The sequence below is a fragment of the Neovison vison genome, chromosome 8 (assembly GCF_020171115.1).
Source record: "Neovison vison isolate M4711 chromosome 8, ASM_NN_V1, whole genome shotgun sequence".
NCBI classification, from domain to species: domain Eukaryota; kingdom Metazoa; phylum Chordata; class Mammalia; order Carnivora; family Mustelidae; genus Neogale; species Neogale vison.
In genome coordinates, this window is record NC_058098.1 from 94,621,507 (window position 1) to 95,182,959 (window position 561,453).

The following is a 561,453-nucleotide window of genomic DNA, read 5'->3' on the forward strand; positions in this document are numbered from 1 at the left end:
AGGAATGGCTAAAATAGGTGAAGGGGATTAAGAGTACACTTACCTTGATGAGCCCTGAGTGATGCATAAAATTGCTGCATCACTACACTGTACACTTGAAACTCATTTAACACTATATATGTTCATTGGAATTTAAAAAGCCAGGGGCATCTCGATGGCTCAGTTGGTTGCATGTCCTACTCTTGGTTTTGGCTCAGTGTATGATCTCAGTCATGAGATTGAGCCCTGCCTCGGGATCTGTGTGCAGGGGGATGCCTGCCTGAGATTCTCTTCCTCTGCCCTTTCCCCCTACTAATGTGCTCTAAAAATAAACCCAGCCACCCTGGGCGGCTCTGTCGGTTAAGCATCTGCCTTTGGCTCAGGTCATGATCTCTGGGTCCTGGGATCAAGCCCCGCATGGAGCTCCCTGCTCAGCAGGGGGTCTGTGTGTCCCTCTGCCTCTCCCCCACCTCGTGATCTCACTACTCTCTCTCCCTCTCAAATAAATAATATATTTTTTAAAAAATAAAAATAAACAAGTCCTTAAAAAATAAAATAAAGCAAAATAAACTAAAAATGAGATAAATACAGATGTTCCCAAGAGTGGCAGTCTTAGTCTTCCCTATGGCCTATAGGCTTTCCTTCCAAGGCCTCATATAGCCTCCTGGCCTCAGCTATTACCCCAATATGATGATTTCCAAAATCATGTCTAGGTCTGACCTCCCTCATGAGTTCAGGCTACTGAATAGCTGTTTTGCAGGGTCAAAGCCTTAACACACCAAAAACTGACCTCTCAACTCCCTACCATATTTTCCTTTGGCTTTTGATGGCCCCATTGTTCTGCTGGTCATATCCTGACCCTTACCAAGTCTGGATTTTACCCCTTCAGTATCCTCAATCCTGCTCCTCCTTGCCAATATTATTAGGAGCTCACACCTTGCAGTTGCACAGGGTGGGTACGGCACAAGTCTGGGCAGGGTGGGGAATAAGCACCCTTCATATGGACTGCCATGTGGGCCTTGATCATTGGCACAGAGTCCTCCCACCATGGGCAAGGGGCTGCTGGAAGAGGACCACAGCAGGCACTTCTAAAGCTGGTGGCCCACAGTAGCGGCCTCTCTCATAACTTGGTCTAAAACTGAGAACTTTCAGATGATTGACTCATGTAAGACCATCCAGCTAGGAACCCAGACTCAAACCCAGGTGTGTCTGACACAAAAGCCTGTGCCTGTCCAACTATATACCCCCTGCTTCTTCTGCACCTTGGGAGTTGTGTACTGAAAGGATACCCATTGCTCTCACTGGCAGGAACCTACTCCTAAGCAGAGCTTAAGGCACGGCGGGCAGCCCAGGGGTCTGGGAACACAAGAGGCACAGGCTGCAACAAGGGGGTTCTGCAGGAAGACATGCTCTGGCACTTTTTCAACAAGTGTCAGTAGTTGAAAGCCTGCTGTCCAGCCTCTATTTGATCTCTCTGCCCAACCCACCAAAATCAATATTCCCCAGATAATACTCATAAAAAGCAAATCTGATGACATGATTTCCCTGTAACATCTTCACTGCTCAGCATTTGGTATAGCTCTCAGCATGAGGTGCACCAGGTTCCTGGCTTTGTCATGGAGCCCTGCAGGACCCCGCCAAGCTTGCTTCTGCAGTACCACCGCCGGCCAGGCGGGGTCTTCTTGTCATCGGATTATCGCCTCGGAGCCTCCCCTTCCTGGTGGCTTCTCAAATACCAAGGGGCTTTCAGGTTAATGGCACTGCAAGTAATACCACCCAGAATTCATTCCCTAATTTAGAATCTATTTAAAATATTTACAAACTGAGGGTTTTGGAGGGGAGGGGAGTGAGGGTTTGGGTGAGCTTGGTGGTGGGTATGTATTGCATGGAGCACTGGGTGTGTTGCATAAACAATGAATTGTGGAATGCTGAAAAGAAATAAAATAAAATGAAAAAAAATTTTAAAAATAAAATATCAGAGCGCCTGAGTGGCTCAGTGGGTTGAGCCTCTGCCTTCTGCTCAGGTCATGATCCCAGGGTGCTAGGATCGAGCCCCACATCAGGCTCTCTGCTCCACAGGGAGCTTGCCTTCCCCTCTCTCTCTGCCTCCCTCTCTGCCTACTTGTGATCTCTGTCAAATAAATAAATAAATCTTTAAAAAAAATAACATTTATATCAACTATAAAACTACTCCAAATAATTTGTCAATATGAAAAGATCAACAAGATTTTACTCAGAGAAGTCTGAATCAATAGGAAGACAAGTTATGTGAAACCAAAAAAACAAAAATAAACAAAAAACAAAAAAACCTTTTACTGCACAAAGAACAAACATTAGGAATTCAATGACAACACAGAGTAGCTTGCAAGCAAGACACAAGGTTAGACAGCGACTGTAATCTATTTTCAAAAAGATTAAGTAAAAGGAATGTCTTACCTACTCAACAAAATTAACATTACTAGAGAACGGACCAACCAACAAGTGTCTGAGCTGAAACCATAACCGAGGCTCAGAGAACAGAATAAGCAAAGCAGACGAGCAAACAGCTACTGAATGAGAAGGAATATACAGGACGAGCCCCGAGGCCATAAGAGACCAGGAGAACAGGGGTGCCTGGGTGGTGCAGTGGGTTAAAGCCTCTGCCTTCGGCTCAGATCATGATCTCAGGGTCCTGAGATGGAGCCCCACATCAGGCTCTCTGCTTGGCGGGGAGCCTGCTTCCCCCTCTCTCTCTCTGCCTGCCTCTCTGCCTATTTGTGATCTCTGTCAAATAAATAAATAAACTCTTTTTTCAAAAAGTCTCCATTAAAAAAAAAAAAAAGACCACGAGAACAGAGTTGCTGAAGGGCTTCCTGAGAATATGGAGAGTCCCCATAAAGGAAGCAAGATAAATGGTCTGAATTAGTAATCCAAGGTCAGTGGGAACAGCAATACTCTGAGTGAGGTCAGATGGGAACGGGCACCACCAAGGCCCCACAGGCTGCGGCTCATGTCACGGACAGGTGAGAGTCCTGGAAATTAGCTTCCTCCTGATCACCTGATGACGCATTTCTGCAAAGACATTTTGACTCTTCAGCATGTTTGCATTGGGAACCTGGGGCAAAACTGCTGCCCCACGTGCCAGACCCCCTCACTCCATAGCTGGCATGGAGCCCCCTGCCCTTAGCAGCTGCTGGGCTGGGTGCTCGGCACATGGGGCCAGGCCCAACAACCATGCAGTTACATATGTATTTTAATATGAATGTGTACTGCATTTTTAACATCTAGTTACCACTAGTTGACAGCTAGTGTTGTACCCTCGCTGCTCTTCTGTTTCAGGAGTTTCCCAGCTGTCCTTCCATGTTTATCTTTCTGTCTGAACTTTGGAATGAACCTGCCTACTGCCAGGAAAAAAAAAACTTTTTGACATATATATATATATATATACACACACACACACACACACACATAATAATATTATTATAAATATATTATTTGACTCACATTAAATTTATAAGTTACTTAGAACTGACTTTTTATGTGGTTGGGTCCTTCTATATAAGAACAAGGTTGTGGTGCCTTGGTGCTCAGTGGGTTAAAGCCTCTGCCTTCGGCTCAGGTCATGGTCCCAGGGTCCTGGGATCAAGCCTCACATTGGGCTCTCTGCTCTGCGGGGAGCCTGCTTCCCTCTCTCTGTCTGCCTCTCTGCCTACTTGTGATCTCTCTCTCTCTCTCTGTGTCAAATAAATAAATAAAATCTTAAAAAAATAAAAAAAGAACAAGGTCGCATTTTCCACTTGTCCAAGTCTACTTCCTGGTTACTTACAAAAGAATGTACACAGAGTGCAGGGCAGGTGTGTAGGTGAGGAGGGATGGGGGGTTGGAGGTTGGAGGAGACCCAGGAGGCAGCGGCTGCATGACATGTGACAAGGGGATGGGATGGTGGGTGGCCAGGGAGGGACCCTTAAAGGAACTATGCCCCCCGGGAAGCACCCCTTTGCATCCCTGCACCTGGCCTGGGGCACGGAGGGACCAGTTTGACTCAGAAAACCACACACAGTGGGGAATTTCTATTCTTGAGAAATACATGGACTCAGTTACGCAGAGCCACTCGGGACCTTTTGAAGAAATACCAACCTAAACAGAAGTCAAAGGAGGAAGAGTACAGACACACATTCTGGAAAGCTTTTCCTTCCAGCCTGTGAGCTGAAGCAGCCTGCACTGACCCACGAGTACCTGACGTCACAGTGACTGTAGAGCACACGGGCTATGGCCTCCTCCTGCGCAGGAGTGGAAATCACACTTTCATGACGCACGGACGACAGATGCTTACCGGAAGCAACTTAAATCAAGTCAAAGATGATTTGGGCAAGATTGCAAAAAGACTGGCAGAGCTCAGCAGTGTTTTGAGAAAATGATGCTGACAGGAATGTTTTAAAAAGTGGATGGTGAAAAGGCACACCACCAAGCTCGAAAGCGTTGCCAGGGACAGAGGACAGCAAACAGAATCAATTCCCCCAAGAAATGCTACCATGAGCTGTGCGAATATTACCCTCATTGTTCCAACATCTTGCAGAAAATACAAAGGGTGGAGGCCAGGAGGAGAGTGAGAACAAGAGAGTCAATGAAGATGTGCAGACATTAATCACCAGGAGATAGCAATCAATGAGAAGTTCTCAAAGAGAACAGGAAAGGCAGCTGGATCGGTGATGGGGAAAATGCCACAGCTGGTCACAAAGTGTCAGGTCAGAGTTGGAGCCTCAAAGAGATGTCCAAGGAGGACACTCAGCCAAAGAGGTGTATTGGGTCTGAGAACAGTTTTTCTAATTCCGGAGAAGGCAAACCAGAGGTGAAATCCATGAGCAAACCCAGAAAGCAGTTATGGCTGTTCATAAGAATAAGTCTCCCGAACAGAAAAAGGAACTCACTGCTCTAGTGAATTCACGATCTTCAAACCCCAAATTCCCTGCTTCAGAAGCCTAAAGTGCAAGGGCTATGATGCTAGAGGATTTTAGTAATCTTCCACCTCAACAAAGAAGGAAGAAACCATAAAAGATAGTTAATGAATCAAATAAGGAAATCCAGATGGAGAGGGATCAAAGAGATGGCATCATAAAGATGAAGGAGGGTTCTCCAGAGAATTCTCAAATAGGAGACCCAGCCAGTTTGGGTCCCAGGATAATATGTTACCCCAAAATATAGAAAAATTGTGACGAAGTCTGGCTGGCTGAGGTGGAAAGCAGGCTCCCAGCATCAAGCATGTAGACCTAACAACAGAGGAAAATGTACAAAACCCCCAAGGCCCAAATAATGGTGCTCAAGCTGCAGGGTGGGGGGGGGAGGAGGGAGGGCACAGAGGAGCCTAGTTGGGAGAGTGAGGTGTGGGCTCTGGGTAGAGATTTTAACAGTGAGTTTGATGACCAGGAACCCCTTCCCACCATAGGAACATGTAAAGCTCTGTGCACCTGTGAAGGGCAGAAGGAAGGAGGCATCGTGGCCGCTGGAACAGAACCACCAATGGCACAGAGAAAATGGGAGGGGAGTCTGCCTGGGAGAAATGAAGTGAGCAGGGTTACTATGGTCCTGCTTTCTTTGTCAGAGTCTTTTTGGACAAAAAGGCCAAAGGTGCCCAGATGTGGATTTCATCTCTCTTTTAAAACTTAAGGAAAAAAAAAAGGGGGGGGGACTGGGAATGTTTCTCCCCACCCCTGTGATTGTCATAGGCAGTTCTCCAAAACACAGGATGGATGGACGGATAGCCCAACAGTGTATGTTTTTACAGACTCCCACGTAGGCTTTTAGGCATCATATCCGAGTTTACCTCAGGCACTTTTTTCGCCTAGCTAGACAATGATTTTATTGCTGGAATACATAGACACATTGATGCCACCTGGACAGAGGCTGTGGATGACTTGAATTTGGGGGGAGGTGGGGCAGGGAGTAGGAGGGGGAACTTGTTCCGTCTCAATATTGGGTCATCCAGTGATGATGGCTCTTGATCAGAGTACAGTCCGAATTCAGCATCCTTATCCTTTCCGTTCCTCTCAACATGCTTGCATAGAGCAACAGCTTTCTTAGTCACATGGTAAGAGATCCTTAGGGGCACCAGGAGCAAGTCCTTTGGCCTTAAGAATTCTCAGGGATCATACTGCCGGTCACAAAAGGAACTTGTGCAGCACCGTGGGAACCTCTCCAGATCACACCGATTTCCTGGCAGCGTGCGCACGAGCCCTGACTGCAGCGCTCCCCCAGCGGGAAAGAGCCCAGCTACTCGGGACTCTAATCCAGTCTCTCCGGCTAAGAGGAAGCTTTACACTGAAAGCTGCCATTGGTGCTATCCAAAATCTGATAAATCCTTTTTTCTTTCGCCAGCATCCATATACAACAAAAAAGTTGGATTCTACCTTCTAACCGTCATTTTGTAACCACAAAGGAGAGCATCATGGGGGAGCAGAAGACTTCAGCTCTCTTATTTATATACAGTGCCTGCCGTAAATTAGACGACATGAGAATGTTACATTTTGTAACTCAATAAATTGACCTAAGCTAGTGTGTTAAAATTTCCCCATCATTTACTTAGGGGAAGTCATGAACAAGATAAATTCTCCCCCTTTTAGAATCAAGAAGTAAATGAGAAAATACTTACACTGGTAATAAACCTTTGTATTTTTCCTTGGCTCATCGTGACTATGCTAGCATGTCTCTATGCTAATACACAACCAGTTGAAGTCCAGAAAACTTTGGACAGCTAACCTGTTGATTTTTACACATGACATCAGTTGACCTCTCTCCACAGAACACATTAGATCAGATGTTCTCATGCCCTATAGACATGTTTATAGGTCAACAGTGCTTATCTACTTCTCACCCCCCTCGGTTCTGTTTCAGCAAGTTTTGTGGCAAGAGGAACTGTATCTGGCTCATGCTTCCCGAGACTGACCTAAAACTAGAATACGGTGTGGCAGTCACTATTGTCACACAGGGACTCTCAGCTTAGTGTTTCTCAAAGGGCAGATTTTTAAAATCATTGGTATCCTTCAAACTTCACTTTCAAGTTGACTGGGATTTTTCTTTTTTTAGATTTTATTTATTTATTTGACAGAGATCACAAGTAAGCAGAGAGGCAGGCAGAGTGAGAGGGAATTGGGCTCCCTGCTGAGCAGAAAGCCTGATATGGGGCTTAATCCTAGGACCCTGAGATCATGACCTGAGCCGAAAGCAGAGGCTTTAACCCACTGAGCCCCCTAGGCGTCCCTGGGATTTAAAAAAAAAAAAAAAACTTTATTTATTTATTTGACACAGAGAGAGAGATTGCACTAGTGAGGGGAGAGGCAGGCAGAGGGAGAAGGAGATGCAGACTTCCCACTGAGCAGGGAGCCCAATGCAGGACTTGATCCCAGGACCCCGGGATTATGACCTGAGCTGAAGGCAGATGCTTAACTAACTGACCCACCCAGGTGCCCCTTGACCGGGATTTTTAAAAAGCAATAAATATAAAGGCTCACTTTAGAAAATAATATGATTACTTTTAGCCAGAATAAAATAAAAATATCTCACGAACTTTAAAAACCTGCCCACGTAGGATTTGCATTCTTAAATTGGCACTGAAGCAGGAGGATGGAGAGTGAAACTAGTCACATGCAGAGACAGCTACTAAGCCCAGGGTTTCATCATGCTCAGTAATGAGATCTACCCAGAGATCACAGAGAACCAGCTATTACGTTAAATGGGTCAGAAGAAAGGTGTCAGGTTGAGATGTTCTTCTTTTTATTTCTTTGAGAAATATTTATTCATGTCCTTCCTCCTTTTACACAGGAAAACTAGCTTCTTGTTTCTATATTATGGGCTCATTTCATAAGCTCAAATCAGAGGATCAGAAAGTGGCAGGAAGGGAGCTATGCTTGCTGCTCTGACTGGCTCCTGTTTCAAGGTCCCAGCAGTGAGTTAGCTTACATTTTATAAGGGCCGCCAAAGTGAAATGTTGTGGCCTTAACTTAATGGCAGCCTGACTTACAACTATACGGTTTTCTAAATTTTGTAATTAACAGCTCTGTTGCATTATGCCTTTACTGACATGATATTGATTAACACCGCTCATCTTGACCCAGACCTCCTCAGGGGGGGCCAGGTCTCTGGCATTGTAGCAAGAAAAACCAGCTGATCTTCAAACCATGAGGATTTGGTTTAATGAGCTGGAAATGCTTCTCACTGCAGCCCGAGTAGATTCCTAGCTTCAGACATTTAGCCAAACAAAGGGGAGAACGAAGACGTAAAAAATCGGACCTTCCCATACCAGATGAACTCATTTCCAAACTGTGAGCTACCCGAGAAGGCAAAATAAACACTGAAAAAGCCTAAAACAGGGCAAGTCAACACAAGCCTCTAAAAAGCCTGCCTTTTTGAAAAACATCCTGTTCTTTGAACTTTTTTTTCTTTAAAATTGTGCAAATTTGATTCAGAAAATAGCTCCGTTGGTTTGAACAGGGCGGGGCAGGCGACTGTGTGCATAAATGTGTGAGTGTTAGTTGACGCTGCAAGCCTCAGCTCCCAGGACAGAGGAAGATGTGGGGCAGGGCTGGAGCAGTTTAAGGTCTTTTGTACTTTCAGTTCCGCTAGTCGATGCCTGAGGTATTAGAAAAAGTACAATTTCTAAGGCATCAGAACTTTCTACGTCCACACAAAGTATTCTTTTTCTTCCAACAGTTCTCTGTTAAATAAAAGAAGGACAATCTCAGCTTGTTTAGAAAGTTTTCTTCCTTTGTCTCACAGGTTACTAATTACATGCTTACAGGTTAATGATGTGTGTGGAGAAGCCTGTCCTACCTAACCTTGTTTACAGATCCAGCAAAAACTCACCCAAGACAATGTCCCCCTTTAAACCCGACCTGCCTGGGTGAAGCTGCTACTTTCGGATGCCTCTAACTCAGGGGACTCATTTTATTTTTAATAATGCCAGTGCACTTTTTTTGGTGTGGTGTCTATGATGTAACTATTTTGTGTTCACTGAAATGTCTAGGATAGAGTAACTTTCGATTGGCCAACTGAATGGTGACTTCTTTTGTAGTTTTGTCTTTGTTATAAACAGTGCTTTCTGTAGCAAAAACTGGTAATAGATATGCAAACAATTAAGAGAAAGGAATCCAAGTATCACTAAAGAAAGCCAGCAAACTGTAAGAGAGCAAGAGAAGAAAGGAACACAGAAGAACTACAAAAACAACCATAAAGCAAGCAACAAAATGGCAATACATCCCTATCAATAATTACTCTGAATGTAAATGGAATAAACACTCCAATCAAAAGACAAAAAGTGACAGAATCTATAAAAAAGCAAGACCCATCTGTAGGCTGCCTACCAGAGACTTATTTCAGACCTGAAGACACCTGTAAACTCAAAGTGAAGTGATGGAAAAGCATTTATCATGCAAATGGAAATGAAAAGAAAACCTGGATAGAAATACTTATTTGGACAAAACAAACAGTACAACAAAGACTGTAACAAGGAACAATGAAGGACATTACATAATCCTAACCCAACAAGAAGATAGAGCAATCATAAATATTTATGTACCCAACATGGGATCACTCAATAAATAAAGCAGTTAAAAACAAATATAAAAGAAGTATTGATATTAATACTTTATTAATAATTTAATAGTAGGGGATTTTAACACCCCACTACATCAATGGACAGATTTGTCCAAACAGAAAACCAACAGGAAATATTGTCTTTGAATGACACACTGGACCAGATGGCTCTAATAGATATTCAAAACATTCTATCCTAAAACAGTAGATTACACATTCTTTTCAAGTGCACATAGAACATTCTCCAGAACAGATCACATGTTAGGACACAAAAAAAATCTCAACAAATTCAAAAAGACTGAAGTTATACTATCTTTTCTGACCACAATGCTATGAAACTGAAGTCAACCACAAGAAAAAATATGTAAAGAGCACAAATACACAAAGGTTAAATAACGTACCACTAAATAATGAAAGGGTTAACCAAGAGATCAAAGATGAAATTAAAAAGAATACATGGAGGGGTGCCTGGGTGGCTCAGTGGGTTAAGCTTCTGCCTTTGGCTCAGGTCATGATCTCAGGGTTCTGGGATCGAGTCCTGTGTTAGGCTTTCTGCTCAGCAGGGAGCCTGCTTCCCCTCCTCTCTCTGCCTGCCTCTCTGCCTACTTGTGATGTCTCTCTGTGTATCAAATAAATAAATAAAATCTTTTAAAAATAAAAAATAAATTAAAAAATTTTAAAAAGAATACATGGAGGTGAAGATGAAAACACAATGGTCCAAAAACCTTGGAATGCAGCAAAAGCTGTTCTAAGAGGAAAATTAATAGCAATACATGCCTACCTCAAGAAGCAAGTAAAAGCTCAAATAAACAACCTAAACTTATACCTACAGGAGCTAGAAAAAGAAGAATAAACAAAACCCAAAACCAGTAGAAGGAAGGAAATAATGAAGATTGGGACAGAAATAAACAAAATAGAAACTAAAAAACAATAGAACAGATCAATGAAACCAGGAACTGGTTCTTTGAAAAGATCAACAAAATTGATAAACCTTTAACCAGTCTTGTTAAGAGAGAGAAAGAGAGAGGGAAAGAGAAAGAGAGAGAGAGAGAGAACTCAAACAAAATCAGAGGGAAAGAGGAGAAATAATCAATACAATAGAAATATAAAGAATTATAAAGAATATCATGAAAAATTATATGACAACAAACTAGACAATCTAAAAGAAATGGATAAATTCCTAGAAACATAAATCTTCCAAACTGAACCCGGAAGAAATAGAAAAACTTAACAGATCAATTACTCATACAAAATTGGATTGGTAATCAAAGAACCACCAAAAAATAAAAGTCAAGGACCAGATGGCTTGGCCATCTGGTAAATTCTACCAAACATTTTTTAAAAGATTTTATTTATTTTATTTGACAGATAGAGATCACAAATAGGCAGAGAGGCAGGCAGAGAGAGAGGGAGGAAGAAGCAGGCTCCTTGCTGAGCAGAGAGCCCGATGCGGGGCTCGATTCCAGGACCCTGAGATCATGACCTGAGCCGAAAGGCAGAGGCTTTAACCCACTGAGCCACCCAGGCACCCCTCTACCAAACATTTTTAAAAGACTTTTATTTTTAAGTAATCTCTACACCTAATGTGGGGCTCAAACTTACACCTATGAGATCAAGAGTTGCACTCCACCAACTGAGTCAGCCAGGCACCTCCTCTACTGAACATTTAAAGAAGAGTTAATACCTATACTTCTCAAACTATTTCAAAAAAACATAAAGGGAAAGAAAGCTTCCAGATTCATACTCTGAGGCCAGCATTACCTTGATACCAAAACCAGAGAAGACACTACAAAAGAAAGATTGACAGGCCAATATCTCTGGTGAACAGACACACAAAATCCTCGACAAAATATTAGCAAACTGAATCTAACAATACATTTTTAAAAAATTGTCTACCACAATCAATGGGATTTACTCTTGGGATGCAAAGGTGGATCAATATATACAAATCAATCAACATAAGGGGCGCCTGGGTGGCTCAGTGGGTTAAGCCTCTGCCTTCAGCTCAGGTCATGGTCTCAGGGTCCTGGGATCAAGGCCCACATCGGGCTCTCTGCTCAGCAGGTAGCCTGCTTCCCCCTCTCTGTGCCTGCCTCTCTGCCTACTTGTAATCTCTCTGTCAGAAAAATAAATAAAATCTTTGAAAAAAAATCAACATGATACATCACATCAACAAGAGAAAGGATAAAAGCCATATGATCATTTCAATTGATGAAGAAAAAGCATTTGACAGTGTACAACACCCATTCATGACCAAAGGAAAAAAAAAAAAAAACCTCTACAGGGGCACCTGGGTGGCTCAGTCAGTTAAGTGCCTTCAGCTCAGGTCATGATCCCAGGATCCTGGTACAGAGTTCCATGTTGAGCATGCCTGCTTCTCCCTCTCCCTCTGCCACTCCCCCTGCTTGTGCTCTTTCTTGATCTCTTGCTCTCTTGCTTGCTCTCTCTCAAATAAATACAATATCAAAAAAAAAAAACCACACACCCTCTGCAGAGTAGGTTTAGAGGGAACAGACCTCAACATAATAAAAGCCATATATGAAAACTCACAGCTAATATCATACTCAATGATGAAAAACTGAGAGCTTTTCTCCTAAGACCAGGAATAAGACAAGGATGTCCCCTCCCACCACTTTTATTCAACATAGTACTGGAAGTCCGAGCCACAGCAATCAGACAAGAAAAAGGAATAAAAACACCCAGTTTTGGCAAGGAAGAAGTCAAACTTTCACTATTTGTAGATGACATGATTCCAAATACAGATAACCTGAAAGACTTCACCAAAAAGCCACTACAACTGAAAAATGAATTCGGTAAGGTTGCAGGATACAAAATAAATTTATAGAAATCTGATGCATCTCCAAACAGTACAATGAAGTAGGAGAAAGAGAAATTTTTTTAAAAAAATCCCATTTACAAACCAAATATAGTAAAATACCTAGGAATAAACTCAACCAAGGAGGAAAAAGACCTATACTTTGAAAACTGTAAAACATTAATGAAAGAAATTAAAGAGGATGCAAAGAAATGGAAAGACATTCTATGTTCATCAATTGGGAGAATAAATATTGTTAGAATGAAAATACTAGCCAAAGCAATCTATAGATTTAATGCAATCCCTATCAAAATACCAACAGCATCTTCCACAGAACTAGAATTTGTATGGAAGCACAAAAGACCCCAAGTAGCCAAAGCAATTCTGAAAAAGAGCACAACTGGAGGACTCACAATCCAGATTTTAAGATATGCTACAAAGGTATAAAGATCAAAACAATACGGTACTGGCACAAAAACAAGACACATTAAATTAAAAAACAGAATTACCATATGATGCAATAATTCCACTTACTGGGTATTTACCCAAAGAAGAGGTAAATACTAATTTGAAAATATATAAGCACCCCTATGTTTATTGCAACATTATTTACAGTAGCCAAATTATGTAAGCAATCCAGGTGTTCACGGATAGATGAATGGCTAAAGAAGGTGTGTATACATGCACAAGTGCATACATACACACACACACACACACACACACACACACTCTCACAGAGGAATATTACTCAACCATGAAAACGAATGAAATCTTGCCATTTGCAACAATGTTGCTGACTCTAGGGAATATATTCCTAAGTGAAATAAGTTAGAGAAAGACAAATACTATATTATTTCATTCCTATGTGAAATTTAAGAAATAAGACTCATGAACAGAGTGAGAAAAAGACAAATCAAAAAACAGACCGTTAACTATAGAGAACTAATGGTTACAAGGGGTGGGATGGGGAGGGAGGATCACAAAATGGGTGACAGGTATTAAAGAGTACACTTAAGATGAGCACTGAGTAATGTAGAGAATAATTGAATCACTACATTATGCACCTGAACCAATATAACGCTAAATTATTTATACTGGAATTTTTTTTTTTTAATGATCAAATGAAATCAGGGATGTGAGAATATTATGCAAAAAGTGCTTTAAGCTTAAAAAACTAAGCAATTATTTAGGCTCAACTCCAAACATTTTCCCTAGAAGAGGAAACACACTGTAAATCTGAAATCCCTAAACACTGAGGTGTTTACTAATATGGCTGTAGTTCCAGGGTGCCCTCAAAGAAAATGTTTCCTGTGACCTTATGTGGTTGAGGAATATGTTGTTGGCATCTAAGGCACAGTTCTTTTTTTTTTTTTTTAAGATTTTATTTATTTATTTGACAGAGAGAGAGAGAGATCACAAGCAGTCAGAGAGGCAGGCAGAGAGAAAGGGGGTGCAGGCCCCCTGCTGAGCAGAGAGCCCAATGGAGGGCTCGATCCCAGGACCCCAAGATCATGACCTGAGCCAAAGGCAGAAGCTTAACCCACTCAGCCACCCAAGTGCCCCTAAGTCACAGTTCTTGAATATAAAATAAGCTCAGACTTTTTAAAAATTTAAGTAACTCTACACCCAACATGGGGCTTGAACTCACGACCCAGGGATCAAGAGTCATATGTTCCTCCAACTGAACCAGCTAGGTTCCCCAAGCAGGAGCTTGTCTTTAATGACAAAAAAATAAAAATAATAATAAATTGCTTCCTGTTCAAACACGCCCATTGTTTCTCCCACAGAATATATTGGTATGCACTGCTATTTAAAAACTTAAAGGTAGTTGAATGCGAGGAAATTCTGAGAAACTGTTGGGGGCCAAGAAGAGACAAAGGCGATGCGACAAGGACATGTAATGTGGAGTTGCGGAGGGGACACCGGGTCCAAGATATTAAGGGAAAGCTACGGAAATCCGAATAAACTATGGGCCTTAATTTGGAATACTGTATCAGTATCGGTTCATTAATGGTAACGAATGTGCCATACTGATCTGGGCTGTTAAGAGAAGAAAAACGCTACGGGATGCACAAGCTCTCTGTACTGTCTTCCCCATTTTTCTGTAAATCTAAAATAGTTCTAAACGCGGTTATGTAACTGTCCTAAAAACCGTTTACTTAAAAAAAAAAAAAAAAGCTAACATTATTACTTGAACTTGAGTTGATCTCACTTTTTATTCTTTCATCCAATTGTTCAGCCGGCTGTTCTGCTCTCTGAGGACCTCTGTGTTTCCACGACCGCCGGGGAGGCGGCTGCTGGCCGCGGCCGCGACCGGGGGCCGGCACCGACCCCGGGGCTCTGAACCAGCGTGTTTGAATGAAGGTCAACGTGACGGCATCTTTTATCTGCCTCCTTAATCAGCATTGTATTTTTCTCAAACAAAACAAAATTCAAGTGTTCTTTGACATTCACAGTGTCAAGGTAACTTAACCACGACCTAAGCAAGGAGCAGTTGCCGGAGAGGCGGCGTCTAACGACGGCCTCCCGCGTCCCGGGCGCTAGCGCAGCAAACGCGAGGAGAGAGGTCAGGAGTCGGGCTCGCTCGCCCAGGGGAGAACTGTAAGACGCCGAGGGCGCGACCCAAGGCTCTCTAGGTGGCAAGTAAGAAACAACTCTGCGGACTCAAGCCTAGGGTTTCTGACACGCACGGGGGCGCCTGTGGGGACGTCCTACCTTGTGGCCTGGAGGGAGCGCAGGGTAGCGACGCCCGCGCGCGGGGCTGCTCCGGGAAACTCAGGAAATTCCCAGCTGGCAGCCGCTCCTTTTAACTCCACCGGCCGGATTCCGCCCGGGGCAGGTGGGGGCCCAGGGCCCGACCCCAGCTCAGGTGGTATGGGTGCTCTCCCACTGTTAACCCCGTGGAGTTAGGGGTGGGGGCCTTCCCCCCGCCCCCGCCAGGTGAGTAGGGGTGGAGGGGAGCTGGCGAACTGACGCAGGCGCAGCAGCTTCCTGGGAGCAAAGCGGGGCCAGAGGTAGGGGTCCGTCCTGACTCGGCGTGCCGGGCGGTTCGCGTCTGCCTTTAACTGCCTGGTCTCTGCCTCGTGGACCTCGGAACGCCCCAGGTGTATTTTCAGACGCCCCAGGTGGTTCTCATTTGCAGCAGGATTGAGAACCACTGCCTTTATTCCCCAGAGTGGGCTTCCGCTCAGCTCAGATTTGCCAGTGCCCCGCCTGGCCTCTCCCAGGCCATCTTTCTAACTTCGATTTCTCCTGGATGGAATCTCTGAGTATTTCCCGATTTGAGTGCCCTTGTTTGCCTCCAGCTTTCCACAAGCCATGCGCTGTCCTTGGTCCTTGGGTCATTCACTCTTTACAGTTTGAATTCCCAAGGAGAATTTTTTTTTCGTTCTTTGCCACTGCCAGGATATGCATGGGGCTTCGTGGCCGTGGGGTTTTGTGGCTTCAGGTCCCCTTGCAGGCTGGCTCCCTGGCTGCTGGTTGGGTGGCCTACTCAGGGGAGAGAGGGTCACTACCAAACGGTCCTGGGGGGATGCACAGGCCAGTGTCCCTTAGATTGATTTCTCTCGGCAGTAAGCACTTACCTCAAGGTGCTTTGGATTTTCCACTGGAAAACTGTTTTCAAAAAGACACTTGACTCAGAAGTTGCACCATCTCCACTCCGCAGTTTCCACAAGTAGCACTTAATCAGAAAGCTAAGAGTTGGCTGTGTCAGATGCAGTGTTATACTCTGGCCACACAAATTAAACAAATTTCTTCTTATTTAATCAACTGAAAAGAAACTGATTCCTCCAACTTTCCTTTTAATCTTGGAGGGAGATCAGCTGCAGAGCGGGGAGGGGAGTCCCTTGAAAAAGTTCTTGTTGCCAGATTTGGGAACAGATATGTGGCAGTGGTAGGGCTGACACACATTTCTCTCTGCCTGAAGAGTCGCCTGGGGTGGGGAGTTGGGGTCAAGCCAAGGAGGAGTCAGAGTGTCCCTGGTGTCCCTGGACCCCTAGCAGGTCTGCAAGGCCTCATCACTTTTCCCTCCGGTCAAGAATACCTGTTGTTTGTCCCCAGCCTCTGTGGAACAGAACCCCCCACTTTTTGAGGCAGTTGCTCTTCCCTCCTCTCTGACGTGGAGTTGGGAGAGAGGCTGCTGGGTCACGTGACTCCTGGGTGGCTCCTGATTCCAGGTGGGCCCGTCGGAGATCTTCCTTGGCATTCTATGGACTGAAACTTGGAAGGAAAGTCTGCCCTTCTTGTGGCTTGGACATTAAGTATAAAAATAGAAAGCTCTGGGCAGGACATTGAGTCCTACCCTGGGAGTAGACGGTGAAGGCCAATCCAGGACAAATAGATCTATAATAAAGCTGATCTGCAAAGAGAAGCAGACAGGAGCTGCAGAAACCCAAGGGTGTTGTGGGCTCCTGACGGTTAGCCGTCCCCCATCTTTTCTGCAGTTTGGCCCTTCCACCTCCCCTTCAGTATGTGAGATGCCCCAGTGTCCTGCCCTTACTACACATGTGGACCACTGTACACAGCTATCTACTTCTCTGGAACATACCCTGAAACTCAGTGACTTCAAACAACAAATATTTCTTTTCTCCCCGTCTCTGTTGGGCAAGAATTAGGAGTAGCTTAGCAGACTGGTTCTGGCAAGCTGCAGTCAGGATGTCAGCTGGGGCGACAGTTGTCTGAAGGCTTCACAGTGACTGTGACTTGGGAGGACCCACTTCCAAGATGGCGTACCCAAATTGCTCTTGTTTGGGCAGGTTTGGTTCCCTGCTGACTATTGGCAGGCCCGTGCTGTTGGCTGTTGGTATGAGGCCTCGGTTCCCCACATGGACCTCTCCACGGGCTGCTTGAGTGCCCTCACAACATGGCAGCTACCATCCCCCCAGAGTGAGCAACCCGAGACAGAGCAAGGAAGAGGCCTCAGTGCCTTTTATGACGTGGTCTCTGAAGCGGCCCTTTGTCCTTTCTACTGGATTCTGTTCTTTAGAAGCAGATGAATATGTCCAGCCCACTCTCGGGACAAGTAGGCTCTACAAGAATAACCAACATGTGTCTAATTCTGTGATCTCTCTGTCCTTGCTGACTGCTACCTTCTTTTGGCCCCTGGGACTCCATTCTTCAGTGTTTCCTCACTACACCACCTAAAAGCTGTCCTCTGGGGCGCTCTCTCGGTGGTGTCTCTGATCCTCTGTTCTGTTTTATCCTGGCTTCTCTGCTCTTACACAACTTGGTGAATCTGTTCCATGTGAAATGCAGCTCCGCCTTGGCAGGCCACCAATCCCACCCCCATGCTATGGAGATGGAGAGTATTTTTAAACCCCAAAATGGGGGCATGGTGTATGAACAGCACATTTAAAATTTGTGCTGCTCTGAAACCCAGGCCCAAAGTTGTTTTGACCACATACTTTCATGACTTAGGGAGGAGAGCAGCTGGAGAGCAGCTCCACAAAAGACAAAGAAGACATCTGAGGAAGGAGCAGATGGTCAACCTGTCATCACCACGGTGACTGGGGTACTGAGGACTGAGAGTGGCTGTGGACACGGCCTCAGAAAGCAGTCCAAGAGGGAAGTAGATGTTGGGGGGCAAGAGCCCCACTGTGAGGGGCAGGTGAACCCCTCAGGGCTCCTCAGTTGCAAGCAACAGACACTGACCAGACTGACGTGAACAATAAAGAATTTAGTGAAAGCACATGGAACAATCACATAATTTCTGGGAAGATTGGTGAACCAGCTTCTGAAATTGGGCAGGAACAGGAAGGCTCTGTCACCAGAGCCCCCAGATCATGCCACAGACCCACACACTGCGACCACCACCACGGACTGCAGAGACAGCAGCCTGTGACACTGACTCCGTCATTGTCAGTAGCCAGAACGCTGGACCTGCAAGCCATGGAGGCTCCCTTGTGGCTTGCTTGATCCACATTCAAAGTCCATATCCGTCTGATGGGCGAGTCTAGACCACCGACCTGCGCCCATAGGCAAGGGAGCTGGGAAAGCAGACCTTTCTTGCTTCTGCTGTGGGAGATAGGCTGCACCTCCCTCCGAGATGCGGAGGGTGGGGGATCTTCACACAGGAGAAAGACCTTGATCCTGACATCCCAGACTCCTCAGGGCCCACTTCAGGGAGTGGAAATTGAAGGTCTAAGATCATTCTTTAAGAAGTCTGGAGGGGGAGGAAAAGACAGGCTTTCAACCAAGGGAACAGCCAAACCCAAGGATATTTTTTTTTTCTCTTCTTTTTTTCTTTTCTTTTGGGCAAGATTAAGGGGCCTAATAGCAGTTTCCTAGAGAAGAACCAAGAAAATGCCTTGACATGACAAAAGGAGCTAGCACTCCTGTCCACAGGTACGGTAGCAGGACACGACTCTCCGAGGACGAGAGACCTCCGGACAAAGGACAATGCCTCTGAAACAGACAAGCAAGATGCATCACCAATGACTCTTCAAAGGTTTCAGTTGTCTGTTGCCTTTAATTAAACTCTAAATAGAGAACATATTCTTCTATGATTATAAAACGGAAATGTCTATGAACAAAATAGATAACTTTTTGGCAAATGCCTAGGAAAGGATGGTGTCAGCCAAGTTCATCCAAGGCATTGAGCAGCAGCATCTATGAGGCCAGGGCATGGTCAGTGTTTGGGGACGGAGGTAAATATCCGCAATCCGTGCATCCCTTTGATTTCTTCTTTCAGCGCCTAAGCAAGGAGGAGAGCATCACTGTTTTGCACTTGACACTGAGCAGTCTCTATGAGTATCTGTATACAGCTGTCTCCATGGGAGGCCCTGCCTGTGCTTTGTCTAGGCAGTTTTGCCATTTTTTTTTTTTTTAGAAAACAGTTTATTTTTTTAAATTAATGTCTAAGGAGGCTCAAAAATCTAAAGTTATAGAAAGGCATGCAGTGAGGTTTCCCCCGACACCTGCCCTCCACCACCCTCCATTCCCACCTCTGTCCCCAAATGAGAGAAGTGGTGTCCGTTTCTTGTCTTTGCAATGATTACAAAATGCATGTTTAAGCTAATATGAATACATATCCACCCCACTACTTTTTAATAACACACATGGCAGCATGTCAGACACGTTGGTCTATACTTCCCCTTCTCCACTAGCCACCGGAGATCTTAACTGTGTACTGCTGGTGGGCCTACCAATTTGCCAGGGATATGGGTAGCCATTTGTCTCTGGCCCAACCTGATTGGTCCAGGGGTGACACATGACCCAAACTGGGCCAATCAGAACCTCTGCTGGGATTTTTTCCGTGTGGAGCCTTGTCTGTTGGGTCACTATCCTTGAACAATGCTGGGGGCCGTGTTCTCCAGCAAACAGAGAAAGCCCATCTCCAGTAGGAGAAAATAAGGCCAACACTCAGAAGCCAAAAGCTCAGAGTGGGGGGAGAGAGAACATGAAAAAGAACAAGCAAAAGAACTTGCTTAAGACCCTGAATCTAGATATGCCACAAAACTAGCTAATTTAATTACATGGGCCAGCTAATTCCCTTTGTTTGCTTTTGCTACCTTACAACAAAAACAAAAATTCCTAACATATGCAGATAGGTTTATAGGGCGAAGGATCCTTAGAGACAGACACTCCAGTCCTATCCCTTTCTTTGATTAAAAAAAAAAAAAAAAAAGAAACAGAATCTACCCCCCAGGAGCTACCGTGTGCTGGGCACCAGAGAACTGCCCGACCCTCTCCCTATTCACCTGCAACCCCCTCAACTCTGCAGACAACAGAAATGCCCTGGGAAAGAAGCCTCATGTCGTGGGGGTGGGGGGACGGGGAAAGGAACACAGCTCCCCGGGCCACAAGCTCTCTGCTTTCTGCAGGCACAGAATGTCCCCTAAAGGCTGTCCCCATGCCTGTGTTTGGGCTGTTGCCAGGGCCACAATCCTTAAAGCCTCCTTTGCTAGGCGTGGGCCCAGCTAGCCTTTACAAGGAAGGCCTTGATCCCCTCATGCCCTGTATACTTAGCCCTCCCAGTGCCTTCTTCCAGTTCTCCTGCAGGCTTCCAAGGTCACCCAGGTCACAGTATCTCCCAGCTACAGAGGGCCTTAAAGGTCACGTGGGTCACTTCACAGTTGAGGTCCTGGTAGGGAAGTGACTTAGCCACAGGCCCACAATTTATAAGATGCCATTTGGGTAAACATTTCTCAGCGCCTGCTATTGTGCTGGGGTCACAGGTGCAAAAGGCATGGGAAAAGGATTAAACAGATAAAGGGAAATAATACAAAGGCACAGAAAATGGACATGGTGGACAGTGACAGGTGCTGCTGGACCCTGAGGCCACGAGCGCTGCTGTGGGTGTTCATGGGAGGGGGTCAGCCTGCCTTGGCTGTTCGTGGAGCGGGGCAGCTGGGAGTGGGATGGGCAGAGAGGCCAAGCACCAAGCCCGGGTGGGAAGGCTGGGAACCTGTCACAATTCATGGGGAGGAGGCCTGGCTGTGAGTCAGGAGCAGGCAGTGAGAGACGGAGGCAGGAGGAGAGGAGAGTGGGTCTGGACTCCCTGGGCCATCAGGGCACCACTGCAGGACACTGGGGTGGGCGGGAGGCACTGGCGGAGGCACCCTCCAGTAGCAGGCGAAGAGGCAACAGACAGCAAAGAGGCCAGAGCAGGGAAGAGGACTGGTACTGCCTGAATGCCTTCCATATACATCACGAGGCTGGGAACGTGTGGCCAACACCTCCTGCGATCTTTGCACACTGAGGCTTCAGTCCTGCTGTGAAGCAGACAGCCAGGAAGGAGCCAGCTTCCTCCAACACAAAAGGGAACTCAGTGCTCACTTCCCTCCCTGTGGCTGTTCCCCAGCGTGGGAATAGGATGGATGGCAACCCTGGGGCCTGGCCCAAAGTCAAAACCAGTGACTATTCCAAAAGAGAAGGCTGATGAACCCCGGGAGCTGAAAGAGGCCAGGCTACGTGTCCGCAGGGTCCCTGAGGAGCGGCACGTTCCTGCTGAGGGTGGAGCAGGTGTGAGTCGTGACAGCGGGGATGCCCTGTCCCTGGGGAATCAGGCAGCAACTGTCTGACAGTAGTGGATTCCAGTAACAGATGGACCAGGTGGCCTTTTCAGGGCCTTTGGGGCCTGAAAGTCTCGTTCTATTAGGGTGACTAAGCAAGATCAATGAGGAAAGCTTCACCCCAGCCCAGGGCCACCAGGACCCCGCCCAACAGCCTGGGCATCCAGAGCGACCAACCATCATCCTCCCAAAGCTGCTGACTCGGCACCCACGGAGCAGAAGCTGGGCTGTGGAGTATGCTCCCCTCTCCTTCACTCCATTGCTAGGCCGGCCTCCTCCTCCATGACAGCCCCTGGGAACCGTGATTCCCAACACCTCAAACAGGCGGGCAGCAAACTCTGGGTCCAGCTCAGCCCCGCTGCAGGCCAAATGACTTGCTCTTAAAGATTTTGCCTTCTGTTGTTCCCACGGACTCCCCCATGGCCAACACCTGCAAATGCAACCCTTGGAAAAGGCCCAGGAGTGCACAAGTCCCTTGAGGCATGTGTACCGGAGCCCTAGCAGCTTGCTGTGGCTAATGAGGGCCCCCACCCAGGGTCAGGCTCCGGCTCAGCGGGCACCTGGCTGTGGATCCACATGGCCTGCCCGTGGGGCTCACAATGGCGACCGGCAGCACTTGGGGGTGCCAAGCGTGGCTGCTGGGGTGCTCCGGGTGACAAGCGCACTAGGGCCAGCAGGGGCGTTCTCTGAAATGGGAGCGTGTGCAGCCACCAAACATTTCTGTTGTCTATAAGCCAATAACCACACCAGGCCAGCTCTCCTTACTGTCTGCAAACGCTCCACAAAGACCAGTTGAGCTTCTTTAGAGGCCAGCGGCCAGGTGTGGGGACACAGAGTGGACAGAACAGACCTAGGGCTGGCCCACGTGAGCTCGGCTTCCTAGGGCCCCGCCAGTCAGCATGCAGGGCTCTTCCGCTCCGAGGGTGCCGGGGAAGTCCGAGTGCTGCAGGGGTCCAGAGGAAGCCCTGAGCCCACAACGATGAGGGGACATTGCCCCCAACCCCGAGAATGGCTGCCTTCCCCCTGACATGGCGCAGACTCTGCACAACGCTGTGGACAAGGATGACAATGGTGACGGCCGCTGACTTTTACGAAGGGCTACGAGCTGTCAGTGTTTGCAGTGACACATGTGTGCTCTACCACTAATCGGCAAAACAGCCTTTTGAGGCAAGTACTATTTCTCTCCATGGTGACAGATTAGGAAACTAAGGCACAGGGTGGTTTAGTAAGCTCAAGGTCCCAAAGCTAAAAAGCAGCACAGCCCAAATGTGTAGTGCAGGCAGACAGACTCCAGAACCTGCATCTGTAACCTCCTGCAACGGCAGCCCCAGCCCAGGGGATGGGCTCAAATTCACAGCGCCCCTAGCGGCCCAGGCACACCAGGCAGCCAGGGGAGTTCTGAGGACAAAACCCAAAGTCCTCCTGGTTGGGGATGATTTGGGCCCGTCAGGGCCTCCCTGTCTTGCCTCCGCTCCCGCCCCTGAGATCACACGGGACTAGAAGCACTTGCAGGGAGCAGAGTAGCCCTCCTACCCCAGACGCCCCAGCTGGTCCGCAGCACACCATATGGCCGTAGGTGCCCACGTGCACGTGAAAGTCTGGGCTCTGTGAGGAAGTCAAAGATGGATCCAAGGGGCGCCTGGGTGGCTCAGTGGGTTAAGCCTCTGCCTTCGGTTCAGGTCATGGTCTCAGCGTCCTGGGATCAGCCCTACATCAGGCTTTCTGCTCAGCGGGGAGCCTGCTTCCTCCTTTCTCTCTGTCTGCCTCTCTGCCTGCTCGTGATCTCTCCCTCTCTGTGTCAACTAAATAAATAAAATCTTAAAAAAAAAAAAAAAAGAAAAGAAAAAAAAAAAAGATGGATCCAAAAGGGAACAGCCCACAGAGGGATGATGGGGCCAAGGGACAGTTAGCAGGGACATAAGTATCTAGGATGAGAGGCAGAGAATGCTGGAGGAGGGTGGGGACATCCATTCCCTGCCAGGCAGGTGACGGGGGCAGCATTTTGAGCTGGGTGCTGGAGAGGAAGGCACCCAGGCAGGAGGGCTGATCTGGGCAAAGGTCCAGAGCCACAGACAGAACAACGGGCAGGGGCCAAGGGAGGCTTTGTTCGGAGAAGGGTGGGGAAAGGCCTGGAACAGCAGTCTGGGACATCTGAACTAGAGACCCAAGGGGCCACGGAGGGATTCTCATGACCAGAACTGTGCTGGACAAAAATGAAACTAGCTAGCTCCCAATGTGCAAGACCTTCCAGAATAATGTCAGACACACCTGCTGTGGGGGGTGACTTTGCAGATACAGGCCAGGGGCCCAGCCTGGTATAAATTCCAAGTAAAATAAGCACAGATCATTGAATAAACTGGACCTTAGTCTGGTTAAATCTGATGTTCCAGACCCCCAATATCCTGTCCCTGGGTCTGGGGCAGGTGGAGCAACTCTCAATCATGCCGTGCCTCAATTTACACATCTATAAAGGAGTCCAAAGGGACGCTAAAAAAAAAAAAAAAACAAAAAAAAACTTTAAATCTACAAAAACATCTCTTTTTTAGTACCTGTATGTTTACAAATATATACGGTAGACATTGGTAGCATTATACAAAGAAATAAAGAAGGAAATGTAAAATAACTATTGGGTGGCTTGTTTTCAATTCTGAATAAAATTCCTATTTGCCCACAGTCTGATTCCAGATAAGTTCCACATTGTATTTTTCTCAGGTCTTGAATGTTGCCTGCATGAGCCTTATTCTTTCCTCGGGCTGACAGTTAAATATCATCCCTGCTCGTCAGGCTCTTTCAGGACACAGGGTACCAATGGCAACAGAGCTGTGTTGCTTCTACTGACCTGATTTACCATCTGGTGCTGCTGGACAGTTCTCTTCTCCTTAAATTCTTCTGACTCGATCCGGATTTCATACATCGCCCCACAGCCTCCTGAAATAAACATGACTCAAAGTGTTTCAATTATTAGCTTACGGCAGCCACCGTCCCATATGTCCTCAAAGTACGGTATGATCCAAAGAAGGTCTGAATATTCTTATTCAGCACAAAGTTGCTAACACGGTGAGAAAAACCTCACGGCTGTCGACTGGACCACATGCTCCCCGCCAGGCCGCCTTGGTCCAAAATGTGCTCTTCCTTTTGCAAGCCAGATGCACTCACCCAGGATTATGCCTGCGGGGCACGGAAGAGACAGCACAGAGCATGGAAGGCCTAGGAAATGTCAGTTTGCCTTGTGTTTTTGTTGACAGGCCAAGAAACCCCATGGAAGAGGGATGGGAGAGGCCGAATTTCCTTGTTCAGCCTTCCAAAGGAGCGGCAATCAGTCTTTTTTTTTTTTTTTTTTTTTTAAGATTTTTAAGTTTATTTATTTGACAGAGATCACAAGTAGGCAGAGAGGCAGGCAGAGAGGCAGGCAGAGAGGAGGAGGAAGCAGGCTCCCTGCCGAGCAGAGAGCCCGATTCAGAGCTCGATCCCAGGACCACCGGGATCATGACCCAAGCCAAAGGCAGAGGCTTTAGCCCACTGAGTGACCTAGGCGCCCTGGCAATCAGTCTTTTTAAAAATGCAAAAACACACTAACATTTATTTTGGAAAAAAAAAAAACCTGTATAATACTAACGCAAAGAAAAGACAGGAATGGAAGCAGGAGAAAGGGACACAGCAGGACAGTGGAGGTCACAGACATGGTGGCCATGGCGCTGCATGGGACTCTCGCTCTCTTTTTAAAGATTTACTTATTTGACAGAAAGAGAGAGAGCACAAGCAGGGGAAGCAGCAGAGGGAGAGGAAGAAGCAGGCTCCCTGCTGAGCTGGGAGCCCGACATGGGGCTCAGTCCCAGGATCCTAAGGTCAGGACCTGAGCCAAAGGCAGATGCTTCACCAACTGCACCACCCAGGCACCCCTGCACGGGGCTCTCTTTAGGCCCTCCTGGTCTGTAAGCAGCCTCAAGGGTCTTATCTTGGGCTTCCATGGGGCAGGAATAGCTTTCTGGTAGAGCTGTCAAGGCAGACCCTGTGGTGGACACATCCACCTGCACCCACATGGCTGGGGAGCTCATGACAATGACCGATGAAGTGTGCTGTTCTAGCATGAACCAATGTGGGCAAGAGACAACGCGTCCCCTGTGCTCGGAGCACCCAGCCAGTTTGTGAGAAGTGCAAGTTACTCATCAGGCCTTATGCATACCAGGAATATGAGCTTTGCTTAACCAAGCTTCCTGGCCTTGATTCCCTTTCCACACTCCATCCAGGGTGAGGCAGACCCAGACCAAAGGTCAAGTTCCAGCTCTGTCTGACCCAGGCCTGGGGCAGGTATAGGACTAGGAAGGTCAAGGCCTCAGAGCTGAGACATCATAGAGGGGGCTCTCCTGACCTCCCCTAACAACGGGTCTTGGATTGATGAATTTGTCTGTAGTTTCCCATAAAAACTACTTTCTAAACTTTCTCCCAATGCTTGCAGATGTTAGGTTCTCAGAGAAGCAGTGAGCCCTCATGGCAATGCAGGATGCCAAAGATACATGTGGGCGTGTACCTGCATGCCCACCTAACTGTCCCCGCTGAGCTGTTCCACACGTGTGACTGGACAAAGGTCCTGTCCTCCTGGCCTGTGGGTGCAGAACTCACCTCCCCAGCACAGGGACTGAGGACAGAGTCTGCCTGTGTCCCCCTGTGTCCTGGTGCTGGTTCCAGTTCTGCCACCTCCTCCCTGGGAGGGCCTGGGCAGGTTCTCTGGCCTTTCTGGGATCGGCTCCTCATGAGGAAAGTAAGGAAGTTATTTTCAAAAGGATAAAATCCTTCTGAGGTCTGCTCCACCTCACCTTCCAGAAAAATGTGGAGAAAGTAAAGTAATGTTCATCTTTAAATCAAATTAAAGACTGTGGACCTGAGCCCCAGGGTGACTGAGAGGGACCTCATCCGACCCAGGCCAGGCTAACAGCCACAAGTCCTCCCAGCCAGGCCTTATCCCCACACACAGTTTCCCTCTGACGCTTTCACGTCCCCACCTCCACGCCATCAGCTGGTAGAGGCTGAATTCCATCTGTCCAAAAGTCACACGTATTGAGAAGCCGCTGATGGTGAGTGTGCTCTGCCCAGCCCCCTTCCCCTTGCCGAGGGCAAAATCCCTGTGGAAAAATGACAGAAAAACCTTACCTGAAATGTCAGTGACTTTGATAGCTGTAGCTCCAGGAAACTTTTCTTTGAGTATTTGGGTCACTTTGAGCTCCCCCTCAGTTTGCGAGGCAAACATCCGCCGGGCACAGTGAAGAGGAAGCTGCGAGAGAACAGAGAAGAGTCATCGCCCAGCAAGACGATGGCACCCCCCAGGCCAGGCCAGGGTGCAGGCCTACCCGCCACTGCCCTGCCAGCCAGGGCCCAGGCCCCCCAGCAGCTTGGCTATGGGCTCCATCCCAGGCACTGTGTGGCATCGCATGCCCACTGATGCTCCCTAAGACCCAGAATAAGCTTTTTGGGGAGTTTGTGGAGGTAGGGAGTGGAACTGTAAATTATACTTTGACTCCAGACACAAGGCAACTCAACCCTCATGACACTGTGAGAGAGACACCATCATGATGTCAGTTTTGGAGGAGAAGAAATGGGGGGACTAAAGCAAGGGCTAAGGTTAGGTTCACTGGTGAGATGGGGAGCCAGAGCCTGGGCAACCCGCCTCAGATGTGCCTCCCAGGCCATCGTGTCACCGACAACACACTGCTGAAACCAGACACCACCTGTGCTTTAGGTCTGATTCACATTCCACACCCTCCAGCGGGATGTGGCCTTGTGACCTACTGCTCAGTAAGCCAGCTACACTCTGTGACATGTACCAATTCTTACTGGGGAGAAGTAGCAGAATTCTACTAAATTACCTGAAGGAGACATATTTTTAGATTATTTACCATTGGTAACAACACTCCCCCTGCCCCCAGTGGAGACCATAGGGAGCCAGTGCTTCTGAGGGGGATGTCTCCAACCTTATGGAATGAGGAACAAAAAACCAGATCTGCAGCCCTTTGACTGGGCTAAGCACATGCTGAAAAGGGAGACTGACAAGAGAGCTTGGCAGGCCTTGAATGTCCAGCTAAAGATTTTGGAGTTTACTAGGCCTCTTGGTGCCAAAGTCACCTGCACAAAACAGTGCCTTTTGAAGCTTGCCCAGATGAGAGGTATTATTATAAACGGAGTAGACTGGGACGGGGACTGGAGGGGGATGGCAGGTGGGACGCAGGAGTGCTGTTCATCTGTGCTGGTGCTGAACGTACCATCCCTTCAGCCTTTAGTCCCACCTGTCCTCAGGCGGTTCCTGAAGGCCTAGAGCAGGGTCCTGTGGTAGAGACTGTCAAAGCACCTTCTTCTTTTTTAAGTAGGCTCCACACCCAGTGTGGAGCCCAACGCAGGGCTTGAACTCACCACCCTGAGTTCAAGAAATGAGCTGATACAAAGAGTTGGACACCTGACCAAGCCACCTGAAGCACCTTCTATAAAATGATCTGTGCACTGGCTCTTTCACCAGCTGGTTTCAAAGGCCAAGACTGACTCTACCGTGTTACTGCAGCCTTCCAAAGCTGGGTCGGGAGAGGCCCTCCGGGAGACTTGGGTGATGGATGGCTGAACGAATGAACAAATGAACAAGCAGAACGAGCACAGCACGCAGGGCATGACTGCTCGCACCTGCAAAGAAGTCGCCGTTCCAGCAGGCAGCTGAAAGGCAGGTCAGAAAAATGGTCTTGAGTGAGACGGTGGGACAGAAACTTGATGTTGTGGGCCTAAGACTGGGCTGGAGGAGGGGGTAAGATGGAGCCTCTTCTGAGGACAGAGCCTTGGAGGAGCAAGGGCAGAGGGTAACCAGGTGGCAGGCAGAAGCAATAATCGCTAAGGGCTGAGGGTACTTGACATTACTGATTCCTTGGGAGGTCTTTCCTCCGTTTTAGCTGATCTGCAGGCAGCGGCCTTTACACGAGCAATCTACTGACAAAATCCCTAGAACCCCGACTGTCCGCGCGGAGAGTCACCCCCTCTTCATACTTCGCGGAGGCAGGGAGGAGAGAAAGTTCGGAGAGCGCGTGGCGAGTGCCCTCTGCTGGGCTTTTAGTCAGGGCGTGTGGGGCTTGGAGAGGGTTAAGGTCCCAAGGCTGGGAGGACTTGCCCAAAGCCCAGACCCTCGCACTCTCCGGCAGGCACGCCAGGACTGCGAGCTGGGGCTGCCGGGTCTCCGGCTCGGTGCGTCCACACCGCTCTCTCCGCGCCCGCCGGATCACAACGGTTTCCGTGTCTGTTCCCCTCGCCCCCCACCTCCACCGGCTCAGGGAGCTCCGCCAGCGCGCGCCGGGGCCTGACACTTCTCGGAGCCCCGCCGCCCGGGCCCACGGAAGGACCCAACCCTCGAGGAATGAATGAGAGAAGGGAAGGGGAGGGCGCCAGGCCCGGCGCCGCGCTCTCCGCGAGCCCGTCCTCCAGCCTCGACCGGCCCCGCGGCCCCTCCGCAGCTCCCGCCCGGGAACCACAGCCCGGCCCCGCCCGCGCTCACCCCGCGTATCCCGCGGAGCAGCGGCGCCACCACGGCCGGGCTCCACGCCGCCATGCCCGGCCGACGCGGCCCGGCTCCCGAGGTCGCCGCGTCCCCTGAGAGGCTCGGAGCCGGGGGCCGGAAGCCGTCGCCGCCGCGGGCGAGACCGCCCCCTGCCGCCCGGAGGTCGCGAGCCACCCGGCTCCAGCTCCCGCCCGGTCCTCGCCCCGGGGGGCGCCTTCTCGGAACTTGCTGCTCCGCCAGCTCGCGCGTCTGCCCGGCCCGCTCCGCGCCGAGCTCCGCCAGCCTCCAGGGGTCGTTCCACCGGCGGGCTCTTCTTGCTCAGCCGGGGGACGCCCGGGGTTCTCGGCCCTCCGATCTGAGTTGCCCAGACGCCAATGCCCCTCTCGCCCTGGGAAGGACATCTCCCTTCCCATCCCCACCGCCGGCAACCTGGCTTCCAAACTGGGGAGTGTGGGTTTCTCCCTCCAGAACAGGGGGGCCGTGGAGGGACTTAAAGCAGGGGTGTCGTTTTCAGATTTGCGTTTTAGAAAGATCGTGCGAAGAGGAGGGACTGTAGGGGGCCTGACACTGGAGATGAGGACAGAAGTTCTGGCGCTGCCGCGATGGTCCGGGTGAGATGTGAGGTCTCAGCGACAGCTGGAACAGCAGGGATGGAGGAGTGGCTCTGGATACTTGGGAGGGGAAGGGAACGGAATGACTGGACTGGGCGGCGAGGCTGAGAAAGGTGTCTGGTGTGGACAGTGCGATGGGTGGAGGAGGGTGAGGTTTGTCGTGAAAGGGGCCAACAAACTCGGTTTGGGTTTTGCCTGAGTTTAAGGTGCCTGCAGAGAAGCAGAGCCTCAGACCGTGGAGTCCTGAGAATGTAGTGGAAGCTGCGGGCTCGAGGACAGGTACCATTATCCAGCAAGCCTGCCCCACCTCTGGACTGATTCACACACACCTCAAGGCCTCATGCCCTTTCTCTCTCAGGCTGTATATTTTGGCAGTCTGGTAAACCCTACAGACTTCCCCAGTTCTTGCTATTGCATTCCGGCCTGTGCAGTCACCATGTTCAGTATGTTCGTCCACACGTGGGACAGGCCTACAGTTGCCCTTATAGTGATCACCTAGATATATGCTTATTCGTTCCAGTACTGAGTGACTTCTTTTTGGGTCTCATAATTTCTCCTTTGGATTACTCTAGTAACCTCTCTCACATTTTTTTGCTTCGTTCCTTAAAACATCATGGCCAGTGGGATTAGGGATAATTTGCTAACTTTCCATTTTTCTTCTCAGGAGTAATTAAAACTACCAAAAATATTTTACCCATTGTGTAGTAGTGAACCACCTTTGGCTCCTCATACCACCAAGGTTCAGAGGAGGTTGACCTCTCCTCCCCTGAGAGTGGTCACATGACCCAAGTCATGGCCCAGCAGGCACCGATTGGTTTGGGTTGGTCAATGATCTGAGATGGCCCAGTGAAAGTTGCTCTAGAGACTCGTCTGGCATTAAGGAAGAGAAATGGCCCTTTGCCACCGGCTGCCATCTTTGTAATCATGTGCGCAGCACCCGTTTAGAAATGAAGTAGATCCAGAAGTTGTTGGGAGACAGATGCTGGACACTGTAGGGTGCCAGAAATAAGCACTGAAGTCATTTTAGTTGGTTAGTGGGTTCGTTACTTGTAAGACACCCGCATTAAACTCACTGATTTGTATTGGACGAATTCCTCTTTTGGTGAAAATCGGTACTTTTGCTTATCTTCAACCTTTCTCTTCTTCCTAATTTCACGATGGTTTACATTATTATTGTTATTTTGGACCGACAGTCTGCCCTAGTATCCTCCCCTTCCCATCTCCACACTGCTGTCAGAGCCATCTGAAGTGAAAACCTGTCCATTATTTGCTTATCGAAAATCCTTCTAACCCTTCATCACCTACTGGCAAAAACCCAAGTTCTTTCATATGATTTAACCCCTACCTACCTGTCCAGCTGACATCCATCCTTCAGTAATATTGGACGGCTGGTGCCTCCTTGTGCCATCTATGTTACAAGCTTGCTTATATGGTTACCCATCTTCTAAGCCAACTCAAGCCTTGTCTTCTCCAGGCAGCCACGTCTGATTGCCCCACAATATACTTAGGGGCCCACAACTTGTGCAGAACTTTGATTGCACATATGGCAATCGGAGAACTCTACCGATTTATGTGGGTGTGTTTTTCCCAGAGATCCCTGACCTCCATCCCAGGCTCTAGATTTAGTTGCCAGCTGTCCAGCCTGGAATAGAACAAAAAGTGCACATACTAGGATTACTGCACAGAGCTGAAAAGTGATTTAGCCATTCTAGTTCCAGAGTGTGAATTTGAACCTTTTTAGGAAAGGATTTACAGAACAATCTCAGCAATTCTGGGCTTCCAAATTAGCTTCAACTTAACATTTCAAGTGTAGCTTTTTATGATAGAAGCAAATAAAAGGCCAGTTTTGTTATGATTGAAAAGTATAGTAGCTTTAGTCCCAGGAAATGGGTCTATCCCTTCTGCATTTTACCTTTTTTTGCTCTGAAATTGAGATTCTCTTATCTTCGCTTATATTGGTCCATGGTCACTCATTTACATCTGAGCTAATTGCAAAAAAACTCCTTCAGGATGATCTCTTTGGATACGTTTTTTTACCCCATAGGTATAAATTGCAGTCATTTTGTTTTATAGAGCCTCCTGGCACTCGTCAGCACACAGAATTTTCCAGATGCATCCCAGAGAAAAACACTGGTCTATGAACTAGCTATCTGAAGTCAGAGCATCTGTGCCACCTTCTGAGAAACATTGGAAAATTCTTAACATACCTCTGTTACTGCCCCCTTCACAGGTGGCTGCAAGGATTAAATAAGACAACCCGCTGAAGGACTCCCCTGAACAGGCAGGTCCCCTAAAGAAGTGGTATTCAAAGCACACATCAAAGAACCTGCGTATTCAAGGAACCTGACCAGAATCGGAATCAATAACTGACTTTTCACTTAGCAAATACACTACAAAAAAATGTCAGTTGAACAGTGTGCCCAGAAACTTACATTCTAGTGCCAACTCCCTTATCTTTTTGCAGAGCGAGAACCAAAAGTGCAAGGAAGGAGCCAGTCCAAGTTTTTCGAATATCCAGCATGAATTTTGCTGTGAATCCTAAACCTCCATGTAAAATCCAGCAAGTTGCCCAGCCTCTGTAGCAGCCAGGACAGGGGTATGTGACCTAGGATCTACCAAATCTGAGGTGCCCATGTTTTTGTTTTATTTTTCTTTATTTTTGTCACCCATGTACATTTTTTTTTAAAGATTTTATTTATTTGACAGAGAGAAATCACAAGTAGATGGAGAGGCAGGCAGAGAGAGAGAGAGAGGGAAGCAGGCTCCCTGAGGAAGACACAGGAAAGGAAGAGTTTTAGGTAAAATTCTTTATTCTGGTCAGGGCTGAAGCAGCTGGCTTTTGGGAGGTGCTGACCCAAAAAACTGACATCTAGTGGCCAAACAATAATGGTGCAGGCCATAGTGTCCATTCCAAGCCCTTCAGCAATGAGTTATTGGCTAGAGGGCCAGAGACAGGGTTCAGACTGTTCTGGCTGTGTAGATTTGAAGCCTGACTCTGGCCCTCCCAAAGATTATTTGGGTTATTCTACTACTCATTTACAAAGTTTAAAAGAGCTTTCAAACTTAGACATTAGACATCCTTATATTTTTGTGAGCAATTTTAATCCTATTATTGAAATGTAACAAAAAGAAATCCAAAACTAAGAGTGTATTTATATCTTATACAAAATAGGAGTATTAACTCATATTATTTAGCTATATTAACTTCTAGGGGCGCCTTGGTGGCTCAGTCGTTAAGCGTCTGCCTTCAGCTCAGGTCATGATCCTGGGGTCCTGGGATCAAGCCCCGCATCAGGCCCCCTGCTGTGGGGGGCCTGCTTCTCCCTCTCCCTTTCCCCCTGCCTGAGTTCCCTCTCTCGCTGTGTCTCTGTCAAATAAATAAAATCTTTAAAAAAAAAAAAAAAAAAGCTCAAAACAATTCTATCATTGTTATTTTGCATTAAAATAAGATACCTGTAATTCAGACCTCCAAAAATAACTCTTTCTCCTACAGGAACAAAAACTGGCCATTTGGGGTGGACGGTGTTTTATAGAAATGATGAGCACTCAGTTCAAGGTCAGAAAATCAGGAGTCCATTCTCTCCTCTTCCCTTTTCTCAGTACACAACCAGGAATATGCAGAAAGAGATCAGGTTGGTTAATGTAGAGACTACTTATTTTGTCTGGGATGGGTTTTAGCCACTATAATCATAGGCCTAGTTTCTTTCTTGGGGGTGGGGCCCTGGAATATTTATTTCAGGACTTCCCTTTCCTCTCAAAGTTAAGGAAACATTTTAGCTACTAAATGATGACCAAAGACAACCTTCTATAGAAGCAAAAACTTTAAGTTTTACATTTAAATAGAAGTAAGTGTGAGGGGCGCCTGGGTGCCTCAGCCGGTTTTGTGTGTGATTTGATTTGGGCTCAGGGTCATGAGATTCAGCCAGTGTGGAGTCCACTTGCCTCCCTCCCGCCCCCGCTGTCTGTCCCCCCTCGCTCAGGGGAATATGCATGTACACTCTTCCCTCTCTCTCAAATAAAATCTTTAAAAGAAAGTGTTGAGGCACATACTTTAACCAGTCATTTCTTTTAATATATTTTATTCTGATGAAGTTACAAAAGTAGATACAAAATACTTTCTTTAAAAGTACAATTAACTGACTTAGAAAAATAGATAAAGCCCCTAAAGGTTTAAAAATACAACATAAATTTTCATGTAAAGAACATTTAAAAATATTTTAGATGGTAACCAAGACTAACTTATGCAAACTACTGTTGATGTAGATCAAACATAGAATGTTCTATTTAAAAACCTATAGCACACTGGTAATCCATTTGGATTTACAGAATACTTGTCTGGAACAGAATTTCAGAATAAGAGAAACCCAAGTGAATTTCAACGCAGTTGCTTCAGTAAAGTCACCGCTATCACATGCAGTGTCATCCCCCCGAGCCTTGTATAGTCGGAAATATCAAAATCTAATGCGGAACACACAGGAAGACAGAGGGACCACTACTTTCCCTCTTTGCCAGAATTCTACAATAGTAAAAATCAAATCCACTTACTGAACTGACCTCAGGAAGAAGTCCGTCCCTGTCGAAGGGGCTGTGTCTGGGGTCTCGGCCAGCATCTGTCAGGCCAGAGTTCTCAGACAGGAGGCAGCCTCCCGTACCAGGCGGGCACCACCAGCACCGGAACTGCTGCTGCTCAGAAACACATTTCTAAGAGTGGGACCCTCTGGGGCTGATCTGTTTATTGCTGGTGACGTAATGATGTTATGTCTAGAAGCTCCACTTCCAGTATAACCTCACTTCTCCGAGAGAAAGCCAACAGTATGATCAGAAAACTTCCAAAAATGTTTGGAGAAGTTAAAATCACCAGTGGTTGGCTCCTCTTGGCTCTGCGCTACTAGGGAAGCCTGCCTTTTGTTATCAAAGTCACGATGACTGCAGGTTTGCATTTCGCAAGCAGGCAGCAGCTTACAGAAGCCAGGGCCCTACAAGTCCAAGAAGAGAGGAAACTGGCTAGCGGGTAGCCCTCGACAAATCGCTTTATTCACAGTCTGGAGAATAATGGAGACATTTGGCTATCACAACAAAAAACCCGCACATCATTGTCTAAAAGTATTTTTTAAAGGCCTGGAAATTAAGCACCATAGGACTACCTACATAATTTAGCAAGCACTCTCTACCCCATGACTGTACTCAGGGTGAGGAGCAGCAATCGGACCCTGGGCCCAGGAAGGTAATTCACAAGGGAGAAGAGTCCAAGACAGACTGATTTGTTCTGACTTTTCTCAAAGGCTGGCCCTCTAGCCCAGTCAGGAGGGCCTCACCCTCCCTGCTTCCTCCAGTTCTCCTGCTCTCTACCCCGGCTTTAGATGTGAACAAGTAGTGCTAACTTAATGGGTAGGTGCACTATTGGTAAAGCCCGGTTAACCTGGGAACCTGGTAATATGTTTATCATTTTAAGAAAGGACATTCTGAGTCTCCAATTACCAACAAATTTTTTATTTATGTCTAGCATGTGACCATCTTTGGTTTATTTTGGGATGGAGTCATGAAGAGAGAGAGGATTTCTATCACTGAAAATAAATGGAGAAAAGTGAGAACTGCTTTAGGAATCATGTGAAATATGAGAAATGATGGAAACTACAATCCTAGTTGAGAAACAGAATTTCATTCCATGAAAATGTAATTAAAGCCAAAGTCGAGAGGCAATTAACATTCTGGGTGGCATCTAGAAACCTGCTTTCTTGTTTATAAATGATCAACACAAACACACAGAACTCCACACAGGGACCTTTGGATAAGCTTAAAACATGGATTGTGGAATGTTTCAGAGGGCTTCTCTCTCTCTCTCTTTTTTTTTTTTTAAAAATAAGGGATTATCCCACTTTTTAATTCCTGAAGCGATGTATGGTTTCAGCCTAAATAAAAAAAGCGAAAGGTTTTGTTTCCTTTAAAATTCTGTATATTTGGATATAAAATTCAGTTATGATAAAAATGGAGTTCCTAAGCTATTTTTTTCCTTACTTCAGTGGAATAATAAAAATAAATAACAAAAAAAACCCTAACCAAACTAACCTTTTATCAAAGCCATCAAGGGAGTTAGTGAGCACTCTGCAAAAATCCCAGCTCTGAACTCACACCGAATGCTGACCAACTTCAAGCAATGCCAGGTGGGCAAGTCCTCAATAGACTTGTGCCCAGTACATTCTTGACAGGTGGATGGAGTTTACTAAATCCTAGAAACCTAATGAAAATTAGACCTTTATTTCACTAAAAGGGAAGATTTTTTTCATCCCAATAGAAATAGACGAATTTCAAGTTTTGATTCAAAAACAATTAAAACAGGATTAAACCCCTATTAGGGCTCAAGCCATCCTTTGACTACTAACAGAATGAAGTAAAGATCTTTTACTTATTCCTCCCATTTTGTTTACACACACACACACACACACACACACACACACACCAGGCAGCACACCAAAACTTTAAGCTGTGTTATAAAATGTGTACACCACCAAGGTTTTTTATTATGGGCTTCCTTAAATTTTATCCTCGTTGGGAGAAAGGCTGAACATTTCTACACTACTCTTAATGAAGTCTCAAGTCACAATAAAAACACATAGCAGTAATTCTTGTTTTTGTTTTAAAGGACACTCAAAAGAAAATAACCAAGTACTCTGAGTACTTCCATTCTCCTCTCCAGGATCTCAGGGGCTCTGAAAAAAAACAACATGAATGAAAATAGTGGTTCTGAGACCTGAATTGGTCATAATTTTTTGGAGTTTTCTTTCTTAGCCAAAAGCTACCTATTAAAATTAACCTGAATGAAGCATTTCAAAATAAAAATGTACAAGACTATCCTTACATGCCTTAAGAAAATTATTTCTGATATACAAACTCCTAAAACTTTAGATAGGTTTATGTGAATAAAATACCAAATAAAGATTAAAAAATAACATCATTTTAGAAATAACTCTGGTTACTCCCATACTACATAAGTCATATGAGAATTTAAACTGCAATCAGGGATTCTGAAAAAATAAACATATAATATAGAGTCTTACCTATAAAAACACCAGCATACTGACTTCAAACTAAAAGGTTACCCAAAGTAACACACAAATGTTCTAAATCTTAAGGAAACTTAAAAATACCTCTTCTATTTGTAAATAAAAACAGGATAAAATGGATCTGATTGCATTATTAGGTAATTTGTTCTGGAAACTTGTTAATAAAGTACTGGTGGAAATTCCCAATCGCTATTATGCTATAACCCGAAGCACTCATTTTCTTCAGTAAAAGAAAAGAAAATGAACAAACTACATTTTATCATCACATATTACAAGTAAGTCCAACTCTGACAGTAACAGGAGTGGTCAAACAGTGCCTCAGAGTCGGCTGCCTCTTGAATTTCTCACTGAAGGACTGGGCCAATCTACCTGTGGGACAATTTTGTCAGTAGACACGAACACAGGTGTCTTTTTATCCTGTTTTCTTAAAAGTCTGTATCACTAGTCTATAACAGATAGCAATGAGATAGCTCTAGCAAATGAAGCAAGAAGGTAACTGTGTTCTAGAAGAAACATTTTATCTGTCTTTCGATCCAAGCTTCTCAATTAATTCCTGAAGAGGTGCCAATTCACGCCTATCAATCAGATTAAACTCCTAAAAAGAGAAGAAAAGTAAAATTAAAAAATAAGCCTAAAATTAAAACTCCATAAATATCATTCCCAGGCCTGGTTTTCTGAAATACAAAAAAATAATGAAATGTTCTCTGTGAACATTTTAAAATGGGATTATTTTACTCATTTTTTTAAAATATAAGGGACTTACCGAAGAAGCAACTGTAGGTATTAGCATGATCCTCACTGTGTAAAACATTAAAATCAAAACTGTCTATGTTTGCCTTTCCATGGAAATGATCTTAAAGCTATACAATGATCATGGCCACCTACTGGGCAGTGGCCCTTTGTCTTTCATAGATCTATACTAACCTTCCATCTACATATGTCTGTGTCTATACTATAGCTACACTACCTCTCTATACTATATCTGTATGTACCCCGTATCTGTATCTATACACCTGTTTCAGAACCTACACTCTATCGAGATCCATGCCACGCCAACAATCTCAGAAGGAAGACAGAGAGGAGCACAGTACATTCTCCTTTGTGCAGCACATTTAACTGAAATACACAATATATACTCTAAGACTGCTGGCTTTTCTACCAAAAAACAGTTATCTAGACAGACCTATGTACATTTTGCATAGAGAATTATCTATCTCTAACGTTGCCAAAAGAGTCCCAATTCTTTAATATCTTTTTCACAATGTGAATTATTTTGATTTTTAAAAAGTTCCAGTTCCAGGGTGCCTGGGTGGCTCAGTGGGTTAAGCCTCTGCCTTTGGCTCGGGTCATGGTCTCAGGGTCCTGGGATTGAGCCCTGCATCGGGTTCTCTGCTCAGCGAAGCCTGCTTCTCCCTCCCCCTCTGCCTACCTCTCTGCCTACTTGTGATTGCTCGCGCGCGCACTGTTAAATACATAAATAAATAAATAAATAAATAGAATCTTTAAAAAGAAAAGAAAAAAGTTCCAGTTCCAAGTTAGGGCCCATTAGATAATAGGCTACATCTTTGAAGGGGGCGGTCCTTTTTGAAGTTTCTAGCTGCTGTCTTCATAAGATTTGGCCTGAAATGGGACTTCTGGGAGCTTAAACCAAGAGAACAACTAATAAGGTTTTTTTTTAATTTTTTTTTTTAAGATTTTATTTGTTTATTTAAAAGACAGAGATCACAAGTAGACAGAAAGGCAGGCAGAGAGAGAGAGAGGGAAGCAGGCTCCCTGCTGAGCAGAGAGCCTGATGCGGGACTTGATCCCAGGACCCTGGGATCATGATCTGAGTCGAAGGCAGCGGCTTAACCCACTGAGCCACCCAGGCGCCCCTAATAAGTTTTTCTCAAAGTTTCTCTCCTAGGCACAGACATCTCATGAACAATCCAACTGCAGATGTTTTTCCAGAGCATCCCTTCTACTCAGCAGTGGTGATGAAACAGGAGGGTGTGGACAAGCTGTCTTGGAGTTTCAGTGCTCCCTGTCCTTTCCTAACCAGAGACCCAGCTGCGGCAGCCAAAGGCAGAAGGCCCAAAACAGGGGTGATGCTTTCTATATTGCCACTATGCTAACCAACAAAATAAACAGCAAGGAAAAGAGAAAAGAGAGGAATCGGCTTATACTTCACTCTCTGTCTGTAAAATAGCTCTCTCAATTACTCTTTATTAAAATTAACAAACGAGTCCAAGTCAAAGGACAAAGAAGTCAACGTGGTTCAACTTACCTGAACAAAGAAGATAAAGTGCTTAAAGGAGGTGTTGAGGTGGGCCTCTTCCTGCAGCTGCATCACAGAGTCAAAGTGCTGGTGATAAATGTGGGCATAAACCCGGAACAGACGCTTCAGAATGGTCTTTGCCACAGACATAAAGTTTTTGGGAAATGGGACACCTGTAATCAAATATACATATATATCAATTGTCTTTTATCCAACTGAACAGAGGAAAGTTTAGAAGCTGCCATAAGCAACTCCAACACACAAACACACACATTCACAAATATAAGCCTGTTTTCCACATACATACTTTTTTAAAAAAAAGACAAAGAAAAAAAAACCCCAAACATAAATATACGGGGTATCCTCACACAGCACTTTTTCTGACTGCCTTAGAAGAAAAGGCACAGGCACCAAGTTTATAAGGAGCTAACATGAATATGATTTCAGCTGTTCTGGAGAGTTTCTTCCTAAGATTAAATGCAACAAGTATTTTGATATAAATAAAACAATTTCTATTTCTGTAATTCTAACTCTAAAAAATTTTCTTACAAACACGCACTCAACCACGAATGAAAACTAAGCAAGACAAAAAGGCATTATAATCTACTGTCTATAAATAAAATGTATTTTATCTGCATTACTCTGAAAAACCAGTTTTCTGGTTTTAGGAGTCCCCAACTTTTTATCTTTTCTCTAAAGTGCTATTTTCATTTTCCTATAATACAAGATAGGGACAAACTTCCTGGAAAAGGGAGGCAGAGCACCTATTTTGCAAAGAAAATAAACACTTCCTTAGAAAAGAATGGGGAGAGGTTTTGGTAACCTCTGGTCACGTTCCTGAGAATTCCGGTTGACAAGATCAAAGTCTTAGGAAATAGAGACAGGAGCAAGACAATTTAAGTGGCACTGAGTACAGTATATAAACACATTAAGAAGGCATCAGCTTCCAAAATAACCTAGATTAGACAGCCTTAAAGGCTATTCCACAACACTACTCAAGAAACATTTCCTTTTCTTCAATCTTTCAGGAAAAAAAAATGGTTAAAACACTTTCTCCTTGCCTGCATTTTAATTTATTTCTTAACCAGCCCTTAAAAGCCTAAAATTTAGTCTATTTTGCTCTTGCAAGCAAATTTTTTCTGATCCCCCCATCCCATCTTGGCTAACAACTGGCATGTGTTTGTTTTTTTTTTTAAACTTTATTTAAGTTAAATTCTACACCCAACGTGCGGCTTGAACGCAAGACCTCCAGAGATCAAGAGTTGCATGCCCTACTGAATGAGTCAGCCAGGTGTCCCTAACAACCTGCATTTTCTAACTTTATTCTGGAGCTTGTGGGCATGTTTTTCTGGACTGGTCTCTTGTACTCATATACTGAAAAGCTGGATTTTTAAGTCAAACTCCTTCTCTTAGAATTTATAAATATATGCCTCCAGCTAATAAAAGTGAGTTAACAATTCTATCTAGTAAGAATAAATAACTGGCAGAAGATGTAAATAATAGCCTAATTGAGGGGGAAAAGGCTTCTGAAACATTAGGATGGATTACTAATGAATGAAAAGCTGAGAAAAGGGAACAAAGTTTTAAGTATTCTTTATTTTCCATAATTGGAAGACTTTAATCATTAAAGAAATAGAAGTAATTTGTCTTAAACCAAGCACTTTCCAAGCTGAGCTGAACAGAAACATCCAAGCACAGTCAATACACAATAAAGAATCTGTGAGAAAGGAAACGGTTTAATAATAAAAAACCTGACCAATAGCAAATAGGGTGTTAGCATGATACAAGCTTTTCTCCCAAAAGAGCCACTGATTAGACCACAAAAAGGAACCTGCTATGGTCTGAATTATTTGTTACCCCTCAAAATTCCTATGTTGAAAACCTAACGTGGGGACGTGGGGCTCTGGGAGGTGATTCAGTCACAAGGACAGAGCCCTCCTGCATGGGATCAATGCCCTTAAAAAAGAGGCCCCAGAGAACTTCTGCGGGCTCCTTCCACCATGTGAAGACTGAGAAGTCAGAAGTCTGCAACCCAAAAGTGGGCTCTTACAGGGACCCAACTATGCTGGCCCCTTGATCTTGGACTTCCAGTCCTAAAAGCTGAGAAATAAATTTCTGTTGTCATAAACCATCCAATCTCTGGTAGTTTTGTAATTAGCAGCCCGAACAGATAAGACAGAATCCAACATGATGTTCCTAAGACACTCTTAAACTGAAAATGAAAAGACTGATCTCATCTCATCTATAAATACCGATGCCAAAATCTTGATCAAAATATTAGCAAATAAAAAATACTCTTCCAGGAAAACACTAAATAAAAAAGATACTGGAGAAAACCTTGTGGTAACAACAGACACTGGGAAAATATTGTAAAACTCAACAATCATACCTGATTTTTAAAAATTTACACACTTCCCAAAAGCAAGATTCCTGCTTAATGCTGAGGTACTAGAAGCACTTGCATAAAAGTAAGGCAACAAGAAAAGAGGTCTGCCACATCATCACCATTACTCAGCACTACTCTGGGGCAATGAGATAAGAGTTACACAAGAAGCATCTGTATCAGAAAGGAAGAGGAAAAATTAATATTATCTGAATATGATGTGATTCTGTACCTGAAAAATTCAAGGAAACCAATCCAGAACAACTGAAACAATCAGAATCTGACGGTCAACTTATACAAAATTTTATATAAAAATCAACAGCTTTCCTATGTATTAAACAATAACCATTTGTAAGCCAGACATCAATTCATTTTTTATTTTTTATTTTTTATTTTATTTTATTTTTTTAAAGATTTTATTTTATTTATTTGAGTGAGAGAGACAGTGAGAGAGAATGAGCGAGGAGAAGGTCAGAGAGCGAAGCAGACTCCCCATGGAGCTGGGAGCCTGATGTGGGACTCGATCCCGGGACTCCAGGATCACGCCCTGAGCCGGAGGCAGTCGTCCAACCAACTGAGCCACCCAGGCGTCCCAGCCAGACATCAATTTAAAAACACCATAAAATGTCTAGGAATAAACTTAAACTTGAAGGATTAACATAAAGTGCACTACAGAATTTTACAAGAGGAAATGAGAAAGAAAAGATGAAGAAATGAAAAAAATGTACCTAATTCTTGGGCAGACCCAGTATTGTCAAGAGAAGGAGACTGTCTATGTTAATCTACAACTTGAATGAAATAATCTCAAAATCTCACAAATACTTTTATTTTACCTTGCCAAAATGATTCTAAGTTCTCTGGAAGAATAAATATCCCAGAAGAGCTATGAATATTCTGAAAAAGAAGAGCAAGAAAGAGAGACTAGCCCTACAAGATGCTCAAAGATATATGGCCATGGTAATTAAAACAGTGTGGAATTCCTACAGGAACAGATAAAGAGACTGAAAGACTCCAAATTACATGGCAATCTGGTGTACACATACAATAACCCAGGGAGAAGAGACATGTGCATTCGATAAGTGGTACTGTACAAAACTGATTCACATTTATAACTAGAAAAAAAATGAAGGGAGCCTTAAGAAAACAATTTCTGGCAAGAACAAAGATTTAAATGTAAAAACAAAACCCACAAAAGTACTAAATGAAAAAAAGGGCAAATATTTCTATTATCTTGAAGTAGGGAAAACCTTTCTAATCATTATATTAAAATCCACACAACAAAGGAAAAAATTAATAGAAAGTTACATATGGCAAGAATACCTCATGAACAAAATAAGACAAGAGGCAAGTTAGGGAAAGATACATATGACATATATGTCAAAGAGCTAGTATCCTTACCAAAGAAATAGACAAAGGATAGGAACAGAAAACACACAATGATCAATAAACCAAAAAAATCTCAATGCCATCAGCATTTTTGTAATGTACATTCAAACAAACTTATTTACCCAAATTGAAAAGATTAAAAAATAAGTAGCCAACCAGTATTACCAGTGAAGAAATACAGACAGACACAAACATGGCTGGAGGGAGTATGCATTTACAATCTTTTTGGAGAGGAATTTGTCAGCCATCATTACTTTTTTTTTAAGTAACAAAGTATTAAAAATAATACAACATATTTATCAGTTAAAAAGGAAAATATTCAACATTAACTCACCAATCTTAGATGGAAAAAGAGTTTCATCATCAAGCTGATCCTGAACCCAAGTCATCAAATAGTCAATGTATTTTGGTGCAGAACATTTGATGGGCTTTTTAATATTAGTGCCATCTGCCCAGTGATATTCGTATCTAGAGAGAAAAAGGTTTTACTGAAGCCGTAACAAATGTACAATTTGTAATCAAAGTAGGTCTACATTTTATCAATAGAAGTTAAGTATAATTTAGTAAATGACTTCAAGTTCTACTGGAGGTTACTCAGAGTTCCCTATAGCATTATCCTGAAATAGGATAGTTATAATTGGAAGAGAAAAGGAGGATAATGCGGCAGCTGACAGTGCCAGAACGGATGTTTAAAGATAAGGGAACTGTATCTTCATGGTAGAGGGAGCTAAGGACTGGGTCAGAGACAAATGGATCCCCCACATCCTTCAACAGCTGACCATCAAGGTACCAACAACAGAGTCTACATAATAAGACTCTTTCCTGGGCACACCGGGTTGGCTCAGTCGGTTAAGCACCTGTCTTCGGCTCAGGTCATGATCCCAGGGTCCAGGATCCAGCCCTGCACTGGGCTCTGTGCCTCAGGCTCCCTGCTCAGTGGGGTGCCTGCTTCTCCCTCTCCCTCTGTCCCTCCACCTCCTTCTGCTTGTGTGCTCACACACTCTCTCTCTCAAATAAATGAAATCTTTAAAAAGTAAATAATAAAAAAATAAATTCAACTGGAAAAAAAAATACAAAATCTTAACAAAGAAAAAAAAAGAGAGAGAGAGAGAGAGAGGAAGAGAGACTATTTCCTGCAGAGAGTACTAAAGAAATACCTTTAGGCATGCCTTTCTTCTCCCTCCCTTTGCTGAGCTAGAATGTATATTAAGACTTCTACAAAACTTCACTGTTTGAAGCATTTAAGTCACAGATAAGTTTTCTTACTTATTTTAAAGAAGTTTGAGGAATAAAACACAAAATAAAAACATCCCTCCAAAATACTGTGATTAAAAATAGAACTACAAACTCATTGGAGATGTTTTTTTTTCCTTTATACCTATAGCAAATCCAGGAAAGACAATTTTTTCCCAAGGCATAAACATTTTGATACCATTATAGTCACATAAAATTAGTCACTTATTATTAGAAAAAAAGACTGGAAAGAAACACTAAAACATTAATCCCATCACATCTTGACTTAACATTACAGGTGATAAAAGAGTTCCATGGTTCTTAGTATTTCTTAATATTTTTTATACTCAAAATTTCTTATTAATTTGAGAGAAATAGAGGGCAAATGTGCATGTGCAAGCAGGGGGATGGATAGAAGGAGAGAGAATCTCAGGCAGACTCCCTGCCGACTGCAGCGCCTGATTTGGGGCTCAATCCCATGACACCGGAGTTCAAGACCTGAGCAGAAATCAAGAGTCGGCCAAACCAGCTGAGCCACCCAGGTGCCCCTATAGTCAAATTTTTTTAGTCTTAACATCTTTAAGCCAGAAAATTAAAGCGGCACAATTTGGACATAACACTAAGCACAAGAAAAAAAAATGAACATTCATTATTCAGTATAATACAATTAAATACTAAGTACCCCAGACCAAAGTATTTAAAAATAACTAAAAGCTTATAAGGAAGCATTCAAGAACTGGTAAGATTGAACTGCTCTTATGTAAACAGATAAAAACAAAAAGGCCTTATTGTTTCATTTCTATCAAGGAGTGATGATCAGCTTTCTTTAGTACTTCGAATACCTATCTAATAGTCAGTATATGTACCTGGGGCCTGCAGACATGACTGGACAGCTTGCTTCAGTGCAGAATTCTGTAATAGTTCCATACAGCATGTTGATCTGGTTGAAGAAATCCACAGCTGGAAACATAATAGCAAAATTATGTTAAAATGTTTGTGCAAACACAATAAAATGCAGACCTCTCAGCTGAAGGAAAAATGGACAATGCCTTCAAGTTCTTGAATAAATCTGTAAGAGATTCAATGATCCAGGTATACTGCAAATTCCCTTCTCTTATTAAGCTGTCACACCTAAATTAACTTTTAATCTATATTTGCTTTATTTTTTTTTAAAAGATTTTATTTATTTGTCACAGAGAGAGAAACGAGAGTGAGCACAGGCAGACAGAGAGGTAGGCAGAGGCAGAGGGAGAAGCAGGCTCCCTGCCAAGCAAGGAGCCCGATGTGGGACTCGATCCCAGGACGCCAGGATCATGACCTGAGCTGAAGGCAGCCGCTTAACCAACTGAGCCACCCAGGCGTCCCTATATTTGCTTTAATATAGTAAGTTTTTAGCCAGCACAGAACAGCAAGAAAATAAAATCTTAGCAATACTTCTAACTTAATGGTGATTATTATATCAGTAGAATATATAATTTGATTATATCCAAGGGAATGAAAAAATCCATTGCTTCCTATCAATCTGGACCAGACAATACCATTTGTGTTGGGAAAAAGCAAAATGAAGCGGAGAACATCCTGTAAGGGGCAAGGTCTATCAGCTGTATCAACAGGCATTTAAAACATCTTATCATAAAAATAATAAAAAACATGAGGCCTAATGCATACTGAGGACACAGAAAGGACATGGTGGGATAATGTCCCTTGTCCTGGAGACTCCAGCTATCCAAAGGGAAAAAATTGAGAGGAATATAAGAGTTAAGAGAAAAGGCAGCGTCTCGAGGGGCTGAGCTAGTCAGTGAGCACTTCCAAGAGGAGCTTCTGCTAAATATGGAAGAAATGGAAGAGGAAGGGAGTAAGTAGTGAATCTATCAGAGTCAAATGTTCCTCTGCAGAGACATCCACATAAGCCTTGGAAAGTTTTAAAAACTGTTTTAGTTCCCTATCTAAAGGAGTCCCTAAAAACCACCTGGGGCTTTTCCGCCTTTCTTAAAAAACAAATAGATTTTAAAAAAGCTCCATCTCATCAAAAGGAATTTTACATAAAACTCCCTCACTTATAAACCTTCTTAGTGAGTCACGTTGGAGAACAGCCTATCCAAAGCAAAAAGTCTCCAAGAAAAATTGAAGGCTGAAGAAGGCCAACAGATGCCTTCGGAATAACAGATGACAGACATATTGGTAATTGTGCTATAAGATAAAGTAATCATTAGGTCCTTATTTAAAGATTTAAAAGTATTTAAAATTTCTCAGTTTTAATTTCTAACACAGTAAGTATCACTAGATAACACCTACATAATTGACAGCTCTTTGGGTTTCTTGATAATTTTTTAGAGAATACAGGGATCCTGAAGCTAAAAAGTTGGGAGAACAGTCTAAGACAGAAAGTCTCAAAGGAAAACTGATGGCTCAGGAAGGCCAACAGATGCTTTCAGAATAACAGATGATAATTTGAGTTAAGGTTAAAAAAAAAACAGGGGAAGGTCTTTTCTGAAAATATAATGCTTCACATGGTTCACAAAGATCTATAAAAACATACAGTGATAAATCTTAATCCCAACCACCCCAGCTTCCCCCTATGGATAACCACTACATTATTTTTTTGGTCTCCTGCCCCCAAGCACCTGTATCCTATCTTACACAAAAGATTTTAACATATCCCGTAGTTATGCACCTTGTTTCTCTTAGTAATACAAATAATGACTTTTTAACATGCTGAAAAAAACCCCAAAATTTTTCTTATTATGGCTACTAGAAATTTTTAAATAACATTTGTAGCTATGTCACATTATATTTCTATCGGACAGTGCTGATCAAAGAATGATTATCAACAACTGAATAATACCACATAAAAAGACAGCTGGATAGTATGGAGGACATTCTGGACACTTTTGGAAGTATATGTCACCACATATAAAGCAGCTTTCCAAACAAACAAAATTAAACCCGAATTTGAGCAAAGTTCCAAATCTGTGCTAACGTGGGAGCCACTAGCCACAAATGGCTACTTAGTTAAAAATAAATTTAAAATTCAGTTCCAGCCACACAAGCCACATTTCAAAAGCTAAATGGCCACAGTACAGATACAGAACATTTGCACCATGGCAGGAAGTTCTACTGGCCAGTGCTGTCTAACACTGTGAACTAACATTCACAGGAAGTAAAGGAAGAACAGAACGTGGTAATGCAAGCTTTGGGGATACAATCAACATGATTCACACTGTGGGAAATAAATGAACTGGTTTCTTCAACAACAAAAATAGCAAGGAACAAAGACTGCAACGAGGAGCCTGCGCATTAAGAGATTCAAGAAACATTACACAGAAGCCTTATTAATCTGATTTAAACCAAATATAATTTTTTTTTTAAAAAAGAAACAATTAGGGGTGCTTGGGTGGCTCAGTTGCTAAGCATCTGCCTTCGGCTTGGGTCATGATCCCAGGGTCCTGGGATCGAGCCCCCCATTGGGCTCCCTGCTCCGCGGGAAGCCTACTTCTCCCACTCCCCCTGCTTGTGTTCCCTCTCTGTGTCTCTATCAAATAAATAAATAAAATCTTTTAAACAAGAACAACATTTAGAAGACAATCAGGGATATTGCTAACATAAAGTAATGGCAGTATTGTCATTACCTTTAAAGGGGAGTGCCAGGGTGCCAGTGCCAGAGTTCAGTGGGTTAAGGCCTCTGCCTTTGGCTCCCGTCATGATCCCAGCATCCTGGGATCGAGCCCCGCATCGGGCTCTCTGCTCAGCCGAGAGCCTGCTTCCCTTCCTCTCTCTCTCTGCCTGCCTCTCTGCCTACTTGTGATCTCTGTCTGTCAAATAAACAAATAAAATCTTTAAAAAAAAAAAAAAAAAAAGGGAGGGGGAGTGCCTGTCTTTTAGAGATATGGAATATTTATAGATGAAATAATATGTTTGGGGCACCTGGGTGGCTCAGTCGTTTGAGCATTTGCCTTCAGCTCAGATGGTGGTCCTGGGGTCCCAGGATTGAGTCCCACATCGGGCTCCCTGCTCAGTGGGGAGTCAGCTGCTCCCCCTCTCTCTGTCCATCCTGCTTCTTGTGCCCTCTCTCTCTCAAATAAATAAAATCTTAAAAAAAAAAAAGAAAGAAAGAATGTATTTGGGATTCACCTCAAAACAATCAGGGTGAGGTGGGCTGGCCATGTCTCACTGCCAGCATGGAAGAAACTAGGGGAGAGATAGGAAGAGTGGGGAAGAGGTGGAGAGGGGAGGGAAAAATCAAAACACGAAAGGAAAAAAAAATTAATCAGAGCGAGATATAGAAGCATGAATTGGCCATGACTGTTAAAACTGGACAATGGATGCCTGGGAATTCACTGTATTAGTTTCTCTATTTTTCTACGTTTGAAATTTTTCATTAAGAAGTTTAAAAATTCCTGGAACATCTGAAGTCCCTAACAGATTTAAATCTTGTCAGCTGGTACTGATCTCACCTCAGAAATGACAGGCTCAAGAATTCAAATCTCTAGCCTCAGTATGTTTAACTTTCCACGTCATGCCCTCATTTTCTTGAACTCGAGCGGCATTCAGCTCATGGGTCCCTCGCATTTTCTCCCAATCTATTTCCTCCGATTACTCCAAAGTCATAACAATCACGTGACTGCCCATATGCACTGCAACTGATGTCTGTGTATACGCAGGCAGGTGAGAGCTGCTGGGAGTTGGAGGTGTGACTGGGGAGGCAGGCTCCCTACAAAGTCATGGTCCACCATCGGTAGAATTTTGTATTCCAGTGTTTTATCTGACCTTACCCAATAATTCCTACCATTCTATTCTCAGAAATCACCCCAAAGCACTCAACATTTCCCCTCAGGTGTCTCTACCCAGCCACATAAGCTACATAACCAAGTACTCTGAAGAGAACAAAACAGTTCTGGATATATTTGCACCTATAAGCTTCTTTCTTTCTTTTTTTTTTTTAAAGATTTTATTTATTTGTCAGAAAGAGAGAGAGAGTACAGGCAGGCAGAATGGCAGGTAGAGGCAGAGGGAGAAGCAGCCTCCCTGTGGAGCAAGGAGCCCGATGTGGGACTCGATCCCAGGACGCTGGGATCATGACCTGAGCCGAAGGTAGCCCGCTTAACCGACTGAGCCACCCAGGCGTCCCTATGAGTTTCTTTATAGGTAACTCATACTACAACGGTTATACCTGAAAAAGAAATTTGATTAACAAAAAGATTTTAGCAAAACGTTCCTATAAATCAACAAAGCTGAATGTTCTTAAAAACTTACTGTTGACAGCAATCCATTCATTGAGGTCTTCTCCCTCTGGCAACATAACAGCTTGTCTCAGATTCCCGCTTCCTAGAGTTGCTTCTGCATGTTTTAAGAGTTCATACTGATGAGAGCCCTCGGGAATATTCTTCTTTGGTTTGAATGTTTTAGAAGAGCGGCTGCTGCTATTAGGTTGAAAGTAAAAGTATAGCAATCTTTATTTTACGAATGAAAGCAGAATGGCATAATTTTAGGCATACAAATTGTTCTGAAAATTAAAAAATACTCCCCGAAAAGTGCCAGGGAGAGGGTGACAATCACAAATAAAGAATGCTTTAAATGTTTTTCCTCACAGAGATTCAGGATTAGCAACACAATTTCATACAGAACGCAATTTTACTATGCCTCATGAAGTAGTATGGTGCACCAGGATTCTAGTCCTTGATCTGCCACTAATTCTGTGACTGTCTGAGAAAACAAACTTCCTTTTGGCTTCAATTTCTACCTACAGACAATGGTGGGGAAGAGAGACAGCCCTAAGTTTTGAAGAGCTAAAAAAAAAAAATCCATTTTTTTAATCAAAAGATTTGTGATGCCATCAAAGCAAACCACAGTAGAAGTGACATTAACATTCTGAAGTTATTAGCAGGGAAAATAAATGAGACAACTGGTTACTGAGAAAAATGATTTTTCTCTAAGGAAGCTAACAGGATATGAAACCTAGAAAAAAATGGAGGGATTTCTAACCATAAAAATTAAATTTCCAAAAAGAACAAAGAGGAACCTGGAAACAATCCCAAAACTTATTAGAAGAGGAATAAATAAATTTGATATATCCATAATGTGGAATAGTACATAGTTAAGAAGAACAAGTTAGAGCTACATGTATTCACATGCCAAGATATCAAGTCATAAACATAATGAAGAACCAAATGTCCAGCAGAAGCCCATCTTCTAAATGCAGAAAAAGTTTCAGAAAGGGGGCACCTGGCTGGCTCAGTCAGTAGAACACGCAACTCTTCATCTTGGGGTTGAGTTCAAGCCCCACAATGGGAGTACAAATTACTTAAAAATAAAACCTTAAAAGAAAGAGAAAGAAACTAACATGAAATAACGTCTCAAGAGTCAATATGATCTTCACCTATAGTAATACTTCCAGGGTGCCTGGATGGCTCAGTTGGTCAAACATCTGCCTTAGGCTCAGTCAGGATCTCAAGATCCTGGGATCAAGTCTGGCTCCAGGCTTAGCAGGAGTTTCCCCCAAACAAGCCTGTTTCTCCCTCTTCCTCTCTCCCCAACATGTGCTTTCTCTCTCATTCTCTCTCTCTCTCAGATAAATAAAATCTTTAAAAATCTATATATTTTTGAATTCTTACAACTCAAAAAAAAAAAAAAAAAACTACCCAATTTAAAGATGATCACAGGATCTGAACAGGCATTACTCCAGAGAAGATATACAAATGGCCAACAGCATACAAAAAGATGCTGACCATTGTTAGTCATTAGGAAAATGGTAAGTAAAATCACAATAACACTTCATATCCATTCAGGATGTCTATAATCAAAAAGACAATTAACAAGTGCTACCTATGGTGTGGGTAGATTGAAACTCTCAAAGAGTGCTGGTGGGAATGCAAAATGCTGTCATACTTTGAAAAAGTTTGGCAGTTCCTCAAAAGATTAAACATAGTTAGCATATAACTCAGCAATTCCACTTCTTGGTATTTACCCAAAAGAAATGAACCTATGCATCCAATACAAAAATCTGAACACAAAAGTTCACAGCCGCATCATTCGTAACAGCCAAGAAGTGAAAACGCAAATGCCTGTCAACTAGAACAAAAAACAGCCTCACATTTCGATCCAAAAAGTAACTAAGCAACTGGGCATCCACAAACAAACCACTAACTAAACATTAACTCATAGGAAAAAGACTTTGGGAGTGGAGGGAAAGATTGTTCCAGTAATACAGAGATTTACAATTACAATCTAAATCAGAAAAACTTTCGGACATGGTAATCATTCTGTGTAGCCCATACTTCTAAAAAACAACTGAGGGCGCCTGGGTGGCTCAGTGGGTTAAGCCGCTGCCTTCGGCTCAGGTCGTGATCTCAGGGTCCTGGGATAGAGTCCCGCATCGGGCTCTCTGCTCAGCAGGGAGCCTGCTTCCCTCTCTCTCTCTCTGCCTGCCTCTCTGCCTACTTGTGATTTCTCTCTGTCAAATAAATAAATAAAATCTTAAAAAAAAAAAATTTTAAAAAAAAAATTAAAAAACAACTGAAAGGTGGGAAAAAACGACTTGAACAAGGATATTCTCAGTAGTGCTATAACAGCAAAATACTACACAGAATCCAAATTTCTCTGCTGTGTATGGGTTTGGTAAGATTTCAAATCCACTTGTTTAAGACAAGTGAAATTTGTTTTAACCCACTTGTTTATGACAAAGACAAAAAGAAAAGTTGTTTTCATGTAAGAATGAAGAAAACTGTGTCAGGATGTCATCATCTCATCTGTTCGCACCTGTAAGAACTCAGTAGTTCAGCTGCTGAGGGGCCCCCCTGGGGCTTATCAGTGAAAACTTATGAAGAAGCAACTACGGCAAGGAGACATTTTTGACTATAAATACCAAGAATTTGTGCGGAATACTTTAGAGTGTTCGGTCTGGGCAAGATGACACTGCTATCTGAACAGCTCTCTGTAGGAGCGCCTGGGTGGCTCAGTGAGTTAAAGCCTCTGCCTTCAGCTCGGGTCATGATCTCAGGGTCCTGGGATGGAGTCCAGCATCCGGCTCTCTGCTCAGCGGGGAACCTGCTCCCCTCTCCCCCTTTCTGCCTGCCTCTCTGCCTACTTGTGATCTCTGTCTGTCAAATAAATAACTAAAAATCTTAAAAAAAAAAAAACTAAGAAACAGCTCTCTGAAAACCTTGGGGCAACTGGCCCTTCCAGTCAAATGCCCAGCCCAGAAGGGAAATTCACTTGCAGGTCAACACCAGCACCATCGCTCCCTGGCAACAAGGACCTTCACTTGCTGGACCTCAGCTCTGGGTTGGCTAAGCCCAACACCTCTCCTCAGCACCAAGACCTATAAAGGTACATCTCAACTAAATCTAGGCCTTCTTTCTTTCATCTTTCCTTGTCTGGAACAATAGTGTATTTAATCCATCACTGGCTTGAAGTATTTTATTAGTTTAATAAGAAACACTAGCTGCTACGCTACTGGCGTATGAAATTCCCACAGCAAACCTGTGTTAAATACATTGCCAGCAAAGACAAACCCAGTCTCTGAGCATCATGTGCCTCCCAAAGCAAAACATTCTCACAATAAGGAAATGGATAAATTCTGGTTAAGGAACACTACGAACTTGAACAAAATTTAATGAAAATGTCAAATATGTGGGTGATGTCCTCAATCACACAACACAAAAATTTAAGTGATGTACCAGGTAGAGAGAGCCACCTGAAAATAATAAGGTGCTGGAGCAACGCTTCCCAAACCTTAACGCGCTTAAGAATCATCAGAGAATTTACAAAAGTTTCCACTTAAGCCTCATTTGGGCCCCAGGCCTTATCTCTAAAACAGGATTCTACCCAGGAAAAGTTAATTACACAAAGTCACAGTGGTGCCCGGCTAGGCTCAGTCAGTACAGCCTGCTAGTCCTGATCTCGGGGTTGTAAGTTTGAGCCCCATGATGGGTGTAGAGGGTACAAACTAACTAAAATCTACACAAAGTCACAAAGCGAGCTGAATCCGAACTGGAGAGAAGTCTGCATGCAAGGCCGCAGCTTAACTTCGAGCTTCTCAAACCACGTCTTCCTGGGGTAGCCTTTTTCCTCGGGGGTAGTTTTAATACAGAAGATAATAAAACTTGGCATACGATGGAGTAAAAAGCTAAGTCAGCACGGATCGGTACTAGAAGGCTCCAGACTTGCGAGGACTCGGGAGCCCCAGCGGCCGGGCTCGGGGCTCCGCCCCCGGGTCGTCCCTCCACCCTCAGGGGCGCTGAGGCGGAAAAGTTTGCAGGCACTGCCGGCTTCGGGCCTCTTCACTCCGCAACTCTCTCTCTCTCTCTGCTTCCTTTGCCTCGACTTTCATCTCCGTCTGCCCGGGCCCACCTCTCTCACTCTCTCTCTCTCTCTCTCTCTCTCTCTGCTTCCTTTGCCTCGACTTTCATCTCCGTCTGCCCGGGCCCACCTCCGGGCCTCTCCCATGGCCCTCGGGAGAAGGGGGCGGGAGACGAGCAAAGCAAACGTCGGCCATTCCGACCCCGACCCCGGGGCCCCGTTCTGGCCTCAGAAGCCTGCTCGCCCCCTTCCCCGCCCTCGCCCTCGGCCTTCAGCCCTCCGGGCCCTCCGCCCCGCCACACTCACAAGAGGAAGCTCATCTTCTATCCTCGGAGGGGAGGGGCCACTGGCCCCCGCCGCGCCCTGGATTCGGAGCCCGCGCGGGAACCACGAGGAAGCGGACAATCCTCAGCTCGCGGCCAGCGAAAGCACCCGGCGCCGCTGCTTTGAACAGAGGATCGAGCCGGTGCCAGTTGCTGCGCTCGCCTCCCCCACCTTGCCGACCCGAAATGCGGAACCACCAAAATCTCGCGAGCGAAGGCTTCGGCCCGCCCCGCTCCTGCGAGAGAGACTAGACGCACCCCTCTTAGCCCCTCCCCCTCCTAAAGCTCAGCCAGTCAGCGGCCTCTAAGCCGGGACTTCCTCCTCCTGGAGGCGTGGTCAGTTCATGGTCCCTGGCCTGGGGGAGTGGCTCACCTTGTGCTTGGTCTGGGGTGTTGCTGGGTTTGCCGGCATCCTCTTTATAAGGCAAGGGGCCTCCAAGAGCGCTGCAATTTTGAAGAATTTATTTTGATTTTTAAGTTGAGATATAATTCACATGGCATGAAATTTACCCTTTAAAAATTTGCACTCCAGTGGTATTTTTCCTTTATTCAGAGTTATGCAACAATCACCTCTAATTCTAGAACATTTTCATCACCCGGAAAAGAAACCCCTTAGCAGTCATTCCCCTTCCTCCCTCCTGGCAAACCCTGGCAACAACTAGTTTATATGCACTTGCCTCACCTGGACATTTCACATAAATGGTATTACACAATATATGGTCTTTTGACTGGCTTCTTTCACTTAGTATATAATGTTTTCAAGTTTCAATAACATTGTAGCATGTAACAGTACTTCATTCTTTTTTATGGCTGAAGAATATTCCATTGTATTAGTATACCTATTTTGTCTGTCCATTCATCAGGTTGATGGGCATTGAGTTGTTTCTACTTTTTGGCTATTATAATTAGTGCTGCTACAAACATTCCTGTAGTAGTTTTTCTATGGACAAATGTGTTCATTTCTCTCAGGTATTATACCTAGCACTGTCTGGGTCATGTGGTAACTATACATTCAACTTTTTGAGGAACTCCCAAACTGTTTTCTGAATTGGCAGCACCACTTTACATTCACACTGGCACATGTCTGGAGCTTCTAATATTTCCATATTCTTGATGACATTTTCTATCTTTTTTTTTAAGTGTTTTCAGGTGCATTTACCTTTTTTTTTTTTAAGATTCATTTATTTATTTTACACACAGAGAGAGTGAGTATGCAAGCAGTTGGAGGGGGAGACAGAGAAAAATCTCAAGCAGACTCCCCATGGAGGATGCAGCCCAAGGAGGGGCTCTAGATGGGGCTTGGTGTGGGGTTTGATCCCATGACCCCAAAATCATGACCTGAGCTGAAATCAAGAGTCCCCACTCAACTGCCACCCAGCTGCCTGACTGTTGTCTTTTTTTATTGTAGCTATCTTAGTGGATGTGAAGTGATAATCTCATTGTGACTTTGATTTGAATGTCCCTGTTGGCAGCTGTTGAGGGTCTTTTCATCTGCTTACTGACCATGTGAAAGGAATTTATTTTTATCTTCCTTTAAAGTTATCTCAAACCCTCAAAGGATGATACAACAACCTAAAAGGGGTTCCAGTTCAATAACATAGTTCACTGTCTCCATGACATCACCATCTCTTTGTTCCTCAACCCTCATTAGTCCAGAGTCTGCACTCCACTTGACCTCCTGAAAAAATTTGTCTCATCAAGCTCTCCAGTGTCTTAGCTTCTAAATTCCATGGGTATTTTTCAGTCCTTATCTTACTTGCCACTTGGTTCTATCTGACCCATCCTACCAGACTTCTCATTTGATCACAGTGATTTCATTTTTCAAAAACCTCTTTCTGGGGCACCTGGGTGGCTCAGTGGTTTAGGCCTCTGCCTTCGGCTCAGGTCATGATCTCAGGGTCCTGGGATTGAGCCCCGCATCAGGCTCTCTGCTCAGCGGGGAGCCTGCTTCCCCCTCTCTCTCTGCCTGCCTTCTGCCTACTTGTGATCTCTATCAAATTAATTAATTAATTAAAAACAAACAAACAAAAAGCCTCTTTCTTAAAAAACAAAAAACCTCTCTCTTATTCCCTGTGATCTGGTTTCTATAAGGCAAGAGTGGGGGCACAGAAGGGTGAAGACCATGGCCAGAATGTTGAAACAGTTTATTTTAGTCACACTTTTTTGGTAGCAAGTGACAGAAATCCACACTGTTTGTGCTTCCATCTGAGCTGTCTTATATTTTCTTTCCCACTAGACTGTGAGATTGTTTAAAAAGAAAATCTTTTTAAAAATAATAAAGTAAAGCAAAATAGAAAAGAGTGACTAAAAAGCTCATATGACTATTTGTGTTTGAAACGTGCCAGTGCTGCTTAATAATATAACATTTTAAGTATTTTATAAACCTTTGCCTCGGTTTTTTCATCTGTAAAATGGGGAACAACCTCATAGGGTTGTGTTCAGCTATATGTGTTCAGGTACAGAACTCATTTTAGACTATTCTTGGAACATATACTGGATTAACTTTTGCTATTTAAAACAGAAGAAATTTTGACACGTCTTATTGAGACAGAGAAACTGAAGGGACCCCGTGGTGGGGGGAAAAGCTGGTTTGGGGTTTTTTTTTTCCCCCTCTTTGCTTCTCTTCTGGTTTCTGCCTTGCTAGGACCTGCACCCCTACCTCAGTCTATATACACCTTGTAATGCGATAGCATATGTCCACCTTGTAAGGGACAAAAAGATAATGATGTCTCTGGAGTCTTCCAGTACCATAGATAACATCTAAGGAGTGACTGCATGAGGTCCTTGTAAAGGTTCTCTAACACCACTGACTCCAAATACCTTGATGCCTACACCCCTGGCTTCAGGGAATGAGGGACTTATGGACACCTGTATCCTGTCCTTGTTCTGATCAGTTCCTGGATGCCTGAGAGGACACGTTCTCTATACCAGACCACAGTCGCTAATAAAACCCCAGGCCCCAAGTAAAGATAAGACTTATACTCCTCTCCCTTCCAAATCTCTTGGATGCTCTCTGCCTTTATCTCTCGCACTCCACACTCTCTCTGCATATATATCTTCAATAAACTCTGGTCTCACCTACTGCTGGCTCAGGTTTGATTTCTATCCTGCATGAAGCCCAGGACCCTCTTCATTAGTCCTGCAGGAACCCCTCTGGGTCCTTGGACCAGGCCTACCCACGTCATTATCCCCTCTATTGGATCGCCAGCTTCCTGACAGCAAATCCCTGATTTATTTACCTTTGTGTTTTACCCATGTCTACTGTGGGGCCTTGTGTCAGTGTAGATACTCAGAAAATACATGCTACGTGAGTGCAATTGGATAGCTGGCTATATATTATCTTTATTTATTATTTTTAAAAGATTTATCTATTTATTTTAGAGAGTTGAGGCAGGGAGGAAGGGCAGAGGAAGAGGGAAAGAGACTCTCAAGCGGATTCCGTGCTAAGCACAGAACTGGACTTGGAGCCCAATCCCACGACCCGGAGACCATGACCTGAACCAATATCGAGCCAGATACCCAACCAACTGAGCCACCCAGGCACCACTATATATAATTTTAGACTAGTTCCTTAACTGATGTGGCCCCTGAATTTCAGCAGTTTTGTGTAGCCTGGGAAATGGTTATATCTGTTTGCCCAGAAAGTACATGATCACCTTTTTTTGTTTGTTTGTTTTGTTTTGTTTTTTTATCTACCATGGGTTTCCCTAATGGGGAACAATTTTTGATCAAATGGCTGTAAAATGACCATATATGACAGTACATATGTTCTGGGAGGGATGGAAGTGCCTTCCCCAGACACTTTTACAAGGAAGTCATGTGGGGAAACCACAGAACTATATCACTAGGATACTGGAGGGAAAGTCAAGGGAAGTCCTAGGCTGGTTCTGTACCCTTGGCTTCTGAGAAAGAACACAGCCAGTAAATGCTAGAGCAGTGGTAAACTGGAAACTAACTCTATGTGTTTTGGATACCCACGTGTTTTCCATGAGAATTTTTTGTATTTTCAGCTTGTTGTACACATATTCTCTCTCTCACACACACACAATTATTCTAGACCATGTAGTCTCATAGAATTACAATGTGAGCCCCTTGTATAATTTGAAAACTTCTAGGAATATATATAATTTTTTAAGGTTTTATTTATCTGAAAGAGAGAGAAAGAGCATGAGCTGGGGCCATGGACAAAGGGAGAGGGAGAAGCACACTCCTCACTGCCCCTGTGATGCCGGGGCTCGATGATCCCATGACCCTGGGATCATGACCTGAGCCGAAGGCAGACGCTTAACATACTGAGCTACCCAGGTGCTCCTCTAGGATATATATTTTAAAAAGCAAAAATAAACACAAGCCAAAAACCCAGGTGGAATTAATTTTATTTAACCCAGTATACTCCAAATAATGTGATTTTAACATGAAATTGATTTTTAAAATATTGAATGAGCCACACTGCTTTTATTCATTCTAAGTCATCAAAATATGATATGAGTGTGTTTTACATACACGCAACTTAATTCAGACTATCCATATTTCAAGGGCTCCGTAGCCACATATGGCTAGCGGCTGCCATATGGGACAGTATAGTTCTAGACCAACTGTATGACCCTCTGATGATACAACTTCAGTACCGTGGGTCCATTTGTGCTTGCTCTATTCAGCACCAAAGTGCCAAGTTGTCATGATCGAATGAAACATTAACAGAAGCAAATGATACGAAAACAATGCATTAGCCCGAAGTGACAGCTACATGATGCCATGTTGGGATGAAGAAACCAAGGAAAAGGAAAATGATGGGAGAACAGAGTCATGGCTTAGTAGATGGTGGTGCAGAATGCTCGGCGCAGAACTTGCCCCGTACCTGTCACTACCGTATTCATGTCGCAGGTGACTTCATTTCACCCAAGTATAACCCGTCACATTAAGTGATGCTGGTAATTTGATTTTACTAACTTCAGTAGTTTTGTTGGTGTTTAATTTATAACATTGTTTTCTGATAGCTGTAAAAAGCTATAAACACAAAAACACATATGGATTTATAGTTTTATAATAACTTATATTATTTAAACAATGTAATTACCAGGAAAATGTTTCCCAACAGCATGGGGAGAAAGGAATGCATGAAAATTCTTCCCTCTTTTAATAGGACTGTTCAAGTTGGGCATCTCCCCTGAGGGTATGAAAGGCCACTCAGTTATCTAAAAAAACCTTTCAGGATAGCTAGATTTGGGAGTGGGGGAAGTGAGGAATCACAGGGATTTGGGGAAAAACCTAGGTCAATATTTGATCAGGATATCAACATATTTCACTTAGGAATCAAAGATTAGATTTCTGAGTTGGGAGAGGGAGATCCCGAGCTAATTGCCAATTGCTGCAGGGCAATCGCTCCCTTCCTGGGCCAGCACACAGCCTATAGTTTACAAAGACTGGGGAGGTGTACTCCCTCCTTGGCTCAGTTGTCTAAAGAGATCATTACCCACCATCTGTTCACAGCAGATGCTGAAAGCAGAAGCTAAGCGGTAAATTATAAAGTAGCCAGTACTGCCTTTTCTGAACTTCTCCCAGCCCCCCAACCGCCACCCCCAGTCATCACACAGTTCCCCTTTCCAGCTCTCTCAGACAGAATTTGCAACCTTGCATTTTCATTCTGTGTCAGAGTCCTAGACAGGACACTGACATCATTCGCCGAACTCCCGCTTTGCCACACCAACCTCACCCACAGGCAGGGCCTCTTCCCACGTGGCTCATGGCAAGATGCCGCCTCACCCGGGCTAGCAAGGTCTCTCAGCAGCAGCTTCTGTTTCAGCTCCTGCCACAAGTGAGTGAAAAAAGACAAGCAGTAAAGTTGCTAAGCCGTCCCTGCCCATTCTCGTAGGGCTCAGGTGTTAGATTGTGAAAGAGAAATCCCAATGTATCAGACACCGAAAAAAAAAAAAAAAAGCCAAGAAGCCCAATGAAAGTTGCCGCTCTGAACATATCTGAAGTCTGGGGTGCCAGGATGGTTCAATTGGTTAAGTGTCTGCCTTCGGCTCAGGTCATAATCCCCAGGGTCCTGGGATCCAGCCCCACATGGGTCTCCTTACTGGGCAAGGAGTCTGCTTCTCCCTCTCTGCCTGCCGCTCACCCTGCTTGCGCCCCACCCAAATAAATAAATAAATAAAATTTTGAAAAAGAAAATATCTTGAGTCTAAGGTCAGCCCTCTGCCAGTCACCTGGACAACACATAGTCCTTGCCCTCCTGGAGCTTATATTCAGTTGGAGAAGCTAGATATTAATCAAATAATCACACAGCTTCTCTTAGGAGGAAGAGCACAGAATGCGTGAAGAGCATTCCGAGAGCATCATGAGAGACATAAGAGAGAGCAGGGAGTCTTAGGAGATGCCACGGAAGCCAAGCCCCCGGAAGATGAGTGAGCCAAGTGAAAAGAGAGGGGGAGAGGGTCCACTCAGAGTCAATAGCATTCATAGAGGCTTTGAAGCAGGTAAGTGTTGCCTTGATCCAGGCACCAAAAGAAGTCCTCGAATGTGGCAGGCAAGGGAAAAAGTGAAGAGAGCTGAAGGCAGTCAGTAAGAATCTTGGATCTGATGTAAGTCAAGGTGGCCAGTCAGCGAGGGGTTTCCGGAGAAGGACGATGCCAGCTACACTGTAAAGCACGGAGGCAGTTAAGGCGCTATTGCTGTTGTCCTGGCGAGAGGTGGAGTTGACCTGGACTGGAGCAGTGGAGATGGGTAGATGGAGCTGAAAGCTATTCTGGAGAAAGAATACGCCTGTCTCAGTGCAGAGCTGGATGGGGTCAAGGCTGGGCCCATGTTTGTGGCACAAACAACTAACTGGTAGCTGGTTTGTCCCAGTTACTAAGATAGAAAAGACTGGAGGAGGCACGTGGGTGGCTCAGTCAGTAAAGCGTCTGCCTTCCGCTCAGCTCATGATCTCAGAGTCCTGGGATCGAGCCCCACATCAGGCTTCTTGCTCAGCAGGGAGCCTGCTTCTTCCTCTCCGTCTGCCTGCCTCTCTGCCTGCTTATGCTCACGCACTCTCTCTCTCTCTACTCTCTCTCTCTCTCAAAGAAATAAAATCTTTTTAAAAATGCAAGGAAAAGCAGCTTTGGGCATAGATCAGGAGTTCTGTTCTGAATGAACTAACTCTGAAATGTCGACAATACAGATACACTCAGAGGTGGAGCTAGGGAGAGAGACCAGGTTAGAGCTGAACTGGGGAGTTAGCAGCCACATCTGGCTGGCTCAGTGGGTTAAGCGTCTGCCTTTGGCTCAGGTCATGATCTCAGGGTCCTGGGATTGAGCCCCGCGTCTAGCTCCCTGCTCATTGGGGAGCCTGCTTCTCCCTCTCTCTCTCTCTTCCCCTCCCCCTGCTGGTGCCCTCAATTGCTTGCTCTCTCTCTCTCTCTCAAATAAATAAAACCTTCCAAAACAAAACAAAAAAACTTGGGAGTTAGCAGCACATAGATATTTACAGCGATGGCGGGCTAAAATAGCCAAGCGGAGGGCAGAGAGCACCAGGATAGAAGCTGGTATTTAAAGGCCACATAGAGGAGAATTTGAGAGAAGCAGCCAGAGAAGTAGAAAAGAAAGTAGGAGGGAATCTTAATGAAAGCAAGAGAAGAGTCTTGAAGGATTAGAGAGAGCGTCAACCCTGCTGAATGATCTCGAAGTTTCGGTAAGATGAGGACTAAAGGAAAGTCTGTGAAAGCAGTGACTGTGCGAAATCTGACAGCTTTCTCATCTGCAGGCTCCACCTCAGTGATTCAGGACAGAAGCCTTGTAACCACCATCCCTGTGGGGGAGGGACCTGGGCAGGAACCAGATGTGCTGATGAAAACCTCTGTCACCCAGGCATGGCTGCTCTACTCACTCAAGAGTAGCTTTCTCTGAGAGCTGCTCTTTCTTGAGTGAGAAATGGTGAAGAAAATTCGGGTCAAGTTGCCTTCTGCCATGGACACCCTAGTGACCCCAAAGTTGTAAATGCCTCTTCTCTCATATTTTTCCACCATTTTACTTTGCTCTATTAACTTTGCCACTTACCAGCTGGGCACCGTGGGCAAGTTATTTCACCTCTTTGTGTCTTCCTTTCCCCATCGGTAAAATAAGGATAATACCACAACAGGTATGAAGATTAGATAATACATGGAAAACACTTAAAACTCTGCTTCCTATATGTTGGTCATTATTAGTCTCAAAAACAGAGTTTGGGGCGATGACTTCTTTTCTTTTCTCTTAATGTTCAAAAGCAAATTTTCTTGTGTCTTGAAAAAGGAAAGTGGGGGGTTGCCTGGGTGACTCAGTTGGTTGAGCATCCTACTCTTGGTTTCGGCCCAGGTCATCATCTCAGGGTCCTGAGATCAAGCCCCCCACAGTGTGCTCTCTGCTCAGTGGGAGGTCTGCTTGGGAATTCTCTCTCTCCTTCTGGCCCAGCTTTCTCTAATAATTAAATACATAAATCTTTAAAAAAAAGGAAAGGAAATGAATTTGAAAATTGGATCTGCTATTTATTAACCATGTGATTTTGGGGGAAGTTACTAACCTCTCTGTGCCTTGGTTTCTTGATCTATAAACTAGGAATATTGTAGTATACTACTTTATAGGGTTATTGTGAAGACTAAATGAGTTACTAAGCATAAAGCATTTAGAACATAAAGCCTGGCACATAGTAAGTGCTACTTGTTACTTATGTTGTTCTCTGCAGCAAACCATTCCCCTCAATATTATTACCACCTTTAATCTTAAATGGAATAAAGTCAGGACAAATAGAAAGTGTGTAGGATTATTTTCATGATCAAACACATGTTGTAATTGATTTATAATTAATTATAAGGAGATAATAAGTAAGAACATCCCAGGTTGGCATCCAAGTACTGATGTATGGGGGACAAGCAGTATTTTCCATAACAATTCCTGGTGCTGCTCTCAGAACTATGTATTTTTTTTTTTAAGATTTTATTTATTTGTCAGAGAGAGAGAGAGAGAGAGAGCGAGCACAGGCAGACAGAATGGCAGGCAGAGGCAGAGGGAGAAGCCGGCTCCCTGCCAAGCAAGGAGCCCAACGTGGGACTCAATCCCAGGACGCCGGGATCATGACCTGAGCCGGAGGCAGCTGCCTAACCAACTGAGCCACCCAGGTATCCCTCAGAACTATGTATTTTTAACCACTCCGATAAAGCATCATCTCTATCTCTCTCTATTTTTTTTAAAAAAGATTTTATTTGACAGAGAGATGCAGAAAGAACACAAGGAGACAAAGCAGCAAGCAGAGGGAGAGGGAGAAGCAGGCTCTCTACTGAGCTGGGCGCCCGATGTGGGACTCAATCCCAGGACCCTGGGATCATGACCTGAACTGAAGACAGCTACTTAACTGACTGAGCCTCCAAGGTGCCCCATATCTCTATTTTTTAAAAATATTTTACTTATTTATTTGGGAGAGAGAGAGCAAGTGCACAAGCAGGCAGGGGGCAGAGGGAGAAACATATTCATTGCTGAGCAGGGACCCCGAAGTGGGGCTCAATCATGACCTGAGCCAAAGGCAGACGCTCAACCCACTGTTACCCAGGAGATCCTATCATCTCTATTTAAAAACAAAAAAAAAATCATACAACATTTTTGCAAATGGTAAAAGTTTAATCAGTTCTTTTTAGATGGCCAAACCAAAAAAAAAAAAAAAAAAAAAAAAAGAAGAAGAAGAGGAAGAAAAGAAAAAAGAAAAAAAAAAGAAGAAGACAAAGAAGAAAGGGAAACAAACGAAGGATTGTTAGAGTATAAGCTTCTGGGAGAATCATGTCCTTAAATGTTCTGTTGCCTTGTCAGGATTCCTTGTTCTACATTCTGGCCACTACAGTCTGCCAGATGCCCTGTCTTCCGTCTGACTTAACACAACAGCGATAGACATTAGAAGAGCATTGGTCCTAGATGAAGATATACCTATGTTTAATCCTGGCACTGCCATTACAAGCTGGTGATCCTGGGCAAATTACTTTAAATTTGTGAATTTGTCTGTTCTGTAAGAGAATAACAGAATTATGTCACAGGAATGATTTATGTGAGCATATGTAGGGGAAGGATCTAGCACAGTTACTGGCATGTGACTAATAGTCTATGAACATAGTACCCTTCTTCCCCAACCTCTCACTTCCTGTCCCCTTTCCTTTCCTGCCAAATACATCAGGTTTACTTACTTCTTAAAATTCTAGGGGTGCCTACGTGACTCAGATGGTTAAACATCTGCCTTTGGCTCAGGTCACCCATGGTCTCTGGTTCCTGGGCTTGGAGCCCTCTCCCTTTGCCTCTCCCCTCAGCTCATGCTCTCTCTCAAATGAATAAATAAAATCTTCGAAAAAATAAGGAAATTAGAATAAAACTGAATTGCATCACTTCTGGGTACCACACTGACTCCCCCAGATAGAGAGGAACCCCTTACACTGAAGGACCCTCAGTTCAAAAGAAAAGAAAGAACCTTGGAAATTCTGGAAAATCTTGGAAATTCTGAGGCTAGTATTCTCCAAACACAAGATTCTTTTTTTTAAATTTTAAAAATTTGTATTTATTAATTATTTTTTAAAAGCTTTTATTTATTTTACAGACAGAGATCACAAGTAGGCAGAGGCAGGAAGAGAGAGAAGGGGAAGCAGTCTCCCCACCAAGCACAGAGCCCGATGTGTGGCTCGATCCCAGGACCCTGGGACCATGACCCAAGCCAAAGGCAGAGGCCCAACCCACTGAGCCACCCAGGCGCCCTTTTAAAAATTTTTTTATTTATTTATTTTTGAGAAAGAGAGAGAGAGCAAGCATGAGTAGGGGGAGGGGCAGAGGGAGAGAGCCTCTCACACAGACTCTCTGCTGAGTGTCGAGCCCCACTCTGGGCTTGATCCCACTACTCATGAGATCACAACCTGAGCTGAAACCGAGTCAGATGCTTAACCGACTGAGCCACCCAGGTGCCCCCTTCCCAGCTTTCTATGAGCAAGAATGTACTGCCCGTGAACCTCCAGGGCTCCTTTTCCCTGTTGAAGGCCCTGCCAGGAAGGCTGGACATATTCCTCGGCTTCTTTCTCCCCACCCACACTTTCACTGCAGCCATAGAGGCAATTCTGGTAGGAATTTGCCATGAGTTAGGGCCCTCCGCTAAGCTCCCGGGGCCCTCTCAGCATACCTCTATCACTTATCCATTCAACTAACAAGATTTGTCTTCCATCCCACTGGGCTAGAAATCCTGTCAGTCGGAGTTTGCATTTTACTTGATGTTTTTATATCCTTCCACGATACCATTTATTCACATCTGATATCTTGAAGGTTCTCAGTACCACATTTTTTTTTCTTACTTTCTTGTTCACCGTATGCCACCTAATCCCCAAGCACCATGAGGGTAGAACTCTTATTGGTCTTTTTCTTTTCTCACTTGTTTTTTTTTTTTTTTAAGATTTATTTATTTATTGGGAGGGGAGGAGTGTGAGCAAGTGCGAGGAGGGGCAGAGGGAGAATCCTGAAGCCAACTCCCCACTGAGCACAGAGTCAGACCCTGAGATCATGACCTGAGCCAAAACTGAGTCGGCTGCTTCACTGACTAAGCCACCCAGGTGCCTCACTGGTCTTTTTCTTTTTAAATTTTGAAATAATTTCAGACCCATAGGAAGGCTACAGGATAAATTCACAGAAAGTTGGAATGCTCTTTACCCAGTTCCTAGTTGTTGATATGTTATATTTGCATATGGTCTATCAGTTTCTCTTTATGTAAATCCATTGTTATGGACTGCATTGTGCCTTTCCCCAAATTAATTTTTTGAATCCCAATACCTTAGAATGTGACTGTATTTGGAAATAGAGCCTTTAAAAACATAATGAAGTTAAAATGAGGTGGTTAGGGCAGCTCCATATCCAGTCTGACTGGTGTCCTCATAAGAAGAGGCAATTAAGTTATCCAGAGAGAGACAACAGAGGTGTACTGCCATAGCGAAAAGGCCATGTGAGGCCAGTGAGAAGGCAGGCAATGCAAGGCAAGGAGAGAGGCCTCAAAAGAGGAAAAGCCCTGACAACACTTTGATCATGGACTTACCGCTTCTAGAACTGGGACAAAATAAGTTTCTGTTGTTTAAGCTACCCCGGCTGTGATATTCTGTTATGTTATATGTTAACAAACTGATATTTATACAGGTTACCCTTGATCCACATGGATTTGAATTGCTTGGGTATACCATGTAGAATTTTTTCAATAAAAACACAGTACAGTACTAGAAATGTATTTTTCTCTTCCTTGATTTTCTTGATAACATTTTCTTTTCTCAAGCTTACCTTTTTTTTTTTAAAAGATTTTATTCATTTATTTGTTAGAGAGAGAGAGAGAGAGAGAGAAAGAGCATAAGCAGGCAGAGTGGCAGGCAGAGGCAGAGGGAGAAGCAGGCTCCCCATGAGCAAGGAGCCTGATGTGGGGCTCAATCCCAGGACCCTGGGAACATGACCTGAGCCAAAGGCAGATGCTAACCAACTGAGTCATCCAGGTGTCCCTTACTTTCTTTTCTTTTCTTTCTCTCTCTCTTTCTTTCTTTCTCTTTTTCTTTCTCCTCCTCCTCCTCCTCTTCCTTTTTCTTTTTAAAGATTTTATCCACTTATTTGAGAGAGAGCACATGAGTGGGTTGAGGAGCAGAGGGAGGAGCTGACTTTCTGCTGAGCAGGGAGCCCAGTTTAGGCTCCATCCCAGGACCCTGGGATCCTGACCTGAGCCGAAGTCAGATGCTTACCTGACTGAGCCACCCAGGCATCCCTCTGTAGCTTACTTTATTGTAAAAAAAACTATATGGATATAATACATACAGCATAAAATATATGTTAATTGAGTGTTTATATTATCAGTAAGGCTTTTGGTCAACAGTAGGGTATTATTAGTGAAGTTTCTGGGGAGTCAAAAGCGATATGAGGATTTTTTACTATGTGGAGGTGTGCACTCCTAACCCCCCTGTTATTCAAAGGTCAACTGTATTATATTATGCTATGCTTTAATATATATGGATTTTTTTTCTGAACCATTTGAATACATGATGTCTCTTTATTTCTAAAGGCAAGTACATTCTTTTATGTAACCACAATATGGCTAGGTAAAGCAAGAAATTAACACTGATACCATGCTATTAGCTGATCTAAAGACTTTACTAATATTTTGCCAATTGCCCTGTAATATCCTTTACAGCAAAGAGAAAGGAAAAAGAAAAATGAAATAAAGAGAAAGAAAGATAAATATTTTTGGTTCCAAATCACGCATTACATTTGTCATGTTGAGACTTCTCTAAATCTAGAACAGTTCCTCATGCTTTGTTTTTCATGACTTTGACATTTTTCAAAGAGTACAGGCTGCTTTTCTTGTAAAATAATTCTGTTTAGGCTTGTCTGATATTTCCTTGTGATTAGATTAAGATCCACTAGTATCTTCCAATATTTCAGGACTATAGTTTTTTCCTAGGCCGTTTTAATATTCCAGGTCTGTGTTCTCTCTTCTCAGTGTGTAAGTGAAAAATATTTAATAGTTTTTAGGGAACTTAATGGTTTAGGAAAAAATTACCTTTTTCAATTTTCAGACTTGTGAAGAGTTATGAAGTGATGTGTCCTCTTCATGATAATGCGTGTTTTTTCCATTACTGGTGGTGTTAACTTTGATCACTCATTTAAGGTCATGACTTTCAGGCTTCCCTATTGTAAATTTACAATTTCCCTCCCTTTACTATTAATAAGTATTTTGTGGGAGAGATACTTTGACACTAGGCAAAAAGAGTAGCCAGATAAAATACAGTTTAATTTTAATCACAGATGACCATCGAATACTACCCATACAAGTATGACGCCTCCTCCTAAATTATTTCTCTAAAATTCAAATTTAATTGAGTGTCTTGTATTTTTACTTGCAAGATCTGGCAACCCGCAAGTACACATACCCTGTTCCTCATCCAGTTGTTTTGACATCCACGGTGATCCGTTTTTCCTATGATTTTGCCAAATGGTTTCTCTCTAACTCCATCATTCTTCTATCTGCTTGTCTTTTTATCCACTTTTTACGCTGCCTGGCACACAGTAGGCGCGTTCAAGCAATGAATGAACCAACTCTCACTCGGGCCCGCCAGGCTTCGGTGACAGCGTGGCGTCCCGGAGGGGCTTGCCTTCTTCCGCCAATCTCTACAGGCTACAGCGGCTTCCGAGCCTTCCGGGGCCTGCCGCTGGCTCTTCTTGCTCCAATCACAAGCAGGGCTTTCCTAGGAAGGGGCCAATGGGTGCGGGCGGGAGGCGGGGCCTGCCACGCGGCCGCAGTATAACTGCGCGACCCGCGCGCGCGATTCTCTCCTGGCGCGGGACTCGGCGCGGGTCATGGCTGCTGTTTCCGTCGTGTCCACGTTGGCCACCCGGCTGCTCCGGCCCGCGCAGAGCTGCCGTCTCCATCATCGCCCCTTCCACCTCTCGGTAGTTCGGTAAGGGGGTCCGGGAGCTGGGTCAGCGCTGAAAGCCGAGGGGAAGAGAGGGTGGGGTGCCGCCCGGGCTTCGGAGGGGCGCCGAGGGACGTTCTGCTGAGCATCTCTGTCCCGGGCGGTGACGGGGCGACGTGGCAGCCAAGCGTGGCCGCAGTCTGCGACCTGAGCGCTCGCTCCATGGAGCGAGCTGATGCCCGGAGCCCGCCTTTCGGAGGGAGCCGGTCTCCGCAGCCCCGGGGCGTCGCCCTCTCTCGGGGCCAGTCCGTGGGCGGGACGGGGCCCACAGTGCGGTGCAAAGGCGCAGGCGGGCTCTGGCGCTCCCGGATTTACTACGTGGGACAGTGCGGAGGTTACCGGCCAGAACCTGCGGGCCGTCCTTGGCGGTGTTGCCGAGCCGCTTGGCCAAGCAGAGGATACGCTTTGGGGCGCGTGGTGAAGGGCTCTGAATGAGCAGCGTTCCGTGCGCATCGGGATCCTAGCGGCGGACGGGGTTGGTGCAGTCTGATGAAATCCCAGAGCCGGCTTGCTCGCCGGGTACCCGCTCTTCCCTCCTCCTTTGGGAGGTGGATGTGGCTCCTGCAGTTCTTCAAGCTGCCCCTTACCCTCCCAGGATAATAAATGTGCTGCGGTCACCAGGGCTTTGATGCGGTCCACCCGGAACTACTCATTGCCAGGCTGAGTAAGGGAAAATTCCGGAGAGGAGGAGAGAAAGAGCTCTCTGCTTGCATTTTCTTAGGGAGGTGATAGGTTTTTCTTGATCTTTTTAGACCTCAAACTTCAATTCTTAAACCTAGGTTGAAGAGTCTTCTGGGGGCCCGTGATTTGTCTCCCTAAATCTGCGCGCTCTCTCGCCCATCTTTAGAGTTTTTGCATTGCCAACGAGCTAAGCCTTGTAACAGCAGCCCCTTCTTTCATCCAGGCACTGCCCTAGGCTGTGTGAATTCAGAAATGATCGTAAGTCTTCTTTCCTAGTGGAACTCACCTGTCAAGGGGCAGAACCCGTGTGTACTTTCTACTCATTGTAAAAAAAAAGTTAGAAACATTGCCAAGGTGCTGTCATAGCACAGAATGCGGATTAATGCGTTCTTGAAGACTCGGGACCTTCAGGGCTTTCCTTGTTCTGACCCTGACCTGCCTTTCAGTCCCATCCCTCATTACTACTGTCTGTTCTCCCCCTTGCTCCCTTCCTGAGTTCTGGCCTCGTGTGCCTGTGGCTTTCATGATTGAAGACATGTGTAAAGATCTTCTAACTCATCATCTAGAAAACTGGACCAGTTCGCTCACTCTCCAGTAATAGATGCCCTCCTTTCACTAACGTTTCTGAATGAACGAGTAGGCTTCCACATCTCTGAAGGCAATACTGTAGTATTTATGGTTCCCTTTTATTGCTTTGATCACTGCTGCCTAGTAATTGTAAAACAGTAATATCTTTTATGAGTATGCATGTATTCCTTTTGAGGGAGGAGGGTTTCAGGAACATAAACTCATGGTTGGAGAGAGTACTATAGTAGACTAGGGTATAGGGAAAAATGGACTTTGGAGGCTGGAGGCAGAGGTTTGTGTTTGAATCTTGTTTCTACTGTCCTCACTTTCTCCTCTGTATATGAATTATTATAATAATCCCAAGGTAAATGAGAGTAATGCATGTAAAACTCTTAGCAAAATACCTAATGTTTAATAGATGTTAGTTCCATCCTTTTTTGTGTGTAATTAATTAGTAGATAACCGAACTCTTTTCCAGAAAACTTGATCATGAATTGTAAAATGGACCTGATAATTGTTTTTATGGAAAATTACAGTGCTCTAAGCTATTGAATTAGGAAGGCAAAAATGCTACTGAGTTGGATTTTAATTCTGATTTTTACTTGAACAGTCCTTGTGACTTTTTTCTGGTCTGTTCACTCATTTTATTCTCATTTGTCATCTTAATGAATTATTAAGATGTGAAATTATTAGATGTGAAAAGCATCTAATTCCTACATAAGTGTTAGCTAATATAGTTAATACATTTTGGATTCCCTGTGGGACTGAGCTGAGCTTCTGTTTCTTTTGGGGTAGCAGTTACTTTATCTGCCCTTTGGCAGAAGAGATGATGGGAAATTAGGTAATGACTCTCTGGCAGGACTGTGTTTCAGATTTTGCAGAGTTGTATGTGCAGAGGAGGGCTAAAACAGCTGATATTACAGAAGATACTCATTGTGTTGTTGCTTTATTTTTGGTTCTTGTTGCTCTTTGACTTTTTTTTTTAAACCTAATTGGCATAACATCCAGAACCTGCCTTTGGGACTTGGAACACTGGGTTCTTCCAGAGCCCTGTGTTCTTAACTGTAGTAGATCATTCTGAACCCAAATGTGCTTCTACCATTTTGTCTAAGTTCATTGCTTTCAGTTAAAAAAAAAAAAAAATTATTTGAGAGAAGGAGGGAGAAGTGGGGGAGGAGCAGAGGGAGAGAGACAAGGGTGGAGCCTGACAGGGCCCTAGCACACAATCCTGAGATCACGACCTGAGCTGAAGGCTGATGCTTAACTGACTGAGGCACCCAGGTGCCCCTTCGAAAGGAACTTTTTAAGGAAATGCAATTTAAGACTTTATTGAATATTTATATATGTGTATATGTTTATGCACATATCCTTATGAGTAAGTAAATATATATATTATATATTAAGAATATGTGTTGTGTGTGTAAACCTAGCCAAAGGAAGAGAGTAAGAAATTAATTTTTATTGAATATATATGTCTTGCACTTTATATATGTTATTTTATTGAATATAAATCACTGTCGTAAGCTCTTTTAAAGTAATCTTTCATTTGGCAGCATTCCAGGTTGGGAATATGTTTCTGGACTGGGACTATTCCCCAGGAGTGTTGCCAGAGGTGTGTGTGTCCAAAGCCCTTTGAATGAAGTCTTCAACTCTAGTTCTAAAATAGATTTGCGAATGTTAACATGTTTTCAGTTCCTTAATATACCATGGGTATATGTGAAATGCTAGTATATATTTTATGCTATGCTGCTTTCATTACACAAAATTTGGGTAAATGTACTGTTTGCTATAAAATTTTATCTTTTTAATATCCCCAAGAAACAAATACAAATTAATATAAAGTTTAGATATAAAATTACTGCTTTATATCCAAGACATTTCAATCTGGTTCAAAGTAGGTATTTAATCTTAATGGAGAGGAAGCATGGAAGGTTTAAATGCTGCTGAAGCTTTAAAATTCCATTTTAATTAACAGTGGTCTTAAGAATGAATCATACCTGGGGCACCTGGCCGGCTCAGTAGGAGGAGCATACAGCTGCTGATCACGGGGTTGTAAGTTCAAGCCCCATGTTGAGCGTAGAGATTACTTGAAAATAAAATCTTAAAAAAAAAAAAAAAAAAGAATGAATCATATCTGACCGTACAAGATAACCAGTATCTTGGTGTTATCCCTAAGAATTAAATATGTTCTATAAGGGAAATTTTTTCAATATTTCATATAATTTTGTGTCTCCTTGGTCTTGAGGTTGAAGCATTCTTCAACCTCAAGAAAGAGGGGGACAGAAAGAAAACGAAAGGGAAAGACATTTCCACTGAGACTTTTATGCTTAAGGAACAGATGCTCATCCTACATTAAGTACTGGGAACTTTATTATAAGGACATACCATATGGAAATAAGAAAACCAGGAATGTTCTACATTAGAACCCAGGAAGAGCTGCATAAACAATCCTTATGGAGAAGAAGAGGTCTTTCAGAGATCAGAACATGGTTTTGGGAACTGGAGGTTCTTCTAGACCCTGAGTTTTCTCGTTGCCCCATCAGTAGCAGTTTCCTCATCTCTTGCTCTGTCCTACTTTGGGTGTCACTGCTCTGTCTCTACTTTTTTCTGAGAAAGACTCTTATCTGAGTCTTTCTTCCGCTCCTCCCACCAGCAGGTCCTCTATGGTTCTAGTGTGTGAATATGTTTCAGGGCGAAGCTCTTCCCAGTCTGGTTAGCTACCACTGCCCCTGTGGCACTGAACTTATACATCAGCTGGACCGCTGGCCAGCCTAGAAATTGTCCTAGTGGCAGATACTCACTCCTGGTCTGTCAGATGTGGGTGGGTCACTGGGGTCCTGGGGTAGAGCAGGGGGATAGAACCTCCTTCTTCTTACTGGGAATGTCTTCTCCAGGAGGGCTATGGGGAGCAATGGTAATTTTGAGGTCTGACCTGTCCAGAACATAGTCTGTTGGTTTAATTGCACAACATAATTTATATATTTAGAAGCATCACAGAAATTAAAAGCCAATTGATATAACTGGGAAATGGTTCAAAATATATGGCTGGATGCTAATAACACAGGCAAAATGCAAACTACAAAATTGTATATAAGCACATAGGAAACACTAACCTCATGGTGGTGACAAGTCAAATAAAACAATGCAAATTAAAACAATGGAAAACCTTTTTTGGGGGGTCCTATCAATGTGTCAGTGATCAGGGGGCAGGATGGTATAGTGGTGAGAGCCTGGATTCTGCAGTCAGACAGCTGGATGGGAGAGCCTGCTTTGCCAAGTACTAGCTGGCACTCACCCTCTGTTTCAGTCAACTTTATCTTCCTAAACATGCAGCTGGACACAGATTAACCACTTTGAAACTGCCCTTCAGATTTCCATTGACAGTCAGTTTAGGCACCATGCATTTTAATCTACTCTTTAAGTTTGGGGTATTTAATAACTTTTTTTTTTTTTTTTTGGTAGTTCAATCTTTACTTTTCACAAAAATGTAAGCTTTTTGGTGTTGTGACTGTGGTTGCCTTTTGCAGAAATGAAGCTGTCGTCATCTCTGGAAGGAAACTTGCCCAGCAGATCAAGCAGGAAGTGCGGCAGGAGGTGGAAGAATGGGTGGCGTCGGGCAACAAGCGGCCGCACCTGAGCGTGGTGCTGGTGGGCGAGAATCCTGCAAGTCATTCCTACGTCCTCAACAAGACCCGGGCAGCTGCAGAAGTGGGTATGTGTCACTCGCAGACCCGACTGCTGTCAGATTGCAGCTTATCTGAGACAAACTCCATTGGCAGTCGTGATTCTTTTCTTCTAATCAGAAGGCTCAAGCACAGGAGGCTAATGGCATTGAACTGTATGCAGAATGTGGTCATAAAGAAATCAGGCCTGGGGCACCTGGGTGGCTCAGTGGGTTAAGTATCTGCCTTTGGCTTGGGTCATGATCTCGGGGTCCTGGAATTGAGCCCCATATCGGGTTCTCTGCTCAGCAGGGAGCCTGCTTTCCTCCTCTCTCTCTGCCTGCCTCTCTGCCTACTTGTGATCTTTGTCTGCCAAATAAATAAATAAAATCTTAAAAAAAAAAAAAGAAATCAGGCCTAACTCCTGGGGAGGCTTATAGTCTAGAATGGGAGTGGTTGGTACACGTGGTGTCTTCTGGAATATAAGCTAAATTCTGTCTTTAGTCTTAACATTGGATAAGTCACCTTGAACATGGTTTACATTTGCTTTCCTTGAGTAGTAATGAGAGTCTGGCTGAGATGTTTGAGATTTGGTGAAGAGACCTCAGTGATATGGCCTAGAACACCTAGGTTTGAAGGAAATGACTCTGACTTCTAGGAAATAGCTTTCGGCTTCTTTACCAACGGGGTCCAAAGCCAATTAAATCGTGCAGAGGTGGGCAACTAAGTGGCTCAGTTGGTTAAGCGGCTGACTCTTGATTTCAGCTCAGGGCATGGTCTTAGGGTCCTGGGATTGAGCCCCACATCAGGCTCTACACTCAGCAGGGAGTTGACTTGAGGATTTTCTCTCTCTCTCTCTTTCTCTCTCTCCCCCTCTGCCCCTCCCCCTGCTTGCATGCTCTGTCTTTAAAATAAATAAAAATACATCTTAAAAAAAATCATGCAGTGGTTAGAGTTTGGAATGCAGAAACTGAGGTTCTAGGTGATGGAAGGTTCGTGTTCGAGGTCTTGCTACACCACAGACTCTATGATGGTAGACCTGGGGTAGGTGGGCTTGGCTCTGCCTCTTCCTGCTCCTCTGTGGGTTGGTGGTATGAGTCTTAGATGCCCTTCCCTTCAGAAAGGCTGTGAAACCACTGGGGTGACTGGGCCATTGACCAGACCATGAGTCCTTGGTATCACTGAGGATTGAGGCCTCCTGCCCTTTGAAAAAGCTTTAGAACCTTTGAAAATGGCAAGCTGTGGCTTTTTAAGGCACTGGGAGGAAGCACAGTGCAGTGGAAAGAACATGGACTCCAGAACTGGAAGGACCGCCTTCATCACTATGTGGCTTGTGTTTCAATTTTGCTGAGCCTCAGTCTCCTTGTCTAAATTGAGGTTCATGAGGATAGTGTAGAATAATGTAGCTAATTGTCAAGCCAACGTTCTCTAGTGTGTATATTTGTGAAGTTACTTTTCTAGGTGCTTTGAGAACTGATCCAGGCTCTTTAGCTACCAGCGTTGGGTGTGATAACCTCTGTGTTACAGTACCATGGCAGGCAGCATAGCATTGCTCATTAAATGCTCAGATTTCTTTTCTTTTCTTTTTAGATTTTTATTATTTATTTATTTGACAGACAGAGATCACAAGTAGGCAGAGAGAGCTCGGGGGTGGTAAGCAGGCTCCCTGCTGAGCAGAGAACCCGATGCGGGGCTTGATCCCAAGACCCTGGGATCATGACCTGAGCCGAAGGCAGAGGCTTAACCCACTTAGCCACCCAGGCGCCCCGAGATTTCTTTTTTAACCTTGGAATTTTCTCATAGGAATCAACAGTGAGACAATTGTGAAACCAGCTTCAGTTTCAGAGGAAGAACTGTTGAATTTAATCAATAAACTAAATAACGATGATGATGTAGATGGCCTCCTTGTTCAGCTGCCTCTTCCAGGTGAGTTTTGAACTCTATCACTTAGAATGATTTCTGAGGAGTAGAGGATACTTAGCTACTTTATACACCCGGCCTCTTATGGGTTTGTCTTAAAGGGGAGGTAAACTCAGGAGAGTGAATATTATTAGGTATGCACAGACCTACACAGAATACCAATTCCTTCTTGACACGGGGTTGAGATCTTGATACAAAATGGCAGCAGAGGGAAGCAGCTGTAGAAGAGGATACTGCCTTTGATATTGGCATTTGGCTTTGCTGGGTATGTATTCCTTCTGTGCAGATGAAGAAGTCAATCATGGAGGCAAGTCATGGAAGAGGAACAGGTTTGCGTGATAAACCAGCTAAGCTGGTGTAAACTTAAACTATGTGAGGGTGACTTCAGGCTGCTCTCTGTTTCAGAGCACATCGACGAGCGGAAAATCTGCAACGCTGTTTCCCCAGACAAGGATGTGGATGGCTTTCACGTAATTAACGTAGGGAGAATGTGTCTGGACCAGTACTCCATGTTACCAGCTACGCCATGGGGTGTCTGGGAAATAATTAAGCGAACTGGTAGGTATATCCCATAGTTGTATGTCTGTGTTAGTATCATGAAACCAGTACTCGCCACCGGTAGCGGTGCCTACAGTCGCAGAGTGGACACTTGGGCCACCCGTCCTCCAGTCCTGCCCCTGAAGCCCGCCTCTCCCTGCAGTTGCCTGTTTTGACTGTTTTCCTGTGTTGACTTTGTTGCTATTTAATCCAGAAGCCTCTGTAAAGAAAACATAAGGTTTTCTTTGCGTTGATAGTGCACACTCATGTAATATTTTGTAGCTTCCAGGGTCCTTTTCCTCATGTTCTTTTAGCTTTTAGGATGTGTGGCAAGTGATGGGACCTCCTTGACTGATGAGGCTTAGTAACTCCCTTGCTTATCATGGTCAGATTTATGTCCTAGGCCCTCTGTCTGCCTTCTTTGGTGCTCCTTCTAACATAGTCTAGCACTCTTCATGTAAATATATATATTTCTTCAAAAAAAATATATATATATATATATATTTCTTCATAGGCATTCCAACCCTAGGGAAGAATGTGGTTGTGGCTGGGAGGTCAAAAAATGTTGGAATGCCCATTGCAATGCTGCTGCACACAGATGGGGCACACGAACGCCCTGGAGGTAAGGAAATGGCCTTCAGAAGAGTGTTCCCTGCTCGCTTATATGGGAACCTTCAGAAGGTGTCCTGTGGTTGTTAAGCTTTGTATTTGCTGTAATTTTATTAGCAGATATTTGGGGAGTAATCTTTGTAGGAGAAGCTGAACTCCTGTCACCTGAAACTTTATTTGTATTTATTTATTAGGAACTAGTACGGAAATGGACATGCCTCAAATATATTTGAGTTTTGAATGTAAGCAGGGTTGTAGGCAATTAGACATTTTCAGTTATGGCTTTGATAGTTGGAACTAAGAAACAGTTCATAGTAGCCCATCCTGTATCATTTGATAGAAAAGTATCTTAGACCATTACAAAGGATTGACTTGATAAGACTATAAAATGTTATTATCTCAGGTTCTGATGATTTGTCTGAGAAAAAAGCTCAGAAATCAGTTATCACATGTGATTATCATGACCTTACATGATTATTTCAGAAATAATGGCAAAACTATGTATTTTTAGATACTTTTCAGTACACTTATTTTTTTAAACCTTCAATTCTAGTGCTATTTTGCTTAGGAAAGATAAAATTTATGAAAGACTGTTGAATAGGATAAGGAATAAATAAATTTAATTTTAAATGATCCCAAAGGGTGGAGTTAGGATGAAGGGATAAAAGTTATAAGAAATTGGGTATTTACCCAAAGGTTACAAACATAGTGATCTGAAGGGGCACTTGCACCCCAATGTCCACAATAGCCAAACTATGGAAAGAGCCCAGATGTCCATTGACAGATGAATGGGTAAAGAAGAGGTGACATATATATAATGAACTATTATTCAGCCATCAAAAAAAAAAAGAGATCTTACTGTTTGTAACCATGTGGATGGAACTAGAAGGTATTATGCTAAGTGAAATAAGTCAGAGAAAGACATTTATCATAAGATTTCAGTCATGTGGAATTTAAGAGACGAAACAGGATCCTAGGGGATGGGAGGAAAAATAAAATAAGATGAAATCAGAGAGGCACACAAACCATGAAAGACTTCTTGACTATAGAGAACAAACGGAAGGTTGTTGGAAAGGAGGTGGGCGGAGGGCGGGGGGGGGATGGGGGGGTAATTGGATGATGGCCACTTGTAATGAGCACTGGGTGTAATATGTAAGTGATAAATCACTGAACTCTACTTCTGAAACTAATAATACACTCTATGTTAAGGGATGGTGAATTTCTAAAATGGGTTGCCTGGTTCTAATCCAGTTTCAGTTTTGATTCAGAAATCAAGACATGTATTTTTTAATCCCTAGGTGATGCCACTGTTACAATATCTCATCGACACACTCCCAAAGAGCAACTGAAGAAACATACAGTTCTTGCCGACATCGTGATTTCTGCTGCAGGTAAGAACCCCAGGGAGGCGGGGGAGGCCTCACCTCAGACGGGTAAAGAGTGACTGCTTGGAATTTGCCTGCCTTCCTGCCACCCCATTCACCATTCTTCTAGCCGTGGTACTCTACACGGCCCATAAAGATGAGGCGAGAACCGTGTGTGTGGCGTTGGTTTCTGGCTTTCCAATCTTGATTTGATGGGCGAATGTTACTTCAGAAGCCTCTGAATATGTCTGTTTACTGTATGAAGTTTCAATGGTTCCTTGGCTAATGGTTTTTACAGGTTTTCATCAAACAAGCTAATTAGTTCTTCCAGGTCTTTTAAAACTGAAATCAGATAAGCCTCTGATAAGTAGAATCTTCCTTTCAGGACTAGTGATCATTCCTCTCATTCCTTTCATTCCTCTCTGGTTTGCAGGCATTCCAAATCTGATCACAGCAGATATGATCAAGGAGGGAGCTGCAGTCATCGATGTGGGAATAAATAGAGTTCAAGATCCCATCACTGCTAAACCCAAGTTAGTTGGAGATGTGGATTTTGAAGGTAAATGATATAATTTTCTTAAAATATAACATCAGTAAATAGTACCTTTAATGGACATTTAGGACAAATCATTTACTTTTAACTTACATTACTCTTGGGGCACCTGGGTGGCTCAGTTGGTGGAGCATGTGTCTCTTGATCCCAGGGCTGTGAGTTTGAGCCCCATATTGGGGATAGAAATTACTTAAAAGAGAAAAAAAAAAAACAATTACTGTGGTAATTCAAAATGTAACCCACGTGAATTAAGAGAAACTTAATTTACAATCACTAGGACCACTTTAGTTGTTTAAATCATTAAATTATGGGGACCAGGTATAAACTTTTAAGGGAGGTGTTTGCTCTTTCCTTAAGGTTACTTCATAATTCAAGTGACTTCATCACTTTCAACAAGTCTGAAAATTTAATGAATTGACTTTCTGAAACCACTGAGTCTCCTAGAAGATGTTACAGATTTATCGTTTTCACATTGAGGGGAGAGATCACAGACCTGGCATGTTAAAAATGATCCAGGAAAGAGCCAGGTTCCTGGATTTTGAAATATACTAGTAGGTTTCTCCTTTCAGTTCTTAAGCTATCATGTTTATCTCAATTTTAGGTGGGTAAACCTATTTCTAGTTTTCTATTTCTAATAAAGCAACCAGACACAAGCCTAAGTATCTAAGTATTTTTCCTTTCAGATTAGGTTAGAAAAGATCTTACTTCTCACTTTCCAGAAAATTACTTTGCTTTGGTGCTTGGGCAAACAGTACAGTTAAATAAATATAGTCAAATAATAGCAAATAAGAGAGTAAAAGTAAGAAAATGATGTAGGTAGGTATTAATTGGTAATATGTTAATATTAATAATATAATAATTATAGTTATATCTCACATATAGTTAACTCCTTGAGGTTTTTCTTTCTAAACTGATTTAATTTATTTGGCAGAGATCACAAGTAGGCAGAGAGGCAGGCAGAGAGAGTGAGAGGGAAGAAGGCTCCCTGCTGAGCAGAGAGCCCGATGCGGGGCTCCGTCCCAGGACCCTGAGATCATGACCTGAGCCGAAGGCAGAGGCTTTAACCCACTGAGCCACCCAGACGCCCCCTAAACTGATTTAATATGAAGGAAAAGTTTGGATGGTAAATTATAGGTCATTTAGATGTATAAATATTCATTGAACAACTCTTATTACATGAATGTTCTTTTTTTAGTATATTCGAAAGCCTTTTCTCCTAAGTGATATAGATATGACTTATTTTTTAATGAGTTTGAGGCTTACGAAGGTGCTTATGTATATTCTTGGTTTTTCTTTGGATGCTTCTTCCATGGTACGTTAAGATGCATACATTTCCTTTACCAGAATTAAGGCAGAGCATACCCATCTTGTTTCTATGTAGGAGTCAGAAAGAAAGCTGGTTACATCACTCCAGTCCCGGGGGGTGTTGGTCCCATGACTGTGGCAATGCTGATGAAGAATACCATTATTGCTGCAAAGAAGGTGCTGAGGCTTGAAGATCAGGAAGTATTGAAGCCCAAGGAGCGTGGAGTAGCAACTAGTTAACTGTTGCATCTTCTGTCACAAACATCACTCCAAGCCAGTCCAAGAGGCAAAACAGGCCAATAGAAATGCAATATTTTTTATTTATTTTACTGAAATGGTTTAAAATGATGCTTTGTATTTATTGAAAGCTGAACTGGGTGGGCGTCTGTGTGTGTGGCTCTGCCGTACCTCACCACAGAGCAAGCCGGCCTCCGGCTAGGTCGTCAGAGCCGGCCAAGAGAAGCACTTCACCTGGTGACAAACGGGGAGGACATCGCCCCATTAAGATTGGGTGCTTAACTTTGTCAGGCCACTTCAGTTAAAATTTGCCTTTTCTAGGATTGCATTTCCCAAGTGCTATTCCAATAAAAGTTGATACTCACTTTAGGTTCCAAACCTTTTGAGTTCAACTAGTCAAACCAAAGGAAAAATGTTGCTAGAGAAAATTAGGGAAAAAGTTAAAAGGAAGAAATGATAATTGAATAGAAAAAAAATTACTGTAATTTACATACCTATAGTATGTAAAACTACATGTGAATGGTGTCCTGAGTTGTCATTCCGTGGCTTAGTCATTGGGAAAATATTTAGGGGTAGTTCCATGTGCTGTCAGTCCTCATCCTATGTGTGTTTATTCATGAGGCTTTCCCATGTTCCTCTAAGGTTTAAAGACTTATTTTATAGATTATTTGTGTATTGTCGTATTTGGCTTTTCCTCTATCCTTAAAATTCACTGTTACATCTTTGTACTCTTGGGGATGTCTGTATTGGTTTCCTCGGGATATCTTGAAACCTATTTTTGAAAAACAAAACTTGGGCTTGATAATCATTAGGATTAGGGCAGCCTGTTTAAGTATGCAACTTACTTTTCCACCAAAGACTTTTTAGCAGCTGCCTGCTTTTTCTCTGATGTACCTGTTGGCTTTCCCCAATGGGTTTTTGAGAACTTGAGTTCATATTGAATTTAATCAGACTTTCTGATTAAAAGGGGTTTTTGTTTGTTTTGCTTTTTTTTTTTTTTTTTTTTTTAAATAAAACACTTCTGACTGGTGTGGAATGAGTTCTGCAAAATACTGTATCTTCCCGCCTCTGTTCTAGTTTTGACCTAATCATAGTTAATCTTTCTGGTTGGATATAACAGATGTCAGTATTCCTATATTTGGTAACCCCTAATCCTATGCCTTAAACAAAATGCTGTGGAGAAACCAGTCTAGTCCTTTCAGTCTGATGTCCCACCAGGTTGTGACAAGCTGGGAGCTTAATCTGCAAGATTCATTTAAGTGGTTAGGCTTATTCCGGGTGTTTTCTAAACCATGAAGTTGAATTTACACATTGTTGGATTTACAGAGGACTTCTTGACGTGCCTGCTCCCTGCTTTCTATACAATTATTTTTTCTTTTTCAATGTGTGTTTGATTTGACAGATTGGAAGGTATTTGCCGGGCACAGTTTGAGGCTGGGATAGGTCCCTGTGTATTCTCTCTTCTCTACCAGGGTTGAGTATTTTGGGGAGGTGGGATGAGAAGGCAGGGATGTAATTTGGGTAGACAGATCCTCCTACTCCAGGCAGCTTGAGGTGTAAAGAAAAGAACAATGGGGAGCTGACTTCTTCCTTGTTCTTCTGCCAGCTGATTTACTCTTTTGATAGTTTCCCGGGTATGAAAGAGGATAGTTTGCTGGAGATGTTTTTGTAAGCGAGATTCAGCTCATGTCCATATCCCATGTTTTCTGACTAAATTATTAAACATGGAGCAAGATGAGCAGACAAGATTAAGTTTTATTGAATTATAATTACAAGTGGAAAGAAGTTCTGACCTACAACATGGAGAAGTAACAATATGTCAACCTGTTAAGAACTGTCAAAATTAAAATGTTCATGTATATACAAAATATAAATGACATATAAGGTGAAAATTACAGTGATCAATTTACAACAACAACAAAATTAACATTGTAGTTTCCAACTTGTTTGATTAATCAAGCACATTTATTCTTAATCCATAACATTTCTACAGTTTAATTTGGACAAAGTACTATTGGAAATCTACCATCTTTTAAAACTGTAATGTTAAGGGTCAATTGTTAGATCTTCCAGGATTGGTGCAGCTGAAGATACAGAATTTATCCTTAAATTCAAGTGATGGTTCTGGGTTAGAGAGCAGCTAAGTTATTTTGCTGCGGTCAGTACAAGCAGGAGAGGTGTAGGGCTTTATCTCTTGACAGTATCCCTTAGAAGGGAGCTCTGAGATTTAACTTAACACAGTTTTCTAGGGACCAGGCACTGTATGAAGCTCTGAGGATTGCAGGCGTAATTGGCTGTCCTCATACCCAAAGTGTTAATCATCTAGTATCGTTTGTCTTTAAAAAACAAAAGAGTGAAGAAGAAAAGCACCTGCTTTGGTCACCGTGAGTAAATGTAGTAACTAACCAAAGTGATATCCTCAAGATTGAAATCCATAGTAGTTTTGGAGAAAGTAAATGTCAGCTGCACTGTGGCTGTCAGGCACATAGTGGGTGTTAAATAAACAAGGTTGGTGTTAAGTGGGGATTAAAGATAGACCGATAAGTTTTGTGAGGACAAGGTTCGCTTCCTTATTAAAGACTTATTAATCTATCCAACTTCCAATCATTCCTTTAAAGTACTAATCTTTTTTTTTTTTTTAAGATTTTATTTATTTATTTGACAGACAGAGATTACAAGTAGGCAGAGAGGCAGGCAGAGAGAGAGGAGGAAGCAGGCTCTCCGCGGAGCAGAGAGCCCAATGCGGGGCTCGATCCCAGGACCCTGGGATCATGACCTGAGCTGAAGGCAGAGGCTTTAACCCACTGAGCCACCCAGGTGCCCTTAAAGTACTAATCTAATACTGCAAAGTTATAATCTAATATTTTACATTAGCACTGCCTAACATGCAGGGGTCCTGTGGATGGGAGTTTGACTTTGGGAGCAAGGTCATTGGAAACTTGGAGGAAGGACAAACCCGAGAGTAGAAAGAAGTCTTATTCTGGTTGTGAAAAACCAGTGATACTTTAAAGGATAAAACCAGTGATAATTTAAAGGATCATTTTGTGGACATAATGTGGTTGGGAGTTTCATTTTAACAAGAACAATTTTATTTTGAAAACATTTGCCCGCTCTCATGCATTGGTTTTCCATTAGTAGACTTTGGGCACTGGCTTTTCAGTCTGGGGAAGCTCCAGTCACACTTCCGTCCTGGCCCTAGGCCTAGAGCGCATGCAGGTGGCGCAGACTTGCCAGAGGAGCTTTAAAAAGCTGCATGAGATGGGAAGATGAGATAGGGCATTTTATGTATTTCTTATATGTCAAGTTGCAGAACAAATTTTCCAACTTTGGTCTGTTGAAGTATGAGCATTTTAATGGTTTTTTCCAAGACCTTCTAAATACTTTAAAAATCTAAGCTTAAAAAAAAATCTAACTGGTATTTGTTTCAATAAAAATTTACTATTGCTCCCTTTATCTTAGCTATATTTTGGGAGGCAAGAATCGTTTTCATTTCAAGAAATGTTATAATTTCTATCCTGGACTGCATTTTAAAATAAGGTATTATGTTTATATTGGTTGGTTTTTTTTTTATGACTACAGAAAGAAGGAGACAGCTTTGCACGTAAGTAGTAGTTTTCACCCATATATCCGTTTCCTAGCAAGTGGAATGACTCCGTCTGCTCAGCAAATAGGGAAACCGGCTCAGAGAAGTTCAGGGGCCTAACCCAGGCCTCACAGGGAAGATGCAACCGTGTCCTCCCACAGTGAAGATGAAGCCCTGTCCAGGGGCAGCTGCATCCTAGAGGGTGGTCTCGCCGTCAGTCTCTCTTCCGTATTTGTCCACGTCTGTGAGGTCACAGTCGGACTCCATCTCTATCTTCACCTGTGGCACCATGAACACTGGGCTCTGTGAATAGTTGAAAGCAGGCGAAGCTGGACAGGAAATTCTGAAGTGCAACGTGATACTGAATGAGAAAAAGAGGGAAGGGAGAGTGATTGAAACAGCACTCAGTGTTTTCCATGCTATCCTCCAGAGCCGGGCTCTAAAGCAAGTCGTTTTGTCCTTGCTGATGAGCTCTTAATGTCATGGCAACGAGCCGCAGCCTCTGCTTGGCCTTCACTGTGCTTTGCTGAGGTAGTCTCGCCAGGAGTCTCTGCCCGGTCTTCACATGACCACCAAGGTGAACTTTTGGGATTAACCGTGTAAGAGAGAGAATTCCAGCTCCTTAGTTTGGCCAGTCGGGGCCTTTTATGTTTGCCCTCCTGGTTACTTCTAGTCTGACTGCCCGTCCAGCCCAGCAGTCCTCGCCATGTGTCTATTTTCAAAAGGTATTTCAGGCATGTGCCCACTGCCTGAAATGCCCTTCTTTTGTCACTTTTCTTCTTTATTCTGTGTACCTGGCAGTCTGCTATTTATCGTTCTTGGTCTTTCCAGATAAGGCAGATCCCTCCCTTAGACGCTGCTTTCTCTTACGTGTACTCCCTTGTTCTCGGCACATGGAGCTGTATGTCTTTGTTCGTAGGCCTGTCTCTAGGCTCCCAGGGATTAAGCATCATGCCTGGTAGACCTCAGATGCTTAATCTTCTTTCAACTAGATCATGTTGCTGAGCCTTTTCCTTCCTGAAATGGAATCCTGTTCAGTGCTCTCTGGTCCCACCTACTTATACAGAGCTGGTAAAACACCAGTGTAGCTGTACCAAGTTTGTACTGGAAATGCCCCACCCTGGTCCACGTTTTCTTTCCATGGACTGAAATTGGGGCAGTTAGAGGTTCAATTTGGTGTAGGCTACTTAAAACTAAGAAATTGGGACAGACTGCTTTTCTCCCAACACCTTTATATCTAAAACTCAGTGGCATTCATGTAATGGTGTAGGGACCCTGACTGGGGAGATGGGATGAGAAGGCAGGCAGGGATGTAACTTAGCCCTGTGACACTCCTGGGCTAGAGTGGCCTTGGGTTCGCTACTTAGTGGGGTTCATTACGGGGTTTCTCTTCTCATCTTGGCAATGTGGTAACAGCTTTGACTTCTAACTCAGATGATCTCATGCATGTTTTCTAAAATCTCTTGGATGAGTACATCTAAATCTGGAGGTTTATCTCCCTATAGGCTTGGGATAGACTATGCCTTGCTCATGTGTGATGTAGTACAGTGATGCCCATCCAGGTTAGTCACCACGTAGGAGCACCCTACTGTCTTCCCCAGTAACAGCTGAGGCTGACTTTCTTGCCCCTGGATTTCTCTTCCGTTTTTGAGCCTTCCTTGTTTTCAGTCATCAAGTTGTCCACTCTTCCTGGCTTCTCATTAAGAGCACTAAGGTATCACAGTTGGCACAGGGAGCCCTGGAAACGGCCGGGATTTTTTTTTTTTTTTTTTTTTTAAGGAATCTCTATACCCAACCTGGGGGTTGAACTCACAGCTCTGAGATCAGGAGTCACACACTCCACTTAATCTTTGATATTTAATTAGGCTTCTGACCTTTGCTAATTAACCATGCTGTTACTTTATTCCACATAGTCCTGGAGAACCTGGTGGTGTGATCTTTGGGCTCATTTATCCTGGCATTCAGTAATACATGCTTAAGTCATGTGTAGTTTTTCTCTGTTGTTTTTTCCCCAGTTTTTTTAATTGTACATAGTATTCTGTGATTCCTTTTCTAAAGTAGAACACCTTTGTGTACTGTAATCATGTTATGTCAGTAAGAGGACAGATTTGTTACTTGGCGCCAATAATCAGGTCCAACCCCCTCTGTCTCCCAAGGTGGACAAGCAAAGGCCTTTTCCGGAGACACTGGCTAACCTGGGAAATTAGCCCCTCCGCCTTCCTGGCCACTGCTTAGTATCTTCTCTAATACCCAAGGAGCCTACTTCATGGCCATTACCTTCGGTCGAGTTCTGAGTCACTGAAGGACGAATCAGAATGAGTAACTCCAACTGGAAGATCTTTTTCCTGGCAGGAAAATTAAAACATCAGTTGTGGAGCCTGTTTGAGAATGATACTGGAGAAGACCTTTCTCCAGTGCTTCCCTCTTGTCTTCCTCTTCTCCAATCCCCACAGCCAACGCTATGCAAGAGGAAATCGGGGCCTCATGGGTGGCTTCTGGCTCAGTTACTCCTTCCCCAGAGGGCTCTCAGCCAGGATAGGTGGGTGTGGGGCAGAGAGAGGGCAGAGTGAGAAAGGGTGATGAAAGTATACAAATGGGAAGGAGAGTTAGCAATTAAAAAAGAAGAGGTTAAAAAAAAAAAAAAGAAGAGGTACCAATGATGGAGAGAGTGATGGGAAGCCCCTCAAGGAATCCCCTGGTAGAATCTTAATCTGGGCCTTTTAGGAAAGTGGCAAGCCCTATGCTAGGAACACCAAGGTTGGGACTCAAGTGGGAGCTTCCTGATTACTCCGGGGATAGGCTATGGTCTTGATAACAGGACTGTCCTCTGGTAGGGAACCAAAGCTGTGAGGGCGTAAAGGCAGCTACAGAACCCCACAGGATCTTTGTAAGCAATGCTTACAGGCAGCCTCCCTTTCAGCAGGAGGAAGGTGCTCGTTGTTCATACTGAATCACAGCCCAACCACTACGATCTTCCCTGCTAATTTATGATCCAGATGCGATGCTACCTGTTTCTCTAAAGGGAACAACTCAGCTTGGATTTGAACCCTCAATCATTTTCAACAACCACTGGAAAACATGGGAGGCTAAATGGGTCGTGTGGATTGATGTGGTCTGAAACAATTCAAGGGAGGGCCTGGTGGCGCCACAGGCCTCTGGAGGGACCAGGGGAAAGGAAGGAATGAGAGGCTTTGCCTAAATGGAAGTGAAGCTTGATCTCAGGCACCTGCAGGGTTTGACTTGGGGATTCCATTGGTTGAAGTCCGAATCCTTGGGGCCCAGTTCTCACTGAACTCTGCCTACCACAGGAGTCCTCTAGCATCTAAGACCATTAGGTCCCCCTAAGTGAAAGATGGAAATTCCTTGGAGGAAGAGGTGAAGAATTAGTAGTAAGTAGGAAGGGAGAGACACCATGTGTTTACTTACTGGCAATGCAGTGGATACCATTTTGGGGATCTGATTGGACACTTTCCATGGGAATCTTTATAACTGAGGGAGAAGGGAACTGGGGCTGGAGAGAAATAGTGGGAAAAGCTGATAAACACCACTAATACAACAGCTTTCACTTTCTTGCCAAGATGGAAAATACACGCATCCACAATGTGCCAACCACCATCCTCTCTACATCCAGTCTAAACGGGGTGCTGCAAACACTCTGGGGCTCACTGAGGGGGTGATCATAGCCTTTTGTCCTAAACAGGACAGAACTGTTCCAGGAACATTGACCAGAAGAGTGTCAACTATCATAGTAAGCGGTCTCTCAGGAGTGCATCTCACACAATAGCTGGTGTTGCTGTAAAGGCGTGTAAAATGAATTTGTGCAAATTGAGTCCCATTTTTCCATTGAATGTATCACGCTTCTCCCCAACCCTGGATTAGTTCCTGGCATGTGGTAGCCACTCAAATATTTATTGAATGAATCAATGAAAGAGTAAGTATTTGTCTTTAAAAGGTACTTAGACTCTCAGTTTCTTTGTTCTCAATGCCTGTCCTTGAAAACCATCTAAATCATCAATGAAAAACATGAATGAATGATGGGCCTCTTCCTACCTGGAAGAGGAAAGCAGTTAAGGACCAGGGGAGTTTGGGTCTATCACTACCATCAGAAGATGGTCTGACTGCCACCAGTCAGCAAGAATTTGCCTATGAACTTGGATCTACAAAAAGCAAAATTCACTAGAAGAGTTCCAGGTGGATGCAGGGATGTGGGTTCCAGTCAGACCCAGAAGAACGGGAGCCAGGTGTGTTGCTAGATGACATGGGCAGCTTAGCATGTTGGAAGTGATCAAAGTCAGGACAAAGGGCGCCTAGGGGGCTCACTTGGTTAAGCATCTGCCTTCAGCTCAGGTCATGATCTCCGGGTCCTGGGATCAAGCCCCACATGGGGCTCCCTGCTCAGTGGGGAGTCTGCTTCTCCCTCTAATTCTGCCCCTCTCCCTGCTCTTGCTCTCTTTCTCAAGTGAAAAAAAATTTTTTTTTTAAGATTTTGTTTATTTATTTGACAGAGTAGGCAGAGAGAGAGAGAGAGAGAGGGCAAAGCAGGCTCCCTGCTGAGCAGAGAGCCCGATGCGGGCCTCGATCCCAGGACCCCGGGATCATGACCTAAGCCGAAGGCAGAGGCTTTAACCCACTGAGCCACCCAGGCGCCCAAAAAAATTTTTTTTAAATAATAATTTTTTTTTTTTAAGTCAGGAACTATCTTCTTAATTCCCTTTTAGACATTTAGCCACATGTCCATCTCAGGTGAACCACTTCCATTTTGGAGGATTGTTTCATCGTCTCTAATGAGCACTTGAACTAGGTGATCTTTCTGCTTCACATTTTGTGACTTACTCTTAGTTCTGGACTGGCTTCCTGTCTGTTGACTCCGAGTGCTTTAGGGGTGGGATGGGGAGGAAGCATGAGAGGAGAAGATGGGGCAACCAGGTGGTCCCCAGAATCTGGGGAATGTAGCCATTCTCCTTTCAGTGAGGACATTTGCCTCTTTCCCTACCTTCTTCCCTAATACCCCAGGGGCAGGCCAAATAAACCTTGTTCCTAGTCCTTCCACCTGTCTAGGAGTCCAATCTACTAACTGGTGTCCATCAGACTCTTCCCCTGAGACCGTTCCATTCTTTGGAGGTTAGTCCTCATAACCTCCCCCATGATGGAGCCAGGTCTTCTGCCCTGTCCCATCAAGAACCTGAACTGCTGTTGGTAACAGCCCTGGGAGCTCACAGAATTGGGAGTGAATGGATGTGACAACCAGCCTTTCCCTGGGTTGGGGGAGGGGTTCATTCTGAGGCTATTCCCACAAGCAGACAAGCTCTCAGCACCCCACACCAACACAGGCAGAAGACTCAGCTCATCCCGACTAGGACCAGGTGATCACAGCTGGCCACCTGAGAGCCCACCCTCTTCCTGGCCTGGGCAAAAATGGAGGGAGGGTCTCTTCATCGCTTCCCTCAGCCCTGGGCTCACATCCTCCCCACCTCCTCGTCACTGTCCTCATGGGCCCCTTTCCTTCTCTTCTTTTTATCTGTCTCCTTCTTCTCCTTTTCTGGAAGGATGTTGTCAATCCAGGCCAGATCATGCTGGGAGAAGATGAGGTCCAGAAGTCTTCGAACGATGATTAGGCCCAGGATCTGTGGTGAGAGTTAAGAGAAAACTCTGAGATCAAGGCCCCAAACTCAGACATTGTTTTCTCTCCCTCAGTCAGCTATGTTTAGGGACTTGCCCTGGTATCTTTGGAGCCATCTCAGAGCTCCGACAAACCATCATTTACCACCTGCCCATCTTGGTTCCTCTCAACTGGCCTTTTCCTCAGTTGAGTGGCAAAGCCTACCATTGAGCTAGGGCATAGAGTCTGTGACAGCTGAAGGGGGGAGCCAGGCCGAGACCGAGGGCTACAGAACTACTACAATTATTCTTTAAATCAGTGATCCTCAAACTTGAGCTTCCATCAAAACACCCGAAGGGCTTGTTAATCCATACACTGCTGGGGGACCCCCCCACCCAGAGGTCCTGAGTCAGCGGGTCTGGGGCCTGAGAATCTGTATCTCTAACAAGTATCCAAGGAGATGTTGGTACTTCTGGGTCAGAGATCATGCTTTGAGGCCCACTGTCCCTCTGTCCCTATTTCTGAGGGCTGCCAATCTCTGTTAACAAGTATAAAGTATGGGGTGCCTGGGTGGCTCAGTGGGTTAGGGCCTCTGCCTTCAGCTCAGGTCATGATCACAGGGTCCTGGGATCGAGCCCCGCATTGGGCTCTCTGCTTGGCAGGGAGCCTACTTCCTCCTCTCTGCCTGCTTCTCTGTGATCTCTGTCTGTCAAATAAATAAAATCTTAAAAAAAAAAACCCAAAAAACAAGTATAAAGTACACTGAATAACATGTTCTGGAATATTGGGAATTTTTACAGTAAAGTCTAGAAAGTTTGGTTCTGCTCAGCATACACAAAAAGGGGAAAAATGTGTGCTTTAGGGAAGGATTAAATATTGGCCTTTTAATAATTAATTCCATGGGCCCAGGGTAACTAGTTATAAATATTGTCCCTTCACTACCAAGAACAGGCCACTAAATGAAGTCAGGAATAAAACGAGCCAGCTGGATTTAACTCTGGTTCCTCACTGACCTGCTTCTTGGGAGCCAGCAGAGCTCGAGAGCTGGACAGACCTGAGTCTTAAAAATCCTGGCTCTGAAAACAAATTAGTGGTTGCTAGGGAGGGGCAGGGGTAGGAAGAGGCACGGTCTGCATAGAAATGGCCTGGCAGGCGTGCCTGGGTGGCTCTGTGGGTTAAGTGTCTAACTCTTGATTTCAGCCCAGGTCGTGAGATTGAGCCCCTGGTCAGGCTCCATGCCAGGCATGGAGCCTGCTTAAGATTCTCTCTCTGCCCCTCTCCCACTTGCTCCTGCGGTCACACATGCGCTCTTTCTCTCTCTCTCTCAAAAAAAAAAAAAATGGCATGAAGGAATTTTAGGTATGATGGAACTGTTCTGTATCATGACTGTGGTTGTGGAACCACTAATCTGTACATTTGTCAAAGCTCAGAACCACAGAGTGAATTTGGGTCACACACACATGTTCTCTGAGCCTCAGTTTTCGTTTTTTGGTTTTTTTTTAAGATTTTATTTATATATTTGACACAGAGAAAGCACAAGCAGGGGTAGAGGGAGAGGGAGAAGCAGGCTCTCTGCTGAGCAGGGACCCCGATGTGGGGCTCGATTCCAGGACCCTGGGATCATGACCCGAGCCAAAGGCAGTGGCTTAACTGATTGAACCTGCAGGTGCCCTAGAGCCTCAGCCTGTAAAACGGGGTTAGGAGTAGTATTTTAAGGCTGCTGTGGACTAAATGAAACAAGGCTCCACACATGCTAATTCTGACTATAATTTCCTTTCCTTTTCCCTTGTTACTGCTAAATCCCATGAGGGCCTTACTGGGGAGGATCCATTTCCCATGCCCTGGAGTGGTCGTTCTCAACCTTGACTGCACATTTATGCTCACCTGCAGAGTTAACTACAGACACCAATGCTTGGGTTTCCCCAAGAGATACCAATTTAACTGATCTGGGGTGAGTCCTGGGCACACAGTTTTAAAAAGCTGCCAAGTGAGTCTGATGGTCACCCAGGGTTGAGAATCCCATGTGGGCACATTTCAGATCCCACCTCGGTGTTCTCACTCTGGCTGCCAGTCCAGCCCTGCAGGCTTTCTCCACACATTAGCCCCCAGGCTCCCACACCGTCCCCCTATGCCCCCCTCTCTATCTGGCCTGGACTCATGACCCAAATCTCTTGTTCTGCGCTTGCCTCTGTGACCCAGAGAGCGTCAAGCCATCTGCACCAGCAGATGGCCCCACTGGGGACGCCTGCCCAGGCCCAGTCATCGCAGTGGGCTGGGGAGCCCGTGCCACCTTACCATGACCGGGAAGATGATGGCGGCCACCGTGGACTTGAGGATCCAGAGCACTGCCAGGCAGAGGATCTGCACCAGCGTGAAGAGGTGGATCCGGCGCAGGGGCACGTGCCGCAGGAAGGCGTGGTCTGGCTGGTGCTTGGCCGGCATGAGGAAGAGCTTGCAGCGTTCCCAGAACTAGCGGAGAGCGCTAGGCTCAGCCAGCAGTGGGGACCCTGGGTGGGAGGTGGCCCTGCTGGGGGTTGGGACCAGGGAAGGCGGGAGGTGGTAGGGTCTCATAGGAGGTAGCCCCTTGTCTGGACTAAGAATGCCCAGGATGCGGGCTGCAGGTCTAGGAGGACACTTTGGGAGCCCTTCGGGGAGTAGGTCTGGGCCCTGCCTGTGAGTACAGCCCTGCAGCTGGCCACACAGCCACACGTGAACCCTGCCCCCGCCCCCAAAATGCACCTAACTGCAACGCGAAGATATCCAAGACATCTGGTACACCCTGCTAAGTAAAGAACAACAAAACGTTTTCTTCTGCTTAGAGAAGAAGAGAGTTGTAGTGAAATGCTCATTGGACTCCGCCCCATCAGGGTGGGAATCCTGAGCCCGTTTCCTCGTCTGTAAATAGGTTTCACAGCACCTATTTACACAGAGTTTATTACAGAACACCTATGAAGGGCCTGCTGTAGTGAGTTGACTTGGCACAAAGTACATGGTAGTATCTTTATCACCGTTATTTCTCCACTGAAGTGGGAAAGCGAGCACTTGGGGTTTCGGGAATATGGCAGCTGACATGGAGAGCTGACTGGGGTCAGAGTAGCCTGGGGCTGGGTGGGGTGGTGAGAACCTTACCTGGATGCCGTTGAGGGAGGCCACGCCCATGTAGAGGAAGACTCCGTACAGCACTGGCAAGGGAATGTACTGAAACGGGAGGGAAGCAGAGCTTTGGATTGGGCCTCTGCTCCTGGCCAGGCTGTTGGCCGCCCTGTTCTGTATGACGGCATCTGCCAGGTCACAGAGGGGCCCTGGCCTGCCTTGGCTTTCCCCAAGCCAGGTAGGAGCTAGTGTTTAGGGGAACTGAGCCTCTGACAGCAGATCTGGACCCAGTGTGGGTGGGGAGGGCTGCCCTGCCCCCTTTTCCCTGTGCAGCGGCTCCCCCAGCCCGACCACCCTGTTGCCCTTCTCCTGTCCCTGCCGAGGCCCTGGGGCTTGACTGAAGACACACCTTCTGGAACACAGGAAAGCTCCACAGAAAGCCCTCTGCTGATTCTTGTCAGCTTCTCTCCCCTTCCAGCCCCAGCTGAGGACCCCCCACAAAGCAGGACTGCTCTGGGGACCTTTATTGACCTGACCTCCATCAGCAGAGAGTACGAGCAGATTAACAAAAATTATACACCCTACATAATCGGATTAGAAAGCAAAACAGATGTGTATAGGTAAACAACCACCACTAATTGCCAACTAACTGCTAATGGCTTGGTGAGCATCCTTCTTTTCTGATCATGCTCACAGGTAATTTGTTAGCTTTTTAAAAAATAGAACCATATCACTCATACTGTTCTACGATCATCACTGTGACTCTTTAGGAGCCTTTTGAGGCATTTCTCCACTGTCTCTCTAACCCTTTCTAATCTATTCAACCACCTCCCCCCAACTTTTTTTTTTTTTTCTTTTTTTGGAGAGTGTGTGTGTGTAAGAAAGCTGCAGGGGGAGGGGCGGGGAGGGCAGAGGGAGAGGGAGAGAGAGAATCTTAAGCAGACTCCATACTATGCCCAGCATGGAGCCTAATGTGGGGCTTGATCTCACAACCCTGAGATCATGACCTGTGCTGAAATCAAGAATTGGGCGCTCAGCCAACTGATCCAGCACCTCCTCGTCCTTCCCTTTTTCTGCCTCTTTGACATGTGCCACCGTGAACAAGGGTCTGCTTTGATTTCAGGGTGGTCATATTGGAACATGTAGGCAAATACAGTCTTGTGCTCAACTTTTATTTATTTATTTGTTTTTAATATTTTATTTATTATTTGATAGAGAGAGACATAGAGAGATAAGGAAGTCAAGCTGGAGGAGTGGGAGAGAGAGAACCAGGCTCTCCACTGAGCAGAGAGACCAATGTGGGGCTCCATCCCAGGACCCTGGGATCGTGACCTGAGCTGAAGGCAGATGCTTAACGACTGAGCCACCCAGGTATCCCTGTGCTCAATTTTAGATGCCACTTAGGATGTCCATAAATCCTACCAAATAAGTAACCTCTTTTATCATAAGTTAGACTGGCCTCATTTTTTTTAACAGAAACCATGATTTGGACCCATAAGCTATAAACCTCAATCCAAGACATCTGATCTTAAAGAAGGAAAATATGGCCACTGCATCATTCCATTTGTACATGGCTTACGAGATTTTTTGACTAATTATGAAACAAAGTAAAAATTACCATGAGCAACACTGTCCTAATCATTCTCAAAGTGTGGGAGCAATTGAGAGAGAAATAAAATCTTACAAATTTCAGATGGCTTAAAACTTCCTTTTGTGTGGGAATGCAAGCTGGTGCAAGCACTCTGAAAAACAGCATGGAGGGTCCTCAAAAAGTTGAAAATAGAGCTACCCTACAATGCAGCAATTGCACTATTGGGTATTTACCCTAAAGATACAGACGTAGTGATCTGAAGGGGCATGTGCGCCCGAGTGTTTATAGCAGCAATGTCCACAAATAGCCAACCTATGAAAAGAACCTAGATGTCCATCAACAGATGAATGGATAAAGAATGGAATACTATGCAGCCATCAAAAGAAATGAAATCTTGCCATTTGCGATGATGTGGATGGAACTAGAGGGTATTATGCTTAGCGAAATAAGTCAATCATATGATCTCCCTGATATGAGGAAGTGGAGATGCAACGTGGGGTTTGGGGGTATAGGAGAAGAATAAATGAAACAAGATGGGATGGGGAGGGAGACAAACCATAAGAAACTCTTAATGTCACAAAACAAACTGAGGGTGGCTGTGGGGAGGGGGGTAGGGAGAGGGTGATGGGGTTATGGACATTGGGGAGGGTATGTGCTATGGAGTGATGTGAAGTGTGTAAACCTGGTGATTCACAGACCTGTACCCCTGGGGCTAATAATACATAAAATGTTTATTAAAAATTTTTAAAAATTATTAAAAAAAAAAACAAACTTCCCTTTGGACCTGATGAGGAGAACTGCACTAAGTCATAGAGAATTTGCAGTTACCAGTACCTGATCAAAAAGTCATGCATTAACCCTAGGAAATTATCTCCAGTCTTGTCATTTGCAGGTTTAAGCAGTGTTCTCAGCAAACCCCAAAGGTCCATGATATCACACTGACAAGTGATGGGGCTGTGATCTAGAATTGGAGATTAATCCATACAAATCTTCCCTGGATCCCCCAGAAAGCCCTTTTCAAACAGTAATGAAAGAGAAAATAGAAAAAAGGTGCCTTGAATGTTAGATTTCTACTCTCTGTTGGAGGAGTTGACAACGATCACAGTTCCACAAATGTAAGGACACTTCCCATATGACTTGAAGCTGAGACCATGAGAACAACTGATGGGGATCAAAGAGGGGGCTTTTCATATGGCCGGGGGTTCCCTGGAGGCAGAGTGCAGAAATCCACAGTCCTGAAGAACAGTGGCAAGGTGGGAGCAAAACATGAAGCAAAACAGGACAACCCTTCAGGGCTTGAGAAGGACCAGGGGTTTGCAGAACTGAGTGGATAAGATGTTCATGCTGCCCATCGGATACTCGACCACCTCATCCTCCAACGTCCTCACTTGGCGAGATAACCAAAGATTTGCAAATTGGTGATGACAGGGCTGAAGATTATCACTGATCCTCTAGCAATAAAAATCGCAGTGTCTAAATCAGGACAACCATCCACTGAGAGAGACTTCATCCCTTACTGCCCCAAGTGTGGCCTTTGGGCTGGCATCATTGGCATTGACATGAGCTTGTTAAAAATGCAGAATTTGGGGGCACCTGGCTGGCTCAGTGGGTTAAGCCGCTGCCTTCAGCTCAGGTCATGATCTCAGGGTCCTGGAATCGAGCCCCGCATGGGGCTTTCTGCTCAGCAGGGAGCCTGCTTCCTCCTCTCTCTCTGCCTGCCTCTCTACCGCTTGTGATCTCTCTCTGTCAAATAAATAAATAAAATCTTTTAAAAAATGCAGAATTTTGGTTCTACCCATACTTACTGAATCAGTATCTTTTTTTAAGTTTTAATTCTAATTTCAGAATATTTAATATACAGTGTTATATTAGTATCTTTATTTAACAAGATTCCCAGGTAATTTTTTTCATATACACACATGCACGTGCACACACACACACACACACACATATTCACATATATGCAGATAAATAAATTTTTCACATATTTTTTCATATATATATGAAATACATATGTATATATATGTATATCTTTTTTTTTTGACCGCCCAATGTTGGGCTTGAACTTGTGACCCTGAGATCAAGACCCGAGCTGAGATCAAGAGTCAGATACTTAACCGATTGAACCAACCAGGCGTCCCTCCAAGGTGATTTTTATACACATTAAAATTTGAGAAGTGCTAGAGCAGAATTCGACTGGAGGAACTGGTACAAGGGTATAGTTAAGAACTGATTTAGAAACCTTGATAAAAACAGAAACACTAATAACTAGGATCCAATTTGTACCCTCTAAAATTTGTGGCACCAAAGAGCCCTCTCCCTTGTTGGCTATATAAACAAGAATTAAAGGTCCAAGGGTGACTGAGTGGCTCAGTTGGTTAAGTGCCCAATTCTTGATTCGGCTCAGGTCATGATGTTAAGGTCCTGGGATTGAGCCCCACGATGGGCTTCATGCTCAGCAGGGAGTCTACTTTAGGATTCTCTCCCTCTGTCTCTCCCCCACCCTGCTCTCTCTCTCTCTCTCTCAAATAAATAAATAAATAAAGCTTAAAAAAATTAAAGTTCTTCAATTAATGTCTTAGGTAGACAGCTCTCCAATGTATGTTCTCTGAATCTGGTATGTACTCAGCTATGCCTAATTTGACAGACATGGGCAAATGATACAGTTGCAAAAAGGTAAATAAGCTTTATGGATAATTTTTTTAAAAGATTTTTTTATTTAGGGGCACCTGGGTGGCTCAGTGGGTTAAGCCTCTGCTTTCAGCTCAGGTCATGATCCCAGGGTCCTGGGATTGAGCCTCACATCAGGCTCTCTGCTCAGCAGGGAGCCTGCTTCCTCCTCTCTCTCTCTGCCTCTCTGCCTACTTGTGATCTCTGTCTGTCAAGTAAATAAATAAAATCTTAAAAAAAAAAGATTTTTTAATTTATTTGAGAGAGAGAACAAGTGATGGGGGAGGCAAAGAGAGAAGGAGAAGCAGATTCCCACTGAGCAGGGGAGGGGCTTTGATCCAAGAATCCTGGGATCATGACCTGAGCCAGAGGTAGGTGCTTAACCAACTGAACCACCCAGGCACCCTGGAGGATTTTTCTTATTGGCAATAAATGCTGGGATTAAATCTAGGACCTCAGATCTGGGTTAAGTTATATTTTTCTTGAACTGGCTATACAAAATATCTTTCCTTTAGCCTAAAGTTAGCCTTACTACTTTGAACAGTACGGGATGAAATTTCTCTCTCAATGGATGGTTGTCCTGACTTAGACACACTGATTTTTACTGCTACGAGACCGGTGACAATCTTCAGCCCTGTCATCACCAATGTGCAGATCTTTGGTTATCTCACCAAATTAGTACAAGTGTCAAAATTAGTACTAGCGTCAGCTAGTGATAATGTCTTAATCACTTAACAATTTTGAAACCCAATCTTTTTTCTGTTGCTGTTTTTAGAAATGGTTTTATTTTGCTTGGTTAAGATGGAAGACATTTGGATAGTTGTCAGGTTGTGATGGGAAAGGTCTGCCTCAAGGACACTTGAGATCTCATTCCCAGAAGCAGTTTTGGGTGGAATCAGTCTCTGAAGAAGTGGGTGCAAAGTTGCTGACTTCCTCTGAAAGCCTATCTTTATAGGAAGATATAAAAATATAAATAAACAGGGATGCCTGAGTGGTTCAGTGGGTTAAGCCTCTGCCTTCAGTTCGGGTCATGGTCTCAGGGTCCTGGGATCAAGTCCCGCATTGGGCTCCCTGCTCAGTGGGGAGCCTGCTTCCTCCTCTCTCTCTGCCAGCTGCTCTGCCTATTTATGATCTCTGTCAAATAAATAAATAAAATCTTTAAAAATATATATAAATAAACAAAAAAATGAAAACATATATCCTATATACCTTAATACAATCAAATGAGAAATCCTAAATCAACAAAAATCTAGATAGGTCTTCTCTGTTATAAAATTTATCAAATAGATTAATTGGTGGTGAGTAAAATGATATTATATTTTTTCTACTCTTATTACAAAAGAACATGGGTAGAATTTTTTTGAGGGGGGATAGGATTTTTCAAATCATTTTGTCATTGAATGCAAAGACAATATCAGAGTCCCTGAAGCCATGCAGACTCACGTAAAGTTTTCCATGATGGCCAGAGTAATAATTAACATTTCCCCATATCTGGCTTCAGAAGAGACCAAAGCTAGTGACTCTTTGATCAGAAACCTCTAGCCTCCAGAACTGTAAGAAAATAAGTGTTGTGTAGGCACCCTGGTCTGCGGTATTGTGTTATGGCAGCAAATGAACACAGCAGGTGAGTGGCTGAACTGGAGAGACGGAGAAACCTAAGCAGAGTGTTCGCGGATGCCCACACTGGGTGTACTCTCGTCTGACTTCATCTCTTCCAGTTGGACTGGGAGGATGTGACCAAAAGGAGTTTCAAACTGTGGGGGGTGGGTGTGGGGAATCAGTTATGTGTCCAGGACATGCAGGACAGAGCAGCAGAGAACAGAGCACAGGAAAATCTACAGAAGCCTTCCCCTTGTAAGTCTGACACTTCAGAAAAAGGGTGAGCAAGGAGGGGTCTAGTGAGCCATAAAACCCAATGTGCACAACCAGGGCAGGAGATTCCTAATCTAAGCAAGGATAGAACTTGGCCAAGGACACCTTGGGGGGCTCAGTCAGTTAAGCATCTGCCTTCTGCTCAGGTCATGATCCCAGAGTTGTGGGATCGAGTCCTGCATGGGGCTCCTTGCTTCTCCCTCTGCCGGCAGCTCTCCCTGCTTGTGTGTGCACGTACTTTCTCTCTCTCTCTCTGACAAATGAATAAATAAAATCTTAAAACCAAACAAAACCAAACCAAACCAGGATGGGACTCGGCCAAACTTTCTGAAGGAGTAGCATCTCCAGAAAAGGGAGGATAGACCCTGGGAGGAGTGGAAAAGAGCAGTGAGGACTGTCTAGTGCTGATAAGTGATGTAATGTTCCAGAAAACAAGGATGGTGATGAAACATCTCTTTGGGTCCTGCCTCTTGAAGGTACATGTGGAGACCCTCTCCCCACCTCTGAGGCATCGGCCAGTGTTTCTTAGGGGGACAGGGCCCTGGTGGAGGGTGCAGAGCCTCACCTTCAGGATGGGAGCCAGGAAGACAGAGATGCCCGTCAGGATGAAGACGATGGTGCCCGTCACTCTTTGCTCCCTGGCAGACAAAGGCACATGGTCAGGGGGTACTAGGAGAGGCTTCCTGCCCATTCTAGCCTCTGGCCCTGTGTGTGCACCTAATGGCTGTGTCCACTGCCCTGTTCCCCATTCCAGGGAGTATATCCGCTGCCTGAGGCCCAGCTGACCGGCACAGGGGAGGAGAAGGAATCCTGACTGAGGCAGCTAGAGGGGCATTTGGGAGGGTGTCCAGGGCAGTGACTAACAGCAGAGGTGCTGGAGCCAGACTGACTTCAAGCTCGGTTGCGTGGCATCAGGCGAGGCCCTAAATATCTTCAGCCTTGGTAGAAGCAAGAGAGTGAGTGGTAGCTGCCTAGGGAATTGTGAGGCTGAAATGGGAATGTGCACTGCTTATGAGCCCTGCCCTTCGAGGCAGGAAGATCCTTGTCTGTGGGGCATGACTAACAGGACTCGGAGGGAGGGGGCCCGGCTGCTGGCAGAGCAGACGTGAGGGGCGGGAGTGCCCAGGCCCAGGCAACAATCCAGGTGGGAACTGGGGGCTTGGGGACAGACTGCTCAGGCCCAGTCCTCTGGGCTCAGGAGTCCAGGAGGGGAACCTGTCTTGGCCAGAGAAGGCACCCCCAGGGCAGACTGGGTAGCCCAGGTATCCTGAGGCAGTGAGGAGAAGCTCTCTGGACAGCCAGAGACTGGTGTGGGCTCACCCCGGAGGCCCTAAGAGATGGAAGATATGCGTGGCCACTGGGAACAGGCAAGGGAGTGGAACGGGCATGAGAGGAGACTGAGGAGGGCCTGGAGGTGATGGGTCACGGGCCACCGTCTAGGGAGTGGGGGTGTCTTGGGAAGACTGTCTGGAAGCATGGAGATTGGGGAGGACCTGCACCCACAGGAGGGGTTGGGGGACGTTGTGGGGGGGTCTTGAGGAAAAGGAGACAAAAGGATGGGTCAGAGGGCTGTGGGGACACTGAGTAGCCCTTGCAGGTGAGAGGTCATGTGCACGCAGGCCGTGGTGGTGCACTGCTTGCATTCCATCACTGAAAAGGCACCACTTAGAACGGAATTTTTGTCTCCCTCCCTCTCCCTTAGGAATATCACTCCTATCCTCACTGTTCCCGGGCTGCAGAACAGGGGACCTTTTTGCCCAGATAACTTGATGGTAAGAAAAACCTGCTTCCCTTCTCCTAACCTAAACACCCTGGCTCAGGTGGTCCCCAGTCACGGCTCCCCACCTACCTGACTCCCAGGAACTGGGGCTGCTCCCCAGGAGCACTGGTCTCTGTCTCCATCTTGAGGCTGTCGATGTGGGCGATGGAGATGACAGTGGCTGCCACATACCAGGGGAGCCCCATGAAGGAGCACAGGGCCATGAGGACGCCCACCCAGAACAGGTCCAGATGGTAGCCGGCAGCCTTCTGCATGGGGTAGGGGGAGAAGAGAAGCTATCCAGAGAGTCTGCACCAGACCACCTGTTGGTCTGAGGGGGAGGGAGATCCAAATCTCCCCCAGAGCAGCCATTTTGTGGAACCAGGTTCAAAGGCTCCCCTTGGCCTTCATTAGGGACTCTTAGGCTGTCACTAGCCTGAGGTGCTCAGGCATCACCAACCCCATGATCTGCTGAGCTAGGGAAGGGACACAGGAAAGAGAGGAGAGGGTTGTTTAGGCTTGTAGAGGCCCTGGGCTTGAGTCCTTGGGAAGCAGGGCTCCTACCAGTGGCCACAATCTCTCTGCAATTCTTGAACAAGGGGTCTTGGCCGGGCAGGCTCTAGACCAAGCTCAGAGTAGTCTACATTGGGATGGGGACAGGGTAGTCCAAATCTCCTCAAACCCAGAGGAAGGGACCAGAAGGGCTAAGGACTTTCCTCAGCCTCATGGTTCTGGGTCAAAATCCCAGTCTACTTGGACTCCCAAGTGCCTGGTCAGGAGGCACAGAGCTGGAAGATCATTTTGGAAGAAGCAAGGAGCCTGTGCCTGGGGGCCCATCCTAGGTTTCGTCCTGGTCCTTGGATAATTACTCTGGTCCTGGCAGCCTTCTCTGCATCTGGAGGTCACATCCCCCTTCCCCCGCCCACACACACACCAGAACCCCAGACTTCTGACCTCACATCTCGCTTTATAAATGGCCCACATTTTGACAGAAGCACCATCTCCCTTCTTTGTTCCTTCTGACTTTGCAGGAAGAAAGAGGTTGTGCTCCTCCTCCCAGCAGCCGCCTTACCCTCAGCTTATTCTCCTTCCGGTTGACTATGACGGCGGTGATCTGCTGGTCCATGAAGATCAGGATGGTCACCAGCAGGGCGGGCAGGACGCTCGCCAGGTACACCCACCATGGGTTCTTCCCAAAGGGGGCCACGAACCAGCCTCGGTCAGGCCGCGTGGGCTGAGCGGAGCAAATGGAAACAGCCCTTTCCTCTCTCCCTTGTCCCAGTGCACTTGCTGCCTGGGGCCCCACTCCCCCACGTGGAATGCTTCTTGAGTACAATCTTTTCCCTTCAAGATGTTGGGTACCTGCAACTGTAAACGGACCACAGACGCAGACAGACTTGGGAAGGGATGGCGTTTGCTGCACTAGGAGCATTGGGGGCAGCTCCCTGGGCTGGTGGGGAATGGGGAGGTGAGAGCCCGGGCTGCAGGGAGGGAGTGTGCAGTCACTAACTGTGAGGTAACAAGAAACAGGAATGAGGCCCAACAGGCAAGAATCAGGAATTTGATGGGTGCAGTGCCAGACCCTTCTTCCTCTCCTCTGAGTCACCTGTCTGGGGAGCTTTATAGGATACTCTGTAGAACATTAATTCAGACTTGCACATTAGGACAAAAGATTATCTGTGCAGGAGCTGGGCTGAAATCTATCTTTGGTTTCATTTAAGAGCAAGAGGTACTTTTTGTGTTTAAGCTCCTTAGGAGAACCCTGAAGGAGTCATGAGGGGGTCAAGCCCTCAAAGGCAGGGAGAGTAAATTCTAGAACCTGCACCTCTACACCCAGGGTAGGTGGCTGGTGCTCCTAGGGAGGGAGCCGAGCCTGAGCTTCCCTTTGAGCAAACAGCACCAGCACCAACGGGGTGATTCTCCAACTTGGTGGGCCCTTTCCAGGAGGGGTGTGGAGCCTATTAAAATGCAGAACTCTGGGGCTCCATCCCCGGACCTTCTGATTCCACAGTTCTGGGCTGAGCAGATGGCTTTCCTAGCAAGTTCTCAGGTGATGGTGTGATGTTAGTCTGGGGACCACATTTTGAGAATAAGTGTTCTAAGGGATCATTTTCAACAGACCCCCGGTGACCCCACTTAAAGACAGCTGGAGCCTGGGAATCAGAGCCCCGGAAGTGGAAATCAGGGGGCTGCTGCTGGGCTGGAGCAGGGGTTTCAGCACCTCCCCATGCCATGACTCCACAGCAGGATTTCACAGTGAATATGCCCCCAACCTCCCCTGGCAAGGGACCTCCCGCTGGGAGGCTTTGTGGAGGAAGGGCGGAGCATACCCAGAGAAACTCCCAGGTTGCTTGGCTGAGAGTCTATGGAAGTTTGACCAGTCTAGAGGGGAAAGGAACTACAGCTGGTGGGCAGGCCGGGCTAACGCCCAGAGCAGGGGCCAGGGGCAAACCTTGATGACGCTGGGCACATGCAGCTTGGGGGTCGCCAGGCCGAAGCAGGCATCGATTCCACAGAACAGCAGGATGGAGAAGATAATGGAAAAGTCGGCTACCAGGGCCCGGACCTGCAGGAGGGAGATGTGTAGGTAAGGGAAGCCCCTGCCCTCCTCCCCAAGGGCTCAGTCCTTCCCTGCCAGTATGAGGAGCACGGGTAAGAACTTGGGCTTCGGCGTCAGCAGACTGAGGCTCGAATCCTCGCTCTGCCCTTGCCAGCTGTGTGACATTGGGGAAGCACTATATCTCTTGGTGCCTCAGTTTCTTGTCTGTGAAATGGACATAATGATAGCACCTCTTCCCATAGACATAAGTGAACAACTATAACACACTCAGAGGGCTTGGCATAGGTGAGCAAATGTGGGAACGGTTATTAGTCACGTGGCATGGCGCCACTGCCGAAAACATTTTCTGGTGTGACAGACTGAACTCAGTCCCCCATAAAGGGTGGTGATGGCAAGGCTGAACTTAGATCTAAAGGAAGTCCTATCTCCTGAATATGTATGGCAGAGGGCTGTACTGCCACCTGGGCTAGGAGGGAGGTCCTCGATTCTGCTGGGGTCCCCTGTTTGCTCTCGGACCTTCTGTTCACTAGAAGTCCTTCACCTCTTGCCCCTGTGTCTCAGGATGCCCATCCTAGGCCAGGTTCGTGACCTCACCCCCCCGCCCTCTGACCAATGTCCACACTATTGCCTTTTCTATGATCTCTTCAAAGAGAGTAGTTTCCAGAGAACAGCAGGGAAAGAACTTAGGAAGGGCAGGGGCAGGTGAAGGCACACTGAATGCATTCCCTGTACCCCCCTACTCCCCTTTAAAATTGTTATTAAAAGAACATATATAATTAATGAAAAACCCACATGGTGTAGAAAGCCAAGTCCCCCACCTCACCTTTCCTCACTCCAGATGTACCCGTATGTCTGCTTGATTTTAATTGTTCTGGTGATTTCTTCCATGTCATTATCTAATACACTATACTTTTATATTTTGATTTACTAATTTAAAGCATGATCTACTAATAAAGATTTGGCTTACTTGCACTGGCCCTCCTGCCCCTTCCTCAGTCCCAATCTTTGAGAGTTATTTTCAAATCCTTTCTACGGGTTTTTCCTTTGTACTTTCACTATGTAGTGAAGCCTCTCTTTCTGCTGACTTTGCCATCCACTCGCATGCTCTGTGGCGTGGCTAGCTGCCTCCTTTCCCACCATCAACCCTCCCCATCCTGTTCCCTCTGTGACCCTTCCCTGTGAATCTTTACATTGTCAAAGCTGAGAACACTCACATTCTGTTCCATGACCACATGTCTTTTGTGGTTTATCTATGAGGTGATTCTAAAAGTTGAAAATCAGTAACAGCTTTATATTACTGTGATCATGTAAGCCAAGCAGCGTGCAGGTTTCCAGCGGTTTTCCTACAATATCCCCAGCACTCAGATCAAAACTTGTTAAGTTAAACCATATGAATTTGCCATTTTTTGTAGGGCAAAACAGTCTACTACACTCCATTTCGCATGGTCCAACCTAGCATAAAGACGGATATGATAAACAGCTGTGTACTCCCCAAACCATAAGAAATGAATATATACCTATTTAGTTGATGCCTCTCTGTGATCCAATTATGGCATCCCTGTCTCTGCTCTCTAGAGAGATCCACTGCTCTGAATTTGGACTTCATTATTTCAACGAATGTCTTAAAACTTTTGGTAAATATGTACATAGCCATAAACAAAATATGGCATTTTTTGCATGTTTTAAAAATTTCACATAAATGGTTTCATATTACTTGTAATCTTCTGCAATTTGCTTTATTTGCTCAACATTATGTTGGTGCTATGTTTCCTTGTGGATCAATACAGCTGTAGTCTACATGCGTATGTGCTGTAGCTTAATGTATGATTATCTTGGGTGCCTGGGTGGCTCAGTGAGTTAAGCCTCTGCCTGCGGCTCAGGTACGATCTCAGGGTCCTGGGATCAAGCCCCACATTGGGCTCTCTGCTCAGCAGGGAGTCTGCTTCTCCCTCTCTTTCTGCCTGCCTCTGTGCCTTTTTGTGATCTTGCTCTGTCAAATAAATAAATAATAATCTTTTTAAAAATTTATGATTATTTCCCATTTATTTCTTCATTCTTCTGTTGATAGATCAACTAGATTATTTTCTGTTTTCCCCTTAGAATCAATGCTTCTTTGAATATTCTTACATACATGCGGATTTCTCTGGGGTGTATTTCTGGGAGAGGAAATGCCCACTGGAAAATCACAACCATCTTTAGCTCTACCAGACAGTGCCAGCGGCTCTCTGCATTGCTCGTGCCTATTTACACTGTAAACTCGCTTTTCACCTCCTACACTTGGTGTCCCAAGACCTTCATATCTTTATCAGATGGGTGTGAAATGGTATTGTCTCATTCTTCTCTAAAACACTAAATTTCAGGAGGCAACAGAGCAATTTGTAAGAATTTAAGGGGGAAAATGTTGGTGATAAAAGAATTTCCTGCTATGTGAATTATATTTCATCCTCCAGGAAATAGACATTCTCAGATGCAATCAATGCTCTAGATCTTTTACGTAAGAGGTGACTTGGATACGATCTGGTTGGAAGTAGCGAGGAAGGGAGGGAATTTGTCTTGATGATGCATTGCTGTGGCAAGCACAGGATTTTTTCCACAGCTCACACACTGCAAAACTTCCTGAAGAGTATTTTATTTAGTCTTTATGAAATATTGAGAAAAATTCAGTTATTATTAATTATATCATCATTAACAGGTGTAGTAGTAGTAGTAGCAGGAGCAGTAATATTTTTTTAAGGTGGCTTTAGGAGAGGGGTGCCTGGCTGACTCAGTAGAGCATGAAACTCTCAGCCTTGGGGTCATGACTTTGAGCCCACATTGGGTGTAGAGATCACTAAAAGTAAATAAACTTTAAAAAGATGACTTTAGGAGAGAGCTCATAGGATTTATGGTGCGAGAGTGTTGCTAAAATTCTTCTGAACACCCCACTCTACGGCACAGTTATTGCTCACATATGCAAGTGCTGTTTTGATTAATTAATGTTTTATTCTCACCACAGAAAAGAAAATGCAATTCATATTAGTATTTAGCATTTTAATAGCATAAAAGAATAAAGTACTTAAGAATATGTCTAATAAAATGTGTGCAAGAGCTTAAGGCCAAAACCTGAAAAAAATTATGGAGAGAAAAAAAAGACCCAAATAAGTTGTGAAGCATGCAGTATTCATGGATCAGAGGACTCCAAATGTAAAAGGTGGCAATCCTCTCCAAACTGACATTTAGGGTCAAATAATCCTATCAAAATTCCAACAAATTCTTATTTAATAAAATTTAAGATGATTCTTGGGAAAGAAGGATAAAGAGTGAGAGTTTGGTCCGTAAGACATATAGACTTAAGAGTCATACAAATGAAGACTGTGACACTGGCAGACAAATAAACCAGTGAAGCAGAATATAGAACCTAGAAACACACCCCATCATATGTGAATATTTGACATCTGGCAAAGGAAGTATTGCAGAGCAGTGGAAAAGATGGTCTTTTTCAAAAATTGCTATTTATATACATATAAAAAGAAACACTATCTCACCCTATATGTCAAAATTGATTTTGATAGAACACGAAAGGAGAAAAATGATGCTTTTAGAAGATAACAGGAGAATATTTTCTGTCCAATATTTTCCTTGAAGAAAATTCTGATATATTTAATTATAATAAAGCTAAGAATTTCTTAGTCAAAAGCTACCATAAAGAAATAAAAAGTTCAGTCATGTAAGATATTTTTGACACTTCTGATCACAAAAAGGTTTCTACCCAGAATATGTATAGAACTCTTACAAATCAGAAAGAAAGACAGATTGTCCAATAGAAAATGTGTGAGAGATTTGAATAGGAACTTCCATTAAGAAATTCAAATGGCTATGTGGCCAATAAACACACAAGACTTTCAAGGTCTTTAGTCATTGGGGAAATGAAAATTTTAACAACACAATGAGATACTACTACACAGAAAGATCAAAGATAAAAATCTTACAATACCAAGTGCCAAGTGTTGCCAAGAGGGCTTGACAACAAGGGAACTCACTTCTCTGGGATTCCGAATCTGCTCTTAACTTGAAAGAGCCCAGTATGTGGGCTAGTGCTAATGTGCTGGTGTCCATCCTGTCGGGGCCAGAACCCTCACAGGGAGACTCAATGGGGCTTCCTTGTGAACTACCTAACTGTAGGCCCCTTCCTCACTGCACAGTGAGCTTACCTTGGTAGGGAAATAGCGGCTGAATTTGAACTTCTTCAGGGTCAGGGTCATGGAGTACGTCCCGAAGAAAAGGATGAAGGACATGAGTGCCAGGTCTGGGATAAACTGGCAGGAATTCCCAAGCAGCTGCCCACCATAGTTCAGACATTCCTTCTTGCTCAGCAGAGACCAGTCCAGTGCTGTGAGGTTAAGGGGGTTGTACTTGGAGACAAAGCACAGGAGAGAAAGGGTCAGGGCCTTCCTGGGAAGTCAGCTGTATCTTTGCCCCTAGAGTCCCTCAGGCAGCCCACATACCCTTCCCATCCTCCCTGGGGCCCAGCAACAGAATTATGTTCCCGGAGAAAGGCTCTGTCAAGGAACAACAAACTGCAGGGCCCCTGGGAAGATTAGAAGCTGACATGTGTTTCTTCAGTGTGTTCTAGGATGCGCTGTTGAGTTAGCAAGAAGTAGCTCAGAGGTTGGGACACCCTCTCCGGCAGCAGGTTTGGCCACCAGCTCAGTCAGCTATGGATCTCTTCCCTGGAGCAGCTCACATTTATTCTTCCTTTTCCTTCCCCTGTGCAGACCTTTTCACGTATTTCACCCTTGTCAGATCTCTCTTAGGTCAGTCACTTCCCCTTTTCATGTCTAGATGCCTAAAACCCAGGGTACACAGAACAATTACATATACAGAAACACACACATATACACATACATATATATGAATGCATTGGTAGACATACATGTGTATACACACATACCTGTTCATTTACATATATTTCTAAGTATAATAAAAGCAGGTAATTTATAATAAAATTTAATATATATTAAAAAAAATTACTGTGTAGGGGCACCTGGGTGGCTAAGTGGGTTAAAACCTCTGCCTTTGGCTCAGGTCATGATCTCAAGGTCCTGGGATTGAGCCCCGCATCAGGCTCTCTGCTCAGTGGGGAACCTGCTTCTCCCACTCTTTTTCTCTGCCTGCCTCTCTGCCTACTTGTGATCTCTGCCTGTCAAATAAATAAAATCTTAGAAAAAATTACCGTGTAAATATTCAGCAACCTACAAAATGAAGCAAACAGGTATCTGCAACCACCTGTAATGAATCTTTGCATTAAGAGGAATGTGGGACTTTGAAATAATCGTGGTTTCCAATGAATCAGGCCTCCCTGTGTCCACACTCCTTTGCCATGTGACACCAACAGTTCTCCCATCAAAAAGTGAAGTCTATCTCTCCACCCTTTTGAATCTGGCCTGGCCCTGGGTCCGCTCAGACCAACGGAATGGGGAGGAAGTGGCTTTGAGCAGGTTCTGGAGCTGAGGCCTTAAGGGGCCTTGCCGGATCTGCTCTTACCCTCTTGGCAGTGTGAGACCACCATAGAGTGGGAAAGCCCAGGATCAGAAAATACCACATGAAGAGAGAAGTCCAGATTTGCAAGACATCTTCTGAATGCCAAGACCTCTCTCTGTCACTGAAGCTATCCAAGCTGCCCCTGGCCAGGCAGCGCGCTTCTACTGCCCCACTGGGCCGGCCCCACATTTTTCTCCCAGCTCATCTCTTGTGCTTGCCCTGGGCGCTGCCACACGCCTGCTGTCTTGGCCAGGCAGGCCCACTCACTGTCCTCAGGACAGCTTTTGTGTTTTCCTCGTCTGCCCTTCTGTCTGGGCTGGTCCCTGGCCTGGAATGTGGCTTTCTCTAGGGAACCAACTTTCCCGACCTTCCAGACCAGATCACATTCCACCTTCTGAGGCTTTCCTCCCAGTTTGCAGGGTGCCTCCTGTCTCCATGGCTGGAAGGACACGTTTGGCCTATATTTGACAAGTGGCATGTCTGTTTCTGCTGTCCCATTAGCCTTCATGTTCATCCCCACACGTACATCACAAACAAGTTGGAGGGCAGGCAGGAGCCACATCTGTTTTTTTTGTCTTTTTGGCCCTCAGAGTGCACACAGCACCTCACACATAGCAAGTATCCAGGCTCAGGCCCTGGCTGAATCCATTCTTCCTCCCTCAAAATCAGATATTTGAAAGACCTTAGGTAAAGTTGCCAACCGAGCGGTCGGCCACTGCTGCAGGAGTGACGAGGGAGCAAGCTCAGCGACAGAGAAAGTCCCAAGATCTCCCCCAAAGCCGACCAGGAGCTGCTCTTCTCCCGCTGTTTGACCCTTGGAGCCACTCAGGCCGGGCCCCTCTCCTGAGGGCCACTGCCCGTCATTGTGGGGAGAGGCAGACCAGACCGTACAGGGACTCGTGTGCACACAGGACACAGCAGATCCAGCGAAGTGGGTTGGGGGGGTAGAATTCATAACCTTTCTGGGCCTGGGGAGTGGCGCTATTAGGTGGGAGTTGGAGATGCTAGGTGGAAAGGTAAGGAAGAGGTAGAAAGCTGGCTGGGAAACTGTTTATACGGTTGTGTGGCCCTATTTACCATTCCTCCCCTCTACCTTCCTTTCATGTGTGTGGTATTTATGCACATGGATTTAATAGGATGAGGCATGTTGTAAAGGGGAGGTTTTGACTGTATACATTTACAATAAAAGTCTGCATTTACACAGCTCACAGGTGACCCCGATGTGCAGCTGGGGTGGCAAAGTCTGGCTGGCCATAAAAGGGCCTCTGTTTCCCAACCTCTCCCACTCTCCCCACAAGCAAAAGCCCTCGAACCTGTGAGTCAGAGGAGAGGACTTACCAGAGAAGTGTTGGTGTTTGGTGTCGGCAGGGCTGAAGCATTGAACACGGTTGTATTCACTGTGGATGAGCACAGGACACGGGACTGGTCAGCAGCTGCAGGGTTGGGAGCCCACGGCCAACACCAGGCCCCCACCTCTTCCCTCTCCTACCCTTGCTCAGAGCCCAGGAGTGGCTTCCCTTGTGAGGGCAGCTCATTGTGCCCTGACCCAGTGAGAACAGGGGTGCTTGCACAGACCCACTGGGCCAGTCTGGGACAGCTCCTGCCTGACCTGGAAGGGTTGGCTTTAAAAACCAAAGTAAGGAATCTGCTGCCACGACATAGTGCGGACATAAGCTGGTGGATAATGGGCCTTGTGAATACCTACCAGCACCTCAATCCATGTCTGTGCCCTCAGACATTTTCAAAGGACTTACTCTACATCACATGCTATGCCAAAATGTACACACGTCATCTGGCCAAGTTCCTAAATTCCCAAGTTAACTCTCCCTTTTTAAGGATGAGGTCACAGAAGCCCAAAGAGGTTAAGTCACCTGCCCACTGCCCACAGTCAAACAGCTGTGGCTTGCAGGAGTCCTGATCCATCCCAGGGAGCTGGTCCAGCCTGGATGTCTCCAACCTCTACACAGCAAGCGTCCCTTCATACATGCTGCCCTTCTCTCCCCATTCCTGTCCACATGTGCTTTTTGTAGGTCAACTGCAAGAATGCCTTGGCTTTGCTATTAAATTTTCTAACCTGCCCCCTGAATGCATGCTGTGGAACATTAAACTGAAGTCTGGGACCTGAAGGAGAATCAGAACCCAGAGGTGTTGCGCTGAGCTGTTGACACATCCCTTGTCTGGGTACTCCCCTACACAGCCTTGTGTCCTGAACTGTAAGTGGAGCATGTAAGGGTTCCCATCATAGGCCACTGGAAGAATTGAGAGCTGTTAATTCCCTTCCTGCAGCATGTAGCCATTCATTAAAAAGGCAGGCCTTGGAGGCTGCCATATGCCTTTTCTCTTGCTCCTACACTGCATGGGTGGAGTAGGGCCAGGTCCTCCTTGCCTTTCTCCTCCAAGTGAAGGCTCATTAAGTAATTCCAATGCAGCAGGTTTGGGGTGGGAGGGAGGAGGCCCCCTAGCCAGTTGGCCGGCAGTAAATATGAAATGCAGTGCAAGCCATGTGGCTCCTGCTGGCCGCCCATGGTTGGTTAGGAACCCAGAGCGAAGCAGAGGATATTCCTGAAGCTTCCTTCAACTTCCAACAAGCTGTCACGGAATGGAGGTGATCACAGGGCCCCTCTGTGTTGCCCACTTCTGGGGCGGTTGGGGCTGGGAGCCACTAAGGAATTCTGTCTTGACCCAGGGCAGAATATCCCTGAAAGTTCTACAAACTAGAGGTTTGTTATGATTATTCTGAAGACAGCTTCACTAACAGAAATCAGTACACCCGCTGTCTTCCCTTACAATGCTGACCAAGAGAACAACATGCGCAGTTAACAAAAGGGCAGAGAAAGTGGGCGAGAAGGCTAACTCAGGGCCACACAAACACTAGAGGAGGACTCGGGGCTAATGTCTGAGCGTCCAGACACCTTTCCATTGTCCAAGCTTGTCAGACCAGACACTCCTTTAATGTCTTGTGCTTCGGCTTAGCCATTTCTTATATTGGGTAGGGTTTATCTGAAAGTCACTTCGAGATGAAGAAGGATAAAATAGAACATGGAAAATTCCAGAAAGGGTCCAAGTATCAAATATTTTTAAACGCTAGTGTTTACAAAGAGGTACTCACTTGGGATTGAAAGCAGCCAAGTCAGTGTGTGCAGCATCCATAAATAGAATACAAACCAGTTACAATGGAAACAAGATTAATTTTAAAAAGAGCACCCCCGCACAATGAGCTCTTAGGATGAAGAGTGGGGAAGACTGAGAGGGTGCCTTGCCCAGATGGGGCTTTGCAGTAAACCTAGGAACGTGGAACATTTTGTAAGCAAGCGGCCCACAGACTGGGAAAGAAACACTCCGCACTTAGTTCCCCCCTTGCCCAACTCCTGTTGTTGAGAACTTTCCTTTCATATTCTAATCAAAACTAAATTGTCCTGATTTCAGTTCCTTTACTCATGGTGAAGAAACTGAAAATCTAATCTTACCAGGGTTAGTGGCTAATAATGGCTATGTGTCACTAATTAATAGTTCAATGGAGCAATGGTTCTCAATCTTAGGCATGCATCAGAATCACCTGGAAGGTTTCTTACTATACAGCTGGCCCTACCCCAGAGTTTCTGATTAGCAGGTTCGGGGTGAGGCCCAAGAATTTGTATTTCTAACAAGTTCCCAGAAGTGTTAAGGCTGCTTCTGGCGACCACACTTTGAAAGCCATGGCAATAGACTGACCCAGAATCATGAGGTGACATCAGGCAACTGGGCAAGGCCAGAGGAGGCGCTATTTGGAGGCAAGTAGATTTTCTTATGGCCATCAATTCCAACCTTATATGCTCCTACGTCCCCTGTTCTTAGGACATGTCTATGTTTGGTTTCTCCTGTGGACAGATGATTCTCAGAATGACCAAAGTGCTACATATGACCCCAGAATTAGGACTGTTTCTAAAAGAGATCAAGGCCATGTACTTCCAAAAGCCATGTTTGTGGGAACATTTGTGTTCAGTCAGTGCAACGAAGCCACCATCCAATGGGCACAAGCAGCAAATGGGAGTGCCCTTATGAGGCCCAAGCCACAGAGGAGAGATTCACTCCAGGACAGAATGAAAAGGGCCTGCAGGTAGGATCTCCTCCACCCCTGGGCAAGCAACATGTTCTGGCTTGAGACAAACGTTAGCTTCACGTATTTTTAGATTTTAACGAAGTAACTCTAAATTAATGATAGAAAAAAATTTAAGTCTAGATTTCTTTATAAAACTAGTGCAGTGAAAGAGGGAGAGAGGATATAATTAAAACTATACTCTCTGAGGTCAGAATATCTTCCTCCCCATGAGGCCTAGTCTAAAGCTGGGTGCACAGTGATGGCACAGTAAATATTTTTGATTGACTTATGATCAATCTTTTATCAATAACATGCATTAGAGTGCTAAACAACATGAAGTCTACTTGTGTGAAACTCCATTCTGATCTGGGCATAGATTCGAAAGCCTCACAAGAGTTCATGAGACCGGCAGGGCCAGCATTGTTATCCCTCCTTCATAGCTAGGGAAACTGAGGTTCAATGTGACCTTAGGTAGTCTCTGGACCTCAGTTTGCTCTCTGTGAGTTCAGCTTGGTGGTGCTCAGAGATATATAGCTCTCTCTCTCTCTCTCTTTAGATCTATGTATCTACGTGTGTCCTGGCTCTGCAGCATCCTGGCTACCCCAGGCACAGTCCACTGAAGGTTCTGAGGGCATGACTGGGACTGTGAAGGGAAGCCAGTGGTTGAGACTATAGGAAGCCCTAACTAAATGGGGCTTCTTTGGTCAGTAAGGAATTCCACAGGAATGGCACTGAGTATTAACAGGCTGACCTGTTAACCTGGTCAACCAGGTTAACTTTGGAGGTCCAAAGGCTATGCCCTGAACCAGGCAGCTCCTGTCACCAGGAGCTGGTTGATTCAACCTCCCACCCAGTGCAGAATTTTTTTTTTTTTTTTTGAGAGAGCAAGCAAGTGGGGATGCTGGGGGAGCAAAGGGAGAGGGGGAGAGAGAATCTTAAGCAGGTTCCATGCTCAGCATAGAGCCTGACCTGCAGCTTGATCTTATGACTCTGAGATACGACCTCACCCAAAATCAAGAGTCAGCGCTTAACTCACTAAGCCACCCGGGCACCCCAGAAATTCTTTTTGCATCACCCTTGGCAGATGGACATCCAGGTAGTGTTCAGGTCACTTGCTACCACCCAAAGGGGCTGATATCTCTCAGGGTGGTATCTCCTACATTTGAGTAGAGAGCTGTGGTGGGGAGAGAGTGAGTGGGTGGGGGCTCAGGGCACATCTGGGATTACCGGTCACCTGTGTCAGGGGCGACACACTCGCATTTGTAGGTGGTGATGGAGTCAGGCTTAAAGTCCATATTGATGGGGTAGTACTTGAAGGCACCAATCATTTTCTTGATGGCATCATAGATGAAGATGAAGCTGATGAGGGTGGAGAAGCCCTCTTCAGTGAAGCGGGTGATATACTTGATGATAAAGCTGGCGTCTGTGGCCACCAGGATAAGGCACTGGATGGCTGAGTGGAGGCCAATCCAGAGGCGGAACTCCATGTAGTCCAGACCATTGCCTCTGGAAGAGAGAGGGAAGGAAGAGGCCTCAAGCCCGGGGCTCTTGGACGTGCTTGGTTCCCCAGACTCACTCTTAGTGGCTCATCTGTCCCTCCTGTGGCACAGATGCCCTCCTGGGAACTGTGAGAGGACTTGGGACAGGGACAATTCCTGGGTAGGGTCTTTGCAAATTCTGGGAAAGAATCTCATGGGGGTTGCAGGAGGGTGCTAAGACATCTCAATTCTTACACATTTGGTAACAAACACCCAGGATGAAAGAAAAACAGAGAATATCAGAATGACAGAATCGGGGGAGGCCTCTGAATAGCCTCATGTTGTATATGAAGCATCTGAGCCCAGAGTGGTGACAGGAGCTGCCTGGTTCAGGGCATAGCCTTTGGACCTCCAGCTCAAGACCAGTTATAATTGTTTACAAACAGTGAGAATGGTCTCCTCTTGTCTTGCCTTGATGTCTCCCTATCAACTATGCTAAAATGCACTAGGACGGCTAAAGGCAGGTAGCTGGAGGGAGTCAGGGGGGACCACCTGGCAGTCCCTCCCACAGGGTGATAAAGGCAGCTTTGGTACCTCCTCACCTTTGCCTCCCTTTTGGGCCTATTCCCCTCTCCTGGCTTTGGTATAGTGCCCCAGGTGTGATAGCAGGCGCCGGGGGCTACCAAGGGCACCTACTTGCTGAAGTCGAAGAGGAGCTTCTCAAAGATGAGGATGGGCCCTGTGCTGCTGAGGATGATGAGAGGCTGTCCCGAGAAGAGGCAGAACAAGGAGCCGGCCATGGCAGTGCCCAGAAAGCTCTCCATCACTCCCTGGGGGCATGAGGAGTATGAGGCTCAACGGAGGCAGGAGAAGGGACCTCTAAGCATAGCCTAGAACCCAGCCAAGGGCTCAGGCCACAGTGCTCATCTTTCATTTTGCCCTTTCCTCCCAAAATTCACTATGTGGTATACTTGAAAACTAATATAACATTGCATGTCAACTATACTTCAACAATAAAAATTTAAAAAGAATAGAGTGCAATTAACACTACTTAACAGGTAATAAACATTAAAAAAGTTTGATCTGCTTATGTCATCCTTACATTTGGACTTTAGTAACATGATTTAGCTTTAGGTCTTTTAATACTACTGGCTTTTTTATTTTTTTAAGGGTAAAGAATTACTAAAAATGATGGTCCAACCCCAGGGTGGCTGAAACCCAAGCCTTAGTTTTGGGATTATGGAGCCACCAGGTGGCTCCTTACCGCCACCTGGTGGCAGCAGTTTTATGAAGGTTTGCACTAGGGTCCCAGGCTCACACACACCTGATAATTGTCAGTGGCATCCCCCAGGAGCCCACCAAAGGTGATTGCATTGGTGATGCAGCCGAGGTAGATGAATAGGATGGCAGAGATGGACTGGATGTGGAAGCCGTCGTAGAAGTCACTTGGGAACCAGGGCAGCTTCCTCTTGATATCCAGACACAGACCACCGAAGAACCTGCTCAAGACAGGCCCAGGGGCTGCTTTCTCCCCAAAACACCAGGCAGGGGCAGGGCTATTTACAGGAGCCTGCAGAGTCTGGAGCAAGGAAGGGAACTTGACTAGAGGTGGATGGGGACAGAGACCTTCCTACCAGAACATTAAATGGCAGGGAAGGATTTTTGCAGGACAGAAAAGATTGTGGTCAGCATCATCCCCACTGGAAAGGTGGTCATGGACAGCCTGGATGGGAGAGAGGGGAGGCCTGCTGGGGACATGTTCTGGAGTAGACCTAACATTCCATGGGGAATGGAAATCGTGGGGTCCACAGAAGTCCTGGCTGTCCTCCTCAGGGATGTCCCTGCTCATCTTCAGGGCCCCTGACTGTGCTTGGTAAACATAGGTGTGTCCGACTTTAGGAGAAAACAACATCCCAGATTCATCAAGGGCAAGTTCTTGAATTTAAAACTGGTTTCTGCATTCTCCAGAACAACTGAGTGGGGAATTTGAGTTTAACAACAGTGTTTATTGGGCCTACTATTCCCCCACAGCTCCTAATGCAATGCTTGGCATGGAGGCAGGTTTCTCAGCCTTGGTACTATTGGCATGTCCGTCTGGGTAATCCTTGGTCGTGGGGCTGTCCTGTGCCTCATAGCAGGCTAAGCAGCATCTCTGGCCTCCGTCCACTAGATGCCAGCAGCATCCCCCTTCTCGTTGTGGAAAACAAAAATGTCTCTAGACATTGCCAAATGTCTCCTGGGGGAGGATGAGGGTATAGGCAAAGTTACCTCCAATTTGGAACCACTGGCTGGGATAGAGCCAAAGGCATATAAAACATGACTCCATTCTCAAAGTCATAATTCACGCATTGCTTTGCAGGACCATGTCCTTCCCTAAATTCAGAGCAACCTGAATTATTCTAAGAGTCAGCAAGGAAACCCAGCCCAATTCCTCTCTCTTTCTTTTTTAAAGAAAGAAAAAAGAGAAAAATTCAAATGGTACTGTTATGGATTAAATTGTGTCACCCCCTCCCACAAAGACACATTGAAATCCTAACCCCAGTACCTGTGGATGTGACCTTCTAGGGAAATTGGGTCTTTGCTGATGTAATCAGGTTAAGATGAGGTCATGGCAGTGGGCCCTAATCCATTATGACTGCTGTCCTCAAAAGAAGAGGAAAATGCCCCAGGAAGAACAGGGAGAAGACCAAGTGAGGACAGATGCAGAGATGGGAACCACACCGCCACAAGTCAAGGACACTGAGGATCGCGGCCACCACCAGAAGCTGGGAAGAGGGAAGGAAAGTTGTCTCGCAGAGTCTCAGAGGGAGCCGGCCTTGCCCCTGCCTCAATTTGGAACTTCTACCCTGCAGAACCGAGACCGGAAGCTTCTGTTGCTTAAGCCACCTAGAATGTGACACTCTGTTAGGACAGCCCTAGAAGACTCATACAGCAACAGAGTCAAGAGAAACGTTCGGGTGCCTCCACTCCTGAGCTGGGCCCCACTTCCCTTCTCCTGCCGAAACCCTGTCGCCAGATCCGGAGGGGTTTTGAGGGCGTGGGGAGGAAAAGAGTGCAGCGGCCAAATCCCGTGGCCGGGAGGGGGCGCTGCACGCAGCGGTGGGGAAGGTTCCCGCAGCGGGGTGAGGAGGCAAGCCTAGAGGTTGGCTGGTGTCACTGTCAGGCCTGGGGTGGGCACCTTCCCGTCCAGATAAGCTCTTCTCCGATTTCGTGCACGGCTGGCATCTCTCCGTCGTCCCCGTTGCTCCCTCCGCCGGCCCCGCCGCCGCTGCCACCGCCTCCGCCGCTGCCTCCCGCAGCCGCCCCGCCGCCTCCCCCTGCAGAGCCGTTCATCTGGCCTAGCTCCATAAGCGAGAACACAGATTTCCTGTAAGGAGCAAGGGGGTTATGGAACGGTGGGGCTCCCAATCCTGGCACGAGTTTAGGCCCTCTAGAGCTGTTCTGAGAACACGTCTTACCTCTCCAACAAAAATCATGAACTATCTTAAAAGACAGAGACAAATGCAGAAAATGATCTCACAGTACCCACACACGGGTCACCCAGAAGTTATAGATGTTCACATGCAACATAGTGCTTGTTTTTTTGTTTTTTTTTTAAGAAATAAAATGACACCAGGAGAAGAAATAGCATAAACCTGTCTATGCTGACCACAAAAGCCATGGACAGACTCCGAACTCCCTTTGAAGCCCAACCTCCCTCACCACCCCTCCATCCACATACACACCTCTTATCAGCAGAGGGCACCTTCTTGGGGGGCTCAATTCGGATATTTGGGTCCCATTCTCCAGGGGGAAGGACGATGACCTCATCCAGAAACTCATCAATCCCTGCTATCAGATCGTCCCGATTCCGGGCTTTATAAGCCACGTCACTGAAGAGCTGACAAGGGAAGAGGAAGGGGCCATCTTGCTGAGGGCTGCCTCTTAGCCACCTCCTGGGAGCACATAACGTACAGCATTGGAAAAAACCCCTCTGAACGTTTGTTCCCTCCAGGTCACTCTCCGTCTTTAGGGAAGGACAGAGTCCTGCAGGTGAAATTCTGCACAATAGGGAGCAGCGGGCCTTGAGGGAAGGCCTGAAGGCCAGGTCTCCGTGGCCTAGCTGTAGGGCTTTGGCTGAATGACTTAACCTTTCTGCTTTTGGTTTTGCATGGAACAAGCTCATTCAAAAGCCTGTTAGAGCCCAGTCCCAGAAGCTCAGCTATTTTAGATCTGATTTTAACTTCCTAGCCCCTCATCCTTGGAGGGTCAGGCTGCATCTTTCCAGGCGGTCTCCAGAGTGTTCTTTCTGATGTAGAGCTTGCCTCTGCGTTGAATGTCTTCTAGGTTCCCCATCACTACTAGGACAGAGAGCTCTAAGCTGTGCCTCCAGGCTCCATGTCATCTCCGGCTCATCTCCTGCTCTTGAAAACCTTACACTGAGCCTAAGTTGAACCACTTTTATCCAGCTTCTCCATTTTCAAGCTTTGGCTCCTGTTCCCTTTATCTGGAATGCCTGCCCCCTAGGCTTGTGCAGGGTTGACCTAACTCCTGCTCATCCTTTGCATAAAGCCCTCTCCTGCAGGAAGCCTCACCTGGCTACTGAGACAGTTAGCATGTGGTTCCCTTCAGAATTACAGGTCTGTCTCTCCCACTTGACTGGTGCTCCTAAGGGGCAGTGACTGCCCCCTGACTGTCATAGCCCTCAGTGCACCACACAACCTGGCACACAGGAGTGCTCCAATGTGCCTGTGGGGTAAGCAAGTGAACAGAGGCCCGGTGCCTGACACAGGAGCCGTGACAGTCAGCAGTAAGCGTTTCTCATTACCACTTACATCGTCTACCATAAGGGTTGCAATGGCGCGGCCAATTTCATTGTAGGATTTTGCTCTCCCAGATGGTCCAAGCAGTATGAACAGAAATCTGCAAAGATGAAGGGGGAGGAGGTGGAAGAAAGTGAGAAGGAAAAATAGAAGCAGGTGAAGAGAGGGATTCTCTGGCTCTGGATATTATTCATTCCCAGCTCATGAACTGACCACACACTTGTCCCTTCCCTCCTTTAAATCCCATATTTGCTCGGCAAAGACATCTTTTCTTCACTTCCGCCAGCACCCCCTTGCATATCCTCCCCATGGTCTTGCTGCCCAACCCCAGCCAACGGTGTCTGTCTCAGCTCCTTCTTTTTATGATTATTTTAAATAAAGTCTAAAACTCTTTCCTAGTCAGAAGATTTCCCTCCGCAGCAATTGCCTGATTTTCCTTCTGTGTTTTAGGGGTGCCTCCAACAGTACTTTGTGCCAACTGCATGGACAGCTGGCTTCCCTCTGGTGGATGGGGGGGGTCAGATTTCAGTGACCCTCACCTGGTGGGGACAGGCACCTCGGTCACTCCTCCCAACATGGCTGACTGGATAAGGCGCACGAAGGCGATGAACGGCTGGTCCAGGAAGTCCACCTCACCCACAAGCACGTTGGAGGCTTCTGAGTCCTTGGGGATCTTCTTCATGAATTTGTTTTTCCGCTGGTCAGGGAGGGGGAAACAAGATGTCCATGGATACTCTCATCAGTGGTTTCAGCTCTCCGTCCCTCAACCCCCTGCAGATTGCTGTGAAGGTCTGACTTTAACAAATTCTCCAAGCATTTCTCAGGAGAGTGAAATAACCAAATATTTTGCCCTATTCTGCAAATGAGGAGACTCAAAATTGGTTAACCCCAGGACCAAACAAGCCTTAGGAGGTAGGAAGGAACAGGCAATGACTTGACCCCTAAGACATTCCTTGATGGGTGGGAACTTTGCTGAACTAAAGTGTGAGCTGAGGGGTCAGACAAGAGACCTAGGGTTGCTGGACATCAGGCTTCATCCCCAAGCCCTCTGAGGCCCAAGTAGATGGCAGCTGGCTCTTCCATGCTGGGCACACAGCCCTCCCTGTCTGCCTTCATCTTGGGTGGCCGTGGGAAGGATGAGGCCCATTCTGACGAACAGGGCAGACATGATTTGCCATCAGCTTCCTGGCCAACAGGAGCCCCTGGACCCCACCTCCAAGTCTGAGGGAGACTTCCATGGCCCCAAGACACCCCCAGGGGAACTCCCAAGAAAACTCATAGCTTCTGACACTTTCCAACTAAGACCATTGACATGCTAGGGGCTAGTGTCTGTTCAGGGGAAGAAGGTCAAATAGGCTGAAGGAGTGGGGTCCAATATAAGAGGTACTGGAGACAGGTCCTCGTCCCAAACTCATTTCCACTCTCCATGTGCCTGGCTTCATTCCTAGGGTTAAAACATGGACTCCTCCTGAGTCCCATGTACAATGAAAATGCCCCAAGGACAGTCTTTAAGTTGTCTCTGAAACACTTTCACCAGACAATGTTTTCTCATCACGGCTTCACCACCTGCGTGCATGACTGTGGTAAGGTAGTTTTCCCCTCTAAATAACATTCCAGAATATTCCTTCCTAAGTCGCTCCCAAAGTAAGGGTTCTAGAATCAGACTGCCTGGGTCAAATCACGGTTCTGTTAACCTTTCAGGGCATGGACTTGGGCACATTATTTAACTGCTTTAAGCCTCGCCAGTAGAGTGGAGATGGTAAGAGCAGCTTCACAACGCATACAACAGCTCGGCAAGGGCTAGTGCGTGCAGTGTGTGGACCTTAAATGTTAACTGATGCAGTTCTTCCTATTACTTTAGCCAAAGGGCCCTGGGGACTCTGACACAAAGGACTTTGTTTTGCCTTCCACCAAACTTGGGATGCCTTGAAGGTCTGCAGGTCACTCAAGCTCCTAAGCAGTTCTCACCAAATTTCATGTTTCCTTCAACATCTTTCTTCCTCTTCCTGGGGGCACAGGCAAGGGGACCATGATCCTGCTGCCTTCAAGATGTGTGGGGGTTGCAGTGGAAAAGGGCTCCCACCAGGCTTCCCCAGGGGCATAGTCACAGGGTACCTGGGCTGTGGGGCTTAGAACTTGGACTCAACATGTTTGTAGGATTCTGATCTGCTCATGAGGGTTTTAGGCAAGCTGGTGGGAGACAAGAATGGACGTTATCCTCCCCCAGCCTAGGAGAAGACCCACCAGTGGGCCCTGGCCCTGTTGTCTCCACAGGGAGGCCTCACTGCTTTTCTCTGCCAGCCCAAATTTCTACTCCATCCTTAAAGGCGCTCAGGGGCTTGAAGGAGGTAAGACTCTGTGTGCTGGCCTCTGTCCAACAAATCCCCAGCTCAGGGATGGCTGGGCCCTCACCTGATCATGCTTCTTTGTTCCCCACTCCCCCTAGTGCCTGGCATATAGGGTTTGGTTGGGACCCGACTGATGGGCTGGCCAGTCACCAAGGCAGCCCAGAGCCCCCACCTAGGTGCTTCCTGGGGACTCCTACTCCTTCATGGGAGTGGAGTTCTGCCCATTGGGCTTCCCTGCCCAGCACCTTCATGGCAACCAAGAGCAGGGTCTTTACTACCTGGTCTGTGTTTGGGGTATGAGAAATATCATTCATGCTTCTGCTCTGGGTGTGACCTAGGAGAGAAGGAAAAGGGGGGAGTCAGGCTCTTGCAGGTCCTTTTCTCTTGGTCCCTATACATGCTTCCCCCAGCTTCACAACCAAAGCAAGGCCCCCTCTCCCCTCACCCCTCAGTCCCCTGAAGCTAGCCTCTGTTCCCTTTTCTTCTCTTTCTTCCCTTCTACTGCACATTCTCCTTTTCCCTCCTCAATCCTCAGTCTTCTGCGCTCTGTTCCCTGCCTCTCCGCCCCCTCTCTTGGAGCAGAGATGGAGATGTCTGCTCTGTGCCAGGCCCCGAAGGAGGGGAGGGGACACAGACACACTATCAGGTGAAACTCCAGGTGCCACCGAGCTTAGACTTGCTGGAGAGAAGACCACTTTCACCTCTGTCCTCCATGACCCATGTGAGTGTCGAGAGCTGATCGGGGATTTGGCTGGCAGGGGGAAGGAGGGTGGGGCTCTCTGTAGGAAGAACAGTGATGGCAAATTATCTGAACTGCCCAGTGGTTCCTTCCCCCGTCCAGGCAGGAGAGTCAGCTCTCCTCTCCCAGCAGCAGCCATATCCAAGGGGCACTCTCAGGCCGGTTATTTCTTGGCTTTTTGTGGCCTGTGGCATCCCCTGGTTTCCAGAACTCTGTCCGCTCTTGGCTCCCTTCTTCTTAATTGTATCCAGGATACTCTCCTGCCAGGCTTGGGGCCTTGCTTTGCCTTCACTCCCTGCAGAGGCTTCACCCCTGCATCCTTGTTCAATCGTGTCCACCCTCATTGCTTCACGCCCACCCTGGGCTGAGGATGCCCAGGCTGGGTCTCCCTCCCACACCTCTCTCCTGAGCCCCACAATCCCCCGGGCAGCCCCAGCTGGCCCTTAAGCTCAACACCCTGGGAAACAGAACTCACAGACTTCCACCAGATGACTCCCATTCCACACCTTCTCCTGTTCAGTGTCCCTCCCTCCCTCCCATCCACCAGCCTGGGGGCCTGCCTTGCCTCCCTGACTTCCTCACCTCCTGCTTCTTCTGGTCCTCGCATCCCACCTTGAGCCTCCCCTCTCCACTCTTCCTCTGACAGTCTCTCACTTCCAATCTGGTCCCTTTCTAGTCTATTCTTTCTCAAATAAAAATCTGGTCTTAGGGGGTGCCTGGGTGACTCAGTGGGTTAAGCCTCTGCCTTCGGCTCAGGTCATGATCCCAGGGTCCTGGGATGGAGACCCACATCAGGCTCTCTGCTCAGCAGGGAGCCTGCTTCCTCCCCTCTCTCTGCCTGTCTCTCCGCCTACTTGTGCTCTCTGCCTGTCACATAAATAAATAAAATCTTAAAAAAAAAAAAAAAGAATCTGGTCATGGGGTGTGCCTCTACTTAAAGCTTCTCAGAGGTCCCCATTACCTTCATAAGAGAGGCTCCTTTTGTAGGATCCTTTTGTAGGGCATGTGGTCCCTCTTCGGTTTGACCTTCTTGCCCTCAGGCCCTGCCCTCCTCATGAAGTGAACCGCCTCCTACACAGCTCCTTCCTTCTGCTGTTTGTTTCCTTTGTTTGGAACAACCTTCTCCCCTCTCCCCCCCACCACATCACATGCTCCTGGAAAACCCCATTAATTCTCCAGTACTCAGGCATGTCTCCTCTTTGAGCCTTCCAGGGGCCAACCCAGGGAGGGATGGTGTGCACACAGAGCCTCCCTCCAGGCCTCCTTTACCACAGTGTTGGGCACAAGGGGGACCTCAGACACAGGGAACAACTGGGAGGAAGACTCGCCCAAAGCCATTCACTGCTGGCTGCCTCCTGGCGTCCCTCCGTGTAATAACCAAGGTCAGAAGGATGGGGACCCGGGGTCACCAGGAGCAGAGAGAAAAGACTATAGCTGAGCCCTTGGCCAGCGCTCACACTGCCCTCCAAATCACTCCTTGGGCCTGGTCATGGCACAGCTGACATAACTTGTTCATATCGTGGCCTTTTAATAAAAGTACTTAAAGGAACATACTCTTCTCACTCCTTTTTCTTTCTTTTTTGCAGGTTCTCTTTTCTTTGCTTCACAGCTCAGCTGTGTGCCCCCTGATGAGGTGCCTGAAGGGCCCTGTGAGTGCACAGCTCACAAGCATCCTTACTCAGTTGGGCTACGGGGGCCCATGACTGCCTGCGGCCCATGGTCACGGTGCAGAAGGCTGTCATCCAGTGGGGGCAGGGAGAAGTCCCTGGGCTGTTTCTAATTCCATGTCAAGGACCTTTCCTTACCAAAAACAGGGCTGATGGTGGGAACAAAGTTACAGACTAAGACAAAAGCGCCTAGAACCATAGGACTAGGTGCTGATCGTGGCAGCACATGATTTAGAGCTGTATCTGTCAGAGCAATCACCTAGAAACTTAGGGTAGCAAGTTAGGTCCCCAAGGACAGCCCAGGTTTGGGGGTGAAGGTTAGATTTCTTCCAGATGCCTGTCCTGAGAATTCTGGACAGGTCCCCCCCCCCCCCGAAAGCCTATGGAAGCTGGCTCTGCTCGCACGGGAGCCGAGCACACACTCACACAGCCGGCCGTAACTGGCACTTTGCCGTATCCTCAGGTCCTCGGTGGAGCGGTGGAGGCTTGGGCCAGCTGCTGGGCTCCGGGCTGGGCTGCGACCTGAGAGGAGGCACAGGAGGGGTCTGGCGTCAGCAGCCTGGCTGTCAGCATGGCTGACATTTCCAGTCGTTCCACCTAAGCAAAGCTGGGCCTTGAGACACATCTCTTCCCCTTTCAGGAAGAAGGCCTATGTTGGTTGTTTTATGTTTCTCTTTTGAAGTTAATAGTCCGAACAAGATTATAGAGAAAATACTCATACTCTTGAGAGTGAGATTGAGGCACAATTGTTAAATAGGCAGCAGGTGTTGTAGACTGTTGGGTTTAGCCCCAACTTCACCACTTACTAGCTGTGTGACCTTAGGTAAATAACTTAACCTCTCAGTGTCTCAGGCTCCTCCTCCGTAAAATGGGGATAATAGGAACAGTATCTAGCCATTGGGTTACTGTGGAGAAGACATGAGTTAACACAAGTGGAACACTCAGAACTGTGCCTGGGACACGCTAAATGCTGACTCCACACCTGCTGTTATTAGCATAGGCTAAACACTTCCTGTTTTAAAACCATTCATCTAAAGAGATTCCTCAAGGTGCCTTCTTCAGCAACCTCATCAACTTTGTTCTGGCAGGTTCAGCAAGGCATTTTGAGTATAGTAACAAGAGTGGAGGGTTGCAGGCTGGAGGCATGTGCTTGGAACAAGCCACTTGCCCTAACGGCCCCCAGCTCGGCCAATCACGGTGACGCCGCTGCCAGATTTACAAGCCCTGGCCCACTTGAGATGATCCCAGAAAATTCTACTGCTTCATTTTCTGCCAAGGCTCTTGGCTCTTCCTGGGGGTTCAGTGGGAGGCTTTCAAGCTCTTTCTACACACAGGCCATCTCTTCCAGCATTTTGCAATCCCAACCATACAAGAGAATCTCCTGGGGAGCTCTGTGAACTCCCTATTCCCAGGCCATACCCCAGACCACCCGAATCCAGCTCTCAGGGTGAGGCTGAGGCACCGGGACAGGTTTCATACCCCCAGGTGATTGCCGTGGGCTGCCCAGGCTGAGAACCAGCTCTCTTCTTAGGACTAGTTCTGTTCTGCTGGTGGGGACAACATTGGGGTAGGGATGGGGTAGGCGGTAGGTACAGGCCTGCCAGAGAAGGAGACTGAGGGATCCCTAGAACCACGGAATTTCTTCAGGATCATGAAGTCCAAAAGCCTCCACATTGCCAAGACTCTCCAGCCACCAAGGTGGGCTCACTCGGCCCCTGGGACTTGACACCAGCCGCTACATGCCCATCGCCCACAAGCATATGGCTCGACTCACTGGTGGTGGAGGAGACGGACTTTCCAATGTCGACCAAGGAGCGGTGGATGGGCTTCTTGGTTTGGTGACGGTGTTTCCTCAGGAGGACATAGCTGACCCTCTCCCGGAGCTCGGGCCGCAGGAGGCCATCCTCGATTTGCTTCTCAATGACGTCATCTAAGTGGGGAACAGACACATCTTGTCCATGTAGGACAGAAGGACCAGGTGTGTGGGGGGTCTTAAGTTTCGTCAGTTATCAGTGGGTTAAAAGTAACTAAAGGAGACTGGAGCTGTGGAACTAGTCCCAGCTTTGCCACAAACCATGGAAACGCGGGCAGGTTTGGGTACATGGCCTTTGGGTACCTGCGTGTGTGTGCATCTGTGTGTGTGTGTGTGAGTACAATTCTACGCTCTATCAATGCTATGGTGAAAAGTCAATGAAGTACCCTAAGAAGCACAGAAGTTTTGTGTTCAATGGTTTAGTGCTAACATGAAGTCCTTTTAGGAAAGCATTTTGGGGAAAACACTTGTGGCGAATTTGGGTGGAACAAAATTCGCAAAACATTTTAGGGACTATAAGGCCAGCCTTATTGTCTCCCTTCACTGCTCTGCTAAATGAGAGCTAATTCCCTGCAAATGAATGAAGATCCATTTACTCTGACAAGAGACAGGTTGCCATGGCCATAGGTATCTCTGACAACGCTAGGAAACCCCTCTCTCTTTTGCTCCCTTGCAGGATGGCGTCTCAGAGGATGGCATTTTCCCTGCTGGAGCTCTACATGGGCCCCAGACCTGGAGCCACTGTGCTGGGAGTGTCAGACCAGAGCCCGGTCTCTGCAAAATCGGGCAGGCATCACACAGACCCATCACAGGCACGAGGCTGCCGTGGCTTTCTGGGGCCCCAGCTGTCCCTGCCTCACCTATGATCTGTGGTAAGGAGCCGCTGTCCAGATCCAGCAGGACCGTCCCCGTCTGCAAGCAGGTCCGCAGCTCGAAGAGGCTGTGCAGTGACAGTGTAGACACGTGCGGCTTGCTCCAGCGTTCGCCTCCTTCCTCTACCTTTTCTTCAAACTTTATCCACCTGGAAGGGGTTAGGATGGGGCTCAGCATGGCCACTGTCCTCAGGAGCAACCCCCAGCAGGCCTCCCCGGGAAAAGGGTGTGGATTGGCAAGTCACATGCCTGTCCTACCTGTTGTTGGGACACTGCTGCTGGACTCCCAGGCAGAGCAACTTGGGAACCTTCTCACTCCCACCCCCCCACCCCACCTCCGCCACTTCTCCTGATGCTGTCGTGCTCAGGGTAAAGTGACATTCCAGAGCAGGACCATAAATGGGCATGAGGGGTCTTTTTGCGGGTGGCAGAAATATTCCCAAACTGGATTTGGTAATGGTTGCACAAATCTGTACATTCACTAAAAATCATTTAATTGTACATTTAAAATGAAGAAGTTGATGATAATCTATAATAATAAAGCTGTATTTTTTGAAAAAGTATCAACGGGAACCTGGCTACCCAGGGTGGGTGACACATGTGTTCAGCATCTGCCTTATGGGGTGTGGTTGGCAGGGAGCAGAGAAAGCATTCCTGACAAAAACGTTTTTCCCCACAGCTTCTACTGCAGGGCCTGGAAATTCTACACACCCACTCTGGGTTTTGGTTCTCAAAGTTCTTATTAAAATCTATAGATCATCTGGGGAAGAAAAGAAATTAAACCAAGGATGCACAGGAATTTGTTCTTCCTAGAGGACAGAATCAGAGGCTGGGTAGGGTTGCTGAGTGGAGGCCTGGGACAGCCCGGCAGAGGACAGCAGCAGACAGCCTGGAGAGGTGCCAGGAGCTCACGGCCAGCAGGCTCCTTTGCTAGACACCAACCCCAAGTTAGTGGGTAGCTTCAAGTTATTTCAATTAAAACCCCAAAAGAGTATTTTTGGGCCATGTGACTAATTCTGAAGTTCTTCTGAAAAAGTACATGCCTGAAAATGGTTGGGGAAAGTCTTAAAAAAAAAGAATGGGCATGGCCATGCTGTTAGGAGACAGAGAAACTCGCCTAAAAGCTGGAGTGTGATTCCTGTCTAGATATAGACAAAGGGATCTATGAACAACAGCCTAAAGGCAGACCTGGGTTCTCATGGGAATTTGGGTTTTGATAGAGGAATTGTTTAAAAGATGACCAACTTAAAAATAAAAAAATAAAAAAACTTACCTGTCACCTACTTCCAACCAAACTCAATATTAAATTCTCTTATGGGTTAAAGTCTGAACATAAAGTTAAATCTATGATGGACGATTCCCGACTCTTAGGGTGGCTCAGTTGGTTGGGCGACTGCCTTCGGCTCAGGTCATGATCCCGGTGTCCTGGGATCGAGTCCCGCATCGGGCTCCTTGCTCAGCAGGGAGTCTGCTTCTCCCTCTGCCTCTAGCCTGCCACTCTGTCTGCCTGTGCTTGCGCTCTGTATCTCTCTCTCTCTAACAACAACAAAAAAAAAAACCTTTAAAAAGAGAAGAAAATCTGGCATATGCTACAACATGGATGAATCTTGAAGACTTCATACTACATGGAAGCCAGGCACAGAAGACAAACACTGCATGAGTCCACTTACATGGAGAACCCGAGTAACCAAATTCACAGAGACAGGAAGTAGAATGGTGGCTTCTAGGGGCTGTGGGGAATGGGGAGTGGGGCTTACTGTCTGATGGATAGAGAGTTTCCGTTTTGCAAAGTGAAAAACTTGGGTGAATGTATCTAAGGTCACTGAACCATACACTTAACAGTGGTTGAAATGATAAAATCCATTTTATATATTTTTCCCACAATTACAATAAATAATTTAAACTGTATAAACAACAATGAAAATATACTAGAAGAGGATTCGGAGAGTCTTCTCATATTCTTGGTTCTATAGAAAGAATTCCTAAACAAGATGTAAAACCACGAGGGAGAAAAAATGGGCAGCTTTTGTTACAAGAAAATAAACTAAAACTTCTGTATGACAAAATAAGACAAAGTTCCAAGAAATGCAACACCGTGGGAAAATATTTACAATACACAGGACATAAAAAATTTGAGATTTATAATATCACACGACTCCCTCACATCAGTAAGAAAAACTCAAAGTACCCAGCTGAGAAGTGAATGATTCTGGAAAGAAATGAAGATGGCCAAAAGACCTTCAGCTCTACTAGGAATCGAGGACATTTAAGTTATTGCAAATGGGATGACATTCTTCATTCCCCATATTGGCAAAAATGAAAAAGCCTGGTCACTTCCACTGTCAGTGAAAACACGGGGGATGTGGGCGTGAGATCAGTGGGTGTACGCCCACAGTGTACGCGTGTATGCATGTGCTGTGAGCATGTGTACAGCGGAACGGCACACTCCTGGTGTGGGGAACTGGGCAGCCGCTGTCAATATTTAGTGGGCATGTCTTTTGTTGCAGTGATTCTATTTCTAAGAAATTATCACAGAAATATCGTGACACACCTGCATATAGTAAAATGTGTACAAGGATATTCACTGCAGCTTTGTTCATAAAGGTGAAGAACTAGAAGCATGGTCACGGTGATTCCCCACATGCCTGCTGCACAACATCCCTCAGAGGTAAAGAGTATGAGAGTGAACGATGCATACTCACAGGACAGACACTACCATCCCATTTTATAAAAAAAGAAACACACACATCCTTGTGTTTGGTCACATGTGTCTAAAAGTGCCTGGCAGAAGCTTTGGAAGGCTAACTGTCAAATGGTCAACAATGAGTCTGGGGAAAGGAGTGGGTTTGCTGGTGGGAGAGGGGTTAAGAGACTCTCACACTGCTTGGGTTTCATTATGGTAGCAACAGGGCAGCCTGACAACCAGGTTGTGTGAGTCCCAGCTCCATCATTTATTAGCTGTGGGCTTTATCATTTTGTTTTCTTCAGGAATAATAATAGTATGCAACAGAGCAGAGTCCAGGACAAAAGGCACATTCTGTTAGTGTTAGTTATTAAGGTAAAAATAAAGAACATCGCTTTTATAACTTTAGAAACAATGAAATATAAGAAAGCAGAGGCTTTCAAAGATCTTGCAACCAGAGGACACCATGGTTGGTATTTCGAGGACTATCATTATTATTACATTTATTTTTTGAGAGAGAGAGAGAGTGCATGTGAGGTGAGGAGGGATAGAGGGGGAAGGGGACAGGGACAGAGACCCTTAAGCAGGCTTTATGCCCAGTGTGGAGGCTGAAATGGGGCCCCATCCCAGGACCCTGAGATCATGGACCTGACCCAAAATCGAGAGCCTGACATTTCACTGACTGAGCCACACAGGTGCCCCTCCGCAACTATCATTATAGGTCTGTGGGCATCAATGCACATGTGTACATAGGCACACACACACTTTTCCATTAATGACGCCATAAGGATATAATACCTATTGGACATTCTTTCATGTCTACAAGTGTCTATAAATATTTATATCATTTTAAAGGCTCTTTAGCGTTTATCTTGTTGCATAAATGGACCACAATTGATATGAATAACCCTCACTTGGTGGACATTTAGGTTATTTATAATTTTTTCTTATAGATTTGATTTATTCATTTGAAAGAGAAAGAGAGAGAGAGAGAGAGGGGGCAAGTCTGAACAGGGGGAGGGGCAGAAAAGAGGGAGAAGCAGATTCCCTGCTGAGAGGGAGCCCAGTGCAGGGCTCAATCCCATGATCCTGAGATCATGACCTCAGCAGAAGGCAGATGCTTAATTGACTGAGCCACCCAGATGCCCCCTAATTATTCTTTATTATAAATAAGGCTGGCTTGAATATCCCTGGCCCTGTTCAATAATTTCCTTAGGATAAGCTCTCAGGGGTGGATTGCTGTGTCTGTACACTTTTAAGTGAAGGATATACATTGCCAAACTGTTCTCCAGAAAGCTTCTATGAATTTACACTTTCACCAATGCACAACCTCACATTACCCTGAAGTCTCTCAAACACTGGTATTGTCATTTTTTTCACTTTTGTTCATTCGGTAATTGAAAATTTACATCACGTTTGCATTCTTCTGATTACTAGTGAGGTTGGACATTTTTTTCCTTTGTCAGAATTCCTCTTTACACAACTGTGTGAGTGCTCTGCCTTGTGAATGCCTAACTTACATTTATTTGTGACCAGTTAACCAGGGGCCTGGCAGGGCCTTAGGGGCTTGAATGGACACAGGATGGGAGGTTGGATTAAAAGAGGCTTGGGAGGTGAAGACCTATAACATGGGGGCTGGAGCAGAGACCATGCATACACTTGTCTCAAGATTTACCAAAGTGGGGGCGCCTGGGTGGCTCAGTGGGTTAAGCCACTGCCTTCGGCTCGGGTCAGGATCCCAGGGTCCTGGGATCAAGTCCCGCATCAGGTTCTCTGCTCAGCAGGGAGCCTGCTTCCTCCTCTCTCTCTCTGCCTGCCTCTCTGCCTACTCGTGATCTCTCTCTGTCAAATAAATAAATAAGATCTTTAAAAAAAAAAAAAAGCCATGGTGATTAAAACATATGTTTAAAAAAAAAAAAAAAGATTTACCAAAGCGTAGCTGACTTTTTTAAATGGGAAAAATCTGTTTGGGGAAACATCAGCTAAATTATGGTAGATCCAAGACTGTGTGATGTCAATACAAAGTTTTTCTGAAAGTGGTATTAATATAAGAGTTAGACACATTCAAAGGACACATTCAAATGTTTTGATTGAGAAGATGCTTGCCCTCTCCCTGAGAGTCTTTCTCCCATGCAAGCAATCACATTGCCCTGTTTTTTCTCTAAAATATGCAAGATAAATTATACTGTCACCTTGTCACTGAAGACCCTTTGCGACTCTATAGCCTTGCCCTATCCACCAAAAGGTGTGATGTATCCCAGTACACTGGGCCGCTTGCATTGACGGCTCTCTACCCTGTCTCACAAACTTTCTCGGTGAACTTTCTCTGGCAGCTCTCTGCCATGACATCCGTACTTCAGTTTTCTGCCTATACAAATCCAACTCCACCCAGAAAGAGTGGGTGAGAGCATACCTTCTCTTTGAAATATCCTCTATTATCTCCAGACAGCAAGGACAATCAGTTCTCTCTTCCCCCCAGAACTTCAAATATTTGTACTGTATTGGGTCCCCACAACAAAGTGGGAGCACAGTTTGTAGAAAAGCAAAGTTATCTATTTCCAAGTTCAGGGCAATATCAGATCTAGTCTCCTACTACCAGCATCCCTGGAGAACTTGATTTTGAAGAATCCCAGGACACTCAACAACTTTGCTAGGAACAGCTCTCCAGGTCCTTTTTGCAACTATTTTGGGAATCCAGATGTTGTGACAGTGAGCCAGTGCCCTGAAACTTAACTTTGTGTTTTTAATAGAGACTACTAGACATTGAGCTCACTTTTACCTTGAGTGGAACATGGAAACACGGAGGACCCAAGATGTGTAGCAATGGTTTTCAACTTTGGCTGCTAATTAGAATTGCCTGGGGAGATCTTGTAAAATACAGATGCCTGGATGGTTACCCCTTCTAGAGGGTGCCCTGACCCTGAAAGCTCCCAGTTAATGTGACTGTGCCCCGAGGGTTGAGGAGCCCTTGCTCTTGAATCATACAGATCTGTGTCACTCAGGGATGGCTGGACTTGTCTGGGGTCCCAATGCAGACAAGCAGCTCTGTGTGCTTGGGTCTCACTCTCCTGTGTAAGAGGAAACATGGCTTTGAGAACACCAGCTGAAAGAGCAGACCATATCTTCAGAGTCTCCTTCCTAGCATGGCCATTTTTTCCCCTGTATCTTTGATTTATATGATTGGAGTATACACACTATACCAGTATGCCTCCCTCAGACTTTATTGTACAAAAAAAATCACATAGAGATATTGTTAAAATACAGATTCTGATTCACCAGGTCTGGGGTGGGGTCCCAGACTCTGCATTTCTAACAAGCTCCTAGCTTTTGAGAGTCATGGATCTATATAGTGAGATGTCCTCTTTCCTCTCTGTTTTCCAGATTGGACCCCTTCATTTTCTTTCTTTCTTTTTTTTTTAAGATTTTGTTTATTATTTATTTGACAGAGAGATCACAAGTAGGCAGAGAGGGAGGCAGAGAGAGAGGGGGAAGCAGGTTCTCTGAGCAGAGAGCCCGACATGGGACTTGATCCCAGGACCCTGAGATCATGACCTGAGTTGAAAGCAGAGGCTCAACCCACTGAGCCCAGGTGTCCTGACTCCTTCATTTTCTACTGCCCAGCAAGAAGGCACTTCCTCTCAAATCTTTCCCAGTCACCCTGTTTATTTCTCCAATAGTATACTGAGGACAGGGTTCTCAAACTGAAGTACACATCAGTATCACTGGAAGGTTTGGGAAAATACAGATTACCGGGTCTCACCCCAGAGTTTCTGATTTCATAGGTCTCACAGAGGAGAAGGAGCACCAAGAACATGGACATTTCTAACAAGTTCCATGCTGATGCTATGATCTAGGGACCACACTTTAAGAACCCCTATCCTAAGATAATGATTCTTAAACTGAGTTGCACAGAAAAATATCTCAGATTTTAAAATCTTGATGTCTAGGTCTATCCTAGACCAATTTACACCAGAATACCTGAGTGGGTGGGTGGGGCATCTGGGTGGCTCAGTCGGTTAAGTGTCTGCCTTCAGCTCAGGTCAAGATCTCAGGGGCTCAGGTCAAGATCCCAGGGTTCTGGGATCAAGCCTGCATCAGGGTCCCTGCTAAGCAGGGAGCTTATTTATCCCTCTCCTTCTGCCTGCCACTCTCCCTTCTTCTGCTCTCTATCTCTCTGTCAAATAAATAAATAAATAAGATATTCAGAATACTGAGTGGGAACTAGGCAACTCTGCTATAGACTGTTATGGGTAAAGTTCCTGACTTCTGGGGCTCAGATGCTAAAATAAACAATTAATTGTAGTCAATCATGTTTCCTGGTTATTTGGATATACACCTGCTTCCCCAAATAGACATCAAGCTTCTTGAGGACAGAGACCACTGCTTTCTCACCAGTGTCCCCTTACTGTCATTAAATGCTCACTCCCTCCTGCTTGAGGGTAGTGAGTCCTGACCGATCATGTTGGGTGAAGTCTAGGAGGAGGAAACGACTGGAGAAAGAGACAGTGGTGAGGCTTAATACTGGGAACAACTGAAGTGATAACCATCAGAGTCTAGGACCATCACAGATACACATAAAGATCAGTGGGTGGGAGCGGCCTCCTGATGGAAGCAGACACCTGTGAAACAGTCTTCTGAAAAAGGCAGACTAGAGTTAGACAAGCCTGGACCCCAACCATCACTTTAAAATAAATACAGATGTTAAACCCCATCACAGAGATATATGCAATCCAGAAGGCGCAAAACCTATAGGACAAATGATGCCATTTCTTTAGCAATAACAACTGTGAGGGAAAAACAGAGGAGGAAGAACCTGGAGAGAGTAAAAATGACTTCAGAGACCTATCTCCCAAATGCAGTCTGTGAATCAACTTTATATATATATAAGCTATGTGAGCTTCCCAGGCACCCCTGGACCAACTATATTTTTTAAAAAAATAGGAGATGATCTGAGAAATATAGATAATGCCTAGATAATTCCATGAAAATAAAGAATTAGGAGTATCTGGGGAGCTCAGTTGGTTAAATGTCCAACTCTTGATTTCAGCTCAGATCATGATCCCGGGGTCCTGGGATCGAGCCCTGCATCAGGCTCTCTGCTCAGCGGGGAGCCTGCTTCCTCCTCTCTCTCTCTCTCTCTCTCTGCCTGCTTGTGATCTCTATCTGTCAAATAAATAAATAAAATCTTTTAAAAAAATAAAATCACTGCACTAGATGCTTAAAAAATAGCTAAGATGGTAAGCATTATGTTAAGTATATTTTACCATAATAAAAAAAAATGGGAAAAAAAGAAGAAAAGAGACCTTATCTTTTAGAAGCACACACTGAAACATTTGCACAGGGAATGGTGTGTGTCTGGGATTCGTGTCACTGTGATCCAGTGTGTGTGTGTTCGGGTGGGGGGAGTGGCAAGCAAGGAATAGAGACATAAGATTGGCCATGACTTAGCTGGTAACCATTGAACCTGGCTAATGGATGTGTGGGGGCTCATTCTACTACATAGTACTTTCAAATTTAAATTTTCCATAATAAAATGTGTAACCACTTGTCAGAAGGAATAAAGGAATGGGCTCTTTAAAAGGCGTCTAATCAGAGCCTGGCTTAAAAACTCTTGGACGCCTAATAAAATGGCTAATGTGTAATCCCAAGCAACTCATTGCAAAGTGACCTTTATACCATGGTTGGCTTCAAAAAATGGGGAATTAGAGTTGGAGAAGCAGGTCAAGTGGAAAGAAAATCTCTGGGCTGGAAAGGAACTCACAGGGATTTTGTCTAGGTGGGAGTGGGGGCACCAGGTGCCCCTCTTGTAGCTGGGGAGGAGCTGAACAGAACCATGAAGAGTCACATGTCCCAGAAAGCAGTTCCCTGTCACGCAGAGAAGGTCTGGAACAGAGGCCTTTTCTGTGACTCAGAACTCGGCCACAGTTACGATTAGAGAAGCCGCTGTTTGGTTAATACCTAGAGTGGCAGAAAATGTCATGGGGGCAAGCTACCAGGTACAGCCAAGGCTTTCCAACACTTAAACCAGGTTGTTAGAAGAAGATGGGGTTCTCCTGGAAAGAGCTGGAAACCAGAAGACCTGAATTCTAGCTCTCTCCTCGGACGGAGACTTAAAAGATAACCCCACTCACCCTGCCCTGGCTAGTGTATCAGTCACTCTTCACCTCAGCAGCATTGGTGTCATTTGGGAGCTTGTGACAAATTCCAACACCTAAGGCTGAACCCCAGACTAATGATATCAGAATCTTAGGGGCCTGAGAACTGGACATCAGTACTTTTAAAAAGGAAGACACAGGTCTTTAAGAGGATAAGGAGTAGGCCATAGGGTGTAGTTAGCAAAGAAAAAAGTCTGGAAAATATAGACAAACATTTTGATTGGAGTGGAGGTCCAATCTGCACTTATTTTCTGCACTTATTTTGCAAATCATTATTATTAGATTATGTCCTGGTTAATTTGTTTGCAAAAATTCCTCTAAGAATATCCTAAATTTAAGGATTAAAAAATGTAGGGGTGCCTGGCTGGCTCAGTCAGAAAAGCCTGTGACTCTTGATCTCAGGGTCGTGAGTTTGAGCCCCATGTGGAGTGTAGAGCCACTAAAACCAAAAACTTCAATAAAGAGTAAAGATTTAAAAAAATAATCTCCTATAGAAAGCAGGCTTTAATGTTAATGTTGCCTCTAAACATCTGTTGTAAAACTTAAATTTGTGTGAATTTATTGCTTAGATGAAGTTATGTATACTCACCTAAAAGTTGAGAAGTACACACTACACTGTGGTAATTCTCCACTTCCATGGCCTCACTGACTTTATTCTACACCTCTCTCATCCCTGCCCCATCACCCACTGTCCAAAGATTTGACTTCCATGTCTCAGTTACAAAGCATCAAGGCATGGTGTTTTTGCTTGCTGCTTGGGGCCAGCTGGTAATAGATTTTGTGACCTTAACAGATTTGTTCTTAAGAGTAATAGATTCTTAAAAGTAACACGAATATGAGTTTTCCCGCAGCATCTGGCAAAGCTATTTAACTTTGCTTTGAGTCGTATCAACACCCTCAATTTTCCAGCAGAAACCAAAGGCCAGTGTTAATTCTCTGAGGGGCCAATCAAGAATTTTCCTGGAAATGTCTGAGATATCTTTAGATATTCCCTAGTTTCAGTCTTTGAAAGAAGCACCAAGAGATGGCATTTGGAAGAGAAGTTTTTCAAAAGGGGAACTCCTAAGCAAATTTTTGCCCATTCCTACAATTTATTTGGCAAATTCTTACTACATAATGATAAGCACATATATTAAAAAATATATGTAACTTAACACAAAAAAGTTACTTCTATGACTGATTAAAATTGCACATAAGGTATGTATGTTCACAAACCAAACTTGACAGTGAATTTGAAAGACTAAAGCATGGAAGACTGAGCGGACAGGTATGGGTCAAGAGTCAACATGGTAATGCAGAGGTTTAGAAGGTACCAGGAGGAGAAAAGCCTCAGAGATCTCTTGGGTTATCCACCCCAGAGCAGACTCAGAAATCTGTCTTTTTATTGTCCCAGAGATGATTAGTTCCAAGGATACTGACTAATGGTAACCAAGTTCACAAGGATCGATGAATAAACCCAAATTTACAATGAGCTTTCCAACAGTTACAGAGTTAGTTACCATCATCTTGCAACCCTTGCTTTCTCTCCTTCTAGGCAGATACACGGTGAAAGCCGAATTTTCATCAGAGAGATACAGAATCAGAACAGAGGCTAAGTAACTCAAATGTTTAACAGGATAAATGGAATCTTCCGTCTCTGCAAATGAGATTTGTCTGGGACTGGGAGCAGACAAGTGGGCACTTCTGCTGTAGGCTGTTCTGGAGTGAACCCCGCATGCTTTCACAGCTAACCCCCTGTGATTGAAAGTCTCTCATTTTGCTACATAGAAGTCTCTTCTAAGGGCCTTTGGTTATGCAGTGCAGTTTGGGATTACTGGAGAATCAGTTCTCAGAAAGTGCACTCAGGGGTTAGCTGGGGCAACGAGGCAAAGGTGTGTCATTCCAGGAGCTGTGGGCATGGAACGGGAGTGGGCACTTGGCTCCTGTGGTCATGCATTTGGTGCGGGGTCCGTCCCGCTGCATATCGTGTCTTCATTCAGCAGTAAGGTGGAGCCCACAGCTAAGTGAATGCCATCAGGCACAGCAACTGGCAAATTCCTACCTGGTTCCTTCAGGGAAAGGCTTCTGGAGCCAAATCTCTCTGAAGACTACTTGTCTGTGTGTCCCAGAGGTTTTTGTAATGATCTCCAAAGGACTGTCATTTACCAGCTTGTCAATTCCCCTCAGGGTCTCCTCCTCCCCACCTCTCAGGAAAGTCACCCTTCTCTCCCTGGGTACTCTCTCTCCTACCTCTGCTATTCAGGCCCTTGTCCAAAGGTCACTTCATCCGCGCAAAGCTTCCCCAGGGACCCAGCTTGAAGAGACTACTCCTTCCTCTCACTACCATCCCATGCCATTTATCACATAGCACTTATAACAACAGTGGCTAAAGCTTACTGGGCACATACTATGCACCAGGTATTATACTAAGAACTTCACATGTATTATCTCACTTAATCCTCAAATCAGCGCCTTGAGGAAGGTCTGCTACTATTCTCATTGTCCAGGTTAGTGTTGAGCAGGGAGCCCAATGTGGGGCTCGATCCCAGGACCCTGGGATCATGACCTGAGTGGAAGGCAGACGCTTAACGACTGAGCCTCCCAGGCGCCCCTGGTGTTTAAATTTTTAAAGGGTAGTAAGAAAGGAGGAAGAAAACTAGAAGAAACAGAAAGTCTAAAATACTATCCGTCCCTTACAAGAATTTTGTTGACACCTGCACTAGATCATAAGCATCTCGAGTTCAGATTCATACATGTCTCATTTCAATTCTCCTGTAGAACCTGACACAACATCCCCTAAAATACTTTTAGAATGAAAGGAGAGAGGTATGGATAAGATAAAATTTCCAAAGTTCCAAACTTTCCACTTTTCCACTACCCTGGATTTGGCAGGATCAATAGGAACTGATCCAGGGGAGTGGTGACAGTAGTTATCCACGTATGGAGACCAGATGTGACCAGTGAAGTGCTTGTCCAAGAGGGGGCAGATTGGCAAAACTCCCACCTATATTCTCATGGTGGTCTGGAGACTTCTGGAAGTTCTGCTTGGCATTAGAAACACAACTGCCGCCACAGAATAGGTTACATAAAGTGCACATCTTTGCTACTACAGATGTGCAAAAGACATATTTGGGGTGTCTGCTTTGCTGCCATTCATGGGGATAGGTTCCCTAGGCCATGCCCAGCCCTCCCTCCCTAGCTCCCCATAACTCTGATTTGGGTCACAGTGTTGGGACAACCAAAGCTGGGAAAATCAGATGCTCTTTGAAGAATTAGGAATTAAGACTAAGAAATAGATGCACCTTGTGGGATGGTCCCTTGAGTAGAATAGATGTAAACTTAGAAGCTAAGAGATAGCCAAGGACAGGGACAAAAGGAAGGGACAGGGACAGTGGCAGAAGAGGGAAGACACTGCTCAGAGACAGGCAGAGACCAGAAGCAGAGAAAGAGAACAGCCTGGCTTCATGGGCCCAGGCCTGGACATACCTGACCAACCATTCCCAGGTACCATGAGGCCACCCCATAATCGGCTGATGCTCCCTCTTTTTGCGTAAGTTAGCTTGAGTGTGCTTCTGTTACTTGCAGCCTACAATGCCCCTAAATTTACAGGGACATTTCTCTGTCCCTTGGCCATCCTACAGAGGGTCTGCCAGCTCCCTTGAGCTTAGGCTGTGCTCGTGAGGCTGGGTGTATCATGGGGAGGCTCCTGCCTTTTGCACAAACACCTGACAAAGGCTTTTCAGGGTGGTCTATTCCTTCAGCATCTCTGGAATCGGACAGATCTGACCCTAACAAGACAGGAGACATAACCACCAAAATCAGTTTGCGGACCTTGTTTTGATTTGAAGTTGCAAAAACCAACAGTAATGTTTTTGAGAAAATTAGGGACATTTGATGGTAGACTAAATATAGTATTAAGGAATGGCTCTCAGTTTTGTTAGGAGATATAATGGCATCGTCGTCGTCTTTACAGAAGAAGTCTAATTTCATCAGGTTGTGTACTAAAATGTTTACAACATGCAGGATCTTCTTTAAAACTTTGCAGCAAAAGAGAAACAACAAAACAAAATTCCTAAAAGCAAACTAAAAAAAGTGGTGAAGATAGATCCAATATTAATATTGGGTAATAGGTGAGGGCTAATTATACTGTTCTCTCTACTTTTTGTGTTTGAAACCTTCCATAATAAAAAATTATAGACAGACAGCTATTTAGAAATTTAAAAGTTAAAAATATATACATTTGGATTTAGACAAATACATGTTTACATTTATATGTATATGTGAATGAATCAACTAGTGTCTTGGCAGGCAAGGTGGTCTGATGGTAGGCTTTCTCCCCACTACTTTTTTTTTTTTTTTTTTAAGATTTTATCTATTCATTTGTCAGAGAGAGACAGCACAATCAGGGGGAAGGGCAGGCAGAGGGAGAAGCAGGCTCCCTGCTGAGCAAGAAGCCAGACACAGGACTTGAACCCAGGACTCTGGGATAATGACCTGGGGCACCTGGGTGGCTCAGTGGGTTAAGCTGCTGCCTTCGGCTCAGGTCATGATCTCAGTGTCCTGGGATCGAGTCCTGCATTGTGCTCTCTGCTCAGCAAGGAGCCTGCTTCCTCCTCTCTCTCTCTGCCTGCCTCTCTGCCTACTTTATTAATAAAATCTTAAAAAAAAAAAAAAGAATATTCCAATTGAACCCAGGACTCTGGGATAATGACCTGAGCCCAAGGCAAGACACTTAACTGACTGAGCCACCCAGGCTCCCTTCTCCTCTCTTGACTACAACTGAGGGAGTCACCCAAGGATGTCCTTGGTTGTGGAGAGGTGATCCTTCCTGCTGACCAGCCTCTTGGGGCTGTGTGGAATTGCCAGCCAGTCAAGGTACCTCCAGGAAGCCTCCTGCCCTCCCTCCTCTGGCCAACTAACCCTAGGTTACTGTCCTGAGTCTACCAGGTGATGGCGTTGTGTCACTGCCTGACCCTCCCCAAGGGCAGGCTGGTGCTTCCCCAACCTGTCGGCAAGCACTCTGAAGCTGGCCCCTGCTGGGGTGTTAGGCCTCAGGGAGCCCCAGCCCTGAGCTGTGCTGACTAGACGTGATCAGGAAATCCCTGGGGGACACACACCCTGGCTCAGGCCCCCGGTCTGTGTTTACACCGCTCACAGATGAGAGCACTGGAGGCAACCAGGGCCTCGGAGGCCTTGCGGGGAAACATTGCCTACTTCTACCTGGGCTACCATCCAAGTTCTGATTCCTACAAAATCACTTTTTCCCACTTACCCGGCATAAGTGTCAGGTATCAGTGTTTGACTAGTGGAGGGAGAGGAAAGCACCATGTCAGCTACTAGATGTGAAAGCGGCTTGATAAAGACTGAGACTATTCAGACCAGCAACCAGTCAAGGTCAAATAACCTTGAAAACTTTCATGGGATCCCAAATCTCCATGCATGACTCAACGGCAGCCAAAGGAGGGCCCAGACCTGCAGCTGCTCTCCTTCCTCAGACCACCTGGCCACCAGCAGCTCCCGCAGTCTGTTCTTCCGCTTTGCCTTGTCCAACAAGAGATGGCTCTGGCAATCACCAGCCCTCTCTAATTCCCTGGTAGGAGTCCCCAGGCCTCACTGCAGCTGCCCTGCCCTCTGCTCCTTCCTTCTGGCCTGTCACACAGAAGGGGTGGGGCCTTCCAGCTGGGGGCTCGGGCCCTGTCCCCTCCACCCAGCAGCTCCTCTCCCGCTCAGGCATCTTTACACCACTCTCCTTCATCTGGCCCCTTTCCATCAGCCTTCGGTATGCTCAGATCGCTCATGTTCACAAAGAACAAAAGCTTCCCTTGGGAGACCAAGCTCACTGCTACCTTTCACAGACAAGCATCTTGGAAGAACCATCTCACTGAACCCACCCCCGTCATCCTGACTCTCTCCTCCACCCTCTCTCCATGTCACTCCTGAGGACTGCTCTCGTCTCTCCATCCTATGGATACACTTCTGTTCCTCTTCCACTGGTGGCTGCTCCTTCCATCTCGAATGTCTCCCTGCCCCTGGTTTCCAGGGCATAGCACTCCTCTTGTTCCCCTCCTACCTCTCTAGTGGCTCCTTCTCAGTCTCCGCGGTGGGTTCTACTCCCTCTGCCCACCCCGCAAACGTTAGTGACCTGGGGGTTCTGCCCTGGGAACTCTCTCACTTCACGATCTCAGGGCCAACCTTACAGTTTTCTAGGGGTTTAGGTCCCATCTAGATGTTGAGCACGCACAAATCTAGGCTTCTCCACTCAGCTCCAGACCTCTGTAGCTACCTGGTGACCTGTTGGACACCTCTACCTGCAGCTTCCCCAAACACAACATGAGCCAGGGGGCACTCATCATCAGCGTCCACCAACACAAAACAAAATGCCCAACGCAATGAGAATTTGCTTTTCCTCCTGGGTTTCCTATATTGCTACCACAAGTTACCCACTTGCTCAAGCAGGAAAGCTGGGCATCTCCCTGGCTATCCTGGTCCCCTGTATGCCACCTGATACTAAGTGCTGTAAATCCCCCCTGTTAAGACAGGTCTCAAATCCTGTAAAAAGAGTAGTGGCAATCAGGGATTAGGAAGAGAGTGATATGAATAAGCAGAGCACAGAAGATGTTTAGGGCAGTGAAACCACTGTGTAGGATACAATAATGATGGATACACATTCTTACATATTTGTCCAAACCCACAGTAGGTGCAACACCAAGAGTTAATCTTCATGTCTCTGGGCTCTGGGTAATGGTGTGGCAATGCAGACTCACCAACAGTGAGAAATAGACCACGCTCATGGAGTGTGTTCGTCACAGGGAAGGCTCTGCCCATTCAGGGACTGGGGGAAAATGGGAACTCTGCGCCTTCCACCCACATTTCTTATGAATCTAAAACTGCTCTAAAAAATAAAGTATATTTAAAAGGAATATACATACAAACACACACATATATAATATATATATTAAATTACATGCTCAAAATATATTAAATTATCTGCTAAAAAAAAAAAATCGGTCTCAAATCCACCCCTGCTCTCTGTTCCCACTGCCAACATCTAGGTTCGGGGTCCCATCTTTCACCGGGGACCAGCCTCCTGACAAGCCCAGTCTTGCCTCCTTTTATACGGAGCCAGAGTGGCCTCTCCCAGACCATCCTGCTCTGCTTCCCCTCAGTGTGAGCTCCCACTGAGTTCAAGTTCAAACTGCACAACACGGCCTGCAACAGCCCTCCATGACTGACCCCACACGGTGCAGCCTAGCCATGGGCATTTCTGCCCCTTCATCTGTGGGTCTGTTCTCCTGGTTTCCAGGCTTCTCCTATCCCCCTGTATACCCTCTCCTGGCTCACTCTGACATATCTTTCAGGTCTTAGGGTGAACACCTCTTGCTCCTGTTTGTCTTCCTTGAGCCCTGCTGTCTGGGCTGGGTGCCCCCACACTGTGCTTTCACAGCACCCCATCTTCAAATGCCTGTTTATCCACTTTCGTGCCCCATTCGACGGAAAGCCCAAGTGAGTCAGGATAGCATCTGCTGTGCTCATTTTTGGATCTCCAGAAGCTGGCTCAGATTTACAGACAGTCAACACTTTGTAAATCATACTTAAACAATGAATGAGGTTTGCGGACTTCTGTGCTAAGAGCTCTCAGCTTCCTACTCTGCTTTTAATCCGTAGAGTGGTGCTGGGGGAGTAGTGAGGCCAGAGGCTGAGGGTGGATTCTGCCCCAGACTAAGCAGGGGGATGATACTAGGAAGGCATTCTACAGAATTGTAAGTGGGAGCAGTTTAAAGCTGAGATAAAGTTCAGACTCTCCCTTCTATCACACACGGAGTGTACAAGCATCCATGCACAGAAGATGCTTTTGAAAATATGCTGATTTGGTTTGACCCAACTAAGCTGATCCACTTTTCCTGCCCCTTCCTTCCACCCTTTCCTGGTCATCACAGGAATGTCCTTAAAGCACAGGTGTCTCATAAGAACCTCTGCAAAATGGGGGCACCTGGGTCGCTCAGTGGGTTAAAGCCTCTGCCTTCAGCTCAGGTCATGATCCCAGGGTCCTGGGATTGAGCCCCGAATCGGGCTCTCTGCTCAGTGGGGAGCCTGTTTCCCTTTCTCTCTCTCTGCCTGCCTCTCTGCTTACTTGTGATCACTGTCTGTCAAATAAATAAATAAAATCTTAAAAAAAAAAAAAAAAAGAAAGAACCTCTGCAAAATGGCCACAGTCACCAAACTGTGGAAAGAACCAAGATGCCCTTCAGTGGACGAATGGATAAAGAAGATATGGTCCATATATACAATGGAATATTGTGCTTCCATCAGAAAGGATGAATACCTAACTTTTGTATCAATGTGGACAGGACTGGAGGAGATTATGATGAGTGAAATACGTCAAGCAGAGAGAGTAAGTATCATATGGTTTCGCTTATTTGTGGAACATAAGGAAAACACGGAGGACATGGGGAGATGGAGAGAAGTGAGTTGGGGGAAATTGGAGAGGGAGACAAACCAGAAGTCCTCAGAGACTGTGGACTCTGAGAAACAAATTGAGGGTTTTGGAGGGGAGGGAGGTGGGGGGTTGGGTGAGCCTGGTGGTAGGTATTATGGAGGCCACGTATTGCATGGAGCACTGGGTGTGGTGCATAAACAATGAATTTTGGAATACTGAAAAAAAATTAAATTTAAATAACCTCTGCAAAGTTCACTTTTTGGTCTGCTCTGAGTTGAGATCAGAGACAGCTTGGATTTGGAATTTTCTCTCAGAACTCTTAGAAGGCTTTATTTTATTTTATTTATTTGACAGTCAGAGATCACAAGTAGGCAGAGAGCCAGGCAGAGAGAAAGTGGGGGGGAAGCAGGCTCCCTGCTGGGCAGAGAGCCCAACAGGGGGCTCGATCCGGGGGTCGAGGGATCATGACCTGAGCCAAAGGCAGAGGCTTAACCCACTGAGCCACCCAGGCACCCCTAGAAGGCTTTAAACTCTGGCTATCTCTGAGTAACCCCCAAAGGGCCCTCCACCCTTGGGTGGGATATAGCCCAGGTCACTCTTCTCTTGCTGTCCTTGCAGCCAGGCCAACTTGGGCCTGAGAGAGGACAGCATTCTGGGTAAGTTGTTTGCTGGAAGTGAGGGGCTCTGTGCCCCCACCCACCTGACCCAGCCCTCCCTTCAGGCAAGGTCAGGATCAGCCAACAGCCAGCTTCATTTTCCTCCCGGGAAACTGAAGAGACAGAGTTAGTAAAAATCTATCTTATTAACAGCCTGACCTACCAGCATTGATCACATCAGAAGTGATGCCTGCCCACACAGTCCCCATTATGCGCACAGGGGTAAGGATTCAGTGGAGCTCAAAAAGCCATTTAAATCCGTCCAGGGGTGACTCCTTCTCCAAGGGCTCAAAACATCCCCCAAACTAATAACCCCCAACAAAGCACCACCAGGGAAAATTCCTTGCGGATTTGAGATTTTCACTCTGTGTTAATCTCCTAACTCAATAAAGCAAACACTCCTGCAGCAAATTAAATGCTTTTATTAAAGGGTCCCCTCCTCCGTTCCCTTTGATGTGGGTATAGACCTACAACCCTCCTAGGGCTTGAGTGTCTGTGTGAGGGGTTATCCAGCCCCCACACCACCATCATTTTCTCCCATTACCCCAAGGAGGCCAGAACCCCCTAGGATTGGCAGATTCTTGGATTCTGGAAACTTCTAAGACCTCTGGCTTCCTGGAGTAGATCTCATAGCCTGTCAGCTGAGGGAAATGCTTCCCATTCTTTTGTGGGGGTGTGGCCTGGCCCCAAGCACCTCCACTGTTGCAGTTGGCTCAGAGGAGTCTCCAGCACAAGTGTCCAGGCCAAGGTGGACTTGTTGGTCAATGGTCAAGCCCTTCCTCTGACCTCTCTACAGCCTTGTTAATCGAACCTCCAACAGTGAGGTGAAAACCTGGTGTAGTTGGCTGGACAAAAGATTAAAGAAGGCTAGGTAGAGAAAGGGGGCTCCAGGTAGGGAGGTCTGAGCTCCTCTCCTCCCACTGTTTCCAGCCCCCAAGTTGGCCTCCAAGCTGCTTCCCCCTCACATCTACCTGGAATTGGGTTCAGCCATTTTAACTTCTTCTAGTCATCACTTTTTTTTTTTTTTTAAGATTTTAATTATTTACTTGTCAGAGAGAGAGAGAGAACCCAAGCAGGGGGAGCAGCAGGCAGTGGGAGAAGCAGGTTCCCCACTGAGCAAGGAGTTCAGTGATGCAGGATTCAATTCCTGACCTGAGCTGAAGGCAAACGCTTAACTGACTGAGCCCCCCAGGCACCCCTAGTCATCACTTTCCTCTCACTGTTGGTTTGAGGTCCTCTGAGGACCCTTCCAGGATCACCACAGATGCTGTCCTCAGAAAGCCTACCTCACAGGGAAACCCAACAGCTTGTAGATGGTTACGGATCAGACACCTTTCTTTTTCAGGAGGAGCTTGCTTCTACAAACAACATCTCCTACAGTTTACCAGTTTCATTACAGGGTCTACAGTGCAGAAGGCACTATGGATCTATACTCAGACCAGAAACAGTATTTTGTCTATGGTGACAGACAATCGGGTCTCTGGGGGCCCAGAGGCATTCTTAGCAAGGGTTCTGTGGGTCTGCATGATAGGCCCTCATGGAAGGTCTGGTCCTGGATGCAGATCTTGCCCAGTGGAGAGAAAATGCTCTTCTTATGGGGTCTCTGAGAAGGCCCCTCTCAATGTTCCTTCTATCGGCCCACCTTGGACAAGAAAGGGAGGAGCAGCACTAGCTCCTTAGATGCATTAAGCCGCCATAGCCCAGACTGGGCTCTGGTCATGTAAAATGTTCTCCCCTCTCTTCTCAGCCCTGAATAGATGCCCTGGTCTCTGTAGCTATCTCCATTTATCTCCCATCCCAGTGAAATTGCCTCTAGACTCATGTATTCCCATGGAAACCCAAACAGAGCCCTTGAAAGTTGGGGAAAGGGGAGAAATTAGCTGAGAAAATGGGGAAACATGGCAAAGTGCATAAGTCCTGAAACTGGGGTCAGACAGACCCGGTCTAGAACTCAGACTCAGCAGCCCGCACACTCTGAGCTAGCTATTTCTGCAAGCTATTTCCCCCTCTAAACCTCAGTATCCTCATCTACAAAATGGGGATAATCTAGCTCCCACTTCCTCACAGTCATTGTGCAGCTTGCATAAGATGAGCCTGTAAACTCTTGAGCATATAGTAAGGGCTTGCTGAATGGCTCATAAATAGAGGCTCCAGGGCTTCCAGACAAGGATTGGGGCACCCCATGAGGCTAGACTCCATTACCTCCCAGAGGCCTGCAGGGATCTGGTAGTCCACCCAGTGGCCTTTCTTCTAGGAGAGATTTGAAGGAGGCAGCTTGGGGATGTCCAAACCTGCTCTTCCTTACTCTACAGAGCAACTGACCAGGTGAGTGAGGTTGGTGGGTGATGGAAGAGCCCAGGCCATGGGTGGAGCAGCTGCCAGGATCTGGGCATCCTGGTGGCCCCCAGGCCCAGCCAGTCCTGGACACAGGCATTCTCAAATGGGGCAATAACAGCCCCGAAGGGGTCTTGGGGAATGAAAAGTTTTAAGTATTACCATGGTTTATGGCATTCCAAAGTTCAAGCCAACCTGACTTAAAACATGTTCCTTCGTATTTAATTCCTCTGAGAAATAAATACTAATTTAATAAAGTTAAATTTAAATTAAAAATATCTTGGGGGTGAGGGGCACACTAATAAATAAAAAAAGAAAGAAACATTGGTATGGCCCACTTTTTGGCCTTTCTCAAGCTCCTACCCAGGAGCAGCCCTTCTTGCTGCCTCCTACCATAGCCTCCCTTTTCCTTAGACTCTTGGCAGCATTTGGTGTTGCTGGTCAGTCCAGTTAAAAAGCAACCCTATCCCAGGCACTGGGTATGGCCAGAACTACTCCTTACTCCAATCCTACCCTGGCTCCATGTCTTCACCACGTTGCTCCCCAACAGCCTTCTGCCTCTTCTCCTTCTACTATCCCTGTATACACCGTCAGTTCCCCTGTCCCAACCCCTCCACAGAGTGGAGCCTCCAGACCTCCACTCTGCTTGTCCCACCCCAAACTCTGCTGAGTCTCTTTTCTTCAGAGGTCCACCATACCTCCCCACCTGGATTTTCCATGACAAACATTTTTCTTCCTCTAGGAAGTTCTACCTGCCTACACTAGCCCACTTGGTGCTTTCCTTTCTCCTTTCCCTCAAACTATAGCATTTAGTTTGAACCATTTGACAAGAAAGTACATATATCCTTTTATTATTCTCTCATGGCCTCATTGGTATACTTTCCCACTTGGGTTTTAATTTGAGAATAAAGACAACGTGATAAGTATCTGTTTGCTTATTAGTGTCCAGCCCAGTTCTGGACACCAAGGAAGGCCAGCACGGAGGTCTTTAGGGCTCAGGGAGTGCCCCAGCAGGATACAAGGTGCAAGACGCCAGTGGTCAGTGGTCCTTCCCACCAGGAAGTTCAGCTCAGCCTGGGCCCCAGGCAGACTGTGGTGGGAAGCCGCCTTCTCCCTTCCCCTGGGGCTCTGCCTCACCTGGCTGACTCCTTCCACTCCATCTGGTCTCCGTCATGCTGCAGGGTGTCCATCTCTGTGAAGAGGGTGGGGTTGGGAGCCTCATCTTCCTCCCCCAGGATGTCCTGGAGCTGCTCAGCAGCTGGAGACCCTGCAAAAAGAAGACAGCAGGGTCTTCTGAAGGGCCCAGAGGAGGCTAAGGGCCACAAGGCCAACTGAAATGGAGCAGGAGCCAGGCTCAAGGGAGAAGTATTTCTTAATTTAGTAAAACTAAGTCCTCACACCTCTGTGGGTTGGATGTGGGTGAGATTCTTTGAGATAAAGGGGATGACCGAATTTAATCTACATTCAGACTCCAGGGTCTGGGAGTCAGATGACAAGAAAGAAGGATAGAAAATGGCCAAAGCTGGGCAGCAGCAAGGGTAGAAAATAGAAAAGTGAGAAGTGAGAAAAACTCTGACCCAACTTCAGCATAAAAAACCCAGAAGTACCCCTCTTCCCACTGGATCCCAAACCAGTCAACTCCCAGTGTTGGCCTTAAAGGGCCCGTCAGCCTCTGACAGGACGTACTTGTACCTGTGTGTAGCAGGAGACCACCTCCTTCTTGGACACAGTAACAACCTATTCCTGATCTCCCACTCTGCTTCCCAATTCCCCACTGCATGTCACCTCCTGGCTGTCTCTCAGGCACCTTCCAACACTGAACATGTACCCTTCCCCAAATATTCTCCCCATCCTGCCTCCCTTCCTTCTTTCCTCCCTCTTCCCTTTAAAAAAAAAAAAAAAAAGATTTTATTTATTTATTTAACAGAGAGAGAGCACAAGCAGGAAGAGCAGCACACAGAGGGAGAAGTAGGCTCCCTGCTGAGCAGGGAGTCAGATGAGGGCCTCAATTCCAGGACCCTGGGGTCATGACCTGAGCTGAAGGCTGATGCCTAACCAACTGAGCAACCCGGGCATCCCTTTTCTTTCCTTTCTCTTACTCAATATTTCATGAAAGTTAACCATGTGCCAGGCATTGTTCCAGGTGTTGGAAAACAAAGCTCGGATAAAGGCCCATATATCCCATATATCCCTCTTGAATGTCTGTTCTAGTGGTAGAAACAGACAAAAACAGGTAAAAGCATAAATAATCATTTCGGGTACTGATAAGTGTCCTGAAAAAAAAGAGAGAGAGAGAATAAAGCAACAGAGAACTACATTAGAAAGATTGGCTAAGAAAGATCCCTCTGAGGAGTATGTTTACATTGTGACTTGGAAGAAGAGAATGTACCACTTCTGCATCTCTGTAAAAAGAGTGCTCTGAGTGTTTCAAAGACTTTCAAGTGAGAATGTGCTGGCCCTTGTGTCTGGAGCAAGACAAGAGAGGCAGTACTTGATGTGGAAAGCCTCAGTTAAAGGCATGGCTGTTCACCCAACAGTACAGGCTAGATACCCTGGAGTCATCTTCATCTCAACCACTTTTTCTCACCTCCACCCCCTTATTGAAAGTTTTTAAGAATATTTCCCTCTTCACCAATCCCTTTGCTTCTGCCCCAGTTCAGTCTCTCATTGATTGTCTCCTGGGCTTCATCAACTCTTCCCCTTCCCCCAAGCCCCTCTGTCCCCTCAATTCATCATCCCCGCTGGCCCTCACTTATTTCTCCATGGATTCCCCGTGGTCAGTTTTCAACTACTTTGTCATCCTACTCCCAACTCTTGACTTCCCAGTAAAACACGGCAGCCAATGCCCAAACAAGAATTCATTGGCCCAGTCTTCACCTCCACAGGAACATCCTGGAACACAGGGAGAGGCAGGGTGATACTGTGGTATGGTGGAGACAAGGCACACAAGGGGTTTGCAATCCAGCTAGACATGGGTATGAATCCAAGAGCTGCCACTTGCTTATAGGTGTTCAGTCTGAATGAGCAGGGTTGTTGAGAGAAGCAAGGAGATAGGTCAGTTAAGGAGAATAAGACACATGACAAGGTCCTGCAGTGTAACAGGTGCTAATCCCCCTTCACCACTAACTCCAGCATCCAGGCTCATGTGCCCTGCTGGAGAAAACCATCCAGCTGTGCAAATGCAGGGTTTCCACCCTCAGCAGGTCTCAGAAGTGCAGCCACCTCCTACTCATCCTTGTCAGAGGCGTGTCCCATGTCCCTTGATGCCATTCATACCCTTGCTCCTCTCTTCAAGCCTCTTGATCCATCTCTTACCCAACTCGCCAAGGAACTAAAGGTCTCAGGATGTGAAATCCATTGCAATCTCCCTTCTAGTTCATCTGTACCCTTACCACTTTGTAGTCCATTTTTGAACAAAGGAGTCCTTCCTCCAGCTTAACCTCTGGCCACATTTATTCTTTTCTGCCGGACCGTTATTTTATCAACTATCCTTTCTTCACCTTGGTTTTCAACTTCGTTTCTCCACTCTTTTCCTCCCAGCCTATAAACAGTTCTTCTTACCCTAGAACACTCTCCCCTGACTCTACCTGCCTTCCATGCTCTCCTGCTCTCCTTTCTCTCCAACTTCTTAAAGGAGAGGTCTCCACTTCCTCCTTACCCAATCACTTTCCAACCTGCTGCAACTGGTTCAGCACCACCTCTCTGACAGATTTCAAACTGGCCGCTCAAAGATATGTTTAATTTAGCCCTCACAGAGTATAAAAGTTTTTGAAATAGTTGCTAACTTATAGAATTGTGAGATTTCATGTAAGAATCCAGATTCCTGGGCGCCTGGGTGGCTCGGTGGGTTAAGCCGCTGCCTTCGGCTCAGGTCATGATCTCAGGGTTCTGGGATCGAGTCCCTCATCGGGCTCTCTGCTCGGCAGGGAGCCTGCTTCCTCCTCTCTCTGTGCCTGCCTCTCTGCCTACTTGTAATCTCTCTCTGTCAAATAAATAAAATAAAATCTTTTAAAAAAATAATAAAAAAAAGAATCCAGATTCCTGACTTCTCTTGAAAATTCAGATGCTCTGAGGACTTGCTTGGCACCAATCAACTAAGGCTGAGTGACAGCTGCATTTTTTAAAAGTCCTTTTATTTGAATACAGTTGACACAAAGTGTCATGGGCAAATGCATTTTAATTTGCTAAAATGCTCCCTTCTCTACCCTGCTAATCCCATTTATGTTACACACCTGAGTTTACAACCATGTCCTGGGATCACTCTTGCTATCTTATTCTCAAGCCAATTAGTTAATAAAACCAAGCAAACCAACAGGTCTGATTTATCTCTTTGGGTCATCAGTGGTGGTGACTGCTCTCTCTGGACAGACATGCTACACTATTGGTTCTCATAACAAAGTACTTTCTTGATATTTTTGTCCTATCTCTTTGAGGACTCCTCAGTATTTTTCCCCTGGCCCCTCTTGCCTGTCTTACTTAAATCTTCATCTTTCCCAAGATCTCTCCTTGGCCTTCTTCTCTTTTCTCTTTCTAAACTCTATACCATCTTGTGTTCTTTATGGTGTCACCCTATAGATGAAGTCCCCCATGTCTCCAGACTCTGCTTGTATTGAGCATTTCCAGCAGTCAACTGGATTACTCCATCTGGGAGTTCTGCAGCCTTCACAAGTCAACCTCAATATACTCAAACCACTTTCCTTGTTCCAACACCCCAACCCTGCCCTTCTCTGTTTTGAATGATAGCCATGCTAGCTATCCAGTCATCTAGGTAAGAAATATTGGACTCATTCCTGAAGCCTTTTGCTCTCTCACCATTCGTGTCCAGACACTAACTTCTTTCCCTTGCTTCCTAAATACTTTTCAGCTCTCTCCTTCTTTTCTTACGCACTGCCACCATCTTAGTTCAGGTTCTCATTGTTTCCTGTTCCTATCACCATGAGAGCCTCCTTCTGCTTCTGCCTTTGGTTGCATAATCCACCCCTACTCCCTATGTGGCAGCAAAGTTTGCTTTTAAAACATTTCAGACATGTTCACATGACACACTCCTGGGAGTCATGGTGCTACTTGGGCAGCACCATAAAACATTTTGCATATATGGGTTAGAAATAATTTACTATCAGAAAATACTATTACTTTGTCTGTATATGGCTAAATCTACCTCATTTACTTAAAGGAATTTTATTTCTGAATTTTTCTATTACTTTAAACACAGTCTTTTCATTGGGTTATTGACTGCTGGTGCTTGCTAGCAAACCTCAAGAGTTAAGGAAATTTAATAGAAGAAAAACTAGCAATTGAACAAATAACCTTATTTTTTCTTTAGATTGGGAAAAGACGAAGACTCTGATTTTGATAGGACACACCAATTCTCCATAGAATCAGAATTCAAAAACTACCCTCTTAAAATGCAGACTTGATTATGTTACTCTCTAGGTTAAAAACCCTTAAGAGGTTCTGTATTACCTAGAGCCTAGGGTCTAGGACATGGCTGAAAACATCCCTTGTGATCTGGCTCTTCCCTGCCTTTTTAGGTTCTACCATGTTCCTCAGCCAGATGTCCTAGAGCCCAGTCACCCTTAACCCCAGATATCCTTGGCCCAGCCATCCGTGACCCCAGACACCCCAGACCCCAGCCACCCCCAATCCCAGATAGCCTGGACCCCAGCCACATCAGACCACAGACAGCTCTCTGGAGAGGAGGGCACCTCACTCCTCATGCCTGCTTCTCCCTAGGTCTGGAATTCCCCTTCCCCTTCAAGGCCAGGTAAGAAGACAAACAGATGCAACAGTCATGGGGAGTTGAGACCGGGCAGAGAGCAGGATGCCTGAAGCAGCCCTGAGTGGGCATTACCTGCTCCCTGGGACAGCTGAGCGCTGGGGTCTCCGGCTGTTGGCACTGCCTCTGGCCCCAGCCTGCTTCTGCTGCTGGCACCCTGGCCACTGCCTCCAAACGTCCTCTTCCCCAGCCGCTCACAACAAACTCAGTTTTGTTTCCAGTTAAGCACCAGGGGAGGCGTCCAGAGAGAAGAGGGAGAGGGAGAGAGAGAGAAAGAAAGAGGAGAGAGAGAGAGTGAGAGAGAGAGAGAGAGAGAGACAGGGAAGGAAGGGGGAAAGACTGGGGAGGTGTATCCGGGAGAGGAAAGAGCTGCAATGTGACAGAGATCGTATGTAAGAGAGAAAGACTGTACCGAGGGCAAATTCAAGCTATGGCGGGTGTGAGAGAGAGAATGTGAGAGGGAGCAGTGTGAGGGGCCGGGGTCCTCAAGTGTTCAGGAGAGAGGAGGGTTCAGCGGCGCCGCAGCGGCTGTGCAGGCGGCGGGAGCTCCCCAGCGGCAGGGGCGGTGGCGGTGGCAGCGGCCGGCCTGTGAGAGTGTGCTCAGAACTGCCCCGGGCCCCCTCCCCCGTGAGGGCTCCAGGAGAGCCCAGGCGCTTCTCCTCAGGCCCCTTTATAAAGGCAGGGTAGGGGTTTGCCGGGAGACTCCCCGGGGCCTCCTTAAGAGCCTTGGCCGCAGGGGAGCTGGCCCGAGAGAGGCTGCCAAGGCGGCTGTTCTCTCACCTGCCACGCAGCCCCCTGGAGGGTTGCTGTGGGGTCTCGAGTTTCAAAGCAACCACACTTGGTCAATAAAGTTCCATGCACCTGGTTTCTCTTTGCCCCAACTCCAAACCCAGATTCCCTGTCCTCCACCTCTTCAGCCACTTCCAGTCGGAGTGCCAAATGCCATCACTGGGAGGGGGTGGTTCCCGGGTGCCCGCCCGCGGACGGTGGGAGCTGGTCACTCGAGGGTGTGTGGCGAACCCCACTGCAGAATTATTTTGCTCTGCTGAGAAACTCCTAATCTCCTGGGTTTGGTTCAACAAGTGCTTACTGAGTACTTAGAATGTGCCAAGGTTGATTAGAGGTCACTGGGCGGCTGCTGCTCCAAGGGGCGCTGAACCCTGAATTCTCTAAGTCTCAGGGCCAGGAGGGAGCTTAGCCACTGTCAAATCCAAGCCCTTTACTTCACAGATAAGAAACTGGAAACCCAGTTAACACCACAGAAGGCCCCACCAGGCCCCAAGTTAGGAGAGCCCAGAGGAGAGCAGAGGCAGCCGACGTCCTCCACGCCACACTGCCCACCGTGGCTGGCCCCACTCATCACATCTTCATACCTGAGGCTCAAGAATCAAGGATGCCGGCTTTCAGGTTGAGGAAACAGCAGCAGAAGGTCAGGGGTGTATATTTAGGTGCTGGGCTCCCAGCAAACAATACCATCCAGGAGTTTCTGCCATGGTGGACTCTCCAGCAGGACAGGACATGGAGGAGACAGGCACTTCCCCAGGGGCTCAGGCTCTACAGGTCACACTACAGTGTGGCTGAAGTCGGCCTGTCTCCTCCTGAGTGCCGTTAGATAGCTACTGTACACCACACCAGGTCAGGGGCTGGCGGTGACCCCGAAACACCACAGAAACACCCAAAGAGATCACCAAGGAGGCCAGAGAATTCTCTTTATTCCTGTGGTGCTTTAAGAGCCCAGACCTGGGTTTAAAACCTGACTCTGCTAATTATTAGCAGTAGGATGTTGGCAAAGCATGAATCTCTCGGAGTCTTAATTTCCCCCCTCTATAAAGTGGGGCTAATCACACCACGCTAGACTCCGATGGGCATTAAGTGAGATAATATATGTGATTTGGATGGCACAGTGCTTGGTATACACCAGTCACCCAATAAATGCTCTGGCTACTGCTGTTGTTGCCAACGGGTCCGATGCCTTTCTCCCTTGTTACCAGTCATAAGCCTGGCCCTTTTAAACATTGCAAGGGCTCAGTCCTTTTCAGCCTCTAAATGCCCATGCTGCTCCCATGCTACCTCCCTACCCTCCAGCCCACGGCCCTTCCACTCTCTCTGCCCCCCCCCCACAGGTTTAGTGCACCACATGCTGGGCTCCCAGATCAGGGTGACTAATGCCTTGTGGGCCCTAGTTCAGGCAGCACATCAGAAGTTAATCCCCGTAATGAGAAATGCCACAGGTAATAGCCCCTGTGGTTGATAGCACACAGCTGAGAGTCACATAGTGACGGCTGGAGGACTGGACTCCACCAGCAGTTGCTGGGAGAAACCTAACAGTGCAGGAGCCAGCTTCAGGAAACACAATAAAAGAAACAAGCAGAATTGTGCTTTTACTGAGTGGGAACTGGCTAGTCATTGGATGAGCAAAGCACAAAATGATCTAGTGGACTACAAACCAGCAAGACTTCACCCCCTAGGAAAGACCTGGAAGGCATTTAGGACAGTTAGGAGGTTGGTCCTGGGGCCCTGCCCTCTGGACAAGCCCTGTCACAGGTTCCTGCCCTCTCTCTCTTGGACTCCACATGCATCTCTAGATAGCCAGTTTTGCGAGGGTGGCATCTGCCTTGCTCAAATCATGCTGCTGGCCCCCAGCACGGAGTTCACACAGCATGGGCACTCAATAAATATTTGCTGGGTGAGTGAATTTCAGTGATTAACACTCATGAGCGTATCAGCTGGGATTAGCCTTGGCAAGAAAGGAGCCCAGGACAAGGAAATGCTGCTGGGGGGGGTGGAGCTGGGTGGGGACTTTGGGTAGCTCAAGGCCATTGAATACTGGGGAGTTGGAGACTGACTTAGAGTTCTGAGGCCATTGTGTGAGGTGGGTCTCGAGAGGCGATGTGAAGGCTCCAAGTCCCAATTTCATGGACGAGAGTTCTTTTTCTAGGAAGCTGTCCCCAAATTCCAAACGTGCTGAGAGAAGAGCAAGAGAATCTGCCCCCATTTGTGTTTACAGGAATTCCTCCTGTCGTGGGTAATTTTAGGGATGTCAGCCCAGCCCATAGCCCTACCCAAAAGGATGAACCTCTGGCAGCTGTGTGTATTGGTGTAATGTATGACCCCTGCCCCTTGGCTACAGGTAATCTGACCACGAAGAGTTCATTGAACATCTGATTCAAGCTTGAAACACAGGGAGATGGGGGCCCTGGATGGCTCAGTCAGATAAGCCTCTGCCTTCACCTCAGTCATGATCCCAGGGTCCTGGGATTGAGCCCTGCATCGGTCTCCCTGCTGAGCAGGAAGTGTGCTTCTCCCCCTCCCTCTGCCTCTCACCCCTGCTTGTGCTCTCTCTGTGTCAAACAAATTAAATCTTTAAAAAAATATATATATCTATATATATGACAAAGGGAAAAGACTTGGAGCCAGGGTGAGGCCGAGATTAGCAGCTCCTGGGAATGCACAGCAATTTCAGCAAAGACATGGACGTCCCCTAGGATGAGGCCAGAGAGACTGGAATCCACTTTAGCTAATTCTCCAGCAATGAGGTAAACTTGGCTGGTGCATGGTTTATGAAAACTTTCCATTTATTAGGACTTTCACTGGTTCACTTGCAAACTTGGACCCTCAACCCCAATTACCCCTCAATGTCTTAAGGTCACTAACTCAGGATTCTCTTCTAATGGGATTTTTTTGTTTGTTTTTAGAATAGCCCTCATGGCTGGCGAGGGAATGTTGTATATGTTGATCATTCCAGGAGATCCAGGTTTTAAAGTGTCAAAGGACAAGAAGAGAGAGAAAATACATGGTTCTTTTGGGAAATACATTTTAATTTGCTTTCCTGCCTGCCCCTCACCCCAAAGGGGGCATATAAGGTCTAGAATGATCCTCATTCTTTCTCCTTTTCTGTCTTCCTTTCCCGCTTCTCTCTCCAAGTTGTATCCTTCCAAGACACAAATTTATAGGTACACAAAGGCAAGGAAGCTACCCCGTTTCAAAGCTTCAAAGTCTAAAAGATCCCCAACTGTCCTTGCACCTATGCTGGAAATTGCCTGTTTCAGGAACCCTTCATGGAGGAGATGCTTTAGAGACAAATATGTGTTCTGTCCCAACCCTTTCTCCTTCCTCATCAGAAATGAGAATGGAAGGCCACAGGAAATATATCCTTGATCCTAAGGCCTTGGAATGAGGCTCAATATGAGGCTTAAATGCCTGGCTGGAAAACAGCCTTTCTCTCCTTTACTGCTCATCTTGAGGCAGTTTTGGTCTTTTAGTGACCCCAGAGTTTAGTAGTGACCAGGCAAGTAGAAGATCTCAATGGTTTTTCACACCCCTCCCACCAGAAGGATCTCATAAGCCCTTGATGCCAATGAACATAGCCAAACCGAACCAATATCCTCTTGCAGAGGAAAAAGATCTGGGATCCTCACTCTCATATTGGGTTAATGTGTATTAGTTAAGCCAACATCTATTAAGTATCTACCACACACCTACCATGTTATTTGTTTCTTCTCTGCCTCAGGAGGGACCCAGCATACTCAATTTTACAAGGGGACCTTATCCCTAAATGTGGGGGAGGTGGTAGGGTTATAGGAGAATGCCTCAGAAGGGGAGGATGAGGCATTCAGATCTAACATGGGGAGCAGGAACTCTTCCCAAAAGGCTGGCTCTCCTTTGGGTCTCTGATGTTCCCAGCCCTGAGCTGGTCCGTGTGCACATGCATGGTTTCATCAGCACTCAATCTCTTATGCTAGATAGCGCCAAAAGATTTCCATCAACCCATCTCCCACTTAGACACATTTACTCTAGAAAAGCCACGGGACTTGGTAGACTTGATGCCAAGGAGAGCAGTTGTTCAGGGCAGCTGCAAGATTGTGGGTGACTAAGGTGGCCTTTGGGAGCGTGTGAGTCAGATGTCTTCCTACAGGGACGCTGAGACACTGTCACTGCCTCTGACATTCCTTTGAAGGTTTAGACAGTAAAATAACTAATTTTGCCTTGCTTAAGACAAGAGAAATATATAATAGAGACCAATCAAATACAATTTATTGGGCAGATTTAGGATCTGCTGAGGTGAAATCATGTCCCTAGAAACAGCAAATTCTCAAAAGAATAAAATGTCATAGTTGGGCTCTCAGGACTCGAGTCTTTTCACTTCTCTTAAGATTGATACTTTTCTTTCCACAGGAAGGAACAAAAGACTGATTTTTAATTAGCCCAAAACTGATATCTGCAGCAGCAGCAGAAGGCCTCAGGGGATTTGCTGGGCTGGGAGAGAGCTTTCCAGGGGTCTGCAAGCCATCATGCCAGTGCCTAGACTATTCTGTACTGTTCCTTCAAGCTTAGGCAAGGAAAGAGGGTGGAGGTAACGTGATGTGGAATTCAGTTTATGGAGCACAGTGGCTCCTGCCAAGTCATGTTTGTGGTTAGGGCAAGAGCTGTACGGCCCCTAAGAATTTGGAAATGAGGAAAATAATTAAGCCATGAAAACAGCTTGGGGTAGCTCAGAGCAGAGGTCTCCAAGTCACCAGAGAGAGACAGGGCTCAGCCTGGCTAAATGTATCCCTGGGCAGGGAGGTTGGTCTGCAGGGGTGGCATAGCACGGGTGGTAAGAGCCCTGACCCCAGTGGGACATCACTGTGTCTCCAGAGAATCTCCCCAATCTATCACCCTGTCTGGGCTCCCCAGCAGATGGCTCCCCTGAAATGTGCCCTTCAAGAACTCACGAGTCCTGCTGACATGATGCACGTTGCTGTTCCGGCTGCTTCCCCTGCTGCCCACGCCAGTCAGTTCCTGTTGTGGCTTGTCTGGCCGCAGGCCCCAGCAGACCTTCTGTAGGCCTGGAAGACGTCCCTGTGGGTCTCTTTTCCTTTGAGGGTAACTGGGGACTGAAAGCCCAATGTGGATGGAGCGGCAGTCTGTGGGCAGAGCACAAAAGAGGGGGGAAGCAAGGATTACTGAAAATGGGCATTTCTCCTTACTATCCTCCAGTTACAAAGAGCTAGGGCCACCAAAGCAGAATGGAAGACATGGAGTTCCTGGCCAGGGCCACTGCCCCAAGTCTTGGGTTTGATAGAACTCCATTTCTTTTCTTTCTTTTTAATAAAGATTTTTATTTATTTATTTGATAGACAGAGAGAGATCACAAGTAGGCAGAGAGGCAGGCAGAGAGAGAGGGGGAAGCAGACTCCCTGCTAAGCAGACAGCCCTATGTGGGGCTCAATCCCAGGACCCTGAGATCATGACCTGAGCTGAAGGCAAAGGCTTAAACCACTGAGCCACCCAGGCGCCCCCAGAACTCCATTTCTGAACACCTCAGCCATTGCTGGAAATGATACCCTTCGTGCTGTAGTTAGAACTCAATTAGAATGAGCAGAACTCCCATCACGCTGTTCTTGCTTGTCCAGAATGGCAATAACTGCATAAGGCTTATGACACATGGCCTGAGAGAGTCCCTCAGTGACTCACAGATTTAGTCCAAAACGCCAACCCCCCTCTTTGGGAGGGCTGTTATGCATTTCCATCAAGGGCCACTTTTACTCATAATGAAAGACTATGTAAACTACTTAACAGAAAAGGGAGTTACTTGGACTTCTCAAAGCTGGTTTTGTATACTAGAATTTTCAAGAACTAGACTCATGAAGAACCTTAATTTCGAATTCCACTAAGAAGCCTGGTTGGTCTGTAAAGCCCCACTGGGTCTTTGCACACAAAAAGTAGCTGTAATTCTCTCAGGTCTCAGGATGGACATTCTGCTATCAGTGTTTCATCAGTGTTGGCTTCAACTGGTCAACAGTTTTTAAAATAATCAATAGATTTAGTTTTATGTATACAGAATAATTGAGCAGATAGTACACAGGAAATTAGACTTCCATCCTACTGCCACCAGACCCCAGCTCCACGAACAGATCTCCTATTATTTTTATTGAGGTATAATTATACCTCAATTATACAATATAATATATATTACTGAGGTATAACATTGTATTAGTTCAAGGTGTACAACATACTAATTTGATAGATGTATATATTGCAAGATGATTGCCATAAGAAGTCTAGTTAATATCCATCACCCCACATAGCTGTACTTTTTTTCTTGTGTTGAGAACTTTTAGAATCTACTCTCTTGGCAACTTTCAAATATACAATACAGATTGCTAACTATACTTACCTTGCCGTACATTCCATCCCCAGAATTTATTTATCTTATAACTGGAAGTTTGGTTTTTTTACTTCTTTCACCCTTTTGCCCACCTCCAAACCCCTGCCTCTGGCAACCACTAATCTGTTCTGTTTCTTTGAATTTGGTTCTTTAGATTCCACATATAAATAGAATCATACAGTATTTGTCTTCTCTGTCATTGCCAAGACTGTCAAGGAGCGAACCCTTTGTGTTTTCTTCTTGAAATTTTGTTGTATCAGGTCGTATATCAGACTGTCATCCATTTTGAATTGTGTGTGTGTGTGTGTGTGTGTGTGTGTGTGGTGTAAGATAATGGTCCAGTTTTATTCTTATGCATGTGGCTGTCCAGTTTTCTCATAAGAGAGATCATCCTTTCCCCACTGTATATTCTTGATTCCTTCATCATAAATTACCTGAACTTAAAAATGTGGGTATATTTCTGGGCTCTCTCTTCTTCTCCATTGATCTATGTGTCTGCTTTTATACCAACACTATACTGTCTTGATTAATATAGCTTTGTAATATCTTTTGAATCAGGAAGCATGATGCCTCCAGCTTTGTTCTTTTGCAAGATCACTCTGGCTACTGGAGGTCCTTCATGGTTCCATAAAAATTTTAGAATTATTTATTCTATTGTTGTGAAAAACATCATTGAAATTTTTATAGGGATTAGATTGAATCTGTAGATTGCTTAGGGTAGCCTGGACATTTTAAAAATATTAATTCATCCAATCCATGAGCATGGAATACCTTTCCATTCCTTTGTGTCTTCTTCAATTTCTTTCATCAGTGTCTTAAAATTTTCAGTGCACAAGTCTTTCACCTCCCTTGTTAAGTTTATTTATTCCTGCTTATTTTATTCTTTTTGTGGCAATTATAAATAGAATTTTTTTCTTAATTTCTCCTTCTGACAGTTCATTATTAGTATATAGAAATGTACCCTTTTGTATTAATTTTTGTATATTGATTTTGTATCTTATAACTTTACTGAATTTATTAGTTCTAACTAATAGAACTTTTTTGGTGGACTCTTTAGGGTTTGCCATATATAATATCACATCATCTGTGAATAGAAAGTTTTACTTCTATTTGGTGGAACGTTTTTTGGTGGACTCTTTAGGGTTTGCCATATATAATATTACATCATCTGTGAATAGAAAGTTTTACTTCTTCCTTTCTGATTTGAATGTCTTTTATTTCTTTTTCTTGACTAATTGCTCTGGATAGGACTTCCAGTACAATGTTTATTCAACAATGTTGAATAAAAGTGGTGAGTGTGGGCATCCTGATCTTTTTCCTGATCTTAGAGGAAAAACTTTCAGCTTTTCATTGTTGAGTAAGATGTTAGCTGTGGGTTTGTCATATATAGCCTTTGTTATGTTGAGGTACAGTCCCTCTAGACTCAGTTTGTTGAGATTTTTGATAAGGATTAGATATTGAATTTTGTCAAATATACATTCTGCATCTATTGAGATGATCATATTATCTTTATCCTTCATTTTATTAATATCACATTGATTGATTTACAGGTGTCAAACCATCCCTGCACTCCTGAAATAAATCCTACTTGATCATGGGGCAAGACCCTTTTAATGTATTGTTGAATTTAGTTTCATAATATTTTGTTGAGTATTTTTACACCTTTGGTCATCAGAGACATTGGCATGTAATTTTTTTTTCTTGTAGTGTCCTAGTCTGTTTTTAATATCCAGGTAATACTAGTGTCATAAAATGAAATTGGAAGTGTTCTCTTCTATTTTTTGGAAGAGTTTGAGAAGGATTGGTATTAATTCTTACTTAAATGTTTGTTAGAATTTACCAGTTAAGCCATCTGTTCCTGAACTTTTGTTTGTTGGGAGGTTTTTCATTACTGATTCAATCTCCTTACAAGTAATTGGTCTGTTCTTTTTTTCTTTTTCTTCATTATTTAGTTTTGGTAAGTTGTACCTTTAGGAATTCATTCATTTATTCTAAGTTGTCCAAATCATTCATATATAATTGTTCACAGTAGTCTCTTTTGATCTTTTATATTTCTGTGCTTTCAATTTTAATGTCTTTTCTTTCATTTCTAATTTTATTTGAGTATCCTCTTTTTTCCCCTGATAAATCTAGCTCAAGATTTGTCTATTTTGTTTGTCTTTTCAAAAACCAGTTCTTAGTTTCATTGATCTTTTCTATTGTCTTTTTAGTCTCTATTTTACTTATTTCTTCTCAGATCTTTGTTGTTTCCTCCCTCTACTAACTCTGGGCTTAGTTTGTTCTTTTTCTAGTTCCTTGAGGTATAAAGTTAGGTTGTTTACTTGTGCTCTTTCTTTTTTCTTAATGTAGGCATTTATTGCTATGAATAGATTACCCTATTATTAACAACTTGCATTAGGGTGGAACATTTGTTACAATTAATAAACCAATACTGATGTATTATGATTAACTCTAGTCTATTGTTTACATGAAGTTTCACTTTTAGTGTTGTATAGTTCTATGGGTTTTGAAAAATGCCTGCATCTACCATTACAGTATCATACAGAATAGTTTCACCAGCCTAAAAATTCCCTGTGCTTTACCTACTCATCCATCCTCTTCCTGAATACTCAAGTTACTTTCCTCTTTTGGCCTTTACACTTTGTTCTCTTTCCTTTTTTTCTTCTTTTTGAGGTGAAATGAGAATGGGTGGGGTATATGAGTGGGAAGATTTTTTTTCTCTGCTTATGTGAACTGCAGCAAAAATGTTTGGGAACCACTCTTAGGATAACTTGGAGTCTGGAATTCCATGGTGATGATTTTCCAAAGAGCAGGATGGCCAAAAAATATTATTGTAGTTCCTCCTTTCCACAGAGGATATGTTTCAGGTTCCCTAGAGGATGCCTGAAAGTGCACATAGCACTGAACCCTACATATACCATGCTTTTTCCTGCACATACGTACCTATGATCAAATTTAATTTATAAATTAGGCACAGTAAGAGATTAACAATAATAAGTAATAATAAAATAGAATAATTATAATATTGTATAATAAAAGTTATGTGAATGAGCTCTCTCTCTCTGTCTCAAGATATCCTATTGTACTGTATTCACCTTTTTACTTGTAATGATACAAGATGATAAAATGTCTATGTGATGAGATGAGGTAAGATAAATGACATAGGCACTGTGACATAGTGTTGGGCTACTACTGACCTTCAGATGATGTGTCAGAAAAAGAATCTGCTTCCAGACCTTGATTGAATATGGGTTACTAAAACTGAAGAGAGTGAAATCACAGATAAGTGGGGGACTACTGTATTTTTGAAGCCCATGGATGGCAACTGAGATTTGAAAGCTGCTGTAGAACAGGAAATTAAACTCTGTGTTCTTACATCAAGATCTACCTTAACTTGATTTTATTTTCTTTGGAGGGGAGGTCTGCCTCTTGGCTCAAACTCCTGAAATGTAGATGCTAATGTCTGGGCATCCATTGACTACAGATGTCACACAGAAACCACATCAAGCTGAACCTTGGAGAAGCATATCTAACTAAGCCCTTTCAAGATAGGTTGAGTGTCTACTCTGGTGAAAAGACTCTGAATCATTCATAGGTACGGGAAAGTGAGTTTACCAGGATGTCAGTGTCCAAATCTTTTTAGAGCCCAGCTCACCCCAGCATACCTCACTGCTCACTCTTCTGAAGCTCCAGTCTTTCTTGGCTGTAACCAAGAATGTGAGGTGGAGATTTTTATGAAGTACAGCCTTACTTTCTAGTGGACCAATATCAGAATGATTGGTGCTCCTCCTTCCTTCCCCCATCTCCCTCCAGTATGGCATGACTTCCCTTGCTCAATTCTACCATTTCTTAAGCAAGCTGTAATTTGAGTAATCCATGGACACCAGTAAGAGGTAAGTAGTTTTAAACTAAGGGCTTAGCAGATGAATTCCTAGTTTCCACTGTTGAGGTCAGGAACAGAAATGAGAAACAGCTGGTATATCAGAAAGGCCTCTGTCAAGAGTCACCTGCCTTGGATGCTCCCTGGCTTGTTCATCACTTGCTTCACGGCCATGGACATCTGCCTCTCAAGAACTCAGTGTCCTTACCTGTAAGGTGGAAATGAAATCCCTTCTCTACTATCTGGGCAAGGTTTTTGAGAAGACAGAATGAGATGGTATATGGGAACTTGATTAGAAAATTGTAAGGGATACACATATGAAGAATATACTTATTGGAGAAATCAGGGAAGATAGCTATCAGGAAAGTATTATACTTTTTTCCCTGGATCTAACTTGTCCCTTTTTTTCCCCTGGCTTCCATCATAATCATCAGAGTGTCGCTGTGTAGCTGGTGAACTGTGGAGAATGGCTAGCCCTCTCCCAAGCTTCCTCCTTCACTCTGCAGGACCTCTCCACTCACTGTGGACATCTTGCAGTTTGGCTCAGGACAGTGCTAAGTTCTCCTAGGAACTCCTCAGCTGCATTCTTCTCCATTGATAGCTCCAGAATGGGTCTACACATTCTACAGCTCAGCAAGCATCCAGCTGGGCAGAGAGATTGTTGTTTCCCTCCAAGTGGGGCTGGGGCAGTGGCAGGGCGGTGGCCTGTCTGGTTGCCTCTTCATAAGTCCTGTGGTTGCTTCTCTGTAGAGTGTAGGAACTTAATACCTCTGCATCAGCAATTTTTGAGCAATAGATAACCCCATTCAATATCTTCTTGCAGTAGTTTGAGCTGCTATTTTTAGAATCTGTGTAATGGTGGCATCTTGTATAGTTTGTAGATATTGTAAAATTAGGTAAGTTTAATTTTGTGTTGGGGATGCTATGCCCTAATTCACAGAAACAAAGTGCCAGTTTCCTGTCTTTGGCCCCATGATGTGGTCTCTTTAATATGTAGCCTGGTGCCATTGGGTCCAGAGAAGACACCATGGGTGGGCCAGGGAAAGGGGCCAGCTCTCTAGATCTTCCCACTGGAGGGGTGTTATAAGGATATTTAAGAAACTGGCAGACCATCCTAGGATTTGCATCAAGTTCTCAAGATGACCTTACCTTCCTGATCCTGACATCTCCTCCTGTAGTTAGCACGGTCCAGCTTCCCTACCCCAGTCTTCTCTTCTTCCACCTTCATAACTATAAAAGATGAACACAGTCTCAAAATATATACAACACGGAAAGGTAGGATTTTGAGGAGAAATGGCCAAATCCACACCCATAATAGGAGACCCTAAAGCAGATGAAAAAATTAAGGCAAAAGAACAAATTGTAAACAAATTGAAGAAGCTCAAATACTATCTCTAAAAATAGAGAACAGATCTCTTTTTCAATTATAAATTGAACACTTATAGAAAGCACATATCTAGATCACAGGTAAGACTTAGTAAATTTCAAAGAAACTGTATCATACTCCCACAGTAAGAGTGTATATATACATATATATGTGTGTGGGTATGTAAGATGTAAGATATTCATATATATATATATAATAAATGTATATAAATATATGTATATACACATATAACTTTAGAAACTAAAAGTAATTTCTACTCATGGGTTTAACAGGAAACCACATAGAAATTATTAAATATTTAGAACTCAACAATTACAACTACAAAATATTGAAACTTATGGGTTGCAATATATTTTGAGGAAACAGAGAAGGAAGGAGTGGAGGGAGGGAGGAAAGAAGGAAAATAAATGTGATAAGCATTCAACTAAAGAACCTGGCGAGGGGGGGCGGTGAAACAAGAGAAAAGCTAAAGAAAGTAGAAAATGTAACTATAAAAAAAAAAAAGAAATAGAAATGAGAATAGATGGTTAACAAACCCAAAGGCAATTATTTGAAAAGATTCTTAAAATAGGCAAATTGTGCAAAGCTAATCAAGCAGAAAAGAATGTTCATAAGTAAACAATATTGGGAGTAAAAAAGCAACATAACTAAAAATATAGTAGAGAATTTAAAAATTAAAAGTGAATGCCATGAAAAACTTCATGCCAATACATTTTAGTTTGGGTAATAATAATAATTACCATTTCTATGTGCCAGAAACTATTTTAAATGCTCTGCATGTGTGACTTTTTTTTTAAGATTTTATTTATTTATTTGACAGAGAGAGACACAGCAAGAGAGGGAACACAGCAGGGGGAGTGGGAGAGGAGAAGCAGGCTTCCTGGGGAGAAGGGAGCCCAAACCGGGGCTTGATCCTAGGACCCTGGGATCATGACCAGAGCTGAAAGCAGACACTTAGTAACTGAGCCACCCAGGTGCCCGTAACTCATTTTACAGGTGAGTAAACTGAGGCACAAGAGCTTAACTGACTGCCCAAATGGAGGAACAGAGGTTCAGACCCAGACAATCTGTTTCTGGAATTTAAGTTCTTAGCCATGAGGCTGATAAATGGATATTTTATTAGGAAAATAATAGAAGTGACCAAAATTGACTTTAAAAGAATTAGAACATAGGAGATAACATGGAGGACATTAGGAGAAGGAAAGGAAAAGTGAATTGGGGCAAAGCACAAGAGACTGTGGACTCTGAGAAACAAACTGAGGGTTTTAGAGGGGAGAGGGTGGGGGGATGGGTGAGCCTTGTGGTGGGTATTAAGGAGGGCTTGTATTATATGGAGCACTGGAAGTTGTACATAAACAATGAATCCTGGAACACTACATCAGAAACTGATTATGTATTTTATGGTTATTAACATAACATAATAAAAATAAATAAATAAATAAATATTAAAAAGGGGAAAAAAAAGAATTAGAAAACCTCAACTAACCAATAACCATTAACTGAAAAATTTATGGGTAAGTAATTTCAAGCAGCCTTTCCCATGTCCCATGGATAATTTCTGAAGCTGGATTATAGGTACAAAATGATTATCATTTTTTTCTATTTTTTTGTGTCTGAATTTTTTTTTCCTATCGTGAAAGGAAAGATAAACACCAGGAGAAGACAGTTTTTAAAAAAAATGTTTTATCTGAATCTTCAAGGATTAGATAGTCTCTAACTGATACAAAATGGTTTTCAAAAGTAGAAAAAAAGGAAATTGGAGGCAGTAGATATATCTAAAGACCAGAATACAGGGTAGGACTAAAAGCAGAAGAGTTTGTTGAAAATCTTCCTAAAGAGTCCATTTAACCCTCAGATCCTCTTTCCTAGGCTCCAGTCTCTTAGAATGCGCCTCCTTCTAGAAGGGGGTTAAACCCAAAGACCTCTGGATAACTAAGGACAAGAAGGAGTCATTTCATTGAGGGGTGGGGAGAGGAATTAAGCAAGGGCAGTTAGCCACTCAGCCCTCTGCCTACTTGACTCCTTGAACACTAATGAGGTTTACACACTCCACGTGGGAGACTGGAGGATTTACAGATCCTGACATTTTGGGGACCTCTAACAAATGGTCAAGGCTCCACCCAACTGCCCACCATGAGTCTATCATTCAATAAGTCCAGCCTATCAAACTGTTATTGGGCAGCTCCACTCCAAAGTCATGGCCAGCCAAGAATCGCCAGAATGACAGAGACCAAAACAAGCAGGAGGAGAGGAAGTCCAAGGAAACAGGAGCAATGTCGGCAGCCAAAGAACCATTTAAAAAGCATATAATTCACATATCTGAGTAGACTAGAAAAGACCTTGTATCCATGACAAAAAGAAAAGTAGAATCTACAAACCTGGGACTTTTAAAGAATAAGAAATAACTCTTGGGGGCGCCTGGGTGGCTCAGTGGGTTAAGCCTCTGCCTTCAGCTCAGAACATGATCCCAGCGTCCATGGATCGAGCCCCATATCGGGCTCCCTGCTTGGCAGGGGGGAAGCCTGCTTCTCCCTCTCCCATTTCCCCTGCTTGTATTCCTTCTCTCACTGTGTCTCTCTCTGTCAAATAAATAAATAAAATCTTAAAAAAAAAAGAAAGAACTCTTGAAAATTAAAGATATGTTAGAAGAAAATTTTCAGTAAAAGAATTAGAATATGAAGTAGGAAAAAATATGTGAGAAAATAGAGCACAGATATGAGTAATTTTTTAAACAGTCGGGAAAAGGCAAGGAAATCAGAGGACCAATCCAGTGGTCTAACATCAAAGCAATAGAAGCCAAAGAGAAGCCAGAAAAAAATAATGGAGGGGAAATTATCAAGGACTTAAGAATATTTCTCAAAACTGATGGATTTGAATTTCCTGGTGGAAAGAACTTACTGAGAGCCCAGTAAATGAATTTAAAACAAAATCCACTCCAAGTGACATTACAAAGTGTTAGAATATTACATATAAAGAGAAGACCTTAAAAACCTTCCAGAAGGGAAGCCTGGGTGGCTCAGTGGGTTAACCCTCTGCCTTCAGCTCAGGTCATGATCCCAGGGTCCTGGGATAGAACCCCACATCAGGCTCTCTGCTCAGCAGGGAGCCTGCTTCCTCCTCTCTCTCTGCCTGACTCTCTGCCTACTTGTGATCTGTCAAATAAATAAATAAACTCTATTTAAAAAAATAAACAAACAAACCCTTCCAGAAGAAGGAAATAAGTCACCTACAAAGAATCAGATGTGAGAACTGGCATCCAGACACTGTAAGACAGTGGAGTTATGCCTCCAAAAGTGAGAAAAAATTATTTCCAACCTTGATTTCTAGTCCTAACTAAAATATCAAATGTGAGGGTAGAAAAAGTATTTTTAGACAAGTCTTAAAATTTTACTGCTTATGCACTTTTTTCAGGAAGTGGTTGAAGGAAGAACTCCAGCAAGATGGAAGAGCATCTAAGGAAGGAATACAGCATCTAGAAAATGGGATTCACCACAAAAGACTAGCACAGGAGGCCCTGGGAAGAAGCTGTATAGCAATCCAGAGAGCAGTGGGTTCATCTTAGATCAGGCTCTGCACGGGTTCTCAGAGAAAAACCTGAAACTGATCAATTATCTGGATGTGTTTCACTGTTTTGAGAAGATACTAAGATTCTTCCAAGAATAAAGAGTCATGGAAAGGAAGAGTGACCATTGAACACTATGTAACTCAAATGTGAGCAACATATGCAGCGACATTTATGCAGTCATAATAAATAAAAATGAATATATAACCCAAAACTGGGATATAAGCAGGCTTGGTATCCCACCACTGTGCATTATTATGCATATGTTGCTGTTTGTGGCTGGTGTTCAGGTATTCATTCCCACTGCTCAGTGTCAATGCCATATGGGAAATCAAATACTTTGAATTTCTACATTGGATGTAACTATTTGGAGAGATGAGGATTTGTCAGGGAGATGGGGGTTGTAAGACACCTGCAGAGGAAACTGCTAGATGTCCATCCCCCCCTTTCTGCTCTGATTTTATTCAGGACAGCAATGTGGCTGACTAAAAATAATCACTTCCTCCAAATGCCCCTCAGCAATCTCTGAAGAGATATCTCTAAAGAGACAGAGCAATCTCTAAAGAGAAAGAACCTAGGAGAAGTTTCCCTTCCTGGATGAAGCCTCTGCAGAAGAAAGCATCTCCATTTTTCCTTCCTCTGCCTTCCTGGATAAAGTTGCCAGATTTAGCAAATAAAAATAGAGTTTTCCCAGTTAAATCTGAGTTTTATATATACAATTAATGGTTTTTAGTATAAGTCCCATGCAATATTTGGAATATACTTATACCAAAACTGGCTAACTATCTCACCTCTGTCGAGATGAGCATAGACTCGATGCCTGGAAGTGCAGCAGCCCTCTTGTCATCATGGAAATGGAGGCTACATGCTGACTGTGAATACAAGGGGAGGAAGAATCCTGGATCTTTAATGTCTTCACTGAGTCATTCTACAGTACTGGACAGCCCACACTTAGGTTTCTTGTTAAGGAGAACAGTTAAAACACTATTTGTTTAAATACTATAGTTAACTTTTCTGTTACTCAAAACCACACCTGTGTCATAGGACAAAAGACTCTGCGACTGTATTTACTGGGCAAATAAGATTGGGTTCTGGGGGTGCCTGGGTGGCTCAGTCAGTTAAGCATCTGCCTTCAGCTCAGGTCACGATCTCAGGGACCGAGCCCTGTGTTGGGGCTGAGCAGGGAGTCTGGTACAAAACAGACTCCCTGCTCAGGGGAAGAGAATCCCCTCCCCCACTTGCATACTCTCTCTATCTTGCACGCACATGTGCGCGCAAATAAATAAAGTACTAAACTGCCCCCCTCCAAAAAAAACAACACATTAGAAAAAAAAGATTGTGTTCTGTTAGTAAGGAAAACAGGGGGAAAGGGCACTGAGTGGTCATGTAACAGTGTTTGCTACACTTTCCAACACCAATTCCCTCCTTGTCTAGCCTCTTCTGTTCAAGTAGAAACACATGGCCCTTCATGCTGTAGACACCCTCCCCAACTCCAGGCATGAATTAGATCTGTCTAAATTATCCATGGTAATCATATGGCCTTTGACCAGTAACTGATCTTAGAAGTAGTCATGTACCCCATCAAGCCAGTGAGATTTAAGTGGAAGTCCATTCAGTAGGACTTCCAGGAAAGCTTTAATTTCCCTAATAAAAAGTGACAGACCCTTCTGGAATGCACGTTTGGCCAATTACCCTCCCTACTTTCCTGCACAGACCTTGGACGTGAGACTTCTACATGAAGCAGTCCTCTTGCAACAATAAGGTGACAAGTATGAAGAGCTAAGGCTCAGGTTGAGGTCAAAGCAGAAGCCTAGAAAAAATCTTCGTTCCTGATAATGTCAGGATAAGCAGCTCCAGACTGCTTATCTCTGGGCTTCCTATTACATGAAAAGAAATCTACTTTGTATATTTAAATTGCTAGCCAAGTTTTATGTTGCTTTTAGCTAAAGACCTTTCCAGGGATGCCTGGGTGGCTCAATCAGTTAAGAATCCAACTCTTGATCTCACCTCAGATCTTGATCTTGGGGTTCTGAATTCAGGCCCTGTGTTAGGCTCCATACAGGGTGTGAAGCCTACTTAAAAAATAAGAAGAAGAAGAAGAAGAAATAAAGACCTATAAATAAAATAAAGATTATATAAAAATAAAGGCCTTCCTAACTGATACATAATAAATACTATGGGGAGCTGAAATGAATTAACTAGATTTCTGCATATTAACATGTATAAATCTCAAAAACATAAGAAATAGAAAAAAACAGGGGCGCCTGGGTAGCTTAGTCAGTTAAGCATCTGCCTTTGGCTCAGGTCAGGATCCCAGGGTCCTGGAATCGAGCCCCGAGTCAGGCTTCCCTCTCAGCAGGAGGGCCTGCTTCTCCTCCTCCCACCCCTCTGCTTGTGTTCCCTCTCTCGCTGTCTCTCTGTCAAATAAATACATAAAATCTTTTTAAAAAGAAGTGAAAAAAGCATAAAGTTATAAAGTTATAAAGATATAGAAACAAAGTGGCATTATTTATATAAAACTTCAAAACATTGTCTTTAATTTTATGGTTTATTGCTACATTATAAGCAATAGCAGAAAATTGCCCAGAGGAATGAGACACACTAACTCCAGGTTACTTCTGAGGAAAGGTAAGGTTTAATCTTGATGTGTTAGCTGTATCTTTGATATTTTGGATAGATATAGATGGAAATGAAGCAAAAATGATAAAATGTTAACATCTGTTAATTCAGGACAGTGATATACAAGTTTGAAGTATTTTATTATTAAAAATTTTTAAATGAGTTTTTTTTTTTAAAGAAATAAGAGAACTCCCCACCACTATGATATAACAGTCTCAAAACGGCCAAGTGAGTACCCTGCACAAAGAATGACTGGTGGGAAAAATCCTCACACTTTGATATGTCATTGTGAAATTTTAGAACACTAAATAAATGTCAAGAAAAAAGGAAATTCTTAAAACTTATAGAATGAAATAGACAGAAACAGCTCACCTACAAATGAATAAAAGACTATCTGATTTCTCATCAGCAACTTGGATAACAGAAGACGACAGAGCAATGCATCCAAAATTCTGAGGGAGAATGATTTCTAATCTAGCATTCTCTACTCAGGCAAACTACCAGGCAAGAGAGGGTAGAAGTCATCTTCACATATGCAAGAAATCATTTTACTTCTCTCTTGTAACTTCTTATGAAGTTACTTAAATATGTTACCACAATGAATCAAGAAGGGGAAGACAATGGGATCCAAGAGAGGGCTCCAAGCTGAAGAAAAATGAAGGGAGGTCCCTAGATGGCTGCTGTGCCACAGCCCTAGTCTCTCCTCAGAAGAGTTAAAAATGACATTTCAGAAGGAGCCACCCAAGGAAAAGATGAAATGCGAGAGGTCTGATACACTTCTTGAGAATTTGGAACAATTTAAGACAGAGACAAAGATAGAAAATGCAAAGGAAGGCAACTAGAAATACCAGGAAAAAAATTAGTATTCCAAGAAATAAAATGTGGTTATGGTACACAGTCATAAGAGTATAAACATTGATTTTTGAATTAACAAAAAACAATATATATCTACACTGGGAGAAGGGAGAAGAGATGGGTGTGGTATAAGATAATTATTTACCTGTAGGTGGCTAATATCCAACTCTGATAAATAGCAGGAGATACATATATATCTATATAAATAATATGTATATATTATTAGAGGGGTGTAGGTAGCCAACAGAAAAAGCTGAAAGAATTCCAGGTGGTCCTTTGGAGGACCATCTTTGGAAGATGGAACAGTGGAGTATTTAGAAAGCTAGAATGGAGTTTTGTTGTTGTTTTTTTGTTGTTGTTGTTTTGTTATAAGCTCTTACATGTGCTACTTTATTTTTAATTATGGTTACATTTTTTTAAAACATTTTAAGGCAAATAATTTAATATGACACATATACTCCCACTTAATGGGTAATTTTATCCCCCTGATAATCCAGAATTAAATCCATTTGTTCAAAGTGTATCATGTTTAAATATTCAGGAGAACTACAAAAAAAGTACCTTCAAGAAGTGGTTTGCAAGAGTACTCAAAGGTATGCATGTGTCACAGTCTTCTGGGGGGTGCGTTAAAACCTGGATTTCTGAGCTCCACTCAAGAGTTACTGATTCTGTGGATCTGAGCTGTAGGCTGAAAGTTTGTGTTCTCTACAAGTTCCACTTGATGCTGAAGCTGCTGATCCAGGGACCACACATTGAGAACCGCTGCTTTAAGGAAATAACTCCTATTTATATTTTCTATTAAACTGAATCACCATGCATGGATCTTAGTTTACACGAGCTTCACATGCATAACAAGATCACATCTTTGCTTTCAAACTGGGCACTGTGAACTGGTAAGCTTAGCGATGACACACTGGTAGCTCCAATTGATTGGTGATTTTCTGAGAGTCGGTATCTTCCTCAACCCTCCCTCCTCAAGCTTGAGTAGAGACAAGCAGAGTAATGTCTTTTCCCATATGGAACCACCTCCAAATCTTTTAGATGGGGCTCACCCCATATCTCCCCAACCACAACAGGAAAGGCCATGTGGTCCAGCCTAGCCAATCAAACACTCCCCATTCCCCCATCACAGAGATTGGTTCCACGGGAAGCCAGTAAGCTTGGGTGCTACAATGTTGCTTGACACAGGGAGGGAAATATTCAAGAAAAGTAAAAAAGCAGAGTACTGGTAACACTGTAACTCCCTGAGTCAGTTAATTCTGAACTGACCTGACTAATAGAAATGAAATGGGATTTTCCAGCATGTTTTAAAAACGTATTCTTTCATATCTGAAGTACTATGGATTTTCAGATTGGAAATCAAACAAAAGTAAATGCAAAAATGACAAACAGATGAAAACTTCATGGAACTATAGAAGCACGGAGATGTAATGTAATTCATTTTTGGGTAGATGCATACCTCCCAGTTCTGCACTAGTTCAGACCATTCCTTCCTCACCTCCTCTGCAGGTCCTACTCCTCACAACTTGAGAGAAGGTCCCTTCAAGGAGGATGCAGAAGTACGAGAAGAACCCAGGCTTCCCCAGAACATCTTCAATGGAAATCATTCATTTGAAACAACTCAAGCAGAGTGCTAACCATTTGCAAAGTGTTTGGATGAACTATTCTAATCAGCAGCTACATGGCTCATTGCAAAAATTTACAAAAAGTGACCTACCTCTTGAAACAGAATTTCTATCTCTACCATTTTGTATAATGTATATTAATTGAATGTCAGATATCTTGCTTTCATACTCTCATTTACTCCTGATTAAAATTCAGTGAGGTGCATAATTTTCACCCCCATTTTACAGATAAGGAAATGGAGATTCAAAGAATTAAGAAAGTTACCCTGTGTCACAGGCAGAGCTAAGATTGAAATGGGATTCTCTCTGATTCCCCAACCCCAGGAAGAAACACAGGCAGAGAAAGAGAAAGGGAGAAAACGAAGGGAGGTAGGGGGTTGGAAGAGGAAAGAAAGACGTGAAGACATAAGAGACAGTGAGGTCTGGAAGAAGCCATAGACTTCTGAGTTCTAGACCCTTCCTGAGGTCTAGCTGAATTCCCATCTCCAAGACCTTTCGATGGCATTATAATAAACTCATCTTTTCTCTTCGGCTAGCTTCAGGTGATTCCCAAGAATATTAACCAGTACAACCATCCACTACAGTATATTGCCAGAGAAATTTATTAGCAACAAACCAGCCTTTGGCATATAGCAAAGGAATGAACTTGTAACAGCAGTTTTTCCTACACCAGCCCTTCCACTGCTTCACTCACTCCTCATTATTCTCCCATCCATCTTTAGACCCTGGGGGTGAGTATGGCTTTACAGTGAGGGATCAGACCAAATTCTTTTCTGTCCTGAATCACCAGGGACCCATTCCACTTTATTGCCCCTGCCACCAGCCTGGACTCCCACTGTGGATCCCTGAGAGTGCAAACCCTACTGACAAAATCAATGCCCTAACACCATGAGGCTAAGCACTAGAGTGCCACACCAGGGAACAGAGACACAGGGTCCCTGCCCAAGCAGCCTTCATGTCTGCTGCAGCAAGGAGGTGGTGACACAGCCAACCTGATGGGCATACAATGCATTTTGACTATCAAAACCCTGGTGATTGAATCATGGGCCATGTAACACTGCTCCCTCCCCAAGCCCCTGGCCACAGAGGCACATCAGTTCAGTCCAACGAATCCAGATATTTCTCTAGAAATATCTGTTCCAGATATTTGCTCTAGACACTGGAAACAAACAGAACAAAATAGATTATTAGGGAAGAAGGGCAAAATATGGTAATAAATCCTTACGATTAGACATCCATATGTCTGGGAGGGAAACTAAGTACAAAAAAGATTGTGCCACAAGGATCAGTCAGCCTTTTAGGAGCTTTCCCTCCCATCCCATCTTTTAAGCCATTTGACATTATACTTAAAAACAGGACCAGCCTAATGTAGTATCCAGTGAACTCCGTAGACAGCTCAAAGCATTTCAAAAAAGGACCTCCTGGAGAGCTCACCTGGGATGATTTTGTGAGCTGAATTGACAAAAATGATGTGGGGTCATAAGGGCCTTAAAGACTAAGCTTAGAAATTAGAGAAAGGCCACCTTCCCAAGGATAGTTTATTCATTGCCTCTGGGTCCTGCAGACCTCACCCATGCGTGCCCCAGAAGAGGAAGAGAAAACAAGCAAACAAAATATCCCCTAGCAAACCACCAGTAGCAAAAACAGGTGCAGTATCCAAATCTAACAACAGAAATGTGTAATGAAAGGAGGCTAGCCATTATTTAGTTTCTATCCTGAGATGTTATATCAACCGATGTAATCTGTTTTCCCATAGTTTTCTGGGGGAAGAAGCAAATCTCAGTGCTCTTGCTTACTTCCCATCAAATTTTCAGCCAGTCTCGTAAATTTCACAAAGGCAACAGAAATGTGCCTTTTTTGCCTAGAGGAAAAAGATTCTCAGTTGCATCAGATGATAAGAAAAATGAACTAACTTGCCAAGGCGTCAGAAAGAGTGCATTTCATATCATTTCAGTTAATCTGGTGTGAAGGCCTATGCCCCAAACCAGTGAACTCAAGACAACAGGGTCACTGACACAGGATAATTTTTTTTTTTTTTAAAGAAAAGGCAAATATCCAATGCTCGTTTGGAGGATTTATTCAACTTTCGTGGTATTCTCCTTCTCCGTGTGTGTGTGAAGCTCACTCTCAAATACTCTGTTCACATTGTCAAGCACATTTTTCTTTATCTGTATAGTTTTGTCTACTATCTCTGAAACTCCAAGCTGCAAACTTACCTTCACACTCTTAGCACGGGAAACCAGGATCCAAATCTCAGGAAGGCTGGTGTCACTTGCTCTGGTGCTGTTAGGTGGCAAGAAGGACGCTCTGTGATTTCCAGACTGAACTGTATTTGGGGCACTGGAGATTGACTTGTGGGGCTCAGTGGCAGCCAGCCATGTGACCAGGGTGGGGGAAGGGACACTCCTACAGGGCAAGGGACCAATGCCTGCTCGCCTGACAGACCAGGGTAGAGCAGAGTCTGAGCAGAGCCGGCCATAATTGTAGGCGGAAAACTTAGCTCTAAATTTCTTCTTGGATTTTAACTTAGCCTTGGTTTTTAGATGCTTGTTTATCTCCCTACATGATTTCTATCCTAAGTCCTTTTTGGATTCTGTCTTGGAGGGATGTTAGAGAGGGAAGAGACCTTAGGGATGATCCAGCACCACCCCCCACCCCAAGGTCACCCATTTTACAGATCAGTGGCAGCACTTCCAGGAGCTTGCAGAGGCCTGGGTTTGGTATGGTGTACTGGGGGACCCCAGCTGGCTGGCACCCCAAATTACAGCTCACTTGAATAACTTTAACCCTTAAATCATTAGAGCCTTGAGAACTGCTGAGATGTCAGTAATGAATCTTATCACATTGCAGGTGCCTAAATCTGCAGCTGTCAGATTAGGCCATGACTTAGAAATTGTACTTGTAGTCAAAGAGTTTATATGGGGGCTCCTGGGTAGCTCAGCCCAGCATCCAACTCCTGCTTTCGGCTCAGGGTGTGATCTCAGGGTCCTGGGATTGAGTCCCAAGTGGGTCTCTGTGCTCAGCATGGAGTCTGCTTGTCCCTCTCCCTCCCCCTGTGCCCTACCCCCCTTCTCACTCATGCATACTCTTTCTCTAAAGTAAATAAATGAATCTGTTAAAAAAAAAAAAGAGGCGTTTATATAAAGATGTGCACTCATGTTTCTGTATCTCTATCACAGTCTCCTTAAAACACTCTGAGATGATCTTTCTGGAGAGATTAGGGGACACCAGGAGCTGGAGAGATAGTTGACCTCAAAGACCCTGAAGACTTCTCAAGACCAGAGCCATCTGAGCAGCCTTCTAGTTCACATCTACTTCTGTACCCAAATGGTCTGTGCTGGCTGCCTGCAACCAAAAGGGGGATAGTAGTAATGACGGTGGAAATGGTAGGGAGAAGTGGTAGGGGGAACAGTAGCAGTGGTGTTCCAGTAGTTGGGCATAGAGGGACATTGTAGAGGCATCAGTGGAGGTGGTGGAGGTGAGGATGGAGGTGATGAGGGGCAGATGGAGGTGGTGATGGGGGAGGGGCAAGAAGGCGCCCTGAATGAGAGTAGGAGATTCTTGGTACTGACTCAGGCTGATGACCCTAGATGAAGCTGACCCCCTGGGTTGACAGGTATGAAATGGTAAAGCCATGGCATTAGAAGTCTGAAGAACCTCATTCTATCCCCAGAGCTGTACAGTCTTAAGGTAATCACTTCACCTCTCTGGATTCCAGTTTCCTTGAAGTAGAGTTGGCACTTAAATGGTCTTGTTAGGGGAAACTCATCCCTCTCCCTCTAAACCCTTTACCATTCCCTATAACGTAGTAGCTTCTGTCTTTCTAAAGCCTCAAAAGGAGTACTCACTTACCTCTCTACCTCCTCACTCAATTTCACCCAGTGGAGGAAGAGTGACTCAGGCAATTGGAACGTTTGGGAGAATACAGTGGGCATGTACCATGGCTCAGATCCGTCTGAGAACTGCCTGCTTCAGAGAAAATCCGACTTGGGCTCCTCTCCTCTCTTCACAGCAAACTTTTGGGGCAGTTTCTCACCCTGCAGGTAGGGAGTCCTCCAGTGTTGGGTAAACAAGCTTAATTCTGGTGGAAAAAATTAGGAAGCCTGATTGTGGGCGTACATTCTGAGACAAATTCTCCAATCAGCTTTACCTGTTACAAAGTTATTTTGACTTCTACCTATGGGACTTCTGTGTCTTATTATTTTTCATTTGATTCCAAGCACAGAGGGAAAGATTGTAAACAAGTACCTTCCTCAAATCCCAGTGCTGATGAATTAATGAAAGAGCCTGCATAGTGTTGGTTGGACGAAACGATCTCTAAATTTCCTTCAAGTTTTAACATCCTGTGATTCTACAAGTCTATGTCTCTGGAGTAGAACAAATATTTGTGAAGCTGGGCAGAAGGTTGAGACTTTTAGTGGACAACTTCCTGATTTCTGCCTCTCTTCTTTCCTGCTTTTCAACCCGATGAAGACCTCTACTCTCCAGACATTTTCCTCTTCCCCCCCTCCACCAGCCCTACATGGCTTCATTTACCCCTATTCTGGTCTGGACCCCATGAAGAGTTACTTCACTCTCCCTTCATTGATACGCACAATGTCTTGTTCCTGCCCTGCCAATCTTTTGGTCTAAATCAGCCCCACTGCTACCCTTCTCCTCCTGTACTGAGCTCTCTTTTGTCTCTGGAGAAAGCCTGTATTCAGGGGGAGAGAAAAGAGCCAAGACCGAGAGTGGTAGAAGTGTGTGTGTGTGTGACTAAGAGACAGAATGGAGAGAGACAGACCTAGTCCCAGTGGTGGTACCTATGGCCAGCTCTACCGCTGGCCTTCCCCATGGTTGAGTTTTGTGAGTAAAAAATGTTGAAGGAATATCTGGCCGTCCCATTTCTCTCCTCTCCCTTACCTATGGCCTCGCTCACTAAGCTCACTTAGCTTACTGCTAAGGGGACTGGTTTGCCCAGCCGGCATTAAGCATGGGGACAAACACTTGAGGGCTTTCAGTCCTTCCTCACCACCAGAGTGGTAATGGCTGAGACTCATGCATTGACTTAGGAGCAAGGGAGAAGACTGGACCCAAAGGGTTCTTAGTCAGAAGTATTTCCTCCCCAAGGGGACATTTGGCAATGACTGGACATATTTCTGTTTCTTAACACTGGGATGAGAGTCCTACTGGCCTCTAGTGGGTAGAGGCCAGAGATGCTGCTAACATCCTACAATGTACAAGAATCCCCACAGACTATCAAAAGTGCCAAGGTCAAGAATCCTGGATTCGACAGCTCAGACCCCTCTGGTTCTAGAAACCAAAATCCAGGCCAAAAGAGTACTCCATATGGGCCCACCCCAATCACCAGGATGCTACAAGGAGGAAGGAAGGGCAAAGATTCTTTGTAATTTGCATCTTTGGACCTCTGGGCCTCTGTTTCCTTTGGAGACCTGGCACACAGAGACGGTTACTTCACAGGGACAGGTTCCCTTCCATCTTCTGGTTTAGTGCCACCTGAACCCCACCTGGGTTTAAAAGATGGCAGGTCTTAGGCAGGTCTGACATTGGGAGTGAAGTCCCATGAAAGAAAAATGAACTTCTTACCCCTGCGTTGCTGAGAATAAGGATTATTTGGGTGCCCAGCAGGATTCCCTAGAACTTTTGCCCACAAGAGGTTTTCCACAAGCTGGCAAGCCTCATGCCAGTATGCGTGATTTTTGTCTCTCAGATTGTTTGTGCCAAGCTTTGGCGGGTGGTACAAGACTGGCTGCCCCAGATTCTTTTCCACTTTAGCTGCTTTTGAACTGTATCCAGGGTTGAGGAGGGAACATACTGTGGCATGTCAAGACTGTATGAGAAGGCAAGAAAAGCTGAGAGATATCTTAAAGGGAAGCTGAGAACCCTGAGGAGGCCAGGCTCAGGTTATGTGGTGGGTGGGTTCTCTCCTTCTGCCAGCTCCATCTACCCCCCAGGCACTGCTGTGGCCTGTGGCCTGCAACAGCACAGACCTCGGCTCACTCTGCAAAACCACACTGCACGTCCTGCTGTTCTTCCAACATCCCAAGCTCATCCCCACCTTGGCACCTTTGCACTTACTGCCTCCCCCACCTTCAGGTCTCTCATGTACCAGCCTTCTGATGCCAAATACCTAAGGAAGTCCTCCCTGACCAGCCTATCCAAAATGCCCCTCTCTAGTCTTTAACTCTGCCTTATTGGGCTATATGGCATTTCTATCCAAAACCACATTATGTATTTGTTTGTTCATTCATTACTTTCTCTTCCTCTGATCTGGCAGAGACTTAGTCTTGTTACCTGAGGTATCCCTGACACCTATAATAGAGGCTTATGAACGGTTGGTTCGAATCCTCACTCCACAAACTTTGGGATGTTGAGCAAGTCACCTATCTATTTTTTTCTTCAATTTCCTCAGCTAAAAAATGGAAATCATACCTACCTCAGTAGTAATAACTAGTAATAACGAGAACTGACTGAATCCATATAAAATCTTATGTCAATGTCTGGCACACAAAATAATTAGTAGCAGCTAGTAATATTATCATTAGCATACTCCCAAGAAGTTCACATCATGCCTGTTCTGTGGAGGCGGGGAGACAAAATCCCTCTGCAGGCCTGGAACAGGACCTTTTCTCTCCTCCGCATCTGCTCTCTGCTGCCCTCTCAAGGCCCTGGGTGGAGGTTGGCAAAAGAGAATATTAAGGACTCCATCCTTAAAAATGAGCCATCCCTTTTTTTAAGCAAGCCACACTCCCAATGTGGCAAGCTTGGCCCTTGACAGAGCTGCCACTGGAGTCATCATTTGACAAGTTCAATTACGAATCACTGAGGCCACAGAGGAACTGTGGGTGCTTGGGAATCCATCCCTTGGGCTCCAGGAGGGTCTTGGAGCAAACCCTTCTCCCTTCCCCCAGGCTGTACTTACTGAGCCTGGGGACAGTGATCCATCAATCAACCTAAGCCACCCTGGAAAGCCATTCCTCACCCTGTCCCTCATTTCCTATTGGAATGTGTTTCACCATGTGGGTCAAGTGATCTTCATGCTGTCAGCCTAAAATGAGAGGGAAAGCCACTCCTCTGGGGGCTTCTGGATGGTGAATGATTCATTAACAAGAATCTGGAGACTATATAATATACACTGTCTGATGAAAAGATATAATAGGGAGAAATACTTCATTTTCAATAGTGACAAAATTCCTAAAACATCTAGAAATAAACTTGCCTCAAATCAAACTTGCCTAGAAATGCATATTTTATATGAGAATGTAAGAAAAAATTTTGCTAAGAAGCATAAAATAAGGTAACATATTCCTGAATGGGAAAATTGAATAGAGATATATGTTAAATATTTATAAATATATATACATTTTAAATATGACAAATAGTCATGGTTAAGTATTAGCTTAGAATTTACAGAGCTTTTACTATGTGTTAGGATCTGGGCAAAGAGCTTTATAAAAGCAGTGGTTAAGAGCAGGAGGTCACATGACTCTGGGCAGGATACTTAAAACCCTGAGACTTGGTTTCCTTATCTCTGAAATGGGAATAATAGTATGTGTCTCACGAGTTTCTGCTTAGGATTAAATGAGATAATTTGGAATAGTGCCTGGTAAGTCCCAAGCACTTAATTAATATGAACTACTGTTATCTGCATTTATAGATAAGGAAATTAAAGCTGTGAGAGGATAAGATAACTTGCCCAAGTTCACCCACAGCTGGTAAATGTCTGAACTAGCCTGGGGGATGGGGTTAGGGAGGCTTTCTTAAAAGATACAGAAAATTATATCGTAATAGTTAAAACAAAGCACATATTATATGAGGCATTCATATACGCCTTGCAAAATAATATTCTGAATGATTAGCCAGTGTCTGTACTGATGAATAAATGAATGAATGAATGAATGAATAACAGCCTGGTATTTTCTTTACTTCCTTTCCTGCCTCCCATTTAAACAGCCAGACCATTCCATGCTTTGCCTCAGGGAAGGCACATGAAAGCAGAAAAAATAAATAAAAGGAGCCTCTTCCCTCAGCACAACTGAAAAGACTCCTGCGGGTACCTGGGTGGCTCAATGGATTAAAGCCTCTGCCTTCAGCTCAGGTCATGATCCCAGGGTTCTGGGATCGAGCCCCACATCCGGCTCTCTCCTCCTCGGAAAGCCTGCTTTTTCCTCTCTCTCTGCCTGCTTGTGATCTCTGTCTGTCAAATAAATGAATGAAATCTTAAAAAAAAAAAAAAAAAAGAAAGAAAGAAAAGAAAAGACTCCTGAGCAAACCTAGACTGAAGTATGGGAGAAGATGGTTATGATGATCAAGGCTGTCCCCTCCCCCTCACCCGAGGTACACAAAGACATGGAGGGAGACTTGGTGCTCCACCGGGACCTATAGATACCAACAAACAAGAACAGATGAGACAGGATAGATGATGTCAAGGGTAGGGGCCTTTGTAAGTCCCTAATAGTCTAGCACCCCACCCCACTCTGACCCCCCAAATGGAAACTGGAACTGACAGGGATTTAAAAAGACAGCACCTTTTGGGGCACCTGGGTGGCTCAGTGGGTTAAAGCCTCTGCCTTCAGCTCAGGTCATGATCCCAGGGTCCTGGGATCAAGCCCCACATCGGGCTCTCTGCTCAGCAGAGAGCCTGCTTCTCCCTCTCTCTCTGCCTGCCTCTCTGCCTACTTGTGATCTCTCTCTCTGTGTCAAATGAATAAACAAATTTTAAAAAATAAAAATAAAAAAAAATAAAAAGACAGCACCTTTTTAAAATGGGGGCTCAAAATACAGATGGAGATTGTTAGAAAATAAACGAATGCTTCTTATACACTTCAGTTTAGAGGCTGAAACTGGATTCCAAAGGATAGATTTTTAAAGAAAATAGCGTTGGAGAAATGTGCTATTAAAAAATTTTCCATTTAGAGGAGAAGCTTGGGCAGTGGACAAAGGCAGCAATGTATTTATTTACTGGATTCAGCACATTCATCTCTGCCCTGAAATTAAATGTGATTGTCCTTAAGACTGGGGTTGAACTTGCATCTCAATTTGCCTTGGACAGTCACCATCTGCCCACTTGTCTTGGCTTCATTGTTAGTACTGCCCCCTTTCATTCTCAAAAGCTTTCCAGTTTGGGCAATAAGTTATGTGGTTACTCTGTTAAGATTTTAAAATTCAAGTAATCCTGTGGGCAAGCAACTCTTAGCTAGATGCCATGAACCAGAAAGTTTCATACTCTCCAGGCAGGGGCCGCTGGAGGTCAGTGGAGCAATGAAGTAAAGCCTCCGGAGGGGCTGAGAATCTTACCTGGACAGGAAAGAAAGAGTCAGGCACTGTCTCATGAGAGGAGTCTGGGTAAGGTTGAAGATCAGGTGCTGTGTGGAGTTAAGAGGACACTGGTGGGGTTAGAGAGGGAGGTTTGAACTTAATCTTTCACACATGAAACAGCTCAGAGTGTTTCAATATCAGCATGGCCTAGGTTATGCTCATAGGAGCAGGCAAGAAATAGAACCCAAATTGTGTTTGGGGATATCTACTCTATACCCTTTTACTTCTATTACATTTTGAATCTTGTGCCTATATTACCTATTCAGAAAAATACAGATGCAAAATGGAAATTTTAAGGAATGGAGTCTACCTTGCCCATAATCTCTAGATAAACTGTGGAACCATTTGGTCAGGTTTCTAAAATGCCATCAGGAAAACAAGTGGCCTTTAAACATTTGAAAAGATGTTCAACCTCGTTTTTAAAAAACAGGGTTGGAGGCCTGGCTGGCTCAATCAGTTAAGCGGTTAAGCATCTGCCTTTGGCTCATGTCCTGATCTCAGGGATCCTAGAATCCGAGAGTCATGCTCCCTGCTCAGTGGGAGTATGCTTGTCCCCTGCCCCTCCTCTGACTCATGCCTGCGTACTGTCTCTCTCCCTCTCTCTCTCTCACTCAAATAAGTAAATGAAATCTTAAAAAAAAGAAGCAGCAGCAGCAGCAAATTAGAGCCACAGTGAAATGCCACTTTTTAACTTTCTTTTTTTTTTTTAAAGATTTTATTTATTTATTTGACAGACAAAGATCACAAGTAGACAGAGAGGCAGGCAGAGAAAGAGGAGGAAGCAGGCTCCCTGCTGAGCACAGAGCCCGATGTGGGACTCAATCCCAGGAACCTGAGATCATGACCTGAGCCAAAGGCAGAGGCCTAACCCACTGAGCCACCCAGGTGCCCCCACTTTTCAACTTTCAAATCACCAAATATCAAAAGGTTTCATAACAGTAACAGGGGAAGGAAGTGGGCCCTCTTCTACACAATGGCTGTTGACCCTGTATTGGGCATATGCAAATGCAGGGTTGATGGGGCCACTTTGGCAATATTTATAAAACTTTATAATGCACATACCTTAGGGTGGCAGTGACTTTTTGTCTAGAAATTTATCTTGGGCATATACTCCCACCTGTGGGTAAAGACGTATGTGTGGTTTGGGGCAGTTACCCACCTCTCTGCAGTTTTATGCCAGAAAATTATCATGGAAATTAAATGATACAATACATGGAAAGAACTGTAAAGGATTTGAAGATGACACATAATAAATGCCCAGTAAATTTTGGCTGTTATCATTACAGCATTGTTTGTGGCAGCAAAGCACCGGAAACAACCTGAATGAACATCTATCAGGGACTGATTAAAAAAAAGTTTTATCTGTACATTGGAAAACCAATGTACAGCTTTTAAATAGAGTGAATACTCTTTACTTTAAACAATGCTATGAAATGATCTTTAGAAATATTAAGTTGGGGAGAAAAAGCAAAGTGTAGAACAGTGCTTATGGTTTACCACCATTTGTTGGTGCGGGGAGCAGCAGGTACACCTATGGGGGCATAGTCTCTCCAGGGAAGAAGTCACAAGAACTCAGTTTCACTGAAGATTCCTGGGAGCAGAACCAGGAGGCAGGTGCCCATAGGCCACTGGTATAACCTCTTGTCCCTTTTATATTGTCCACATAGGGATGCACTTGCTATTCAAAAACAAATTCTACTTCTGGATATATATATATCCCAAAGGGTTAAAAAGCAGGGGTTCCAAAAGGTACGCATACTGTACACCAATGTTCGTTACTCACAATAGGCAAAAGGTGGAAACAATCTAAATGTTTATCTATAGATGAAAGGCCAAACAAAATGTGGCATATCCATGCAATTCAATATTACTCAGCCTTTAGAAGGGAAGAGGGGTGCCTGGCCGGCTCAGCTGGTAGAGCGCATGCCTCTTTAGCTTGGGGTTGTAAGCTTGAGCCCCACACTGGGTGGAGAGATCACATAAAAATAAAGTCTTAAAAAATGTTTCTAAATGAAAGGAAGGAAATTCTAACACAAGCTACAACATGCATGAACCTTGAGGACATTGTGCTAAATGAAATAAGCCTGACCCCAAAAGACAAATGCTGTATGATTCCACGTATACAAAGTACCTAGAATAGCCAAATTCATAGAGACAGAGGCATAATAGTAGATCTGAGGCTGGGGAAGGGGGCGATGGGGAGTCATTGTTTAATAGGTACAGAGTTTCAGTTGGGGAAGATGAAAAAGTTCTGGATATAGATGGTGGTAATGGTTGTACAGTAATGTGAATGTACTTAATGCTATTAAATTTGTATCCTCAAAAATAGTTAAAATGGTAAATTCTGTTATGTATATTTTACCACAAAAAAGTAAATAATTTTGATTTAATATTAAATGAGATAATATATAATTTTAAACACTTCTTTAAAATAGTGGGTTGTTTTGTTGTTGTTTTGGTTTTTTGGTGTTTTTTTTTTTCTTTGACTGGAGTTATGTTAGAGGTAGAGTCTGATTACAAGGAGCTATAATGTATGAGACACAACAAGGAATAAGCCCTAAAAAAAGGACCCTTAGTCTCTGAACCCTGGTGTTCTCCATGCCAGGTGAACCTACTATGCTGACTGGCTTCTGGGGGATTCCTGATACAGAGCAGACGTGAAAGGCTGAACCAGGAAGGAGGGCAAGCAATTTAATCTAAGATAGGGAAGAAAAGGAAGGGAAGAGATGGTAGGTAGGGGCAGAAGCAGAGGAAATTCCCACCTGACCACATAGACTTTCTCCATGAGAAGTGGTGAGAATTGGGAGTGTGTGCCTTTGGGGTGGATTTTGAGGGTAGTGGAAATGTTGACCTTCAAGGGGTCAGACCAGGGATGTGTAAAAGAATTGCCATGTCCCCACTGAGGACCCTGGTCAGGCTGGAGATCAGACACTTGCAGAGAGAATTTTCCTACGCCTCCCACCTCTTCTCCCTCCCCAGGCAACAACCCTAAAGCCTTTGCAGAACCCTGGGAGCCGAATAAGTGAGGAGGAGTAGAAACCAGGACTTTCCATCCATACCGCCAACCACCATGGGCCTCTCTTCTTCAGCAACACCAGACTGGGATGGGAAGAGGCCCCAATTTTAAATTGAGATTGAGGTTTGGATTATCAATGGGATCAACATTATAATTTCTGAAATGAGCCTGAGACCAAGGGAGACCAGAACAATCATATGACTTGTCTAAATTTTATCCAGGGGCAAAGCAAGATTCAACCACACCAAATAAATCTAAAAGAGCAATCAGAGGTAAAACTCAGGCTGCTTTCTGATTTTTCCCCATGAGTCATGCTGTTTAATGGAACACTTATACTACCTTCAACTGTTACTCAACATGCATGTATCTTACACCTCCCGCTAGACTGTAAGCTTTCTGAGGGCAGGGCCCATGGGATATTGATCTGCATATTGCCACCACAGCCCAGCAAAGTGCCTTGCATGTACACAGTAAGCCACAGGGTTATATGATTCAGTGCATGGGGACAGGGTCGCTGGCGACATGACTAGTGCACCATGGTAAAAATTGGCTAGTCAGCTAGAAGCAACAAGACAGTACTTTGGAAACTCATCCCAGAAAACTCCTTAGCTAGATCACTGAGTTCATGAAATACACTTTATAAAGGGGCTAAGAGGTTTGGTTGGTTAAGCATCTGACTCTTAGTTTTGGCTCAGTTCATGATCTCAGGGTCCTAGGATCAGGCCCTGTGTTGGGCTCCCCACTCGGTGGTGAGTCTGGTGAGTCTGCTTCCCCTCTCCCTCTGCTCCACCCTCTGTTCGTGAGCTCTCTCTCTCTCTCTCTCAAATAAATCTTAAAAAAATTAAAAAGAGCCTGTGTTCAAGGAATTCTGATATAAAATGACCTGTGTGCCCAGGTTTGGGGTAAAAGGTATAGAAATGAAGTAGGTGTGGATGATCATGTTCTGTTTCTCTGTTAGAGCCACTCCTGTTCTGAATTAAGGGGAAGCAGGCTAAGACACAAGAGGAGGGTGCAGTCAGACCCAGCTCATGCCCTATGAGAGCAGGCATGAATGCTGCAGTGCCCCATTAGGCTTCAAACCAAGCCAAATTCATTTTTGCGTAAGGAATCTTACAGGGCTCCTGCCTTCAAAATTATATAAAATAATGCAAATTATGTATTTCTGAGAGAATAAATTAGCTGAAGAAGTCCAGAGCCCAACTCTTCAGACAGGGAAGTAGATCTTGAGTAGCTGAGTAGCAAAGTTTTCTCCAGAAGAAGGTTATGAAAGGGAAACCCAAGACCGGTTGGTTCCGGTTTGCGGATGGTAACATCAGAGAACACACACTGCCTTCTATTTTATGTGACAGCATCACTCCTGCTGAAGTATCTCCTTTGTTGGCCAGGCCTCCATCAACAGTCACTGAGCAGGGAGGTAAAAGAGAAGCTATTTGAGCATCTCCATCAATAACTCTGAGTATTGATTACTGCCTCTCTGATAAGATGAACTTAACCAAAGGGAGAGTGGGCAGGCATTCAGTCAAGCGACAAGCCACTCACTGAGCACCTTCAATGGGTGGGGAAAGACGGCTCTCCTCAGACTGGGCAACCCAAAATAAGCTGGGCGAAGGGGAGAAGAGCATAGTTGGTGGGGTTTTAGGATACTCCTGAGAACATGCTTCAGCTTGTGAGCTCACAGCTCAGTCCCAAATTGCAGCAAAGTAAAAAACTCTTTCTTGGGGACAGAAGCTCACAGAGCTAAGGGCTCTGGATTTCTAAGTTAGAATTTCATCAAGGGCTGGGTGACCCTTTCTTGGACAGACAACTGATCCCCAGAAGTCCTGATTTGCAAGAACTACAGTCTATTACATCTAGAAAGAGAGATGAGGACTAGCTCCCCTGCTTCTCATGCATAACCTGCCTCCCATTCCCAGAGCCCAAGAAGCAGATCCTTGGTAAAGGTCACCTCCTTCAGGTGGGAAAGCTTAGGTAAAGTAGGGGGTTTTTATAGAAGTCTCATGTTTCCCTGAGTCATAGAAGCCTCCAAGAAGATGCTGGGCATAACCCTTATTGAATTGAAAGAAGCTCAAAAGAAGCACAGGACCAAGCCTCATGACTACCATGGCTGAAGAACCTGGATTAAGAAGGGCAGTTAGACCAACGTGCAGAGAATACAACTAGATTTAGATCTCAGCCCCTCAGTGCATATCTGACATTGCACAGATGCACGTGCCCCTAGACGCTCCCCTCTCCAAAGGTGGGGGTAGGGGAACGCAGAATAGCAACACCACCACAGGACAACTGGTCATTATCTTGTCCTTCACTATGTTGAAATAGGTAAAAATTAAACAAGAGGCTGTCCCTTATCTTTGCTCTCTAAATCCTGCACCCGCCCTTAGCAAAGAGCAACAAAATTCTCACCTGACCCTCTGTGGGCTGGAGACACCTGCCTATACCATGGGGTTCATTCATTCACATCCCCAAACCTGAATCTACAACCAAGCTGTTAACTCCATATATTTAAAATCCACTCTACTCACCCGCGTGCAGTAGTGCAGTAACTGGTTGCTCCGCTGCCACTGCCACCGTTGAATCCAATCCTTTCGGGTGGGCCTTGCCTTTGGAACCCACCCACCTCTCCTTTTTTTCTACCTCTGCTATTAACATAGCCCCTCCTCTATTACCTCACCAACCAACTATTTTAGAACCAAAAAGTCTTTGTCTATTCACAGACATCGTAAAAGTAACATTTGATTTAAGTTTTTAAATCTAATGTCTTTGTCTTCCTCAATTCTTATTGTTTTATCTAATCAGCATGTCCTAGGGAGGGTTATTACTTGTGGGTTTAGCTTGCCCAAGCACAATGGGGCCAACTGAGCCGTTTCCCCAGAAAGAATCAGCTTCTTTAAGAAACAATCCTCAGGAAAGATGTCCTCTTTGCCTCATCTCAGAGGCCTGAGATTATGGAGCACATTCCACATCCCACAGCCCTTCCAGCTCTGCAACCCCCAATTCCTGACTCTTCCGGAGAAGGAAATGGCCAAGAGAAATGAAGAAGGCATTTGAACAAATCAAACCCTGCAAGAAAAGCCTTGCGTACTTTGTGATTGTTTACTTTATGATTGTTCTAAGTCTTGTGCTGAATTTTAACCTCATTTTAACTGCTTTGTAAGTAGGAAAGATACACCGATCAGTGGGAAGAGCTCAGGGAGAAGGCAGAGACAGTGAGTGGAAGTGAGGGGAAAAGAAGTGCTAGTGGGGGAGGGACACACACTGTTGGGGTGCAGGCACATAATATTGGGGGGCAGATACACAGTGTTGGGTGTGGGCAAACATGGTTGGGGTGTGAGCACCCAGCGCTGGGTGTGTGCGCATGGTGTTGGGGTGTGTGAGCACACAGGGTTGGGTGTGAACACACAGGGTTGGGATATGGGTACGCAGAGTTGCGATGTGAGCACAGTGTTGGGGGATGGGCACATGGTTTGGGTTGTGGGCACACAGAGTAGGTAGGATGAGAAAAGGGAGCATGTTGAAATCTCTGGTGGCCTCTGGACACCAAGTACTGGGCTCAGTGATAAACACAGCTTCTCTTATTTAACTCTCAACAGTCCTGCCAGGCAAGGATTTTATATATGGAAACTGAGACTCAAGAGAGTATAATACTAGCCCATGGACACATAGAGGTAGGAAGAACAGGGGCTCCTTGAAAAAAATGAACTCCACCTCTTTTCTTACACAGGCCCTATTGTAGATCTACTGAGTGTCTTCAGACCCATATTTCAGGGTTTACCTTTTCTTTCAGATAAGAAACTGATGTTCTGTATAAAGTCCTCACTGTGTTCCTCGCTCTCAAGGGCTTCCCCCAGTGGAAAAGCCACACATACAGCAGACTTGTAGGAAGGTGTGTTTTGGACATCATGGCTGAACCATAACTTTAACCTTACATCCTACTTTCTTTCCATAATCCATGGACCCAAAGACTAGCAAGACTAGGATGACCGACTCACCCTGGTTTGCCTGACACTTTCCCACTTTTAGCTCTGAAAGCACTTCAGCCTGCGAAACACCTTGTCTGGGGCAGATCGGGATAGGCTGGCCCAGAAGACGTGGTCTCCAGCCTCAGGGCATTTCCACCAAATCAGTGATTAGATGAATACACAAGCAGAAGAGTGCAAGGCCTCATAAAACAGCACAAAGGGAGGGAGAGGTTTAGTAAAAGAAAAACCATATGTGTTTAGAGGACTTAACTCATTTCACGGCTTTCTTACTCATGGTCATGGCTTACCTTGGAAGTCCCAAGCCATAGCTTAGGCCCTATGTGTTACACTTGTAACCCACTTCATAGAGGGGCAGCTGGGTGGCGCAATCAGTTGAACGTTCAACTCGTGATTGCTGCTCCAGTCATGATCTCAGGGTCGTGAGACTCAGCCTGCGGAGGCCCTGCATGGGTCCCTCATGAAGCTCCATGTCAGGCTCCGCACTGGGCATGGAGCCTGCTTAAGATGCTCCCCCTCTCCCTCTACACTGCCCCTGTCGCACGTGCACGTCCTCATGCTCTTGGAAGGAAGGAAGGAAGGGAAGAAGGAAGGAAGGAAAAGAAAGAGAGGAAGGAAAGAAGGAAGGAAGGAAAAGTAAAAGAGAGAAAGAAAAAGAAACACTTCATAGAGAAAATGGCCTTCAGTAGGATGTAAAGGAGAAGGGTATAATGGTGAGATATGGAATAGCAGACAGGAGGGAAGGAACCATAAAAACAAAGACATAAGTGACGGAATAATGCAGTGTACCCCAGGAACTAGGGAGCAGTTTCCCTAGTATAGTGTGGGTTTGGGGAGGAAAAGGACTGGGTCATTCTAGGGAGATACATAATTATCAGCAAATGTGTCTGAGCCCCCAAGGAATGTGGAATGGGACTTTGTACAAGAATGGAAGGATTGGCTTCAAGGTGGGACAGGTTGGCACAGGTGGGAAGACACACTGGGTCGTCACTGCCAAGCATTCCAGGGAGACCCTTTGGCTTCTACTCACCCGGGTTTTGTTTAAATTATTTGGATATTTAGTTCAGATATTTTAGCTTTTGATTCTTGTTTTTGTTTTTTACTTCGTGTAAGAATCAGAGGATGAGGGACAGGATGCACAAAAGGAACAGGTTTGCAGGCTGAGGATCCTTCCTGATAAAGAAGTAGGGAGAGGACTGCTCTGGCAGCAAAGTGCTTTCCAGTGTCCACTGGGAGTTCACTGAAAGCTTGTTTGTTCCTCTCTCCAGCTCTAATGACACCTTTGCTGTCAACCAATGCACATTCTTAATTCCTTTTTTTTTTAGCTTAAAACAAAAACATAGTTCCAAGAGTTCTTATTTACTTTCAGAGCCTTTCTGTCTTGCTGTAGAAGTCATTCATTTGCTATGTGTGAGCAAAGGGCCAGGCAGGGTGGAGGCTTGGGACAGATGGCCTGACATGCCCCCACAGCCACCAACCGCCACAATGCCTGCTGTTTTGGGGCCGCAGGGCTTTCCCACTCTACCTAATTCTCAGGTGACCCCTCTTCTCTCCGTATGAGGAGGCAGGTTCCTCAGCAAGTGTGATGCAAGTTCAGTTTACATCCAGAAGTCTAGCAGGAAGGGACACTGAGAAGTAAGGTTTGGGGCTTTCCCATCTCTCCCGCTAGGAGGGTGAAATGGAGCTTAAGAGAGCCTATCCAAGAATGTATCATAAGGTTTCTAAGTCTTGACCAATGGTAAAGCTATATTTGGTCTTCCAATCGACAATGATGTGTCTGTTCCATAAACTAGAACCCAAGGTGAGGGCGGGAGGGGTGGTTGAGAGGCATCCCTTCCCCTCACAGGCTCTGCAGGAACGTGGCTGTCCAACCTGAACCACCTGAGTGAGGCTGGAGGACTTTCCTGCCAAATGGACAAGAGTTCAGTGTCTGATCCCAAAGAATCTATCATACAGCAGTCCCCCTCTTCCCCGCAGGTTCACCTTCTGTGGTTTCAGTTACCTGCAGTCCACTGTGGTCCAGAAGCAGGTGCTCCTTCTTCATTAGCAGGTCAGCAGGAGCCTAAGGCTACGTAGGTCACACCACCTACATTATTCCCTTCACTGCATCTCATCCTGTGGGCATTTTATCATCTCACAGCATCACCAGAAGGGTGAGTACCATACAATAAGCTATTCTGAGAGAAAGAGAGAGAGCACATTCACATGACTTTTATTACAGTATATCATTATAGTCGTTCTATTTTATTATTAGTTGTTGTTAATTACACTGTGCCTAATTTATAAATTAACATAGGTATGTATGTACAGGAAAAAACATAGTATATAGGGAGTTCAGTATATCTGTGGTTCCAGGCACTTACTGGGGGGTCTAGGAACATATCTAGATAAGGGAGAGCTACCATACTTGTTTTCCAGCACTATTTTGGAATTTTCCTTTTCTTTCCTTAAAAAAATGTAGTTTCAGTTGAACTTAGGGATGAAAGAGAATTAAATGTAAGAATTCAGTTCTTCTTGAACTAGAGTTTTTAATTTTTTTAAGATTTTATTTATTTATTTGACAGAAAGAGATCACAAGTAGGCAGAGAGAGAAGAGGCAGCAGGCTCCCTGCTGAGCAGAGAGCCTGATGTGGGGCTCTATCCCAGGACCCTGGGATCATGACCTGAGCTGAAGGCAGAGGGTTAACCCACTGAGCCACCCAGGCACCCCCCTGGTATATTTTCTTGATAGACCTCTCTGGTACATTGTTGACAGTTGTTTCCTTCTTGAAATCCCCTATTTTGGGGTGGTTTTGTTTGCCTGTTGTTTTGTTTTGGTATATTTTGAGACATCTAGATCTTTAGGCATGTGCATCTTCATCTTTGTTGAATACTGCCACAATGTGCTCTAGAAGGACGATAGTACTACACACCCCCACACGCAGTATGAAACACTCTAACGGGATTATTTAAGGACAAGCGTTGGTAGAGTTGGGATGCTCCAGATCTCTGCCCCACAGCATATGCTCAGCTCCCCCTTTGCACCTTCTCCCCACAAATCTCTCTCTTGTGAACCTGAATCCTGTTTCTGGCTTAAGTCAACCCCATGACCATCCCTACTGTCCCCACAACACAAACCAACTGAGAGCATTAAAGGCTCACTCTCCTAAAAGCTTGTTTTTGCATACTGTTCCTTGACCCCAAATCACCAGAGGCCTTGCAGGGCAGTCAAATAAAGTCCGAGCTCCTTGGATTGGAACCCAAGGCCTTCCCCTGCCCAGCTTCCTCATTCTTTCCATGACTTATTTCCCCCCACTCTCTATGGGAGGGCACTTGAATCCAAGCAAGGGGACCCATCCTGGTGCTGGGGGATAAACCAGTATAGCCACTCTGCAAAAACATGTGGTAATACTTGATAAGGTTGAAAATACACATACCAAACAACAAAGCAATTCCACTTTTGCATATATGTACCAGAACCAAACGAACAAGGATATTTGTGCAGCGTGGTTTGTAGGTACTTAAACTTGGAAACAATCCGAATGTCCATCAAGAGCAGAATGGAGGAGCACCTGGGTGGCTCAGTGGGTTAAGCTTCTGCCTTCAGCTCAGGTCAGGATCTCAGGGTCCTGGGATCGAGCCCCACAACAGGCTCTCTGTTCAGTGGGGAGCCTGCTTCCCTCCCCGCACCCCCCTCCACCTGACTCTCTGCCTACTTGTGATCTCTGTCAAATAAATAAATAAAATCTTAAAAAAAAAAAAAAAAGAGGGGCACCTGGGTGGCTCAGTGGGTTAAGCCGCTGCCTTCGGCTCAGGTCATGATCTCGAGTTCCCGGGATCAAGTACCGCATCAGGCTCTCTGCTCGGCAGGGAGCCTGCTTCCTCCTCTCTCTCTTTGCCTGTCTCTCTGCCTACTTGTGATCTATCTCTGTCAAATAAATAAATAAAATCTTTAAAAAAAAAAAAAAAGAGCAGAATGGGTAAGTTCCAGCCTCTGTACCCTTCCCCACTCTGACCCCCACTGACCTAGCATCAGTGGGGATATTTCTTTTTCAGACCATCTATCTTCATTTAAAACAGGAGCCTGACTACCTACTTTATAAAATAGTTAGAATTTTTCCCCCACTGAAAAATCAATTTCCTGTATCATGTAAATATGTAAGAAAACTCTAACAAGTTGTGGTCAACTACTTGTTTTATCATTTTTCAAAATCTTTTTAATCTAATCTACTCTTTTTCAATCCACTTTTAGAAGTTTATTTACAGTAAAATCCATTTCCTTTTTGCGTTCAGTTCTAAGGGTGTTGACAAATGCATACAGCCTATCTTTTGCCTTTTTTTTTTTTTTAACAAAGGAGTATCAACATGGGTCTCACTTAATTTATCTTAGAGTTCGTCCACTGAGATATAATACTTTGGAAAACAAAGCTTGATTTCACAATTCAGTAGGCAAGTTGTGTTTTCTCCATGAGTTCACAAAAGTTCAGTTTCACCCAGTGGTCCTTGCTCAATTGTTTGCATAGGTTCTGATTGTCTTTTAGAATGGCCAGTCATGGGCTGACCCTTTCCACCAAGATCAGAAGGGAAAACAAACCTTGCTTTCAACTCTCTACAGACACTTGACAAGCCATTGCTGCAGGTGAAGGATCCGACCAAGGAGTGTCTAAACCAGGTGCCCTCGGCTGCCAAGTCCAGAAGTGGCCTAAAACTAAATGGCAGGAGAGGGCTTGCCATTTCTGAGCTACTTTGTCATCTAGAAAGTGTCAAGATTTGATAGCCTAAGCATTGAGGGAGAGTGAACACTTGTCCCTACACTTCTCCAAGAAAGGCAGGGGAACTTGGACTCTTCGTAGGCGTATAGTTTCCAAAGTACATGAAATCAACTAAGTTAACTTTTTAACCATAAGTCCACCATTCTGTTTGTTCTGAAATGATGCAAAAAATTTTAATTATTCATTGATTAAAACCTAGAAATACTTCCATGCCATCCCATCAAGAGACCAACTACTACCTCACCCAATATTATATCCCTCCCTATCCCAGTTGTATTGACCTTTATTCTTCAATGGATGAATTCAAAAATGGGATGCTAAGCCTCACGAAGATGGTGACTTTGATGGCCAGCCCCTCTGAGGTGGCCAGCCCCTCTTGTGGTGTAAGAATGAACATATCTTATAAATTTCCAGGTGGTGCGGATACTGATGGTGAGCAGACCACACTTTGAGAATCACAGCTATAAATCTAAAAATTTATAGGAAATGTGGAAGGCAGAGGAACCTATTAACACTATAAGGATATATTTTAAATCCAAACACTGAGAAATAGTTCCTTCAACAAATAAATCATAAGGAAAAAGAAAGCAAGAAAGAACCTAGAGATTAAAAGAGACTTAGTAGGCATGGAAAGTAGGGCCAAGAGAGCATAGGCGAAATACAAGCCTTGATCTCTGTATGAAGCTGGATATCAACATCTACCACATTCTGCCCAGTGCCTCCAACAACAGCTACAGGCCAGCCTACTTAGACTAGTCACCTCCAAATCACTTCAAAAGGGAAGCTTGCCTATCAACTCGAGTATAAAATATCACGGGAGCTCTTTGTTTTGAGCACCAGTAGGAACAATATCCTATCATTGCTGAGGAGACAGTGACAGATTCTAGCTTCTACTGTGTAATCTGGTCCCAGGATGACACTGGGCATAGTGCTTTCATTGATATTTACTTCATAGATCAGGTGATGTCTTTGACTTTAATAACCTCCCACAAAATTACTTGAAGTGGGTAAAGCAAGTATCTAAGTTTTCCAATGAATCTCAAGAACTGGACATTCATCCCAAGTTGGATCTGGGCCTCAAAGAAGGACAGATCATCAAGTTGAGTAACATTAACATTGCAACCAAGAGATGATGGGTTTCTAAGCCCAGGACTACAGGGGACTGGGGGCCTAAATTTACTCCCAGACCCACTTGGAGGCAAAGTCACTATTCCCCCTCTATCCTCAGAGGATGTCATGAGCAGTCATGTTGCCCCCACCACCTATTCCAAATCTAACCAAGGAAGCAATGACACAGATAACCTTTTAGGATGGGCTTCTCCTACTCCTCTCATGACAGAAGCTCTGGTCTCTGAGCAATGACTTGGGGAGACTTTGGCCCTGCATCCAGCTCTGTTTCAAACCTGGCACCACAGCCATCCAACTGAATATTCAGTCCAGGACTGAATAGCCTCAGCAGAACATCAAGAATGGACTCGAAGAATAAAAATGAACTTGAGAAGATGGGGAAGAAAACCCCGTCTTTGATGAAGAAAATGGACAAGGTGCAGAAAAGACTTTTTCTAAACACTTTCAATATATAATATATTTGTTTGGGGGATGATCAGAATACTCACACAGAGCCAGGGGATATTCTTGAAGACTTTGTCATAGAGTTCATCCCTGAAATGATGCACAAGGCAGTGTCAATTGAAAGACAAAGTCAAGAGGCACCTGGGGTGGCTCAATTGGTTAAGCCTCTACCTTTGGCTCAGGTCATGATCTCAGGGTCCTGGGATAGAGCCCCGCATCGGGCTCTCTGCCCAGTGGGGAGCCTGCTTCCCCCCTCTCCTTGCCTGCCTCTCTGCCTACTTGTGATCTCTCTCTCTGTGTCAAATAAATAAATAAAATCTTTTTAAAAAGAGAAAAGAAAGACAAGGTCAAGTATAAGCTGAAGATTTCATCTTCTTGATTTGAAAGGATCCAGGGAAGTTTGCTAAGGTTACTCGTGATTACTGTGAAGCAGTCTGGAAAAGAATTTGATGAAGTCTACTGTGGATCTTGACACTTTTTCTAATTTCTGAAGCTTCATTATCTTGGTTGGCAACCATTGATAGTAACTGATATTTTCTGCAGTAAGTTTCATGTAATTGAAAGACGAAGAACAAAATTTTCATGTCTTCAATTTTAGTGTGAGATTTGAGATCTTAACTGCCTGCTTTGATATTACCATACTTGAATTACTTATTGGGTTTCAATGACCACACAAAAGTTAAATTATTTTGCAAAACACAGTTCCTTCTGACTTTTGACTCTAAATGATGAAGAAGTACTTGTATTAGGTGTCTTTGTGCCATTGTAAGCTTCTACTACAGTTGTTTAAAATGTGAAACCTAAATGTCACTTTTGACACTGTGATACCTGAAACATGTGTTTCATGTATTTTGAAGTTTCTAGACAACAGTAATCTAGCAGATTATTAAAGATAATGAACTGTTCAATCATTATACTGTATACCTGAAACTAATATCACACTGTATGTTAACTGGAATTTAAATAAAAACTGGAAAATAAAGATAGTGAACTGGTTTGTGTTTTTGTTAAGTAGAAGTTGATATTGGAATGTAGTCTTTTGTAAGAATGTTTATGTCTTAGGAGATAATTTGCATGGAGGACATGGGGAGATGGAGAGAAGAGAGTTGGGGGAAATCGGAGGGGGAGATGAACCATAAGAGACTGTGGACTCTGAGAAGCAAACTGAGGGTTTTAGAGGGGAGGGGGGTGGGGGGTTGGGTGACCCTGGTGGTGGGTATTATGGAGGGCACGTATTGCATGGAGCACTGGGTGTGGTGCATAAACAATGAATTCTGGAACATGGAAAAGAAATTTTAAAAATAAATAAATAATTTTTAAAAGATAATTTGCTCTATTCTTTTCTTTAGATAATGAGTGATTTTTTTTTGGAGAAACTAAATTTCACATGAATGCTTGTGTTGAAAGATTTTTGACTTAAAAACTTTGGGGCTTATATATACTAGATGTCAAGTCGTAGGAGAACCCATTCTCCTAAATCAGATTAAGGCATCTAAAATACATGCTTTTAGTAGTACTTGGAATGGAATTGCTTAAAGAGCTGATGGCAGAATAAGCATTTGGGGTAGTGTTTTGTTAACATATTTGTTAGTTCTTGTTCATTGTGGAAACACATACTTAAAATCAAATATGGCTATGGAAACCACTTCCTCACCTTCCTGTAGTTCAGGATATACGTATTTTGTGTATATTTAGCTATACTTTATTAAATTATTATTGCACTTATTATAAAATAAGGATTTAAATTGCATTTAAAGAGATCAGGGAATGTTACTATTTGTGAAATGGAGCGTTTTGTGGGCTATTTATAAACCTTATAATCAGTAATTGTGAAAACTCTTCTTTCTCAAGCTACTAATACCAGGAATAAAATATGAAAAATTAAAACCAAATGACCCATGACCCTGAGGATACAAATCTTTAAGTTGGAAACCCCTTCTCTGTCCCAGAACTAAAACTACTGGACAGTCTTTTCCTTAACTTTCCCAGGGCACGCAAGCTGGTTTATGTCGTTCTCTTCAATGTTACTTGCTGTGTATCTGCCGTCTCTTGCTCATTTACAAGGTGGGAGTAGTGGGGCTTACTGTACCTGTGGCTTATTTTGAAGGGTTCAGCAGTCCAGGGAGAAATGACCTCTAACGTCTGTAAAATTCCTCTCCATCTTTTAAATTCAGTTTATTTCAGTCATCTCATGATCCTTGAGCACCAATTTGTGAAGCCTTGTTTAGCAATTTCAGGGGACAAGAAATCTTTGTACTTCCTTCTCCCCGAGCTAATTCTTTGAAAGTGGATGGACTGGCCTTGGTGTTTATAATTCAGAATCTGGGCAGGGATAGGGATGGAGAAAGTTGTCTTCCCTGGGCACTGCTCTATGCCTCACTTCCCTGCATCCATGCTGACTGCAGCTCCATCCCCTCTCCTGTGTTCACGTGGGAAAGTGGCATCTCCACTATTCTTTTCTGTTGGCTGAGAAGCACACCTTTGGCCTGTAGGTATGGCTTGGATGAAGGAAGTTCAAGGGGCTGCTCTCAGTTATATTCTAGGGCAGTATTAGTTTCCTTGTAGCTCCATCCTGTTGCTCCACATGAAGCAAAGTTTTACTTGGTATTTGCCCCAGTGTTTAATCATCGGCAGGTTTAGAACTTCTAACCTGATCTGTGGAGCAGAGAGATTGAAACCACTTAGCTCATGATGAACATCCATGTTGCCATGCCGCCAAGGTATCTGGCCCTTTTCTGTCAGTCTTCAAGTTCTTCAGTAGAAATGTGTTATATCTTCATTTATTAAGTTGAAGGGTCATAGCTCTAGCTGAGTCTTCCTAAAGTGAAGGCTCTAGTACCCAGCACCTAGAGAACCTCAAAAACAGTTTGCTTTCCCACCACTTTCCCTTCTCCCTAGCCCCTTTCCATGTACAGTGCTATGAGGAGATTGTTCCTTCACAGGTGAAGGGGCTCTATCAATTTGTTTAATTAATGGGCAACTTTGAGGCAGAAGAGCAAGCATATAAGCATATAATTTCTTAGCACTTACGTGGATACTGTTATGGACTGAAATTATGTGTACCTTAAAATTCATGTTGCAATCTAATCCTTAATGTGATGGTATCTGGAGGTAGGGCCTGTGGGGGTGATTAGGTCATGAGTGTGGAGCATCATGAATGGGACTAGTCCACTTCCAAGAGGCCCGAGAGCTTGCTTACTCTCTTTCTGCCATGTGAGGATCCAAGAAGTCATCTGCCTGCGACCAGAAGAGCACCCTCTCCAGAATACGACCATGCTGGCACCCTGATCTCAGACTTCCAGCTTCCAGAACTGTAAGAAATCAATTTTTGTTGTTGATAAGCCACCCAGTTTATGGTATCTTGCTATCACAACCCAAGCAAAGACTGATGCTTGCCATCTGAATGAAGGAAATTCTTACATTTAGTTTCAAAATATATTCTCTCTTGATTTCCCTCCTTTATCTCTTCCTAACTTTGGGTTCTTTTTTTTTTTTTTTTTTCATTGTACTCCCCCTCCAACAGGTCTATGGTCACAGAACCATGGCAGGACATCTTTAAATTAAAGTTTTAAATGCAAAACACTGAAAGGAAAATCACTACAACCATTGGTGACTAACTGGGAGCCTATGTTCTCAATCTTCCTCCACATTGTATTTATTGTATTCTCAAGATAATCTTGTATGTATGTGTGTACATATATGTAATATATATGTACATATTGACTGACACATTAAAAATGTGTCAGTTTAAGGGGGCACCTGGGTGGCTCAGTGGGTTAAACCTCTGCCTTTGGCTCAGGTCATGATCTCATGGTCCTGGGATCAAGCCCCCGTGTCGAGCTCTCTGCTCAGCAGGGAGCCTGCTTCCCTCCCTCTCTGCCTGCTGCTCTGCCTACTTGTGATCTGTCAAATAAATAAATAAAATCTTTTATTAAAAAAATGAAGTTTAAGACATATGGATATAAAGCATATGTTGTATTGGTGCAATAGTGGTATAGAAAACGGGACTCAAGAGACAACTATTTGTGGTGTATTGTCTTTCCCTTGAAACTTACCCAAATACACATACTATAAAACAAAACATTTATGAAACAACCAGGGAAATTTGAACACTGGATCTTTGATGGATTAAATTTTTTAGGTGGGATAATGGTATTATAGTTTTCTATAAGAGCACTATCTTTTAGGGATCCTAAAATACTTTGAAATGAAATGAGAAGACGATGGCTGGGATCTGCTTCAAAATAATTTGCTCTCCCAGAGCAAAGGGGTGTGGGGAAACACGATCAGTCATGAAATGGTAGATTTAGGCAAATGGAGATTCTTTACACCCTACTCTCCTCATTTGAATGTTGAAATTTCCCATGATAAAAAGTAACAGAACAAAACACAGGGTGACAGACATATATTTACTCTGACACATTATTTGAGCAAGATGAGTCCAGGTCTCACTCCCCAACTCCCCAGACTTCCAGAGAGGAATGGAGGTCAAACATGCCAGGCTGGCCCTTTGCGTACGTCAGCAGTAGCCGCCCTGTGTCCCCGGGAGCAGCAGTGCCCGTTCCAGCTGGCATATGTGGTACAGATGAAAGCAGCCTGGATGAGTGACAGGTTTCTCAATATACCTCAAGGAGAGAGCTACATGGAGCGTACACCCACAGGGAAGCAGGAGGAGCCCTCACCCTCAGAGCCCATGTTCTCTAGGTGCCCCTAGGCCTCCCTGCCAGGGGTCAAGGTATTTCATCCTCGGAAGCTTTGTTTGCTTTTAGCCCCAGGGCTGAGTAGGGCACAATGGGCTCTGGGGCCTGGCACTGGGGCCTGACACATTTCCCAGGGTGAGCCAGCAGAGATTCAAGTCTCCATACTGCCTCCACTCCTGTTCCCCACCATTAGGTAGCAAAAAAAAAAAAAGGGAACTAAGCAAGCAAATTCAACTGGGGTGACTTTGACTCTCCCTCAGGCTTGGCACACTAAGAAGATGAGGAAATAGTGCCTAGACGGTAGCGAGTAAGATGGTAACTGCCCCAAAACAAGCCGAAAGCTGGGCACAAAGCTGGGCACCAAGGACTGCCTCTCCTTTGGGACCCAAAATTGATTATTTGCCTCATAAATCTATGTCTTCGGAACATGACTGCTTGTATGTCATTCCATTTGTTCAGTATCAGCCTCTCCCAAGCATCCTTTTTTATTGAGTACCTGGGTGAAGCATGCTATTTCATTTGCTCTTGCCCTGCAGATTACTTCTGGAAGGGATACACCTGAGAAAAGTGCTATTACCCCAGTACAGACACAGAAATTGAGGACAAGATTAGGAACTTGCCCAAATTCCCATGGCTTATAAGTGGAAGAGCTGGAATATGAGCCTTATTCTTACTTCACAAAGCTGCCACCATATTGGGGAAAGTGCCAAGAATCTGCCCAAGAACCCCAAAAAGAGAGGGATTCCTAGTTACCAAGATTGAGGCTGCTAATACCCTGCCCCTGCCAATGGCCAGCCAGTCTGCTTGGTTCTCATGTCACAGCTGTCAGCCAAGTGGATGAACCAAAGGAGACCATTCCCATGCTCTCCCCCATCCTTGTACCAAGTGTCTCACTAGGCCTCTCTCCCCTCATCATCACATCCCAGTTTCCCGAACCCTCGTGGGCCCCATAAGCAGCTCCCATCACTATTCACAGGCAATGATACTGTGTCAGCGGTCTGCCATCCACTAGCCAGCTTCCACAATTGAACACTGACTGAACATTGGGACACAATACACACATGCTGCTCTCTCCCCACTCTTGCCACCATGACCCAGTTCCTGCTCCCTCTAACCCACTGAGACTGCTCAGCTCACCAGGCATCTGAGAATCAGATGCAACTTTCTAGAATGCAGCCACATTGCCTCCGAGCTATATTAGAGGCTGTTGACTACCTCTCCTGAATCTCTCTTCCTTGGCCCTGACATTTCCTCTGGGGGCCTCTGCTCCAATGAATGCTGCCCTGGGCTCCATTCAATACTCAGAATGGCTCTTCAATACTCAGAACTGCCCGGGGCTCTGCCCTCCCTCTGCCTAGACACTCTCCTCAGGTGACTTGTGGCCTCACCTGATTTCCAAGCCATCAGTCACTTGCTCTGCCCTGACCAAGTCCTACAGGCCAGTGGTCTTCTGTTCACCGTACTCCTTCAGGACCTGGGGGACTACAGGGCATGGGATCTGGCTTTTCCCGTGGCCAAGTCATATAATCCCAGCAAGTGAGGGAGAGCAACACTTCACAGGGCAAACTCGGACCACAGAAGACAGAAGACAGGAGGGAGAACAGGCGAATCTGCTCTCCACCCCTCCATCAACCCCAGTGTAATGTTGCAGCCAGGTACCGTGCTTGTGAACGGTCTCTCCAGAGACAGCCCATGTGGGTAGGTGGCTAGCTGTGCTTTGGCGAAGCAGTGGGCGACTCATTAAAACAAACCTTGTTTCTTTTCCTTCCCTGCCTAGTTTCCGGCCTTCTTCCTCAGTCACAGTGCTTTGGGACTGCAGTTACTATAAAGCACTACACTTTGGCTTTGCCTCTGGTTCAGTTCTCTAAGTGACCTGGACTAAACCTCATCCTCATCCTACACCTCATCCAAACCAACCACCACTGACACAACTCATCCCTAAAACTGTATCTCCAATCCAGACTTCCCTGCTAAGCTTCAAACCTCAGCTCCAACTACCCAGGGCCATCTGCACTCATACATTCTTCCAAGCACCTCATATCCATTTCCAAAATGAAATTCGCAGCTCTCCTTCCCAAACATGTGCTCTTCTCCCTGTGTTTGTGTTTGGGGGACGCCGAGATAAAAGACAACCTCTAGGAACTCTCACTCTGTCTACAGTGGGTAACCGAAGTGTTAACTGATGACTGCAATGACTAGAGATGCTTCCCAGTATGAAGCAGTGTTGCGGGTGCAGGCACTGGGAAGGGGAGCAGGCCTGCCGGGCACAGGCCACGGTGCTGGAAGACAGCACGCGTTCTTTCTTTTAGCCTTCACAGAAACCCTGGGAGGCATCATTCTTCCCATTCTGCCATTGAGAAAGCAAACCAAAGGTTAGAAACCCTGTCAAAGAACAAAGCCACTAAATCCAAGCACACCTGGAAAAAACGTTCACATTCTCTACTCCCTCCAGTACGGAAGCACCCAAGAGGCTACAGAATTGGATATTTCCTAAGGCGGCAATGCCAGGGCTGTCTTAATAAATGAACAGGATGTCAGCTGAGTAGGGGTGGGGCACGCAGGGGGAGCAGAGGGCAGGAGGTGGCTGGCATTCTGGACAGCGGAAAGGAGCCTGAGAGAGCACAGGGCGCCAAAGCAACTGCAGGGATTCACTAAGGGAAAACCACAAGGCACAGGTGGACAAGTAACCCCGTGAGAGGCTGGAGAGGTGGGCAAGACCCAGTACACAGATGGCCTTGTGTGCACTTCTAGTGAATTTAAGGTATCTCTAGATACTTAGAGAAAAAAGACTTCAGGATTTTATTTAAATTAGAAATTTTAGTTGGAAGAACCATTTCAGGATTTAAAGCAGGGAATAACATGGCCCAGTTTGCATTCTGGAAAGGTCCCTCTGCTCTGAGTGGGAACTGGCTGACAGATGCATGGAGTAGGGTGGCTGACCCTAAGTCCTTGCTCCCCTAACTCCATAAAGAACTTGGGTGCCAAGCACCTGGTCTAGCCCTTTATCCCTTGTTCACAGTAACTCCATGCACATGAGTGTTAGGGGCATGACGTTCCACTGGTCTCTACAGAGAGGGACCTTCAAATCTGGCACAGCCAAAGCCTCCTCAGCATCCCTTCTCCTCCACTCCTGCTCTGAACCAAAAGGCCCAAGTCCCACAGCCAACACCACACAGAAAGCACTGAAGCAGAAGTTGCTTTAATCAAGGGGTGAAGTCCTCTATCAGGGGGACCTCACTGAACCTTTGGTGGTGGGGTCTCAGCCTACCCCCCACATGCCCTGAGGCCCCTCAGGAAGGAGGGAGCAGCTGAACAGCAAATCCTGGCAGAGGCCAAGGAATGGAAATAGGGGAACCCAAGTCAAGGGGCAGGGGCAGGGCACTGACAGGTGGAAATAAAGCTGAACAGGGCAGCAACAGCTATGCACACAGTTCTACAATGGGGACTAGCTGAGGCGGCTGTGCGTCAGGCGGAGTGGCACCAGGAGGGCGGAGGGTAGAAGTGCATGGGGTGGAAGGAGCACTTAGGAGATGAGGCGACCATGAAGCTGGTGCAGCTGCTCCTGGGTCAGCACCAGCCGGTGTCGCTGTCCAAGGCCAGCTGCGCACGAGAAGGTCACTTTGCCCATGTAGACCGTGTCGTCTTGCTGCTCCTCCTTGGCCTGGGAGTTGGCAAGGGGAAGAGGTCCCCAGGTCAGAGGTTCACCTGAGCTGTGTGCCACTGACAGGGACCCTGAGCACTGGGACAAAGGCAGCCCCCATGAGACAGACTTTGGAGCTCCTAGACTATGGTGACCACATATTCCAAATCAGAATTGGGGTACAGAGTCTATCAAGAGAGTTCTGAGCCTCTCCGGGTGTCAAAAGTCATAGAAGATGTTCAACTGCTAAAATACTGGGATTTCTGGAAGCACTGCAAGCACATCTGAATTGCTTACGAGTAAGACTTGGTCAGTTAACTCAGGATGTGCAGTTGTTTTGACCTGAGCCCCCAAAGGCTGCTTCATATTCTGGAGAAGAGGGAAGGACCCACCTGAGGCCTCAATTCTCCTCATTCTCCCTCTTACCCTAAGGAAGGCTGATGAAGGGAAGATGGCAAAGTCAGTGGGGACTGTGGCTCCAGGGCGCTGAGATACGGTCTCCTTAAGGACCTCATCCTGGCAAGGAGGAGAACAAGGATTCATTAAAGCAACAACACCCCCTGCCCAGGCTAGCCCAGAATCTCCCTGGTTTCACAGGGACGCCAGGATCAGGAGGAGCAGGGACCTGGTCCTGTCACCGTACTTTTGCTCTCACCTCCAACCCCATCCCTATCCAACATCCTTACTTTACAGACATTTATCCTTTAAAGCCTGACTCAGACTCTCAGCCTCTGGGAAGCCACCCCCAACCATTCTACCCCCCAGTGATCTCAGCACTAAAGAATCTGCACCCGAACCCCACGCCCTAAAGATGATCCTAGCTCAACCCAATTTGTTGATGAGAATCTATCTTCTATTTGCACCAAGACAGTGAGCTTCTAAGACAGGAACCCTGCCTTGCCCTCCACCTCCTCCCCAATGTGCTGTCTAGCACAGGGCTGGGCCCAGAGAAACTCTGAGAGTGCCCAAGGAAACAAATGTACTAAGGGCTCCAGCAGGGAATGTTATGAAGCAAACTCTGCAGACCAAGGAAGAGTAGGGTCTGAGCTAACCTTGAGTTTCTCGATGGTGTCACTTAAGGACTTGAGCTGAGCCACCTGCTCCAGGAGCTGGGCCGACGGGCTCTTGGCAGCTGTGGGAAAGGCAGGCTAGTGAGGCCCATCAAGGCCCAGTAGACCCTCTCACGGAGCAGGTCCGTAAGAGAATGGATGAATCAAGCCAACCAAGCACCAAAGCCAGAATGCAATGCTAGGAAGAGGCTCTACCATATGGCACATGCCTGGGTAGGGGTTACAGCCTGGGGCAAAGGGAGGGCGGTATGTTACTCATTTCATGGGTTGATGGGTCCATACCAGGGCTGGAACGAGTGATATCTACTACGTGGGTGTGTGTGCTCAGTTGATTCAACGTCTCCAACAGCTGGCTGGTCTTACGATACAGCACACCAGCTGCTAGTTCACTGTCAGGGCCCTCGTGAGGTGAGGGGGAGAGCTTTGCCACATGCAGAGGGGGCAGGGCTGCTAAAGATGCCTTCATCTGGGCTCCCTGTGGGGGGAAGAAGAGGAATGGTGGTGAGAAGCAACAGAAGGCCCTGCCATCTATCATCAATGGGGCAGGTGGACTCCATCTGCACCCCAGTCATTCCTGTGACCCCCTCACCTTCAGGATGCTATTCTCATGCTGGAGCTGGGAGATGTGCAGCCTCATGGCAGAGATCTGCTGAAGCAGCAGTGGTGAGTCCTTCACCAGCCCAGGGCCTGGCACAGATCCTGGAGCCTGCCCAGGGGCACCTCCTGTGTGTACCAAGACCAATGTCATCAGCCCCAAGCGGAGAGGGTGGAAGATGGGCCCCATCCTTGCTCATCCCCTTTCATTATCCACTCCCACCTCCAGTCCTGGTTGCTCCCAAGGGGGAAGTCTTACCCTGCTTCCCCAGACCCACTTCCCACAGCCCTGGCAAACCCCCACCAGGGAGGCTCTCTACCTCGCTGCTGTTCTTCTGTGCTCAGGATAGCCCATGGGGGAGCAGGAAGAGAGGAGAGATGAGTTAGGACTTGGGATTAAGGGGCCACACCAGAGGAATCCTGGACACAATCTAAAGCAACACCTGTTCCGAACCCTCACTCCCCCTCCGACAAGAACCTGCCCCTGCTCTCTGCACCTTTAGGAAGAGCAAGTATGTGTGAAAGAGGAGCGAAGCATGAGGAAGAGCCGCAGTGGGGGTGCACATTGGAGGGAGCACTTGGGGCAGGAGGTGTTCCTGCTCCCTGCCTCACATTCCATCTCTAAGAAGGGCAGAGGGATTGCTCCCGAGACCCCAAGATGTCTGCACCCGTACTGTTCCACAGCAGCAAAGCTGAAGTTGAAGGTGCAGCTGCATTCCCTGCTCCTTGGGTTCCCCATTATTCTGGGGCAAAAGATGCTCTTTTTTTAGTGGGAAATTTTGTGAATCAGAACCAGTATTGGTTTAGAGAGCCTGTGCTACAACACAATGTGGTCACTCTGAAGACCCCTTGCCCAAGGAACAGGAGCCAACTATACCACACAAGTCCAAGGCCAACAAGTCCTCGGTCACCTCCCAAGAAAGGCATCGCAGGGTAGCTCTAGAGATCCTGAGGGCTTCAGGTCAAGGAGCCTGTCTTTTGGAAGTAAGAAAGAAACTGAAAAACTACAGGGCAGATGAGAACCAGCACAGCAGTGGACACCCCCTTGGTCCTGGAAAACTAGGGAGACTGGGCTTCAGAACCAGAAAAACTCCAGGTAAAGGGCCCTGACCATACTAGAGACCAAAGAGAGGTCAGAACACAAGTCCCAAGTGGAACTGGGAGAAATCAGCAATGGAAAAGACAGCCATTCCACAGGATAAAGGCACGAGAACTCAGTAGAGAGAAATACAAAGTGCAAGCAGAAGAGCAATCAAGATCAGGCATCAGGCATGGCTGGATACAGCAGCAAAGTTAGCCTAATCTGCTGCAGGCTGATGCCTGTCTGGGATATTGGGCTGGCACAGAAAGGCCAGACCCAAAGGGACATCTGTTAGAGTCTAATTGTCGTCGTCATTCTGGGCTCCGCTGACAAGCTAGTAATGCCCCACCTTGATCAGGGGGACTCTGCGCATTATCTTCAGGAGAAGTAAAAACTTGGTAAAAAGCTTTCACAGAACAAAACCGGGCAAACACATTCCTGGCTAAACATCCAGGAAGGGGGGGTGAGAAATCAAACTGAGGCCAAGGACAGGAGGGAAGCCATTCAATCTCCTCTGGGCTAACGCTGCCTCTCCCACTGCACTCACCACCAGCAATGCCAGAGACCAGGGTAGCAATACCCGAGGGAGGGGGCCCCCGGAGCCCCTCGATCGTGCGCTTCGACTGGTTGTTCAGCCGCTGCTTTAGTTCTGCCTTCTCTGCCTCTAGCTGGTCAATGTCAGCCTGGAGTGCATCCATCGTTTCCTCAAACTCCCTGTGGAAGACAATCTGGGCTTGGGCAGGGTCCCTTCCCCAGAGCGCCAGCCCTACTTCTCAGTCCTGACAGGGCCTCAGAGTAGCCCTGCTGATGAGGAGCCAGGAGCAGCACATGCTCCAACTGGGATGACACAATGGGCTTGGCAGGGGGGAGGGAAAATGGAATCTCCCCTGAGGAGAGTCTCACTCGGAGAGGGCCTGGGGAATGGGGGGGGTTAGGAGAGCGGCCGGCAGGAAGGAGTGGAACAAGCAGGGACGCAGGGAAAGTGCCTGACTTCTCCTTCTTCCGCAGCAGTGCCTGCGTCTCCTCCAGCCGAGTCTGGACTTTCTCGATGCGCTCATCTGCATCCTTGGCAGCACTGTCCAGCTTCTTCTCCAGGAGACTTAGCCGCACATTGGCCTCACTCAGCTCCTCCCCCTGGACAAGGACAGAGAGTGTCTAGTTCCCTTACATCCTCTCATGGGCCCCAGGGACCTGGGACAGACCACGAACCAGAAAGCTCCAAAGGGCCCCCAGGTGCTCTCCCCACTGACCACAGGTGCCACTTCTCCCCTCAACCCCCAACCAGTTTCAGTCCCAGGAGATCCCTAACACTCAAAGCTGTCCTGTACCTCAGCAGTATTTCCCGGCCCCGCAGATCCTGAGCCTACCCTCCACCCTCACCTTGATTTTCAATGACTTCTTCAACTCCTTGATAACTGTCTCTCGATCTTCAAGCTTTAAGCCCAGGCCTTCAGCATCGGTGATTTCTGCACGAAGGGCTGCAGCCCTCAGCTCAACTGGGGGAGGCTAAGGGTCAGGTGGGAGCAGAAGGCAGAAATGGGGAGAGGAAGTCACCAATGTGCTCCTCCCAGAGAGAGATGGGCATAGGGAAAGCCTTGCCTTCCAAGCAGGGTGGTGCTCTCCAGATTCCCTTCTCCCACCTTCTCCCTTCTCCCAGCCCTCCCCCACCAGCAGCAACTCTGTAAGTCTGGCTCCTCTGGGGTCTTCGAGCACCTCCAAAGAGCTCCCTACCCACCTTGCTGGGGGGCCGCTCTGCATCATACTCGCCCTCCTGCATGGCTGTGGCCAGTTTGTTCATGGTACTGATGAGGATGTTGCTCGACTGCCGCAGACACTCATAGGGGCTGCTAGAAGGGGTCCCGTAGATCTGCAGGTGCAAGGGCAGCAGTGAAAATCCCATACTGGCCCCAGGACTTTGCCACTACCTCTGTCCAGCCACCCCGGCCCACCTGCTCGCTCGCTTTGAAAGCCAGCTCCTCCAGCGCAGCCACAGGCAGTCCCTCATTCTCTGCGAGTGGGGCAATAAGCTGGGCAGCAGCAGCTGCCACCTCCTGCAGCACGGCCACCACCCACGTCAAGTGTTTCCTGCAGTCTAGGAGCGTGTCCGACACCTGTGCGACAGTTCAGAGTCAGGAGCCCACCCCAGGTCCCGCGCCAGAGCTCCCAGCTACCTCTAGACCATTCTTTTTCCCTGACCAGATGCAGACCTCAACACTCTAGGCCCCTCCTGCTTCTACTCAGCTTCCTTTCCTTCCCCCTTCGCTGCCCTAAACCTGTGCTCCAAAGGCCAGTGCAGCTGGAATCCCAGGAGCATCTGTCCCTGGCATTCGCCTTCGAATCTTCTTGCAGAACTGGCGGATGTCACTGCACGATGTCTCCAGGTCCCGGAGCAGAAGGGCAATATCTGAAGCCTCCTGGCCACCCTACTCAGGGAACAAGAAATAGGGAACCAAGACAGCATTAGGGCTGGAGGTGAGCAGGTGAAGAAAACTAATGAAGAAAAGGAAGTGAAAAAGACCTGGCTGTGCTCTCACCTGCAAGAAGGCACGCAGCCGTCCCACCTCCACGCTCATGCAGTCCAGGGCACTCTGGGTGAACTGTAAGGACAGACGCGTGTGGTTGTCAGCCCCCAACAGGAGCCCTTCTGCTCCATCGCTATTTCTAACAAGTCCCTCCTCTCCACCAACAAAGGTGTCGGTTCTCTGGCTTCCCTGATATGACTGGTCCAGTCTTATGGGACACCTGACACCCAAGGGCCAGGTCTCTTGACCTGATGTCCCCCACTGCTGACCTTTACAGGGGCTCAAGCACTGGCCCAGACACCTCACCTTAATGTGGTCAGCCAGCTGCATGGTACTGTCCTCGGGCTGTTCAGCAAGATGGATACTATACAGATGCTGAGGAGAAATGACAAACAGACCGCTTTCAGACCTTGGAAGGATGGAGAATTCTCCCCAAACTGCCCCAGTCACCACAGGACTCCAGAGGTATAAGAGAATCTGAGACCCCAAGGAGCTGCATCCTTGGGCAAGTCTGTTTAGAAACAAACCAAACCTTAAGCAGCCAGCCTAGGAAATACAGCCTTGGCCACACTGGCAACAGCCTCAGCAGAAGAAACCTTCCCTCCCTGCTGTGCCAAGCCTGAATTCTTGCCCCAGACCTGGTAGTACTTGATGGCCTTGGTGAGAGGCTCTACGTTGACAGTCTCGTCCAGTTGATCCTTGTGTAATAGCTCAATGAGGAAATCCAAGGAGCGCTCATGGGCACTCATCTCAGGGTAGAGGCTGCCAACCTTCTTATACACGTCCACGCTGCACTGAGAGAGGGCGCTAGAGACCAGAAAAGGGTCCTCTGAGGCCAAGACCTGCCAGGAACTCTCAGTTCCATCCAATCTTGGCCGAGTGGTCCCGGGGCAGGGGCCGGGGGTCACTTACTGCTCGTAGCGGTGGAGGGTGGCCTGCAACAGACTCAGCGAGTACACCAGCCCAGCAGCAAAGCTCAGCTGCTCCCCTGCAGCTCCTCGGAGCCCGGGCCGCTCTGAACAGTTTTCGCTTAGTTCAAACTTCTCCTGGGCCTGCTTCCGGATCAGCTCTGCCTGTGGGAAGAAGCACCAGGGACCTGGGGCTCAGAGCAGAGGATGGAGAACAGACTCAGGAACACAGGACACAAAACTGAGCAACTAGGCGGGAGGGTGGGTGGGGGGATAACGCATGGACACATGTGGAGGAGGAAAGCAGAAACAGCTCTTAGGTGGGCAAGGGAGTCTCACCGAGGGAAAGGATAATGATGTGATTACCAGAGGTTGTGAGGATTTGGGATGTGGAGATGAAAGGGTAGTGAACCAGTGGGGCTAAGCTCTTTCCTGCCTTAAAGCTACTGCGCCCACTACCCTTTCACCTGAATCCTATCCTGACGGTCGTCCCCCACACTAGCTCCTAGTCACCTTCTGGGTCTCAGTTCCAATGTTCTTCCTTTGGTGCCACCCTCCCACCTGAATCCGAGCCCCAGCAGCGCTGTCTCAGAAAAGCCCCCTGCCCTTCACAGCCCAGCATCTGTAATGTGCATGCATCTGCGACTTGGCCCACTGCATTCCTCCACCACAAGATAAACTCTGTGAGCAGGGACACTGACTGCTATCTTCACTCAGCATCCTCTGGGCCTGCTACACAGAAAGTGATTAGACGGACCAGCCATACCTTGCAAATGAGACGAGGCATGAGCAGCAGCACCAGGACGCAGTCATGGTCGCCACCCGGCCGAAGGAAGCTGTCAGGCATGAAGGCCGTCAGCAGGGACATGTGCCGGTTGGCCTGGGCCACCTCCATCTGCCTCAATTCCATCTCAATTGCCTGTGAGGTGGACAGGAAGGTGGGCTCTCAGCCAGGCTGGAGAGAGCCTCGGAACTATCATGCCTCATTCCACCAGGCCCCCTGCTTCTGGGACAAGCCCTAGCGAGGAGTCTTCCAGACCACCATGCAAAGCATCCCCCCACCCCCCAGCCACATGAAGTCCAGAACCCCACGCCAGATCAGCCTATAGCCACAGCCAGTCTGGATGCCCCAACACGCCCCACTCTCTGGCCTATCCACTCCCCTGACCTTGGCATGAGCCTTAGTCTCAGCAAACTTGATTTTGAAGTCAAAAGTCTCTGGGGGTGGCTGCTGCTGCCTCTCCACAGATGCTTCTTGCTGGTTTGTCAGTTCCCGATTCACATCCTAGGAGAGAGAGAGACAATGTGGCACAGCTGGGTCACGAGGGAGCCCGGGGTGATTGTGGATGAACAACAGGGGGTACACAGGCACCTGAAGGTGGGCGGTCAGCTGGCGGTACTTCTTTATGGTTTGCTGGTAGTCTGCGACTGTCTCCTGGGCTGCCTCCACACGCTTCTGGGCCTCCCGGACCCGCGCGCCCGCCATGTCCAGCTGCTCTCGCAGCTCCAGCTCTGTCTCGCGTGCATTCTCCTGCAGCTCATCGTTCATCTCATTCATCGCTTCCTGGGAGGCCACAAGGCAGTAGGCGCAAAGGAAAGGCAGAGTCAGGGTAGCAGGTCAGGGTGGGCCACTCACCACACAGCCTGCTCAAAGGTCAGAGGTCATATCAGTCCCTCTTTCAGCAAGTGCCTTCCAAATACCCTTTAACAGGGCGGGAAGTCAGGGGTCTATTTTCTTACCAAGTCTCCCACGGTCTCTCTCAACTCTCGTACTTTCTCTTCTAGATTCAGGTTCCGGTCTGTTAGCATCTCCACCATCTCCTCGGCACCCAGAGCAGCATCCACCTGTGTTACAAGGAGGGAATGGGGGGAAGAGCTGCTGAAAGTCACCAAGAAAGAGGAGGCACTGGCCTTTGAAGAGAGGGGTCCCCTGGGTGAGGGCCTGGGCTCCCCAGACCTGCTCCTTGAGCTCATCGATGGTGCTCTCTGCCTGGCTCAGCTCCTCCTGCAGACGCTCCCGCTGTTGCCTCACAATTTCCAGCTCTTGGTTCTTCTTCTCCATGAGCTTCTGGAGTTTCACATGCTCTTGCTTCTCAGAGGAAGAAAGATCCCGCATCCTGTGGAGAAGCAGGGAGGGAGAAGGGAGGAAGTGCTGTGTCCGAGTCACTGGCCATGGGCACTCTCTCGTGCATCTAGAGAAAGGAGAGTGAGCCTGGAGCCAAGCAGGGCGGGGACCCTACCTCACCAGGGCGTCCTTCAGGCGGGCGTTCTGCTCCTCGAGCTGCTTTAGCTGATAACTGGACGCTGCCCCATCTGAGCCTGGGGAAGACCATTAACACTCTCAGACATGGTTCCAACCCCACCATCTGGCCCCCATCAGCTCCTGGCCCCTTACCCTTCTCTTCTATCTCAGCTTTGAGGATCTCTAAGTCAGTGGTGAGCTCATCCACACGTTCCTTCAATGCCTCCACCTCCTGCTGCAGGGACTCGGCCCGCTCTTCGGCCATCTCCTTGTCCAGAGTGGCCATTTCAATAGCATCGGCAGTATCAGCCATCTCCTCCATGTAGCGTTCCTTTGCCTCCAGGGCCTCCTTGGCTTCCTGAGGAGGGGTGGAGTTTGGAGGGAGTACCAGCGAGGGACACTTCATGTACCCTTTCTCACGGGATACTCCAGGCTTCAGCCTACTGTCCGGTGCACCAGCTTGGGTCCCAAGCTCCCCAGCCACCTCTTCCCCCGAAGTCCCACCTTCCGCGCCTCCTTGAGGCGTCGCTGCAGGTCTGCCTGCTGCTCCTGCATCTTGCTCTTCCATTCTTGCACCTGCTCCAGCTGGATCTTATGTTTCTCCAGCTCTTTTAGTTTCGCCTTGTCTTCTGCCCGTTTCAACCGCAGGGTCTCCAGTTTCTCCTCCAGGTCTCGTACCTGGGCTCTCAGCCCCTCCTCCTCCTGCAAAGGAGAGACCCCTCAGTAGGTACACAGCTTCCCCCTTCTCCCCACCAAGGCTGAGCTGGAGCAAAAGCACAGGAATGTACGCAAACATCTTTCCAGCCCCAGGTCAAAAGCAAAAGTGGCCTACAAACATCTGAGAAAGGAGGGTCCAGAAGGGAAAAGTGTGGAAAAGGGCAGAAAAGAAAAGGTAGCTGAGTCAAGGGCAGAACCATATGCTGCGTCCCCACCCTTCAGACCCAAATTCTGGGTCTCTCCCGACCTCTGGAAAACTTCTAAGATCCTGCCTGGGGTCAAAGGCCCTCCATGTCTTAGTTCTTCATTCCAACCCCAGTCCTTACCTTGGAGGGGGAAGGCAGTGGAGGTGCTGCTCCAGGAGAGGTGAGAGCCGGCGTGGGGATGATGGGTGCCGCCAGCGGCGTCTGAGCCGGGGTGCTGGGCTCACTGCTGCTCAGCTCACCTGCTGATGCTGAGCCAGAGGGGCCCAGGGAGCTACTGGCCCCAGCCACCCCAGTACTGGCCGGGCGGGTGGGCTATTCAGAAAGGGCAGGGGCAAGCCAGGAAAAGAACGGGGGTGGAGGATTGTGAGAAGATATGAGAATCCGCCAAGGGAAGGAGGTAGAGAAGGAAAGAGGCAGTGAGAGAGTATCAAAGCACAGTGAGAACAGAGAAGCAGAGTGAAGGGGAAAGGAAAAATGACACAGAGTCAGAGACAGTGACAAAGGACGGGGGAGGCAGGAGGCGGGCAGAGGAGAGAGGGAGGAAGTGATAGAAGACATAAGATTATAATGCTTCTCACTTGGCACTGACCCCACATTCCTCCCAGTTCTGGCACTACCCCCTTAGAGCAGAATCCCTTACTCCCCAGTCCTCCCCTCTGTGACCCAGTTGTGATCATTATAGCAATTTCTTAATACTCCCAGTTCTACTGTTGTTCTGGGCCTGTACCCTCCTCCCCCAGGAAGAAAAAGTGCCTCAATGTCATTCCCAGAGCAAAAGAACAAATTGGAGTTTGTTCTCTAACTTTCATATTCCCAGAGAAGGCTGGGCTAAAAGTGGGGGTACCAAGCTCTATATGCCACTCTTTGGGAGTTGAGATGATTCTCCCTCCCTTGATCTACTTTAGGGGACCCTTCAGGTAAAAGGGCCAGAGTGAAAGTTGTACTCCTAGGCTCCCCTCTGAAACATAGTCAGTAGTGCCAACCTTCTGTCATCTCCCTCCCACAAGACAAAGGGGCTCTAACCAGGCAACATTTACCCAGGGCCCCGTGGGGCTGGGGCAGAGCTCCCTGGAGCCCCAGGCCCAGTAGCAGACAGGCCTGCCCAGTGCTCTCTCTTGCAGTACTGAGCCCTGAAGTTCTCCTGATGGGCTGACAATCAGAATTCATATGCTACCCACAGATAACCCCAGGTCCTTATCCCCTGACACAGACAAGTTCTTCTTCACCTTTCTTCTAACTTCTACCCCTACTCACGCACCAAAAAACTAGTCAAAATGCCCTTCTTCAAGAAAGCCGGCCCTGACTGACCACAACCACTCTCATTTCCTGTCTGCATTCAGGCTACTGGCTCAGATAACCTCCTAAGAGTCAGAAGTCATTTTCCCAGGAGAGACCTGTCACCACCTGAAGTCCCCTTACTCCCCCGAAAAAGAGAACCCAGGATGCACTGCGACCACCTTTAACTTGTTCACACACATGTCCACACACAAGCACATGCCTGAAATGTGAGTCTACACTCAGCAGTGGCATGTACAGAGGCCTTTGTTTTTTCTCACCTTGGGCCGCCGAGTTGTGGTCTGGACAGGCAACAGGAGCCAGAGGAGGAGGAGGAGTCAGGAAAGAAAGGATAATGGCAGAAAGACAGACAGCAGAAAGGACAGCAATGAGAGCAGAAGAAGTACCAGGAATGGGATTACAGTTAGCTGCCTCCCCACTCCCATCCCCACCCCATCCCCTTCTCCCTCCAGTGAATCACCTTCGTTCTACTCCAGGACCTCAGAATCCTATTCTCCATTGGCTCCTTGCCCCATTTATGCCCAACCCCTGCAGACCTCACCCCTTCAAGTACCCTGAAGATCCCAGAAATCCCCATCTCCTAGGCTGAGCCACAGGAGACCAAAGGCAGCAGCTGGTGGAGGTCCCCAGAGACCGTCCTTCTTGCACTCCAGCCCAGAGCCAGAGGCCCCGCCCACCCACCACTCCCAAGGACTTTCCCAGGTCAGCCCCTTCCTTCAACTGCCAGACTGCACAGAAGACCCCCTAGTAATACCATGTGACCAGAGTGATGCTAGAAGCCCAGAAGTGAGTGATATGACCCCAGCAGGGGGGTGCTCAGGCCCCTTGGGCAAAACAGCGCTGCTGTCTTCCCCTCACCCAGGACCAGATCCTGCAGCAGTCCCCATCCCTAGGGCGAAGGGCTCAGGTGTCAGGACCATGAATACTGCATTAACCAGAACCCAGAGCTCAGCAAAGTAACCCCACCCAGCTGCAAGAAAGGACGTGGGGGTAGGCAGCAGCATAGAGAAACTAGTGCCCTAAACAAAAATAGATGATTAATCCCAAATTCCAAATTGTATTCCTGCTACCCAGTATCTTACAGCAAAACAGCAAAAACAGATTTGGATTGGACCCTACCTCTAGAAGACACTGAGTCTAAGGAGAGCAAACCCCACCCCTCCTACCCTGAGCTGAGCCTCCATAGTTGTGGGTCAAAAACTACTCTAGGGTCCCCATCCCACCCTGGAAAAGCCCTTTAATACAAACCCTGGTGGAGAAGGGATGCTGAGAGTACAACCAAGAGGCATCCTAGCAAAGGATAAGGGTGAGGTCGGCCTGCTAGAGGCATGGAGACACCGGGACCTGCTTCCCCATAACCTCTCACAGGAAACTCCCAGAGCCAGTTTGCTGCAAAACCTGCCTAAAGCCCAAGGCTGTGAGGCCACTGGGTACAAGGCCCAGAACACACAGTCAGAGCCCAAAGCAGAGAACAAATGCCCAGTATGTGGGCCATGGCAGTGACACACACCTCTCCCTCCCCCTCCACATCCCTACCCTCCTCCCCCAACCAGGTAGACAGATGAAGTCAATCAGCCCCCACCCCCACCCCAGCAGCCTGCTGCCACCATCGCCCTGGCAACCCGGCAGCAGGACCAGAGCAAGCAAGAGTACCTTTCGGGCTGTCGGTGCCTGTCTCATCATTGCAGAAAACCAAAGAAAGCCAGGAGAGGAAAGAGAAGGAGGGACAGAGGAGGATGGACAAACACACAGAGGAAGGACAGACGAAGGGAGGGAGGGAAAGAGACCGAACAGAGGGAAAGGCGGCGGAGACAGGAGATTAGTGCATCAAATCCCAACAATGCAGCCTCAGCTTCCCGGCAGGCCGGCTTCCCGGCCCGCAAAATGGCTGTGGCTCAGTCGCAGAAGCCCCCGCAGGTGCGCAGTGGGACAGCCAGGCTCCGGCAGGCAGCAGGCACCGGAGAGGAGCCCGGCCCAGTTCACCAGCTAAGGCTGATGGCAGCCTCAGTGGCCGCAGCACCAGCTCCACCTGACGTCATGCACCCACCCTCCTCTGATCTGTGGGGGTGGAGCCACTGCTCCTTGGTCTCCTAGCAACTGCCGGGCTCTGCTGGCTCCTCCTCCTCCACAGGACTGGACAAAGTCCGGCGCAGAACCCGCCCTGCTTCTGCCTCCGTGGAACAGGTTCTGACTCCTCCCTCCCCTTCCCTCCTCCCACCCCCATCCCCAAGAGTCTGTTCCAAAAAACTGGGCTAGGGACCATCGCAGAAATGGTACTCTCTGGGGCTGAGGCATGACTGGGCAGGGGAACAGAGCCTCACTGCTCCACCAGCCCCTCTCAGACACTCCCCTCTGTCCACAGCCCCATTAACTCCACTTGTCTCTTATACACAAGGACAACACCCTTAGGGTTGGTCTCTCATGAGGCACAGGCACCCAGAATACCCCTTCTGTGACAGCATCCGCTCTGAGGGGCATACATTGACAATAAGAAACCCCAGGAAACACTCAGCAGCAGCTCTAATAATGACTGTTTCGCTCCTCTCCCAAACCTCCCCTGGTTACAGGCAGGTTAAAGCCTGTCTCTAAAGACCTTCCAGAAGGGACTGGGCACCTTGCAGAGACATCTGGATTCTCTTCTGCCCTCCCCCTCAAAGTTCCTTTTGTTGTTGTTGTTGTTCTGGTGCTAGCCCCCTGTTCCCCCCGGGGGGTGAGAGCAGGGCCCTGGACTAGGTGTTCTGCTGTGCAAGAACCACTGGAGATGACGACCTGGCTGGGGACTTGACTATTTGACTGGCACTTTGTACAGGAGCAAGGAAGGCAGCCTAGGCTGGGCTTTGCCACATTTCCCCAGGCAGACGCCAAAACCCCCACTTTCGGACACAGCTCAGGCCCTGCCCAGGGTCAGGTCCCCCTGTGGTGAGAAGTCCTCCATGGATATCAGACTGCAGGTCCATGCTCTTCTCTATGCAGGGGCCTGAGGCAAGACTGGGAGCCCCAACCAGAAGTCAATAACCCTGGGAAAAGCCCAAGTTTCTATAACCTTGTAATGGGCTCAGCACCCTTTTACAGCATTATTTTCCTTCTCATATCCCCACTCCCACCCAAGCCAGGACCTCAAGGCAAGCACCAGAATGTGGTCTTTTCCATGACAAGACTCCAGAGTGAGGACCCATCAACAACCAGGAGTGGAAAAGAGGTTTTCCTCTCCCCACCCACTGGCCCAATCCAGTAACTCTTCATGCAGGTCAGAAGGGCCTGAGACAGCTGGCAACAAGGAAGTCACAGAACCACACATATGGCACAGGACATACAGGTCAGACAGGCACATGCAACTCAGAGATAGCTTGGGCACAGGCCCAAGACACGGGCTGGTGTGAGGAAGTGGTCACGGCAGTGACTTCAAAGTTTAAAAAGAGTCTGGGGGTGGCAGAGTTGAGCCCCACACAATGATGGTTGATGGAAGGCCGCAAGGGGTGGGAGGCGGCCGCAAGTGCAGCACCAGAGGCATGAAGAGGTAGGGAAAGACTGATAGAGCAGGGTGAGGGTGGGCATCCACAGCTAGCGCCCGCCCAGAAACAGACACACGGACACTCAGGCCTTCTAACTCAGGACTGTTCTTCCTGTGCTCTGCTCCCTGGCCTCCTGCTCCTTGCCCAATCATCTCGTTTGGTACTTTCTCCACTCCCAACCTCTGTGTTTCCTCCCACTGCCCCCAAACTCAGACTGAAACTGAGTGTAACCCAGTAAATGCCCTACTCCATGTTACTGCTTTACATTTACAGTTGAATGTCTGGAGTCTCTGACTAGAAGTCCTAAGGCAGTGGGGAGGGGGACAAGTAGGTGCAGCGGTCATCTCCAATGAGCACCACCTGACCCTGGACACTAAGCCTGATATCCTTGCATCCCTCAAAAGAACCCTGAAAGCCAAGGCCGCCATTTCCTCTGGCCATCCCAGCCCCAAGGTCACACAAACATGCATGCAGCAGCCCAAGGTCATGCAGGACAGCTGGGGAGGGGGCTCATGGCCCTCACCCACCCAGGCACAAATAGTAAACACACCACCTTCTTAGGCTTCAGTCCCCGCTGCATGAGGAGTAGGAAAGGGGAGAGTTAGAGAACAGACATCACAGTGTGCAAGCTGGCCAGACATCCTGGGGGAGGTGTTGAGACCAACTCAGGTACACGTAAGTAAAGGGGAGAGTCAGGTCACTACCAACTCCTGGGTAAGTGAGATCCCTGAAGGATCAGCTTCCAGGATGTCCACACCCTGATCCAGAGAAGCTGGAGGGTCTGAATCCCCACCACACATACCCTGTGCAGAGCAGCGGAGAATTAGAACAGGGCCTCTGCATACAGCCTAAAACAGGCAGCAGTGGGGCTGGCTCCTTATCATTCACTTGTGAGCAGGACAAGTGCTCACAAAACTTCTTCTAGTTTTCACCTTACCCCTACCCTCTGACCTTTAACAGCCTGGCAGTCTTGGGTACCAAAAGGTAGGAAGCTGGCAATAGCACTACTAGGGTCAGACCTGTCTTTCCTGTCACCCCTGGCCTTGGCCCCATTTGACCCTAAACTTCTGGGCCCTAACAGTTCTTCCCTGCTACCACCTTTATTCTACCCCTAAAGCAGCAACTCACACCCAGAAAACTTCCTTCTCAAGGACGTTGGAGACAGGAAGGCTTAACTCCATTTACTCACCTACTATTTCTACCTGCCTAAGAGTGGTCTCCCTCCTCTTTCTCCTTCCCCTCTTTCTCTCTCTTACTCTCCACTCCCATCCCCAACCACTCACCAGTTTGCTGGTCTTTGCAGTTGAGTCCGTTCCCTCTGTAGAAAGTAAGCAGAAATAAATTGTGTGTTTGTATAGAGGGGTGGGGGCAGAGACCATCCTGGTGGGGTAGAAGAGATGTAACAAGGGAATATGGTAGTGACGGAAAAATCTCATGAACCACTGTGGCCCTGTATTCTGGGCAGAAGTCCTGTGGACTTCTGGATGTGGGAAGGCAACTTAACTGAGTGGCTGTTACCTCTTTTGAGGACCTTTGAGGCAGAAGAATCCGGTGTCTCTGGGGAAGTAGTATCTGCTCCATCTTCAAATACCTGGATCTGAAGCCAGAGAACAGACTCAATATAGTCAGATCAAGGATGGCTGTGATCTGCCCCCACCCCACACCCCAAGCAAGCCTGGGGTACAGGGCAGCTTCCATAAGGATGGACATAAGGATGGGTGCCCAATCTTCCCTCCCCCGCTACCTCCCACTCTCTCAACCAGAGATGTACACTCATGCCCAGGAAAAGGGAGCCTCACACAAAAGCTGCACAAGCGACAGAGCATGTGCACACACACACACTCGAAACAGGGTAGAGGTACCTGGGACTGACGCACAAAGATGCCGTGCCCTTCATCACAAGTGAAGTACTTCCTGCCTTGGACAGTTCCATCATTCTTGCCCTTTGCTTCATCCAGGATCACGCCGACCCATTTGCCAGTGGCAAAGAGTGTGGCTCCGACATAGGCCACAGTGCCTCGGTGGCCTTTTCCAATCACCTCCACCCGGGAGCCCACTCGCAGAGGCCGGGCACTTGCCTCTGCACTCATTCTGCTGCCACTGGGTGTCTGAAAGAAAGACACGTGCAAGCATATGCAGTTAAAGGCCTCAGGTCAAGGGTAGCAGCCTAATGCACCAGAAAGGCCTTAGTCAGGATCCTGGATTGAAAAAGGACAAGAAGTCACTTCCCTGAACCCCACTTTCAGGGTGAAGTGGGTCCCAAATTCCCTTCTGAAAAGTACTGGTGATGTTCTAAGACTTCTCCAAACTCCTTTGGAATCTGCTACATTTTTTTAAGAGTTTATATTTAAATTTTATAACAAATCAGAATTCAATGACAGAACTGTGAATGTCAGTGTCTCAGGAGCACTGCCCCCAAGGAGGGAAATGAAGCTCAAGTGAATAACTCAATTGAGACCAGGCTCTCCAAAACCCAGTGCCCTGACTCAGGTGCTTAAGCTGAGAAGACAGGTGACTCACAGGTGACCCCACAGGATCCTATTCTACTCCCACTGCTGTCTGTCTTCCCTGTGGTCAACCAGCTCTCTTAGGCCTCTCTCTTTCAAAGGTACACAACTGTGCCTCCTTCCAGCCCTTAAGTCACCATCACTCCTTCCAGACCCGACTCCCCCCACCCCATCCACATACCCACCATGACATTCCTAGATGCCTCACTGAAGCCCATTCAACCAGGAGGAGTTCCCTTCCTCCTGGCCTGCGCCCTGTCCTAGCAACTCTACCCCAAACTCTAGAGATCCTTCCCCCACATTGTGTTGCTATAAAAAGAAAAACAAAGGCCAGGTAAATCTGGTACCTCAGATCTGACCTACACTGTCCCCTAGACTCTGCCCAGTGGTCCAAATGGGTGGCTATCATCCCATGGATCGACAAAGCAAAGGAATAGACTAAACACTGTCCTTTGGAAGTTCTCAGCTTCTGACACACCCGTGATGACAGGACACAACCTGAAATTAGGTTTCCAAAGAGGGCCATGGTTTAGAAGAAAATCACACCTAAGCCATTTTTAGCAATAGCAGCTCCATGAACCAGGGGCCTTATAGCAAAGAGATGAATGAGGCATGAGAAAGTAACTCCCTGGTTCTGAAGATTCCACAGGGCTCCCTCCGATGCTCCCACTTGGCTTCAGAAGGGAGCCCTGCTAGAGCCTGTCACTCCCCAAATCCCTTCCCCTAAGAGCTCATCCAGGAAGATAAGGCTATAGCTCCCAGGGGCTTCAGGACCCCAGATCACACCTGGGACAGTACGGTTGCTCTCACGGATCTCACAATTAAAAAAAACTGACAGTGACATCAGGACTAGCCCCAAACTAAAGAGACTCCCTCAACCTCCCAACCCTAATAAGCCTCTCAAAACCAGGTGGACACAATAGTGGGTACAGATTCAATCTCAACCAGAAGAGAGAGAAAGCAAGTGACAAACAACAGAGCAGCTCTGAAGAAAGGCGTCACTGTAAGGCCATTCTAACCCACCAACCCCACCGAGAGTCCCCAGCATAGTCCAATCCCCTCAGGAACCTCTAGCCAGAGGTCCAGTTAGAGTCAAAGGTCAGGCTTTGCCAGTCCCCACTGAAGGCCCAACACTGGGAGAGGAGGCCCGTCCAGCCTCACACCATCAGTCCCTGCTGCGAGTGGCCCCAGCCTGTCTCCCCAGCCCCCACAGCAGTGTCCACAGGCACCCAGGCCTTCTCCAGCAGCCCTCCCAGGGCCATCCCAGATAAGGACCACTTACCCGGCTGTACATATGCCTCTTGCTCTGGGCCATGTTGCTCACCCGGCCTCTACCCCCTCCCCCAGCGGGCCAAAGACAGAGAGAAAAGGCAGAAACCTAGGCAGGAGGGTCAGGGCTCCAGGCCCTCATGGACAGACACAGAAGCCGTCAGGCACGGCCCTCCCCAGTCCATGGACCTCACTCGGTGGCCTACCGGGGTAGGGATGGGGGCAGAGATGGGGGCTGAGGAGCAAGTCCTCTCTGGTGCCTGATGATTCCTGAACCCAGAGACACCGAATCCTGCTTGCCAGCTGATGAGTCTCACTCTGCGCTAGTGCTGCTCTAGACTTGTCAGGAACCGTGTTAGCCTCTGGGTCCTAGTGCCCCCCTGCTTCACCTGGGCCAGACAAGCAAGGCTGGCACTTGCTGGGGCTCCGCCCACACCACAGACCCTCAGCAATCACCTCTAGAGTAAACCCTAAGTGTTCAGGGCTGGGAGCACAGCCCTGACTGTCCTAGTCTGCACCCCTCAGCATCACTGCTGCCACCCCCAACACCTCCCCCCACAATGTGCCTCAGCAGGACCACAAGCAACAAGGGACACTTCAAGATCAGCTCCCTACCCGCCTCCATGCAGCCAAAGTAAGGGTCTCATACACCCCTTTCTAGGGCTCGTCTTTCCCCCTCCTTCTTCTAAACTCTAGACTCAGGGTCCAAACCCATGTAATTAGTCTGGATTTCAATTTCACACACTTGACCGAAGCAGCCAGACCCAGCACACCACACAGCAAAGGAAGGGCAGTAATGGAGGTAACTTCATACAGCAAAGCAAGTCCAGTACCTACCTTCTCCTCCACACTGGCAAAGGTTGCCAGACTCTTTCTCCCTTCTGGCTGTTATAAAGGGCCAAGCTCAAACCCCGAGACTGTCAGGTTCAACTGCATGAATAAGAGCAGACAGCTCCACATGTCCCTTGTAGCACAAGGCCCAGTCCACCTCAACCACCTGCCCCTTACTTACTCTTGGTTTCCCAGCCACCTCCTTAACAGAAAAAACAAGATGGTTTCTTTTCTATATATCACCAAATTTCTGTAATAGCCACATATTACTTTTATAATTATAAATATTTAATAAGATTAAGCATTCTAGTGAGAGGTCTCCAGAGGGCTATGTCACGATGCCTCTGTGTTCATTCACCCATCTAACATGGGCTACCAGCCAGCACACCAGGCTCCCTGCCCCTGAGCACCAAACAAGGTTGGTGCAGTGTGGATCTAGGGATACCTGTCTTGTCTGCACTGGACTTCACTGGCCAAATAGAATCTTTCTCCACTCTACTCTCTTTCTAAGGCAGACCACACAGTCCGCCACTAGAATGACAACCAATAGCCAGATATATGGCCCCAAAACACCTTTCCCCATCTTCAATCCTGGCCAGACCCGCTAGGAAACCCTTTCTCTAGTAAAACTCTCCATGTTTGACCCCTCCCTTCCCTTCACATTTACCCAGATAGGCAGGGCCATGCAGCCCCTTGCAGCCTGGACTTCCAAGCTCAGAGCACTTACAGTCTAGAGAGCACCCTGAAAAATATAACTCTATAGTACTATGGTTAAGAGTACTGTTTCAAGACTCGGACTGCTTATGGTCAACTCCTGGCTTCCCCACCTGGGAACTACATGAACTTGGGCCAGATATTTAACATCTCTGTGCTTTGATTTCCTTATTGGTCATTTGGGAACAAAGAACATATCTCAGAGAGTGGTTCTGAGGATTAGCCAAGATAATGCATGTAAAACATTTAGGACATTGCCTGGTATTAGTAGGTACTCAACAAGTCAGCTAATATCCATGCTGTTATCCTTGGACATCACAATAACCCCGCAGAGAGGCAGGCCAGGAATGGTGCTGACAAGGAAACTGAGGCTTAGAGAACTGAGTAACTTCCCTGAAGCTATATAGAAGGTGAGGCGTGGAACCAAAACTGGAACTAGAGGCTGCCCCAGGACCCTCTGCACTTTCCGCTCACCTCTGTGTTGACCACACATCTCTCTAGGCTTCTTCCTAGGCTGTGCTCCCCCTCTACACCACACTGCCTCCAGATATTCAGAAGAACTCATCTAAGAACAACCTCACAACTCACCAGCCATATAGGTTGACATGATCACCTAACTTCTTGGAGGCTGTTTCTTCTATAAAATGGGAATATCACCTGTCATCTCTATGCTAATGTTACTAGGCCCGAATAAGATAAAGCATGTAAAAGTGCTTTGCAAAAATACAAAGTGCAAAAATTTAGCTGACATAACAGGTGATATATAAGTCTAAAAATAAATATCTAGACAACAAATGTTCTAAGGAACTACAGACAAAAGAAAGATGAACTAAAAAGGGGTTAAAAAATAATTAAGAACAAGGGGTCCCTGACTATGTCTTGAATTATGGGCTGTTTTCTGGATATATGAAAAGGCCTACAAACACTGTAAGTTGTGAACACACTGAGTAGAGACAGCATACTTTTGCTTGACTAGGGAGTATTAAAGAAGACTAGATTGGCTTCAGTAAAGAATTCTAGATGAGTTCTACCGAACTATAAGCCTTTTAAAGCACAGCCCACAACTTCCCTCTTTGTGATCCCATCACCCTTAGCTCATAGAGTCAAATATTTATTGAGTAAACAAGGACATCAATATTGAGATGCACTAGAAGGTAAGTATGGATAGTTAGGGAGTTTAACATTCAGAAGGAGAGAGACAAGTCCATCTACATGATCCAGTAACAACAAGTGGATCTCTTCCTGAGCAGGAGACTGGCATGACAAGTTATTTTAGAAGGATCAAATGGGTGGCAGAGCAGGCTGGAGTGGAGGCAGGAGCAACCCAGTAAAGATAGGAAAATAGCAAGGAGACTGCTGCATAATTCACCACGGGTGGGGAGGGTCTGAGGCAGAGAAGGGAGGGAAGGAGAGAGGGAGAGAGAGAGAAAGAAGCAGGAGAGGATAGGAGCTAATTCAGAGAGTGTACAAAAATGCCCCGAGAAGGCCCTAAGATCACACATGGGAAAAGAGGCAGAGTGCCTGCATGGGCTCCAGAGACGAACAGACCTAGACACAGCTTTGGTTCCCTCCTCACCTGTATGACTCTAGTCAAGACAGTTAACTTTCTGAGCCTAACTACCTCATCTGAAAAAAGCGGGGAAATAATACCTACCTCACAGGGATGTTGTGAGGATTAAGTAAACACTTAAGAAAGCAAGCACTTAACACAATGCCTGGCACAGAATATATGCTGAACAAAATGTAGATATCATCTCCATCATTATTGGGAAGCTACATCAATGATGACTTACATACAGCAGGAACTTGAAAGATGCAGGAATAAATGGATGGATGAAGGAATGCATGAACAAAAAAATGAACGAACAAACTCAGGAGCTTTCAAGCGTGAGTAATAGAAGAAAGATGACTGAAAACATTTTAAAAAATTGGGAGGAAATGGGAAGGCAAACTGAACATGTTAGGAGAGAGAAGGTAAGGTCCTGTTCATAGGACCTTCTCCAGAGCAAATTTAACTGTGTACACTACCATGCATAGTTCACTGTCTCCTTCCAAAATGCACCTGTGATGCAGACAAAACAGATTGCATCATCTCTGTTCTATAGGTGATGGAACTGAGTCTCAGAAGTCAAATGACTCTCCTGAGTCCCATGGCCAGAAAATGGCAGGGGGGGGCACATGTGACTAGCTGTACAGGCAGGTGATTATACCACAGCACCATTGGGCCCCATGCCATGTCACACAGGACAATTCTGAGTTACATGTTCCCTCAGCCAGAGACAAGCTTGATACGCCCTAGACTTCTAATTCATTTTCTTCCCCAGTGATATTAAATACTGTTGAAATATCTACGAAAACAGGTGTCTGATAAATAGGTAATCAATGGTCTTGGAGATTATTTCAGAAAATGACAGGAAAGCAAGTATCTTGTTAAGAATTAAGAAGGAACAAGTAAAAAGAAGCCTCTTTGGCACTGAGCCTGAACTATTCCTACCTTGCTTTTACTAGCACCCCAGCATCCTTTGAGCCTTTGACCTCCTCTTGTCTCGATCTCACCCAACCTTAATCCTGAGCTAACCCAGCTGTGTGATTTCCCTCGTCCCTCTCATAGAGGAGCTGGTTTCAATCCCAGGCAGTCTCATAGCAGGGTCCACACACTTGAACTGAACTATATCAGGCACTGGGTATAGAGTAGTTTGGTTACAAAGATAAAAGAAACACAATAGTAACTAGCAAGATTCAGATTTTCCTCAGACTAGGAAAAACTGTACATCTCTGAAAGCACTGGTAAGGAAGGGATAAGTGTGGATGTAAGTCCCTCAGGAATCAGGAAAAAAAGAGCTATTTGCTCACTGAGTGGGGAACAGAAGCTATGGGCCTAGAAGTATGGAAGGTTGGGTTTCAGACACACAGGAACCCAGAAAGAAGACAGGTACACTACCCATTGCTCCAAAGTCCTACTCCAGTATTTGCCTTACAGATCTCATACAGATAGGGCCTAAATCCTAGAAGGACTTTCTTTACCTTTCCAGCTCCTGGTTTTCCCCAGAAATGTCTGCAGCCCACTCTCATTCTGAATGCAACTCAATCTCCTCCCAAAGTATCCCCTTCCCCCAAGAATACCCAATGACTGCCAGGCCCACCTCCAAAGGCCCAGACCTCCAAGAGCCAGGAAGGAAATCTACACAATATTCCCCACTTATCTACAATAAAGGAAGTTCTGCAGGACAGCACCAGGTACAGAGAAGCCCCCAGCCCCATATTCAAGAACTGCAACTTTCCCTATGCTTGCAGAAGTCCTACTTGACAGCCTGTCTGAAGTTGCTGCTGGTTCCTCCCCATGAATCAACCAGCAATTCTCTGGCACTAGGACCCTGCAGACAGGGAACCCTGAGCCTGCGCTCTAAAGAGAGAGATGCACCATTTCACAACTTCAGCAAAAGCCAAGGCAGCCAACAAAGCCACAGCCACCTTGGCTGTGCTTGGGCTCTGCCTTCTGGGCAGCTCACCGGCCACTCCCCCAAAGCAGAGCATTCTGTCCTTTCTCTTTTTAAATCCACGTCATCATTTGATCGTAATGGAAATCAATCTCCTCAAGTCACCACGCAAAGGCGTATCCATAGCAACCACAAGAGGAAGGACACGGAAATGATGCTCCAGTAGCTGCAGCAGCAAAAGGTAAGCCTGTTTCTCTACCGTCCATGCCATCCCACCATTTTCCCCCTTCACTCAAGCGTACCTTACCTGCAAATTCTATCATATCAAAGGGGAAAACGTAAAAAGTGAGTGTTAATAATCTATGCTATTATGTAAGGTTATAAGTCTGTCTACTCCCGTATCAGGCAGAAAAAAAATTCTCTTTTTCTGGTTGGATGGGGTCAATTCCCTTTTAAGTATTCACTGTCTCCGGTGACACAGTGTCAGCCCGCAATACTTGACAAAGCATTCTCAGTCACTGGTCTTTCTGGTCGAGACGCTAGTGTCATTCACAGACTTCAGAGTTCCCGACGTGGCTATAAAAGGCCAGCAGCCACACTGACCCCACTACCCTGCCCACCCATGCCACCAGCATGCCCACACACCAGCCAGGTAAGACCCCCTCTGTAGCAGCCCTGGACCCCAGCCCCTCAAGGTCCAGAAACCTGGAGTTGGGATTCAATTTCTGCCTCCTCCGATGCCTCAGAGGAAGGAATGCCACTTCTGCAGAGGTAAGAGACTCATCAAAGCACTACTAACCCTAAGTAATCCTCCATGCCTCCATTTCCTCTTGTGTAAAATCGACACTGTAACAATTCCTTTAAAAGAGCTGTTGTGAGAATGCCTGAAAAGCGCTCAGAAGAGTGCCTGGTACGAAGCACTCAATAAACATCAGCCATTATTATTAGGAGAAAGAGGAAGGAGGGGCCTACAGTGTGAGGCTTAAATTCTGAGGGTACTTAACACTCCTGGAGAGAATCTCAGGTCTGATCTCTGTCCCTTTCCTCTGGACAGTTATTTCAAGCCTCCCTTACTACTGTAATTCCTATCTGAGCCCACACCACACCTCCCCTCAGCAGATAAAGTTCCTAAGAAAAAAACCTGAACCTATTAGAGCAGAATTCCTTTGCAAATTTAGATGTATCTGCCACCACCACTGCCTCTTTCTTCCTACATTCTTTCCTTTCTTCTGTCATTCCTCTTTCAAAGAAAATGATGTCCCTTTCTTTTCCAGGTCAACCCTTCTGCCCTCCTCTGAGGCTCTGACTTAGCAATCATCTTTTCCCTTGTCCCTTCATCTGCACGCATCCTCTCTACTCGCTCTAATACATTATCTGGTAACCTATGCTCGAGACTTCTATTCTAGGAAAAACTGTCTCTAGTTTCTGCTGCCTCCTCCGCAAGATGCCAAACCTCTCTTCCTTCCTTCCCTGCCAGGCTATTCGAAGTGAGTACACCCTCTCTCTCCTCCTTTCCCAGCCACTCCTCGATCCGGCTTAATCTCACTCCTGTCCCTACCACTTCTCAGTAGCTGCTCACACTAAAAACGTAAGAGCCATGGTGACCACAATCTCCCAACTGTCCAGTCTCAAGGTGCATTTTCCAAGCTCATCCTTCTTGACTTCCCTGTAGCAGCTGAAGCTGCTGCTCCTCTTCTGGAACTTTTTCCTCTCCTAGGTCCCCAGGCAACATTCTCTCGTACCTTGCACACCAATCCTTCTTGACTCCTCTGATATCTTCAGCCTCCTAGAAGCAGAGCTGGGCTCAGCCATTCCCATGGCATCAACCCCCACTTACACTTACTGCCCCAGGCACAGACTCTCTTCTGAATCTCAGACCCACACTTCCACCTGTCTGCTAAGTACCACAGACACCCCCCTGGTTCAACATAACTCAAAGGACACTTGGTATCTTCCCCTCAAAAAATGTTCCTCTTCTATATTCCCTCTTTTCTACTGGTACCACCACCCACCCAAAACAGAAAACAGAGTCATCCCTAACAATTCCCTCTCTTGTTCTCAACAACCCATTAATCAGGTTGACTGTCTCTACTGTCTCAGATTCATCTCCTTTCCATCCCCACTGACCTAATCCTTAGTTCAGCATTATACCATGCCTATGTTATATTACAAGAGTCTCCTGATGTCCCTGATCTAAATTCTCCCCTTAGTCTACTTTCACAGTTATACCTTCCCAAAATACAATCAATATCACCTCTCTGTCCACAAAACTGAATCTCCTTAGCACAGCACTTCAGGTCATTAAAAACCTAGCCTCATTATGAATATCTAGTCTCATGGATCACCTCTCCTCTGAACTCAAAGTTCTAACATTCCAGCTACATGGATATACTTACCTTCCCTGTTATGCCTCTATAACTGTTGCAAAAATCACCAAGGCCATTCCTTTTCCTAATAAGCAAGGCTCAGTTCAATTACCACCTTTGTCCTGAAGATTCCCAATGTCTCCATGCAGAGCTAGTCATTCCTTCCTGTGTTCTCACACAGCACTCTGGACATATCTCTATTATAGCATCACATTTTTATTAAAATATTGTCCCCCTTATCCCATCACGAACGCCTCCAGGGAAGTTTATTTCAGTGTCCTAAGCACTGCACACAGAAGACATTCCATGCTAAATACAAGCCTGTACCAATACCAGGCTCTGGGAATATAAGCTGGCTCTGACAAATTTTCCAGAGTAACTCCACCCTCAAAGACACCCAACCCCCACCGTAGAGGAAATTAACAGACATGTACACAGGAACCCCAGCAGATGTAGATCTTTCTTCTCCAGACAGGAGCCTAAGAAACTAAAAATGGAGGGTACGGAATTTGGTAATGACACTGGTTCTCACGCTCACATATTTCCATGGTGAAAGGACTCAGAGAGAGGCTTCTAGGCTATACCGCAAATGCCGATCTGGGAAAACAGCTTGAGTGAGGTTTTGGAGGTGACAAAGGTCTAGTCTTTGCTTAAGGGAAGCCCTCAGGGGATGTGTAGGAGCGTGGGGACACTCAATTTGTCCATCAGCCAAGTGCTACTGGTACTAGCCTGTACTTGAAAAGAAAAATGAGGGGCACCTGGGTTAAGGGGCTACCTTCGGCTCAGGTTATGATCCTGGGGTCCTGGGATCGAGCTCCCATCAGGCTCCTTCCTCAGTGGGGAGCCCGCTTCTCCCTCTCCCTCTGCCTGCCACTCCACCTACTTGTGCATGTGCGCGCGCTCTCTCTCTCTTTCTCTCTCTCTGTTAATTAAATAAATATTTAAAAAAAAAAAAAGAAAAATGGGGCGCCTGGGTGGCTCAGTGGTTAAGCCGCTGCCTTCGGCTCAGGTCATGATCTCAGGGTCCTGGGATCGAGGCCCACATCGGGCTCTCTGCTCAGCAGGGAGCCTGCTTCCTCCTCTCTCTCTGCCTGCCTCTCTGCCTGCTTGTGATCTCGCTCTGTCAAATAAATAAATAAAATCTTTAAAAAAAAAAAAAAAGAAAAATGATAGAAAGCCAAATCCAGAGTCTCCAAAATGGAAAGGACCCTAAGACAGTACCACTAATAGCTATACACAAGCCAAGGAGCCTGGGAATCCTCTACTACAATCCCTCCCAACCCATAACTCCAGGCAGCCACTAGCAATGACAGAGATGACAAAGTAAAACCTAGAGTGGAAGTTGTCAACAGTATCACAATGCTCCCACATCTTCTGAATCTTCCCTAACAAGTTCTTTTCCTTTGTATCCTCACGTCAGGCCCAACTCACCAATTCTTAGTACCACCTCCCACATCGCTTTTTTCTTCTCCATTACCACTGTCATGTCTTTGGTTGGCCATTTAATAGCTTTGAGAATTGAGGCAAACTATTTTCCCTCTGTGGAGCCTCATCTATGAAACAGGGTTAACAGCTGCTCTACCTACCTCACAGGATTATTAAATAAAATGAGATCGTGCCGGTGGAAGGTTCTGTACTCTGTAAAACCTTATACATAAATGGAAGGCATGCTTATTATCACCAACCTGGGTCCTCTACTACTGATTCGTGAAGCACATCTGGCTCCCCCCACCCCCCCATTTCCAGCCACACATTATATCCCAGAGTAAGAATATGACACACTCTAAAATACTGTTTTGCCCAGATAGCCCCTGGCCCCAAATCTTTCACTGACACACCATTTCTTACTTTAAACAAACAGGCCTCCCTGTGACATATGCAGTGTCATCTCTGCACCACTGTCAGCTGCTTAGGATGCTTTCCCTGGTCTTGCCAGCCCCACCTATCCTTCAGAGGCCAGCCAAAGCCCCACTACACTCCCTGCAGAAAGACAGAATTTAAGAGAGGCATCTAAAACAACGTCATGGAAGAATTAAGGGTAATTCAGTTGGAGGAAACTTGGTGGGAACAGCTATCATTTAATACTTTAAGAGTCATCTTTGGAAGGGGGACTGTACTTATTTTCCTGTTCAGTTGTCAAAGAGAACCTGGGACCAATAGGATAGAAGTTGCAGAGACGCATTTCAGCAAAAAATTGAAAAACTTCCTTACTAAGCTATCTCAAGATGAAATGCAGTAAATTTCCCGTTATTAGAAGTGTTCAAGCCCAAACTGGCCATTTGGGAAGGATATTTTAGATGGACTTCAACTATCAAAAGGGTAACTTAACTCGAATCACAGCATTTTAGATCTGAAAGGAACCTTAGTGCTCTTCTAGTCCGGCCTCCTATTTTATAAGCCTGGACAGGTCAAGGGGATGGCTCAAGGCAGCAAAGTTTGTGTCAGAGAGCAGGAAGGAGAACACAGTCTCTAAATTTCAATCCAGTGACTTACACCCTTGCTATTCAAAGTGTGATCTCAGCAGTAGCAGTCGCAGCAGCAGCAGGGCCTGGATACTTGTTAGAAATGCAGACCCAACCGCAATCTGTTCTTTAACAAGACAGGCAGGTGTATGCACCATTAAGGTTTGAAAAGCACTGACCTACACTGTCCCTTCCAAACCTTGATCTTCCCAATCTGGAATTGCATTTCCCAAACTACTTCAACTTTTAAACAGAATCAGCACCCAAGAAAAACAGCATTCCCCACTCAAATCTGTGAAACTCTCCATACCATACTTCCCGTGTGAGATTCATGGTAACTATCTTGAGCATAGTAAAGGCTCTGAAATATTCCACAGAAGAGAAAACTTTAACCATGAAGTTTCTTAACATATTTGAGCACGAAATGCCTTAAGGAAAGAAAAAAAGAAAACTACGGCAATCTCCTTTAACATCCCCGTGACTCATGCTCTGGCTGGACACCAGGTAAAGAATGTCAGTCTCCACCTCACAGTTCTCGGACTCTCGGTACCTTAAGCATACTGGCTTAGTAAGCGGTCAACGTGGGCTTGCTGTTCTCATCACTGCAATACATGAGGGGAAGCTTCCAAATCATAGTCTCTTTAAAAACACCGGAGTTCCTCATCTGTGTGATTTACCTGTGGTTCTGCCTTCAAGACAAGAGGAATGTGCAAGATGACTTCTCAAGGGTCATCCTGCCAGTTAGGCGGTCCCCGGGAGTGGGAGATACAGACATACCAGACCCATATCCAGGTCCCCATGCTTGAGTCCTCTATGGGATTTGGGTTTTTTGTCTTGTTTTGTTTTTCGCTTGACACAAACTTCTTAACCATGTGCCCACTGAAACCTGTGGCTCAGAATGGGTTCAGGGGTGCCTCAGACGCTCCCAGGAAAGGAGGGAGACCCTCGCCGCTGCGGAGAAATTCAGGGGCGCAACCACTCCGACCCCGGGAGCACACGGCCAGGTGGAAGAGCTCAGGTGGGTCGGACAGGCCCAGAATCAGGCAGGCGCCCACCCCGCCGCGGCCCACCCCTACCGTCCCCGCTCCGCACACCGGGCTCCATGCCGCGCCCCAGCCCAGCCCAGCCCAACACCGGGCCCCCCGTCCGCCGCCGGGAACCTAGCGAACACGCATGGGGGCGGCGGAGGAGACGGTTGGCAGGGTGGCCGCCTCCGTACCTGTCCTGTCAGGGGCTCCGCGCCCGGCTCCGGCCCCACCACCGGCGACCGACGCCCAAGTCCTTGCCGGTCGCGCCCCGCCCGCCCCGCCCGCGTGGGCTGCCCGACGCGCCGCCCGACCCCTTGAGGCCCGCCCCACACCCTCTCGCCCCAGAGGCCCAGGGACGCTCCAGCTCCAGGGAACACGCTACTCTTCCCCGAAGACCAGCGGGGGTTGAAATCTGCGCGCTGAGCGCAGCCGAGGAGACCTCCGTCAGGCACAAAGCTGGACACCTGGAGAGAGATGTGCGCGTGCGCACTGTGCCTGGGAAGCCAGTTAGGACCACGAGAGAGAGGCGCCTCTAGGCCTGCGCCCTCTGCCGGCCGTCTGGAGACAGGGTTTAGGAATTGGAGGACTCCTTGCTCTGGGCAAATGTATCTCCAAGGGTCCCTAAGCTTTTGAGAGCTAAATTTGCTAATTAAAACATTAGTGATAACCGCATTTCGTCAGTTAGCTTGAGGAGAAATTTTAAATTTTGCGGCTACTCGACGTCATCCAAATGGGGATACAGTTATCTCACGCCTTTACAATGGGAATGTAAATTAACACAAATGCACCTCATGGCATTTTGGCTTGTCTAATCTACAAAGAAAAAAACAAAACATTAAAAGGACAAACCCCTTGACCCAATGTAGCCACTTATAATAGCGTAGTTAAGTGAAATAGTAGGGCAAGTGTTCAGAGATACTTTGTACAAAGATGTTGGGAGAGCCAGGATTTGATATATGAGGGGTTTGAATTCTAACTTTGATTTATAGGCTGTGTGAGGTCTTCGGTGGGTTCCTTAACCTGTCCATGTTCCCCTGTTGCCACATCTGTAAAATGGGAATGTTAATGATATTGTCCACATTACTAAGTTGTTAGGAAAATAAAATGAACCCATATAAAGAAACTGAATAATAATCATTGTGATGTCATACTTATCTCAGCTAATCTAACATTGAAAACAACCTGAAAAGTCCATAAAATTGATAGTGAGGTGGAGGTGGGGCTGGAGGTATAAATGGTAGAAAGGATGAATTGGGCAACGTCTTCTGGATGGCCCTGTTTTTTTCCCATTTCACCTTTTAAATATTTCTAATATATAGAATGGATAATGTATTTGGATAATTCAAAAATCAAAACAATATAGAAAGTAATCCACCCTTCAGACTTTGTTTCCATCCATTCTTTCCTTTTGCCCACTACAGGTAACCTTTGTTTTTAATTTGTTTATCTTCTCAATGTTCTATGCAAATTCAGGCAAATATGAATATATAGTATTTGTCCTCCCATTTCTTATGCAAAAGATAGCATGCTATATACACTTGTGTCTTGGTTTCTTCACTTAATATATCCTGGATCTTTCTGAATCAGTAAATAGAGATCTTCCTTTTTAGTTTTTAGTTTTGTTTTTTTTTTTTTTTAGAAAGAAAGCACAGGAAGGGGGAAGTGGGGTAGGTGGAGGAGGCAGAGGGAGAAAGAATCTCAAGCAGGCCCCACACCAGCCTGATATGGGGCTCAATCCCATGACCCCGAGATCATCACCTGAGCCAAAATCAGGAGTTGGTTGCTTAACCAACTGAGCCACCCATGTGGCCCTCTTATTTTTTTCAGCTACATAGTACTCTATTGTCTGGATATACATAATTTATGAGCCAGCCTCTTCTAGTGGGATACTTTGTTTCCAGGCTTTTGCTGCTGCAAGCAAGGCTACAATGAATCACCCTGTACATATGGCACTCCATATGTGATCAGGTATGTACAGGTAGGATACATCTGGATCAAATAATAAATGCATCTGTAATTGTAGTAGAAATGGCTTCCATCCCCTTCAGTCAAAGAGAAACAGCATGTAAAAATTAATCTAAAAGATACTACATGCACATACTTTTTATTTTGTAACACATGCATAAAACTTCCCATTTTAACCATTTTTAAGCATATGGTTCAGTGGAACTAAAAACACCTACATTATTGTGCAACTCTAGGAACCAAGGGCAGTCTGCCCCCAAATGTGCCACTTTGACATGTAAATTATTTCAAACTCAAAACAATCTAGGAGGAAGAAATTTTGACCTCCCACCTAACTGTCTTAAAGAATTTAGATAGAGGACCTGCTTCAGGAGCACTCACTATAGATAACTACATTACAATATGAACTAGGAATGGTAGAAAGGGAGGAACATAACAAGGCTTGTTTGATCAAAATTCCTTCTGTGTTCCTTGTTTCTGGATGGCCCAGCAACTGTTTATTCACCAAAATTTACTCTTTTCATGTGCCTGTGACTTGCTTTCCTTCCCTTTGTAGGAAAAAACTTTCCAGACTTCTACCACCCTCCCCTTAGTTCAAGATGACATACATGCTTCAGTTTGCTTGACTGGAACGGGAGTAGGGATACAGGAAAGACCCAACTGCTTGTCAGCACCATAAAAGGGGGTGCCCCCTGAGTCTAAAGGATGGGATGTGCTAATAGGAAAAATATTGTTTCTTTTACATTGGATTAGGCTGCATGGTCTTCAAGGAAAATTAATAGTGTCTTTGTTCTATGTCTTTTTTTCATTGGTGCCAGCCTGAGCATCCCTCTGATTAGGAATTCCAATCTGCATGACTGGAATCCATCCTCCCAAACTGTGATGCTGAACAGAGAATATCTGTGCTCATTGGGTAGAATCCTGTGCTTTACAGAACATGGGAAGGGACCAAGAGGGAAAACCTCCCCTCTTGAGGAAAAGAATATTGGTTCCTAGGGGGAGGAGATGGTTTTCAGGTTGAGAGACTTGGGGAGGTGATTGGATAAAGGCAGAGAACAAGCCACATGCAGAAGAATGAAATTGGACCATTTTCTTACACCATACACAAAAATAGACTCAAAAATGCATGAAAGACCTAAATGTGAGACAGGAATCCATCAAAATCCTAGAGGAGAACACAGGCAACCACCTCTTTTACCTTGGCCGCAGCAACTTCTTATTAGACACATCTCCAAAGGCAAGGAAAATGAAGGCAGAAATGAACTATTGGGACTTCATCAAGCCAAACTATGGAAAGAACCTAGATGTCCATCAACAGATGAATGGATCAAGAAGATGTGGTATATATACACAATGGAATACTATGCAGCCATCAAAAGAAACGAAATCTTGCCATTTGGGACTTCATCAAGATGAAAAGCTTTTGCACAGCAAAGGAAACAGTCAACAAAACCAGAAGACAACCAATAGAATGAGAGAAGATATTTGCAAATGACATATCAGATAAAGGGCTAGTATCTAAAAATCTACAAAGAACTTATCAAACTCAACACCCAAAGAACAAATAATCCAATCAAGAAATGGGCAGAAGGTGGGGCGCCTGGGTGGCTCAGTGGGTTAAAACTCTGCCTTCAGCTTAGGTCCTTATCTCAGGGTCCCGGGATCGAGCCCCACATCGGGCTCTCTGTTTGGCGGGGAGCCTGCTTCCCCCTGTCTCTCTGCCTGCCTCTCTGCCTACTTGTGATCTTTCTCTCTGTGTCAAATAAATAAATAAAATCTTAAAAAAAAAAAAAAGAAATGGGCAGAAGGCATGAACAGACATTCCTCCAAAGACATACAAAAGGCCAACAGACACAAGAAAAAGTGTTCCATGTCACTTGGCTTCAGGAAAATACAAATCAAAACCACAGTGAGATATCACCTCACACCAGTCAGAATGGCTAAAATTAACAAATCAGGAAACAACAGGTGTTGGTGAGGATGTGGAGAAAGGGGAACCCTCCTACACTGTTGGTGGGAATGCAAGCTGGTGCAGCCATTCTGCAAAACAGTATGGAGGTTCCTCAACAAGTTGAAAGTAGAGCTACCCTACGACCCAGCAATGGCACTACTAGGTATTTACGTCAAAGACACAAACATAATGATTTGAAGGGGCACCTGCACCCCATTATTTATAGCACCAATGTCCACAATAGCCAAAATATATGAATAGAGCCCAGATGCCCATCAACAGATGAGTGGATAAAGATGATGTGGGGTGTATATACACACACACGCACACACACACACACACACACACAATGGAATACTACTTGGCCATCAAAAAATGAAATCTTGTCACTTGCAACAATGTGGATAGAACTAAAGCGTATTATACTAAGCGAAATATGACAGAAAGAAAAATATATGATTTCACTCATATGTGGAATTTTAAAAACAAAACAGAGGATCATAGGGGAAAGGAGGGGAAAAATAGATGAAAACGGAGAGGGAGGGGTGCCTGGTTGGCTCAGTGGGTTAAAGCCTCTGCCTTTGGCTCAGGTCATGATCCCAGGGTCCTGGGATCGAGCCCTGCATCGGGCTTTCTGCTCCGCAGGGAGCCTGCTTCCTCCTCTCTCTCTGCCTGCCTCTCTGCCTACTTGTGATCTCTGTCAAATAAAAAAATAAAATCTTAAAAAAAAAGATTTAAAGATTTAAAAAAAAATAAAGTCTTAAAAAAAAAGAAAAGAAACCAGAGAGGGAGACACACTATAAGATACTCTTAACTATAGGAAACAAACTGAGGGTTGCTGGAGGGGTGGTGGAAAGAATGGGATAACTGGGTGATGGAATGAGTACTGGGTATTATATGCAACTGATGAGTCACTAGATTCTACCTCTGAAGCTAATAATGCACTGTATGTTAGTTAAATTAATTTAAATAAATAAATAATTTATAATGGAAGAAGCATATTCATATGCAACTTGTTTCAAACATATTTAGAAGTGTTTGAATGCCAGGTTGACTAGACATTTTTAAACTTAAATTTAATTAAAATTTTAAAATTCTGTTTCTTAGTCAGTTAGCCACATTTCACATACTCAGTAGCTAGATGTGGCCAGTGCTTTCGTATCAGACAGTCTAGAGACAGAACTTCAACCCTTCTTCCCCCTGCTTTTTTATGGTTTTATGAGAGCTCTAGCTTTTCAAAAAAAGAACCTAAGGTTCAACTCATCATTACTTGGCTTTGTTACCACACTCTAATAGAGTGTGAGGAGACAAGGTGGCCCAGGAAGAGCCAGGCCTGCTTTTCCCCCACTTCTTTCTGGGATAAGGGTGGGGACGGTATGAGGGTGGCCCCTCAGGGGACCTTGAGGACAATGTACTAAGAACCCACTATGTGGGATAAGCCAGAACAATCATAAAAGTTTCCTCTTACAGTGGGAACTTAGGACCACACAAGTCCTACTGCAGAATTCACGGGAAAAACCGTATCTATAGATACAGATACTTTGTTAAATCAGAGTACCAAAGTACACAAAATCTCATTAGATTCTCTAAAATCAGGAATTACAGAGATGTCTAATATATCTGGTTCTAATTAACATTGTATTTTAGGACATAACTATAAAATAAGAAAAAATATTAGAAAATAAAGATTAGAAGGAGGAAATTAAACTGTAATTTCTCACAGATGATATGATGACCTACATAGAAAATGTCAAATGAATCTGAAAATTATTGGGGTGCCTGGCTGGCTCCATTGATGGAGCATGCGACTCTTGAGCTCAGAGTTGTGAGTTCAAGCCCCACATTGAGTGGAGATTATTTAAAATTAAAACCTTAAAAAAATTGGAGCACCTGGGTGGCTCAGTGGGTTAGGCTGCTGCCTTCGGCTCGGGTCATGATCCCAGGGTCCTGGGATTGAGCCCCACATTGGGCTCTCTGCTAGGCAGGGATCCTGCTTCCTCCTCTCTCTGCCTGCCTCTCTGCCAACTTGTGATCTGTCAAATAAATAAATAAAATCTTTAAAAAATATATTAAACATGTGGGTAAGTCTACACAAATATGAACTATTTAAAATAATAACAATACATTTGATTTGTGCAATTAACAAACTAACCATCATCAAAATATCAGATTATAAAAGCATACAAATTCAAAGAGAATAATTAATGTTAAAGAATTCTAACATCTATGTATTGTTTGAAAGAAGTATAAAAATACCTACTAAAGAGACAACGTACATGTTAAGTCCGCAGCACCTGAATGACTCAGTTGGTTAAGCAGCGGGCTCTTCGTTTCAACTCAGGTCACTGTCTCAGAGTCGTGAGATGGAGCCTTGAGCATTGAGCCTCTCCTGGGCTCTGCGCTCAGCGAGGAGTTGAAGAGTCAGCTTGAGATTCTGTCTCTACGCCTCCACCCTTTGCTGCAAGCCCTCTTTCTAAAATAAATAAAATCCTTAAGAAAGGGAGACTGTTAAGTCAAATGTACAGGTTGAAATTTTTTGGTTAAACACTAAAGAACCGAAATAGATTATCTAATACTTTCAAAATAAGAGAGGGAGTTTAAAAATGGAAAAAACCCTTCCACTACTCTCTGAGGCTCCCAGCCAGGCTTCTTCCCCTCCCTCACTTAAGGTCTGACTCAGATCCCAGTCTGGTGGCCCCCTCAGCTTCTCCCAGATTCCTTCCCAATTTCTCTCACAGCCATTTCCCCTAAAAAGTTTCTTGTACATTCAGCCCCAACTTAGCATCTGCTTCTCAGATGATATTCCCGGACTAGCACAAATCCCCGATTCATTTTATGAGGTGAATAGATCCATGACAGTGAAACAAGTCAATGGCAATACGAGTAAAGAAAAGTACAGGCCAGGGGTGCCTGGCTGGCTCAGTTGGAAGAGTGTGTGACTCTTCATCTTGGGGTCATAGGGTGTAGAGATGGATTAAATAACATTTAAAAAATAAAAAAAAAAAGTAAGTAAGTACAGGCCAGTCTCATTTATGAACACGGTACAAAGTGCAAAACAAAAACCTGAGTATGCTCCATTTAGCAATGTCTACCCAACACAGTGACCAGAAATGCAAGGTTGGCTTAATACTAGAAAATCTATAAAGGTCTTCTAGAAAAAGAAATAAAAGAATAGTAATAAGAGAAGAACTGAAACTGTTATTTTTCCTAGACAGTGTGATTTTCTGTGTAGAAAAACCAAAGCACCTACAGATAATTCATGAAACTTAGATAATTTATTATAGTCATTCAACAGACAATCAGCACACAAAGGTGAAGGCATCATTCACAATAGCATCAAAATGTAGTACCTGAGTTAAATGTAATAAAACCAGTGTAAGATCTTTATGGATAAAATTATTTAAAATTTTGTAAAGATATTGGAAAGGATCATATAGTAGATACAATGGAATCACAGAAGGGTTTGTGTGCGTGTGAAATTTGAAGAGCTGATTCCCAAATGTATATGGCTGAACAAAGACACTGGGAGAAAAACAATGGGCTCCCAGCACCTGCATTAACTGATCTTGCTGTTTGGCTTGTTACTTCGTCTCAACACCAAGTGGGACTCCATAGGTTTGCAGATTCTAGGGGCCATAGGATGAATACTTCCTTCAGAGAACTGGCAGGAAATTAGAAGCTGAAACGATCCTCTGGCTAATCTGAGCTTTCATGGCCCTGAGCCAGTAGGAAGAGGAAGTGATTGTTTCTCGGACAAGATGATTGATAACTGGAGCCAATAAACAAAAGGCGTGATCAGAGGAGGGCTGGGAGCCTGTGAGGACGGTAAGTTCGCAGAGGGTTCGGCAGGGTCGCAGAGGGTCAGTCCATCTTCTCTAGGTTTGTTAGCTGGACTGTGGCATCCCAGAGCCTTTGGGCCACTTGAGGATCCCGAGCAGTTTTAGCGGGAAGAGTTATCATACAGGAACTGCTAAAATGTTTTCCAGAAACACCATCCAGCTCCTTTGCCAAGCTCAGGTAGAGGACTGGGATTGCCCCTTGTTTGACGTTCTGTAGAGGGGAGGAGAGGGAGTCAGGCCAAACTGACTTTCCCTTGCTGGGGACACACAGAAGCGCAGCGCTGCCCCACCCTCTTCAGGCTGAGCCGGCTCTTCCCCTACCCACCTTACAGAAGATGCTGGAGAGCCAGAAGCAGCATCGGTATGGCCAAGAGAACCGCTTCATGATCTCTGTGTATACTACACCTGGGTCCACAGAGTTCACAGTCACACCTGAGAGGAGGAGCCATGGGTACAGTGCACAGTGAAAGGAGAGGGGGATATTGGGAAGAAAGGGGTAAGTGTGGTTCTCCAGTGGGCAACGATTGGAGGATCCTACCAGGTCTGTGCGGCAGAGGTAACCAGAGATTTGGGGGTGGTGCCAAGGAAATCAGTCCTCTGGAACTTACACAAATGGTGATATATTCAAGCCAGTGAGGAGACAGGAGTATCGGAAAGCCCTGGGTGAACACAGTGGATGGTGTTGGTTTGGGAGAATACTGAGAGGAGAGACCTGTTGTAAGTGATAAGAGAGTTGGAAAGATCAAAAAAAGAGATTGAAGACAGGGTTCAGGGCACTATAGGCTGCACTGATGACCAGTGGGGGAGATTAACAGCTGGCCTGGGGGCCATTGGGAGTAGGTTATGGTCAGAACATGTTGGGTGAGATGTGAGGTGTTGGAGGTAGCACTGGGATGGAGGAATAGGGTGTGTCAGAGGCAATTACCTGTCCCTTGAAGTCTCCGGGCAAGCTCCCCAGTGAAGGAGGTCAAGAGCAGTTTGCTGCAATCGTAGTTCTTGTTAAAAGCCAAAGGCTTCCCAGCCCCTGTCAGATGTTTCTCATCAACATAGCCATGTGCATGCCGAGAGGAAGACACATTCACTACCCGGGCTGACCCCGCCCGTTGTAGGGCCCCTGGGTGAAAAGAGGACCACACTCGTTCAATCCAAGTTCTGGAGTGAACTCCCATGCCCACTCCCCAGCCTGTCTCTCTAGGAGACTCCAAGAGAGCAGAGACCATCCAGGGCTTTCAAGATAGGGTCACTGAGCCCCACACCCCATGTTCCCCAGGCTGAGCACAGGACAGCTTAATGTGAACAAAGACTTCATTTTCATTAGTTGCTTTCCTAATTTTTTTTCTCCTCTTTTATTGTATTATTTGGATTTTTGTCTTGCTTTTCTTCCACTTGTCTGCTGGAGCTGCTTTCTTGTTTTGTTTTTTTTTTTAAAGATTTTATTTATTTATTTGAGAGAGAGAGACAGTGAGAGAGAGCATGAGAGGGGAGAAGGTCAGAGAGCGAAGCAGACTCCCCATGGAGCTGGGAGCCTGATGTGGGACTCGATCCCAGGACTCCAGGATCACGCCCTGAGCCGAAGGCAGTCGTCCAACCAACTGAGCCACCCAGGCGTCCCTGGAGCTGCTTTCATTGATCCCTGTTTATGTTTTACCTCACTGGTGGCTAAGAGAGAAAAGTAAAGGTTGGAGACACTGTGAAAGCTATCTTTGGCGTATTTGTCACACAAACATTCATTAGGTGTCTGGTGTATGGCAGACACCAAGACAGATACTAAGGACATAAGGGTGCTGGATTGAAGGGGAAGAAATGTATTTAGAGATACTTGGGAAAGTGTGTGTGTGTGTGTGTGTGTGTGTGTGTTTTAAACCCGCTCTCAGGAGGCCTGGGTGGCTCAGTTGGTTAAGTATCTACTTTCAGCTCAGCTCATGATCCCAGGGTTCTGAGATCGAGTCCCACATCAGGCTCCTTGCTCAGTGGGGAGCCTTCTTCTCCCTCTGCCTGCAGCTCTCCCTGCTTGTGCTTTCTCTCTTTCTTTCTTTCTCTGACAAATAAATAAATAAATAAAATCTTTAAAAACCCAGCTATCTTCCAGGGTAACAAAAATAAAATTACAATCAATAGTATAAGTTAAATCTTTTTAAAAAGTACCTCACTATATATCTCTATCTATATAAAATTTGGATCATATAAAATATGAAAAATAGTAGTTGTCATATATGAGTTTACAGTGTTGAAAATGCCAAAACTATTTTGAGCCGTACATTTAGATTACGAATCACAAATGAAAAACCGAACAGGTGGTATTTAGGCAAAATTTGTTGGGGAGAAAATTATTCTTAAAGAAAACAGACCTGAGATTTGCAGGCATAGTGACATAAAGACCAAAGGGGCTCACAGCCTAGTTGGAGACAGATCCTCATGGAACAGTGTTGATGCGGGAACGGGAATGTATACAAGGGTGGAGGGAGCCCTGCAAATGGGGGGGCTGCTGGGGGAGGCATTGGCAGGATCCACAGCACAGGTGATATCTGTGCTGAGTCCTGGCAGAGGAACGAAAGTTAAGTCAGCTGAAAGAGCAGGAAAGGATATTCCTCATAGAAACAAGCACATGTGCCAAAAGCAGAGCCGGGGGGGGGTGGTAAAAATAAGGTCCAAGAGCTACAGAGCATAGCTACAGACTGTCTGCTGGAGAGCAGAGCGTGGATTAAGTTAGGGGAGAAGGGGAGGCTCTTAGTCTGCAGGGGGTCTGTGCACGGAAAGAACAGGCTTAGAGTTTCTCCTCTAAAGGATAATTACCTTCCAAGGATATTAAGCAAGTGATGTGGTGAATAATGATTTCCTACAAGCAGGAGAAAGAATGAAGAAGGAGAGGAGATGGGATGCCTGGGTGGCTCAGCCAGTTAAGTGTCTGATTTTGACTAGGGCGGTCCTGGTCCTGACTCTTTTTTTTTTATTATTAAATATTTTTATTTATTTATTTGACAGAGAGAGATCACAAGTAGGCAGAGAGGCAGGCAGAGAGAGAGAGAGGAAGGGAAGCAGGCTCCCCGCTGGAACAGAGAGCCCGACGCAGGACTCGATCCCAGGACCCTGAGATCATGACCTGAGCCGAAGGCAGCGGCTTAACCCACTGAGCCACCCAGGCGCCCTGGGATTGACTCCTCCATCAGACTCCTTGCTCAGTGGAGAGCCTGCTTTTCCCTCTGTCTGCCACTCCTCCTGCTTGGGCTCTCACTCTTTCCCTCTCTTTCTGACAAATAAATAAATAAAATACTTATAAAGGGAAAGAGGAGGAGGAGAGAAGACACTTTAAAGAAGAGAGAGAGAAAGGGAGGAGAGAAGTCAGTTTGAGAAAATAGGTCTAGGCAAGGTGTAGACAGGGGGTTACAATTTGTCCAAAGGGGAAAAGGGGGAAAGTTACTACTTGAGAACCCATAGAGTTTTGCCTTGCTCTTTGTTCTCTTTCCATTTGGGGCTCATTTAATCAGCCGCTAAGGAGTCCATGAGATCCTGGCAACACGAATTGCCTCGCAAGAAGGGAATGGTAGCTCATTTTCAAGGAGAGGAGAATTTTTAAAAATGTTATCCCTTTTGTACACTTTCAATTTTGTGTTTTGGACACATATTATCTAACCCAAACAATTGATTTTATTTTAAAGAGGCTATTACACAGTCCAGGAGAAAATGTTAGGAAGAAGGCACCTGCCCCTCATTCTGTCCCAGCCTCCCCAGGAGGCTTACTTCCTTACTCGGAAAGTATTAAAAAATCAGAAAATCAAAGGACTCAAGCCCAAGAGAGAGATGCATTCTGTCTAGATTTCTGGTGGTTCTTGAGCTGTTTGAGAGCAGGAAGTTGGGCTTCTTGGTGTCTATGTTCCTAGTGGTCTAGTGCTCCCCTTAAGAAGCTTTTGTTGAGATGACTGACTCTACTGGTCTAGCTAAAATGCAGATCTGGGGGAAGGAGAGGTGGAATCTTTTTTTTTTTAAAAGATTTTATTTATTTATTTGACAGATAGAGATCACAAGTAGGCAGAGAGGCAGGTGGGTAGAGAGGAAGCAGGCTCTCCGCCGAGCGGAGATGCGGGGCTTGATCCCGGGATCCTGGGATCATGACCTGAGCCGAGGGCAGAGGCTTAACCCACTGAGCCACCCAGGCGCCCAGGAGAGGTGGAATCTTAAACCCTCTCGCTGGTTGTATTTGGGGCTCACTGATTTTATTACCAGCCTCCTACTCCTGACTTGTGTCAGCTGGGTTCCCCTGCTGTGTGAGGGGGGAAAGCATATCGGGTCATCACTCAGTGAGCAGCTGGGGCCAAGCAGAAGGAAGTGGCCATGGGGACAGTAAGCCAAGAAAATGCCAGGGGAATGGAGAATCAAGGCTGGCATAGAAGGGAGGCACCCCATTCTCCCTTACCTTGGAGTAGATTTGTAAGCAGGAAGGGCCCAACATAGTTGGTAGCAAAAGTGAAATCAAGGCCCTCTGGGGTAAGTGTCTTGGGGATTCCTGGGAGGAGATAACACAGGTGAGGTAATGGAAGGAGACAAGATCTGGGAGACAAATTGGCATTTAATAGAAATGCCACAGAACATGGCATGTATGAATTCAGGTTTTTAGGGTCGTGTATGAATTCCAGGTTTTTCAGCAGGGTGCACAGGTTAGGTTTGGTGGATGCCTGTTTTAGGGTCCCTGAACAGGGAAGGAGGCTCCTGAGATGAGTCTGGGGGAAACATACCACAGATTGCAGCATTGTTAACCAGCAGGTGTATCTCAGGAGACTCCTGCAGAAGCCACCGGACAAAGCTCCGGATGGAGGCCATTGAGCTCAAGTCCACCTGGCCGAGCAGGAGGCAGTTACCCTTTGAGACTACTTGGATCTCAGACAGGGCTTGCTGTCCACGCTCCCGGTTCCGGCAGGCAAGGATCACACGGGCCCCACGGCGGGCCAGCTCCTGGGATACAGCCTTCCCTATGCCTGGAAGAGAGCAGCTTCAGAGTAGCCTAGCCTGAGGAGTGACTAGAGAGGCTGGTCCTCGCCCCCACTCACCCTCCCTCCTGGCGCCACTGGGGCCTGAGGCACCTAGTGAGGCCACAGGATGAGAAGAGCACTCACCACTGTTGGCACCGGTCACCACTGCTGTCTTCCCTGTTAGGTCTGTGGAGCACTGCTGGAGGTCCCAAAGACGAGACTCATGCCAGAACCACACACTTAGTCGAAGCAGGAGAACCAGCATGAGCAGGACAGACCCAGGGCTCCAGACCAGGGTGCTGAGTAGCGACCACAGTGCCATAGCAAAGACTTGGTGGTCTGCCACCAGGGGAGCTGGGCTGTGGTGGAGGTAAACTGGGGAGGAACTAGTCTGAATGCAGATTAGCAATCAGGCTGGGGTAGTGCCTAGGACACAAAATTTAAAGAGGCTACTCACTCTCTGATTTGCTCAAACATGCTGTTTGGACTGGGGAGTAAATTCCACCTTAAACTGCAAGTTTTGGACATTTGATTGCCTCACTGCTCTCTTTAGCCCAGAGCCAGTGCTTCTTTGAAATGTGTATAGGCTGATGGTTGTCTCCAAGTGAAACCTGGACTTGCACTCTAAGCTGGATTGGTGAGTTGCAGGTATTGGAGAAGCAAGATAGCAAATCCTCCGTCTTTAATCAATGTGTGCTTAAGCAGCCCCTACTGCAAGGAGACTGATTCCAACTGAGACAGAGCCCTCTTACAGCCCTTATGTCTACTCCTCTGGGGAGAGGGGGATGGTTCTCCAGAATGCCTCTGCTGAGGAGCAACAGTGACCCAGTGCAGGGTCTCCCAAGGGTGGAAACGGGGTCATTCCCTGCAACCAGTGTTCTATATCCTTCTAGGACTGTAGGGCAACTGCTCCTGAGCGAGCGCCCTTGGAAGAAACTGACAAAGACATCAGGTCAACTCTTTAGGCAACTCAGGTGTTTATTGGGCAAGCAGAAAGAAGGAATGCACCACCTGAGTTTCAGGGCCCAGAATAGGGTAGGTGCTCGGGGAGGAGTGACCACACTTTGGGCTTTGGGTTCTTCATTATTTGTCTCACGGACACCTGAGGATTTGGGGCGCCTGTCTGGATGGGCTGCTGCTCAATGGGAAGAGAGGTGCCACTTTCCCTGTCCTCCTGCTGGGGTACTGCAGCCCTGAGCAGCACCTGGGTGGTTGGGTTCCACATGCTCACACCAGGAGCCAGCTTCATTGCGTCAGGCAGCAACATGGGCTTCCACATCACCTGGGACGTGGCCTCAAGGACTCGGGGTGCCGTATATGGCCCCCTGCGAGGATCCTGACCCTCCCGGTCGCTGGGATCCAGGCCCTGTGGATTTACGCGGCTGCGGCCAGCCCATATCTCACCCAGCAACTCAGCCTCCCCCTCCCAGCCACTGGGCCACTTGGCACCAGGCCACAGTTTGGGGCTGGGGCTCCGGGCCAGATCAGGGAAAGCCAGATGAGTGGCAAGAAAGCCAAGCCCAGGTTTGGGAAAGGGCAACTTTGACCCAAAGCCTGGTGACGGTAGGCCTAGGCTTAAAGTTGGGGATTGGAGGCCGGGGCCCAGGCCCAAGGCAGGGAAATGAACGCTAGGCGGGAGAGAGAAGAAAACTGTCGGGGAGACATGGGCACCAGGCCTGGGCGCTAGGGATCTGGCGGGAGCCTCAGGAGTCTTGGTCTTCCTGACCCTCTGGCGCCCACGGTAGGCTTCCAGGGGGTGTGCCTCGGCGTCCGGAACCAGAACCTCGGCCAGAGGGCGCACCCAGTGGCGTGGCAGGCGCCTGGGGTCCAGACGTGCCCCAGTCTTGCGACCCATCCTATAGCGAGGCCGGCTCCGCAGCGGGTCCTCCAACCTAGGCTGCTGTGGCTCTAATGAGGCCGAGGGGACGATCGTGGTGGGGCCGCCCGCAGAGAGGCCGATCCCCAACATGCGGGAGTCGATGAGGGGCACATCCTCCTCGATGAGAGGAACGTCCTCCTCCTTGAGCTTCAGCCAGTCCCCAGATACGTGCGGCTGGGACGTGCAACAATAGAGGTCCTCCAGCGAGAGCTGGGAGCCCCCGGGCTGTGCTTCCTGGGTCAAGGCCTGGGTGCTGGCTACCTGGGACAGCTCCATAGAAGGCCGGGGACAGCCATTGGGAGCCATCTCCACTGACGGTTGGCGGCTCGAATTCAAGGGCCCCACTGTGGCCTGGTGGTCTCTGGCCTGGACGTCCAAGTCCTCTAAAGGACCCTGGGACCCCATGTCCTGAAACAGCTCTGGGGTAGGTGGCGGGCCCTGAGTGACTGGCAGCTCTGGAGAATGTTCCCAAGATTCCATCTGCTCCTGAGAGCCTCTCCCCATCCACCGTATTCCTAGAGACATCTGATCCTCGCTCCCTTGGTCCTAGGGAAATGCATTGGGAGTAGGGGGTAGAGGGTGTGTAGTGAGACCTTGGAAAGAGGAGACAGGAACTAAGGGTAGAGGAGTCCAGAGAGGCTCGGTGGGGCTTAGGGTAGGGGTGTGAGGATCAGAGGGAGCTGGGGGTTGGACTTACCTCATCTTGGAAGGTCTCCTCTGGGCCCATGGAGGCGGGGGCACGCAGCACAGGCACTGATCCCTGAGCCCAGGCATCTGTCGTGCATGCCAACGGTTCCTCATCCTCGCCCCACGTGGGGTCCTCAGCCACTGCTGATTCTCCCTCATCCCTGGCCAGGAAGCGCCACTCGGTGATCTGCAGCATGGCCTCCCGGGCCTGGCTAATGGTGAATGGAATGCACTGTGGAGATGAGAAAGGATCTCAGCCCAGAGTGGGCTGGACAGATGGGTGGGTGTAGGTGGAGAGGGGTCTGGAGAACCTGGATCCAGGCCCACCTGCTGGGTCAAGTAGACTTTGAAGGCAGAGTCCATGACTCGCGCCAGCAGATCAGCCAAGATGTCCCCCACAATATCCTCTCCCTCCTCTAGAGCCATGAGTGCCATCCATTCAGCCTCCGTGAGCCGCCCAGGCACGATGTCCACCTGTGGCGCCTGCACCGTAGGGGGCCGCGTCTTTTCTGCCTTGGATCGGGTCACCCCACGGTCCCGGATCTGTCTCTCCTGCCTCTGTGAGGAAAGAACAGGGCAATCAGGGCAGGAAACAGATAAGTGGAATGGAGAAGTAGCTATAGACTGGGAGGAAGCTTTCTCAAGCCGTCCAGTAGGAAGGAAAAGCCTTTTGAAAGGAGTAATTTACTAACAGCCTACTATATGTCAAATTTATTTTAGACATTTGACCTTGCTAATTTACTTTTTTAAGATTTATCTATTTAGGGGTGCCTGTGTGGCTCAGTCATTGGGTGTCTGCCTTGGATCATGCCTTTGGCTTGGATCATGATCCTGGGTTCCTGGGATTGGGCCCTGTGTCGGGTTCTCTGCTTGGTGGGAAGCCTGCTTCTCCCTCTCCCACTCCCCCTGCTTATGTTTCCTTTTCACTGTGTCTCTCTCTGTCAAATAAATAAATAAAATCATTAACAAGTTTATTTATTTATTGGGGGGGAGGGGCAGAAGGAGAAAATCCCTGCTTCGTGGGAGGAGACTCCCTGCTGAGTGGGGAGTTGGACATGGGGCTTGATCTCTGGACCCTGAGATTATGACCTCAGCTCAAATCAAGAGTAAGAGGCTTAACTGACTGATCTAGCCAGGCACCCCTGGCCTAACTAATTCAATTTTCATTTTTTAAATTTTTTTAAAAATGTTATTTATTTATTTGAGTGAGAGAGCACCGGGTGGGGGGGGGCAGTAGAGGGAGAGGCAGGCTCCCCGCCAAGCAGGGAGCTGGATGCGGGCTTGATCCCAGGACCCTGGGATCATGACTTGAGCCAAAGGCAGATGCTTAACCATCTGAGCCACCCAGGAACCCTTCTAATTTAATTTTCATGACGGCCCACTAAACCCATTTTACAAAGAAACTGGAAGGGCACAAGTTAACCAGCGCTTGCTTGAGATTACAGAGTACACCCTGGCTATGTAGAGCTCTAACACCACAGTCTCTGCTATTGGCACGGGTTCAAAAGGTTCAAAGTTCTTGAGAGTTCAGAAAAATTAAGGATAAGTCAATAAATGGTTAGTGTTTAAAGAACACTAGTCTCCTTCTCTCCCCCAAATCAACTTAGATGCTCATTTTACAACACTCCTCTAAATAATGGATTAAAGGATACACATACACACACACACAAATGAAACAAAAATATAAGCAAAAAATAAAATGTAAGAAAAAATAGATTAAATTGTCATATAATCTCTGGGTGAGAAAAAACTGCCAAAGCATTAAAATTATGTAAGAAATAATAAAGAGGGTGCCGGGTGGTTCAGTGGGTTAGGCCTCTGCCTTCAGCTCAGGTCATGATCCCAGGGTCCTGGGACTGAGCCTCACATCAGGCTCTCTGCTCAGCAGGAAGCCTGCTTCCCTCTCTCTCTCTGCCTGCCTCTCTGCCTCCTTGTGATCTCTCTCTGTGTGTCAAATAAATAAAATCTTTTAAAAAAGAAATAATAAAGAAATAGCTAGAGAGGGGCTCCTCGGTGGCTCAGTGGGTTAAAGCCTCTGCCTTCGGCTCAGGTCGTAATGGCTCAGTGGGTTAAAGCCTCTGCCTTCCGCTCAGGTCGTAATCCCAGGGTCCTGGGATTGAGCCCCAAATCGGGCTCTCTGCCCCGGCAGGGAGCCTGCTTCCTCTTCTCTCTGCCTGCCTCTCCTGCCTACCTGTGATCTCTGTCAAATAAATAAATAAAATCTTAAAAAAAAAAAAGAAATAGCTAGAGAGTTATATACATATAGGCAAAATCCTGTACTTTTTAAAAATTTTTATTTTATTCACCTATTTGACAGAAAGAGACAGCAGGCAGATGCTTAATGACTGAGCCACCCAGGCATCCCTTCCTGTACTTATTTTTAAGACACTCCTAATTACAAGTTGACAGTAGTTACCATTTACTGGCACCTAAGCATATCAGTTACAAACACTGACTCAAGTCCTACATTTTTAGACTACATACTATTTTTATCCCCATTTTACAGAATTTGTCCAGATCACACAGCAAGGAAGTAGTGAAGTCATAATTCATATGTAGGTCTGTCTGACTCTAGAGCCTGACTTTATCCTGCTTTCCAAAATAAAAAAAAAATTGCAACAAATATGAAAAAGGATAAATATCCCCAAGTATATTAAAAACCCACATAAAAAATAAAATCATAAGATCCCAAGGATAATAAGCAAAGGACAAAACATTACACAAAAATGGAACTGTAAATGACTAATAAACATTTGAAAAGATGTCCAACCTTCAAAAATATCAATTCCAATTTTATGAACACATCCAAAGGCATATCCTGAAATGAAAATAAAATTATATCCTCCAATAGACCCTCCAATAGACCCTCTGCTGTCATTTATAATAGCAGAATATTGAAAATATCTATCTAACAAAAAGAGAATATATGGCTAATTGTGTGCCCTCTATACTAAGGAATATTATGCAATGATTAAAGATAATTTTAGGAAGAATTTGCTATATAGGTAATGATAAATGAAAGAAACAGTATACAAAATTACATACCAAGTGTCATCTCTGATGTATAAAGCAGTATATGTTAAAGAAAAGGGAAACATCAAAAGTGTCACAGTGGATATGTTTCTTTCTTGTGCTCTATCTTGTAAGTTCTCTACAATGAGTCTGTGTCCTTTGTAATTAAAAAAAAAATCATATAAAAAGAAAAAGACTAGTTCCATAAATTCATTTTAGGGACATAGGAAACTTATAGGAAGATTCTTGGGAGCCTCCTCCTTTCCTACATGTCTCCCTTCACTTGGTTCCTTCCAAAATATACCTCTAAAGGTAATCTTCCCAATCTTGACCTCCTCACCCCAACCTTATTGCCTCCTATGAGGCGTCCCCTCAAATTCATTCTCTGCCATATCTGGTGTTTCCTAAACATTACACTGAACTCAAAGTCCTTAAGCCTCATTTCCTTTCTCTGCTAATGAAAACAGCCCTGGTGGCAAGCCCAGGGAATAGCCCACAGACCAGTCCAGGCAGGTAGGGCTGGGAGAGGCAAGCCAGTTCCTTAGACTTACCCTCCCAGCCTCTCATCTGCCACTCCTGACGGTGACTGTACCTAGATGTGGCCTCTAGAGGCCAGAGATATTATTGCACAAAGTCTCCTCAAATCTGTTTTATTTAAAAATTTCTTGGTTTGGGGGGTACCTGGGTGGCTCAGTAGGTTAAGCCTCCACTCTTGATTTTGGCTCTGGTCATGATCTCACAGTGGTGAGATCAAGCCCCTGCATGGAGCTCCCAGTCAGCGGGGCGTCCGCTTGAGATTTTCTCTCTACCTCTCCTTCTGCCCCTCCACAACTCCCTGTCTCTCGTGGGCTCTCTCGCTCTCAAATGAAAATAAATCTTTTTTTTTTTTTTTTAAGTCTTGGCTTTTAAACAACTTGACTTTCAAATGCAGCCTCAGAGCTGTTGTTTAACCCATTCCTTCCTCCTAAAATCCTTGAAAGGGAGTTTATTTAGAAATACCTCTCCCCAGTGCCCGACCAATTCTGGCTTATCCATTTGAATGGGTGCCTCAGTGTAAGAGACTTATTACATGTCTTAGCTGCTTCCAAAGTCAGTTCCTGTTCTTGGGCACTGAACCATACATTTGACTTTTCCCCTCAGGTTCCGAGTGTGACAAAGCGTGTTTGTGTGCGTGGTGCAGGTACAGATTTTCTGCCCCAAACCGACGTGGCTTCCTTGGTCGCCATGTACGCCCGCATGGTGGGCTGGCGGCGGCTGGCGTGGGGCGGACCCACGGTTCCCCACGCCGACCTTAAATGCCAGTCCGGACTCTGGCCCACCCCCAGCTGAGCTGAAGCTCACCGAGCCTTCGTGAGCCATTGCCGCGGCTGTCGCTCCAGCCCCGCTGCTTCGGCTTCCCTTCCTTGACGCTGCCACCTCCGTCTAACTGTCTCCCAAGCAACCGCGCCCTGCACCTAGCGCCAGACCTAGAGGAAAGAGGCTCGCCCCGCCCACGGTTGCCCTGGCAACCGCGCCGCGCTCCGCACGTTTGGGTTGCTCGGCTCCGCCCAATGGCCGTGCGCGCTTGCGTCGTCTCTATGGTGGCGGCGGGTTCGGAGGGACCGATCGATTCCCCGAGTCAGGCAAGCGACCCTGGGACTGTGGGTGTGACTTCTGGCCCGGGCTGGGGGGTTCGGGGAGCCAGCTGAGAGAAGAAGGGCCTGGGGGCTACCCTGCCTCATCTGCCTTCGGTCGGGCGCTTGCGGCCACCAGGTCCTGTGCCATCACCGTTCCTCCTCTGGGATTCCCCCATCGCTCCATTGACTCAGCTCTGGGGCTCCCCTTTCCTGCTCCACAAGACCTCCCTACGCCGGACTCCCCTGTTGCAGTCCTCGGGTTCCCCATCACATTCTGACCTCAGTGGTCTCCTTCAGTGCCTCACGACAGCACCCTCCATTCCTCCCGCAGGAATCACCACTGTCGTGTTTCCTGCGCGCCTGTGATTCGGGCCTGTCTCCGCTAGGATGTTCCGCCGGGAGCGCCCGATTCCCCTTCGAGGTTCGGCTGCACCCCTGTGCAATAACCTCAGTGTGCTGCAGGTGCCCTCCCGCAACCTCACACATTTTGGGGTAGTCCATGGACCCAGCGCCCAGCTTCTCAGCGCTGCTCCTGAGGGTGTGCCCTTGGCTCAGCGCCAGCTCCACGCTAAGGAGGGAGCCGGAGTGAGCCCTCCACTTATCACCCAGGTGAGGCATTGAATTGAGAGTGGTGTTGCTGAACCCAGTCCTCATCTCTGTCCTTTCTTTCCAAGCCTCAGGAATAGGCCTTCCCTAACCCTTTGATTTTCCACTCTTTGGAGACCTCCTGTCCTCCAGTCTCACCACTTCTTCCTACTCTGGGCCATTTTCCTATAGGTCCATTGGTGTGTCCTCCCCTTCCGAGTGTTGCTGGTACTCACCTCACATAGAGGAATACAGGTAAGAAGAGCTTCCTATCCTCCCCCACTACAGTCTTTTCAACTCTTCCCCCAGACCCATAAATACTTCCCCACTTTCCTCTAAACACTTACAAACCTTTTACATGTTTAGCTCATTCATATTTCTCATCTTCATTCCTTTCATCTTTTCCAGTTCCCAAGTGCTATCTCCTATACCTGCCCCTTTACTAGGTGCATGACCTCAGGCAATTTAATTAACTTCTCAGAGCCTCAGTGTCCTGAGATGGAAATAAAAGTAGTGCCTGCTTCCCACAGTTGTTTCAAGGGTTTATATACCTGCTTCTCACACATGGTTTGTCAGCTCAGGGGAGTGAGACTGTAAGACTAACCTGTATGTGAACTACTCAGCATAGCTCTGCAAAAGTCAGCTGGATGTGCCCCCATCCTTGCTCTTGTTTTCCAGATGTATGAGTCAGATGGCTCTGTCATGGTCTATTGGCACGCGCTGGACTCTGGAGATGCATCTCCAGGTACCTGCAGGACTGAGTGGGGTGGGGGTAGGGAGTGTTTGGTGGGGCCGGCAGAGGTGCTATTTCTAATAGTTTTCCCCTTTCATACTCAGTACAGGCTGTGTTTGCCCGAGGAATTGCTTCCAGTGGCCGCTTCATCTGTGTGGGTGAGGGGGCCAAAGTCAGGGCATTGGGGGATGCTACGGCATAAGGGTGTGGGCTTTGGCCGGGATGATGCTGAAGGTTTGAGGGAATTTTTGAAGGTTAGAGGGAAGTGTGGGAGTGAAGGGGGCTCTTATAGAGACTGTGGAAAACCATGGCAGGCTTCAGAGGGGCAGGATAGGATAGAGTAATGGTAGTCAACGGAGGAGCGGAGCTATTGGAGCAGTGAGTGGTGGGTTTGCTACAGAGGTTTCTGGGCTGGAGGGAGTGCTATGTGTGGTGGTTGAAGACTCGGGGGGATCAGGAAGCCATCAGTGGGGCACTGGTTCTGCAGGAACGTGGTCGGGCCGGGTATTGGTGTTTGATATCCCAGCCAAGGGTCCCAACATTGTACTAAGTGAAGAGCTGGCTGGGCACCAGACATCAGTCACAGACATTGCGACGGAGCCTGCCCAGGGACAGGTGAGTAGATTCCCCCTACTTATTCCAGTGAGCCTGGGAGCCTTCCCACTTCGGCAGGCGGCAGACCTGGGTTTAAGAATCGACTCCACTGCTAAGCAGCTGGATCACTTTGGGCAAATTGCTGCTTTCCCAGGCTTCAGCAACCTCAAGTCCAGTGATAAAATCTGATTTTCCATTTATGTGGCATTTAATAGCTCACGAACACTTTTCAGTACTGGTGTGAACTGAGGAGTTGGGACAGATAGTATCTAAGATACTTTCCAACTCTGACGTGTGCAGCTTCCTTTTCTGGACTTGCCAAGTCCTGCCCAATTCCAGTGCTCCTCTCTCCAGGAAGCCATCCCCCTATTCCTGCTCCCACTGATCTCCCTTGGCTGAGCCCTGAATTGGTACTAGCCTCAAAGACAACTCTTGTCTCCCTAATTGGATTACAGACCTCTTGAGAACAGGGTATGTATGTTCTCATCATATCCCCATTGCACCCGATCCAGGGCTGGGCCCAGGGTCTATGTTGGTTGCCTGGGGTTGGGGACTTCCCAGGGCCCTGGACTCTATTCATGACTGTGACTGGCTTACTGCAGGACTTCCAGATCACAACACTGTGGCCTCAGCTTCCTCATCCATCCAGTGAGGGCAGTTATATACCCCACTCCTCACTCGTGATTTGTCAGGTCTGGGGAGTGAGATTCTAAGGAATGCAAGGGAGGCACTTTATGCATCCCGAGGGAACCCCGCATCCAGCCGATAAGGGCTCCCCATATTGCCCTTTCCCTGGAGAGGCAAAGATGCAGATGCTGCCTCCCTTCCCCTCCTGCCCTGTATATAGGACCCAGCAGGAGAGGAAGGGAAGGACTGATCCTGCTTTTCTTCTCAGGACTGCGTGGCTGACGTGGTGACGGCAGATAACTCAGGCTTGCTGTGTGTCTGGCGGTCAGGGCCCAAATTCAAATTAGTGACCCAAATTCCAGGATTTGGGTAGGTGAGGCGGAAGGGGGTGGATGCCTTCCTGAGGGATCAGAGGAAATTAAAGTGGTTTATCACCCTTGCAGGGTCCCATGCCCTTCTGTGCAGCTGTGGCACGGGACAGTAGCAGCAGGCTATGGGGATGGACAAGTGCGTCTATATGAGGCCAGTACAGGAACTCTGCATGTCCAGATCAGCGCCCACGCCCGGGCCATCTGTGCCCTGGACCTGGCTCCCGAGGTGGGCAAGGTCAGTCTCCTCCTCCATCCCTACGTACCTATGCTCCTGGTGCTGGGACATTGAGAGGAACTCCACAGGCTTGTCTGCTTCTCAGTGGAGCCCTCTCCCTGGGTGCCTGGGCCAGGCATTCCAGCCTATACTCGTCCCCTCAGCACCTGCTAATGCCCCCTCATCCTCCCACCTTTGGTTTTATAGCTTCTCTCTGCAGCCGAGGACACCTTTGTACACATCTGGAAGCTGAGCAGAAGCCCAGAGAGTGGCCACACTGAGGTATGTGTTGTGGGAGGAGTGGAAAGGGGGGGGAAAGGGGGGGTCCACACATGAGGCAGCAGGCCCTGAGCAGCCCTCTTCTCCCCCAGGTGGAACACTGTCATGGTGAGTGTGTGCCTGACACCCAGGTGTGCGGTGCCCGATTCTGTGACCCCTCAGGCAGCTCCTTTGCTGTGACTGGCTATGACCTTGCTGAGATCCTGAGATTCAGCAGCGTGTGAGAGAAGAGCAGCCCTCCTTTCTCCTTGTGGTATTTATAAAGTAACCCTCCACCCAGCCCTTGTCTGATTACTCAGTATCACAGACCGGTCATCTAAGCTCCAGGGATGAGGGGAGGGGGCAGTTCCAGAACAAGCGGAGAGGCAACCTATCCTCAAGAACCAGGTGAGGGCTGCCGTTAAATAACTTTAATGGTTGATATGAGAGTCACAGGGAGGTGCGCTCCCTCCCAAGGCTCTTCAGTGCCATCCTTAAAGCTGGTTAGTGCAGGGAGGTAGGGCAGGATTGGTTCCAGTTTTCTCCCAGGAAGGGTTTGGGGGGTCCAAGGCAGTCCCAGGAAGGAGCCCCTCAACACCTTGGCAAGCACAGCTGAGGAGGAGCTTCTGCTCCCGCCCCCCAGCCTACCCCCAGTCCAGCAGAGGAAGGGGAGGCCAAACTGGCCAACCTGCTGCCGACAGCGCCGCACCCGGAGCCCAGCTGCTTGTAGGTTGTCTCTTCCTCTGGCCAGATCCTGCGGCCAGCACCTTTCTCTCTCAGACTGGTGACTGGAGCCAAGTGCGGGGTGGGCCTTTGCTGAAGAGGCCTCTGGATCTTGGGGATCGCTGCTGGGGGAGAGGGGCAACGGAGCGGGAAGCCCCAGGGGAGTGGTCTGGGGGGATGGCATCCAGGGAGAATGTTCGGGGTCGCCCCCAGGGCATGGGGTGGGTCCGAGCTGGGGCTGGGGCCACTAAGGCAGGTGAGCAGGGGTTAGGCAGGGCAGGCTGTTCTGTAAACATTGCTAGCCAGGGTGGGGGTGTCTCCAGCCTTGTGCCCTCCCGCTGGGCCAGGATGTCTGTCACCGCTGCGATGTCATCCAGCGGCTCAATAGCTGTGACACCAGGAAGGGGTTGAGGGAAGGGGGCCAGTCAGAACTTAGGCCCCAGGCCTACCCAGCCCTGACCATCACCTGTCACTGTAATAGGAGGAAAGCAAAGCCCGGATCTCAGCTGAGATTGTGTTATCCTGCAGGAGAAGCCCCTCACCTGGGCCCCCTGGAGCCATGGGCTCTGATAAGACTATGGGATACAGGGTGCAGGGGGGATGGAGATGAGAGGGTGGGCAGAAGTGGGTGAAAAAAAAATCAAGAAAAGAGGAGGAAAATGAAAGCAGTGCCAAGCAAGTGAAGGGTCACAGGAAGAGACAGGAATCCGCATGCAGAAAGGGAAACAGAGAAGAAGAAATTAGGAAAGAAATCCATAAAATGAATCCGGCTCTTTGGGGGTTGGTTTGTAACTTTGGTGGAGATGGCTCTAAGAAGAGCTGGAGAAGAGAAACATACAACAGGACCGAGAGGGCCTTGGGTCCCCAGAGCTCTGCCTCAGCCTGTTGCTTTCTCTGTTCCCATTATCTGGGCTGCCTTGAAGCCCCCAACCCCACCTGCCGTCAGGTTCCCAGAGTGTACTTTCACTCACCCATCTCATGGTACAAGGACCCCTGCTTGGCCAGTACTTGGGGTGGTTTCCGGGGAGCAGGGGTTTCAATCTTCATGATTTCATCACAGCACTGCTTCCACTGGCCTGAAGGGAGAGCAATGACTAGGGTGGGAGGAGGAAGACTGAGAGGGCCAGGCCGTCCCCTCCCCCGCTACATTCCCTTCCACACTTTCTGGACATAGAGCCCTTTGATAAACCCCAGCCCACCCAAAGGTTCAAACCAGCCCCCTCCTCTTACTCATGTCAAAGAAAAGCTGCCACAAAGCCTCCATCCAGCTATGCAGGGCTCCTCGGCTCTCTGTCTGAAGGGTGTGTGTCACCTCATCCTCCCCATACCGGTTACTGATGCTCAGGGTCAAGGGCCGGCCTGCAGCCTGGTCCAGCTCCCCTGCCCGGACTCGAGTCTCCTGCAGGAGAAGGAAGGGGTCTTCTTCACCTTGGTCACAGAAGTCAGTGGTCACAGATACCAGGCAGGCTTGCTCATCCCTGCCTTAGAAGGAAGAGCTGGTTGGGTCTCTCATCTGCCTCCTATTGAGCAGAGCAGGAAGGAACAGCAGGAAAGGACTGGGGATGAGATAGAGAGTCCTCAGTCAGGAAAGAGGAGCAGACAGAGACGGGATTGAGGGAGGCACAGAGGCGAGCAGGAATGCTGAGGCCTAATATTCCTCAGTACTTTAATAAAAGTCGTCAGGAAAGCTAGTAAAAGGACTTGGAAATTAAGAGGGGTCATTGGACTTGGGTTGAGAGTCAAAGCCAGGAAAGGGGGAAGAAAATGCAGAATGGAATTTGAGAAAAAAGGCAGAAAGAGAATGAAAATCCTAAACTGGCCGTGGGACCCTCTGGGACTTGACGGGCTAATGCTAGTGAGAAGAGCCTTTTCCAGTGACCCCGGTGAGAACACTCCTGGCCCTGAAGCTGGGTGTGGCACTGTTAGGAACAGCAGGCCTGACTTCATCTCTCTGCACCCACCCTCCTGGGACCTGAAGGAGACACTCCTGGGCCCTGGCACCTGGTAGCTTTACCACCAAGGGACCCATCACCTTGTTGATGGCAATAGTAAACAACGGCTCTTCCCCAGTGTCTGCGTCTTCGGGTTGCCGGTAACAGAAGAGGCTTGTGCCTTTCAGGACTCCATGCACTCGCGCCCAGTCCTGCAGCTCCCCAGCTTGCTGCACAAATGACTCAAGGTTTCCTGGGGGAATCACACCCCCAACACCCTTCTTCCCATTCCCCCACGGAGTCTGTTCCTTTCTGCCCACCCTCGTGTCTGATCCTCCTGTCTTCTTGCTATAACCCTCCTTCCTCCACCCAGATCTTGACTTTCCAGTAGTCCTTCGGTGCCTAGATGATCCAGCTGTCCTTTGCCTTCTCCAGGTTCCCTTCTCCGCCTCAGGGCCCCTCACCTGCACCCTGAGGGTACCACTGGCGGTAGGCTGAGTCATGCAGAGAGGCTGAGCCACCAGGCGGCAACACACGCTACCATAGAGGGGAAGCCAGGCGGGGTTCTCCTCTGGGGGATAGGAAGTTTAGGGTAAGGGTGGTGAACGAAAGGGACCATCCCACAGCCCCTCTTCTCACTGTCCAGCATCCCCTCCCTCCACAACAGACTCACCATGGCTAGCGAGGGTGAGGTCGTGTGTGCGGAACCCATCCTGCACTGCTGCCAAGGTGAGCGTGGTGTGAGCCAAGAGGTGATAACGAGGACCACTACACAACAGAGAAGTGGGCCTCAGCCTGGCACCAGGCCTCCTAGACTGCAGGAAAACTAGCTGGCCTCCCCCACAGGGGTAAGGATATTTCCCGAGCTCCTGCTAAGTGCCACGTCCTGTGCTTCCTGTGCTTTACGTATGTTATCCCACTGTATTCCCACGACAGCCTTGGGAGGTTGGTGGCATTGTTTCGCGAATAGATGAGAGAGCCTGAGGCTTAGAGAAGTTAAGAAATTTGCCCATAATTCACAGCTGGTAGGTGGTAGAGCTGGAATTTGACTTCCTGTCTGTCTCCAAAGGTAGCAAAGTCACTGCCCTAGAGCTTCTCCAACTGCTGCTCAGAGACCCAGTGTCTCTGGGTGCTTCCAGGCACCAGCAGGCAACCCCACGGGACCCAGGCTACTTCGTGCCAACCAGGGCACTCTGTCCTATCCACATAATATGCATTTACTGCTGCAAAAAATTCAAGCCCCCCAAACAGCTCTACCCACATTCCTACTGGTCCTCTTGGTTGACTTGGGCCTGGCTCCAGGGCACAGGCTAGGGTATCTCCCAGCCAAGTGGCTGCCACTCATTCATGTAGGCCTGCATGCTGTGGCAGTGGCACAGAATAGGTTTGCATGCTCGACACAGCTCAGAGGCCACCGGAGGCCAGGATATATGCAGCTGAGGGCAGTGGGGGCATGTAGGGCCTTACCCCACAGCTGGGGTGGGGAGCAGAATGGGACCGCTCCCCGAACCCGACGCACTCTCCAGTGACGCCCGGACACGCCTCCCAGAGGAGCGGCCTAGGGAGCTGCTGAGTTTGGTGGCAAGCCTCTTGGGGGCTCCAGCCAGGGCCCCCTCCTCTTCCAAGCAGGCTCCGTACAGCTCCAGTCGTAGTTCAAAATCTGGCCCTGCCTCGGTGCTATAGGAGGGTGGGCGGAAGAGAGAAGGCTGGTCCTGGGGAAGTTCAGGGAGGCAGGAGGGGGGGGGGTGGAGGATGACGTGGTTCGAGTACAGGACAGCTGTCCAGGTGAGGCCCATCTTCCTTCCTCCCCTGCAACTCCATCCAAGGACTGGAGGAGACTGGAGAAATGAGGGAGCCCCCAGGGACAAGGCACTCACAAGAGCACGTTGTTCTGAAAGGAGATGTCTGTGAGGGTCCTGTCCACCAGGATCATCTCTGTGTCCTGAATGTGTTCCCCTAGCTGCAGCAGCAGGAACACAGCCCAGCGGTGCAGGTCTGGGGACAGAGGCCCAAACTAGTAAGCACGGTGCCCCCACGAGAGCCTCCAACCTCAGGTCACTCCCTCAGTTTGTCCCAGCATGTGTGGAACTCACCGCCTTTGTTCTTGAAATATTCTGTGTCCTTCCACATGAGTGGAATCCGGAGGTCTGAGGAGCAGAGGAGCAGGAAGGGATGTTGAGACAGGGCAGGAGATCATGTGGTTGGGCAAGGAACGCCAGCAGCTAGGGGGCCGGGGTGGGGTGGGCAGTGATGGGGAAGAGCTGTGTTTCTTACCAGAGATGCAGACGCGGCCTCGGCAAGGGGAGCGCTCAGCAGGTGGCCCACTATCTGAAGGCCTGTGGGCAAATCACAGCATCCTGGGCTGGCCTCTAGACATTACTTTCCCCTCAACCCCGTTGTGGTTCTCAAGGGCTCTAAGATGCCTCCAGCCCAGGGCCTAGCCTCCAGGTCCCCAGCCAGACTGACAGGGCACTGAGGGACTGTTTGAGCTGTCACTTGAACCCAGGGGTTCACCAGGCCTGGAGATACCAGAGGCACATTAGCTCATAGGCAGTACAAGCTCCAGGCTCCTCCCCCTCCAAGCACCCTCTCTGACCATCTCCCCCAGACCCCTGCCAGGCACAAGTAAGGCTTGAGGGAACAGGTGCCTGCAGAGAGACTCCTTTTCAAGGGCTCATCTCCACTAAACCCCAGACCTGAAGGAATTTGCAGGCTTTCTTTTTAACAATCGGGGAGGCTGTGCTTTACCATCTTATCACTTCTTCGATATAGGACAGTACTGGGGTGGTTGGAAAATCAAGAACACAAGTGAAGAACATCTGTGTTCCATTTGCCACAAACCTCTCTCTTCCCTCCTCCTCAGCTTTGATTTCTCCTCTACCATCCCTAGGTAGGCTTAGCCTTCCCAGTACCCCAAGTTCCTCGGCCCCCAGTGCAGTGGCCCAGACACCTGGCCTTTCTCCCCCCACCCATCAGCAGCACTCTCTGAGTTTGTGTCTCTCCTCAGGTGGAAAGCCAGTTCAGCCACCCAATTCAGAAGGTCACTAATGTCATTAGCGATTTAGTAAGGCCTTAAGCTAAACGGTGTGCCACTGAGTGAGGGCAAAGTATTTAGTTGTCAGCGATCTGGGGTGTACTTCACCCCACACTGCCTAGGCTGGGTGGGACTTGGGCAGGGCAGAGCCTGTTGAGGGCTGCCTCTCAGGAGACCTCAAATTCACATTAGGAACTGCCCCCCGACCCCATCTGCTTGCCCGTTAGCTTTGTGGAGAAGCCACAGAGCTGGTTATCTGCCTTCCCCTGGGGGCTTCATGGATGGGCTCTGGAGGGCTCCTGGTGACCCCTTCTTGTGGCAGCCTTCACAGCAGAGCTGGGATGGGTGTCACGCCAGTGAGCAGCTGGCACTTTCTCCACACTCAGCCTTGTGGGGTCAAGCAGCCTTATTTTGCCAGCAGCCAGTTTTCCAAATCATCAGTTTACCCAAGTGGCCAGTTCTCAGAATGATAAACTTGCCAGGTATTTTCTCCAACATTTAGTTGTAGCCGAGCATCACCTCAGCCATCCGGCTGCAGCTTTGTCAGACCGCCAGCGCGAACTGTCAGTGCAGCTGGCGTTTCACATCTGGAAGCTGACCCCTTTTAAAATACATCTAATTTATGTGAACGGGGAAGCGTTCCCTTAAACACTGTTTTATTATTCCCTTTTTCAAGCAGTGCTTGTGCTGGTGAACCTCAGGTACACTCTTGTCAATCTGTGGTCAGCTGGCCACCCAGTGAACTGACTTCGGGGAAGTTAGCTTTCCAGAAGCCACCCAGCCCGCCCCCTCAGACCACCAGCAGCATTTAGGCAAGAAGCGCATTTACATTCTCAGCTCTCAGCCCGCCAGCCTTTCACCAGATACACTGCTTTCCTGAGCCCAGCCTGAGCTACTCAACAGTGCACCTTTGGGCAGCACATTATGGTGAGAAAACACCAAGGGGTCTCCCAGGCTCTGACAAGGCTTCGTGGGGACGTCATCCTCAGGGTGACCCACAGCCCAAACACACACACCCTGGGCCACTACCCTGTGCTCACCGCCGGCCAGTCTTCCTCAGCACCTGCGCCTCCTTCCGCCGCTGCAGCTCGCCCATGTAGCTCAGGATGCGGCTGTTGCACACCAGCAGGCTCTTGGTGGCCTCTAGAGCCTGTTCTCTTTGGGAGCAGGCTGCCAGCAGCTTGCAGGCCCCTTCTCTCATCCGGATCTCATGGTCCAGCTTTCTCTGCAACTCTGTGTCCTAGACAGAGTGGGGGAAAGGATGAGACAGAAATGTCAGTTGGGGACAGGCTGAAGCATGCTCCAGACCCAAAGCAGGATGTGCACCAGAAGAAACTAAGAAACATGTTTCAGGCAACTCAGCCTCACCTGACCAATAATAACCAGAGAAGCTTTGTAAAAATACAGATGTCCTTATGCATTTGATGGTAGGAGCATAAATTCCACTGGCTTGTTTTGAGCACAATTTGGAAAAATCTATGAAAACTAGAAATTCACATATCCTCTGATCCAGCTATTCAATATCTAGTAGGAGTTTATCTACAAATAGTTTAACTACAAATATAGTTACACATGTAAGCAAAGCCACACTCATTGCAACACTGTTTTAAAACACCAAGATTAAAAGTCCTTCACTCATGGGCACCTGACTGGCTCAGTCCCTGAAGCTTCTGCCTTCAGTTCAGATCATGATCCCAGAGTCCTAGGATCGAGCCCCACTTCGGGCTCCTTGCTCAGCAGGAAGCCTGCTTCTCCCTCTCCCACTGCCCCTGCTTGTGTTCCCTATCTCGATGTGTTTCTCTCTCAGAAATAAATCTCAAAAAAAAAAAAAAAAAAAAAAAAAAAGTCCTTCACTCAGACATTGGTTAAATAAGTCACAGCATTCCTGTGGAATATGGAATACTACAGACATCAAAGATTTAGGTAGACATATATATGCAGATATAAAAGATATAAAATACTCTTCAAAATGTATGAAGTGAGGGGGTGCAGGGGGGCTCAGTCGGTGAAAAGCATCTGACTCTTGATTCTGGCTCAGGTCATGATCTCATGTTCTGAGATTGAACCCTGGGTCAGGCTCTGTGCTCAGCAAGGAGTCTGCTTTGGGATTCTCCCCATCATTCCTCCTGCTTATGCTTGCACAGTTGCACAGGTTCTCTTTCTCTCTCACCCGGCTCCATAAATAAATAAATAAATAAATAAATAAATAAATAAATAAATAAATAAATAAATAAATAAATAAATAAATAAATAAATAAATAAATAAATAAATAAATAAATAAATAAATAAATAAATAAATAAATAAATAAATAAATAAATAAATAAATAAATAAATAAATAAATAAATAAATAAATAAATAAATAAATAAATAAATAAATAAATAAATAAATAAATAAATAAGTAAGTAAGTAAGTAAGTAAGTAAGTAAGTAAGTAAGTAAGTAAGTAAGTAAGTAAGTAAGTAAGTTATACAAGTGGTAGCATGCTGTGATACTCTCTTCTCACTTCATATATATATATATATATGCATAAAACAGACACTGTAGGCCTGGGTGCCAGGAATGGAAAACAGATTTATACTACTTTAAAATATATATTTCTTTACTTCTGTGCTACTGGAAATTGTGTTACCTTTTTTTTTTTCCCCCAGAGATGGAGAGAGAATCTCAGCAGGCTCACACCCAGTCGGGAGCCGGATGTGGGGCTTGATCTCATTACCCTGAGATCATGACCTGAGCCAGAATCAAGAGCGGGACAGTTAACCAATTCAGCCCTTCAGGCACCCCTTGTGTTACCTTTAAAAAAAAATTAAATCCTTTCAGTTAAACATAGGCATGCACACGCGCGCGCGCGCGCGCACACACACACACACACACACACACACACATACTACCAGGCTCTACTTCAGACTTGCAGAATAAGAATCTCTAAGAATTTAGTGGGTGTGTTTTTTTGGAAATTCCCCAAATGGTTCTGAGGTGTAGCCAGGGCCAAGAACCATCAACTAAAGAAAATGGACAAGATAGTAAAGACCCTCCTGGGTTACCCTGAAGACTCAAGTGATGGGGAACATCTAGTTGGCAAGGGATCTGTGCAGGAGCATACCCCCTACAGCGTTCACCCATACTTCACAGAACCCTGTACACGCTCCAGATGAGGGGCTCTGCCACCTGCTGTCCCTCTCAGCTTGGGAAGTTGAGGAGAGAGGCAAGGACTGGGGATGGGGAGGCAGGTGGGGCAGGAGATCAGGAGTGAGGGGCAAAACAGGTGTTATTCACAGCTGTGAATAAGGATGGGGGGTAGTGTTTAGGCACTGAGACAGGCACCAGGGTTCTAAGGAACATTTACTCAGAAAGAGCCCTGGAGGTTTTGGCAGAGAGCGAAGGGCGAGAGCACCAGTTTGACATAAAACAAATCTGGGTCTGAGTCAGTCCTGCCAGTCTTGAGAAGCTGAGAAGAAACTTACTTAAAATTTACTCCACCTCCCTAAGACTTGGTTTCTCCATCTATAAAATGGGTTGGAAGTAGTCGCACATGCTAGAACTGTGAGGATTCAGTAAGCCAGGAATGTAAAGCATTTAGCACAGTGCCCAGCGCATAGTGTGGATGAATGGTGAGGATGGTTTCTTTAAATGCTACTTTGGCAGAAGTAGCATTCACCCAACAAACCCTGGAGCATCCCTATGCTGTCCGAGGGCCCACATTTAAAGTCCAGATGGGCAGTGAGAGATGCAGACACTAATGGCTGCCTCGTAAGTGCCATGTCATGGCATAAACACACTCATGGGAGACAGCCCTGTTTGCTTCTGGCTGAGGTGATGGGGAAGGCTTCAGATAGGAAGAGGGGGGTGAATGAAAGTGATCACCCAAAACCTGTCTTCACCCTCACATCAGCTCTCACACTGTGCACTTGATTCTGTCCCCTGTGTCTCCAGCATTCAAGTCTCCAAGATCTGAACACCCTAGATTACTGCTTTCAAAAGCCTTGTCCAGCCTCTCTGCACACTCCTCCTTCACAATTTATTTCCTGGGCCACCACTGGACTGGGCCTGACTTTCATCACCCCCTCTTCCTGACCCTTCAGAAGTAGGCCAACCAGGTCCCAATGCCCCCTCCACCAGGAAGCCCTCCCAGACTACACAGCTCCTGCCGCCCCACTCCCCCCGCCCCTCTGTCTGTCTGCACCAGGGCCCCACCTCTGCTAAGCTTTCCTGCTTGCCAACCCCCATCCCATTCTACTTCCAGCTTCACCCACAAACACCAGGAAACGATGAGAGAAGGGGGGAGGGAGGGGACAGAGAAGCGTGCTCAAGCCCTCTCCCGGCTAGTCTCTTTACCCGGGCCCCAGCACTCACGGATCCTTCCCTAGCCCTGTCCATTGCGCTCGAGGCACCAATGCTGGCAGTGCGCTGGGTCTGGGGAGTTGCAAGTTGCAAGTGCCCCCGCCCGCCTGCCGTGGCGCTCAGGGCGCTGGTGACATCAGCTCCCAACTGCCGCGAGAGCAGGTCGAGGGGCTCCCGGGCGCAGGCGGTTCCTCCCTGCGCCTGGCGGGGCTAGGCTCCGGGCAGCAGAACCCTGAGACGCAGTCGTGTGCAACATTGCTCCCGGAGCTCCCCCCGTCGCCCTGGATAGGGCTTTGGCCTTGGTGCCGCTAGAGCTGCAGGAGGCCCAGAGGCTCCTCCTGCTTTGTGGTTTGCCCTCCAAGGTGACCCCTTGCCCAGGAGCACAGGAGAGGGAGGGGAGTGTGTAAATTGGAAAAACTGGAGCAGTGGAAAAGTCTCTGGGCTCAGCCTGGATGAGCCCAACACCTCTGCTACCACCTCCCACCCCACTCTGGCCCCAGACCCACTCTCCCACAGCTTCAGGGAGGATAGGGTCCCAGAAATTCTGGCTCCCACCCTTTGGGCAGAGCATCTCTGGAATCCTGGCACTGTTTCTAGATCCCTATGCTTTGTCCCCATCTTGCCAGTCCAGGGATAGCTTCTTGTCCCCCCTCCCCACTCACACACCCCTTTCTCCAGATGTAGGCAGTGTTTTCACTACTCTCCTGGGAAAGAGCCCAGAGTTGGATGTCAGCAGGACTTGGGTCAAGGCCCAAGGGGCTGAAGGAGGATGAGTCATGGGCAGAAGCCCAGCACACATTAGGCCCTCATGGATGTCTTTTCCTGCCACCCCCCCTCCTGTTCTTTTCAGTCCCTGACTTACTGCTCTGCTTCTCATCACCTCTGTTCCCTTCAGAATCTCCACTGGGGCTAAATCCAAATCCTGGCTTGGGAATTTGACTAGCTGTGAGAACTTAGCCTCTGGAGACTATAAACTGGAGAGTGCCCCACCTCCTTCATAGTACTGTTTGAGAATTAAGTGAGAAAGTCTAATCACTACTTTGGACCAGCACATATTTAAGAACGACCTTTCTCTCACTCCCATCTTCACTTTACTTGCAGTTTAAGTCGCTTCCTCCAGAAAGTTCTTGGATTTATTCTGCCACGGCTATCTACCTCTCTGGCCAATCTCTGAAGTATCAGTGGATCTCTCTTTCTTGAGTGGGGACTGGGCAGAGGGGGGACTGCTGAGTTTGATGGAGAAGGAACACAGCATCCTCAGCCTGTACCCTAGCGGAGGTAGGAGAGGTGGCCAAAATGAAATCTAAGCCCCATCCTCTGTTCCAGAACTCGGACAGGCCTCCCATGAAGAAAAATTACATGGGGAAGGGGAGTGGTGTGCACAGGGGAGTAGAGAAGATGCTGAATTTAAACATTTTAATACCTAGACCAGCTCTATTCAATTACATCTCCGGCAGCGATGGAAATGTTCCACAGCCATCTTGAAATGGCTAGAGCAACCAAGAAATTGTTTATTTCACTTTAATTAACTAAATTATACATTCAAGTAGCCACATGTAACTAGTAATGCAGACAGCGCAGAGGAATAGGTTTCACCCCATGTGCTACTACAGGACAATAGGTAGTAGCAGAGTCCCAGTGGGCTCACTGAGCACCTTTCTGCATATTAGAAAAAAGGTAACTCTCTCTAGGCAAACAAGTTAGATAAAGGTGTCCCCTCCTGATATAGCCCTAAACCAGGCTGGGACTCCTGCCTCTGGCTGGTGCCCTTGTAAGGGAAACAACCTGCACACTTTGTGCCAGGGACATGCTGAGAAAAATCGCGAGTCCACGTCTGGGCTTGCTGGTCAAGAGTGCCGTGACTGACCAGCAGTGTCTGCTATGGTGCAGGGCGTGGGCACCAGGGCAGAGGGGTGCACTGGCAATAAATTTCCACTCCTGATCTAGACTCTTTACAGTCCCTCCTCTGACCTTCCTCAGCAGCAAACTCCTGCCTTGTCCAGGCAGTCACTTCCACAGCCTCCTTTACCTCCCCTATCTCAGTAAATGGCCACACCACCCAGCTTGGGCACACCTGAGAATCATTCCAGAGCTCCTTCTTTGCCATGAGGCAAATCCATGTTCAGTTCTTAAGGCCCATCCACCAACAAGCCCCATCAGATCCACCACCGTCATCGAAATCCACCCCCTTCTCTGTCTCTATCATGAGCACTTCCAACCACAGCACCAGGTTCACTCCCCTAAAGCCATAACAACTTCCTATCTGGTGGTCTTCTGCTACCTCTCTTGTCAACTCTCCTCTCTCCCTCCCTCCATGCCTGCCTAGCCTATTCGCCACAGAAGCCCTTATTTTAAAACATTAGATGAGGGGCGCCTGGGTGGCTCAGTGGGTTAAAGCCTCTGCCTTCAGCTCAGGTCATGATCTCAGGATCCTGGGATGGACATCAGGCTCTCTGCTCAGCCGGGAGCCTGCTTCCCTTCCTCTCTCTCTGCCTGTCTCTCTGCCTACTTGTGATCTCTATCAAATAAATCAATAAAAATCTTTAAAAACAAAACAAAACAAAACAAAACATTAGATGAGTTGTTCCCCTGCTTAAAACCCTTGGGTGGACCAACATCGCACCTAGAGTAAAAGGCCTTGTGTAAGGCCTTAATCTGGTGTCTGTCCATGATCTCAGCCTCAACTCCTGTGTTCCAGCCACACTGGAACTGGAGCACAACCTCATCTAAGAGCCTCTGCCCTTGCTATGCCCTCCAGCTGGAAAGCTCTTCCTCTAGTCTCCACGTATCTTCATATCTTTCTGGTCTCAGCTCATGATCTCATCACAGAGGCCTGCTCTGACCTCCACGCTGAATGCTGCCTTCCCCACCTGATGGGTGTTACACCCCTGTTTTTATCATCATGTCACTGGGGGGATGATTTCTGTGTTTACACGTTTATTGTATTCTCCCAGTTGAATGGTTCACTGAGGTATCCCATGGTCAACAAGGAGCTCGGCATATAGGCGGTGTTCAATAAAAGTGTTTAAGAATAAATAAATGAATAAACAGCTCCCTGCCACCTCTAAGGCCATCAGATCCTTATATCCTGTCAGAGTCGCCTTCCCTTCTCCAGCAAGGCCACATCCTTCCTGCAAACCTCTCTTACCCTGAAGTCTTCTCTTCTTCCCACACCTAAAAGGACCCCTGGGGCCCAAAACACAATCCACCCCCACCCCCAGAGCTTTCAGAAATAGGTGTGAAGGCCCTTTTGCCAACATAATGCTGGTTGGCACTTAACAAGCAAGGCACACAGAACCACCTGTCCCTCTCCCCACTTGGAGCAGTGCCCCCCTCCCTCCTCAGCCCCTGCAGGGACCCGCAGGGCACAAACCCATGCTGGGTTGCACGCAGAGGAGTCCTGGGGGCGGGGGCGTTACCTCCAAGCTGAGCGCCATCTGCCGAATGTAGAGCATATTCAGGTCCTCCAGGATGTGCAATCTGTCCTGCATCTCTGTGCCCCCAGTGTCCCTTCCCCTGTGGACCCCTCCAGAGGGGGGGTGCTGGGCAGTTTCCACGCTGCTCCACAATTCCTCCTCCCGCTGCTCCCCTGGTCTTGAAAGAGTGGGCGGAGGGCAGAGGCTGCCCCTGTCCCTCTGCGCTCCTTTCACACCCCTCGGGCTGCTGGGACAAACCTTCCTTGCCTACCACTGTTCCAGGGCCCTGGTGGGAGCCAGGCATGGGAGGGGAGGAAAGCGAGGTGAGAATGAGCAGGGTCCCAGGAAGGGAGACCAGCTGCAGAGGGGTCTCTAGGCACAGAGTGTCCAGTCTTGCTTTGGTGGCAGCTGTTCTCCCAGCTGTGGAAGAAAAAGGCCCTTTCATTCCGACTCTGGCCCCTCCCCAGCCCCCGCCCACATCCCTGGCCGGGTGGACAGAGAATCTGTGTGCCGGGAGGGCGTGAGGGGCAGGCACAGCTGGAAGGGGGCAGGGCGGGGCCGCCTCAGGCAGGTTTTATGGACTTGTGGGGTTTGGCAGGAGGTCGCAGCTTTCAGAGTGGGGTTCTCACTCTCAGAAAGAAGAGGATGGAGCTGAGGACTTGTGGGGAGAGTGATCCCAGGGAGCGGGACAAAGGGGTAAATGCGGCCCAACCCCCAGAGCCACCTCTTCCAACTTGGGGCCTTGATCCAGCCCGCCCCACCCTGGGCTCACAATTACCTCGCTTTTCCAGCAGAAGGGAGGTGTGGGAGGGAGAAAGGCTGGGGTGTGCCTGTCTGCTGCTGCCCCCGCTCCCCTCTGCGGGCCCCTTCCCTTCCAGACAGGAAACCAGCCCCGATTCCCAGCCAGCTGCAGCTCTGCCACCTCCCCACCCCCCCAACCCGGGCCCACGGAGTCCCCTCGGCGGCCGGCGGGCCCTGCGACTCCGCCCCGGCTCCTCGGCACTGGCCCCGTAGGCCCGATTTGTCCCGGGGGCGGCCCCAGCCCACAGGCCCCTCCTCCTGGTCCCTGGGCCTCGCCTCTCCCTCCCCCACGCTGGCCCAGCACCCGGTTGCTGGTAAGAGTCCCGACTGAGCCCCTCTCCCCAGGTCCTCAAGCTTCTGAGTCAGAAAAGGCCTGGGACACGGGACATGGATGTGAAAGGGCCTTTGTTCTGGGCAGGCTAGGGGGGAAAGGGCAGAAGCCAGGCCTGGAATCCTGGCCCGGGGGAGAGGGGGCGGGAGGGAGGCCCCCTCACTTAACCCTTTCCAGGCCCAGCAGGGTAGGAGAGCTGACCTCAGGGACAGCCTCTCTGCTGTCGCTACTGGCCCTCTTAGTCCCAGACCTTTCAGCAACTCCCGAGTCTCTACCAGGAGTAACAGGTAGGGCTCGGACCCGGTGGAGGGGTAGAGCGGTGGGCCAGGGGAGGACCTGTCAGACTGGAGGCGGGACTACAAAGTTTTGGTGTGGTAAATAACCCAAATCGTTAAAAGGGATACCCCCCTACACACACACACACACACACACATTCACTCTCTCTCTCTCTCCGCCGCCCCCCCGCAGCCCTTCAGGGGCACAGAGAAGCAGCTGGGGAGGGCTTCAACGAAGTGGTCAGACGTGGCCTAGGAGCCCAGTTGATGATGAAGGCTATCCCAGGCGGCTGAGACAGGTTGTGAGATGGGGCTGGAGGCCGGGGAAGAAGCGGGCGCCGCCGCAGCGGAGTCCGAGGGGTCTAGGGCCCGCCTACCTGCCCACCGCCCTTTGCCGGGGCGGGGTGGGGCGGGGAGATGCCCGGGAGAGGCCGGGTCCAGGCATATTTTGGGAATCGAGTCTGCGGACCCTTACACTGAAGCCAACCCGGAGTTTTTCCAGACAGAGGCAAGTCATCCCAACTGGTCAGAGCGTCTAAGCTTTCTGAGAGGGGTCCGATGAGCTTTCAGACGGTCCGCGCCTCTCTTGGGAAGTCAACAACAACGGGTTTGTACCTGCACCGCAGCATCTCCGCCCCTCGGCGCGGGCTGGGGCGAGGAGCCCGGGCAAGCAGGGCCACGGGACCCGGGGAAGGGGAAGGGTAAGGAAGGCAGGGACGTGGGTCTCACCTCGGGCGGGTCGCTGAAGAGGCTAAGTCGGAAGCGGCCGCGTTTGAACTCCATCTCCAGGGCGGAGCCCCTGGCCACGGTGACCCGGCTCCGGTGGTTTCGCGAGAACATGCTGATTGCCTCACGCCTTTACCTACAGTGTGCGTTCCCAGAGCCGCCTGGCTGCGCCTGGTCTCGTCCGCCGCTGTCTCTCGACGCCCGCTGGCCCGTGCGGCCGGGAAGCTCTCGCGGCCCGGTTCCCAAACTCCGCCCCCGGAGACGACACCTGGGCCGGGCAGGGCGCGGCACCCTCCTCCACCCCCGCCAGAGGCCCGGCCGGCCCGGCCAGTCCTGGGGCGTCAAGCAGGCCTGGCCCGACAACCCGACAGCCAGGCACCCTACACCTCTCGAGCACTGCGGGGGCGCACCATCCGGTTGCGCCTCAGGCTCCAGCGCCTCACCTGGGCAAGGGGCGGGCCCAGGGAAGCCCCGCCCAGCAGCCGCCCCCACCTGGCAAGCCGCACTCCCTGCGCGCGGAAAATCCCTTGGCCGCAGGAATAGCCGCGTGGCACACTGCGGTTCTGGGAGGACGCTGAGACCGCGCCCAGTTGCGCCCCTAAGCAGCTTCCGAAGTGATCATCTCACTTCCTGCAATCCCAAATGTCCCTTCTTCGACCCCCTCCCGCTTTAATTTCCCCATGCCGGCTGCGTGCACATCCACCCAATTAGTGGGCAGTGCTTAAACACGTCTTGTAATCCCGTTCTGTCACTTACTAACCTTGGAGCCTCGACCCAATCACTGAACTTTCTGAGCTTCAGTTTTTCTCACCGGTTCAACGGGGGATATAGTGATTATCTCCTTCCTTCAGGTTGCAATGAGGATTACATACGAGAATAGGTGTAAAATGCCCAGCATAGTGCGGGCTTAAACGCCCCTTGAGTGGACCTATGAAGATAAAGACGCAGGTGCAGCGCCTTGTATCTTTGGAGGGGCACAGGTGACCTCAGCTCCCTGGACCCAGACCTTAAGCGCCTTAAGAGGGTGAGCTGATCATTGACCTCAGTATTGACTACTTTTCAGCTGCTGCTGGATGGCCAAGATTACCACTCAGTTTGTGAAGAAAAGGGGGCTCTCCTCACCTCCACAAAGCCTAGTAAGAGAAAGGAAATGGCAGAGTATTAGCTTGCTGGCCACACTGGGGAGTCTTCTGGGGACTCCAGAACTTTCTGGAGAGCACTTTCGAGACAGTAGTGAAGCTCCTTCCTAGCAGATGGGCCAGAGCCAGAGAAATACTCACCTTTAGCTTTAGATATGTGACAATTGCTCTGCTGTGGCAAATTGCTCAGTGTTCTACACAACCTGACTTAAATTACTTCTGCAAAGGGGAAATGAATTGTCTTAAGGAACTAAAATGTCCCAAGGTCAGGCTAGAGGTGGCTTGACCCAGGCATTCCGTGTCATGAGGATCGGGTCTTTTCCCTTCCTCTAGTTCTACTTGGCTCCATGTTGCCTTCACTCTCCACAGCACAACATCATTGCCAAAAATTCCAGGTCTATATCTTTTCAGGGGAAAAGACAGCATCTGCTTCCTGAACCTCGTATACATGTCTTGGATTTACTATGGGCCATCTGGGATCTTTTATTCAACCTTTGTAGCCAGAGGGGTGGCCTGACCTGAACCAGTCACTATGCTGGGGTGGGGGGGATTCTCTGTGCCAGTCAACCAGACGTGGGTCAGTTGGCCATTCCTTTAGACCAGCTGGAATGTACTGAGCTGGGAGAGGAGGGAAGGGAGAGGTAGTTTCCTTAAAACTGTTCCTGTATGACCACCAGAAGGTGAGGGAATGGACGCTGGACAGGAAGAACAGCAAACAGCTTTGACATAGAAAAATCACATGAAAAAAAAAAAAAAGAAAGAAAAATCACATGGAGAAGGGAGTTCTTCTGGTCTGTAGGAAAGGCAGATCAAAAAATTTTATAAAATATGTAGACTCTGGAAGCAGCTTTTTCTCCCCAGGGTCCTGTTCCCTTGCTTTAATAAAATCACCATTTGCACAAAAAAAAAAAAAAACAAAAAATGAAACAAAACAAAAATCTGTGGCCTCTGAGATAAACTTCAAAGGATGGGTGAGGAGAAAGAGGAGGAAAGGCATTGTTTCTTTTTTCCCCTTCCTTCCTTCCTTCCTTCCTTCCTTCCTGGTAAACTCTACCCCCAACACAGAGCTCAAACTCATGACCCCAAGATGAAGAGTCACACGCTCCACTGACTGAGCCAGCCAGACCCCCTGGAATTGTTATTTAGTCCTTCAAATATCTTTGTCACTTCTCTTAACTGTAAGCTCCCCAGGGAGGAACAGTCTGTCTTGTCCACTGCTTTATGCCCAGTGTCTGGCACAAAGGAAGTACCCAGTCAACTACCAGTAAAGTAAATGAACACAGGAAATGCCTCAAGGAAACATGCAGATTTCAGAGCACTTGACTGGGATGAGTAGCTGGTAGATTAAAAGGGTTCATTTCAAACACTGGGGTTTTGTTTTGTTTTGTTTTGTTTTTTGTTTGTTTGTTTGTTTGTTTTTTAGCAGCAGAATGTGGTGTTTTGTTTTTCCAAATGAACTCTTACCTGGAATATGTGAAATAGAATCAACGGCTGTGATGGAAGCAGGTCTGGAGCCTCAACCATTGTCCTATCCCCAGGTCCTCAGCTGTGCTCATAGGCTCTGGGGAAGGGTTTGGAAGCCCCTGACAAAAGGTGGAAGAATGGAAGGCGTTTGGAAGAGAGATCGAGCTCAAATCCTGCCTGAGAATTTGGACTCCATGTGACAGAATATTTTGCAAAAGAAGCGGCACAGTGAAGAGTTTTATTTTACAGATTACAATCTGGCAGCCTTTTGCATACATCAGTTGGAGGAAGTTTCTAGGGTCTAGTGACTAGGTTCAGGGAAGCCAGCTGACACTATTCATGACAGAGTGGAGAAACCAGGGTCAACAGTTCTGTGGATTATTTATTTTTAAGATTAAATTCCTTTTTGAAGACACAAAAACAGTTTTAAAAGAATACTCCTAATTGTACCACTTAAATATAATATAAGGTAAATAAAATAAGAATAAAGGCAGGGGGGCGCCTGGGTGGCTCAGTGGGTTAAGCCGCTGCCTTCGGCTCAGGTCATGATCTCAGGGTCCTGGGATCGAGCCCCGCATCAGGCTCTCTGCTCAGCAGGGAGCCTGCTTCCCTCTCTCTCTCTCTGCCTGCCTCTCCATCTACTTGTGATTTCTCTCTGTAAAATAAATAAATAAAATCTTTAAAAAAAAAAAAAAAGAATAAAGGCATGCCTTCCCTACTATCAAAAAGAAAAACACTGAGACATTTGGTGCCATGGTGTATGGAAGCCCCACACGGGCTCATAAGAGACAACTGCTGAATATTTCAGAACTTTTAACACCCCAGGTGTTAAAAGCACAGCTTTAATTAAAAATCGAACCTAAAAACAATGAAATATATTATATTAAAGCAAAGGCGATAAAACTCATCACTTCCTAATTATTTCACTGTGTTTTCCTATATCTCTTGAGGTGATTTGCATTGATAGTATCGGTATAATGGAAATGCTACGTAACCGTGAGCTATTGCATATCTCTTCCTAAGTTCCCATGTTCCATCACATCATGTTTGAAATTGGGTGTGGTGGGAGCAGTTACACAACAGAAACAGGTGAACACAAAAATCAGGTCTGGATTTTTTTTTCCTTTCCCCTAGGGAGCTTTTGTTAAAAATTTACCAGCATGCAATTGATTTGCTGTACAATCTTTCCAACTTTTTCCTTTGCTTATGTAGGTATCTCTGTCTCTCCAGCTCTGAAGTAGATATTTGGAGTTGCTGGTCACCCGGTGTTCAAACCATTTTCCTGTTTCTGTGTGGTCCCCTACTGTGGACGATATTGGTAAGCCTACCCTCTTTACGGCAGTTGGAGAAGGTCATTCATTTTCTCTCCCACTTCTTCACAGCCCAGGTGTAAGCACTTGGCCTAAGTCAACCAACTGGCATGCTTCCAACTGGACTTTGAATCTTGAAAGAGTGAAAACAAGACCCAGGGAGAGTTCATGATATGATCGTTGCACCTGCAGTCCATGAGGGGCGGATAGCTGTGTCAGCAGAGAAGTCCTCATCAGGAGGGTACCGTGGTGTGACTGGTGTACCCTCTGTGTAACCTCACCCACAGGTTGCTACTTCCTGGCCTCTCTTGGTTCCCACCCCTTATCAAAGGAAAGTACAAGAAGAGCCCAAAACATTTTTTAGTGCTGGGAAGTAAAAAAAGCACTCAATGCATGATGGAGACATGTCAAAAGGACACAGAAATCATCTTAAGGAAATGACCCATGACCAAAGCTGGGACGTATTTCAGCATCAAGATAAATAATGGTAGTAATGGATTACCACTCATTGACAGAAATAGGAAACATAATGATATAAATAACTACACACGTAAAGGAATGCAAGATGAAATCTCTTCACAGTAGCAATGCCCACTAATGCATGTAGTTGCAATAGTGGAAGTAGAAAGATTCCATTGCCAATTATTACAGTACTGCTGATTCATACAGTAGTCATCAATGGATACTAAGCCTGATGGGTGGACGTTTGATGGGGAACAGGATATCAGAGTAGTTTCAATTATTTCCCCAGGAAATAGCTCATTAATTACAAAAGTGAAAATGGTGACTCTCCAGTGGGGAAAACTAGCAGATACCACCTTGACCAGGTGATCAAGGTTAGAACATCAGTGGTGCTTTCTGATGGGACACACTGAGAAGAACACAGCAGAGTCTTTTTTGTATAGTACTCCCGCCAACAATTATGAGTCAGGACACAAGCAAACACTAGATGTATCCAGGTTGAGGAACATTCTAGGGAATCAAAGACCTGTACTCGCTGTACTTTTTTTTTTTATTTTAAGATTTTATTTTTAAGTGATCTCTACACCTAGTGTGGGTCTCAAACTTCCAACCCCAAGATTGGGAGTCGCAGGCTTTATGGATTGAGCCAGCCAGGTGCCCACAAAGGTTTGTACTTCCTAAAACTGTCAAGGTCATGAAAGATAGGGAAAGGGTGAGTAAATGTTCCAGATTAAAGCTGATCAAAGAGACATGACAAGGGAATGTACTGCATAATTCTGGATTTGGATCCTGGGCTTAAAAGGAAAAGTAGACATTGGGCAGCTGGTGAAACTTTTGAATGGGGTCTGTGGGTTGGACGGACTTTCTCTATCAGTGTTAATTTCCTGATTGAAAGGGTTGCACAAAGGCTATAGAACAGAGTACTTGTTTTGAGGAAATAGTCGATGTGATATATTTAGGGGTGAAATGGCATCATGTCTGCAACTTTGTCTCAGATCCATCAGAAAAGAAATAACCGTAATAGTAAATGTGGGGGATAGTAAACTTGAACAATCACAGCACCTGATTTTAGGAAGCAAGAGAGTTCTTTGTATTCTTCCTGCAACTCTTCTGCATGTTTGCAATTATTTCAAAAGAAATTGTGTTTTAAAATAAGACTAAGAACTCAGGAGAATCAAGTTCTTCCTTTTAGCCTACAAACACGCTCAAATCTCTTCCACTCTAAACAAAGAAAAATAATGAAGCCAGTGGCTACTTGCTGTTGCCACTTCCTCCCTGCTGTGCATGAGGATGTTGAAGAAACACCATTGGGCCTGGTGTCAGGAAGCCTCTGTTGGAGGCTGGCTCTGCCACTCCCTAACTATGCCACTTTGGCCAAATCATTGAACCTCTCTGAGCCTCAGTTTCTTCATGAAGGAACAATACTGTCTCCCCTACGGAGAGGACCAAGGGAAAGTAGGAATATAAAACCGGGCAAGAAGCTATAATGTGTTTGACAAACACTAACTACAGGTGATCCCTCACTTTGACTCCTGATGGTACAGCACTATTGCCTTCACACCTCTTCTAGGAGCTCAGCCTGCCCTCTGCAGGACAGTATACAGCAGATCACACCCTTGCTCTCTGATCGGGATGCCTTTCTTGCCTTTCTCTTGACTTCCTCTTCTCAACCCTGCCTGGCCGGTTGGCCTGCCGATCCAGGACAGCTACTCACTCAGACCTGGTCCTTTCCTCTTCATCTGTTTGGTCATTCTGGAATGTCTCATTTACTCCATACCTTTGGGGGCACCTCTGTTACTATGCCCATGACACCCCCACTCACACCTTTTGTACTGGATCCTCCAGTCAGTATTTCATCTCTGGGCATCCCTGCTGGCACTTCAAATTCACCTTGGGCAACACTAACTGACTTGCTTCTCCTATGTTCTCTTTCTTATTTAACACACCACGCTCCCTCTAAATACTTGAACTAGAAATGCACAGGTCATTTATTAGGGGTGCCTGGTGGTTCAGTCTAAGTGTCTGCCTTCAGTTTAGGTCATGATCCTGGGGTCCTGAGATGGAGCACTGCATCAGACTCCATGCTCAGCAGAGAGCCTGCTTCTCCCTCTCCCTCTACTCCTCCTCCTGCTTGTGCACTGTCAAATAAATAAATAAAAATCTTTTTTTAAAAATCATTTGTTATTGTTGTTGTCGTTTGCTTATTGAACATCTACTATTTTCTAGATACTAGGTGCTTTGCATTCTTTTTTTTAAAGATTTTATTTATTTATTTGAGAGAGAGAAAGAGAGCATGAGAGGGGAGAAGGTCAGAGGGAGAAGCAGACTCCCTCTGCTGGGAGCCCCATGCGGGACTCAATCCCGGGACTACGGGATCATGACCTGAGCCGAAGGCAGTCGCTCAACCAACTGAACCACCCAGCCGCCCCTCAGTGCTTTGCATTCTTGATTTGCTTTTTTACCTTGAAAGAGCTCTCTAAAGTAGATCCTACTTCATCCCATCTTACAAGGCTGAAATCTAGCGTTGAGAGTTTAAATAACTTGAGCTCAAGGTTATACAGCTAATAAATAGTGAAACTGGGTTTTTATAATAGGCTTGTCTGATTCCAAGGTTCATTCTCTTAATCTTAATCATCATATAACACTGACTTCTTCCTGAATTTCCATACATAATTTCATTGATTCCTTTTAATTTTGTCACTGAAATCAGTTCTTTCTTTGTTCATTGATGCTACCTTTTTTGGACACTGATCTTGTACATATTGTTCATATTTAAATATATATATAGGTGGTACCTTTTTCTAATTATAAATGTGATACATATTAGGTGTTAAGAAAATTCATTATATAAAAAAAAAAAGAGAAAAGAAAATTCATTATATGGGGTGCCTGGGTGGTTCAGTGGGTTAAGCCTTTGGCTCAGGTCATGATCTCAGGGTCCTGGAATCGAACCCCACAATGGGCTCTCTGCTCAGTGGGGAGCCTGCTTCCCCCCACCCTTCTCTGCCTGCCTCTCTGCCTACTTGTGATCTCTCTCTCTGTCAAATAAATAAATAAAATCTTTTTTAAAAATAAAAATAAATTTTAAAAATTCATTACAGATCTAGATAGTAAAAGTTCCCCAACCCCAATTTCTTCTTTTTTTTTTTTTAAAGTAGGCTCCTGAATGTGGGGTTTGAACTCAGGACCCCAAGAGCAAGAGTCACATGCTCCACTGACTGAGACAGCTAGGGGCCCCTCCCAACCCCAGCTTCTGAAGATAACCAGGCTAAGGAGTAGTATATATTCCTCAATTTTTCCCTGCATATATAGAAGCATATTACTCTTTTTAAATGGCATAACATCATATTGAAACTCACCTTTCTTATTTCATATGACAGCACATACAGATCTACTTCACTGTTGTCCTTTTTTTTTTTTTTTCCCCCAGAGAGAGCCTGCACTCATGAAAGCAGGGGGCTGGGCAGAGCGGGAGACAGAAAGAGAATCCCAACCAGGTTCCACTCCCAGCCCAGAGCCTGGAAGGGGCTTGATCACACGACTCTGACATCATGACCTGAACTGAAATCAAGAATCAGACAGACCCTTAACCAACTGAGCCACCCAGGACCCCTCCCCCTTTTTAAAGATTTGTTTATTTGAGAGAGAAAGAGAAAGAGCACGAGGGCATGGGGCAGAGGAAGAGGGAGAGAGTGAGACTCTTCAACAGATTCCGCTCTGAGCACCTTGGTGGGGGGAGGCAGCACACACACCAGGCTCCAAGATCACAACCTGAGCCAAACCAAGAGTCCTACTCCTAACCGACTGCCGCCCAGGCACCCCACCCCCTTCTTTTTTCAATTAGGTAAAATCGACACATGTTTTATACAAGTTCAAAAGGCACAGAGGGGCACCTGGGTGGCTCAGTGGGTTAAGCCGCTGCCTTCGGCTCAGGTCATGATCTCAGGGTCCTGGGATCGAGTCCCACATAGGGCTCTCTGCTCGGCGGGGAGCCTGCTTCCCTTCCTCTCTCTCTCTCTCTGCCTGCTTTTCTGTCTACTTGTGATCTCTCTCTGTCAAATAAATAAATAAATAAATCTTTAAAAAAAAAAAAAGGGCACAGAGGTGTATATTATGAAAAATAAGTCTCCCTTCACCCTTGTTCCCCAGTCACCAAACAGAAACGATGTCACTAGTTTCTTGGGTAGCACTCAGAGGCCGCATTTCTTTGAAGAGCAGTAGAGCTGCCCGTTTTATGGACATACCATATCCATGCACCAAATTATTTTGGTGTTTCATTAGTGGAACACTTAGATTGTTTCTAACGCTTTTATCGACAGGATCTAAAGTCCATGCCAATCAATTACTTGTCATAGTGTTTCAGATCGTAGAGATGCACCATAATTCATTTCTGCACTGATGAGAATTTAGGCTTAAATACCGTTTGCTCTGCTTCTAGGGCACTTGTACTATGAGGCCCTTCTGCCATTTTGCGGGCAATGTAGTTTCCTAGCACTCACTGCACTGTGAGCTCCTCAGAAGCAGGGGAAACCGTTCATATTCACCTTTATAGCCTTAGAGCCTAAACCCCGAATTTGGTCCAGAGTATACACTCACCACGTTTGAGTGCAACAATAATCGAATCACCCGCGCTGAGTTCTGGAATCGAGAGCCGGGAGGTGGAGCGAGGGGAAAGCCGCGCCCCTTCGAGCTGTCCCGGCCTCAGAGGGCCCGGAACCTTTGTTAGGAGCCTCATTGTTTGTGAGGGAGGGTTTTAGTCTCAGCGCGCAGCCCGCACAAGCATGGTTGTTACGCACCGGAAGTAGCCTGTTATTTTGCAGGAGTCGGTTTTTCCGCGGGGCGGAAAGGGCTTGTCAGCATGTGTCCCTACCATTTCCAGCCCCCTTTTCTTGCAGGACCCCATGAGTAAGCTGTGGCGGCGGGGGAGCACCCCTGGGGCTATGGAAGCCCCTGAACCCGGTAAGAGCGGGTCGATAAAACAAGTTAGGCGTTCGCAGAAAAGGAATCCCATTTTGCTCTTCCGAGCCTCCGGGGTACTTCGCCACAGGTGGGAAGGAGAAAGGCGGGTCTGTTGTTATGGTAACAGTGTGTCCGGCTGGATGAGTGGGGCCCTTCGGGGGTATTGGGTTCTTCAAGGCTCCTCCTGTCCCGCTCTTGTCGTACACCGTTGACAGGCTCTTCTTCCGCAGGGGAAGCGCTGGAATTGAGTCTGGCGGGTGCCCACGGCCATGGAGTGCACAAGAAAAAGCATAAGAAGCACAAGAAGAAACACAAGAAGAAACACCATCAGGAAGAGGAGGCTGGGCCAACGCAGCCGTCACCTGCTAAGCCCCAACTTAAACTCAAAATCAAACTGGGTGGGCAGGTCCTGGGCACCAAGAGGTGAGGCCAAGAAAGCCAAGGTTTTACTTGGGGAAATTTAGGAGCAGGCAGAGATAGAGGGAGAAGCTGGCTGGGCTTTCCAGTAGACAGAGGGTGGACACTGACTTCAGGGCCCAGGTGAAGGCAGAACCCAAGAGGGGGTAAGGGAATGCTGGTTGTAGCTGTCAAGCAGGAGGAGAGAACTGCTCAACTTACATAGTGGTTGCTTCTCTGCAGTGTTCCTACTTTCACTGTGATCCCTGAGGGTCCTCGCTCACCCTCCCCCCTTATGGTTGTGGACAATGAAGAGGAACCAATGGAAGGAGTCCCCCTTGAGCAGTACCGTGCCTGGCTGGGTGAGAAGAATCTGGAGGTGGGGAAACTGGGCTTCTCATTATATCTGGTTAACGGAGGAGGGTTGGTTCTGAGGAGGGTGAGAATTTTGAGTGTCTCAGTATTAACTTGGCCAAATTAGGGTTCTCCATCTGAACAATTCTACTTTTAGCTCTCCAACTTTGCTTTTCAGATGAAGACAGTAATCTGTCCCCCTCCCCACTTCGGGACCTGTCAGGGGGCTTAGGAGGTCAAGAAGAAGAGGAGGAACAGAGGTGGCTGGATGCCCTGGAGAAGGGGGAGCTCGATGACAATGGAGATCTCAAGAAGGAGATCAATGAGCGGCTGCTCACTGCTCGACAGGTAAGTTGGTTCATTCTTTGTTCACTGGCTAAATATATATTGAGAACTTTCTATGTCTCAAGAATGTTGCTAGGCAGTGGGGATATCAATAGTGGAAGAAAGGAAAGGTTTCTGTTCTCATGGAGCTGGTATTCCTGTGTGTGTGTGTGTGTGTGTGTGTGTGTGTGTGTGTTGGGGGAGGGGGTAAGCAAGTAATTATGAAAAGTATGGTTTATAACGAAAATAGGGTGAAGAAATGGAAAGTGGTGGAAAGAGACAACATTAGATAGGGAAGGCAGGGAAGACCTCTCTGATGAGATTACATTTCCAATACCAAAGGAGCTTTTCAGGCAGAGACCAGCAGGTGCAAAGACCCTGAGAGTGGAACATGCCTAGTAGTGGTCAAGGAGAAAAATAAGTGTGATTAAAGCATAAAAGGATTGTCTGCAGGAAAGTGATTTGATTTATATTTCAGTAGATTACTTTGGCTTCTTAGTGCAGGTAAGGAGTAGAAGCAAGACCAGCCAGGAAGCCATTGAAGTAGTCAGGTGAGAGGTGGTGGAGGCTTGAACCAAGGTGAATTTATGGAGGTCGAGGAAATCAGATGGATTCTGGATATGTTTTGGAAATAATTGGTGGGAGTTATGGAGCGGGCAGAAAAGAGGACTCAAGGATAACCCTCAGTTTGGGGCTTGAGCAATAATCCAATTGATGCTATCCACTTGAGATGAAAAGATTTTTTTTTTCTAGGAGAAACTTTATTCAAATTTTGTGTCATTAGAATACTTCCAGGGCGCCTGGGTGGCTCAGTGGGTTAAGCCGCTGCCTTCGGCTCGGGTCATGATCTCGGGGTCCCGGGATCGAGTCCCACATCGGGCTCTCTGCTCAGCGGGGAGCCTGCTTCCTCCTCTCTCTCTCTCTGCCTGCCTCTCTGCCTACTTGTGATCTCTGTCTGTCAAATAAATAAATTTTAAAAAATCTAAAAAAAAAAAAAAGAATACTTCCAAAATCAAACACAATATTAGTCAAATGTTTAACTAGACAGCCAAGGCAAAGCTTCAGGAACAAAACAAAAAATCTGAAGGACTTACTGCTAACGAAGCCATTCCCCTAAGTAGCATCTTATACTTGTCATAAACCTGTAATTTTCTGTTTTAATTTACACACTATATTAAAAAGAAAAATACATTTTTTTGAAATCTGTGTAATATGTTAGCAAATTTTGTAGCAAAATAAGTCCTCGTAATAGATTAGGAACATACCACTTTTTTTTTTTTTTGAAACATTTTATTTATTTATTTATTTATTTATTTATTTGACAGACGGAGATCACAGGTAGCCAGAGAGGCAGGCAGAGAGAGAGGAGGAAGCAGGCTCCCCGCTGAGCAGAGATCCTGATTCAGGGCTCAACCCCAGAATTCTGGGATTATGACCTGAGCCATAGGCAGAGGCTTTAACCCACTGAACCACCCAGGCATCCCAAGGAACATATCACATTTAAAGGGAGAAGAAAGATCCCAGATCCATATATATAGCAGCACCACTATAAATACACTGCATAGTCACCCTGAGATCTATTTTGTTTTCAGTGCATATCAAAGTTTTCAAAAACGACAGCTTCTTGTGACTACATGCTCTTGATTTTCTCAAATTCTTTGTCGGTTTGGGCGAAATGTCACTTGTTTAAGAGCAGCTTCTTACCAACTGGACACATCTGTGGGTCCACTCTTAAATCTAGATCACCTCCAAACCCCCTTTCTTCAATTGTAGCATCATCCGGTGACACGAAGCAAAGATCTTTTCCCACCGTTTGGAATGAGATGAAAAGATTTAAAACAGAAAAAAACAAAAACACCTCCAGAGAGGTGGTAAACCGAGTTTTGGTACTCAGGGCAGACAGGAACCATTAATGATTTTCTTGTTTAGAGTCAAGGATCTGAAGATGAAAGTCTGGAGATCTGGGAGGAGGCAGTACTAAGGCTCCTGGAGAGGGGGCTCATCCCTCTCTTACCCTCAAGGCCAGTGTCTCTCAAGAGTCTGCTTTCCGGATCCCCACTGTTGCCCCCGCCCCCCCCAAACCCCTGGTTTGGGTAGACGGCACCCGCCTGACACCACTCGTGTCTCTCCCCAGCGAGCTCTCCTGCAGAAGGCTCGGAGTCAGCCTTCCCCGATACTGCCGCTCCCTGTGGCTGGGGGCTGTCCGGCCCCGGCCCTCACCGAGGAGATGCTGCTGAAACGCGAGGAGAGGGCGCGAAAGAGACGGTTGCAGGCGGCTCGGCGGGCAGAGGAGCACAAGAACCAGACTATTGAGCGCCTCACCAAGACCGCGGCGCCCAGTGGCCGGGGAGGCCGAGGGGCGGCGCGGGGCGAGCGCCGGGGTGGGAGGACCGCGGCCCCCGCCCCCATGGTGCGCTACAGCAGCGGGGCACAGGGTTCCACTCTTTCCTTCCCACCTGGCGTCCCCACCCCCGCGCCATTGTCCCAGCGGCCGTCCCCATCTGGCCCTCCCCCTCGATGCTCGGTCCCGGGCTGCCCATACCCCCGCCGCTACGCCTGTTCCCGCACGGGCCAGGCGCTCTGCAGCCTTCAGTGCTACCGCATCAACCTGCAGATGCGGCTTGGGGGCCCAGAGGGCCCCGGGTCCCCTCTTTTGGCTACTTAAGTTCCTGACCTGACCCGGACTCTGCGCCCTCTCCCCTGTCCTGTTTTCATTATGTTCCCCACCCTATTATTAAATTTCATCCGGTGCCTCGACTTGTACAGAGTTGGGAAAGTGGGGTATGGGCGGGCCAATGCCCCGTACACACATTTTGCCGTCAGGGGAGATTGCGTCGACACATGGGAAACGGCCACTAGGCCGCAAGAACACCGAGGCACTTTCGGAACGCGCCCCGTGCCCCGCACCGCCTCTTCCAGTGGGGTTACCTGGCTTGGTCAGGCCTTCCGCGTCATCCCCGAAAATAGCGCTCTAACCAATCAGCGGAGACTTTGCTTTTCTGGACGGCCGCTTATTGGCTGGCAATTCCGAGCCCGTTCTGTTGTCCATATTGGCTATTGTCGCTGTCAGTCAGGGCCATGGTCGAACCTTGCCCCGCTCTTTGTCTGTGTAAGCTTCTGTTGTCTGGGAGAGTGGCGGAGGCGCTGCTGTAGATTGGTCCATGGGAGAAACCTCTGGTCCCTTCCTATTGGCCCGTCCGCCGGCGGGTGTCGCTGATTGGTAGGATCGAGCAATCTGGGTGCTAGTTGGCAGAGCTCTCCCCGGATGGAAGCTCCGGCCGCGGAGTGATGGTGGCGGCAGCGAAGATGGGCCGGGCAGGGACCATGGCGGTGGCGGCAGAAGTGGCAGGGGCGGGGCGCCTGGCGATAGAGGAGGCTGTGGTCTACCGGGGGCTGTAGGTGGAGGCATGGCTCAGGCCAGCAGCGGGAACGGCAGCGAGGAGGCCTGGGGGGCACTTCGCGTGCCGCAACAGCAGGTATCCCGACTGCTCCAAAAGCCTATCAGGACAGCCATTTATTTCTCTTTCCCCTCTCCTTGTCCCTTCCTTTTGGGGGGTTGGGGAGGAACTCACGTAGCCAAAGATGCTGTGAAGTTCCTAAATATGTCCCTTCTACTCTTTGTCTAAACTTTGTAATATAGATGCAGTTGACTTTGCCTGCAGCTTCTTAGACCCCTATCCCATGGCTGCAGTGGAAGCTTGCAGTGGCTCTCCAGTGATCAAAGGCATAGTGAGGCCCAGGGAAGCTCCCTCTGTCTTGCAACAGTTATTTGTGATGTTTTTCTGTGTGCCTGTTGTCACAACAGAGTCCGGCAGCGTCTTCTCTTGAGGGAGCAATTTGGAGAAGAGCTGGAACCCAGACTCGCGCCCTGGATGCCATCCTTTATCATCCACAGCAATCCCATCTGGTTGGGAGCACTGCTCTGTGTCTCAAATGGCCCTTCCTCTACCCTAGGAAGCCTGAGACCCAGGGGTGGAAAGATCCAGCGTGGGGGTGGGGAGGCAGCCCGTGGGGGGAGGGTGGATAATGAAAGCATCTTAGCATTGGAAATTGCCTTAAACCCCTTACCCATTGTCTGAGACTTTGAGGTAGCTCAGACTGCCCCCTGGCTTCTGCCCAAACACTCCCTTAACAGAAAATACCCTGGGAGCCAGCCCCAGTGTGAGAGAAGTCTCTGTACGCAGAACTGAAATCTGCCTCTTTTTATGTCCACACCTTGCATCTTATTTTCTAGACAGATTTTTGTTATTCCAAATCCTCTGCCGTGTCAGCAGCCCTTCAGATATTTGAACACTCCTCTCACTGTCACTTTTCCCCTCCCCACAGATCTCTCTGAGCTCAACTTGGCTCACAGGGTGGGACTATGTCCCTGCATGCAGGGGTGTGGGGGTGGACAGTGCCTGGGGCTGGGATCTCCTTTGGTTCTAAGTGCCTCCTTGCTCCCAGCTTCGAGAGCTCTGCCCAGGAGTGAACAACCAGCCCTACCTCTGTGAGAGTGGTCACTGCTGCGGGGAGACGGGCTGCTGCACCTACTACTATGAGCTCTGGTGTGAGTCTCCAAGGGGGCTATTCTCGGGTCCTTCTGCTCACTCTCAAAATTCCTCGGGCCTCAAAATTCCAACCTTCATGGACCTCTGTCTACCTGGGAGGTATCTAAGACCCTCCTTCCTCACCCCTTGCAGGGTTCTGGCTGCTCTGGACTGTCCTCATCCTCTTTAGCTGTTGTTGCGCCTTCCGTCATCGACGAGCTAAACTCCGGCTGCAGCAACAGCAGCGACAGCGCGAGATCAACTTGTTGGCCTACCACGGGGCATGCCATGGGGCTGGCCCTGTCCCTACCGGTTCACTGCTTGACCTTCGTGAGTGGCTTGAGGCTCTGGGCACACTGCCAGTGGCCCCTCCCCACCCAGAACCCTGAATCATCCCCACATTCCCTTTTCAGACATTTCAAAGCACACTTTCCCTAATAGCAAAGATTCTACTATCCCACCGCTGGCTGCCGCACCAACCATGCCATTCTTTCCTGCAGGCCTCCTCAGCACCTTCAAACCCCCTGCCTATGAGGATGTGGTTCACCGCCCCGGCACACCGCCGCCTCCTTACACTGCAGCCTCAGGTTGCCCCTTGACTGCTTCCAGTGACCGCACCTGCTGTTCCTCTGCTTCTAGCTGCCCTGCCCACTGCGAGGGAACAAATGTGGAAGGTGTTTCCTCCCACCAGAGCGCACCCCCTCATCAGGAGGGTGAGCTTGGGGCTGGGGTGAGCCCTGCCCCCACACCCCCTTCTTGCCGCTATCGCCGCCTGACTGGTGACTCAGGTATTGAGCTCTGCCCTTGTTCTGACTCCAGTGAGGGCAAGCCAGTCAAGGAGGCTAGGGCTAGTGCCACCCCACCAGATCTGGAGGACTCTTGTGTGCTGCCCCTCGATCCTGTACCCCAGGTCTCTCCTGTGGGGCTAGCTTCCAGTGAAGGGGACATCCCATAAACAGTTTTGGGAGGGTGGGTGAATTCCTTGCCCACTAGAAACAGCCCGGGGCCCAAATCCTTGAATTCTTCTTGGCCTCTCCCTGCCTTCTCAAATCTACCTGAAAGGGGTGGAGTCCTGAGGAAGAGTGGCAGTGTTTGGGGGACTGTGCTAGCTCTATCCCCCCAAAACATACACAGGAGCCTTTGATCTCATTAAAGAGATGTGAACCAGCTGCTTGTGAATTTGGGTGGACTAGTGCTCAACTTGCTGCATTACACTTGACCTAACTGGATTTGGAGGGGACATGTAATGACCACTTTTCCCACCCTCCTCTGAAGAACAGTAGACAGTCCTAAGGTCTAGACTGAGCTAAGACCCCTTGGTGAGGCAGAGCTGGCAAAAGCAATAGAGTTTGTCATGGTTTTCCATTTATTTAGAAAAATAGACTCTGAATTCACATTCATCCCAGGGCTGTGTGGGATGATAGTAAGGAGACACCTGAGATGAGCTGAGGATGGTTTGAAGCACTAGTATCTGAGGGCTGGGAGCAGAAGCTAGAGACCTTGTCCTTCTATTCCAGAGTGCAGGCCTGCCACCCCTCTCACCTTTCCCTTAGTAGTCTTCAGCCATGGCCAGTAGGACAAGGCTGGTCCAGCCCTGGAAAGGGCGGCAGCCCATGCCCCGCCCATCCCGGTCACTGTACTGCTCCCAAAGGAAACCTGTCGTCTGATACTGCCGCCACACATTGCCCACCACATTGTCACGGAGCTCACTGTGGAGCTTGGCAGCCCGGGCCTGGTGGGGACCCTCCAGATGACCATAGTGGTAGAGAGCCCCTAAGGCCAGGTAGTTGACATTGAGCCACACAGCACCCCGCCAGTAGGGAGGATCATGCTCTGAATTGTGCTGGCCATAAAAGGGGCTGGAGGCTGCAAGAGAGCGTAAACCAAAGGGGCTCCAGAGATGGCGGCTGTCAGCTAGAATATCCAGCAGGGGCCCAAGGCGGGGGGAGTTGGGGTCCAGCAGCCGCAGAAGCATGGGAAAAAGACTGACATAGCCCAAGGCATCCACATACTGTAAACGAGGGTGGGGCCGACCCACTACCCGCACCAGCCCCTGTGGGGGCCGAGGCTTCAGGTGCACTGCTCTTGTGTGGTTCCCAAAGTCTGCAAAGACTCCTAGCTCTGCGGCCCAGTGCAGCTCATCCAGGCTCTCTTCTGCCTCCAGTGATGCAGCCAGTGGGCCCAGCTCTGCAGCTGCCTCAGCCTCTCCTAGCTGCTCTGCCAGCTGCACCAGCACACGGGCCCCCAGGGCCACCCAGCACCGCAGGTCCAAGTGCCGCTCACTGGCTGAAGGGTGTGAAGCCCGGGGATAGTCATCCAGCCCAGAAGGTAGCGTCTTAGGGTTCAACAGGGTTGGCAAGGCAGGGTCCCGGCCCCGCCACCGATAAGATAGCGGCACTGGCCCTGCCTGGCTCTTATGGAGCCAGGAGAACCAGGCATGCAGACGGGGGAAGGCCCTGCGGAGGAAGGCAAAGTCAGCAGGGTCACCACCCTTTAGCATGTGGGCTACAGGCAAAAGCAGGGTTGGGGGATTGGCGTGGGCTGCCCTTTGGACCAGGAATTCTGGAGGCACCCGGGCTCGGGCCTCATCCCCCAGCACCTGCTCCCGTCCAATCCAGCCATCAGCATTGAGCAGTCCCAGCCAGTGACCTAGGACTTCCCGAGTAAGGCGGGGATCCCACCGCTGGACCACCAGCTGGTGAAAGCCCTCATCCCAAAGGAAACCTCGTGGGAAAAATGACCGGGAGGGCACTGCTGTGAAAAGAGGAACAGGTGGAAAGAGAGCTGGGTCCACCTTCTGTTCAGACCCCTCAACCCCCATGTCTGCCAACACTAGACCCTGTCCATAGAAGTAGCCAATCCCACCGAGGAGGCCACTGAGGGCAGCCTGACCCAAAGCCTGCTCCTCAGGACTCAGGCCCTTCTTCTTCAGCTGAAAAGTTTTCTCAAAGTGCTCTCTAAAGGCTTCAACATGGCTCTCCAGGGCTTGGGTCAGCAGGCTGCCTGCCAGCTGCTCCAGGGGTTGGCTTCCTCCTGCCCGGGCACTGCCTGATTCAAACACCAACTCCACAGAAAAGGGGACTTTCAGTGTCACCTGTTGTATCAAGAATTGCCCTTGTCCCTGTCCTTGCCCACTTGGGCCTCTGTCCTCCCACTTCAAAGATCCTGGCAAGCCGAGGTAGCGTTCAGGGGAAGCCCCTGGTGGCCGGTGCTGGAACCAGCTGTTTAGCCGGCTCTTCACCATCTCTGTCAGCAATGCAAGTCCAGGGTTGGAGGACCAGAAGACATTGTAGCTTGAAGGGAAGAAGATAAATAAGAAAAAATTACTCAGGAGAAAATGGTGAGGAATATAAAGAGAAATAAGAGGAGATTGGGAGTCAGGATGGGAGCGTCTTGGCAGTGCGGGGACATGGAGCCTGGTGAGTAGGGAAATAACCGGTGGAAAGAAGGTAGGCTGGGGGAGATAGAAATCAGGCTAAGTCAGCACCCATACCACCCCTACCATCACCCCCACACTCTTCCCCCAGTTACCTGCCATACTTGGGGACAGTGTCCCCTGGATTGGTTGGTGCCATAAGTGTAAGGCGGAAGTCACCAAGTTCACTGGAGTGACCACTGATGAATTTCAACTGCCCCTTGGCCCCAACCTCTGGCACTAGGACTTCCTTGCCATCTGTCACCACATAGAAGAACAGGGACACCAAAGGGAGGGCAGAGATACCTGAGGTCTGGGTGACCAAGGAGGACAGAAAAACACAGCATTAGATTGGCAGTATCTCCTGGAGATTCAGCCTTACTGAAAGGGGCACCATGCAGGAGCAACATGGTAAACATAGGTCTACAGTGTTGAGGGTCAGTGAGGGTAAGCACCCAGTGAGATGAGGTATAGAGGTTTGCACAGAGTTTGCTGGGAAATTATAATAGAGTGCTTTTGTGTCATATACTATCCTAAGAACTCTACAGATCATTTATCATTTTCTTTCATTCTTATAATCCTATGAGTTAAGTGCTATTTGTATCTCCATTTTGCAAAAAGGAAACCATGGCTTATGGATAGTAAATAGAAATGGTCATACAATGTTTAAGGCAGGCAGCCAGACTTGGAGCCCTGCAGTTAACTGCCACATCATACGGCATTTGTTGGTAGAAATGCCAGCAAAGAAAGGGTGGAGGGAGTCTGGGCTGGGGGAAGGGTGTCCTGAGGCCCTGACCTGAGACTCTACAGTCACTCTCCAGCTCCAGTCCCCTCCGTGCTGACCCCCAGGCCTCTTGACGAACTCAGTGGTGAGCCTTAAGGCCCCATCGTGGATGTGCTGCCGCCCGAAGGAGAGACCGTCGTGGAACTCCCAGCCATAGGGACCCACGCCGTCCCCCTGTTCACACGTGTGCCTGAGCTTAGGGGTCCCTGGGGTGGCGCCTTGCTGAGCCCACATCAGTCCTAGGGGTAGAATGGCCACGTAAGTCAAAGAGAGCAGGGGACCTGTCCCTGTGGGTCTCCAAGAATTTCAGGGTCATCCCTCCTCGTAACTCTCCTGAACAACACCCCTCCCCACTCTTGCTCTGGCGTGAAGCTGGGGCTCCCAGGTTAAGAATCCGCCTGCCTACCCGCCCGTCCCGAGGCCCAGTTACCGGTGAGAAGGGGCTTCGGGCTGCGGGTCTTCATGCCGAAGTAGACGTGAGGGCGGTAGGTGCCCCAGAAGAGGTCCGGGGCCACGGCGGGGCTGGAAGAATCAGGAGGCAGTGCCGGGGGCGCGGAGTGCAGTGTGACCGCCCGCCGCGCACGATGCCAGGCCAACAGCCAGCATCCTGACAGGCCCAGGGCCAGAGACAGGACCATGACGCCCAGAGCCGCTCTCCAGGCAGAGCCACGGGCCTCGCCGCCCCGTCGTGCCGGGCCGCCCCGAACCGCCCTTTCAGTTGTCCGCGTTCCGTCGGCCGCCGCTCCGCGACGCCGCCGCTCGCCCCGAGCCATCCCAGCACGGAGGTCTGCGTTGCGGGAGCTCGTAGAGGCGGCAATGGAGCCCGGGTCCTGCTTCGCCTCGACTTGCGCGCAGCGCCCGGGCGGCCACAGATCTGTCAGCCGCACCTGCCGGCCCGCGCCTTCCGCCCCGCTTCCGCCTCCTGCCGGAAGTCCCGCCCCGCCACGTCAGATTAACTCTCCGAGTCCGGAACGGCCGCCGCCGGCGTGGCAAAGGGCTGGTTGTCTCCAGAGTTTCTTTGTCATCCTCGCGGATTTCACGGCCTAGTAGAGAAAAGTATTCTCATACTGGCTTGTTTTTTAAATGAGTATCTGTTAAGAACCTGAGGTGCCATCCCGAGTGTTTCACATTTAACTGCCCCAATAGGTGAACGAAAACTGGCCTAGAAAGTCAAGTAACTTGGCACTGGCCACAGAACCAGGAAGAGGTCAGCTTGGAGCCCGTGTACCTGAAACAGTATGGATCACTTTGCCCACGCCCGTGACTTCCTTCCTAGTTAAGTGGAATGTGCCAGAGTGGACCCAAGAGGAAGCTTGAGCTCTGTTCCAACAGTGTTTAAACGACCCTCTAACAGTCTAGGATTCCTTATCTAGCTGAACCCTAAAAGGACCGTAATGGTGGTGCATGCACTTTAAAGAATGCCTTCCCCCACCACCCCCTTTTCTACAACCCAAGAAGCAAAGCAGCTTTGGGGTAGGATCAGTTATATCCAGGGGAGGGAAGGTTGTAGGAAGTAGCACCTGCACCTCAGGGAGACCCAGGAGAGTTAACATCACAATTAATAGTGGTTCAGAAAAGTAACCTGGATTTGGTTACTTGTTTCTCACCAACAGCTTTGCATAAAAGGTGTTTCATAAAGTACAAGTCCCTATCATCCTTTAAAAAACCCTACTCAACACCATGATGCTACTCTAACTCCCATCCAAACTCATTATTTAAAGCTAATACTGTACGTTGCATGTCCACTTACTATTTTGCTATAATCTATTTGACACCACCTCCTCCGCTGGTAGACTTTTTGCTCTTTCAGCAATCACCTTCTGACCAATCCCAATGGTCACTCCTGTCTTTATCTTTCTTGCTACTATTGCATCTAGTTCATATCTCTACTGTAGCAGTTATTACATCCCTTGGTTTCATTACTCATCTTTGTATACCAGTACTAATCAGTTACAGGCACAAGGCAGATAGTAAATATCTGTCAATTCAACATGTTTATTGCACACTATGTGTATCAGAGATTATGCAAAGTGCTGGGGACACAGAGAAAACAGCCCCAACCTCAAGTTCAGTGCCAGCATTCAATCTGTGTTTACAGCAATGTCTGAACCATCCCCACTTTTTCAGATGAGAAGAGTGGTAAAATCTGGCCGGAGATAAGAGTCAGTTAACCATAGAGCTTAGGAACAAATCTAGGCTGTCAGTATCCTTTTGGCTACAGCATAAGCCCTCTTAGACAACACTTTTGCTCCCAGTAATGTTCTAGGTGCTTTATAGGTATCGGCTCATTTATTCCTCTCAACAGTTCTAAGAGATAGGTACTATTATCCCCATTTTATCTGTGAGGGAACAGGCACTGAGACTAATTTTCCATAGTCACAGAGCTACTTAGGGACAAGAGTTAGGACTTCAACCCCAAGAATTCTGGCTCTTTACTACACCATACTCCCTCCTGATAGGCTGTTTGTTTTTTGGTAGTTTCTTTTTTAAAGGGGGAGGGGGGAAAACCAGCTCTTGAAGACAGCACCCTTTTAAGCAGAGCAGCACTGTAGTAACACTGTTAACAAAGTCAGGGAAAATGTATTTGGCAAAGAATACAGCAGACAGTGTCTACAGATCCTTGATTGCCCTAGCTAAGCATTCTAAAGCTCTTTAAACCCATAGCAATCAAGTATTTTTCCTACAACCCAGGGTAGAAATAATTCTACACTGCAACCAAGTACATGCAGATAGCCACACATATACATACTTCCTACTTTATATATGTATATTGTTTATAGGCTGCAAAACTTCTTAAAAGAATACTTCTCTCATGGCACCTGGGTGGTGCAGAGGGTTAGGCCTTTGCCTTCAGCTCAGGTCATGGTCTCAGAGTTCTGGGATTGAGCTCCTCATCAGGCTCTCTGCTCAGCAGGGAGCCTGCTTCCCCTCTCTCTCTGCCTGCTGCTCTGCCTACTTGTGATCTCTGTGTCAAATAAATTTTAAAAATCTTAAAAAAAAAAAAAACAACAACTTCTCATTCCCTGTGCCATGCACTCTGATACTATTCTACTTTACTTTGTTTTTAAAAAGGCTGATTTATCCCCTTACATTGATTTCATGATCCACACCAATGGGTAGCAACCCAGTATGAGAAACAGGCTAGGTACAGTGTGAAACAAGGAGACATAAAAACAGTGATGTGCTTTGAAAGATAAAGTTAAGCAGCAGCAAAAATGATCAGAAAAAAGGAGACTGGGTGGGAGAATATAATGATATAGTTAGTGGGATATAAGTGAATGGGAATGGAGAAAACATTTCAGAAGCTTTTGTTTAAGACAGAATATCCTGAACTTACTGACTGGATATGAAGGGAAAGGGAGAGGGCAGAACAAGAGAAAATGCTGTGGTTTCCAGCCCTGGTGGCTGAGAAGATGAAGTGCCTTTAAAAGGAATGGGGAAGTCAGGGTAAGAGGCAAGTATATGTGTATATAAGACTACCAATTCTATTTTGGACAGTGTTGTGGGCTTTGGAGGTAATCATTAGATTAGAGCCAAAGAAAAATGTAGGATTTAACAGGAGAGGGTAGCTCAACTTATGACAAGGGATGAGATGCCCTAGAAATAGAAAAGAAAATGAAGGATGAGAGTGGTACACTTTTATGGCTAAAAGGAAAAAGCCATAAGAGGAAGAGAAGTTCTACAAGGGAGTGAATTAAAAGTGGCCGGCGCTACTGAGATGGAAAGATGAGGATGGAGAAAAACAGCACTAGATTTGGCTAATAAGAGTAAGAGGTACCTTGGGTGAGTGATGGGTGAAGCCAAATTCAAAGAGTTAAGCACGGAATGATGGTTAGAAAGTGAAATAAATTCAAGTTTGTCCAGACCCCTATCTGATTCTGTCTTGTTCCAAAAACGCTGGTTGTATCAGTAATCACATGGCTCTCTCGCTCGCTCTCTCTCTTTTTTTTTGGCGCTCCGTGTCCCTCCAGATGGTGATTCGAGTGATGAAGTCTCTCAAGCTCTTCTCAGGTAGGTATCCTAGCCATCCCAAGCTAAAACCTGCTTGTTGGGCTATTTTGCGCTATCAGCGCCCAGTACTCGCGCCGGCCTTGTCCTCGCTCCCCGCCGTAGCCCTGGCCTGGATGTGGGAGGCAAAGGCTGTGAGCATTTCCTGGGCGGTGAGGTGAGCGCCGCGCATAATCAGGCGATGCCCGTCTCCTGGGGAAGAAACAAACGAGTCAGGCACTGGGAGGGCGGCGGGGCCGGGACTGAGGGCGCGCGGGCTGCCTGGCACCCCTTCCGCCCGCCTCCCCACCCGAGCCCACCGAACAGCACGTCCACGCAGGGCTCGGAGCCGTCGTGCCTCACGTCCGCAATCACCGAGCAGTTGAGGTTGGTGGAACGGACCTTCTCGCTGCTCACCGCCTGGAGGAAGGTCCTGCGGTGTGAAAACTGTTTTGAGCTCCCGGCCCGGGGGGCTAGACCCCCGGCGAGAGGAAGGCGCGGCCCCTTCCTGTCCCCGCTCCTTCCGCCTCGTACCTCGTGGACTCCACATTCTTCTCGAAGGGGCAGAACTGAACGCGAACCTGCTTCACTGACCGGAGGCCGAGCCGAGCCAAAGACGCCGCCATGGCGACCTCCGCGCCGGAAGGCCTCGTGCGGCCGGAAGTGTCCTCTGACGCAGCGCCCCCCTCCCCTTCCTGCCCCCTGCGGCTGCGGGGTGCGGCTCTCCGACCCTCTGTAGTGTTTGCGCGCCCCCGCCGCCGACCCCGGCTACCCAGCCGGAGAGGAGGAGGAAGGCCGGCAGGGAGGGTGGTGGTTCCATACAGAGTATGGAGGGCCCTGAAGTAAGCGGTCAGTAAATACCTATCAATAGACCTCTTGTACCACGGTGAAGACAATAAATAGTGCAGAAGCCCTTGCGCCTGGCTCCGGTAACACGTCCGTCTCCTGCAGCCTTTACCCCTTCCGTACGCTGTACGCTGCTGTGCCAGATCTAGGTTAACACCATCTTAAGCGCTGGTCCCTTCGGTGGGGACACTACCATGGTAGAGATTATATAGCTACGGGGGGCGAGGGGGGACCCTACTCAGATTAAACTTGTTGAACTCTGAGTAACGGCAATTTAAATGCGAAGGTCCTTTAGCTCAGTATTCTTAAGTGACTGAAAATAGTTACGAGACGGGGAGCTGAGGGTAATACAACTCCTGGGACTGATCTAAGTGTAGAAATGCCTGTTCCACCTCTGTGGTTCCTGATGAACTAACTTTGTGTTTAGCTTGGCTCCTAGGACTTAAAAGGAAGTGGCATCCTGGTCTCTCTGCTTTGTACTTCTTTTTCCCTTTCCCTTTCCTCTGGGATCCAATGCTATGGCTCTTCTCCCAGTGCGAGTCCTGAGAGGTCTTCACTGTTGGGGTACTAGGCCTGAGCCTCCCACGAATGCTGACCTCCAGGTTCCAGGCTGTGGTTTGGCCCTTTACTCTGGATTGCAGGCACTGGAGTGATCACGCATGCTTCACTTTAAGTCCAGGTTCTGTGTAGCTTGTGGTTCTCGGGTAGCCTTTCTTCTAAGCTCCCAAATGTAGGCTTTTTTAATATGCAGTTCTAAATATTTGGGCTTTTCCAGCCAGAGTTGGGGAGCTCTGACTTTGTGGCTCCTGGTGCTAGGCTCCTTAGGATTCATGACTGATCCCCAGGCAGGAAAGAAAAGACAAGTGCCAACGCGGGCGCTGGTGCTGCCTCAGGGCCAGCCAGGCCTGCTGATTTCCCACCAGGTAAGCCTCTGGGCTAGGTCCCCCTCCCCACAGTGTGCTTAGCAGCTGAGCTGTCTGGGCTGGGGGTGCTCCAGGCCGAAGAGGGGGCTCCAAGCTTTCTAGGCTGTTAAGGCTGCTGCTGGGCAGTTCGATGGACTGGACTTCATTGCATGTACCTGGGAAGGCAGGAGTGGAAAACAGGCAGTGGGCAGGAGGAGGGGTTTGACAACTATTGACAACCACACGAGGTAACTAAGGAGGATGGGAGGTAGGGCACATAAAGTAGCAAGGGGCAGGGCAAAGAGCCTAGAGTTAGGGAAGAGTGACTCACAGCAACAGGGAGGCCTCCTCTGGACCTCAGACTTAGGCAGGGGCTGCTGGAATAGACACAGCAGGGCACCATCCAGCCTCTGGAAGATGCTGAGCGTGAGCAGAGTCTGGCGAAGTTCCGGGGACAGGCCCCACTGTTCCTCCTCCAACAACTGGCGGACCACTCCAAAGTCTTGTCTAAGCTGCAGCGCCCCCTGCAGGCTGAGTGAAGGCCAGGGTACAATGTGGCCATGGGCCTCTACTGCCTCTGCAACTGCTCTGCCCCACCTACCCCTCCCCTTTGCCAGTTCCATTCAGCCCTCTGCCATTGCCTCCTTTTCTCCCACCTGAACCGGATCCCGTGCGCCAGGATGTGGTCAAGCCAGGCACCCAGGATGGCTGTCAGTGCCTGGCCAAGGGCAGGGGCCTGCGCTTGAGGTGGCAATCCCTGCAATCCTTGCAACACAGGCTCCAGGACAGTGCGAACCACCAACCCAGCATACTCACTAGGAATGCTGGGGAGTTCTGGAGTGAGAGAAGAGAAAGGCCAGGATATGAGGCTATGGAGATCAGTTCAGCCCCTAACAGAGTGTTTGGGAGAAGACGATAAGATTTGCAGGGGCACAGAAGGCAAGGACAAGGATGGAGACAGAGCAGTAGATCTAGGATTTGGAGGGTTCAGAAGACTATTACCGCTTGGGAACTGTGGAAGGGGATGCTGGGAAGAGGAGTTACCCGGAGAGAGACGATTCCGCCAGTACCGACCCCGTGGCATGTAGATTTCGAAGCCCTGTGTGGCTTGTTTATGACATTCTTGAAAAAAGAGACTTAGTGACTCCTCAGGCAGGAGCTGTGGCATATTGAAAAAACAAAAGGGGTTTACTTGTTAGGGACTTGCCAAGTTATGATGCTCTTCTAAATCTGAGGTGTTTAAACTGGCTTCCATAAAGCCCCAGAACAGAACTGTATGCGTAATTCTACAGGCTTGGGCCATTCTGACAAGAGATACCCTAACTTTTTGGGTCTTCCTAAAGGCCGGGACCCAGAAAAGATTATAGACAATTGCCATAGGATTACCCTGCTTTCCTCAGCTTGGTTCAGTGTCTAGAAGTCCTCCAGGTTAATTTTACTTTATAGGAACATCAAGAGGAAAAAAACAGGGACACACCCTCACCACTATGAATGTTCCAAAGCAAATGCTAGAGAGAGGGGTCTGCATGACCTACAGACAGGCAGAGGCTGAAGAAAGGGAATTGTATGGTCTTCCATCAACTGTGAAAGGAAGGCAGGAATTATATGCAGACCAGGAGCAACAACTTTAACTTTCTGAGATTCAGGAACCTTTGGAATGTCCTTAACACTGAATATTCTTTACACCCTACTTCCATTTTCTCAGAGTAGTGTAACCTATAAAGCAAGAAAAGGCCCATGTGCTGGTTTGGTTTCTGTGCTTTGATAGGTTATCTTTTTGGAATGGGAGAGCAAAAAAGAAGGGTCTCTTCAGCCTATTTTGGAGAGGAACCCCAAGAAATGGGTAATGTGGTAGCAGCTCTGTAAAGACAAGGTGACTGGATGCCTGTTAGCCTGAAGAGAAGAAGGGGTTTGGGGGCTGGACAGGGGGAAGTGGAGCCCATGCGGCTCCTGGTATATATCCAGACAGCAGCCTATCCTAAGTCCAATTCTTCCTCTTTTCTGAAAACCCCAACTCCCTCTTATTTATGCCAAGGAAATTACCCTTTTGTCAACTGACATTTGTTAGGAATCTTCCTGCATACAGTACTCTGAGGAAACACAAGGTCACATTATGAAAGAGTCTTTCTGTCTGGGATGTTCCTAGAGGAACAAGGCATACAGAGTCCTTCCCACAGTGGTTAGTTCCCATGGTAAGCACATTGTTCCTGTCCCTGTTCTCACAACTAGCAAGAGCTGGACTCTTTTCTTAGTTCTCCTTATCTCCCAACCTGACCTCTACAGCTGGATGAGACTCTATCATGGTCTCCACTGTTGCCCTCCTGCTCCTCCCGTGGCTTTCCATCTCTTATGAGGCAAAGCCCAAATTCTGCGGGCTGGTGTTCAGTGCCCTCCACAATTTTATGCCAACCTGCTTTCTCCTCCACAGTCCCCCACCCAACCTTGGACAAAAGTGTGTGTGTGTGTATGTGCATGTGTGTGCACACAGGCATGCACACAGGGAGTTTCTGCTTTGGTCAGTCATCTCCCCATTACTCCCTCAAGGAACTATGAACTTCCCATCTCCAGTAACCTCTGCCACTCTTCTGAGGCTGCGTAGCCACCACCTTGAGCCACAAACCCTGTACAGAGTTTCTGTAATGACATGCCTGCCATGGCCTGCCTGCCTTAGGGGATTCCCATGGCCATCACTGGGCAACGCCCTCATGAGGAGCCTGCTTTGGATTATGTTGAGTTGAAGGAGACAGCAATAAACTGAGGTGGAACAGGCAGGTGCAGATCGTAGATTAGGACTAAACTACGCAGTGCATAGCACCAAGGCACTGTGAGTAAGCAGAGATGCGGAGAAAAAAGGAGCAGAGGGACAAAGCTTGAACTCTATAGCCTTGCCCCTATTCAGGGCACAGGAGAAACTGGGGCAGGAAGAGAAAACAAAAAAACTGAAACATCTTCCATAGTAGGAGCAGATACTGTGCAAACTGGGGAAATATTAAAATAAAAATATAATATTATTCATAAGTTTAGAAGAAAATAAAATCTTAGAACACAGGCAAGAATGGATGAAGCTTATCACTGTGGAACAGGAATCAGAAGTGGGTTGGGGGCAATTAAAGTGCTTTTTTTTCATTAGAAGACTTCTAAAATAATATCCTACTTCATTTTTAAACTATGGACATGTATTACTTTAATAAAAATGTAAATGAAGGGCGCCTGGGTGGCTCAGTGGGTTAAGCCGCTGCCTTCGGCTCGGGTCATGATCTCAGGGTCCTGGGATCATGATCTCAGGGTCCTGGGATCGAGTCCCGCATGGAGCTCTCTGCTCAGCAGGGAGCCTGCTTCTCTCTCTTAATTAAAAAAAAAAAAAAAGTAAATGAACATGGGGGGTTTGGTGGGGGAGGAAAAGAATAAATGAAACAAGATGGGATTGGGAGGGAGACAAACCATAAGAGACTCTTAATCTCACAAAACAAACTGAGGGTTGCTGGGGGGAGGGGGTTCAGGAGAGGGGGATGAGGTTATGGACATTGGGGAGGGTATGTACTATGGTGAGTGCTGTGAAGTGTGTAAACCTGGTGATTCACAGACCTATACCCCTAGGGATAAAAATACATTATATGTTTATAAAAAAACTTAAAAATAAAATAAAATAAAGGGCACTATTGTTAGTTTAAAAAATGTAAATGATAAACATAGAAAAGAGGAGAAACATCCTCTCAAAGCTAGTAAGTAAGGGTAGTAAGGGGCTGACTTTGGCTCAGGTCATGATCCTAGGTCCTTGGATCCAGCCCCCGACTCCTTGGGCTCAGCAGGGAGTCTGTTTGTCCCTCTGCCTTTTCCCCTCCCCCTGATCGCCTGTGTGCTCTCTCTCTCTCTCAAATAAATAAAAGCTTTTTTTTTTTTTTTTTTTAAAGCTAGTAGGTAGGGGCACCTGGGTGGCTCAGTGGGTTGAGCCTCTGCCTTCGGCTCAGGTCATGATCTCAGGATTCTGGGATTGAGCCCCACATCGGGCTCTCTGCTCAGTGGGGAGCCTGCTTCCCCGTCCCACCCCCCCACCCCCGCCCTGCTGCTCTGCCTGCTTGTGATCTCTCTGTCAAAAAAAAAAAAAAAAAACCCTAGTAGGTAAAAGGAAAGATTCAATTATTTATCTTGCTTTTTCTTTACAAAATATACTTCAAAGTAACCAAGTAACTAATGAGGGCAAATTTCTTTATAGGACTAAGTACTAATATATAAAGATATGATAGAATTGGAATATCACCACTTTGTACCCCCTAATGAAATAATGGATCTAGGCAGTGATCTTCAGTGGCTGTTAACATCACAAAATGAGAGCCTGACCTATAGATGAAACAAAATTGACCACAAGCTGATAACTGTTAAAGCCTCAGTGGTAGGAATATGGGGGTCCATTATACTCTTCTCTCTAATTTTGTATATGTTTGAAGTTTTCCATAACAAGCTAAGAAAATAGAGAACAAAAATGAACAGAGCAAGAAAAATTAAAATCAGCAGAGACTCCAAGGAGATTCCAAGTCACTGGAATGTTCCACGACTATCAGCATCACCCCACCCCCCAAACTGGGCACAGAACTGACTTTTCAACTGCCACTGTCAGGGCCCCTGCTCTTCTCACCTGGATCTGTGAAGTTAGCTTCTGGATCTCCAGGCCCAGTTGCTGCTCCACTTCCAGGCCCAAACTTTCCTCTGCTGCCAGTCTAGACAGAGCTGCTGCCTCATGCAATAGAGGCTTTGGATCCAGAAACAGGAAGTGAGATTTGAGCCCAGTCCAGGCTGTTCCCCTTCCCACTTGCTAGCTACTCACAGGTAAGTTCTTCTGGATCAGGACCAGGAAGGAACCTGGGGCCCACGCTGCCAGATGCTGCTGAGTTTTGCTCAGAAACCAGACCAAGGTGGTCTGCAGGGTACAGAGCCCCAGAGCAAGTGGTGCAGGACCTGGGGAGAGGAGGATGGAGTATCTGAGGGGCCACAGAACCCCTCTGGGAGGAAGTAGGCTTCAGAACAGAGTAAAGGAATAACGGGGACATCTTCAACTGTTCTGTTGCTCCATACCCAGCACCTTGTCTCACCTGGAGGCTGACAGAGGAGCAGCCCTGACCTGGGTACTTGAAGGGCATCCAAGAGAGGAGGGAAGAGCTGTTGCAAAAGTTCGGTGGTATGAGAGGATGAGGCAAGGCTGCTGTGATCTTCACCAGCAGATCCCAAGGCCTGGCAGAAGCCTGAAGATGAGGGATAAGGTTTGATGAGGAAGGAGTAATCTGGGGCTGTTTCACTCCCATTGCCCCTTTCTTCTCACCTTGGTCCCAGCTCCAGGTAAGAGACTGATGAAATAGGTTGCGACACAAAGAAGACAACTCCTTCTCACACTCCTGAGGCAGGGGTGCTAGTGGGAGAAAGGGTCTGGAGCTTGAAAAGAGGCCTCTCTTTTCCAGAACCACCGCCCACTCAATGACCAGGGAAAAGGGGAGGCTGCCACCAAGACTCAAGACTTGAGTAGAAAGGAAGACTGGCCTTGAAACCCAGATGCTAGAGCCTGTCGGGTCAGGAGGGGGTTAGAGAGGTAGGAGTAAAGGGTGGGGGGGGTAGTGTTCATTCTAAAGGGCCTGCTTCTGCAGTCTGCTTGGCAGGGGAGTGACGTGGCTAGGGAGAAGAAAGAGACCCCTGTCTGCCCAAAGGCCCATCCAGGCCCCATCACTCACCCTGACCCAGTGCCTGACTCAGCTGTTGTGCCGCTGCCCTGCGGTCCCTCCAGGGTCCTAGACTTAGGTCCAGACTCTGAGCACAAGCTGCCCACAGCAGGGTCCAGTACCGGCTCCACAGGGCTCCAGCCCCTTCAAGCCCCAGTCCACTGGTGGCTGAATCTGCCACACCCCCCAGCAGCCCCAGCAGCCCCGGCAGCAGCTCCCGCTCTTCTTGGCACCGACTGCGGAGCTGATCCCGCAAGCCCGCTCCCTCGAGCGCCTCACCTAGCTGACCCGCCACCTGGCAACCCCGCTCCCCCGTCAGGAGGCGGAGCACACGGGCCGGCGGGAAAGGGCGCGCTGCCCCAGGGACATGGCTCAAGGCTTTTTCCTGCAGCTGGTGGTAGGCGGGAAGCGCCAGCAGCACGTCGGCAAGTTGGGAAGACAAGCCGGGGCTGGCCGCCTCCCGACCCAGAGCCCGAAGCTGCATCTCGATGGCAGCATCCAGGCGCTGGGCCGCCAGTCCGATAGGGCGCGCCAGGAGTAACGGTACGGGAGTCTCCCGTAGGCCGATTTGCAGCACAGCTCTTCGGGAGGGGTGCAGTAGCAGGTCGCGGCACAGCTGAGGCCAGGAGCCGGGGTCGGGGCCCGGCGCGCTTGCACTCATGATCCTCAGGAGGCGCACGGCTGCCTGTAGGTGGCGGGTGCAGTCCCGGGCTTGGAGGAGCTGCTCCCGCTCGCGATGCAGCCGCAGCAACACTGCCCGAAGACGCTGCAGCGCGGGCGGGATCGGGCGGCCCACTGCCGCCTCCCGCCACCAGTCCGCCGCGCCCTCGTCCTGGTGCTCTCTGGCGTCCACCGGCGCCGCCCAACACGGCCGCCCTCCCCGGGCTCCACCGGGCCGCGGGTCTAGGCAGGGGATGCTCCCGGCAACCGGCAGCCACGACCAGCCACGAAAGTCCCCGCCAGGAGTCCCCGCCTGCCTACTCTCCCACTGCTCCTCCACGGCGCCTCCGGGTTGCGCCCTCAACGGCGGCAGGGTAGGAAGCGGAGGCAGAAGGCCACCAGAGCGAGATGCCTGGGCCATGCGGCGCCGCGTCCGGGACGAACCTAACGATTCCCACTTCCCCGCACTGCCCAACGCCCGCTGCCGCCGGGACTCCGCCCCGTCCCAAGAGCCGTCATCTCTAGCCCTGGAGCCGCCGGGACCGTCATGGACTCTCTCGCGCTCCGTAAGCGGAGGCTTCTGCCCGTAATAAAGATGGCGGTCTACCCTGTGCTACTCCGCCCCCCCCCCCCATTTCCCCCACCCTCCGGGCGGTATCAAATACCAGGCGGTCTTTCACTTTCGGGTCACTGTTGATGGGAGATGGCGCCGATTCCGAAGGCAGTGGGGCGGATAAAGCTAGGTAAGCAGGTGTGACAAGACGACAAAGAGGTCCAGGAGGGGAGGGACAGCCCCACTTGGGTTTACCTGTTTTCAGTAGGGTCTTGTGCTTTACTGGGCGGGCGAAAGGCTCCGGCCCATCCTTCCGAAGTCCCTTGACGAGCCACCGCCTTCTTTTACTATAGACTGCCCTCTGCAGCCTGGTTGCCCGCTGGAGGTCGCTGCTGTCCCCAAACTCTGCCAGGAATTCGGTCCGGAAGACTACGGCGCTGAGGTAAAAGGACTCCTAGCTCCCCCTCGTCCCGTTGCTCTTGGTCACGCCTCTCTCCAGCCACACTGGGCTCGGAGGGCTCTGTAGAGGCGTAGCCTGGGGCTCATGCTTGGAGAAGCGCGTGGCAAATGGAGGGTCGTGAAAGTGGGCAGGATTGGGCGGACGAGGGTCTGAGTTGAGAATTGGGGAGTGGATGGGAGTTCCTTAGGGTAAGATAATATGAATAGAGGGAAGAGTGTGAGCAAAGACACCAAGGCAAGGAAAAGTTTAGAAAACTTCACTGAAGTGAGACTTGAGTGGTTTGGTTGGAACTGCAAGAAATGAAGGGGGGTGGGGAGGAGGCAGCAAGTGGCTTGAAATGCTTGGATGTCCTCAAGTAGGTTGCAGGATTATTGAGGAGGGGACAGGATCAGATTTGGGAGCACTTAAAAAGCTGTATTTCCAGCTGCTTCCTGGGTATCTCCAAAACCTCAAATTCAGCAATTCCGTTAGTTAATTCATCTACTTTGCAAGTTGATTGCTTTTCCTCTAACCTTAGTTTTGGCTAGTAACACAAACGGACATCCAGTTACTTAATGCAGAAATCTGGGAATCATTGTATATAATCCTCCCTTTCCTTTACCTCACACATTTAGCCAGTCACTAAAATCCACTTTGGAAATGTCTCTCTCTTACTCTCTCTCTTTTTATAAAAGATTTTATTTATTTACTCATGAGAGACAGAGAGAGAGGCAGAGGGAGAAGCAGGCTCCCCGCTGGGCAGGGAGCCCCATGCAGGACTCCATTCCAGGACCCCGGGATCATGACCTGAGCCTAAGGCAGATGCTTAACTGATTGAGCCACCTAGGTGCCCCTGGAAATGTCTCTTGACTGTAGCCCATCATTTCCATTCCTGCTTCTGCTGCCCCTGCCTTAGCTTAAGAATTCATTCTTTCTGTCATAGGGGCCTGCCAACTAAACATCCCACCCCTAGAATCATGTCCTCCCCACCCCCCACCCCACCCCAGTGCTGTTTCACTTGAGTGTTTGACTTGAGCGCTTCACTCCCCAGATGAGGTCCACTCCCATCCCTAACAAGACAAAGTCCAAACTCCCTGGGTCACACAGGGTTCTTCAGAGCCAGCTCCTGGCTGCATCTCTAATAGAATAGTCTCCTCACCAATCACTCTGCCTTTGCTCACTCACCACACTTACTGAGCGCCACCAATGTACCGGTTTTGGGCACTGGGAAGACAGCAGTAAACCAAACACAAAAATCCTTTTAGTCAGTGAATTAGAAGCATCTAGTGGAAGCAGCCAGTCCACAAATAAACAATATAGTATGCCAGATACGAAAAATACAAGGAAAAATAAGAAGAGTAGGGAGTGCTGGAATGAAGTTGAGTTTCTCTTTTTAAAGGGTGTAGTCAGAAAGGGCCTCCTGGGAAAGGATTAGCAGGCAGGGATCTGAAGGGGTGAGCCGTTCACTGGGGAAAGAACATTGCAGGGAGAGGAAGTAACAAGGACATAAGCCCTGAGATGGGAACACACTTGGTGTGTTGTAGGACCTTCACAGACCACTGACCACTGTAGCTAGAGGTGGGACCAGAGGAGAGGAGATGATTCATGGAGGACTGGGGAGCCAGATCGTGGTCAGCCACATGGTGAATTAAGACAGTAGCACGGACTGTGCCTTGGGGAGAGGTAGAAGGTCAAGATCATCCCTTTTTTTTGGTTTGTTTTTAGAGATGGCTAGACTGGGCCAGTTAGGAAATTGAATTAAACCCAGCAGGAAATTTAATTTGAGAATAAGACTTGATGAAAGCCCACAGCAGTGTCAGTGAAGATGCTGTTGAGTCAGAACTATCTCCTGAAGGATAACCTACCTCTGAGACTATTTAGAAAGTTGACCATACCTCCCTGATCTGAATCCTTGCTATGCATTCGTTTAGCACTCTGGTGTTTCATGTGGCTTCTAAGTTTCTCAGTCAGTGGGCCACCATCTAGTCAGGGGTGTGCTCTGTTTACACCTGAATGGTCCCAGAAGGACAAGATGGCTCCTGTCCTCCTCCAGAGCTGACACTAAATGAGGAATCTTGTAAGAACCACAGAATGTAATGGGAGAAGCCTTGAAGAGTCTTATCTCATATTGTGAATGATGAAGCCAAGGTTCATAGAGGTTAGATGACTTGTCCAGAGTCTATCTCCAGGCAGTATGGCAAAGCCAGAACTAAGATGCAGGCAGCAAAGTGTTCTTTCTGGTTCCATGCTTCTTGCCAATTGAAAGTGCAATAAAAAGCAGTAAATAATAAGGTTCTAAATTGTATAACACAGACTATGTGAGTACAGTTTGGTTGAGTGAGAGCAGAGATCACTGGAGATGAAGAGGTTTGAGGGAAGATGGAATTTGAACTGAATCTTGAAAGTAAGACAGGTGTGGTGAGAAGCTTAGAGCCAGGAGGGATTTAGGGACAGTTGGAGGGACAATCCCAACACTAGAAGAAACCTGAGAACAGAGGGACGACAGCAGCCAAGCAGGAGGAAATTACGGAGGAAGATTAGGAGGGTCAGTCTGGGCTTTCTGGAAGGCTCCAAATCCCAGTGTGAGGAGCTAGACTCAATCCTGCCTGTGGCCCTGGCAGCGGGGGATTACTGGAAGTTCCTGAGTAGGGAAGTAAGTTCTGAGAGCTTGGTTTTGGGGGAAACAGACGACGTGCAGGGGAGAGGCCAGCCAGGGATGCTGCGCTCATTTCAGCGTGATGTAGCTCCAGAGCGGGTTCTGTGGGGTTGCCTGTATTTAAGGATATGGCGGGGTATGTAGCTGAAAGAGCAGGTAAGAGGGCTCTTTCTGGGCCTCAGTGTAGCTGACGTAGTGGCAGGTCAAGGGGAGGAGATCTTATATGATCGAGAAGGCTGGGCTGAGGGCCACACAGAACGCTTGGGAAGCAGGAGAGTGGTGAAGGAAGTGATAAACCAGGAAAACCAGAGCAGCGTGTCTTCAGGCCCTCAGCGGGGGAGAAGGTCAGCCAGTAAGGTTCTCCAGGCGGGCTGGGTGGGTTGTGGTCTCCATGATGGAGTAGTCGACCCAGCCAAGTCCCCCGTTCTCTCCTAGAGCTCCCCCCCAACACCAGCCTCCCCTCTCCTCCCCCTCCCAGGACATAGCGGATTTTCTTCAACGACTCGTGGCGAGTGATCCCCAGGGCCTGCACCGGATCCATGTGGACGGGAGCAGTGGGCGGCTACAGCTCTGGCACCATGGTGGGGCGTGCAGGGGCCAAGCCCTGGGATCGAGGCTGGTACCCTGGGGAGGGCTGAGGAACCCTCAGATGTTCCTCTCTCTCATGTACCTTTTTCTTTCCCTTCTCCCTGTCCCTCTGGACAGATTACCTCCTGGACCATTTCTGCAATGAGGGGAAAACGCCTAGACAGAGTGACATGGCCAAGGGGGTCAAGGGACTGGGCACCTACTGTGGTCTCCGAAAGTCCTTCCTATATCCTCCTCAAGGGTCTGAGCCCTGCCCTCCTAGTCCCTCTGCCCCTTCCCCTGGTGGCTCAGACAGCCTACTTCAGGTGGCCATGCCCCAGAAGCTCCTGCTGACAGAAGAGGTGAGACTGTCAGCAAGGAGCCTCCCCTCGCCCAGTGCTCTCCTAACTGCCATGTGCCCTCATCCGTCTGGCCCCTAATCTGGACCTTTCAGGGTCCTTCCATCCTGCTGGCCTCCCTTTTTTTTTCTCGTTCTCCCTCTCTCTCTTTTCCGGTCACCTGCCTTTTCTTCTCTAGGAAGCCAACCACCTGGCTGAGGAGCTAGTGGCGGAAGAGGAGCGCATGAAACAGAGAGCAGAGAAGAAACGACTCAAGAAGAAGGTAGCTGGAGGGCAGGAGGAGTGGGAACCCAGAGGGACTGGGGAGAGGGAAAGGGGGACACATTGTGAGGACAGGAAAGAACTTGGGGTAGCCCATAATGGATCCTCTTGTGAGAGGGGGCCCAGTGGGCTCAGAGCCTGGAGGGGAGGGCCTCATGGAAGCCCTATGGTGTGATGGTTCTGGAGTCACACTGTGCCGCCTGGGCTGAATTCTGCCTCGTTCTTACTGGGGGACCTCTGCCTGGTGAGTCTCCTGTCTGCTTTTTCACCTGTAACACAAGGATAACAACAAAACCTACCTCGTGGAGTTGCAGGGATCAAATGAGATAGTATGTGCAAAGCTCTTAACCTGGTACACGACCTGTAGTCTCTACTGTACATGTAAAGAATTGGCTTCAAGATACAGATTGTGTGTGTGTGTGTGTGTGTGTGTGTATTTACGTGTAGTGTTCAAGATAAATCATCAGCGTCAGCATCATTATCATTGCAGCGTCAAAAGGATCGCAAGCGACAGGAGCGCTTGGAGCAGGAGGGTGGGGAGCCCAAGGTGAGTGTCTCCAAGCAGGTATGAAGAACACTAGGTGCCAGGAGGGTGGGAGCTCAGAGGGCAGACAGCTCAAGTGATCCCCGTCTGCCTTCCCTTCAGGTCATGGCCACCCCAAATGGGGATGGGAGCCCCCCATCCAGCCCGGGGAACCCTCCTCAGGGACAGTGTGGTGAGGAAGAGGTGAGAGTCTCCTTCCTTTCTTGATCTCGGGGCCCCCCCCACCCCGCCTCCCTCTCTCCCTACCCCAGGACATATTTCATCCCCACTCCCTTCTAACTTTCCTTTCTGCTCACAGGACTCATTGGATCTATCTAGCACTTTCGTGTCTCTGGCTTTACGCAAAGTTGGGGATTGGCCTCCCAGTGCCCGCAGAGGGAAGGGACTGAGCCAGGAGCCTCGAGGCAAAAGCCGGAGCTCCCAAGAGAAGATGGGCCAGGAGGAAGCAAGCTCTCCAATAGAAGAGAGCCCCAGGCAGAGTCCTAAGGCAGAGGTGAGGTGACCCGTAGAAGTTCTCTGGCTCTAGGATTAAGAGATGTGGGTCAGGCTCCATCACTGACAGGAAGGTAGGACTGATCCCATCTTGCAGAACTGTCATAAGAATTACAGAAGTTGGGAAGTTGGCAATAGTCATTGTTTGAACAAAGGAGAAGGATTTGGGGGCGCTGAGGCCTGAATCCTGCTTGACTTTGCTCCCCATCCCTAGGCATCTCCAGGACTGCTGGCAGTTGCCTTACAGCAGAGCCAGGAGCTGGCAAGTGAGATTCTCTCTTTCTCTCTCCTTCCTCACCTCACCCTCCCCGGGATAGCCCCATCTGAACCCTCCCGCCTTCTCTCCTCCCCAGCACTGGGTACCAGCTTTGCCCAAAATGGCTTCTACCACAAGGCTGTGGTTCTCTTTACCCAGGCTTTGAAGCTCAACCCCCGGGATTATCGGTGAGTGGGGGCTTGGCTGCTGTGCTGGGAGGTCAGGGTGAGGCAGAGTGTTAAGGATCTAGACTTTTGGTCACTTTGTCTTTACCAGGTTATTTGGAAACCGCTCTTTCTGCCATGAGCGGCTGGGTCAGCCCATGTGGGCCCTGGCCGATGCCCAGGTGGCCCTCACCCTGCGACCGGGCTGGCCCCGGGGCCTTTTCCGCCTGGGCAAGGCCCTGATGGGACTGCAGGTAAGGGATCTGAGATTGGAAGTGTGGGTGGAATTTGGGTGGCATGGGGTAGGGATTGGGTCTGTACTGACATTTTCTAGCAAAGCTCCTGGTACCACAGTGTCACAGTATCAGTGGTACTAGGAGCTGAGGCAAGTTTGAGGAAGGGGACAGTTTTAATTTCCTTCCCCTGCTTGATACCTAAACTTTCCTCTTTCTAATTGCTCTGGGACAAAAGTGTTTTGAAGAGGCAGCTGCTGTGTTCCAGGAAACTCTGAGAGGCGGCTCCCAGCCCGATGCCACCCGGGAGCTCCGCTCTTGCCTTCTGCACCTTGCTCTGGTAAGGGAACCAGGCCCACTGGCGGGCCCAGAGCGGGCAGCCGGAGAGCTGGCTGGGATTTCCACAGCGAGTGTTGCTCCTTTCCTCAGGATAGTGATGGCAGGGATGGGTGGGAGGAGGGGCATGGGCTGTGCTGCTGGAAAGGAGGAACAGGTGCCCCCCTCTCTCCTTCTCAGCAGAATCAGCGAGGAGGAATCCGGGAGCCACTTCTGTCAACTGGGTTCCCACAGCCATTTTCCCAAGCTGGGCCTGGCACCTCAAGCCTCCTGTCTGTTATTCGTCCTCCAAGCACTGCTCCAAGAGCCGCTGGCCTTCTGTCTCCACCGCTGCATTATCCCCCGAGTCACCTGAGCCACTGTAACTCGACCCTTCCCCAGACTCAGAGTAGGAGACCCCACTCTCTCCATCTCCGGGACACCTCAAAGGGCTCTGGTATCCTGGGACTTCGGCCCCAGCATCTACCTCAGGCCAGATGATGGAGGACCTGTCCCTCATAGGACAAGGCCATGTGTGCCTCCCCTAGTTCCCTGCATATCTTGAGATCTTGTAGTCTAAAGCCATAATTAAAGATACCGCTGGTGGCTGTTCCTGTTGCCAAAGAGACCTGATGACAGAAAGGAACCCCATGTCCACTGAAACAACCTTTCTTTGATTCTGAAGCAGATGGCTTCCTCTGGGAGCAGTAGAGAAAAATAAAATCCACCAAGGCTAAGGAGGGAACTGTACAGAAGTTCAGGTTTTCAGACTATATCAGACCCAGAAGGGAGGATCTGGGGCCTGCTCTGATTTTTGGCTCTGGGCACCTCATGCACCAGCCAGAGATCTGTGCTCAGGAGCACGTTCAGGGGATGCCTGAGGCCTGAGTCCCACCCTGCATCGTGGCAGATGCGCACATCTTTCTGAGTCCGGCCTCACCTTGTTCCTTCTAGCCCCAGCCCCTCATGCCTTGTTTCCTGTCACTAGGTGCACATTCTTACCTCTCCTTTGCCCAGGGGCCTCACCTTCTTCAATTGCCAGAATGTTCACTGGGGTTTACATTTGGAAAATCCCTTACCAGGTCCTGCCTGGATGTGGCAGGGTACACACGTCTCCACAGCCCGCCCACCCGTGCTGGCTCTCCTGCTCATGGGACCCCAGCAGGCACCCCGGCTGCTGCTCCTGTGGCCGTGCTTTCTCCACTCCAGCACTAGGTGTTGTAATGAGCACTTCCCCATGTCAAGTTTACTCAGTATTTCGACCAAGGGTCACTGCCCCCAAAGAAGGCTGTCATTCCCTGCTTCCTGTGTAAGAATCATAATCTTATGGTTTCTCCTCGAAGATCCTGACAGCTGCCCCTGGCCGCTTCCTCCCTACCCCTTCCTGGGACTCTCAGCTCACTGAAATGTGGATCTGCAGGGGACTCAGTCCTCCCAGAATGCCTTGCCTGGAGGAACCATTCATCAGGAGAAATGATTCTTGCCCCCCTGTGGTCTTGCTCAACACCATTCATTGCTGTATAGGGGATGTTGAAAAACCTTCTTTATATAGGGCTTTCCCAGATTATTTTTGTTAACAGAGCAGGCTCTTTCAATACTGTATAGCAGAATGAAGTCTGCCAGCATGAGCTGGGGCACCTTGGGCAGGTCTTAACGTCTGTGCCTTAGATCCCTCCTCTGAAAAATGGGGGCAATCCCTACCTCACAGGACAGTTGTGAGGACTGAAAGTCAAAGTGTAAGAAAATACCTACCAAGTGCCTGGTACACAATGGGTGCTAAATAAATTGGTTTTTAATCTGCAATGGTCCTACATACTCATGATTCCCCCACAGTGGAAAGAGGGGATTATGGTGAATTGTTGCTTATTTCACAAAATACAGAGCTCTGGGACTGTGGTTCTCCAAGTGCAGGCCCTGGACCAGCAGCAAATCGGGAACTTGCTGCAAATGCGTTCTCAGGCCCCACCCTAGAGCTTCTCAATCAGAAAGGACAACAGCAGGGTGCAGCAAGTTGCGCTTTATTAAGCCCTCTGGGTGATGTAATGCCTACCCACTTGTTCTAGGACCTGGCAGAGGATACACCACCTGGAGACCACTTCGGTGGGCGAGGCTTGAGTTTTGTTCATCTGAGGATTGATTATGGGAGATATGGATTATGGAGAGGAATTTAGGAGGCCTCAAGTGGAGGGAGATTACAGCTCAGAGCCAATTAACTTGACTAAATCATACCTTCCTAACAAGAATTATTTGCTCTGGAAGCTCTTTGCTCATGCCTAGTTGGGGAGATGTGGTTGTGTTTGTTTGAGGGGTGTTTACAGTATGATGACTCCATAAAAGGCCTGTTCGTGTGGCCATCTTGTTCTAAGCAGCAGGGAGCTACTTCTCTGCTTTGGGGACTCCACTAGGGTTCCTCAAAGAATGGGCACCCATCACCACTGTGTGATATCTTTGCTTTGAAGCTGAGCTGGCTCTTTGCTTTTCAAGCCTCTCAAATATTTCCCTCCCCAGTATCCCTTGACCTATCCTGGACTTGAATCTTCTCCAAGAGCCACAGGACTTCTGACACCTTATCCCCATTTTGTCCCACACTCACACGGCTAACTGATAGGGTTCCAACCCAGCAGCCAGAGTTCTGAGTCCCTAGGGTGTAGAAGCACAGTGACCAGTTTTCCTGGGACAGGGATTTCCTGGAGTGTGGGACTTTCCATACTGAAGCTGGGAAAGTCTTGGACAAACATGAATGAGTCAGTCACTCTAAAGGTTCAAGAGAGGCAGCCCTTAGGAAGCAGATGAAGGGAATAAGGAGGGGCCCTGGACCAGAATCAGGGTGTGTGTGTGTGTGTGTGTGTGTGTGTGTATGTTGTCTATGTGTATTGAAAGGGCAACACAGGTGTAAAGAATACTTTTCACACATAATGGCTGAAAAATTCTTAGCTCTACACCAGTAGTCATTAATTCTGTCCATGATGCCATTTTTCCTTCCAGTAGCCCAGGTTTGTGAGGCGGTCAGTGATGGATGCAATCTTTGGCCACTGGGATAATCACACAGACTCCTCTTTCCTTACAGCCTCCTCCATTCCCCAAGTCTGGCCCTGAATCCCCTCAGCTCTTACCTTCCACAGTGGCCAGAGATCTACTCCTTCCTCAGGCCCCTGCCAGTCCCTGGTCTCCCCTACACTTGCAGGCAGATGAGCTGGCTCCAACACTGGTCAACCTCTCCTCTCTAAAATCTCCACCGACCAGGATCGAGCTACAGTACAAGGCCTAAATTCCTACCTTTGGCCCTTTCTCCTCTGCTTTCTTCGTAAACCATTTTCTTCTTTCAGTTAGGCCCAGTTGCAGTTACAGGGACAGAGCCTGCATGAGCCAAAAGCATGAGCCCAAGTCACCCACGCAAGCAGGTTAGTGCCAGCCCCAGCACTTACAAGCTTCACAACCAGGTGATGGGGTGGTCTTGGGCTTCTGTGATTCAGTCTCTTTACACTTAAAATGAAATTAAAGTCTCCTGGGATAACTGTGAAGATTAATCCATGCAAATCCCTTGAATTGTGCTCAGTAAGGGGTAGCTATTGTCTAACAACACCAGGTTCCCTTCTGCCTTCCAGTCTTATTCTCTCTCCCTGAAAGAACCTTTCCTGGGACCTCCACCTGCAACTCAGACCCTAGCTAACTCCCCTTGGATCCTCAAGGAAAGGTCACTCTCAGAGCATTCTTGAGAATGAGACTGTGGGATCTGGGCAGAAGCATGGAAGGGTCTGAGCGGGGAGGAAGGGCAAACACGGAGAAAGGGGAACCAGGAAAGAGCCTAAGCATGGTCTTGTGAAGATCAGCAGGGATGGCCCTGCTTAGTGGTAGGCCTCTTCCCTCCCCATCACACTGCCAGAGAGTGATTAATTACCAGCGGAATAAATTAGTCTCAGAAATGTCCACTGGTGGGGGTAGGCTGTTGACTTCACCCACAAGGCCTCAAGCCACTACTCCAAGCTCCACCTCAGCGGGCCTCCCAATCTTTCTGCCAAGGCCACCATCTTGGCGGGGACATTTCCTGCCCAAGTGCAGGGCAGAAGTCACAGAAGTAGGGTTGTGGCCCTTCTCCCTGGGGGCTTCACTTAGTCTGTGTCCCAGTATAGGGCTCTTTCTGCAGAGGTAGGAGAAGGTCAAGACCCCATTAACAAGAAACCTCAGGGTGGGGAAAGGGTAGATCAGGTGGGTCATTGTCACTGTGGGGCCACCTAGAGGTTAGAAGCAAGGTCGGGGTGGGTGAGGGGCTGAGGAGGCTAGAGAATCAAAGACCTGGTGGAGTCCTGCCACCAAAGGCAGTCAGTAGGGGTGGGTCACCCATAGCTACCAGAATCCCATCTCCTACTGCTCCGCTCAAAGTTTCCAGAGCACTGTGAGGGCTGACAAGCACTGGCTCTGAAGCCTGGCAGGATGCATAGATCCAAAGCCTGACCTAGTGGCTCTTGCTTTGTGAAATGGGCATCATTATATCACCAACCTTATAGAGTTGCTACCAGGGTTAAAGGAGACATCGAGTTTAAAGCGCTCAGCCAAACAAGGAATCTGCACAACAATCACCGATTTTGTTCGATTTTGTTCTTACCACCACCCGCGCTGGGACTGAGGCCTCCTGCGACTGAGTCTCAATTTTATTCTCAACAACTGGGAAAAGTGAGCGTCTGGACTATGAGCCGGAGAAGGCCGGATCCACACCCTCCCTCCACCCGGGAACCCCGGACAGGGCGCGGGGCACGGAGGTGAGGAGACGGGCCCCGCAGCGGCTTTGCCTTCAGTCAACCACCTGAATCTCTTCTTCGGTCAGGTGGTGCCCGGAGTCCGGTGGGCCAGGGCCCGGGTTGGGGCTGGGGCCTGGGGCGCCATCTGGCCGCTGCAGGCCGCACGGGACTTCGGGGGACAGCGCACTCAGCGAGGCCACGTCGGCGCGCATCTCCTCCACGTCGCGTCTGAGCTTGGCTCGCCGGTTCTGGAACCACGTGACAACCTGCGCATTGGCCAGACCTAGCCTCGCCGCCAGCCCGTCGCGCTCCGAAGGCGCCAGGTACTTCTGGAAGACGAAGCGTCGCTCCAGCTCCAGCACCTGCTGCGCGGTGAACGCCGTGCGTGACTTTCGCCGCCTGCGGCCGGTGGGGCCGGGGCCCAGCGCACCCCGGGCTGCGCGGCCTGCGAGGATAGGGTGGGGGTCAGTCTCTGGCCTGCGGGAATCGGGCTCCTGCCGGGAGGAGAAGCTGAGGCGGGGCCGGGGGGGGGGTGCGGTTGCCGGGTGTGGGGGGTAGCTTAAGCCAGGGGCAGGGAGGCAGACGTGGGAGAAGGCAGACCGGCGCCAGAACCGCAGCCGCTCACCCAACCAGGGTTCAGGCTGAGGGGAGTGGGGGGCATAAAGTGAAAAGGGCCACGTGGGTATGGGAGGCCCAGTCTTGAGGGCATCTTGCCGAGGTGAGGGAGTGGAAGGAGGACGGGCCAGAGACGACTTGGCGCAGAGGCAGGCCATCTGGGGCAGGACCTTCGAGGCCTTGGGGCCGGCAACGAGGCGGGGCCCACCATAGTCAAAGTAGGGGCAGCTGGCCCCGGACGATGAGTGTTAACAGGAACCGGGCCATGGCCTTCTAGAGACACACGGGTCACGATGGGCACTCTTGGTTAACACTTTAGTGACACGGCGCCTCCTCCTCCAGCCCAAAAGGGAGGTATGGGGAATCAAAGGGGTAAGGAGAGGCGAAGTATGTGGTCCCCTGATCCCTACCTCTGCCAGGACCTTCTGCTCCTGTGCGTTCTCCTGAAGAGAGCGGCGTGGAGCAGAGCAAGGTCCCCCGGAGAGGCTCGAACCTGGCCTCCCAGCACTTTCTGCACTGCCCTTGCCCTAACTCATTCGTTTACAGCCTCCGGCTCAGGCCTTTTGTCTCCTCACAGGTCTCTCTTTGTCGCATTTGGCCCGCCTACGGAGAACGGACCCACGGGGCCCTCACTTCTCGACAGGCCGACCCATCCCCTCCGCGCTGGCAGCCTCCAAGAGCTGCCGCGAAGCCTGGAAACTATAGAGGGGAGGGGAGGATCGGGAGATGCAAGTCCCAGCACGTGAGTTGAGGGCAGGGGGCGGATTAGGGTGGCGGCCAGGGTGAACGAAGGTTCGAGACCGGGACCGGGAGGAGACAGATGGGGAGAAGGTCGAGTCAGAGTGCATGACCTCGCCGGCGCTGTACCTTCAGAGGACTCCGGAGCGTGCCCCTCGAGTCCGAGGAAAGTTTTACTGGTCAGCTCCTCCAGCGCGCACAGAGGCGACGTGGGACCAGGGCTCGACTCTGGAAGCTGAGACGTAGAAGGTCCTCGGGTAATCCTGCGCGGGCCTAGGATGTCTGCGATGCTGAATAGTGTCCGGGGTGTCCGAGGCTGGGGTCCCGAGTTCATGGCCGGTCAGGTTGTGGCGGTCCCGCCGCCGGCTGCGATCCGCTCCGCAGCTGCCTGGGCCCCAGCGAGCGGCTCCCGATCTGGGCCCCCAGCCTGGGACCCGCCCCCCGCGCTGGGCCCGAGCCCCGTGTGCCCCTCCTCCTGCGCCCCCAACCCCCAACTCGGGCCGCGCGGTGGGTCTGGAGCTAGTAGATAACCCGGCAGCGGTATTTCTACAGGATGGGCAGGCTCAGAGAGAAGCCCCAGAACAACCTGCCGTACCGGGCAGCTGAGCTGCTTCGCGCTGCGGGGTGCGGCCCGGTGCACATTCTGGCTGGACCCTTCCTGGACGGCCCCTAGTTTCTGTGTGCCACTGACTCCCCGCCAAGCCGCTGCGCTGGCTCATAAACTAGTCGGCAATAAAATTGCTTCCCCTGGCCCCAGCGGATGGGGATTTGCAAAATTCCGAGGAGGGATACCAGAGCTGAGTGTTCTAGGATGTCCGATCTCTCCTAGGAAGGACCTCAGTCTCCCGACCTAGCCCCCTCGTCCCCGCCCCACCCCTGCGGAACGCTCTTAAAAAGGTCCTGGCGGCTGGAAGTTATTAGTGCGGCGCGAGGGGGCTGGGGGGAACTCGAGACTCGGCAGGACCTGGCCTGGCAGAGTGTCTGCACCCGGGAGCATTGGGGATGCGATGTGGAAGCAAAGGCAGGTGAGCGGACTCCTCTGGTTCTCTGGACCCAGGCCAGGCCACCGCGGCTCAGAGGCCCTGGGAAAGTCAAAACACACGAAGAAGCAGAGGAGAACCGGGCCTCAGGAGAGAGGACACAGCAAATCCAGAGCTAGCGCTACTGTCTGGGCTGGGTCTTTGCCAAGGAAGTCTGGCCTCCACAGAGACCCATCAGCCGATCTGTCTTGGCCTCCTTATTAAGCTCCTGTAGTTCAAATAAGGATTCCCCAGCCTGGGAAGCCCAGAAACCACTGTGTAGGAGCAGCAATGGGAAGGGCCACTGGTCACGCCTCATAGAAAAGTGACCTGAATGCCAGACTTCATGGACCCAAACAGATCCTAGAACAGAAACCCCTGCCACCTCAGGGACAAACTCTAAGGTCTAGTATATTCATTCCTTTTTTCTTTTTAAGATATTATTTGAAAGACAGCATGAGGAAGCAGGCTTCTTGCTGAGCAGGGAGCCCGACCTGGGCTCAATCCCAGGACTCCAGGATCATGACCTGAGCCAAAGACAGACACTTAAACGCTTAACTAACTGAGCCACTCAGGTGCCCCAGGGATATTCATTACTATCGGATTTGTGTCCTTTTCTTTCTTTTCTCCCCCACCTGTTCTAGTACTTAGCTCACATCTAGGTGAGCACTCCATAGCGCTCCTTTATAGGAAGAAGGGAGCTCTGGGAGAGGGCTGCTTTACCAGTGGAGGCCCAAAAAGGCAGGTTTTGTTCACATAAACATGCCCAAATAGCTAGGGGATTCACAGCTGAGAGAGAAAAGCCCCACCACTCCCAAGGAGCTCACCATCCCTAAGGGACTTGCCTCCATAGGATTCTTCTGTTTTTTTTTCCAACAGTGCAAAGAAGTCCCTCCTGGACTGGCCATCACGTCACCTCTGTAGACCTCTGCACCTCCCACCGCTTGTGCAATGACCCACTGTGCCTGTTCCCGGGGGGGGGGGGGGGGGGGGGGGCAAGTAGAGCCTGCAGCTGAGGTGCCCTAAACAGAGCTTGGGAGAGCTAAGGCACCTGGGCCAAAGACTCTTTAACAAGGACCAGAAGGCGCTTTGATGGTGGGGGTGAGGGAACCTCACATAGCCTGAGGCACTGGCCTGGCCCACCACCAAACGGAGGCGGAGAAACACCGGGTCCTCTCAGTAAGACCCCTCCCCGCTCCCCCAGCCCCACTCAGACACTTGCGACTACACTTGAAGCCTGAGCAGCACACTCAGCCCAGCGGGCCTGCTGGGGCCAGAGCAGAGCCAGGCCATGGCAGAAAACCCAGATGCCTCAGGACCTTGTTAATTGGTTACTAATAGGAGGAGGTGGAAAGGGGCCAAGAGAGACCCTCCTGGCTGGAAGCCTCAGTCCTCTGAGGTTTCACTTAATCTGCATTTAAAGAGGGTCTCAGGAGCCTGCTGGAATCGCCTAGCTCAAGTCCCAAGCCTGTCACCAAACAGACACTCATGTGTCCTCTGCATAGCTTTTAGGTCATCTCTTCCTCGCTCTCAGTTACTAGTGTATTTGTGGGGAGTACCCTCTCCTGAAGGGCCTTTGCCTTCCTCCTCTTCCATCTCTCCCGCCTATCTTCTCCCCCACCCCAGCAACCAGGCTCAAGTAATGCGGTTGGACAACGGAGCTGGGCCATCCTCATTTGGGGGGCAAGAAAGAGGAGAGACTAGTAAAGGCAGAAGGCCACTGACAGCAGAGCCTGTAAAGGTCAGCCCAGCGGCCAGGGATGTGTCCAGACGATGGTGAGGCCACAGTAGGGGACTTCTTCCAGCAAAACCTCTGGAACCTGAGCTGGGAAGAAACTAGATCCGCTGATGGGGGTAGGAGGAAGGTGAATGATTAATGAGGGAGATTAAGAGATGAAACCTGGGTTCTGGGTTGGGGGTGGGGAGGAGGTTGTGGAGCTCAGCTGTCGTGTAGGCTTCCCTCACCCATACCTCCCACCCCAGGGTCCAACGCTCCCTGTCCCGGGCCTCCTTCACAGAGGGATTCATAGATACACACCCCCACCCCCGTCCACCCCCGCCTGTGGTGGAGGTTTTCCTCTCTCAGGATTGTCAAGCAACCCCTTGTGGTCTCCCATCTCCTCGGATTCCCCTCATTGATTGTCCTTTCAGACATTTGGTGTCCTCTGCTCCTCCCCGTTATAGAGATCCCCACATTCCAACTTTCACTCCCTCAGGAAGATGCCTCTATTCCGATTTAAGGATGCTTTCTCACACCTCTGTTCATCACCCCCTTTCAGATGTCCTTTTCCTTGTAGCTCCACCTTCTCCTTCATTCCCTGACACCGTACCTGTCAACCACCTTGCCCACCTCAGCCTCCCACCTGGTGGGTTCCCTGACCCAGGCTCTCCCCAAATTGATGCCCCTCTTGGCAGAGATCTGCTCAATAAACAACCTTCAGTCTCCAAATTCCCCTTCGTGCGCATTCCTTTGAATTCTGTGAATGTAAAGGGACGACTGGGGGATCTTCGGAATAACCCCTTCAGGGAGGTGAATGGACAAGAACAGTCATAGAGAGGTGCTTGGCCGCCCCTTTAGACCCTTAGGGAAGTCCGTTAGCCAGTGAGAGGGAAGTGTGAGTTAAGGGAGGAAACTCCAGGCAGCGGGGCGGGGCAGGGCAGCCCTTCATCTATCACACTTCCGAGCTTGTTTCCTCTTTCAGAAAATGTTGCAGAAAAGAATTGACTCAGACACTTAACATTTTAGTTTCGTTTCTTGGAGGGCCTTGCTTGGGTCTGTGATCCTGTGGCAGCCCTGTACGCTGGCTCACCGACCCCACTGTTCTGTGGTTATGGAGGTTGTGTGCGCCAGGGGAGTGGCAGGAGACTCAGACCCCATCCTCAACACACACACACACACACACACACACACACACACACCATCCTCAACACACACACACACACACACACACACACCATCCTCAACACACACACACACACACACACACACACACACACACTCTCTGCTCCACCACCAGTGAAGTCCCTTTTCCCTCCTTTTCTGCCCAACCCTGGTGCTGGGAGAGACGGGCCAGGCTGAGAGGGACTGGTTCTCCCCTGTGCCAAAGGTGGGGGCAAATCTCGGTGCCCCTTTCCCCCAGGTGAGTGTGGACAGCCGAAATGGCTAGATGAGAAGGGGACGGGGCAAGGGCCAACTCGACCCAGCAAGTGAGGACTGACTGATGCCTCCACCCAGAAGTGCCACAAGGTCAAGGGCAGCACCCCCTGGAGAAGGCCAGCTGAGAGCTGGCCTCTTTGAACATAGCCTCTTTGAACACAACCAAGCGACCAAGCACATTCTCGGTTGCCCAGAATCAAGAGAACTGGGCTTGATTCTCCCCGTGGTGCAGATCTTAACCTGAGTGAGCCTGGGGGATGGACTCTGTGAGGCGCAAGCCAGGGAGGGGATAAGGGACTCATAAATAGGGGAAGAGTAGCGCTCCGCCCTCAGCCCACAGCTGGCCTGCATCAGTCACCTTGGGAGATGGGAGACGCACTGCAGCTGCCTCTGCCACAGCCGCTGACAGACACAAAGACGGTTCTGCTGAGCTGGGGGCGAGGGGAGGCTGCCTGCTGCACCCCAGATCCCTGACTGAGCACCTTCTGCTGCCCCTTGGCCTCAAGCCATGTGCTGTTAAAAGCCTCATCCTGAGGCCTGGTTCCCAGGTCAGCCTTATCTTCTGACTGGGCCTTCTTGATGCCAAGCTGCGGCCAAGACCCAATCAGACTAGTCCCCAACTCCTGCAGCTGCTTGGGGACCCAAAATATCCTTAGGAGCATTTCTACTCTCTTTCCCCTTCAGCCCACACCTCGCGGGGGGTGGTGGTGGTGGTAGTGGTGGTGTTAATTCCTTAAAAATGCCCTTTCACCTGCAAACCCCTGGAGAACAGCCTCAGTGGGGCATGCTTGAGTGGAGCCCATGCCGTGAGTCCCAGAAGACTGGGGAGGAGCCCAACTGATGCAAACCTCAAGATATATGCTGGTTTAGAGGCAGGCACAAAGGGGTCAAAAAGCCTGGGTTCTGGCGGAGAGAGGGTTTCCTGCAGGAGGTGATACTTGGGCCTTGAAAGAACAGCTGGGTATGGGGTGAGGGAGAAGCATTCTAGGCATGAAGTCAGAAACATGCGACGGTTTGGGAATCTTGGAGATTCTGTCAGGCTGAAAGTTCTACAGTGTCCCCGCCCTGGTCCTCATTGCCCATTACACTGAGGGCTCTTCCTTGCTTTCTGCAGTCCCTCCACAGTGTTCTTCTCGTGACCTGCAAACTTCATCTGTGTGTAGGGAAGGCCAGGTCTACTGTGCACTGGTCACTAGGCTCAGGCCCCTCAAACATGCCCACTTCCACCCCGGGACACCCCAGTCTCAGACTCTCTTAGACAGTTCACACCATCTTCACAGAACTCCTCCCCTAGGTCTTCTGCCACCCCATCTCTATCCCTGGAAGCTCCATGCCTTCAGCCCTCCCCAGCCATGCACAATGACCACTTTGAATTCACTGGAGTCAGACTTGGGCCCGGAGAAGACTTAGGCTTCAAAGTTGAGTTCTGGCAACATTTATGCTGCAGGCTCCTTTCCCATTCATCCCAGATTCAGCCACAGCCCATTAGCTTCCTTCAGGAACTTCTTCCTCCATCTGTTACTGTCCCAGTCAGACAAGTTTCTGACTACCTTACTGAGAGGCTACAGAACAGGGAGACTGGCTGAATTTATGTCCAGAGCCCAAGGCTCATGGCTGGGCTCATACAGACAAGGAATGTTTGCTGAATTAATCAAGGAAATTAACAGCCTTCCTGCTTTCCTCTTGTTACCTGAAGTTGCCTTTGCTCTCCTGGGCACCACTTCCCTCTCCTCACCCTAGCTTCACCTAATCCAGGTACCTGAAGGCCTACTGAATCCTGTATGAACAAGCATGTCTCCACTCAACACCCTTGTGCTCCCTGTGTCCTAACCCCCTATTTTTAAAAAATTATTCTTATATATTTTTTAGATTCTTTGGTGTTTTCTTTAAAATATATCAATCTTCGGGGTGCCTGGGTGGCTCAGTGGGTTAAAGCCTCTGCCTTCGGCTCAGGTCATGGTCTCAGGGTCCTGGGATCAAGCTGAGCATTGGGCTCTCTGCTCAGCAGGGAGCCTGCTTCCCTTCTCTCTGCCTGCCTCTCTGCCTACTTGTGATCTCTCTCTCTGTGTCAAATAAATAAATAAATAAATAAATAATATATCAATCTCCTTCAGTCCTACAGTGGTCCCTGTCCAACCCTAGCCCTACCCTCACTGCTCTTGAGTTAGGACACCTCCACTCAAACCTGTAGTATATGCTACAAAATTCAGGTACAGTGAGAACTCCCCTCCAGAAAGCCTTCCCTTCACCTCCCCCCCCCCAAAAAAAAGGCTGGTATGGGTAACCTGGTTCCACTTAGCTCACCTTCTGAGTTTTATATGTGTAGGGTCCTCTACCCCTCTCCTTTGGCAATTCACTGAGGGACCACGGACATAGAGAGGCCCTCCTTCAAGATGAAACTCAGAGGATTTCTGAGGGAAGCAGAACACAGAACAAAGCATGAGTATGTGAAAGGAAGAAAGGAAAAAAACAGATGCTTTTTCAAGTTTTTATTTCAAAAAATAAAGCCACAGTTTATTTCACATAAATATCTGGGGAAGGAAGGGGACAGGGATGTAGCGGGGGCTTGGCCCCTACCTCCTCTTCTCTTTCACACTGTATTGTAAAAGCAAAGGGGATGGCTAAGGAGAGAACAAGCAGAAGAAGCAGTCAGTGGGAGCTTCTTACCCAAAACGCCCCCTCAGCCCATTGCTGCCCTGGGGACGGCCTTGGCCCCAGCTTACCTTGCCGAACCAGCGGGACAGCCATATCTGCTTCATGGTCATGTGATCTGGGAGAACTTCATTGTCAAAAAGGAGCTGTACCTAGGAGGGGAAATGGGGGCACAGCTTTACAAACTGCTCTCTTGGGGTGCCTGGGTGGCTCAGTGGGTTAAGCCTGCCTTCAGCTCAGGTCATGATCTCAGGGTCTTGGGATCGAGCCCCACATCGGGCTCTCTGCTCAGCAGGGAGCCTGCTTTCCCCTCTCTCTCTGCCTGCCTCTCTGCCTACTTGTGATCTCTTGCTCTGTCAAATAAATAAAATCTTAAAAAAAAAACCCCAAAAAACTGCTCTCTCATGTAGGTCAAGAACTACTATGATCTACTACAGATTCCGTCCCTCCCTTTCAACCCCTTCCTTCCCCAAAAACCTACTGTAGAAATACTCACATGCTGGGGATTTAGCATTAAGCGGTGACACAGGACCCTCCGGAGATGACGAACTTCAGCTCTAACAGAACATCGGACGTATTTGTTCTGGGGACAGGGATGGAAGGCAAGAGGAAAGGTGTGTCAGGGAAGGGCCACAGGGAAGTGAGTGTCCTTAGAGAGGTCCTCCCCTCAGCCCCTCTCACCTGCAGGATGCTTTTATTCTTGTCTTTGCCAGAACTGGGGGAAACAGACACAAGTTAGGGAGTCTGATCCTTCCCAGTTCCCACCCAGCACTATGGTATACTCTCTTCAAGGGAACAGACACTCCCTCACTGCAAGCCCCTCCCTGGTTCTGAGTCACTGACTGTTACTGCGGACAGTTCAGGACCTGCTCCTTACCTCAGCCGTTCCAGGCACAGGCTCAGCTGCTCATCATAACGATAGTAGTGGGCTTTTGAGTGGTCAAAGCTGCTGAAAGGGAGGCCGAGGTTGCTCAGGGCTGGCTCTAAGAAAGAGTAGTGAGGACAGTGGCACAGATTCCATATTCCTTTTCCCCCAGAGAGCAAAACTGGGCAAGAGGGATGTTTTGGGGGCTTTTTCTTACCCTCCTGCTGCCAAGGGACATACCTTCCCCACTGGGTTGGGTGACCCGGTCCAAGCCTCGGGACTGGTAGAATTCTCGAATCCGTTTCTCTTCACCTAGAAGGGAGGGGAGTGTGGGAAATACAGTATTAGCCCTCCGTCATACTTTGTCCCCATGACTGTCAACCTCTTTACCTATGTGATTCCCACCAAAGCCCTTGTCATCTCCAGCATCAGTCCTCTAGAGGCCCCTCAAAGTTAGGTTGGTCACTCACTGTCTTGTAAGCCAGGCACTAGCTTGTACACGATGTCCTGCATGACCCGGTCCAGTTTGAGGTTCAGCAGTGGCTGTGTCTCGTGGATCTTGATGTTGCACATGGGGCAGTACTTACTGGTTTGGAGGTACTTCACAATACAACTCTTGCAGACTGCAGGAAGAAAAAAGCAGACTCTTGGTCCCTCTGGGGATGGGATTTGTGCGCTGGGTGGGGTGTCTGGGTGGTTGGTGCAGGCAGCCAGCAGTGTGGCAATCGGCTTGGTGGAGACTAGGGCCTGGAAGAACCAGCCAGGGTCCAGGGCACTCACACGTATGAAGACACTCTGTGATGGTGGTAGCATCCACGAAGTAGCCAGCGCACAGGCAGCAGACGATGTGCTCATTCAAGTCTTTGATCTTTACTCGGACCTCCTCCTGCGGATCCACTCTCCGTCACCGATCACCCCCTCCAACCCCAATCATACGCCTTTCCAGCTCGGGAGATGCCTTTCAACAAACCCCACGGCCAAGTCTCGCACCCCGCGCGGTCCGCAAGGGATTAGTTCCCGGGAGCGGACACTCCCCCTCCGCCCAGCAGGGGGCTCCGCGCCCAGCGGGGGCTCTCTTCACTTGGACTCGCCCTACCTTCCTTTCCCAGGGGAGACTACACGACGTGGGCGGCACAATGCGCAAGCGTCCTAGCTCGGAGTTTGGCAACCCGACCGCAATCGCGCAGGCGCATTGGGCACCCTGTCTCTGCGCAGGCGCACTGGGCGCCAGGCCAGCCACCGCCCGTCCTCCAGCCGGCCCCAGTTCGCACAGCTAGCCGACCAAAGCAGTAACCCTGCCGCCCCTGCACCTCGTTCCGTAGCGGGTCCATCTTGTACACTGACTGGAGCTGGTTCCGAAGCCTCATCGCGATCGCAATCTGGCCCCCCTGAGGAGACGCCATCTTAAAGGCTGATCCCGGCCCGCCACTTCCGGTGCCGCCTGCGGGGCGGGACTTGTCGCCCAGCAACGAGGGCTTAGGTCTTTTCGGATTCGCTGACCCTCTGTAAGGCCCCGCCCATGTCCCTTTCTCCCCGTGTGCTCACCTGAGCCCCACTGGCCCCTCCCCCTCCTCAATCCGTAATTAGGGAGGGGGGTTGTGAGGAGGGGGTCTTATCTCACAGACCTCTTTGTAGTAATCATCACAATAGACCCTACCCTACCCCGGGACTAACTTTTGGAGCCAGCAAAAGACTACCCCCTTCTATCCCAAAGGGCCCAGCGGTCTCCGCCCGCCGCCGATCGGGGTCGTCGATCTCCCGTCACCAGGACCCCGCTAGAGAAACCCCTCCTGGGTCCTTTCCTCGTACTGTAGCCGTCGTCGGCTGACGCGTCCACGTTACGGATCTTCATCCGGATGGCAGGCCTTCTCCCGGCTCCGGGGCGGGAGTTTCTCCGGGCTTTGCGGAGTCTCGGAGAGGGTGGCGGGGAGGGAGAGACCCTCAGGGACTTGGTGTAGCGATCTTATTCGCACCCCCCCTCCCCTGCCGCCGGGGCTTGTGGAGGGGGGGGGCAGACCCCGGTTAATGATGATGATTCAATCATCGGCGCCTGCGGAGGCCTGGGACAGACTAATGCAGAGCAGATGCCGAAGGAGGAGGGGAGGAGGATTGGGACACTACAGCACAGAGACACGCCGAAGCAGCAAGAGACTGCAGTAGCATAGGCCCAGCCCCGTACTCAGGAGAATCTTAGGAGCTCTAGACCTTGTACACCGCGATCTCTAGGTACTTCCAGTGGGACTGAAAACCAAGGATAAGTTTACTGTGAAGTATTAACATCAGGTGTAGTTGGGACACTCAAGGGAGTGATCCCAGTGGAGACCACCGAGGGCGGTCTTTCTTTCTGGAAGAAGTGGGACTTTGTGTGCGCCCAGTTTAGAGAATAGGGTTGGGATGCATGGATAAGAAGTATGGTGGGAAAAGAGAAAAAGGCAGAGTGAAGGGCAATGACTGGAAAGACGGACAGGAAGAAGGCCACGGTGTGGATTTGAGAGTAGTGATACAAGCAAGACCTCGTGGAGCTGGGACTTTAGCCTAAGGGCAATTAGGGAGATAGCAGACTTTTTTTGAAGGGAGGGAGTTACCCTATGAAAGAAACGTTTTTGCTCATTTATTTTTGAATAATTGGAGTGGATAAGCAGCAAGAAAATATGAGATGAGTGATTTTGAAATCAACCCCTTCTCACTACAACCACTGCTTACTTACCTCCCTAGTCCAAGATACCATCATCTGTTCTCTGGATGATTGATTGCAGTGGCTTCTGGCCGGCTTTCCTTGCTCCATGTTTCCATATGAATAAAAAGAATATAAGGAAAGTTTTTTGAGTTGATGGATGTGTTTGTTATCTTGATTGTGATGGCTTCATGTGTTTACACATACACTTTCATACACTTTAAACATGTACAGTTTATTGTATGTTAATTTACCCTAAGAAACTTGTAAAAAAAAAAGCATAATATTTTAAAATCAGGCATCTTTTCCTTAACCTAATAGCTTCCATTTTAAAACTAAAAGCCCAAGTCCTATAATGCTTCAAGGCCTTGCATGGTCTTTCCAGCTATATTAGACCCCTTACTGTTTGTTCCACAGATAACACCAAGATATACTTGCATTATCACCAACTTGAAATGCTCAGATATCTAAACGATTCCTTACTTCCTCCAGGTTGTTATTCTGTGAGACCCTCTGTGATCACTTTAGATAAATCACAAACCCTGTCCTTTCACTTTCCCCCTTTATTTTGTTTTCTTCTTAGCATTTATTATTATTTAATATATATCTTGTGTTTTACCTGCCTCCCCTACTAGAATATAAGCTTTGTATGGCAGGGATTTTTTTTTTCTTCTGTTGTGTCTGCAGCTCTATTTCCAGTGCCTGGTATGTGGTAGGGGTTCAATCAAAATTTTCTGGATGAACAACTGAATAAATGTATTCTGTGGTAATGATGGCCTAGATTAGGTTGTATCATTGGGAATGGGAAGAAAGGGCTGTATATGAGACATTTCAAAGGGAAGCATAGGAGGGAGTGAACGAGGAGCTTGGGAGGTGAACACCTCCTCTAGCCTGCTGGACTTTAAGGTGGCTACAGCAAAGGCAGGTGGAGCTCACCAGAAGGTTAGGACAGAGGGCTGGAACACAACAAGTGTCAGAGCCAAGGTTAGAAGTCCCAGAGTTTTCTGAGTGGATATAATAGATGGGACTATTAGAACAGATGAAATCTTCAGCAGATAATAGAGAGAGGAAAAGCTGAAATCTGAGCTCTCAGAATGCTCAGTCTTCAGTGGAAAAAGCGAAGTCGGTGGGGAAAAAAATGTAAGCCTTGACTACGGAAGCCTAAGATGTAAAATAAAACAGTATTACAGAAAACAAAAGGGATATTTCAAGAAATAGTTGGTAATCACCAGAGCAAAATATGTGGAGAAATCCTTGATAATAGACACCGGAGCTCTTTGAAAAAGAGTGTGGTAAAGCCAAGTTGTAGTGGATTAAAATAATAAAGGATGAGGGGCACCTGACTGGCTCAGTCAGTAGAGCCTGCTACACTCAACCTTGGGGTTGTGTGTTCGAGCCCCACACTGGGTGTAGAATTACCTTAAAATTAAAATTAAAAGAATAAATGATGAGGAAGTAGAGGAAGTGGTTGTGTGGAGTACAAGGGAAAGGAAAAACATAATCTCTCTTGAAGAGTCAGGCAAAGATCTTTGTCCAGGTAAAAAAGACCTAAGACAGTTGGGGGTAGGAAGGACTAAGCTAATGAGAGAAATGATGATACAGAAGTGGGGACCATCTCATGGGAAAGATACTGCACAAAAAGCAGAAAAGAAGGGACGACACTGGAACACAGGCTGGGGACATGCCTCTATCTGTGAAGCTGCAAGTTTGAAGGCCTGAAAACGAAGGTTGGGGACGACATGCACATATGGGTCCTGTGCCTGGATGGAGGGGCCCTGACCTCCATCTTAGATATAAACTAGCAGGAACCACCTTTTCCAGGGAATCCTGATCAAAGAGCTGGAGACAAGCAGAGGAATTCCTAGGACTGTGGCTGACAGAATTGAATACTCTTTTTTCTTAAAAATAGGGCACTCATTTCTTTTTTTGTAACTCCCCAGAAGATGTGTATACATTACTGGGTTTGTGACCATTCTCCTCCAAGGGTCAGCTGGGCGATCTCTGGATGGCAGTGCCATCAGGGCTGACCTCAAAAGGCAGGGTGAACTGTCAGCAGGTATACAGGTCTTCCTTCCTCACTGATTCATTCAAAAAGGATTTATTCAGCCTGATTGCAGACACACTAGAGCCCAGCCTTTCCTCAGAGGTCCACGCATTGCAGTGGAGAAAAGGACTGACATTCTTAACCTGCAGGCCAGCATCTTTACTTACTTTGCTGTCTCCCTAGGCTCTCCGTTCTCTTTCAGGGGATCCAGCCCAAGTGGCCTCTGGAGGTTTTCCCTGCCTGAACAGCAGAAGTTTCATGGCCCCTAGTAGCCCCACTTCTCTACTGCTGAGAAAGAGTGCTTGGGCTTCTGTGAGGGACTAGGGGAGGTGATAATGTCTGTCTGTCTCACCAAACCATCAAGATAAAACACAGCTACCAAACTGGCAGGAGCCCCCTCTCCACACACCCCCCCCCCCCCGCCCCCGGCCCTTCCTTCAGAAGAGGCTATTTGCAGTGTCAGAAAGGGCTGGGGAAATTGGATAGTGAAAGTGGACAAGAATTTGGGGAAGGAAGTCACATATTACTGATGCTGACTGCCTCCCTCTTCCATGGTTCACCCCCTTCAGACTGAGGCTTCTGAGAACTTTGAAGGAGGGGGTGGTGGCTTTAGCGGGGAGAGTCCATTCCCTTCGTTTTTTTATCTTCCTGCCCAGATGCCCAAATACCGCTCGCAGTTCCCTGGAGAGAAAAGACCCCCTCACCCTGCCTCAGGCGCAGGGCTGCAGCCCATCTGCTGGTGAGAAAGGAGGGTCAGTCTTTCCCAGGAGATCCTGGAGAATCAACTGGAAGATCCGTGCACCGAGGGAGACCCATCTACTAGACTTGGAAGGCATTTCGGCTTACACGGGTAACAAGACGACTGGAGCTGAGCACCAGAGTGGGGTGGGGTCTAGGGGCTAGGGCTGACACAGTAGGGTGGGGTCCTTTGGCCACCACGTGTCCAAGGCAGGCCGAGCGGCTCATCCGTGCCCACCCGTCTCGGAATGGTAGGAACAACCCCCCTCCCTGCGCCCAGTCTCACCGGCTCGGAGGCGCCAGGGCCCCCCCGGGGCCGGGGCGGGCCGGGGAAGGTAATGTAATTCCGACCCAGCTAACCCGATTATGGCTGCCTGCACCGGGCCGGGCGGCGGCGGGGGCGGGTCTAAAGCGCAGGGGCCCGCCGGGCCCGGGTCCCATCCCGGGAAGGACGCAGAGTTCACACACTCCCAGCTCCTGGGTCCCCCAGCCAGAGGTCACAAGGTCACGGAGCGCCTTCAGTCTTTCCCCACCTCCCATCCCTGACACACTCCAGGCATAGTTTCTGGAGTTGGGTGGGTGAAGGGCCTGTGGAAAATGACGCGGCTGAGACCGCGGAAGGCTTCAGTGAGGACCCACGTGTCGCCTGTGGCGATTTTGTCCTCTCGCCTTTGAGGGGGAAGTGTTTGAGAATTGACTTCCTAAGGCGCAGAGTGGAGCGGCAGAGTCCTTCGTTGGTGGTCCCTTGTGGGGAGCGGAACGCCACCCCCAGGCTCTCATCTGCCTGACTTAGCTTGGGTTGAGCCAACGGTACGCTTTACACCGATTTCAGAAAATCGAAATTCTAAGAAACACATTAGGCACTAGTTACTGGGGTTCGGGGAAGAAGGTAGGGCCCCTACGGCAGAGGCCGGGAGGTGCGCCAGGGTGGCTAGCCTGGAGTGGTTGCTCCCCGCCCTAGCCCACTAGACGCGCCCCGCCACCCCCTTCCCACACCTGTCCTCTTCCCGGGCCTCCAAATCGCCGGCGCCGTTCCCGACCGCTTCCCATCACAGCCAGGAAGCCACAACGAAATTTGGTCTTCGAGGGCACTTAGGCGGGGGCCACAACGAATCTGGGAGTCGGCAAGCAGGACCCATCGCGAGGCGAAAATTGGGGGCTGTGGGAGAAGACACCTGCGAGGAAGCCGGTGAGGCCAAGGAAGCCCAAAGGCGGAGGCCGGCGAGGATGGAGTTGCTGTGCGCATCTCGCCTGACTCAGCGCGCTGCAGCCCTTGCTCCGGCCCCTCCCGTGCTGAGCCTGGTTCCTAACACCCTTGCCACCTCCTCCCTTATCCCCACCATCCCCGCCCGCCAGTCGTCCCGGCGTTTGGCTCAAACAGGCGTCTCTTTCCCTTTAACGGGTACGGCCCCGCCCCTGCCCTACCCCCAGCCCCCACTACCCACCCAGTGCTGATCTGTCAGTCACTGCCCCATCCCCAGCCGGCCAACCCTCTCCACCCCGGACTCGGGCAGAGGCCCTGGCAGCCCAGCGTCCATCTGCGCCTCAGGGACAGCAAGGCCCTCCTGGGGCCCCCGCCGGTCGCGCTTCCCCGGGATGCGAGTCCCTGCGCCGACGCCCGGCAGAGGCCGGCACGGGCGCGGCTACTCCCCGTGCACAGGGATGAAGCTGTCCTGGGGGCCCCGGAGACTCGCAGCGGCTAGCCCCGCGGGCCCCTGAGGCTGCCGCCCGGAGCGCTCCGCTACTGGGTTCCCAGAGTTGCCTGGGGCGACGTCCCCCACCACCAAAACTCTTGTGGTCCTCCTTGACCCGGACCCATGGAGCCGGCGGTCCTGGCCTCGCACAACCTCCCGCACCACGAGCCAATCAGCTTTGGCATCGATCAGATCCTGAGCTGCCCGGAACCCCCCGGGAGCGGCGTAGGCCCCGGTCGCGCCGGCCAGGGCCATGGGGAGAGTGCACCGTTCTCGGGTGGATTTCACGCAACCTCAAGCTACGGTCCCGCGGGTTCGCTGGCCCCGCTACCTGGCAGCTCAGGCATGGGCCCAGGCGGCGTGATCCGTGTCCCGGCGCATCGTCCAATGCCAGTGCCTCCGCCCGCGGGAAGCGCGCCAGCAGTGCCTGGACCCTCGGGCTTGGGCGGAGCCGGGGGCCTAGCGGGACTCACCTTCCCTTGGATGGACAGCGGCCGCCGCTTTGCCAAGGACCGGCTCACGGGTGAGATTGCCCGACCCTCCAGCGTCCAGCCCCACATTGACCCCTTTTCCTCATCTTTGATCCTTCTGCTCCGACTCAAGTTCCCCGTACGCTCCCCGCCCGGATCGTCCCAGGAGATCCTCCCCCAACATGTTTCTCTTGGTCCTGATGCTCAGAGAGGCAATGGGGAGGGAGCTGCCGTCGATGTCCGCGCCCTCCTTTGCAGCCCACAGTCCACACTGCGGGTAGGGCAGGGTGAAGTTCCGGGGGCTGTCTCTTCCTCACCCAAGGGGGAGGGCCATTTCTTCCGAGGCCCTTTCTTGTCTGGAGGCCTTTGCTGGGATGGCACCCGGCTTCGGACACCTAGAAGGGCCGCCCTGAAAACCCTGCCCTGTTTCTTCTTCCTCCCCGTAGCTGCACTCTCGCCCTTCTCCGGGACGCGGCGCATAGGTCACCCCTACCAAAACCGGACCCCCCCGAAGCGGAAGAAGCCGCGCACGTCCTTCTCCCGCTCGCAGGTGCTGGAGCTGGAGCGGCGCTTCCTGCGCCAGAAGTACCTGGCCTCGGCGGAGAGGGCAGCGCTGGCTAAGGCCCTGCGCATGACCGACGCACAGGTCAAGACTTGGTTCCAGAACCGGCGCACCAAGTGGCGGTGAGGCTTGGGGCGAGGGAGGGCTCGCCTGAGGCGTCCGCCGTGGTGGCACGGCGCGGGGCTGGGTTGGAACCGCGGGCCCGGCCGGTGACGAGACGCGGGGTGGGCGCGGGGTCGGCGAGGGCCGGCCTAGCTGACCCCCCGTTTCCGCTTGCCTAGGCGCCAGACGGCGGAGGAGCGCGAGGCGGAGCGGCACCGCGCCGGCCGGCTGCTCCTGCACCTACAACAGGATGCCCTACCGCGGCCTCTGCGGCCGCCGCTGCCCCCGGACCCACTCTGCCTGCACAACTCGTCGCTCTTCGCGCTGCAGAACCTGCAGCCCTGGGCCGAGGACAACAAGGTGGCTTCCGTGTCCGGGCTCGCCTCGGTGGTGTGAGCGACGCCTGCCCGAGCGGCCGAGAGCTCTCTAACGGACGGAGGCGCCGCGCGGAGTGCCCGGCCCAGGACCATGGAGCGCGCGGCTGACCACGCCGTGGTGCCGTGGTTCCGTGGTAGCGGAGCTGGTGAGGAGGAGCTGGCTTTGAGGCTGTCGTCGAGGTCTCCACGGCCGCCGCGGGCTCCCAGGCTTGCGTTTCGAGGTTGTGCCGCGCGTTTAGACGTGGCCTTTCCCGCCATTTCCCACTTAACTTCGGTCGCAAGGCAGATGGAACCCAAGGAGCCCAGAAGGCGGGACTTGCGGTATGGTAGCCAATGAGGTGAGGGGAGGGGGCGGACTGGCCAATGGGAGCTGCTCTCCCGAGGACTTTGGATTCTTCGGAGGGTGGGTTCAAGCTGGGGTTCTGGACCCACAGAGCAGCCTAACGGTGGTGCTGGGAAGGGACGGCAGCTGCGTCCCTTCAAAGGGCACCTTCCTTCAAAGGTGCGAAGGAAGGACAACAGTGACAGCGGAATCATGGAAGAGGAGCTGGAGGGCAAGGGTCTGACTGTGACAGGAACCAGAAGGTTATCCACATGGGGCATCTCATTCTTCAACTGTAAAATAATCGCTAAGGATACCTTTCTGACTTTGAACCTCATGTTGTGTGTGTTCAACCTGCTGACTCCCCTCCTCCTTGAGCCTCACAACATGCCTGGGTGGCAGGCAAGACGGATACTAATACACCCTACGAAGCAGAGAATCTGGGAACACTAATACAGCTCTAGTCTCCAGTAGGGACAGACGAGGAAACGGGGAGGCAGTGGATAAAATTAATGGACCCGTGGAGTTAGGGTGAGCAGATTTTGGCAAAAAACTAGGACTATCCAAGAAGAAGCAAAGATAATTCCATGGTTGGAGATGTAGAGGATGGGGAGAGAGATGGTGTTGTGGATAATGAAGGGGAAATTGAAAGATTAGAGCAAGATAACTACAGTCAAAACTGAACGCCAGACCTAAAAAAGAATACATTCTGGAAAAGTGCTTTTGGGTGACATCCACATAGGATGGATATGGAGATAGATGGAATGATGAGAACAGATAGACTCTCCAAGGGAAGACACTCTGAGGAGAGAAACAGAGTTCTGAGGATTAAATCTTTCTTTCCACCAATTTCTACAAACACATTTACAATGTACAAGATGATGGAAAATATAAAAATTAGTGATTTAAACGAAGAAAAGGGAAAGGAGTACTCAGCTGGGGGAAAAGGAAAGCATGATGTCTCTGAAGTTGTTAGAAAAGCTTCAGCATGCTGGTGGGCTAGGGGCTGCTGGGAAGCTTGTTGGTGGAAAATTGAAAGTTGGGGGATGGCTTCAATAGCCTTAAGGTTTAAGAAGGAGCTGGATCTAAGTTGTATGTGGAAAACAGGGAAGATTTTGTCTGATTTCTTATAGCACTCTCATTCTTCCTCCCCGGTAGGTGGGAGCAAGATAAAGGCAAGTAAGCTTGGGGCAGGGTGAGACCATCTGTACTCAAACTACACATTTTCTGGGTTAGTGACAGCCAGGTCATTTATACCGCAAAGGGTTGCCCACAGGTGGGGCCAGGCAAGCAGATGTTGCTGGAGGAGTTGGATGATACTGTGTCACCTCTAACTCATGGATCCTGTATGTGCTTCTGCAGAATCAAACTAAAATTTGGCACCACAGAGAAAGAACTTTTATAGATCAAAATTAAGTACACAAAGGTGGGTTTGGCATAAGTTGGGGGTTTGGGGGGTACATCAGTCATTCTTCAATAAATAGAAGGCGGCTAAGGAAATTGTCCAACCATATGTATACTGTGGCTTACCCAGTCTCCTCTATTCTCAGTCCACCATTTCTTGAGTCTCAGGTTCTAGGATTTACATTTGACCCTAACCTTTGGTTGGCTACCTCAGTGCTAGCCTGAGAGAGGACCTAATGCCTTCAGATGAGCTCAGTTCCACTCCTTAGGCAGGTCACTGCAGGACACAGGCATCTCCAAACTCTTGGGTGGAGGAGGATTCACTCTCTACTGAAGAATCTGCCATTCCTTCTCTCAGCTGATTCAAGAGGTCTCTGCTCTCGCTGGGAGGCAAGTTACTCAGGAAGTATGGAGGGGCCAACTCTACCAGCCTGACAGAGAGAGTCACAATTAGATGCTTTCTGTACCCTCTGTTATAATGCAGATTCTTAAACTTCTTCCCATTCCTTCCACAAACCCTGTGCCTTTGAACCATATGTCACTACAGACTACTAAGATATCCTCTTTTCCTTAGGACTCTCTAACTCCCCAGTCATAATTTTGGCCCCAAGAAGAGGAATAGGCAATGTAAGAGGGGCATCAGGGAACTCACATCTGTGGTTGAATCTCAGAAACAATGGAAAGGCAGTTGTCTTTGGAAATGGAGAAAGTGTGGTAAAGAACCCATGGCGGGGGTCTGGTTGGAGACCTGCGGCTTCGGTAGCAGCAGTACGGAGAGAGCTGGGCCACGTGCTTATGGGTCAGGAGCAGATAATTTCCAGTCCCGTCTGTGTCTCGAGCCACCTCATTGAAAAGCAAAGACAGTGGAGGAGTAAGTGAGGGAGAAGAGGAAGGCAGTAGAAAAAAGAAAAGCGGGGGCGCTGAGAAAGAATTAGGAAGGGCAATGAGAGTATTAAAAGTAAAGCATCTCTAGGTGTTAGAGTCCCTGCCATATTGCATTTCCCATAGGCCCCTATACCCCAACACCTCAAAGAAAAAGTTTCTCCTGGTTCTAAAAAATCTTTTGAATGGTCACCCAGACCCCTGTTTCAGAGGTGGCATATCAGTTTTTGGTCCCCCTACTTTCTCCTTCTTTTATGACCTTTGCCCCAACTCTTTCCCCTAACCTTAAGGAAGTATCCCGACAGCAGTGCTTTCTGAAGGTCTGTGCGATTCTGCTCAGAGCCAAAGGCTGGCTGGGACAGTGGAAGTTCAATTTGTTGCATGAGTTCTAGGAGGTCACCTCGAAGTTTCTGGGCTTGGCACAATGCTGCCCAGTTTAGCCCCCGAGCCTGGCACCAAGCCTTGTCTGCTCCACCTACAAAAGGAAAGGGAACAGCTACAGCTGCAAAGAGTCCCCCAAGAGAACCCAGCTCTTGGCTGAAGGGCCTCCTCCTCCTGGCCATAGAGATTTGCCAGCTGGTTGCACACCATTTCTCCTCTTTGGAAAATCTGGCATTTTTAAAGAAGATGCAGAGTGGGCTACTCACTCTGTATAAAGGCTTCGTACACCTGGATCAGAGAACTGTGATCACCATCTGTATGTTCCAGGGCCCGACGCAAGGCAGCTTCTTCTGCAGAGAGTGGAGGATGGGTGAACCCAGGAGCAGCTGGAGAAGAAGAGAGGAAGGTCATTTGGGGGAATGAGAAAGGACACAGTACAGAAGGGTGAAAAGGTAGCAAGTGTTACTTTGGGAAATTTATTCAAGATATTGATAACTTTCTAGGTGCTCTGCACTTCATTAGACATTGAGGATAAATGAAAGACAATCTCTGCCCCAAATAGCTTAGGGTCTGGTGAGAGAGATAAGCAAACCTGACCAGCACAACAGGTGCGTGGGCCAATATTTGAAGTTCTTTTTTTTTTTTTTTTTTTAAGATTTTGCTTATTTATTTGTCAGAGAGAGAGAGAGAGTGCACAAGCAGGGGGAGTAGCCAGCAGAGGGCGAAGCAGGCTCCCCGCTAAGCAAGGAGCCTAGTGTGGGACTTGAAACCAGGACCCTAAGATCATGACTTGAGCGGGAAGGCAGATGCTTAGCCAACTGAGCCACCCAGGCATCCCAATATTTGAAGTTTTGTTAGGAATTAGCTCAATAGAGAAGGGGCAGAGAGAATCTGAACTGTGCACATGGCAAGGCACAGAAACTAGTAGTATGGCCTGTTGGAGACCTGCATGCACCTAGTATGGTTAGGGGGAACGGCATGTGAGGCAGACTGGCAGGAGAGAAAGCTGGAGAGGCAGGTATGGGCCAGGTCACGAGAGGCTGGATGTGCTGTGCCAATGAGTTTTATTCTGTCCAGAAGATAGAGAATAGCTGTTGAAAAGAGTTTTGAGGGAAGAGAGTCCAAGTGTTTAAACTTTACTTGAAAACATAGGAGGCTAAAGGGATCCATGCTGAGTGGTGGTGAGGATCTAACATTGGCATTGTTAGTGAGTGTTGAGACAAATAGATGAATTTTAAAAACATTTCGGAGATAAAAATGAAAGAACCTGGGGAAAGATTAGTCTAGGATAATGGTAGTGGAGCTGCAGAGAGGAGGGCATGATTTGGTGGTGGTGGAGAGCGAACAGTTTCAGCAAGTGCTTGACTTTGGTTCCTGGCTGGGGCACTGTGGCCAATTCTGATAGAAATGTCCATTAGGCATCGGATATATAAACCTAAGATTCAGAAAAATGGTACTGGCAGGGAGGTGGAAGGATTGGACATTTTAGGTGTAAAGATAGCTGTGCACGAACTTGCTCAGAGAGCTCAAGCAATGAGAAGGCAAAAGGTGCAAGGATGAAACTCTGAGGCCCGATTTACAGCGGAGGAGCAGAGGACAAAGAGCCAGGGAAGAGAGGAAGGGAACTGCTGGACAGCCAGAGAAGCAGGATTAAAACCTGGTGGAGCAAGTCACAGAGGTTTAGGGAAGCAGCAGTTCCTTCGTTCGTTCGTTCGTTCCTCCCTCCCTCCCTTCTTTCTTTTTAAGATTTTATTTATTTATTTGACAGAGACATCGAGAGAGGGAACACAAACTGGGGGAGTGGGAGAGGGAGAAACAGGCTTCCTGCTGAGCAGGGAGTCTGATGCGGGGGCTCGATCCCAGGACCCCAGGCTCATGACCTGAGACAAAGGCAGATGCTTAGCACCGAGCCACCCAGGTGCTGAGGGGGTAGTTTCAAGGCAGGAGTGGTCGGCATTTTCAAGTGTTAGAAGGTCATAAGGAATAAGGACTCAGAAGTATTCAGGGGGTTCAGCCTCCGTGGGGTGGGGGACTTCCCGGCTGAGCTGTGAGATTTGTCAGTGCTGTGTGCCGATGGCTGTGATGCAGTGGGCGGGGACACCCGGGGGCCTGGGGTAGAGATGATTCTGTATAGTTGCAGGGGAGTAGAGGGTGGAAGGAGAGGAGTGTGGAGGCCTAGTAATAACAGGAAAGATTAACGCAGCTTGGGGGCAAGAACCAGCGTTGGGAGGAGGCTAAGGACACGGGAGAGGGCTAAATGGTTAGGGCTGGTTTTGTGGGAACTGCAAGGGAAGCAGAGGGGCAAGAGCTGCCATTTGGGGCACCAGAACACCAGAAAGGGCTGAGAAGGGCTGAAGTGGCGGCAGGAGTTAGAGAAGTGATTCATACCAGTGAGCATGGCAGCGAGGGTGAGCATCTCGTCTACACAGTTAAACTCGCAGGAGGCCAGCAGGGCTTTGGCCAGCTCCGGGGGCAGCGGGAACTCTGACAGGATGACCCCCAGGTCTGACAGGTTCCCATCATCATCCAGGGCTGCCAGGTAGTCCAGGTCTTCCAGGGCCTGCATCAGGGCTTCTGGAGCTGGTAAGGAAAGAGGGCTGAGTGGGCAGTGAGTATTGGAGCCTGAAGGTCAGACAGCAGGACCTGGGGGGTGGGTGCTCACCAGGCCGGTCCAGGAAGTGACACTCCCCAGGCTCTGCAATCTGCCTCCTCTTTAGAAGTAATACCACAGGGCTCAGATTCACCTCACATATCCTGGCTGTGGGCAGCAGAGGCGCCTCTAGTTCTAGGAGGGACTTAGGGTACAGGCAGAGGCAGGACCCTGAGGGGAGAAAGACCTGGGAAAGAAGGCCACTGCAGATTTCTTGGGTTTGCGTGTGGGGATTCTTTTCATGTTTGATCTCAGTAGGGCAAAGGCTCTTACCTGGTGGGAACCCTCTTGCCCGCAGTCTTCTTGCCTCTGCCTGACACTTGCTGATTGGTCTCAACACTTGGGATTCTGCTCGAATCTGAGGATTGTACACCTGTCACCGCCCCCCCCAACCAAGGCCAAGACATATCAGAGTGGGCCACTTTTATCCTTAGCCCCCCACATCCCCTCATCTCTCTCACTCACACTTCGAAGCTCCAGTCCTGAGTCAATGACATGTCGGATGGAAGGGAGGGAGAAGGAGAAGTCAGCCAGCCAGTGAGTGACCACGACCTTTCGGGCACCCAAGTCTGTGTCCTCGTATGCAGCCTGAATGGCTGGGCCACATCCGGGGTGAAGGGGCAGCACCCGTGGTGGAGGCCCCCTGAGAGCCAAGGGCCCCACCTCCCTGGACAAGGATTCACAGCACAGCAAAATTTCCTGAAGGGAGGGGTGGGGCATTAAGGCAGTTCTCACCTTTTTGGTGACAAACCCCTTTGAAAAAAACAATGAAAGCTATGGCTTTTCATTCTGGAAAAATGCACATAAAGTTGTCAAAATTTTAGGAATTCACTGAGCCATAGTCTCTGTATTAGATGGGTGGTAGACCTCTTTACCCCCAAATCCTTCAGTTTTTCCTAAGGACTCCAACATAGTAAATACTACAACTTCAGTGTTCCTAATAAGCATTGCTCCAACTCCCCCAGGAAAGGAAGGCAGCATATGTGAGGACCTCCTTCTGCAGCCCATTTTTACCTCCTCACTGGGCAGGTACACCAGCACATCTCCTGGAGCCTCCTTCGTACACAATTCAATCACAGCTTGGCAGGCAGCTTCCACTCGATCGGTAGGGACAGTGTCCCTGTATATAGGTGTGGGACACGTGCCAGGCCGTCTGGGTACATGCACAGTAGGAGGGTTGCCCCAGAAGGCTTGGAGCTTGGGTTCAAGGGCAGGGTCAGTAACCACAACCACTCTCGAGTCCCCTGGAAGGTTTCCCAGCCTGGCATTTCGCAGGAGCCCCTGGAGCAAGTCCGAGGCCACTGACCGCTCCTGGGCCTCATCCAGCACCAGCACGCCCCACGCTCCTGTGCCCCGGGTTGAGGCTACCTCCTGCAGAAGCAGCCCGTCCCAGCAGAACCTGTTGACATTGGCAGTAGGCAGAGGAGTCAGGGTGGACACCGAACAGCTTCAGAAGCCCAGGGGAATATCTGCCTGGGGGGCGGAGGGGGCATAGATTTTGATAGCAAGGTCAGAAAAAAAGACCTTGTGAACCTGTATTGAGACCCACAATCTCACTGATGATGCCTTTTTCAAGAGCTGTACTCCAGTTGGGCAGGTGAGGCCCCCGACTGGGGTTAAGGGCTTAATTCAGCATTGTGTTGTGCATGATCTAAAGGGTAACATGGGCTGAGGGAGCACTGAGTGAGGTGTCAGACGTCTGGGCTTGTTTCTACTGTGTGAGGAAAATCAGATTTGGGTCAGGCCTGCCAAGAGGCCTCACCTGAGCAGGGTGTCTGGCCCCGTGCAGTCCTCTTGGGGAATGCTGTATCCAACCTCATGACCCAGGGTTAGGTCCATCTCATCGGCAACCCGCATGGCCAGGGTCAGGGCTGCCAGAGGGTGGGGCTGAGTGACAGTCACTCGGCCTTCCTGGAACCCCCTGGCCAGTGCAAACTCTGCACACCACTGAGGGATCTGGGGTAGGAACAGGAAAGGACAAGCAGTCAGGGAGATGCTGGACTTCAGTCAGAAGTACAGGGGGACCTGTGGCCATTCTCATTTGGGGAGTCCTGTGGTCCTTCAACAGCCCCCTGGGCTTTGACCACTCCCCTGGAACTCCAAGCAGCCCAATCCCCACCTTGCTAGGGGAAGGACCAGTTCTTTAGTCCCTCCCTTTGTCTACTCCCAGAATCTCCCCCCACCTGGGTGCTCTTGCCAGAGCCAGGCTCTCCAGACACCAGCACCACTCCACCGGGGCTACTCTCCAACTGCTCCAAGAAGATAAAGCGAGAAGCCCAGATGGGTAAGGCTCGGCGCTGCTCAAGCAGCTCGTAGTAGCGGGAAGAGAATGGGAGCCCATCAAAGGGGTTCACAGCCAATTCAGACTCCCCGGGGTTTGGGCCAGACTCTTCTGCCAGCCCAAGACGCTGAGAGGCCATGGTAGCTGACTGGAAGTACCTACAGAAGGCAGGGCAGTGATTAAGGCCTTGCATTAGATGACTGGCACCAATTTCCCACCCTTGATCCCTAACCTGTACCCTCAGGCAGTAACGCGCTGGGGTCCATCCTTCCCAGCATTTCTTGCCTGCCAGGAAACCGTGGAGCCTTGAGTCTGAAAGTGAGGGACGATCAGAAGTGGACTATTAACCTGTTAGGTAGTAAAAATCCTGTGACTAACACAGGGGGCCTCCAGGGCAGCAGGAATTAGGGTAACCTGTGAGAGGTCCTGAGGGGAAAAGCCTAAAGAGATAAAGAATAGGAGAAGGGAGAGGGTAGGAACCGGGGAGCAGGGCCACAAGGATCCTGGATTCAAACCTGCTTGCAGCTCTGAGACGTGTCACAACGGCAGCCAGGTCCAGACCCACCCAGCCAGTCACCACCAACCCAGACCCGCGTGAAGTACAAAGGTAAATTCCGGCTTCGCCCTGGGGCTTGGCTTAAATAGGAATCCTTAAGCCTGGTTTTGGGGTGTGGCCATTTGCTCCACCTTACTTAATCTGTCAGAAGCCTATGGAAAACAGGTTCCAGATCCCACACCCAGCATGTGTATGCTCTAGTGTACATTGTGTGTATTTGTGAAAGGCATCTTGGGACTTGTAGTTTTGCAGCTGTGTCTTCACAAAACTGGGCTGAACACTCATGCTAGGGTCCAGCTGCCGCTGGTCTTCAGTTCAGTTACACTTCCACAGTATCACTCATGTCTTGACACGAAGGGGTGATTTCAACCACTTCTCACAAACCCACAAAGGGGCTCTCACCACTGTTCCCCCCCCCAACCAGGGGGAAAGGAACCTGCTCAGTGGGCTTTTGAGCCCCAGAGAGGCAACAGAGACTTGAGTGAAAACCCTGAATTTAATGTGATTTTGCGGGGAGCCCCATCCCTCCCTTTTTACCACCCACCCTTCCAGCCAGTTGTAAGTTGGGTGAGGGCTGCCCCCAGTCTCCGTCCTGCGGCTCTGGGTGCCATCCTGTGCTCAGTCAGCCTCCTGGGCCTGTCTCTCTGTGAATCTCCTGCGAGACATAGGAAGAAGACATTGTGTGGGCTTTGCCACATTAGCCCTAAGATTAGCTCTCTTCTCCAGCCTGCCCCTTCCTACCCACTGTCCTCTAAGCCCCTCACCTTCTCGCATATTCATAGAGTGCCTGCTTGCGCTCCTGTAGGCTCTCCTGCCGGGCCCAGGAGGACTTGGCAAATGTGAGGGCTGTGGGCTGAGGGGTCACCGGGCCAGAGCTGGGGAACTGAGGTGATCACAATGTCAGAGGGCTTGCGAAGTCATCATCATTAAACACGCATCGAACGCCTACTTTGCAAGAGAGGCACTGTGCTAGGGTCTCAGGATCAAAAGAGACATCAAGGATAGGGAGTATGTAGACTGCCCATTCCAGCCCTAGTCCTGGACCTAACCATTTCCTGGGTCTCACCTTAGGGGCGGAGGCTGTGGGAAGGGACTGGGTCCCTTCAGTGATATCTTCAGGCATGAACGCTACAGCTCCCTCAAGCAGATTAGTGATGGTCAAGTCTATACAGCCAGTTCTGGCTGGGGAGAAGGGAAGAGAGAAGAAGGGAGTCTGTTTTCCTGCTCACCTTCTCCCCTCACCACCCACTTTTCCTTTCTGCATCTGTCTCCTGTGTGAGGCTACCCTTTCCCATACCCAGGTCTCTCTGGATGACGCCCAGTGGCACATGGGGTAAAACCTCCTTGACTCTCTGAGCCAGAGTTGCCAGCTGCACATCAGGAGAAGGGCCAGGGGAGGGAGGGAAAGAAGACTGGGCTGCAAAAAAGAAATCCGAAACATGGTGAGTGGAGAACTGGGAGAAAGGTGAGACTAACTAGCACAGGGACAGGAAGGGAATCACAACAGGCTGAGAAAACCCAAACAACTTTGTGTACAGAGACTACACACCTGACTGAGGGCGCAATCTGGGGTGTCTTTGTCGTTTCATGTGCTCTGCTTTGTCTGCTGGAGTGAGTCGTGTCCCTGTCTGGCCCAATTCTTTGGCCACCAGCTAGGGAGAATTGGAAGGTTGGAACTGTCAAGGTCTCAAGACTTCTTCCCCCTCCTCTTAAAGAAAAATCCCACCTCCACCCTGCCTGTGTACCCTACCACCTGTTGTACACGGAGGGCAAACTCCTCATTCCCCTCCCCCAGCTGGCGATGAACAGGAGGGAGCCACCTGCAAAAAAAAACAAAACAAAACAAAAACAAAACAAACCAGGACCATGTTGTGCATGCCTGGGGTAGAGGCTGTCACCCTCTCCCCACTTTGATACTTCTTCTCATGTAACAGTTGTAATCAGGGTGGGAAAACAATACACACTTTGTATTGCCTCTGTGATAGAACCTTGAAACTAAGATCTGCAAACCTCCCTGACCTTGAGGTGAGCTTCTCCCAGTCACCAAAAAGTGAAGACAGTTAATACCTTACTTGATACACCGTGAAAGGAACGAAAAGTGACCACAGCAGTTCTGAGACCCAGGAGGCATCCGACACCGTCTGAAGGGAGGGCATGAAGTGCGGTCTAAGCCTGGGCCAGGAGTGGGAAACTTACTCTCCAAGCCCCAGAGATTTCCTGTCCAACACACACTCACCACAGAGACTAGGGGTCTCTGGACTCGCAGGGTAAGAGGTTGCACCACATCCTGAATAGAAAATGGCCAGGAACTGGAAGATGGAAGAGAGAATAGGATGGGATTCCAGCCAGCCGGTCAGCACCTGACTCAGAACAGAAAACTGTCAAACTGTACGAGTAGATAAATGAGGAATAGAGGTACAAGTGGAAAAAAACTAAAAGCGAACAGAAATCAACTAGGAGGGAAGAGGTAGGGCTGAAAATTGTGAAAACTCAAGGACCCCCCAAGCTTCACCACCTACCCAGCTGGAAACCGATACCTGTGCTCACCCACCTGAAGCGCAGGAGCCCCTCCCGGCCATTGGTGGCCTCTTCCTCAGGGAATAGCAGCAGAGGAGTGGGGGGAAGCCTCGTGGAAGCACAGAATCTCTTGAGTGATTCCACCAACTCCCCCCGCCCATCCATCTCCATGAAGCCTCGAGACCAGCACACAAAACTTGGGGGACTATTGAGTAGAGGCTGGGAATCGACAAGAGAGAAGGCAAGAAAAGAACATTGGGAAGTGAGAAAATAAACTGACATGTGGGGGCAGAGAAGTGGAATCAGGGGTAAGACTCAGTATTTTGTGGTCCCCAAGGGAAACGCGGCGGGCAAAGGGGAGCCTCGGGCTGGGTCCCAGGGAACCGCCCCGTGGAGCTCTCGGCTTCGCCCCCCACTCACGGTGCTACAGCTGGTGAGCAAGTTGACTATGTTATGGTCGAAAGGCGTCACGTGGTTGGAAATGAGGACCCTGACGCGGTGATCCCGGAGTCCGGAGTCCTCCTGCCGGGCCACGAGCCCCAGCACCGCACACATGGTCCGCACCACGAACCTTGGGAAGCAGGCAGTGGTGACTTGACGGCCTCGGGCCGGGCCCAGCCCAGCCCCTCCCGAAACCCCGGGGTCCTTACCTGCGAAGGACACTGTCTGGCAGAGCGCAGCTGACCAGGAAGACGTGGATCCCAAGAAAGAGGCGCAAGACGAGGAGGCAGAATCCGACTGGAGCGTAGAGCAGCAGCGCGAGGAGCAGGAAGCCGTCACCCGGGAGCCTGGGGGCGAAAGGCGAGGTGATCGGGCGCCGAAGGCCGAGTGGACGCGGGAGCCGGCCTCTTTCCGCCAGGGCTCTTACCGGTGCGAGTCAAAGAGCCGCTCCGGCCCCAGCGCGGGGGAAGGATCCATAGCTGCCGCTTTAGGACCGTCCGGCCGCCGCCGCTGCCGCCATCTTCGCGCCCCGCCGCAGGGGCTCCTGGGAAGGCGGAGTCTTCGGGCATCCGCCCAGGGTGCCGGCACCCGAAGTCTTGAGGCGCCCCGGAAGGGTTAGCGGTCCCAGCATGCCTCGCGGGCCCTTGGGCCACCTCATAACTCGTGTCCCGCGGGGACCACAATTCCCGGCATTCGCGCGGCGGGGCGGAGTCGGCCTCCTGGAATCCTGGGTCCGGCGTGCACTTCTGGAGGACTTCAGGTACCGGCGTGCCCCGCGTCCCTCTGTCCGCCAGCTCGCGTCCAGGGCACCGCCTCTGTGTAGGGCGGGCGAGAAGGCAGCCGAGGCGGAGCTGATGGCTGCACTGAGGGCGGGGCGGGGTGCAGGCTGGAGCCTCCGGGGATGGCGGGCTTTGGGGGGGGTTCGCTGGGGGAAGGGACCCCTGTTGACCCCTGACCTCCGGGCCTTGCTGACGTCAGGAACTCCTGACCCTCGGGCCCGAGTGACTTATGGGACCCCCAGTCTCCGGGCCCGGTTGTCTATGGGGGTCCGTGAACCACGGACGTGTCTGACGTCGGGGACTTCGGATTCCCGAGCACGGCTGACGGCAGGGACCCCAGATCCCAGGACCCGGGAGGTCTCAGGGACCCCTGGAACCCGTTCGCGCGTATGGCTGGCGGTGGCGCTGGGCGCTGGGGGGGCAGTGCTGTTGTTATTGTGGGGCGGGGGTCGGGGTCCCCCAGCGGTCCTCGCCTCGGTCCTTGGCCCGCCGCCCACCTCTCCCCGGAGCCAGTACAACTTCATCGCAGACGTGGTGGAGAAGACAGCACCTGCCGTGGTTTATATCGAGATCTTAGGCCGGTAACGGTGGGGAAGAGCGGAAGGCACCCAAGCCGCGGGCTAGAGGGCGGGCGAGCAGGGGTCTGAGCCTTCTTACATCCTTGCTTTCCCCCATCCCAGGCACCCTTTCTCGGGCCGCGAAGTCCCTATCTCAAATGGCTCAGGATTCGTGGTGGCTGCCGACGGTCTCATCGTAACCAACGCTCATGTGGTGGCTGATCGGCGCCGGGTCCGTGTGAGGCTGCTTAGCGGCGACACGTATGAGGCCATGGTCACAGCTGTGGATCCTGTGGCAGACATTGCCACGCTGAGGATTCAGACGAAGGTGGGGGTCTGGGCGGGCTGGGGCTGATTGAAGCTGTGAATTTGCTCACATCTTCGTGTGACAGGTCTGTTATATCCATTCTCCCTCAGGAGCCTCTCCCCACACTACCCCTGGGACGCTCAGCTGATGTCCGGCAAGGGGAATTTGTTGTTGCCATGGGAAGTCCCTTTGCACTGCAGAACACGATCACTTCTGGCATTGTCAGCTCTGCTCAGCGTCCAGCCAGAGACCTGGGCCTCCCCCAAACCAATGTGGAATACATCCAGACTGATGCAGCTATTGATGTGCGTTCTGACATAAGAAAAATGAAAACTAGGTTGGGGGCTGGGGGTGAGGCTGTGGGGTGCAGGCACCAACTGTGATAGATGGTGCATGAGCCTATATACAGAGGTTGGGCTGGGAAAGGAGAGAATTTGGAGAAAGTGCCTACATCCTGGTCATGCCCCCAAGCATAGAGTCCCTGGATTTCTTCCATATTTTCTCCTTGTCCTGCAGTTTGGAAACTCTGGAGGTCCTCTGGTTAACCTGGTGAGTGGGACACCCTTCTTTCCAAGAATCCCTGCCCCAGGTCAGTGTGAGAAGGAGTGTGCTTCCCCTAATTCAGTGATGTTTGGTTAAGTTTCTGAGCAGTCTCCTGTTGGCTATCTCCCAAAATCCAACCAGGTCTCCCCAGCTTCCCAATATTCCCTGCTACTCTTGTTCAGGTATCCCCATCTCCTAATAGGTGTCTGGGCTAGGGAATAGTTGGCTGTATCCCTGCAGGATGGGGAGGTGATCGGAGTGAATACCATGAAGGTCACGGCTGGAATCTCCTTTGCCATCCCTTCTGATCGCCTCCGGGAATTTCTGCATCGTGGGGAAAAGAAGAGTGAGCCTGTCTTGGGATGGGGGGGTGGGAATTCCTTTAAGTAGTGGGAGGGGCATTCACTGGGCTTTGCTTGGGGGGTGGTCTACTGGGAGGAAAGGGTGGGGGAAGGAAGGAGTTAGCTGGGTGAGGCTCATTTGTCCCTCTATCACAGATTCCTGGTTTGGAATCAGTGGGTCCCAGCGCCGCTACATTGGGGTGATGATGCTGACCCTGACTCCCAGGTATGAGCTTTAGGGGTAGTGACCTGTAGGACCACCAGTGTATTCAGTTGTGGGCAGCTAGCAATTCTGTTGAGCTTTGTTCTCAATTTTATGTTTATCTAAGATAAGTTGCCTCACATTTGCGGCTATGGGAAGAGCTGTTCTCTTTCATGATCTTGACTTTCTCATTGCAGTCCATTTTGTACACCTGCTACCAGGTGAATTTCATCCTATTACTGCTTTGATTTAAAAACTTCAATCCATAAACAGGGTGTTTAGTGGCCATTTTCCATTTGTCTCCAATTTAACCATCCAGATATGGCTTCTTACATGAATATATTCTGTTCCAGCCAACCTGATTTCCTACTCCCATGGTTTTATTTATGTCATTTTTACTTTATATACTTAAATACCAGAACCATTCTTCTAGGCTCAAGTTCTACTCTCTCTTTAAAGTTTCTCTTAGGATTCTAGAATGACATTAGTGTTATTGATTTAATACTATGTATCACTTGGAATTAGTTACCTTTTATATACATGTCCCACTTCCTAACTTCCAGAAGGCAGAGAGCCAGTTGCCTTTGTATCCGGAGTATCTAGTGCATGGCCTTGTCCATGCAGTTGTCAGTGTGTTGATGCAAGATTTGAGGTGAACGCAAGATGGGGAGAGTGCCTTGGTGTGGTTAACAGAGTGATCTCTGTCCTTTCAGCATCCTTGCTGAACTACAGCTCCGAGAACCCAGCTTTCCTGATGTTCAGCATGGTGTGCTCATCCATAAAGTCATCCTGGACTCCCCGGCACACCGGTGAGGGAGGGACTGCGCTGTGAGGTGGGGATGGGTGAGGTGTGCATGTCCCCTAGACCTGGGCTGTCTATTCCCTCCTTTCTTTCTCTGTCCATCTTTCACCATAGGGCTGGTCTACGGCCAGGTGATGTGATCTTGGCCATTGGGGAGCAGCTGGTACAAAACGCTGAAGATATTTATGAAGCTGTTCGAACCCAATCCCAGCTGGCAGTGCGCATCCGGCGGGGACCGGAAACATTGACCTTATATGTGACCCCTGAAGTCACAGAATGAGTGAGTGGGTCAGCAGGCGTATGAGTCTCCTGCTCTGATTTCCACCTTGCTTTCCTGGCCTAGGTTCTGAGGGTACCTGGACAGAGGACTAAATGAACCAGTGGGGGGCAGGTCCCTCCAACCACCAGCACCAATCCCTGGGCTCTGAGGAATCAAAAAATGCTTTTTATATAAAATAAAATTATACCTAGCATCATGTTATAGTCAAAAGTAAGGGGGGGTTACTGATCTTTTCCCCCACAAAAAGGTTAGAGGTAAAGCTGTATCCCCCCTCCCCCTCAACTGAGGGGAGACACTGGAGCTGACCCTTCTGACCTCCCTATGCAAGAAAACCAGCTGCTGCTGTCTGTTGTTCTGGGCAGTTAATCAGGTGCTGCTCTTTGTTGTGTGCTTGGCTTGGTGCTGGGCCCGGGAGCAAAAATTCCCCACGCCTGGCCACAGATCCGGCAGCTGGCCTGGGAAGGAGGGCGATAACCTCGGCTTGAGAGTTCCACATCCATAGCGCACAGTGGATGAGTGTGGCAGGTCTGCTGACGTCAGGGGTTTCTTGGTAAGCTCCTGAGGTAATGGCAGCCTCAGACCCCGCTCTTAGGGGCCAGTGGTGGCTTGTGGAGGAGGGTGGCGGCACCTTAGACGATCTGGTTGCTGGTCTGGCCAGGGTAGCGCTCAAACCTCCGGTTGGCCTCTTCACTGAAGGCATCACCTACAAGGTGAATGGGTGGCTTAGGTGGGGAAACAGACCTTCTGTGGGGAAGGGTGGGTAGAAGCAGAGAGGCTGGGAGATCCATAGGCGGGTGGGAAGACACAGAACCCATGTAGGCAGACGGGAATGATGGTCCTTCCCTCCCATTGCCCAGCCTCTCTGGGCTCCTTTTCCCACCAGATACCAATGTGGCAGTTGTGCACCCAGATGCGGTGCCCGTCGTATTTGCAGTTACATTTCATCGCATTGTTGGTAAAGTCGCTTTCTGCTACTTCAAAATTGGGATTGATGACCACCTGTGAGTGGGGGAAAGGCAGCATAACCCATTGTGTTCCTCAGATCCCAGGGTGTCTTTAACAAATATCCCTCCCCCTTGGCAGCTGGAACTCAGGCCCCTGGCACCTGCAGAATGTAGTTTCCTGGCCTCACATCTGTGATGTCAATCCACTGGCAGTCGATGTCATGCCGGTACAGATCCCAGCAGCCCACGGTAATGCCCTGCTCTCCAAAGTTGGCACACTCATACCTCTTGGCGACATCTGAGAGGGATTGGCACATGTCAGTGTGAGGCACGGCTGTGGGATGGAGATACCGACGTCTGCTCAAGGCCCGACTCACCCTCCTGACATTCAGTGTCTTCTAGACAGAAGCTAGCTTTGTGGCCCTCAGCCACCTTGGTGCCATTGGGGGTCAGGATATCATAGTGAGTGAAGATGTCCATGCTGTGGTAGTGCCTGTGGGGACAAAGGGACCCCTGTTGCCTTCCCTACCCCAGCAAGCTTGCCCCCTCACCAGGGACCTTGCCCTTCTGCTTGTACCGCTCACCCATGACACTCGTGCCACACCCAGGAGTGGCGCCCAGCCTTGGGCCTGAAGTCAGCTCGTCCCAGGTTGTGGATCTGGGAGGAGAACCGGAGGAGACGCCTGTGGCCATAGGGCCAGGGGGCTGAGCGGGCCGAACGGGCCAGGCAGTTCTCCTCTGCGGCGCAGTAGAGCATGTGCAGGGGCCGGTCCTCGATGTAGGCCGTCTCTTGCACCAGGGCTGAGTGCAGTAGTAGGTCTGACGCAGCTAGCCCAAGGAAGGAAGCAGAGTGCGGGAGGTCACTGCTGGGGCAGTGGGGAGGGACAGATGGGGGTGCTTCTCCTCCCCCTATGGAGGGCAAGAGGCTGGTTTTTCACAGTCAAGGAGTACCCCTTCAGTTTTGAGCCGTCTTTTTCTCTCGAAGGGGGTGGCCCCGAGCCTCCCTTCCCTGGCCTCACTCACTCTCAGAACAGATGACTCCAGCAGTGAAGCGGGTTCCCGTTCTCTTGCAGGCAATGTGGGTGCCATGATGAGCACACTGGTCCAGGGACAGCTCAGACCCTGTACAGCGCACTCCACTCATCACCACCTCTGTGGTATTCCCTGAGTCCCAGTACCAGGTCTCCTGGGAACATATGTTGGTGTTTCTGTGAGGCCCTGCTGTCCAGCTTCTTGGGCCAAGGGACTCATTTCCACAGTCCTCTGCCCCAAACACAGGCTTTGGAGGCAATGGCCTTGGTTTCCCTCTCCTCACTCACCTGTAGGCCATGGTTGGCATAGCCCAGTCCAAGTTGCCTACAGACCACCATGGCCTCCAGTGTCCCCCAGTCATCCCCACAGATGAGGCCCCAGCGAAGGGACCCAGCTTCCCCTATTTGCACCTCCACTCGCCCCTCATGTTGGCTGCGGCCCCCACTGAGTCGGATCTGTAGTGACACAGAATGGCAGTTCTGGGTAAGCTTTTGGGGAGGGTAATGGGAGTCCATAGCAGGCGTGTGGCTGATGAGTGATTCAGAGGCACATGTGGGCTGGTGAGTGGGGGTGTTGGGTGGGAGCTGCCAGGTGGCGAGGGCCTGGGACAGTGGGCTGGGAAGCTGTCAGGCTGCAGATCATGACCAGGACTGGAGAGGAGGCAAGATCCCTGAACCGAAGTGGAAAGAAAACTGACCTTGGTCTCTACCCCAGTGTAGGGCAAGTTGCATCTGACTCCGGCATCCCGGCTATGGGAACAGTCCTCGGCTGTGATGTTCTTGTGGGGGCACTTCCAGAGGGACAGTTCCTGTCCAGAGCATCGAACTTCACTTAAGTGAATGGCACCCATACCTAGGGTGAGAGGTCAAAGATCAGGAGGTTATAACTGGACCTTCATTGTCTGCCTCGGGGTCTCCTTCCCAAGGGATGTGCCTCCCAGGAGAGTGTGTACCTTTTCCTTCCCTCTTCCACCCATCTTCATCCCCCTCACCCTGCCCCATGCGGGCACCACTCAGAGCCTCTCGAGCACTCCCGAAGCCCAGCTCCCGACACACCACGCTGGCTGCCTGCAGGTCCCACTTGCGGTCACAGACTGTGCCCCACGTGCTGGCCTTCAGGACTTCCACCCGGCCCTCTCCAGGGTGGGCCCCACCCTTTAGACGCACTCGGGTCTATAGAGGAGAGAGACGTGCCCAAAAGCAGTGAATGGAAACAGCACAGAGAAGGCTAAGTGGACCTGGGAGATGAATGAGATTCTGTGGGAGGGAGGGGGTGGTCTCAGGTCTGTGGCCCACCCCCTGGAGAGAGGTTCCTCTCTGTCCTCAAAGGTCAGGGCTGTGCTTAGTCAGGGGGTGGCTAGGCTGTGGGGACCTCCACCTGGGGTAGGGAAGGTTAGAGTCACTGTCACACACCTCCCCCTGAGGCTTCGACTGTTGTTGCTTCTTCTGGCCACTGGACGCTGCGTAGAGAGGGCCTGGCACACAGCTCACCACCGCAGGGGCCCCCCCAGGGCACCTGGTGGTGTCATTGGCACGATAGAACTCCAAGGAGCAGAGGGAGAGGTGGGCCTCGGTGCCCACGCACGCCACCCCATGCAGACCAAAGGAGTGTTGCTGCCGCTGGGCCAGCAGCCTGGGGGGACAGGAGTGGGTGCAACAGGGTAAAACAATGCTCCTCCCTCTCTGCCCCCAGCCCTCCTCCCTCCATGCCTCTGCCATCCCCCAACCTTTCGTGATCATTTCATCCCTTCTTCTTCCCTCTTCTCTGCTGCATTTCCCTCCATAGAGACAAAGGGAAAGGGCAAGTTTCCAGGCTGAAAAAGCCCAGGTTACCCAGACAGGAGGGTTCTTGGGGACCAGCGGCCAAAGTCCCCTCTGGACAGCTAATCTTGAATTACCTGACAGAAACCTTGCTCCGAATGGCTCTAAGTTGCTGGCCCTAAGGAGGCTGGGGTTGAGGCTGCTGGGCAAAGAGAGTGGGAAGCCAGGACTGCCTGGCTGGAAGAGATGGGCAGGACGTAGTGGCTGACACAAACAGGAGGCCACTGAGCCTTCCATTATGCTGAGGCTAAGAGAATGGGAGCACAGAGCCTTCCATTATGCTGAGGCTAAGAGAATGGAATCAGGGTCAGGATGCAAAGGAGTGAGTAAGTCTTGGGTCTAAATGGCTTCTCTGAGGCCAGAGGGTCTCCAGGCCAGAATTTGATGGGTAGTTATGAGAGGAATATACCAGAAGGACTGGGGCTGGTATATGTGGGAATGAAGATGTAGAAATGTAAGACAGAAGTTTGAGACCACATGACCAGAGAAGGAGAATATGCACAACAGAATGGTAGAGATCTCTCCAGACCTGAGCTGAGCTTTAATAAGGTCGTCTATGGTTCTGCAACTTAAATGTAACAGAAAGAAGGTTACTTAGCCACCCAAGCATGAAAGTGGGATTAAACTAGAGACATTAAAACTTAGAAGCACTTTGGAGAGATGCCTTGGGAGATGGAGGGGGCTTGCTTATTGACACAGAATAAAAGATGGCAGCGGGCCCGCGTGATGAGAGCAGTGTCTAGAGAGGAGGGCTCGTAGTGGCGAAGTGGGCCTGTGAGGCTGGCTTGGCGATGAGTTATGTAGTAACGTGCCCATTGCTTGATGTCAGAGGAAGGAATCTGACGACGTGAAGTTATTGGCTAGGAGACGCAGAGAAGAGGAAAAGTTCATACATACAACAGACAAAGGAAGCCTGGAGACTTTATGGAATACCTTTGGAGGCTCAGGATCAGTGGATTCTGAAGCTCAGACACATCAGGTACTCTCCCAAAGTCCTGTGTGGCTGAAAATAAAAGCCAAAGAGGCCACAGGAAAAAAAAATCTCACTCTTCTAAACTTCCTCCTCCCCTTTCCCCACAGTAAAATCAGCAGTGTGCACTTGAATTTGGGGTTCAGGGAAGACCAGAGCATGGCCATGTTGGGCACAGAGGACCCTTAGCTAGAAGGCACTACAAGAACACCCCCAAATTCCGAGCTCCTTTGAAGCCACCAGAAGGAGGAGCTGGGGAAGGAGGGCCCTCAGGGGACCACTGGGTGATGCTAGAATGTGCAGAAGAGAGGAGGGGATGGAAGAAAGGGATAGATTCTTTGTGTCTTCAGCCACTTCTGAAGAAGTTATCAGGGAGACTTATCACGTGCAAACGGCCTTTGGAAGCCCACTGAAGGGTATTCACTCCCTTGAATTCCAAAGGAACCCATGAGAAAATTAGGGAACAGGGAGCCTAACTCTGTCAACTGGGCCAGAGACACAGGGACTATAATCTGAACCCATCCCTGGCAAAGGTTCCAGAGGGGGCCCCAAGTCTCACCTCCAAGCTGGTAGCACCTACTTTAAAAAATCAATCAAATAAAGGTAAGCTGGGAACATTGATCCCTTAGGCAAACTGAACTTGAGGGAGACACAGGTATGGCATCTGAAGGACAGAAGTGCCAGAGGATCTGCTAGAATTCACTGGGGGAAGAAAAATAAGCATATGGGACAGGGTAGTCAGTAGGTGAACTTCTATCAAGTCTTGCAAAAATCCTGTGACAAGCCTAATTCCCCAGAAATCTACATAAGGGCCAGCATCACTTTACATTTCAGTAAATCATCTGGAAGGTGGTTTGCAATAGCTACTGCCGCTCCTCCACATCTAGGTGGGGGCCTCTTGGACCCCTTCCTGACCACAGCCCCATCGCCCTGACTCATCGTCACTCTGTGCGCTCCCTCTCCGCACACCCCACCTGAACTTCATTTACCTCTTGATTGATCCCCTGCCCACTCGGGGTTTGGGTTTGACTTTAAGCTTGGTGAGTTGTCTGAAAAAAGGAGAAAGAAGTTAGTGGAGGTAGTGGTTAGGTATGTGGCCCAGGAAGGACCCTCAATGCAGAGCGTGAGAAGGAGTAAAGTGAAGGGGGCCAGATTTTCCACACACACTGATGGCTACACATCACTGAACTCCATTTTAGGAACTCCAGTTGCTGTGTGGATTCCACAACAGTGATGGGAAACCTAGTCTGTCCAGAGGTGAGGGGAGAGGGGATAAGAGGTAATGGGAGAAGAGAGAAGGGGAATGTGGGTGAATTAAGGGGTGGGGGTGAAGAGTAGTGGGCAGGAAGCATGCAGGCAGCCGGGGCCGGAGTCCCAAGTTATTTGGGGGAAGTATAAGGATGAGGAGGCTTCTCCTCAACTATTGCTATATTATTTCCTCCCTGTGCACCCTACGATCAAAGCTTGCCCATCCCCATGCCTGCTTCCCCACCCCCTAGAATGGCCATTTTGCGGCTACATCCCTAATTCATCATCTTGGGTTCTGGGATGGACATGGATAGGCTGCCTTCCATCCATCCACCTCCTGGGGCCACAGGGGCAAACAGGAGGTCCCGGGGCTCTTGCCCCATTACCTTCCAAGGGGCTTGGGGCGTCGGGCCGAGGCTTTGGCCGCTCGCTTCCTCAACTTTCTGCGAGGATAAGACAATAGCAGAGTCAAGATCAGTCTAGAACCAAGTGGGAAAGGCTGGTGCAGCTGGGGCCAAGGGCAAATTTCTTTTCCAACAGGGAACTTGGAAAGTCAGCGGGATGTTATGAGATACTCCCAAGGCTCAACCCTTCACAGCTGTTTGGCTTCACATGCCCATAACCAGGCCGATGAGCAGCGGTGAAGCGCAGGGACTCAGGCTGTTAGAGCCCCTATATCAGCATCCACAGAAACTAGTCTGGGGCAGATGGGTCATGAGAACCAGGCTCAGTATCAGGGTTGCTCTAAACCTGAGGGGAGGACTTTGGGGAAAGGTATAAGTAGGAGGGTGTTAGACTGTTAAGATTGTCAGACTGACTGGGCAAGGAGAGAGCTCTGGCCTGGTTATAGGGAGGCTGACTGTCTTTTATTCTTGGATGTTCTCTGACTTCTGGCATTTCCAGGTCTGAGGCCTGTGGACCAGGACCAAGGCTGGATGTCCAAGAAAGTTAAGTTGGTTTGACTGGGAAACATGAGGCCAGGCGGGTTAGGATGACAGCATCCTTCCTGCCTAAATTAAATCCCATATGCTTTAGCCATTCACAAACAGAGCTCAGCTCCCAGACTTACTTCCAGAGAAGTAAGCCTAAAACTTTATTTCTTTTTAATTGGCCTAAATATTTGACCTATTTTATTCTTCAAGAGGTTGCCTTAAATCTAATGTCTGGAAACTAGGGCTGTCTCTCCTTTCGTTCTCCCTTTGATTTTAAAGACTTTAATTTTGTCCCCTCTCTGTTCTTTCTGACTATGCACAGATGAATGCAGGTCTGGCCTTTCTGTTCTTACAAGTTTATGGATCTCTCTGTCATCATCATCTTACTTATCCCTTCTTTAAACATGTTCTTACTCTGCTGTTTTCTCCTGAGGAGTCCTATCTGGACAAAACATACTGTACGCAGATACACTTGGGTGTTAATACATAGATTTGAGGGACGCCTGGGTGGCTCAGTTGGTTAAGCAGCTGCCTTCGGCTCAGGTCATGATCTCAGCGTCCTGGAATCGAGTCCCACATCGGGCTCCTTGCTCGGCAGGGAGCCTGCTTCTCCCTCTGCCTCTGCCTGCCTCTCTGTCTGCCTGTGCTCGCTCTCTCTCCCTCTCTCTCTGACAAATCAATAAATAAAATCTTAAAAAATATATATATAGATTTGAGACCGCGCAGAAGCTGCTTGATTTTTCCTGTCCTGGCTTCTTCCTGGGATGTATTTAGTTGGTCTTTTTGCCAAAATATCCATTATGTCCAACATTCCTAGGAAAGTGTGTACAATAACTCTCAGGTCCCTTTCCTGAGACATTACTAAGAGTTTAGAACCTCTCATCACACAAGTACAGTGTGAAACTTTTTCTCCAAACGTCTTTTTCTCAGATCTGTCTAAAATGAAATATATTTTGTGTTCTCTTTCAAGAATATCTCAATCCTCTGACTAGTACTCAGAAAAATGCATTATTATCTAGAAATTTAGAAGTACTTCTTCTCTTTGTTATTTATAAGGTTCTTATATTAAATATCCTATGGTATACTTAGTTATATTTAAGGTACAACATAGATTATATTAAGAACCTGGTGCTTGTTTAGGACCAGTACTGATATCTATCTTTATTTACACTCCTTCATTCACAAATGTGCTTGTTTCCCCCCCATCATTTGTTTCTTCAACCATCAAACATAAAAGCCTACTTACATCTATGTGCCCTCTTCTCAATCCAACTACCTATCTTCTCTAAGGCCACTCCCCCCAATATTTCCGAATTCCATCCCTTAGGATCTTTTTTCTCTTCAGTTGAGAATCACGTACAATCTCTCCTCAACTGAATCATTTTAAACATGTTCAGATCTCTCTCACACACACACCCACACACACCCTCCATCCCAGTTCTCCCCCCTTCTTCATTGAAAGCACTGTCAAGAGTTGTCAAATGCTCCACTTTATATCCTCTCTCTTACCACTCATTCCTTAACCCACTCTTCTCTGGTTTTCCCCCATCACTCTGCAAAAATAAATCTAGTAGACAGTTTCAGTCTTTATCTTATTTACCTCTCCAAAGAACTGCTGTACTCTTCTTCTCTCCTTCCTTGACTGTCCTAACACTCCTAGTCTGGTTTGATTCCTAATTCTGTTTACTCTCTCTTGGTCTTATTCACAGGCTCCTCCCCTAGTTAGTCACTTAAATTTCTGGAGCACTGTCTGAGGCATTCTACTCAGTCCATATCCTCTCTTTATAAGTTCTCATTTATACCTAACCTTGTATATTCCATTGCATTCTTGATGTTTCTACTTAGATGTCTCAAAGTGTTCTAAAATGTAATGTAGGTCCAAAAAATAAACCCACAATTCTTTCAGCAAAATCCACTCCAGAAACCTAAGAGTTAACCTTGATACTTCTCTTTTTGACTCCCAAAGTCAGTCCATAACCAAGTTCCATCAGTGTTACTTCCTAAACATCTCTCCAGTCCATCCAATCTTGTTCTTCTCCAAACCATTCTCAGAAATGCTGCCAGAGTGATCTTTTGGAGCCCCAAAACCTCATCACAGCTTCTCACACCCCTCTTTGTGAAAACATTTCACTTGGTTCCCAGGGCTTTTATTATAAAGACCCAAATCCTTAATGTCGCCTGTAAAGTCTTCCACAATCTCTTGTCACCTCTGTGTTCTCAGCATCTTGCACAGTGCTTTTCAAATAGCAGGAGTTCAATAAATAGCTTTCAGCACTAAAGCTCTTAGAACCTCAATTTCTTTGCCTACAAAAGGACAGTAAATGATTCAATTATCTTTACATCCTTTTCCTCTTCTAAAATTCTATAACTTTCACGTGTTCTAAGGCAGAACTATAAAACCAACTTGAAAAAGTGCTAAATGCATCACATTTTGATTTTCTCATTCTCAACATCTTACTGGCTTCCTCTAAAATCTAGCCAATGTATCTTCTTTCTCTAAGGAAGGTAGAGTTCTTCGTAATATTCTTGCCTCTCTTTTATGATGGTATTACCTGTGGGAATGCTCCCTCTGTCTGATGTGACCTGTGAAAGGCAATCTGGATCATATCCCCATCACAGAATCTCCCAGGACTCCTATAACCCCTTTACTCACTACAACTGATCTCTCTACTCAGTATGTGTCCTTCTCCAGCCTTCATATCCCAGATTCAGTAACAGTTTGCAATGTCTACACAAATATTCCCAATCTCTGAACGTTACCTCAGACCATGCACATCTAGGGATAATTGTTGGGTCTCAGACTTGCCAAGGATGGCTCACTTGGAAAGTTGGTGGGTATTACCTTGGAGCCAGAGATGACTGATGGCACACACCATCCTCCTTTCTAGCAGCTTCAGGGTCATTTGCCATGTGTCTTCTCTTATTTTCTGCTACCAGTCATCCTACAGCTCTTCACTCCCTCTCTCTTGGCTGTCACCCTCCAAATCAGCTTCACTTTTGTAACAAACTCCTAACTAGCCTTACTGCACCCTGAACCTCCATCCTCCAATTTACTACTATTGGGTAAACTTTGACGACACTGGCCTTATTTTATCAGTGTTCTACACAAATACTTTTATTTTTAATTTTGTCATAGAATAAAGATGAAACTCTCCAAAGTGGCATGAAAAGTGTTCCATTTTCTGACTTTTAAGTATCCAGATCTTTCTTCCATTATTTTTTAGCACAATCTTCTACTCTAGTCAACCACTTTTGAAAAATATCCTCATCACTGTCCTCTCTGTCTGGGTCAGCAATGACTCCATTTCGCCAAATCCAGCTTTTATTTCTCAGTCCTTGTGCTTTTAGACCCATCAGCAGCACTGAGTCAGGTGACGACTCGCTCCCTCTCTTTCTTGAAGCCCGTTACTTGGCTATAGGCTACCACACACCCCTGGTTTTCTTTCTACCTCACTTCACTGTTTGCATGTTCACTCTGTCTTCCTGATCTCATAACATTTGAGCTCTCAGTTCAGTCCTTGGACTCCTCTTTTCCTGTTTACACTCACTCCCTTGGTGACACTGTCCAGTTTCAAGACTTGTAATACTTTTATTCAACTGAACTCTAGAGTCATATACCCAATTGCCTACTCAGCCTCACCATTTCAATGTCTTAGAGAACCTCAAAATTAACGGGTCTAAAACCAAGTTTTAATTATTCAATGTCCCCTACCTCCTCCTCAAACAAAATGTCCTCCACCCACTGTCTTCCTTATCCGAAAAGGCCAACTCCATACTGAGCTCAGGCTCAAAACCTTGGAATGAACCTTAACTCCTCTCCTTCTCTCGCACCATATTAAATCCATCCGCAAATCCTTTTGGTTCTACCTTCAACCATACACACAGTGTGATCATTTTTCACCACTCTCACTGGTCACCATCCCCTCTCACTTTCTTTACTTGGCTTTCAGGAGACAATAACCCCCTAACTAATTTCTCTGCCTCCCTGACTCTACTGCATCCCTTACAGTCTATTTTTAAAGCAACCAAAATAATACTTTAAAAATGGAAGTCAGATGTCATACCTCTGTTCAAAACCTTATCTTACACAGAGAAAAAAACAGTCTCCCAAATGTCCCTACATGATCGGGCTCCCCATACTTTCTGGATCTCTTCCCATATCATTTTCTCTCTTGTTGCCTCAGCTGCAGCCACAGTGGTCTCTAGGAGCCTGACAAAAGTGCTTTCTCCCTCCCTTCACCCCTCCCCTGCCCCCTAGGATCTTTTATGATCTCTCTTCCTGTAAATGTTTGGCTAAATTTCTACATAGTTTGTGCCTTAAATCTTTTCTCGAATGATGCCTTTTCAAAGAGGCCTTCTCTGACTGCTTTATCTAAAACTGCAATCCCACTTCCAACTTTCTATCTCCTTCCCTGCCTTATTTTTATCTATTACACTCTTTGCTATCCTTGCATTTAAAAATTTTTCTATTTTCCAATTCTTCCTTAGTCCATGAGATCAGGGATTTTTGTTTTGTCTACTGTTGAATCCTTTTGTCTACTGTTGAATCCCTAGTGGCTACAACAGCCCCTGGCACACCGTAGACACTCAATAAACAAATACTGAATGAATGGATCTCTTCACCTTTGTTCATGCTAGCTTTGTCACTTGAAATCCCTGCTTTTTACATTGTACTAATCTTTCAGAACCTGATGTTTGCATTAGGGAAGGTGAAGAACAGCACAGAGAAAGAAATATAGTCCCAAGACAGATAACAGTGAAGGAGTACAGCACACAGGTATTTAAAAACCGTTTGAGTCTCTAGACCAGATAAAGTATATTACTTGGAAATGAAAGAACTTTCAGATGTGCAGACAGCCAAGGCAAGGAGAATTTGAGCAAGTCTGGAGAAGACCAGAGGTTGGATAATGTATTGACTTTCAAAAAGAAGAAAAAGGATTCCTTAAGCTAAATAATAACACTCTAGAATACATTATTAAATGGAAAGTTTGTGAAAAGTGAGGAAAATATATGGAGATTCTTAGAAACCTAGAAGGATTTCAGTAAAAATGAGCTCAAACCATCATGATTTCTTTTTTGATAAGATTACTAAATTGGAAGGCTGGAGAATGGCCGTGAACATAATATATCTGGATTTTAAGGGAGACTAACAAAATGTCCCATGATTTCATTATAGATAAAATGATGAAATGTTGGCTACCTCATTGTAGTGTTCAGTATGTTCCCAATTAGTGGAAAAAACATTTCACAACTAATGAGTAAAGACTTGATGAGTAATGAAGAGTTAGACTTTGGTTTTGAACATTTCAACAATTTTAACAGTCACGCTGATGAAGGCAGAAGACATAGCTATCTTGTACATCCTTGAGAGGAAGCTGGGAGGGATGGCAAATTGAAAATAATGTCAAGATTCAGGATTATCTCATGGGTTATCGTGGCTTTGTAATGGTTTTTCAATGATGTGTCCAACTAATTTAATAGGGTAAACTCAACATAGATTTAGGTTCAAATAGTCTTTTCTATTAGGATCAAGGATAAGGGAAGATCTGAATTGGTTTTAGATGACTACCAGTTCAATATGAAGAGTGGGGTGTTTGCTCAACAGAAAGTCAATACCAAGTCTGGGCATGCTCTACCCAAAGGTGAGCATTTGTACTGTACCCTGCCCTGATCAGACCGTATCTGAAGTTGTGTACCCAATGCAAGGTCACCTAGATGTCCAGAGGTCTTTCTGCAAAGCTCAACTAACGAAGAGCTGAAAACAATTAGCAGTTTAGCCTGCAAAACAGATTACAGAGAGACTGTAAAGATTTCTAAACTCCTCAGAATGACGGCAAAAGATTCTCCAGGGTAGCCAAGCGCTGCAAGCACAGAACCGTTCACGCATGGGATCCGTTACTTAGGAAGCCAGCGCATACACCCCGGCTCCAGGGCAGGTGGAGAGGGCCGGGCCGAAGGATATTCCGGAAAACTTGTCTAGGAGTCCCGGGGGCTCTCGAGGCCTTTGGAGGGCAGGGCCCCACCCTCCCCGCGCCCTCTGACCCTCAGGGATTGGCCCTCTGGCGGGAACACGCGCGCCCAGCCCCTCACTGGACACACCCAGGCACCGCCTCCGCAGGGCGCAGCCGCGCGCTCCCTGAGCTCGCCCCGGGGTCGCGCCCGCGCAGTAACCGTAACCGCCCAGCGGACCGCAGGCCGCTGGGCGTGGCCTCGCGAGGCTTGGCGCGCGCCCCGGGACGCGGAGAGTCTGCCTGCCAACCGATGGCGTCATGGGCACCGGCCCACGCCCCGCGCCACTCGCCCCGCGCCACTCGCCCCGGCTGCGGGCCCGAGAGAGCCGAAGCCTTGTTTGCCCCAGTTCAGACCCGCCCCGAGGAGCCCTTCATGGTCCCACAAGATTTCTCAACTCTCCAGTTTGGAAAGGGCCTCCATATTTCTCCACTGCTGCAGAGCCCCGGACCCTCCCTGGGGTCGAGACACCAACCCTTTTAGTAAGCACCCCTCAATCCCAGCCCTCTCCACTCAGCGCCCACATCCCTTCACCTGTAAAAGGCCGTGTTGACCCTCTTTTCGCTAGGGAAGCCCAGCATCCCGCAGACCACGTGGCTGTTATGGGCACTCCAGCCTTTGTCACACACTTGCAACCAGCCGTCGGGAAGCCTGACTTCGACCAGCCCCTCGGTCACTGGCAGGGGCCGCCTGCCCCGCCCCACGGCCGGTCGAAGTCGCACCTCCTCCACTTGCAGGTGCTGTTCTACCTGGGATAGGACCACAAGCAGAGGAAGGAGTCTCAGTAGCGCCTTTCCCATGTCCTCTCACCCTCACAGACCCCTGATCAGTGTGCTTGCTGTAAAGCCCGTGGCGAGTAGGCGCTAGTACAGGGCTGAGAGGCATGCCTGCTCTCTGCAGTGAACGGACTCTCCTGGACCGCGAGAGTGGAAGGGCATGTGCTCTGAGAAGCGATTGAGGGTGCTGGGGAAGCTGAGGAAGGAGTGCCCAAGTCAGCCCCAGCGTGGGGGGCAGTTCGCAGAAGAAGTGGCGTGGAAGCAGTAGGAGAGATTAGGAAGGGAGATGTTCCCAGAGAGCAGGAACATCTGAAGGGAAGGAGAGCAACGGATGCCCTGGGGACCAGGGATGAAGCTGGAGAGGCTCATGCCAGGCTTAGTAATGTGAATGCCAATGCTAAAACAATCCTGGGCTTTAATATGTCTAGCTCTATTCTTTGTCCACACCCTGCTAAGCTTCCCACTAACCCAAATTAGCTTGTGAGGCATAGGGGATCCCCTATCCTCTAGTATCCCCTCTACCCACATAAACCGCCCTGGCCATCCTGGGTGAGATGTGTATGTTGTGAGTACGAGCATATCAATGGCAGACCTCAATGACATTAGAATCTGAGAAGCCAGGGAGGCGCTGGTCCTTGCAGATGACTCCGGCATCCTCATCGTGAGTGCAGTCACTGTTCCCCCAGCCCCGGGAGGCACATTCAGTCACACTTTGCTCAGTCCCACTGCAGCTCAGGTTGTCCAGCCAGATGCGGCCTGGGGAGAGAGAGATAGGGGAGAGAGAGACTTGTGGAGGCAGGATGGAGGAGTGGGGGAGGGAATGAGGATGTTGGGGAGAGTGAGCATATAGGCCTCACGTTTGGCCAAGATGATCCCATTTTTCAGCTAAGATAATGGGTGTGCAAGAGACAGGACACCCTGGGAGGAAAGGGAGCACAGGACTGATGGAGGGCCAGTGGTGATCTCAGGGATACTCAAGAAGTTGGTACGGTGAATAAAAAATTGAGACTCAACACTGAATTTCTGATCAATCCTGACCTATTCAGTGATAGCTACAATTAATCAAGTACCTGTTGAGCGTTAGGCACTCTGCCATGTATGCATACACATGAGTATTCTTAGAGCTGCTCCCATTTTACATAAATTGGAGTTCAGAGAAATTAAGTAACTTGCCTAAGGCCACACAGCCAACACATGGGGACTTAGGGGTTTAAGGCATTTGTGAGACTTGGAAATCTAAGATCTTTGACCTCAGCCTTGCTTTCTCCCATGGGCCTGCCCTGCCTGCACTGCCACATTGCCCCTTGTTTTTCTTTCTGCCTGGACCACATTGAAATGAATATCTGACTTATCAGAGTTGGATGGACCCAAACCACATGGGACTCCACCCAATGTGACTTGTCTGTCACAGCCAATGGCAAGGACCCATCACATACGTCCTGACAGGACTTACCCAGTTTCTGCTGGGATGCCTACTTCCTGTTCCACCAGGCCACTGGAACCATCACAGAGTTCTTGTGACTCTTTATGACTTTCCCCCACCAGGTCTGATTCAGACCTTTGAGGCCATTCAGAAAACACCCTCAGCCAAATGACTGTCTTCATATTTGAAGACAACCTTCAAGTAAGTGCTCTCCAAAACCTTTTCTTTTCATATCAAACACTCCTGGTTCCTTCAGCTATTCCCTCTTGAAACTTGGCTTCCAATCTTTCACATCTGGGCAGCTCTCCTCTGAAAGAATTTCTGTTTTCTACTGTCTCTCTTAAATGTGACATCTACAAGGGACACTTTATTCCAGAAGTTGTCCAGCCAGTGGGAAGTGGGGGATGTGCTGCAGACTGCCTGGGCTTCTGGCCATCAATCCTACTGTGGGCTCATACAATGGAAGTATCTTCAGGTCTCCGAATTCCTCCTATGCTCCCCCACCCCACTTCATGTGGTATGAGTTTACACCTTGTTCTTAGTCAGTTCCAGCTTGCTGGTTTCAGCTCTTGCCTATAATTTGATTTTGTCAGCTGCAGTATCTGTGATCCCTTCTGTTTGGGACATCCAGACACCATTTATTTGCTCTCAGCTTTCCATCAAGCCAACTGTACTTTACTTGTACAGGGTTTACCTGTAGCTGTGTCCTAGCATTTGTCTTTGTGGAATCATACATAGGCAAAAGAAAAGAATTTATTGATCACCTCGTCATTTTGTACCTAGGGCACCCGAAGTTCAGAGAAGGCACTGAGCAGCCTAAGGTCACAGAGGCCTGAGAAGTGACTGTCAACCATGGGTGTACTTGACAGTGCTGTTTCTGGTGTCCTGGCTTCCCACGCCTGCCCTGGTGTTCTCTCTCCCTGCATTAAGGCAATACCTCAGCCACACATGGAGCCTTGCTCACCTGTTCCAGGGCCGTATTTGGCACTGTGGGTCCAGCCCGTGGCCTCTGTGAAGCCCAGCTCCCGGCAGAGGACGTGGGCAGCCTGCAGGGTGAAGTCGTCATCGCAGATGGTGCCCCACTCGCCAGCTCGCTGGATCTCCACGCGGCCCTCAAAGGGCTTCCGGGGGAAGCCAGCCAGCCGGAACCGCAGCCCCTGGCTCCCAGGCCTCTTCTCGGGGGCCGTGGATGGGGATGGAGCTCCCAGGCAGGAGCAGCACAGCAGGCACAGCAACAGCCCCCATGGGCTCCACTGCCGGATACTGACAGGTCGCATGGCAGGGAAGGCCTGGGTGCCCCAGAGAGAGACAGTGTGTAAGACAAACCAAGTCCAAGCCAAGCCTGGCTCCCAGAGAAAGGTCAGGAGAGGAAGAGAGACACTGAAGAAGGACAGAGACAGAGACCATGTGAGAGAAAAACAGAGACCAGGGACTAAGTGAGAAACACAAATTCAGTAAGAGCAGAAACAGAGTCCGAGAGGCAGGGACCAGGGAGGGGGGAGTGAGAGGGAGAGAGACAGAGACACAGAGATAGAGAGGTTCTCCCTCAGCATCAGTTGTTCTGTCCCACAAGGTCCTTCCCTAGCTGTCCTCATCACCTCTATTATCCCCACCCACTGGTCTAAGAGACCCAAAGATCAAAAGACAGCGATTAGAGACCAAGAGGCAGAGAATGGTTGAGAGGAAGAGATAAAGACTGAGCAGGAGGGACACCCAGACAGGATGTGAGAGGAAGGGAAACTGTGGGAAAGAAAGGGGATTAAACAGAAAGAGACCGTAGAGAGAAACAATGTGGAAGATAAATAGAAAGTGACTGTGAAAGAGGCAGCACACAGAGCATAGAGAGACGCAGGCAACAGGTAAGGAGAGGGCCTGGTAGGAGCCAAGGAAGGGTGACGGCAGGGATCCAGAGATTCCATTCAGCCAGTCAGACAGAGGACAGATAGCTACTGATTGTGGAGAGAAGCAGGTGAGGGGGCTTAGGAGCCCCTCAGACCTTAGGTTCCCTGATTGGCAGCCAAGCCTAGAGTCCTGTCTGGGCAGATTCCACGGCAGAGCCCAGGGTGCACGGAGAACCCCCTCACACCCTATCCACGCAGGGTCTCACATGCCCTGCGGGGTCAAGGGGCCCAGGAGGGCCAGGCCTCAAGCTGGGAGGGGGAATGGGGTGGGGTTATCCAAACCTCCTGCCAACACTGCCATCGCTGTCACCGGGCAACAGGAGGCCAGGGCACCAATCAGTTCCTCAGCCAAGGCCTTCCCTCTGTCTGGGACTGAGAACAGCCCCTCTCCAGCAAGGGGCCCCCTGAACATGCTTTCCCCAACTCAGACAAACAACACAACAGGACAGCTTTGTTCTGGGGACATTTTGGCTTGGGGGCCCAGGGATAGGGCCTCATAGAGGAGCCTCCAGCCCTAGGGCCCCAGCGGCTGCCCTATTTGGAACACTCTGCAGCCCTCTACCCTCCAAATACCTGCCTCTCTCCACTCTTCTTGTCTCTCTTTCTCTCTTTTTTTAAACGATAGAACCTCTGTTGGTTGGTTTCCCCTCGACCCCATCCTGCATCACCCCTTTTCCGTGGTCCCGCCACCATCCTCTCCATCCGAAACTCCCCTTCCTCCCGCGGCAGCGTGACTCCCCCTACCTTTGAGCGGGACTCTAGGGGCTGGGAGAAGAGTCCAGGTCCTGGAGATCGGTCCTAGGACTTCCCAAAAAAAGTGCTCGGCCAGGGGAGACTGGACCCCCCCTCCCTCCCCCCTCTCCTTTCGTCCCTCCCACGTTCCCTTGAGCCCTCCCACATTCCGCCTTCTCCTTCGATTCCTCCCTGGCCAGCTCCCTCCTCTTCTTTTGGTCCTCCCCTCCCCCGTGGAGCTGGCCTGCGGCCGCTCCACCTCCTCCCACTCCCCATCGCCGACCCTGCCCGGCCTGCTCAATGAAGCTTTCTTTTCCCGCGGATCGGAGGCCGGGCAGCTGCGGTCAGGGAGCTAAACACGCGAGAGGCCACGGGGCCGCAAACCGACCGGGGCGGCGGCCCCTGCTCAGCTCCGGGCTCCGGGAAGCCTTCCAGTCTCCAGCCCCCAGCCCTTCCCCCACGTCCCGGGCTCTGCGGAGTGTAAACAGCCGGACTCCAGCCGGGCTAGGGGCGGGTCCGGTCGGGGAACCGAGGCGATGAAGAACCACATAGTCCCTCCGGTGCCCCAGGGTGCCCACTGGCATTTTCGGGGTGACGTCACGGCCTTCACTCTGATGTCACGTTGAGCATATGACGTCCTACGCAGCCCAAAAGCCCGGGCGCCAGAGCCTTCTGACCGAAACCTCGAGGTTTCTCGGGGTGGAGCCACTTGTGCGCGTCCCAGGGCTGTGGGTAGGGGTCTGAAGGTGGTGCACCGCACAACTAATCTCGGGACCCCCTCCCCTTTCTTTATGCTGCTCTTCTTGCTCCCCCTTCGCAGTAGGCGGGGGCCGGGAACGCCTCCGGTGGTCCGGCCCCGCCCCCGCCCCGCCCCTAGCCCGCAGGGCCAGGAAGCGCGGAAGGAACCGCCGGGGGCCATGGACGGTGCCGTGATGGAAGGGCCGCTCTTTTTGCAAAGTCAGCGTTTCGGTACCAAGGTAGTCGGGGGCAGGGGTTGCGGAACCCCATCAGACTTAGGAGTGGACTGTAGAGCCCAGAGGGAGCGGGGGGAGGCAGCGGGTTGGAGCGCGGGCCGGGAGCTGGAGAGCCCTATGACGTTCCCGCGAAGTTGATTTCACACTCGGGAGGTGGTCCTCGGGGTCTACCCTCTCTGGTTCTGGGGAGACCGAGCTGCATCCTTATCGGGAAACTTCGCCCCCTGTCGGGAAGCTGCAGACCCGAAGTCGGCCCGAGTTGGTCTCTCCTTTCCCGTCGGGGCCCGGACCGCTCCCTCTCCAGCGTCTCTCTCTCTTCCCAGAGATGGAGGAAGACCTGGGCCGTACTCTATCCTGCCAGTCCCCACGGCGTAGCGCGGCTCGAGTTCTTTGACCACAAGGGGTCGAGCTCTGGAGGCGGCCGAGGAGGCTCGCGCCGCCTGGACTGCAAGGTGATTCGTCTGGCGGAGTGTGTGAGCGTGGTCCCGGTGTCAGTGGAGAGCCCCCCTGAGCCTGGCGCCGCAGCCTTCCGCCTGGACACCGCGCAGCGCTCCCACCTGTTGGCGGCGGACGCGCCGTCCAGCGCTGCGTGGGTGCAAACACTGTGCCGAAATGCCTTTCCGGTGAGTGGGCCCGGCTGCCCTAGAGGGGCTGGGGCAATATGCACTGGGCCCTAGAGGCGACGCGGGGTTGGGCGGTTACAGCAGCAGAGCGCCTAGGCTGGCTCGGTCCCTGGGTACAGCGGTGAGGGAATTGCAGGGTCCACGATACTCTCTGTTCTTACCCCAGAAAGGCAGCTGGGCTCTGGCGCCTGCGGAGAACCCACCCAAGCTTTCTGCCCTGGAGATGCTGGAGAACTCGCTGTATAGCCCCACCTGGGAAGGTAGATGCCTGAGATGCCTGGGCAGGGATGGGGTGGAAAGGAAGGGTGTCCTTGGGAAGGGAGTGATAAAGAAAGATCAGGGACCCATGGGGAAGTTGGAAGCTCCTGAAGCTGGTTTCCAAGTGACTGGACAACCTGTCCCCACCTCCCCAACGTCCTAACCCACTAGTCCGGCCAACCTAATTGTGTATTCCTTCCAGGATCCCAGTTCTGGGTGACAGTGCAGAGGACCGAAGCCGCTGAGCGTTGTGGCCTGCAGGGCTCCTATGTGCTGAGGGTGGAGGCCGAGAGGCTGACTCTCCTGACCATGGGGACTCAGAGTCAGATACTGGAGCCGCTCCTTTTCTGGCCTTACACTCTGTTGCGGCGCTATGGCCGGGACAAGGTGCGGGAGCTGTCAGGGAGCACCGACTTTCTGGGTTGGCTGTGCGGTGGGTGGGTGGGGCAGGACTGGAAGGCAGGAAGCTCTGTCCTCTGGATAATGGTTCCTTGCTTAGCCCATGATCCCACCTCCCTCCCCAGGTAGTCTTTTTTTTTTTTTTTTGGTAGATGGTCTATACTAGGGCAGGCCCTGTGACTCATCTCCTTTCGTGGCTCCTTTTAACGTGTTTTCCTCCACATCTTCTTCAGGTCATGTTCTCTTTTGAGGCTGGTCGCCGCTGCCCTTCGGGCCCTGGAACCTTCACCTTCCAGACCGCACAGGGGAATGACATCTTTCAGGCTGTTGAGACTGCTATTCACAGGCAGAAGATCCAGGGAAAGGACGGGCAAGGGCAGGATAGTCTCAAAGCTGATTCCCATGAAGGAGAAGTGGCAGAGGGGAAGTTGGCATCCCTGCCTGGCCCTCAGGAGCTCCTGGGCAGCCCTCCCACCGTGTATGCTGAACCCTTAGACTCCTTGCGCATTCCTCCAAGCCCTTCCCTGGATTCCCTATACTCAGATCCCCTGGACAGCACTCCTGCTCAGGCAGGGGAGGGAGTACCGTTCAAGAAATCTCTTTATTGCGACTTGTACGAGCACGTGCAGCAGCAGTTGCTGAAGGCCAAACTGATGGACCCCAAAGAGGACCCCATCTATGATGAACCTGAGGGCCTGGCCCCAGCTGCACCCCGGGGCCTTTATGATCTGCCTCAGGAGCCCAAGGATGCATGGTGGTGCCAGGCTAGGATGAAGGAGGAGGGCTATGAGCTCCCCTACAACCCTGCCACTGATGACTATGCTGTGCCACCGCCCCGGAGCACAAAGCCCCTCCCCGCTCCCAAGCCCCGGGGCTTGGCCTTCGCTGAACCTGGAGCTGCAGGTGGTGGTGGCAGCAAAGGCCACAGCTCAGACACTGTCCTGTACAGCCAGGTCCAGAAGAGCAGAGCCTCAGGGAGCTGGGACTGTGAGCTGTCTAGAACAGGGGCTGACAGGACGGGGGTCAAGTCAGAGGGCTCCACATGACAGGTGGGGCAAGGCTGGGGTTGCTGATAGGACCACCATAGGAAGGTGGCACTGGGGATCAAAGAAACCTATTAGAATCTGCAGGGACCAGAAGGCTGGAGGGTCCTGTGTAAGCCAGCCAGGGGACTGGAGGGATCAGGGGAGTCAAGGGAGGATGATCAATCTCAAGAAGTCCTGGAAGTGGGACAGTTGGCAGGGGTGAGGGATGGGACCTGGGAGAGACCAGCACCCCCAAGTTATCCTCCCCAAAGGAATGGACAGCTGCTGGATTAGGTCTGTGAAAAGGGGTGCTTGGTCTGAGTTGGTGCAGTTAGAGGGGCCTGCATGGAGGCTCTAGGGTGATGCTGGACTGGGCCCGGATCCTCACCCCTGCATTGTTCTTTGCCAGAGACCTAGATTTTAAGAAGTTTATTCTCATTAAAGTCAGCTTGGGTTTAAGAGGTCTCTGTGTGTGAATAGTCACAGAGGGGCATGCTGGCAGGGTGTGCTGGGTGGGTGTGGAGGGGGTCAGAATGTACCAGGGGCCAAAGAAGGAAGAAGGTGAGTTAACTGAGCAGTGTTGTTAGCTCTCCTAACAATGAGAGCCTGGGTGGTCCAGTCAGGCCCACTTGGGCTAGAGCCTGTTTCTGGGATGCTGGGCGAGTTGTATAACATCTCTAACCCTCGGTTTCTCTCAATGCCCCTCTGTAAAATGGGAAATCCAACAACAGACTCTACTTCACAGCATTGTTTGTGTGAAAGGAGTTAAGTTTCTCAAGTACTTAGTGCAGTCTGCAGCACAGATTAAGCATTTTATAAACAGTGGTTATTCCATGGATGAGGAGGGTCAACAGAAAGGTGGACAGGCATGGGGAGAGGAGAACAGGAAGGGAATAGCTCTTTTTCACACCATCTTTCCCTCCTGTTCTCAGCTATATGACACCACCTGCCCCAACATACAAAAATACACACATATGCGCTCATATACATATGCACACATGCACACACACTTTACCTATAAGTACTCAAGCACCAACCATTTTTCTCTTTGAAGGTTAAAGGGAACTGCTATGTGGTGGGTGTAGTGGGAAGAGCACAGGCTTCAGAATGAGGCTTAAATTTCAATTGTACTTATTTTTCATGAGCTCTGAAAACCTTGTCCTTGCCTCCTGAGCTCCAGTTTCCTGAAGTTGACCTGACCTCATCTACTTGCTCACAGGGAACTAGAAGGAGAAATTCAGGGTTGGGAATGCTCCTAACAATGGTGGAGACTTACTGGGTATTTAATCTTCATCTGCGTTAAAGGTATCAAATGATCCAAAAGAAAATGAACTCTTGCTTGGAGAAGGAAAAAGTTCAGGTGTGTCTCTTCTGGGCCTGAGTGGTGGGGCGGGGGCGGTGGCAGCACTGAAGACAGAGGAGGGGAAGGCTCTGTTTCCCAGTCACCTGGAGCTCACTGAGGCTCAAGTGGACAGAAAGCAAGTCTGACCACAGAAAGCCATTCACTGTATGAGCCTTTGTATGGCTGTGGTTGAGCAGGGCACGGGGCTCTGGTGCTGGGGCCTCAGGGTCCCCAGGAATACTCCTCCTCATTCTCCTCCCCCACTTCCTCCTTAGAAGGCCAGAAGAAGGCCTCTGAGGAAGACTTGCTGGCTGCTGGCATCTGGGGGGCTCTTCCAGGGGTTGGAGTCATAGGCAGGGGGGCCACTGTGGCTCGAACTCGGTTTGTCTGTAACTGCCCAGCCTGCAAAGAAAGCAAGCAGACTTCTCTGAAGCCCAGACCACAGTTCCTGATCTCCTATCCTGTTCCCTGTTGGGCCTCATGTCCTGATTCCTTCCCATGCTCCATGAGTGACAGCCTCAAGCTCCAGGGCAGTTGAGTCCCCTGGGCTCCTCTCCACAGTGCCCATCTCCTGGCTGAGGGTCCCTCCTCTGTTAGCTTGCCTACCAGCTAACTCACGGTGGGTTCTGCTCCCATCTCTAGACTGACTATAGTTTGGAAAGCTCTTTCTCTTGTAACTTCAGCTAAGGTAAAGGAGGAGTTTCTAAAGTCTCTGTTACTGAGAAACTAGGAAAAGATAATTAGGGGCAAAGGGAAATATTATAGAATATGAATTTCAGAAAAACAACTCCACCCTCAATTCCTTTTCTCTCTTTAACCTTCACTGCTAAAACCCTGAATCTAGTTAACTAACCTTGGTCAGCCTCCATTTCCTCATCTGTAAAACAAGCATTAATACTTACCTTGCAGGGACGCTGTGAGGATTAAATGAGAAAGACACATGTGAAAGCACTTGTCACAAAACCTGGTAAATGGCTGGTATTTAGTAAATGCTAATTTCCTTCCCTTTGGGCATTTCTTTTTCCACCTTCCATTTAGCCTTTTCTCTGAACAGAAGCTGTGGTCTCAGTGCTGTCAGTTTGCTTAGTGGGACAATGGTCTGTTAAATGACTAATGAGTTATCATAAGTGCTACAGTTAAGATACCTAAACATTACCATATGTAAACACCCAGTGCCAGGCAGAAAAGCGTCCCTATCGGGCAGGGGTTCTAATTTCCTTTGTCTAGGGTAAAGCGCTGTTTTTTTTTCTTCTCCTGTTGGCTTGGTTCTCCCGTCCCCCAGGGAAGATCCAGGGAGGAGGGCTATTCCCTTGGTTGCAGAGAGTGGGGAGTTGGGGACAGGGTAGGAGGACTCTCTGGGATTCTGGGCATTGTGGGGAGGAAGGGGAGTAGGGAGGGAGCCGTACCTTTCTCAGGGCCTGGCTCTCCCAGCTTGGGTGGAGCCGGCCCTGAGGCTTGATGAAGGTGCTGCTCAGGTGTGAGTACAGATGGCTCCAAGCCTGCAAGGGGTTGTAAGAGGGCTCTAGTTCCAGGCTGTCCAGCAAGCTCTGAGGAAGAGAGAAGAGCAGCCTTACCCAGGGAACTTGAAGTCACAGAACACAAGATGTCAGGCAGAGACCTTGGAGTGTGAGAAGCTGGAGGATGTGTGAAGACCCAGTGCTTCACTGAAGACCGAAATAGATGTGGGTCCCACTGGGTGTCCTCGCTCCCAGATCTGAGTGCTTGTGATGATGTACAGTTCCTGCAAGAGTGCAACCTTGAATAGTTAGGGACAGGATGTACTCTGGTCCCAAGAAGTGTGTCATGGGATCCTGAGAGGGGTTGGAGTGCTGTGAGGGTTACAAGGGAGCCAGTGAGCATGGCTGTAAGCGAGGCAGTGTCCGAGGCCTGGGGGTGCTCCCAGTCTGCCTGGTGAGTACACTGAGTTCTCTGCCTGGCTTGCTAGGTGAGCACAGCCTGAGGACACACAAGCGCAGCATTCCTGAGCAGTCAGGTTTTCCGGCCACAACATCCTGTGCCAGGAACCACTGGCCCTGAAGTGAGACGCTGAGCGAGCCACGGCCACTCGTGCCCACCTCTCTCTGTATGCCCATGGCCGCCAAGGCAAGAACACAATCCCAGGCTCTGTCCTCTCTGCACATAAGCCAGCAATCCAGCAGTGATGTGGTTCCAGTTCTCCTTGCCCAAAGCCCCTCCTTCTGCCCTCAACCCAGGGAGGCTGGCAGAGGAAATCCAGAAACCAGGTCCAAGGAAGAGAGGAGGAGGAGGGGCAGGACCGAGAGAAGGGGGAGAAAATAGCCAGCAGCGCAGTTCCCTCTGATGCCTGGGTGTCTCATTTTGAAGCCCTTCCTATCCTGGGGTCCTGCATTGGCTATCTTTTCCTCAACAAAAATAGATGCTCACAAACAGGTACACCACCTCTGCACACACACAATGCAGAGAAAGACCGGTGGGAACACAACATCACACAGACACACATTACATTACTGACCTTCTGCCACCTTCTTGGCAAAACCACTTCTCCCTCTGCACCCCAGTCCTTTCCCCCACAGGCTCGCTCCTCTCCCTCATCCCTTTCTCCGACCCCCAACTCTTCTCTCCCTCTGTCTGTCCCATGAGATCTGAGCTCCACTTGCCTCCACAATCTTAAGGCTGTCATCAGGTGGGTCCTCAGGCAGCAGCGGGAAGGGACTGGGCAGCATCAGTTCCCGTGTGGCCACTGCCTTCACCAGCAGAGTGGGGGAGCGTGATGGCACAATCACATAGAAGGTGCTGGCAGGCTGCCTCAGGCTGTGTCCTCCGCTCAGGGGCTCCCCTTTGGCCAACAGCAGCCATTCTCTTTTCTGAAACAAGGACATATGTAAATGCTGGTTCACCTTCAGTCTTTGGCATGTTTTAAAGATCAGTCCCCACCAAGACTCTCCCAAGTTCCTCTGGAGGTGTCCAGAGGCCCAAACCATTTTACTCTGGCCTGAGAGAGAGAGGGACTTCCTGGCTGAGTTGCTAGTGCCCCAAGGTACTGCTCTTCCTCTCAGCTTGGAGTTGTACACAGAAGGGTTAACGATGCAGAGACAAGTTAAGAGATGCCCTTTAACCTGAAGTAGGTGTTCTCTCCAGAGATGCTAACATATTACTCAATGGCAAATGCAGAATTTTAAGAATTGTAATTCTTTTTTTAAAAAAAAGATTTTATTTAAAAGGACTTATTTGATAGATCACAAGTAGGCAGAGCAGCAGACAGAGAGAGAGGGGGAAGCAGCCTCCCCGCTGAGCAGAGAGCCCAATGCGGGCCTCAATCCCAGGACCCTGAGACCATGACCTGAGTTTGAGCGGAAGGCAGAGACTCAACCCACTGGGCCACCCAGGCAGGCGTCCCAGGTGTGCTCTTTTAAATCAGGCATGGGAATAAGGCAATTTGCTGTGGTAGTGCTTTAAGGGAAACCACTAAACTCCATGAAATGTGGAGTCAGGATTGTTACAATCATCTGTAAATTGTGCCCTCTTGCTGGAGGTGATCATCACTTACACCTGGCACAAACATAACAGCCTCCCTGCTACAGAAGATGAAAGAAAGCACAGTAGCTCTACCCCACTCTTAACTTACACAAAAAGTTGGAAAAAATAATATGAGAGGAAAGGCAGATGGAGGAAAAAAGATCTTAGGGGATAAAGGAACATTAGTGTCTTGTGGAAGACAAGTGGAAAGGTGGAAAATGACACAGAGAAGCACACTAAAAAGCCTTGCTGTAACCTTAATGCTATACTCCAGGGGCAATGTGCTGGGTGGAGGTGGTGTGGAAGGTTCTGGAAACTTAAAAGCAGTGTCGTCATTTTGTGCAGCACAGAATTCTGAGGAGGTCTGGTAGGCTGGGCAGATGGTAGGTACCTTCAGAAGTGTATCCTTCCTTAACATTTTGCTTATATTTGGTAATGTGCTGTCTTCTTGAAGAACAGATCCAAAACGGGATGGAAAGTCTACTTGATCCTTCTCAAATCCATTCAATTATAAACAGATGATGTAGAAATCATGGTTTGTTTATGTGTGTGTTGGGGTGGGTGGGGGGATTTGCCCCTGTTCTGAGGACATGGCCTCAAGTAACTTCTTTAAGCCTGGAAGGGATGTTCTCTGGAAGGGATAAGTAGCAAGTGGCAGGTCACTCCATTTCAACTGGCTCAAGTAACTTCTTTTTTAAAAAATTATTTTATTAACATATAATGTATTATTTGCCCCAGGGGTACAGGTCTGTGAATCATTAGGCTTACACATTTTCAACTGGTTCAAATAACTTCTGATGTGGACCAGGCTTGGATTATTACAGTTATTCAATATTCTATTTTTATGCTGGTTTATCCACTGTTTGCAAATTAGTTTATCTATTAAGAATGCATTGATTCTTTTTATTTTTTTATGTCTTATGACTTTATATCTTTTTTATGTTTTATGACTGTTTATGTCCCAAGCACTAGGCATGAGTATATGGAAATTTATTAGATGTGTTCCTTGCCCCTTGAGATCTTATAATATAGTAAAGGAAAAGTTTGTAACTTAATGTTAGTCCTGTATTTAGGATGACCAACTGTTTTGATTTGCCTATTTCTAGTACTGAAAGTCCTACATCCCAGGAAACCCCCCAGTCATGGGCAAACAGGGGTGGTCAGTCACCCTTCTAAGACTTCACAGAGCACAGAATATCTTGGCACAGTGACAAGTCCCTTGGGGGCTAAAAATATGGGAATAGGCATTTTTTGGGTCCTTTTCTTAAAAAAAGCAATGTGATATTACTTATACCTCAGTGTGTAAAGCAATGTGACATTACTTACACCTTAGTGTTATGGAATAAATTCATGACTGCTATATTGTGGGGTTACTAAGAAACTTTGTATGTTGCACACAAAAAAATTATGATCCCTAGAATTTGAGCATACAGGCTTTGAGACAATAGCTAAGTTTCTATTAGAGAAATAGTATGCAGAATTGAAAGAAGACTCTCAAAAGTAACTCCTGATGTGTGGAAAATCAGAAGACTGGCAAGAGATCAAGTTGAAAGGATTTTACAGAATGCTAAAGAACGTCTGGGCTGATTCTCACTTACAGAGAGGTTAGCAGAAGGCTCTGGAAGTAAGAGAGGCAAATGCACTTGTTAGAGTTTGATAAAGATATTAATTTATCTGTAATTCCTAGGAGCATTTGGGGAAAGGGAGAGATGGGGAAGTTGAACTTTAAGTCCTTTATTTTGGACTCTGAATTTCTAACTCCTTCTTGGATAGCATAATGGCACCAGAGATCTGAAGTACATGATCGAAGCTTGAATACGTTACCCAGGTCATGGGTTGACTTGTAGTTGTACCTGTGATGGAAATGGTTTGTTGCCAGAGCAGGTATGTGAGGCTGAGAAAAGACATAGGGATGTCCCAGAGGACTAGCTTTTGGGGTCCTCAATGTGAACAATGCTAAATGATGGTAGATGACAGGATAAGCTTTTGCTAATCTATTTTTTAAAGATTTAATTTGTAAATAATCTCTACACCCAACATGGGGCTTGAACTCAAAACCCTGAGATCAAGAGTCACATGCTGTACTGACTGAGCCAGGCAGGTGCCCCTTTGCTAATTCTAAAATAAGGAGAATGACTAGATGCTGAATTTACCAGAAAGCAGGTAAAAATGTGTCTGTATTTGTTGTGTTTGCTACAGAAGGTGCTAGGGAGCTTAGATTTTATTTTATTTTTATTTTTTAAAGATTTTATTTATATGACAGACAGAGATCACAAGTAGGCAGAGAGGCAGGGAGAGAGAGAGAGAGAGAGAGAAACAGGCTTCCCGCTGAGCAGAGAGCCCAGTGTGGGGCTCAATCCCAGGTCTCTGGGATCATGACCTGAGCCGAAGGCAGAGGCCCTAACCCACTGAGCCACCCAGGTGCCCTGGGAGCTTAGATTTTAGAAGGTGGGGACTGATTCTGTTTAGAACAGGTATGCACAGGGGCAGAGTTGATGGGCATACCATGCTCCAAGCTCATTCTCCCCCATCTCTGCCTTAATTTCTGATTTCTAAAGCTGTAAAAGAAGGTGTGGTAACCACTGTTGGTTGACTGGCCACTACTTTCCTGCCCCTCTCCCTTCTCTCTGCACATTTTTCAGTCTTTCAGTGATTGGTCTGGGGTGACATGTGACCTAGATTTAAATAATGAGACATAAGCAGAAGTTGCTGTATGAGACTTCTGGAAAAGCTTTGTAATATGCGGGCAAGCTTTTTGCCTCTTGATTGTACTCCTTTTTCCTAGGACAGGACTTGATCTTAAGGCACAATAGCCACATGAGGATCAGGCATAGGATGAAGCATATTTGCTATGGACGCTGTGGTAGAAAAATGCAAAGATCCTGGGTCTTTGATGGTATCAGTCTCAGAATTGTCTGTCTCCCCATACTTCTTGTTATAGCAGAAAAATAAATATTTAAAATTACTCAAGTTAGAGTTGGATTGGCTTTCTGTTAGTTGCAGCCAAAGGAATCCCTTACAGATAGCAAAGGAAAAGAAGAGGATATAGCTAATGGGGAGACAGCAGTAGAAAGGACAAGTTTAATGGCACCAGTATAGGCCTTACCAAGATGGATGGGAATTTATTATAGCAGGTAAAATCTTTAATTTCACCAAACTGACATTTCCTTGGTCTGCCATCAATATGATGTCCTGGGACCAAATTCAGCAATTAGTTTTTGGGAAGTCAAAAGTTATACATGGATTTTTGACTGCATGAGAGGATGATACCCCTAACCCCCTATGTTGTTCAGGAACCAACTTTATATATCACAACCACAGGGGACTTATCCCAGGAATGCAAGGTTGGTTTAATACCCCAAAATTAAAGAAGTAATACACCATGTTTCTAGAATAAAGGACAAAGATTACATAATCATCTCAATAGATGCAGAAAAAGCATTTGATAAAATCCAAAACACTTTCATGAACAAATTAGAAGCAAAGTGGAATTTAACTTGACAAAGGGCTCTATAAAAATCCCATAGCTAACATCACAAGTAGTGATGAAAGACCAGATGATTTGCCCCTGAGGTCAGGAACAAGACAAAAATGTCTGCTTTTGCTACTTCTATTCAACATGTACTGGAGGTGTACTAAGGACAAGAGGCCTCTTTACCACATTTTCTGGACTATTAGGACTCTAGGATTCTGAGTATGAGCCAGAGAGAGGCACTCATAAAAATATTGAGTATGTCGGGGCGCCTGGGTGGCTCAGTGGGTTAAAGCCTCTGTCTTCAGGTCAGGTCGTGATTCCAGGGTCCTGGGATCCAGGCCCACATCGGGCTCTCTGCTCAGCGGGGAGCCTGCTTCCTCCTCTCTCTCTCTCTGCCTGCCTCTCTGCCTACTTATGATCTCTGTCTGTCAAATAAAAAAATAAAATCTTTAAAAAAAACTTTAAAAAATATTGAGTATGTCAACATCCTAGTTCTTGGGGATTAATATTTTTCTAAAATTGGGTTAGAAAAAAATACAATAATATGACATTTTTCATATCAGAATACCCTTTATTACTGCTGTGAAGGTCAAGATAGATGTGAGAACCAGGTACGTGGGTGGATAAAGGACAAAAAAGATGAATGGGGGCAGGCTGTGATGGGGGAAGAAATAGCTTTCTAGTGAAGATATTTAAGCAGAATCTGGAAAAAATGGATAGATATTTGTCAGGGAAAGGCATACTGGCATACTGTTCCCTAAGAACATGAAAAAAAAGTATGGAGGTATAGGGAAGTTTGGCATATTTGGGGGACATTTAGCAATTTATTAGTGTGCATGGAGTAAAGGGTGGAAGGGGCACGGTAAAAATTGAAGCAAGAGAAACAGACAAGGCTGAGTCACAAGAAGCTCATGGATCCCATGCTAGCCTGCTGTCTATTCTAGTGTCTGTTTGTTTCCCATGAAGCTCAACACTTAACTTCATTCTAATTTTTTTTAATGGCTTCTGACCTGCTATCACCCCACTCTCAGCTTGGATTTTTATACTTGACTCTTCGCCTAATGTAACCAAGGACTTTCCATTTCCCCACCCATTTACAGCCCAACCAGGTCATTGCCTATGTAGTTAGACTCCTGCTGGACACATCCTGGCTTGAACTCTGTCACTTCTGTGGCCAATTAGGACAGACATGGCCTGTAAAGCTCTGGAATGTTTCTCCAGAGACTCTGACATTTTAAGTAGGAAACTGAAAGACCTAGGTGGTATTTTCATTTCTTTTTCTAGTTCATACAGACATGACTTTGTAAGAGAAATGAGGATGTGGAAAGTGAGTCATTAGCTGCATAACTGGGACTACACAGTAGGGTTTGGTAATTGAAATTATGCTTTCCTGGTGGTGGATAGATTCATCTCATAAATACTTAGGAAAGTTAATTATATATATTCTCTACCACATTCCATAAAGCAGTTATGCCAGTTTAGAAAAATGCAACAATCCAAAGAAGATAGAATACACAAGGGATTGGGCAAAAGAAAAATAAGGGTAGGGCAAAAAAAGAGCCAAGATTAGGTAAGCTCAGAGAAATGCAAACCACCCACTTCTGCTAAAAGGGAGCTCCACAGCTTTTCCTGATAAAAGTGTTTGGGAAGTTATCTTATGGGTCCTTACTGAGTAGTAAATGTACTCCAGAGAACTCCTGCAATCAATATAATGAATGTCATGTGGCTGTAGAGTGGTTAAGAGTTTGGGTCCTAGAGTCAATAATTTCTGGATTCCATCCTGGCTTTACCAGCTGTGTAATCTTGGAAAACTAACTAACCTCTCTGGGCCTCAATTTCTTCATTTGTAAAATAGAGATAATGATTCCTACTTTAATAGATAGTTATGGAGATTATATAATTTAATATTTGTGACATCTCTAGAACTGATTCAGGCACATACTACGCAAGTATTGAAATTTTTAACAAAGACATTTGAATAATTATTAGATAATTTTTATAAAATTTTTTGAAATTAGAAGTAATTTACAATTCTTAGATATAGATCATTGAAAGTTCCAGAGAATGAAGTAAAAACACATTTTTCTTCTGTGGTCTGGATTGATCTAAGAGTGAAATTTATGAGAATGGATGGATGGCAGATATCTTTCAGGAAGGGCCTGGGAATGGGTTTATCAAGAGTCTTGCTTATCTGATGAAGTGATATTTTTCTGAGGAAAAGGAAGTAAAATACTTAAATTAAACAAAATCATCTACAAGGAGGGTGGAAAGATATAATAGTCAATTCTCATGTAAGAAAATCCGGGGATGGAATAACACGTAAGGCTGAAGTTGACTAAGATTTAGAGCACATGTAAAGTATAATTAGAAAAGTTACCCAACATTTATAGTTGATGGGAGTGGGTGGGCTGGCACTAATGACTAGAATTTAATTATGGGAGTGTGGACTTTGCTCAGAAGAACTACTCTAAAAGAAGGGGCAGAGGAAGAGACAGCATTGAAGGAACTGACCTATGCCTATAGTTGTAAGAAAACCCAGGAACCTGAAAATGAAAACTTGGTGGAGCCAGCCAGTTTACTCTCTGGCTGAGAGTAAACCAGAAAATGTATTACAGACTGCCTAGCCAAATAAGAGATGAAAAGTGGGGGAATGAATGAACATTTAATAAATATCTCCTTCTGCATCCATGTGGGGATAGAAATGCCAGAAGCATGCTTGTTCTTTTGCCTAGAACAACTAGAGAAGCTGGAATATACAGAAACCATTTGTCTGAGGGCATGAGGATGTGCTGAGACAATGAAAATGAGAGGTAGCTAAGTTTCTGGAGAGGAAAGAATCCAGAGAGATGAGGAAATTATGGCAACTGCTTTTACCTTGAGGGCACATGTTGATTCTGAGTTGGAGGAAGAGCAGGTGGTAGCTGAGAATCTAGGATTTGCATATGCTGAGGCACTTGCAAGGGAACAGAGAAACCAGCAGATCTTTTGGTGGAGACCAGTCAGAGGTGGGTGTGTGCTCAAACCAATTTTTCTCTCAGCACATTTACCAAATACGGGGGCTACATGGAGCAAGAGGCAAAAACATCCAAGAGAAAGCCTTTAGAAGCAGAGTATTTTAACATACATGGTATAGAGTGATTAGAGTTGGAATTGTCCAAGGGAAAGGGATGCACATAATATATCAGGTTTCATTGGAAAATCCTGGAAGGCCGGGAGCAAACCAGGGTTAGACTCAGCCTCAGTAGGATCACAGTCCAGCCTGGACTCAGTACAGCTTCTTAACAGAATAGGAGGATTTGTCACCACTCTATCTGCATAGCACAGGTCAGGATGGACCCTCTCTGGAGGTATACCAACTAGAGCCTCTGCAATTTATTCAGACACACTGAGCATCTTTCATTAGAATATTACCAGGTGCACCAAAAGACAGGCCCACATGTCTGAAAATCAGAAGAAAAAAGAGAGCTAAAACAAAGCCACAGGTGATCCGGGTATTGGGATCAACATACAAGAACTTCAAAACAGCTGTGATAAGTACGCTCGAGAAAATAGGTGAAAAAGATACTTTGGGTGGCTCAGTTGGTTAAAGAGTCTGCCTTCGGCTCAGGCCATGATCCTAGGGTCCTGGGGTTAAGTCCCGCATTGGGCTTCCTGCTCAGCAGGGAGTCTGCTTCTTCCTCTGCCTCCTGCTCTCCCTGCTTGTGCTCTCTCTCTCTGACAAATAAATAAATAAAATCTTTAAAAAAATAGTTGAAAAATGAAGAATATTTCCAGAAATTTAGAATCTATTTAAAAAAAGAAACAAATGTAAATCATAGAACTGTTAACCAACCACTACATACAAATCATATGCCAGGCAAAAGCTAGGTGCTTTAAACATGCAATATTATTTAGCAAACTTAAAAACTATATGACATATATCTTATTGTCCCTATAAAGTATGTGACAGGGACAAGAGTTACTAATGTGTGTCTTTCGTGCACCTTCTCCCTTTTTCCCATTCTCCCCCATTCTACTTCTACTCACAAAAGGAGAAGGCTTGTGAATTCTATGCCTGGATGTTTTAAACAGGAAGAGAGAGACAGGACCTGAGGGGGAGGCAGACTATGCCAGACCCCTCTGGGCTAAACCAAGCTATAGAATATGTATATAGCTGAGAGAGGGAGGAAGAAGGTAGAGGAACAGGGACTGGTGATATAGACAGTTTTATTTTTTTTAAGTGTGTGTGTGTGTGTGTCTGTGTGTGTGTGTGAGAGAGAGAGAGAGAGAGAGAGAGAAGGAGAGTCTCTTGGAATGGGTCCTGGTTAGACATAATTGAGGAGTGAAGGACAAATATTTGAGAAATGTCATTGTGGGTTATGAACTATTTCCTCTTTGGTGTTCTTTGAAAGCACAAATAAATTTTAAAATAACTTTTTGGCCTCTGGATAGTGCTTCTTTGTATACCATTTATGCAGATATTAGCCAAATAGGGCCACTAGGTTTGTTAGGGTTTCAAATAAATGAATATACTACTGTTTCATGGAGAGGTTAAGTATGTTACCTGAATTTAACCAGTTGGGGAAATAACGAAAATGTCAGGAACCTAGGGCCGTATGATTCTGATGAAGCCCATGCTTTTCATGGACAAGACAGACTACATCTTTCCTCAATAGATTAGAAGGCTGCCTTGCCTTGACTTCTCAAAAAGAGAGGAGAATTTCTACTCTGAACCTAACTTTAACTAAGGCTGAGAAATTGATTGGTAAAATGGGAATGTGGTAGAAATGCCAGGAAAAGGCCATCCTGTTATCTTGGAGTCAGGTAGTCAGACTTCTATCACAGACTTTAACCAAAATCATAAGACCATATATTTGAAAAGCTAATAGAAATATGCTTTTCCCTAAAAAGAACATAGAGCACACAAAGGTCTAATGATAAATAAAGGGATTCAGAAAGACCTCATTGCAGAAGTACCATCTGAGTTGAGTTTTTCAAGTTGGGGTAGGGTTTGAACATATAGTGAGAGAGGAGAAGGAACAACATGAACAGAGTTTCAAAGGTGTGGCCATTTAAAGCTTATATATTAATTTGGCTGGACTCTATGGTACACAAAAGGGGATGATGGGAGATAGACTAGAGTCTGAAAACTGGCTAAGGAATACAGACTTCAAAGTATAATCAATAGTAAGCCACAAAATATCTTTAAGCTGAGCAGTGGCAGGGCCAGTGCTGTGTTTCAGGAAGATTAATCTGGTGGCAGTATATAAAGTGGACTGGGAAGGGAAACACTAAAGGCACTGAGACAAGAGATTGTTGCAACATTACAGGGAAGAGGTAAACAGACTCCAAACCAGGATAGTGATAATAAGAATGGAGAGGAGAGACACATGCAGCAGATGCCATGGGGAGAGAACAGGCAAGGCTTACGTTGCTGGGTATTGACACTTCCAAAAAACATGTGGCAGTCAGGGGCAGTGTTTCAAGAAGATTAACGTGGTCTAATAAACAGGGCAAATTAGAGGAGGGAGACTGGAGGTAGGGAAACTAGTTAGGAGTTTACAGCCTTGGAGAATAAACAGTGGGAATAGGAAAGAAAAGACAGTTACAACTCATCTTATGAGAAGAAAACTGATATGACTTAGTGATGAAGTGTGTGTAAAGGAAAAGAAGCCTAAAGGTCATGAGGTTTCAAGCCTGGGTGAGCAGACAGGGGTGGTGCTGCTATTAACAGAAAGATGTTAGAATGAGAAGTTAGCTGGAGGGGAAATGTCACAGTAAGAAACAGAAGACGAGAGTTACACAGGGAGCTGAGGACATCAGATTTTAAAAGAACATATGAAAAAGGTGTAATAAAGACTAGAAAACCAAGGAGTTAGTGAAGTGCTGTAAACCTGTAATATAGGACCAGAGAGGTTCAAACTCTAAATAAGGTCTGGTCACAGATTAGGTACTGGAAAAAGATTTATTGTTGGATGCATCAGAAGAGACTTGTGGGGAATTCTCCCCTCTATAAGTAGGTTCAAATTCTTTTTTTAAATTTATTTTTATAGATTTTAAAAAAATTTCTTTTCAGCGTAATAGTATTCATTGTTTTTGCACCACACCCAGTGCTCCATGCAATCCGTGCCCTCTCTAATACCCACCACCTGGTTCCCCCAACCTCCCACCCCCCCGCCCCTTCAAAACCCTCATATTGTTTTTCAGAGTCCATAGTCTCTCATGGTTCACCTCCCCTTCCAATTTCCCTCAACTCCCTTCTCCTCTCCATCTCCCCTTGTTCTGACTTGGCCACTTTGATAGCTATGTGACTTGGTAAGTCACTTGATCTCTATAGACTTTGGTCTTCTACATGTGTAAAAATGGGGATAACCATCCCTATCACACAGAATTATTGTGAGAATTGAGTGAGATAAATTATGCAAAACACTTGGTTAAGTGACTAGCCCCTAGTAAGTACTCCAAAAAAAGGGTAATCTATTAGTGATGGGTCAACCACACACTTGTGAATTTCCACGATAGAGGAGTGATAAGTAAGAGTCTCTGGCCTATAGAATGGTGCCTGGCATATACTGCTCAATAAATGTTTGTTGAAGGACTAAATGAATAAATAAATAAATAAATATCAGATCCTCAAATGCCAAATTTAGAGGCAGGAAGAATCTGATTTATATATGTAAAGCCATTTTTTAATTTATATATATAAAGCATATTTATATATTTAAGCCAGGAGGGACTAAACTATTCCTTCCCATCCTTATTATTATTTTTTTAGATTTTATTTATTTATTTGACAGAGAGATAGAGATTAGAAGTAAGCAGATGGAGGGAGAGGGAGAAGCAGGCTGTTATGCTGAAAAGAAATTTTAAAACGACCTAAATGTCCTAAATAGAGAAATGATTAAATCAAAATAAGGGAAAGGTTATGGGAATAATTCGGCCAAGTAATGAAATATTATGTAGCCATTAAAAATAAGGATTGTGGGGTGCCTGGGTAGCTCAGAGGCTTAAGCCTCTGCCTTTGGCTCAGGTCATGGTCTCAGGGTCGTGGGATTCAGGTTATTTGAATTTTTTCCACTGTAAATAACACTGGGATAAGCACGCTGGTCTATATATCTCTGTTCCTTTTGCTGATTGTTTTCCTGTGCTACATACATTCCCAACAATCGAATTAAAGTTTTGAAGTAGCTATCACTTTCCAGAAAATTTACACTTCTTCCAGCAGTGTATTGAAATGCAAATGCCTGTGTAAAATATCATGTACTGTAAGAATGTAGGGAAGCCACTTGAGGGAAATTCCTCTGGAGTGATGCAGCATCTCTGAGATCCTGAGGAATGGGGTGGAGTAAAGAGTCAACTGAGCTGTTGGGCTCTGATGGTCAGGATGTATCTGTTGTCTCTGCCCTGCTGAGGCAGGGGATGCGTGTTCTTCAGATAGGAAACAGGAACTCTGTGGGTGGGCCTAAAAGGGAGTGTGGGCTTTGAAACAGGAAAAAAGAAGCCTGCTTCTGATAGTGAGAGACACATTGCTGTGCTGGTCCAATCATCCTTATGCCACCAGGTCAAACTGCTCCTCTATTTCCACTCACAGTTAGACCTGTCCTTGATTATATTTGCAGTTGTTTTATTTTGCTTTCTAAGTGTTTCATGCTCTTTTCTAAGTGTTTCTAAGCTCTTTTATTTTTTTTCCATTTCAGGAAATGGGCATCCATGAAGATAATAAAATCAGAAACCAAGCAGTTATTTGATACCTTCCTCTTCCTCACTCCCTACATCCAATCCTTCACCAAGTTCTGACACTTTCTCTAAAATATGTCTTTTTAAAAATGATTTTATTCATTTATTTGACAGAATGAGAGAGAGAGAGCATAGGAGCAGGGGAGGGAGCAGAGGGGGAGGAGCAAGGGAGGGAGCAGAAGAGGGGGAGGGAGTGGGAGGTGGAAAGAATTTCAAGAAGACTGCCCACTGAGCAGGGAGCCTGATGCAGGACTCCATGTGGGGCTCATCTCACAACCCTGAGATCACAAACTGAGCTGACGCCAATGCTTATTAACCAACCCAGCCATCCAGGCGCCCCCAAGATATTTCTTTAATTGGTTTACTTTTTGACTTCTAGCATTCTAGTCCAAGCCACCATCATCTCTTGCCCAGACTACAGCAATGCTCTCCCACCTCATTTTCTTGTTCCCATTCTCACTTCTGCCGGTTCATTTCCAATGCTTGGTGTAAGTAATCTTTTAAAAACTCAAATCATCTCTCATGATTTCTTTCTGTACTTAAAGTACAAGATCCTGAACTTGACCTACAAAGCTTTGAATGATTTGATTCCTACTCACTTCTCCAGCCCACCTTTTGGCTCTCTCTCCCTCTCTTTATTTCAGTCACAATGGCCTTTCCATTCTTGATTCTTCTCTCTCTCTCCAGCCTTGGGGTCTTTACACATGCCTTTCTCAGGCATTCTCTTTCTGCCACCCTTCACTTGGCTAATTCCTATTCCCATAAATGGGTGGGTCTCAGTTTAAATGTTCCTTTCACATAGAGGCTTTCTGGCAGCAGCCTCTTCTTTTCCTTCATAAACTTCTCACAATTAAGTATTTATATTTATAAATTACATTTTATAATTATTTAATTTATATATATAAAATTCTGAATTATAATTATATATTCCATGCTTATTATATATATAAATATATATATATATATAAAATTCTGTCTCTTTTATTACAGAGTAAGTTTCTTGAGGCCATGGATAATGTCTATCATGTTATCATTGAATATCTACAGTTTAGCAAGATGTCTGGCACAGTCTAGGCGTTCTTCATTTAAATAAACCATAATGTCTAGCCCAGTGTTAGAGAAGTCTTAAAATACAGTTAGGTATGGAAAATACTATTTTCACTTAAATGTACAAAATTAGGGATTTTCTTTTTTCTTAAGTTATTATTTAATTTATTTATTCATGAGAGACAGAGAGAGAGGCAGAGGGAGAAGCAGGTTCCCCAAGGAGCAGGAAGCCTGATGCGGGACTCGATTCCTGGACCCTGGGATCATGACCTGAGCCAAAGGCAGACGCTTAACCATCTGAGCCACCCAGGCAACCAAAATTAGGGATTTTCAAGCTTAGTGTCATATAACTGAGTTCAGGAAGTATTCTCTATTGCATGAAACCAACAAAGGCAAGTCATATTTAATCTGTGTTTCAGAATATTTCCAGTTTTTTCCTGTCCTCTTAAGAATTGGGACAGGTTTGGGATCAGGGCAGGATTAAGCTAGATACTTTTCTGTGGTTGGTGCCTTAACACTCTTCTTCTTCCTCATCTGGGGACATGAATACTCACCAGCAGGCTGTGACACAAGGCATGGAAGTGCTGCTGATTTGTCTCCAGCTCATCCCAGTCCAGCTGCCAACAACTTGTGGGTCTGAGGATGAAGGGCAGTCCATATATCAATGACTCGCAGATCCCACTGGAATTTAGAGCCCTGGCAAAAGACAATGGCCGTGAAAGTCTCCTCAGTGATATGTACAACCTTGACACCAGATCAGCTTAAATTCAGCTTATATCTAAGACTCTACCGTGAAATCCTTTGGGTTAGGTCCTGTGAATTAATCACCTTAGCATGGCCAGCATCTAGCAAGGTATCTGGCACATAGTAGATTCTCAAAGTCTGTTAACCAATGAAGGAAGCACCATCATGAAGAGCAATCTGATGGATGTTTCTTCTCCTGAGCTTCTTTAATTCCAAGTGACTTTTCTGGGGATACCCCCAGAACACCCCTGCTATAATAACCATGTAACATGATAGTAGGCTAACCGTCTGCACCCAGTCCCGGCTCTCTTGTGGAAAGTGCTGAGAGGAGATGCATTTAAGAAGAAGATGAGGGGCACCTGGGTGGCTCAGTTGGTTAGATGTCTGCCTTCAGCTCGGGTCATGATCCCAGGGTCTTGGGATGGAGCCCTGCGTCAGGCTCCCAGCTCAGTGGGAAAACTGGTTCTCCCTCTCCCTCTGCCTGCTGCTTTGCCTACTTGTGCTCTATCTTTCTGTCAAGTAAATAAATAAAATCTTAAAAAAAAGAAAGGGTAAATTGGGGTGCCTGTGTGGCTCATTCAGTTAGGTGTTGACTCTTGATTTTGGCTCAGGTCACAAGCTCAGGGTCATGAGATTGAGCCCTGCATTGGACTCTGCACTGGGCATGGAGCCTGCTTAAGATTCATTCTATCCCTCTGTTTCCCTCCCCCCGCCCCTTCCCCCTGTTTGCTCTTGCTCTCTTAAAAAAAGAAAAGAAAGGAAAAGAAAAGAAGTTTAAGAAAGTTCCCCAAGAAGCATCTGCAGTCACACACTGGACAAGCTTACCTAGATACTTGAGCACAGACATGGTGATAGGAACTACGAAGCAGTAAAAGTGGTCTTTGCCATCATTGCTAATTCTACCCAAGAACTAGTTCCTCTGGAAGCAGAAATTCTAGTACTTAGAGAAATGGCAAGGCAGGAGTAGATCCTATCTACCCCCTTGTTCCTTGAAAGTCAGACCTTTGTCCTGATGGACTAAATACAGTAAGGTATTCAATATGCAGTTGCTGAATGGATAAACACGGCTGATCTTGTTTTTCTTGGTGTTCAGAGACTTTCTGGATTTGCAATCCTCATCCAGGCTTTAGAATATCCTACTGAGGCATATCTTCTACCATCTGGCTGTTAGTCTCCACATGATGGGCAGCCTGAGCTTGCTCTTTCACTCCTATAACTATAGTTTCTCCTTTGGAACTGACTCCCACCTGACTGACACTTGGAGATGCCCTCTACCTCTGGACTTCCTAGCTGGAACCAGTAAGAATAGGCATTTGCATGGGTTGGGGAAGTTCTCTTGTCCCATACTTGATCACCCGGAGCTTGTAACGAGAGGCTGACGACTGGGAGGCCATCTGGTACAGTGTGCTGAAGTCTCCTTTGGGGTCATCCATTCTTAAGGAGCCATCAGCTGTGCCAGGGAGCAGGGATGGGCTGAGGAGTCGCTCTTGGAGATCACATTTCAGGCACACTACAATAAAATGGCATTGGGGGAGGGACAGTTTGTCACAAGTTACCTCAGGCTACGTGATTAAGAGACAACATCTGCTACCCATTCCACATTCACCAGGCAAGTAAGGCTTGGGAGGAGGCAGGGGAGTAGAAAGAGGAAAGTATGACTGGTTTGGAAAGGCAGAGCAGGTCTGGACGTACAGAGTTTCTCAATACAATAGTTAACTTATTTTCTGTGTCTGATATGGTTTTTACTTGTTTTACTTCTGGCCTAGCTGAGCAGTTGCCTCACAGTGAGAGATCTGGCTTATGATCCAGTCTGAGAGGAACACGGGCTCTCTGTGGAGGAGGCAGCTAACACTATGATATGCAGAGGCCCTTTGCAATCACAGATGGAAATCTTGCTTCTGCTGCTTCCCTGTAGCTAAGCTTTGGCAAGACTATAGGTCAGATGAAGGAAGAGCAGGAAAGCAGAAGTCAGGGAGTCAGGTGACAGCTACTGTTTCTCTGTGGGCTCTTCTAGGGACATTCAGGGGAGGGGGAGGAATAAGTTCCTGAAATGGTGTATTTTTTAATTCCCCAAAGAAACCTGAGAGTAGAACCTTCTGCAACCATTCTGAGGGGGCTTCACCTAGGTATGAATTATTCATCAAGGTATATTCGCATGCCACAGTGTATAATATGCTATTGCTTTAAGCTTGTAGCCTTGATACTACAAAGTTTTTCAATAAAATCTATACAGGTTTGAATACTGTTAACAAACATGATATAAAAGCAGAAGTAGAAATAATATAGAAAAGGAGATAGGATGGCAGAATAGAGGTCAGATCCAGCTGGCCTCCTGGGCCCAGCAGTTAAACGTGGACATTAATTCTGGATAGGACAGTTTTGGCTTGCTGTGTCTCAGAGTTCAGGAAGTCAGTAGGAGGGGCTTGGCCTTGGACTACCCTCATTTCTTCTGTGTCTGACTTCTCCATTGTTAGATATCTGGGCTTTAGGACTGGATAGCTGTGTTCACCTGGCTGAGATTCTCAACTCTGGTTGCCGTAAGAATCACCTTTTCATTAAGGAGCTTTTATTAAAAAAAAAGACTTTATTTATTTATTTGACAGAGATCACAAGTAGGCAGAGAGGCAGGCAGAGAGGGGGCGGGAGAAGCAGGCTCCCCACAGGGCAGAGAGCCTGATGTGGGGCTCTATCCCAGGACTCTGGGATCATGACCTGAGCTGAAGGCAGAGGCTTAACCCACTGAGCTACCTAGGCATCACACATTAACAAACTTTTAAAAGATACTGATATCTGGGCCCTAACTCACACTAGTGAAATCAGGATCTCTGGAGATGGAATCCAGATACTGGTATTTTTAAAAAGTCCCTCATGTGATTCTTACTGCAGCCAGGGCTGAGAACTACTAGCACCATAGTCTCAACAGTGTTCTGAAGCTGGGAAAGCTGTCTTAGCAGAACTAGAGTCTAGAATCAGGTGTGCTTCTCACCACGCTGAACCCAGATGCAGAGGTGACACTCCAGATCCACAAAACGAGAAAAGATACTCATCTGAAGCTAACTGTGCACTCTGCCAGAAGGAGGCCTCTGAGGGAAGCACCTAGAGAGTGGAGTGAAGGGCCCTGAGCAGCAATAGAAGGTAGAGTGCATAGAGAATCTTGCAAGGAGTCAGAGTGAACATCTGAAGAGCAATCCTCAAAACATTCTAGAGTAGGAGAGCTCAGTGTTCTGTATTGTTCTGTTTCATTTTTGATAGTGAGCCACATTTCCAGAAATCTAGTGTGGTAATGATAATGAGTCAGTTTCTCTTTTTCGAACAGTGGATAACTGTAGTATGGTCTTTATTGTACTTGTATAAACTCTCAGGTGGGTCACACCCTCCCTGGAGGAGGGCTACTTTCCCCAGACCTCACTCCAACTGTGCCTGAGCATCTGGATTCCAGTGGTCTCTCTAGTAGAAGAGCTGTTGAATCCGGATCTAAGTTCCAACATGCACCTAGAAGACCTGCAAATTACTGAAAAATGACTGCAGATGGAGATAAACATTCTGGCTCTGACCCTGGTGCTGAAAGCCATGGAAAGAGGGAGGGAAAAGGTAGAAAAATTCTCCACTATATCATGTGAAAGTGCTGTGCAACAGTTAAAGAAAGGCTGGTTGCTGGAGTTCCTGGCTTTGGAGGCCCCACCTCTCCTAATGAAAGAAGTGCCCAGCATGGGCAGCATCTTTGCTCAGAACTTCCCAGCATGAAACAGGTTTTGTAGTAGGTAAGGGTCCAGGTTCTGGAGACAGACCTGGTTTTTGGGCTGAGTGTAGTCAAATGTACAAAAAATAAACTTCTAATCTTAAGCATTAAGTGTGGGTTCTGGGGACGCCTGGGTGGCTCAGTTGGTTGAGCAGCTGCCTTCGGCAATTATTTATTTATTTGACAAATAAATAAATAAAATCTTAAAAAATATCTGAAAATAAAGAGTGGGTTCTGGAGTTGCCTAACATCAAATTCTGCTATTAATTTTTCTGTGCTGTCTTGGGAAAATGTCTAATTCCTCTAAATCTCAGTTTTCTCATTTGTAAAACAGGGAGATAATATTGGTATTTAATTGACTCAAAGAAACATTTTTCTCCCCACATACTAACATCTCACTATATATCTTACAGTTGCCACTGGCCAGAGACACACTCCAAACACTTACTACTTTAACTTCTCAGTAAGAATAAAATAATATTTCTAAGGAAAGAAAGCATTGTGTCATGTTTAATTGGCAGTGTTTTTCTTTCTTAGTGGTACATAAAGTATCTCATAACTGATAGCATCTGAGATTCAATGACATATGGTAACAATACCTGCTTCACGGCGGTGGGTGAAGATGAAATGGGATAATGCAGAAAAGGAGATGACAGGGTGCTTGGGGAAAAACAGATATGAAGTAGATTCCAGAAGATAGGACATGGAGGAATTGGCACCATCAGCCTTGGACAAAAGAGTGGAAAGGAGGTCCAGGGAAGATTTACACACCAAGGAAAGACACATTGAAATCAAGGTAAGTCACCAAATACATTCCAGGCTGTTGGTTGAAATGGGAGCATGGGAAGGGGTGGACGGGTAAAGATCTGATGGCTATCCCCAGAAAGTAAGAGTCACCATGTGTCTTCCCCTTTGGGGATAGGAGTCTATACCTATATTTCTCATTAAACTCCTGCCTCTATTAGTTGGGGGTACTAGTTGTCCTCTGTGGAGCCTGCCTCTTTAGTTGCTTTACTTTACCTCAGTTTGGTGTCTTCCTATCCAGAAGACCTCTATTTAATCTTGGTTTAATCTTGGTCTCTTACCTTCTCACAGGCCCTGTTGATAATTGTTGAGGTACGAGCATGCCTCGAGTTATTAAATCAATAGTATCTACTATAATTCAAAATGAATTGAGAAAAATATATGATTTATTGTGCTCTTATTTAGTTTATGTGCTGCCCTATAATTGAGGTATCTAAGTCTTTGCTCCTAAACTAACTGGCCCTTGCTGTCTAGGCTTAATTAGGTTCAGTTTTTGTAACTGTGGTTACTTTTTAGATATTATTTTCCTACTCCTTGTGCTTACACTACATAGCCTCCTCCAGTCCCTAAACCTCAACTACTGTGTATTCTGACAGCTCACAAATCTAGGGTCTTAACCTGAGAGTAGGATAATCATAGGCTATATATTATGTCTTTTGGGGGTGTGTACTTGAGTCATCTCTGGCTTTGGAAATGTTGCTGAAACACCGTGAAGGAAGAAGAAGATGGATATGTTCTTGGTCTGTTCCACTGTTATGTAACCAGGCTTTGAAGAAAATCTCCATGCTGACAACATCGTTGTCTATAGTCTGAAGGTCAATGTCAGTTGCCAGGATAGAACTCTCTGCAGAAGAAAGGGAATTAGCGGGTAAAGTATTTAATTCTTTAATTGTAAACTTTGGAAAATGTAAACATTTAAATGCACCCATCTTTTGACCCACCAGTTCTACTCTCTAGATATCTAGCTTAGAGACATTCTTAATAGTACACATGGACACATATGCAAAGATGTTCAGTACAGCATTGTTGTAATAACAAATAATCAAAACCTTAAACAGGAAGCAATTCAAATACCCATCAACAGGGTAATGTTTAAATAAGTTACAGCACACTCAACCTTTGGATAATCACACAGCTGGGATAATTACACAGCTGTTAAAGTAAAGTTAAATGTACTGGCAGGGAAATCTAAGAGATGGTAAATAAATAAATAAGTTGTAGAACAGATGTGTGAACACTTTATATAAAAATAAAATGAAATAAAATAAAATAAATAAAAATCAAACCCTTGGCCTAAGTACATACATATGTATGTAAACGCCTTTTACAAAGATCTGGAAGGGTACCATCAAACTGTTAATGGTGGGCAGGAATGGAAACAGGGCAGAGTTCTGAAGTATGTTTCCTTTTTATTATTCATACTTCTATTCTGTTTTAATTTTATTGTATTTAAAAAACACTCTGGAATACAAAAATAGCCAGAAATAATACAGAAATTGAAGTTAAAGACTTAGTTAACAAGGGAGAGCTTCAGCTTCCTTAGTTCCTATTTACCTATCCATTTATTTAAAAAGATGTTATTTACTTATTTATTCGAGAGAGAGAGACAGCGAGAGAACACAAGTAGGGGGAGCAGCAAAGGGAGGGGGAGAGGCAGGCTCCTCGCTAAGCAGGGAGTCTGTGTGGGGCTTGATCCCAGGAGCCTGGGATCATGACCAAGGGAAAGGCAGACACTTGAACAACAGAGCTACACAGGCACCACTTCTTCACCTCTTATTTCACAGTAAAAATGTAGTCAATTATTACTTCTGCTATAAAAAAATTTTTTTTAAAAAGTGAAAGAAAAAAATAGTGCACTCCCAGGCTTCACCTCAGACACAGATTACACAAGTTTGTCATTGGCAGGCTGTAACTCACAAGTGTGATTAGCAGCCGGGAAGACAGAAACGTTCTAGTAGAGTGTGATTTGATTCCAAATCTGAGTGAATGGAACTAGGTATGTTGGGTGACGAGGCTTTGCTGGTCTACTTCCTGTTTTAGGCAACATTTGCTCAGTAACTGGGTCTGGGTCTACAGGTAAAGGTTATCAGTAAAAGCCAAATATAAGGTAGTAGAGGAAACACAGAGAGAGGAAATGAGGCAAGAGCTGGAAAGAAACCGAAGAGGAACCTGGTTTTTTTTTTTCCTTACCATGAGGGACTCTCTGCAATACTTTCACAAAGAGCCTAAGAAAACTGATGAATTAACTTTTGTGTATGACTCATAGACTCCAGGGAGAAGGCTGGTTTATTTCTAGAACGACATTCCTGAGGACAAGGAGGCAGAGGTGACAGACTCTCCACAGGGAACAAAGGGCTTCAGTCCAGCGTGTTGGTACCCACACAGGGGAGGTGTGGTGAGACTCAGATGACTTCATGTCATATTAATGACTTATTCTGTGGCTGAAAAGGGGTGCCAAATGCATTTCTCTTTGACCGGAATGATTAAAACTCTGCCATCTTCCATGAACAGTTCTGGGGATTCATTAACCAAGTATTTCATTCATTCCATCAAGCAGTAATTTTTATTATGTACTATATAGAAGAAGAAATATTGTACAGGGTACAAAGATTATATGTAAAGGAGTTTGTAAAGCTACACCGTTCTTTTTTTTTTTTTTAAAGATTTTATTTATTTATTTGACAGATAGAGATCACAAGTAGGCAGAGAGGCAGGCAGAGAGAGAGGAGGAAGCAGGATCCCTGCTGAGCAGAGAGCCTGATGCAGGGCTGGGTCCCCGGACCCCGGGATCATGACCCGAGCTGAAAGCAGAGGCTTAACCCACTGAGCCACCCAGGTGCCCCTACACCATTCTTTTTTTTTTTTTTTAAAGATTTTATTTATTTATTTGACAGAGAGAGATCACAGTAGACAGAGAGGCAGGCAGAGAGAGAGAGAGAGAGAGGGAAGCAGGCTCCCTGCTGAGCAGAGAGCCCTATGCGGGACTCGATCCCAGGACCCTGAGATCATGACCTGAGCCAAAGGCAGTGGCTTAACCCACTGAGCCACCCAGGAGCCCTACACCATTCTTTTTAAAGAGTTTTTTTTGCCTTTGTTTTTAAAAAGATTTTATTTATTTATCTAACAGAGTGAGAGAGAGAGATCACAAATAGGCAAAGAGGCAGGCAGAGAGAGAGAGAGAGGGGGAAACAGGCTCCCCGCTGAGCAGAGAGCCCAATGTGGGGCTCCCTCCCAGGACCCTGGGATCATGACCTGAGCCGAAGGCAGAGGCTTAACCCACTAAACCACCCAGGCGCCCCGCTACACTCTTCTTAACCATCCTCCTCAAACTGCCATCTGCCACATTATGTTTTAGGTATTACAGAGATAAATGCAAAGTCACTGCCCAAGAAATGTTCCTTGTGAGTAAAGAAAAAGTATCTTTTTTTTTAAAAAAAAGATTTTATTTATTTATTTGACAGACAGAGATCACAAGTAGGCAGAGAGGCAGGCAGAGAGAGAGAGGGAAGCAGGCTCCCTGCAGTGCAGAGAGCTCGATGTGGGGCTCGATCCCAGGACCCTGGGATCATGACCTGAGCTGAAGGCAGAGGCTTTAACCCACTGAGCCACCCAGGTGCCACAAAAGAAAGTATCTTTTTAATAATGTGAATTTTATTCTGTCACAGGCAAAAGAAGTAATTTAATTTTACTGAGCCTGAGGCCTGGACTTCAATTTGAGTAACAAGTACAGAAAGAACTGAACCCAAAACTTCAGTGAGGCAAAAATCACTATTAAAGCATGAAAAGGCAGATACAAAATGAAAGAAGTGGAATTGAGTGAGGGATCTCTGAAAGTGGAGAGGATAAGAGAGACGGGGGGGGGGGGGGCCCCCCCCCCCCCCCCCCCCCCGGGAATACAAGCAGGGGGTGTGGGAGGAGACAGGCTTCCTGCCCAGTGGGGAGCCCGAAGTGGGGCTCCATCCCAGGACCCTGGAATCACCACCTGAGCAGAAGGTAAACGCTTAAAGACTGAGCCACCCAGGCACCCCGTACCAGTTCATTTTTCTAATACGTGGTTTCCTCAGTTCTCTCCTTTACTAAAGAGCATACACTGCCTTCCTTGATTATTTTCTTTATTTCCCTCACTCACCCTGTACCACTTGGTTCTACTCATTATTCATCAAATACCCCACTCTTCCCTTCTGTGATGGCTCATATGATTCTTTCCCACCCTTGCCTGTTGAGATCTTACATGCCCATTCATTCCCCATTCCCTAGCTCAGTAGCTAGCTTAGAGCTGAAGCCTAGCAAATGCCTGTTGAGCTCAACATTTGCTCCCCCTCCTCAGCTCTCATTACCTTTTCCTGTAACTCTTCTGCTTCAACTAAATTAGTCTCCTTGCCACATGACTTCCTTCCTTCCTTAGTGCTTTTATTACTCTGTCAATCCATGGCTCGCTCCTCCCCCAAAACTCAGCTCCAAACTGACTCTGTTCCGGAAGTTATGCTTAATTATATCCTCCCTTATTTGGGTTTAATCATCAGCTCCTGGATATAGGTGGGCTTCATTTAGGCAATACTAATTACTCTTGCTAATCTATTTCTTCAGAAGGGTTTTCTTCTCTTTCTGTGAGCTTATGAAAAGTGGTGGGATGTGATGGAGAGAGGAGGGTTTGAATTGCCACTTGGAATAGTTACATGACTTTGGACAAAGTGGGGATATTACAACCTATTTCATAGTTATAGTGAGGCATAAGAAGTGAGATGATTATCTATGAATGACATGCCTAGGTCCAACAAATGGCATTTTCTTCTTTTTCTCTCATCAAAAAAATGATTTGCTCTTACAGGGTAAGAATGTGCTTTCCTTTTTTATAAGCTCTCCCCCCATCACTTCCCTTGGCGACTGCTTTCTCCCCACCACTAACATATATAAGAACACCAAAGGCAGAGAATTGTGTTCCTCATAAATACAATGAAATGTGCCAAACTAGGCACCTCGGTGGCTCAGTGGGTTAAAGCCTCTGCCCTCTGCTCAGGTCATGATTACAGGGTTGTGGGATCTAGTCCCGCATCTGGTTCCTGCTCAGCGGGGAGTCTGCTTCTCCCTCTGACTCCCTCCCCCATTTGTGCTCTCTCAAAAATAAATAAAATCTTAAAAAAAAAAAAAAAAAGGAAATGTACTAAACCTGGGAAATGGGGAAGAGACTTGTCATTTCTCAGAGATTGAAGAGCAGCTCCCACCTTGACCGGCGAGCAGGAATGAGCTAGTCCCACTCACAGTATGAAACAGGAAGGTTATGGGAGTGAGTGTGGCTGGAGTGTTTGGGTGGTGAGGACAAGGAAGGACGGTTCACTGTCGCAAGGCTGCAGAAAGCATTCACATTCAGTGTTTGGATCTGCCCTGCCCTCCTGTGGCCACAAGTAGTGATGCCTTCTACTGAGCTCTTGCAGAAAGACCACAATATTAGGAAAAATTAAGAGAGCCAAATGATTGAAAATATGGCAATGCCTAAAGCAGTCCTTCTCAGAATTCAACCCTGCAAAAAAGTTACAGGGAGAATGTAACACTGTAATACACAAACAGATGTAGAGTATCTAAAGTAGAGACCTAGGAAAATTGTGCTCCAGCTCAATTCTATAGATCCTCCCCTGTCCTACAAAGGCCTGGACCTATAGGCCAGAACTGTTCCTTTCCAAATGGCCCTCTATGGCCTGTTCTTGAGTAGGATGGGCTTTAGGGGTTCTGGAAACCCCCTTAAATTGTATATAACTTCACCCTGTAAATGTATAGTTGTATTCTAATAGGGTGGAGGAGGGGGACAGGTCCTTAGCTTTCATCAGATCCTTCAGAGTGTTGTGAGTCCAAAAAAGGTCAAGAGCCACTGCAAAAACTGTGGGACTGTGATATCTCAGCCTCTCTGGGCCAGTTTGCAATCTTTGCTGTCTAGCTTCTGAATATAGGAGTAGTATAGGATGTTAATAACTAGGATAAGTAATCAGAGTTGACAAATTTTGCTCAGGAACAACTGTGCAGAGTCATTTAATGACTGTCTTTAAATCAACAATGGCATGAAGATAACCTCTAATAGCTCACATTGTTGGGAGCAGCCTGGCTTGTTTCTGAGCTCGTGTGCCTCATTTATGGAAGTGATGCTTGGACCCTGGGAAAAAGGAGAAGCTCCTTGAAAGGACGTAGCAGGGTAGTGGTGATTATGTGATGCAGACTCTCTAGAGAAGTGAGTGCAGGACTGACCAGGTGGTGACCATCTTCCTAGGGTTCCAGAGTCTACAAAACAGCAAAACTAGAAGTGTAATGAGAATAGAGAGACTTTATTTTCCAGAACATTCTCAAGGAGAGAAGAGATGTCATTCATTCATTCATTCATTCTTTCATTCAGTTCATTTGTCTTTCAAATAATTATTTATTTAATGCCTTCTATGATCCTGGCACACTGATTGTGTCAACAATGAAAGAGACAAATTATCTGCTTTTGTGGGTTACATTCTAGTGGGAGAACAAAGAATAAACAAACAATAGAAACAAAAAAACAATTACAGATAATGGTAGGTACTATGAAAAAAAAACAAAACACAGTAAGACTATGACGTGTATGTGTGTGTGTGAGAGAGAGACAGAGAGAGAGAGAGAGAGAAAGTTTTCTCTTCAGGAAGTATATGATCCAAGTTGTAAGAAAATACGTTTTATCTAAGGCCTTAAGAGCTCATTTTCATTTTACAAAAAAAAAAAAATGCAACCCACATGCAAAAGAAGCTGGTCCCTACTGACTGAGAGATACCGAAGTCTAAATATAGTTTGACTGGAAAACACTAGACTTAGAAGGTATTTCGAGAGTCCTCTTTTTCTGCACAAACGTATTTATATTTTCTATAAACAAAACAGTATGGAGGTTCCTGAAAAATTAAAATTAAAAATAGAACTATTCTATGATCCAGAAATTGCATCACTAAGTATTTACCCAAGGAATACAAAAATACTGTTTGAAAGGGATACATTCACTCCACTGTTCACAGCAGCAGCATCTACAATTGCCAAACTACGGGAAAAAGCCAAGTGTCCACCAACTGATGAATGGATAAACAATATGTGAGATATATATCTCAAATATGTGATATATATATATCAAATAATTATTTATTTAATGCCTTCTATGATCCTGGCACACTGATTGTGTCAACAATGAAAGAGACAAATTATCTGCTTTTGTGGGTTACATTCTAGTGGGAGAATATATATATATATATATTATATATATATACACACACACACATATATATAAATAAATATATCAAATTTTTATGGATATTACGCAGCCATATAAAAGAAATCCTGTCATTTGCAGTGAAATCTTGCCATTTGCCATTGGATGGAGCTAGAGAGTATTATGCTAAGCGAAATAAATCTGTCAGAGAAAGACAAATACTATATGATTTCCCACATATGAGGAATTTAAGAAACAAAATAAATGAGCATTGGGGAAAAAAGGACAGGGGGCAAACCAAGAAACAGACTTAATTATAGAGAACAAACTGATGGTTACCAGAGGGGAGGTGGGGAGGGATGGGTTAAACAGGTGGGGGGTATTGAAGAGGGCATTTGTGATGAACATCAGTTATAATATGGAAGGGATGAATCTGTACACCTGAAACTAATATTACACTGTATGTTAACAAACCAGAATTTAAATAAAAACTTTAAACAAAGACTAAAATAAAAAAAATGTTCAATAAGTGAATCAACAAAAACAAAACAAAAAGTAAATGCACATGGCATTTTGTTTGATATTGCTAAATATCCCTCCAGAAGGGTTGTGCCACTGTGCATTCTACCAGTAATGCAAATATGTTCTCATAATTTTTAACTTTGGCAAATCTAATAGATGGGAAGTAGTATGTTGGTGCAGTCTTAATTTTAATTTCCCTATGAATGAGGTTAAGCACATTTTCCTATTTTTAAAAAAATCTTCATATGTTTAAGGGCCATTTAAAAAATACCCCTTGGGGGCGCCTGGATGGCTCAGTGGGTTAAAGCCTCTGCCTTTGGTCGGCTCAGGTCATGATCCCAGGGTCCTGGGATCAAGCCCCGCATTGGGCTCTCTCCTCATCAGAGAGCCTGTTTCCTCCAATCTCTCTCTCTGCCTGCCTCTCTGCCTACTTGTGATCTCTGTCTGTCAAATAAATAAATAAATAAATAATTCTTTTAAAAAAAACCCTTTGAATTATCCACTCATGTTTTTGTCTGTTTTTCTGCAGGGTTTTTGGTCTTTTCCCCCGAAGTTTTCAAGTGTTCTTTCTCTATTAGCGATATTAGCCTTTCCTCTCCATGTTCCTACCCCCCATCCAAGACATAAATTGCAAATATTTTCTCCAATTTTTTCAGTTGTCTTTTGACTTTATTTATTTAAAATGTATTTAAAAAATATATTTATTTTTAATTAAATTACTGCACATGGATTTTGAGTCACAGATAGAGAAACTTTCCCTATTCTAAGATGATAAAGGCATTCACCAATGTTCTCTTACTACTCTTTTTTTTTTTTTTAAAGATTTTATTTATTTATTTGACAGAGCGAGATCACAAGCAGGCAGAGAGGCAGGCAGAGAGAGAGGAGGAAGCAGGCTCCCTGCTGAGCAGAGAGCCCGATGTGGGCCTCGATCCCAGGACCCTGAGATCATGACCTGAGCCGAAGGCAGCGGCTTAACCCACTGAGCCACCCAGGCGCCCTCTTACTACTCTTGAAATATTATTTTTTACATTTAGGTCCCTGGAACACATGGGATACTTTCTAGATGGTAACAGGTTGCCTGGTACCACTTTTAGAACAAGCCCATCTTTGCCCTTGTAATGTAACAGGCCACCTTCATCCTATACTAAATTTATATCTGTACTCGTGTTTAATTCTGTCCCCAGTTAGTCCTTGTATTATGCTAACTAGTGCTCCAGTGCTAGGTATATGGTGGGGCTGATTTCAGATGGGAAAGTGGCCAGATTGTCCAAGGATGGGAGGGAGTAACACCAGGCATTTGCCAAGTAAAGCAGGAGAATGTACATCTGTAAGTGTTAGGGGATGAGAAGGAGAAAGGAGGAGCAGAGAAGACTTGGGATTTAATCAAAAGAACTTTTAAGTCATAGTCTTGTAAAGAAAGAAATGATGGAGCACTTGAGCTTCCTGAAGTGAATGGAATATAGAAAAGGAAGTAAAAAGAACCAAACTGATCAACAGTGAAGGTTGTTCAGTCTGGTTGTGTTCTTATTTCCTTATAAACCATAGCTATAAACTCTAGATAATATAGATCAAAAAATAAAACAGCTATCTGAGATAATATAGTTAAAAAAATAAAACAATTATGTGAGGACAGCTATCTGAAGACTGTGGAGACTGAACAAAGGTAGAATTTAGAGAGGAACTGGAACTTGGGAACAAGTGACCAGCAAAGAATGAATTCCCCCAAGGGTAGCCTCACTTGTAACAGTGTGAACCTAGTATAGCAGCTAAAACTTTAATAGAAAGACCTCTGTCTTTCACTGGCCTTATCAGGGGTAGAAGCCAGGGGCAAGGAGAGCCTCCAGAAAGTGAGGAAGAAATCCAAGAAGGGAGGTAGCCTGAGAACCCTAAATTATGTGTTTAAACTCAGTCCAGGCACCTTGCTGACCCTTACACCACACATGTATAGGACAAACTGGAAGCAGCTCATAGTGGAAGCTAAACCAATGCAACCGAGATCTGAGTCCCTGACTACTGTAGACCATGACTAGCTGCAGTTTGCGTCCAACAAAGTTAGCTGTCTACCAAAACAAACACTTTTCAGGGTAATATACTAGAATCCAGAGTCCCTATAACAACATTCACAAAATACAACAACAAGCAAATGTGTCTAGCATACAGAGTCAGAAAATGTGACCCAGTCTCAAAGGAAAATATAATCAACAGATGTAAACACCAAGATATAAAAGTATCAGACTTATTAGACAAAGATTTTAAAGCAGCATAATTATATAACTATACCTATAAATTATAATTATGTTCAATGAAGAGTAGAAAATATATTCATAATGAATGATGATATAGGAAATATCAGGGAAATAGAAAATATAAAAAATATAATATGGAAATTTTAGCACTGAAAAATACATTATCTGAACAAGAAAATTCACTGCATGGGCTTGGGAATAAGAGATGAGAGACAGTGAACTTAATGATAGGTCAATGGAGATGATAATTTAATCTAAAAAAGAGAAAGAAAAAACTGAACAAAATAAAACCAACCACAGAGGCTTGGAAACTGTAGAACAATTTAAAAAGTCTTAATATGTGGGTAACTGGAGTCCAAGAAAAAGAGACAAAGATGAATGAGATGGAAAAAATATTTGAGGAGATGAGGCAGGAAATTTCCCAAAATGAATCAAAGCTATACATTTATAGGTTGTGATACTGTGGCTTATAGTAAGAGGTATACATTTGATCTTTGTCTTGTTTCTGGCAGAGCTCCTAAAACCTTTGGAATTTCCTAAATGAGAGAGCAATAAAGGTATCTTTTGTCATGTGAGTGAGGTGACTTTTGGGAAGCACCTAAAGATGGGGTCAGTTGCCAGAGAAGTCAGTCCTGTGTTTAGAGGGTTGGAACGTTCAGCTCCACACTGTGACCTCTGGGGAGGAGAAAGGGACTCAGAAGTTGAATCACTTGTCAATGGCGAATGAATTAATTAACTGTGCCTATGTAATGAACTCCCCCATGAAAACCCCTAAAAGGACGTGGTTCAGAGAGCTTGTGGGTTGATAAACATGTAGAGATTTGGGGAGAGTGGTGTATTGGGAGAGGGCCTGAAAGCTCTGATCCTTTGTCCTCACACTTTGTCCTACGCATTTGTTTTATTGGGTTGTTCCTAAATTATATCCTCCTGTAATAAAATGGTAATCTAGTAAGTAAAATGTTTCTCTGAGTTCTGTGAGCCACTCTAACAAATTAATCAAATCCAAGGAGGTGGTCACTGGAAGTTCTGATCTATAGCTGATCACTCAGAAGCATAGGTGACAACCTGGACTTGTGATTGCTATCTGGTATGTGTGTGTGTACATGTACACATGTGTGAGATTTTATGAGGCTGAGCCCTTAATTTGTGGATCTGATGCTATTTCCAGATAGTGCTGGAATTGAGTTAAGTTGTAGGATACCCAGCTGGTGTAGAATTACTTGTGGGAAAATGCCCCCACACATCGAAATTGGGTACAGAATGGTTATAGATTCAAGAAGCTCAGTGAACCCTAAATAAGAAATCTGTGCCTAGTCACATCACTGTAAAGCTGCTGAAAAACAAACATAAAGTGAAAAATTTTGAAAGCTGCCAGATAAATGATCCTTTACATACAGGGGAAAGTGATTCAAGGACTGTGATATTTGATTAGAAACCATGGAAGACCAGAAGATAGTGGAACAACATTTTTAAACAAGCTGAAAGAAAGAAATATTCTATCAACCTGTAATTCTATATACAAGAAAAATACCCTCCAAGAATGAAGTTGAAACATGCATTTTTTGATAAATAACAACTAAGAGAATTTGTCACCATCAGAACTAGCTATAAGAAATTAAAAAATCTTTGAGCTGGAGGACATAATATCCAAAGGAAACGTGGATCTTCAGGAATGAATGAAGAGCACTGGAAAAGAAAAGAATATTTTTCTCTTGGTTTCTTTAAAATACATGACCATTTAAAGCAAAATTTATAATAATGCCTTGGAGTAATTTATAATATAGATGTAATCCACATGGCAACTATAAAACAAAAGACTGTGTGTGTGTGTGAGAGAGAAGGGGATAAATGGACCTACATGGTTGCAAAGTTTCTATATTTCACATGGAATGGAACTATATTAATTCTAAGTAGGCTGCCGAAAAGTTAAAAAATATCTTTTAACCCCTGAAAGGTTTCTACATTTTATGTAAAATATTATCATCTTATTTTATTTTATTATTTATTTGAGAGAGAGCACAAATAGGGAAGGTGGGCAGTGGGGAGAGAAACAGAGGGAGAAGGAGAAGCAGGGAGAGAGACTGTGGGGCTCCCTGGGATCTTGACCTGAGCTGAAGGCAAACAACTGACTGAGCCACCCAGGTGCCCCTCTTATTTTATTTTTTTAAGTAACCTCTATAACCAGTGTGGGGCTCAAACTCACAATTCTAGGATCAAGAGTCTCATACTTCACTGACTGAGCCAGCTAGGCACTCTAAAGTATTATAATTTTGCAGCTTCAGTGTTTTATGTGAAGTAGTACTATACTGACTCTGAGTAGACTATGAAAAATTAAGAATCTATAACATAATCCCTAAAGAAGCCACTAAAAATTAATGTAAGGAAATATAGCTAAATGACAAAATATAAATTAAAACAGAATCCTAAAAATATTTAATAATCTAAAAAATGTGGGAAAGCAGGGAAAGGGGGAACAAAAAAACCAGAGAAGACAAAAAAAATAAATAAAATGGTACACCTAAATCCAACCATATTAATACTTGTTGTAAATGTTAATGGACTATATATTCCAAGTAAAAGGCAGAGATTAGCAGAATGGATTAAAAAGCAAGATCCAATTACACACTGTCTATAAGACATACACTTTGGTATAAGAACATAAAATGGGCTGAAACAAATGGATGAGAAAAGATGAACCATAATTACAGTAAGACCCAAGAAAAATAAAAACGTCATAAAAAGATTTGTTTATGGATATTTGCAGCAGCTTTAGTCGCAATACCACAAAATTGGAAACAAGTGAAACACCCATTAACGGATGGTTAAACAAAATGTGGAATATTCATATAATATACTACCAGTCAGCAATAATAAAAAATTATGGTTTAAACAACAAAATGGGTTAATCTCAAAGTCTAAAAGAAACAAGTCAGATATAAAAGAATATGTATTATATGATTTCATTTATATAAAATGCAAACTAATCTACAGACAAAAGGCACATTAGTGGCATACACTAGGGAATGAGGGAGGAAGGGAGTGTAAAGGGGCAAAAGGAATCTTTTAGGGATGATAAAATGTTCTGTATTTTGATTGTGGTGATGATTTGTGGGCATATACAACTGTCAAAACTCATTGAATTTATACTTTGAATAGGTGCAATGTACGGTATGTAAATTACTCCTTCAAAATGTCGGAGAGGAAATTTTTTTAAACCTCCATTTTCAAATATCTTTAGATTTTCTGTTAACTCTAAAAAAATCTTTAATTCAATTTCAAAAAAGGGAAGAATTAACATTTTCTGAGACCATGGCTTCTGTTAATGAAATAAGCACATGTCTCTCTGTGTTGAAAATCTTTAGGTAATAAATACAACAGTTGTTCTAAACACTACAGGGAAATGACTTTAATGTGGTTATCAAAGACAAACTCAATGAACAACTGCATTTTCTGGTCTATTTTTCAAGACATTGGAAAGGGGAAACAACTCATTTGTGGAGTTTGACAACTGCGCTGAAGCATGAAGCATACGATAGGTTTTTTTGTTTTTGTTTTTATTTTTTATTTTTTTCTGGACTCCTTTAGGAAGCAACAAATCTTTACCTTCTATGTTTGGGTTGTTAACATTTGGTGTTTCCTGAGAACACATATGGATACAATAGCTTTCCAAAAGAGCTGACATTGATCTCTAGCAAAGGAAATAGTAAACAGATGGTTTGAGAGCACTTAGAAAGGGAACCTGATATCCTTGTGTACAAGGCTGAGAAGTGCAGGCTGGCTGACAGCATCGTTAGGTTGATTTGTAACCGGCTGAAAGACTTACACACTCAACCAGTGCACTGCTGTCAATCTGGACAGATGCCCTTTGGATACCAAAGTGCATTGATCATACCAGCCCTTTTAATTTTGGCATATTTATTACTTAGCCATTCTTTAGAAAGCTATTATAAAATTTTTATTATATGCAAGTGAACACATATATGTAAGCTACAAGCATAACAGCAAAAGGAACATTCATGAATCCTTTATTCAGCTTAAGATGTAGAATATCAACAATACTACTAAGATATCTGTATGGTTTTTTTCCTGATCTTCTGCAAGGGAAAACTTGTCACATTGAGGTGGGTTTTTTTGTTTGTTTTAAAGATTTTAGTTATTTATTTGACAGACAGAGATCACAAGTAGGCAGAGAGGCAGGCAGAGAGAGAGAGAGAGAGAGAGAGAGGAAGAAGCAGGCTCCCCGCCCAGCAGAGAGCCGGATGTGGGGCTGGATCCTAGGACCCTGGGACTATGACCTGAGCCGAAGGCAGAGGCTTTAACCCACTGAGCCACCCAGGCAGCCCTGGATAGTAAGTGTTTAATACATGTTGTTATGATCCATAAACAAAAGTTAGTGTAGGTTAAGAGACCAATGCTTTTATTTCATATATCTTCTCCTTGAGGCTCAGAACTTAACTTAAAAATGAGTAGAGCTATCAGTATTACTCCCTCCACCAATGGCTCTTTTATGGTGTTAACTTTGGCTGCTGGAATTGACAGGCTCTCCTAAACCCTAAATTTATGATCGAGATCCAGGTTTAGGGATCTACTCTAAAGAGCAGGGTTGGCATATGTGTAAAGAGGGCATATAAAGATAAAGAAGGCCACCAGCTTTCCCTGTGAGAGGTATACATCAGCATAACTCTATTTCAAAGACTAACACTTCTAGTCCTCTTTTAAGAGCAAAAGAGGAACAAAATGGATAAAAGAAAAGAAAGGCTACCAAATCTGTGGGAAAGTTTTATAATACTATGTTACATGAAAACAAAATACCATATATGTGAATTACAACTATGTAATCTAAACATGATTGTGAAAACCAAGAAACAATGTGTAAAAATAAAATCAGTATATTGGGATAGTTGGATTATAAATGGTTTTAAATTTAAAATTTTTTTATGGTCATATCTTCTTTTTCAATAAAAAATTATTAGAGCTTGAAAATTTTCTCAGTAAAAAGGCATATATAAAAAGGTTCTATTATTACTATTATTTTTAAAAAAGATCCTATTTTATTTATTTGTTTGTTGGAACTATAGAGAGCGAGAGATAACACAATCAGGGGAAGTAGCAGGCAGGAGAAGCAGGCTCCCTGCCAAGCAAAGAGCCTAATGCAGGACTCGATCCCAGGACCCTGCGATCATGACCTGAGCAGAAGGAAGACACTTAACTGAGTCACCCCCACATCCCATAGTGTTACTACTATTAATACCACAGATAACATTTATTTACTGCTCACATGTGCCAGGCACTGTTCTAAGTGCTTTACATGCAAGGTGTATTTAATCTCTCTGATATGAGGAATTTGAGAGGCAGGGCAGGGTGTTATGGGGGGTAGGGAAGGAAAAAATGAAACAAGATGGGATCGGGAGGGAGACAAACCATAAGAGACTCTTAATCCCATGAAACAAACTGAGGGTTGCTGGAAGGTGGTGGAGGTAAGGATAGGGTGGCTGGGTTATGGACATTGGGGAGGGTATGTGCTATGGTAAGTGCTGTGAAATGTGTAAGCATGATGATTCACAGACCTGTACCCCTGGGGCAAATAATACATTATATGTTAATAAAAAAATCCCTATGAGGCAGATGCTCTTATTAGTCCTACTTTGTAAATGAAAAAAATTGTGAAATAAGAAGTTTAAATAACTGTTCAAGGTCACACAGTTCTCCAGTAAAATGTAAAAATCGAACTGGATGGTTGAATAAATAGTGATGAATTTATACAGTAAAATGCATCACAGCTGTTAAAAGGAATAGATTAGTTCTTTCTGTGTCAATATGAAAAAAAAATGGATAATTAACCAAATGAAAAAAATAAAAATTCAGACAGAATAGTGAATACTGTATAGTTACATTTTTGTAAAAGTATTGATAACAGTAATAATGTTACATGTGTGTTCATATCCATGTACATGTAAGGAAAATTATTCAGCAAAATGCGTACTATGCTACTAATGGTGGTTATCTCTGGAGAGCAGAATTTTGAGTCATTTTGAACAGTTTATATTATATACTTATACAGTGTTTAAATTTGTATAACATTTTTTAAGAGATCATATTGCTCTTTTTTTAAAGATTTTTTTTTTTAATTTGAAAGAGAGAGAGAAAGTGGGAGAGAACATGAAAGGGGAGAAGGTGAGAGGGAGAAGCAGACTTCCCGTGGAGCTGGGAGCCTGATGTGGGACTCGATCCCAGGGCTCTGGGAACATGACCTGAGCCGAAGGCAGTCACTTAATCAACTGAGCCACCCAGGCGCCCTACATTTGTACAACTTATAATAAAAAATGGTAAAATGACCAGACAAAAGCTACTACAAAGAGAGCTAGGCTGGATCTTTTAGCTAAATTTAAAATATAGAAAAAACACACCAGTTAGACTAAACAGGAACAGATGAAAGAAAGCACCATTTATGGGACACCCGGGTGGCCTAGTCAGTTAAGCTTCTGCCTTCAACTCAGTCATGATCCCAGGGGTTCCTGCTCAGTGGGGAGTCTGCATCTCCTTCTGCCCCTCCCCCCTCGAGCGTTCTCTCTCTTTTGCGTGCGTGCGTGCACACTTGCACTCTCTCACTCAAATAAATATAATCTTTAAAAGAAAAGCACCATTTATGTGGTTGAAAGAAAATATAAAATAGGCTATATGGTCTGAATATTTATAGAAAACTTAAACTGATACGAGTATGATTTAATCTTTTCATTTTAGATTTTGTTAAAAAACTTTCTAAAATGTGAGTCTACTTTCTTCATTTCTTTTTTTTTAATTGTAATTTTCTTTTAAGATTTCATGTGCTTATTTGACAGAGAGAGATAACAAGAGCAGGAACACAAGTAGGGGGAGTGGGAGAGGGAGAAGCAGGCTTCCTGCTGAGCAGCTGGATGTGGGGCTCCATCCCAAGACCCAGGGATCATGACCCGAGCTGAAGGTAGACAGGCAACAACTGAGCCACCTACTTTCTTCATTTCTAAATTCATTCTTATTTTGATGATTCTGGATCTTGCACTCTCCAAGTCATCTTTATAATTAGTTCTCACGGGGCAGGATTGCACTAAAGGAAGCAGAATTTATTTTTTATTTTTTTAAAAACATATAAGGTATTATTAGCCCCAGGGGTACAGGTCTGCGAATTGCCAGGTTTACACACTTCACAGTACCTACCATAGCACATACCCTCCCCAACGTCTATAACCCCATCACCCCTCCCCCTCCGCAAGCCTCCATTTGTTTTGTGATGTTAAGAGTCTCCTATGGTTTGTCTCCCTCCTGATCCCATCTTGTTTCATTTCTTCTTTTCCTACCCCCCAAGCCCCCCCGTTGCATCTCCACTTCCTCATATCAGGGAGATCATATGATAGTTGTTTCTCGGATTGACTTATTTCGCTAAGCATAATACCCTCTAGTTCCATCCACATTGTCACAAATGGCAAGATTTCATTTCTTTTGAAGGCTGCATAGTATTCCATTGTATGTATATACCACATCTTCTTTATCCATTCATCTAGATGTCCATCATGGACATCTAGGTTCTTTCCATAGTTTGGCTATTGTGGACATTGCTGTTATAAACATTCATGTGCACATGCCCCTTCGGATCACTACATTTGTATTGTTAGGGTAAATACCCAGTAGTGCAATTGCTGGGTCGTAAGGCAGCTCTATTTTCAACTTTTTGAGGAAACTCCATTCTGTTTTCCAGAGTGGTTGCACCAGCTTGCATTCCCACCAACAGTGTAGGAGGGTTCCCCTTTCTCCACATCCTCACCAACATCTGTCATTTCCTGACTTGTTAATTTTAGCCATTCTGACTGGTGTGAGGTGGTATCTCATTGTGGTTTTGATTTGTATTTCCCTGCTGCCTAGTGATGTGGAGCACTTTTTCATGTGTCTGTTAGCCATCTGGATGTCTTCTTTGCAGAAATGTCTGTTCATGTCCTCTGCCCATTTCTTTTTTCTTCTTCTTTTTTTTAATAAAGATTTTATTTATTTATTTGACAGACAGAGATCACAAGTAGGCAGATAGGCAGGCAGAGAGAGGAGGAAGCAGGCTCCCTGCCTAGCAGAGAGCCCAATGTGGGGCTCGATCCCAGCACCCTGGGATCATGACCTGAGCCGAAGGCAGAGGCTTTAACCTACTGAGCCACCCAGGCGCCCCCTCTGCCCATTTCTTGATTGGATTATTTGTTCTTTGGGTGTTGAGTTTGCTAAGCTCTTTATAGATTTTGGATACTAGCCCTTTATCTGATATGCCATTTGCAAGTATCTTCTCCCATTCTGTCAGTTGTCTTTTGGTTTTGTTAACTGTTCCTTTGCTGTGCAAAAGCTTTTGACCTTGATGAAGTCCCAATAGTTCATTTTTGCCCTTGCTTCCCTTTCCTTTGGCGATGTTCCTAGGAAGAAGTTGTTGCAGCTGAGGTGGAAGAGGTTGCTGCCTGTGTTCTCCTCAAGGATTTTGATGGATTCCTTTCTCACATTGAGGTCCATCATCTATTTTGAGTCTATATTCGTGTGCAGGAGGCAGAATTTTGACTGACTGAAGGACATACTCTCATACTTACTTTTTATTATTTATTTATTTAAAAAAGATTTTATTTATTTATTTAACAGAGAGAGAGAGATCACAAGTAGGCAGAGAGGCAGGCAGAAAGAGAGAGAGAGAGAGAGAGAGAGGGCGAAGCAGGCTCCCTGCTAAGCAGAGAGCCTGATGCGGGGCTTGATCCCAGGACCCCGAGATCATGACCCCAGTTGAAGGCAGAGACTTAACCCACTCAGCCACCCAGGTGCCCCTCATACTTACTTTTTTTTTTTTTTTTTTTTAAAGATTTTATTTATTTATTTGAGAGACAGAGAGACAGTGAGAGAGAGCACGAGCAAGGAGAAGGTCAGAGAGCGAAGCAGACTCCCCATGGAGCTGGGAGCCTGATGCGGGACTCCATCCCGGGACTCCAGGATCACGCCCTGAGCCGAAGGCAGTCGTCCAACCAACTGAGCCACCCAGGCGTCCCCATACTTACTTTTTAAATGAGTCTGCATCAACATTTCCCTGTAACTGGTCTCTCTAAAAGTGGAATAGAGATACTTTTCCTTTAATAGATGATCATGGTTACAGAGTTTAAATATATATATATATATATATATATATATATATATATAGACTCAAGAAGTGCTTGAATTAAGGTGTCTGGGTGGCTCAGTTGGTTGAGTGGCTGCCTTGGGCTTAGGTCATGATCACAGGGTCCTCAGATCGAATTCCACATCAGGCTCCCTGCTCAGTGGAGAGCCTGTTTTCCCTCTCCCTCTGCCTGATGCTCTGCCTACTTGTGCTCTCTATCTCTCTGCCAAATAAATAAATAAAATCTTAAAAAAAAAAAAGATAAGAGGGGCGCCTGGGTGGCTCAGTGGGTTAAGCCGCTGCCTTTGGCTCGTGATCTCAGGGTCCTGGGATCGAGCCCTGCATTGGGCCCTCTGCTCAGCAGGGAGCCTGCTTCTCTCTCTCTCTCTCTGCCTGCCTCTCCGTCTACTTGTGATCTCTCTCTGTCAAATGAATAAATAAAATTAAAAAAAAAAGAATATAATAAATAAATAAATAAAAGATAAGAAAAAAAGTGCTTGAATTAATTTATGATATTCATGGGTTACAAAGGGAAGCTGAGTGTTTGAAATATGAAACTAACTATTTGGGTTGATGTCAAAAAGGGAGACCATTATCTCACCCAAATCATTTTATTTTTTCCAATCATTCACTTATTTTTTAAAGAAACATTTATTGAGAATCTGCTATGTGCAAGGCTGGATGATACATGCTGGTGATACAAAGATGTGTTAGATGTAGTTATCCTCAGGTAACTTACAATGCACTTGGGACCTGGCCATTAAAAACAAATCTCAGAAATATTAAACCACCCATATGCAAACATTTTCAGAAATATTAACAAGATTAGCTGACTTACTGAACATTTATCATGCACGAATTAACACACATCATCTCATTAAATCTGTACTATTGCCTTGTATAAGGCAAGAATTAGCAACTAAGGCTTAAACAGACTAAGTACCTTCTCAAAGCTGCACAGCTAGTAAGTGATAGAACTGGGGTTTATACTCAGACAACCTGATTCTGGAGCAGTCATCTTTATGAGAGAAGTTGATTTTGCTAATCTCTTCATAAGGACACCAAGATGAGGCAAATATCAATGGAATGTAATAATTATGAGGAAAGTACAGGTAACTGGGAAGATCTCAAGATATGAACCATACATACATATACTTAGCCCGCAAAGAGGAATTACCAGAAATTTATGGGATGACGTATTATTTATAAGCAAATAGGAGGTTACTGGAAGATCATCAGGAGTGACACAAGGTAGAAAACTGTCTTCCTGAATGTAAAAGTTCTTCTATATGGCTCTAGACACCAACTTTCTAAATAAAGACATCAGGTGGCCTCAGAGTACTCTGAGCTCTGTGCCACTAAAGATACAGGAAATTCTTACTGGATACAGTCACTGAAGAGGGAAAAGGACATAGTCTATGCCTGATATATCCATTGCCAAAGAGAAAGAAAAAGAGCTTCTCTCTCATAGATTCAGTTTGAGAACTTACTAGGGAGGATTCTGGTGGCCTGGGGAACTATAATGGCTTCACCGAGGTCATGGCCCATTCTTTGTGACCATGAAAGTAAGGTGTTACTAGAGAATGAGGATTCAGTGGATGCTGGGCAGACCAAGAACTGTCATCAATTCATTCAGCAAATATCACCTGTAATCTAGAATATTCTACACACTAGGACACAGAAATGAGTAAAACAAATTCCTAATCCTAAGGTACTTAGAATTTAATCCAGAAAGAAAAGATATCAAGTAGTTTCAGATTAGATGAGAAGACAAAATTATCACCCAGTGGTGAACAATTATCCATGGCATATAATAAAGTGCTAAAATGTTTGGTACACACCACAAGGCTATCGTTGTTCTAAGGAGAGGAAAATCAATATAGTAATCAGGAACATGAATTAGGCCTTAAGGGATGGGGAAGATTTGGCTGGAAGAAGATAAGGGAAGGAACTCAGAGGAAAGAAGAGGGAATTCAAAGGAAAAGACAACTATAAGTGAAGAGATGGAGAGAGAAAGAAAGACATTCAGTGAGGAGAGTGACTTGAGAAAAGCAGAGTGTGCAAAGTGGGTGACAGCTCATAAATGACACAGCTAAGGCTGGTTATCCTCCCTCCTGGACCAAAACAATGTCAGTGGCCTCATGAAGCTGGAAGGATTCACATGTGTCAGGTTTGGAGTAGAACCACACACTTAGATTTAATTCTCTCACCTAATTAGTGTGTTATCCAAGTGTGACCAGAAAGCGACCAATGGTATCAGAATAGGGGCTCCTCCCATGTGCATAACCTTGGAGAAGGCCAATACATGCAGAAAGGACTGTTGAAGGGTGAACAATAACTTGAGTGTTGGATAAATTAAAACTGGCTAAAAATATCTTAAACTCCATAATTTGGAATCTCTCCTTGACTTTCTGACCAAAATCTTTTCATAAATTTCCACTGCCTTAGAATAAAATCTAAAGGTCTTAGAATGGCATATATGGCCTTTCTTGATCAAATTCTTGCCTGTCTTCATAGACTTAACTCCTGCTTCTGACTGACCTGCTCTAGTAATAAGGAACCATGGGCACTTCCCTGAAAGTTGATTATTTTGCTTTCTCATGCCCCCATGTCTCCTTTTTGAGTGCCCTTGTTTCTTCCTCTACATGATTAATTCCTATATGTTCTTTAAGAATCAGTTCAAATATTTTATGCTCTAGGAAATTTAGAATTATTAGTGATTTATGTAGGATTTATTGGCAGGGACATGGGTATTAGTGGTTGCCGGGTTGGGGTAGGCAGGTTGGGGACACCAGAGCTGGGAAGCTAGCAACTAAGAACCCCATTATGGAGAGGTGGGAAAGACATAGGAGGCAGGGCGTATGTGAGTTGAGACTCTAGTCCCCTGGCACATGCTTCATTGTCCCATCAAACTTCACTTATAAAATATAAATCCAAAGATAAAATTATTAAGAATTTCAAGAGAGCAACCAAAGAGCATTAAATCCCAAGCATAGGGTGTTTCTGAATGCCGGGCCCTGTGTGACTATATTGGTCATAAGTCCATGAAGTCAGCCCTGCACATAAGTCTGTTTATTCAGCATTGGTTATAATAGCAAAGTGTAGTAAACAAAATTGTTATTAATAAGCGATTAAACAAACTATGATCCAAACACACAAAAAGAAAATCATATAGCCAGTAAAAAATAAGACAGATCTATAGATACTAACAGAGATGGCTATCCAACACACAAAGAAGGTTATAGAATATTATGTATATTATGATTCTGTAAAAATACTAAATATATACTTAATATATATTAGGCCTGTATATACACTTAGAAATGCCTGTCTAAACTGTGGAGAAATATGTTGGGTTCATTTAATTGAAGAACAAAAAGACCATGGAAAATAATCTTCCTGACTACTCATTAAAATTCTTTTTACCTTTTCTTTTAATTCTTACCATCACTGCTAGGCTCTTCAGCAGGGGATACTGAGTCCATATACTCTAGGTCTCCCTTAGTGATCTCAACCACCTGAAGTCTTCTGACTCTGACTAGGTCTGTATCTTTCAATCCTTCCTCCAATTGTTTGACCACCTTCTTTCCAGGCTGGGAAGTCAGAACAGTAATCTGGAAATAAATCCAAGAATCAATGTGTCTACTTTGATGTACACAGTGAAGAACATAGTAGGTTAGATATGGAGGACAGACACAGCAGAAGTCTGTGGCAGTGGCTGCTGTCTTTGAAGCAGAGAAGATTTTATGGTAACTTACAAATCAAATTTCATTTGACAGATTCTGGTGGAAGAGGTCTGGTGGGACAAATCATTACAGGACCCTTCCAAACAGGTGAGGCCTATCCCAGAAAGCGACCAGTGAGAAGTCATCCCTATGTTTTAATTTAAGATTGCTTGAAGTTTCTCATGCTCAAAATGCTTCAATTTTATAAGGCAACAAAGGAAATATAATCCTAAATTCTACCACTAAGTGTGTACTGAATATCAGGGAATCTCTATGCTTCTTTCTCATGGTGGTACTTCCACATAGATTTCTCTCCTTGTTCAACCTGGATACAGGTGAGCTGTTTCTTCTGCTTTCTTAACTCTAAAATGTACTCACTCTTGATCAATATATCTAACCTGAAGGGATACTGAGGTGTTTGTTTGTAATCTGAATATTTTATTTCACCTGAGTGAATCTTCCAGATGTTTTCATTAGCAGTTTTGTCCTTAATTTGAAAATCTGGAAGGCAAATATTAAATATATGCAATTCTCTTTTGTACTTAGACATTTATTTTTGGTGTTTGGAACGTTTCTTTGGGGGGAAGAGTGAGTGAGCACGTGTGTGTGTGCATGGAGGAGGGAAGTAGCAAGACAGAGGGAGAGAGAATCTTAAGCAGGTTCCACCACCAGCATGGAGCCTGATGCACACAGGGTTCGATCTCAGGATTCCAAGATTGTGACCTGAGCAGAAATCAAGAGTCAGGCACTTAACCGACTAAGCCACCCAGATAAAAGCACAGTTATTTTTAAAAATACATCTGTTTGATGCCTGAGGTTTCCAAAGACTGAATGTGTTTTAACTCATAGTCACTCATGCACCTAGTGGAGTACCCAGGCATGACTTACTTATATTTTTTAAGATTGTCTTAGTCTGCATTAGAAGTTTAGCAATCTTTAAATTTGCACATTTGCTAAGTCCAAGAAAATTTACTCAATTTGATGCCAAGATTTGATTAAGAACAACTGTAAATTCTGAAGGGTGCAAAGGAAATATAAATACAGACAGCACTCTAGGCAGTTTAACAACTACTTTACAAGCTCCAAAAATCCAGAGGCAGATGGCATATTCAGATTTTGATTTCAGTGTTTCATCATAGTTCACTTCAGCCCATATTTTTAGCATTTCTCTCTATGCTGGCTCTGTATAAGAATTACACAGACTATTGGAAAAAGAGAACATATCTCTTGCCCGCAGGGAGATGAAAATCTAGACTAGAAAATTACCATCAAAGTGTATGAAACAAAGAACAATATAAAGATGATAAATAATGAAGCATCTAGATGGCTCGCAATGGTCTTAGAGTCCTAAGGCCAGTATTCTTACCTCCAGGGAAGTGAAGCTCAGCGATGCACCTGTGGTCACGTGTCTGCTGTACTGTTTGAACTGCTGAAGCCCATCCTGTACTGCCAGGTGCAGGGAAGAGCTATGTGGCCTGAAACAGCCTTCTCTCTGCAACATGCGGAGTTCTGAGATGCAGGCCTTCAGCCTAACAAAGTTCCCTTTCACTTGCTGTAGAGAAAAATGAACCAAAGATCTTTAGTGACCCAGGTTCCAGATTAATGGGCAGTCCATCTTCTTTATCAGTTATTTCTCTGGCGTCCCTTCCCTTCCTGAAGATTTTTTATTTGACCATATCTATTCTATGCCTTCTATGCTTTAGGCACGGCACTAAAATCTTCCCTATACCAGAAGAAAGAAAATTTGTAGTCAAAGGGCTTTGATTATGTGGAGTTACCAGGAACAGGAAAGGAAGTGTTTGAACTTATTCACTCATCCAAATGGAAGTCCAGTTGTGATTGCTGAGTTTTACTTTGGGGGGCTCTGCAAACTGGAGGCCTAGCAGGATCACTCTTAAATTATTATTTTCATTTCATAGTCAGTCTAGGCACTGGGAGCCTCTCTAGTTTCTAGAAATGAGGATTTTGATATGGCTGGTCATTCCAGAATGGATAAGGTCTTATCCAGTCTGCTCCTCAGGATCACTTCAATAAAGAAGAGATGCTTGACTTAGTCTGCAGTCAGCTCAAGGAGCCAACATGTAAACCTCTTGGTTCTATCTTGCCTCCCTTTATAAAAAGTTACTCTCAGGAAGTAATCTAATATAATCTGATTCTATATCAGTGTTACCTCTCCTAAGGATGTATACATTTTGAATAAATGTGGAATGCTAATTTGTGACACTATTTGAATTCTAAGCATCAATAGCAGATGGGGGTTGGGTGAGGAGGAATTATATTTGGGATGAGAAAACCACCCTGACAAAGAGCAGAACTGAGCAATATTTGCAAAATGCACATAAAATTCATGAGCACGAGCTGCCATTATGCAGGGTTTACTTAAGTCAACCCCTGCCCCACTGAATTCCAAAGCTGCTTACTTTGCTAACATGCTCCTGAGTCTATGGGAAAAACACAAAAAATAGGATGTAATTCTTACACAAAGAGAATTTGTAATTTAGATGGCAAGATAAGAAACCTACGCAAAAAAGAAATGAAAACGAGACTGTATGTATAGACCAGTGGCCTTCAGAAATTTCTTTTCATGTACCCCCTAAAAGAATCTGAAGACTGATACACTTTATCTATCTCAAGTTTTTACTTTAATTCCAGTTAACACACAATATAATATTAATTTCAGGAGTAGAATTTAGTGACTCATCATTTACATACAACACCCAGTGGTCATTATAAGTATCCTCCCTAAGCCCAGTCACCCATTTAACACCCTCCAACTCTCCTCCAGCAATCTTGTTTGTTCTTTATAGTCAAGAGTCTGTTTTATGGTTTTCTTCTCCACCTCATTTTTCATGTTTTGTTTCTTAAATTCCACATGAGTGAAATTATATGGTATTCCTCTTTCTCGGACTTATTTTGCTTAGCATAATACCCTCTAGCTCCATCCACATCATTCAAATGGTAATATTTCATTCTTTTTAATGGCTAATATTCCAGTGTGTGTGTGTGTGTGTGTGTGTGTGTGTGTGTGTGTGTGTGTATTCCCAAAAATATATTCATTTTTGCTTTTGTTTCCCTTGCTTCAGGAGACATATCTAGTAAGAAGCTGCTGTGGCCAATGTCAAAGAGGTTACTGCCTGTATTTTCCTCCAGGATTTTGATGGGTTCTTGTCTCACATTTAGGTCTTAAATCCATTTTTTAACAGTAGGCTCCATGCTCAGCGTGGGGCCCAACTTAGGGTCCAAACTCACAACCTCAAGAGCAAGACCCAAGCTTAAGAGTCAGATGCCCAATCAACTGAGTCACCCAGGTGCCCAGTCTTTAATCCATTTGAATTTGTTTTTGTGTGTGATGTAAGAAAGTGGTCCAGTCCATCCTTTTGCATGTTGCTGTCCAGTTCCCCAACACCATTTATTGAAGAGACTGTCTTTTTCCATTGGACATTCTTTCTTGCTTTGTTGAAGAATAATTGCCCATATATTTGTGGGTTCATTTCTGGGTTTTCTATGCTGTTCCACTGATCTATGTGTCTGTTTCTGTGCCAGTACCATACTGTCTTAATCACTACAGCTTTGTAATATAATTTGAAGTCCAGAATGGTGATGCCTCTGAGAAAGGGACAGGTGGGGCTAGGTAGGGAGAGATAGGTAAGGGGGCTATGTGATCGGGTTCATAAAAATTCCACAAATGTGGAGGTATAAGGAAACCAGAGATAAGGGAACACTTCAGGCCACCCTGCCCTAGGTGTCCAAGGGGAAAGTCTTATTATTTTTTGAAGATTTTAAAAAATTTATTTGGTAGACAGAGATCACAAGTAGGCAGAGGGGCAGGCAGAGAGAGAGAGAGAGAAGCTGGCTCCCTGCTGAGCAGAGAGTCTGATGAGAGGTTCGATCCCAAGACCCTGAGATTATGACCTGAGCCGAAGGTAGAGGCTTAACCCACTGAGTCACCCAGGTGCCCCGTTTTTAATTTTTAAGTTATTTTTAATCAATTTATTTTTTTTAGGGGAAAGTCTTACTTATGCCAATCTCCTGTGGTAACAGAAAATAACCAGAACCTAAAAAGAATGAAGCCATTAAAGATGTTAACGCTAGTCCTTAATCAGTGGTGCTGCCAGTAGGAAGTCAAAAAGATTTAACTTCCCTGGATAGGTTTTTATAAAAGACCAAAGCCCTCAGTGGCAACCCTGTTGGGATCCCTCTCACTCCTGAGAGCTTTCTCTGTATCCTTGCTTAATAAAACTCAACCGCTTTACTCACTCCTTTTGTCCATGAGATTCATTCTTTGATTGTGAGACAAGAGCCTAGCTCTCTCACTTTACCTACAACTTTCCTTCTCTTTTTCAAGATTGCTTTGGCTATTTGGGGTCATTGGGGCTCCATACAAATTTTAAGATAGTTTTTTCTAGCTCTGTGAAAAATGCTGGTGGTATTTGATAAGGAGTGCATTCAATATGTAAATTGCTTTGGGTAATATAGACATTTTAACAGTATTCATTCTTCCAGGGACTGGGTGGTTCAGTTGGTTAAGGGTCTGCCTTCAACGCAGGTAATGATCATGGATTCCCAGGATCGAGCCCTGCATCAGTCTCTCTGCTCAGTGGGGATTCTGCTTCTGCCTCTGCCCCTCACCCCACCTGTGCTCTCTCTCTCACTGTCTCAAATAAATAAATAAATAAATAAAATCTTTAAAAAAGTTTAGTTCTTAGAGTCCATAAGCATGGAATGTCTTTCCATTTCTTTGTGTCAACTTCAATTTCTTTCTTCAATGTTTTAATGTTTTCAGAGTACAGATCTTTTACTTCTTTGGTTAGGTTTATTCTTAGGTATCTTATGGGTTTTGGCACAAATGTAATTGGGATTATTCCTTGACTTCTCTGATAGTTCATTATTGGTGTGTAGAAATGCATCAGATTTCTGTATGTTGATTTTGTATCCTGAGCCTTTATTGAATTCATGTATCAGTTCTAGCAGTTCTTTGGTGGGGTCTTTCGGGTTTTCTGTATAGAGTTTCATGTAATCTGCAAATAGTGAAAACCTTGCAAGGACTTCTTCCTTGCCAATTGGGATGCCTTTTATTTCTTTTGTTGTCTGATTGCTGAGGCTAGAACTTTCAGTACTATGTTAAATAACAGTGGTGAGAATGGACATAACTGTCTTATTCTTGACCATAAAGGAAAAGATCTCAGTTTTTCCCCATTAGGTTATTAGCTGTAGGTTTTTTTGTATATGGCCTTTATAATATGTTGGGGTTTGTTCCCTCTAACCCTGCTTCGTTGAGAGTTTTTTTTAAAAATCAAGAATGGATGTTGTATTTTATCAAATGCTTTTTCTGTGTCTATTGAAGGGATCATACAGTTCTTATCCTTTCTTTTATTTATATGGTATATCACATCGATTGAACCACCCCTGCAGTCCAGGAATAAATCCCACTTGATTGTGGTGAATGATTCTTTCAATGTATGGTTGGATTCTATTTGCTACTATTTTATTTAGAACTTCTGCATCCATGTTCATCAGGTATATTGATCTGTAGATCTCTTCAAGGAGTCTTTGTCTGGTTTTGGTATCAGGGTAATGCTGACCTTATAGAATGATTTTGGAAGTTTTCATTTCATTTATTTTTTGGAATAGTTTGAGAAGAATAGGTATTAACTCTTCTTTAAATGTTTGGTAGAATTCCCCTGGGAAGCAATCTGGTCCTGGACTTTTGGTTGTTGGGAGATTTTTGATTACTGTTTCAATTTCTTTGCTGGTTATAGATCTGTTCAAGTTTTTTATTTCTTCCTGTTTCAGTTTTGGGAGTTTATATGTTTCTAGGAATTTGTCCATTTCTTCCAGTTGTCCAATTTGTTGGCATACAATTTTTCATAATATTCTAATTGTTTGTATTTCTGTGGTGTTTGTTCTTTCGCTTCTCTCATTTGTGATTTTATTTGGGCCCTTCTTTTTTCTTTTTTGGTAAGTCTGGCTAAGGGTTTCTCAGTTTTATTAATTTTTGCAAAGAACTAGCTCCTGGATTCATTGATGTGTTCTATTGTTTTCCTAGTTTCTATATCATTTATTTCTGCTCTAATCTTTATTATTCTCCTTCCCTTTGCTTTGCTTTTCCTCTTTCCTGCTTGCTGAAACACAAGTCTAAGAATGGCCAACTTGGTCTAAAAGTCAGTATCTGTGTTGCTGGTGGTAGTAAGATGGTGGAACAATGAGCCAGGAGGAGCACGGGTCCTTATTGATTATGGAGTTGTCACACTAGCCCTGGATTGCGTAAAACTATTTGAGAAAGAAATACATTTATATCTTATTTAAGACACTTTTATTCGGGGGTTTCTATGACTCACAGCTGAGCCTAATCGTAACTAATTCAATGTTATTTAAAAAAAATTCCTCAGGTGCCTGGGTGGCTCAGTGGGTTAATCCTCTGCCTTTGGCTCAGGTCATGATCTCAGGGTTCTGGGATGGAGCCCTGCAGCATCAGGCTCTCTGCTCAGCGGGGAGTCTTCTTCCTCCTCTCTCTCTGCCTGCCTCTCTGCCTACTTGTGATCTCTCTCTTTGTCAAATAAATAAATAAAATCTTTAAAAAAATTCCTCAACTTTCTTTTTGGTAGTGTTTTGGGAGGAATCAACAGTAAAAGTGTGTTACCAACAGTCAACTTCGCAATGATCAAAAGACTATACTTTTCTACATTTAAGTTTTCTAAAATAAAAACTTTTTTTTATCAGAAAATGCATTTCTATTTTGAAAACTGAAACAAAAAGCTTAACTTATCTCCTGTAATTAAAATGTAAAAAAAAAAAAAAAAAAGGATGGCCTCCTGATGTCTCTGCCAACCAGGTTACAATAACCTTTAGGAAAAGGAAGTGATCTTCTAACAAGGTTTGAAAATATTTCCTATTTGAGTAATTTTGCCAAATGCAATGGCTTTGGAAATATTGGAAATTAAGCTGTTCTTTCTTATATTAATCAAATAATAGGGTTGCTTATTGCTCGAGAGCACTCCTGGTTGATAAGCTCTTGTAGCAAGAGGTCACGTGCCCAAATCATCTAAAAGATTAGATCATCATTCAGAAACAGGCTGAACAGAAAGTAGGCTAAAACATAACTATGTTTCAGATACCTTGAAAATGGTATCTGATCTCTCAGGTACTCATTATGATTCCGGAAGTGATTTTAAAATGCAGGCTTTGCAGAAACATTAATTGCCTAGAATGTGAAGAGCTCATATAGCTTGGCTGGAAAACAGTTTCTATATATCAAAGGTTAATGACTGATGAATGCTACAGAAAGTCTTACATTCTTAGCCTTTTTCCCTCATGAAATGCCTAGACAACATTTCATACAGCAATAGTGTAAATAGTTCAGACTTGTGTTCCAAACCCAAAAGGTGGGGTCAGGGATCTATAGGGACCTGTTAGATAAAGAGGGAGAAAATGGATGGTAGGAAGATAAGACCTGGTGTCTCTCAGCTGGAGTTGTGCCATTACCTGCAATCTGCAATCTGAGCAGTCAAATGTCATAACTTCTCCCCCTTCCCCTTTCCTGGATGGAAAGTTTGGGATTTCCACTGTGGAAGATTCAAATGTGCTTTCAGAAGTTACTGAGTTGAAATGCAGCCCAGTGAATCAGGTACTGAAATTGCCTACAACATTGTTTTGAGTTATTATCTATTATATCACACATTCAGGTTCTTTGTCTTAGATATCTGGGTGAGTTTCAAGGTGCAGAGTGGAGACCTTGATTCAGTTAGATGGAAGCTGTACAGAGAAGTGGAAGTTGGGATGAATGGGTAAGGACTAATGGACCCTCACTGCATTTATTTCTATCTTTTTTTCTCAATGCATTTCTTTCAGCTTTTTGTGTAGATTAGTTGTACAAATATGCCTACAGGATGTTCTCTCCCTAAATCTAGTGCCAGTGTGTTCTCCTTGGTCTTGGCAGTTTAAGGCAACTCAGATTGATGTCTTATTGGAAATCAGATGAAAAAAGTTAGAACATAGTTTAGGTCATTGATTTTCAAAAATATTTTTATCAGTAGAAACTTTATATAAAAATTTTTTATATATCCATATATGGATTGAATCCATATGTGGGTTGAATTTTATTAGCACAAATGTATTTTCAATATTTTGTTTTTATTTATTTTCAATATATAATACATGATTCAAAATTTAAAGGTTATAAAATTATATGCGGAAAAATCACCTTTCACTCATCCTTCAGCTAGGCAATCTATATTGGTAGCTTGTTGGATAACTTCCCAGAGATTTTTTTCTTTACATAGAAGAAAATATAAAAGATAAATTTGTTCTTCTTACCAAAATAAAAGAGACTATGATAGTCTTTTATATCTTGATTTTATTGCATAGTGTACTTGGGCAATGGTGTCATTCAATAGATAAAAATTGTCTTAATTTTTTAAAAGATTATTTATTTGAGAGAGAGAGAGCACATGAGTAGGGGAGAGGGGCAGAAGAACAGAGAGAAGGGAGTCCAGTGTGGGGCTCGACCCAAGGACCCTGGGATCATGACCTGAGCTGAAGGCAGAGGCTTAACTGATTGAGTCACCCAGACTCCCCAAAAGTGTCTTAATTTTTACAGCTACAGAGTATTCCACTAGTGGATGGAACATAATTTTATTTAACCAATTCCCTATTGATTGACATTAGATTGCTTTCAATCTTTTGCCACTGAAAAGAGTGCTGAAATGATAATACTTAAGTCATTTTTCCACATATGAAAATGTATCTGCAGGATAAGTTCCTAAAAGCAGACTTGCTAGGTCAAAGGGTATGTAAATTGTGATACTTGTCACCAAATTGCCCACCCTTGAAATTGTGCTAATTTATATACTCATAAATGGCATGTAAGTGTGGTTATTTCTTTAAAACCTCATGAACATTAGGTTACTAAAAAACAAAAGAGGGGTGCCTGGGTGGCTCAGTGGGTTAAGCCGCTGCCTTCGGCTCGGGTCATGATCTTGGGGTCCTGGGATCGAGTCCTGCATCGGGCTCTCTGCTCAGCAGGGAGTCTGCGGAATTCCCTCTCTCTCTCTCTCTGCCTGCCTCTCCATCTACTTGTGATTTCTCTCTGTCAAATAAATAAAAAAAAAAAAAAAAGAAAACAAACAAAACCATACAGGTGAAAAATAATAGTATCTCAATGTACTTCAAGTTTTCTTTTATAAGTGAGATTGAACATATTTTGATATGTTGAAGGATCATTTATATTTCTTTTTCTGAAAGCTATATATGTCATTTCTCATTTCCTTTTGGATTATTGGTCTTTACCTTATTAATTATGTAGATTTTTTTTTGCCATGCACATATTTTCTATTTTTTTTACAGCTGAGTTTTTTTAAAAAGATTTTGTTTATTTGATAGAGAGCATGCACAGCAGGGGGTACAGCAGGGGGAGAGGGAGAAGCAGGCTCTCCACTGAGTGGGGAGCCCGATACAGGGCCTGATGCCAGGACCCTGGGATCATGACCTGAGCTGAAGGCAGAGGCTTAACTGATTGAACCACCCTTAGATGTATAAGGTGCCCTTATACAGCTGAATTTACTAATCTTTCACTTTTGGAATTTTGGGTTTTATGTTATGGTTAGACAAACCTTTCTTACTCTGATATTTTCCTCCTTGCTTTGTGAGCTAATTGTCAACTTACTGCCTCTAAGATATAATTCACCTTTCAATAGATCGTTGCAGTAATGGACAAAATCCCTTTAAACATTTCTCCTTTATATGGACATGATGTTAAACATTTGAATAGAGAGCACTGGAGGAACACTGCAGAAGGAAGATGCTTTCCTGCTAAAAGCAGTGGGGTATGAGACATCTGATAGCGCCTCACACTAGCAGATAGTGCCCCAAATTAACAGTCCCTTGAATTTAGAGATTAAATGTGTATGTTCCCTTAAAATTCATATACTTAAGCCCTAACTCCTACTGTGATAGCATTTAAGGTAATTAGGTTTAGAGGAGGTTAAAATGATGCAGTCTCTGGTGACCTTCTAAAGAAGAGGAAGGACACCAGAGCTCTCTCTCTCTTCATATACATGCACTGAGGAAAGGTCATCTGAGCAAACAACAACTCTACTACTGTCTGTAAGCCAGAAGAGAGCTTTCACCAGAACCTGGCCATGCTCACACCCTGATTTCGAACTTCTAGTCTCTCAAAATTTGAGAAAATAAATATGTATTGTTTAAGCTGTCTAGTTTTTAGAATTTTGTTGTTATGACATCTTGAGCTAAGACATTGCAACCTCTTAGCCCTGGCTTGGTGATCGCCTTTCAGCAGTCCTTTTGGCACAGACACTGCCTGCTTCAGGTCTCCTGCCTGCACAAATGCCAACACTCCCTCTGCTCACCTCAGAAATTTGTCTCCTGTGGCCCTCCCAATGATGCTGCAATTTCCACATGGATGCTGTCTGGTCTAGGCATTCTGCCTATGTTGATATCTCCACTCTACACACTTATGCACCAGTCTCTGATTATAGCTCACCAACATCTGGAAGACTGCATCCTGCTTTCACAGTAACCACAAACCAGCTCTGGCTTGGAAAAACCGGTGAACTTTGTTATCTGGTCAGCTGCAACTATACTTTCTCCAACTGGTCCTGAAGTCCAGCCTTGGGAAAGGAATATACTTTTCAAGTTTGTCCTTCCTAGGCATCACTACCTCAACCCTAAGGTACCAGAGAAAGTTCTCATATCTTACAGTTGCTTTATTATCATAGTTTAGTATGTTAAATGATGTTAAAATTTTCCATATAAACTTCCCTTGTTTAAATCACTGTGTGGTTACTCTCTCCTGATTGGACTCTGACTGATATAGTCTGTTCTCCTACATGTATAATATAATCTTTACATTTAAAATTTTGACCTATCTGGACTTTATCCTGATGTAAGCAATGTGTATGGATCAAATTTACTTTTTTCCTACATGGCTATCCAGCTGACCCAGGCATTTACTGGATTATTATTTCAAATAAATTTTATTATTTATTAATTTTTAATTTATTGCTACATTTATTTATTTTTAGTAATCTCTACACCCTACATGGCATTCAGACTCACAACCCTGACATCCGGAGTCTCGTGGTCTTCTGACTAAGCCAGCCAGGTGCCCCTTCAATTAATTTAAATTAATTAACTAATTAATTAATTAAAACGAGGGAGAGGGGGGCAAGGGCAGTGGAAGAGCAGAGGAAGAATCTTAAGCAGGCTCCACCCCCAGCATGGAGCCTGATAGGGGGTTCAATCTCACAACTCTGAGATTATGACCTGAGCTGAAATCAGGAGTCAAATGCTTAACTGACTGAGCCACGCAGGCGCCCCCCCACTCCAATTAATGTTAAATATCATCTTTATTATATACTAAATTCCCACATATATTTGGGTCTTTTTCTGGATTTTAAATTATATTACATTGCCCTATCTTTTCAATCTCCAGTATCACACTTTGCGTATGTTTAATATTTGAGAGGAATAGTTCCTAGCTGTTTTTTCCTTTTTTTACTTTTGCTTCTAATTTGAAGTTTATTATTAGGATGTCCAGTTTTGGGGCACCTGGGTGGCTCAGAGGGTTAAGCCTCTGCCTTTGGCTCAGGTTGTGATCTCGGGGTCCTGGGATCGAGTCCCGCATCAGGCTCTCTGCCTAGCAGAGAGCTTGCTTCCTCCTCTCTCTCTGCCTGCCTCTCTGCCTACTTGTGATCTCTCTCTGTCAAATAAATAAATAAAGTCTTTTAAAAAAAGTCTAGGATGTCCAGTTTTCTTGTTGGAAATTTCATCAGGAATTCCATTGTATTTACAGATTAATTTAGAGATAATGGACATCTTTCTGGTCTGACTCTTCCCCCAAATTAATGACTTTTAATTTGTGCAATCTTTTTTTGTGTTTCTCAATAATACTTTAATTCATATGAGTCCTGCACATATATTAATTTCAATCCTAAGTGTCTGATAATTTTGGTTATTGTATGAGATCTTTTCTGCCACTTTACCATCAAATCTGTTGTTTGGAATATATGTAGGGTATTAATATCTGTATTAGTTCTTGTACCAGACTATTATCATGAGTTCTTTCATTGTTTGAAATAATTTTCTAGGGGTGCCTGCGTGGCTCAGTGGGTTAAAGGCTCTGTCTTCAGCTCAGGTCAGGATCCCAGGGATCCTGGGATCAAGCCCCGCATTGGGCTCTCTGCGTAGCAGGGAGCCTACTTCCTACTCTCTCTCTGCCTGCCTCCCTGCCTACTTGTGATCTCTGTCAAATAAATAAATAGATAAAAATCTTAAAAATAAAAAAAGAAAATAATCTTCTAGTTTATTCTCTTGGACATCACTAATCTGCAGATAACAATCATTTTATATCCTTCTTTCCTATCTTTATATTCTAATTTATTTCCTTTGTACAATTGCATCAGTGAAAATCTCTGGAATACTTTTAAGTAATAATGATGATAACATAGGAATATATTTAGTGTCTTCATTAAGTATGATTTGATTCTTGAGCTGTCATAAACCTATACTGTGCTCAGGGATAGTTACCTATACCTATTATATTAAAATCTTCTAGGATTTTAGACTTAAGACTGGATGTTGCATTTTATTAAATGCTTTTTTCAGTATTTATGGAAATGAACATGATCATATTTTTTTCTTAGATGTATCAATACAGTAAACTGTATTAATGGATTCCCTAATACTGTACTATTTTTAAAAAAATTCCTGGTATGTGATCTTTTTAAATATAAGCTGAGGGTGCCTGGGTGGCTCAGTTAGTTAAGCCTCCAACTCTTGATTTCAGCTCAGGTCATTATTTCAGGGTTGTGAGACAGATCCTTCTGTCAGGCTGCATGCTCAGTGGGGAGTCTACTTGAGATTCTCTCTCTCCCTTTCCATCTGCCTCCCTGATCTTGCTCTCTCTCTCAAATAAATAAATAAAGCTTAGAAAAAAAATATATGGCTGGATTCTATTGCCTGTACTTTATTTGGGATTTTGAATACTCATAAATGAGACTTGCTGTGGCTTTTCTTTTTGTGCAATATTTGTTGGGTTCTAGTACCAATATTATGCATCTTCAATAAAAAGTCTTTGGAGGGTTTTTCTTTCCTGTGCAATGAAACAATTAAAAAACATAGTAATGATCTGTTCTTTAAAGTTTAGTATTACTCCCCTTTAAAATCATTTGGTTTCAGTACTTTTGGAGTACTTTTGGAGTAATTTTGGAGGAAGGCAGCTCTTGGGCAACTTTGCTTTATGGGAAATGGTGAGTTTAGATTTTTCTCCCTTTCTGAACTTAATTTTGGTAATTATATTTGCATGTAGAGTTATGCATTTCACCCACGTGTATGTGGTTCTTTTCTCCTTATCATATTTTGTATATGGCACCTTTTCCTGTCCTTCTCCTCAAACTAAGTTTACTAATGGTTTATCTGTCTACTACTCTTCCCCCAAGGTACAAATTGGGGTTTATTAATTTGTTCCACCATTTTCTATTTTCATATTCATTATTTTTTGTTTTTATCTTTACTATTTCCTTCCTTCAGCTCTCCTTAGGCTTTTTTTTTTTGTCTTTTGTTGTTAAGTTGCATGCTTCATTTATTTACAGTTTTTCTTGTTTACTAATGCAATTAAAATAAATTAATACAGTTTAAAAATAAAGTTTCCTTTTAGCATTGCATTTTTTTATAACCCATAGGTTCTGATATGTAGTATTTTATTATTATTATTATTATTTCCTACACATATTGCAATTTTAGTTTGGATTTCCTTTTGACTCCAAATTTATTTAACAGTTAAAAAATTTCCATTGCGTGGGTGCCTGGGTGGCTCAGTGGGTTAAAGCCTCTGCCCTCAGTTCAGGTTATGATCTCAGGGTCCTGGGATCAAGCCCTGCATTGGGCTCTCTGCTTAGCAAGGAGCCTGCTTCCTCTCTCTCTCTCTCTCTGCCTGCCTTTCTGCCTGCTTGTGATCTCTTTCAAATAAATAAATAAAAATCTTAAAAAAAATTTCCGTTGGGTAATTTTTTTCTCTGCTTTTGCCATTTATTTCTAGTTTTACTGCAGAGTGTTCAGAAAATATTGAGTGAACTATTAACATTTTTGGAATTCATTAAACTTTTGGGTTTATTTATGGCTTAATACATGACTGAATACTTTGTGAATATTCCATGAACACTTGAGGAGGGTGGAGATTTCATATATATGTATGATCATATTTCTCCTAAAAATGTTCATGCTTTGTTATTTGGTACATAGGTACTCAAAACTGATATATTTTCTGTAGATTCCCCCTCCAACAAACCTTCTGCACTGAATATCGTCCATATGTATTCATATTCTCTACTCTTCTCTGCTTTGTGTCTAGTGTTAAAGTGACATTCTTAGTGTCATTTAGTGCTTTTTGTTCCAAATTCAACCTTGTCTGATATTAAGATCATGTTCTTTCTTTTGGTGGAGGGAGGTTCATTTGCCTAGTCCTTTGCCCTTTCTTTCATTGTCAACCTTTCTGAATAACTTTGTTGCAGCTGTATCTTTTCAACACAGCAGAATTTTTTTAAAAGATTTTATTTATTTGACAGATACAGACAGAGCAATAGAGGGAACACAAGCTAGGGGAGTGGAAAAGGGAGAGGCAGGCTTTCCAATGACCAGGGAGCCCAATGCGGGGCTCCGTTTCAGGACCCCAAGATTATGACCTGAGCTGAAGGCAGAAGCTTAACAACTGAGCCACCCAGGCACCCCAACAAAGCAGAATTTTTAATAGGTGGGTTTAGCATACTTATATTTATTGATATGACAGATATATTTGTTTTTATATTAACATATACTCTATTTTCATAAACTTTTTTTTAAAGATTTTATTTATTTGAGAGAGTGAGCTTGCTCACAAACAGGAGGGAAAGGCAGAAGAGGGAGAGGGAGAAGCAGGGTCCTTGACAAAAAAGGAGCCTGATGCAGGGCTCAATCTCAGGGTCCTGCTATCATGACCTGAGCCCAAGGCAGAAACTTAACAGTCTGAGCCTTCCAGGCGCCCCACATAGTTGTTTTTTTTTTTTTAAAGGATTTACTTATTTACTGAGAGAGAGAGAGAGAGAGAGAGAGAGAGAGAGAATGTGCATGCATGTGTACTTGTGCAAGAGCTGGAGGAGGGGCAGAAAGACAGGGAGAAGCTGATTCCCCAGGCTCCTCACTGAGCAGGGAGCCCAACAGGGGTCTCCATCCCAGGGCCCTAGGATCATGACCTAAGCGAAGGCAGATCTATTTTCATAGCTTTTGAAAAATCACTATACTGTATGACTTCTTGTTCTATGTAAGCTTTTACTGTCATAATTAGAAAGGTTTGTATTTGTTTTATTATTTATAACTACATGTTTATATAATTTCCTTATTTCTTTAGTACTATCCATTAATGAATAACAAAAATCTTCAAAATAAACAATGACAAAATTTGTATATTTCCTTTTCTTACTCTTCTCCTCCCTCTCCTGTAGCACTCAATAATAGTTTATTATATTATCTTTATTGGAGTTTACTTTTATACTGTTAAATGAAATATATCCTTGTTATCTGTTACTTTCATTTCAATGTCAGCTATTAAGGATGAGGAAATAAATGTTATAGCCAAATTAGACCACTGTTAGTCCTAAAATTCCACTGTAGATTATATATAATTTAAATAATTCCTTTGTTCTCATGAAAAGATAGAAGAATTGGTAAGATATTCACTGTAATTCTTCTGAAATTCTGCTTTGAGAAGAGATTAATCATTTTGGTCAGATTTATTTATATTAAGGGCACAATGGATATAAAAGGAATTCTAATATTTTAATTATGATTCCTCTGTCATTATTCCTTATGAAAAGCTCTGGGTTATACTCATAAATGGAATACTCAGAAATTAAATATGAAGCGATATACTGAGGTATTCATCCTGGGCAAGATATCCTGCCTGCTGTCTTTAACCGTTGTATTTTGAGCTAACTTTGCGGACAGAAAATGTTAGATACTTATATAGGTTAGAGACAGTGGATTTAAGATAACATTTTTCCTTGAACAAAGATTGGGTTGCTCTATACATAAGGTAATGGCATTGTTCCAGTAATTTTCTTGAGCTCATAAATAGGTTGAACTTACTGTTCTTTTGGAAGGATTTTTGACTTGCAGTTTTTCCCGAGAGTTACTAGTCAGTGATTTATAGTCTAGAAATATCTGCCTTTCCCAATGAAATGATTAACGGATCAAGGGATTTATCTAGGGCTAAATGTACTGAGGAGTGCCTGAGGTATACAACACAGTCACTTGAGAAAGGGGGAAAATCCTTTAACTTTCAGTACATGAGCTTATCTCTCAAAAAGCCTCCTTATGCTGAATATCTATCTTAATTTTCCCTTCTAGATAACTCTTTACTTTCTCTACCCCTATTGCCCAACAGAAGATAGAAAAAGCCAAATGTGATCATGGGACAGACATGCACAAGGAAAATGGCACAACAGAGGAACATACCTGCCACATGGCTGCAAATATCACTACCACTTTCATTGTGTCCTCAGTGTACTGATACGGTATATACAATCACAGATTATATGCAGTGAGAATTACACATTTTGTTTATCTATTCACCAGTTAATAGACATTTAAACTGTTTCCAGTTTGTGGCTATTATAAATAATGATGCCATGAACATTCATGTAAATGTGGGTTTCTGTTCATTTCTGTTGGTTAGATTTCTGGGAGTGGAACTGTTAGGTTACATGGAAGTTGTATATTTAACTTTTTAAGAATTTGACAAACTATTTTCCGAAGTGGTTGTATCATTTTACCTTACTGTTAGCAATGAACTAGGGTTATAGTTTCTTCCCATTGTCACCAGCACTTGGTATTGCTTGTCAGGATTGCCTTTTTCATTGTAGCCATTCTAGTAAGTGTATAAAATCACCTTTGTTTTTCTTTAGCTTTTTATTTTGAAATACTTACAGATCCACAGAAAGTTGCAAAATTGTAGAGAGGTCCTATGTACCCTTCACCTAGTTTCTTCCAGTGCTTGCTTCTTACATAACTATAGCTCAATTTTATTTTTTTATTTTTTATTTTTTTTTTAAGATTTTATTTATTTACTTGACAGAAAGAGATCACAAGTAGACAGAGAGAGAGGCAGGCAGAGAGAGAGAGAGAGGGAAGCAGGCTCCCTGCTGAGCAGAGAGCCCGATGCGGGACTCGATCCCAGGACCCTGAGATCATGACCTGAGCCGAAGGCAGCGGATTAACCCACTGAGCCACCCAGGCGCCCTATAGCTCAATTTTAAAACCAAGAAATTGACCTTGCTACAATGTTTGCTTTGAGTTCTATGCCATATCACCACTCCTGTAGATTCACATCTTGCTAGAGGTCTGTCAATGTTAACTGATCATTTTGAAGAAATCAGCTTTTTGTTTCATCATTTTCCTTTTCTCTGTTTTCAATTTTATTCATTTATATGTTTTATTATTTCCTACCTCCAGCTTACTTTGGGTTTTTGTTCCTCCTTTTCTAGTTTCCTGAGGTGTGATCTTATGTTACTGATTTTGAATTATATATTTCCATTTCTTTTTAAAAACTATTTATTTATGTATTTGACAGAGAGAGAGAGAGAGAGAGAGAGAAGGAGAGGGAACATAAGCAGGGGGAGTGAGAGAGGGAGAAGCAGGCTTCCTGCTGAGCAGAGAGCCCCTTGTAGGGCTCGATTCCAGGACCCTGAGATCATGACCTGAGCTGAAGACAGACACTTAACGACTGAGCCACCCAGGTGCCCCTATATTTCCATTTTTAATGTAAGCATTTAGTGCTATAGATCTCCCTCTTAGCACTGCTTTAGCTGAATTCCACACATTTTGATATGCAGTATTTAAATGTTCATGCAATTCAATATATTTTAAAATATTCCCTTGCCATGTCTTCTTTGATTCATGAGTTATCTGCAAATGTGTTATTTAGTTTCCAAGTGTTTGGAGATGTTACGGTTATGTTTCTGTTATTGATTTCTAGTTTGACTCTACTATGTTTAGAGAACAAATTGTGTATGACTTCAAATTCTTTCAAATTGGTTGAAGATTCTTTTATGGCCCAGGATATGGTCAATAAGTGTTCTGTGGGTGCTTGAAAAGATTGTGTATTCTGCTTTGTTGAGTGGAATATATATAAAATGTTGATTAGATCCTATTGGCTACTTGTAGTTTTTTCTCTTCTGGTCGTTCTATCAATTGTCAAGAGGACATCTGAAGCCTCCAAGTTAAATTGTGGATTTGTTTATTTCTTCTTTCAGTTCTATCAGTTTTTGCTTCACATATTTTGAAGCTCTTTTGTTCAGTGTGCACACATGTAAGATTGCTATTTTTTTCTTCTTGGTTTGATTCTTTTATCACCATTTAATATTCCTTTCTCTACCTGATATTCTTTGTTCTGAATTCTACTATATTAGATATATTAATAGAGCAACTTCTGATTTGTTTTGGTTAATGTGTCAGGGTATATCTTTTTCAACCCTATACTTTCCAACCTAATTCTGCTGTGTTTGAAATTAGTTTCTTATAGATAGAATAGATATATAGCTGGGTCATTTTCACCCACTCTGCCAACCTATGTCTTTTAATTGATATACTTAGACTGTTTTCATTTAATGTAACTATTGGTATGTCAACCTGCCAATTTATTTGTTGTTGTTTTTGTTTCTCTGTTCTCTTTTACCTATCTGACTGTGGGTTACTTAAGTTTTTTAAAGAATTTTTTAGAATTCCATTTTGATTTATCTCTAGTATTTGAGTGTCTTTGTATTGATCTTTAAGTGGTTGCTCTAAGTGTTACATTATATATATATATTTTATGTAGAAGGTCTCTTTACTTTTCCCTGTTTATAATGCAATTATTTTAAATATTTCCTCTATATACATTAACATCCACATCAGACAATGTTACAAGTTTTGCTTTAACTGTCAAATATATTTAGAAAACTCAATAGAAAGTCTATTATATTTATTTATATTTTATTATTTCCATTGTTCTTTCTTCCTGGATATCCCAAGATTTTTTCTTTTATAATTTCCTTTCTGTTTCAAGATCTTCCTTTACCATTCTGTTAACGTAGGTCTGCTGATGACAAATTCTCTTAGTTTTCCTTTATCTAAGAATATCTTCATTTCTGATTCATTCCTTAAGAGTATTTTCACTGGATACAGAGTTCTATCAAGGGTTCTTTTAGCATTTGAAAAATGTGAAATGTGACATTTCCTCTGGTCTCCATGGTTTCTGTTGATAAAAGCTATTGTTACTTGATTGTTTTCCCCTTATAGGTAAGATGGCAGTGCTCTGCTTTCAAGAGTTGGCCTTTAGTTTTTAGAAGTTTGGTTATGATGTGTCTAAGAACAGATTTATTTGCATTTATCCTCTTTGGGCTCACCAACCTCTTGAATATCTAGGTTTATAACTTTTTACAAATTTGGGAAAGTTTCAGTGATTATTTATTTAAATATTTTTTCAGCCCCACCCTCTTCCCCTTTCCTCTTGAACTTTGATGATATGAAATTTAGATCTTCTGTTATAGTCTTACACGTCTCTATGGGTTTGTTCATTTTTTAAAGTCTGTCTTCTTTCTCTTACTCAGATTGAGTAATTTCTTCATGTTCACTGATTCTTTTCTCTGTCCTCTCTATTCTGCTGTTGAGCCCATCCATTAAAGATTTTTGCTTTTTAAAGTTTGGTTATTATATTTTTCAGTTCTAAAATGTCTGTTTGGGGGTACCTGGGTGGCTCAGTTAAGTGCCTTTGGCTCATGTCATGATCTTGAAGTTCTAGAATGGAGACCCATGTAGGGCTCCCTGCTCAGCTGGGAGTCTGCTTCTTCCTCTGCCTGCCACTCTCCTTGCTCCTTCCTCCCTCTTCACTCACTCTCTCAAATAAATAAATAAAATCTTAAAAAAATAAAATATCTACTTGGCTCTTCTTTTTTTTTTCTTTTTAAAAAACATTTTATTTATTTATTTGACAGAAAGAGACAGTGAGAGAGAGAGAACACAAGCAGAGGGAGTGGGAGATGGAGAAGCAGGCTTCCTGCTGAGCAGGGAGACTAATGCAGGGCTTGATCCCAGGACCCTGGGATCATGACCTGAGCTGAAGGCAGATGCTTAATGACTGAGCTACCCAGAAGCTCTTGGCTCTTCTTTACCCTTCCTTTTTTTTGGTGAGACTTTTTATTTTTCCATCTATTCCAAGAATGTTCTTAAGTGCTTGTTGAAACATTTTTACAATGGTTGTTTCTGGTTTTTTTTTTTTTTTCCCAGATAATTCCAGTATCTGTGTCATCTCAGTGTTGGTGCCTGGTGTCTTCTCATTCATGTTGAGATTTTTCTGGTTCTTTTTTTTTTCAAGATTTTATTTATTTATTTGACAGAGAGAGAGAGACAGACAGAAAGGGAGACATTAAGCAAGCACAAGACGGTGGAGGCACAGGCAGAAGGAGAGGGAGGAACAGGCTCCCTGATAAGCTAGGAGCATGATGTGGGGCTTGATCCCAGGGCCCTGGGATCATGTAACCTGAGCTGAAGGCAAACACTTAACTGACTGAACCACCTAGCCACCCCTTTGGTTCTTGATATAACAAGTGACTTTTTATTGTATTCTGGACATTTTGGGTATTACAGAACTCTGGATCTTATTTCAATCTTCTGCTTTAGCAGGCTTCCCCTGATACTGTGCTAATGGGGGAAGTGAGCCAGGTTGGAGTGTGACTCTGGCTTCTGATTCTGAGCCTAGAGGGAAGGATGCCTTGTTACTTCTGGGTGGGAATGGAAATTTAGGCTTTCTACATGGTTCCCACTGACACCCTGGGATGGGGAAGTTTCATTACCATCAGATGGGCATAGAAGTCCTGGGTTTTCACAGTTTGGGACAAGATGTCTATAACTTACAACAGTAGAAACAGTAGGTTGGCAGCAGACCTATCCACAGAGACCTAGCAGGCCAGAAAGGACTGGCATGATATCTTCATGGTACTTCATGGTACTAAATGAGAAAAATATTCAACCAAGAATACTTTATCCAGCTAGGCTGTCACTGAAAATAGAATGAGAAATAAAAGAATTTGCAAACACCAAACTAGCCCTGCAAAAAATATTGAAAATGGGTCCTCTAAGCAGAGAGAGCTCAAAGGTAACATAGAACAGAAAGGAACAGAGGCAATTACTTCAAGCAATACAATCACAGTAAATTCCTATCTTTCAATAGTTACCCTGAATGTAAATGGGCTAAATGCCCCAATCAAAAGATACAGGGTATCAGATTGGATAAAAAAGCAAGACCCATCAATATGCTGTCAGCAAGAGACTCATTTTAGATGCAAAGACACCTCCAGATTGAAATGAGGGGGTGGAAAACAATTTATCATGCTAATGGACAACAAAAGAAAGCTGGCGTGGCAATCCTTATATCAGACAAATCAGATTTTAAACCAAAGACTGTAATACAAGATGAAAGAGGACACTATATCATACTTAAAGGGTTTATCCAACAAGAGATCTAACAACTGTAAATATTTATGCCCCTAGCATGGAAGGAGCCAATTACATAGGCCAATTAATAAGGAAATCAAAGAAACACAAATAATACAGTAAGAGTAGGGGACTTTAACACCCCCCTCACTGAAATGGACAAATCATCTAAAAGATAACAAGGAGGGATGCCTGTGTGGCTCAGTCATTAAGAGTTCGCCGTTGGCTCTAGTCATGATCACATTGAGCCTGCATCAGGATCCCTGTTCCATGGGAAGCTGCTTCTCCTTCTCCCACTCCCCATATTCCCTCTCTCACTCGCTCACTCTCTCTGTCAAATAAATAAATAAATAAATCTTAAAAAAAGAAAAAAAAGATCAACAAGGAAATAAGGGTTTTTTTTTTTTTTAAAGATTTTAGTTTTTTATTTACATGACAGAGAGAGGAAGATCACAAGTAGGCAGAGAGGCAGGCAGAGAGAGAGGGGGAGGCAGGCTCCCCGCTGAGCAGAGAGCCCGATGCGGGGCTCAACCCCAGGACCCTGAGATCATGACCCGAGCCGAAGGCAGAGGCTTAACCCACGGAGCCACCCAGGTGCCCCGGAAATAAGGGTTTTAAATGACACACTGGACCAGATGAACTTCACAGATATATTCAGAACATTCTATCCCAAAGCAACAGAATACACATCCTTCTCTAGTGCACATGGAACATTCTTTGAAATAGATCACATCCTGGGTCATAAATCAGGTCTCAACTGGTAGCAAATGATTGGGACCATTCCGTGCATATTTTTGGACCATAATGCTTTGAAACTCAAACTCAATCACAAGAGGAAAGTTGGAAAGAACTCAAATACATGGAGGCTAAAGAGCATCCTACTAAGAATGAATGCGTCAACCAGGAAATTAAAGAATTTTAAAAAATCATGGAAACAAATGAAAATGAAAACATAGCTATTCAAAATCTTTGGGGTGCAGCAAAGGCTGTCCAAAGAGGGAAGTACATAGCAATACAAGCCTTTCTCAAGAAACCAAAAAAAGTTCTCAAATATACAACCTCACCTTACACCTAAAGAACAGCAAATAAAGCCTAAACCCAGCAGGAGAAGAGAAGTAATAAAGATTAAGCAGAAATCAATGAAATAGAAACCAAAAGAACAGTAGAACAGATCAACGAAACTAGGAGTTGGTTCTTTGAAAGAATCAATAGGATTCATAAACTCCTGGCCAGATTTATCAAAAAGAAAAGAGAAAGGACGCAAATAAATAAAATCATGAAGAAAGAGGAGATAACAACCAACACCAAAGAAATACAAACAATTATACTAACATATTATGAGCCACTATATGCCAACAAATTAGATAGTCGGGAAGAAATGGATGTATTCTAGAGATGTAGAAACTACAAAAACTGACCAGAAGAAATAGAAAACCTGAACACACCCATAACCAGCAAGGAAACTGAAGCAGGAATAAAAAAATCTCCCAACAAACAAGAGCCCAAGGCCAGGGTTCCCAAAGGAATTCAATCGAACATTTAAAGAAGAATTAATACCTATTCTTCTGAAACTGTTCTAAAAAATAGAAATGGAAGGAAAACTTCCAAACTCGTTTTATGAGGCCAGCTTTACCTTGATGCCAAAACCAGATAAAAATCCCACCAAAAGGGAGAATTACCAATCAATATCCCTGATGAACATGGATGCAAAAATTCTCACCAAAATACTGCCAATAGGATCCAACAGTACATTAAAAGGATTATTCACCACGACCACGTGGATTTATTCCTGGGCTGCAAGCTTGGTTCAACATCCATAAATCAATCTACTTGATCCATTACATTAATAAAAGAAAGAACAAGAACCATATGATACTCTCAATAAATGCAGAAAAAGCACTGGACAAAGTACAGCATTCTTTCTTGATTAAAACTCTTCACAGCATAGGGATAGAATGTAGATACCTCAATATCATAAAAGCCATCTATGAAAAAACCTCAGGGAATATCATTCTCAGTGGAGAAAAACTGAGAGCTTTTTTCCTAAGGTCAGGAACACAGCAGGGATATCCATCACCACCAATGCTATTCAATATAGTACTAGAAATCTTAGCCTCAGCAAACAGACAACAACAACAACAAAACCAAAGACATCCAAATCAGCAAAGGAGTCAAATTCTCACTCTTTGCAGATGATATGATACTTTATGTGGAAAACACAAAAGACTCTACCCCAAAACTACTAGAACTCATACAGGATTCAGTAAAGTCGCAGGATATAAAATCAATGCACAGAAATCAGTTGCATTTCTATACACTGACAATGAGACAGAAGAAAGAGAAAGTAAGGAGTTGATCCCATTTACAGTTGCACCAAAAACCATAAGATACCTAGGAAAAATCTAACTATAAATCTTTTTTTAAAAATATTTTATTTATTTATTTGACAGACAGAGATCACATGTAGGCAGAGAGGCAGGCAGAGAGAGAGAGAGAGAGAGAGAGAGAGAGAGAGAGGGGAGGAGAGAGAGAGAGAGAGAGAGAGAGAGAGAGAGGAGGAAGCAGGCTCTCCGCTGAGCAGAGAGCCTGATGTAGGGCTCAATCCCAGGACCCTGAGATCATGACCTGAGCTGAAGGCAGAGGCTTTAACCCACTGAGCCACCCAGGTGCCCCTAGGAAAAATCTAACTAAATATATAAAGGATCTATACTCAGAAAACGATAGAATACTCATGAAAGAAATTGACGAAGACATAAAGAAACAGAAAAAATTTTCCATGCTCATGGGTTAGAAGAACAAATATTGTGAAAATGTCTATGCTACCTCGAGCAAGCTACACATTCAGTGCAATCTCTATCAAAATACCATCAACTTTTCCCACAGAAAAGGAACAAATAATCCTAAAATTTGTGTGGAACCAGAAAAGACCCTGAATAGCCAGAGGAATGTTGAAAAAGAAAACTGAAGCTGATGGCATCACAACTCTGGACTTTAACCTCTACTACTAGACTGTAATCATTAAGACAGCATGGTTCTGGCATAAAAACAGACACATAAATCAATGGAGCAGAATAGAGAACTCAGAAATGACTCTCAACTCTACGGTCAACTAATCTTCAACAAAGCAGGAAAGAATATCCAATGGAAAAAAGACAAGTCTTTTCAACAAATGGTATTGGGAAAATCAGAAACCACATGCAGAAGAATGAAACTGGATCATTTCCTTATACAATACACACAAAAAAAGACTCAAAATGGATAAAATGTCTAAATGTGAGATAGGAATTCATCAAAATCCTTGAGGAGCACACACGCAGCAGCCTCTTCACCCTTGGCTGCAGCAGCTTCTTCCTAGACACAACACCAAAAGCAAGGGAAGCAAGGGCAAAAATTAACTATTTGGACTTCATCAAGATAAAAAAGCTTTTGCACAGCAAAGGAAACAGTCAACAAAACCAAAAGACAACTGACAGAATGGGAGAACTTATTCACAAATGACGTAGCAGATAAAGGGTTAGTATTCAAAATTTATTTATTTATAAAGATTTTATGTATTCACTTATTTGACAGAGAAAGAGAGAGAGAGAGAGAGCGAGCACAAGCAGGGGGAGTGGCAGGCAGAGGGAGAGGGAGAAGCGGGATCCTGATGTGGGACTCTATCCCAGGACCCACGAATCACGACCTGAGCGGAAGGCAGATGCTTAACCAACTGAGCCACCCTGGGATCCCAGTATCCAAAATTTATAAAGAACTTATCAAACTCAACACCCAAGGAACAAATAATCCAATCAAGAAAAGTGCAGAAGACATGAACAGACATTTCTACAAAAAAGATATTCAAATGGCCAAAAGACACATGAAAAAGTGCTCAACATCACTCAGCATTGGAAAAATACAAATCAAAACCATAATAAGATACCACCTCACACCAGTCACAATGGCTAAAATTTAGTCGGAAACAACAGATGTTCGTAAGGATGTGGAGGAAGGGGAACCCTCCTACACTGTGGATGGGAATAAAAGCTGGAGTTGAAAATAGAGCTACCCTATGACCCAGCAATTGCACGACAGGGTATTTAACCCAAAGATACAAATGAGTCATCCAAAGGGGCACCTGCACCCCAATATATTGTGGGTATGTCCACAACAAACTTTGGAAAGAGCCCAGATATCCAATGTCAGATGAATGGATTCATCTGACAGATGAATGACATCACCCTGCCTTGGAGGTAAAAAGGTACCTCATGTGGAGGCCGCTTTTGGGTGACAGGCTTGAGCAATGGAATATAAAGTGAGGCAAAAGGGCCCACATAGATCCCAACCCTTGGCTGAATACAGGCAGGTCTATCAGGAGATCCACCTCAAAATATCCATAGGCCATAACTGACAAATGGGCTACTTACAACTAGGCACAGTTACCAAAAACAGGAAAATTTTATACAACACCATACCTCCTCACCTTCCTGCTTTAAGTATAGTCCCACTCACTGCCTTCTTGCTGAAGTCTCTCCTTTTCTGTCCTGCTCCCCGATCCCTTGCGGACATATTCAATAAACTTCTATCTCCTTTGTTCTGTCTCCGGTGAATCCTTTCACAGCCCATGCCCACTTCCATCCTCACCGCCCATGCCCACTTCCACCCCATAGGTTTGCTTCACATTTGGGGGTCCCCATACGACTGAGACAGACACCACACCTTACTGCAGCTCCCATAGGGCCTCAAATCAGTCTCCTCAGACAACACCTCTATAGGGAGGGGCAGAGATATACAGTTAATGTTGGTAGGTGGGTAGGAGTCCAGGCTCTGTTGTTGTTTCCATAGACCCTAGAGGGAGGAGGTCTTATTCCCACCAGGTAGAGATAAAAGTTGTGATATTCCACTAGGCCTTCTCTGACTATCCCAGCAGCATGGTGACCTTAGGAAAAGGATGCACTAGAACCTCTAAAGTCTTTCCCATCCCTGTGATTCTGAACTTTAAATAAGTGAAGATTTGCATTTAAAAAATATTTTTTAGTGATTTCTTTGAGGAGGAGGAGAGACAGTTGTCTGAAAAAGCTTCATAAAAGCACCCCCCAACCCTGGGCCCAGCATTTGCCTTCTGAAATCTTGGGAGGGTTTTTCACCTGAATCCTATAGGGAACTGTAGAGTAAATACTTTCATGTGTCTTCATAGTTAGACTTTCTGATCAAAGAAAGCTAGAAATTCGGTTAAAGGAAAAGTCTTGTAAATTAAAGGGTGATTTACTAGCCAGAGGCCTCTGAAGACACTTGACTTAGTTCCCTGTATTTGCTTTTCAGAGGGGGATGAAAGGAGTGGGTTGCTTACATTCCAAAGGACTGTAAATGCCAAGGTTTCTCTCCATCTAAGGAGTGGGACAGGGCAAGATGTGACCTATTTTTACTCTCAGATTAATAATTATGGAGTTCCTCTTCTGCAGTATAAACTGTGGTGTCTCTCTCAATCAGATGGGGGCCCCCAAATATAAGGACGACAATCAGGTGGAAGCCAAGCCTGACACTCAGGTGAGTCAGAAAAAGGAGACAGAAGTTTATTGAATACACCCAAAAGGAAGCAGTGGGCAGGACTGCAAAGAAGAGACTGACTGCATGGAGGCAGTGACTGGGGCTGTACTTAAAGTGGGAAGGTGAGAATGTATGGGGAACGTGAGGATGTATGGGTGTTATGGAATCTTCCCTTTTTTGGTAGCTGTGCCTGGTTAAGTAGCCCATTGGTCAGTTAGGGCTTATGGATATTTTGAGGTGGGTTGTCTGATGGGCTTGTCTGTTTTCAGCCAGGTGGTGGCTATGGGCCCTTCTGCCTTCATCAACTTTCCATTGCTCAAGCCTGTGGCCTAAAAGCAGCCTCTACATAAACCCTTCGTGTGCAGGATGACATCTGTCTCTCCTGCATTGCCTGTGGGGTATTGGGCGTGAGGTATGAGCATAGTTATTACTGTAAGTAATAATAACTGTGATCTCTGCCCCAGAAACCTCATATTTATTTTCAGGATAAAATGATCAAATATAGATATACTCACCACAAAGGGAAGGATACACTCGTGCTGATTTTGTACCACATATAAGCTGAAGAGGGACATGCGGCTGGGGCCCATCAAGCTGCAGGCTAGAGAGAAAAAGTTCTGCAGAGCCTCACAGAGGTTGGAGCAGGTGTCAGCCCAGGATGGTAGAGTAATCTGCACAATGAGAAGCCTTGGAGGTTGCTGGTAAATCTGCGTGGGAGTGGTGGGTCCTTTACCAGTGCTTCGCCCATGATACATGGTAACCAGACCAGAGGTGGAACTGCAGCCGCTCCCTGGATATTCTCTATACCTACAAGGAAGAAAGAGAAATCACTGGCTTTCATAAAACTGAATTATGCTTGGTTGAAATGATGAACATAGGCTTAGTGAACTGAGTCTAGAAAGGAGTCAGACTGGGTACTAACTCAAGTTCTCTACCCCATCTTAACAGCTCCCAAGGGATCTCCATATTTACCTGTAATGTAAGGCTGAGAGTGCTTGCACATGCTGAGTGGAACTAAACAAAAAGAGACACAAAGGCCAAATTACAGCCTCAAAGTATATGCTCTCATTAACTTTATTTCTTTTTCAGGATTTATTGTACTGTATTCTATAATTTGTTTCTACAACTGCCTCTCCCACTACATTGTGAGCTTCCCAAGACTAGAGAACTTGTCTTGTCAACTTTATCTACCACTCTTTAGCACAGTGTTTATTTGGTACATAATAATTCTTAAAAATAAAAATATGATCAAGTTTTCTCCCACAAGATCCATTCAAGACCCTTTATGACTTGACCTTCAGCCTTACTTAAGGCTATTCACCTCAAGCTTTTCATTGACTAAAACCGAATATACCATTCATTTCAGTGTGTTTGCTCATACTGTTTTCTCTGTCTCCAACACCCTTGTTTTCTTTCTTTCTGGCTATTCACATCTATCCCCAGGGCTGAGACTCGGAAAGGAGAACAATGAAAACACAGAACCAATATTAGGACCGAGAAGGGGACATCCGTATGTATTTGTAAATGCTGTAAATTGTAAATGGAAAAGATTATGGAAAGATGTAATTTACAACTTTATGCCAATAAATTTGATAAAGTAGAAAAATCACTGTAAGAATATATCTAACCAATACTAGATCAAAAAGAACATTTAAGGGCGCCTGGGTGGCTCAGTGGGTTAAGCCGCTGCCTTCGGCTCAGGTCATGATCTCAGGGTCCTGGGATCGAGTCCCGCATCGGGCTCTCTGCTCAGCGAGGAGCCTGCTTCCCTCTCTCTCTCTCTCTGCCTGCCTCTCCGTCTACTTGTGATTTCTCTCTGTTAAATAAATAAAATCTTAAAAAAAAAAAGAACATTTAAAAACCTAAATAGTTGTAACTATTGAAGAAATTTAATTGGTAGTCAAGTATCTCCCCACAAAGTAAACTACAGGGCTGGATGATTCCACTGAAGAGTTCAATCAAAATTTCGAAGACCAAGAATTGCAATGTTAAACAAAGTCTTTCAGAGAATAGGAGAATTACCACTCCATTAGTTTTACTAGGTAAACATAACCTTTGCTACCATAATCAGATAAGAATATTATAAGGTTGTTGGGCAACCTCATCCACAAACCTAGATGTAAAACTCCTGAACAAATACAAACAAATTGAAAACAGCAATACATAAAACAAGTAATACATCATGACCAAGTTGGGTTTACTACAAGAACAAAACGTTGATATAAAGTTAAACAGTCACTGTAATTCATCACATTAAAAGATTACATGAGAAAAATGATATGCTCATCTCATTAGATGCAGAAAAACTTTTGTTAAAACTTAACACTCATGCGTGATAAAGACTCAAACCAGGAACAGATGATAGAAATAATCTCATAAGCATGTTCACAAAAATCTAAAGCAAGTATCTTTTGGGGAGGAGTGGTAGAGGGAGAGAGAGAATCTTAAGCAGGATCCACACCTAGAGCAGAGCCCCACACGGGGCTTAATCTCACAACCCTGAGATCATGACCTGAGCAGAAATCAAGAGTCGGATGCTTAACTGACCGAACTACCCAGGTGCCCCAAAAGCAAATATCATTCTTAATGGTGATGTTGAAAGTTTCCATCCAAGACAAGAGGGCTGCTCTCATTACTTCTATTCAACACTGTAGTGAAGGTAGCAATAAGGCAAGATAGTAAATATAATGCATTGCAGTGGAAGAAAGAAAACTGTTGTCTGTAAATGATATGATTGTATATACGGAAAATCTAAAAGAATATACAATTTTATAATTTTTCCCAAAGGTCTCATCTTTTGTTAAATTTTATTCTTAGATACTTATGTTTTTGTAGCTTAAAAAGTTGTCTTTATTGGTTTTTTACTGCCTCACAGTAGTATATAGTATATATACTATGCCTTTATAGCTCTTATGACCCAGTGTCTGAAAAATGATTCAAGGGTTCTCCCTCCTGCAGGGCCGCATTAAAATTTCTTGAATCCTAAGCACTTTCGCCTTCGTGAGGCACTTCTTCATAAAAATAAATAAATAAATAAATAAAAATTAACTAACAGAAATAGAAAAAAAATCAAAACAGGTTTTTTGACCCTAAAGGGCCACTGTTTTCTTGATTTTACAAGAGGTTCAAACATGGTCGGCTCCCCCACAAAGCGTCGAGTGGCCTATGCACCGCGCCCACTGTGCAGGCGGATTGGCAGTCCTGCCCCCAGGCCTGGGAGCACCCGCCCAGTCGCGGTGGCGTCGCGGTCCTCAGACACGTGAGTGGAGAGGCGGCCTGGGCCCACAAGGGGCGTTGGTGCTGCCCCGGCCGGGACCGCCAAAACCTGCCTGACGGTGGCTCAAGCTCAGCCTAAACCCAACCTGCGAGCCGCTCTTCCCCCGCCCGCCCTTGGCGCCGTCCACCCGCTGAGGCCCTCAGCCCTCCTTTGCCCAGAGGCAGGGAAGAGTGAGGGTGTTCCCACTTCCTTGGGAAGACAGAGGCCCCATTACCTGGTCCTCCTGGCTCTCGAAGCTTGCCTGCGCCACGCCTGGTAAGGACGGCGGCGACTGCGCAGTGCGGCTAGCTGCGCGCGCAGCCTCAGGGGCCGCCTCAGGGTCTACCTCAGGACCATAGTCTCCCCAGTTCTTGGGCTCCAGGCAAATGGCTCTACTTTGACTCTGAGGTAGAGGTTTGGATCTCTGTTGAGAATGCTATGCTAAACTTGATACTTCCTTGTTAGCTAACTTCTACCCTCAGTTAAATATTCCAGTAACGCCCCCCCATCCCCCCACATGCCAGTGGCATCCCCACTGTGTCCTTAGCTTTAACCTTTCTCTTCCACATCATTCATTAACTTAGTCAGTCACTCTTTTATCCAATAAACAGCTGTTGAGGGCAAACTACGTGTCAGGCACTGTGCTAGGCTTGCGGTTCAGTGGACACACTATGGTCCCTGCCCTGATGGAGTTTAGTCTACTCTCAAGAAGCTCTTTCAGGTCTTCAAACCTCTACATTCCAAGAGGGCCTGCCCCTCTCTACTCACGCTCATTCTCATTTGCTTGCTGTTGATTCTTACAGTACCTTTGACAAAATCCAGTGGAGATAGGAGTGTCCTGGTATATAGTCCTTGCTATATCAATCTCAAACGTCTATTTTCCCTTGTAGACTAAGCAATTTGAAATCGGGAACCATGTTTTGTGTGTCTTTGCTCAGGGGCTATGCTACCCTTCTTTGTATTGTCACTATTTTAGTATATGTGCTGCCCAAGCGAGCAGTAGAAACTGTATCTTAATCTTCTTCTTACCTCTGGTACTTTAAAAATGCCTAGTGCATAGTTGGTCCTCAATAACTAGTGAATGAATAAACCAGAATGGGCACTTTAGAGAGATTACCCTGATGGCAATCTGGAAAGGGAGAGATTGGAGGCAAGTTTTGTTGTGTTGTTTTTAAATGAAACTATTGCACAGTGTAGGTGAGCAATAATAACGTCCTGAACTATGATGATAATGGAAAGAAAAAGACATATTTAAGTTTCTTATGAAGCAGAATTAACAGGACATGATGACTGCTTACATGTGGACATGGTAGCCAGCCTCCAGGATGGACCCCTGCAATTCTTGTGTTCCACTTTTGTGTAGTCCTTACCCATAGTGCATCAGAGTTGTTCTGTGGGACTGACAGAATATGGCATAAGTTATTATATTTTACTTCTGAGACTAAATTATAAAATACATTGTGACTTTCACCCTGCTTTGTTGGATCACTCGCTTTGAAGAAGTAACACTATATTCTGAGGACGTTCCAACAACCCCATGGAGAGGTCCATATGGAAAGGAATTGAGACTTACTGCCAATAGCCACTATCAACTTACCAGGCATGGAATTAAGCCATCCTGGAAGTGGATCATCCAGCCCTAGTCAAACATTCATGTGACTGTAGCCCCATCCAATATCAGGACTACAGTTCTTTTTTAAAATTTTTTTTATTTTTAAGATTTTATTTACTTATTTGTCAGCGAGAGAGACAGAGATAGAAAGAGCACACAAGCAGGGAAAGTGGCAGGCAGAGGGAGAAGCAGGCTCCCTGCTGATCAAGAAGCTCCAGGCAGGACTGGATCCCAGTCCCCCAGGATCATGACCTGAGCTGAAGGCAGATGCTTAACCAGTGGAGCCACCCAGGCATCCCAGGCCTATAATCTCTTGAGAGATTGGGAGCTAGACAACTCAGCTAAGTTATTGTTGAGTTCCTGACACAGGGAAACTGTCAGAGATAATAAATATTTATTGTTTTAAGCCACTAAATTTTGATGTTAATTTGTTACATTTGTTATTTAGCCTAGATAACCAAAGATTATCTAGGGGATGAAAGAGGAGAAAGAAAAGACTACCTGCAAAGCTATAAATTGGAGTACTAAGTACTTGAAGAAGTAACAGGGAGGGATTTGGATGAGATAGTGATTATTTTCAGGCTCGTGTTTGTCTTGTCTGTAGGATTCCCAAGCGGATATATCCATATTAGTCTTTGTCCCTTGCTCTCAAAGGCCTACTCATCCTTAAACACTTAGTTCAGATGTCACTTCTGTGAAACCTTCCTGATTCGCTCAGGCAAAACCTAAATCTTCCGAGCATTTATTTCACGTTATTATAGCAAACTTAAATCGCTTTGCATTGCAATTATCTATTTGCAGTTATTTGTTAAATGCTTGCTAAAATAATACTTTTGAGAAATTTGGTGTGTGTACCCATTACACACATATTTTCCCTATTGGTACAGACAACATGCACTCGAGCTTTTGGAACCCACTGAGCAAACCTGCCACGGAAGACCTGGAGCCACGCCTCCAGCCCGGTTCCGAAGCAGAACTCCCACCTATACCTAGGCTTAACTCCTCCTGTACCTGGGTTGGGCTTCTCCGCCCCTTAGCTCCGCCTCCACCCAACCCCGATTGGCTGGAGGAGGAAATCGGCCCGACCATTAGTCCTTTCTTGAAGGGGCGGAGCCGGGTTGCGTTCTTGTCTGGCCGACGCAGGCCGAACCGGACCGAGGAGATCCGAGTTGGGCCGAGGCCGGCAGAGCCGCGGCTCTGAGCGCAGGTGGCAGGACGCGCCCCACCCAGCGGCCAGGCGGAGCCAAAGATGCTGGCTTCTGCCACGCTGCCCCTCCTGGGCTCCCTGCCACCTCCGGCCTCGCCCTTCCCGCTGCTGCTGCTGGCGGTGCTGACCGGCCCAGTATCCGGCCGCGTCCCCCGCTCGGTGCCCAGGACCTCGCTTCCTATCTCCGGTAAGGCGTGGGCGCCCCCGCCCTCAGCCCTTCGCACCGCGCCCGGGCCCCGCCTGCAGGTGCCCATACCCACCTGCTCTCCTTACGGACCCGGGCAGGCGCAGTGGGGCCCAGCGCCGCAACGCACCGCGTCCCGCGCTGCCCACGCCCCGCCAGGACCAGGGCGGGACCCCCACGCGGTGCTGCCCCACGGTATCGCTCCCCCGCTTCGTGCTTCGCCTCCCAAGACACGCCCCGGTGGATCCCGCGGCCCTTCACTCGCAGAACCGAAAGAGGGTTAAGCCCCTCACCAGGCAGACGCGGACGCTGAGCCCCGGGCAGGGGATGGGGAGTTCCTGAGGTCCTCCATTTGAGTTCCCTCTCCCTTATTCTGTCTTCCCAAACGTACACCGATATCCCTCACGCCAGCTTGACGCCTGTTCTTCTGCCAAACTCATTGGTCTGTCATTCTATTCAAGCCGCCCATCCTTCTCCAGCTCAGCATTTCCATCTGCTCACTTCTCAAATCCATTCCCTTTATCATCGTTTATATCTGCCTGCAAGCTTTTTGCCCTGCTGGTAGCCCTCTTCTCCCTAACCCACTTCCCAGGCCTCTCACAGCTCTGACAAAACTCCCATTCTCTGGACCATCATCCATTGTAACCCTCTTAACTCCTCAGCATTGCCTGCTCTCTACTCATTCCCTACGCTGAATGTTGGGAAACCGTTCAGTGAGTTGATTTAAAATTCTGTTTAAATGATTTCTAAAATCTTCAGAAGGAGAAAAAAAAAAAAGGAAGGAGATGAGGAAGAAGGCAGAGGATGCCACAAGGTTAAAAATGGTCATTGGAGTGATTCACACTTTAATGGCTTTCTGCTGAGGTGGGCGTGAGCATGGCCACTGACCTTGTTTTCTTCTCTGTGGACAATGAGTGTTAGCTTCCTGTGCAGACAGAGCTAGTGAAGCTGAAAGGACAACCTATTGGCAAAACCTCAGAAGTGGGCAATAGTAGTGTAGAGTCTGAACTTCAGACTAGGACATTTAGGGTTGCTATGAATCCAGAAGACAAACTTGTGGTCAGAGACTGGGGATTTGTCTGTGCTCAAGCAATAGCCACAAGATAGAATGGAGGTTGCCAGGCTGGGTTGATAACCAGAAATCCAGAGAAGTCTAGATAGCAGAGTGAAACAGAGCTGGGGATATGCAGGGAATTTGGGTGTTCCAGGACTTAGAATGAGCATGAGAGTATAGGCAGGTACAGCATAGACATGAATTTGGGTGTGGGAGGATGGGGTGGGTGGGGCCCCATACATCAGCACAGCTAGGAATGAATGGCTTGGAGCCATTCTGTTTTGAGGGTGGCTGAGAGGGCGTAGCACGTAGAGCTGTGTTGGTGCAGGGATAGGGGCCCCAGAGTGAGCTAAGAAGGTAAATTCATGCTAACTCATTTGTCATCATCTTTAAATAGAGTTTTGAATGATGATACGAAGTTTAGCTTTGGCTCAAATGGAGCACATGCCTAGGTAAGAAAGAAAGGAGCCATTTTGAAACATGTAGTACATGTCAGTTGCTTCCACATATGTTATCTCACTTAATTCTGTCAACAAGCCTGGTTGTTGGTGTTTACAGGTGAGGGAAGTGATGCTCAGGGCAAGTAACTTACTCAAGATCATACAGCTGGTAAGTGACAGAGCCACATTAAACACAGGCTGGTCCATTTCCAAAGCACACACTCTTGTCTACCCTTTACCTTTCTGGGTGGAAATGGGATGGGGCTGGGAAGGACAAGAGCAGTGGGAGAGAAAGGGCATAGTCTCCTAAAGTGTTGGTGGAAAGAGTGAATTGTCTCCCTTCTAAGTAAAAAGAAGTTACTAATAAGTAATAATTTAAAAAAAGAAGAAATTGAGAGGGAAGTACTTATACCTTCTATAGGAATTTTCAAATTATGTATCATATTGCTATGAATAGAAATTAGACTTAATATTTATGCTGTTATTTTAATAAAGCATTCCATTTTTATAGAAAAAGCATACTTGACTGCATGGTGTGCTAAATATTCTGGCCTCCTCAGTCCTCTCTCTTTGGGGAGGTTTGATGGTTGGCCTGTAAAAGCTCTGTTTTTCACCCTCCTGGCTGCTAAATAAATGGTACTTTGAAGAAAACAAATTGAGCTCTTGAGCTTTGTCCTTGTGGACCCAACCCTTATGAAGCAATGGCTGATATCACTCTCCCCTCTCACCCTTTCTTCCTGCCAGAGGCTGACTCCTATCTCACCCGGTTCACTGTCCCTCAGACATATAATTACTCTGTCCTCCTTGTGGATCCTGCTTCCCATACGCTTTATGTCGGCGCCCGGGACACCATCTTCGCTTTATCCCTGCCCTTCTCAGGGGAGAGACCCCGCAGGGTGAGAGATGAAAGTGGGGATGACCCCAGAGCATGTGATTAGATACATAGTTTTTTGGGATTGATGGGGGACTGTTCATAATAACCAAATATGTAACAGTAGTGATGGTAGGAGGGGGAGTGTTGGTGAAATTGAACATAGGAAGAATATTCATTATCTTCGCTAAAGGTGATGGCAGAGGTGGGGTGGCTGAGGAGGCTATGAGGGAGGTTCATGACAAGGGAGGAGGCCACAGTGACCAGGTTTCAGGTCACGGTGGGCAGAGGAATCATCAGAATCATTTTTCTTTAGGGAAATAGTTTTAAACTTTTTTGACCATCCCTTAGTAAGAAATATTTGATGCATTTGACCCAGGACAGGAAGTGTGTATTGAAAGAACCCTTTCTTGAAATAATATCTACTCTCCTGTATGTGATACATTCTGATATATCCTATTTCATTAAAAATAAAAGCATTTGATTTCATTACTCATTAATGGGTGGAGATGTCCAGTTTAAAAAACAATGCTCTGATCAGTGGTGGTGGTGGTCGGGGTCGGGATGGGGGTGAGGGGCTCTGCAGTTCTCAAATTGATGGAGGTTGTGGAACTATTTGACCTACCCTGACTTGGGAGGAATTTGGGGAGAATCTGGAAGAAACAATTACTTCTCCTTTCTCAGATTGACTGGATGGTGCCTGAAGCCCACAGACAGAACTGCAGGAAAAAAGGCAAGAAGGAGGTAGGTGTGAATCTCGTCCCTGTCCTGAGTGTCAGTTGAGATCTAGTTCCAGCCCCTGACTCTTGTGTCTGTCCCCTGCAGTGCTCCCATCTCCAGGGATTCTAACGCCATGTCATCCCCAGTCATCTCTGATCTCAGAGCTGCCTCTAACTGTCCCAGAGCTGCCTCTAACTGTCCTACCCTACCTTTCATTGTACCTGCTGCTTCTAATTCTCTCTAATCATCTCTGACCCCCAGGACGAATGTCACAATTTTGTCCAGATTCTCGCCATTGCCAATGCCTCTCACCTCCTCACTTGTGGCACCTTCGCTTTTGATCCGAAGTGCGGGGTTATTGTGAGTGACGGGTGGGAGGATGGGAAGGGTCTTCTGTGAGTGACCATGAGGGGGGGCATGCTTAAGGCAACACTTGTGCATGATACACGTTGGGGGTGAGGGATGTCTTCACAGGGTGGAGCCTTTGTCTGCCATGGGAGGGGGAGGAGGTTGTCTGTAGAAGGTAAGGTATACAGAGTGTAGAGAGAGGAGAGATGGTGAAGGGAATTAGGGATGCTAACAATCCCCGGAGAGGATAAATCCAGGAGAGACTTCAGAGGCCAGTAACTCATGTTTCTTTTGCTCTGTGTACACTTTGTTCAGGCAGCCTAGGTCCATTTCTTAATCAGCACAATCCATGCCTGCTTCTTTGTCCCAGGGCATGTGACTCTCTCTCACTACCTTCTCCCACTTCCACTGCCAACTTCATTCTGTGTGGGCTGTGACCCTCTGCTCTCATGGCTTCTGAGGTCACTGCCCACTAATACAGTACCCGGATTTTGCCTTCAAAGTGGGCACTCTGTCAGTCACGTTTTCTTCTGGGTCCTGTTCATTGCTGCTGGAGCCCTGGGCATCTCTACTCTCACCCTCAGGCAGGCTTGGGACATGTGTACCCCTGATCACCTCTAGGCTAGTCATGGCTTCTGGAGGTAAGGGGACCGGTGGCATCTCAGGAAGGTCTTGATGTTTTTGAACTCTCAGCTTTTCCCATCAGTTATCCAGCAGTCAGTCACTGGTCCTCTGCCAGCCCACACTTGTGACAGGAACCTAGGATGAGTCAAAAGCCTCCCATGTTCTTTGTATTCAGTGGCTTTCCTTTCTGCTCCGACGAGCAATAGGAGGAGTGCAATGACTCCCTTTCCTGGCCCTGATCCTTAACCGTAGATTCTGACTTACCCCTTCTGCAAACTGGAGCACTCCTTGCCACCTGGATCTCATCAGTGCATTTGTCCAAACCCCTCCTTATTGAAGATGATCCTCGTATTTCTGGCTTCGAATGCTGTAATTTATGTTTGATTGCCCCAGTCAGTCCATCTGGGCTGCCCCCGAGGTTAGCCGGTCTTTGGTTGTGTCCTTTTCGTAATGTGGATGAAAGACTCTTCACTGGGGTGTGGATAGCTTCCTCATCTTGGGAAGGTTTCCAGTTCGGGGTGGTATTGAAAATCTCTATATGCCATCAGGTGATGTTGAGGGTATGGTTTTCTCACAGTTCTCACGAAGCTTGGGAAGTAGTGGTAGAACTACCCTTGCCACATAGGTCTTCTTCTGGCTTACACACACTTGGGGACCCTGTGGGTATGAATACCGGCACCATGGCTCAGAGACATCATGATCACTTTCAGTTAGTCTCCTAGAGCTTTCTCTTCTTCCTTGGCTCCCTGAGGGGACCCTAATGGTTGTTAGATTGTATAGACATAAAATGTTTTCTGTACATCCTGTCAGGATTGGACTCCTATCCATTCATGAGAAAATTCAGCAACCAGAGAGAAGCACAGGGTCTGCCTTTGCACTCCCATGACTTTGATCTTGTTCTCTGAACGCTCCTACCTAGCAGGTATTTGAAGTGAAAAACCATCCTTTGGTCAAAGCGTGTTTGTAGGAGAATATAGGGTACAGCTCCCTGCCCCTGAAATCAGCTGTGTTAACTCGTCAAGCCATATACAAAGACTGCCCTCTAGACATTCTCAATGCTCTCATGCCTTTACTGTTTGATCCTGCTACCTGGCAACTCCTTTCTGTTTAAGCAAGTTCTTGCCTTATCCCTAGGACTGAACCTCTCACATCCCAGAGTGATGACTTCGAGACCGTGTATAACTATTACGTGCAAGCTTTGACCACTCACTCAGAGTTGATTGCTCAGAGAAACGCAAGTTCTTGCAAAAGGCAATTCAAGCACTGGACCCACCCCCACCCCCAGCTCTAACAATGTGGAGTGCTGCCATTCAGTGACAGCTCATTGGACATGGAGGAAAAGATTTTAGTTGGCTTTGTTGAGGGAATTTTAGCAGTTAACAGAGGAGAATGCTAGACTTAACAATAGCAATGACAAGACTTTCCGTTGCGTTGATGATGTACTCTGTCCCAGGTGTGGTACTATGGACTTCATATTCGAGACTGAGTTTAGTACTTAGCACTGCACTGTGATATTTAGGTATTATTTATATCCATTTTTCAAGCTAGGGAATAGAAGTTCCAAGAAGTTAGGCACCATGTCTAATATGTAGCTGGCAGAGGCAGAGTCAAGATTTAAATCCAGCTATGTGTCGTTCTGCCCCACAACCCTGTTCTTCTAATCCAGCCTGCAGCACAGAATACCTTATCTGGTTTCAGTGTCTTGTGACATTTGTTCTGTTTCATGTGACGGGGACCATCTTTTCTTTTCTTTTTTCCCCCTAACCATCTGGGGAAGGTGCATTCTTATTCTCAAGAACTCTTCTTGGCCAAAGCCAAAGGATGGATTCCAGCCCGACAGCTCAGTGATAGCCTTCCTGACTAGCTCTGTCTTTCATCTGGAGGGACTTGGCTTCCGCACAACTGATGGTACAATGAGGAATCCCAGCCTTCAGCAGAGAATATAGTGGAGGGGTTTTATCCCCTTCAGACCCTAACTAAATGTCACTTTGATGAGACAGTAAGCATAACCTATCTAGTTAATAGGAGCCTCACTTGCTCAAAAATTATAAGCCTACATAATATAGTGATGCCATTTGGGGAAACTGGATGAGGACTCGTTTTAAGGGGCTCATAGGCCATCTGTGTGAAGAAGTCCAGCTGCCAAGTGCAGACACAGACCAGAGATTGGAAGGCATGAAACTTTCAGAGAATTTGAGGAATAATTTGCACAGAAAGTCTAACTGGAAATGTAAGAATGAGTGTGGTCATTGGAGTATATGTGACGAGGACTAAGGATAGATTTTACATAGTTAGGGTCTAGAAAGGAAAATAGAAGCAACCAAAGGAGATAGAGAAGCAGCAATTAGATAGGGGAGGATGGTAGACTTTCAAAGAGAAGACAGACTATTTGAAGGAGGGGGTGAGCCAGAATTACCAGCTGCACCATAAAGATGAGGAGGATGAGGACTGAGAAAAGGGATCCTTGGTGAAACGTAAGGGGGTAGTCTTTGGCACAGGAATGGGAGAGCGTGATTTGTTTTCTGGGAATACCAAGGGATCCAGGTCTGGTTGGAAGAAAATGTTCATTTCGAGCAGTAGAAAGGAAGTAATTTGGGCTAACAGGTTTGTATTCTAGGCAACAGGGAGCCATTTTGTCAGTCTCTTGCTCAAAAATTTATCCAGGCAGTGACTGATAACTGTAGGTATATTAACCTGTGGCGTAAATTGCAGGCATGGCTAGGCAGTGTGGAGAGGAGGAGCTTACTGCTGCCTTTCTGGGGACAGGATAAGAAGAACCCTGTCAGCACGTTTTTTTAATCTTTGTCCAAAGTGCCCAAGCATCTTGGTAATCTCTCACTGAGCTGTCATCCATCTCTTTTCTCAGGCGAGGCTGCCCTCACTGCCACACAGCTGGGCTGCTTGTGCCCCTGTGGGCTCCTTCATTCTGGAAGACTCTCTTGACCCAGTATTCCCTTTTTGGGGACCTCAGATCACACCTGATTTTAACAGGCCCTGTTCAAGGCTGTCTTGGTAAAACAAAACCATATTTGTGGACTGTAGTTACTAGACAAGTGGTCAGAATGGGCCCATAGTATACTTACACTCAGGGGCTAAGTGTGGCTCCTCCATCCCCATCAGTGTAATTGTGCTCCAGTGACACCATATGCCCTCTCTAGTGAACTGGACGTGTCGTGTCTGCCTCTTCCATGCCATAACTTCGATTCCTAACCAGCCTAACCATTAACTCCTCTGCCCGTCTCTGGTTGAAGTCATCCCTGGTTTCCATTTTTGGATATTATCTTGAAGGCTGGCTTAGTGCTGGTGCTCAGGTAAGGTAATTTCTGGCTAGTCCTGGCGGACTCCTCCATCTTTCGCCTCCTGTCCAGGTCAGTCCTGCTGTAGTCGCTGAATGAAGAAGGCGGTTACTTGCCAAATCCTCAAATTCTGACCTGAGTTTCAGGTCTTCGCTAACTTTGCAGATTCCCTTCCCCCATTCTATGTATCCTTGACTCTGGTCCTGTCCTTTATCCTTGGGGTAGGAGTAGAGGGAGGAAGGCCCTTCTCTCTAAGCCTCTGGGCTTCAGATGATCTTATATTAGCCTGCACTCTTCTTTACCCTTCCTAAGAACTCCAGCTGTCAGGAGGCCTGTTCTCTTCCCTTCGTCCTCCCTGTCCTGTCACATAGTCCCCAGCCAGTTGCAAATCCTAGCATTTCGGAGGCAAGATCTGCCTCTCGGCCTCTTGGTGTCTTCTAGGACCATCTGTGGGATTCCTTCAGCAGGGCATGTGGGTGTTGGTACTAGGGGAATAGTGGGAAGAGGAATAAACTGGCAAAAAGGGGGATGGCAGAGATGGGAAATGCTGGAATGGGTGGGTGAATCAGAACAGCAGACTGGGAGTTATGGGGATGGTAGCAGATGAATGGGAGATGAATGGAAATTGAACTTTTCCTTCATCTGACCGTCTTTGTAATTCTCACTATGAGCCTGTCCATGACCCTAAACCAATTGCCCCCTTCTGGTCTGTAGGATGTGTCCAGTTTCCAGCAGGTTGAAAAACTTGAGAATGGCCGGGGGAAATGTCCTTTTGAGCCAGCTCAGCGGTCAGCAGCTGTAATGGCTGGTGAGTGGGGAGAGCCCAGAACCTGTGGCTCTTTGCTGTAATTGCCTCCTTCCCCACCCCTGCTGTTGGGATTTCTGTGTCTTTCTTTCCTTTTGTTGCAATGTCTATTATTCCCCTGTCTCTTTCTGGCCTTTCCTATTCTTCCCACAGTGCCTGTGCCCTCCTGCTTTTCCCCAGATTCTTCCCCTGGGTTTTCTCTAGAGTATGTATTCTCTGCACCTCTAGTGTAAGTGTTTACTCTGTTAACCTCATTTTCTTTTCTCATAATGCTGTCCCTCCCACCCCCATTTATATGAGGAATCTACTACAATGCATATTGCAATACATTTAGAAAAACTACGGAGAAGAACCTAAGAAATCTTGTAGAATAGCACTGCCCAAAAGCACTTTGTGGGACATTAGAAATGTTCTACGTCTGTGCTGTCTAAAACAGTAGCCATGAGCTACATGTGGCTCTTGAGCCCTGGGACAATGTGAATAGTTTGACCGGAGGAAGGAATTTGCGTGTCTGGTATCTACCAGCTTTGCATAGTTCCAGGGTTTCAGAAAACCACTGCCAATAGTGTGGGATATTTCTTTCTAGCTTTTTAAATAAATGTGTGTGTGTCCTTGCATCTGCACTTGTGCATATAAATTTTGCTGGCCAATCCTTTGTTGCTCAGAGGAATCAGTAATCGGTAATGACTATTAAACAAATTCCTGCTCTTACTTCCTTTGACCAAGCTGTATACAGTTCAAGTGTGCAATGGTTCAATCACAGTTGGTCCCTAAATCTTTTCTAGAGAATACATAATCCTGCAGCAACCACAAAGTGAATTGTTTGTGTGGCACGTAGCCTATCTTTTAGGTCAGACTACCCCACATACACCCTTCAAATTCAGTGAGAGTCTAGCCATTTTCTCACAGCAGTGTAAAACAAACAGGTAAATAGAAATTTTATGAGTGTGTGTATATTGTAAAACTTTTAAATGTCATGCCACATGGATTTAATTTTGAGTTTTGTCATGAAACTTTGTATCATAGGCATTTTTATGCAATTAAAAAAGTTTTAAGATTTTATTTATTTGAGAAAGAGAATGAGCAGTGGGGAGGGTTAGGGAAGGAGGGAGGGAAAGAGAGAGAGAGAAGAGAGTCCCTGCTGAGCAGGGAGCCAATGCGGGGCTCGATTCCAGGACCCTGAGATCATGACCTGAGCCAAGCCAAAGACAGATGCTTAACCGACTGAGCCAACCAGGCACACCCAATTAAACAATTTTTTGTGAAGAAAAATTTTAATAATATGATGCTACCCATCCTGTGAGCATTCCATAATTTAATGAAGCAGTCTCAAGTCACTTATATAAGTTTATTTGATTTCCAGGTTTATTTAGTTTACCTCAAAGTTTTTGCTAATACCCATAACACTGTAATGAACATTTTTGTGCATAAGTTTTTGTCCTCATTTTAGATTATCTCATGATTCCTGGAAAAGGATTACTCTATCAAAGGGTGTGAACATTTTATGGCTCATTATTTGTTGCTAATTGAGTTTTTGGAAAGAGTGTACCAATTTACACCCTAAATCAGCAGGAACGAGAGTGTTTTGTTTTTTTCTCAGATAAATTTCACGAGAATACTATTGTTGTCACTTTGAAAAATCTTTACTAATTTGAGGCTAAAAAATGACACCTTGTTTTAATTTGTATTTCTTTGAATATTAGGAAAGTTAATATTAGGAAGTTTTCATATTTTAGTACTTATTTTTATTTCTTCTTTGATAAATCTATATATATATGCACACCTGTATATAGATCCAAATATATATTCTTGGATTTGGTAAATACAAGAATACTCATATTCTTGGGCCAATTATCAGATGGGATATGTGTTCTGATCTATATCTCTTCCTTTGTGGTTATGTTTGTCTTTAAGCTAAATCCTTCTTCAGTTAGAGAGCAGATAAAAATTTTTCTTCTTACAAATTTTTCCCCCAAATGTTTAACTCTTTGATCTGTTTGGAACCTACTTTGATGAATGGCATGAGGTGAAGATCTAAATTTATTTTTCCCAATTAGCTAATCAGTTGACTCAGCAGCATTCATTGTACTAGTTTTTCTTTCTTTACTGACTTTTGCTGTTAATTATTATAAAATTAATTTTTACCCATTCTTTTGGGCTACATTTTATGAAAAAAATTTAGACACAAGATCTAACAGTGAAATTTTTTTCTTCCTTGTGTCTTTGTAGAAAAAGTCTTAAAAACTAGTTATACAAATTACTTAGTCCTACAGTTAATGACTTCCCTTTTTGGAAAGTAATAAAATAACAAAAACTTTTTGGAAATGAACTTAAACTCTCAATCTGATAAATATAAGATTTGTCATTTTTATCATTCACCTGCAGTTGAAATTGATGAAACCTTGTTTATAGTCATACATGTTTGAATAGAAACAGTTTAGTTATTAGTTTTCTTGGCTTTTTATCTAGCATCTTTGGCAAAACTCTGAGCCAGCCATTGGGTCATTAAGAAAGATTTATCAGTTTTATCGGTTGTCTCTTGATTCTACATAATTTTTTTATCAACAAAATGACTTCTTAATTACAAACTCTAAGGTAATCCATTAACATACTTTCTTTATTTCAAGCAGTAATATATATATATACTCCGTCTTCTGCATGTAATCTCTATATTCCAGTCAGCAGGTGAATTCATATTAGCATGTGGTTTTTTTTTTTAAAGATTTTATTTATTTATTTGACAGAGAGAGATTACAAGTAGACAGAGAGGCAGGCAGAGAGAGAGAGAGAGAGAGAGGGAAGCAGGCTTCCTGCTGAGCAGAGAGCCTGATGCGGGACTCGATCCCAGGACCCTGAGATCATGACCTGAGCCGAAAGCAGCGGCTTAACCCACTGAGCCACCCAGGCGCCCCTAGCATGTGGTTTAAGAACACAACTTTCATAAATAAGATCATTGTATGACAAAAGAACATTTTCAAAAAAGGAAAGACATTTTTCAAAAGGGTTTCTTTTTTTTTAAAGGATTTTATTTATTTATTTGACACAGAGAGAGAGATCACAAGTAGGCAGAGAGGTAGATGGAGAGAGAGAGGGAAGCAAGCTCCCCGCTGAGCAGAGAGCCTGATGCGGGGCTTGATCCCAGGACCCTGAGACCATGACCTGAGCTGAAGGCAGAAGGTTAACCCACTGAGCCACCTGGGCGCCCCTCAAAAGGGTTTTAAATCTTTTTTTTTTTTTTTTTTTAGGTTGCCTTTCATCTGATAACAGATGGAAATGACTATAGAAGTCACTTTCTAACTATTTAGAATGGCTAGTTTCTCCATGTCTCTTTCTGTCATCGATCCAAATCACAGTCAATACCAATATTATACATTTTCTTCTGAAGTTGGTACTTTATAGGGTTATAATTTAAATTTCTTTAAACTTGACCCAAGGACCAGTATTCAGTTGGAGCTTTCAATGTTGATCTGTTATATCCTGCTGCCCCTTTGTTTTGAAAATAGCAGTATAGATAGTAGTGACAACATTATGTAAGAACTAGAACTTAAATTCCCAGTTAGGATTTATAAAAATGTCCTTGAGGATAATAGAGGTATTTTGAAATAGAAAGAAGAGCTTTTAGTAATGAAAATATTATTAGAATGTAATAGCAGAGTATTTCTTGTTTAAATTTTAAAAATTACAATGTGCATTGTGGATAATTGAGAAAATAAAGAAATATATAATGAAGGAACTGAAAAGCCAATTGTAATTCAGTTATCACCAGGTAGCCACTAATACTGTTTTCGAGTATTTTCTTCTACTGTGTTTGTCCATGTGTATATTTGTAATACATTGGCATTATTGTACATATGCCACTTAATTTTGTATACTGAACATTTTCTCATAGAATTAATTATTCAAAACATGATTTTTAGTGATTGCATACTCTCCCATCACTTGAATTAGCACAGTCTATTCCCATATAATTATACGTTCAAAATGTAAGATAAATGATTGCTTTTATAAATATTGCTGCAGGGGAAATTTTTTCACAGAAATGTTTATGTAAATCCCTTACATAAATCTAATTAATTGCATATGAGTCCATCCAGAAAGTAGAATTGCTGGGCCAAAGAGTGTAAAGGTTTTTATGGTACTCAATGGATTTGGCCAAATTGCCCTCCAGTTAGTCCCTCCAGCATTGACAAGAGGGCCTCTTTCATTGCACCCTTGTCAGTCCCAGGGAATACAGTTAATAAACATACAGTTGGGCGCCTGGGTGGCTCAGTGGGTTAAGCTGCTGCCTTTGGCTCGGGTCGTGATCCCAGGGTCCTGGGATTGAGACCCGCATCAGGCTCTCTGCTCTGCAGGGAGCCTGCTTCCCTCTCCCACTCTATGCCTGCCTCTCTGCCTACTTGTGATCTCTCTCTGTCAAATAAATAAAATCTTAAAAAAAAAATACAGTCCATTATGACCTCTTCCAGAGCCCAATTTTATGTATTTTTGCTTGCATCTCCATTAGTGAGGTTGAACACTGTTTATTAGTACTGGCATTTATTTAGGAAAAAGCCTTAGAAATCTTGTCTTCAAATATGACATGTATTTGTAATGCACTTAGATAAAATTAGCATTTTCTCAGTGTCTCTTTTTTGCACTGTTCCAGTTTGGAAAAATGCAGATAATTTGACGGTAATGTTCACATTAGCCTAAGAACACTGGAACTTCCTTCTGTCTCCTCTGGAGGGTCTTTGTCTTCTACTCATCCCTTCAAGATTGGTGTTCCTTGGACCCCCTCTCAGGGTCCTGTTCTTTTCTCATTCTATGTGGTTGTGGTCTCAACCAGCCTCACAGATTTGTTTCCACTGCATTCTGATGCCTCCCAGACATTATGTGGAGCTATAGACCATGTTTCCAGCTGCTTTCCAGACATCTTCACATAGTTGTCCCACAGATCTCAAAGTCAGCATGCCCCAAACCAAGCTCATCATCCTTACTCTCCTTCCCCAAACCTGCTCCACCACCAGAGTCTCCTCCTCTGAGTACACAGTGCTGCTACCTTCCCGTGTACCCCAGCTGGAGATAGCAGTCAATTATCCTCTGTTCTCCTAGCAACATCCTGTAACAGATAGGGCTTTTATTGAGAAGAGCAGGAGGAAGGAGTATTTGTTCTTTCTCTTTGGGACTCTGTCCTTTGTTTAATCATCTCTGTTTGCTCTCATGGTATCTTGCGATGATTGCATCTGCCAAGAAGCACTGCAAATGTTCCTGATATACTGGGTGCTGCTGGCATTTTGGGGTCAGACCTACCTCTTTTTTTTTTTTTAAAGATTCTATTTATTTATTTGACAGAGAGAGATCACAGGTAGGCAGAGAGGCAGGCAGAGTGAGAGGGGGGAAGCAGGCTCGCCGCTGAGCAGAGAACTCGATGTGGGATCATGACCTGAGCTGAAGGCAAGAGGCTTTAACCCACTGAGCCACCCAGGTGCCCCTTAGACCTACCTCTTAAATTTAGGCGTGTTTGCTCCAAGACTAGCATTCACACACTGATACAAGACAGTTAGAAATACTGTGTGAACAACAAAGGAAAAGGTAGAATAAACGCTGCATCTCCAACTAGCTAATTATGTCCTCATCGTAGGCTGTTCTATAAAAAAAAAAGTATCCAGCTGGCCTCATCCTTAGATAAGGAAATGGAGACTATTAGGCTAGGAGCTAGCTATCTTGGAAAGCTTTGACTGTGTGAAGAAAAGGGAGTGGAGGAAGGCAGGCCAGGGTGTGTTTAAAATCCTTCTTTTTTTTTTAAAGCTAATGAATGATTAATCCTATTAATTACACCTTCTTTAGAAAGAAGACTGTTTTGGTAGCAGAATGAAAAATTGAAACCCCAGGTGCAGGGAAGTGCAAACTGCCATGACGAGTGTGAGGCTGTCAGTGTTGTTGCTAACACATCTGGGAAGCCTAAGTCTCAGGCTTTAGGCTTGGGTGAGGAGAGCTCTATTCCCACTTTTGATTGTGATGTTTCTTTGGTTGTGATTCATCTCTTGTGGCTTTCTTTCAGTCTTTTTTTTTTTCCCTTGGTATTTCCAAAATGAAATATATCTTAATTTGGAGGGATATAAAAGTGAAAGACGGTAACTGCAACAAACATTCAGTGGGCACCAAAATGTAGAAAGGAGAAAATAATAATCATTGTAATTCCATTAATCAGAAATGTGTTATTAACACTGTACAGCTGTCACTCCTTCCCATCTTTCTTATGTCTGCAGACATATACGAGTCTTTTAAAATTATAGGGTTATATCATACCTGATGTATTTTTTTTTTCACTGAATTCAGCACTGCGGGCATCATTCTCTTTTGCCAATAGCAAATGTGTGTTTTAATGTTTACTGAATCGATTCATTCAGTACTAACCTGCCAACGATCGCACATACAGTGATATTTTGTTATATGAGCAATGCTACATAATATTTGAGATTGAGACCGTCCTGGAGAATCTAGGACATGTGGTGATGCTGTGTCCTCCTGAAGCTGTGACTGTGATGGCTGCTGCTCCTTTTCCTTGGGTCGTGTGTGTGCATGTGTTACAAGCCCCTTGGTACTCCTGGACTACCTGGAACCCTGCTGCTTCCCCCCAGAGTGTCTGACCCCTCCTGCTGTCCCTTAGTGTCAGTGACCTTCTGCTCTTTCCCTCCAAGTGAGTGTGCTCTTTGGCAATTTTGGGCTCCGGAGTTCCTGACTGACCCCGTTGATCCCTTAGAAACTTCTGGGACCTTTTACCTCCACCCGCTTTTGGGTCCTGACAAAATATTTGTTTGTAGCCACCCCCTACCACCACCCTGCACCAAGTCATTCTCCTAAATATTCGTGACTGTCTCCTCCACAGAGCTCTCTCCATTCTCAGGTGTCCATGACACAGCTTCCATGGGAGTTCTGGTTGTAGAGTGTTTTGTGTATAATTCTTGTAGGGAGATTTCTCATCCTAACTCTGGCTTCTGGATCAGTTTGTGGTTTTGTTTTTTTTTTTTTTTTTTTTTTAAGATTTTATATATTGGGCGCCTAGGTGGCTCAGTGGGTTAAGCCGCTGCCTTCGGCTCAGGTCATGGTCTCAGGGTCCTGGGATCAAGCTGAGCATCCGGCTCTCTGCTCAGCAGGGAGCCTGCTTCCTCCTCTCTCTCTCTGCCTGCCTCTCTGACTACTTGTGATCTCTCTCTGTCAAATAAATAAATAAAATCTTAAAAAAAGAGATTTTATTTATTTATTTGGTAGGCAGAGAGGCAGACAGAGAGAGGAAGGGAAGCAGGCTCCCTGCTGAGCAGAGAGCCTGATGCTCAGCTTGATCCCAGGACCCTGAGACCATGACCTGAGCTGAAGGCAGAGGCTTTTTTTTTTTTTAAAGATTTTATTTATTTGACAGACAGAGATCACAAGTAGGCAGAGAGGCAGGCAGAGAGAGAGAGAGGAGGAAGCAGGCTCCCCGCAGAGCAGAGAGCCCGATGCGGGGCTCGATCCCAGGACGCTGGGATCATGACCTGAGCCGAAGGCAGAGGCTTTAACCCACTGAGCCACCCAGGCGCCCCCGAAGGCAGAGGCTTTAACCCACTGAGCCACCCAGGTGTCCCCGGATCAGTTTTCCACCCGCCTTGGAAGTACAGATGGTTGGCTTATTCCCTGTTCCGCGTGCTGTCAGACCATTCCCTCAACCTGGTTTTGTCCTTCCTGAAGTACTCTGGGAGGAAATGGGGTGCTATTTTATAGCCCCCCTTCTGGCAACAACTCAAGCATGTGGTCTCTGAGGTTTCACAAAGAGCGTCAATACCCGCACTGAATGACGGCCATGTGCCAGGCCCTATGTGGGCTCTACATTTGGATCGCATTTAACCCTCAGCAGGGCTCCGAGTGGAGGGTGGTATTATCTCCCTTCTAGGCTGGAGGTTCCTGAAGCTTATTTGCCAAGATCATACTGCTTGTAAGTATTCAGGGTCCAAAGCCAGGCCTTCCGAGCTCCCGAACACTTGGATTCTTTTCACCATCTCCAGGGATAGAATAGTCTCCCCTCCCCACCCTCTAACCGTCTGCTGTTGCCCTCAGAGGCTTTTTGACCCTTTTTAGCTTTGTAGGAAGTATTTTTTTAAATAGTGGTTATTTTTCCAGCACCTGAGACAAGCAAGTTTTCTCAGGCCTCTGTGACCCCAGGATGCTGGTGCTTCCCCCAGAGTGGCCCTGCTCTACCCCTACCTTCCAGACTCACGAGTCCACATGGCCCGCGCTGGGCCTTCCCTGCACCGCCTTGCAGCACACCAGTCTCTCTTGCTTCCCTAGCCTCTCGGACTTGATTTTCCACGTTGTCTTCAGTAGCCTCTCCCCTGAAATGGTGGTATCCCCAGGGACCTTTTTCTCACTTCCTCTTTCTCCCTGGCTGTCATGTTCATGGCCAGGCTTAAGCCTGACTCCACAGTTCCCTGACTAGCCCTGTTGCCTGGGTCTGTCTGTCTGATGGCCTTACAGAGTCTCCAATCACATGTCCTGAAGGGAGTTCAGCCTCAGCACACTCCACATCTGGTAATCCCAACTACTTGCTTTATCTGGTTCTCTCCTCTCATTTCCTGGCTTTGCTCATAGTATCACCCTCTGCTGTCATCCATCTTAGAGGCTGGAGATCTTAAAGACGTAATTTTATTCCATTCTTTCACCTTTCATATTCAGTTGACTTTCAAATCTTTTTAATTGATTCGGCCTCAGAAATATCCCCCCAATCAAGCCCTTTTATTTTATTTACCTTTTTTTTTTTTTTTTTACACCATTTTCTTTCCTCTGCTGCTACTTAATTCTGGCCTCTACTCTTGCCTGGAGTGTGTGAATGGACTTAACTAGCATTATCTTCTTAAAGCCTAGAACTGGTCATGCCACTCTTTCCTTCAAGAAAATCTGCAGTTTTCCCTCTTACCTGGAGAATAAAGTCCACATCCCGTGGCAGAGCAGCCTCTTCACATTTGGATGCCCACATTTCACCTCCAGCTCCATCTCCGCTCACTAGCCCAGTAGGTGCCTGGCCCCCACCAGAGCTACAGCCACAGGGAGCACCCCACGTCCCTGAACGTGGCTCCTCTCTTCCCCACCTGCTTGCCTTCCTCCCTGAAGTCCAGCCCCCTGGCAAATTGCTTCTTCCTCAGACCCAGCTTAGATGTCACCTCTTGGGGGCTGCTCCCCCCCCATTTAGAGGTAGCTGGGTCCTCCTCTGTGCTCCCCCAGTGTCTTCTGGTACCTGAGCCCACGTTTGTCTTCCACACTCGAAGGGGGAGCTCTTGGAGGCAGTGTTATGCTCAGCACATGGCACAGTGGCTCAGACGTAGTAGGTGGTGAAGGAATGCCACTCTGTTCTCTCCAGAGTTCCTGGGAGACTCAGAACTCCTCTGGGGCTCACGACCTACTACCCCTGAGTTATTGTCTCCTAGTTGCATGTGAGCACTTGTCTGTGTTATAGGGTGGCTATAGGTGTCTTAGACTCCTCCCACAGAGCTATACCTCCCCTTCCTAGTGGGGATCTGTGATTTCTGTCTTCTCCAGTCCCCACCATCCCTGGAGCACCTGTGCTCCTGCACCGAACCAGGAGAGAGGGTCCGCCTCCTCACTGCTTCCTCTGGCTGCCTGTGCAGCGTTCACGAATCCCCCAGGCTGGTGTTCCTCCAAGGGAGGTCCTGAATCACCCACATGAGGGTAACTTGGGCAGCTTAAACTTAGTTCTTGGACCCTTCCCTAACTCTGCTGGGTGAGAGTTACTGGGCCCAGGGGCCGGGAACTTATGTTTTGATCAATTCTCCAATGGGTGCAGGTACACCCTAAAGCTGTGCCTGGTTCCGGAGCAGGGTCCACCCCCATTCAGAAAGAGCACCAGTTCCCTGAGACATGTGCCAGAGTGGGAGAGTGGAAGTCAGACCGGGCATGCTGCAAAGCGAGCCCCCTTCCTGGAGTGTCACGGTGCCATCACTACAGTATGGGATAAAGGCGGCCCCAAAATAGCCATGACAACAAACAAGCCAACAGACAGACAAAGCCTGATTTTCACCAGGGCAGCCCTTCCTCTTCCTTCCTGCACATCAGCATGCTGGCAGTTTTCCCTTAACACGGTGGCCTTTCCCACCCTGGAGCACTTTGTGTCTACCTTGACTGGAAGTGAGATGCTGCTGTGTCTGCAACCCTTTGCTTCCCCAGTCGTCTCTGACAGCCTGTCTCCTCCCTGTCGCCCTGCAGGGGGCGTCCTCTATGCTGCCACTGTGAAAAATTACCTGGGGACGGAGCCGATTATCTCCCGGGCTGTGGGTCGCACAGAGGACTGGATTCGGACAGAGACCTTGCCCTCCTGGCTTAACGGTGGGGAGAGGGGGAGGGGTGCTCGGTGGGGGACAGAGCTGGCTGAGGCCGAGTGGTCCCAGGCTGTGTCTGTAGTAACTGAGTCCACTGGTCTCCCCAGCCCCAGCCTTTGCTGCAGCCGTGGCCTTGAGCCCAGCAGACTGGGGGGATGAAGACGGAGATGATGAGATCTACTTCTTCTTTACGGAGACTTCCCGAGCATTTGACTCATATGAGCGCATTAAGGTCCCACGGGTGGCCCGTGTGTGTGCGGTGAGACCACTGTTCCAACTGTTTGTCCTCTTCTGCTCTGCCTGTTCTGTCTTTTCCTCTCTGGGCCTGTCTTTGTGTCTGTCCTCTGTCTCCTTTTTTCCTCTGTCCCAACTTCTTTTCTGGGAGCTTGGGGAGTGTGGGGAAAGGCTCTGGCCTTTCACCCCTATAATTACCCTTATGACAGACTATCCTCGGGAGGTAGACTGGTGGAGAGGTCAAAGGCAGGAACTTTTGAGAGCTAGTCCTGGGTTTAAGTCCTGGCTCCACCAGTTCCTGCCTCTGTGACTCTGGGCAGCTCCTTTAGCGTCTTTGAACCTCCCCTGTGAGATGAGGATAGTAATGACCTCTAGCTATAAGGGTTGTTTTGAGGACCTAATGAGGTGGCTTATGGAAAGCTTACAGGGCAGTATTTCATAAGTGCACAACGAACTCAGTCACCGCTGTTGTTACTGTGACCCCATCCAACCCTGGATCTCCTTATCTCCTATAGTACTCTGTACCTCCATCCTTGCTTTTCTGTGCATCTGTCTTCCCATCTGTCTGTGTCTGCCCCGAAGATAGGGGCTCTCTTGGTGTCCACATGCCTCCCACAATGTTCTTCTAAAGAGAATTTCCCATGCACTTGTCACCCCAGGGAGACCTTGGGGGCCGGAAGACCCTCCAGCACAGATGGACGACCTTTCTGAAGGCTGACCTACTCTGTCCAGGCCCTGAGCATGGCCGGGCCTCCAATGTCCTGCAGGACATGGCCATTCTCCGACCTGAGCATGGATCGGAGACCCCCATCTTTTACGGCATATTTTCCTCCCAGTGGTGAGGGGAGCCTGGTGTGGGGGAGAGTTACGGGGTGGGGGATGATAAGGGATGGGTGCAGTGTCTGTGCTGCCTGCTTCAGAGGGGGTGGGCTATCCCTGGAGCAGCCTTCATGGCTCCCTTTGCCTTTCTCATGGCTCCTCTTATTTGTCAGGGGTGAGTTGCTGTTCCCTTGTTCCCTCCAAATATCTGCCTCCAACCTGTGACTCTTACAGGGAGGGGGCGGCCATCTCTGCTGTCTGTGCCTTCCAACCCCAAGACATTCGGATAGTGCTGAATGGTTCCTTCAGAGAGCTGAAACATGACTGCAACAGGGGACTGCCTGTCATGGACAACGATGTCCCCCAGCCCAGACCTGGAGAGGTGAGGGGGTAGGACGTCTCTTCACTTCACAGAGAAAGGACCCAACCAGGGATCACAGATGCTTCCTGGCCCCTGGGAAACTGTCCCTGTCCTGTGTTTCCTCTAGTGCCTCACCAATAGCATGAAGCTACAGCAGTTTGGCTCATCGCTCTCCCTGCCTGATCGTGTGCTCACCTTCATCCGGGACCACCCTCTCATGGACCGGCCAGTATTTCCAACCGATGACCATCCCCTGCTCGTCACTACAGATACAGCCTATCTCCGAGTTGTGGCGCACAGGGTGACCAGCCTCTCAGGGACAGAGTATGATGTGCTGTACCTGGGGACAGGTATGTTTAACGGCCCAGCGAGGAGCCCACCCAGGGGACATGTGCTCCTGTCACAGAGCGGGTCCTGCGCGTACAGGTGTTAGTGTTGCCAGGCACAGGAGTGGTTCTGTCATTCTGTCTGGCCACCTGTCTGCTTCCTAGAGGATGGACACCTCCACCGAGCTGTGCGGATTGGAGCCCAGCTCAGCGTCCTGGAGGATCTGGCCTTATTCCCAGAGCCGCAGCCAGTTGAGAGTATGAAATTGTATCAGGTGAGTTATAGATTTGGGGGAGTTATAGATTTGGGGGAGTGTGGTGGGGGTACCTCTGAGTCCAGAGCCAGTTTGTTACCGTAAGGTCTGGGAGAGCCAGTGTCTTCTTCCTCACTCTCTTTCTGTAGAATTGGCTCCTGGTGGGCTCCCGAACCGAGGTGACACAAGTGAACACCACCAACTGTGGCCGTCTCCAGAGCTGCTCAGAATGCATTCTGGCCCAAGACCCTGCCTGTGCCTGGAGCCTCCGGCTGGGTGCGTGTGTGGCCCATGCTGGCGAGCATGGCGGGTGAGTGTTGCTGCGTTGGTCTCTTGCCTGTGGTCCCAGGGCACCTGCCCATCCACGTGTTTGTGTCTATGTCTCATCTGTCTGGGTACCTGGATCCTCAGTAGAGCATGCAACTCTTAATCTCAGTGTGAAGAGTTCAAGCCCCATGTTGGGTGCGGATCCTACTTCGTTTTTATTTTATTCTATTTTTTTGAGAGTGTGGGTTGGAGGTGGGGGCGGATGGTGAGGTTGGGGTACAGAGGGAGAGGGACAGTGAGAATCCCAAGCAGGCTCCACACTCAGTGCAGGACCAATGCTGGGCTGGATGTCACAGCCAAGATGATGACCTGAGCTGAAATCAAGAGTCAAATGCATAACTGACTGAGCGACCCAAGCATCCCCAAGTGGAGCTACTTAAAAAAAAAAAGTGCCTCATCTGTTAATGCTGCCCTGTGTGTGTGTGTGTGTGTGTGTGTGTGTTTCTGTTTGTGTCACTTGTGTGTCCATCTGTCAGTCCATACTGACTGTCTGGTGCTGCCTCATCCGTATCCTTGCCTCTCTGCTGGACCTGCCCTGGCTGTGAGACTGACCTCCAGGTTGCCACACACTTCTCAGTTTTCACTTTACAAGAGCTCTCAGAAGTGTTTGCACTCTTGACTGCTCCCTCCGAACTTCCTTGCGATCCTCTTGCCTTCTGTGACCCTGCGTAATCCCATATTTCCTCCCTCCCCCACCAGTCTGTCTCCCTTACAGATTCCTTTTCCATCCCACTTCCGAATGTTGGTATTCCCTGGGGTTCAGTCCTTCCTCTTACACTTCCACACACTCTCGAAGTGGTCACATTCCCATTATCTTCAACACCGAGTGCCGCCGACCACCACTGATGTGTCTTTCGTTGACCTGTGGGATTCCCTGCCTCGAGGTCTACTTGGTAGTCCCTTGGGAGGCTTCACAGGCAACTCGAGCTTAGCGAGTCTCCGCACACACTGTTGTTTCCTCTTTCCTTCATGTGCTCTACCTGTGATTTTCATCATTGTAAGAAAGGGACCTCCATCCAAGCCAGAACTGCCCTTGCTGTCGTGCAGTTTGTACTGACTCTAGCTCCATCTGTCATACCCTCAGTCCGCAGCCATTCCCCTCCTTCTCTGCCGCTATCACCCTAGTCCAAGCCATCATCACTTCTTGACTGGATTATTCTGGCAATCTCTTCACTGGTCTCCTTCGACCATTGGGGCATCCGACCATCTCTTTTCCCCTCAGCAGCCAGCTTAAAATTGTATGTCACATTGAAGCAAATCCCTGGCATCATACCCATCAGAAATATTTCAGTATATATCTCCCTCAGGTCAGGACTCGCTCTCGTTTTTTTCTTTTTAAAATTTTTAAAATATTGGGCACCTGGGTGGCTCAGTGGGTTAAGCCGCTGCCTTCGGCTCAGGTCGTGATCTCAGGGTCCTGGGATCGAGTCCTGCATCGGGCTCTCTGCTCAGCGGGGAGTCTGCTTCCTCCTCTCTCTCTCTGCCTGCCTCTCTGCCTACTTGTGATCTCTCTCTGTCAAATAAATAAAATCTTTAAAAAAATTTTTTTTAATATTTTATTTATTATTTGAGAGAGAGTGTGTGAGCATGAGTGCAGGGAGGGGTAGAAGGACAAGCAGATGCCCCAGTGAGCATAGAGCCCACCATGGGCTTCACCCCAGGACCCTGGCGTCCTGACCTGAGCTGAAGTCAGCGCCTAACCGATGGAGCCGCCCAGGTGTGCCCCCTGCCCCCAACAAGAACTCTGTTAAAAAACATATTATTATAAGGGATTTCAAACATTCAAAATTTGAATAATACAATGAATTCCTATCACCTGTTGCTCAACTTCACAACTATCAACTCCTAACCTTGCTTCACCAATACCCTCACGCACTCCCTGATGTTGTAGAGCAAATCTTGAACATCTTATCACTTTATCCATAAATCTGGCAGTATACATCTTTAACACAGATGGAATTAAAAATGAAACCGTATTATCATTATTATCCCATAAATTTAATGTGACAAGACATCCAGTCAGTGTTCCAATTTTCCAGTTTTCTCAAAGCCAGCGTATACTTTAAGATAGTTGCTTAAGTTAGGATCCAGACAATGTCCATCAATTTAAATTGGTGTCTTTCTTAAGTCTTTGACATTTTTGGTGATATTCCCTTTAATGAAACATTTTTAATTGATTGCTTGGAAAATATTTTTTTCAAACTGACTTTGAGATTTCCTATTTTGAAGCCCAGTTAATTTACAGTATATTTGTACATATTACTGAACCACAAGGCTATCAAAATTTTAGAAGTAAATACTTTTTTTGGGAATCAGTTTTTCATTAAGAACTTTGATCTGGTAGTTTCTTTTGGGAGAACTTCTAGATGCTACAACAAGGCAAGTGCTTTATTGTTTTAATACCTATTAAAATAAGAATTTCGTTGTTTTTGGATATCCTGTGTACTCAGGGTCCCCTTAAGATATATATGTTTGGGGGGGGTGTGAGGTATGTCTATACGCTAGTTTATTTCTTGGTAATACAGGAAATTACCAAGTTGGTACTTCTTTTTTTTTTAATTCATTTTTGAAAAATTTATGTGAGAGAGAGAGTGCATGTAAGGGGTGAGGGGCAAAGGGAGAGGAAGAAGGAGAGAAGCAGATGCCCTGTTGAGTGCAGAGTCTGAGGTGAGGTGGGTGGGGCTCCATCCTAGGAGCCTGAGACCATGACCTGAACCAGTATCAAGAGGCAGATACCCAACTGACTGAGCCACCCAGGCATCTCACGGAGTTGGTACTTCTATGATCTCTATCCTCTACACCTCAATTTATACAAGTGAGAAAAAGAAACTGTGGAGTTCCTGTGGCTATAGCTGCACATATGGCCTCTCCATGTTCCTAACTCTCAGACAAACTAAGTGACCTTGGTTTTACCCAGAAGACTGTAATGTATTTATACCAGTCTTGGAGCTCATTTCAGGGACCTTAATTCATGTGGAAGGCATTCACACTCAAATGGAGTCTATCTTTGCTTGAGACTTTCGTGTGTTCAGATAGAACTTGATCTCCACTGATAGCTTGGGGAAGGTCTCCCTCTGGGGAGTAGTGACAGGGGGTTCGGGGTGGGCAGTCTGCCTTGCTGTCAGGCACAGTCCACACATATCCTGGAAGTACCAGGATTGTGTTGTTTGAAGCAGGTGTTGGAGAGAGAAATTTCCTCCATAGAGGGGAGCAGCCTTTATGAAACAAAAAGTCATCTCCCCGACCCTCATAGAATTTTGATTTACTTTTATAGAAAAGAAGTTTTCTTTCTTAATAGAAAACAGGTCAACTGTAGTTTTTATGTTTTTTTTTTTTCTTCCCCAGAGAAGTCCTGTGGTTATAGATACCCAAATACATTTCATGGAACACTAGTATGCATTTTTTAAAAGTGCCCTCCAAACACCTTTCCAACAGACTTAATGCAAATTTAATTCTCTGTGGTCTGCTGGAAATACGTCTAGAATTGACTTGGCAAGTGTCACGAATAGTCAAGGGGGTATTGGGGGGAAATTTTACATTAAGAGAATGTTGACGGATAGTTTCAGGAGTGATTTATGAGAGAATGGGGGCTGTGATTTCATTCTGTTACTGAATGTTCACTGGTACTGAGGAAATCAGAAGGGGATGCTGGCACTGGATTTACCAAGTGTTCTCTTCTGTACAGGCTGGTCCAAGACATAGAGTCGGCAGATGTGTCTTCTTTGTGTCCCAAAGAGCCGGGAGGTCTGTATGGTTTAGGGGAATGTGGGTGGAGTGGGTGAAGGGGGCTAGAATGCTGTCCATTTGGGACCCACTTTAAAAATTGGAAGATATGGCAGCCAGTGACTTTTGGTCTTACTGTCTTTGGGCATCTCCTTTGTATCTCAGTCAGTTGGGTATCTGCCTCTTGATACAGCCCCTTCTTGGGTCTGATACCATGCCATCATTTACCGTGTTACAGCCCAGCCAGTAGCATTACCACCTTTCGTGTCTCTGCTCTCTCTCCGCAGAACGCCCAGTAGTGTTTGAAGTTCCTGTGGCTGCAGCGGCACACGTGGTCTTGCCATGTTCCCCAAGTTCGGCATGGGCGTCCTGTGTGTGGCACCAGCCTGGTGGGGTGACTGCACTTCCCCCCCGGCGGGACGGGCTGGAGGTGGTAGTAACCCCAGGTGCCCTGGGTGCTTACGCCTGTGAATGTCAGGAGGGGGGCGCGGCCCGTGTGGTGGCTGCTTATAGCTTGGTGTGGGGCAGCCAGCGGGGTCCCCCAAGTCAGGCCCACACAGTGGGTGCTGGACTGGCCGGCTTTCTCCTGGGGGTTCTTGCAGCATCATTGACTCTTCTTCTGATTGGCCGGCGTCAGCAGCGACGGCGACAGAGGGAGCTTCTGGCTAGAGACAAGGTGGGCTTGGATCTGGGGGCACCCCCGTCTGGGACCACAAGTTACAGCCAGGACCCTCCCTCGCCTTCTCCCGAAGATGAGCGGCTGCCCCTGGCCTTGGCCAAGAGGGGCAGTGGCTTTGGTGGCTTCCCTCCACCCTTCTTGCTCGATCCTTGTCCAAGCCCAGCCCACGTTCGGCTTACTGGGGCTCCTCTAGCCACATGTGATGAAACGTCCATCTAGGGCAAGTGACTGCTAGTGCACAGGTGACCACTGGAGGGGGATAACCATTGAGATGCTGCAGGTACTGAGCCTGGAAGATGGTTATGGGCTATGAGTTCTCTTTGGTCTTTGCATCATCACTTAGACTTCTGTGTCTGCCCTCTCTGGGCCTGGCTGGGCTCAGGGCCAGGCCTGTGTTTGATCTCCTGATTCTCATGAGAGATCAGAGCTGCTGTCTCCAGTGAATCAGGACTTTTCCCACTTCTGCCCTCTGAACCGCTGCAACTCCTTCAGCCTTGGCTCCCTATCTTGGGCCCGTTAGTTTGAGGTTAGGGAATGGGCCGTAGCTTTGACATTGCCTTCTGGTGGGCCCTGGCTGGAAGGAAGAGCGTTAGAGGCGGTGGGGGCTAGTGTGCATTAAGTTCCTTTGTTCATTCTCTTAGTTTATGGGATTCTCTGTGGGGAGTGCATGATCCCCATGTTGCAAGATGAATCTCTGCCCTGAGATGTCTCCCAACCCAGTTGTCCTTCCTTGAAAGTGAGTGTCAGTATGCAGGTGTTTTGGAAGGCCTGGCCACATGTGCATGCAGGACTGGGCTGGTACTCAGGTGTATCCCTGGGGGTCAGACCCAGTGCTCAGGTATATCCCGGGGGGGCAGGTGAGGGAAGGTGGGAATGAGGCATTGCCTGCAGAACTTCAGACCCTGTAGCCAGTAAAGGAATGGCTTTCCTTTCTAAAAAGAAACAAACCACCACCTGGGCCCCATCACCTATAACCCTTCTCTTGAGTAGAGGAAAAACTCCCAAAGTGACCTTTTGGGCGGGCGGGACAGTGGTACGCGTGACCCAATCATTCTTTGTTTTTGCCTCCCGGCTGCCACCACTGCCACACACAGCTGTTCTTTCTCTTTGGCTCCCGTTAAAAAGACTTCACAACCTTCTAAGTATTAAGGGACAACAAAAGGGGAACAGTCATAGGAAATACAAGTTGCATAAAAATAGGTTTGTATCAGTGACTTTACTCAGGTTGACACCCTTGCCCTAAGTCAGAAGTTCTCCACCTGGGGTCCGTGGACTCCCTGTAATCGTATGCAAAATGTTGTCGGTACATGTGAGTGTATTTTTATGGGGGATGGGGTGGGTGGGTCTGGTTTTCATCAGCTTCTCAAGGCCTTAACCAAGTTAAAGGACTATGCCTCGAGGTCGCCGCCCAGTGGTCAAGATGAGAGAGTGCCAGTCAGCGGCAGTTCTTCCAGCCCTACCATCCCGTTCCCTGTGGTCAGCCCTGGGACTTGCAGCTGCTGGATGCCCTCTTGTTTCTCCGGTTCTTGGAAGCTGGGCTCTGCGTGTATTCGAAGATACTATCAACTCCTACCAAACATAAAGACCTCTTCCTGCTTCACAGCTCCCAGATGCTCTAGGCTTCTCCTGCTCGGTTCTGGTCTTGGCCCGTGTATGTGCCTCGTTCACCCCTGGTGAGGAACCCCACCCCCCGCCCCGAGCTCCAGTGAATGATCCACTCCCTCCCAGTTGAAGTTTTTGGCTCTACTCTCCTTGGCAGCAACCTGTGAACTATTCAAAAGAGTCCCCTTGGGTTTGGAATTACCAGTGGCTTTGCCACTAATACGTGTATGATTATCAGCAAGTGATCTAATGTAGGAACACTGGTTTGTTCAGCTGTTAAGTGGGGATAGTAATACCTACCTCGGGGTTGCTGCAAGGATTGAATGGGAAGACATGTAAACAATAAAGCAGTGTCTACACCAGTAGATGTTGTTATTGCAAACATTGACCTCTGATGCCATAATCCTCTAGCTGAACCGTGTGATAACCATGACACCTGAGTCAACCTAAGCCCCATTCTTCGGGAGGAGAATCGTGGCCTCACACAGACTTCCTGTCCCAGGTCATCTCTGACCAGGTCTTAGCTGCTGATGTCCAGGTTTTGGGAGGATGGGCCCGTGGTTTTTATGATCCTCAGATGTGTGTGAGCTTAGTGACCTTCTTAGTCCAATATGGTACTGGTCTTGTGTTCTTGTGTTTATCCTCACTTTGTTCTCTTAAGGTGATGGATTTGTTCCATTCTGGGAGAGGAAGAGAGGTGAGGTGATGTCAGAGGGGCCCGGGGTCTCTCTGAGGAGGAAAGGGACCAGAGGACAGTGGATTTGGGGCATTTGGTCCTTGGACAGGACTCTGGTTGTAGGAAAATGAGATGAGTAATGTAAGGAAAAATGAGGAAGAGAGAAATAGGCATAAAGGGAAAAAGAGCTAGCTCTCGGTTAGTGTGAAGTTCAGTTCCCCAAACATGAGTGATCGCACAGGAGCGTAAAGCCAACCCCCACAGAGATAGTGTGAGTAATGGCTGCATGACTTCCACCTGTGACAGCGTGTGAGGAGGAGAGGATCTGTGTGTGGGGAAGGGAGCTAAAGGTGGGTGTAGGCTTTCTGCAGGGAGAGTTGTGAGGATTCTGGCAGCCAGAGACCTGCCTGGCTTCACACATTAAAGCAGCTGTGGGGAGGGGGCAGGTTGGGCCTTGTGTTAGTGTTTAGCCGCAGACTCCAAAGATGGCACACTTTCTGGCCCTTACTCTTAAATTCTCCTTCGTTTTTGGCTCTGGCCCCTGGTCCATAGATTGTGACTCTCCGCTTGTCCCTAACCAGTGGTCTGCTGCTAACCACACCGCCCTACTGGAAGAACCAGAGAGGGATGCTGGCTGCTGACTTTTACCAGCCAGGTGAGCTCCAGCACTGGCCTAACCTAGCAGGAGGCTGACTTACTTCCTTTCTCAGGCACCATCCCTCTCCCCAGCAGTCCTGAAAGTTCACTGGTGGCTGAGAGATGGCAGGAAGGGGATGCTTTCCATTTCTGCTGGGTCCTGAGCCTCCTGGCTACTATGTCCCTCTCAGAGGGGGGCAGTCATGGCCACCACTGGCGGTTCTCAGTCATCTCTGCACAGATTGCCTCTCCAGGGTCTGATTATAGCAGAGGCAAGGCTGAAATTTTTTAAAAATCACCTTTTCCAACTGATGGAGAAGCTGGCAATAGAAATAAGACGTGGTTCTGCAGTTGTTTCTAAATGCAGACCCTTGGTGAGGTCTAGGGACAGGCCTCTCTGTGACATGGCATTTTGCGTGGCTAGCAGATAGCACTAGTGGTTCCAGAGTGGCCCATCTGGATTGATGCAAAACACTAGGTCCTGGTTGGGGGAGGGAAGGGCAAGCCACAGAGTGATCTAGCTCCCCCAGGATGTTAGGTGAGGCCAGGTGTGGTCAGAAGGGTGCAGAAAAGAGATCAGCTTCAGGGGGCTACTCCAGGCTCTGTGGAGAAATTAGTGCAAGCCACAACTCTCGGCCTCTCTTTTTAAGGACTCCCAGCCGCGGGACTCAGGTTTTCCCTAGACAGGCTGTGCCTGGGGCTTAGGGCTACAGGTGAATCCCGGACCTGCCTGCCCATGGATGTGGTAACCCTCATTTATGTCAGAGTCGGCCCTCCTCTTGTGGACTCGGAGGCTTGGCCGACACAGGCTGAGGGCTTTCATTACCTGCAGCTGGAGTCACTGTTGGAGCAGGAGGAACCAGCAACTGGTACCAGCCCCAAAGACCCACAGGCTGCCCTCAAGTTCAGGCAAGGACTTTGGAGTTGAGGAGGCCGGGAATAAAATCCTGCCAGGGCTGGGTTCATTCCAGGGACTCCCTGACAGTTAAGAATTGAGGAGGCTGATTAGGCCGGTGTGGTAGAGGCTTCAGCAGAGAACTTGGGAGGAAAGCATGCCTGGGGCCTTGGGAGGTGTACTTCCTGTCAGCTAAGGGCTTCCAGTTGGCCTCAGATGGATTTGCTGGAACTCCCCTGCAAGCCCGAGAATGCCGAGACTGGGCAGCCATTGCCAGCACTCTCCTTTCAAGACACGTCATTGTGTGTGATGGGTGAGCTCCTGTTCCTTTCCCTGGAAGAAGCGAGGAAGCAGGAGTGGCCCTTCCCTGAGGTGAGGGTGGGGATGGCTGTTTTATTCTTTTAGTGACTTAGACCTGCCCCCTGTTTCCCTGCAGCTTCTCCACAAGCTCTGGGGGATGTTGGAAGCAGTCACAACCTTGAGGTTATGGGCAAGTGTCCCCATATTTAGTATAGAAGGATGGAGCCACCTACCTTTTGTCTCTCTCAGCCCAGACAATGAACTTTTCATCACTGATCATAGGAACCAGATCTCTCCTTGCCTTTACCTGGAGCTGCACTAAGTTCCCTGAATTTGCGTTCAGTTCTAGAGAGGAGGATGCCACCCCCAAGACGGCTGAAATAGAATATTTTCCCCCAAAAGAGAATTGGGGCTGAGAACCAGTTAATATGATTTATGGAAATAAGTAATCTTTTTTGTACCTGTGGGTTTGTGGAGAAAAATTCACGCCCGCTGTAACTAATAGCGTTTCTAAAATTGGCAGAGAGCAGAGTGCGGCATTATGAACTGGCCTGAGAGGGTGAGAGAGGAGAAGGGCCGGGAGGGGGGCGGGTGCTGCTGAGTAAGCGCTGAAGGGGTCTGAAGTGAAGAAGGAGGACCTTCCTCTAACCCTTTGCAAGTAGCCATTCGCCCTAACGTAGCTTCTCCTTACAGATATCCACCAAGTCAGTCTTTTGTCAGTCTCAAAACCCATCACCACCCAGTGTACTAGATTTAGGTATTTTGTGGTTTTGTCGCTCATCTTAAGTTGTGATCACCTTGCACTTCCCGGGTAAATGTCCTCAAAAGAAGGCACACGAACCTATGGAGTCCTAGCTCAGAAACCAAGATGTCCACATGCTACTTCTTCTTCTTCTTCTTTTTTAAAGTAAACCAATTTTTAAAAATTTATTAATTATTTATCTTTTATAAACATATAATATGTTTTTATCCCCAGGGGTACAGGTCTGTGAATCCCCAGGTTTACACACTTCACAGCACTCACCATAGCACATACTCTCCCCAATGTCCATAACCCCAGCCCCCTCTCTCAAACCCCCTCCCCCCAACAACCCTCAGTTTGTTTTGTGAGATTAAGAGTCACTTATGGTTTGTCTCCCTCCCAATCCCATCTCCATATGCTACTTCTACAAAGGTTTATGACAAACTGCCATTGGGTGCTTTGCTAGAGAAGTTCGTATTCTTTGGGGGCATTTACTGCTGTTCTAGTCCGGACAGGCTTTGTTACGATGCAATAACAACTGAATACTCTCAGTGGCTTAAAACAGCATGTTTCTTTCTTACAGTACTTTAGGAGCTTCTAGCACATTCTACAGCATGGATAGACGTGAAGATGAGAAGCGAAGGAAGCTAGTCATAAACAGACAAATACTGTATGACTCCACTTCTATGAGGTACTTAGAGTAGTTGCAATCATAGTGACAGAAACTAGAGTGGTGGTGATCAGGGGCCAGGGGTGAGGACGATGTGGGGGATTGTTTAATGGTGAGAGAGTTTCAGTTTTATAAGGTGAAAAGAGTTCTGGAGATGGATGATGCCCATGGTTAAGGACAATATGAATGTTCTTTAGTACCATTTAAAGGTGGTTAAAATGGTAAGTTTTATGTTATTTGGATTTTACCACAATTAAAAAAAATGGATGAAAGTGATGAAGACACAGTCCCTGTCCCTTTGATGCTCCTAATTCAGTGGGGAGGCAGACAAGAAAGGAGGTAACAACACACTTTGAAAAACACTGCTGTCAAAATGTGTTCCAAATCTGGAGGAACCCCAAGATGCCCCTTTCTGTATACATCTCTTCTTAACTGGTAGCCTGAGAAACAGACTTGAGAAACCAGCAGAAGGCTCTGTGCCCCCTAACTGGACTGCCTCGGAGCTACAGACACAGTCCAGTGCAGTAGAGTCCAGTGAGATCCATATACCACAGTTGGTCCTTGTCAGGTGTCCAATTTTACACAACAGAAATTTAAAAACAAGATGTGCCTCAGTCTACAAAACTCGCTAAGATTAAGAAAAAAAGATTGATGATACTTGCGTGGCTTTGTGCTGATGAGGGTTTGGGGGTGGGCAAGGGAGTATTCTGTCCTAGCCTATTGAAAGTGAAATTAGTTCATGCTCTGTGGAAGGCATTCTGGTGAGATTTTACTAAAAACCTTAAAATGTATACATCACTTGACCCAGTAATTACACGTCTAAAAATTAAAGGAAATAACAGTATACTGTGTGCCAAGATATATTTCTGAAGGATTTCATTTTAGTATTGTATGCCTAAAATATCAGAAAACATCTATTTAACAAGAGAAATTTGGTTACATAAGACTCAATCTTGACTTGGAAGAAATGTCCACAAGGTTGTTAGGTGAAGAGAAGAGACAACCCTGAGAGGGAAGAGAGCAGCTCTAACAGCTGAGAGCTGGCCTGGCAGCACCGTGAGGCTCTGGAGTTCTGTGTCAGAGCACAGAGAGAGCAGATAAGGCCACGCTGTGACGTCACAGAGCAGATAAAAACAAGACCGCTCGTAGTCATGTCTGCACACAGACTACACAGGAGCCTTGTCCAAAGCACAAACACGACCAAGCATCCACCTGTCCTGGCTAATAGTCGGGACTGCTGTTCCTTTACCAGTTCTTTGCCAGCTTCAGCCTTGCCCTGGTTGCCCCTCCTGGGTGACATTAATTAAGGTAGCCATCATAGAATTACCCTGCTTCCTGGCAACGTCCAATCCAGAGCAGAGCCCAGCTTCCTTAAACCCTCCTGCAAATCACCTTGCTCCATCCTAAGGGCTATAAATCCTAACAGCCTCTTACTGACTGGCTGCAGTTCCCATGGTGTGTGTTCTCCCTTACTGCAGACTGAGAAGTTCAAGTGCAGGCAAGTTCCTGATGGTCTTGGGTCTGAAGGACAGCCAGTAGACCCCATTTGGTTTGTGGTAGATATGCATCTCCACTGTCATAAAAATGTGCATAACAATACACACCAAGCTGTTAGCAGTGGTTATCTCAGATGAGGAATGATTTTTTAAAATTTGGCTTTGTTTTTACAATATGCACGGGTGGAGAGAGAGAGAAAGAGAAAGAACAGGAAGAAGAAAAAGGGAGGGAAGACTGAAGAGAGAACAATGTTGACAATAGCGGCTGTGGTTGATTAAGGGTTGAGAATGGTGCTATTGGATGATCTTCATTTTCTACAATGAATATGCATTGCATTTGAATATGAAAAATAGAAGTTATTTTTAAATGAAGGAAAATTGTTATTTTTAAAAAAGATTTTTATTTATTTGACACAGAGAGAGAGATCACAAGCAGGCAGAGAGATGGGCAGAGAGTGAGAGGGGAAGCAGGCTCCCGACTGAGCAGAGAGCCTGATGGGGGACTGTATTCCAGGACCCTGAGATCATGACCTGAGCTGAAGGCAGAGGCCCAACCCACTGAGCCACCAGGCGTCCCTAAGTGAAGGAAAATTGGCATTTTTAAAAAAGATTTTATTTATTTATTTGGCAGACAGAGATCACAAGTAGGCAGAGAGGCAGGCAGAGAGAGAGGGGGAAGCAGGCTCCCTGCTGAGCAGAGAGCCCGATGCCGGGCTGGATCCCAGGATCCTGGGATCATGACCTAAGCCATGTCCTAAGCTTAACCCACTGAGCCACCCAGGCGCCCCAGGAAAATTGGCATTTTTAAAAGGACAATGCTGTATGACCATTTTTAATTTTTATTTTTGTGGTGGTATCTCGCACCTGCCTAAAATTGTATGAAAGTCGTTAGGTTTCAAGCCTCCTGGTTTTCCAGGTCAGTTGCAGTACAGAAGCATGCAGTAGGCGTCGCCCTTTCCCAGAGAATGGCACATTGCTAATGGTGGCGGGAAGTCCTCCGACCTATGCCCAATTCTAAGTCAATTATCTGTCTGCGAGATACACCTAATCTCTAGCCTTCAAGTACTATGTACTTGTAATTTTCCTTCCTCTTGTAATTTTGATCCATGACTCAATCTAGATAAGAGGAATTACTAAACTAAAACATACTTCTTGTTCCTTTTGCGTAGCCAGCCTATCTCCATAGTAATTTGAAATACACAGGCAGCTATTATATACTCCATTTTACAGGAGAGGAAAGTGAAGTTAACCAGGAAATTAAGTCATTAACAGTTCACTGGTTGAGCCTTCTTTCCCCCTCCATTGGCTAGTTCTAGAAATTAGCACATATGCAGCAAGAAAACACTATTTGTGGTTTATATTTATTAGCATATAAATGTATTAACAATAAAAATACATTTGGGTTCACTTTCTGAGAACTGCCATTCAAATGATGATGCACCGCTTGTGCAGTGTGGCTGTACAAAGGGACGCCCTCTCACCTTTGGGCAAGCCTTCTGAAGGGCAGCCTTCAGAATCTGGGAGCTCTTTGCAAACACCTAGGCAGCTTTGGGAGCATGCTGAATATGAGCCAGGCCTGCACTGACTTGGGGTTAGCATGATAAACTTTGGCGCTGTGCTCTATGGTAGTGTCAGGAGCGTGGGGCCACGTGCTGCTCCTTCTGAGATCTTGCACTTTCGTGATCTGGGAATGTGATCGTTCTCAGGCTGTCACTTCCAGATTCCTGCTGCGTTTCCCTTTCCTCCTTTGCTTTTCTTCAAATGTTCTGGAGTTAGAAATCAAATAACCAAGCCAGGTAGAAATGAGTATAATGTAACGTCTGTCAGGTTCAAAGCCAATCTATATGAAGGCATTTGTAATTCGTGCATTTACTTCCTGGTTTGTATCTGAATTATGGGACGGAGATACTGATAGGGAGTTGGTTCTGGAGAGTTGAGGAACAATGATGCCAGTCTCTTTTCAAGTCCCAGTATAATCAAGGCCAGCCTTGATTTCAGTCTACTGAGTCACTCACTCTCTCCATCACTCACTCTAGTACTGTGGCAATTGGAAGAGAATGCTCCAGGCTAGGGCAAGGATGTCCAGCCTTATGGAGCTGGCCTGACGGTCCTCTGATGGTGTGGTGGGTTCTGGGCCAGGAGGGAAGTTGGGGGGCTGTGAGATGAGTATGAGGCAGAAGAGGCTGCAGAGAGGGCCTGCTAGATTATGACTCAAGTTGAAACAGGGAGGTAGCAAATCTCATTCTCTTCCTAGCAGGTACTGAGACCCAATCAAGGCCTTCTTAGAGCCTCCAGGGTACAGAGTAGAGAATCAGCATGAGAACTGGATGTACCACATGTAGCAGCAACCTCTACCAGGCAATTGCCTTCTAACAGGTGGGTGATGGCAGGTGCAGGGGTTAGACACAAAATTTTAGCCAATAGGAGTGAGGTAGCAGAATGGACCCAGTCAAGCTGTCTGAAGTGCAGTGGGGTGGGGCCCTGGGAAGGGGAACAGGTGAGAGATATTTGAGGTCTTCAGAAGATCCAGGATGAGGTTACTGGACCTGGCATGCTCTGTGCATGACCTTCAACCCAGTAGTGGGGCAGAGAAGTCTGGCATATGGAGGCTAGAGGCTGCCAGATGATTTCTCAATGACCCACAGGGGAGACAAAAGCCTTTGCTGGATGGCTGCAAGGAAGAGTCCCCTTTGGGCAAAATGGGCAGTCTGCAGAAGGCTGGGAATCTTTGCAAACAGCTAGGATGGGGCTAGAACCGGCTGTAGGTGCTAAGGCCAGGGGCCATGGTCAGCTGGGGGAATCAGGTCATCCTAGGCTTTTTGGAACATACAGGTCTGGGGATCCCCTTCAGAGAGGAAAGGACCAGACAGAGTGGATCAATCTGGGCTTTGTGGGAGATGAGGGTGAGTTGGGAATTGCCCTAAGTCACTAACACTGACCACTTTAGGAGAAACACATGCTCATCCCAATGACCTTGAAATGAGTTTCCATGCACTCCGATGTCCATGTGTTTCTGGGCAAAAAGATTAATTGTTTTTTTTTTTTTTTGGTAATATAAATATGCTTACTATAAAACATTAACAAAATACTGAAAAGTGTTTTACATAAGAAATATAAGAATTACCTGAAACCCTGTAAGCCACAGATATGATCTCTAAATATATTTTGATGAATTTCCTTTCAGACTTTTCTCTATGTATATATTCAACATAGGCTTATGCATATTCATTTTTAAAATTAAATCATAGTCTAATTCTGTTTTATAACCTGTTTCATCTATTTGGTAACTCTCACTTGGAACCTCCATAATAATAGATATGGTTCTATCATCTTTGGTAGCAACATAGCATTCATTCAACTTATTTTCTTATTTTAACTAGTCTTCTGTTGCTTAGCATCATATCAGCTGAAAATAGTGATAAATTTGTTTCTTCCTTCTTTTTCTTCTTTCAGCACATTGGCTAGAATTTCCAGAACAAGCCCAGATTGAGCTCATTCTTGACTTGAACCTAATTTTAGTAGCAGGGCCTTGAGGATTTCACCATTGCTTTTCATGCTTCCTGTTGGTTTCTAATCCGTTTGTAGTCTGAATGGAGTCTCCATCTCTATCTTAAAGCCTAACCGGGTTTTCTATTTTTCTTTTAAGACCTGCAGGATGGTGGTTAAGTTTGGCGAAACGTGTCTCTAGTGTCCGTCCAGGTGATGGTGTAGTTTTTCTCCTTTAACCTGTTCATGTTCTGATGTTGAGTCTGCCTGTGTCGGTGACTTTGCAGCCTGGGAAGAGGACGTTGCTGCTTTTGGAAATCTTGTGGAAGAGGCGGCATGCTTGACGCCCTCTTTACTGAAGGGCTCTTTTACTCTTTTACAACCTGCTCATTTCCTCACTGTTTTGTCACAGGTACGGGGTGTTCTGTGGTGGCTTTTGCCACAGTTTATTCAACGAGCTGCCTAGTCATCACCACGTGGGGTCTTTCCAGTCTTTTATGTTGGCGGGGAGCCTCTTGAATATGCGATTTCATAGATGTGTGGGTACACTTTAAAAGAGTTCTCAGAAATAGGACTGCTGTGTGTGTAAGAATGAATTGGGAAGCCTTCAGCGTTTTAGAGAGAGATAAGTAGGCAGATAAACTCTGACTCAGATAACCAGAGCTTAGATAACTGGGCAACGATCTACTCCCGCATTTGACAAAACATCCATGGTAAAACCAGTCGGGACTGGGACTACTGCACCCGCGTGTGTGTCTCCCCCACCGGGCAAGTGCTGGCTGGATCCTTTCCGGCTTCCTTCTGGATACCCACGCCTTCTCATCACCGTGCACACCCTTCAGCCTCAAGGGTTATGCACTTCGATTGTCCAGGGCATAAGGGAAGCCGGGAAGAAGATAACGTTGGCCACACATGGAGCTCTTTCCTGGGGCCAGGCACCAGGCTGAGTGCTGAGTCTTATTGCTGACCCTTACTTTGGCCATACCAGCAGCTCTTTGTATTCTATTTACAGTTGAGGAACCCAGACCTCAGTTTGCTCAAGAACCCCTGCTAGGTAGGAAGTGGTAGATGCAGAATTTTAAGTCAAGGGTGTCTGCTCCACGGTCCTGCCCTGTTAGCCGTGCCCCTCTGCCCTTCTTTGCTGGCATTCCCATTCGATCTCTAATAAGACCCTGGGAAAGACTGAATGTTGGGGACAGGTCCTCCTGGTTAAAAATGGCACCCTTCAGCTTCTGGATGATTCTTTTAGACAACAGCTCTGGGCTGCTTGTTTCATTCTGCTATCAAATCAGGTTGGATTAACAACTGCCACATGGAAGGCACGAGACGAGTTGCTGTAGGAAATACAGAAGGGTAAATCAGGACTCAGAGCGGGACAAATGGAAGCCTGGTCTTGTAAAGTAATGTGTTAGCTGACTGGTTAGCCTAAAAATAACTCCTCCTGCCAGATAATTTGCCGAAATGACTTCCCAGAAGTGGGACTGTATACATTAGAAAGTAGTTATAAGATAAATACAGTTAATCAAGATTGGGTTCTGCTCTTTCCCAGGGTCCTCACACCACACACTAAAGTAAACTCCAGGCCTAACAGCTTATTAAACATCTAAATCAAGTCATGGAAAACCTAACAAAGGGTAGAGCCCTCATTTCTATGACGGAGAATAACTTTATAAGAATTGAAGCTACAGAAAAAAATGATAAAGAAAAAGATTGATAATAATAGAAAATTTAAAAAAGAATTTAGATAAATGAGAAAAATGTGCTAGATTATACAAAAATTTATAAAAGACATCTGAGTTTTATAATGAATAAGCATTCCTTCTTAAATAAAAACAGTAGCCATGGTAACTTAAACTCAAGTTTAAAAAAGCTTATTCAAGTATGTAAGAAAACAATGCCTCCACCCCAAATACTGAGCTAGAGGTGTGGACAGACACAATGAGATAATCTGCCTGATTGAATTAGTAAACTCCAGGAGAGGAGACAGGGTAAAGTCAGGAGAGGGAAAAAAGTAAGAAAGTAATAAAGATATCCAATGTGTTCATATCCTTTAACCTAGTTATCCCCCTGCTCAGAATTCAATGTAAGGACAAATTTTAAGGATAGGGAAGCTAAAAGTACAAGGAACTCCATGATAATAGGGAAATGGTGAACTAAACCAGAGTGTGTCTTTGCAATGGAATATAATTCAATCATTAATATAACTATTATAAAGACTTTGAGACAGCGGGCTTATAAAGTAATGTTAAATAAAAACTTGGAAGTTTGCCTACACAACTATTCCACTTCTGGAAAAGTAAGTTCTTACAGTTAGGAACTGAACGTAAACACAGAGAAATGAAAGGATTCATGTTTGGATGATGGGATGGATTTTTTTAATTCAGAAATTTTAAGTTTTTGGATAAATTTTTTTTTCTAAAGACTTTATTTATTTGAGAGAGAGAAAGAGGAGAGTGCATGGGGGTAGATGGGAGGGAGGGGCAGAGTGAGGGGAAGGGAGAGAGAATCTTGAGCAGACTACGCTGAGCCTGGAGCCCCATGTGGAGGGGTTGATCTCAAGACCCTGAGATCATGACCAGAGCCAAAAACAGGAATCGGCACTTAACTGAGCCACCCAGGTGACCCTGGGACAAAAATGGTTTTTCAAGAAAAATAAGAAGACACAGGTGCTGGCTTCTCTGGGCTTCCCAGTGGGCTATACCAATACTGTCTACACCACTGCCAGGCACTGGGCCAGATGGGACAGTTGAGCCACGCCTCTGTAGCTGTGCCCAGACCCAAACTTGAGCTGGTGCCTTACAGTCATAGAGCTCCTCTAGCCCTTGTTAGCCTCCAGCCCACCCCTCTCTGCATCCTCTCATGCTGTGCATCTCCCTGGACAGTCCTCAGTGCTCAGCTCACAGGGCTTCTGTCCATGTCTCATGGAAAAGCCCCAGGCACAGCCACTGCCTTCCCTGGTGCCTCTTGCCCTCTGTCTTGTGATGCAGCAGAGCAACCCAGCTCATCTCAGCTTCCATATCCCATGCCTCCAGTCTTCTGTTACCCCTGCACCCACATTCCCACGACGCTTAACTGAAATAACTCCAAATGAATGAATGAGAACTGGACTTTGTCACTTTGAAGGTAATTACCCAAGGAACAGGATGCTGGATTAAACTTTTATGATTTAACTTTTATATGACCAAATTGCTTTGTAAAAGGATTCAACCAGGTTAAAGTATAAATTTAAAAGCCTTTGAATAAAGCCTAAGATAGCAGTAAAGGGGCACGGCCAATGGATAGATACAATGCAAGAATGAGGAATAACTGAATAGGGATGGTAGGAGTCTGGGCGTTCTCTGGAAAGTGGTGCTGAACACACTCAGTCAACTTGCACTTGTCTGTCCAAGAGAAAGGGCACAGAAGGTAGCCGTGATGTAAACCAGGGCACGATCCCAGGAAGGCTCTTATTTAAAGAATAGTGAGGCTGGGTGGCAGGCCGCAGACAGGGCCACCCCTCTTGTCTTTCAGCTTGAGAAACTCAGGGCCACCAGAGGCCCTGCCAGGATCAAGTGTGCTCTTCTGCTGCCCAGTCTGGTTCCTCTTGCCCTTCTGGAATGCATTCTAGAGGGTCTCTTCTTTCCTTTATTAATTTCTTTTTTGCCAAGTTAAAAGTATAGCATGTTTTAAAAATAAAAACAATACAAAAATTGTACATTGAAAAGCCTCCCTCCCACTTGTGTTATTAATTTCCTATATAATCCTTCTAGGGTCTCTCTGTGAAAATACAAGCAAATCTTGTAATAAAAATATTGAAACACATTCTTGTTTCCCACTCTTTCTAACACAGTCTATAGAGGCAATCTTTCCACAGCAATGCACAGAAAGTTTCTGTGTTCTGTTCTTAACAAATTGCAAGTAAGGATGTACCAGGGTATATTTAACAGGTTACTGTTTATAGACCCCTGAATGATTTCTGGTCTTTTGCTTTTACAACCTGTGACTGCCATAACTAACCTTAAATTGATGTCCTTTGTAGGAATGTTGGGTGTATCTGTGGGATAAGTGCCCAGCAGTGCCTTTGTGAGGTCAGAAGATAACCACAGATGGAGTTTTGATGGATGTTGTCAAATTGCCTTCCACTGGGCTGTGTCATTTTTCAATCCCATCAGTAGAGTAGAAGTATGCTGATTCCCCCATAGTTAGAATTACTCTTTGCTGGGAATCTGTCTTCCCAGATTATATTCTGCATGGATTAATATTAAATTATGTTCTGTCTTCTGAGTAAATACTGGTTGGAGTCAGTTGAGGGCCATTAGTTCTGAGGCGTGCTTGGTAACATGGGGAACCAGACTCGGTTTAGAAACTTGGCACATCCAGTGTGTGATGCATATTCTGGTGTATCAGTGTCTCTCACCCCAAATTAGCTCTTCCCTGAACTTCTCTTTGAGAGGCTATTGCTCAGAATAACCTTGGATATTGGGCAATCAGGTGGTCAAGTCTAATTTTATCCTCAAAGGGATTCTGTGGGACATGAGAGGTAGTTGTGATGATTTCTACTGGACAGACATAGACATGGAGGCACAGAGCAGTGAGACAGCACCCTTTTACTGCCCCCTCCTCTCCTGGGATGGGACTCAGATGGCAGATTGAGGACTTGCTGGGCTGGAGAGCATTTTGAGGAGGCAGAACTTTGGAGTCTCCTGCCTGGGAGATGTGGTCTTGCAGAAGGAGTGGAGAGGAGCACGCTGGCTCTAGAATCCAGGCTTAAAAGAGAAAAAAGAAACAATATCAGTTCAAGTCCTACCTTAAAACCTGGTTTTCTTCTTCTTCTTCTTCTTCTTCTTTTTTTTTGATTTTATTTATTTATTTGACAGAGAGAGAGAGATCACAAGCAGGCAGAGAGACAGGCAGAGAGAGAGGAGGAAGCAGGCTCCCAACTGAGCAGAGAGCCCAATGTGGGGCTCTATCCCAAGACCCCGGGATCATGACCCAAGCTGAAGGCAGAAGCTTTAACCCACTGAGCCACCCAGGCCACCCCTTTTAAGCCTGGTTTTCTATGTCCCTGATGTTCCTCGGGGCCAGAGACTGAAACTCCTTCTCCTACATATCTATCCAAATCTTGGATTTGCAGGATCCAGGGCACAAATGGAAAATGCCAGCTTCTGGCCAGCCCCTTCTCTTCCTTGGCCTCACTCCAGCCTGCACCTCTAGGGAGACAGAGGTTGTGAGAAGCCAGTAAGCAAGAAGGCACAAGTACACTATACGCTATGGGATGAGATGATCCAGGGATGGGCAGGGAGGGAGGCGTCCTAGAGCTGGGGTCTTGTCTTATTGTGGGAAGGTACATGGAGCTGGCTGCAAGTGGGAACCATTCTTTTTCCCACAGTAGTTCAAGTCTTCCATCTTTCACACAGAAGACAAGAGAGATCTGTAGACTCAGGCACAAAAGTGCTTCCAAGGTCAGGTCAGGCCTTTAGGTTCCATCCAGATTCAGGGCTCCTGCCTCAAACAATACCTGGTTAGGTTTGTTGAAACAGAACTTTAATTCAGAGGTCCCAGTGCAGTATGGGTAATGTAGACTCCACATCAACTGAGTAGTTGCATAAAAATAGAACCAAGTGCAAATACCTCCAAGAGAGTCAGGTTGCAGTGAGATTCTTTGACTATCAGTTCTTCCCCACTTGAGAGTTTATTCAATTTCTTCTGCCCTTCAGCTCTCCTAAATTGTCTCTGCTGTTATTTCCATTTCACGTGACTGGGGACTCCAGCCAGTAAACCAACGTCCATTTGGTGCCAGAACCAGTAGGACCAGGTTTTAGTGCATTTGGTCAAGTCTTCATAAGCTCTGTTTTGCTTTCTCATAGAATCTTGCAGTCGGAAGGAATTTAAAGCCTGGTGCTTGAATGCTTTAAGTAACCAAGGTCTCAAAACCTTCTAAGGCAGCTGAGTCTACTTTTGAGCCACTCTGACTTCCAAAGGGTCTTTTTTTTTTTTGGTTCAGCTGAGATCTGTCTTCTCCAATTTTCTAATCATTGGTCTGCATTTGACCCCTTGGGGTCCATCCAGGTTATCTCCAGGTTATCTTTCCCAGTTAGCCACCATGGCCCCATTTACCACCACAGTCCATCTGAGTTGTCCCTGTGGATCAGACACCTCTAGTGTCTTTAACTATTCTCCATTATTGTCCTTAAGAGCTGTCTCCTAAACCCACATGCTGAGTTGTTATTATTTCAAGGGGATCCCAGTGAAGATGATGCCTGGGCTGTTGGATGGATGGATAATCTGACACTCAGAAGAGAGGACTAAGCCGATGGATATAGATTTGAGAATCATTAGCTTGCATAGCGTGATCAAAACCTTAACAGTAGATAAAGTTGCCCAAGGAGGCTTCAAGGTGAAGAGGGGATGGAACCTAGGGGAAAATGGGTTGTTCAAGGATGGGTGGACAAAGAGGGAGGAACATTCAAAGGACATGGAGAAGGAGTGGTTGGAGAGGCTAGGGATGTACTGGAGAGAGTGTTACTATGGAAATCCAGGGAGGAGAGAGTTTAAAGTAGGGGTAGCAGTGATGTCCAAGGCAGCAGAGGCCCAGGAATTTGGCACCTGGGGAGAAGTGAGAGTGAGAGCTAAAGAACAGAGAGTTGAGAAAAGGAGGGAGGAAGTGGAGTAAAGTGAGCTGGGAAGGGAAGTGGGGACCTAAGGAAGGGGGAGTCTAGGAAGATGTGTTTGTCTCTAGATTAGAGACCTGAGCTCATTCCAGTGCTGGTGGGAAGGGGCCAGACAAGAGACAGATGGGGGTAGAGAGCAGAGGGAAAGATGTCCAGTTCCCCTGACATAGTAGGTATGTTTACCTACTGACGACCAAGGGGAGCAAGCGTAGAGTCCGAGAGTAAAGACCAAGGTTTGGAATAGATTACCCTACTCCTAACAAAATGACAGGTCTCCTGTCTGACTGTGAGTAGGGCCACAGCCCCTGCTGCCTCTCCACCCCGTTGATGAGGGTGATTCCTGTGGATCCCATTGGTGGCCTGAATGTGACCCCAGTTTATTACATTTAACCTTGAAGGCAAATTGCTGATTAACACCTTTGGGTCCAAACTCTTCTCTTGATGAGACAGAGCCCAAGGAGCCAGGGACTCTTCCCTGTGCTATACAAGTATCAAATTATTTATGATTGCAACAGCTGCATGAGGTAGGATCTATTATTATCTCCACAAGGAAACTGAGGCACAGAAAGGATAAATAAATTTCTCCAGATCATTCAGCTGGTAAATGGGAGAGCCAAGCTAGGATTAGAATGCTAGGTATCTGGTTCCAGAGTCTAAGCTCTTAAGTTTCAAGAGGGAAAGAAGGAGCAAGGGTGAGAAGGAAGCTAAAGAGAGGGTAAGGGGTCCTGATGGTGTCCGAGTCCTGTTCTAGTCCCTGAGGTCGAAGCTTTCCTGGTTCCTGCTCTCTTGAGACTTAATTCTTCAGCTATGGCTTTGATGCTCTGAGGTACCCCAGTGTCATTTTAATAAAAGATGAAACCAGAGAGATTCTCGTGGACAGGTTGTGTTGTTTCTGAGAAACTGAAGTTTCATGTAGCCCTGATATCTGGGGATCTCTGAGGGGCAGGGTATGGTATCAACACCAAGGCAGATTCTGTAGGAAGGCACTGTCTTGCTTGAGAAAGGTGGTGTGGCAGTTGAGGGATTGAGTCAGACCTGGCATAGGAGTGTCCAGCCAGAGGAGTCTCCTTTGTCCTAGACTCGCCTTTCCTAGGTGTCCTCCATGCTCTGTACCCTTGAGATCCTCGAGGGTTCACCCACAGCCTTTCGGAGCTGGGACACTCTGGGTATCAGTTTTTCTTTTTTCTTAAAGATTTTTTATTTATTTTATTTTATTTATTTATATTTTATTTATTTACTTAATTTTATTTCTTTATTTCACATATAGAGATTACAAGTAGGCAGAGAGGCAGGAAGAGAGAGAGAGAGGAGGAAGCAGGCTCCCTGCTGAGCAGAGAGCTCGATCCCAGGACCCTGGGATCATGACCTGAGCTGAAGGCAGAGGCTTTAAACCACTGAGCCATCCAGCCCCCCACCCCTCCCCGGTGTCAGTTTTTTTGTTGCCTTCTGCCCTCCCTTCTCCAGCCTGGGACCCACTAGCTACATTCTCATCAGTGACTTATCACTTGCTCTCCGTATGCACCTGTCAAGCCATATCCCAACCCTGAAGTGGCCCTACTATTTGTCTTCTCTGTGGGAATTCAGCTAGAGAAAATTCCACATCCAGGCTAACTGGTTCCAGAACAAATTTATGATTTCCAACCTCAGCTGGGTTCTCAGTGTTGCTAAAAAATCTTTTTATGCCTCTGTCAGTATTTTTCAGATACCCTATGTTGACATCTCTGAGCTCTGGCTGTGCTTTCTTGAGCCCCTTCCCCCTCTCTCTCTGTAATTTCTGTCTTCACGACTGGGGCAGGGATGGGATGCATACTGACTGAGCAGTTAATGAAGGTGTTGTATGTTATGCCCAGAATATTAAAGGAAAGGAAATCAGAGGGCCCGCCAACCACAGTATGAAATTGGGGTCTGTGCTTCAGATCAGAAAAACACAGAATCACTGAAAAGAGTGGAGTTGTATCCCAGGCCTGGATTATAGTTTTAACATATCCAAAAAGAATGTGTCTGTTTACAAGTGCCTTGGTCAGCCATGAAAGTCCAAGGAAAAGGGAGTCCCAGAGGCAATCTCTAGAATGAACCATTTCAATCCCTGAACAATTGCAAATGATTGCACACACACACACACACACACATACATACAGTCGCCGACTGAGACCCCACTGAGAAGGAATATGGCAAATTTAAGCTTCATAATGCACCCGCTGCAGCAACACAGGGAACAATGAAGTCTCTACATGGCACTCATCAACCTTTCTAAAACATTTGACACAATCTTCAGGACTGGGGCTCTGCCGGCCTAGAAGCACATCTGGTTGTCCCGTGGCATTTGCATTAGACAGGGTTCCATGGTGCTGTTGACTCACAAATTAAGATCTCTAGCCCTTTTGCTTGAACTTCAGACTTGTGGATCCTACTGTGTACACAACATCTACCCTTGAGTATTGAACAGATATCTCAAATGTAAGAGGACCCAAACTTAATTCCTCTCTCTGCCCAAAACCTGCTTTATCCGTAGTCATTTCCATTTTGGTTAATGTTCATGGTGCAGCTAAAATTGTCCATCAGCATCTAAGTTAGAAACCTGGTGATCAGGAACTGCTACTGCTGCTGTTGTTTCTTCCATTGCTTTCCCCACCATACACTTACCCTATGTTAGCTCTCTGGGTAGTAGCTGTGTCTTTCAACACTTCCTGGCAGCCCCAAGATGTGGTCTCTCATCCTGGGAAGGGCTAGGCTGGGCTGGCCAGGACTGGAAGATCTTAGGGGAGGAAGCTCAAGGATTATCCTGGAAGCCTGGATTCTATTAAGGCAGGAAAGCAGAGTGGTCATTAATCAGAAAGGCCTGGGTTCAAGTCCTGATTTCACCATTTACTAGCTATGAGAACCAGGCAAGTTATTTACCTTCTAGAAGATTCAGATCCTCACCAGTGAAATGATGGTTTTAACAGTATCAACAAGGGAGAGGAGTATTTTTTTTTCAAGATTTTATTTATTTGACAGAGACCACAAGTAGGTAGAGAGGCAGGCAGAGAAAGAGGGGGAAGCAGGCTCCCTGCTGAGCAGAGAGCCCAATGCTCAGCTTGATCCCAGGACCCTGAGACCATGACCTGAGCCGAAGGCAGAGGCTTTAACCCACTGAGCCACCCAGATGCCCGAGGGAGAGGAGTATTGATTAAATGAGAATATAAATAGTTACTGGTGTATAGGGAAAACCCAGTTAAGTACTGGTAGTTATTCTCTATCTTAGGGTTTCCTGAGCTAGTAGTAAAGAAATAAAATAGGTTTGAGAGCCTAAAGAAACTCTTCCGAAATTCATAAGGAGCAATACATAAAATACTCATTGAAGAGTTAAAATGGAAAAAGATAATCTTTCCATAAATACAGGAGTATAATTTGTTTTTCACATTATTCATCCCTTAATTCATCCATTAATTAGTACATATTTATTGAATACTCATTATATGCCAGGCGCTGTTCTAAATGCTAGAAAAAATGTCAGTGAACAAAGCAGGTGAAATACCTGTTTTCTAGACTAAGATTTGATGGGGGTCAGATATTAATGTTATATTTATATATTTATATATATATAATATATATAATAAATATTTATATATTTATATATATTATTTATATTTATATATAATATATATTTATGTTATATATATTTATATATTTGTTAGCCATCCAACAAAATAAATGTTATATTTATTAAATAAATAAATTAATTTAATTTATTTATAAATTTAATAAATTTATAATAATAAATTTAATAAATATATATTTAATAAATATAATAAGTTATATTATATAACTTATTATATAACTTATTATATAAATTTATATTATATTAGGTTAAGTTATATTAAGTTAAGTTATATTATATAACTTACTATATAAATATATAATAATATATAAATATGTTATATTTATATATTTATATATAATATATATATTTATGTTATATAAATATATTTATATATTTGTTAGCCATCCAACAAAATAAATGTTATATTTATTAAATAAATAATTTAATTTAATTTATTTATAAATTTAATAAATATAATAAGTTATATTTATTAAATAAATATAACATTTATTTTGTTGGACTGCTAACGGTGATTCATTTGGAGTTTTAAATAGGGTGATCAAGGAAGGCACATAACCCTATGTTCTGACCTGGAGGAAAATATGAAAATATCTTAAAATATGGTACCGGCCCTCTAGAAATGCACGATCTGGTCAAGGAGAGAAGGCAGCATTCACATGTCAATCAGTGATGAAACAAACAAGGCCTTACGTGAATGGCTGGTGGAGACCAGCAATGTTCTAGAAGGTCAGAGAAGCTGGAAAGCAGGGGAGGGATGTGACCCAAGGACCACTGGCAGGAATAGTCTGAAAAAATTTCATGAAGGGAGTGGAATTTAGCTGGAAAACTGAAGCAAGTTTTCTTCCTGCCCTTGCTCCCCTCCCATTTGTTGCTGAGAAGCAGCTTGTGTTGCAATGGGTAGAAAACAAACATGAAACTTGGCATTTTCCAGGGAGTTGCTGTAATGAGAAGACACTATAACAGGAACAGAAACTGTCACAGTGGCTTCAGTGGAAGCCCATGTGGCCGGTCAGAAAGGGCTGGAGGAAGAACACAGCTTTCAGGGAAAGGTCAGGCTTTGAACTCAGTAGGAACCAAACTCCTGGAGACTCACTAACAAGCTCCACTGCGGGGTGATTCCAACTCTGTGTGCCATGAAAATGTGAGCAGGCCACAGGTGGCCCTTGCTTATTCACCAGGAGCCACCAGCAGGAGGGTCCTTCTGTGTCCTTCCTAAGTCTTTAAGCTTGCACCTGTTCTCTGTGGATGTGGCCACATCCCACAATGGTCTTTGTTAGAAAAGCCTCAAGGAGTACAGCCATAACCCTGGGTGGGTGGTAGCCAGGTGCAAAATGGGGCTTGACAAGTGTGAGTTCCTGGTACCCATTTTAGATTGGATTGCAAGGGGAGAAAGAGGTCAGGATGTGTGAATCAGGAAATAAATTAGTTCTTTGGGCCTAAATGAGTCAGATCTCCAAGGAATCAAGTACATTAAATTCACTCCTGCTTGGTAAGGCAGGCACTGAGTTATTCTAACACAGTAGGGGAAAAAACAAGGGCTTAGGTAATGGGGCTTTCGATGGAGGATGGAGGAAGGGAGCCTTCTTGATCTCTTCTTATTCTCCATGTGGAATTGTTGACCTTTATTTTTTCATGGTTGTTTGGCCTTCGACTTGAACTAGAATCTAGTACAACTCATGTGCTTGGTAAAAACAGTGGCCCTTGTAAAATGTAGTGGTTAAAAAGCCCAGATAAGGGGCGTGTGGGCGGCTCAATCTGTTAAGTGTCTGCCTTCCGTTCGGGTCATGATCCGAGGGTCCTGGGACTAAGCCCCACGTTGGGCTCCTTGCTCAGGGGGAGCCTTCTTCTCCCTCTGCCTGCTGTTCCCCCTGCTTGTGCGTACTTTCTCTCTGGGTCAAATAAAAATATCTTTAAAAAAAAAAAAACCCAAATAAGCAAACAAACAAAAGCCACAAACTTAGGCTTTGAAGAAACACGGGCTTGGGTTCTCTTCCTGGCTCCCTCCATTACTAGTTCTGTGGCCTTGAACAAGACACTACATCTCTCTGAGCCTGTGTCCTCATCTGAAAAATGGGTATAATGATAGTGCAAACTTCCTGAGGTCATTGTAGGGGTTAAATGAGAAAATGCTAATGGAACACAGCACCTGGCATGTGGAAAGTGTTTAATACTTTCCACATTAGTTATTACATTTCCACAATTAGTTATTACTACTATTTAGCCAACTGGGAATGAGGAAGAATGATTATTAAGGGACTAAGGTACAACAAGCTGACAGAAGAGTGAAAACTGTATTGCCTTGAAATGTAACCAGACATCTCCAACAATGCTCCCAATTAGCAGGCCTCGATTGCCTCCAGAATGGTCCCTGGGTTTGTCTCTTCCCATCGTTTCCCCTTCTCCAGGTCCAGCCCCACCATCCTGAGCTTCATTCCTGTCTTCCTTGAAATCCAACAGGGAGGGCTCGCTCCCTGATTACAGCAGCCAGAGGCTTTGTCTTGGCTTCTCCCCAGCCGTCTGTGTCTGTTTCACCCCACTTCTCTTCGCTTCCTCGTAACATCGCAGATGTCCTTGTTCCCTAGCCTCTTTGTCTTTCAGTGAGCTTCATCCAAATTATGATCACTTTCTGTTTGGGGCCACTTATTCTAGATGAGCAAAGCTTGCAAATGTGTACATGGGTGTGATTTTTTTAATTGCATTTTTATTTTTTTAAAGATTATTTATTTATTTATTTGACACAGAGAGAGAGAGAGAGAGAGAGAGTGCACGAGCAGGGGGATCAAAGAGGGAGAGGGAGAAGCAGGCTCCCTGCTGAGCAGGGAGCCTGAGGCGGGGTTCAATGCCAGGACCCTGGGGTCATGACCTGAGCCAAATGCAGATGCCTAACCGACTGAGCCACCCAGGCGCTCCCATGGATGTGATTTGAGGGTCAGCATGAAAGAAGTACATTCATTCAGTTCAACAGTTACAAAACACAAGTGGTATTTTTTCAGAGGAAATTCAGATAACAATTAGATGTCATTTCCTCTGTGGCAAAGACAAGAAAAGAATGACTACATACTTTGAGTAGATAAGGAACATAAATTTATATAACCTTTGTGGAGATCGGTTCAACAAAGTGTATCCAAAGTGTTCATACACTAACATTTTCACATACTCTTCAATTTAGCAATTTTACTCATAGGAACTTAATTAAGAGTGACAGTGAAGGGGCGCCTGGGAGGCTCAGTTGTTAAGTGTCTGCCTTCAGCTCAGGTCATGATCTCAGGGTCCTGGGAACGAGCCCTGCATCGGGCTCCCTGTCAGCAGGGAGCCTGCTTCCCCTGTCTCTCTGCCTGCCTCTGCCTACTTGTGATCTCTCTCTGTCAAATAAATAAATAAAAGCTTAAAAAAAAGAATGAAAGTAAATATTTACAACTTGTTCATCAGAACAATTGCTTAGAGTCAGTGAAACAATTGCCAATGACCTACATGCTCAATAGTAGGGGACTGACTGAGTAAGTGGAGACACATCCCCATATGAGATCACTCTGCAGCCGTAATGGCTAATGTTACATAAATTGCTCTGTGGACAGCAAAAGATGTTTGTTATATATTTTCATATAGCAAACCAGATTATAAATCACTGTGTTGGGACAACTGAGTGGGTTGGTCAGTTGAGCATCTGGCTCTTGATTTGGGTTTGGGTCATGATCTTGGCGGGTTGGGAGATGGAGCTCTACGTCTGGCTCCATGTTCAGCTCAGAGTCTGATGGAGATTCCTTCCTACCCCTTTTTTGAAAAAGTTCTTAGTCATTTTAAAAGAAATAACAAGTTGAAAAATTATCTTTACTGGCAGCTAAATAATTATTACAGAACGTGCTGTTGTTGTGTAGACGAAGAGTGTAAGAATGGCCCCTTCTTCTCCCTCTGCCTGTCCTCCCCCTACCCCACTTGCATGCACGTGTGCTCTCTCTCTCTCTCAAAATAAATAAATAAAAATCTTTAAAAAAAAGAAAGCACTGTGTACAGTGTGTTATAATGAATATTTATGTATTTTTAAAGCTTTGAAAGATGTATACCAATTTATACTCTAGTATCTTTGGATTTGAAATTTACATAAGATTTTCTATCTTCTTTTTACTTCTCCATATTTTCTGATTGTCCTATGATGACTGTGAATTAATCATGTAATTATAAGCCATTATAATTTGCATAAAATTGCCGGCAACATATTTTAGGCTTTGGAGATTCAAAAATGAAGAAAGGGAAGAGAACATATATTTGTTGAAAGTTTCTAATGTGCCAGACACTGGATTGAGTTCTTTGCATAACTTAATCCATTTAACTTTCACCATAAGTGCATGAGATCTTATGGTCCCAGTTTACAAATAAGGACACCGAGACTCACAGAAGATTAGGAACTGGCTCAATCATACATCCCTGGGAATTTCAAGCCAGATCTGACACCAAAGCATTTATCATTATTCAAATAGATTTAAAGTTTTTTGGTGACAGTACAGGAGCCCGCAGTCTGGGAGGAGGAGCTGAGCACACACATACCCAAAGTCTTCTGGCCCAGGCAGTCCCTGACCGGCGGCATCAGAATGGCATGACAGAAGGCCGTGGAGACGCAGAGATGCAGCCCCTGGCCACCACAGCCAGGGAGCGAGATCTGATGTGGACTCGAGGTCAGATTCCAGGATCAGCAAGTGGGACTTAGGCTTCTCCAGAAGGCCGTAGCATGTGGGTGCGATGGCAAGGAGGGGCAGGTGGGAACGGATGAGGAGTCCTGGAGTTGCCTCGGAGAGGCTCCCAGCACCAGCAAGCCTGGACTGGGATTGTTGGGAATCCCAGTTTGCTGACTCATGTTTCCGGGTTGATTCCTTTGCACCTCATTTATTTTCCGGCAGGAGAGTTTTTATCTCATTGATTTTCACTCCTGGGCTTGTCTACTTATTTGAAATCTCTTCTTTTTGATTAGTCTCTGTGCCCTGTTGAGCACCGCTGAGTGCTTCCGCTTCATGCTCATTGAAGAGCCCGGTGAGGACGAGGACAACCTGTCTGTAGGACCAGGAAGAGGCTCCCAGAGGCAGTGACCAGACAGGGTCCCTGGGGTGCCGCTTCATCTTCTCGGCCACCTGGAGTCTTCCAGGACACTGGAAGTATCAGAGAGGAAGAAAAGGAGAGGAGCAGAGGGCAGAGGGAGAGGCTGAGGAAAAACCTGAACAATTAGGGATGGGGATGGACGATGGGGGCAGAACCCCAGGCCAGGCTGTCATCTCCCTCTCTCTCTTCTCTGGCATTTAACCAGCTAGGGATTCACCCCAGTTATATTTTAAAATACATCTTTGAGAAAAATCAATGCAATTCATGATCCTGGATTAGATTCTGGATTGAATATAAGTTAAAAAAAATCTCTAGGAAGATGAGGGATATAAATCAGTCATATATTAATTAGTTTCCTAAGTTTTCTTTTTCTCCGGGGCTAAGATAGAAAAATAAAGGGAGATAGATTTTGGTTAAGAGAGTAAAAATAATTCTAAGAAGAAGAATTAAAAGGGGACAAACAGCTTTTGCATTTCCCATACTGCTCATATTTGAGACGTTGCCTGACTGGTCCCTGGTAATGTGAGATTTCTGAGTTGTATAAAGAGCGTAACATTTAGGATCCCCCAGGATGTGGGATGCTGGTGGGGGGGTGTCTCTGAACCTCTTTCTCATCCGTCCCCTCCTCCTGGTTTGTCCTCACTTCTGAATGCTTGCCTTGGGGAATGCTCCTCTCTCTTCTCATCTTTGGGCTCCTCCCTGGTGGGCTTCGTCTCCCACTCCTGGGTGTTCCTGGTCTCTCAGGTGGCCTTCTTCAGAGTGTCATCCACAGACCTCCTGCACTGGAAGAGATTCTGCGGACCTTGAAAGTCCTGGGCTCCACTTCAGACCCAAGGAATCAGAACTCGGAATCTGCATTTTAACAAGCTTCTTTGGTGCTTCCTCTGTACCTGGGAGATGAGGAGCTCTTGTTCTGTGGCCTTGGAGGTTACTTAGAACCTTTTTCCTAAATCTCCACCTCCCCTCTGTCCTTCTCTACTTGTAGTTGCCTTTCCTCGTTGGCACAAACATACTCGGCCTTGACTGCAAGTGCAGGTGTGTAAGCGGTGGTTTCTAGGGTCTGCCACAATACCTAGTGATTATTTAGAACCAGACATGACAGGCAAATGAGTTTGGAATTCTTTTTTTTTTTTTTAAAGATTTTTATTTATTTATTTGACAGAGATCACAAGTAGGCAGAGAGGTAGGCAGAGAGAGAGAGGAGGAAGCAGGCTCCCTGCTGAGCAGAGAGCCCGACGCGGGACTTGATCCCAGGACTCTGGGATCATGACCTGAGCCGAAGGCAGAGGCTTTAACCTACTGAGCCACCCAGGCATCCCGAGTTTGGAATTCTTAACCACCTTGGAAACTTAAAAAAAAAAAATCTTGGGAACAAAAGTCATGAATGGTCTGGGATCATCTGCACAGTTATTGCTGAAATTGCTGGAGTTTTGAGTATTTGGAAATTTGATTCCAGAAAACAAATTCACCGTGCCATCAGTGATAAAATGATGCAGTCCCAAAGGCTTGATGGGTCAGGACACACAGGGACAAGGAAAGAGAATGGATAGGCTTTGGGACTATGTGAACCAAGTGGAAATGTTTGGCCTTTTGGGGCCAGGAGCATGAGAGGAGCACCTGCTCTGCATGAATTGGGCATCTGGGACTTGTTGAGGGACAGTCGAGGTCTCAGCCCGGCTGACTGTCATTGGAACTACTCGCTGGAGGCATGGGTACGGAGCTGGGAAGGCAAGTGCCCGTTTGTCACATGGAGGGCTTTGCTGATCTCTGACACTGGATATTCTCCCTTGCCCTGGTGCCAGGAATTAGGGGAGAGAGCACTCTGGGCCTGAGTCAGGATCAGGGATGCCAGGCTCAGGCGGGGAAGGAGCCAAAGAAGATGACTCTTATATAAAGTCCTGCTGCTTGAGGTGGAAAATAAATCAAAGGGAAGGAATCAAGGTGGTTAGGGTAGAAAGCATGCACACACTCACCCCATCCATTGTTCCCATCAGGCAGGTTTCTGAGCAAGACCCTCAGTAGCTATCTTGCCGGTTCTGGGAGGCAGGCTGGGCAGATGTTAGAGTCAGTGTCAAACAGTGTCAAAGAGACCTGGGTTCAAGTCCCAGTTCTGCTACTTTACTTACTAGTTGTATTGTGCTGGGAAGCCCAAGATCTCCTTCAGCCTGCCTCTTTATTGGCAAAATGAGGATAACAAGAGTACCTAGCACACAGGGTTACTCAAATGAACTCATGTGCATCACATCTGCTCATGGTTGTCACTGGATCAATATTAGTTATTGTTGTTGTTGCTACTAGTCAGGAGAGGAAGATCATCAAAGCTGTTTGGCCAAAAATGATCAAAACTATCCCTAATCTCTTTCTCTATAGATTGAGATGAATCTGTCATCAAGTGTCTAAGGAGATGTCCTCATTTCCTGACTCTCTTCAGTGAAAAGCTTCTCCTCTGCATTTTTTTTCTACAAGTAGGGAACTGATAGGTTAGCCCCATCTTACACTTGACAGAGCTCACAGTCTGTCAGGGAAGAAAGGAGGGAATAAACCATTTCATGACTGCCCAGGAGTTCAAAGGTGGGGGGCGCTTAACACATTGTGGTGAAGACACTGCTCCCCCAAAAGCCCAAGCTGCTGCACCCCTCCATCCTCCCTTCCCAAAGCAGCACCTAACAGACCAGTTCACCGATAAGTCACAGAGAAAAGGTTTATTACCAAGGAAAGGCCTTGACTGTATTTCTTTTAGTTTACCTGAAAGCTGAGGCCTGGTTTTAGGAAGTTGCTATAACTTGAAAAATTTCCTGCATAGCATAGATACTGGCAAAGGGTTGTAAAATCAAATGCATACTCTTCCCATTTAGAGGAATTATGACAACTGTGATATAGTAAAAAGAACCCTGATCTTGGGGAGAGGAAAGCTGGGTATGTCCTGGTTCCACGTGCTGTGTGACATCGGGGAAGTCACTAAAATTCTCTGAGCCTTAGTTTCTTCATCTGCAAAATGGGATGAGGACATCTAACTCCCAGGGCAATGGAAGGATTATATACAAGTATACTCAAGACAACTGCAAAATGATGAGCAAACAGATGGCATTGTTTATCTGGGAATCTAAAACCCAGAATTTTCCAGGCAACAGAATGCTGAAAATAACAAAAACAAGTTCAACTGTTAAAGACTAACATTTGAGCACTTACTGTGTCGAAGTGTAGTAGAAGTATTTCATTTAATTCTCATAAATAACCGATGCAATAGATACTCTTCCCTGTCATTTTATAGATAAACCCAAGGCACAGAGAAGTGAAGTAACTCATCCCATATCCCCTGACCTGGCAAGTGGCAAAGCCTGAACGCACCTCCGGGTCCTCTTTCCCAGCGTGCTATACTGCGGGGCTCAAGTGCATGGTCTCCTTTAAAATGCACAGCAATCCTATAAACATCTACGCTGAATTACATTTGTGCAGATATGTATCATCATTCTCCTCCCAAATCTGCAAAATGGAAAAAACAAACCAAAGGGCAACCTCTGGACGATATGTGGAGGCTGGATCAGGTCTCTGCCAGGTCCTGGGCTCCTTAAGACTCCTGCCTGCCAACTACTTACAGTTCGCTCAATCCCCCCTTTTACCTGCAGGTGGCAGCACGAGGGCCATCGCTGCGAGGCCCAGAGAGAGTCACTTAGACACAGAAGAGAATGGGGTTAGATACAGAAACAGGATCCCATGAACTCCGACTTCGGATAAAACACGTCATTCCTTTCAACCCCTGCAGTCTAGCTGAACTTGAAACTCCCCATGCTCAGGCCTCGCGGACCCAGGGGAGCTGCTCTCCCAGGCGAGGAGGGCAGGGGCAGCACCCTCTGCCCGACAGCGCCAAAGGCTTTGCGGGGACCCGGTGGTGCAGGGGCCGGGGGAGTATCCCCCGCGGCACCCCCCCCCCCCGAGGTTTTCAGTCTGTTGGTGGCCATACTGTGGCACTGGGGCTGGACCTTAACCATTCACAGGACCTTTTTTTTTTCCCCCATTATTTTTTTATTTATTTTCAGCGTAACAGTATTCATTATTTTTGCACCTCACCCAGTGCTCCATGCAATCCGTGCCCTCTATAATACCCATCACCTGGTACCCCGACCTCCTACCCCCCGCCCCTTCAAAACCCTCAGATTGTTTTTGAGTCCATAGTCTCTCATGGTTCACCTCCCTTTCCAATTTCCCCCAACTCCCTTCTCCTCTCTAACTCCCTATGGACCTTTTATTGCTCCATCCGCTGCCATAGAGGATAAGCTGGCGGTCTGCTGCCCTCCCACGTGCTGTCCCTCCAGGGCACAGGCAAGGCCTGTCTCTGCACGTGGCCAAGGGCTGAGCTGCTGTGGGCTCCCCGGTGCTGGCTTCTCGCTTTGTGCGGGCCCGGCACCGGCCAGTGGAACTGGGTCTGTCTGTGCAGTCTGGGGACAGGAGGCTTTTCCCTTTAGACCAGACAGGGTGGTGCTTATTTTGTCCCACTTCCGCTGTGCAAGGACCTGGTCACTACCTCTTTCTATGCCTTTTCTCCTTCCCTCAAATAAATAACTCCTCACAGGCAAACCAAAAGATTCCAGACTGTGGCCTTCGACAGCAGTACTTACCTTTGTGAGGAGAGAACTGGACAGGACCGCGTCACAAATCATGGCATTCTTTCAGGCACGATGGGGAGATCCCTGGGGGCAGGAGGTTCTTTCTACAATTCCTTAAATGACATCTCATAACTTAGGCAAAGCCAAACATATGTGGCTGAAAGGGAAGTCTAGCTTTTTGGCAAACCTCCTCTTAGGTGAAGCAAGGAGGTGTGACCATATTAATCTGAAGGGCGATTTAGAATCTCAAAATAGAGAAAGCATGAAACTCAGAATATCTTTAATCAAAGCTGATTCTCTAGGAATTGCAGTTGCTTTTATTCAGCTACAGGTGTGGGAGACACCCCTTCCTCCCATGGACTTCTGACAGGTAAATGTTAATCTTCGGTGTTTGTAATTATGGTAATTGGCACATGTGAACATTGTAGCTGGCATCCATTGTTATCTCCTGGTACTCCAGCACAAAGAATCATTAACTTAGTAGGTGGCACACTCCTTTTCGTTTATCGGTGCCCTCCCCCCCCCTTGAAAGCAGGTGTAATTATTCTCCTGTAAAATTACTCCTCCCTCTACTTTCCCTAGCTAAATTCATCTGCCTTTCAGTGAGCTCAACCTTCCAGTGACGATTTCTGCCTCTTCCCTTCCCCTCCTCACCTAAATTCTCCAGACCCTGCCCTAGCTTGACCACCCAGGAAACTGTCTAGATTATACATTATGAAATTTGATTATAGTTGATTAAACACATTGTTAAATATTGCCCTGACTTGTTCTCAGTTTTCTTTCTGAAAGTATAATCTTCTGAACTAGGCTGTGTGTATCAAGAGGGCAGGGACCATATTCATTAATCCTAGGTTTAATAAGATGTATTAATAAGATTAATATGATGCTTAATAAATTTTTGTTTAATAGACAGGTATCGAGATGAAAGTTTATTGTTGAGAAACAGGAAAGTTCCGCCTCTTCATCTTTTGATGAACATTTCCCCGAGTTTCAGCTCTGTGCCAAGACGACGTGCCGGGCTGTGTCCAGTATATTAAATATGAAGTAGACAAAGTCCCACTGTAATTTGTAGGGAGAGAATGCATTCACACAGCTCACCACACAGCTCATCCCATGGCTCACATCATAAATGCCTCAGAGTGTTGGACGCAAAGAGCCTTAAAGTTCAGAGGGGCAACAAGAGAGCATGTATGGCTGGTTGTCGAGGAAACTTCAGAAAAATGGCATCTGAACAGGGCCTCTGGGTATAGGAAAGATTTCAGAAGGTGAAGATGGAGGCAGAGGGAATGGTATAAGCAAAAGTACAGGGATGTGAAATAAATACTAAAACTTGGGAAACCAAGCAACTCATTTTGATTGCAGTAATGTAATAAAAGTAATAATATCTGACATTTATTAAGAGCCTACTGTATGCATGGTATCATGCTTTATGTACTTTATCCCATCCTCCCAATAACACATGAGGTATGTGCTGTTGATACTCCCATTTTGTGGATGGGGAAGCAGAGGCTCAGGTAATTTACCCAAGGTCTTAGCACTACCAAGTTGGGGTCTGACTCCAGAGTCACACAATTCCATCTCATGCGTAGTAATGGAAGGAAGTGAGAAGATGGGGAAGGTTGTTTGGCAGATGACTTTAAATTGTGCCTTGAATATTAGAACTCAGTTTGGTAAGTAATGGAGGGCTGCTGATGATTATTGAACAGGGAAGCCACCCAATGAAAGTCAGCCTTTAGGAAGATTAGTATGGGGGTTGGAGGTAAGATGGATTGGAGGGAACGAACAGAGAAGGAAAGAACAAGGAGGAAGTGAAAGCAAGCGGGGGATGAAAACTCAAATACTGAACTGAGCAGTTCGAATGGAATATTAGCAATTGTTGTGGAGACATTTTAGAAGTAGATTCTGCAGGGCTTGGTGACCTGGTGAAGTGGAGGGTGAAGGAAGGAGTGGACAGTGACTCCAAGGCATCAAGCTGAGCCCCAAGGAAATGGCAGCAACATGGCCGGGTGCCAGGAGGCAGGCAGAGCTGGTTCAATATGGCTCCCTTTGCGTGGTCAATAGCGTTGGTGGAACTACAGTGGACTATATTTTGGTGGTTGCATGTAACAGGTGGGGGAGATGCTGGTCTGGTGAGATTCGAGCTGAGGGTATGGATTTGGGAATCCTTCAGAGTGAAGCCAGGAGAGAGAGAACTGAACCAGGGGAACAGAGGAAAGAGAAGAGGAGACAGAGCCCAGGGGGTCCTAGATAGGATTTTGGGGAAGAACCGGAGAAAGACAAGTCACAGAAGGCAAAAGAGGGACTGGTCAGTGAGGAGGGAGACTGAGAGGACATCACAAAAGCCAGTGCAGGGACTTTTCAAGGCAGAAGAACGGTCAGAAGCATCAAGTACTATGGAAAGTCACAGAGGAAGAGGACTGAATTGCTTTGGCAACTGGGCGGGGGGGTCAATAGATCTAATGCTAGAGGATGAGATACACATATTATGGCATGTATAAACGGGGTAATATTCTACAGACATTAAAAACCAGGCTTTCTAAGAATATGTAAGGATTTGGCAATGAACAGAATGTTAACATATACTGGGGTGTTTTCCTGTGTTTCCTCCCAGGCGCTCCTGCTTTTGTTGAGCTGAGCAGAGTTAAAGGCGGCACTGAGAACTTCAAAAGCCTTCATTGCTTGCTAATAGAAAGGGCTTAGAACAATGTGCATGAAGGATCAGGGAAGATGAGGAAGAGGGCAGGAGGAAGCAAGAGTGACGGGTGGTGAAGAAAACAGAAGAGCCAAGGCAGGGCAGAGAGCTTGTCAGTGGGAGGGAGGACATGGCTTTCGTTGGTGAGAGCTATAGAAGATATAAAGGTCTGCGGATGTTTGCCATGTTTCAAAGAATGTGATTCCTTATGTGCTTTATTGGAAAATTTGAGACAAAAATATAAATTTATTTTTAATGACTTTTTGGTTGTTGCATAGATGAGTTCTTTTTTTTTTTTAAAGGCATTTTCAGGCCCCTGCATGGCTCAGTCGGTTAAGTGGGTTTAGCTCAGGTCATGATCTCAGGGGTCATGGGATCAAGACCCATGTTGGGCTCCATGCTCAGTGGGGAGTCTGCTTGAGATTCTCTCCCCTTTTGTGTCTCCCTCTGTCTCTCTTCCTGCTCGTACTCTCTCTCTAAAAAAAATACCTAGGGGCACCTGGGTGCCTCAGTGGGTTAAAGCCTCTGCCTTCAGTTCAGGTCATGATCACAGCCAGAGTCCTGGGATCGAGCCCCACATTGGGCTCTCTGCTCAGCAGGGAGCCTGCTTCCCCTTCTCTCTCTGCCTGACTCTCTGCCTGCTTGTGATCTCTGTCAAATAAATAAATAAAATCTTTTTTTGAAAATACATAAATCTTTCTAAAAAAGTTAAAAAAAGCATTTCATGATGGAAAATTTCCAAACATCCATAAAAATAGAGAAAATAGTTTGATGCACCTAATTCACCCATCCCTCAGCTTTACCAGTTACTAGTACATGACTAGTCTGTTTCACCACATACCTCACATGCTTCTCCCTCTCCATATCATCTATAAATATTCCAGTAGCTAAGTCTAAAATAAATGTTCTTTGAATATAAACATAGTACCTATGTCACACTTAGAAACTACCAATAATTTCATGGGTTACCAAATAATCAGAGTTCACAGTTTCTCAATTGTCTTATAATATTTTAAAAGTTTATTTAAATTGGGATCCAAAGCCCTCATGTTGCCATTCTTTACTCTAGCTCATGAATCTTGTTTAAACTGCAGGTTCCCCACTCATCTCTTCTATTTTTCCTTGGTTTTTTTTTTTTTTCCCCCTGAAGAAATCCACTGGGTGGATTTTGCTGATGGTGTTCTATGGTGGTGTCATTTAACGTGTTCTTATGTCTCTTTTATGTAGGTAAATAATTTTGTGTCTGGGTGGCTTTTATTTTCTTCTTTATATCTTTTCATATTTTCCAAGTTTTCTACTCATCACTCCTTATTTTTATATTCAGAACTTAAGAAGTTTAAAAAAAAAGTTCTTTAAGATAGCTTTAGTAAAAATCTTTCTTAAAACAATGGATTCAGAAATTAAGCATTGATGGGGCTCAGGCAGTTAGACATTTGACTCTTGGTTTCAGCTCAGGTCGTGGCATCGAGCCCTGAGTCAGGCTCCATGCTCATCGTGGAGTCTGCTTGTCCTCTGCCCGGCTCCTCCCTGTGCTCATGCTTTCTCTCTCAAACAGATAACTAAATCTTAAAAAAAGAAAGAAAGAAAGAAATTAGGCATTGATGGAACAATGGTGATATTCTAATAAAGTCTGTAGAAACATTAATTTTTTGCTTTTGATAAATGTACTATGGTTCTATAGGATATTACTATTTGGGGTGGCTAAGTAAAGGGCATATGGGACTCTTTTCACAATATTTGTAACTTTTCGGTAAGTCTGAATTTACTTCAAAGGAACAGCTAAAAATTTGAAAGAGGAGTTTCAGTAGAATTACAGAGATTGAAGCTAGCTTCTAGGGAATTAAGAAATAAAGGGAGACAAGAAAGAACATGTTGCAACATCTGGCCATTAAAAAATGTGAAGTTAGGAAGTAGCTCAAGGGAGTAGCAAGATTACAATAGCTTTTAAATATTTTGGAGGAGGAGAGGGGTGCCTGGGTGGCTCAGTCAGTTGAGTGTCCAACTCCTGATTTCAGTTCAGGTCTTGATCTTGGGGTTTTGAGTTCAAGCCCTGAACTGGGCTTTACACTGGGCATGGAATTACTTAAAGAAAAAAAGGAAAGACTGGAGGAGACCTGAGCTTTCTGGCAGGAAAGCCAGTGGAATTTGAAGATATAAAGGTAAAATCTCTTGTATGTATTTAAAATTTTCTATAATAAGTCTTTTAAATAAATAAATAAATTGATGTTATAATGAGGAGTAGGAGCCAGAACAGAGATAGGTTTAAATGGACAAGGAAATAAAAACCTCACCTCTTTCTCTGAAACAGGAGGAATCCAGGAGAGGATGGATGTAGCCAGAGAGAAATTCCCAGGCAAAGAGAAACAGTTGAGGCAGACTTTTTGCCTAACAGGAAAGTGAAAATGACGTTCTCAGGTGAAAGCAAGAGACATGGGGATGAAATGGAAGACCTGTCGATCCTAGAAAATTTTTGCATGGGCTGGAGAGAAACAACAGTAAGCCAATTCCGGATGGATAACCATGGGAGCAGGGAGGGCCCAGATGAAGTAGGGGAGTGGAAACGCTTAGCAGGCCCTGTGGTACAGTTGTGATACTTTCTCCAGCAAAACTTGGCAGTCCTGGAGTGAGCAGATGGCAGGTCACCTGGTGTGAGGGTTGGTGTTGGGAGCATTGGCAGGTAAAAGGGCCAAGGGGGCCAAGGATGTTAGCAAAGGCAGCACTGAATGGCTGGAGGCCAAGAGCTCTGTGGTAGACTTGCTTGTCCCTGGTCCCACGGGATTACATCAATCATCACGCCTTCGACCTTGATATGTAGAGTTCTTGGATATTCTTTGTTTAGCCAAGGGGGATAGTTGTTTTGGCAAAGGCCAGGTCATAAAATGACAGAGCCAGGGTTTACCTTGTTTGGAGGTTCCTCCACCTCCTGCAGCTCTGTTCTCTCTGAATGAGCCACTAGTGGGATGCTCATGGTTCCACAGAGATGAGTCTCCCTTCTCCTCTGTGGTTTTACTCACAGTCTGAGATTCTTGGCATTGATTGCTTTCTCACATGAGGAGAATGGGCATTTCTGTCCAGCGATTTCCAGTTAAAAGATTTGGTCCTTTGATTTCTCAGGTGAGTTCTGGGAACAAACTGAGCAATGACCCAGAAAAGCAACTCACACGCCCTCCTCGGTTAGAGAGCATCATGTGGTGTTAGATCCACTGCCTTACTCTGCAACCACTACTTCCAGGCCTCTCAGGAGGATGGCTTTGGGGAACCATTCATCGTGAAGAAGTGAAAAAAAGGTAACTCCAAACCAGGAAAGTGTATCTAAAAACATGGTATATTAATTTGTTAGGACTGCCATAACAAAGTACCACACTTGGGTGGCTTTAATAACAGAAATTTATTTTCTCATAGTTCTAGAGGCTAAAAGTCCAAGATCAAGGTGTTGGCAGCGTTGGTTTCTTTTGAGGACTGTGAGGGAAGGGTCTATTCCAGGCCTCTTTCCTTAGATTGTAGGTGACTGTCTTTTTCTTCCTTATGTGTGTCCATGCCAGAGCCCACATTTCCTCTTTTTATAAGGACACTGGTCATATTAGATCAGGACCTACCTTAATAATCTCATCCTAACTTAACTAATTATCTCTGCAATGACCCTATTTCCAAATAAGGTCACATTTTGAGGCACCAGGGGTTAGGACTTCAATATATGAATTTGGGGGTGGGGCACAATTCAAACCATAACAGATGGGTTGGCCTGGTGGTCCCTTCTTTGTCTCTTCTTCACCACTTCTGTCCTGTAGGCCCACATGTCCCCCTGCCTGGAGTAGTGAAATTGCTTCATGTGCATCCTGGTCTCCTGTCCCTCAAACTTGGTCCTCCTCGCATGTTGCTGTCAAATTCATCTTTCTAAAATTCCCACTTGTATCATGATTTCTGATTATAAACCATCCATGGTTCATTGTCTAAGGAACGTTTTCCAGTTTGTTGGAATCATGGGGCAAGTTTAAAGGAATACACATTTCTGGGCTCTCTTCTCGGACATTCTGATGTATAAGGTCTGACATTTTTTTAAGCTCCCCAGATGATCTTCATCATGAGATGCACCGACATGGAGAATAGCCTCAAACTCCCCACAGTCTGACCCAATGTCATTATCCTCTAGAACCCTCTGTTCTACTTATTGGACTCCAATATATATCTTCAAGTTGGACCACTTGAGGAGGCCCTGCTTGCCCCTCCTTCTCCAGCCAGCTCTAGTTCTCAAGTTCCACCTTTTGTGTGCAGTCTCCCTACCACTCCGTCCCTCTGCTACTTCCCCCTCTTTGACCTCTGCTATCTTCCTGTCTGTCTTAGTCACTAGGCAGAGAGCTCCACCTTGTAAATGGTGAATGGATCACAAAATGCCAGGGCTGGGAGCACCCTAGAGACCAGATGTGTCTCAAAGGCCCTCAGGGGTCCAAAGAGGAAACTGAGGTCCCTGCATGATTTGCTCAGGGTCACACAGTTCAGGGTGTGACTCCAAACAGAAGGACTGAATAAAACCCTTAGACTTCTTAACACTTTCCCTACCCCACACAGCCAGTCAGTCCTGGGAGAAAGCAAATTTGTTCTCTAAAGAGACTGAGCTGAGGAGGCTTTGGAGCTGATGACTTAGAGCCGGGCACCTACTGAAGAGTGGAATTAGGTGAGAGACCACGTACCGAGCAGGCTTCCCTTCCATAGTAGACTGTCATCAGAAAAATCTGAAACAAAAAACTGGGTCACTTCTATCTGGAGAAACCAACCAGTCTAAGAGGAAATACTGACAGAGAGGATTCATCAACAAATGGCTGGTTTCCAACAAGCCCTGCCCATGCACACTGAGCTGTCAGTCAGCCTTTGGTCCTCTCACTTTCGCATGTGAATAAACAGTCACCATCACCAGAGGCCCCAACAAACAAATGAATATCACAGAAATAAGGAAGATCCTATGGTCCAGACAAGAGTACAAAGAAGGAAAACAGTTTTTATGTAAGGGACTGGGAGACTGAATAGCATAAGACTGTTCAAGAGCAAGTTGGAAATTAGAAGATAATGGAAGAATACCTTCAATATTCTACAGAAAATAGTTTTTGACTTAGATTTCCTTCCCTAGACAAACCATCCATCGAGTCTGAAAATAGGCTAATTCAGACAGGCAAAAGGCTTATCTCCCATGTATACTTTCTAAGGAAGATGGTACAGGATATGACCCTCTAAAACACTTAAACCAGAAAGAGGAAGACTGGGATTGAGGAAGCAAGGGATTTACACAAAAGAGAAGACACTCCGGGTGATGGGGAACAACTAGGCAGCCGGCCTCAGGAAGCAGCAGCTAGACTGGAGCAGAGGGTATAGGGCTTCAGGAAGAAAAAATGTAGAAGAACTGATGGATCATCTCATACATCTGACCAAGGGAAAATTGTACTGAAAGGCCGGGACAGAATATGGGAAGACTTAAGCACAGGAATAGAGACTGATGATGAAAACATAGGTAGGAGGACAGAGGGCAGCAAGGAAGGACATAGCCAAGAAAAGAACTGAGCTGATCGACTCTCGATATGCTTAGCTGTATTGAAAGGAGGTTTAGGGTCCTATGTGAGAATTTTGGGGTTGAAATTGAGACATAGAAAATAAGGCAACAATCTAATCTAGGAAAAACAGAAAGCTGTACCAGAAAGGAAGAGTTATTGTGGCACATTATTTGACTCAGCTGTGAACAATATTATAGATTAATGAGAACATAAACAATAGATATAGATTCAAACAAAAATTGAGCTATAACCATATTTTAAAGATTAGGGCATGATAAATGTGTGTGTGTGTGTGTGTGTGTGCGCTCGCATGCATGCATGCATGTGCCCATTATTGCGCTATTGTGGCTCGGCTTCAAACCCAGCCTTCCACACTCTGACCTGCCAATGCTGGGGTTGCTGCTCTGCAAACTGCCTTTTTTCTTTGCTGGCTCTGTGTGAGGCTCTGTCAACAGGGAACTACAGTGAAGGTGCAGATCTGGAAGAGGAAAGAGTATACACCTTCCCATCTTCCTCCTTCTCTCTAGTGTTCATTCATTCATACCATTATTCAACACAGATTGATTGAGTGACTTTTGTGTGCCAAGCACTGTTCTAAGTGTTTAGGACTTGCTGACAATGTTGCTGCCTCCATAGAACTTACCTTCTAGTGCAGAGAGATAGTAAACAATGTATATAATAAATAAATTACATAGTGTTGCAGGGAAAAAGAAAGAACAAAGAGTAAGGGTGGTTGGGAGTGCATAGGTGAGTATTACAATTTTATTTATTGAAAAATTTAAAAAATATTTTATTTATTTATTTGAGGGATGCCTAGGAGGCTCACGGGTTAAGCATCTGCCTTTGGCTCAAGTCATGATCCCAGGGTCCTGGGATCGAGTGCCATATCAGGTTACTTGTTTAGTAGGGAGCCTGCTTTTCCCTCTGCACCTTCTAATCTTAAAAAAAAATCTTTAAAAAAGATTTTATTTATTTATTTGAGAGAGAGCATGTGAGAGAAAGAGAGCACAAGCAGGGAGAGAGGCAGAAGGAGAAGCAGGCTCCCTGCTGAGCAGGGAGCCGGATGTGGGGCTCAATCCCAGGACCCTGGAATCATGACCTGAGCTGAAGGCAGACACTTAACTGACTGAGCCACCCAGGTGCCCTGAGTATTGCAATTTTAAATAATGTGGTCAGGGTAGACTTCCTTTTTTTTTTTTTTTTTTTTTTTGACAGAGAGAGATCACAAGTAGGCAGAGAGGCAGGCCGAAAGAGAGAGGGGAAGAAGCAGGCTCCCTGCCGAGCAGAGAGCCCGATGTGGGACTCGATCCCAGGACTCTGGCAGCGGCTTAACCCACTGAGCCACCCAGGCGCCCCAGGGTAGACTTCTTTGGGCAGAAGACATTTGAGTAAAGACGTGGCCTTACAATGAGAGCAGGTGTGTCATGTTCAAGGGGCAGCGCAGAGGCTGGGGGTGGGCTGCAGTGAGTGAGGGAAAGCAATGGGAAAGCTGAAATTGCTTGTCCTTGGAAGAAGGGAATGGAGATGAGGTGGGTTTGGGCAGAAGGCTGCTTTTCTTTGTTAGGAGTCATATATGACCATTTCACATTTTAAACCATGAACATGTATAACCTTGATAAAAATAAAAATTAAATTTTAAAGCAATGAATCACAAAATGTGTTATCCTGAATTGGACCCTGGAACAGAAAAAGGACATTCCTGGCAAAGCTGGTGAAATTGGAATAAAGTTAATGATAATATATTAATATGGGTTTCTTAGTGTGGACAAATGTAACAGGTAAGGGAAGATGCTAACATTAGAAGAAACTAGGTGAGAGGTAATTCTCTGGATTATCTTTGTAACTTTTTGTAAATCTAGAATTATTCCAAAATAAAACATCTATTTAAAGAAAAAAAAAACACACCTTTTAAACAGAAAACTGAGTCAGGTGGCAAGCTGCTGCTCTTTACCTACCCCCAACTCTCAGCCCTGTTCTCCTTCTTGCTTGAGTTTGAAGAGTTGGTTATTTAACTGGTAGGAGGAGGTGACTTACCTGTGGTCCTGGGGTGATCCCTACATGGAAGAAAAAAAGTCAACAGGGAAGGTTTTGTGCCCACACCCATGGAGCCTCCCATTCATGGATCTTTGGTGGAAGACATGCAGAAGCTGAGAAGCACAAACCCGGACAGAGGTGTTTATGCAGAAAAAACATGAATGTACAATTCCCCTAAGTTTTAAGAAAGCAGAGTCCCAAAAGTCTTCACAGGACTTCACATCTTGTTTAGTTTAAGTCTGACTCTAGTGAGCTGTAAAGTTAAAGGAGTGGCTTGAAAGTAGAAATAATTCCAGACCTTTGATTCAGTGGCTTTTTCCTCGCTTCAAAACTCCCTAAAATTTTTTGGTGGGAGTGTCTTTTTAGGTGTTGATGAGAAGACATTGTCTTACGTCTGTGCTTTCCATGTAGTTTTATATTCTTCAGCTTATGATTACTAGAAAGTTGTTTAAAAATTTTCTAGATAATTATCTAATGTTAGAAAAAAAAAACACCTTAATTTTTGGTGCCAGTGCTCGGAGACTATCACCTTCTCCTCAGCTCCCTGGGGAGTCTTTTTCTAGTCTTGAGGAAATCCTTTTCTGTTCATGCTCATTCCCCATATTCTGCTCTCATCCACAAGCTGTCTCCTCTCTCTGGTACTTATATTTTGGGAACTAACGTGTGGAAAGTGTGGAAAAAGAAAGGGTGTTGTACCCTATTTTTGTTTCCTGTCCTGCCGTATAACTCGCCTGAGATGGAGCAGGGCAATCCTTAAATTGGGGTGAAAGGAAAAGGGAAAGAAAATGAGACAGAGAGAAAAAAAGTGACATTTCAACATATTATTCAACCACATTTGGTCCATCCTTCTGGCACTCAGGAATCTGCCTGCTGTATTTTCTGGAATTGTAAGCAGCTAAGTGATGGTGAGTAATTAGCACACAGGAGTTTGTCTTGATTTTATTTGTTTTCTTCACACCTCTTAAAAATTACATAAGAAACTAGTGTTCATTACATAAAAACTGTTCTAAAAAGGCAAAATATTGGGCACCTGGGTGGCTCAGTTGGTTAGGTGACTGCATTCAGCTCAGGTCATGATCCCAGAGTCTTGAGATCAAGTCATGCATTGGGCTTCCTGCTCAGGAGGGAGATTGTTTCTCCCTCAGACCTTCCCCCTTTCATGTTCTCTCTCTCATTCTCACTCTCTCAAATAAGTAAATAAATAAAACCTTAAAAAAAAGATGAAATATTGAAATAAATGAAAAAAATCACTTGTAATCTCAGGAGTAATCACCCTGTGCAACATAATCACCAATCACTCAAAGAAATCAATACACGTAGAGAAACAGAAACAAGAGACAAAGCCCTGGAAACGTGTGAACCTCCAGCTCCAGAAGCTTCTGAGACTCAGTGCTTGTGGCTTGGTGGTTTCATGTTTTGCCCATGGGTGCTACAACCCTTTTGGTTGTAAGTGACAGAAACCCAACTGGCATGAATAGAAACAGAATGTCAGGTCACCTGGGTGGTTCAGTCGGTTTAGTGTCTGCCTTCAGTTCAAGTCACAATCCCAGCGTCCTGGGATCAAACTCCATGTCAGGCTCCTGCTCAGCAGGGAGTCTGCCTCTCTCTCTCATAAATAAAATCTTAAAAAAAAATACAAAAGAAATAATGTTTGCCTAGGTGGCATAATTTGAATACTGGCTCTCTCGTGGTCTTTAGCATATTACCTAACCTTTTAAAGTCTGTGTTTCCTCTTCTTGAAAATGGTACCCATCTTCTCGAGAAGTTGTTGCAGAGTTTGAATGAAATAGGGCGTGTGCCTGATGCACGGTCCCACGACATAAGTGGCATCTGGTATCAGCGGTAATTGAATAGCATGTGGTGTCCGCAGGTTGTGTTGCTAGCCTGTTGTTACTAACAGAAGCTGGAAGGCAGGAGACAAGGAGTGAGACAGGAGCTTCCCTTCTACATGTCCACTCTGTCGTGCATTCTCCCGTGTCCCGCTGCACACATTGCTGGTGTGGACAGCCTCGTGGCTGACACCCTCCTCCACCACGAGCTCCCCAGGAAACTTCCACAGCGCCCTGAGTATGAGTGACTGTTTCTTGACGACTGGGCAGGACCCTGTAGCCCAAGTCCGGGAGAACTCCAAACTTACTCCCTCATGAAGGGAGGTTTTGCCCCAGATTGTCTGGGGAACTGAGAGCTCTGCAGTTTGGGACGGTGGATCCCAGCGTCCCAGGATGCGGAGAATCCTGTAAGACACCATTGAGTTTAGGGGTGCTCTTTCTAAAGAGGGTAAACTTACTGTGTTTGTGTCCTATGTCTGCCTTTTTGTCCTTTTTGGTCAAGACAGATCCATTTGAGGGGTGGTATTTTGGGTCTAGGTAGTAAATATGTCATGAAAAACAAGCCAGTCTGGTAAAAACCTCTTCAGAAATAATTACTTTATTTGTTTATTTATTTATTTGACAGAGAGAGGGAGATCACAAGTAGTCAGAGAGGCAGGAGAGAGAGAGGGGGAAGCAGGTTTTTTGTTGAGCTGGGAGTCCGATGCGGGATTCGATCCCATGACCCAGAGATCATGACCTGAGCTGAAGGCAAAGGATTAACCCACTGAGCCACTCAGGTGCCCCCGGAAATAATTACTTTAAACTCTACTTTACAGATCTTCGACTGTGCTTACTGAACAGCCGAAGTTTCTAAATGGGATTGCTACTGACACACAGCCTGGGACTAGGACGCTCTGGTCTGTAGGGCCAACTCATGTCAATGTCTCAACTAGAATTTGTGATGAACTAATGTACAAATAATCCTACCTGGCTTGCAATGGCCTCGGTTGAAAATATAGCCTCAAGAAGGGACGTGCTGTTTCTCATCACGTCCCGGGTTCAGGTTGAGGAGGCCACAAGGTGCTTCTCTTCCTAGGCGCTGTAGCCCAGGTAAAGCTCACACCTGTGTGAATCGTGGGCTTGTGATCTAAGCAGACAGGTTTTTCCCAAGTATGGCTAACTGAGTCACAAACGATAGCACCCCACCCAACCCATTTGTGTTTTTTTTTTTCTCTTCCAAAATAAAAATCTCCATTAAAACCAAACAGCAATTAAACAATTTCTAATCTTCACCATACAAACGAGGCAACCTGCAATTTAGAGCCAGATTTAAAGAGACAGGCACATCTCTTAGTTCTTTTCCCACCCATCTGCTTTGCTAGCTGGGAATCTTTGTTTAATCTGACTCCAGGTCTTTGTCTGTGTCTGAGAAAAACACCCAGCATCTTCTGCCGCTTCTCCATGCCCCAGTTGCCACTTCAGGAACCCCGATCAGTGCCCTTAAAGTTGTAATTTAAAGCTTTTGGGAGGCCCAGGCTCTCTCTGTGAGAGACAGTTATCAGTTCTCATTATCAAAACCACTCATTCCCTCTTTGTTGCTCTGTGTAATAGAGAAAGCAGCTTCCTGCTCCTGGTGACTTGACAAAACTGAACAGAGAGAGAGAGGGGGATTAGGGCCGTGGCAGGTGTGCACAGCAGGGTCCTTCTCAACCACCCCACCCCCAACCCGTTACAATTGAGAGTCAGTGGTTTCCCTTTTCAAAGGGGCTGGTGTGCGTTGCCTCATCACAGGGCAGAGAAGAGCTTACATCAGTCCAAATCAGTGGATCTTCCTCCCCTTGAAAATTTCCAGACCACTTCCACCACAACCATATTAATTTCCAGAAATCACTTTTCACACTCCTCTGAGACAAACACACATAGTTTCAAACGTTAAGCAATGCCAAAGGCTCATGAGGCAAAACAGCTGTCTCCTGCCCCATCTTACTCAAACTATTTTTTAGTTTTTTTTCCTTTACTATTTATCTGTTTTTTTTTTCTCCCTATGCGATACGCATATATTGTTGGTTTGAGTTGTGAGTTTTCAACTTACCTGTTGGCTTTCTCATCATTTAAATGAGTTATCTTGCTGTCTTTCAACCTCTCTGCCAATGGTGTTATTTTTGGTTAAATCTCTTTTCAGTATTTAGGTTATCATGTCTGTGTAAATACTGTTTATTGCAAAGCCAAGGACTATATTGTAATTATGCTTCCTTTCTTACAAACTTTTTGGTATTATTAGGGTTAATAATTGCTCCCCTTCCCCTACTTAAATGTCTGGGTTCCAAATGGATGGCTTCTTAACATGATTGTAGCTAAATGTATCAGGTAACTTCCCCTGGTAGCTTCAGATAACCTTTCTGCCTCCCAGGTCCTGCTCTAAGCGGACTTGGTCATTCTCTGGGCTGGCAGCACAGCAGTGGCTCTGGAAATTTCCATGCTGGAAATCCCCTTTGACTCTCAGCTGTGTTTGATCCCATTTCACCAAATCCCATGTCTTTCTCTTTCTCTTTCTTTTGTGCATTAACCCCCTTTGTTTTCATGGATCACATTCTTAAATAGCTTCCTGAGGAAAAAAAGGCATGCAAGAAAAGTCCTTTGAGATTTTCAAGACTGAATTTTTCTTTATCCTCGCCCTTGGTAGTTAATTCATCTGGGTATAGAATTGTAGACTCAAAATGATATTTTTCCTTAGAATTTTGAAAGCATTGCTCCATGTTTTCTAGCTTCCTGTATTATAGCTGAGACGTGACCATTCTTATTGCTGATTATTTTGATGTAAACTTTTTTTCCTTCTCCTTAGTAACCTCTGTTTTTTCCCTGGTGTTTTGAAATGTTATCTTGATATGGATTGTGTTTTTAGTGCTGACATTTCATGGGTTCTTTTAATCTAGAAACTCAAGTCTTTTGTTTACTAATATTTTTTCTTAAATTATTTGATAAATTCCTTTCTCATTTTTCTGTTTTCTCTTTCTAGAATTCTTTTTTTTTTCTTTCTAGGATGCTAATTAATTCTTACAGGGCTCCTTGAATTAATCTCCTAATTATCTGGCATTCCTGATCATTCTATCCTAATTTCCAGCTCATTCTCTCTCTCATTATTATTTTGTTCTGTTTTCTGGGAGATTCCCTTGAATTTATATTCCATCCCTCTTATTGATTTTCCCCCAACTTTAGCTATTGCATACTTAATTTTCAGGTGTTCTTATAGGTTTCCTACTTCCTCTGCCCATTCTATTAGAATCCTTTTCTTGTTATTATCTCTTCCAAACACTGAATACAATTTTTGTTCCTGAAGTTCTTTTCTTCCTGATCTTTTCTCTAAGTCTCAATTTCTTGTGTATTTGTTCTGGTCTTTGTTTTTTACTTTTGGGGACTTTTGCAATGTCTGTGGATTCTTAGCTGCTCATTAATGTTTGAGTCAATTACTAAAATGCTGATGGGGGGGTCTCTGAGTGCATTGGTAGGGTTTTCTTCTGGTGATCTTCACTGTAGGACAGTGGTTCTCATTAGGAATAGCTCCTAGGAACATTTTGGAAAGTTGTGAAGATTTTTAGTAGTCACAGTTATTGGGGGACTGTGGCATAAGAAATATACATGTATTTGGTTTTTGCCCTCTAGAGTTCCTAGAGCTCTCGTAATTTCCTGAGTAATAGTAGTGCTATGTCTTACACAGAGTTCCTAAATCCCTTGATTTATTTCCTGGTGATAGGAACATTTTTTGTTCTAATGAGGTACCTCTTGTTGGGTTCCTGGGCAGAATAGGAGCTGGCCATCAGAAAGGCAGTCATGATTAGAAGCTTGGAACTTTCAGCCCTACTTCTTTTCCTCTGTGAAGGAATGAGGGGCTAGAGATTGAGTTTAAAAACTGTCATGTCTTAATGATGAAGCCTCCATTAAAATTCCCAACCGAGAGTATGTTGAATACTTCTGGGTTGTTGTATACATTGAGGTGTTGGGTGAGTCATGCATCCCAACCTCCACTGAAACAGAAGCTCCTGTGCTCAGGACCTTCTAGACCTCACCTTACATACCTCTTCATCTTATTGTTCATCTATATTCTTTATCATTATCATATCTCTTATAATACACAGGTAAATGTAAGCAAATGTTTCTTCGAGTTTTGTGAGCTACATAGCAAATTATCAAACCTGAGGAGGGGGTTGTGGGAAGTCTAATTTATAGCTGATTGGTCAGAAGTAGAGTTGACAACCTGGGACTTGTGACTGGTATCTGAAGTGGGGACAGTCTTGTGGGATTGAGTCCTTAATCTGTGGAGGATATGTGTTAACTTTGGGTGGTTAAGTATCAAAATTGAATTGTAGGATACCCAGTTGATATATACCTGAAAAATTAGAAAATTTGACTCATTTGGTGTCAGGAGTATTGCAAGTGTAGAGGAATCAAGTTTTTTTTAAAGGTCTACCAGGGTCTAGTATGTGGAGTCAGGTGGGCTAGTTGGCTTGCCAGATACTTCCATACAATGAAGATTGCCACGTGTGAAGGGTTGGCAGATAAAATAAAGAACACCCAGTTAAAATTAAATTTCAGGTAAAAAAAAAAATTTTTTTTTGTATCAGTATGTCTCAAATATTGCTTTTTTCCCGTCTGGCAACCCTATCTGTGTTCTGCTTCACTTAATGATTTGATCTAGGATATATACACAAATAAATTTTTTTACATGGATTTAAGATACCTTGAGATTTCTATAAAATTGCATTTCCAAGAATGCAATGACCATGTAAATTAAGGGGACACTGGGCTTAGTTTTGTTTAAAATTTAACCAAGGGCTCTTTACCATTTAGAAGGACATATCACTGACAACAGCCCTGCTTGTAATCAAATATGCTGATATTAGTCTGCATGTAATTGTCTTACTCACGGGGATTCAAATATACCAATGTAGACCTCATTTTAAGATGACAAATATAAAAAATATGTAAGATGACAAATATAAAAAAATGTAACAAAATATAATGAAAGAGGGTGCCTAGGCTCAGTCGGTTAAGCATCTGCCTTTAGCTCGGGTTGTGGTCCCAGGGTCCTGGGATCCGAGTCCTGCATGGGGCTCCCTGCTCAGCGGGGATCCTGTTTCTCCCTCTGCCTCTGACTCTCCTCCGTGCTTGAGCCCTTTCTCTCGCAAATAAATAAATAAATAAAATCTTTTAAAAAATATATAATGAAGGAAGTCTCAGCAAAATTCAGCTTAATATTGTGTAACTTATCTTAAATCCAAGCTTATTCATTGTAAAAAGATGAAAATATCCACTATTATGTTGCCCATGTGCTTTCACAGTGCAACAAAGTTAATTGTATCATAATTACTTTTCTTCTCTTCCTCTTTTGTAAGGGCACTATAATGATTTTTTAAAAATTATGTGTAGGTTGATTATTTTAACTGAATTTCACTTCTGTTTGTAAAGGGGATATTTCAAAATACTTATAAAAGGGGCACCTGGGTGGCTCAGTGGGTTAAAGCCTCTGCCTTCAGCTCAGGTCATGTTCCCAGGGTCCTGGGATTGAGCCCCACATCTGCCTCTCCGCTCAGCAGGGAGTCTGCTTCCTCCTCTCTCTCTTTGCCTGCCTCTTTGCCTACTGTGATCTCTATCTGTCAAATAAATAAATAAAATAAAATAAAAATACTTATAAAAAAGAAGGTGTTTGCACCCACAGCATGGTCAAGTCTCAAAATAGTTATGCTCCATGAGAGAAGCTGGGCAAAAAAAGTCTATACATATGATTCCATTTTAAGATCATTCTCAAAAATGCAAACTAACCTATAGCAACAGAAAGAAGATCAATAACTGGGGATTGGATGTGAAAAAGGGAGTGGCAGGAGGGGGGATTAACTTTTGAGAGGATGGATATGTGCATTACCTTGATTATGGTCATGGTTTCATGAGTGGATACATATGTCAAAACTCTCTAAATGTATACCTTAATGTGAGCTGCTTACTATATGTCAATTATATCTCAATAAATCTATTAAAAGAAAAAAAAAAGGTGTTGAATCTAATAGAATTGAGGCCAACTGCCATAGGGCGACCAGGGCAAGGATGGCACTTTTGCAATGAGGCACTTCCAAATGTCATTATATATAGGATCTGTAGGTCTTTCTCCACATGTGATTCAGTTCTCCTGTTCAAGGTGCTTTATTCTCCTTCCTGGGGGATGTGAATTGGGTTGCCAACATCGTAGGAACCAAGCAGGGGAAGGGGCAAGGAGGACTCCCCATTCAGCATACAGACTTTTATTTCATCCTTGTCTTCAAGCCTCATCATCTCACCTTCCCCTTTGCCTGCTGTCTCTAGTCAGATGCCTCTCTCACTTCTGTCAATATTCCTCTAAAACACATACTTTACACTTGATCTTAACCCAAAGGCTGAGAAGTGATAGAAGAATATATAATTTAAATATGCTCAAATAGGGGTGTCTCGGTGGCTCAGTCGTTAAATGTCTGCCTTCAGTTCTCAGGGTCTTGAGATCCAGCCCCACATTGGGCTCTCTGCTCAACGAGGAGCCTGTTTCTACCTCTCCCACTCCTCCTGCTTGTGTTCCCTCTCTTGCTGTCTCTCTCTCAGTAAAATAAATAAAATCAAATAAATATACTCAAATAAAACAATTATAAAAAAGAAAAGATTTTCTGGCATTCGCTTGTTAGATAACTCTTGGATGATAGAATTGGTTGCTTCTTAAGTGAGACCAGGACAGATGTTGTGGTAGGGGTGGCATTGTAACCTTTTGTGGAGGAAGCCAATAAGACAGCCGGCTCTCCTTCAGACAATCCCTTGCTGCCACTGCCAGAGAAAATATCAGGTAGGGTGTGGCAATTCCAATGTTCTTATACCTGGACACCAGCAACCACAGGGCCAAGTCCTAGAAAGGATTCAGGTCACCCAGTGCCTATTTTGCTGGTGGAGTTTGAGGTGTTCCCAGAAGGCTCTGGACAGAGATTATCATGAGGATTTCGAGGATCTGAGGGTCAGCCTGCAGGCAGCATTCCATGGGTGCCCCCAGCAGGAAGTCCCCATTCTGTGTGGAGGCAGGGGAGTGTCTCCCGTTTAAACAGTGGCTTCCTTTTGGTGAGTGTTTGCTCTGTGCCAGGCACGTGTGAAGCACTTTTCAGAAATTATTTCAGGGATTTCACAATAATCCTTGTGTTTTTATCCCATTTCACAGAGGACACAACTGAGATTCAAGTAAGTCAGATAACATGCGCAATGCCTAAAGACACTGGGAAGTGTCCGAGATAGAACCACATCCAGACGGACAGGCTCCAGACCTGGAAATTCCACCGGCATCCAGATACTGTTTTCTCAAGAGCTCCAACTATGGGAATTTTGAGAACTTTGGAGTTTAAGGGAAGCTTCTTTGGGATCACTCTGGCTAAGACTGTGTAAGGAGAGCAGGTGGAGGTAGGTCATATTGAAGTGGGGAAACCACTTGGTCTCCTGATGAAATACAGGGGGTAATATTCTTTTTAATTAAAAATTTTTTAAATTCCTGTACAGTTAACAGACAGCGTTATGTTTGTTTTAGGTGTGCAATAGAGTGATTCAGCAATTCTGTACATTACTCAGTGCTGGTCAGGATAAGGACGCTCTTCATCCCCTTCACCTATGTCACCCATCCCCCACCCACTTCCTCTCTGGTAACCATCTGTTTATTCTCTCTTATAAACAGCCTGTTTTGCAGTTTGTCTCCTTCCCCTGCTTTGCTTTGTTTCTTAAATTCCATATATGAGTGAAATCATACAGTATTTATCTTTCTCTGACTGACTTGTTTTGCTTAGCATTATACTCTCTAGATCCATCGACATTGTTGCGAATGGCAAGATTTCGTTTTTTTGTGGCTGAATAATATTCCATTGCATATAGATACATCACATGTTCTTTACCCACTCGTCTATCAATGGACATGGAACAATATGTTTTTTTAAAATAAAGATTTATTTATTTATTTGAGAGAGAGCAAGTGTGCATGGGGGGAGGGGCAAAGGGAGAGGGAGAGAGAGAATCCCAAGCAGATTCCACACTGAGTAGGGAGCCTGATGCAGGGCTCAATCCCACAAGCCTGAGATGGTGAACAGAGCCAAAACCAAGAGCCGGACGCCCAGCCGACTGAGCCACCCAGGTACCCTAGTGGGGACAATATTCTTAATAGATCATCATCAGCCCTACTATACATCATGGGCTTACTGTCAGGAAACCCAAGTTCAAGTCCCTACTCCACTACTAGCTCACGGTGTGATTGCTAATTGCGTGGTTGCTAATCTCCCACTGGATACTGGGCCTCCATGTTCTCATCTGAAGCCAGGAGATTTGACTGGACGAGTCTAAAGTTCCTCTCAGCTTTAAAATGCTGGGATTCCACGTGTTATCCCTCCCAGAGATGTTCATGGGATGGAACAAAAGGACTTTGTTGTTGTCTCAGAGAGGAATTTTGCCAATCAGGGGATCTCTCCCACTGTTCCGGCCTCATCTGGAGTTGCTGCCTGCCCAAGGGCCGCATTCTTCCCGGTGAGGCTATGGCCGCAGATGGGTTAAGGAGCACGCCTTACCTTCCTCCAGGCAGAGGGGTTGTGAGGACTTAGGTTCCAGCTCTTCGGGCAGCTGTGACTCACCATGGATTATGAAAGCACTCAAGAAGAGGCAGCATTGCGTACATGCTGGCAGCCAGGACCTCTGGACCTCTCCCATCCGATTCACTCTTTTTTTTTTTTTTTTTTTTTTTTAATCCTTCTTTTGGATACAAGCTTCTTTGAGTTCATCTTTGTACTGGAAATGGAAGCATTATTGGAGAACAGGCAGAACGGGAATTGCTCATCAATTGGGGAGATCCCAGCCCTTGAAGGGAGGCTGGGCTTTGAATGTGGAATCCCTAAGCCTTGATCTTGCATGATCAAGCCCTGAGTTACCGCCCTCCACACCTCCTCACTCCCTGCCTTCTGCGTGGCCCACCTCCCCTCCCCAGAGGACCCCCAAGGCAGCCCCATGACTGTCAGGAGCTTCAGGCAGGAAAATGAGGTCCAGAGAAGGGACTGTCCCTGGGTACATGGAGTGAGGAAACATGTGAGCTTGCTTGTGTGTGTGGGGAAGTGGGTGGACAGGAATATGTGTCGGGATTCTGCAACTGGGGCAATAACCACAATAGTGCTTCTAAGGATGGAAACCCACTTCTCAGATTCCTTCAAGTGGATGGCCCACATCCCCCTCAGCTGCCGCTCCAAGGGAAAACTGGAGTTTAGCTCTAAGCTGTCTCCCCATCCCCATTGCCTGACCGTCTCCTCTGTCAAACGTTTGTTCTACTGGTCAGGCCTCGTTCCTCCTGTGTCCGTCCACCTGCGGGAAGCTCCCCTCCACCGCTCCTCATCCCTCCCTACAAACTACAGAGCCCACTGGACCCATCACTCTTTTCTGTCTTTCCTTTTGCAAATTTCCTGAATGCACCAATCTGTCCCTACTGCCTCCACCCCTTCCTCTCCCGTCTGTGTTCCAGTCTACAGAGCAAGGAACTGTCCTCGCCGTCCCTCGTGACCTTCTCACTGCTCAGTCCCAGCGCCTTTTTTTAGTCCTCATCCAATTTAACCTCTTGGCAACGTGTGACATGCCGGCCAGCTGCTCCCTCTTCTGTCTCTCCCCTTGGCTTCTGTGACCCATCCCTTTTACTGCTCCAGCTACCTCTTAGGAAGAATCACCTCCTTCCTGATTTCTTTCTCACTGTTTTCTCTTCCCGGGTCTGGGCGTCCCCTGTGTGTCCGCACAGGTGCCTTTGTGGGTGGGCGGTATTGATTCCCTGCTCAATACAGTACCTGGCGTATTGAAAACAGTTATTAGCTGTTAATTACCAGTTTACCCCCTTAGAGATGGAGAGGACAGTAGCCGAGAAACCTAGGTGATTGTCTTAATTAGGACACAAAAGATGGAGTTTATAATAAGTCCCTGATTTCTTTTGCCTGTTCCATCACTGCCTGTATGGATTCTCAAATGTTGCTCTTCTTCAGTCCCTGGCTGTTCCTCTCTGGCAAATCCTTGTTGCCCTGAATGCAGATCCTCTCAAGTGTAGGCACGAGTAGCTTGTGTTCACTGACACGTATAGGAGTACAGGCGCCATTCAGCTCTCATCCTGTTGCCTCAGCCTTGCTGAGATCATTGTCTCTGTAGTTCACTGCTAAAGCAGTCTGGTCTCAACGTGCACCAGGACTGCCAAATGGATTCAGAAGTCAGGGAGAAGGCGTCTCGGTGCCAGCGACCAGATGAGCACAGGGCCCACCAGCTTCAGCCAGGGCATTTGCTGGCCCCTGGTGCCGGGAGGACCTGGGTGACCTGAAGACTGGCTTTTAGCTTCCAGGGTTGGGTTCCCAAGGGCTACCTCCTCAGCAGCCCTGCGCCCGCAGCCACTTGGTGGTACATGTGCGTGTGTATGTGTGTGTGCGTGTGTGTGTGTGCGCACGTGTAACTCTCCCTTTGGTGGGTTCAGGGACCTTGTGTCATTTCTCAAGATGTTATTTATTAGCCAAAAAGCATTCCTGGACCAGAGTCAGGGGCTCAGTGTTGCAGTCACTCAGCAACATGTCTGCAGCTGGGGGGTAGGGAAACCTCCTAATGATTAAACCCATACCAAGTAGGAGCGAGTCCCGATGCAGCCCCAGAGAGAGGAAGTATGCCAAACGCCCCCAACACAAGGTCACCTGGCTCATATGTGGTATTTGTACGAGGTCTGCCTGACCCTGGGCTGGGTCCTCTCTTCCATGCCCATGTGCCTTTTTCAGAAAAAGGGACACACTGAGGCCCCTGGGTAACAAACAAGGGGCCCTACGAATGTGAGTTCTATGTCCTCACCTTCCCGAGGCTCCAGTGCAGATGTGATCCTAGTGAGCGTGCCTGGGACACGCATGGGGATGTACCCCGGGGAGCGAAATGAGTGGCCCTGGAAAGCGAGGATGGCCATCACGGCCGGGAGAGTGGGTGTAGGGGGTATGCGGGGAGATCCACGTCGGTGTCGGAAGGCTGGGCACCAGCTCTGGAATTGTAAGCATGTTCCTCTCAGTTTCCCCATCTTACTACGAGAGGTTGGGGGAGATGATCTTGAGGTTCCTAACTTTCAGAAGGGGTTTTCATGCAGTGTCAAGCTCTCCCCCCGAGTCAAGTACTACTAACCAATTCCGGTAAGCGTATGGTATCTTTCTTTTTTTTCTTTTTAACCTATTTTTAATGTATAATTCGGTGGTTTTTCGTATGAGTGTAAGGTTGTGCGACTATCACACAGTTAGGAGCTGCCGAACTGTCTTCCATAGAAGCACATGGTATCTTACATGTGTGTGACACACTTCCTTAACACTTTCCACCGCGCCTTCCCATGCAGAAGTGTGACTTGGTTTATCTTGTTTACATAGCACTGTCTTTTTCATGCTCCATGGTAATTGAGTAATTAATTACTTACGGCACCTTCCCTCTGCTGCGCTCCAGGTGGAACCCCACTGCTTCCGTGACCGGCATTTTCCTACCTACAGACCTCAAGGAGAGCAACCAGCAACCAGGAGAGCAACCAGTGTCCATCGAGGACAGGCAAGAACTGGTCTGGGAAGAGGTATGTGGTCAGCAGGCACTGAAGGCTCCAGAGCGTGGCAGTCAGGGAGGGCAGCCTGGAGAAGGAGCTCAGGCTGGGGGCCTGCGGCTGGCTCTGGTCTGGCCCATGCAGTGTTTTAGGAAATTCAAAAGAGTTGCTAAAATTGAAAACCAAGACATTGCACATTAGAAGTCAGTATTCGGGGCTTCTGTGGAAACCTGGGAGGATGCTGTTGAAAAGCGGAAGGGGCTGTATTGAGTCGGTACTCCCCCTTGAGCCCCTTTGGCTAGAGGGTCCTTCTTGGGGCACACACACTGGCCAGCCCGCCTAGACCCAGTCCATCTGCTTCACTTATCCTGTCACCTGCACTGTGGCCACCTTCCCTGAGTGCTCAGCCCACTGTGACAGGATACGTAGAGGCCAAGTCATGCTCCACAGGTGGTTAAATTTCCCACATGTGACACAGCGATCGGACCCAATCTCAATTGGACCTCAAATGAGCTGCCAAAAGGTGTGAGATTTTGGACATAGTGGTGGATCTGATTTTCCAGAGTTGGCTAGGAAAGTAGACCCTCTCTGCTGGGATCATCTGTCACATGTCAGGCAGTGTTCTAAACATTTTAATTGCCACAACCCCCTGGTCCATGAAGCAGCTACAGGCACCCCCACCTCATGCTTGCAGAAACAGACACACAGAAAGGTGAAGCAAGTTGCTCTGTGTCACACAGCCAGGACATGGCAGGGCTGGGATGGGAGCCCAGGCAGTCAGACTCCAGAGGAGCATATTCCCGATTACCCTGCTGCTCCACACCCTCCCCACCCCCTGCCCCAGCCAGGTCAGACATCTTGGAGTCTGTCTTTTCATTTGTGAGAGCCCTGCCAGTCATCCCTGCCTCATAGGGAGGAAATGAGATGCTGTGTGAAGACATTTGATAAATTGCAGTGTGCTCCATAAATGTTAGTTGTTACTGGTAATTACTATAACCTGCAGGTCAGGATTCACCCCAGGAGCTCATGGTTGAGGCTGCCTATCTTGTCAGTCTCTCTCCCGCTGTGGCTCGGTGGCCGCTGGGTGGGGAGAGAGTGTCACTAGCATGGTTTCTTGGAAGTTCCGACATGTGTGAACAGGAAATCGATTAAGGGCTACACAACGGGGAGGAAGCTGAGGCGTGGGTGGGGTTTTCAAAGGCACGATCTCCCGTTTACTGGAACACCCCTTCCTCCCACCGCTAAGTTAAGCCCACCTAATGTTGCTGTTTCTTGCTGGGAGGTCCAGGCTTGCCCACGGCCACCATGGAGAACAGGAGGGTTCACATGCCCCCTCTCTGAGCAGTTCCCAGAGCATCTAGATACAGACGTCCAGTTTGCAGACTGCATGCAGAAGTTGACCAAGAGACTAAGTGGGTGCTGCAACTCAGCTCCTGCTCTGTTTGCTGGTCGTGTGTCTTGGCGTGGGCTGCTGCTGCAGAAGGATGTGCCGTCTTTCTCTTTGTACAGAGGTGCCGCCTGAGAGTCTCTGGTGCATCTACTCAATTGGTCTGCCTGCCGGGGGTGCTGTTTTCCATTCATACAATGACCCCATGCGGGCTGGAGAGGACCCTGGCTGTGCACCCTAACGAGTCAGAGGACAGACTCCTTTGCTGCTCAGCGACTTGACCCTTACTTCCAGCTCCCAGGTCTCCTCCACAGAGTTCATGGATGCCCTCTGTGGCAGGCTCACAGTGCTCCCTCCATCCGGCCCATATTCTCCCATGACTCTGTGCTGTTCATTCCCCTTCCCTCCCTCTGTCTGATCCAAGGCAAGGTGATCCAGAGCCAACTCCCAACATTCCAGATTGAACCCCATTTGTTTTCCCTTTGGTCTCTGTTCCTGGGTTCCCTTCCTGGTTGCCTCCTAAGACCCCTGCCTCTCTGCCTATACCCGCTTGTTGCCCAGCCCACAGACTGGAGAATTCTCCTAAATTCTGGAGCTCAGTTGCAGATTCCTGGCTGCAGAAACCTAATTGGCCAGACTCCCAAATGCTGCATGGTTGAAACTGCCTGCACTCTTTCCACCTGTGGGCCTAACCCCTGCTTTGTTTGCTACTTGGTCCCACCAGAGCTGGAGGCTGCCTGTGACCATGAGACCCAGCCTCACCTGCCTGGATGAGCATCTGGGATCAGTCTGGGCCAGCGGGTTACTTCCTTAGTAGCATCCCACCTTAAGGGTGAAGTTAGGCTGGTTCAGACACTCCTAAAGGACTGTCTCGTGAGTAAATAAATAGTCATGCTCAGACAGGTCCAGAGTGATGACCCACTGGAGAGCAAAGGTTCTTTAACCGTGTGTGTCCCAGCATCTTGAGGAAATCTACACATGACGCCAGAACAAGGAGGTGCTTAGTAAAGTTACTGAATCTTTTTGGCTGTCAATACTGCAGCCCTTCTTATCTAGAAGATGATTCAGAATTTCTGCAGGTGGGTGTGGTGACAGCTGGGGGGATTAAAAAAATCTCCCCTCCTTCTTCTGTTCCCTCCCCCCATTAGAGGCATATACTCTGGGAATCACTGCCCTGGAGTTTCTTTGTTGCCTTCAGCTCAAATGGGACAAGCTCTAGATATGAGAAGGGATAGGTTTCTCTATCTCTAACTTAGTGTTTTCTGTACCATCTCCTGTGATATGTGCCTTTATTCCTATCAGCTTGGCTTCCTGCGTCAGCAGATGGTTTTGGAGGACTGAGGTGGATGGATCCGAAACTTGGCACAAGTTTGGGCTGGCTCTGACGTCTCCAAGATTGAGCTGACCTGGCTTGGAGACTTGGCATCCTTTAACCACCTCTCATCAGACTCAAACTGGCCAGGAATCCCCCAGGCCAGTTGTCCTGGGAAAGGTGGAATGTTCCACGCTGCCAGAGGTTCTGGAAGCTTCCCGGATGCCATGATCCCACTTTACAACCCAGGAATGCCCAGAGCGATACTGGAATAGAAGGTCAAGCTTGGGGATGTCAGGGGTGTTGGTTCTAACATTTCCTAGGACCTCCCCTTATCCGCAGGGGCAGACAGGAAGGGACTCATTATCCCTGCTAATACTCTGGTCCAGGAAGTGACAGAGCACTTCAGAGGGCCAAGCCAGATGGGAAGCCAGAAATCCAGCTGCCCGGCACCCCTCCTCTTGAAGTTTTTGGAGGGGTCCCTCTGTGGCTTCATGAGGCAGCTGGGCTCCCTCCAGTGACCTCAGCGGTCCAGGGTTGTGCAAGTCTCGCCGGCTCCCGCCCACACCCACGCCCTACGCAGCGGGGCAGGGCCCTGACTCATCCCCATGTGATTGGACAACCAGTTTTTGGAGACTGACCTTGGCAAGGGGAGTAGTGAGGCGGGGCTTGGGGCTGACTGGGAAAGCATCCACCATGTGTCAGGGCTAGGCTCACAGAGGAGGGTGACTGTGAAGTGGGAGACAATGGACTATTCTGTCTTCTTCCTCTTCTTCCCTCATTCAACCCCCTCTCCCTCTGGGACCCAGGGCCCACATGCTGCTGCCCCTCACTCAGTGATCAGATCTACCAGGTGCCCCACCTGGGCCAAGGCTGGGTGCTGAAGACTCTGTGTCCAGTTGTCCTCTCTGAGGCTCCCTCACTGGACCCCTGCTCTGTGCCTCACCTCTCTGTGAGCCCCCACCTCTCCGAGGAACTCATCCCTCCTGGGCCCCTCCTCTCCTGCCCCTAAGCCTCTGAGCTCCCCCACTGGTCAGCAGGTCTCTTGGTGCCCCTCATGCCCTCACGACCCCCTGCAACCCCTTCCCCCCAACCACACTCCTTTTTTGGTGTCCTGATTTATACACGCGCTGGTAGCTCTTAGGCACTGATAAACTGGGTCATTCTACCTACTGAAGAAAATCATATGTTGCTGTCTTTCCCAGTAGCATCTGTATCCCCTAAGTGTAAGAACTGAAAAAAACTCTGTGGTAGGATTTCAGACATTAGCGATAGGTCATGGGCGGGGTGACACGGGGTTTGCTGCTAGAGGAGTCTTCCTATTCACTATCAAATCACGCTTTGAAGGGAGGGAATTATCTAGATTGCCTTAGGATTGGTCCTTTGTTCCTGATACCTGGCCCATCTCTTCAGGCTTCTCAAACTCAGAGACAGACCAGCAACACATGCAATCAAAAGGGGGTCCTCATGCAATATTGGCTCATGTGTGTTTGAGGTCTGGTAAAATTTTCAGTGTTTTTCCCATGTGTTGAAATCGGTGTATCACTGACTCTGACTTTTCAGTCAGATGCTCTCAGTCTGAACAGATTTCGGGTGAGAAAGAAAAGCAGAAAAGCAGCACCATCCTATAAGCATAATAGTAACATTTTTTTTTAAGTTTTCTCTATTTATTTATTATTTATTTCTTTTCAACGTAACAGAATTCATTGTTTATTCACCACACCCAGTGCTCCATGCAATATGTGCCCTCCATAACACCCACCACCTGGTTCCCCCAACCTCCCACCCCCCGCCCCTTCAAAACCCTCAGGTTGTTTTTCAGAGTTCATAGTCTCTCATGGTTCACCTCCCCTTCCAGTTTCCCTCAACTCCCTTCTCCTCTCCATCTCCCTATGTCCTCCATATTATTTGTTATGCTCCACAAATAAGTGAAGCCATATGATAATTGACTCTCTCTGCTTGACTTATTTCACTCAACATAATCTCTTCCAAGATGCCCTTCAACGGACGAATGGGTAAGGAAGATGTGGTCCATATACACTATGGAGTATTATGCCTCCATCAGAAAGGATGAATACCCAACTTTTGTATCAACAATAGTAACATTTTAATTTGAAGTTGAGTGAGAATTTCAGAGGAATGTTCAATATAGACAAAAGGTTTGAAGTTGAGTGAGAAAGGGCTAGAAAACACCTTATAAGAATATATATAAATGTTCCATTGAATCTGGGCAAATTCTTAGAAGTGAATCTGATTATTACTTGGGGCTCACCTGTGAAGGCTAACACAGCTTCAAACAGAAAAACTGGGGATGGCCTGCATATGTGTTAATGTGCCTGACCACTTAGTGATAAAAATGCTGAGGGATCGCTAATCAGTAATTTTGACAACCGCTCTGCTCCTGTTTTACTCAGGAGAAAAATGGGATTTTGCCAAAGGATGACTTATACTGCAAGATTCCCGAATGGTATGTGAATGTGGAACTCCAGCTGGCAGGCCCCATGGTGGTGGGAGGCCCAGCACCTGGATGCTACAGCTGCTGGCCAGTCCCCGCCCGGGACGGCTGCTCAGTCTGTGTAGTTTGGGGTTTGGGTGGCATTTCTGATCTGAGGCTTAGAAAAGTCAGAGAATGCTGTGAAAGACGCCCAGCAGCCTGGAGACTACCTAGCTTTAACCGCAGGCACTGCCGCTGCTCAGATGCTGTGCCCCGTGTGTTTTCTGGGGCCATTATTTATTTATTTACTTTTAAAAATATTTTATTTATTTATTTGACAGACAGCGAGAGAGAGAGAGAGAGAGACAGCAAAAGCAGGAAGTAGAGGGAGTAGGAGAGAGAGAAGCTGGCTTCCCCCGGAGCAGGCAGCCCGATGTGCAGCTTGATCCTAGGACCCTGGGATCATGACCTAAGCCGAAGGCGGACGCTTAACCAGCTGAGCCACCCAGGCACCCCATCCTGGGGCCATTGTTGGTGTTTGGGCTGCAACGTTAGACCCAGTTAGGATGTGGCTGAGTGTGTAAAATCACATAAAATATCACTCATCGCTCAGCACATCTTAGGCACTAAAGAAGCATTCACTTTTTATTGATTTTATTATTTAGAGAAAAATCTCAGCTAGAAATTGTATTGGACTGTTAGTAAAAGACTGTAAGTAATTGTGGTTTAAACAAAATATGTTGTATTATTATTTTTGTTGTACAAGAGATATCCAGAAGTATGAAGCCCCAAACTGGCATGAGGGACCCATACCAGTTACTCTGTCCATCTGCCTTGTGTCAGCATCTCTAGGCTGCTCATGGTCTAACACAGCTGCTGAAGATCCAGCCATCATGTGTGTGTTAAGGCAGGAAGCAGGAGGAAGTGGGGAGCAATCCCCAGCTGCCTGCCCCTCTAGAAAGAATTTTTCTGTTCATTGTCGCCGCCCCCCCCCCAACAACTTCTACTCACATCTCCTTAGCTAAAATAATGTCACGTAGCCAGAGTTTAAATAGTGATCGAAAGTGTAGTTACTCCAAATAAGATTAGAGCTGCGTTACTCAGGAAGAAGAGGAGAGTGGTACTAGTTGGGTAGGAAAACAGCGGTTGCTTCCTAGCAACCTCCAAGAAAGGAGGTTGTCCTTACAAAAAAGGCTTGATTGGTTACTTTTATGTGTTACTTTTATGTGTTGAGCCTTTGGGAGGTGGTAAGTGGGTGAAAAGTATCTGTAGATACACAAAGGCCACTGATGAAGCTGTGATCAGGTTTTGAATTTAATATGGCACTTTATGAATATGAATACCTTTATGAATTTCTTTGATCATTGATCTGATCTAATCTGTTTGGTAAGCTTTAAAAATAATATCTGAGAATAATTCTTTTTTTTTTTTTTTAAGATTTTATTTATTTATTTGTCAGAGAGAGAGAGCACAAGCAGACAGAGGCAAAGAAAGAAGCAGTCTTCCTGCTGAGCAAGGAGCCCAATGCAGGGCTTGATCCCAGGAGTTTGGGATCATGACCCGAGCCGAAGGCAGCTACCTAACTGACTGAGCCACCCAGGAGTCTCATTAGCTGAGAAGAATTCTTTCTTTCTTTCTTTTTTTTTTCCTAAAGATTTTATTTATTTATTTGACAGGCAAAGATCACAAGTAGGCAGAGAGGTGGGCAGAGAGGGAGAGGAAGGGAAGCAGGCTCCCTGCTAAGCAGAAGCCTGATGAGGGGCTCGATCCCAAGACCCTGGGATCATGACCTGAGCCAAAGTCGGGGGCTTTAACCCACTGAGCCACCCAGGAACCCCAGCTGAGAAGAATTCTTGATTAACAGCTGTTAGTACAGCATCTCTTCATTTTCTTTCTTTCAAGATCTAATTATTTGAGAGAGAGAGAGAGAGAGAAAACACGAGAGCAGGGTGAGGGACAGAGGGAGAATCGGACTCCCCACTGAGCAGGGAGTCTAGTTCAGAGCCTGATCCTGGGACTTCGGGATCATGACCTGAGCCGAAGAATGATGCTTAACCAACTGAGCCACCTAGGTGACCCAATCTCTGACTTTTTTTCTTTTAAAGATTTTATTTATTTTTTGAGAGAAAGAGAGAAAGCATGAGTGGGGGGAGGAACAGAAGGAGATAGAGAAGCAGACTCCATGTAGAGCTCAGAGGCTGACGTGGGGCTTAATCCCAGGACCTGAGATCACTACCCGAGCTGAAATTAAGAGTCAGATGCTTAACCAACTGTGCCTCCCAGGTGCTCCAATCTCTCACTTATTTTAAATAAAATATGTATGAAATCAGGGCAGGGAGTGGTGTGGGGAAACTTAAAACCACCCCCAAAAACTAAGTCTAATGGACAGCATAGACCCAAAATTTTAGAGGAATCCTCAACATAGACAAATGAAGGTTAAGATATCCCTTCCCCTCATTCAGATCATGAAAGTGAACATACATGAAAAACACAAGACTCTTCAGACCTCACCACTGTTTACCTCTTGATTCAAAGACCCAACCACCATTCTGCTGTGGGGTCCTGTTATCTTACAGGTTGATTCTCCTCCTCTTCTCTTGTTATCTCTGTGCATCTACTTAAAGACCACAAGTCCCCAGGAGTTAATTAGGCAGTAAGTAGTGAGATGGCGTGTGTGTGTGTTGTGTGCATGCGTGCACATGTATGTTGAGAAACCCTGGGGTCGGGGCTGGCCGTAGTACCTACATCCTGGGAGATAAATCCCTAGAGGTAAAAAGCTTTTGAAGTTGGCATTGAGAGAAAGAGCTCTGTCGGAACCAGTGAAAACCGTAGCTTTTTAAGAATCATATCTGTTCAGAGTCTCAGGTGCAGGGTTTAAATGGATGAACACCCACTGGAATCAGAACTGGGCTGAATGTTACGTACTCCAACCTGCCCTTCAGCTGCGGAATTGAGAATGGAGTTTGACCTTCACACAAGTAGAAATGGAGCCCGGGGAAATCTACACACCTTATCTGTTGTCAGAATACTGAATTTAAGTAGGTTTTACCATTCAAAAATGATTTAAATATGACTGAGAGGCAGTATGGCATCAATACTATGGAGCCAGACTGTCTGGGTTCAAATCCTGACTCCACCAATTACAGCTCTGTGACCTTGGGCAAGTTACCTAACTTTGGTGTCTCAGGATTCACATCTATAAAATGAAGTTAATAATTCTTTCTTTGTTGTTGTTGTGAGGGTTACATAAGTCAATACATGAGAAGTGCTTTAGGACAGTACACAGTAGCACTCCATAAATCTGATCTATAGTATGGTGATGAGAATTATGATTAAAGAAGAAAAGAATTTAATATAGAACCTGTAAATAAATGACAGAAACAAGCGAAAGAAAATAGGCAGAGGATTCAGAGGCCAAATATATCTTCAGAATAATGTACTACAGGCTCCAAAAGAAAATTTCAGGAAGCTGCTTGGTATCTTCAGTAGAGTAGAAGAGATGGTCTTCAGGAAACAGGACAGAAACCCATGAAGAGATAAGCAAATGAGATAACAAAATTTAAACATGCACAGGGAGCCAGTGAAGAACAGAACCGATAATATAGGAGCAAAACAAGAGAGAAGCTTGATGACCCTCTTTCCTTTAGATTGAGACCTCCAGGGATGCTTGTACCCTATGAGTAGGTTGAATCAGAAATAAATAGGCCTTTAGAGGGAGAGCAACTCAAGTTTAATTATTCATCCTCCAAAATTGGATTTACATCATCCCAGGTTACTAGCGCTTCTAGGCACACGGCAAAAGTAACATAAATTCACTCTGGAAAAAGATAAAATTAAAGGTTTAGATCACTAGGAAGGTACAAGAATACCAAATAGCTATGAACCTAATAGTATTATAAAATATTTTGAGCTGAGCAATAATAAAAATACTGTATGTTCATAGCTGTGGATATATGTAGATAAAGCTGTGCCTAGAGGGAAATATATATACACACATATAAATATATGTATAAATACATAAATAATAGATATAAATAATATGGATGTAAGTATTTACATAAATGTATTATTTATTAAATAACATATGTATTAATAGGAAATTAATTTATTTAATATATAAAATATTATGTTAATATTATGTCTATATAAATAAGGGTAATATGTTAGAAATTAACTAACAGTATCAAGATTTGTTATAAAACTATAGCAATGAAGATTTTGTGGTGTTGACTCCAGAATGGCCAAATTTATCAATGGATTAGAATAGTAAAACAGAGATTACGTCAAAGATGATGAAATAAAGCAGTGGGAAAAAGAGTCTTTTCAATGAATGTGCTGGGATATTTGAATACCCACTTGGAAAAAGATTAATATTAATTTCTGCCTCACACATAAACAAAAATAAATCAGTTAAACTATTCTTTTAAAAGAAAGGCAGAACAATAAATTTCCCAGAAAATAGTATAAATGTAGGATAAATATATACTAATTTAATATTATATATTATATATTATCCTTAATATATAATACGTGTAACATATAATATCTATAATATTATGTATAATAATAATAATAATAAATAAAAATAAAGTAGTATAAATATAGAAAATAGTATAAATTATAAATAAATAAATAAATCATGATCTCAGGATATGGAAAGACTTCTTAGAAGATTAAAAAGCACTAACTAGGGGCACCTGAGTGGCTCAGTGGGTTAAGCCTCTGCCTTCAGTTCAGGTCATGATCTCAGGGTGCTGGGATCGAGCCCTGAGTCGGGCTCCAAGCTCAGCAAAGAACCTGCTTCCCCCCTCTCTCTGCCTGCCTCTCTGACTACTTGTGATCTCTGTCTGTCAAATAAACAAATAAAATATTTTTAAAAATATAAAGCACTGGGGCGCCTGGGTGGCTCAGTGGGTTAAGCCGCTGCCTTCGGCTCAGGTCATGATCTCAGGGTCCTGGGATGGAGTCCCACATCGGGCTCTCTGCTCAGCAGGGAGCCTGCTTCCTCCTCCTCTCTCTCTCTCTCTGCCTGCCTTTCTGCCTACTTGTGATCTCTCTCTGTCAAATAAATAAATAAAATCTTTAAAAAAAAATATAAAGCACTAACTATAAGGAATCTATCTACTAATACATTAAAATAAAAAGTTCTGTTAATCAAAAATAACATTAAGAAAATAAAAAAGGGAGACAAAGAAGGGGAATATATTTAGTACATATGACTAACAAAGGGCTTTTTTATATATACATACATATATATTCATATGTAAAGATCACCTATTAAGATTCATATATAAAGATCCAGGGTTCCCAGGATCTTATGATGTGTTTATCTTCAGTTTAGTAGATAATGATAAACCTTTCCAAATGGGTTTTCCAAAATGAGTACCAAATGGAACCTTAAAGTATAGTAGCCTGGAGCAAAAGTTGTTAGTAACAGAAATACATGAAAGGCTAAGCTTAGTTAGAAATTCTGAGATCAGGGGGCAAGCAACTAGAGAAGACCCAGAAAACACCAATGAAATGGTGTTTCTGTGGCAGAATGTAAGATAGGAATGAAGGAACTAAATATAGTGAAATGGAAATAAAAGTTAAAAAGGATTAAAGAGAAAATAGTAAATGTAAGAAACAGTCAAAAGAGATACAGCAGAAGCATAACTGATTTCCCTAAAAAAGAAAATCAAAATAGTGTGAAAGAAAAAGAAATTTAAATATAATAGAAGAAAGGTAGGTGGTTTCTTAAAAAATTAAATGTACACTTGCCATATGACCCAGCAGTCCTATCCACTCTTAGATAATAATTATCTAATAATAATCGATTATTATTATCTATAATAATAATCGATTATTAAAAACAACTGCACCCCAATATTTATAGCAGCCATGTCCACAATAGCCAAAGTATGGAAAGAGACCAGATGTCTATCAACAGATGAATGGATAAAGAAGATGTGTGTGTGTGTGTGTGTATGAATATATTAAACAATATTACTCAGGCATCAAAAATGAAATGTTGCCATTTGCAATGATGTGCATGGAGCTAGAGGGTATTATGCTGAGCAAAATAAGTCAATCAGAGAAAAATAATTATCATACGATCTCACTTTTATGTGGAATTTAAGAAACAAGGCAGAGGATCATAGAGGAAGAGAGGAAAAATAAAAGAAGATGAAACTAGAGAGGGAGACAAATCATAAGAGACTAGTAATTGGGAAACAAACTGAGGATTGCTGGAGGGGATAGGTTGGGGGTGGGGTACCTGGGTGATGGACATTAAGGAGGCACAGGATATAATGAGCACTGGGTCTTGTATAAGACGGATGAATCACTGAATTCCACCTCTGAAGCCAATAATACATAATATGTTAATTAGTTGAATTTAAATTTTAAAAAAGATAAATAAAAACATATGTCCACATAAGGAGTTGTATATGAATGCTCATAACAGATATAAGAATTTTACAAAATGATTCTATACTTCATTCAGAAGAACGGACTTAAAGATGGTCAATAAGATTTTCACAGTGGGGCTCCTGAGTGGCTCAGTGGGTTAAAGCCTCTGCCTTTGGCTCAGGTCATGATCTCAGGTTCTGGCTCTCTGCTCATCAGGAAGCCTGCTTCTCTCTCTCTCTGCCTGCCTCTCTGCCTACTTGTGATCTCTCTCTCTGTCAAATAAATGAATAAAATCTTAAAAAAAAAAAGATTTTCACAGTGATAGTGGAAAAGTTTTCACTCTCAGCACTTTAAACATATTTTTAAACTACATTTTTTTTTAAAAGTATGATACTGTTGTAGAAATAGGCAGCAGATTAGTGGAACAAAATAGCCTGTGTGTGTGTGTGTGTGTGTGTGTGTGCGCGCACGCGCGCTTGTATCTAATAAGGGTGACAAATCAGTGCGAAAAAGCACTGATTATTTAATACAAAGAACTAGAATAAATATTAGGGCCATATACCTGAAGTTGATAAAACTTCTCCTGTAAGGGTCAGATAATAAATATTTAAGCCTTTGTGAGCTATATCATCTCTGTCACAACTACTTAACTGCCACTGTAGTACGAAAACAGGCAAAGCGACAATACATAAACAAATGAACATCCGCTGTGTCCCAATAAAACTTTATTTATAAAGATAGGCAGCTGGCTGGATTTAGCCTGAGGGCTGTAGTTTGTTGACCAATGTCATATACAAATGTAAATAAAACCACAAACACACTAGAAGAAAGTTAAGTGGATAACTTCATTATCTTGGGAAGAAGAAGACTATCATAAGGCAAAAAACAAAAACCAGAAAACAAAGGAAAAAATGATAATCTAATCATTTAATAAATAAAAACTTTTCCACATTAAAAAAAGTAACAAACATAAATATCAAATGAAAAACTGGAGAAACATTTGTATATAGAAAGAACTTTTACCAATCAATAAGGAAAAGGTCCACTAATTGAGTAGAAAACTGAACATAAGCATTTATTTTATAAAAGAAAAAGTATAATTGACTTTGAATTCATTCTAACACCTTGGAAACAACAGAACACAGAGAACTGTATGAAACATTTGAAATTAATACAACTAACAAGTACGACTGCTTGCTTTTACTCAACTGGCACCTGATAGTAGAATTAAATTGACCAAGAGAGATCACCCAAAACAGATTTTAACAGACAAGATTAATTAACATGAGGTAGGGGTGGGGTCAGGGTTAAGATGTGAAGCAAAGAAACAGAAATTGTGCTTTGGGTTGAGAATTTAAACACTGTATAAAAGAGACATTTTCAATTAGGATTCTAACCGATAGCAAATGGAAATTTTCTGAAAGAGCTTGTCTTTCAGACAAGCTGGCTGCCTGAAGGGCTGTTCCTTCACTGAACCATCACAAACAAGTACCTTGTCGTGAGGGGACAGGTCTCAGGGATCCCGGTCTCAATCTCTGCTCTAAATAATGTAAGAGTAAGAATGCATGAGAATTGCTTTTGAGAGGAGCTGCTAAAGAAGTAACAGTTGGAAATCTGATTGTCCTTAATTATGAGCTGTCAGCTTTATGTCAATAGCACGCTCTCATCTCTAGGAAGAGCCAGTGAACCCCTCTGCCAATCCTTTTCACATACACACTGGAGGAGGAAAAGGAAGACCAAGAGGAAGAGGAAGAAGAAGAAGAAGAAGAGAAACTTTGATATGGGTCAAAGCCAAGGAAACATTTGGGCCATAGTGGTAAATCAATAAAGGATTAAAAGCTTTTCCGCATTAGTTCCTTTTTCCTGTTGATATTTCTTTAGGTTCTTTCTTTTGAGACCTCCTGGCTCTTGGCCCTTTTCCTCTACAGCAGCCATATTAATGAAAAACTCTGCCCTGGGGTGAGCCTTGGTTGGCTTTGATCTAGAACTTTAGAGAAAAACACTCCTTCCTGGGTCAAGATTAAGTTCAGATCAGGAGTAAGTTTGGGTCTGGAGTTAGCCTGGGCTTTGGGGTAAGGTGTCTGATAGATTCATGCACGGCCTGGCTGGGCTCACAAAATTTAGGAAATCCAAGTGGGGATTTAGGGCCAAACTTTCCTTGTGAATCACATGTTTTGCTTATTTTGTCAAGAATTTATGAAAGAGTTGAGCAGCTGACCATAAATTTGGCGATTTGGTTACAGGAATCTCTCTCTCACTTTCTGCAGGGGAAGAGTTACACTATATGACCATAATAGTTTGCTGACAGTTGTCTTCGATCTTGCCAAAAACAGATGCAGAGAATTATTTGAGAGAAAGGATTAAGAAAATGGATCCTCTTGAGGAAATAGAAGGAATTCAATCCACACTTGACATTTGAGAACACGCAAGTGAGTCTAGATTGTAGAACAATATCATAACCTATATGAAAATACTTGATACATGGGCAAATAATGCTGTCATGCATGACTTTCTTTGGGAAGCTGGTGGACATGGTGTATATGATGGAAAACAGTTCTGGAAGCACAGAGAAGGTGAGGACCAATTGGAGAGAGAAAATCTTATCTGCTCTGGGGAAGGCAGAATGTACAGAAAAGAAAGGGACATCCAAGGAGTTCCTGTAATTATTCTTTCTCTCTCCTGCATAATCAGTTTCTCTTTCTCTTTCCATCCAGCAATTCTCCCAATGTCATATGAGCATATCATAGGGTATCTCTCATCTTAAAAACAAACAACAGCAAAATCCTCTTCTAGTCACTCTTTATCACATTGGTGCCTTTCTCAAAGCACTTGCTACTTGAAATGTTCTTATGTGTATCACCATTTACCTATTATTTGCCTCCCTGCTTTAGGAAATAATGTCTATGAGGACCGGGATCTTGTTGTTCTTGTTCACTGCTGGATGGTCAGGGTCCCAGGATAGTATTTGGCACATAGGTGGGTCCCAATAAATATGTCTTGACTGAATGTAAGAAGTTGAGTGGCATGGAGATATGGGATACAATTACCCAGGTAAAAATAGATTTCTTTCAAAGGTAATTATAGGTTCCAGGAACAGAAACAATGGACTGAACTGTGACCTTAAAAATAATAGGAAAAGCAATTCCATAATCTTGTTGGTTACAAACCAAGGATGATGAACACACGGCATATCTGTTGCCAGTTCTCATTCTGCTTGTAAGTCAGACATTACTAATCTATCACAACTCATTTACCTACAGAGAGTGTTTACTGCCTCTTGGATGATTGAATCCATAGTACAAGCAGAAGATGAGATTTTGCATAGAAAGACAGGTTTGGGGGTAGACCTCATCAGTATGAAAGGTCAAGTTCTTCTCTAAGTAATGTTGCCTCACCATCAACTCTAGAGTGTGAATAAGGAAAAGAAGGGATAGTTGCATGTCTTAACTTTTTTCCTTCCTAAACAAACCAAACAGCACCACACATTAATTACCCCATATACCCTGATCAAGGGGACCAATTGGAAAGCTCAGGATCGGGCTAAGGATAGATGCCAAAACCAAACCAGGAAAACCTGCCTGGTGACATCCAAAAGCACAAGACAGAGGTATTCCCCACTGGCCCATGACTAGCAGCTGTAACTCATCTTCTTGGAGAGCAGCTGGCTCCAGAAAAATACCTGGATAGAAGAGAGAGAATGAAAGGAAAGCAAGGGCGAGACGAATAATGGGACAAGTCTTACCCAGTTCGTGAATATTTTTATTTAGGGGAGGACACAAAGGGGGAGGTGCCAGCAGTTGGGATGTTTTCTTTTATTAAAGTGTGCGTGAGGGCCCCTGGGTGGCTCAGTGGGTTAAGCCTCTGCCTTCGGCTCAGGTCATGATCTCGGGATACTGGGATGGAGTCCTGCGTCGGGCTCTTTGCTTGGTGGGGAGCCTGCTTCCTTCTCTCTCTCTCTGCCTGCCTGTCTGCCTACTTGTGATCTCTCTCTGCCAAATAAATAAATAAAATCTTTAAAAAAAAAATAAAGTGTGCGTGAAACCAACACTTGAACTTTAGAACTGGGGCTGCCTACAACAAGCAAGAGGAGCCAGCAAGTATTTATAAAGTCTACAGTGGCCTATTGGGGATAAATGCCAAGAAGCAGAGGTCTTTCCCATGGTTCTACCTCCTCTCTCTACCATACACCTGAAGCACTGCTCTATATTTCACAACAGGCACGTGAGTTACCTCCAGAACATGAGAACACTGTTTGTGGTCATTGGGGGAACTCTTTGGCCAAAAGACAAGCTTTTCTGCCTGATAGAAGTGATCAAAAGGAACTTTGCATAAATCTCGTCAAGATAGTTAACATGCCAAGAAAACAAATGAATAAGCAAAACCGTAGAGAGTAGAAGCAAATTCATTCTGCTGTTTGCTTAGACTTCCTGCTATTGTCCCTGCTCCTGACCTCACAAAACACTGATGGGGCCCCCGAGATGACTTGCCAAGAGGGCAAGGGCTAACTAGGCCAAAGGGCTTAGTTAGATCTTGCCTAGACACTGCCATATCTGCCAGTGGGCTGTTCTGTGAGTGAATCATCTGAGGCAGGACCACAGGAGACCAAGAGAATGGTTTGTATGTCTCCTCTGGGAGTGGCACTGGATACACAAAGGAGTGGAAGGATAGAAGTAGAGTGAGTATCAGGAGAGATCTATTTGCTCCGGGGATTCTGTATGGGAGATGAATCACTCCTTGGATGTGCAATGGACTGGGAAGAACATCTTCCAGGTGTGTCTTCTGGCCTGGATCATTTCCCCCTTGTCCTCCAGTCTCACCTGCTGGGCCTTCCACTCCCCTTCTCATCGTCATTCCTCTGTGCCCTTTCATACTTCAGGTGTCCTTATTCTTCAAGAAACCATCCCCTGTCCCCAATTCCTTCTCCTTCCATCACATCATCCTTTCCACCTCCAAACTCCTTGGGCTACATTGTCTATACTGTCCACCTCTTTTGAACATCCAGATTTCCCACAATTTATAGACATCACAGTCTTTCATCCTCTCAAAAACCCAACCTCAATGAGTTAGCTATTATTTACTTCATGTCAGGAAGCTCAGAGATGTTAAGTAGCTTCAGCATAGTCTAAACTTGTTAGAGTTGGGATTCAAACCTTGAAGTGTCTGCTCTTAACCTGTATTCTGGTATTTTCCAAAGTGTGTCATTTCAAAGACAAACATTCAGCGAGATTAAAATAGGAACACTGTGAAGGAATTTGAAAAATGTATACTTTGAAAATAGACATTATGTGCTTGGTCTTGTTATTTTGAAAAAAATCTGCCTCCAAAAATGATGCGTCATATCTTGTACAACCAGTATTTCCCGAGGGGGGTGCTGTGGGCCTTCAGTCACAGGATGTACAGTGTAGCAAGTTGGCACCTCTGGTCCCCTGCAAGTAAATGCCAATGAGGACTTTGGTCAATGTGCAGTCAGTAGTGTCCGCCTATGTCCACATGTCCCTTGAGGATAGAAATGTTACGACCTCCAGTTGAAGATAACTAATCCTAAAGTATACTGATCATGAGGTCAAGGCCTCTGCCTTTCTTGCTCATCCCTAGATCCCCAGCATCTGGCTCAGAGCAGGCCTTTAGTCGGTGACAGGGTCATTGAATGCACAAATGTGTGACAATGGATGGGCAGCATTTAAACGTCATGTAGGATGTTATCTAATCCTAATCTAATAATCTCAGTCATGCCCGTGATAGTATTATTATTAGATGCATATTATTATGCATTAGACACATGAGTAAAATCTTTGTCGTTTCTTGCATTTACCTTATATATTTTATTTTAAAGATTTTATTTATTTATTTGAGAGGGAGAGGGAGAGAGACCTAGCAGGGGGAGGGGCAGAGGGAGAGAAAGTAGACTCCCTGCTGAGTGGAGAGCCCGACAGGGGACTCGATCCCAGAACCCTGGGGTCATGACCTGAGATGAAAAGAGACACCTAACTGACTGAGTCACCCCGGCGCCCCTTTATCTGACTATTCTAATCCAAGCATGAGGTTTTCTGTCATGTGAGCTCCTGTTGTTGCCCCATCCTTACACTCTAAATTACAATAGTTTTGGATTTTTAAAAGTTTGGGCCTGGCCACTTTGTTCAATCCTGCCTGTTGACACTTGCCAATTGGCAAAAATCATCCAGTCCCTCTCACCCTCATGATCCCCTCTCATGAACAGTTCTGAGATCCCCACTGTCCTCTTGCTCTTCTCTTTATTCCTAACTATGGTGCTTCCCTACTTGGTTCCTCAGATAGTCCGCCTTCTCAAGCTCTTCTTCTTGAATCTAAAGACACAACCTGAATGGAAACACAGGTATGGCTTAATAGCGGCCACTCAGGGGCCCATGTGTCTCCCATGGTTCATTTTCAATTTTGAATGACGACATCCACCCACCCATGGCTGGGCCATTTCTTTGCCTCCCGAGATTCTGTTCTCCTGGTCTTTTCCGCTTCTCACCCTCTCACAGGAATAGGCATTTCTGGAGGAACAGGTGGGAAGAGTGTGCAGTACTAGCTCTAGAACTAGCCCGTGGGGAGGCACAGGCTTCGGGAGAATGGATTCAGCCAGAGAGGCTCTAGTCAAGCAGCAGGCTGCCGGACAAGCTAGACCTGCAGCCGGCACCCAGGCTGGCTCTGTGCCAAAAGGGAGTCTGACAGAAGCTGAGACTTTGGGATGGAGGAGATGAAGTAACTTGGAAACACAGACACAAAGGAGATGAAGGAACTTGGAAACACAGACACAAAGCCAGCCACATTCCCAACTAGCAGAATCTGGGAAGGCTTTCAGAAGGAGTTGGGACTGGATTTGAGGAAAAGGGTAGGATTTCCAGAGCGGAGAAGGGGTATGACAAGCCACTTCCTGTGATGCATGAGGTGAGGTCACACAACACTGAGGGGGCATTTCCATGCTCTGATTGGCTGTACTCACCTGTGGGCTAATAGGCCCGCCCCCAGGCCCGAATGCTGACTCACCATGGCAGCTGAGGTAACTTTGGCAAGGATGTCACCTTGGACCTGATTTACATTTTACGGGGGATATAATGGTTCCTGTTTGTTCTAAATAAATTGACCAAATCCAATTCAGCAAGGGAGACGGCCCCAAGCACAAAGTTTCTCTTTAAAAATAGTTGAAAGCACATGTATGCATATAGTGTGTATAAAGTGATAAGTATATTATACTTTAAACGAAGAGAGATTATGTCTGCATTCCATGGCCAAGTGTTAAATAAGAGGGGGATTTATTAGTCTGGAGCCATAAAAGCTATTGCCTGTGGGAAGCCTGAGATCAGAGGTCACAGACCCAAGGAAGATAGAACATAAATAATGAAACAGACAACTGTGATGCAATAGGAAATGGGGAGAGTACAGCTAACCAGAGAGCACACACCCCATTTGGAGGACAGACGTTATTTTCTTTCCTGCTCTGCGTCTGTGCAAGGAGAGCTCACTGTGGTTAGATTTTCTAATTTTTCAAGAGAAGCCAGAAATGCTGACTTTTTGTAAGAAATATCCCAATCTAAGGAATATTGTATGGGGTGTCTTCTGCCACTGACCACCAGTTTTCAATCTCCTCTCTAGAGGCCACCTGCTTATAAAAGTCACTCATACCTGTCCTCGCTCATCCTGCAAGGAAGAGTAGGCACTTGTAGGAAAAAGTCTTGTCCCTAGTCTGACGTGAAAGACCCTTGCCTGTTTCTCTAGACTTCTCCTTCCCTGTGCTCCCCTCATACTTTATGCTTCAGCCCTGCTGAGCTAACTGTAACTGTCTCATGTACAAGGAACAGAGAGCCTATGTTAGCCTGAATCTAAATCCTTGAGGAAAATGGAGTTTCATTGAGCTGAGACTTTGTGGTAATTCCAGCATATGTTGACAACCTTGTTCTATATTCCTTCCATTAGGTCAGGGGTTTGAAAATAGGGTGGGCTTTTGTGACACATTCAATCAAGAGAGAATATGGGAATAACCCTAAGGGACTTCTGAGGCTAGGTCATAAAAGGTGATTCAGCTTCCGGAAACCTCCCTCTTGACTCCTTCACCTGCCATGTAGATAGCTGGCTTCCCTGGAGCTGCCATGCTGTGGGGAAGCCCAGATTAGCTCGCGGGAGAGACACCATGGCAAATGTTCTAAGGAGCGGGTAAAAAGAGAGCTAGCAGCTCCCTGCTGTTCTACCTCTTCTTGGCCTAACTACGACTGCTGGAGACGGTTTGAGCCAGAACTACTCAGCAGAGCCCTTCCCAGATTCCTGACTCATGAAAATTGTGAGATAAAACGATGATGATTACAATAAGTCACTAAGTTGGGGGATGGGTGATTTGTTATGTGGAAGAGACTTGAAATAGAACTGCGTTAGCAGGAAGTGCCCAGTCTCATGTGGCGTCTTGCTTTTCTGAACTTGACTCTGTTCACTTACCGGCCAGACACTTGCTATTCTTCTTTTTGAAATTGCAAAGGGAGCCAGGGTGATTGGCTAGTTTAATTAAGTCACCTATAGTGAATACCTCACAGGGCACTCGGACCAGCCCGAGCCTTTGCGTCGGGTGCATACCAGTCCCATCTTATTGAAGACCAGCTGTCACAGTTGGCCAGTTTAGGGGCTTGTGTCCTGGCACTTTCAGTTTGAAGAGGACGTTGGAGTGGCAGGTGTCCGTGGACCTGTGTGGCATCTGGACCTTCCTATCTTGCTACACTGTGCTCCATGCTTTAGAATCACCTGCTCCCAGGACCCCCTACTCATCTTTTGAGTCTCAGCTCAGCATTCCTTTCCCCATGAAGTTTGGCCATTCTCCTTGGAGGCCCCCTCTGTGTCTTTGAGTTCCTGCCCCACTTGAGAGAACTCCTAGCTTCCCTGTCCATCTCTCTCATGAGGCTAATTGCTCCTGGAAGACTGGACCCAGGACTTGTTTATCTCTGTATCCCCAGTGCTGGCCTCTGTTGCTGGCTCATAGCAGGGGCTGGTTGAATCGTTGTCCAATGAATAGATGCATTTAGTTAAGAGAAGGGAAAAGAAGCCATATTATTAGCCACTCTTGAACTTGGAATGCTTTTGATGTCTGGATGGAGAGGCCAGGTTCTGTGTCAGTGCCCCTCGTGGCATTTAGACACTGGCTCATTGATTATTGTATTGTTACCTGCGGAAGGAACAGGTTGTGTCCTAAGTGTGTGGTCTGGAACTTGAAGCACATTCTCTTTCACAGAAAGGATGTTGCAAGTCAGTGGTTTTCAAGTTAAAAATAGAACAAGCAAAAAAGTCATGAAGCTCTCTTCAAAAGAAATTGTTCCTCGTTGCCTCCCTGCTCACCACACACATTTCCCCTACCTGTTCCCCAGCAGATCCCCAGGGGACTCCTAGAAGCCCAGATTTGAATCATGGATGAGTGTTGGGCCCTAGTCTATCCTAGAAAGCACAGTGAGCCCCCAAAATATAGGGCTAAAGCTACTTAAACTGCCCCAAGCTTGTTGGAGGGAGAGGGACCTCTGAAGTCCTACCCTGTAGGGTTGATGGTCAGAGGTGGCAAAAGGGGTCTGTGGGAATGGGGATCATGAAATGGGTTTCCCATTTCTTAGTGCTCACTTCAGGTGCATTCCTTTGTTTAGTTCTCACAACAGCTCTAGAAATTAGTGCTATTTCTAATCCCCATTCTAGAGATGAGGAAACTGAGCTAAGAGAGGTTATGGGACACACGGGGGTCCTGCAGCCTGTGAATGGCAAAACCAAGACTCACACCTCAAAAACACTCATTTGCACCACACTGTGAGGCTGAGGTAATGCTGGGTGGCCGGGTGGAGATGGATGGCTTCGGTATAACTGTCGCATCACACGGTGGGACAGATGGGGTTGCGGGAGGTGGCCCCAGAGGGTCAGTGTGGTGTATAGCGCACAGCTCCCTGGGTAGCTGGCGGTGCTGAAAGCCTAGGAAGGGGACCCCCTGGGGATGATGAGGTTTTCCATGCACTTAACACTTTACCAGCAATATTTCTTCACCTAACAAATAAGGAAAATGATAAAAATCTGCCTTGGAGGATGTTGGGGATTAGGGATAACAGCATGTAAAATGCTTGTGGCGTTGATCATGTGGCTTTGTCCCCAGGTTGCCAAAACAGGGCCCTTAGCCTGGGAGGGCTTTCCTCTGAATTGTCCTATGCTCATGGGGTTGGGGCCTCTTGCCAAAGAGCTGGTTCTGGGTGCTGGGGGTGGGGGTGGGGGGGGTCCCATCTCTCAGTGGTCCTGTGCAAAGGACTGTCCATAAGGTATTTCTGAGTGGTCATGGGGGAAAGATAATTCAACATCTGCTCTAGTGAGGGATGGCCAAGTAGTCAGATGTTCCTCAGGAAGGTCTGTAGAGTGGGTGGGGTGAAACACGCTAATGTCGGAGTCAAAACTTTTGGGTCCAAATCTTGGCTTTTTAAATGACTGTCTGTGTGCATCAGTGTCCTCATCTGTTCAAAGCAGATGATGATGATGGTGGTGGAGATGGTGATGATGGTGATGACTGTGCTGATACTCATCTCCTCGGCTTGAAGGAAGATTAAATGAAGCCATGTGTATAAAAAAAGAGCACAGTGGAACCATCCACAAATGTTAGATGGTGTTGTCACGTTTTTCCCCTTTGCATTTTCTGTAGCAAGTGATAGAAGCATCAAGCCCTCCCACAAGAGTGCCCCTTGCCCTTTTCCTTCTGTTTCTTAGCCGAAAAGTGGAGAGCCAGGCTCTCCTGGCAGAGAGCCTGGAAAGGGGGCTGGCAATGAGAACCCACATTAAAGAAAGCATTATTTTAAATGTCTCTGGACCACTTATAAAAAGAACTTTGGGTCATATACCTATTTTCCTTCTAAATTCCTAAAATTTAGAAAAAGGCTTTCCTGTAGTTGCCACTTACCATATCTAGTTTGTGCAGACTTCAGCTCTCTGAAGTATTGGTCTGTCATCTATCAGCTTAGAGCAGTCCTTTGTGCATTAGAAAAGAATGGATCTGATTTTATTTTCAGAATTTTTAAAAAGATTTGAGAGAGAGAGAGCACACAGAGGGAGAAGGAGAGGCAGACTCTCTGCTGAGCAGAGAGCCTGATGTGGGGCTTGATCCCAGGACCCTGAGATTTTGACCTGAGCCAAAGGCAGATGCTTAACCAACTGAGCCACCCAGCCGCCCCCAGATTTTTTTTTTTTAAGAGTAAATATTTTTGATGATATTTGGAGGTTTATACTTGTAAAGAATTTGAATGAGGGGGGAGAAATTTTCTCTAGCTCTTTGAAAGTGTCTGGAGTCACCTTGACTTTCTCCCATACTAGTGCCAAGATAAGGGATGAGTTTCTAGGATTTTGCTTTTTTAACTATGTTTTTGACTTTGAGTGAAAAGGAATCATATCCCAGTTCCTGGGAGGTTTTAAGGATAAAAGAATGGCCCCAGTGATGTTCTTCAGGTCATTTTAGGGCAATGACAGAAGTCGTGGGGAAAGATAGTTAAGTAAAAGTCATTTGGATGTTCAAGGGGGGAAAATGCTGCTTGCTCAAATACTGCTGGCCAAATCTGGCTTCAGTCCTACACAGGGCTCTGGACTTGATTGTTCAAAATAAATAGTGGTAGTAGTAAAGTTTGGAAGACTTTAAAAAAGCAACAATCACCGGCATGCAACCTGAGAGTTCAAAAACGAAGTATGTCAGCTTGACTTTTTCTGTTCCTTAACATTGTATCTATAATAGAATATCTGTTAAGGAAATAGACAAAAGCCTAATCATAATAGGCACTTACTCCATATCTGTTGACAGAAAAAATGAAGGCTTTTGCAAGGTTTTTGAGAAGGTCTTTCTGACCTGGTTGATAAAGTGCTAGCACAACACAGACCGGAGGCCAGGGCTATCGGCTGTGTTAGAATAACCCAGAAAATGCTCTTCATTCCAGCCTGGAGGCAGAGTTCTAATCTGGGTCATCACCCCCGAGAATGCTGTCCATGACACGGATGCAACAGAGAGAACAGGCTCTTTGCCTGGCGCTGGGCAAGGCAACATACGTGCTGGGGGATGGATCCAGAGCGGCAGACTGTGCTTGGCGATTTTTGAAACCTCCCCTGCCACCATTCCTTCCCCGAATATAAGCAATACCTGCTCCCTGTGGGCGATTCAAAAAATAGAAGAAAGGCTAAGGAAGAATGAATGAGGATTCGTGATCTTCTGATCTCCCTAAACATAACCACTGCTAACACATCAGTGTGATTCTTTGCAGTGCTCGTTCAGTGCCTTGAATCATGATCTTAACCCACTGAGATGAGGGTTAAGATGAGTTAATTTTATATCATGTGTATATTTATATATAAATATATTCTATCATATCTGTGTTGGCTTTGCATGTGTTTATTTGCTGAATGGAAATATACAATAGCAGAAAATTTTAACATACTATTTCACTAAGGTCCAGGTACCGTTCTTAGAACTTTAAATTTATAAAGCTTTTTAATCCTCAAAACAATTCTATGAGGTGTTATTATTACCCCTATTTTACATATAAAGAAACTGAGGTATAGAGAGTTTGAATAAGTTGCCTCAAATCACGCAAATACTAAGTGGTGGGGGCAGGAATTTCTCTCTCTTCTGAAGTCTGTTTTGGTAGATTACACTCACTAAATGGTATTGAAATAATCGAACAGCCAATGTAGAAAACAAATGAGGTTGACTTTCACTTCACACTTTACCTTAGTATAAATTCCAGATGAGGGGCCCCCAGGGAACTCAGTGGGTTAAGATCATGATCCCAGGGTCTGGGGATCGAGGCCCGAATCATGCTATCAGCTCAGTGGGAAGCCTGCTTCTCTGTCTCCCACTCCCCCTGCTTGTATTCTCTCTCTTGCTGTGTCTCTCTCTCTCTGTGTGTCAAATAAACAAAATTTAAAAAAAAAATTCCAGATGAGTCAAAGACTTAAATATAAAAGATAAAATTGGGATGCCTGGGTGGCACAGTTGGTTGAGTGTCTGCCTTTGGCTCAGGTCATGATGCCAGGATCCTAGGATCGAGTCCTGCATCAGGTTCCCTGCTCAGTGGGGAGCCTGCTTCTCCCCCTGCCCCTGCTGCTCCCACTGCTTGTGCTCTCTCTCTCTCTCAATCTCTGGCAAATAAATAAATAATCTTTAAAAAAAGAAAGATAAAATTGTAAATATGCAAAAACGATGCTTCTCAGTGCTGGGTGAGCTTTAGAATCACCTGGGGGATTAATTTAGAATTACCAGTGTTTGGGTTCCACCCCAAATTTAAATCAGAATCTCTGGAGGTAAGACCTAGACATTAAAAAAAAATTTTTTTTTAACTTTTATTTATTTATTTTTAAAATTTTATTTTATTTTTATTTATTTTTTTAAGGATTTTATTTAACACAGAGAGAGAGCGAGCACGAGAGAGCATGCACAAGCAGGGGAGTGCCAGGCTCATGGAGGGGCAGAAGCAGACTCCCTGCTGAGCAAGGGGGGTGCTGGGGGGTGTTGGATCCCAGGATCCTGGAATCATGACCTGAGCTGAAGGCAGACCCTTTACCAACTGAACCACCCAGGCACCCTAGACCTGAATTTTTAGAAGCTCCCCTGGTGGTTAGAATGTAGCCAGGGCTGAGAAGCACTGACCAAAAGAAAAATGTAGAGATTTAAAAAAAAAAATAAAAGAATCTGGGAAAAGAGAAACTCCAAAGTTCTGAAAGAAAACAATGATAAATTCAATTGTGGGGAGTTAGATATTGTTTAATGGGTAGGGCATTTCAGTTTGGGAAGATGCAAAGTTCTGGAGCTAAATGGTCACACGTGAATGAGCTTAATGCCATTGAGCTGTATACTTCAACATGGTTAAAATAACAAATTTTATGCTATATATGTTTTACCACAATAAGTTTCATCACAACAAAACATAGGCACAATTAAAATATAAACCATAAATTGAAAAAAATAAGGTAGCCTACCATAAAAAATGATTTACATATAAAGAGCTTCTGCAAATCAATAACAAAAAGAGCAACCCACTATAAAAATGGGTCAAAGATATGAATAGTTTACAAGAAAGAAAATATAAATGGTTCTTAAACACATGAAAAAAGACCATTTTCACTAACTGTAAAAGAAAATAAAATTAAAACTACACTAAAATATAATTATCACTTAGACTGTAAAAGACAAAAAAAAAAAAAAAAGGTTGGATAACTCAGTTGTTGGTCAGGCCCTTAGGAAAAAGTCCCTTTGAATCCCTGGTGGGAATAAGACATAATATAAAGTAGTATATTTACTGTGATGGGCCTGTTTTGCCCTATCAGTTGAATTTCCCAGTGTTCATGCAATTTGATCCAATAATTCCAAACCTAGAAATTTATTCTATAGAAATATTCATATGTAGGGGCACCTGGGTGGCTCAGTCAGTTTAAGCGATTGCCTTCAGCTCTGATCATGATCCCAGGGTTCTTGATTGGGGAGCCCTACATCAAGGTCCCTGCTCAGAGGGAGTCTGCTTCTCCCTCTCCCTCACCCTCTCCACCTGCCTTGTGCTCTCTCTCTCTCTCAAATAAATAATTAAATCTTTAAAAAAGAGAAATATTCACATGCAAAATGATGTATGTACGAGATTATTAACATAATATTATTTGAAATGGCAGAAGGTAGAGCCAAACATCTTTCAATAGACAACTTGTCACATTTTAATGTGCCCATTATGTGTACTTTGAAGTACTCTGTGGCGTGTTCAAAAGAAATAAGGCCAATCTATATATGTTAATATGGAACGACTGTCCCCGTGTGGAAACAGCCAGTGTCAAACCAGAGAAGGGGTATGAAACAGAACTCTTTCTGGGCTGAGAAGAGGCCGGTAGGAAAGGCTGGTCCAGAAACAGGACCAGCATAGAAAGAAGACATTTTTCACCGTGTGCTTTTTAAATATTGATTTAGAAAAAAGCCCTGTGAATATTTAACCTCTCCAGAAGAATTCCTTGTCTTTACATAAAGTTTCTTTTTCCTGGGGAGGGAAAGAGCGATGTAAAATGGCAACAAGAAGGGTCAGAGGGTCAAGGATTTGTTGTTGTCTGCCCTGTGTTTTCACACAGCCAGCAGAGGCTTGTCTGTCCCTGTGACCGGGCTGACTGTGGCAGAAAGGAAAGGCTTCTGGGGTCAGTTATCAAAGAAGTGAACTCGGGATCAGGACGGAGACCCCAGTTTTGGGCGGGAGCAAACACATCTCCTTCCTTGGGGACTGACGTGGTAAGGGGAGGACTGGTCCCTGAGAGACGTAACCTGGGGCCTGGGGTGGGGTGACAGAGCTCCAGCCTCAGGGCTTCTATATTCTCTGGAAAATGGGAGATAAGTTATCTGCTGCTCCTCAGGGAGCAGATGGTGGCCCAGCCACGGGAGGACTGGACAGGAGGACAGGACAGTGCTTAAAATTTAAAGTAGCTATTGTGGGGAAAGCTGCAAACCTCGAGGAGGCCCAAGGGTAGTGGGTGGGCCGCTCTGAGGGCTCCATAGGCCATCCGTGGTGGTGGTCTGCTGAGTCTTCCCCAGCAATTTTCAGCAACCCCGGACCCTGAGCATAGGGCCTGCAGCAAGTGAAGGAGAGAGGGCGCCGGCAGATTGGGGGTGTCAGAGTGGGTGAGGTCTGAGGCCATGTGGGGAGAGAGGAAGCAGTTGCTGCCTGTGTGTCTACCCATTCCAAGGGACCCCCTTCCTTCCCACCCCCAACCCCTCCCGGGCAGGAGTCCCAGCCCAGCCCAGGCCTGCTGGGGGGTGGAGGGTGGCTAATCAGGGGACACACCCACGGAATATTTCCTAAATTATTCATTGACTCTGCAGAAACCAAAATAAACAAAAAAAATCCAAGTCTTTATCACTTTCTTAAAGCCCAAAGGCGTCTTTTATCCCGGAAAGGTCTTCAGCTTCTTTACCTACCTGGTTTACCTGACTTGTTTGCTGTTGTCAAATAGGAAAACTACTCTCGAAGGAAGATATACTGCCTCCGGCTCAGGGCGTGATCCTGGAGTCCCGGGATCAAGTCCCACATCAGGCTCCCAGCTCCATGGGGAGTCTGCTTCGCTCTCTGACCTTCTCCTCGCTCATTCTCTCTCTCACTGTCTCTCTCTCTCTCTCAAATAAATAAAATAAAATCTTTTAAAAAAAAAAAAGATACGTGTTTTTAAATACAGTCCAGGCTGTGATTATCGTGGTGAATCATTTATTTGCACAAATCCAAGTCTTTCCTACCCTTTTAAAAAATATATATATTCTTTAAAGATTTAATTTTTTTAAACTGTTTTTAGGTTCATAGTAAAATTAAGAGGAAGGTACAGAGATTCCCATGCATCCCTGTATCCCATATACATAATCTCCACTATTATCAACATCCTTTACCAGAGTAGTATATTTGTTACTGTTGATGAACCTACCTATTTCCTACCCTTTTCTAAAAACATTTTCATCACAAGGGATCGAAACTCCATTCTTCGTGATTCTCTGCCATACACCTTTCTCCCAAAGTGTGTGTGTGTGTGTGTGTGTGTGTTGGGGGTCGGGGAGGTGGTATGCAAATAAAGTTCAACAGAAGGAGGGGTGCGCAGGTCCCTAGGGGGAGTAACACTTAGTGACCATCTCCTTAAAACTGGTGGCTGTCAGCCTGGGGTGTGGGGGGGCAGCTGACACTCAGTGTGAAGAGGGGAGGCTCTTAGAAGCCACTTGGAGGTATGGGGGAGGGCCTTCCTCCCCTCTATGCTCTGCTGCTTGCCCCGCTCTGGTTTTTTCTAACCTCAACAAGCAGAAGAGCTTCCCAAAGCCTCGAAGAAACTCTCGTTGGTTGGGTCACTCAGCCAACAGTGTTTAAGCACCTGCTGCATGCCGAGACCTGTGGCAGGAGGAGGAATGTGAAGGTGTCTAAGTTCTGGACCCTCCCTGGACGGTCTGCTGACACGTACCTTCAGCTCCTACTGGTTCCAGGTCCCATAAAGGCCTTGTATATTATTATCTGAATACCAGAATTAAAAACTCACTTCTGAACCCTGAGCAAGCCAGGGACAGCTGTGCCCTCCAGGGACCTGGCAGAGTGCACGTACCACATAGCACGTAGTTGTCAGGGCAGGGATGGAGGCGTTGCTATGGAAACTGCCCAGGCAGCCCTTCCACTCAAAACTTCTAGGTTCCCTTTTCAGCGCTGTTCATTCCAAGGAGACACACACAGAGCTGTCTCCTCTTTTTTCTTATCTCTAGGAAGCTACAGAGTTGACGAGGGGTTGTTGGCAAATACAGTGGGGAGAGGCTGAGCAGAGCCCGGGTAGGAAAACAGCTGGTTGGTGATGGGGCTCCCGGCACACCTGTGGGGCCATGGCTCCTGCAGGTGTTCACAGCTCTGCACCAAGACCGGTGGCTGGTGAAGGCCCTTGTAGCTGATTGCATTACACCACACCTGCTGCCCGGCCCTCTCCCTGCCGCTGCAGGCTGCAAGGGATTTAGGAGCAAGACCGGGAAGAGCAGGATTGCTTTATTCAGCCTTGTTCAGTTTCCCTGAAGCCACGAGCAATGAATGGTCTGGGGACTCTGAGGCAGTACACTATCGTGGAGAGAGCACTGGAATTGGAGTAAGTGGGCCTGGATTCTGGCCCTAATTCTGGCATGGTATGACTGTAGGAAAGTCATTTTTACCCTTCTGGCTCATGTTTGCTTATCTGGAAAATGAGAAGACTGGTAAAGAGCAATGATTTCGAAGCGCTGCATCAGATTTATCTGCGTTCTTTATTTAAAAATGCAGATTTCGGGGCACCTGGGAGGCTCAGTCAGTTAAGCATCTGCCTTCAGCTCAGGTCATGATTTCAGGGTCCTGAGATTGGGCCTAGTCAGGCTCCCTGCTCAGCAGGGGGGTCTGCTCCTCCTTCTCCCTCTCCCTTCCCTTTCTCATGTTCTCTCTTGCTCGCCCGCTCAAGTAAATGGGTAAAATCTTTTTTAAAAAAGTAATAAAAATGCAGATTTCTAAGCCCAATCCACCGATCCCTATTAAATATGTCTGAGGTGGGCCCCAGGAATCTGTATTAAGGTGAATGTAAATTCATTTCATTTGGAGAGTCTGTTGATGTCCTCGAGGTAGTTACCGGCACCTCAAAAGCAGCCACGCCAGGACTGTGCATCACTGAATTAGATGTAAATGTCAAGTACACTCAGATATTGCAGGGACTATCCTAAGAGTATGTTATTCGATTATTCTCAGGCCTATATGGCAGTGATGCAACTTAACCTCATATGTAGTGCCTTTTAGTACAAAAAAGAAAATGACCTTCACAGAAACCCTCTTAGGAAGCATAACTTGAAGGATGTACTTTTTAGCATCAGGAATGAACAGGCATTCATACAGCCTCTCTTGGGTGACTGTTACCTACCAATTATCACACCAGTGCTCCAAGAGGTGTGGGGGAAGCAAAGAATAGGATTCGTAATGCTTTCCTGAAACCTTCCTTCCTTCGCTTTAGCAAATCCATTCCCTTGGTCTTTCCTAACTCTTCGATTTTTCATTTATTTTTTTGACAAACATGGATTGAATGCATGTATACAGCCAGACTCTGTTACGCACTGGGACAACAAAAAAGGACAGGGTTTTCGGCCAACTACAGTATGGAGTCATGAGTGCTAGGAGGGTGCTCTAGGAGTACCTGGGGGGTGGTTCTCTACTAAGGTGGGCTCTTACATCTTCTTGCCTTTCTCCTGCTTCTATGTATGCACATTTCCAAATCTCAGTTATATGCAGACAGAACGGCGTTTACTAGAAAAAGGTTGGAGCAAAACTAGGTTGGCATGACAGCAGACTGGATGGATTGAGGAAAAGAAGGTTTCCTTGGCAGGAATAATGCCTCAGTTAGTGACGAGATGTTCAGACTAGCATTCAGTCAGCGTCAAGAAGATCTGAATAGCTCAGACAAGATGACTATCCTGGCAGGCAGGTGAAAATTAAACAAGTAGGTGTGTATTCCATGAATTTGTCAGTGGTTGTGTGAACTCACCCTTAGGGTTCTGAGGCACAACGAGGTATACCCAGGCATAACTAGGCATAACTAGAGACATATCTAGAGGAATAACTAGTGCCTTGTCCAGAGAGGGTGGGAGACCGAGCAGGGCACCCAGGCATGGACAAAGACATGGAACACGATGTGGCGGGGGAGGAGAAGGGGAGGTGAGCAATAAGAAATTGTCTGAAGAAATTATATTTGTGTGGCCATCTGAAGAATGAGTAAGAATTAAACACAGGAAGAGAGGAGGAGAGCATTTTAAAAAGAGGAAGCAGGGGCGTCTGGGTGGCTCAGTGGGTTAAAGCCTCAGCCTTCGGCCCAGGTCATGATCCCAGGGTCCTGGGATCCAGCCCCGCATTGGACTCTCTGCTCAGCAGGGAGCCTGCTTCCTCCTCTCTCTCTGCCTACTTGTGATCTCTGTCTGTCAAATAAATAAATAAAATCTTAAAAAAAAAAAAAAGCAGCAGAATGCAAAGACTCTACAGAAAAAAGACTATCAATGCTTGCAGCCCGAAGAGAATCAACAGATTCCCCTTCTGTGGAGAATGAATAAGATCAAAAAGTAGATTAAAAATATTTCCCCACTTATTTGCCACTTTTTATGCTCTTTGTAACTTTCTGTAGATTTAAATTTTCATACAGTATCACATCCCTTCAGCCTGAAGGGCTTCCTTTAATGTTCCTCATATGTAATTTACTGATGATAAATGCAGTTTTCATTTACCCGAAATATCCTTATTTCAGTTTCAATTTTAAAGAATATTTTCACTGGATACAGATTTCTACTTTAACAGGGTTTTTCTTTCAACATTTTAAGGCTACCACCCTATTGTCTTCTGGTCTCTATTGTCTCTGATGAGAAATTAGTTGTCATTCTTATCACTGCTCCTTTGCATGTAATGGTTCACCCCTTTTTGTAGCTTTTAAGATTTTCTCTTTCTTTGATTTTCTAAATTTAAATGACAATGTTGTTTTCTTTGTATTTGTCCTACTCAAGTGTTGCTGAACCTCTTACGTCTATAAATTGATATTTTCAATAACATTTGGAAACAATTTTGGTCCATATTTCTTTAAAGAACATTCCTTCTGTTCAATTCTCTCTCTTGTCTCTTTCTGGGATTCCAGCCTGTGTGTTAGACTTCTTACTACTTCAAAAATCATAAGGTTATTTTCATTTCTTTCAGTGTTTTTTCTCTCTGTGATTCAGTTTGGATGACGTTATTGATCTATTATTAGATTCACCCATTTTTTTAAGGACTTTATTTATTTGACAGAGAGAGAGAGATCACAAGTAGGCAGAGAGGCAGGCAGAGAGAGAGAGAGAGAGAGAGAGAGAGGAAGAAAGCAGGCTCCCTGCTGAGCAGAGAGCCCGATATGGGGCTCCATCCCAGGACCCTGGGATCATGACCCAAGCTGAAGGCAGAGGCTTTAACCCACTGAGCCACCCAGGCACCCCAGATTCACCCATCTTTTCCTCTACATTGTCTAATCTACTCTTAATCTTATTCAGTACATTTTTTAAAAGATTGCAAATATTAGAATTTTTAGTTTTTTAATCCCCACTTGGTTATTTCTTAGGATTTTTGTATCTCTCCAGAAACTTCCTATCCTTTCATCCATTGTATCACTCCAGAGAGGCTTTAACATATTTATCATAGTTATTTAAAAATTTTGTCTGCTAATTACAACATATGGATTGCTACTGACTGTTTTCTCATTTTTTCTTGATTATGGTTATAGTTTCTTGCTATTTCATAAGTCTAATAGTTTTTTTTATTGTACATTCTGTATTGTGGATGTTACATTGTGGAGACTCTGAGTTTAGTTATTTTACTCCAGAGTGTTGAGTTGTATTCTAGATGGCAGTTAAATTGCTAATGGATCACTTAGAGACTTCATTCAGGCTCTGTTATATAGCTAGGTTGTTTTTCTCTTATTCTTAGAATTTATCTTTTCTTCTTCAACAGAAGATGTAGTAGATATAAAACTGATAAGAACAGATACTACTCGTGATCTTAGCCAAAAGGCCAAGGATAGATAGCTTTTAGTCTTGGGATGGAATTCTTACTACTAAGATATGGCTCTTCTGGGGTTTTATTAGGGTTCTCTAAATTGGTGGTATTAAACTTCAGACTCTTTCTCCTCAGTATCAGGCAGCTGTTGAAATCTTTGTATGGACTTTCAGTCTTTTAAGTTGTTGCTTTCTGCTGGATTTCTTGGATTCTTTCCCTGAAATGTCTAGTTCAGAGTTGTCCAAGGGTTTGAAGGGAATTTTTACACAGATTTTGGGATTCCTTCTCTGTGACTCCCTCCTTTCCAAGATTTCCCTTCTTAAACGTATAGCTGCTTTGGTAGCCCTAAATTCTGACCTCTCACTTAGCTAAGTAGGACTGATGCTTTCTGTTTGAGCTCTGTTTCCATTCATCACAAAACACCATCCTTAAGGAGAAGATGGGTAAATACAAATCTAATCTAGTGTGTTTTCCTTCTTTTAAAGGTCAAATCCCCTCCAGTCTGTCCAAAACTGATCTCCAGTGTCTTCAAGCAGTTGTTTAACATTTTTTTTGGTCTAGGATCTTTAATTATCAACAGGAGGATTAATCTAATATCCCATCATATCACTGGTACAGGGATTGATGGAAGGTGAGTTCATTCTTGGCATCTGACTTAAAACGTTGTGAATCCAGGGGCACCTGGGTGGCTCAGTCATTAAGCATCTGCCTTCAGCTCAGGTCATGATCTCAGAGTCCCGAGATCAAGCCCCGAATCTGGCTCCCTGATTGGCAGGGAGCCTGCTTCTCCCTTTCCCACTCCCCCCATTTGTGTTCCTGCTCTCACTGTGTCTCTCTTTGTCAAATAAATAAATAAATAAAATCTTTTTTAAAAAGTTGTGAATCCAAAGAAGAAATGATCAGAATGACTCAAATGTCTTATTTGGATCTAAGGGGAGTATAAGAGCCAAATATGACCTTTTCATAGAGCCTAGAGTTAGGACTCAGGATTATGCCAGCAGAGACCAGTTAGAAGGCTGAGGTCTTTTTTAAAAAAATTATTTATGTATTTATTTATTTGACACAGAGAGAGAGAGAGAGAGCACAAGCAAGGAGACTGGCAGGTAGAAAAGGAGGGGGAAACAAACTCCCTGCCAAGCAGGGAGCCTGATGTGAGACTTGATCCCAGGATTCTGGGATCATCACCTGAGCTGGAGGCACTCAGGGGTCCTGAAGGCTGAGATTTTTATGTAGGCATGCCTTGAAGGCTCATTTTACAGCAGTGGCAATGGAAACAAGAGTGGAGTTGGAAGATTTAGCTAGACAAGGGGACAGACTTGGGTTCTGATTGAATAAGGAGGACAAAGGAGTGGGAAGAGGCAGAGACAACCCCTCAGTGTTGAACTTGGAGATAAAAGAATGACACTGGTCTTAAGAAAGGCAAGGAAATTGGGATGGGTTATTACAGATGACAATACCTGTGAGTAGTTCACCTGCAAGAGACATTGTTGGGATTAATTAGGGTAGAGTGGTGGTTCTTTGAGGGAGAAGTTGTAGAGAGAGACAAAGGGAGATCCAGGGACTGGTCCTTGGCAAACACTGGCATTTAGAGGATGGGATGAGAGAGTGGAATCTTTAAGAGATCCAGCGGAGGGATCAAGAGAAATGGAAGGAGATGAGAACCAGTTAAGAAGGGAAGTTTAAGACTAAAAAAAAAAAAGAATACAAACTCAAGAAAAAGAATAAGGGAATAAGGGGGCTTAGAAAGTGGTAAATGCTCTGGAGCCCAAGTTGGAGTGAGGCAAGAAAGTGCATCATAAGCAAACTGGTAATCAGTGGTAACATGGTAAGGGTAGTTTCTGGAGAATAGTGAAAACCGAAGACATTATGGAAAGTTAAGGAGAAATGAACTTAATTACCTAACAATGAAAAAGTTCTCTGCCTTTAATACAATTGGATTTAAAGACCAATCCCTGGTCAGACCCTTAGTGGCCTTTGGTCTTCCCAGAGGTGGTTGCAGCTGTTCCCAACTGGTTTTTAGTGGCAGTTTCAGCCCTTTGGGGATTGAGCATCCAGAACAGGACTTGACTCCTAGGACAGAGGGATGAGCACACAAGGTGAACAGTCTACCTTTCTCTTGTTTGGAAAATAAATGCCTCCCATCCCAGAATTTTAATTTGGGCTTTCCAAACATTTAGCGAAGATGTTAGATAACACCTAATTGTATACCTGTCTTCCTCAAAGCATTTGAACAAGTTTCTCCTAGGATCCAGATTGACTGGAGATAAGGCAGAAGGGAGCCTTTGTTCCTTAAGCACCATTTTCCCTTTTCCAACCTTGGCACCAGCTTTTGCACCTGGTCTCAGGGAGGGGTGTGGTTGGCCTAGAGCTGGATGTGAGCACAGCAGTCTCTGGGCACTGATTAGTGAACCCCTCTCAAATGGATAGGCTAAAAAATGGATTAATTGTGGAGAGAAGATGGGTAGACAAGGGTCAGGAGGAGATGAGGATGCTCTCTGGAGTCTGGTTTGATGAGTGGAGAGTCCATTAAGCAATATGGAGAATATGGGAGAAAAAAATGTGTTTGGGGAAGAAGATTTTGACCTCAGTTCTGAACTGTTTGTTTAGAGTTCTATGAGATATCCAGGTGCTGTCCAATACTCATCAAACTCTGTAAGTCTTGAGTTCAGAAGAGAGTTCAAGGGTGACGGTAAAGAGTGAAGAGCAACTGGGGTATGGGCCTTTGGGCTTGGCACCACTGGATGCTTGGTGGATTTGCTCTAGTCTTTCCAAAGTTCTTCCCACAGATTAAGGAATTCCCAAAGAGACCTAGGTTGAGAACTACTCAGAACAAAGCTTCCCAGCTGAGAATCAGGATACCTGGCTCAATTTCAGTTCAACTGTAACTCACTGGGTGAGGCTAAGAGCTTGTCGTTTCCGGGACTGAGTTTTCTCAGTATGAACTGAGGGGCTTAGCTCCTGTCATTCTCCTCCACTGGCCCCTGTGTTTCCATAACAGTGTCTTACAGTGGTCCTCCAGATGAGGTAGGTTAGGAGGAATGGGGGTAACTTGCCAACATATAGTCAGGCCTCAGAGTTCTAGAAGGAAACTTGGACGGCCTCTTTGAGGT

At 46.2% G+C, this 561,453-nt stretch overlaps 25 protein-coding genes, 2 long non-coding RNA genes and 2 pseudogenes across 73 annotated transcripts; 11 read left to right on the forward strand and 18 right to left on the reverse strand.

The window, feature by feature from the left end:
* Positions 1–18,015: 18,015 nt before the first annotated feature.
* BOLA3 (bolA family member 3) lies at positions 18,016–28,999 on the reverse strand. Of its 5 annotated transcripts, none has more exons than XM_044261420.1 (4): positions 28,892–28,999; positions 26,521–26,641; positions 24,212–24,300; positions 18,016–18,521 (listed from the first exon to the last, which is right to left on the reverse strand). In XM_044261420.1, the coding sequence occupies exons 1-4, from the start codon at positions 28,943–28,945 to the stop codon at positions 18,513–18,515; spliced, it is 273 nt and encodes a 90-aa protein (XP_044117355.1). In that variant the 5' UTR covers positions 28,946–28,999; the 3' UTR covers positions 18,016–18,512. The 5 variants fall into 5 exon arrangements, with proteins under 5 accessions (XP_044117355.1, XP_044117352.1, XP_044117353.1 ...); XM_044261417.1 differs by lacking the exon at positions 18,016–18,521 and adding an exon at positions 18,528–18,763; XM_044261418.1 differs by lacking the exon at positions 18,016–18,521 and adding an exon at positions 18,808–19,052.
* A 4,556-nt stretch (positions 29,000–33,555) lies between these two features.
* On the reverse strand, positions 33,556–53,660 carry MOB1A (MOB kinase activator 1A). Of its 2 annotated transcripts, none has more exons than XM_044261423.1 (6): positions 53,429–53,660; positions 49,079–49,242; positions 44,692–44,785; positions 42,927–43,060; positions 38,833–38,996; positions 33,556–37,161 (listed from the first exon to the last, which is right to left on the reverse strand). In XM_044261423.1, the coding sequence occupies exons 1-6, from the start codon at positions 53,440–53,442 to the stop codon at positions 37,084–37,086; spliced, it is 648 nt and encodes a 215-aa protein (XP_044117358.1). In that variant the 5' UTR covers positions 53,443–53,660; the 3' UTR covers positions 33,556–37,083. The 2 variants fall into 2 exon arrangements, with proteins under 2 accessions (XP_044117358.1, XP_044117357.1); XM_044261422.1 differs by having other exon boundaries at positions 49,079–49,245.
* Positions 53,661–67,765: 14,105 nt separating this feature from the next.
* On the forward strand, positions 67,766–80,012 carry MTHFD2 (methylenetetrahydrofolate dehydrogenase (NADP+ dependent) 2, methenyltetrahydrofolate cyclohydrolase). 2 transcript variants are annotated; one of them, XM_044261424.1, is made up of 8 exons: positions 67,766–67,895; positions 72,686–72,870; positions 74,624–74,746; positions 75,146–75,298; positions 75,792–75,899; positions 77,185–77,277; positions 77,684–77,809; positions 79,185–80,012. In XM_044261424.1, exons 1-8 carry the CDS (start codon positions 67,795–67,797, stop codon positions 79,346–79,348), a joined length of 1,053 nt encoding a protein of 350 aa, XP_044117359.1. In that variant the 5' UTR covers positions 67,766–67,794; the 3' UTR covers positions 79,349–80,012. The 2 variants fall into 2 exon arrangements, with proteins under 2 accessions (XP_044117359.1, XP_044117361.1); XM_044261426.1 differs by lacking the exon at positions 79,185–80,012 and adding an exon at positions 78,161–78,648.
* A 2,658-nt stretch (positions 80,013–82,670) lies between these two features.
* SLC4A5 (solute carrier family 4 member 5) lies at positions 82,671–187,839 on the reverse strand. Of its 11 annotated transcripts, none has more exons than XM_044261432.1 (28): positions 187,341–187,405; positions 176,427–176,568; positions 174,704–174,770; positions 163,589–163,669; positions 157,124–157,315; positions 146,771–146,900; positions 125,378–125,538; positions 124,479–124,634; positions 123,131–123,226; positions 120,577–120,632; positions 118,490–118,647; positions 117,963–118,050; positions 116,874–117,028; positions 116,327–116,515; positions 114,473–114,647; positions 113,845–113,978; positions 112,905–113,176; positions 108,931–108,989; positions 106,263–106,463; positions 101,965–102,078; positions 100,585–100,746; positions 99,603–99,781; positions 98,319–98,391; positions 91,657–91,725; positions 90,823–90,996; positions 88,389–88,552; positions 85,206–85,273; positions 82,671–83,289 (listed from the first exon to the last, which is right to left on the reverse strand). In XM_044261432.1, exons 4-28 carry the CDS (start codon positions 163,665–163,667, stop codon positions 83,204–83,206), a joined length of 3,390 nt encoding a protein of 1,129 aa, XP_044117367.1. In that variant the 5' UTR covers positions 163,668–163,669; positions 174,704–174,770; positions 176,427–176,568; positions 187,341–187,405; the 3' UTR covers positions 82,671–83,203. The 11 variants fall into 11 exon arrangements, with proteins under 11 accessions (XP_044117367.1, XP_044117368.1, XP_044117371.1 ...); XM_044261433.1 differs by lacking the exon at positions 187,341–187,405 and adding an exon at positions 180,545–180,567; XM_044261436.1 differs by lacking the exons at positions 174,704–174,770; positions 176,427–176,568 and adding an exon at positions 181,785–181,852.
* Positions 187,840–190,563: 2,724 nt separating this feature from the next.
* LOC122915448 lies at positions 190,564–194,973 on the forward strand (annotated as a pseudogene).
* An 8,028-nt stretch (positions 194,974–203,001) lies between these two features.
* Positions 203,002–232,485, reverse strand: DCTN1 (dynactin subunit 1). 8 transcript variants are annotated; one of them, XM_044261443.1, is made up of 32 exons: positions 232,412–232,485; positions 219,469–219,714; positions 219,125–219,203; positions 218,890–218,924; positions 218,160–218,180; positions 215,748–215,765; positions 214,355–214,375; positions 212,919–213,110; positions 212,380–212,577; positions 212,029–212,233; positions 211,874–211,952; positions 211,591–211,750; positions 211,374–211,478; positions 211,006–211,197; positions 210,802–210,918; positions 210,400–210,552; positions 209,638–209,798; positions 209,364–209,532; positions 209,032–209,100; positions 208,738–208,800; positions 208,477–208,626; positions 208,153–208,314; positions 207,939–208,070; positions 207,584–207,709; positions 207,195–207,337; positions 206,751–206,917; positions 205,443–205,457; positions 205,118–205,251; positions 204,811–205,003; positions 204,511–204,590; positions 203,885–203,974; positions 203,002–203,479 (listed from the first exon to the last, which is right to left on the reverse strand). In XM_044261443.1, exons 2-32 carry the CDS (start codon positions 219,694–219,696, stop codon positions 203,342–203,344), a joined length of 3,795 nt encoding a protein of 1,264 aa, XP_044117378.1. In that variant the 5' UTR covers positions 219,697–219,714; positions 232,412–232,485; the 3' UTR covers positions 203,002–203,341. The 8 variants fall into 8 exon arrangements, with proteins under 8 accessions (XP_044117378.1, XP_044117374.1, XP_044117377.1 ...); XM_044261439.1 differs by lacking the exon at positions 232,412–232,485 and adding an exon at positions 221,396–221,703; XM_044261442.1 differs by lacking the exons at positions 205,443–205,457; positions 232,412–232,485 and adding an exon at positions 221,396–221,703 and having other exon boundaries at positions 206,784–206,917.
* WDR54 (WD repeat domain 54) lies at positions 226,351–255,815 on the forward strand. 2 transcript variants are annotated; one of them, XM_044261448.1, is made up of 10 exons: positions 226,351–226,605; positions 252,465–252,742; positions 252,911–252,973; positions 253,397–253,463; positions 253,556–253,609; positions 253,939–254,066; positions 254,941–255,041; positions 255,116–255,278; positions 255,465–255,539; positions 255,629–255,815. In XM_044261448.1, the coding sequence occupies exons 2-10, from the start codon at positions 252,521–252,523 to the stop codon at positions 255,758–255,760; spliced, it is 1,005 nt and encodes a 334-aa protein (XP_044117383.1). In that variant the 5' UTR covers positions 226,351–226,605; positions 252,465–252,520; the 3' UTR covers positions 255,761–255,815. The 2 variants fall into 2 exon arrangements, with proteins under 2 accessions (XP_044117383.1, XP_044117384.1); XM_044261449.1 differs by lacking the exon at positions 226,351–226,605 and adding an exon at positions 252,060–252,139.
* On the reverse strand, positions 239,393–245,808 carry LOC122915006 (retinol dehydrogenase 12-like). Its single transcript, XM_044261451.1, has 6 exons — positions 245,084–245,808; positions 244,706–244,945; positions 244,387–244,476; positions 240,901–241,089; positions 240,301–240,407; positions 239,393–240,186 (listed from the first exon to the last, which is right to left on the reverse strand). Exons 1-6 carry the CDS (start codon positions 245,259–245,261, stop codon positions 239,998–240,000), a joined length of 993 nt encoding a protein of 330 aa, XP_044117386.1. The 5' UTR covers positions 245,262–245,808; the 3' UTR covers positions 239,393–239,997.
* C8H2orf81 (chromosome 8 C2orf81 homolog) lies at positions 245,895–251,972 on the reverse strand. The gene is made up of 4 exons (XM_044261447.1): positions 251,859–251,972; positions 247,833–248,063; positions 247,516–247,737; positions 245,895–247,364 (listed from the first exon to the last, which is right to left on the reverse strand). The coding sequence occupies exons 1-4, from the start codon at positions 251,874–251,876 to the stop codon at positions 245,958–245,960; spliced, it is 1,878 nt and encodes a 625-aa protein (XP_044117382.1). The 5' UTR covers positions 251,877–251,972; the 3' UTR covers positions 245,895–245,957.
* Positions 255,816–255,931: 116 nt separating the features above from the next.
* Positions 255,932–271,312, reverse strand: RTKN (rhotekin). 8 transcript variants are annotated; one of them, XM_044261453.1, is made up of 13 exons: positions 269,742–269,864; positions 268,967–269,383; positions 262,244–262,443; positions 260,444–260,505; positions 260,263–260,316; positions 260,047–260,164; positions 259,637–259,846; positions 258,843–258,937; positions 258,634–258,740; positions 258,271–258,399; positions 257,469–257,637; positions 257,210–257,314; positions 256,209–256,626 (listed from the first exon to the last, which is right to left on the reverse strand). In XM_044261453.1, exons 2-13 carry the CDS (start codon positions 269,036–269,038, stop codon positions 256,292–256,294), a joined length of 1,656 nt encoding a protein of 551 aa, XP_044117388.1. In that variant the 5' UTR covers positions 269,039–269,383; positions 269,742–269,864; the 3' UTR covers positions 256,209–256,291. The 8 variants fall into 8 exon arrangements, with proteins under 8 accessions (XP_044117391.1, XP_044117392.1, XP_044117388.1 ...); XM_044261456.1 differs by lacking the exons at positions 268,967–269,383; positions 269,742–269,864 and adding an exon at positions 271,100–271,307 and having other exon boundaries at positions 255,932–256,363; XM_044261457.1 differs by lacking the exons at positions 268,967–269,383; positions 269,742–269,864 and adding an exon at positions 271,100–271,306 and having other exon boundaries at positions 255,932–256,360.
* A 420-nt stretch (positions 271,313–271,732) lies between these two features.
* On the reverse strand, positions 271,733–280,125 carry LOC122915009. The gene is made up of 4 exons (XR_006385988.1): positions 280,068–280,125; positions 273,700–273,818; positions 272,219–272,229; positions 271,733–272,024 (listed from the first exon to the last, which is right to left on the reverse strand). It is a non-coding gene; the product is annotated as an uncharacterized LOC122915009 (long non-coding RNA).
* A 102-nt stretch (positions 280,126–280,227) lies between these two features.
* On the forward strand, positions 280,228–284,261 carry INO80B (INO80 complex subunit B). Its single transcript, XM_044261460.1, has 5 exons — positions 280,228–280,430; positions 280,661–280,853; positions 281,070–281,188; positions 281,359–281,528; positions 283,639–284,261. The coding sequence occupies exons 1-5, from the start codon at positions 280,373–280,375 to the stop codon at positions 284,167–284,169; spliced, it is 1,071 nt and encodes a 356-aa protein (XP_044117395.1). The 5' UTR covers positions 280,228–280,372; the 3' UTR covers positions 284,170–284,261.
* A 483-nt stretch (positions 284,262–284,744) lies between these two features.
* Positions 284,745–287,200, forward strand: WBP1 (WW domain binding protein 1). 2 transcript variants are annotated; one of them, XM_044261461.1, is made up of 5 exons: positions 284,745–284,980; positions 285,310–285,411; positions 285,951–286,053; positions 286,187–286,363; positions 286,534–287,200. In XM_044261461.1, the coding sequence occupies exons 1-5, from the start codon at positions 284,912–284,914 to the stop codon at positions 286,986–286,988; spliced, it is 906 nt and encodes a 301-aa protein (XP_044117396.1). In that variant the 5' UTR covers positions 284,745–284,911; the 3' UTR covers positions 286,989–287,200. The 2 variants fall into 2 exon arrangements, with proteins under 2 accessions (XP_044117396.1, XP_044117397.1); XM_044261462.1 differs by lacking the exon at positions 285,310–285,411 and having other exon boundaries at positions 284,746–284,980.
* Positions 287,201–287,385: 185 nt separating this feature from the next.
* Positions 287,386–291,135, reverse strand: MOGS (mannosyl-oligosaccharide glucosidase). The gene is made up of 4 exons (XM_044261463.1): positions 290,663–291,135; positions 290,245–290,471; positions 289,565–289,761; positions 287,386–289,326 (listed from the first exon to the last, which is right to left on the reverse strand). The coding sequence occupies exons 1-4, from the start codon at positions 291,003–291,005 to the stop codon at positions 287,583–287,585; spliced, it is 2,511 nt and encodes an 836-aa protein (XP_044117398.1). The 5' UTR covers positions 291,006–291,135; the 3' UTR covers positions 287,386–287,582.
* Positions 291,136–293,249: 2,114 nt separating this feature from the next.
* MRPL53 (mitochondrial ribosomal protein L53) lies at positions 293,250–294,904 on the reverse strand. The gene is made up of 3 exons (XM_044261470.1): positions 294,754–294,904; positions 294,540–294,652; positions 293,250–294,432 (listed from the first exon to the last, which is right to left on the reverse strand). The coding sequence occupies exons 1-3, from the start codon at positions 294,843–294,845 to the stop codon at positions 294,299–294,301; spliced, it is 339 nt and encodes a 112-aa protein (XP_044117405.1). The 5' UTR covers positions 294,846–294,904; the 3' UTR covers positions 293,250–294,298.
* Positions 294,905–295,755: 851 nt separating this feature from the next.
* On the reverse strand, positions 295,756–302,859 carry CCDC142 (coiled-coil domain containing 142). 4 transcript variants are annotated; one of them, XM_044261464.1, is made up of 9 exons: positions 301,685–302,857; positions 301,282–301,368; positions 301,055–301,204; positions 300,790–300,920; positions 300,601–300,714; positions 297,012–297,126; positions 296,624–296,801; positions 296,299–296,498; positions 295,756–296,143 (listed from the first exon to the last, which is right to left on the reverse strand). In XM_044261464.1, exons 1-9 carry the CDS (start codon positions 302,751–302,753, stop codon positions 295,887–295,889), a joined length of 2,301 nt encoding a protein of 766 aa, XP_044117399.1. In that variant the 5' UTR covers positions 302,754–302,857; the 3' UTR covers positions 295,756–295,886. The 4 variants fall into 4 exon arrangements, with proteins under 4 accessions (XP_044117399.1, XP_044117400.1, XP_044117402.1 ...); XM_044261465.1 differs by lacking the exon at positions 301,282–301,368; XM_044261467.1 differs by lacking the exon at positions 296,624–296,801 and having other exon boundaries at positions 296,016–296,143.
* A 6-nt stretch (positions 302,860–302,865) lies between these two features.
* On the forward strand, positions 302,866–310,974 carry TTC31 (tetratricopeptide repeat domain 31). 2 transcript variants are annotated; one of them, XM_044261468.1, is made up of 13 exons: positions 302,866–303,075; positions 303,239–303,327; positions 306,459–306,561; positions 306,686–306,909; positions 307,085–307,168; positions 307,658–307,714; positions 307,814–307,894; positions 308,010–308,204; positions 308,418–308,469; positions 308,557–308,647; positions 308,736–308,877; positions 309,095–309,196; positions 309,373–310,974. In XM_044261468.1, exons 1-13 carry the CDS (start codon positions 303,036–303,038, stop codon positions 309,670–309,672), a joined length of 1,560 nt encoding a protein of 519 aa, XP_044117403.1. In that variant the 5' UTR covers positions 302,866–303,035; the 3' UTR covers positions 309,673–310,974. The 2 variants fall into 2 exon arrangements, with proteins under 2 accessions (XP_044117403.1, XP_044117404.1); XM_044261469.1 differs by having other exon boundaries at positions 309,376–310,974.
* Positions 310,975–313,823: 2,849 nt separating this feature from the next.
* On the reverse strand, positions 313,824–315,677 carry LBX2 (ladybird homeobox 2). Its single transcript, XM_044262473.1, has 2 exons — positions 315,390–315,677; positions 313,824–314,352 (listed from the first exon to the last, which is right to left on the reverse strand). Exons 1-2 carry the CDS (start codon positions 315,592–315,594, stop codon positions 313,961–313,963), a joined length of 597 nt encoding a protein of 198 aa, XP_044118408.1. The 5' UTR covers positions 315,595–315,677; the 3' UTR covers positions 313,824–313,960.
* Positions 315,678–321,738: 6,061 nt separating this feature from the next.
* PCGF1 (polycomb group ring finger 1) lies at positions 321,739–324,412 on the reverse strand. 2 transcript variants are annotated; one of them, XM_044261472.1, is made up of 10 exons: positions 324,264–324,412; positions 323,734–323,839; positions 323,424–323,576; positions 323,194–323,265; positions 322,966–323,071; positions 322,770–322,803; positions 322,585–322,671; positions 322,160–322,240; positions 322,014–322,057; positions 321,739–321,847 (listed from the first exon to the last, which is right to left on the reverse strand). In XM_044261472.1, exons 1-10 carry the CDS (start codon positions 324,354–324,356, stop codon positions 321,790–321,792), a joined length of 834 nt encoding a protein of 277 aa, XP_044117407.1. In that variant the 5' UTR covers positions 324,357–324,412; the 3' UTR covers positions 321,739–321,789. The 2 variants fall into 2 exon arrangements, with proteins under 2 accessions (XP_044117407.1, XP_044117408.1); XM_044261473.1 differs by lacking the exon at positions 321,739–321,847 and having other exon boundaries at positions 321,923–322,057.
* On the forward strand, positions 324,400–325,770 carry LOC122915019. The gene is made up of 2 exons (XR_006385990.1): positions 324,400–324,458; positions 324,668–325,770. It is a non-coding gene; the product is annotated as an uncharacterized LOC122915019 (long non-coding RNA).
* Positions 325,771–330,226: 4,456 nt separating this feature from the next.
* Positions 330,227–331,633, forward strand: TLX2 (T cell leukemia homeobox 2). The gene is made up of 3 exons (XM_044261474.1): positions 330,227–330,626; positions 331,020–331,257; positions 331,417–331,633. Exons 1-3 carry the CDS (start codon positions 330,227–330,229, stop codon positions 331,631–331,633), a joined length of 855 nt encoding a protein of 284 aa, XP_044117409.1.
* A 1,385-nt stretch (positions 331,634–333,018) lies between these two features.
* On the reverse strand, positions 333,019–340,209 carry DQX1 (DEAQ-box RNA dependent ATPase 1). Of its 3 annotated transcripts, none has more exons than XM_044261476.1 (11): positions 340,050–340,209; positions 339,016–339,209; positions 338,268–338,652; positions 337,719–337,952; positions 337,527–337,626; positions 337,266–337,424; positions 336,992–337,183; positions 334,870–334,989; positions 334,507–334,697; positions 333,993–334,183; positions 333,019–333,771 (listed from the first exon to the last, which is right to left on the reverse strand). In XM_044261476.1, the coding sequence occupies exons 2-11, from the start codon at positions 339,108–339,110 to the stop codon at positions 333,615–333,617; spliced, it is 1,824 nt and encodes a 607-aa protein (XP_044117411.1). In that variant the 5' UTR covers positions 339,111–339,209; positions 340,050–340,209; the 3' UTR covers positions 333,019–333,614. The 3 variants fall into 3 exon arrangements, with proteins under 3 accessions (XP_044117411.1, XP_044117412.1, XP_044117410.1); XM_044261477.1 differs by having other exon boundaries at positions 339,437–340,092; XM_044261475.1 differs by lacking the exon at positions 340,050–340,209 and having other exon boundaries at positions 337,266–337,611; positions 339,016–339,181.
* A 358-nt stretch (positions 340,210–340,567) lies between these two features.
* Positions 340,568–343,676, reverse strand: AUP1 (AUP1 lipid droplet regulating VLDL assembly factor). The gene is given in 13 exon segments (XM_044261484.1): positions 340,568–340,745; positions 340,855–340,973; positions 341,157–341,272; positions 341,388–341,507; positions 341,640–341,742; positions 341,844–341,910; positions 342,158–342,231; positions 342,327–342,399; positions 342,642–342,826; positions 343,028–343,178; positions 343,258–343,395; positions 343,476–343,576; positions 343,579–343,676. Coding segments are annotated over 13 exon segments (1,323 nt in total). The 5' UTR covers positions 343,618–343,676; the 3' UTR covers positions 340,568–340,708.
* A 153-nt stretch (positions 343,677–343,829) lies between these two features.
* Positions 343,830–347,055, forward strand: HTRA2 (HtrA serine peptidase 2). Its single transcript, XM_044261482.1, has 8 exons — positions 343,830–344,408; positions 344,508–344,712; positions 344,802–344,996; positions 345,208–345,240; positions 345,475–345,580; positions 345,732–345,801; positions 346,491–346,586; positions 346,694–347,055. Exons 1-8 carry the CDS (start codon positions 343,903–343,905, stop codon positions 346,857–346,859), a joined length of 1,377 nt encoding a protein of 458 aa, XP_044117417.1. The 5' UTR covers positions 343,830–343,902; the 3' UTR covers positions 346,860–347,055.
* A 103-nt stretch (positions 347,056–347,158) lies between these two features.
* LOXL3 (lysyl oxidase like 3) lies at positions 347,159–364,787 on the reverse strand. Of its 4 annotated transcripts, XM_044261481.1 has the most exons (15): positions 362,978–364,652; positions 361,183–361,346; positions 360,349–360,563; positions 353,260–353,316; positions 352,615–352,674; positions 350,248–350,467; positions 349,827–350,007; positions 349,533–349,687; positions 349,123–349,290; positions 348,827–348,989; positions 348,388–348,631; positions 348,181–348,296; positions 347,965–348,101; positions 347,747–347,858; positions 347,159–347,562 (listed from the first exon to the last, which is right to left on the reverse strand). In XM_044261481.1, exons 1-15 carry the CDS (start codon positions 363,288–363,290, stop codon positions 347,489–347,491), a joined length of 2,379 nt encoding a protein of 792 aa, XP_044117416.1. In that variant the 5' UTR covers positions 363,291–364,652; the 3' UTR covers positions 347,159–347,488. The 4 variants fall into 4 exon arrangements, with proteins under 4 accessions (XP_044117416.1, XP_044117413.1, XP_044117415.1 ...); XM_044261478.1 differs by lacking the exons at positions 352,615–352,674; positions 353,260–353,316 and adding an exon at positions 364,659–364,787 and having other exon boundaries at positions 362,978–363,302; XM_044261480.1 differs by lacking the exons at positions 352,615–352,674; positions 353,260–353,316; positions 360,349–360,563; positions 361,183–361,346; positions 362,978–364,652 and adding an exon at positions 351,589–351,609.
* A 757-nt stretch (positions 364,788–365,544) lies between these two features.
* Positions 365,545–368,384, forward strand: DOK1 (docking protein 1). 3 transcript variants are annotated; one of them, XM_044261487.1, is made up of 5 exons: positions 365,545–365,623; positions 365,944–366,243; positions 366,410–366,503; positions 366,704–366,888; positions 367,134–368,384. In XM_044261487.1, exons 1-5 carry the CDS (start codon positions 365,564–365,566, stop codon positions 367,944–367,946), a joined length of 1,452 nt encoding a protein of 483 aa, XP_044117422.1. In that variant the 5' UTR covers positions 365,545–365,563; the 3' UTR covers positions 367,947–368,384. The 3 variants fall into 3 exon arrangements, with proteins under 3 accessions (XP_044117422.1, XP_044117424.1, XP_044117423.1); XM_044261489.1 differs by lacking the exon at positions 366,704–366,888 and having other exon boundaries at positions 365,551–365,623; positions 367,134–367,234; XM_044261488.1 differs by lacking the exons at positions 365,545–365,623; positions 366,704–366,888 and having other exon boundaries at positions 366,160–366,243.
* Positions 368,385–368,471: 87 nt separating this feature from the next.
* LOC122915029 (meiosis 1 associated protein) lies at positions 368,472–440,945 on the reverse strand. 2 transcript variants are annotated; one of them, XM_044261490.1, is made up of 10 exons: positions 440,684–440,945; positions 414,496–414,681; positions 412,850–413,018; positions 390,958–391,131; positions 387,092–387,254; positions 385,555–385,696; positions 371,904–372,110; positions 370,674–370,814; positions 370,170–370,181; positions 368,472–369,669 (listed from the first exon to the last, which is right to left on the reverse strand). In XM_044261490.1, the coding sequence occupies exons 1-10, from the start codon at positions 440,921–440,923 to the stop codon at positions 369,490–369,492; spliced, it is 1,614 nt and encodes a 537-aa protein (XP_044117425.1). In that variant the 5' UTR covers positions 440,924–440,945; the 3' UTR covers positions 368,472–369,489. The 2 variants fall into 2 exon arrangements, with proteins under 2 accessions (XP_044117425.1, XP_044117426.1); XM_044261491.1 differs by lacking the exon at positions 370,170–370,181.
* Positions 440,946–446,188: 5,243 nt separating this feature from the next.
* SEMA4F (ssemaphorin 4F) lies at positions 446,189–473,621 on the forward strand. 2 transcript variants are annotated; one of them, XM_044261485.1, is made up of 14 exons: positions 446,189–446,430; positions 448,666–448,817; positions 449,477–449,536; positions 449,774–449,872; positions 454,495–454,588; positions 464,819–464,938; positions 465,039–465,190; positions 465,825–466,003; positions 466,219–466,366; positions 466,473–466,695; positions 466,837–466,946; positions 467,075–467,235; positions 470,938–470,996; positions 471,263–473,621. In XM_044261485.1, exons 1-14 carry the CDS (start codon positions 446,286–446,288, stop codon positions 471,871–471,873), a joined length of 2,313 nt encoding a protein of 770 aa, XP_044117420.1. In that variant the 5' UTR covers positions 446,189–446,285; the 3' UTR covers positions 471,874–473,621. The 2 variants fall into 2 exon arrangements, with proteins under 2 accessions (XP_044117420.1, XP_044117421.1); XM_044261486.1 differs by lacking the exon at positions 449,774–449,872.
* An 84,627-nt stretch (positions 473,622–558,248) lies between these two features.
* Positions 558,249–558,370, reverse strand: LOC122916560 (annotated as a pseudogene).
* Between the last annotated feature and the right edge of the window lie 3,083 nt (positions 558,371–561,453).

What these genes read in the sequence shown, in the direction of transcription:
- BOLA3 (XM_044261417.1), bottom strand. Translation starts at nt 28,945, where the DNA reads ATGGCGGCGTGGAGCCCGGCCGTGGTGGCGCCGCTGCTCCGCGGGATA. An exon ending in CAAAGTCACTGACATTTCAG is followed by an intron (nt 24,301 to 26,520) that starts GTAAGGTTTTTC and finishes TGTTTATTTCAG; the next exon opens with GAGGCTGTGGGGCGATGTAT. An exon ending in AGCACCAGATGGTAAATCAG is followed by an intron (nt 18,764 to 24,211) that starts GTCAGTAGAAGC and finishes TGTCTGTTTCAG; the next exon opens with AGGCATTGTCCTTTGTCCGG.
- MOB1A (XM_044261422.1), bottom strand. An exon ending in TGAATGGATTGCTGTCAACA is followed by an intron (nt 44,786 to 49,078) that starts GTAAGTTTTTAA and finishes TTATGTTTCCAG; the next exon opens with CTGTGGATTTCTTCAACCAG. An exon ending in ACTTTATCTTCTTTGTTCAG is followed by an intron (nt 37,162 to 38,832) that starts GTAAGTTGAACC and finishes TTCTCTTTTTAG; the next exon opens with GAGTTTAATCTGATTGATAG.
- MTHFD2 (XM_044261424.1), top strand. Translation starts at nt 67,795, where the DNA reads ATGGCTGCTGTTTCCGTCGTGTCCACGTTGGCCACCCGGCTGCTCCGG. An exon ending in CCGGGCAGCTGCAGAAGTGG is followed by an intron (nt 72,871 to 74,623) that starts GTATGTGTCACT and finishes ATTTTCTCATAG; the next exon opens with GAATCAACAGTGAGACAATT. An exon ending in GGAAATAATTAAGCGAACTG is followed by an intron (nt 75,299 to 75,791) that starts GTAGGTATATCC and finishes ATTTCTTCATAG; the next exon opens with GCATTCCAACCCTAGGGAAG.
- SLC4A5 (XM_044261438.1), bottom strand. Translation starts at nt 187,467, where the DNA reads ATGTTAATAGCAGAGGTAGAAAAAAAGGAGAGGTGGGTGGGTTCCAAA. An exon ending in GTCCGTCTCCTCCACCACCA is followed by an intron (nt 123,227 to 124,478) that starts GTGAGTCGAGCC and finishes GCCTCCTCTCAG; the next exon opens with GTCGCAGCCCAGCCCGGAGC. An exon ending in GCCGCTATTTCCCTACCAAG is followed by an intron (nt 102,079 to 106,262) that starts GTAAGCTCACTG and finishes TCCCTCCTGCAG; the next exon opens with GTCCGGGCCCTGGTAGCCGA.
- DCTN1 (XM_044261439.1), bottom strand. Translation starts at nt 221,428, where the DNA reads ATGGCCCAGAGCAAGAGGCATATGTACAGCCGG. An exon ending in CTGCAAAGACCAGCAAACTG is followed by an intron (nt 218,181 to 218,889) that starts GTGAGTGGTTGG and finishes CTCCTCATGCAG; the next exon opens with CGGGGACTGAAGCCTAAGAA. An exon ending in ATGAGAATAGCATCCTGAAG is followed by an intron (nt 205,004 to 205,117) that starts GTGAGGGGGTCA and finishes TTCCCCCCACAG; the next exon opens with GGAGCCCAGATGAAGGCATC.
- LOC122915006 (XM_044261451.1), bottom strand. Translation starts at nt 245,261, where the DNA reads ATGGCACTGTGGTCGCTACTCAGCACCCTGGTCTGGAGCCCTGGGTCT. An exon ending in TAACAATGCTGCAATCTGTG is followed by an intron (nt 244,477 to 244,705) that starts GTATGTTTCCCC and finishes ATCTCCTCCCAG; the next exon opens with GAATCCCCAAGACACTTACC. An exon ending in TCTCCAGCATCTTCTGTAAG is followed by an intron (nt 240,187 to 240,300) that starts GTGGGTAGGGGA and finishes TCCCCTCTACAG; the next exon opens with AACGTCAAACAAGGGGCAAT.
- C8H2orf81 (XM_044261447.1), bottom strand. An exon ending in AAGTCTACTTGACCCAGCAG is followed by an intron (nt 247,738 to 247,832) that starts GTGGGCCTGGAT and finishes TCATCTCCACAG; the next exon opens with TGCATTCCATTCACCATTAG. An exon ending in AGGAGACCTTCCAAGATGAG is followed by an intron (nt 247,365 to 247,515) that starts GTAAGTCCAACC and finishes GCATTTCCCTAG; the next exon opens with GACCAAGGGAGCGAGGATCA.
- WDR54 (XM_044261448.1), top strand. Translation starts at nt 252,521, where the DNA reads ATGTTCCGCCGGGAGCGCCCGATTCCCCTTCGAGGTTCGGCTGCACCC. An exon ending in CTCTGGAGATGCATCTCCAG is followed by an intron (nt 253,464 to 253,555) that starts GTACCTGCAGGA and finishes TTTCATACTCAG; the next exon opens with TACAGGCTGTGTTTGCCCGA. An exon ending in TGGCCGCTTCATCTGTGTGG is followed by an intron (nt 253,610 to 253,938) that starts GTGAGGGGGCCA and finishes CTGGTTCTGCAG; the next exon opens with GAACGTGGTCGGGCCGGGTA.
- RTKN (XM_044261452.1), bottom strand. Translation starts at nt 271,210, where the DNA reads ATGTTCTCGCGAAACCACCGGAGCCGGGTCACCGTGGCCAGGGGCTCC. An exon ending in CTCCCCACCCCAGCTGTGGG is followed by an intron (nt 258,938 to 259,636) that starts GTAAGGCCCTAC and finishes TCTGTTGTGTAG; the next exon opens with TGGTCCTCGTTATCACCTCT. An exon ending in TTACTATTGCCATCAACAAG is followed by an intron (nt 257,638 to 258,270) that starts GTGATGGGTCCC and finishes CTTCTCCTGCAG; the next exon opens with GAGACTCGAGTCCGGGCAGG.
- INO80B (XM_044261460.1), top strand. Translation starts at nt 280,373, where the DNA reads ATGAGTAAGCTGTGGCGGCGGGGGAGCACCCCTGGGGCTATGGAAGCC. An exon ending in GCAGTACCGTGCCTGGCTGG is followed by an intron (nt 281,189 to 281,358) that starts GTGAGAAGAATC and finishes TTTGCTTTTCAG; the next exon opens with ATGAAGACAGTAATCTGTCC. An exon ending in GGCTGCTCACTGCTCGACAG is followed by an intron (nt 281,529 to 283,638) that starts GTAAGTTGGTTC and finishes GTCTCTCCCCAG; the next exon opens with CGAGCTCTCCTGCAGAAGGC.
- WBP1 (XM_044261461.1), top strand. Translation starts at nt 284,912, where the DNA reads ATGGCTCAGGCCAGCAGCGGGAACGGCAGCGAGGAGGCCTGGGGGGCA. An exon ending in ATCCACAGCAATCCCATCTG is followed by an intron (nt 285,412 to 285,950) that starts GTTGGGAGCACT and finishes CCTTGCTCCCAG; the next exon opens with CTTCGAGAGCTCTGCCCAGG. An exon ending in CTACTACTATGAGCTCTGGT is followed by an intron (nt 286,054 to 286,186) that starts GTGAGTCTCCAA and finishes CACCCCTTGCAG; the next exon opens with GGTTCTGGCTGCTCTGGACT.
- MOGS (XM_044261463.1), bottom strand. Translation starts at nt 291,005, where the DNA reads ATGGCTCGGGGCGAGCGGCGGCGTCGCGGAGCGGCGGCCGACGGAACG. An exon ending in CCCGAAGCCCCTTCTCACCG is followed by an intron (nt 290,472 to 290,662) that starts GTAACTGGGCCT and finishes TTCTACCCCTAG; the next exon opens with GACTGATGTGGGCTCAGCAA. An exon ending in ACTGTCCCCAAGTATGGCAG is followed by an intron (nt 289,327 to 289,564) that starts GTAACTGGGGGA and finishes CTTCCCTTCAAG; the next exon opens with CTACAATGTCTTCTGGTCCT.
- MRPL53 (XM_044261470.1), bottom strand. Translation starts at nt 294,845, where the DNA reads ATGGCGGCGTCTTTGGCTCGGCTCGGCCTCCGGTCAGTGAAGCAGGTT. An exon ending in AAGAATGTGGAGTCCACGAG is followed by an intron (nt 294,653 to 294,753) that starts GTACGAGGCGGA and finishes TTCACACCGCAG; the next exon opens with GACCTTCCTCCAGGCGGTGA. An exon ending in CTGCGTGGACGTGCTGTTCG is followed by an intron (nt 294,433 to 294,539) that starts GTGGGCTCGGGT and finishes TTTCTTCCCCAG; the next exon opens with GAGACGGGCATCGCCTGATT.
- CCDC142 (XM_044261464.1), bottom strand. Translation starts at nt 302,753, where the DNA reads ATGGCCCAGGCATCTCGCTCTGGTGGCCTTCTGCCTCCGCTTCCTACC. An exon ending in GAGTCAGGCACTGGGTCAGG is followed by an intron (nt 301,369 to 301,684) that starts GTGAGTGATGGG and finishes TTCTCCCACTAG; the next exon opens with CACCCCTGCCTCAGGAGTGT. An exon ending in TGATCCAGAAGAACTTACCT is followed by an intron (nt 300,715 to 300,789) that starts GTGAGTAGCTAG and finishes CTGGATCCAAAG; the next exon opens with CCTCTATTGCATGAGGCAGC.
- TTC31 (XM_044261468.1), top strand. Translation starts at nt 303,036, where the DNA reads ATGGCGCCGATTCCGAAGGCAGTGGGGCGGATAAAGCTAG. An exon ending in GACAGTGTGGTGAGGAAGAG is followed by an intron (nt 307,895 to 308,009) that starts GTGAGAGTCTCC and finishes TTCTGCTCACAG; the next exon opens with GACTCATTGGATCTATCTAG. An exon ending in GCAGAGCCAGGAGCTGGCAA is followed by an intron (nt 308,470 to 308,556) that starts GTGAGATTCTCT and finishes TCTCCTCCCCAG; the next exon opens with CACTGGGTACCAGCTTTGCC.
- LBX2 (XM_044262473.1), bottom strand. Translation starts at nt 315,594, where the DNA reads ATGAACTCGGGACCCCAGCCTCGGACACCCCGGACACTATTCAGCATC. An exon ending in CGCTCCGGAGTCCTCTGAAG is followed by an intron (nt 314,353 to 315,389) that starts GTACAGCGCCGG and finishes CTATCCTCGCAG; the next exon opens with GCCGCGCAGCCCGGGGTGCG.
- PCGF1 (XM_044261472.1), bottom strand. Translation starts at nt 324,356, where the DNA reads ATGGCGTCTCCTCAGGGGGGCCAGATTGCGATCGCGATGAGGCTTCGG. An exon ending in CACAGAGTGTCTTCATACGT is followed by an intron (nt 323,577 to 323,733) that starts GTGAGTGCCCTG and finishes TTCTTCCTGCAG; the next exon opens with TCTGCAAGAGTTGTATTGTG. An exon ending in TAATGCTAAATCCCCAGCAT is followed by an intron (nt 322,241 to 322,584) that starts GTGAGTATTTCT and finishes TTCCCCTCCTAG; the next exon opens with GTACAGCTCCTTTTTGACAA.
- TLX2 (XM_044261474.1), top strand. Translation starts at nt 330,227, where the DNA reads ATGGAGCCGGCGGTCCTGGCCTCGCACAACCTCCCGCACCACGAGCCA. An exon ending in TGCCAAGGACCGGCTCACGG is followed by an intron (nt 330,627 to 331,019) that starts GTGAGATTGCCC and finishes TCCTCCCCGTAG; the next exon opens with CTGCACTCTCGCCCTTCTCC. An exon ending in AACCGGCGCACCAAGTGGCG is followed by an intron (nt 331,258 to 331,416) that starts GTGAGGCTTGGG and finishes CCGCTTGCCTAG; the next exon opens with GCGCCAGACGGCGGAGGAGC.
- DQX1 (XM_044261477.1), bottom strand. Translation starts at nt 339,727, where the DNA reads ATGCAAGGCCTTAATCACTGCCCTGCCTTCTGTAGGTACTTCCAGTCA. An exon ending in TGTACCTGCCCAGTGAGGAG is followed by an intron (nt 337,953 to 338,267) that starts GTAAAAATGGGC and finishes CCCTCCCTTCAG; the next exon opens with GAAATTTTGCTGTGCTGTGA. An exon ending in CCTCGCTGCCATGCTCACTG is followed by an intron (nt 334,990 to 336,991) that starts GTATGAATCACT and finishes CTTCTTCTCCAG; the next exon opens with CTGCTCCTGGGTTCACCCAT.
- HTRA2 (XM_044261482.1), top strand. Translation starts at nt 343,903, where the DNA reads ATGGCTGCACTGAGGGCGGGGCGGGGTGCAGGCTGGAGCCTCCGGGGA. An exon ending in AGACTGATGCAGCTATTGAT is followed by an intron (nt 344,997 to 345,207) that starts GTGCGTTCTGAC and finishes CTTGTCCTGCAG; the next exon opens with TTTGGAAACTCTGGAGGTCC. An exon ending in GAGGTCCTCTGGTTAACCTG is followed by an intron (nt 345,241 to 345,474) that starts GTGAGTGGGACA and finishes GTATCCCTGCAG; the next exon opens with GATGGGGAGGTGATCGGAGT.
- LOXL3 (XM_044261481.1), bottom strand. Translation starts at nt 363,290, where the DNA reads ATGCGACCTGTCAGTATCCGGCAGTGGAGCCCATGGGGGCTGTTGCTG. An exon ending in AGTCGAAGCCTCAGGGGGAG is followed by an intron (nt 350,008 to 350,247) that starts GTGTGTGACAGT and finishes TCTCCTCTATAG; the next exon opens with ACCCGAGTGCGTCTAAAGGG. An exon ending in GGTGCACAACTGCCACATTG is followed by an intron (nt 347,563 to 347,746) that starts GTATCTGGTGGG and finishes TTCACCTTGTAG; the next exon opens with GTGATGCCTTCAGTGAAGAG.
- DOK1 (XM_044261487.1), top strand. Translation starts at nt 365,564, where the DNA reads ATGGACGGTGCCGTGATGGAAGGGCCGCTCTTTTTGCAAAGTCAGCGT. An exon ending in GTATAGCCCCACCTGGGAAG is followed by an intron (nt 366,504 to 366,703) that starts GTAGATGCCTGA and finishes TATTCCTTCCAG; the next exon opens with GATCCCAGTTCTGGGTGACA. An exon ending in GGCGCTATGGCCGGGACAAG is followed by an intron (nt 366,889 to 367,133) that starts GTGCGGGAGCTG and finishes CATCTTCTTCAG; the next exon opens with GTCATGTTCTCTTTTGAGGC.
- LOC122915029 (XM_044261490.1), bottom strand. Translation starts at nt 440,923, where the DNA reads ATGTATCATGGGCGAAGCACTGGTAAAGGACCCACCACTCCCACGCAG. An exon ending in CCTTGTGTCACAGCCTGCTG is followed by an intron (nt 372,111 to 385,554) that starts GTGAGTATTCAT and finishes TCCTTGTTTCAG; the next exon opens with AAAAGAGAATGGCTGCTGTT. An exon ending in ACAGCCTTAAGATTGTGGAG is followed by an intron (nt 370,815 to 371,903) that starts GCAAGTGGAGCT and finishes TCTCTTCCTCAG; the next exon opens with AGCTTGCTGGACAGCCTGGA.
- SEMA4F (XM_044261485.1), top strand. Translation starts at nt 446,286, where the DNA reads ATGCTGGCTTCTGCCACGCTGCCCCTCCTGGGCTCCCTGCCACCTCCG. An exon ending in CCCAGCCCAGACCTGGAGAG is followed by an intron (nt 466,367 to 466,472) that starts GTGAGGGGGTAG and finishes TGTTTCCTCTAG; the next exon opens with TGCCTCACCAATAGCATGAA. An exon ending in GTGTCCCAAAGAGCCGGGAG is followed by an intron (nt 470,997 to 471,262) that starts GTCTGTATGGTT and finishes CTCTCTCCGCAG; the next exon opens with AACGCCCAGTAGTGTTTGAA.